Source organism: Myxocyprinus asiaticus, chromosome 4 (genome assembly GCF_019703515.2).
Source record: "Myxocyprinus asiaticus isolate MX2 ecotype Aquarium Trade chromosome 4, UBuf_Myxa_2, whole genome shotgun sequence".
NCBI classification, from domain to species: Eukaryota; Metazoa; Chordata; class Actinopteri; order Cypriniformes; family Catostomidae; genus Myxocyprinus; species Myxocyprinus asiaticus.
This window is the reverse complement of record NC_059347.1, coordinates 22,065,673-22,492,500: the sequence shown is the minus strand read 5'-3', so window position 1 is coordinate 22,492,500 and position 426,828 is coordinate 22,065,673. Positions and strand designations below refer to the sequence as shown.

Genomic DNA, 426,828 nt, shown 5'->3' with positions numbered 1-426,828 from the left:
GAGAGTAGTATACCTAAAAGCATGGGTAAAAGAAGTGGAAAGATTGTTCCATGGTGGACAGATGAATGTACTAATGGAGTAAAAGAATGAAACAAATCATTCAAAGAACGAAGAAGAAATTTGAATTCAAAGAATGCAATAGAATATCAACGATAGAAAGCAATAGTTTGAAGTACCATAAAAACAGCTAAAAGAAACCACTGGAGAGCTTATTCGAAGGGAAACGAGATGTATGGGGTATGCTGAAGAAAGAGCCTTTGCCAAAGTACATACTCTGTATAATTATAATGAGTATATATCAGAATGGACAGCTCTCATTAGCCAATATACAGATATTTTTAAACCAATGTATTCAACAGATGCAATGGATGTAGAGTTTACTATTCATGAGTTGAAACTAGCCATGAGTAGATGCAAAAATACAGCTCAGTGAGAAGACAGGATTAGTTATAAAATGATCAAACATATGTCAGAAAAATCATTAATAACTGTATTAAATCTCTTTAACAGAATATGGAATGAGGGACAGTTTCCGATCAGTTGGAGACAATCTATTATTATACATTTTGTACAGCCTGGTAAGGATCCATCAAATCCAAATAGTTATAGAGCGACAGCACTGACATCAAATCTTTGCAAATTAATGGAGAAAATGATTGTAAATAGATTGACATTCTAGAATGTAGGGGATTACTTGATCATAGTCAGTGTGGATTTAGAAAGGGCAGATCAACAACAGATGCTTTATTAAAATTAAGTAATGAAATAGAAAAGGCTGTGGTAAACAAAGAAAAAGTTGCTGCAATATTTTTTGATATTGAAAAAGCTTATGACACTGTGTGAAAAGAGGGTCTACTTATTAAGTTATGTGAGGTGTGAGTGGTAGAACATTGTGACGAGGAGGATGGCACGCCCGGCCCCCAATCAAGCTAATTAGCCGAGGAGAGGGATCAATGCAGCCGGATGCGGCAGTTTGGGAGGGAGAGAGCTACAGGCAGCTGCCATGTGTGCATTTGTGTTTGTGTTTTTTTTTTAATCAAATATTACTTTGACTGTTCAGCCGGTTCCCGCCTCCTCCTTTCCCATTTAACCCCTGTTACAAACATATAATTGGATTTGACAGTTCTTAGCTAAAAGATCTTTTTAAGTTAAAGTGTGTTCTTCCCTGTCATCAACATATGAGGTTGGTTGTGGTGTACCACAAGGTTGCGTCATCAGCCCTCTATTGTTTAATATTATGATCAACGATGTCTTTCATTGGAGCAGCATTATACACAGATGACGGGACTGTTTGGAAAAGAGGAACAAATATTGGTTATGTAGTATCTGCAGTATTAAGGCATTAAGAATAGACACATAGCAGTAAATGTATTGGAAAACTGCTGGGAATATCAAAAAACACAAAGCAATGGATTTGGATGGAACATTAACAAAGAGGAAGAAGAATATAAGATATTAAATATTAATATAGAGCGCTCAGTAACAATGGGAGTCGTTATACCCAGCAACTAATATAGATGCAAAACTAGTTGGAAACAGAGAAATGTATGATGGGAATATATGCAAGTATGTGGAGAGATGCATAAGTAACTATTACAACGCAGCTTTACAGATATTTACTGATGGATCTAAAGATCCAGATACATCACATACATGGATTGGAGTGTTTACACCAGAATTTCAGACATGTATTAGTAAGAGATTATCAGATGGATCATCAGAATATTCTGTAGAACTAGTTGCTTTAATTGTGGGAAGTGGGTACAAGAGGAACGTCCAGATAGAGTAATCATATGCACAGATTCTTTAGCAGCCATGAGTAGTCTGAATGCAATGCAAACCATGAGAGAAAATTTAATAATTTGAGGTTTATATGTTACTATTGGCATTAGATAGAATGGGAATAAGGGTTAATTTTTGTTGGATACCAGCACATACAGGAGTAAATGGGAATGAGGAGGTGGACCGGCTTTCCAAGAAGGCTGTTAGAAAAAGAATAGAAGATATACACATTTCTATGGGCAGAGGAGAAGTCAAATCAATAATTATGAAATTAGGGATCAAAGAATTTCAAAAGAGATGGGATACAAGTCAAAGGGGAAGACATTATTATAGGATCCAACCATCTGTAAGTAGAGTACCAGGTAATGTAGGATGGTACAGGAAGGAGGAGCTGATAATTTCTAGGTTAAGACTCAGACATACAGGTCTGAATGCTGATTTATTACCGAGAGATAAACACAAAACGGGTCAATGTAATTACTGTAAAGTAATGAGAACAGTGGAGCATATTACTATGCAGTGCAGACAATTTACAGAGGAAAGGAAGATACTAGTTAATAAATTGTGTAATATAGAAGAAGGGACAGTTTCCTTGGAATGGTCATTGGGAGGCGGATTGGAAAATGTTAATGTTATTAGAGCTATTATGGCATTTTTAGAAAATACTAGGATTAATGAGCGTATATGATTTAGTATCAGAGTATGCAAGGCAAAATAAACATAGAAAATGGAATAATAAATATCAATATACACACACCCAGGATGATGAGGTCTGGGAAATGGGGCTGAACAGCCTAGATCTCTCATGAAGGGTGTTTATTATTATTATTATTATTATTATTATTATTATTATTATTATTATTATTGGTGATGAGACAGAATACATGCCCATGCTAATTGCACTAAGTAAAGTAGGTGGCGGTATACAGCAATAGGATGTTATGTGCCATTCAAACCAAAGAAGAAGAAGAACTGACCGGACACACTTGTTCACACGTTACATACAGTTAGTTTATTTACACGTTTGAATGTTTTTAATTAAGAAAACACAAGAGACTTGAGTTGTCGCTTATGCCAGCCATGGTGGTGTTCTTTTAAACCAGCTCAAGTTTTGGCGAAGATTTGTATTTATTATTTCATACAGAAAATCAGCTCATGTGGTCACGACATCAGCAATGTTGACCTATGATTGCAAACTCGTAAGAGATTTACCACAGAATCGAACTGAATCAAGGTAAAATGCACGTATTTACTTGATATGCTGAATATATTTTCCATGCTGGGTTCTTCGCTATTGTAAAAGCAGAATATATTCAGTGCTGTCCAAAAGAAGACTGAGACCAGTGAAAATGTTTCTAATTAGAATTTTTCCACTGAAAATGATCATGTCAGCATAACAATTTTAGTTAAAAGTTGAAGTGCAAAACACCCCTTTTGCTTTAATGACAGCATGCACTCGAGCTGACATGGGCTTCACAAGTTTGATCCATATTATCCAGCATGACTTGAGAATGTTTCAAAGTGTGCTTCAGTGGAAGCAAAAATATTTGACCTTTTACAAATGATTTAACACAGCTAATATCTCAAAATTGTTACATGTGATCAGTGACTTAGAAATAATGCAGAATGTGAAATATTTCTTATTTATTTTACATCACAACTAATTTAACATTTTTAAAAATCCTAAAACTGTTTATTTCCAGGTTAACATTTTATTTTGAATCACACATTTTAAGTGTGGTCTCACACTTTTGCACCCCACTGTATACAGTAACAGCAAATATTTTTTATTATTCATGAATAAAGGTATTGAGGAACCAGAGCATCATGCAGTGTGTCAAACTGCCCATCACTGTGAAAGCAGAGATCAACCTGCTGCTGGTGGCTGTGACAGCTCTTGCACTTGTGACCAGACTGTATGGCATAAACTTTCCAAAAGCTGTAGTGTAAGTGTTTATTTAGCTAACATATATATATTAACACACACAGTTGAAGTCAGAAGTTTACATACACTTAGGTTGAAGTCATTAAAACCCATTTTTTAACCACTCCACAGATTCAATATTAGCAAACTATAGTTTTGGCAAGTCGTTTAGGACATCTACTTTGTGCATGACACAAGTAATGTTTCCAACAATTGTTTACAGACAGACTGTTTCACTTTAAATTTACTATATCACAATTCCAGTGGGTCAGAAGTTTACATACACTAAGTTAACTGTGCCTTTAAGCAGCTTGGAAAATTGCAGAAAATGATGTCAAGCCTTTAGGCAATTAGCCAGTTAGCTTCTGATAGGTGGTGTACTGAATTAGAGGTGCACCTGTGGATGTATTTTAAGGCCTACCTTCAAACTCAGTGCCTCTTTGCTTGACATCATGGGAAAATCAAAAGAAATCAGCCAAGACCTCAGAAAAAAACATTGTGGGCCTCCACAAGTCTGGTTTATCCTTGGGAGCAATTTCCAAATGCCTGAAGGTAACACATTCATCTGTACAAATAATAGTACGCAAGTATAAACACCATGGAACCACACAGCCATCATAACGCTCAGGAAGGAGATGCATTCTGTAGTTGAATGTAGTTTGGTGCAAAAAGTGCAAATCAATCCCAGAACAACAGCAAAAGACCTTGTGAAGATGCTGGAGGAAACAGGTAGACAAGTATCTATATCCACAGTAAAACAAGTCCTATATCAATATAACCTGAAAGGCTGCTCAGCAAGAAAGAAGCCACTGCTCCAAAACCACCATAAAAAGCCAGACTGCAGTTTGCAAGTAGACATGGGGACAAAGATCTTACTTTTTGGTGAAATGTCCTCTGGTCTGATGAAACAAAAATGTAGCTGTTTGGTCATAATGACCATTGTTATGTTTGAAGGAAAAAGGGTGAGGCTTGCAAGCCGAAGAACACCATCCAAACTGTGAAGCATGGGGGTGGCAGTATCATGTTGTGGGGGTGCTTTGCTGCAGGAGGGACTGGTGCACTTCACAAAATAGATGGCATCATGAGGAAGGAAAATTATGTGGATATATTGAAGCAGTTAAAGCTCGGTTGCAAATCGGTCTTCCAAATGGACAATGACCCCAAGCATACCTCAGAGTTGTGGCAAAATGGCTTAAGGACAACAAAGTCAAGGTATTGGAGTGGCCATCAGAAAGCCCTGACCTCAATCTGATAGAAAATTTGTGTGCAGAACTGAAAAAGCAGGTGCGAGCAAGGAGGCCTACAATCCTGACTCAGTTACACCAGTTCTGTCTGGAGGAATGGGCCAAAATTCCAGCAACTTATTGTGAGAAGCTTGTGGAAGGCTACCCAAAATGTTTGACCCAAGTTAAACAATTTAAAGGCAATGCTACCAAATACTAACAAAGTGTATGTAAACTTCTGATCCACTGGGAATGTGATGAAAGAAAAAAAAAGCTAAAATAAATTATTCTCTCTACTATTATTCTGACATTTCAATTTTTTTTTATTATCCCCTTTTTCTCCCAATTTGGAATGCCCAATTCCCACTACTTAGTAAGTCCTTGTGGTGGCGCATTTACTCACCTCAACCCAGGTGGTGGAGGACAAGTCTTAGTTGCCTCCACTTCTGAGACTGCCAATCCGCGCATCTCATCACGTGACTCGTGCATGACACCGCGGAGACTCTGCATGTGGAGGCTCACGCTACTTTTGACCTAGTAAGTAGTGGTAATTGGGCATTCCACATTGGGGAGAAAAGGGTCTAACCCCCCCCACACACACACACACACAATCCACACAACCATCCACACAACTGCCCCTCACTGGATGTTTTTTGTTTTTGGCACCATTCTGAGTAAATTCTAGAGACTGATTTGTGTGAAAATCGCAGGAGATCAGCAGTTACAGAAATACTCAAACCAGCCCATCTGGCACCAACAATCATCCATGTGATTATCTAATCAGCCAATCGTGTGGCAGCAGTGCATAAAATCATGCAGAAACAGGTCAGGAGCTTCAGTTAATGTTCACATCAACCATCAGAATGGGGAAAAAATGTGATCTTAGTGATTTGGACCGTGGCATGATTGTTGGTGCCAGATGGGCTGTATTTCTGAGTATTTCTGTAACTACTGATCTTCTGGGATTTTCATGCACAACAGTCTCTAGAATTTACTCCGAATGGTGCCAAAAACAAAAAACATCCAGTGAGCGGCAGTTCTGTGGATGGAAATGCCTTGTTAATGAGTGAGGTCGACAGAGAATGGCCAGACTGGTTTGAACTGACAGAGTCTACAGTAACTCAGATAACCGCTCTGCACAATTGTGGTGAGAAGAATATCATCTCAGAATGCTATTCTGAGATGCGGGTTGGCGCTGTTTTGGCAGCACGAGGGGGACCTACACAATATTAGGCAGGTGGTTTTAATGTTGTGGCTGATCGGAGTATATGTGTGTGTGTGTGTGTGTGTGTATATATATATATACTATATTGCCAAAAGTATTCGCTCACCCATCCAAATAATTGAATTCAGGTGTTCCAATCACTTCCAGGGCCACAGGTGTATAAAATGAAGCACCTAGGCATGTAGACTGCTTCTACAAACATTTGTGAAAGAATGGGCCGCTCTCAGGAGCTCAGTGAATTCCAGCGTGGTACTGTGATAGGATGCCACCTGTGCAACAAGTCCAGTCATGAAATTTCCTCGCTACTAAATATTCCACAGTCAACTGTCAGTGGTATTATAACAAAGTGGAAGCGATTGGGAATGACAGCAACTCAGCCACGAAGTGGTAGGCCACGTAAAATGACAGAGCGGGGTCAGCGGATGCTGAGGCGCTTAGTGCACAGAGGTCGCCAACTTTCTGCAGAGTCAATCGCTACAGACCTCCAAAGTTCATGTGGCCTTCAGATTAGCTCAAGAACAGTGCGTAGAGAGCTTCATGGAATGGGTTTCCATGGCCGAGCAGCTGCATCCAAGCCATACATCACCAAGTGCAATGCAAAGCGTTGGATGCAGTGGTGTAAAGCACGCCGCCACTGGACTCTAGATCAGTGGAGATGCGTTCTCTGGAGTGACGAATCACGCTTCTCCATCTGGCAATCTGATGGACGAGTCTGGGTTTGGCGGTTGCCAGGAGAACGGTACTTGTCTGACAGCATTGTGCCAACTGTGAAGTTTGGTGGAGGGGGGTTCATGGTGTGGGGTTGTTTTTCAGGAGCTGGGCTTGGCCCCTTAGTTCCAGTGAAAGGAACTCTGAATGCTTCAGCATACCAAGAGATTTTGGACAATTCCATGCTCCCAACTTTGTGGGAACAGTTTGGGGATGGCCCCTTCCTGTTCCAACATGACTGCGCACCAGTGCACAAAGCAAGGTCCATAAAGACATGGATGAGCGAGTTTGGTGTGGAAGAACTTGACTGGCCTGCACAGAGTCCTGACCTCAACCCAATAGAGCACCTTTGGGATGAATTAGAGCGAAGACTGCGAGCCAGGCCTTCTCGTCCAACATCAGTATCTGATCTCACAAATGCGCTTCTGGAAGAATGGTCAAAAATTCCCATAAACACACTCCTAAACCTTGTGGAAAGCCTTCCCAGAAGAGTTGAAGCTGTTATAGCTGCAAAGGGTGGGCCGACATCATATTAAACCCTATGGATTAAGAATGGGATGTCACTTAAGTTCATATGCGTCTAAAGGCAGATGAGCGAATACTTTTGGCAATATAGTGTGTATATATATATATATATATATATATATATATATATATATATAAAATGTTTAAAAAAGTGAAAATGTGAAACGTTTATTTATTTGTGAATAAAAAAATATTCCAATCTTTTGTGCGACAGGTTTGATGAGGTCTATTATGGGCAGTTCCTATCTCTATACATGAAACAAGTGTTTTTCATTGATGAGAGCGGTCCACCTTTTGGCCACATGATATTAGCTTTAGGAGGTGAGAAATTTTACAAATAAAATTATATTTTCAAAGCAAATTGCATAAATTGCATTTACAAATGCTTTTTATTTGTCTGTGCAGCCTATTTAGGTGGGTTCGATGGCAACTTTGTTTGGAATAGAATTGGAGCAGGTGGTCAACTTAAACACAAAGTTATTATTACAAATTATCACATCCTTTATTAATTGATTTCATCCTATAAATAATTTTTTTTGCGTCCATTGCAGAATACCCCAGTAATGTTCCTGTTTGGAGTCTTCGGGCAATACCGGCCCTTGCTGGCTCATTTTGTTTGCCACTTTGTTATCTTCTGGTAGTAGAACTCGGATATACACACTTCACAGCATTAGGGGCCTCCGTGCTCCTCCTCATGGGTAACTATATATTTTAGCATGTCAGTTTTAATTCATTCTCAAAGGACAGTTTTTGCTGCCTCTGAATTACATGAAATGTGAAGTAACTGAATTCAGATGTTCCTGTTAAATGCTTTCATTTTGTTTTTTACAGAAAATTCCTTGATTGTGCAATCACGCTTCATGCTGCTGGAGTCTGTATTAATCTTTTTCTTGCTGCTAGCTGTGCTTTCCTACCTGCGTTTCCACAAAGCACACAAGTGAGACTTATAGGCTAACACCTGCGTTTTCAGTCTCTCAAACTCCTGTGACTATAAAGTGATCTTTGCCATTATTTTAAAGTTATAAGTGTGCCATGTGCTCTCTCTCTTCTTTTAGTTCATCATTTAGATGGTTTTGGCTCGTGATCTCTGGGGTCAGTTGTGCATTTGGAATTGGGTATGTACAGTATTAAAAAAAAGTTTATTTTTCCAACACATTATTTTTGTCCCAGCACATTGCATTAAGTTCAAGCGCAACATAAACCGAAAATTAACAAGTTCACCAATTCATATAGTCCTGAAGCGCATTTAGGTATACGTATTTGGCGTGCTGTTCAAAACAGAGGGGCTCAAGTACGGGACTGGTCTTGAGCTCTGAGAGTCCTCATTGTTTCTTTTATTTGCCTTTTTTTTTTCCAGAGTAAAGTACATGGGTATGTTTACATATTTTTTACTGCTGGGCATGGCAGCTGTACACACCTGGCAACTTATTGGAGATCGAACAGTAAGCAATGTGAGTAGTACTTCCTAAACCTCCAGTGAAGTAGTTCCAAATTCCAGTGGATTGTACAACACTTAGAGGATTTTATGACTGTAAATATGTACTATGTCTCTGTATGAAGGGCAAAGTAGCAGTTCAAGTTTTGGTTCGCTTCCTGGCCCTTGTGGTGATACCTGTCATTTTGTACCTTGGATTTTTCTACGTCCATCTTACCCTGCTGTACCGCAGCGGACCCCATGACCAAATAATGAGCAGTGCTTTTCAAGCAAGCCTAGAGGTACATCTGTTTATTCTATTACCATACATAAATATACAGTTACTCTTTTCCTGCTTGCTTTGTGCCAGAAGAACATTATTCAAGTATATCCGTTTTAATTCACTGTAGTAAATCTTACTATGAATTGTGGAGAGGGAATATTTGTGTGTTTTTATGATCTGACTGCTTTATAATCCAATTTCTCTTATAAAGGGTGGTCTTGCCAGGATCACTCAGGGCCAGCCTTTGGAGGTAGCTTTTGGCTCCCAGGTTACTCTCCGCACTATGTCCAGCAAACCTGTTCCATGTTGGCTCCACTCCCACAAGGCTAACTACCCAATCAGGTGAGTCATCAGCAATCTGCAGCCTGTCATGAAGCTGTGGGTTCAAGGAGCTGTAATTGTAAATGTCACAGTTTCATGAGATCTCTGCTGTTTATCTATGCTTGAAGGTATGAAAATGGGCGTGGTAGCTCCCACCAACAGCAGGTGACCTGCTATCCTTTCAAAGACGTCAACAATTGGTGGATTATTAAAGACCCTGGGAGGTATTTATATCTCATATTTTTGAAACATTAAAGCTGAAGTTTGTAATTTCTTTGCCACTTGAGTCGCCAAATGGAATTGCAAAAATAATTGTTCTCAAACAGGTTTCCTGAACACTCATAACAGATAGTCCCTCTCCAAACTCACGCCATTGGATGAGTCAATGTTGCTGGGACGCTTAAACGAACAGAGTAATGTTTTGCCACTGTGTTCACACTTTTTTGGCAAAATCAACCTAAAAATGGCTTGCAATTGTCTCTGCATATCAAAGGGGCTACACAAAAAAAATTATTTAATGGTTAAATATAACAGAAAAGATTAAGTACTTTCTACATTAAATAAGATAAAGTGTTAAATTGAAAATAAACGTTATGTAAATTCTACATCTGTACTCAATTCAAACGTAAACAATGTATGTTCTACTTTATAAGTAAATATTATTTATGATTGTTTGTTATCTTTACAATGCGTCATCATGTATCAATCCTAAAGTAGAAAACCTTGTCGTAATAATCTGCTAATTTGTGTAAATTTCACAGGCAAAAAAATTTGAACTTTTTGCAGCTGGTGTTCCCAGCATACACCGGGCTTAAATAATTAATGAGCTTGCATGGTTTAACTGTTTGAAAGTTGATTTATAACCTTTTTATTGTTGATTTTGTTTTTACGTTTGGGTCAGGCCATCTCAAATGATCCAGTGCTCGACCATTTTTAAATTTCCTCTCTTTTTATTTATTTTTTTTTTTTTATATTGGTATTGCAAAACCCAGTTTATTTATTTTTATTTTACTTGGTTTAACCATGAAGGACCGCCCTGAGCCGAGATATTGTGGTTTCCGTAAACCACTGTATAACCAAAATTTGTCATGTGCCATGACACAAAGATCGCCGTCGTGGTTAAACCAAGTAAAATTTAAATTAAAAACTGGTGGTTTTGCAATACCAATACATAGAGGTAATCACTCAAAAAAAAAAAAAAATGGTCACGCAACCAACTTTACAATTATTGGACCACTTGAGATGGACTAACCCATTTGGTAACTTTTTGTTTTGTGAAGTCTAAAGTTCATTTTCTACTCAGAATGATCTGTTTATGATAAAAAAAATTAAAATTATAATCTGTTGATTGTTACTGTGATCATGTTTTGTGCACCTAGTGTTCAGGGGCCGGTTATAGACTGGTGTTACATATTAATTGTGTAAAAATGCGGTCATAACTATTCCATGTTGCCATGGAAAATAACTGTCAGCTGAGCCAGTGGGGGCTTCATTTGAGGGTTGAAAGGGGCTTGAGTTGAGACTTTGTAGAAGATTTGACTTCTATAATGGTAACACAATTCCTTAAGTTTTTTTTTTAATTGTTATTATATTTGGGTTAAAATCACTACATTTGTTCATTACAATTAATTTTGAAGCACTGTATTCCTCTAAGCAAATATTTTCAGCGAATGAAAACTGTTGAGCGTCGACTGTCTGCTATTTTTTTAAGCTGTTCAGCGTCTTACTTTTCCCAAAATGCAATGCGAATTACTGTCTTACTAAAAACAAATGTGAGCTTGTTTCATGCAACAGGCTTTCTATGGCGTCTTTAGCTAGTCAGACTAATTGTAAGTTAATGGCTATGATTATGCAACTGGCCTCAGGTCTGCATGTGCAGCTCTAAGTCTTGTTTCTACCGCCAGTGATGCAAGGTGATGTTGTCTAATAGACTACATAGTGTGTATCAAGCTTCCCTGTGGAAGGCCTCTATGTGTCATGTGGTACGTGACTAAGTCGTTAAAAAAAGCAATGAAAGGCTAGTACATTTTTAAAAGCATGGCTTAATTCAGTGCCACATTGCTTGAGTAAAATGTACAAACAAAGAGTGAGTAAAATTGACTTGAAACAGAACTGGCAAAGTAAACTTTACTTGATAATTTCTAATTAAAGTCACCAATAATTGTGCATAGCCTTTACTAAAAAATATGGTCTGTTAAATTTACTAGCAATTTCTGTATGGAAATTGTTTCCTAGGTTTGTTTAAGTAAACCCTACTCCAATTTTTTTCAGAGTATTTGTTTGTTTGATCAATGCCCCCCGCATATTGAGAAAGCGGTTTTGAAAACAATGTTTAGTTTTGCAATTCCATTTAGTGGCACTAGTGGAACAGAAAACACACTTCATCTTTAAGCTTGGATATGGGAAAGTATTTGAACATTGAAAATAATTACACATTTCAGCTTTTAAGATAATAATGTGAAGTTGACTTACATTTGTTTCATAAATATTTAACATTAATTGTATTATATTTGAAATTTTGAACCTCAGGCACAGTCTAGTGGTGAACAGCCCTCCTAGACCTGTCCGACATGGCGATATTATTCAGCTGTTACATGGAATGACATCTCGCTACCTAAACACGTAATAAAATAAAATAATATATATTTAATATTACAAGTTTTGAGAATTTATACTGCTGAGAGATTTAAATCTTTTAGCAGCTCTGAGTAAATGAATTTTTATATCCTGGTGGTAGCAATAACCTGACTGTGCTTTGCTTTCAAGACATGATGTTGCAGCCCCCATGAGTCCTCACTCGCAGGAAGTGTCTGGTTACATAGACTTTAATGTATCTATGCCAGCACAGAATCTATGGAGAGTGGTAAGACTTCTGTCCCACAGGTCTATAAACACATTTTCTCCATTTTAAACCACTCTAAAAATTAGCTTTACAATACATTGTTCATTGCACTCCAGGACATAGTGAACAGGGAGTCTGATAGAGAGATCTGGAAGACGATTTTATCAGAAGTACGACTAGTCCATGTCAACTCTTCAGCTGTTCTGAAGGTTTGTGTAGGATTACAGTGTGTACAAATAATATATTGGGATAACATTAATATATAGTACATATCGATAGTGTTATGTGAATCATTTCCTTCCTTAAAGACAGTTATTTATATCTTAACTGCTCTGTAATGTTTTGCAGCTCAGTGGAGTTTCTCTTCCAGAATGGGGTTTCAGACAGCTGGAGGTGGTTGGAGACAAAATGTATAAAGGGTACCAGCAGAGCGGCATATGGAATGTGGAGGAGCACCGCTATGGCAGAAGTACGAGAACATCTGTATAGTTCTAATGTTGCTTATGCCGCCTTGTTGTATTAAATTAAACATATTTGCAGGTCAGGAACAGAGGGAAAGGGAGTTGGAGCTGAAGTCACCTACCCACAGTGACATCACCAGAAACCTCACTTTCATGGCCAAATTTCTTGAGCTGCAGGTGAATATTAAATAATAAACATGGTCTTACGTTGATCACTAAATCTAGAAAAGCCATTCAGAGCCTGTTGAAAATGAATACACTTCATTTATGTTTGAGTAACAGTGGAAGATGCTGACAGTAAAGAATGAAGAGTCCGAGCACAAATATAGTTCATCGCCTCTCGAATGGATCACCATGGACACCAACATTGCATACTGGCTTCATCCTTCAAGTAATGTACGTCTGTATAATTCTTTGTTTTTCCTTTTTTGTTTTTACTGTGATTGTAAAAGTAATCAATAATTATTTATTCTTATACAGGCACAAATTCAGTTGATAGGGAATATTGTAACTTGGACCATTGCAAACCTTGCGCTGGTTGTATACGGTCTACTGTTTGTAACCTACCTACTAAGACGACGAAGGAAAATTGAGGACATTCCTGAAGGTAGGTGCTTGTGGGAACTGATCCTTTCCTTGAAGTCAGAACAATACAAATGTTGATCCTACCTCTGTTTTACATTTCAGTTAATAAGAAATAGCTTGACATACAGAGAATCTGCTTATTAGACACTATGGGCAAATTGGAATTAAAATGGATTTTTACATTTTCTGAAGGAAGTGTGAGCTTGTCCACGCAAAACCCGGCACCACAATGCTAGAGTGTTGCTATGTGGTCCAAATAATTTTTCTAGCATGTTGCTATGCAGTTTCTAGGGGGTTCTGAATTTGTCTCTATGATACTCTGGTTCCTATATATGGTGCGGGTCCCTCCTTCAATGTAAGTCTGGATAGTTTTTTTATTTTTTATTTACCCGTTTTGTTTTGCAGCCAGACGAAATTCTTACATATTGTAGAAAACGTAAAAACACTCTCCACCTCAGACCTTAATTTTAGGTATCATTCGTGTCTGTCGCACAAATTGTGCTCAAACGAGTTACTGTAGTGATGCTTGCTTTATAAAGCACTGCTAATGAACAGTTTTCTGTTTTGTTTTTTTAGACTCTTGGGAAAAGCTGGTTCTGGCTGGTGTAGTTTGCTTTGGAGGCTGGGCAGTTAATTACCTGCCATTCTTCCTAATGGAGAAGACTCTGTTTCTGTATCACTATCTTCCAGCACTCACTTTCAAGATCTTGCAGATACCTATAGTTGTAGAGCACCTGTACACCCATGTATTGAGGTAAGACAAAAATTGTATATTCCATCAGTTTGTAACAGTGTCCTTTAAGTAATTGTAGAAATTCCCATCGCTTAAATTATCTACATGTATCTTGTAACATACCTTGCACTTCATTATAAAATATTTGGATTCAATACATCAATTCAAACCAGTATGTTTGTCTGTAATATAATGGGATAGTTCATCCAAAAATGAAAATTCTCTCATTATTCACTCACCCTCATGATATCCCAGATGTGTATGACTTTCTTTCTTCACCAGAACACATTTGAAGAAAAATATCTTAGTTCAGTAGGTCCTTAAAATGCAAGTGAATGGAGATTTCTCTTTTGAAGCTCAAAAAAAGTCAGCATAAACGTCATCTATATGACTCCAGCAGTTAAATTAATGTCTTGTAAACCGATACGATCACTTTTGGTGTGAAAAAAGATCAATATTTAAGTACTTTTTAACCATAAACTGCTTCACGAGAGGATAGAGTTCAAGCAGTCTCTCGTGTGAAGTGTTGCCGTGCCATGATACAGATGTAATCTCACGTTCTCCACTCGGTTCACTCACGTGCCAGTTCTCACGTGTTTCAAATGCCAACGCGATTACATCACACGCATGTACTGCTGCAGAACGGAAGCATGATTTAGAGTTAAAAAAGTATTTAAATATTGATCTTTTTCACACCAAAAGTGTCGCTTTAGAAGACTTTAATTTAACAGCTGGTGTCGTATGGATGACGCTTATGGAGCTTCAAACGAGAAATCTCCATTGACTTGCATTAAGGACCTACTGAGCTAAGAAAATTTTTTACATTTTAAAGTTAAATGCATCAATATTTTTCACTTTGAGAGCAAAATTAAGAGGCTAGATCTATGAAAAACTTGGTGCTCTTGTAAACAATTTTGTGCTCTAGTAGTAATTTAATCATAAATGGTGATGAGATGGCAAAAAAGTCAAACCCACAAAGCATGGTAAACGAGACGGAGTTTAATGCAGTTCACAAGTAGTCAAAACACAAAATTGACTAGAGCACACATTTGAGCCAGGGCTCGACATTAAGCATTGTCACGTGCTTGTCCTCCAAACAAGTAAATTGGTCATTCACTTGTCCGAGTAAAAAAGTAACTTGTCCGGAGAGAAAAATGGACATTTAAGTTACATGCTCAAGAAACATGTCAAAGTTTATGTTGTATATTTTTCTAAAATTATGACCGATGCCCAACCTAATAGTGTACCTATGCAATCAACTAAATTCTCTGCGACAGAAATGTAAACTGCACTGGGTAGGGGAGGAGACTATTGTCATATGATAATTATTTTATGTATGGTAGTCAATTAAAGAAAAGTCTCCATCACCACCATTTATTGCAGAGGTGCTCACACTTCTATAGAATATGATCTACTTTTTCATCATGTTATTGCAGCAAGATCTACCATGTACAATAAAGGCTATACATTATCACAATACCAAACATTCTGTAGTCGGTAGTGAAATTGGATGATTCCCAATACCAGCTTCAAAACCACAACAAATGATAACACTAATATGTTAATTATGGAAGAATGGTTTCAAGTTCTTAAGTAATTATTCAAGACTAGTAAACAGTCAGTAATAAAATAACAATAAAAAACAGCAATGAATAGAAATAGATTAAGAATAATACAACAAATGCATGCGCATCTCCTTTCCTCCTCGACAGACTCGTCAACTTGCACCACACACACACACACATGTCAGAGAGAAGCGAGGCGAGGGGGTCTGACGTAAGTGGGTATGTGTGTGTGAGTTAAAGCAGTGTTTCTAAACTGGTGGGTCACAGGTCTATACGGACTGGGTTGCGGACAGCAGGGAAAGAACAATGCCATGGTTCTCCCATTGAACATATTTTGGCGGCCGCCCAAGTGATAGCCTATTTAGGACTGCCGAGGCAGATTTAATGATAATCTCGCAATCAGCTAAAGGCTTCTCATCTGCACTTTCGCACGAGTGTAACGGAACGAGCTCGCGATCATGATCTGCTCTTCTCTCTGACGCGCGCGTGCAACAACCGGGCTTCCCTTGATATTGCAGAGCGCAGACCTCAAAACTGATGTGACCAATTTCAATTCTAGTGAGACTTTTCTAGTTTAAAGCGTTACGGAGGAAGTCGAGTCGAACCTCTCAAACAGTAGGCAGTCCTGACAAGCCAAACAGCACTGAGGAGGAAAAGAGCAACACTGTGTTATGCACTAATTTTTTTTCATTATACATCATCACCTTTACAAAACTGTTTAACGATTTTACATGAGTAAAAAAAACTGTTATATTTTGACAAAATGTTATAGTTTCATATGAAATAATCTAAAGGTAGAATCTATTAGACCTCATTTTGTATCAACAGTGGCAGGTGTAGTTAAAGTTTCAGCTATTTATTTTTTCATAAATACTGTAACTTATTATTATTACTATTATTTAAGACTAGCTACACTGACCTAACCATGGTAATGAGGAGCCTTTCCTTCTGTGTAATATGTATGTTCTGTTTGAATGATGCTTGAAATTAGGAAACAAACGAGATAAAAATGGGCTTCAATTTAAAAAAAAAGAGGGGAGAGAAAACTTCCTGTCGCTTATGTTGTTGACATCAATGTCACTTGATGCATGTCCTTGTAATTGAAAACCATGAACAAAACTATGCAACATAAAAGGAAATGCGACCCAGGATACATTAAATACAGATTACGTTTTTACTATGATGGGTCGCCACTTGATTTCCAATGTAAAATCTGGTCCTGAAGCAAAACCAGTTGTGAACCACTGAGTTAAAGGTACAGGCAGGAGCAGTCTGGCTGCACTGTCATGCATCTACATCTAAAACATGCATCTAATTATTAATAATCATAGGACATTACTTTAAAAGCTCACACAGTTGATGTTATTTTTCATTTAGTAGTTAATTTAACATGCTATGCTAACATGTAAACTAACATGCTTTAGTTATATAGCATGTTATTAGTTGCATGCTATTTTTTTTATCATGTTTATAATTCGGTTTATTATTATAATTCTGTTAGCTTTCTTTTTCTATTTATTTTCAAAAGGGAGACTTTTTTCTTACGCATACTTCCATAAAAAAAAAAAAAAATGGTTTCAAATTTCAATTATAGTAAAGCGTTTGTTCAACCCTACTGTGTTTACCTGAATACCTCACCAAGACGGGCATTTTGGTGGAATTTTGAAATGTATTTGACCATTCAGGCGCATTAGCGCAAGCATTTTCGTAACACGCATGTTCAGCACCCATACACATACGCCACCTGTCAATCAAACAGGGCGCAGCTGTTACTAGATCTCTAGCAAATTATACAATCAGTGCTCTGGATTACTTTCGACAGCAGAATAAGAATATGAACTTTCTAATGAGTGACACAGGCCTAGGGTATCCCAAATATAGCCGGTCATTTTTATTTTTTTTATTGACGTTTTAATCAGTCTGATTGTCCGGTCAGGCAAGTAAAATTCTCTTTCACTTGCATCTTTAAAAATCCACTTGTCCCGGACAAGCGTTCATGTCGAGGCCCATCAAAGAAATGAAGCAAAAGTGGTTACCTGTGTTGTACTTGCTCCTCAGGTGCTGAAAATTGTTACGTTGTCAGAGCCGCTGGTAATAACATTAACATTAGATAATTAGCTAAAGTTAGTTGACTAGATATAAGGTTACATACGTTATACATTGTTTTCATGACAAGCCGCCGGATAGGTCAGCCGACCTAAGTGAGGAGACTGACAGGTCACGTTAACGTTACCTCACTTAGCTAATGTTAGATTAACGTTATATTAATGATAACTTCTGCAGGGCTGACTGACTGGGAGTGAGTGATGCTTTGCTGAAGCAATGGTGCAAAACACAATGTTAGAGATATTTTATGTTATTCTGAGAAGTGTAAAAATATTTTCGGTTCATTGAGACTGTGGCGAGTAGGGGTGTAACGATCCATCGATCTGGATCGATGCATCGATCCAATGGCCCACGATCCAATGTTGTCGATTCAATATCGATATAAATTTTTTTTTTTAAGATGCACCTTTATTTTAATACTCTCATGTCAGCCATGTCTGTACGCATTTCCGTCAGGCGATGAAGCAACCTTATTACATTCATTTGACTTTATGAGCGCTAAATACGCTTTTCATGTGGGACACGGATGTGTGCGGAGTCTGTGGCTGTGTCTTGTTTGGAAGGCTTCATGCTGCGTCCTTTGAAGGCTGCAGTATACCAAGTATGCTCCTTTAAACAAGCCTCATCTAAACGAGACAGCCTTCGTAGGACAAACGGAAACGTAATGTAACATGGTTGCTATGACAGCACGCCACTCTTTAACAAGCACCAGCGCTTTGAGTGAGAAGGGAACAAAAAGTTCCTTTAGAAGGGAATGTATGAGGTACATTTTAGAAGAGTTATAATGATGTAAAGAGAAAAGAATATAGATTTTACAGGTGTACTTTTAGTCTAATACTTTATTTGAATTATATATTAATATAATTATACATATTATATGCTCTGCACCATCTGCTGAGGTACTTCAACTTGGGAATTAACATTCCTTGCCTTTGAACATCATATTTATGGGCAAATTGGCATAATTTTTTTTTTAGACATTTCCGTTGAAGCAAAGAATTGTGGGTTATGAGTGCCCCGAAGGATACACCTCATGCATCCTCCGAATTCCCGTGAAAGAAGGTTGCCTTGGAAGGCTGCATTCGAAGTGTCCTACTCGCTTTTATGAAACGAGACAGCCTCGATGACGTATGCAGCCGACATATGCGACCTCCGGAGGACGCAGACTTTCAAACGAGACACAGCCTTTGAAGCCAAATTGTGCTCCGCTATCTGTGTGGTGTGTGCACGCGTCAACCGGGCTTCCTGCGAAATGCAAGCTCCCTTGATAGGATCCGGGTGAGCGCATCAATCGGGCGTTCCTTAAAATGCGAGCTCTCCTGACAAATGCAGAGCGGCTCACATGCATGATTAATTCGTGCTTCTATCGATATCATTGCGCATGTGACCCATTTGAAATTTACATGAGAATTTGCTTTTTTAAAGCACCATGGAGCAGTTCAACCATGTGTAGCATCTTGGCAACGGCGACATTCTGAACAGCACTAACGAGGGAAAGAGAAACACCTGCTCAGCTCCAGCATCAGTTATAAGACTTTACACATCAACACACTTACTAACATTCATCCCAGTTAACTGTAACAGAATTTTTTGTTACAGCTGTGGAAGTTGTAGCCAAGAAAACCACGGATAGCACAGATAGTTGGAAACAAGTCATGGGTATGTAAGTACTTTGAATTGGACTAAACTGAAAAATGAGCTTTAATCAAATGATTGATCACTTGTGTGTGACTTTATTTTTTATATTATTTATCTGTATAATTTTTTTCAACAGTACCTTATTTTGTTGTAGATGTCCCAATGTGGATACTAAATTTGCACTTTCAGAGAGCTGAATAAAATAATCAAATTATAAAAATAACCAAATTATATTTTGGTTGCATTTGAGGGCAATAAAAAGAAAAAAATTAATTGACTGTGTAAAATAGGCACATAATATCGGAATATCGATTGCAGGCCCCTGAATCAAATCGTATCGCGGCAAACTTTGAAGTGTTGGCAAAGAGAATCGATTCAAGATCGTATCATGATGAAACATCCGATTTACACCCTTAGTGGCGAGCCACAGTCTAGGTAATTAATGGGAAACACTGTGACGAAAGAAAGTCATACACACCTGGGATATCATGAGGGTGAGTAAATGATGAGAGAATTTTTTTGGAGGGGTGAATTGTCCCTTTAAATCACCTCTCCTTGCTCACATGTTGATATGATGTTGTTTCTCAGATCCCCTTCTCAACAGAAAGCCTTTGCTGGTGTTATTTTGGCAGTGCTTTGTTCAATATATGTGTCCTACCACAACTTAAGTCCTCTCACTTATGGTCAGCCAGCGTTAACTTCAAATGAGCTCGCTGCACTGCGGTGGAGAGAGAGCTGGGATATTCTTCTACGAAGACGCTGACATGGAAATGTCCCTCTTGTTTCTGTAAGAAAGGGACCTTCTATCCTTATATGATGAAATAAAAGCTAACTCAAAACCTTTGGTAGTTGGGAGTTCCAGAGAACTGTGAAACACAATTCCTAGCATCTTGTGCCCAAACATTTGACAAAAATGTGATAAATTCTCTACAATGAGAACTCATGCTGCTTATAAATCGAAAAACAAAAATGGACTGTTATGCACTATTTTAGTGCTCAATTTATCATGCTGTTATGTTTACACATTATTCCTTTTATATGGCAGTTTTATTGTATTATTGTTTTAGGGACTTGTGAAACTAATAAAACTAATAACATGTTGCATTACTTTGCAATTGTTTTTATTAATCCTTGCACAACACTAATCAATGAAACTTGAACTTAAAAAAATATGAAATACATTTTCTGCTATGTTGATTGTTATCTATTCCATATTGTAGGATTCGAGTTAAGTATATATTGGTCTTTTTACTGTGATAACCACTAGGAAACAGATCAGTGATTCATCACAACTCTTCACTTATGATCAATTGACAACCAGTAGTGTCCCTTTCCCTTTAAGGATGTTTGATGCCACAGGTTACTGTCCGGAATATTTGTAGGTGTCACTCAGAGTTGAGTGAAGCGAGAGTTTTCAGCTGGCTTTGTCAGTGATCGTGCCACAGTTGTTTCTCCTGAGCTTCACACTCGCTCTGCTCTCTCCAGCTCCTCGTGGGCCCTTTGGCCATAGTGCTGGTGGCACATTAACACACAATGACTTTAGCACATGCATCTTGTTTTGTTTATGCTTTATGCACATCTTATATTTGTTTTATGCTTTAACATCTAGCTTAGGGACATAGTGTGTGACAGATTTCTGAATAGATAAGTTAGCCACCTGTTGCAAACTAATATGAGCTTTTTGTAACTTTAAAAAGTTTATTGTTTAAGCTATTGTTGTTAACACTTGTGAATAAGGCTAATATTTATGGTGGTAGTATTTTGATACTGTTGTACTAAGCACAAAAGCTTTTCAAGCTCTATCAGGCAAGTCTAAACCAATTAACTATGGAACCAATTGTTTGAAGTCCATTAACTCATTTTAAGTAACTTGCCTCATGCACTGCATCTCACACCTCAATTGTCCTAAGATGTCCAAGTGTAGTTTTAGCAGTTGTGATGGTGGCTTTTCATGTGATTGTTTATTTAAAAACCTTTCTTTAGTGGATCCAAAGTAACAAATGCCTGACCATGTTCTACCAAAAAAAAAAAAAAAAAAATTGCAGTTTTTAACATTTTATAACATTTCAAACAAAAAAGTTATCGCAGTATTTAACATTTACAGTTATCATTATTTGCATCATTCAACATTCATAACACAATTTTTGTTCCTGGTTAGTAAGTGTTATTTCCTAATTGCTTATGCCTCAAAAGTATAGAAAATGGTTATTTTTCCCCACAAACTTTGCTTTTGTGACCAGGACAGTGATATTTTGAAATGTACCTATTTCCAATGAGAAAACGGGAGAATTTGTGTCTTTTCGTTTACATAATTCAGAAAAAAACAACATATGAATCCAAATTAACATGTATTTACACTAAAGTTATACAAAAATGACTACAACAGATTTAGAAGTGAGTAGTTTTTTGAGATTTACGATTATACTGTAAATCACTTTCACGAATCAGCCCCCAAATGTAGTCTCCCATCATGTTCTCATTATACTGTCCTTGGTAGCTGCGTTCAAAGTCCAGTATATCCTGATGGAAGCGCTCGCCTTGCTCCTCCGAGTACGCTCCCATGTTCTCCTTGAATTTATCAAGATGAGCAGCAAGGTTATGGACTCTGAGGGACATCCTAAAGCCCATTGTGTCACCAGAGTCTCAACCAGCTCCACATAGTTTTCGACCTTGTGATTGCCCAGAAGCCCCGAACCACTGCAACAAATCTGTTCCAAGCTGCTTTCTCCTTACTAGTGATCTTCTTGGGGAATTCATTGCACTCCAGGATCTTCTTTATCTGTGGTCCGACGAAGACACCGGCTTTGACCTTTGCCTCAGACAGCTTAGGGAAGAAGTCTTGAAGGTACTTGAAGGCTGACGAATCCTTATCTGGAGCTCTGACAAATTGTTTCATAAGGTCCAATTTGATGTGCAGTGGTGGCATCAGCACTTTCCGGGGGTCCACCAGTGGCTCCCACTTGACGTTGTTCCTCCCCACAGAGAACTCGGTCCGCTGTAGCCAGTCCCGCCTGTGGTAGTGCGCCTTGGTGTCCCTACTGTCCCAAAGGCAAAGATAGCAGGGAAACTTGGTAAAACCGCCTTGGAGACCCATCAGTAATGCCATCATTTTGAAGTCTCCTATGACCTCCCAGCTGTACTCATCATACTTCAAGGTGTCCAGCAAGATCTTGATATGTATCCACTTAGGCAGCTGGAACTAAACTGAACTGGTGGGCTTAAGGCCCCTGTATTTATACTATATTTATATTACTGGAAAGTTCTAGAAGTTACTCCAAGTTTACTCAGCACTGAATTTATCTGGAATGTTCTGGAAAATAATGTTCACAAAAGCAATGTTTGTGGTGAATAATAGCCCTTTTCTATACTTTTGAGGCATAAGCAATTAGGAAATAACACTTCCTATTACCCAGGAACCAAAAATAAAAAAATTGTGTAATCACTGTCCACTTTAAAATGGATAGTTCACCCAGCTGAAAATTCCTTCATTATTTACTCTCCCTCATCCATGCAACACAAGATGTTATAGGCTGAATGTTAGGGTCACCATTCACTATCATTGTATGGAAAAAGGTGCAATGAAAGTAAATGGTGACTGAGGCTAACATAGACCTTATTCACTCTTTTTAATGGGACTGACAATGAGGCTGTGAGGGATAAACTTACCATCTCTTCAATGGCACGAACGGTATAAAGCTCCTAGATCACATATGATTTTCCACTACTCATGTTGTCTGGAGATTTTTTTGTCTGCTGAATGTTCTTGGACAGATATTTTATCAATGTTTTGTCCGCGTAACAATCCAAAAACACTTAAAACTGCAGTACTGTAAGTCTATCCCTCACAGCCTCGTTGTCATTCCTGTTAAAAATCAAAGATGGCGCTAGCATGAATAAGGTTATGTCTAACTTTGAGTTAAATAGAACAAAGAAAGTCATATGGGTTTGGAAACAGATGGGTTAGAAAATAATGACAGAATTAAAATTTTGTTAAACTATCCCTTAAAAAAAAAAAAAAAAAATTGAAAGATTTTTCCTTGAATATTTTGAGTATATGATATACATTATTTTACACACATGCTGTTTCTCTGTATGATAGTATTGCTCGTATCTTCTTCCCGCAAAAGGTCTGCTTGTTTCTGGTGGATGTGTAATAATATTCTCCCACTTTTGTTCAGCATCTGCTTTTCCAAAAGACATTCAAGTCAATTGATTCAATAGATTAGGAATTTCCATGACCATTTCAAACATGTGCTTTGGCATCGTCTACATTTTCATATCACTTTTTCTTTTACTTATATCCTGCTTGAACCTCATGGATAGTGATAAGGTTGTCTAACTGGAAGAGCAAGGCCTCTGCCAACCTGGCAAGAGCTGTGATGAATTCTATTGCATTTTTGTGGACAGACCTGTCCAAAAACAAGAGGGCCAAGTGTAAATACCGGTGTATCAATTACAGCAAAAAACAAGCAGAGCAGCAGTTTTTTTCATCAAAGTCTGAAGTAGATGTAACCTGAACTTCCTGTCTGGTATTCTGGATAGTTTTTGTCTGCTCTTTCTGTCTATCATCCTCAGCCACCACCAGCTGCTCAAGTTCTCTCTCACAGTTTGGGTGGCTCAGACACACTCTCAACTGACCACTTTGCTCCCTCATTAAAAGAAAGGCAGAAAACAGAAGCCGACACCTTTATGAATTTTGCTAGGGCTGTATGTATGTGCAGTGGCCTCAGAAATTCTAAGGACACTTAATTCTCATTTAAAATGGTCAGACTGTCATTGAATTAGAAACAAAATATAAAACCAAGTGGCATCTACAAACAAATTATGTTAGACCTTTTCTCTGAAAAGTTAGAGTTGGGTTTCTGTGGGACTCTTATTAACTTAAATGAAATTAACACAATATACCCAGTGTGTGAATGTCATGTGCGACTCTTGCAAGACTTTTGGCAACTGGTGGTAACATTCTAGACATGATTGTGAACAGTGATGTGTACAGCGACAAAGAGACTACATATGACAAGATTTATAGGGTAAAAAGAGTTACAATTTGGTCTGTTTCTTACTCAAAACTGATCATATCGGTTTAGAAGACATGGATTAAATCATGTATGGATTCATTTAAAACTGCTTTTCTGTCCTTTTTGGAGCTTGAAAGTGTTGGACCCCACTAACTTGCATTGTATAGACAGAAACACCTTATATCTCAATCAAAATATCTTTGTTTGGCAGAAAGAAAGTAATTCAAGTTTGAGATGGCATAAAGGTGAGCAAATGAGAAAATGATACTTTTTAGGTGAAATATTCCTTTAAGTATGGCTTAAGTGTCCAAATACTTTTTGGTGCCATTGTGTGTGTGTGTGATATTATGCATTCATTTTTTTTTTTTTTTTTGGTAGGTGTAATACTGCATCATGACAGTAAAATGGCTTCTTCCTCAATGTGATTATGGGAGGAAGTTAGTGGGGTGATGATAAGATAATTTCCTCTGCCCCAACCATTGTTCTGCATTTGTTCATATACACTCTTTTGTTCACTTTGTTGCTGAACTAGTTCAAACCGGTGACGAATTTGCATCATGCTTCACATCAGGTCCACGAAATATTGATCCCTTAGTTTAGATAGAAGTATCTCTCCAACGCTGGATAGAAACTCCTCAATGGCCTTCAATTGCTGCTGAAATTCAAGGCAGAGAGGACGGTGTCATGATACCGTATCTTATGTAATCTAAAACCATGCTATCTTGGAGCAACACGGGTACATTTCATAATATGACCTCTGTTATTGTTTGATTCTGAAACATAACTGAAGGGGCAGGACTATCAGTTTGTACAAGCAATGAAAGATGGGGAAAGTGTTTGGGAAACCTATTTGAAAACAGTCATTAACTTTGCAGTTACGTTTGGTGGTACCTTTTATTATAGACATTAGTTACATTTTTAACTGTCAACCTTGCAGGCAGCTGTTGTGGTGATCTTGTGACTGGCTCTGGTAGATGAGAAGCCTTTTGTTTATCTCTTCTGCACACTGTTTAAAAGTCTCCTGCCGTTGATGAGGACAAGTGATAGGGTGGCACTCTTTCCTCTTATAGAACTCCTGGTGGGAATAGATAGACCAGTAACAATCTAAAATCAACTCATTTGAGAACATGGCTTAACACACAGATTGTGTAAATTTTTTTTTTTTTTTTTTTTTTTTTTTAAATAGTACCTCGGCCACAAAGAGAAGAATATAATTGGCTTTCCACAGAATACTGGTGACTCAGGCTTTGAAGGGAACACTGAGGAATACTTTCAAAGAAAATGAAATTAACATGCAAGTAAAATACTATATAAAAAATAACAGCCACTGGATGTTTGCACTGACCTGTCCTGCTCTTCAGGATTTGAGCCTAAAACCTGGAACCTCTTATCGAAGCGGTTTGGTTTGGAGAACCTCCGTGCACTGAGGACAGAATCATGTTGGAATGTCAAACCTCTGTGCAGAATCTCCATTCCAGACTGACTGGGGCTCTTTCCTGACCTCTGAGCTGATCCAGCAGGAAAGTTTAACTTTGCTGGAGGTACAGCAAAGGGTAGACAGCAATGTGCAATTCTAACATTTTTATTGAGCTTTGTAGAGCTTTAAACTGAGACTTAACATGACTGCTAATTTAGATTAAATCTCAAGCTCATGAGGATATACAGTAGTGAACAATCCAACCTGTTGTTGCAGAGTGTCTATCTCTTAAGTCAAAGTGTACTTCCCGGAAGTGCTGAGGTTTGCCTATCCTGTTCAGAGGAATCAAACATTGTGAACGTTGTGAGAAGTAGATTGTTTTCTCATTTTACCAGTTTATTTTACCTAGAAGTCATGTGTTCCTGTTAGTGGGCACTGCCACTGTTTGCAAACAGCTGCTCACAGTAGAAGAACTAATGTTGCATGTTAACTAATGTCACATCTTTCAGTGAGATTATCTGCTTCCCCAACAGACTTTCATTTTCTAATTTTGTGATATCTTAAGGAAGTTAACTTAAGTAAATTTTTTTGTCATAATTTACTCACTGTCATGTTGTTCCAAGCCCATATGACATTTTTCTTGTACTAAACACCAAGGGAGATGTTTCAATAAATTTCCTGGTATGCAATGGCAGGGGATAGTGCCTCACTTTACAGCTTAAAAAGGAACCAAAAGTATCATAAAAGTAGTCAACGCGGCTCCTGCATCATATTCCAAGTCTTCTGGAGAAATACAATAGGTTTTTGTGAAAAGTTACCAAAAAATGTAAATCAATTTTCAGTGAAAATCTTGACGTCCTTTAGCGTTCAAGAGAAGCTTGTTCACAGTATCACGCATGTTCACGCAATAACTTTTTGCCTGTTGTATGCCTTCAAAAAAGTTGCAATATGATGCACTAGTCATATGGACTAGTTTTATGATACTTTTGAGTGCTTTTGATGCATTAAAGTGAGTTCAACTGCCATTGTATCTCCTTTTGTGTTCCACATAATAAAAAAAGTCATATGGGTTCAGAACAGTGCAAGGGGGAGTAAATGATGACAGCATTTTTAGGTGAACTATTCCTTTACGTTACTAAAATGTAGTAGTAAAACGTACGCTTGCCACTTAATAAATGCTTGACATTGGCCATAAACAATCAAATAACATGATCAGACACTTATAAGGACACTTATTTGGAGGTAATAAACCTGTGTATGAATATCTGTTAATTATTTGCTCTTTGTATTTTCCCTTTTTAGTAGCAGATAGGAACAGAACGTTCGACGAGATGTTCTCTGGTGTCATTGTTGTATAATTTTATTGCTCATTGAAAGTTAAAAATACAGTATACGGACACTAACTTGAGTAGGTCTTTGATAACCCCTACTGCCACATCATCCAGAAGGACACCCTAACACGACTAGGCCGTCTCCATCTGAGCTTCCTATTTCATGCTGTTTACGGAACCAGGGGCGAGCTGCAACCACAAAAGCCCCCTGAAGTGGAACCTGTGGTAGGGGGGTGAGCCATAAAGACGTCCTACAAAAATGTAATAAAATTTAATCATCATCATCATCATCGGGGCCTGGGTAGCTCAACTAGTATTGACATTGACTACCACCCCTGGAGTCGCGAGTTCGAATCCAGGGCGTGCGGAGTGACCCCAGCCAGGTCTCCTAAGCAACCAAATTGGCCCGGTTGCTAGGGAGGATAGAGTCACATGGGGTAACCTCCTCATGGTCGCTATAATGTGTGGTTCTCACTCTCGGTGGGGTGCATGGTGAGTTGTGCGTGGATGCCGTGGAGAATAGCGCGTGTGGAGGCCCATGCTATGTCTCCATGTAACGCACTCAACAAGCCACGTGATCAGATGCGCGGATTGATGGTCTCAGACGCGGAGGCAACTGAGATTCGTCCTCTGCCACCTGGATTGAGGTGAGTCACTACCCCACCACAACGACTTAAAGCGCATTGGGAATTGGGCATTCCAAATTGGGGACAAAAGAGGAGAAAATAAAAAAAATTAAAAATAAATCAAAGCCATGATATCTCAGCCTATACATATTAAACTTCAATATCCCTGTAGTAATACAATTTGGAATGCCTTACCAGAAAGCAGCCAAGATACTGACAACTCTTCTTTAGTTTCTCCATCAGAGTTGTTAAATTGGTTATTACATCTAGGTTCACAATCTACAATACAAATAGTGGTAACACGTTACAATAAGGTTCAGTTTGTTAACATCATTAGTTAACATGAACTAACAATGAACAATACTTTTACAGCATTTATTAATCTTGGTTAATATTCATTTCAACATACGTATATTTCTAAAAAGTTGTATTTGATTACATTAGCTAATGCACTATGAAATAACATGAACAATAAACAATTTTTATTAACTAACATTAACAAAGATTAATAAATGCTGTAAAAATAGATTGTTCATTGTTTGTTCATGACACCTAATGCAATAACCAATGTTAACGAATAAAACCTTATTGTAAAGTGTTACCCATAAATGCTTTAATGTAGAACAGTACAGTTATAACATGCACATTTCATATATAGTAGCCCCCAAAATTTAGATAATATATAGCGCTCTTTTCAAGGAAAACAAAAGTAGTTTTAGGTTTGAAAATATATACTGATCAAAGACAAAATGTGTTCAGACACTTTCTGGTTGTGAAACTTCAGTGGAACATATCCATTGGTAATGTGATAAAGTACACCTGTGGTTACTCGGCAAGGATACCTGTGTGAACTTGAAGGGAACTTCATACAGTACATCAATTAAAAATGATTTGGGACCATTTAGTTAGAAAAGCCATCATTTGTTTGCCACTTTCTTTGATATTTTGTGATCGAATGCAATGAAATATATACTTCTTAAAGTGTGGCTTAAGTGTCAAAGTGTCCAAATACTTTTTTTGGTGTCACTGTATGTAAATCAAATAATGTATTGGGGCATTTACCTTCTTGTCAGAACTGGGTTTGGCATACTCGGCAATCATTTCCTTTAAAATTACTCAACATGCTATCAATCTTCTTTTTCTGCACGTTACTCTTCAAAGCCTGTAAACAGAAATACAAATAAAGATAAATACTGATGCAACAGAGTATGAACTTAAAAAGTAAACGAATATTGTTCGTACCTGCTTTGATCTTGTGTATTGGTAAATTCATTTAGCATTTTTTCAAGAAATTTCAGATCAATGGTGAGAAAATTACATTTTTCTTCAAACTTCCTGAATATATCTTTAGCCTGTGGAAAAATGGAATCCTCATCAGTACAGAATGTTTAGCACTCAAGTATAATTTCTGTAACAACTTCCTTTCAAAATAATAATGGTTTTAAGTATGATCATAGTAAATCACTCAGGTGCTGAAAATCTAAACCTGCTCCAGACACTTTGATTCTTTTCCTTCCATATCCTGTATTAAGGCCACCTCTGCAGAATCAATGCGCTCGTCCATTTTTTCCAGATGCGACTGAAAGACCTCAATTTCTTGGGGTGTAACATTTTTTTTTTTTCTTTGGAGCAGAGAGTAAGTGTGAATGAGATTGTTCACTTGGCTTTTTCTTTCATCCAATTCAACTTGGATCGTGACGTGCACAGAGAATATCTAAAACATACTTTAAAGATCTCATTGTCAAAGCGTTTGCTTCCCTCGGGCCCTCCATCTTTTGTCTAAAGTCTCTCTGTCATGCCTGGATGACACTGATGTGCTTGTCCAGGTTGGCTTGCAGTGAGGCCCACATCCTGTGAATTAAAATAGTCAGAATAAGTAGATTGTGTATAGTGTGTCAACAGAGAATCATTATCACTATACATATTTGTATAGTCTTGTATTATTGGGTAAAACGATGTAGCCTTGCTCACATATAAACTTTAAGTCAGACATACAGTATAGTTAGCACCAAGATCTGTAGAGAAATGCAGTTTCATTCTCCCATGTGCATACATGGTTGAATGATAATAAAAGCTGACATGACTGCATTTTATTTGTATTGTGCTTTCTATCATTTTGGAACTTAAAAGACATTTACTTTTCAGATTTAGTGGCGAAGGTAAAAGGACATCCTGTATACCCTTTTAGTGTTGATCCACACGATCCTGATGTAGCACTAGTTCAGCTGCCTATGTAATGAAGAGGGTTCCTCAAAGTCAGATTGGAACAAATTGCCATACATTTTCTTCTGCAGTTTGAACTTTTTCACTATTACAAACATGTAAATTCATAAATGAATAAGGATCTAATGCGAGGACAAACCTGCTCCGGCATCGTGAACATCCATTTTAATCATTTTGGCACAAGGCTGGTGAAGTTGAAGGAGAAGATCTAGCTCAGCTTTCAGTTTTTCCTTCTTGGCCTCCACAACAGTCAAAGTGTTGGTTAGAATAACATGAAATCTCTCTTCCAGATGGTTAAAAAATGTTTCTCACACACTGTGATGGGGCAAAAAGTTTTTCAATCTTAATGCAATTTATTTATTTTTTCTTTTAATTAGTCACCCAGTGCAAATTGGAACAAAACATTGCAGATTAAACAAAAGTAAACAACAAAAGAGGGAAAAAAATGCAATCAGAAGTAAGTTATATTTGAAAACAGAACATGGAATTTTTTTGTTACACAATGTTTATTTCAGATCTCCAAATTTGATCACTCGAGCTTATCGTTGTTTTAGAATGTGAACATTTGTGAATACATGTACACCTCATTTTCAGGTCTCTGGACAGTATTTTATGAAATATTTCTAAAGATTGGCTCTGAGTGGTCTTGCTGTAGCTACACAGAGTAGGCCAATACGGGCCTCGCCATCCATTCTTCTCGCACAATACGTCATTGCCAAAACGCAAAAAAGAATCTTTTTTCCATAACCTTAAAATGGGCTGAATCTGAATGTTGTCTGATTCTGTTGAATTCTTTTACTCACATACTGTTTCTAGGATTTCTGTTTTCACTTACTCCATTAGCAATTCAACAATGAGAGGCTTTGGGTACAAAACCAGCTCTGTTTCCACAAGATCCGTCTCCTGATTATCATCACGTGTAGTATGAAAGCCATTGCAGTTGTACACATTTCCTTTTGCAGTAGTGAGAGTCTCTTTAGTTTGACAGTCTGAAAATGCTTGAGGTTTCAAATTTAGATTATCCTAGAAAATAAAGGAAATGAAAGTATTTAGGCAGACACAAATCAACCAGAGAGTAAGTAGTCATGTGTCTTTATTACCATTGTACAGGATGAGCTGAATGTTGAGCTATTCTTGAAATGTCCCTTTTGAACACCTGCGTTTCATCTCGAATTCTTTCCTCAATCTTTCAAAATAAATAAACATAGTAAATGGGTGTTAAACAATAAGACAACAGAACAATCCACATCCTGGAAAAAGTTTCTCTCTCAACTCACCAAGTTTGAGGGAAGGATTAAGAGTGCAAAATTCCCTGTGGCAAAAGATATGAGTGTAACTTTAACAGTGTTTGTTTTGTACTTACAGTTAATTCTTAAATAGAGATTTCAGCATTGTTCTGGTTGAATATGTAGGTACCTGGCCATAAACCTCTTTGACATTGAAAAACTGGCTGATAGAAAGGCTGTATGCTTGTAATTCCTGGAGGACTATAGAGGGGTATCTCTCCACAGTTTCCACTTCCTCTTTATAGATGTTCAAATACCTTAGAAAACACAAACATGGAATAAAGCAGCAAAGCATTTACAAAAATGGGTAATATTTTAAAGTTATTTTGTGGAGAATTAGACAACATGATATTCTAAAGCAGGAGTGTCAAACTCTGTTCCTGGAGGGCCACAGTCCAGCAGAGTTTAGCTCCAACCTTAATTAAACACACCTGAAGCAGCTAAACAAGGTCTTCAGGAGTGCTTGAAGATTACAAGGAGGCATTTTAGAGCAGGGCTGGAACTAAACTCTGCAGGGCTGTGGCCCTCCAGGAACTGAGTTTGACACCCCTGGTCTAAAGAGTTATAAAATGTAAAGAATTATAAAAAAATAAAAGAAATTAAAAAAAATTTATTACCCATTCTTAACTTCTCCCAAATAGTTTAGTATCTTCTCTAAAGAGGCTTTCAGAGCTTCCTCTGAGCTTTCCTGCCTGAGTTTGTCCAACATCATATCCAGCTTGGCCTCGTTGTTCTGCCATATGAGATACCTGACAGCTCACATTTATGTTCAACAGACATTTCGAGAGGTGAAATGCTACAAAATATAAGTACTACAAATAATATGAAAATGACTATGGCTATAACATTAACACTAAGGCTGAAACTAATTATTATTTTGATAATCGATTAATCTTTGATTAGTTAAAGTCGGCATGAAAAGGTTGGGACGACTTCCGTATTGTGACGTATTGAAACAGCTCATCGAACAATTAAAAAATGTAGGGCGGGGATTTGAGTTTATCCATTGGTTGTTGATTGGATTGTGAAAATATGGGCATTGCATAGTGGAATGGAGGCAGACCTGAATGTGAGTTTGCAGTGGACATACATACCTACCACCGTGCTGCTTGAGTCAGAGTGGTGAAACTGAGCAGTGATCTCAAAACATTTATGATCAAACTGACAACATAAACACACGAGCACATTGCGGTCTTTGCTTACGAAGAGGCTGTAGTCATTGAAAAATTAGTGAGTAACAGACAACCATTTTGAATCACAATGCACTAAATATAAAGGAAAAAAACACTTACTCGTGCTGTGCATCCCACGGTAACTGTATTCAAAAATATAAGTAAACTCCAGAGGCATCCGAAGCGTTGTATTCAGCAGTTATCACCGCAGCAATTCAGGTGTGAAATGTCTCGAACACATTCGCAAATTCACCGTTATTCCTCCTCATTCAAAATGTAAATTTAAGCCAGTTGACCCATAACCAAGGAAGTTTGGGTTAAGGAACGATACCTCTACGCAAGGTTGTGGTATTTATAAGAAAGGGGCAGGGTGTAAGCATACTAAATGATTGGAGAAGTCCTGCATACGTAACCAGAGAGAAGTCTGTTGTTTCACCGGGAGATCGAGTTATTACATTTTGATTAAAGATTACGAGGTCAAAAAATGTCTTTAAAAATAAAACATATGCATAGATGAATCGTTCACAGTAAGATCAGTAACATGCATTTAGAAAACAGATAGGGTGAATTTTCATTTCATGTCGACTTTAATCGATTAATCAATTAATTAGATAAAAAAGCTAAATTTAAAATGTTTTTTTATTAAAAACATAAATGATGATTAAGGGCTAAAGGCTTCATCTCACGATTCGGTTTGATTCACGATACCAAATTCACAATTTAATACTCTCTACTTTAAACAAAGCCTGAATCGAGAAACGTTACGTTTGAATGTTTGTTTTAATTACTTTTACGACATACAGTACGCAAAACAGTGATGGAGTGGGACTAAAAATCAGCCCCGATGGCAATGATGAAAATAAATATTAATAATTCTGCTCAACTAGAAATAAAGAAAATACAGAATTGTGTTTGATACATATTTTAAATATTTAAAATGAATATTGTAATTTTTAAAATAGTATTTTCCCTGGTTACATTTATTTAAAAATATATATATATATATTCTTCAAAAATGTATTTTAATGGCAGTGTATGCTTATCCAGTAAAATAATTTTTGCCATCCTGTAAATTTACTGGTTAAATTTGGCATTATCAGGACCATCAAATAATTCCCCATAGTATTATTATACATTGTATTCAGCATTATACAAAGTAGTTTAATATAGTACAATCATCTGTAAACTTAAAAATGCTTTAAAACCTGCAGACTTTGACCTCATTGGTTTTAGATCCAAGAAAACTGCACAACTGATTACATTCAAACTGAAGTCATGGTATGAAGTTGCATGATTACTAAACTGCAAAAAAATGATGGCCCTCCCTTTCTCTGTTGATTGATGTGGTAGCACTCGCTCGTTCTTTCAGTGAAGTTTCATGGAGACTCGCTTATGGAAAAGACAGTTTGGTGGAATGGAAAAACACGCCTTCAAATCATAACACTTACACAAACATAGAAAATAGCTATAAAATGTAAGTGATGTGCTGGAGAGAAACAACTCTCAAACACATCAAACAGCACAAGCACTCTGTAAATGCACCTGACGCAGCATCTGCTCCAGATTAAACTATGCTCCTGATTTTCTTTTAGTGTTTATAAAGTGCTCTTGTTGCACTGGACAATTTGGGTCTTGTTTTTTTCCGCTTCAGCTTGTCTCTGTCACATTTCAAACGAGTTTTCATGACACACATTTTTCCCTAGGCTGTAAAGTGATGTCACTTACAGAGCTTCACCATGCACACCACACATATCCAACTAATCGATAATGTAATTTGTTGTCTATGATTTTAATTATCAGTTATTAGCGATTTTGTCGATTAGTTGTTGCAGCACTAATTAACACATCTAGAAATGTTCTGAAACCTTCAACTGATCGTGGACTTGGCTAATGTCCTCTAGTAAATCTTGCAGATGCTGCTCTCGGTTCAGCTGGCCTGTAGAGTGGATCGCCCATAGTTGAGCAGCCTCACGGAAAAACTTGAATAAGCACTTGCTCTCATGAGTGACAGTTTTGGCCAAACTCTCAAAAGCTTTCTTTAATAAGTTAAAATTCACAATAGGACAAAAAAACAAAAAACAAAAAAACTGGCATAAATCAATAAAAATTAACTAAAGATGCAGAACATTCAAAATACTGAATATGTATTTTCCTTGAGAGGAGAAGATGTAAAGAGACAGATTTACAGTACTGTGCAAAAATAAGATGTTTCACAAAAGCATTTGTCTTAAGATGGTTATTTATATCTTCAGCTTTAGTGTGTCAATAGGAAATATAAATGTTAGACTCCTAAACATTACTTTTGCAAATAGAAAAGATTAGAATAGAAGAACAGGGAGCCCTGCAACAGATGTCATGGCCCCCACAAAACCCCCCACTAAACATTGTATCAGTCTGAGATTACATGAAGACACAGAAGCAATTGAGACAAACTAAACAGATAGAAGAACTGTGGCAAATCCTCCAAGAAGCTTGGAGCATCCTCTCTGCCAACAATCAAGAAAAACTGTGTCTAGGTGTACCTAGGAGAATTGGTGCTGTTTTAAATGCAAAGGTGGTCACACCAAATATTGATTTAGCTTTTTTATGTTTACTGGACTTTGTATGAAATAAAGTGATAAATGAAAACTATTTATGTCATTATTTTTGAAGACATCCTCACTATGCAACAATTTTCACAAGTGCCTAAAACTTTTGCACAGTACTGTATTTAATTCCAGGGTTTTTCCACAAAACATAAAAATAAAAATTCATAAAAAATAAAACAAAACTTACATCCACTTTTGCTAAATACTCCTCTGCATGTGACTGTCAATGGCCAATAAGGGGTAATATCTCCATGTTGACAATATTCTGTATCTGGTCTGTGGTGAATCCTTATGTGGACACCTCTGTCTGTGTGTATGACTGTGGAGAATATTCTAGGTGAATTCTCCTCACCCGGCGAGTGACTCATTCTATCACTTTGTACATAGTTCCATACAAGGTTCACGTAATGCTGATGGGTTATAAGAAATAAAAATAAGTTTTCTAGGTAAATAATCATACGCATTTTGTAGCAAAGTAAAACTTCACTAACTAAACATAAAATCTATGCACATTTTAGAGGAATATTCCAGGTTAAATACAAGTTCAGCTCAATCAACAGCATTTGTGGCATAATGCTGATTACAACAAAAAGAATTGACTCGTCCCTCCTTTTCTTAAAAAAAAAAAAAGAAGCAAAAATCACTTAAAGTGGAAGTGAATAGGGCCAATCCGTAAATGTTAAAATACTCACTGTTTCAAAAGTATAGACACAAGACTTAAACAATAAACTGTATGTGTTAACATGATTTTAGTGTGATTAAATCGCTTACTAACCTTTTCTGTGTAAAGTTATAACCAATATTGCAACTTTGTTGCCATGACAATGTATTGTCAACAAACCCTAAAACAACTGTAAAAATGATGATTTAAACAACTTAAAAATAATCAAATAGTACATTTCTGTTTTTACAGAATAATTAATGTAAGTGCTTTTATAAAATTATAAGCTTCACATTTCTGCTTTTAAACCCTTCAAAAATTGGCCTCATTCACTTCTGTTGTAAGTGCCTCAATGTAACCACAATTTTTGATTTTTAAAGGAGGGACGAGTCTGAATTTGTTTTGTGGTAATCTACTTATACCATAAATGCTGTTGATTGAGCTTAACTTGTATTGAACCTGGAATATTCCTTTAAATAATATGTACCAAGTGAAACTTTTGAAACTTGTAACATGAAACAAACATTTTTAAGCAAATTTGTATTTGCACTGTATGGGCCCTACACAAGTACATTACTTGCCCCTTTTAAAACCTTTGAATTTGCAAATGTGATTTCATATTAAATAACAAGTAATAACTGATTTAACAGATAACAGTCAACAAATGAATTCATGAACTCAACAAACAAATTCACAAACAAATCTGGATTTATGCAAAGATGTAACTGCATTAAAATGTATATAATTACTGCATTATACAGGCTGGTTTTATCACAAATAATAAAGTTCAACTATGGTTACTGTTGTAAAACCATGGTTAATTTATTGCAATGAAACCCTTTATAAATTAGAGGACACAAGCGAGGGAATGCAAACATACTGCAAGGGAACACAAAACTCGTTCAGAAAATAAATTCCCTCCCTGTCCACTTTTGGGCTCCGTGCCGTACTACCATACTCTCTCACATGCACCATCAAACTCTCTTACACTGGGTTCACACATCCTCCGTGAGCGGCGCGTTTTTGTTTTGGCGCCCATATTAACAGATGACACCGTTCCCACTGCAAGCGTGAGTCGCGAGGTGACACGTCCCAGAAGCGTCCCAGACATGGCAGTGAGCGGATAGTTTCAATGTTGAGCCTATTTTTGACACATGGCTCAAGCTGAGCTCAGCGGCTCTGGGTGCAGTACGACACTAAAATAATCAGGAGATTATAGAAAATACACAAAAGCAAATCAAAATAATTCAAACTGAACCTATAGTACACTCCAGTTTATATGTCTGCATGCAAGTAAACTCAGTAAAATAAATTAATAAAGTAAAGAATTAATAAACTGACTGACCTTTTGCCATTCTGTGTATATAGGTGAACAGTATAGAAACAATAGTAACCAATCACAACCAAGTGTGCTGATAAAGATGAAGTGCACATGACTGCCCGCTGTTGTCCCTGAAGCAGCAATAACCTCAGCTTATTATGACCTTATTGGCGTAAGACCCCATAGATAACTTGATTTTCTGTGCAGAGGCGCTGCTATTTCTCGCGGTAGAGACGCGGCTAATGTGAGTGTCGAACACAACTGACCCACTCACGGAGGATGTGAACCCGGTGTCACCTCGCGACTCACGCTTGCAGTGTAAATGGTGTCATCTGTTAATATGGTCGCCGAAACGAAAACGCGCCGCTCACAGAGGATGTGTGAACCCGGTGTTATACAGTTATACTCTCTCTCTCTCTCTCTCACACACACATATTACCAAATATATTTTGTTTGATTGTATTGTGTTAGAGAGTTTTACGGTGTATGAGACTGACTTTGATACTGTGTGTGAGAGGCTTTTGGTGGTGTGTGAAAAAGAGTCTAAAGAACATGGAAAACCAGTGTGGCTTAGGACAGATCACACAGTGAAGTGTATTCATCCTGCCTCCATACACAGGCAGCATTTTCTTTGTTTTGGACGCAGCACTGGTTCCTTGGTCACGACTAAAAAATCTAGTGCCCTCTTGTGGTCTCAGGTTTGTAACCGGCAGAGCAACAGGAGCGCACGTAATGTATGTACATCGGGACCACACGTTGGCCATGCATTGGCCAAGCGCTCGCGTTTGCGTACATGAGTGAAGTATGTTTCGGCCTTAATGATTACAGTTACGGGAAAATCACAACAAAACTTATAGAAAAAAAGTCTAGGTAATATGTATAGATTAGGGTTGCACAGTTTACCAATACTAACGAAGTATCGCGATACCAAAAAAATGTAAACGGTACAATATCATCTTGTTGCTAATTTCGTTACCATATTACAGAATGCTGTAATTAGCAAAATGATATGAGATGTAACAGTTTTGAGATGATATCAACAATAATTTAAAAAATAAAAAACTCTGGATATGGCCAAGTGTGATCATTAAACTGCAGAATGATGTAATTTAATTAAATATTATACAGTCACATGCGCTGCATGCTACAGAATGAACAAGAGGTGCCGCTCTGTTCTGTCATCCGCTTCACGCACGCGTGCGCACACACACTCACACAAACACAACACACACTACTGGTGCACATGCAGTGTGTTTATAGATGAAACCTAGACAAAGGGGGTATAAGTAACATTAACATAAACGCATTTTTTTGCTATGTGTTTTACCAAATAATATTCTGTTCCATTTTTTTTTTTTTTACTTTCAGGAAGAGAACATGATGCAGAAGAAATTGTGTTAGAATCACCGTCAGAAACACCTAGTCACAATGACACCATGAAAGCCTCACATTCACTGGCTTTTATTTACATAACATGTCCACACAAGTGACAACATGCCCGTGCCAACCCCATTACAGAGAGAATATTCTAAAATCTCTGTAAGATAAAGCCAATAAAATGGCTTTTATTTTGAAAAACTGCAATGACTTTGAAATTACATTACTTACACATTGTAACGCATTTCTGTTTAAGCGCATTAATTTTGAACCTCGCCCGGACCTCATTATTTGACATACAAATCAAAATATTGGTGACAACCAAAGACAACATATTAAGTATAAGATGAGCTCTGAATAATCAGAAAATGGCAAATAACTGCAAGTTACAACAAATACAATAACAGCAGCGTATTTTAAAATCTGCAAACAGTAAAGATATGAGCAGTACATTGTAATTTGCATAATTTATTCATACCGCAGGGAGCTGAAGTGCGGCTTGCTGAATAATAAAAAAAATGTGGAAAATAAGTCATGAAAAGTATTACTTTGTGGCTATTTGAGTCTTTGAGGCTTACTTTGTTTAAAGGATAGCAGAAACAGTGCTTGTCAAAGCATTGGGCTTTTCACTTTTTCTCAAGAATAATCTGGGGAAGGCATTAAAACACTGCAAATATAAAGACGCAACAAACTCATATAGAGTGAAAATACGAGCAATTAATCTGCAAAGATCTACACCTTAAGAGGTGTTTATTTTTTTTACATCTATTTATATTTGTTTATATTTATATATGCACATATTCTGGCCAACTTTGTTTTAATTGTTTTTTTTTAAATACACATTTACACATTTATGTGAGTAAATTACATGAAATTTTAAGTATTGTCATCAGTGTCCTGCTGTGTGACACTTTCTTCTTCTAGTTATCTGAAACAACATTTTATGATCTTGTATAGCTATATATACATATACAGTACATGTATAATATATTATTATTATACTTGTTTCCACAACCTCATATTAACTAAGACAATAGTGTATTTGCAATTCTAGAAAAAAGTTTAAAAGTGATTTAAATATTTAAAAACTTTGAAGAAATACTGACTTGTCACAGCACCTAAAATACACACTTTCCATTGTACTTTCATGTACATTTTAACCTAACATCTGTAAGTTGGGAAAAAAGTTTTCGGACAAGCTATTTGTCTGAGCTATAAAGTGCTTATTTTAGTGCTTTCTCTAAAAAATCCACTCATCACGTTTACGGTGGTTTTATATATTTTAACATTATGACAATTGTTGCACTGTGGGGCCCATTGTCATGACTAGCAGTCAATAGGAACATCTTTTTTTTTTTTTTAACACAAAAATTTGAAATTGAGCCAGAAAATGAAATCAATGAGCCGGTGTGTTATGGTGTGGTGTGTTGCGGGCCGGGTTTGGTGGGCCACTCTAGGCCAGAAAGTCCAGGGCCACATTTTAGTCCCAGTCCGCCCCTGATGACATATAATCATTATAGTCTATTGTGATACGTTTGTGCACATATGCTGAAAATTCACAAAATACGGGGGAAAAATCATATAATATTTTTTATTATCATTCGATTACTACTGTAAACCTCATAAATTAAGAAAGTAACAAACGTTTGAGTTTAAATAAAGGGCGTGAGTTTTGGATGTCGTTATAAAGTTAAAGGAAATTTTATGAAACAATTTTGAAAATCACATGCACTATGTTGTATCATGTACACTGTACAAGCAGATCATCTCTCATATATACAGAAGAAATAAATAGAGAAACTTTGTCAGATTAGAGTCATGGCAATATCAATTACTGACTGAACATATTTTAGATTAGAGAACAATTAAAGGGAACAACGGGGCTAAAGGGCCCCCGGGGTAAAAGGCACTTTTGATTTTATTTTCTCCCAAAACAATAAACAGCAACAAAAACAACCACAGTGCTTACCTTAACACCTATTTATCACTATGCACTGCAACATTTTCCTGATCCATGAGATCATTGCGTGTAATGTCCAAAGTTTGATCAATTTCCACATATATTTTAAATACTAAATACTTGTTTGTCATTCTCAGTTTTGTTCAGGGTGATTAAATAAAAAGTGAAAGGATAGTATTTGAGGTAAAAAGCACCCCTGTTGCAGGGGCTAAAGGCCCCCATAAAACAAAAAAATTTTCTTAAGTGGGGCGAATAGATTTGTTATGAAAAATGTTCAAAGTGGGCTCACATTTACTGGTCCTATCACAGTGGAGATTACTGTATTTAAAGAATACTTGAGATGTTATGAAATGCAAAATGTGATTGTTATTAACAGAGAATTGTATGCCCTTTTCTGAGGTTATTTTGCATTGTTTTAATGTGTTACTCAAAATAGCATCTTGCAGTGAAAAAGTATTTGCCTAAGTTGACAAATTTTGCCCTAGGGGCGTTTACTTTTATCTCCCTCGCCATGGCACCTTTAAAAAATAAAAAAATTTTTTTATTTAAAACAACATTCTGTTATTTTTTCTTTTCACACAAATGTTGTTGCTCCATCAATATTCAATAAAATAAATGTATTTTTTCTTTATACGCTTTGTGAAGAGAAAGAAAGCACATTTTCCTTAAGGTGTGCCTTTAGTCCTGTTTTACCCTATTTGTCAGGTTTTTATGAGTCACTGGCTGCAAACCAATACTGGATTCTCATCAAATATGTGATGTCTTTAGAGAAGGCCACATTTCTTGTCCAAAGCAGTGTGTCACATCCCATCTGTGTCACTCCCTGTAGTGTTGTTCAGGATTGACTGCACATTCTCTTTAACTGTGAACTTTTTGGTTCTTAATGCACATTTCCTGTCATAAGACCACAATAGGAGCATTTCTTTAGAACCAAGACATGATCAAGTTTAGTAAATGACAGAAAAAATCTTGTACACAAAAATGATTATTTCATGCACTGGGCTACGATGTGCTGGATCAATTTAAAGAAGTGATAAAAGGATAAAAGACCTCCTGTTATAGAAGTTGCATCGTCCTCTAAGTTTGCAGGTAGTTAAGATGTCTTCCTCAGAGAACCTTTCCGGAAACAAACAAGACTGCAGGAATGAAAAACACATGCCACTATCATTGATGTATCAACATCTACTTTTCTGTTGATAGGGTTACTTCCCCCCCATCCCCCCTGGAATCTACACCCTTGATTAAGGCCTTTATTTTTTCAGATGGGGGAAAAAGAGATGCCTACATTGAACTCCCCAGATGTTTGGCTCTGTGACTCTTCACTAATGTCTGTGTGAGGAAAAAAGGAGCAATGTTCAATAAAGAGAACATTGTTGACATCGCTCTTCCGACCACATGTATCTGTCACAATTAGATAAACCAAATTACACACACACACACACACACACACAAAAAGTAACTTTCACCATCATCAGTTTTACTCAATCATCCCATGTTCATATTACTAAAACAAATTCATGTAACCAAGGGAAATTAAACTGAGTTGATGAGTTGATTCAAAAACAACAACTTAATCCATTTACTTAATCCATTTGCATTGGGACAACATTGGCAAATTTTTTGTTTGGTTAACTGAAACTGGGCAGAGGATTTCTAGTTCCCAGCATGCTTTCATGGGACTCAACAGGGTAAATGTTAAAATGAATTGTTACTTTATGTGTCTTTGTGCAAGATGAATATTAAAGGGGGAGATTTGTTATTGTTTGATGTTTTATGCTGAGATTTAGAAGACTTTCTGTTTTGTTGTAGTTTTGGGGGTTACCGTCATGGAGAAGAGTGGAACTTTAGACTTGTTGAGGACCAAAACATGTTCTGTTTTCCACATATTGCTTTATCCATTGAGCAATTGCTATGCTAACCATAGCATAGTGACCAAGTTGCACTCGGTAGTGTTTCCCACAGCATGTGTTTAGCATGCTAACATTTACTATCACTAGCAAGCATATCACTAAAAGAGTTTCATTTGAGTTATTTTGACATGTTAAATATTGTTGGGCTTACTTGATTCAGTTAGGTTCCCTCAACTTTAAGTTCAAATTACATGGTAATTTAAGAAAATCAATTTCAAATATGTGCAACCACTGTTCATGATTTAATTAAGTTCACCCAAAGAGTTATTTTTTTGAGTGCATGAAATGGGATGAAAAATAGAGAGTATTACCCTTTTCACACCTCTTCCTGCACTCCTCCTCACTAGTCTGACTTTTCAGCTGTAAATAAAAGATAAGCAAACTGGTTGATGACTAAAATGAATACATAATGTTGCAGTGAATTCTGAAGGGTGAATATGTTTGCATTTAAATCTGTTTAATAGAATGTTCTTAAAATTTACCTCAAATGAACTCGGCAAGGAACTGTCTTCTGAGTTCTGAGGGATCAAAAAAGTAATCATCAACATACAAAACATTGTATAAACTTTTACTCAATGGCTGTACATTTTCAGCCTATAAATAATATTCCTATGTCAGAGTGACACATTAACAGGATGCCTAACTCTTCAGGCAAATTAATGATTCATCTGTTCCATTAATACATGGAAGGCTCACTCTGTGTAGTGAAAGGTTGGTTTTCAAGCATGCATACCACTTGAATTGGGTTTTTTTGTTTACAGAGTTTTGCTTGAAGAGCAAGAACTTCTCCTTGAGTTCGGAACAACTGGATTTGAAGTTCATCATAACGTTCTCCCATCTCCCGGATCTGTTTGCGATACTGGTCCTTGTCTTGAAGGTTTTTTGAGTTCTCCAAATGGTACTCCTCTCTTGTAGAAATAGCCTATCAAAAGGGATGTGTCAAGCAATTCTAATGATTTCATGAGCTTCAATGTAATACATACTGTAAGACCAGTCAAATAAAAAGTAAATATTTGCATTGTATTATAGATTGGCCTCTTGATCAAACACAAGATGATAACAACATATGCAGTAGAACATGATGTTGTATATTCTATCAATAAGTAGTTTCAGGGATGTTGCTTAAATTCACAGGGCCTGGGACAAAAGTTGCAAGGTTGGGCCCCTCTCCCTCTGACCCAATGAATTGGCTTTAGTGCAGCTACACTACATAGAGGACTTAAGTCAGTGGTGATTTCTCAGGGCCAGAAAAGCTTCTCTGCTGCCATAACATGTCTAATAAATAAATATTCTTTCATCCTTTCATTCTCATTGACCTTTTTGCCTATGTATTTTCAATCGCTTTCCACTCCTAATTAATCTACAAATGAATAGCAAAAAATTAAAAAAATTAAAAAATGTATCCAATCAGAATTTATTCTTCAATGCTTACAAATAAAGTGTGACAACTGTTTCACAAATCGCATGCCTGAAGCCATGCTCATTAGCTGAAGCAGCACATCTGAGCTCCACCCTGTCAAGCCTTCAGAATTTCCTCAACAGTGTAAGTGAATAGGCATCTGTAGTCAGATTGTCAGATTCATCAGCCAATCAGATTGATTTATTTGTTCTTGTGGGTGTGATCTTTACGTGAGCCCTCCACCTTCCCAACATTCCCCGTTGTCCCCTCTGACAACAACAGGAAGGTAATTTTGTTACATTACCATATCTCGTTCTTTGATGACTTCTTCCAACTGCTTCAGGATGTCTTTCATTCGGTCATGATACATTTTGGAGTCCTTCTTTAGCATTGTGCACTTCAGTTCCAACTCATCCTTCTCCTCTCGATACTAAACTCCCAAAAACACAATGCCACAAATTATGAAAATAATTTAATATAAAAAAAATAAATAAAAAAATAAATAAAAATTTTACATATATATATATATATATATATATATATATATATATATATATATATATATATATATATATATATATATATATACACACACACACACACACACCTTCTCTCTGAAAATATATTACACAGAATAACATATTAATAATAAAAATAAAATTGACTGTAAATCCATTATAAAAAAATAAATAAAAAAATAAATAAAAATTTTATATATATATATATATATATATATATATATACACACACACACACACACGCACCTTCTCTCTGAAAATATATTACACAGAATAACATATTAATAATAAAAATAAAATTGACTGTAAATCCAGCTCTAACAGTATCTACAAACTATTTAATAATAGTCTGCATGTATAAAAAGAATGGTTACCTTATCACGTAGCTCCTCTGCATCGTGCAGATCTCTGCGTATATTGTATATATCATTCACCAGTTCTTGGTGTTGAGCCTGACTTTGTTGCTTGAATTCCTCCAAGGACTGTGGATCAAGCTTTTCATGCTCCTTTGGGGAAAAGCATTCTTGTAATTAATTGCCTTTTTTCAGCTATTTTGATTGGTGCTTATAGTCTATGACAGTGATTCTCAGCTTTATTGACTCAAGGGCCTTCACTGTCCAATACAATTGGGGCCCCTCCCTACTCAAATTGGAAGTGCCAATAGATAATTCATCAAGATTAATTTCATGATTCCAGATGTTTCAGTTGTTTTTGTAGACATGCAGATTTTTAGTGGCAAATATTTTACATAATTTTTAAGTCATCTTTTTTGCTGAGGCCCTGACCACCTGGTTTAGAACCACTGATCAATGAGAGCCATGGCCACAGTGAATTACTGAAACAGATTTACCTTGGAAGCGCTTTCAAGCTCTTGTATACGGACAGTGAGGAGATCATTTTCTCTCTGCATCTGCCAAATCATCTCCTGACTGGGCCTCTGCTCCATGGCATTTTTCAAGGTTATTGTCTTTTTACGTTGGATCTTTGAGTCACTCTCTGCATTCATTAGGCTGTGCTTTAGTCTCTCAATCTATTGAAAACGAAAACAGAAGGGGGAAAAGAACAGGCACAGATTAATACATGAGTTTAAGTTCCAGTAATAGGGCGGTTAGTAGTATTTAAGTGTCCAACGACAGGGCAGCAAGTAGTATTTGGCTGGTCATGTGATGTCAATATGGCTGCCCCCATGAGGGGACCCTCTCCATGTAGATAAAAAAAGCTTTTATAAGGTATGACTGTATGATATGACTGGAGTCTTCATCTCATGTGTGCGGTCGTAATTTAATACATATGTTTCAAACTAAAAATTGAAGAGAAAGTACTTAAATACTAATTATTATTTAATAATTCTCTGACTTTGCCCTTTTCCCTAACATGCTCTTCCCAATACATGAATATTCCATGCAGTCTCTCAATTAATAAAAGGTAATAATAATAATAATAATAATAAAAACGTGTGATAATCATATACGTCTAGCATGTCACACTGCAAGGCACTGCTTTCACTGCTTGCAATTTCATGTCAGCTAGCTACCCATTATGCAAATGTAATGAAGACCGGTGTTGAGATATACATAGCTGGATTCTGCAAAATATGATCACCTCCAGCTGGAGATCACGGTTACTCATGAGAGCGCAGTTCTTCTCCTCGCTCAGTCGGGTCAGATCGTGCATAAGTCGGTAATTCTCGTCTCTCAGTTTACGCGCCTCCTCGCAAACGTGCGCGCGCTCCTCTCGCATACGCTGCACGCGCTCCTGCTGCTTGCGCAACTCAGTCTCGCACAGCTGCAGCTGGCGGATGGTGTTCAGCTGCTCCGCCGCCTGCGCAGACACCTCGCGCCTCACCCTCCGCTCGTCCTGTGCGAGCTTCTGCAGGCGAGACACCTCGCTCATGAGGAACTGAGTGAGCCCGCATTCCCCGGCAGTGTCTGAGGGCGCAGAGAGGGTGAACGTCATCAGAGCCACTTAAACAGTCTGATTCTAACATGTCTATCTTTTAGCCTATGGCCATGGTCAAAGTAATACTCACCAATAAGTATGGAGAAGACCCGAGCAGGCTCTTTGCCGGTGATTTTGCGGTACACGTCTGGATAATCAAGCTCTAGGCTTTCTAGAAATGCCTCATAGCCTTTTAGTCCAGTTCTTTGTAAGATGTCTAACAGCACCCCTATGAGCCAATAAAAAATAGACATTCCTCAAGCAGTCTAAGCAGATAACTTCAGTGTCGATAAGATATGCTGAGAAAACATGACACTTGAGATCAGCTTATTGTTTGTAATCCTGTAACAGTTGATTTGCACTGGTGGTCTATCAACTCTTACCAACTTTTCGCCGTCTGATAACCAGACTGGGGTCGTTGTAGATCTGTTCCTCATCTTCACTGCTCAGAACCTTACACTGTCTCAGATAAGGTGTTATCCTGGAGGGCTCAATGGTCTTGATGAGAAGCATTCTGTAATCCTCCAGCCGTGCCCAGCACTCATCATCATCCTCCAACTTCTCCAGGCCATCAGACATGACAAGAAATGTCCCTTGATATGTGTTGCTTGACAGCACCTTGTAAGGCTAAACGTACACTACACGTCTAACTCAGATAAACAGCTTGCCTGAAAACCCAGAAAGGAAATGTTCACCAAGCACTGCAGCTGCAGAAGTTCCCTTTTCTAGTTGTCATTTCAGTTCTTTTGATTTCCGTCTATTACACAACAAATTGTTGCACTGCAATGCAATATTCTTGCATGAATGAGAACATCAATATTAAACTAAAGATCCAATTAACAGGATTCAGGTTTCTTTTCTATTATGATTTTAAATTTCCTTATATCTTTAGCATACATAGATAGCAAAACAGAGATACAATCATGTGTCACATTATGAGCACTACATATTTTCGTATAATCTTAAATCTTCACCAATTACCCAATTATTAATTTTATGGGCCAACAATTGATACAAAGAAAGAAACCCAACGTTTATTTCAGTGTAACCCCTTAACACGTTTTCTAAGACAATTCATGGAACCTTAAGCGGATCTACAACTAAATACCTGGCAAATTACCAATAATATCCAGTATTTTGGCATTCAGTGTACCATACATGTATTATGAAATTAAGATTTTTGCATTCTCTTGTAGGATTACAACTATGACCTAATATAAAAGCTTTAGAAAAATTTCATAATACAAATAAAAGGAACACTTCTATAGTAAACTTTATTCAACTAAACAAAGATAACAGCAACAAAACTGTCATATACACAATAATTTTGGAATAATTTAACAACAGTCAAGTGCAAAATCTCTAACCTTATTATTTTCAGAACACTGCCAGAACATATTTTGGAATTTCTTAACAAAATATCTGCATTGTATAAAAGAACTCTCGGAATTCAATGCAATGAAAACAATCTAACTGGTCCCTCAAAATTCTATGATAAAATGCTGAAAAAATTCTAAATTAATATTCACAAATTTAACAGAATCTGTGGCTATTGGTAATCCATTCTCTGTAACGGAGTATGAACAAGTGATAAATCTTATTTAACTGGACGTCGCCGTCTTTGCTTTTTTGTACTGATTCCTGAGAACTGTGCTGCTGATGCCTCGTTTTCATTTGTGTTGAGTTCAGCCCTCTGTAAAAGACAGAAAATACATGTTAAAATACAATCAATCAATCAAATCAATCAAATCAACTTTTGGCAGCCAAATGTTTGGAATAATGTCAGATTTTGCTGTTTCGGAAGGAAATTGGTACTTTAATTCACCAAAGTGGCATTCAACTGATCACAAAGTATAGTCAGAACAGCACCATCACTATTTGAAAAAAGTAATTTTTGATCAAATCTAGACAGGCCCCAAAGATTTCATACAAAGGTGTACACTACAGTCTTCAAAGACAAAGGGCAACTGGCTCTAACAAGGACAGAAAGAGATGTGGAAGGCCAGATGTACAACTAAACAAGAGGATAAGTACATCAGAGTCTCTAGTTTGAGAAATAGACACCTCACATGTCCTCAGCTGACAGCTTCATTGAATTCTACCTGCTTAACACCAGTTTCATGTAAAACAGTAAAGAGAAGACTCAGGTGCAAAAGAAAAAGCCACTTTTGAACAGAAAAACAAAAAGAAAAGGTTAGAGTGGACAAAGAAACACAGACATTGGACAACAGATAATTGGAAAAGAGTGTTATGGATCTTAACCCCATTGAGCTTTTGTGGGATCAGCTAGACTGTAAGGTGCGTGTGAAGTGCCCGACAAGACAGCCACATCTATGGCAAGTGCTACAGGAAGTGTGGGGTGAAATGTCACCTGAGTATCTGAACAAACTGACAGCGAGAATGTCTAGGATCTGCAAAGCTGTCATTGCTGCACGTGGAGGATTTATTTGATGTGAACTCTTTTAAGAAGTTCTGAAAAAAAAATTCAAATTGTAAATAGTAATTTTTCACGTTATTAATGTCCTGACTATACATTGTGATCAGTTGAATGCCACTCTGGAGAATAAAAGTACAAATTTCTTACCATAAGAGCAAATTTATTAAAATATTTTGGCCGCCAGTATATATTGCAAGCAGCAATTATGGGGCCGGGCACACCAATGGCATGCAAGGAAGCTTTACTGGACACTGATTATGACTTTAAGAAAAGCAGCATTAAAAACATAGGTAAAATTGCTAATACTACAAAACAATGAATTATAACTTTTGACCAATGGGGGGTGCTGTCACCAAATTTATGGGATGCTGTCAGGGTGTGGTCACAATAACACATACAAAGTTTAATGTCAATAATATGGCAAAGCACTGCCGAGATGTAGCCTTAGATCCCTATTGATGTGTTGACATGAAATTCATTGATGCGTTAGACGAGAATGATTTCGTTTATCAAAAGCTTTTCATAATTATATGTCATGAGTGTTCCTTAAGGATACATGCAAAATTTAGTGTAAATTGGACTTGCGTTCTAGGAGGAGTTCTAAAAAGTAGGGTTTCAATTAAATTCAAACTGGCAGACAGGAAGTATGGCCGACCATGGGAAATTTGGTATCAACGTACTTGGCATGATCTAGGGAACACAAGTCCAACCACCCAAGTCTCATGACAAAAGGCCAAATTAATCAAAAGTTAAAAGCATTTCTTTGTACCTTCTGACCACTTAGTTGCACTGTACCCAAACTGTTCGAGTACCTTCAGGACATGGCCCCAATGACACATACCAAATTTTGTAATGATACGCCAATGTGTTTGTAATCCACAGCAATTTAAGGCAAAATTCAAAATGGCCTACGCCCAATATGGCCAACATTGGAAAATTAGATATCATTTGACTCAGTATGCCCTAAGGAATCTAAATAAGTCATGTCTCATGATTTTATGCCAAACTATTCAGAAGTTATAGAAAAAAAAAAAACTTTTTCCAGATTTCTTGACCACAAGACGACGCTGTGCCGAAACTGTGCAGGTTTAGTATTGCTTTCGTGTCAATACTCTAAAGCGTTGCAAAGATATAGCCTTACGTACATTTTGGCGTGCTCACTGTCAAATTTGTTGATGTGGTATATGAGAACGGTTTGCTCTATTATCATGAATTCCATAACTTTTTGTGATGTGTGTCTCAAGATGAAACATGCAAAATTTCTTGCAAATCGGAAATATGGTCTAGGATGAGTTTGAAAAAGTAAGTTTTTCGAAAAAATTCTAAATGGTGGAAAATCTAATTGAAAATCTAATTAAAACAATGGTATGCATTTGACTCGCCGTGAGCCTGGAAATCAGAGGAAAAAATAATTTTGTTTCTAGGCCTTACGGCCCAAAAGTTATGAACATGAACATAAGTGCAAATTTAAACAGTTGGTGGCGCTAGTGGGTTTGAGTTAAATACCACAAATTCGGTGCAGTAACATTTAAGAGTGTCCTCTATCAGAGTGCCAAATTTCTGAATTTTCCAACATAAGGTTCTATGGTATGCCATAGACTTCAAGAGAGGAATAATAATAGGAAAACTAACAGAAACAATTCTGTGCTTGGACCTTAATAAACTTTAAATGTTAGGAAAAACTTACTGCAGCTGGTGGCTGATCATTCTCTCCATTCTTTTGTAAATGCATTTCCTCAGCTTCATCTTCATCAGGCAGTTCACATTCCTCATATGGGTTTATGGTGGCCAATAGGGCAGGTAATGTAAAGCACGACAAGAAACGAGCCTTACAAAGCTGGTATGCTGGATTTGTGGCAAATCTTTCAGCCACCAGTTTGCGGATGGCAGATACTTGAGCTTCCTCCTCTTTCTCAGTTTGATACTCTTGTGGTAGGATTTTGGCTGCATTTGCAATTAAAGATTGTTTCACCTTGAGCAAAGAGGTCAGTGTTTTGATGCTGGCAACAGATGGTGGGAGGTATGGCAAAGTGACCTCTAAATGAGGTAGTGGAATACCTCCTTTCCCATTCATCCAGTCATCTACTTCAGTTGAATGATCAGGAAATACTAAATTAGGATCAAAACTCAAACTCTTAGAGGGGAGAACAGGATTAGGAATTAACTGTTGACTTGGTTTTGTGATTTGAGGTACTTTTGATGGAACTACAACTGTAGATGAAGAGGACAGAGGTTGGAGGAGAGTCGTATTAGAAGAATGTGGAAAATTAGGTTGTACAATTGTGATCGGCAAACCTTGGTTTTGGATGATGGTTGGCTGTTGAATAGCTGTTATAGGAACACAAGCATTTTTAGCAACACCTTGAGGCTTAGCCACTGTGACTTTATCGGTTGGCTTGCATACAACTGGTCCGCTAACCAAAGTTGGTTTACTCAAGACTGTGGGAGACGGAAGGACACTGAGAACATTTGTGACAGCAGAAGACACACTGGGACCCATTGGAGGACAATAAGATAGATTTAGCCTTGCAGTGGTTTCTTTAGAGGATGAAACAGACAAATCTAAAACAGACTCTGATGAGTTTTCTATAGAGACTCTTGGTTGACTAGCTTCAGTGTGTGCAAAGGAACCTTTCTGGTCCACTATGATGGGTGCTTGGGATGACATCTGGGGGGTAGTGTTTGGCATACTCTGGTTCTGTACTAAGGTATTAGGAGGTATTTGGATGGCTAAACCATTACCTGTGGAGGTAATGTTTATAGAAGGAGGAGGCATTGGGGGATCTCTGGAGGCATTTGAGGCAGAAATACAAGAGGAAGCAGGGAGAACGAGGGCAGATGATGATGGGTTTGGACTGGTTGAGATACATCGCAAGGTAGTGTAATTGAGCAGGGAGGTGTTTGGCATGTTCAGGGTCTGGTTGTCGGGGATATTAGCAGACAGCATTCCAGTCACTGGTACAAACCCAGTGGGGGTAAGAATCCACTTTATCTGCCTCTGTACTGCACTGGTTGGAACAACAACACTCTGTTTGCCCTTGTCTTTCTTGCAAACGTTAGTTTTAGTCTGTTCCATTAGGGCTTGAAATTTCTCTGTTGGTTTGCGGGGGCGTCTTGTCTTTCTAACTATTTTTATGCTCTCTGTGGATGGTGATTTGGATGTTGGGCTGAAGGTTGAGGTCGGTTGTACTGGTGCTGTCAATTGTATTAGAGTAGGAATTTGTGGTGGTGTTCGTGGTAGTACATTAAGCAGTAAAGGCTGCACTGCCCCCTGCATGTTTGGCTGCGTTATGACAAGAGTGTTGGGTTGAACCAAAGTGGGTGTCATCTGCCAGACAGGTTGCTGGGCATGGTTAAGAACATGAACCGGCTGCAAAGGAGTTGGAGGTTGAGGGGGTCCTGCTGGTTCTTTTTGCTCAGCTTTCCTGAGTTTACTCTCCTGAAGCATTGCTGAGACTGTGTTAGGAGGAGCTAAACAACCAAAAGACATTTAATTACAAAACTGCAAGTACACTGACATTGAGTATTTTATGAAAGAAAGAACTAGGATAGCTTCTATCGTTGGTTAGCCTTCACATACGTTATTTGCTATTTAATTTCAAGACTTTGAGGATATATATAAAATAGAAAAATATAAACTGAGATACCTTTTTTGGGTATATGTTCAGCATTTTGCATCTGTGTAAAGAACAGAGAGGAGAAAAACAACAATGGGTTGGATTGAGTGAATGGTAATCTTAAAAAATAAATATTAATTTCTTTTTTGAAAATGCTACATATTCATATGCATAATTTAAAAGGTACAACTACAGTAACAAAAATAAGGCGGTAAATTGATAAATACCTTGGGTCCTTTCTTTTTGCAAACTTTAATTACATTTTTGCAACCTTCGGTATCCATGTGGAGAGTCTGTTATAAGTTAACACAACCATGTAAAACTGTCAACAGTTACTATGAAATAAAAGAAATAAAAAGACAACAAAAAGGCAACAAAGTCTTATAATGTTAAATCTTACTTTGACAAAAAATGAAAACACTGCTGTCTTTGTGAGGGTGATGTTTGCTGCTCTTCCTCCAACAATATCAGCTGTAAAGTGATACCAATGTTAGAGTTGACAGAACAAACAGATGATTTAGAATATGTGTTCATTATTAGACCCACAATGAATCGGTTTCAAATCTACGGTTTGTAATGTACCTTCGCAAAATTTCTTTTCATTTGCTGGCACAGGCAGTATCACATTACCAATCCATGGGCTGATAGCTTTAAGGAGATCATTGTTAAGGCTGGACCAGTCCTGGACCTGCCTTCTTTTCTTTTTATCTCCTGGAGTTTTCCTTTTCTCCTTTGGATCATTTGGAAAGGAAAAATGTATAGCATCAATGGAAGTATGAAAACAATGATTCTCAATTATGAAGAAAGGTGTAAAGCTGAATATTAATCAATTGTCGTATTTTAAAAGTATCTGACATTCAATATAGTATTTCAGTTAAGTACTTGCCATCATGATGCTAGAGAGTAGGTACCTTTGGGCATTGCTAGATAGTTGCTAAGGTGTTCTAAATGGCTAAGTACAGTAGCTCGTTGCAATGAGTGTGTTTACATGCACTTTAAAAGTCTGATTTTATATGGACTAAAGCAATAATTCGTGTTTTTAAAATGTCATGTAAACACATTAGTTCGACTGAAGTTCAGTTTTTGCTAAATTAAACTAACAAACCTAGATAATGTGTTTGTCGATTGGTTCCGTCTAGCATGTATACACTTAAATTGGTCCAGAACAGGCCTTGGAATTATGTGCATGCTGTAAAAAACATAGGAGCCGAGCAACGCGTATTTAACTTGGAATTCAAATGCAACACAAAGCAGAGAAGAGCAACAACAACACTGGGGTGCGTTTCATTCAGAAGTGATCCTCCCTATGCCCCATTCCCTTCAAAGAGTATACCATCCACTGTGAGAGCTTAAGAGGGCTGAAAGGTGTGAGGCTCAAATGTTTATCACCTTTACTCACCTTTTAATTGTTTTTTTTTTTTTTTTTTTGGAAATTCTGATTGAAGCGATCTTACAGCATGGCTATTGTGATTGTTCTCCCTTTGAAGTGCCCTTCAGAGGCTGATTTATCTAGTTTGTAAAACATGGACACATGGCAAACGCTAGAAATGTTGGACAGATCAGCACTCTGTTAACTATCCACGCCTGTGACACATTGATGTGCCTCAAGGTTAGCATGCTAGCATTAGTGACATGAATGCAGTATGTAAACATTACAAATTAAATATTATCTACTGCAAATATCTTTCAATTATCGAGTGGTTGTAACGGCTTCTTTTACTGATCTCATATGGATTCCATTCATAGAAGGAAGCAGAAAGCATGATTTTTTTATTTAATATTAAGCCTGAAGCAAATGACAGCAACAGATACAGAACTGTTTAAGTATTCAGACAAGAAATACCAGCGATCGCAAGGAAAATATAAACAAAGAATATACAGTATCAATAATCTATTAATCGTCATAAAACGCCTCAATCGTCTATTTATTCACGACATATCAGTCTAAACGTTGTTATCATGCTTTACACTGAGATTATAAAGCAAAGCACATCTCGTATAGTTAGAACATTCCAGGAGCAAATTGTGTCGTCTTCACCAGACACACAATGGATAATGTACATCTGATCTGCACCAAAATCAATGCTCAACGAATGTAAGAAATGCATGTGGCTGTAAAGTTTTCCATGTTGTGTCTGTTGTTTGTGTCTCACTGTAGCTGACATCTTTGATGCGCTACTATGACACAAAAGGTCAACTGGAAAACACCTATGTCACTTTCTCAGCTGATGTCCTTTCTTCGCTGTTTCGATTGCGCATAGTTACATGAATACTTGGACAGAGAGAAATAAAGACTAACTCGAAAATGCAAAAACCCATGGCAGTTCCATTATTACTGCCCATGTAAACGTACTCAACGTGGTTTCCCAAAAGTATCGTTAGACAACTGTGGTCACAAGTTCCATCATTACCAATATAGTTCAATGATTTGGTGTTTCCTGAAACCATATTTCCAATGAACATTAGCAGAAAGCATCACAAAGTTGTGTAGTTGAAACTATAGCTCTCCACTTACAAGAGTTGGAAGCATTGTTTTTTGTCAGTTTGCGTGGTCAATGTCATTTGACTTCACTACAGCTTTTTATACTGTATCTTTCATTCTGTTAAGATTTTTCACCCTATTTACATGCACTTAGGAAAACAGCTTGTTTCAGGTTTTTGCAGAAAGCGACGTTCAAAAATTCCATATAAATTCAAATGTCGTTTTCTCGCAATAAACGGCTTGCTGGTATACATGTAAATGAGCTTTTGTAATTTGATATCCATTAGATCTCAGCAAAAGTAATTACTTCACCCCCACATTAATGTCATTAATGACAGCTCTATACTGTTGAACCAAAGTGGTCCGCACAACGGATGTGCGACATAAGCTGCGTTTACATAGACACTTTAAAAATAAAAATCAGAATTAATCAGTAAATTTGGCTCTGGTTCCTCCAATGAATGTGCAATGGATAATTTTTCCTTTTTTATCATCTGCCAACTTCGAAAAGCGATAAACCTCTCCTCAACAAGCCGCATTTCTTGAGGTATCATTCATGTCCGAAGCCCAAATGGAATGAGATAATTACGTGCTGAAATGTAGCTAATACTTAGGGTTAAGGGTTTGTTCAAATCCCTAACCCTTCGTATGAGCAATAGTAATGGTGATGCTTGCCTTAGCAATCACAACTACTGTAATACATAAATTAATAAACAATGTTAATGTCCTAATGTTAACAGCAAGCATCCTCAGCGATAAGCGTACCTTTTTCATTGCAGATGTTTCCTTCCTCTGTAAAAAGTGTCTAATATCACTAATAGGCACCTTTATCATGGAATTCTCATCATCAGCCTACAAGAACGAAATAAGATTAAGTATTAGAATACAGAACAGATAAAACTGGCACTGATCTGCTCTGAAAAAGCAAATGAAAAACAAAATGAAAGAATCTTACCGGCCTCTGCAAGACAATAGGATCCAGACCCACATAAGTCCTTTCCATGTTTCCAAAACGATTCAGGATGGTGTTGCGCACAAGACAGGGTCTCATTGGTGGACAGACGCTGTTCTCTGATCGGATGCGGCCCAGGGTAGATTCTTTAGTGGATTTCTTTTGCTCATCCTCATTGGTGGGTAGGCTCACCCACACAGTCCTAACAGTTCCTGCATCACGAACCATTGGCCTTGCATTTACAGGAATCCATTCCTTCATGTCTGGCTGTACATAGTCCTTTGGTTGTATTTCTGGACTTAAATCTTTGTCTGGGGGAACATCTGGTTCATCTGGTTCATCTCCTAAGGATGGTTCAGCATCGCTGTCCATGTATTCTATCTTCATTTGTTCTTCTTCCTCAGAGCCTGAGGTGATTTCGATCTCCTCTTTAATGTTCTTTCTCATCAATTTTCGTCTCTTTGCTTTTTGTTGTACAGGCACATTCTTTTGTACTCTCTTTGTGCCTTTTCTCTGCATAAAAAACAAAACACCGTGAAGATGATTAATTTACAATATTTAACCCTCATGTGATGCTGAGATTGACTTCAGTGTCTTTAGGGGACCCCAAGGATGAACTTTTCAGAAATGTAACATTCATTTTAGTAACATTGCCTCTGTTAGGGGTCAACTTGACCTCAGCAAAACCACATTATAGAAAAACACAATGAAATAAATCCAGAAACTGGCAGAATTTCAACATGTAAAACTTCATTGCATTTATTGTAAACAGAAGTTTTATGTCCAGGGTCTCTGAGACACAAAAAAGTACTGTAGCATTTGTCAAGGAGAACATTTGCAGTATATTATCTTGTATTTGTTCTTTACAGTCTGTATTTACACCCTGTCTACACTGGGCACGTCGACACAAACGTTCAAAACCGTTTAATTTGTGTAGGAGTGCCAGCGTGTGCAAGGCAAAATGAAATGCGACACCTGTTTATTGTTGGCTCAACGGACGCACCGTAACGGATGCTTCCAGTGTAGACAGCATCATTCATTATAATGGGGTTCTACTGCTTTTGACGCGACGCTCACGTATGGTGTAGACAGGCTGTTGGGCAAATTAAAAATTAACCTAATGCATTTAAGGCAAGACATTAGTGACAAATGAACTTACAAATTGAGTCAGTTTTCTCCACTTGTAAAGACACTGGCAGTCAAGCCGGTTTGGGATCTCTGAAGCAATCTTACTCCACTTGCCTAGGGATGATACACAACAGAAACAAATAACAAATAATCTTGACTAAATGGGATACAATATGCTCTGAAACAATTTTAGAGTCTAGAAACAAAAGGCAAGGCGACAAAACAAGTGGTTAAATAATACAACAGATAAATAAACTGGTATGAAAATGTACTTCAGATGTGCTATTTTTGAGAGGGGGAAAAACTATTTTGCACAATGTTAGTATAGCTGTAACTGTGTATTCATGCGGTTGTTGTTCTAGAATTAGAAAACCAGAAACATTACAAGCTTGAAGGTGTGTGGCCTCCAGTGTATACAGCTCTATAACAGAAGTGATCTTGTTTTGTCAAGTCGCACATGTCTGGTGTAGATATGGTGCGAGCTGTAGGTCACTTCGACACCCCTTAGATTTCAGAGTTATGACTTACCAACACCGTATTTCTCAACTTTTTGTTTTAGCAGCTCAATCTCCTCCTTAGTCCAAGGACCCTTTTTCACATTCTCTCGAAGACAATCCAAATATCTGACATAAAAAAAATATATATATATATTTTACTTGTCTAGTAAGTAGGGATTTGCCACAGTGGTTGACTAATCGACTAGTCCTCCAACAACTGACTAGTCCATTAGTGGGATCGACTACTAACATTAATAATTTTAGTGGTGGTGGTTTTAATGGGAGACGCAATTATCAAATTAACTGAGAGATGCAATTTCTTGGAGAGTGTTTTTGCATGACTATAACTTGCTTTGCTTAAAAGTGAATAATAGTCAGCACAGTAAAACCTTCCGCAAAAAGTTTCTTTTCTTTAATGCTTAAAAGGACTAGTTCACCCAAAAATGAAAATTCTCTCATCTTTTACTCACCTTCATGCCATCCCATGTGTACGACTTTTTTTTTCTTCAGCAGAACACAAGCAAAGATTTTTAGAAGAATATCTCAGATCTGTTGGTCCATACAATGCAAGTGAATGGTGATCAGACCTTTGTAGCTCCAAAAATCACAAAGGAAACATAAAAGTAATCCATATGAATCCAGTGTTTAAATCAATATCTTCTTAAAGGATATTGGTGTGGGTGAGAAACAAAAATTTTTTTTTTTACTCTAAATCTCCACTTTAATTTTCACTTTTACATCTGAAAGTCACGTGGTGCCTGTTTAGTTTCACTTTCACATCCGAAAGTGAACGTTCAAGTGGAGATTTGGAGTAAAAAAGGACTTAAATATTCATCTGTTTCTCACCCACACCTATTATATTGCTTCTGAAGATATGGATTTGAACACTGGAGTCATATTGATTACTTTTATGTTTCCTTTATATGATTTTTGGAGCTACAAAAGGTCTGATCACCATTCACTTGCATTGTATGGACCATCAGAGCTGAGATATTTTTCTTAAAATCTTTGTTTGTGTTCTGCAGAAGAAAGAAAGTCATACACATCAGGGGTGGCATGAAGGTGAGTAAATGAGAGAATTTTCATTTTTGGGTGAACTATCCCTTCGAGTTTAGTCCATTTATGCACCGCTGCTGTTTCCACTATTAAAGCACTGCAATACATTTTATCAATACATTTGAAGATGATCACTGTCAGACGTTAAATCCTCTGCTGTGAGTAATGTTCCTGTATTTATGAGGTGCTTTGCAGATGAAAGTCTTTTGCTGATTCTGTCTGACACTGCTTAAATAAATTGTTGCAGTAAAAAAGGTTTAAACTGCTTGATGTTGTGAACTAGATGTGTACCAGCATAGTTTTCTTGCAGTTCTGCACTTCTGAATGAGCAGTGAGGATCACCCTGGTACTCCCAAGTGCTCTGGTTACATTGAAGCATGTCATTCTACGTTCAGGATGCGCGTCAGTGGTTTTATGCCGCTATGTATTGGAGCCCTTCTTATTTCTTACTTCTCTTACTTTCATAGTTTTGGGAAATAAGTTGGTAAAGTTATTTAGCCCATATTTTTGTTGAATATTCATTATTTATCATGTTGAAGTGCTGCACTTCTTAGCATCCGTATATCCCTTTGAAACGTGTCTGATGGGGGCCACATGAACAACGGAGCCTAATTCTCCACCCACTAGTCGACTAGTCAAACAACCAACTGTCTAGTCAATTATGAAAATTAGTATATTTTCATAAGTACCAAACAGTATATTGTTTCAAAATGAATGGACCAGATGTTCAGCAAGATGCTTTCTTTCGGGGATGTCATATTGAAAAATGTGTCAGTTGAATTCATTTAGTCTGAAATTAGTTATACCTGTCACGGCATGCGCCATCCGTCCTGCCTGGAACCTCTGCTTTGATTTTCCACCATTCTGTGATGCCATACTTTGCAACAGCCTTCCGCAACAACTGATTCAAGAGCAATTGGTTAAATAAGTAAAAAACATGAAAACATGGTTGTGTGATTTTATAACTGGTTCATGTGTCTGCAGTGATGGAAATGGGTTATCTAGAGCAAAGGATATGCACTAATTTCCTTTCTCATTTATCTTCGCAGTTTCAAATGAAAATAGAACAATCCAAAATAATGCTCTCATACCTCATCCTCTTCTTTGGACCAAGGGCCTTTCTTTATAGAGGGATCGAGAACAGAATTCCAGCGGTATGCCAGCTGTGATGCATCACGGCCCACCATGAAGTATGACACTATGGAGATCAAAATAATAGAAATATATAGCCACACTATGATGCATACTTGCTTTCAAAATACAATTTATGTAAATTAAATCTGTAAAGAAGTTAGAGTCGCTTAGTTTTCTCCTCCCTTGAGCCACAAAATTTTACCACAGTTCTGGGGTATCGCTAGGCAAAACACAAAATGAAAAATTCAATTATTGAATGTATTACTAATGATAACCACAATAAGAAATTCTTCCACCAAGAAACATAGTTCATTAGCCGAACTGTAGGTGTATGTTGTAGATATGTACGTGCTTTGATTCAGATAGCTCTTAATACAGAATCTGTCCAGAATACAGCACTGATGTGCAGTCACAGCGGTGTGTATCAGCTACTTTATGCCTGGTTTAAACATGACTCATCCAATAATTTTTTGGAACTATCCAATTTTTAGATAAATATGACACATCATGCACAAGAGCACAAGAAGGCCAACTGTCTCACTCTGCATATATGGAATAAAGTTTCCGATTTTCATTTTTTTAATGAGATCTTTTAGGATCTCGTCTTCTTCTTTAGTCCACCCTTTCCTTTTGAAAGTCTTTGAAATGTAGCGCTGGTAAGTCTGGAAGCACATAAAGGCAGTTCTGTTGGTCTGAAAAACAAAGAAACATTCCTTCTAAGTTTCTTCCTTTCTTTTGTGGAACACAAAGGAGATGTTAAGCAGAATATCAGCCTCAGTCACCATTCACTTTCATTCTATGGAAAAAAAGATGCAATGACTGTGAATGATGACTGAGGCAGTTAGTCCCTAACATCATTCCCTTTGTGTTCCATGAAAGAAAGAAAGTCCTAAAGGTCTGTAAGTAAATTATGACAATATTTTCATTTTTAGGTGAACTATCCCTTTAAGTTGGGATAGGAGAAAGAATTTTAATATTGACAAAATAACACCAACTATAAGTTGAAAAACTTTTTACACAGCTTATTAACAGCAGTCACTCTGTAAGTGCATGTATATTTCTGCCCTCACCCCAAGAGCCTCTGCGATCTTGTCCCAATGGCAGCATTTGTACTCTTGTGCAACTTTGCTCAGTTTATCAATCTCATCCTTCTTCCACACTGACTTGTTAATGGAGGGGTGCAGATAGTTTTGCCAGAACCTTTTCAAATCCTCAGCCTGTCGCAAACCTTCAAACTAGCAAACACAAACAACCACATCCGCACTTAAAATGATATACTATTGTGAGAAAATAATATAGTATCGTCTTCTTGGCTGCATATCAACAACGTTATTGTGTAACTTACGTCAATGTTCGATATTTTCTCCCAGTCATGATCATCATGCAGTTCACCCATCAGCTGGTCCTCTTTCATTGCACTAAGGTGAAATTGTGAGTTTGTTGAATTACACATTACATTGCTCATTAAGCAAGTCGTTCCCCTTACAGCACGTTCTCTCAAACAAGGTGGCTAAATGTCCTTACCTGATTTCTGAAATGTCCTTCTCAATTAATTCTACTTGTTTTTTCATCTCTTTTTTTTCCTCATCCGTGGCTTTAGACATCTTGGCACTCAGGTAGTCTAGCCTGTGAAAACAGACCATTGCCAGCTCTCAAAAATGTAATGAAATAAAACACCATTTTTGTAATTTCACTGTGCACACATCACATTTGATGTGAAACACAACAAAACAAAAAATACCAACTCTGTATGTGTGTTCATAATACATAATCAAATAAAAAGATACTCACTTAGATAGTTTGGGCTGTAACATGCGTTTCATAGTGTCTGTGATCACCCCGTTGATCAGCAAAGCCTTCTGCCAACCTTCCCCTGAGAAACACACACACATACGCATGCACAATTCATTTTTGCATCAGAGAAAATCACATTGATAAAAGTAATGGCAAGCAAGTTAAGGTTCTTAAAACATACATCTTTTTATTTTCAGCTCATCAAAGAGTCTGGTACCATGACTCAACCTCTCTTTCGTCTCTTCATTGGCTGGAGGGCCCTAAATAAATTAAGCAAATCAGGCTAAAAGAATCCTATGTATTAATTGGAAATTGTATGATGTGCAGTATTATTTTCATCACATACCAGACCAGTGAGTTTGTCTTTGAAATAAGGCTTCATGAAGTATCCCAGAAAGTGTTTCTGAGGTGGTAGTGTAGGGTTGGTGGAGTTAGAAGTGGTTGGACCAGAAAGCTGGGCCTCAATCTGTTTCTGTGGAGAAACAGTGGCTTTAACATTTCAATATTGCACTCAAAGCATGCAAAGAGCAAACCAATCGCATTAGATCTCTGTTTCAATGAACTGCAGTGCAGCCCAAGTGTTTTCTTCACCTGCTCCTGCTGATTATCATTTAGAAGTCGCTCCAGCTCGGCTAATTTTTCTTTCAGCACTTCCTGATAAACCAAATTCATCTGCAGGCAGGTCTCCACATTTTGAGGAAGATCCAACTCGTCATCATCACTGTCCTCGTCACTCTGTTGAGGGCAGAGAAATATTATAGGCGATAAAAAAGACTAAAGATTAAAAGAGATTAAAAAAATAAATCGCAGCACAAATCTGTAAAGAGGAAATTAAGGGTTACTCACAGAACCAGAGCCGTGTTCACTCTCTGTTCCACAAAAAAAGAGAAATAATGAAGATCATTTAAAACTGAAGTACAAACAATTCATTTCAAAAGGTGAAATAGCAGCCACTATGATCAGATGCAACTGATTTATTTGGTTACATTACAGTGAAGATATAAAAACACAGTGCTAAGGGGCCTGTGGAAAATGTTAAGGCAGAGTAAGTGTAAATAGCAACAAAATGCATCTTCTTTGAACTAAGTGCAAATAGGGGTAGATACTATTTGCACCCCTATTTAAATACGAACATAAAGTATAGAGGCATCACTACAGCATGTTTATTGTGTTTATTTAGAGTCCCACAGACACCCTACACCAACCCCTACCCCTAAACCTACCCCCTAACCCTACCTTTACTACATTAACCATAGTATCACCATGGTATATTGTAGTAAAATCATAGTAACCACAAAATTAAACATGGTTACTATATGCACACCATATTAGTGTTGTAACACCATGGCTAATTTGCATTAAAACTATGGCTTTTGTAAAAAAACAAACAAAAAACAAAACAAAAAAACATGGTAACTTCAATATTACTATAGTAAAACTTTATAGTAAAAATTTTACCCGGATCACTGCAAGGAAATCTACCTTTAGATTCATATTGATTTATTATTATAAGTAGTATTAAAGGAAATATTAAGAGTGGAGACAGGAAACAGGATGGAGAAAAAGCAGGACAAAATGCGGATTCGAACCCGGGTCATCCGCATAAAAAAAACATATCCACAATGTCTTTAAATACAACGCCATTGCAATGACACTTGTGGGTGCAGTCTGTCTTTCATTTCTGTGTTTCCTTCCATCAGACTACTGAAGGGCAAATAACTGCAATGTGTGGCAGCTGCTATTTACACCTAGTGTAAATGGTCACAAATATTTTGTAAAAAGTGTTTAACAAAAGGAAAAAGGAAAATTATTATTTTCTGAATTTGATAATACTTCTGTTTAATTCAGCTTTGTAAGGGCTAATCTTTCATGATCTATCATGACATTGTGATGATTTTACTCTACTGACAGTTTTTAACAGTAAGAATAAAAATAAATCTGCATTTAGTTTGGTAAAAAAATAAGTGTTAATCTCTCCTTCTGTGCTACATGGCATTCTTATATGAATAGTCTGTCTTTATAATATCACACATACTGTTTTTCTCACAGAGTGTAAATGGGTCTTTATACATTAAAATACTGGTCTTCAAATTTAGGGGTCCTTGGCTTCAAAAAGTTTGATAACCACTGATGATCAAACCTGTGACTTCTGAACTATCATTCCAAATCCTCATGCGTCATGCATTTCCATCTCTAAGTACAATGACTCATGTCTCCTTTAAACTGAAAGTTAATTTTGATAACAGAAAGTTACCTGTCAAAATGTCAACTAGTGCTGCATTAGTGCCAAGTGTATTCTCTAAATCCTCAATCTCCCTCTGAATCCGCTGACGTTCTGCTTCCAAGTCACCACTTGGCTTGAGGAAGTTAGAAGCAATAAAATAATTAAGAAAAACAATACATTTCATTTCTATGGGGTGATAAAATATTCAGAGAGGACTATATTCTCACCACTCCATCAACTGTAGGTCCACTGTCATCATCATCTGCCATGAAAGATAGAAGTTCACATTAGAGAGTCTTGTCTGTAATTCAGTGAATAAAGTAATGTCAAGTCCAGGAGACACAGGCTGTCTCAAAACCTAGAGAGTGGCCTGCCTAGACAGCATTTTAGGCATGTTTGGAACACATCCATGATGCCCAAAGTGTCAAGGCAGGCAGCTCATTAGATATTGAGACACAGCCACACTGTCACGTCTGCTCTCTGACTCACCACTGTTGCTGTCAGATGACAGTAGTTCTGCAATGCTACTGTCCACTCCAAGAGTATTCTCAAGAGCCAAAATCTGCCTCTGGATTTTTTCCCTCTCCGCAACCAAGTCGTTCGATGCCATGTTAAACAAAGAGAAACCTAAAAACACACATTTTCGAAGGATACTAGATTAAAACTGACATTTTGCACACCTTGCCAGTATGCAACACATCTTTAACCACATATAAACCTCTATAGAAGCAGAATTTACAGCATGAAGCGAATTAAATTAGGTTGCTACATATTATAAATTCAATGCAGCGAATATCTAGCCTTCTGTCTGTGCAATATGGGCACATACATTAGTTCTTTAATGCGTTGTCCCGTTGTAAGGTTCAGTACTACAGCTCTTCTGTCAGACAAAGACAACAACATATGAAGGTTCCTGAAGCATCACTGCACATGCTGCACATCTCACTCACATCTTCCTGAACACCATGTTTCCCACAGGACAGTTTATGTCTTTGTACATCGTATTAAAAGATGTGTTTTCAATGGCTGGTTGCAATTATCACTGCGACTTTAATGATGCTATCTAAACTGTTAAGATGAATTCTGGCTTTAATAAAACTTCTGTACGTTCTAAGAACGTCACGCAGGAACGACACTGAATCGCGCGTCAAAAGTACGTCATGTCCATTGACGCTTCAAAATAAAAGTCCTTTTCGTGAAACAGGGCCAATTCTACACCATCAAATTAAAAAAAATGCATACCAAATGATGTACAGGATATTTAACTTTTTTTTTAATTTTTTATTATTAAGACAATAAAGAAAATTATATTAAAATAAGGCACTTTATTCAATGCTGATTAGTAAAGTATTTTTTTTTAAACACAGATAACTAAAATGTAATTTAAAACAGCAGAAATATAAAAACAACATGTTAAGTTATATATAAAATATGTAAATTGAAAAATCAATCAAGAAACATTGATAATCTGGCATATATTCGTATTTTAAGCAAGGACTTATTTGACTCATTATTTAAAAAGAAAAAAAAAGTGCTTTAAAGAACTTTTACATTAAAGAATAGATATTAGATTTCAGTGGTAATGTACATAACATAATGCACAATGCTCCCATTTAAGCTTCATTTGATCGCTATATAAGACTTTCAATCATGCCGAGTGGTCCAGCATGACAGGCAGACACATGGTACATTGACAATATAAATGACTATAACTTGTCTCATTTTGAGTTTCAACAAAATCATGAAACTGATGAATGGGATAAATAAAATAAAAAATACAAAGAAGTACTAAAGGCTGATTGAAAATGAGTTAAAAGTGTATAGGACATGATGTTTGGATGCCAAAAAAAAAAAAAAAATTAATTCTGAATCTCTGTGATCTTGTCAATGGACGTCAACAACTGGGATACAAGACATAATGTCTCTCTTCCTGTCAGCAACTGCCTGTAAACAGAAAATTAGTAGTTAACAACACATCAAGTAAAATGATATATCAGTTGGATTCATTAACATTCCTGATGACGATTTAAAGAATTTAATCTCTGATGGTGACAATACAAGAGCACTCTATAGTTTAACAGTCACTGTTGAACATACTTGATAGAGGTCTCTGCATCTTGAGCTGCTTTGTTAAGGTACTCAGAGGCCACTTGTGCATTGTGTCTCATTGTGGTTAAGGCAGTGGTTTCTCCACATCTAAGCCTTTCATTTTCACTTTTATATCCTTCAAGCTGGCTCTGAAAAAACAAAAAAAACAAAACACCATCCATATCAAAAATAAGCCCAAGAATGAAATAAACTAATGCCATGTAATATCCTGGAATAATTGAGGTTTTAATGGTAGATAAGATTTTATCCTAATAAAAAATAGGTAATTTGATTACAAACTCAAATTATATAGGATTAAATTTAATTGTAAAGACCATTTCAAGGAAGTTAACGATAACAAAGGTATTAGAACGCTACTGCGCATGTCTGCTCCTGAAGCATTTCCTGTAGCTGTATTTTAACCATAAAAGGGCAAGACCATATAAAAACCTAAAAAAATTAAAGGTGCACAAATTTTTTTCTCATTAAAAAAGTTTAACTCCTAAAGACATGAATTGTAATTTTGCAATATATGTAAGAAATCATGAGCACTCACATTAAAATAAAGACTCCAGTCATATCAGTAACCTTATAAAAGCTGTTTTATTCTACATGGAGAGGCTCCGCACATGGGGGCTGCCATGTTAGAATCACATGACCAGCCGTATACTACTCGCTTAATCTCAGTAACCATCCTGTTATTTGGCACTTTCACTGATTGATTAAAATAATCATGGTTGACTGTAAATACAAAATTTCTACAAAGGCATCTGAAACTGAAAACATCTCTGTTACGTACATAACCTTGGTTCCCTGGGATGAGGGGAACGAGACATTGCAATCTGCTAACGTATATGGGGAGTGTCCTTCTACACAACCTAGTTGAAACCTCTCTACAATAATGCAAATATTCTAATATTGGCTATGGTGTTTGAGCCCCGTCCTTTTAGGCGCGAAGCTGTCCGCTATAAAAGCAGGCATGCAAACACCATTCCTCAGAGTTTTCTGACTGAGGGACAAGGAGCGCGTCGCTCGCACCTCAAAAAACTCTGAGTCTTGTAGTGCGGCCAGCATTCGCAATGTCTCGTTCCCTTCGTCTCAGGGAACCGAGGTTACATACATAACCGGGACATTCCCTTATGACTCAGTACACTTGACATTGCGTTCTGCAAACGCATATGGGGAACAGAGTTCCATCATGTCACACAACATGACATAAACTTCCAGAGAAGAAATATGATGCCGCAGGCCCGCAGGACGGTGACCCTCATGTTGGGCCAGCAGGACAGCACTCAGAATGCATGGCCTTTTGAAGTATGTAGTAATATATAAAATTTTATAATATTATATACTATGCTATATATAGTCTTTCAGTGTGCTTGCAGGCATAGGAAGAAGTCAAACCTGGAGTAGTTGTATCTCTTGTTTCAATTTTAAAACACTGTTTTCAGCCTTGACAGCCCGCTTCTATTTTGGAAAAAAGAAAGTGAGTTTTAATTTCTTGAAAAATCCTTAAAAATTAAAATTTTAAAGCTTTTACATTCTAAAGAGGTAAAAAAAAAATCTTAATTTATTTAACCTTTTCTGAATTTAATAAAGTAACGCTTATTACCGTCATTAACTGAAGGTTTTGTTCTACTGACTGCACCATTGTCTCCAGAGCTTTAGCCTCTCTCTCATCCTGCAACTTCTTGTTGTGCAGCTCATCTGTGAGATGTTTGATCCTATTACAACCAAAAAAAAAAAAAAAAAACCATTAGAAATCGCATTTAGAAAAGAATTAGCAGATCAAATATTTACATTTAATTAATAATGATTAATCTTCAGAAACAGCTGCATTTCCAAATATCCAAATTCTTCACTTCAGTCCATTAGCTCTAATTTACTCACATTCAGTACTACGTAAACATCACATTCTGCATAAACAGCTTACCTTTTAGAGTCAGTTTCTGATCTTCTAAGAAGTTCTTTGACTTGCTTTCTAAGTAGAGAATTCTCTTCTTTCAACTAAAACACATTAAAGATTTATAATATGCTTTGAAGGAGTAAGTTCAGGTAAAAAACCTTCATTAAAAGGATAGTTCACCCAAAAATGAAAATTATCTCATCATTTACTCACCCTCCTGGCATCCCAGATGTGTATGACTTTCTTTAATCTGCAGAACAAAAATGAAGAGTTTTAGAAGAATATTTCAGCTCTGTAGGTCCTCACAATGCGAGTGAATGGGTGCCAAAATTTTTAAGCTCCAAAATCCACATAAACGGAGCATAAAAGTAATCCATATGACTCCAGTGGTTAAATCCATGTGTTTAGAAGTGCTATGATAGGTGTGGGAGAGAAATGAAAAAATACATTTTTAAGTAATTTTTTGTCATAAATTCTCCTCACTGCCCAGTGGGGGCAATATGCACGAAGAATGTGAATCACCAAAAACAGAAGAAGGAGAATGAGAAAGTGAAGGAAAAGGACTTAAATATTGATCTGTTTCTCACCCACACCTATCATATGGCTTCAGAAGACATGGATTTGACCACTAGAGTTGTCTGGAGTACTTTTATGATGCCCTTATGTGGATTTTGGAGCTTAAAAATTTTGGTACCCATTCACCTGCATTATACGGACCTTTAGAGCTGAGATATTCTAAAAATCTTTGATTGTGTTCAGCTGATGAAAGAAAGTCATTCACATCTAAGATGGCATGAGGGTGAGTAAATAATGAGAATTTTCATTTTTCGGCAAATTAACCCTTTAATATTGATTAATTTCGGTCTGTTCCTTACACAAAGCTATTGCATAACTTCAGAAAACTTGGAATACACTGCACAAGTTGTATGAACTACTTTCATGTTACTTTTATGGAGATTTTTTCTTTTCCTTTTTGAAGACTGACAGATGTGGTCACTATAAATGGCATTGTATGAAAATGTTTTGCATGAAGTAAATGTCAACCGATAGTGGATTCTGCCAGTACCACTGACTAAGGTGTTGGAAAAGGCTGATAACCGATTAATCGGCCAATAGTTTTTAAAATCGATTCATAGGATGTTAAAAAAAAAAAAATCCAGTTTTTCCTTACTATGCCAGGCACAGAGAAAGCAAGAGTTCAAAATTAATAAAAACCCAAATGCAGTTTATTATACAACCAAAATAACCCGAACAAAATGACGATATGGTGCATAACGTGGGACTTTTAACTATAAACATCCCCAAAATACACGTACTTATTTCGGGACTCTTACTTTGAAATGGAGACTTGACTTAATTACAATGCTCTATATTTAAGTATTCCCCAAATTTTATAGCCTATATATTCACCAGATTAAGGCTTTTGTGGGTGTGTGTATTTCACCAGATTAGTTTTTTTTTTATTATTCACATCTGAAGTTGGAGACACAATGTATGTGCTGACAGGGCACTTTCCATATAGTTGCTTTTTTCATTGTATGCCCTTGCTTCAATTTAGAGCACTTGATTTATCAAATCAAAATAACAAAATATGTATCAAAGTGGATGAATATTGTCAATGATGAATGATTTAGATAAAGCAAATCCCCACGAGGTGTCCGTTATTATTGTTTATTTCACCTTTAGAGGCAGCTGTTACAGCCGTTCTAAGTGTAGAATCATCCAAGGAAGGAACACAGAGATATTAAATATACATACACTGGCAACCAAAAGTTTGGAATTATGTACAGATTTTGCTCTTATGGAAAGAAATTGGTACTTTTATTCACCAAAGTGGCATTGAACTGATCACAATGTATAGTCAGGACATTAATAACATGAAAAATTACTATTACAATTTGAAAAAAATATTTAAGAACTTCTTAAACTACTTCAAAGAGTTCTCATCAAAAAATCATCCACGTGCAGCAATGACAGCTTTGCAGATCCTTGGCATTCTAGCTGTCAGTTTGTCCAGATACTCAGGTGACATTTCACCCCACGTTTCCTGTAGCACTTGCCATAGATGTGGCTGTCTTGTCGGGTACTTCTCACGCACCTTACAGTCCAACAGATCCCATAAAACCTCAATGGGATTAAGATCCATAACACTCTTTTCCAATTATCTGTTGTCCAATGTCTGTGTTTCTTTGTCCACTCTAAACTTTTTGTTTTTCTGTTTCAAAAGTGGCATTTTATTTGCAATTCTTCCCATAAGGCCTGCAACCCTGAGTCTTCTCTTTACTGTTGTACATGAAACTGGTGTTGAGTGGGTAGAATTCAATGAAGCTGTCAGCTGAGGACATGTGAGGCGTCTATTTCTCAAACTAGAGACTCTGATGCACTTCTCCTCTTGTTTAGTTGTACATCTGGCCTTCCACATCTCTTTCTGTCCTTGTTAGAGCCAGTTGTCCTTTGTCTTTGAAGACTGTAGTGTACACCTTTGTATGAAATCTCAATTTCAAGCATTGTATGTCCTTCATTCCTCAAAACAATGATTGACTGATGAGTTTCTAGAGAAAGCCGTTTCTTTTTTGCCATTTTTGACCTAATATTGACCTTAAGGCATGCCAGTCTATTGCATACTGTGGCAACTCAAAAACAAACACAAAGACAATGTTAAGCTTCATTTAACGAACCAAATAGCTTTCAACTGTGTTTGATATAATACCAAGTGATTTTCTAGTACCAAATTAGCAATTTAGCATGATTACTCAAGGATAAGTTGTTGGAGTTATGGCTGCTGGAAATGGGGCCTGTCTAGATTTGATCAAAAATGACTTTTTTAAAATAGTGATGGTGCTGTTTTTTACATCAGTAATGTCCTGACTATACTTTGTGATCAGTTGAATGCCACATTGGTGAATTAAAGTACCAATTTCCTTCCAAAACAGCAAAATCTGATATTATTCCAAACATTTGGTCGCCTGTGTGTGTGTGTGTGTGTGTGTGTGTATATGAGCAACTCTCTTTGTTCATAACCGATAGTTCCAAAAAGCAACCGATATATTGCTCTACCACGAGTTTGAAGACTCTTCAGAATTGCTCTTTTTGTCTTCAATGCAAAAAAATAAATAAATGAATAAATAAATATATCTAATAAAGTTTCAAAGCATTTTAAAAAGCACAGATGCCTGTAATAATTACAGTACAAAGAAGACAAGACATATTATTGCCTCGTGTATGTGCAAGAAAAACATCACTCACAAAATATAACTGTTGGGGATTCCTTGTCCCATTTTTAGCATCGCTCTTCTTAGGATGGATGGAAATATCAATAACTGAAATCTCTTCATCACCCTCATAGCTTCCAGTGCTGCTTCTGGCTAAGTGGTTCTTTGGCAGGAAGTCAAACTCATCCACTTCCCATTCAGTTACATTCCCTACCCTCTCCTCACTGCACAGGGATGACTGTTCAGAGTAAGCACTGAGGTCTAAAGTCCCACACAGTTCAATGTCTTGAGGCTCTTCAGTCTCAGTCCATCTCTCCTCAGGTTGGCTCTCAGAAGGCTGTGAGAGGACAGAGGGGTCTGTGAAGAATTGCTCCTTGGGAGTAAAGCCTATAGAGGAGTTACAGTCCTGCTCAACTTGGTAAGTGCCACCATATGCCTTCAGAAAATCAGAGGAGAAACGAAAGCTGTTTACATGACATGTTAAACAGTTTAAGTTGTTACTAATTTTAACCGAAAATCATTAAAACTGATTAAAGTTCATGTCCAAGTTAAATATAGTTATATACAGGTGCACACATCTCTATAAGATGTTACACATAATAACAGTTGTATTATGTTGCAATCTCTTGTCATGTTGTTGCTAACCTCATCTACATCTGTAGTGCAAGACTGCTGGTTCTTGTTTCTGATGAACTCCTTGAAAGAAAAAGGATTCAGCTCATCTGCATCTTGCTTTGGCTCATCTGCAAGTAAATCTCCATGTACACAAAAGACATATCAATATTAATAAAAGTAATTCGAGAATGTTAGGTCAATTTCTAAACATCTAGATAAGACTTACAGACACTAGTGTGTCCTGTTAAATGACAGAATGACTGAAATACACGAATTCTGACACTTACCGTCTTCAATGATGAGCTTTTTAGTTTTGCGTCTGGCCATGTTAGCTTACAGAGTTAACCTGGCCAGCTAGACTATTCTGAAAGCTGTCACTTCTAAACACCTGAGCTCAACATCACACGCCTTTTAAAAGAGGGCAAAACAATAAAGCATTACATAAAGTAAAAGGTATTCCCAGTAAACTGGTTTGTTTAATTCTGGTCCGTGTCGACTTTTCTGTCCTAACAGTATCAATACTTCACTGTACTTGCTTAGAAACAGTACAATCTCCTGCAAAGTCTCATTCTGCCCTTCTTCTGTCAGACAGAGAGCAGTTTTATACAGGGAAGATGTGCAAGATCGCCGCCTATTGACGTGGATGACAATTCATACAGCTGGACGGTTAGCGCCAGAGACCAAGCGAGCCTAAAAAGTTAGCAAAAAAGAACATAACATTCAATGTGCGGAACACTGGCGAGGAATCAAGAAGTCCCTTTTTTTAATAGATGTTTATGGAGGAGAGAGATGCATCAGTGTGCTGAAACTGCTTTTGTGAGGAAACAGTTAATCACTTAATGAACTGTCCACTAATCTCCAATTAGAGGAATTAAACTAATATTTGTGTTTAATACTCCTATGGTATTCGGTCATTTTTACAAAAATAAATGTTCCTCTTTTAATAAAAATTGGTTTCCTTTATCTGAGAAGTACAAGACTTGGTGACTTTTCCTCCATTTGCCATTCTGAACATAAAACAAATTAAAATAAATTGGACTTGATTTAAGTGGTCATAAAAGAAAAGCGACACATTTGGTATTTGCAGTCAAAATTAACAGAACATTGAAAATGAATGGGAAAGATAAAAAAACAGAGCTTTTTTTAATCTGTCAAATACAATCAATAAATCAGTAAAAATGCAGAAAAAAAAATGGGCAGAAATTACAGGGTGAGACTCTAAAACATCCTCAGTGCAAAACATACACATACACACCCACTGACACACAAACACACTTACACACACAAATTAACCGATGAGACTCTAGACAGAGTTTTTTTTGTAAATTTGTAAAAAAATAAAAAATGTTTTAAATAAATACATACTTCACAATGTTTAACGCACACACATGAAGGGGTGAGACGATAACACACTCACAATGCAGAACACACACACATACACACGAAGGGGTGAGATGATAACACACTCACAATGCAGAACACACACACACACACACACACACACAAACACACACACAAACACACACACACTAGGCCCTATATAAATTTCACTATATAATGAGGACATTTCATAGACTTCCATTGATTTCATAGCAGGCTAAAGATATATTCTATTCCCTAACCCTACCCCTAAACTTAACCCTCACAGAAACCTATGCACATCAATAGATTTAAAGCTAAACAAGGTTTGGCCGATTTATAAGCCTTTTTTTTTTTTTTACCAATAAGGACCACCTAAATTTCCTCACTAGTGGGTTTTCAACAAGTTTCTCTACATTAGTGAGGACATTTTCAAAAATATGGCACTCACAAATATAGTAAAACCACACACACACACACACACACACACACACACACACACACACACACACACACACACACACACACACATTTGCAAAAAAAAAGTTTGAAATTGTTTACTCTGCTTCTTCTGTTTTATACTCTAACTGAATTTTCAGAATTTTGCAGTTCATTTCTATTTCTTGTTTGAAATAAATTATTGAAAGAAAAATGCTTATTCTGCATCTTCTCTTTGTAACATCATGGGCAGGTTTGATTGCAAGCATAATGACATTAACTGCAAAAACTGACACTTCAAATCAAATTTAAAATGCTAAACTTTGACAAATAAAAGTTTGACCATGTCTAAATATATTAAAAATGCATATCTTGTGATAAAATATAAAATTAGGTTACAACAAGCCATCAGACAACACAATAGGTGGCTACAGCCATCTACTGGCTGTTACTGGCATGACATGGTTTTGAAGTTATGTTATTTATATTTTGTTCACCAGATGGCAGCAATCTGCCTCCAATTTATGTCACATTCTCATATTTTCTTCATTTGTCAACTTATAGAAGTGTAGGTTCTGAATTTCTTTTTTATTTGCTTATTTGTGTATGCAAATCAATGGTAAAATGTATAAACTGACATGTAAATAAGATAAAAATACCATAAAATACCAAAATAAATGCATAATTTTATTGTTCTTCAGAAAAGAAAAAATGGTATCATTATCATAATAATAATAAAAAAATAAAAATAAAATAAAAAAATAAAAATAAAAAAGGGTTACACATCTAACCCTTCCGGTCAAAAATGTCCGCGTACACCAAAGGGAGGTGTCATTTATAATAGATATTTCTGTATTATATTGTATTATAGAATGTTATTTCATGACATTAATATTGAGTGTTTTTAGATTCTAATGTGGTGAATCATTGTGTGTAATTGGGTATGTGCTGGTCAGGGTTGGGAGGATTACTTTTGAAGTTTATTCCACTACAGATTATAGAATACATGCTGTAAAATGTAATTTGTAACATACTGTTAGATTACTCAAGGTAAAAAAATATTGATCTGTTTCTCACCCACATCTATCATATCACTTCTGAAGATATGGATTTAACCACTGGAGTTGTATGGATTACTTTTTTGCTGCCTTTATATGCTTTTTGGACCTTCAAAGTTCTGGTCACCATTCACTTGTATTGTATGGACCAACAGAGCTGAAATATTCAGCTAAAAATCATCATTTGTGTTCTGCAGAAGAAAAAAAGTCGTACACATCTGGGATGGCATGAGGGTGAGTACAGGACGAGAGATTTTTATTTTGGGGTGAACTATTCCTTTAATTTGCAACATGTTTTGTAAAACTGGAGAAGAACACGGAACAGTGCTGTCCTCCAGCGTCAGGTCTCGTGTGCTGACTGAGCTCATATCTCTGGCTGATTTGTGAGCCTGCAGCAGGTCTTGTCTGCATGTGTGCGTGCATCCACCAATCACATAAACAAGCTCACGCCTGCGCAGTGACTACTGCTGTCGCTCTCGTATCGCAGGTGTCAACCGAGTCAGCGATCCTGCTGCAGCTGCGAGAGAGGAAACCTACCTATCCAGTCGAAAACATCAGTTCTTTAGAGCGGGCAGCAGTACAGATCGGACGGCCTAACAATGATCGAATGAGACCTTGATCTCGTCTCTGTTGCCAGTGCAGCTTAACGCGGGCAAGAAAGGGGCAGCTAGCGGGAGTTTTCCGGGCTTGCGGAGCGTCTTCAGCGGGGAGCGCTGCTGTTCTGCCGCCGCTGCAGCAGCAGCAGCTACAATGTTCGTACAAGAGGAGAAGATCTTCGCGGGCAAAGTCCTGAAGGTCCATGTCTGCACCATGGAAGGCACAGAGTGGCTGGAGGAAGTCACGGAAGACACCACTATAGAGAAACTCAAGGAGAAATGCCTGAAGCATGTAGGTATTGGAGAAATCTGCCACTTTTGCCTGCTGTCATCGGTTAGCTGGCACTGTTAGCCGACCCGGGCAGGACAGGCCCGGCTGGATTGAGTCATTGCCAAGTATTTTTAGTAACTTGCAGACGAGTCGACTGTGCTATTTATAATTTAGCAAGCTGGCTCGTCACCTCGGGCTCTGTGGCTGTGCTGTCACTACCACTTTCTTGATTTACAGTAACTGACATGGACTTGTTGACATTCTCACTGTATAAAAAGCCTATGTCATCTTTACACATGAGTGCTCGCCAAAACAAGTTGAGACATTCAAATGTTGAGTACTACAAAGGATTTGATACCCACATTTGATGACCTGAAAGTGCTGCATGTGTTCACAATAACTTTAGCAGGTGGCACCACATAGGCAGATTCTCACCAAACCTGTTAAAACACTCTCCTGGTCATATTTAATCCAAATAAGATTAAATATTTTCTCACGGGGGAGTCTTAAAGTAAGCTTCATTATCTATATAGAAAATATAATTTAAAAAATGGGTCATACGTTAGAGTAAAATAAGACATTTTCTTGACAGGTTTTGTGAGAATCATCCATAAGTTGACCTGTGAAGATGTGTGATTTTATGTAGTAACTGTATATATATATATATGTATAAATCCTGCACACTGCTGCTGCTTGCACACAGTTTACAATTTATTGATACGTTTCAGTCATGCAACCTGTCAACGCTGTTTGCAAGCAGCAGTAGTGTGCGGGATCTTTGTTTTTATTGTTTATTTTTTTTTGTGTTGTTCCCACACACCTGCTGATACTCTTTCAGGTGTGCATGGTTTTCTTTACCCCTAAAAAGGGCAAGTACATAAATGTACCTCTAAAAATTAATTATTTACTTTTTTCCCCCAACACATTAGGACCCACATAACACTAAGCATTTACGCTACCAATTTGTCTTGGATTTAGACTTCTCTTTTTATGCTTTGGAAATGTGCAACTTAAAGCATAAAAATCATTGTTTCTCTTCACTAACAGTATGTCCATGGAAGTCTAGAAGATCCGAAAACTCTTACACATCACAAACTCATCCATGCTGCCACTGAGAGAATTCTCACCGAATCCAAAACAGTTGCCGAGGAAAATCTTAAAGATAAAGGTATTGGAGCTGCCTTGTGTTTCAAGAGTGTACTTCTGTGTTTTACATATTTTGGCCGACATGCAACCTGATTTATTTTTGTGGCTTCTAGATTGTTTGTTATTGATAAAGAAAAGGCCACCACCAGCTCCACCAAAAATGGCTGACGTAGCTGCTGAAGAGAAGGTACATGACCACGATAGCCTCTCTTTAAAAGTTGCTCAGTGTGTTCTCGTTAAATGCATTACACTTCTAAGCTGTTTGGTTCTGCAAAATTGAATGGCCTTTGTGCTTGTTGACAGAAGAAGCAAGAGAACAAAGCTCCGGATAAGGATGCCATCCTCAAAGCCACAGCAAATCTGTCCACTCGCCACACTGACCGTATGGTAACTCAGCACAACATTAGAGATGTGAGTACTTGCAGTCTGTTCGGTTCAAGTGCTTCTCTTTTGAATTGCAATGCCTTATTTTTTGCCTCCAGAATTGATTTAAATTTTTCAATTTGTTTTTTATCAGTTTCAGACAGAACTGAGGAAGATTCTGGTCTCACTAATTGAGGTGGCTCAGAAGTTGCTAGCTTTGAATCCAGATGCTGTTGAGCTCTTCAAAAAGGCCAATGGTAGGCAGTGGATGGAAAGACACCTGAATGGATTAAAATAATTAAAGGCAAAAAAATTACTATGCCTTTACCATGTTTTTTTTAACATATACCTTGGTGTATAAATATTTATTCAATCATTCAGTATATATGGAAAAGTGGTGAAAATGGTATTTATCAGAGTACCATTATATTAACATTTGATGCCATCACCGTACCATGGTAAGAGTTTATAAGGGGTTGTTACCCTGAATGGTTGTTACCATTGCCCTGAAATAAATGTAAATTTGCTTTCTTGGCAAATGATGGTGAATGAATATTCTGCATCATCATCTCATCAGCCATGCTGGATGAGGATGAGGAGGACCGGGTGGATGAAACGGCTCTGCAACAGCTGACTGAGATGGGTTTCCCTGAGAGTCGTGCTGTGAAGGCTCTGCGCTTAACCCAGTGAGTAGTCTCAATTGTTGAATAGTCTAGTCCTGAATTAAAGTTAGCCGATATGCATTCTTCTTGACTTGTTAACTTGTAAGGACAAATGGGAACTTGCTTGACAGCTTTTATCTTCTACATTATTATTTGCTTTGAGAATCAAAAGTGAATGTCTATATAAAACACACCTCCTATTATCAGTGAATTAGTGAATGGAATTTGCACAATAATTGTCAGCACATATATTTCCCCCCCCCCCCACTTAGATCAGACCTAGAAAAAGCTATTTTAATCTACAAAAGGTTGGTACCCTTCATGATTAGTTATCTCTGCAACACAAATGAAAATAGTGTATAGGCCTGTCGCTATTATTAAGTAATCGTCTGATCGCGATTATTTGATCTAACCGCGGTTATTTGAGAGAACCGTGATTATTGTGCACTTCAAATTCCAAACACATTTTAATGTTTGTTCATGTACATAGTTACAGAAAATCATATAGAACAGTGAAATCGCTTAACTTCTCCATCTTGCATGTACTCAACAGTATCCAACTGGAGATGGATGATGTACAGTTGTGCTCAAAAGTTTGCATACCCTGGCAGAAATTGTGAAATTTTGGCATTGATTTAAGGATAGTGATCAAATGAAGCCATTTATTATCACATTGTTGTTTGGCTCCGTTTTAAATCATAATGATAACAGAAATCACCCAGATGGCCCTGATCAAAAGTTTACATACCCTTGAATGTTTGGCCTTGTTACAGACACACAAGGTGACACACACAGGTTTAAATGGCAATTAAAGGTTAATTTCCCACACCTGTGGCTTTTTAAATTGCAATTAGTGTCTGTGTATAAATAGTCAATGAGTTTGTTATCTCTCACACGGATGCACTGAGCAGGCTAGATACTGAGCCATGGGGAGCAGAAAAGAACTGTCAAAAGACCTGCGTAACAAGGTATTGGAACTTTATAAAGATGGAAAAGGATATAAAAAATATATCCAAAGCCTTGAAAATGCCAGTCAGTACTGTTCAATCACTTATTAAGAAGTGGAAAATTCGGGGATCTCTCGATACCAAGCCAAGGTCAGGTAGACCAAGAAAGATTTCAGCCACAACTGCCAGAAGAATTGTTCAGGATACAAAGAAAAGTCCACAGGTAACCGCGGGAGAAATACAGGCTGCTCTGGAAAAAGACAGTGTGGTTGTTTCAAGGAGCACAATACGATGATACTTGAGCAAAAATGAGCTGCATGGTCGAGTTGCCAGAAAGAAGCCTTTACTGTGCCAATGCCACAAAAAAGCCCGGTTACAATATGCCCGACAACACCTTGACACGCCTCACAGCTTCTGGCACGCTGTAATTTGGAGTGACGAGACCAAAATAGAGCTTTATGGTCACAACCATAAGCGCTGTGTTTGGAGAGGGGTCAACAAGGCCTATAGTGAAAAAATACCATCCCCACTGTGAAGCATGGTGGTGGCTCACTGATGTTTTGGGGGTGTTTGAGCTCTAAAGGCATGGGGAATCTTGTGAAAATTGATGGCAAGTTGAATGCAGCATGTTATCAGAAAATACTGGCAGACAATTTGCATTCTTCTGCACGAAAGCTGCGCATGGGACGCCCTTGGACTTTCCAGCATGACAATGACCCTAAGCACAAGGCCAAGTTGACCCTCCAGTGGTTACAGCAGAAAAAGGTGAAGGTTCTGGAGTGGCCATCACAGTCTCTTGACCTTAATATCATCGAGCCACTCTGGGAAGATCTCAAACGTGCGGTTCATGCAAGACGACCAATGACTTTGCATGACCTGGAGGCATTTTGCCAAGACAAATGGGCAGCTATACCACCTGCAAGAATTTTGGGCCTCATAGACATCTATTACAAAAGACTGCACGCTGTCATTGATGCTAAAGGGGGCAGTACACAGTATTAAGAACTAAGGGTATGCAGAGATTTGAACAGGGGTCATTTCATTTTTTTCTTTGTTGCCATGTTTTGTTTTATGATTGTGCCATTCTGTTATAACCTACAGCTGAGTATGAATCCCATAAGAAATAAAAGAAATGTGTTTTGCCTGCTCACTAATGTTTTCTTTAAAAATGGTACATATATTACCAATTTTCCAAGGGTATGCAAACTTTTGAGCACAACTGTCAGTTCCACTGTCTTCACTCCTATTGGTAGTCACTCCTGAAAGTTGCTTCTCAAGTGCGTAAAGTTAAACATATCTCAACTTTGACATGAAGCTCAACACGCTTACATTGTGTCACCATCAGTCACTGTCGCTGGTGTCACCAGAAGTAGCTGTGCTCTCATTGATAATTAATTAAATCAGGTTGCGATAAGTCGCAGGTGGTGTGAAAAGGGCTTTAGGTTTGATGTTTTGGTGGTGCTGCAAATAAAACATCATCAATGATTACTCGCTATCACTGGATTAAATCAGTGTCACTACTAACTAATCGCTGTCTCTGCAGCATGTCTGTGACCCAGGCTATGGAATGGCTGATTGAGCATGTAGATGACCCCATGGTTGACATGCCTCTGCCTGGACAAGACACCCCAGGGGCGGCGGCTGCATCTGCAGCCCCGGCCACAGCCCTAGCCCCAGGTCCCTCCGCCACAGCTTCAGGACTTCATGCCCGTCTTTCCAGCCAGTCCAGCACAGAGGAGGCCAAACAGGATGAGCTGACAGAAATCTTCAAAAGGATCAGAAGGAAAAGAGAGTTCAGGCCTGATTCACGGGTTAGTGTCCTTTGACACACTATGAGTGTTTCACAACTTATAAATACGATATCTGATTTTCTAGAGCAAACTGTAAATTATTAGTGGTGCTAAGACTAAGTTATTACAAATTGCTCATATTTGGAATTAGGGATTTTTTAAAACCCCAAACCATAATTATTAACATTCAGTTTGTGTTTGTGCTATGTAGTCAAGTCAACCTTTATTTATAGAGCACATTTAAAAACAACAGAAGTTGACCCAAAGTGCTTTACAGATCAAACAAATAAATAATGACAGAGTGATACAAAAATGGATTGATTTAAATATAAAACATAATAAAAATAAATAAAAACATTTAGATACAGCATCATGTATTTATCCATTTCAAACTATTCAATGATCTATTTAAAAGCTACAGAATAAAAATTTTTTTTAAAGAAGATTTGAAAATGGCTAGTGATGAAGCTGACCTCACATGGAAAGGGAGACTATTCCATAGATTAGGACCCATCACAGAAAAGGCACGGTCACCCTTAGATCTTTAGTGGCAACGAGGAACCCTCAATAAAAGTTGATGAGAAGACCTGAGTGCTCTGGTGGGGGAGTAAGGGAGGAGAAGGTTATTGTTATATTGGGGTGTGAGACCAGATAGTGCCTTGTAGACAAAAATCCGAATTTTAAAATCGACCCTGAATTTCACAGGAAACCAGTGTAGAGATGCTAAAACCGGGGAAATGTGATCCCTCTTTCTTGACCCTGTTAAAAGCCTAGCTACCACGTTTTGAACTAGCTGTAGGGGGAGACCAATGTACAAAGAGTTACAATAGTCTAACCTTGATGTAATAAGTTAGTGGATTACAATTTCCAGGTCTTTATGGAAAAGAAATGTTTTATTTTAACAATAGATCTCAGGTGGAAAAAGCTACCCTTGACAACAGCACTGATCTGCTTATTTTTTTATTTTATTTAATTTTTTTTTACAATGAAATGTAAACATATATATAAAATCAACATTTAAACCCCCCCCTCCCCGACCCCGCCCCCCCCCAAAAAAAACAACCCTGTGGTCAATATACATACAAACATAAATAGATATATATATATATATATATATATATATATATATATATATATATATACACACACATACACATACATACATACACACACATAATAATCATACAAACTATAATACACTACTCTCTCCACACCCCACCCGAGAGCCCTCCAAAAACTTCAAATACCTGCCCCATTTCCGAACAAACTTATCCAAGCCACCCCGTCTTCCAGATGACACCTCCTCATAAGCTGCCACCCTCCCAACCTCCGTGCACCACTCCGGATATGGGGGCGCACCAGCTGACCTCCAACCCCTCAAAATAACCTGCCTGGCGATCATCACACATGTCAGAACCCAGTTCCCTATATGGCCATCCCCCACATCGATGACCGCCCCATCGCCCAGAACACAAGTTCTGGGGCAAAATGAAACCTGAGTGCCCACCACGTCGCACACAAAATTCTGAACCTTCGACCAGAATTTCTGGATCTCGACACACCACCAAAAAACATGGGCCATGCCTCCATCCTCCGATTGGCATCTCCAGCAGGTGGGTCTGTCTTTAAGACCAAGCCTATACAGTCTAGAGGGGGTCCAATAAAACCTATGCAAAATTTTGAATTGTATTAGATGCACCCTTGCATCACTAGATGCAGACTTAACGTTTTTAAGAATCTTAGCCCACACTCCATCCTCCAATGCCAAGTTGAAATCTTTCTCCCACACTCTCTTGAGAGAAGTTAAGGCTCCGTCCCCCATACTCTGAATTAAGAGGGAGTAGTACACTGATGCCTCATGACCTTTTCCAAAAGCCGCAATCACCTCTCCCAAAGCATCTGCCTCCTTAGGGGGATGTGTGCTACTCTCAAAAATAGTGCAAAGCAGGTGGCGCAGTTGTAAATACCTGTAAAACTGAAGTCTGGGGATCCCAAAATGTTGGACCAAGTTTTCAAACGATCTCAACACACCACCTTCATATAGGTCACCGAGTATAGCAACCCCCCTCACAATCCATTCCGGCCAACAGAAAGGAGACTTGCCAATACACAGTCTTGGGTTCTGCCATATGCTCGAGGCAGCATTTAAATAAGTGTCCAATTTAAACAATCTGGACACTTTAGTCCATACCGAGTGTAAATGCGAAATAACGGGGTGTAACTTAACTTTTCCGATTAGTTTGATAGAGATGTTTTGTAATGGCGAAATAGGGGCAAGAACTGCTTATTCAATAACAAACCAGGGAGGGGCTCTCTCAGGTGGAAGTGACCAATGAGCCAAATGTCTGAGACTGAACGCATAGTAATAAAACAAAATCTTGGGTAGGCCTAGCCCTCCTTTGTCTATCGGCCTATGTAATTTATTAAAATGCAATCTGGGACGTTTACCATTCCAAATGGAGGACTTCGCTATGCTAGCATATTCCTTGAAATAAGAGAGGGGGACATCTACGCTGTCAAAGCCAAAGCTTCAGATTTAGCCCAATTGACTTTGTATCCTGAGAACTTGGAAAAGGAATTAATAATTCTGTGGAGGCAAGGCATAGATCTAGTAGGTTCAGAGACAAATAATAAAATATCATCGCGTAAAGCAGAAGCTTATGCGGCACACCTCCTGCCACCACCCCTGGAAAATCATCCTCCATTCTTATCGTGGCTGCTAACGGTTCCAGGGCAAGACAGAACAATAATGGGGAAAGAGGGCAACCCTGTCGAGTGCCCCTATTCAGAGTAAAATAATCTGAAATTAATCCATTCGTTTGTACCGCTGCTACAGGGTGTCTATAAAGTAACTTAATCCAACCAATAAATGTACTCCCGAACCCATACATTTCCAAAATCTTAAAAAGATAATCCCATTCTACCATATCAAACGCCTTTTTGGCATCAAGTGAGATGGCAGCGATTGGATATTGATCATTCGCTACTGACCACATGATATTGATGAGACGCCTGATGTTATCAGAAGAGCTACGGCCCCGAATAAACCCCACCTGATCTATATGTATAAGTGGTGTCATAACTTCACTTAATCGATTAGCCAAAATTTTTGACAATATTTTTACATCTAGCTGGATCAGGGAAATTGGACGGTAACTCTTACACTCGCTTGGATCTTTGACCTTTTTAAGAATCAGACTGATCCGGGCTTGTGTCATGGTTGGAGGAAATTTTCCATTCTTTAATGATTCAGTATAAACTTCTAACAAAAGTGGAGCCAGTTCTGCAGCATAGGATCTAAAAAATTCTGCGGCAAAACCATCTGACTCCGGAGCCTTGCCAGTAGATAGGGACTTAATTACCTCGTCAAGCTCCTCCAAGGTTATCTCAGAATCAAGAGAGTTTTTTTGCTCAATCGTCAGTTTAGGGAGATCTAATGGTTCCACAAAGTTTCTAATATCTTCATCAGTAGACGACGACGTGGAACTATAAAGATCAATATCTTTAAAGAACTCTTTAAAGGCATTATTAATATCAATGGCTGAGGTAAATATTTCACCACCAGCAGATTTCACTGAGGAAATAGTAGAAAAAGACTCTCTCTGCTTTATATATCTAGCCAAAAAATTCCCTGCTTTGTCTCCAGACTCAAAGTATGACTGTCTTGCCCTGAATAACCAAAACTCCACTTTCCACGACAAAATAGTATTAAATCTATATTTCAATCGGGTCAGTTCTCGGAGGCCATCAGCTGACATACGGCGCTTCAGCTCTGCCTCGGCACTTTTAATATTTCCTTCCAACTCCACAAGTTCTCGTGCTTTGGATTTTTTGGTGAATGAGGCATACTGTATGATCCGACCCCTAAGAACTGCTTTAAGTGCCTCCCAAGCCACGCCCACAGAAGATACTGAGGACCAGTTGGTCTCCATATAAACATTGATTTCAGTCTTTAGTATTTGTTGGAAATCAGGATTTTGCAAAAGGGACACATAAAGGTGCCAACTATATGATTTTTTTTTCTCTATATGTGGCAACAGCTCTAAACTTACCAGGGCGTGATCCGAGACTAAAATGTTTCCAATTGAGCAATCAACAACAGATGAAATGAGGGACTTAGATATCAAAAATAAATCTATTCTAGAATAAATCTTATGGACTGATGAAAAAAATGTATAGTCCCTACCGGACGGGTTCAAAAGGCTCCAAATATCCGAAAGACCAAGATTTTTACACATCCTGTGAAGCGTCAATGCTGCTCTAGGGGGCTTGCACATGTTTGCTTCACTATGATCAAGGACTGAATCCATCAAAAGATTGAAGTCTCCCCCCAATATTATATCATGAGGGGTGCCAGTGGTTTGCAACATCCCCACTGATCTGCTTATTGAAAAGTAACAAGGAGTCTAAAATCACTTCAAGACTCCTCACATGATCTTGTACATTTGACGACAGAGGACCTAACTGGGCAACCAGGCCAGGTAAGGAGGACATGGAGGATCCTAAAATCAGAACTTCGGTTTTGCTTTCATTTAATTGTAAGAAATTGTTTGCCAGCCATTGTTTAATATTTTGAAGCAATTTAGGGCGTTCTTAAATTAATAATTTTTGTCTGCACTTTTGTGAATCATCAGCATAACAGTGATAAGATATGCTGTACTTCTGAAAAATAGAGCTCAGAGGAAGCATATACAGGGAAAATAACAAGGGTCCTAAAATCGACTTTTGAGGGACACCACACTGTAATTGAGCAGACGTAGAAGAAAAATTACTAAATTAACAGAGAGCGTCCTTTCTTTTAGATAGGAGGAAAACCACAGGGGGACCATACCCTGGATGCCAACCATACATTCTAGACGATTGAGAAGAATATTATGGTCGATAGCGTTGAACGCGGCACTAAGATCTAATAAAACTAAGATGACAGGTGAACCTGAATCCATGGTAAGAAAAATATAATTAGTGACCTTCGGTGCTGTGCAAGGGTGTCTAAATGTGCAAGGCTGTGAAATGTGTCTAAAATGTTTAATGAATTTAGATAGGAGTAGAGCTGCGAATAAACAACTCTCTCCAAAATCTTGGAAATAAAAGGTAGTTTGGAGATTGGTCTGTAATTGTTGCATATTGCCGGATCCAAAAAAGTTTTTTTTAACAAAGGATGTAGAATTGCATGTTTAAAACTACTTGGAACAACTCCACTTGCTAATGAGCTGTTAATTATAGCTGTCACACTGGAACTGATAGTCATGAAAACTTCTTTAAGAAGGCGTGGAGAAAGAATATCCAGCTTGTAACTGGAACACTTCATCTTAGAAACTACATCTGCTAACTGTTCTGACGTAACTGGTTCAAGGTGAGTCAGGGAGCTGGACAGGGAATGAATTAATGGTTTATCAGATTGTGAAGGTACAATAGCACCTTTATCTGCCCAATTTTGTGAGTAAAGAAGTTTAAAATGTTTCACTGGTCTCTTGGGTGGCATCCAGAAAAGCATTTCTAGTTGGGTTTAAAATAGAATCAGTTGTTATGAACAATACTTTTGGTCGATTTGCGTTATCAGAGATTAATGTAGAGAAAACTTGGCTTTTGCTTCCTTTACAGCTCTCTGATTGTTAGTTAAACACACCTTTAAAATATCATAAGAGACTTGAGGCTTGTCTCGTTTCCACTTGCGCTCAGCTTTTCTGCACTCTTGTCTGAGAGCGCGGGTGATGTCATTTAACCAAGGCTGTGAAACATACTTAATTCTCCTTGGCTTGAGCTGAGCAACATTATCAAGTGTAAAATTCAAGATTTATTAAAAGCTTCAACCAATGATTCAGTGTCAAGTCCAGCTAAAACATCATCTGTAAAATGCGTTAGATAAAATTCTGAAAAAAGGTTTGGCAGTATTCGAGTGAATGGACCGGGAGTGACGTAAGGGCTGAGAAAAAGTAGGGAGAGGACAGGTAGATACAGACTCAAAAATTATTGAATAATGGTCAGAAATGCCAGTATCTAAGACCTCTAAGCTGGATACAGAAAGATCATAAGATAACACAAGATCTAATGTGTGACCCATATTGTGAGTAGGACCAGTGACAATTCGTACAAAATTTAAAGACTCAGTGAGGGAGATAAATTAATTTACCAGAGGTTTGATGGACAGCATATGTGAATATTAAAATCCCCAAGAATCAGGAGTCACCACGAGACACCAGTCCAGAGAGAAAGTCCAAAATTTTTTGGATAAAGTCCTTATTAAATCTGGGAGGTCTGTACACAAGTGCACAGAAAGCAGGACCCAAGATGTCAATCTTTAATAATTGGACTTCAAAACTGGAATACATGTCCATAGGCAGCATTCTGCATTTAAAAGTGTTTTTAAAAACCGTGGCAACGCCGCCACCTCATTCTGAAGTCCGTGGGGAAAAAAGTTACAGCCTGGTGCCGTTAGATCCCCCAGGGCCATTTGTTCACCAAGATTCAGCCAGGTCTCAGTGATGAATAAAAAGTCCAATGATCGTGATATAAAAAAGTAATTCAGAATAAAAGACTATTCGATAATGATTGTCCATTAATGAAGGCCATCTTAATAGTGGTGACATCTGTGTTTTGCGGTGAAATAAAAGATATGCGTTTCAGCAAGCTGAGATTATCAAAATTTACACCCTGCTTCACATCACTTTCACCAGTCAGAGGGCGATGCCGTGAAGACCAGATGGCCGGTATGTGATGGTTGTCAGAGGAATCAGTCGGTAATCTGCAGGGATGTTGGTGTGACCCTCGATGGACATACCGGGGGCGACGCACAATTCCAAGAGCAGCACAATAGTTTTAAACTCCATCTGACTGGTGGGCCGAGGAATTCAAACACCGTAAATCCAGAGATGAGTAGAATAAAACCATGTTGGAAGAAATATGATTGCATGAACTTGCAAACAAGCAGGGAGCTCTCTGCTGAAACTGGCGAGGGCCAACAGCAAAACTCCAGCAGGCCAAGATGGGCAACAGAAGGCAGAACATCCTCAATGAATCCACCAACACGACCCGAATTCAAAGTCCACGTACATGTTCATATGTACATGAATGACACCTCAAATCGTGCAGCTTGTTAAGGAGAGGAGTCCTGTTTCTTTTCTAAGTTATCGGACCTACGATTTCCATCTGGCGGATGATAAAACATGCAAAGAAATCCCATAGACTTACATTAAAGGAGGGGCACTGTCTAGGCTATATCTAGAGACCAGAATAACTCTGTTGACTTGGCCCAGTAAGTAACCACCTAGCAACACCCTAGAAACCACCCATAACACACTAGCAACATGATGAAAACACTGAGTAGCTTAGCATCCAAAAAACAATGCCCTGGCAACTAGCCATATTACCCTACCAGTGACTTTTATTTGGGCAATCACCACTCATATTTTCTTCACAAGTTGTGAAGTTCTACAGTAATTCAGGATATTGTTGTTATTTGAAGGTAAGCTGTATGTAAAGCCAGCAGTAGTTCACTTATAATAGCTGCTTCTGTGTTGCTGTGGTGTCATTGTGTGTGTGTATATGTATGTATATATACAGTATGCATGAGCATGGCCTTGTCTATGTGTTTGTGTGCAGGCAGTTATTGCGCTGATGGAGATGGGCTTTGATGAGAAGGAGGTGATTGATTCACTCCGTGTCAATAATAATCAACAGGATGCTGCTGTATGTAAACAATCACAATGACTATATAAAGTATAGTGTTATTTCACCAGCCAATCAGATTAAAATCACCTCCCTATATGTGACAAAAACAGTTAAAGATTTTACATGAATACAGTGGGATTCAAAAGTACGAGACCTCTATTTTGTATATATATATTTTTTTTTTTTAAATAAAACTTTAATTTTTAATTTTTTTCATTAATTGAAACTTTATAGTGTTGGCATTACAATTTGAGTAAAGGTTAAATAGCTTTATTCCAGCATGATTTGAGAATGTTCCAAAGAGCATCTTGTGTGCTTCAATGGAAGTAATCAAATCTGACTCCTTTACAAAAAAGTTAACATGGTCAATGTCACAAATTAAACTTGGTTTATTTTCAGGTTTAACCTTGTGTGACCCTGCGTCCTTCTGCGTGGACTTTGTTTTGTCTTCCCTATATGCTGTCAGTGTTTCCCACAGGATTTTGTGAGACTGGTGGGTGGACCTCGGACCCTCTAAAAATGTGTACATTTTAAAATTAAATGCATCAATCTGGTGCACTTTGAGAGCAAAATTAAGAGGCTAGATCTATGAAGAACTTTGCTCTTGTAAACAATTTTGTGCTCTAGTAGTAATTTAATCATAAACACATTGGATGTATAGATATGAATGGTGATGTCACGGCAAAAAAATCACACCTACAAAGCATAAACGAGACGGAGTTTAATGCAGTTTACAAATGGTCAAAACACAAAATCGACTAGAGCACACATTTGAGCCAGGGCTCGACATTAAGCATTGTCACGTGCTTGTCCTCCAAACAAGTAAATTGGTCATTCACTTGTCCGAGTATAAAAGTTACTTGTCCGGAGAGAAAAATGGACATTTAAGTTACATGCTCAAGAAACATGTCAAAGTTTATGTTGTATATTTTTCTAAAATTATGACCGATGCCCAAACTAATAGTGTACCTATGCAATCAACTAAATTCTCTGCGACAGAAATGTAAACTGCACTGGGTAGGGGAGGAGACTATTGTCATACGATAATTATGTTATGTATGGTAGTCAATTAAAGAAAAGTCTCCATCACCACCATTTATTGCAGAGGTGCTCACACTTCTATAGAATATGATCTACTTTTTCATCATGTTATTGCAAGATCTATCATGCACAATAAAGGCTATATATTATCACAATACCAAAATGTCAGTAGTCGGTGGTGAAATTTGATGATTCTCAATACCAGCTTCAAAACCACAACAAATGATAACACTAACTAATACGTTAATTATGGAAGAATGGTTTCATGTTCTTAAGTAATTATTCAAGACCAGTAAACAGTCAGTAATAAAATAACAATAAAACCAGCAATGAATAGAAATAGATTAAAAATAATAGAACAAAAGGATACAAATTAAGAAAATTCAGTGCTTTTTTTTTTTTAACGGTTTTAAAAGTTTTAACAGCAGTATCAAGTATTCAATTAAACATTCAGAATGAAATGCAACATAAAACTACTACTGGTCTTCACTGTATGATTATAATACATTAGTACTTTTTAAAGCTACTAAAGTTACGCAGTTAAGAGCAGTGAGTGTTTTCTTGTAATGGTTGTTTGATTATTATGACACACTAGACAGCAGCAGGTTTATTAGCTTACATATATACTTACAAGTCCAGGCCACCACAGTCTAGGTAATTAATGGGAAACACTGTGCTATGCATAATGTAATTTAATTTAAATCGACTGATCTCAGTTCAGGACACTTGGGGCTGTCATTAAAGGGTTAAACTTTTGACGCACATGTGACAAAACAACATGGCGCCGATCTCAGTCAAAATTGTCTTTGGGAGAAACAGCAACAAAACTACATCTGGTAAAAAACCTAATAAAGTTTTTACATTGAAACCTGTGTGAGTCAAAAGACTCTCTAGTTTAATCCGATATGCCATTTTAAAAATGAGAGCGATTTATCACGAAACGGCATGCTGTTAAACACAATGAACACTGCCATGGACCAAAGGGCTATTTTTCCCTTTATATCTGATATTTCATCACATTGAGAATCAATGGGTTTATCCTAAAGCAGAAAAATTTTGGTTTCAGAGACTTTATATGGAGTAAGGATGAAAATAAAGTGCATTTCGAACTGTTTTGAGACCAGTGCAGACAGACAGCACATTGGAGGTTAAGTCATTCACTAAACTGGGAGGAAGGGAGCATCCTATAACTTTCCTATACAGCCAAGTGCATTCACTTCAAACATCCGACCAAAAGTTCAGTTTCAGGCTGCAGGGAATGTTTGGACCACTCAACATGGTTGGCACTTGGCAGACATGGGACAATAGTAATCAGTACTTAGATTCAGAATTATTAATAATAAGAATTATTAATTTTAACATGGTTGGCAGTGATTGGATGATGCTGGCCATTACTTGTATCAGAGTTAATTCTGCTAATTTCTGATTGGTAAAATGCTTCATCACTGGCTATCACTTGTTTGTTTGATAGTGCAAAGAGAGAACATTGAGATTTTTTTTGCCAAAGAAGAAAAAACATTTTAACATAAGTCAAATAATTTTTATTTGTGCTTTTCCCAGTACACATTGTTCCAAAGCAGCTTTACAGAAAATCAGCTGTAATGTCTAACGTCTCAAAAACATGAATAACCAACACTTCTGGAACCATAATAAACAACATGATTAAATAAATCTATTGCTTGGTATTATTTAAAATTTCACAACTTAGTCCCACTGTCCCCATATGAGGACATCAACTTTTAGGAAAACTATTTGCTCTTTAAAAACGATTTGCTCTTATTTGCATGTTTATTAGGTGCTACTAGTTACAAATTAAAAAGGGAAATGGAAAATGCACATAGCAGTCACGCTCATGTCTTGAGGTTAAATTAGATTTTGAATCCTAGATTTTAATGTGGTCTCAGACTTTTGTGCCCCACTACTTTGTTTTATTGCTGATTTAAAATGTACTAAATGTTTAGTCCATTCATTACATATCATTGTAATGTTCTCATTTCTTAATTAAACCCTGTTCCTATACAGTGTGAATGGCTTCTAGGTGACAGAAAGCCCACCCCTGAGGATCTGGACAAAGGTATTGATAACAACAGTCCCCTGTTTCAGGCCATCCTGGAAAACCCTGTGGTACAGCTTGGTCTCACGAATCCCAAAACTCTCTTAGGTAAGTCGTCTTTCTATACACTATACTTCAGTCCTCTTGTTTCCTTTTAGATTTTTCTTTGAGAAAAGCAATTCCTTGCAGATTTGCTGTAACTCTGCCAAATTACATGAAAAGTGTCTGTGAACAGGATTTTTTGGCTATTATAATTTCTTAACTTGCATGTGACATTGCTACGCAGTCTGGTTAAACTCTTTGGCATTTATTTAGGCAGAAAATTGAAGATCTTTGAGTTTTTGTCTGTAGTTGAGTTGAAAATTACCTTTTATTGCAGGGAAAAGCCCTCATCCACACTTCTTTCCACAAAACCCCTGTGCTGTGGGCAGGGCTGCCCATAAGGGGGGGGGACAGCTTTCAGGGGCCCAGCCACTGAGGGCGGCCCAAGAGAGATAGATCAACACCCCCGACAGTGCTACGACATCCGGAGATTGCCCCCCCCCCACCCCACACTCACTCAGCCGGACTGAGGGGGGCCAATTCGATTTTCAGGGGCCCAGTTGTTGGGAGTTTAGGCAGGCCTGGCTATGTGGTTACTTTAGATTGAAATAGTAACTTTTAGTGGCCAAGCGTATGTGCAATTAGTGAATCTAGAGTGCTGTAAATATAACATGCTCCAAGTACATTAGCACACCGAACCAGTCTCGAGCATGTCTGTTAACTATGAGCACAAGAGTGAATTTTGTGTGCAACAAGCACAGAACAACTCTGAAAACACTATCATGAGCCTCATGCATGCTTTGAGTATGTGTAATACACTACAGACAGAACAGAACTGCTCTGAAACCACTGTATCATGAGCCTCACGCATGCTTTGATTGTGTGTACTATACTACAGAGAACGTCTTGGTTACGTATGTAACCTCGGTTCCCTGAGACGAAGGGAACGAGACATTGCGTAGTAATGCATAGGGGAGTGCCTTCTTACACGAACTAGCTGAAACCTCTCTACAATAACGCCAATATTCTAATATGGTGTTTGAGCCCCGCCTGTTTTGGCGCAAAACTGTCCGTTATAAAAACAGGTGCACAAACACCATTTCCTCAGAATTTCTGACTGAGAACAAGGAGCGCACTCTGAGTCTTGTAGTGCAGCTAGCGTTCGCAATGTCTCGTTCCCTTCGTCTCAGGGAACCGAGGTTACGCTTGTCATTGTGTAGTAATGCATATGGGGAACAGAATCCCATCACGCCGCACTACACGACATAACTTCCCAGAGAGGAAACATGGTGCCGCAGTCTTGTGGGACGGTGACCGACATGAGTATGCCGCAGTGAGTAATCTTCGTGTTGGTCAGGAGGGGAGCACTCATAAAGAATATATTAACTATAGTCATATAGTATGAATTAACTCATGAACCCACTTGGGAAGGGAGTTTATTTATTATGAAAGTGCTTGTGACTTTATGGTAAATTATAACGGCCTGAATGCAGGCGGTTGTGTAAATGATGGGGAGCCCGTATTTAAAGGAAGGGCATAAGTATATATATATTTGGACAATGAATAGCAAGTGCTCTAACAGAGAGGACTTGTGAAGAAAGAGACGTTACGTCTAGGTTGTAAAACCTTGCGAACGTGTTTTGAGGCAGAGGTGTGCCGCTACCGCCTCCTCCACGGGGTAACTGGGCATAACTGTTTTCTTCACCATGATCCATATTAAAGAGGATGGAGTCACTGGCGAGTGCGCTGAGAAGGGCACACGGCAGGACTTAGTTCGTTATGAGCTTCGGGGAAGAATGGGGCAGATTTGCGGTACGCTGCCGTTTGATGGCGTCCGGACTGCAGGAACCATTCATTGAAGTGAGACTGTTCATCTGGGGTAGACCACTCAAGGTGAAGCTCTTCGACCGCCTTTGAAAAGGCGCGGAGCATCTCCTTGTCAGTGGTGCTTGCACATTCCATCGCTGGGGGGAGGGGCGGCAGCATCATCCACTGACCACTCGCCTGATGCAGCGAGAGACATGACTTCGTCATTATTATCCCCAGCATCAGAACCACTGCACGAGATGAGGCCGTGCGCTCTTTCAGAAGGCCGGAGTTCGTCTCGCTCATAGCGTATCGGAAAACATGCGCTTCGGAGAGATTGAGGGGCTCGCGGGCCAGGTGCCGCCATGAGGACTACCTCAAAGTCATCCTGCTTGACCTCAAGGCCCTGCCGTGCCTCCTCGTGTGAATCCTCGGGTATCACAGAAGAGGTGGGTGGGAGGGCGCGGGAGGCTGAATCGTCCCTCAGAATGAGGGTGATTCGCAAGTGAAGCGTCTTGAGACTCATGCCCTCACAGTGAGGACAGTCTGTCTCCATGAGCGCTGACTCAGCATGGGCACGGCCCAGACAGTAAACGCAGCTCTCATGCTGATCTGACGGCGGGATGTGCCTCTCGCACAAGGAACACTTATGGAATGACATATTTAAAAAGACGCGAAAACGTAAGTGACACTTTTAGATATATAAATATATAAATTAATATATATTTATATTTATATCACACAATAAACAATTGCTTTGTAAGGATACACAAACCCTGCTGAAACGCTAAGGGGAATCAGGAATCAAAAGGCACGTATATGACTCCAAATAATATGTGCATGTAGCCTTCTGTTTAAATAAACATCCCTTTTTCAGGACACTGTATTTTAAGTAAAAATCCAAATAACTTTACAGATCTTTCTTGTGAGGGGTTTAAACAATGTTTTCCATGCTTGTTCAATGAACCATAAACAATGAATGAACATGCGCCTGTGGAACGGTCGTTAAGACACTAACAGCTTACAGATAGTAGGCAATTAAGGTCACAGTTATAAAAACTTAGGACAATAAAGAGACCTTTCTACTGACTCTGAAAAACACCAAAAGAAAGATGCCCAGGGTCCCTGCTCATTAGGCATGCTGCATGGAGGCATGAGGACTGCAGATGTGGCCAGGGCAATAAATTGCAATGTCTGTACTGTGAGACGCCCAAGACAGCGCTACAGGAAGACAGGAAAGACAGCTGATCGTCCTCGCAGTGGCAGACCATGTGTAACAACACCTGCACAGGATCGGTACCTGCGGGACAGGTACAAGATGGCAACAACAACTGCCCGAGTTACACCAGGAACGCACAATCCCTCCATCAGTGCTCAGACTGTCCGCAATAGACTGAGAGAGGCTGGACTGAGGGCTTGTAGGCCTGTTGTAAGGCAGGTCCTTACCAGACATCACTGGCAACAGTGTCGCCTATGGGCAAAAACCCACCTTCGCTGGGCCACACAGGACTGGCAAAAAGTGTTCTTCACTGATTAGTCGCGGTTTTGTCTCACCAGGGGTGATGGTCAGACTTGTGTTTATCGTTGATGGAATGAGCGTTACACTGAGGCCTGTACTCTGGAGCGGGATTGATTTGGAGGTGGAGGGTCCGTCATGGTCTGGGGCAGTGTCACAGCATCATCGGACTGAGCTTGTTGTCATTGCAGGCAACCTCAACACTGTGCGTTACAGGGAAGATATCATCCTCCCTCATGTGGTACCCTTCCTGCAGGCTCATCCTGACATGACCCTCCAGCATGACAATGCCACCAGCCATACTGCTCGTTCTGTGCGTGATTTCCTGTAAGACAAGAATGTCAGTGTTCTGCCATGGCCAGCGAAGAGCCCGGATCTCAGTCCCATTGAGCACATCTGGGACCTGTTGGATCGGAGGGTGAGGGCTAGGGCCATTCCCCCAGAAATGTCCGGGAACTTGCAAGTGCCTTGGTGGAAGAGTGGGGTAACATCTCACAGCAAGAACTGGCAAATCTGGTGCAGTCCATGAGGAGGAGATGCACTGCAGTACTTAATGCAGCTGGTGGCCACACCAGATACTGACTGTTACTTCTGATTTTGACCCCCCCCCCCTGTGTTCAGGGACACATTATTCCATTACTGTTAGTCACATGTCTGTGAAACTTGTTCAGTTTATGTCTTAGTTGTTGAATCTTTTTATGTTCATACAAATATTTACACGTTAAGTTTGCTGAAAATAAAAGCAGTTGAAAGTGAGAGGACGTTTATAATTTAAATTAATACTATTAAGGAATGCAAGTTTTGGCAATATTCTTTGTTCATTGTGTTTTAATACATTTAGGCTATGTTTAGTATGAATTTGTGAATTGTTTAATTACTGTTAATGAATTAGGCTACTGTTAAAAATAACTTGTATACAAGTCATACTGGATAACTTGTATACATATTTGAGTTTTGTAAAACTTCACGTTGTGGATCGTGGGATATTTCGGACCTTTGAACTTAGTTTTTATTTGAAATTAAGTCAAATCATAACACTGCGTAAACAGTAACACACATTTTCTAAGGTGATGATGTCAGCTGAATATGCCTTACCGGCGATTGCTGACGTAATTGTAGGTTGGGTTAAAACGAGGAGATCAACAGTGCTTGTTGTCATTCTGTACTTTAACACACGGTGTGTGCAGAAAACATTAATGTTCATTTATAGAGAAATGCTCAAACACTGCTTACATTGAGCCTGCTTCATCTTCATCTGTGCGGATCTTCTGTGATTTGAATAAGACATGACATGCAGTGCGCAAGCGCCCTCTAGAGGTGGATGACTGTATAGACAGCATCATCAACGTCTGCTGTCATTAAATTAATCGACGATTGATAAGCTTAATCATTCTAATTATTAATGGCCATTAATTGAATTTCGATTAATCATTAGACTAAGGTTAGTTGGATATTTGCGGCGAGCACAGAGAAGCTCAGTCAGTGACATCACTAGAAAAGCTATTTTGTCCTACATAAGGGTGTTTCCCCTCCTGGTGGATGTGATGTTGAGATAACATGACCAGCTGAAAGCTACTCGTTTTATCTCGCTTACCTGTCTAATGTGCCTTCGAATAGAGTATTTCTACAATTGCATCAGTAACCAGAAACTTTATGATGCTGCGTCCACGCTGACAGTTGTCACTATAAAGTCTAAGACCACCATGATACCTAGTGCACCTTTAAAATGTATTTCCAAATTGGGTGCTGCTCAGTCTGTCAGTTGGTGGTTGGATGCAGCTGATGTGTTTTCTTGGCTTTGCAGCATTTGAGGACATGCTGGAGAACCCGTTGAATAGCACGCAGTGGATGAATGACCCTGAGACGGGTCCCGTCATGCTCCAGATATCCCGAATCTTCCAGACACTCAACCGCACGTAAAGCACACCTCATCACTGGAGCGGTGCAAACCACAGCATAGAGAAAGAGGTCAATCATTTATAAGAGAAGTGTGTGTGTGTGTGTGTGTGTGTGTGTGTGTGGTATGACTATGTTTTAAGTGGAGAAGTCACAGAAGATGAATGTAAAATAAATACAATGATGACATTTTCACATCATATTACACAGAGGAAATTATCTATTTATAACTCTACACGATACTTGTAAAAAATACAATGTAAGCAGCAACTTAATGCTAAATTGCTAACTTCATTATTTCGTTTTTTTTTTTTATGTTTTAAAAAGATCTGCTTTTAATTATATTAAACATACTTTATTTTATATAATTTCTAAAAAGAGAAGAAAAAAAATCAAAAACACTTTTGTATGTTTCTTGTGCACAAAGGTCAAGTCACAACCAAATTATTTGACACTTCAAATGGTACCTTTTGTCATAGTTGAATGTTTCTATAGGGAGATTAAATCATGTGTATTCAGTGTATTTTTATTATTGGTTCAGAGACAAAACACGTAATGTATAGGACTATTAGTTCCTTCCAAAAAACAAAAACATGAACGTACATTGGGGGAAAAGGAAGCACCAGCAAATTTTGGCAACTCCACACTTGAAGACCATCAGAGCTTTGTGGTTTCATTAACACTACAGACATTTCTGTGATGTTGTAGAGGATTATGTAAAACCAGTTTGCAGCCCCTTATGGACATGTAATAAATATTAAAACATCACCTGATCCCTTTGTTCCTCTTGCCTTCTTTATTCTGCTGATCTATAAACGGCCGATTCTGGTTGAATCTGTCTAAATGGACTTGTGTCAGTTTAGTCTTTATGATCTGTACAGAGAGAACAAAGATGGTATATGTGTGTACTGGACAATTTGCTCTCTGTAGCTCCTGCATCAGGGGTTTTCAAGTGAAGTATTACCTTTATATTCATCTTGATGCCTCTCTCGCATCCCTGCATATGTTTAATGTGAATCTGACTTTACATGATTACAGGTGGCTGGACGGATCTTTTGTTTGTGAAAATGAAATCACTTGTCATTCATAAATTGGTTCTACTCAATCAGTCCCTTTGCATTGTTGCAGTCTGGTCAAGTCTGTTTTATGACAATATGAATTATATATGCTCTAAACATCACGTGTCACTTACTAGTCCTGGCACAGGATATTCAGACTGCAAAGTACACAGCATACTTGTGCAAAACCTCACTCCAGTACTCTAATATTTTAAGTTACATTACATGTGTATCTTGAAGTTCCCTGTCTGTGGTGAAATGCAAAGGCATTGTTTGCTGTGGAGATGTTTTGATGTGTGGAAATCTTTCATTTATGTGATCTCTTTGAAATACTTTCTTCTTGAATTTCCAAATAAGAAATAAGTAATCTAACAATTCAGTCAGACTCAAGATTAAAAACATTATTTCCATGTTTCTGTTATGCATTATTTTATTTTTTTGTGTTTTGATTTGTATCTGATGAATATATTATGGAAATGCCGTCATACTAAACACCAATTTTAGAATCATAGACCGTTGTGTGAATTATATTAAATGTGCTTTTTTTCCCCCCCTTTTGTTTTGCCAAGCTTGGAGTGTTTCCATTTCAGTATTTGAGTTGTGTTGGTGTGAAGTGTGCGCTCAGGGGATTCTTAGCTGTACCGGGCAAATATCTTCTTTTGTAATGCCTACTTTATCAATAAAAATAACAGTAGTTTAGTGGCTGCATTAACTGAGAACACTATGAATATATCTGGAATACTCTTTAAATGAAAACCATACTATCACTGTGTGCTATTTATTTTGAGGCCAAATATAATCAATCATGAAACCGTTAAATGAAAGATTGTCATTATAATGAATCATTATATACAGTTTTTAGAAGACGTCATCCACTGAATTAATGGATTATGTTCATTTCGCTGTCAGAATGGCTTTCAGTGTTTACTTAAAGGATGATGTTTAACACACTGAGCATTTGAAATCAGACCTCCTTTGTCTTGAAAACACAAGTTAAAATGTGAACATTTTTGGTCTTAATTTAAGGTTAAGAGATGTAGTTTGACTAGTCAGTACAGACTTATTTGCAATGCAGTCTTTTTTTTTTTTTTTTCTGTTGCCTAAAAAAAAAAATTTAAAATACAGGTTTCAGTATCGCAATAATTGAATTTGTATTTCATGTACACTTTCATACTGTATCCTCTCTTTTATTTGAATCAAATTTTGGTTTGATTAAGGGAAAGCTATGAATAGTAGAAGGTGCTTAATGATTACAGTATTTAAAAATGTTGCTTTTAAAATTTATGTTCATTCATTTACATTCATAATGCGTAGGTGATTGAACAGTATCATTTTGGAACCTGAACTTTCATTGTGTTGATGTCGGTGTACAAAAAGACCTTGAAATAATCGTTTTGTTTTGCTTTTCTTTTCACCCTCTTTTAAAGTAAATATCTTGAAAGGCTGGTGCAGTTACCATTTCACTTTTGTGTCCTTGCTCAGTGTAAAAGCTCAATTTCATATAGGCCCCCCACTCTCGAGAGTTGAAATGCAACTTTTCTCAATCCAAATGTTGAAAAGCCTTGTTTCATTACAAATAATAAAAAAAGGTTTTGAAATTAATTGTAGCTGTGTGACTTCTCATCCTGCTTTCTTCTATTGATTACACCATGTAACACATTTTTTATTTTAATTTTATTTATTTTTTGGTTCCTGGGTAGTGTTATTTCCTAATTGCTAATGCCTCAAAAGTATAGAAAATGGCTAATGTACCCCACAAACTTTTCTTTTGTGACCAGAACAGTGATATTTAGAAATTTACCTATTTTCCAGAACATTCCGGATAGATTCAGTGCTGAGTAAACTTGGAGTAACTTCTAGAACTTTCCGGTAATATAAATAGTAGTATAAATATAGAGACCTTAAGCCCACCAGTTCAGTTTAGTTCCAGCTGCCTAAGTGGATACATATCTGCATTTTTCTGAGATGGCATCAAGAGGCTGCAAGCATCTGGCAGACGCATTTTGCTATGTCTGCGGCCAATTTATCAAGACAAGAGCGAAAAAGTACTCCGTGGAAGCATCTGCTAAGATGTGTGAGACCTACAAGGCATATTTTGGCATGCCTGTCAGGGATCAAGACAAACCCTTGGCACCTCATTTCACCTGCAAGCACTGCAAAAAAAAAAAAAAAACTCTGGAAGGTAAGATGGACAATTGTTCCTCAGAATTTTGTTATAAAATGTGTTAATTTTTAAAATTGTAAAAGTTTTTAATTTTAAAATGTTTTACAATTTTCAATGTTATTGAAAAAAAATGTATAATATATGAAAAATGTTGTGAGAATCTCTTACACATTAGTCATGGGTGAAATAAATGTATTTTTGTAGGATGGTACAGAGGGGAAAAGAGAGCCATGAAGTTCGCTATCCCAAGAATTTTGCGGGAACCCACTGACCACTCAAGCAACTGCTACTTCTGCATAGTGGACCCTTCCAAACGTCGGACTGGCAAGAATGCACCTGTTATCACGTATCCGGACCTTCCTTCATCCATCTCCCCGGTGCCATACTGCCATGAACTCCCGTACCCACTCCTCCCAAGAGAGAGCAGCCACCTTTAGAAGAGAGCAGCAAGTCAGAGAGCGAGGAAGACGTAGATCCAGATGACAATTTCAGATGGAGCTGTGGAGAGAAACCCATACTACCCCAACCAAAAAGACCTCAATGACTTGATTAGAGATCTTGGTCTCACAAAGTCCAATGCTGAGCTTTTGACATCTAGGCTCAAGCAGTGGAACTTGTTGGATGAAAGTGTACAAGTCGCAGATCAGAGGAAGCTTTTTCCAGCTTCTTCACCCGTCAAGATTGGCTCTGCTTCTGCCATAATGTGACCAGTTTGTTCGAGGCAATCGGGATCGCCTGTAACCAGAATGAGTGGCGCCTCTTCATTGACAGCTCATCCAGGAGCCTCAAAGCCGTGCTGCTCCATAATGGTAACAAGTACCCGTCTCTTCCCCTGGCTCACTCGGTGCACCTCAAAGAGGATTACAACAGCATCAAGACCTTGCTGGACGCCTTGAAGTATGATGAGTACATTTGGGGCTGATTTGTGAAAGTGATTTACAGTATAATCATGAATCTCGAAAAACTACTCATTTCTAAATCTTTTGTAGTCATTTTTGTATAACTTTAGTATAAATACATGTTAATTTGGATTCATATGTTGTTTTTTTCTGACTTTGTGAACGAAAAGACACAAATTCTCCCGTTTTCTTATTGGAAATAGGTACATTTCAAAATATCACTGTCCTGGTCACAAAAGCAAAGTTTGTGGGGAAAAATAACCATTTTCTATACTTTTGAGGCATAAGCAATTAGGAAATAACACTTACTAACCAGGAACAAAAATTGTGGTACATAGTGTTATTATTGTCAATGTTGTCTTGATCTTCTCCACTGTATCGAAAAATTAAATCATACAGTGAGAATTGAAACATAGGCTACTCTTTTGAATTTATATTCAATAATAAAAAATAAAAAAAAGTTACAAAAAAAATTATTTCATTAAAAGTATCATTTAAAAAAAAGATTTTAATTTCTTAAAAACATAAAAAAAAAAAAAAAAAAAAACATTTTTTTAAACTGTGTCCCACAATCGCACAATCCTGTAACAGCATGAAATTGTGACACCCAGGATACGTTAACATCATTTGGAACCTTGGCACGTCAACAACACAAGTGAATAATCAAACAAGTAGTGCTGACAGCATTTGTCAAGCTCAACTATTAAACCCTGTTACCAAAGCTTTTGTAAAAAAAATTTGTAAACTCATTTTCTTCTTTAACTTATGGGTAAAATAAATCTGTCAATAACAACAAACCAATTTTACATCACAAACTACTAGCTAGCTAGCCCCTAGTGATTCATAGCTTAATTTAGGCTAAATCTGCAAGTGTGAAACACACTCACCGGCCACATTATTAGGTACACCTGTACAGGCTCACCAAAACTGGACAGTAGATGATTGGAAAAACATCGCCTGGTCTGACAAATCTGGATTTCTGCTGAGGTACATAAATGGTAGGCCCACTGCAGCCTCATTTTTCTGTTCTTGGCTGACAGAAGTGGAACCCAACGTGGTCTTTTACTGTTGTAGCCCATCCGCCACAATGTTCGACATGTGCATTCTGAGATGCTATTCTGCTCACTTCAATTGTACCGAGGGCTTATCAGAGTTACCGTAGCCTTTCTGTCAGCTCAAACTAGTCTGGCCATTCTTCGTTGACCTCTCTCATCAACAAGGCATTTTCATCAACACAACTGCTGTTTTTTGTTTTTCACACAATTCTCTATACACTCTAGAGACTGTTGTGCGATAAAATCCCAGGAGATCAGCTGTTACAGAAATACTCCAACCAGCCTGTCTGGCACCAACAATCATGCCACGCTCCAAATCACTGAGATCAAATTTTTTCCCCATTCTGAGTTCAGTTTTTTTTTTTTAGCTGGTCAGGCTGGAAGACCGGCCTGACCAGCTAAAAGAAAAGTGCAAACCCCCTCTAAAACCAGGCTGACCATTTTAAGCTGGTTGTTTTTTTCTTTTTTTCTTTTTTTTGTGCCAGGTTCTATGGATTTCACCCATAACCAAATTAATTCGTTAGGACTGGTAAACTATGCACAGTTGTTTTCTGCATGGTACTGCGCAAATACAGCGCCTCTTTCACCCTACAATACAACAGTGACTTCGCGTGTGCAGCGGAACTGGATACGTCACTCACGCGCCAACAGGATCAGTTGTAGTCTCTTCTAAAGAGGGAGGGAGAGAGAGAGAGAGAGACTATTTTTAAACATTAGTGTTTCTGATCTGGTTTCAAACAACCTATGCATGTTGTGGTCCACGCGATAATTTCCTTTGGTTAATGCTGTAAAATGTATGCAAATGCCAGAAATGTATCCACATCCAAATCCTCCAAGAAGTCCAGCAGTCAGACAACCATCAGCCGATTCTTCTCAAGTGCACGCGATAAATCTCAACCAACTGATCAGCCCAGGATTAACTGCCAGGACCGACGCCATAAGGGCAGAGGAAAGGTACGAGCTTCATTTGTAGGCCAGACACATATGTATAACTTTGTAAGAAGGAAGAACTCAGTCTTGTACTTTCTACATGGCTTATAAAGTCATATGCCTCCCAAATCCTCATATCAGACATGCATGCAGCTTTTGCTGTTTTAAGGTTTTTCAGAACTGTTCCTTTGCGTTTCAGAAGAGGTTGTCTGATGGAGGAGTGTCCTCTGAAAAGAGACCCAAACTGTCACACGATGTGGAGGACGAGAGAGTTGAAGAATGCACTGTGACTCCAAACACCTGTAAGAAGTAAAGCCACTTTCTTCATTGTTAATTCGAATCTTTGTTGCTCTCAACAGATGTAAGTAACTGCAATGCAAACTTAAGGGTTCCCACAGCCATGGACAACCTGAAAATATCAGGCTATTTAAAAAAGTATTATTATTTTTATTTTTTAAAAGGGCATGGGTAATTCTGTAGGTCAAATACATTTTTGTTGTTATTCTCAGCTTTAAAATATTTCACCAGCTAAAATTGCTCTTTGTGAGTGCAGTCTCTATAAAATAATTTCTATAAGTAATTTGGAACGACTGCAGAAGTCATGGGAAAGTCTGAGTCATTCTTGCTATATATATATATATTGTTTATATCAATATTTGTGGCTTAGTTTGTTTTTATACTGTTTGTTAAAAGTAGGTAAGATGGTATCTAATAGAGCCAGTGTCAGCCATGCCACCCTGTCGAGGCTTAAAAATTTCAGCTGCCCAGCGGTCCCGGAGAGCAGAGTTTCAGATCGGGGTACAAAGACAGAGGTCGAGCCATCAGACTTGGGAAAAGCTGACAGTTCTGTCATAGAACACCACAACACAATAATGAAGAACACCCTGTCTGAATCAGTGGAAGAGGTCAAAGAAGAGCCTGTTCAGATTAAACAGGTTTGATTATTTACAAAGTGCAGTTTATATGTCAGACTTGCCCATTGAAAGTGTATTCTTCCTCTTAAAGCTGAAGTGTGTCATTTCTGTGCCACTAGTGGCACAAAACAGAATTGCAAAAAAGGTAACTGTTTTCAAGCAGGTTTCCCCAAATACGTCCCCCATCTACCATTGATCGGACAACTCCTGCACAAACCTCTTGGCATTGGTTGAGCCAGTGTTGCTGTATCTGGGCTAATCGGGATGCTCAGAGCCACTCAGAGCTTATTGTTGTCTCTGCATATTATGCAGGGATGAGACTGTATTTTAACACTGAAAAATCACACACTTCAGCTTTAAAGATGCCGTAATAAAGTAATGAGCTTCCTGATTTGACTGATTAGGCTCAACAAATCATATTGCATACACAATCATTTGGCAGAATGGTCAACACAGTTGCTGATGTTTTTACTTCTTCTGTTCTCAGGAGTTTTCCTTCAGTCAGTTTACTAAGAATACTGCGATCACAAAGAGTTCCCCAGAGTCTGCTGTTCCCAGCAGGAGAAGGAAGACCATATACACTCCCCTAGAGGAACAGTACATGGAAATCAAAAAGCGACATATGGACACAGTGCTTTGCGTTGAGTGTGGCTACAAGTACAGGTTCTTTGGTGAGGATGCAGAGGTAAAAACTATAACAGTCCCATCACAACAATCAGACATTGGATGATGCATCACCTTATTAAAGAATTGTTCCCCCAAAAATGAAAATGATCTTATCATTTACTCACCCTCATGTCATCCCAGATGTGTATGACTTTCTTTCATCTGCTGAACTCAAATGAAGATTTTTAGAAGAATTTCTTGGCTATTTTAGACCATACAATGCAAGTGAATGGGTGCCAAACTTTTGAAGATCAAAAATCACATAAGTCAGCATAAAATATTGGAACTACTGGAGTCATATGGATTACTTTAATGCTCTCTTTATGCGCTTTTTGGAGCATCAAAATTTTGGCACCCATTTACTTGCATTGTATGGACCTACAGAGCTGAAATATTCTTCTAAAAATCATAATTTGCATTCTGCAGAACAAAGAAAGTCATAAACATCTGGGATGGCATGAGGTTGAGGAAATGATGAGAGAATTTTCATTTTTGGGTGAACTATCCCTTTAATGTAATTATATAATTTTTTTGGATCACCTTGTTTGGAGAGAATTATTTTGCTAAAACAGGATTGTCACTTCCCCTATAATTACTGCATATAATGCTGTCTTACGGCATTTTTGATTCCTATAGATTGCAGCAAAGGAACTCAATATCACTTGTCATATGGACCATAACTTCATGACTGCCAGCATCCCCACTCATCGCTTGTTTGTGCATGTTCGGCGACTGGTTTCTCAGGGATATAAGGTAACTAATATCCTTTGATGGCATTATCTTAAAATCTATTGCAAATGGATAAGTACATCTATCAGCAATGCTGTTAACTGCTTGTATTTTTCATGTCTCAGTGATTTCAGTCATAGTAAACACTGTGTGTTTTCCCTAATTTCCTAGGTAGGTGTTGTGAAGCAGACAGAGACTTCAGCCATCAAGGCCTCCAGCACTAACAAGAGTTCTCTTTTCACACGGCAACTAAGTGCACTTTACACCAAATCCACACTTGTAGGCGAAGGTATTGCTTTCCTTTTTACTCATTAGTCTAATAATTGTTGTTGACTGATCAATTTTATCCCAATGTATTATTATTCTGGTTGATCAGAAGTTGGTAAAATTCTTTTGACTTCTCAGATGTGAATCCTCTTCTGAAGTTGGGAGATTTGGAGCAGGCTGAAGATGTGGTGCAAGACAGTGGCAACAACAACTATCTAATGTGTGTGAGCAAGAGTTTTGATAAACAGAGCAAGGAGATGACCATAGGCATGGTGGTGAGGAATCATAGTGGTGCTTTGTTCTGTCACATACTGTTTCAGTAAATTAAAGCAATCCATATATTTATAAAATAACTTCAATGTTTGCAAACATAAAGCTATTTCTGATACCTCCTAATAAAGGGATAGTTCACCCAAAAATGAAAATTCTCTCATCATTTACTCACCCTCATGCCATCCCAGATGTGTATGACTTTCTTTCTTCAGCAGAACACAAACAAAAGATTTTTAGAAGAATTTCTCAGAACTCCAAAAATCACATAAAGAAGCCATCCTTTTGACTCCAGTGTTTAAATCAATATTTTCAGAAGCGATATAATAGGTGTGGGTGAGAAAGAGATCAAATTAAGTCCTTTTTTACTCTAAATCTTCACTTTCACTTTTACATCTTGAAAGTCACATGTGGTGCCTGTTTAGTTTCACTTTCACATCTGAAAGTGAAAGTTAAAGTGGAGATTTAAAGTAAAAAAGGACTTAAATATTGTTCTATTATATCTCTTCTGAAGATATGTATTTAAACACTAATATGGATTATTTTTATGTTTCCTTTGTGATTTTTGGAACTACAAAGATCTGATCACCATTCACTTACATTGTATGGACCTACAGAGCTGAGATATTCTTCTTAAAATCTTTTTTTGTGTTCAGCAGAAGAAAGTAAGTAATACACATCTGGGATCGCATGAGGGTGAGTAAATGAGAGAATTTTCATTTTTGGATGAACTATCCCTTTAACAGGGCTGCTCAGTCCTGCTTTTGGAGGTCTACCTTCCAGTGGAACTTAATTTCAAATCTGTTGGTTTTAGAGTTTCTCAAATAAAGGCAGGTGTCGTAAAACAATCTGAAAAACTGCATTGATATGGATAGACAGCATATCTGAATTCCTTTGTCTGGGTGGAGATTTGCAGTTTGTTTTGAATCTACAAAAATAAATTAAATAAATAGTTTAATTCTAATCTCCATTACTATTTAATACATAGTTTTCATACTCATAGTATCACAAGTATCCTGAGTATATGCATGCATGTATATTAAAAACCTAATTTTCATTAGAAAAGAATAATTGAATGATGCTCTTTACTAAAACATTTTTCTCTTTTGATTTCAGGTGGTCCAGCCAAGCATAGGAGACATAATGGTGGACTGTTTTAAAGATAATATGTCCCATTCAGAGTTGGAGTCCAGGGTGCTGAGAATCCAACCTGTAGAGATCCTGGTGTCTTCAGACCTCTCCGAGACGACTGAGAGGTTGTTACGCAATATTGCTCTGTCCAGGTAAAATTTCTGCGAGTGGAGAGTAGTTTTGTCCACTGGAGATCTAAATGTGGTTAACCTCTTAAACCCAGAGCGACCCGATACCGGGCCCTCTAGGGGGCGCTGATCACGCTAAAAAAAATATTACAGGTTTACTCAAACACTTACTTGGTCTGCACAAATTTGTTGTCGTTTTAAAGCTAAAACTCTTATCTATACAATGAATAGCTGATCTGGCCAATTCTAAAATACTGCTTTTAAATTTGCTGATAAATTAGAACTGTTCCATTTATTGAAAAAAAAAAAATCTCAAATTTGTGATCACCAAATTCATATATATAAAAAATGTAAAACAGTAAAAAAGATAAAAGATCACACAGCCATGTGTTATATATCATTGGAAAGGTCTTGATTAGTAGACTATAACGAGCAATTTGTTTCATTCAGAGACCAAACTACAGTGAGTATTAGCGTGTGAAATCCACATGTATTTATCAAAAAAAAAAATTCCAGCACATTAATTACTTTATGAAAATAAACATCATATAGAAAATGACCTATCACAACATACAGCAGGCGATCCTGAAACAAACAAGCCCTCACTCAACGTCATATGACCAGTAAATCCAGAGATATTCCTCAAAGAGTGTCATAAACAAGCTATGCTGGCTAGCGCTAACAGAGATTGCTATAGCAGCGCTGTTCTATGGGAGACTGAAACATGATCCATCACATCATATGCTGGGTTTCCATCCAAAATTGTTAAATTTTTTTAAGTGCATTTCTAAAAATTGGACTTAAGAAAATACGAATTGTTGTGCGTTTCCATCCACTACGTAATGCGCAATATCATGAGGGAGCAGCCTCGTCCTGATGGAGCAGCTGAATGACCTCTCCCTGCTTTGGGGACAGTTTTATTTGCAAGATTGGAAAAAGTATCTCATTTTATTAAATGCATCCATGAGACACTGAAGATTAAGTATAATATTTGATATAATGGGGCTGAAATAGCTGCGATGCCCACACACCGCCAGTCTCCGCTTACCTGGGAGCGCCCGCTCTCAAAATTCTTCTGGCGGATTGTGAGGACCCACTTTATCGACCAGCTGTGGGTCAAACACTTCCGAATGACAAGCGCTATGTTCAAAGAATTGTGTGCCAAGGACAGACCTTTCGGTGGCTAGTCACATGAAGCTATCGCACACTCATAACACATGCACGAATGGTCAAAACATGTCAACGTTTTGCAAATAAACCGTTTCCATCACCTTAATGCGCATTTTTAACTAGTGCAAAACTCTAGGATATCCACCTCCTCCTAGCGCATACAATTTTAAGCGAATTTAGAAAGTTTATTCGCATATCAAGCATTTCCATTCAGGATTTCTTATGTGCAATTTCAAATTGCGCATAAAAATAGTTGGATGGAAACCCACCTATAGATGTGTCAGATCGTTCTCAATGGATCTCTAGAGAGTGTCAGATTACATATTTGGATAAGTCATGTGTCCCACATGTGGACCAGAACCAAGAGGGTGCTCAATGCACATTTTTTGGAGTGATGGAATATGTGATGGAAAAAGAAGCCAGAGTGTGCTGAAATGTATTATATAGGACTAGTTTAATTATTTTTAGATATTGTTTTTGATTTTTTTTCATTCATATTTTTCAGTTTATGTTTAAGAAACTATTAAGAAAACTATTAATTGTTGTTTGTTGAGGTTATTTGGACACTTAAATAAAAGTCCACCTTGGGAACCACGGTTCCATATGCTATAACTTTTAATTAATTTGTCCTATCCAAAAAAACAAATCCTGGTATAGTTAACATGTTGTAGAACAACACCAAAGTAAATTTTCTGACCATCCATTCTTACTGTCTAAAACTGAATAATAACTAAACAAAAGTTTATTTTTAGTGGTAATGTTTTGTCAGCAGTGTTGGGATCCAAACATATTTTCTTAAATTTTGAAAGGTTTTCTAAAAATTGATACCATGCAATTGACATTCTTTGCAATAAAGTTATATGCTCTTGCTTTTGGGTATGCCATTTTTGTGGAAATCCATCAAAATGCCTTCAGGATGGATGTAAGGTGTTAAAGAGAGAGTTTAACTATCTGCGCATGCGTCAAACACTAGAAAGTGTAATCGAGCTTGAAATAATGATCGTGCCTAGAGATTGCAATGGCAATATGTACAGTGAAATGGGAGTTATATTTTGGTCTGCTATCACCCAGAACCAACTGGATCACTTCAGAAGACATACATTTAACCGTATGGATTACTTTAATGTTGCCTTTATATGCTTTTTGGAGCTTCAAAATTTGGTTACCATTCACTTGCATTGAAATGACCTACAGAGCTGAAATATTCTTCTAAAAATCTTTATTTGTGTTCAGCAGAAGATAGAAAGTCATGAGTAAATGATAAGAGAATTTTCAACTATGCCTTTAAAGCTTGTTATTAGTATCCACGGCCTGTCAGATAAGTTTGATGCTAAGGCCACGTCTGCACATATCCATTTTCAGCTTCCTAACGTCATTGTTTTCCAAAGTAAATGGTAATAGACAGATATAGAAAGTTTATGTTTTCAGTGGAGGAAAATGCTCTTCCATAGTGGGTGAGCTGTAAACATATAGAAATCAATGTGATTACAACTAAAAACATATTAGCGTGGATAGGGCTGCACGATTATGACAAAATCATAATTGCAGATAATTTCCTTTGAAATTGTAATTGCGATTTATGAATTTTGATTATTAGAATTTACATTTAAATTACTTATTTTGTTTGGGGCAGCTGCATGCCAATATCTTTATGTGGGCTATGCGATAAAACAAGCTGAGAACTGTGTTCTTAAATTGCAGTATTATATTAATTGCATGAAAAACAAAGTGTAATTCACATTTTGAATATATACACAGTATAATTTATATAGTGAGCATTATTTATATGTCTTGAGACTAATTTATATGCCTCTTATTTGCCTTTGCATTCATTCACACAATGGCCCAAAAATGTTTGTTAATAGAAAATGTTGGCGCAATGGGAGTACACATAAACGGAATGCTGTAATTAAAACTTTTCAAGATTATATAACTGCGACAGCTGTCGATTTGTTTTGTTTTTTTATAATTGTGCAGCCCTAAGTGTTGAAGAGGCCTAAATAATGGATTGCTGGGAGCATCAAGTGCAACATAACATGTATAAAGTGGTGACAATTGCTGACTGTCGCCACCAGATGTCAGTAAATGACTATCACTTAATGACTGACATCGTATTTCAATATCAGTGGGGAGATTCAAACGCAAGATTGAATTCATATTCACATCTTTGCTTTATACATGATATGAATATAGGAAAATGTGGATCTGTTGTTTTTGTTATAAACATATCTGTGTATGTAAGGGATGTACATGCTGACAGTACACGATACTGCTTTAGGGCCCTTTGAAATCTGTATTTATAATTTATAATATTTATAATATTTTCCCAAATTGTATTTTTATTTTTTTTTATTTTATTTTTTTGTGTGGATTTTCTCCCCTTTTTCTCCCCAATTTGGAATGCCCAATTCCCAATGCACTTGTAACTCCTCGTGGTGGGGTAATGACTCACCTCAATCCGGGTGGCAGAGGACGAATCTCGTTTGCATCCGCGTCTGAGACTGTCAACCCGCGCATCTTATCACGTGGCTTGTTGAGCGCGTTACCGCGGAGACGTAGCGCGTGTTTAGGCTTCACACTATTCTTCGCGACATCCACGCACAACTCGCCACACGCCCCACCGAGAGTGAACCACATTATAGCGACCACGAGGAGGTTACCCCATGAGACTCTACCCTCCCTAGCAACCAGGCCAATTTGGTTGCTTAGGAGTCCTGGCTGGAGTCACTCAGCACGCCCTGGATTCGAACTCGTGACTCCAGGGGTGGTAGTCAGCGTCAATACTCGCTGAGCTACACAGGCCCCCCAAAAACAGTTTTTATTTTATCATCAAAAATGTCTAATCAAATGAATTCATAGAACTTGAATTGAATTTAAACAGAACAGTTACTTGTCAACATTCTATTGCATTATTTTTATCAAATGAATTGCTTTACAGATTTTTCAACAAAAACAGTGATGCACAGCAGAGCAACACAGTACTAATGAAAGCACTGATTAAACCTTTTATTCTGTACAACAGCACTCTTGCTTGTGAGATATTGCTTAAATATAATATAATTGTTGATTATTATTATTTATTATTATTATTAATAAATGTAATGAATATTACATTGTACAGTACAGTAGTAATATTTCTATTATAGTTTCTTAAATTTCACACACCTTGTTAAATTGAGCTTTTATTTAGTCAGAAAGTCGAACAAAGCACTTTCATCCTGTTGTTTTTGACGACAGCTTCACATCTCTGGATATGCAATTCCCTATATGTCATGATGTGCATAGTGAACCATAAAAGGCTGCAATTTAAGTAGATGAATATATAGTCTGCATGTGCTGCGCACTTTAAGTTTAATAAGCATTCTGCTGTCTGTCATCTACACACGTCACACATGATGCTTATGATGATGTGTTATCAGCGTATGAGCGTCCGGCTTCACGCATTTACTTTGACGCGCGCAGCACATGCAGACTGTGTATTTTTTTTAATTAAATCTCAGCATTATGTGGTTTAGTAATCACACTATGTCGAGTCATTTTATTTGTTTAATTGTGTATTTGCACATTAATTTTATTCCACATGTCAAATTTTCTGCGTTTTAAAGTTCTGCTTTTCCATCTGTGTTTTTCGCATCGTGAAAATCATAGGGCCCTACTGCTTACGTGACTACTTGCAAAACAAATTAAATGACATGTTACAATGATATGAGACTTAAACTGTGGAGTAATATCAGAGACGTCTGTATCTGTTCCCTTGGACAAGTTATACAGTTTAGTTCAATATTTAAGTATATGTTTAATCATGTACATTTAATTATTGGCCATTTTATTTACAGTAGATAGAAGAGAGAGTACAGGAAACTATGTGAAGAGGGGAGGGACGAGATTAGAAAATGATGTGAGCCAGCCAGATTCAAACTACCTTTGCCCACATGAGCACCACAGCTAGGCCACGGTTCCAACTTGAAATACTTTTTTGCACCATTGACTGTAGATTCTGTGCATATTCTACACTACATAAATAACTGCATCTGAATTGTCCTCTTTATCTGAAGGCCACAGTAGGATCCCTTAAAATGAGAAGAATTCCAAGTGGGCTTGCTGCAAGGCTGGCAAAATTTCCCTTTCAGTTTGACTCAAGCTTCCTTTAAAGACCCAGTCTGACTCTGTTGGCTGTTTCAGTGCCTGTGGCCATATGGAAAAAAGGTTGCTCAACAAAGCAAAGTAGAATGGATGGTATTCATTAGGGCTGAACTGGCACTGGTGCTTCATCACTCCGTTAAAGTGTCTGCATTAGTGTCTTGGGCACAGCTTTTCATTGATATAGGGTCGTGCTTTTTTGGTCTCACGTGGTGGAAAAACGCTTAAGGATGGCCCAGGGGAAAACATGATTTCTGATGGTATGGTATAGTATCTAGATGGAGATTGAATTCTTCCCCTATTACTCAATAACCTTTACTTATGAATTTTGCATGCAAGTGTGAAGAAGAATCCTGCAAAAAAAAAACTGAGTTGTCCTTATCAGTTTGTGCATTCGAAACAGCTGAAAATTTGCGTTAAATGTTCCGACTCCCAACCATTTTTCTTTGAGTAAGTCTTGAGCACAAGGAACTAGTTTGTTACTCTACTGCTTCATCCAAATATCCACACTTCCCTACCAATATTCCCTCTAAGCTGAATGCCTGCATGGCCGCACACTTCTCATGTTGCTCCTGCGCAGATGGAAAAAAACATCTGCGGAGATGGCTGACTCAAGTGTGTGTGGAAACCTAGAGATTTTCCTGAATCTCAGCTAAACACATGTTCACTGTTTTAACTGGAGTCCATATGAATGTGCATTTTTTTTCCCAGTATGGAGCTAAAACTGAGTGAAAATTTGTGTGTAGACAAGGTGGAAATATGCATTGAGTCGTGAAACAACACGTGCATATAACCGCATTTACTATGATACGTGAACGCTATTTGTGAATGAGTAAATGTGGCTGTGGCACCCAATCGGTTAAAAGGGTCATGACATGCCTTTTTTATTATTTTAGTATGTTCCTTGAGGTTCACTTATAATATTAGCTTAATATAATATAATATTTGCTTAAAAAAAAAAAACCATACATTTGTAAAACATGATCATTTTCCACCCTCATTCTGATCCTCTGTCAAAAACTCTCGTTTGTGGTGCTGCTTCTCTTTTAAGACTTGACAGTAAACACCCACTGTTATGATTGGCTCTTTGCTCTTGACTGACCTGGGGCCTCATATATAAAACTCTGTTTAGACTCCTTCCTAAAAGTGTGCATAAGCACAAAAGTCAGACTTTATTTCCGTACGCACAAAAAAATTCAGATTTATAAAACCATATGTACGCCAGAACCTGCGCATAGTTCCCTTAATAAATCCCAGTTAGCGGAAGATTATGCGTACATGCACGTGAATCATTCCCCACCCTGACTCCTCCCCAAAATAGCCATATGTGGAGTGTACAACGCCTGTTTTAACTATGCATATCCTCATCTGCATACAATTACCATATGCATTTCACCATCCAGACATGTGAATACTGCATTTAACGGTACGAGAAACTGTATTATAAGAGATGAGACTGTAAATGTCACATGTGCCCAAAGGTTAGATGCTGCATCATGAAGAAACATTATTAAGATATGAACTTGTTTTCAGAGAATATATCTTGAATATCCCTTGGCAAAATGTTTTTATCTTTGCAGACATAAATCTAACCTAAGCAATTTTGCTTCTCAGAAAACCTTTCAAATCATTTTAAGGGTGTTTTTATTGAGAAGTTAAATATTTAGTACTGGAAACAAAACGAAGATTATTAAAATTCTTTGTGCAGCATTGCCTGATATCATCGGATTACTAAGATTTTATATTTGACTGGTATTTTATATTCAAAAAACAGCTGAACGGCAAATGTACTTTTCATGTTTTTATTAGACTACAGAAGTGATAAGGTAAAGTCATTGATGTGTTGTTGTGGCGTTCTGATGCAAATATCTACCACAGTGTGACATCACAATGTGGAGGAAGTAGAGAAGTAGTCATTTACATTTACACTTATGCATTTGGCAGACGCTTTTATCCAAAGTGACTTACAGTGCATTCAGGGTATATATTTGATCTGTTTGTTTGTTCCCTGGGAATCGAACCCATGCCCTTGGTGTTGTTAGTGCCATGCTCTACCACTTGATCTTCAGGAACCTACAGGTTACAACAAATGCTCTTTTTGCAGTGAAGAGGGAGTTTTGAGTTCTGAAACTTAGTGTCAAAATATAGAATCTGTGCACAAGACTGCAGTGTAAATGCACAAATGTCGCCTGATTGATCTAACACTGTCTAGGGATAGGCGGATCTATCCTACAGTAGCGATACTTCCGATGCTGATGTTGTACCGAGAATGCCGATTCTGACATAAAAATTATTCTATTATATAGATTAGATTTTGTTTTTAAATGGCCATTTTATTATTTAGTTACCATGAAAATGAATGCATATAAGCTTCAAAGTGACAAAAGAAGAATGCATATTAGTATACATAAACACATGCTTTTACTATAGTAATGTTGTATTAACCATGACTGTAGTAACCATGTTTTTGAAGGAAACCATGATTTTAATACAATTAAAAGTAATACAGAACTGAAGTATCCATTTAGTAACCATGGCTTCACTAGCGAAATATTGTGGTAACCATGGTATACCACAAATACCATGATTAAACTATGGTTTCTGTCACTGATATATATATAATATTGATACTGTATAAAGATCAGTGGTTACTGTAGTAAAACCATGGTTCATGGTGAGGTTAAACTAAAAAGAAGTGTAATAATTTTAAATTTTAGGCCTACAAATGTAAAAACAACTATGGATTTTAAAAATAATATTTAGAATGATCCATTTTATCACAAGAATTTGCAAAGAAAAAAACCTTTAATAGAGGTATTGGTATCCAAATCAGCGATATTGGTCTTGATAGTCCTTGGTATTGGATTGAAAATAAATGAAAAGTTATCGTCTATCCCTACTGCTGTCTATTGTGTTGTTAATATTAATCAAACAACAATATTGAAAAGAATGCCACTAACTGCTCTTTATGTATTTGTTATTGTTAGCCTGCTATGTTCTTAGTTTACTTAATCCTTAAGCTACTTATTTATTATAACAATTTACCTGAATAATAAAACATGAAGCAGTGTTGACTTAATTAAGAAACACTAGGGCCTACCACCCCTGGAGTTCGCTAGTTCGAATCCCAGGGCATGCTGAGTGACTCCAGCCAGGTCTCCTAAGCAACCAAATTGGCCCGGTTGCTAGGGAGGATAGAGTCACATGGGGTAACCTCCTCGTGGTCACTATAATGTGGTTAGTTCTTGGTGGGGCGCGTGGTGAGTTGAGCGCGGATGCCGCCGTGGATGGCGTGAAGCCTCCACACGCGTTATGTATCCATGGCAACGTGCTCAACAAGCCACGTGATAAGATGCGCGGATTGATGGTCTCAGACACGGAGGCAACTGGGATTCATCCTCCGCCACCCGGATTGAGGCAAATCGCTATGCGACCACGAGGACTTAAAGTGCACTGGGAATTGGGCATTCCAAATTGGGTGAAAAAAAGAAACATACCATTGGGCAACATACCATTTTTAATTTAACCCCGAAGGTCCTTCCATGTCAATTTGACCCGTTTTACATTTTAACACCGATTTACATCCAGTGAACTTTAACTTTTAGGCCTAAACCTTCTTGACATCCTCTACGGAAGTGATCTGAAACTGATAATGTAAAAATGACTAAATTTATGCTTTTTAAAAGGAAGTTATAAAAAACTAAATTAGTTTGACCCGGTTAGTATTAAGACTTACAAGCAAGCTGCAAAACGTTAGTACAGTTCCAAAAAGTACACTCATACTCATAATTACACACACAAACACACACACACACACACACACACACACACACACACAGGTTTAAAGAAGGTTTACCCATTGAGTCGGTCTTCCTACACTCTCAAAGTACTGGTACTGTTTATTTGGAAATATCTGGATATTTGGCAATAAACGTAAATATATATTGTTTCAATACTTATTAACAACAACTGTACATTTTTGCAACTGTAGTTTTATATTTTTCCATAGTATTTAATTTGATTGTCATTTGCTGTGCATGTAGTTCATTACCTCATGGAAGACATCTTGTACTTTGAGTTTTTGTCAAACATTCAAATACATTTTTTCCTCAAAATAAAGTTTGTAATTTTTTGATAGACATCGGAGCTGGCTGGTTTGAGTCATGTCTTTATTAATGAATTTTTAATAAATCCCTATGGATAGAAGCAATGTGAACGTTACTTACGGCAGCTGAAAAAGTGGCTGTTCACTGTTGCACTCTATTGACAACAACATAGCCATGTTTGTAAAATTTTAGAAAATGAAGATGACAGCACTTGCTGGGGTTGTCTTGAGAATTCCCAGCAGGTTTCTAATTTCCAAGGTGAGCTTGTTTATGCAGGGACATTTTAAAGAAGGTTAGTTAGGCTAGGATTGCACAGGCCGATTAATGCTGGCTTTACAAGCTCCAAGCCTCATCTTTAGGGATATTCATTCTATAAGGACGTGTCTTAGGATCATAGGCTCAGCTTGGACCCTTTATGATAGACTTAATTATAGCTGAGTGCACACAGAACTAGAACTATGTGGTAATAAAGTGGTCATAATCATCAGTTGCTTGCTTTCCAGGGGATCTTTGCCTGTTTAAATGGCACACTCTATACTTGCAAACGGAAGCTGTCTGCAGAAACCTAATTAGCAGTGGCCAGAGTACTGTCCCACATTTGGTACAGAGATGGTCTGCTTATTATCTTCTCAGAGGAGCATGAAATGAGTTATGAGGAACAGATTAGATTAAATTAGTGAAGGGCACATACTCCAAGCAGGAGTGATCCAGTTGGTCCATCCAAGTCTTATGGTGCGTTTAAGTCATATCAGATTAGAATGATCGTATTCACGAGTTGAACGCACATGAATGCAACCACAAAGTAATCACCAGTAGGAAACGCCGCAATAAGGATTAAATTAAGCAGAGTTTAGAGCTAATCCAGGGTTTGTTGATCTAAGTTTAAGTTGTGTTGCACCACTTAATTTTAAATAATGATCAGATCGACCACCTCCCCTCATCAGCGCCACTATTGTGGCCAGATGCTGCCGACTGAAACGAGTATAAGAGAGGAGAGGAGCAATAACGATCACCTGTTGCTTGTCGTTAAATGCTGAAATTAAGGTTTATTCTCCCCAGATAGCACACATACGTCCCCTAGATGTCTGTTTTAGATCTTTTGATCTGGAAAGCATCACAATCTAATAAACACCTGCTAAGCATCTTAAAAAGTTCAGATTTATGAACATTCCAAATCATAAACATCTGAAAGACGTCTGCTAAATGCCTTAAAGACATCTGAGAGGAAATGGATACAACACATCTAATATAGGCTACATATTGCAGATGAGCAAACAACGTAAAATAGACGTCATCCAGATCAAAACACACACATCTAACAGACGTCTGGGAGCTGTACGTGTGCTATTAGGGTTGCTTCTCCCGAGAGACCCGTCTCTGTCCAGTGTCTCCACATGTAAATGATGGGGAAGCAGGTAACTGTGCCACCACTGAGATGAGCCGCCGCACTCGCACACCGAATTTGAAAGCACACATTGTGGCCAATGGTCCAACATTTCGGACCATAATAAACATAAACAATACGATACAGGTCTCCCAGAGGGCTGATGGCACATCCACTGCTTGTTTACCTAGTCATTCATGTTTAATTGTAGGTCTCTTGTTTATTTAAACCACCTCAGCTGCAAGTTTGAAGTTAATCCCTAATTGAGATTTAAATCAGAGTTTAAAGTATTGGAGCAACAGGATTAAATTTAATTCAGATTTACTGTGAAATTTAAATCAGGATCAAATCGATGGATAAAATATAACCCTGATTATTTTTAACAAAATCATCAGATAAATCTTGATTTAATCTAAATTTAAGATGAATCCTTATTGGTGCAACCCACACTCTGTGTTATTTTCAAGTCCAGACTTTATAAGTTGGGGGCATGTCAATTTAAGAATCCTTACGGTAGCAAATTCATATTGATTATAATAAGTTGTAATTGTGAATGTTGATGGTACAAGTATTTTGTATGGATTTTTTGTATTGTTGATAAAGAACAGCAGTAAGCCGATATAAATGTAATGAACATAATACAATTTAACAACAGCAAATCAGTTGTACACAAAATGTATAACGTGAAAGAAACACTTATTTTTGCAATATTAACTCAAATTTGCATAAACTTGAGAAGAAAAAACCTACAAAACAAAGTATTGACTATCCATTGACAAATCTATTGGCAGATTTTGGAACTGACCCAAGGGAAAGGTAACACTTCTGTTAATCGGCTAAGCGAACACTGCTATCGGCCGGTAATCACAGAATGGACATAGCGGTCGATTAATTCACCTGGCCTATATATTGGCCTACCACTAGTTATGTTTACAATTATGTAAGAAAATATAATTCATTTACTTGCAGGTTTCCCACAGTTATGCAAAACCTGAAAATATCAGGGAATTTTAAAATTGTGTTTTTCAAGGCCTGGAAAAGTCATGGAAATTGATAAAATCTCAAAAGTCATGGAAAAGTCAGGGAAATTTCTATAGTGAAGTAAAACTTTCTTGCAAACCATAGTGATGCCCAGTTAGTCAGTTAATTGTCCTTTTGAGTCTGTTGTTTTCAATTAATCTGTCAAAAAGCTTCACAAATTGGTCTCAAGGATTCAAAATTGCTCAACGCATTAATATTTTTTTTGTTTAAATTAAGTTAAAATTACGTTTTTTTTTATTACAACTTCTGAGCTTGTAAGATTAAAATTTCCAAGGATTTGAACACAGAAATATTCAGTCTACAAACTAAATTCTTTTTGTATCTGATTACTCTCCTGATTATTCCAAAGGACCCCTTACATTAAAACTCCATTACAACGGCCATTACACAGTCCCACCAGGATTACGCGTCACTTTTTCCTGATTTTTGCGGCCCAAAATGACTGAATTTGTTGCGGCTTTTCTCAGATTATGCGATGCAGTTTGCGGCATTTTGTTTTGGGTTGTTTTGCTGTGAAAACTCACAAATCATCATTATATACCTCTGTAATTGTGTTAATTACATTTTAAATGCAATTGCACACAGAAATACCATACATTTAGGTGAAACCTGTGGGTATTGGAAGATCCTTAATTATTTTTGTATTAAAGGTGCTATAAGTGCTTTTTTTTTTCATGGAAAAGTATGCAAAAAATGTTCCTACTCCCTTAAAGATATTAATGAAATAAGTGTCCTGAGATATCTCACCGGTCTCTGTGACAGCTGTACTTTGTAAACAGCAAACAAAACTGTGTCCGCAGACTGCTTTCACCTGTCAATCATTTTGCTCGTTCTCATTTGAAGCGGATCACTGAGGCTGTGATTCATAATGTTTGTCAGTTGAGAGCTGTTGTGCCACTGTTGAATTTGACAGCCACAGGAACAAACAATGCTGCTCTTTTGCTCTGTTTCGGTCTCAAAATTATCTTTGCAGGGCGGGGTTCTGGAAAGAGAGGAAGTGGCTAATTCTCATCATGTGAAAGCTTCAGAACGCTAAAATTGCTTACATTTTCTGCCTCAGAAAATGTAAGAAAACTTCTCTAAGATTAAAATAGACGTGCAAAAAATCTGTAAACTAAAAACACGAGGATTCAATAATTAGGCCTGTTGCAATTATTACATTGTCTAATATTGAAATCTGATATATGGCCATTTATACTACAAATGTTTCAAGAAAAAAAACACTTATTAAAATGATAATTTGTCATATTTGGAAATATATGTTGCATTTATGTATATATGTGACCTTTTCAACATTTATGAACATTTATTATCCGTATATAAGTATATTGCTATTTTCAGATTTGTAGCCCACTGTTTTGAGCACTTCAGTTTCTAATCACGTTTTACTGCACAACTAATGGGGATTTTAAGTGAATGTTAGGGATTCTTTGTATAAACGCGGGATTTTGTGTCTCATTCACAGCACTCAGGGTAAATATTAAATGCTAGCTGTGATGTATGTGTGCTGTTTGCAGTCCCGCGAAAGTTTAGACAAGGATTTTGATAGTGAACGCACAACATAGAGGAGATGAGGCGGAGATGCTTACACTGTTACTATGGAGATGATACAATGGCAGCTGTGCATTTGGATATGTGGCGACTGCTTCAGGCTTTTCAAGCATTTGTTTTGCCGATGTCAAACTTGAAGGAAAGCGATGGGAATCCCTCAAATATGTTTTTTTTTTTTTTTTGCGGAAAATTTGCTAAAATTATAAAAAATTGCAAGGTACCGCAAATAATGTGGAAATTGGTTACATTTGCAAGAATTCTTGCGATCACAAAATCCTGGAGGGACTGATTACAGTAGCCTCCATTTTGGATTATGATGTTTATGGTTTTCCCAATACTATTTCTTGACATTTGTCTGATTTGTTCAAACAATGACTCAAAATAGTATCCAGACAGATGTAACTGTCGAAAAGTTATGCTACTACAAATTTGACAATGTCAACATAAAACAGGAAGTGAGGCTGGATCTTGGGTATGCTTTTTTTGATAGCACTACCTATGGGTCAACTTTTGAAACATTTGTCCTAAAATTTTGAGGTTGGTGTCTATGGATACCACACTTTCCAGTATCACTTAAATGGCCTCTCTGCCATTTTTAATTTTCATATATAGTGAAATATCTTTTAAACCCCTTGTTGAATTAAAATTAAAATTTAGATGCTTCATCCACATCCTGAGGGTACCTGAATAGTTTCATATAGTTATCAAACTACTTTCTATGATAGCTTAGCATGCTAATTGGTTAGCATGCTAACTCTATAGGGTATTCTATTTTTTAAGGCTATTTGATGACTATCCGTATGCAACATTGTGCTAGTTGGTTAGCATGCCAACCAAGGCTTTTGTTTGTGCACTCTAAACTTGTCATGTCTCTTTGTTTGGCATTGTTTGGGTATGTCAACTGAGTGACCTAGTGGTTAAAGCATTGGACTATGGCTCAGAAGTTTGTGAGTTTGAGTCCAGCAAGTTGTAATTTAATGTCTTTGTCAAGCCTTGTGGCTAAAGTGCTTGGCTCCGCTTTGCTGATTGCAGCAATTTTTTTATTTGTTATTTTTGATCTCACTTGCTCGGTCTCAAATTCATTGTTCTCTCACCTTCTTGCTTTCTCATTATGTCTCTCTTCAGTGTCGCTGTTGTAGAGCTTCCTGTCCCTCTAATTTAATTTTGTCTTTATACGTTTTTTTTCTTCTGTCTTGCTTTAATTGTCCTTATCTTTCTAGCTGTCACAGCTCTCCTTTCCCTGTTTATGAGTATCATGCTCTCTGTGTCCTTTTCTTTTTGTCTTGTCTCCAGCTTCTTCTTTTTGTCAAATTTTGCCACACAGTGTTTTTATAAGCAGACATGTCAGGCTTCATATTCCCTTAGTGTCCTTCTCGTCCATTGCCCTGTGGCTGTTTTGCCATTACCAACAGGTATTGTACTGCTGTGACTAGAAAATCTGGTAGAGCAGAATTACAGCATATATCAAAGTGTTGATAGGCTAAAGCTTCTGAGCTATCCACCTGGCAAAATCACTGTGTAGGCATTTACATCAACATACAAACTTTAAAGGGCACTGTTGTTAGACGGCTTAAACTCAAGACTTGTTAAAGTGTCTGAACTATGCAGGTTTGCAATAAATGATGGTGGTAATGCTCCATTCTATCAAATGTATAATTGGTATTGATTGCTATGGACAAGTTGAGGATGTAGGATAAAAATCTGCAGCCATTTAAAGGGATGGTTTACGCAAAAATTTAAATTCTGGTATTGGTGAACTGTGCCTTAAAAAAAAAAAAAAAAAAATGTCTTATTTTCCCATTTCAGTATTACTATGAGGATGGAAGAGCCAGATAAATTGCAGACCAATTTATCATCATCATCATCATCATCATCATCATTTTTTTCATTATTTCTTTGTTCCCTTCATATGTTGCTTAGGATATATTGTGAATGGCAGTACAGACTGCTGTAGTATGTCTGGTATACCGAGTTCAACTGTTAACCATGTGCTGTGCACTTCAGTTCTCAGGAGTGTTATAGCAAAGGAAGGCCCATAGCAACCGTTGCTGAGTGGTTGCCATCCTGTGGGTTAATGAAACCCTCCGGGGAATTGCAGGTGCTGTGTTTAAGGTGCCACTGCCATCAGTTTATCCCAGTGTGTGCTGGTTACTTGAAATGGATTCTGATTCTCTGTATTACTGATGAAATAACATACAACTATTTTTTCTTCATAAACAAAACAATCACACTTCATCACAAAAAGTTTGCCTGTAATTTGCTTCTTTAACTTTCCTCCTGTTAATTTTTTTTTAATGATATTAGTCAATGAGGCTAATAAGGCTACTCTAGTGAGGTTGAAATGTGGACCTTAAATTAGTTAATGGAATGTTTGGTATTCAGTAGTCAATCTCTGTTGACAGCATCTGTGGTATGCCTTCAATTACCACAGAAAATAGCTTTTTTTAATGATGGTTTTTGACATCATATTAATTGAACTAGTAAAAAACTAGTTACAGTACCTAAGACACTTTCTCTTATACAAATTTTAAATTAAAATTAAATCTTTATTTTTATAGAAAAGAAGTGGACACGCTATGCGGCATACTGCAAAAATAATTTTCTTAGAGTATTTTTGTCTTGTTTTCCTGTAAAAATATTGAAACATTCATAAAACAAGATACATTTACTTGAGAAGCAGAATGACATAAGATATTCTTGTTTTCAGAATAAAAAAATAATTGGTAACATTTATGCTTATAACAACAACAAAAAACTATTTGCCAATGTGGTATTAAAAAAAACCTGATTCAAAGGGACACAACATGATTCTGCCACCCCCATGCTTCACGGTTGGAATGGTGTTCTTCGGCTTGCAAGCCTCACTCTTTTTCCTCCAAACATAACGATTGTCATTATGGCCAAACAGTTCACTTTTTGTTTCATTAGACCAGAGGACATTTTGCCAAAAAGTAAGACCTTTGTCCCCATGTGGAGCAGTGGCTTCTTCCTTGCTGAGCAGCCTTCAGGTTATGTCGATATAGGACTCGTTTTACTGTGGATATAGATACTTGTCTACCTGTTTCCTCCAGCATCTTCACAAAGTCCTTTGCTGTTGTTCTGGAATTGATTTGCACTTTTTGCACCAAACTATCTTCATCTCTATGAGACAGAATGCGTCTCCTTACTGAGCGGTATGTTGGCTGCATGGTCCCATGGTGTTTATACTTGCGTACTATTGTTTGTACAGATGAATGTGTTACCTTCAGGCATTTTGAAATTGCTCCCAGTGATGAATCAGACTTGTAGAGGTCCACAATTTTTTTTCTGAGGTCTTGGCTGATTGAAAATTACTCATCATGCACAAAGTAGATGTCCTAAATGACTTGCCAAAACTATAATGTATGTAAACTTCTGTCTTCAACTGTGTGTGTGTGTGTGTGTGTGTGTGTGTATATATGTGTATATATATATATATGAGTAATTTTCCAACAATTGTTTACAGACAGATTGTTTCACTTTTAATTGATTATATCACAATTCCAGTGGGTCAGAAGTTTACATACACTAAGTTAACTGTGCCTTTATGCAGCTTGGAAAATTCCATAAAATGATTTCAAGCCTTTAAACAATTAGCCAGTTAGCTTCTGGTAGGAGGTGTACTGAATTAGAGGTGTACCTGTGGATGTATTTTAAGGCCTACCTTCAAACTCAGTGCCTCTTTGCTTAACATCATGGGAAAACCAAAAGAAATCACATACACAGTTGTGCTCAAAAGTTTGCATACCCTGGCAGAAATTGTGAAATTTTGGCATTGATTTTGAAAATATGACTGATCATGCAAAAAAACCTGTCTTTTATTTAAGGATAGTTATCATATGAAGCCATTTATCATCACATAGTTGTTTGGCTCCTTTTTAAATCATAATGATAACAGAAAACACCCAAATGGCCCTGATCAAAAGTTTACATACCCTTGAATGTTTGGCCTTGTTACAGACACACAAGTTGACACACACAAGTTTAAATGACAATTAAAGTTTAATTTCTCACACCTGTGGCTTTTTAAATTGCAATTAGTGTCTGTGTATAAACAGTCAATGAGTTTGTTATCTCTCACGTGGATGCACTGAGCAGGCTAGATACTGAGCCATGGGGAGCAGAAAAGAACTGTCAAAAGACCTGCGTAACAAGGTAATGGAATTTATAAAGATGGAAAAGGATATAAAAAGATATCCAAAGCCTTGAAAACGCCAGTCAGTACTGTTCAGTCACTTATTAAGAAGTGGAAAATTCGGGGATCTCTTGATACCAAGCCAAGGTCAGGTAAACCAAGAAAGATTTCAGCCATAACTGCCAGAAGAATTGTTCGGGATACAAAGAAAAACCCACAGGTAACCTCAGGAGAAATACAGGCTGCTCTGGAAAAAGACGGTGTGGTTGTTTCAATGAGCACAATATGACAATACTTGAACAAAAATGAGCTGCATGGTCGAGTTGCCAGAAAGAAGCCTTTACTGCGCCAATGCCACAGAAAAGCCTGGTTACAATATGCCCGACAACACTTTGATGCACCTCACAGCTTCTGGCACACTGTAATTTGGAGTGACAAGACCAAAATATAGCTTTATGGTCATAACCATAAGCGCTATGTTTGGAGAGGGGTCAACAAGGCCTATAGTGAAAAGAATACCATCCCCACTGTGAAGCACGGTGGTGGCTCACTGATGTTTTGGGGGTGTGTGAGCTCTAAAGGCACGGGGAATCTTGTGAAAATTGATGGCAAGATGAATGCAGCATGTTATCAGAAAATACTGGCAGACAATTTGCATTCTTCTGCACGAAAGCTGCGCATGGGACGCTCTTGGACATTCCAGCATGACAATGACCGTAAGCACAAGGCCAAGTTGACCCTCCAGTGGTTACAGCAGAAAAAGGTGAAGGTTCTGGAGTGGCCATCACAGTCTCCTGACCTTAATATCATCGAGCCACTCTGGGGAGATCTCAAACGTGCGGTTCATGCAAGACGACCAAAGAATTTGCATGACCTGGAGGCATTTTGCCAAGACAAATGGGCAGCTATACCACCTGCAAGAATTTGGGGCCTCATAGACATCTATTACAAAAGACTGCACGCTGTCATTGATGCTAAAGGGGGCAATACACAGTATTAAGAACTAAGGGTATGCAGACTTTTGAACAGGGGTCATTTCATTTTTTTCTTTGTTGCCATGTTTTGTTTTATTATTGTGCCAATCTGTTATAACCTACAGTTGAATATGAATCCCATAAGAAATAAAAGAAATATGTTTTGCCTGTTTACTCGTTTTCTTTAAAAATGGTACATACACTGTATTGCCAAAAGTATTCACTCATCTGCCTTTAGACGCATATGAACTTAAGTGACATCCCATTCTTAATCCATAGGGTTTAATATGATGTCGGCCCACCCTTTGCAGCTATAACAGCTTCAACTCTTCTCGGAAGGCTTTCCACAAGGTTTAGGAGTGTGTTTATGGGAATTTTTGACCATTCTTCCAGAAGCGCATTTGTGAGGTCAGACACTGATGTTGGACGAGAAGGCCTGGCTTGCAGTCTTCGCTCTAATTCATCCCAAAGGTGCTCTGTCGGGTTGAGGTCAGGACTCTGTGCAGGCCAGTCAAATTCTTCCACACCAAACTCGCTCATCCATGTCTTTATGGACCTTGCTTTGTGCACTGGTGCGCAGTCATGTTGAAACAGGAAGGGGCCATCCCCAAACTGTTCCCACAAAGTTGGGAGCATGGAATTGTCCAAAATCTCTTGGTATGCTGAAGCATTCAGAGTTCCTTTCACTGGAACTAAGGGGCCAAGCCCAGCTCCTGAAAAACAACCCCACACCATAATCCCCCCTCCACCAAACTTCACAGTTGGCACAATGCAGTCAGACAAGTACCGTTCTCCTGGCAATCACCAAACCCAGACTCGTCCATCAGATTGCCAGATGGAGAAGCGTGATTCGTCACTCCAGAGAATGTGTCTCCACTGCTCTAGAGTCCAGTGGCGGCGTGCTTTACACCACTGCATCCGACGCTTTGCATTGCACTTGATGATGTATGGCTTGGATGCAGCTGCTCGGCCATGGAAACTCATTCCATGAAGCTCTACGCACTGTTCTTGAGCTAATCTGAAGGCCACATGAACTTTGGAGGTCTGTAGCGATTGACTCTGCAGAAAGTTTGCGACCTCTGCGCACTATGCGCCTCAGCATCCGCTGACCCCGCTCTGTCATTTTACGTGGCCTACCACTTCGTGGCTGAGTTGCTGTCATTCCCAATTGCTTCCACTTTGTTATAATACCACTGACAGTTGACTGCGGAATATTTAGTAGCAAGGAAATTTCACAACTGGACTTGTTGCACAGGTGGCATCCTATCACAGTACCACGCTGGAATGCACTGAGCTCCTGAGAGCGGCCCATTCTTTCACAAATGTTTGTAGGAGCAGTCTCCATGCCTAGGTGCTTCATTTTATACACCTGTGGCCCTGGAAGTGATTGGAACACCTGAATTCAATTATTTGGATGGGTGAGCAAATACTTTTGGCAATATAGTGTATATTACCAATTCTCAAAGGGTATGCAAACTTTTGAGCACAACTGTATATGTATTTATATAAATACAGTATGTATGTGTGTATATATATATATATACAACTAAATTTTGTTAAAAATATTTTTTAAAATGACTTAATGTTGTATAGCATTATGCTTCTCACGTATTTTGTTCTTGTTTTCAGGATATTTTGAAACTTTTACTAGGAAATACTCTATAGTAATAAAGCTTTTTTTTGCAGTGCAGTTATCCATATCATGTCAAATATGCCATTCATGCCTCAACAACACTTCACAGTTTCATGTAAAGTAAGAATGGCTGATTTTGAATTCTGTTTTTTGAAATGTTGCTTCATATTATAAGGTAGTATGTCTGTAAAGTGTATTTTGCTGTCTTCATGTCATGTTCTCTTAAGTTGTATTGCCCTCAAAAAGAGTTTCTTGGTGCCTATCTTTTAGAAAATATGTTTGCATAGTTGTGGTTTGTGGAAGCAGGCTCCCACCGGCACAATACTGATTTTAATGAATAATTATTATTTATTTTTTTTATTGCACTGTTGGGGAAAATGAAGCTGGTTTACACTTGCACAGGCCACATATGTTCATTGGTTGCCCCAGCAACAGCACGGAGATACAAAGAAAAGCTGCATCCTTGAGATCTCTGTGGTGCTGAATGGTGAGGAGGCAAAAGTGAATGGAATGATGGTGCGTATTTGTGTGTGCGTGAGACTAATATGCATAACATATCCACTGAGAAAAACACAAGTGATGTCGAAGGCTTCAGAATGACACAAAAAAAAGCAGAATTCACAGTTTCTAAGAATGATTTCTCTTATGTAACAAGAATGTTGGGCAACTTTATTTAGTGTGCAAATTTCATGAAAACATGTGCAGGTTGCATTTCACCTCAAAATCAAATGTAATGAAGTATGAAGCATAAAGTATAAAGCATAATGAAAGTGGGTTTTATTCTTTTGTGATTGTTTTTGTGACAATTATACACCTTATCACCCCCTGAATTTTCATTACTCTAATGTTCCTGGACACCCCCCCCCCCCCCATTGTGATTCTTATTACTTAACTACAGTATTTCTTCTGTATGTGGATGTGCCTAACTGTGCTTATTTTTAATGAAAATAGTGGCACAACACAAAGTATCTTTATAGTAATAAAATAATATTTCTTACAAAATATACATTCTTATTTTTCTTTAATGTGTGTGAAATAATGACCCAAAATAATGTTTATTGATATATCATCATTAACTAAATAATGTACACAAATATTTACCTTAAAATTAAGTTTTGGATTACAGACCCCTGGGAAAGAAATCTTCTTTAAGATCATTGGTGCGATCAACTTTTTAAACTTAATTTTCTCCTTTTTGTGTTGCATTTGCCTTGGCATAGATATTGTTTGACCCAAGTCAATGACGGGATTTCTTTTGATCTCTTTTGATTGCTGCTGCCTCAAATAGTTATACCAGAAGTCCACTTTTTTTAAAGGAGCTGAAAGATGTTTTGCCAACTTCTGCCATTTTGCAATGTCAAACTTCTATAAAACATGCAAAAATACTCCAAGCAGAGGGTGTTTCTGATTGGTTAGATTTCTGATTAGCTAAATATGCGTGGGCAGGCCATCTGACCTTTTTTAGTGCTTTTTACCGAGTTTAGGGCCTGTCACAGAGACAAGTGTGATTTTTCATGACGCCTATTTCTGAAATACCAGTTTGTTTGAAGGGACATTTTATGCATGGTTTTCCAAAAAAAAAAAAAAAAAAATGTTTCCACGGACAGCACCTTTAACTATTACTTATTACCTGTTATCCCATGTGTACCTCCTCTTTGTTTCTTCACTCAGTGTCCAAGCAGATGACCGAATTCGCATTGAGAAACGTGAAAGTGCTCTCTTTGAATACCCGACTGCAATGAGAATTATCAAAGACTTCTACAAAGACACTACTCATTCAACACTGGGAAACCATGAAAAGGGTAATCACTTTATCTTCATCTTCTGTCTATATCACTCTGTGTGTTTGTGTATGTCAGCTGTCTGTTTGATGTCTGACCTCCAGTCCTCACAAATCGTTGGCTGGTCTTTTGGAAAGAGTTATTTGCCCAAACTGATGTGAAGCTGGTGTGTGTAATTGAAAAATCTTTACCTGTTGGCGAAAGGATGGCAGATCAATGTCTGCTGTCCTTTAGGCTGGACATGTGTAGGATGAGGGTTGCTGGCTTTCACTGTCAAGACTGAGACTAAATCACCTCTCTGTGTTGTTGTTCAGGATCCACATGACAGCCTTCCTCACTATCAGCCATGATTTCTCTCATGCTGCTTGTTTGGTTTCTCACTGCTTGCTGTCATTTTTATTAGAACACATTGACAAACAGCTAGTGATAGAACAATATTTTGACCAGGCAATTAATTGGTCAGTATTTGGTCTTTTTTTTTCTTTTTTTTTTTCTTGATTATCGATAGCTATGCCTGCTTGGTCATTTAAAGGAGTATTCCAGGTTCAATACAAGTTAAGCTCAGTTTGCAGCACTTGTGGCATAATGTTGATTACTACAATAAATAATTTATACTCTTGGTTAAAGAAAAGGAGGGACAAATTGAAATACATTTTTGTGGTATTTAACATTATGCCACAATTGCTGTCGATTGAGCTTAACTTGTTTTGAAGAAGTCAGCTTGGTCATGGGACATTTGATGTATTTGAGCAGAATTTTAGAAAGACTAAAGAATCTTTAATATTGACACTCACTGGGGGGCCTGGGTGGTAGCTCAGTGGTAAAAGACTGGCTATCTAGCGAACTAGTTCGCTACTTCGAATCCCAGGGTGTGCTGAGTGACTCCAGCCAGGTCTCCTAAGCAACCAAATTGGCCCAGTTGCTAGGGTGGGTAGAGTCACATGGGGTAACCTCCTCGTGGTCGCTATAATATGGTTCGTTCTCAGTGGGGCGCGTGGTGAGTTGACGCGCTATGTCTCTGTGACAACGCGCTCAACAAGCCACGTGATAAGATGCGAGGGTTGATGGTCTCAGACGCGGAGGCAACTGGGATTCATCTTCCGCCACCCGGATTGAGGCGAATCACTTCGCGACCACGAGGACTTAAAAAGCGCGCTGGGAAATGGGCATTACAAATTGGGTGAAAAAAAAAAAATATTGACACTCACTGGGTGAGTGATATATCCAGACATGAACCAGAAACCGACCATAAGACAAAAAAATTATGCTAAAACCAGAGGTTTGTAAAGGTGACATATAACATGCAAAGGCAGAGGAATGCAATACTATGTGAGCTGAGACTCAGTCTGGATATCTCTTACTGGCATGTGATCTATGTACTTTATTAATGGTGCTATCTAAGGCTGGCATCACCATTACTATTGCTCATACCTAGGGTTGGGGATTTGAACAAATCAGTATTAAACTTTGGTGCATAACTTGTCCCACAGTGTTTGTGCTACAGTTAGTTGAGAGGATGTTTCTAAGCAGGAACTAAAAACAAAATGTTTTGAGTTTCAGTTTGTTCTGAGCAAAACCAGTATTTTTTCTTTCGGTGTTCCACAGCCACCTTTCGAAATGGTAATGGGTTAGAAAGAAATAAAAGTACAGTTAATAACGTTCTTTTTAAAATTACGGTACTCTGTGCTAAGGGTGGGTGATATTCCAGTTGCAGTGTTTCCAGATCTGACAAGAGAAACAAGGCACCTGTTTTGGCAAAATAAGCCCAAAATGAGCTTGTATAATCAAAAATAAATTATTAGATTTCCCATGTGGGGGAATTTTCAGGATAGAAATCATAACAAGCATAGTATACAGTAGCCTATATAAAGTAACGTCTTTAAAAAAAATATATATATTTATATTAACTATATCCCCAAAAATATTTAAATATTTAATATATTCATTTGGCTGCCTAAAATCAATTAATAGCCTAAATTTGTCTGTCCTGCATCCATGAACATACTGCATGGGTGTGTTTGGACTTATTGTCACATTTGGCGGGCCAATAATTTTTTTACATTTTAAACTGGTGGTGTCCTTCAGAATCAAAGTGAATGCTTATGTTCTACTAAAATGACAGAAGCCTCATTATTTCGGCCAACAGGAAGTGGTGTAATTCTGAAAATAAACCCTGTGTTGGTCTTTGGGGTTTAAAATGTGATAAACCCTTTGGTCTTTGGTTTCAATAAAAAGTTTATCAGAACAAAATTAACAGGTTATTGACCGGTTACCAGGATTTAAATAGAATGTTTTCACTCCAGAACACTTGAAAGGGATTTTGTTCCCTTTTTCGGTTTCCTTTTTCGTTCCTTGAGCCATTTTAAGTCCCGGTTTCTAAGTAAAAGATATCCCATGGATGGATAGTGGTCTTAGAATTATGAATATTTGACGTGTGACTATGTAAGTGTTTTTATTTTTAATTTACTGTATGTCCGTATGTATGTTACTGTAATTGGTTGTTGGGTCTTAGTTTTTTTTATTATTTCAATTTTTTGTGATTTTTTTTTTTTTTTTTTTTTGTATGTGTAATGTGATCAAAAAACACACGCAATGAAGGAGGGTCCCACGCCATATAGGGTCCAGAAAATCATAGAAACTTAGCAACCACAAAGCAATGCTCTAAAAAAACCACCCAGAACCCTTTAGCAACCTCACACAGTAACAACATCCTGGCCACCACCTACAATATCCTAGCATTGTGGCATCTAGTTTTGCACAAGCAAGCACTATCACATTTTTTTTTAGAAAATTTAAAAATCTTGTTTGGTGTTTTAATTTTGTTATTCCGCAAACTGTTATTTAATATTGTATAATTATGCTGTAACTCCACATGCTAGAACCCCAATACTATAGTGCCCACATGTAGTACCTGCAGCTATCAGTAAGTACAGTTTTATAATACAATAAATGTTTACATCATTTGTTTTCATCTCTAAATAGGTTCCTACTCCCTCTGTATGGACCTGGAGAGCCCGATTATCTGCTGTCTTGGTCCCGTGATTGAGTATCTGACTGAGTTTAAGTTGGAGAAGATTTTGCTGTGTTCCAGGTATCTTACTGGCATTATTGCTTCCAGTCAGGATGCCTAAAGTAATTTCTCTTTGAGTGTTTTCCCTTTGGTCGTTAGCAGAAAATCCCAAAAGTGGCTATGGATCTCTTTTTGGACGGTGGTTTTCTGTTTCCCAATGTACTCTAAAGCCTGTTTCACACATACTGCATTTGCGATGGCATGCACACATAGAGCTTTTACACTAAGTGTGTTTCTGCTGAGTAACAAAGCACTCTGTACAAGTGATTTCTGGCTTACTAGATTGAGTGCTGCCTTTAATAATGGCCATAAATGCTAAAGATTATCGGGAGTGAGCCGTTAAATATTATAACAAACTTGATCTTCATAAAATGTAATTTACACGAGGAAGGGGTCACATTTACATGGTAATTAATCTACACAAAACGGAACCCAAACTTATAAACTTCTGAAAGGAATATACTGTAGATCACCAAAAATTACAATTCTGTCATCATTTACTCACCCTCATGTTGTTTTAAACCTGCAAGTCTTTCTTTCTTATGCAAAACTCAAAAGGAAAAAATGTAATGAATAGCACTGTCTGTCTTCTCGCTACCATGACAGTTGATAGTTATTCACTTAAAGCATAAAAAAAGCACCAAAAAGTGCATCATGCCTAAATAGGTTTACATTGCATTTTCTATGTCTCTGTCCGTGACATGAGACAAAAATAAGCGCTTTGTGTCTGCAAATGCTGTATGTGTGAAACAGGCCTAAGGATAACAAAATGAATATTTGGATAATAACATAGCAAACTCAACACATTGAAATAACCATAATGTGTTCACTGTGATTTTCTACTCTGAATGAGTCAGTGTGTTGCAGCTACATTTTCCTCTCTCATTGGGTTTTGCCTCAAGCACATTCAAGAATCCAGTGACTTCGTGTGAACCTATTAGTGCTCTGACATACTAATTTTCCACACCTAAATAGACACATCTCACACCTACTTCCATCAGGCACATAAACGTAGGTATTAATAAGAGCACTTACTTATTCAAGTATAGTGAAGCCATGGGAAGCAGAGCTGAATGTGAATCACTATGGTTGCGCAGAGTATCACCCCGGATGTGTGAGTGTTCTGAAACGTCCTGTAATTAAGGGCTGATTAAACTCATTCTTTAAAGAAAAATAATAGGCCTTGACCTCACAGACTTTCTAAAAGGGCCATAATTAACATGTATCATGGGCGGAAACAGGGCCTCGCTGCCTAATAGTTTGTCATGACTATGTATTGTAGTTGGTCTCATTGGTACTGCAGGAAAACACTTTAGATGTGTTTTATGCAGCTCATTCAGAAGACTTTCGAGTGATGCAGACCATATGATGCTCAATGCTACTACCATGAAGAACCTGGAGATCCTGTGTAACCAGGTGAGTCTTTTACATAAACTGAGGAAAACATAGATGAAATATATACCAAAACATTTGCCTTTTTTCAGGGTACCTACGGGTCCTTAAAGTCTTAAATTTACTTTTTAAAATGTAAGACCATAGAAAGTTTTAAATATCTTAAATAAATTACAAGAAGGCTTAAATTTCGTTTGCTGAGGGCTTAAATTTTGGGGCGTGAATAGAGGAGACACTTAAAACAGCAGAATCTGTGCGAGTCAAAATCCTCTCTCTCTCTCTCACTCTCACATGCAGCCAGCATTTAGCAGCTGACGCTTGAGTCGCGCAGGGAAGTGCAAGCAAGAGCATTTTTACTTATGATGTTACACATGTATAAACCTTTCTAAACCTGTTAATCCGAAATGCAAATGGCGTTATTCTGTGTCTCTGGAAGCGAGCGATGCGCTAACACTATCGCTCCTGTTTATAATCGACAAAGCTGTCAACGTTGCAGTTTTCAAGCGTGCGAGGTTGGAGCGGTCTTTTAATGCCTTTCAAATCGTGGCGCTTCCTTATTTTACATCTTACACCTTTGACAAGAATTGTAAAGCTAACAGAACTACTTCGCTGCAGAGTTACACCTGCTACATCTCTCATCTCCTTATCTCTAGATCTCCATCTGACATACAGGTGTTTTCTCTGCCATCTGAATCAGTCAGTTTCTTTTTTAATAATAGACAAAACAATAATAATATAATTATATAAATATTATAATATTAATAATATACATCATATGAAAATATATTATCTATATTTAATATTTAGTTTACAATCTGTTTTCAGTGTACATTATAACTAATTATGCATCACAGTTCTCTTTCATAATTTAATCTGTTTACATTTTCAATACATCTTTTCAACTTTAAATGGCCATGTTTAAGGTAACTGATGACTTGTAATGTAATGTTGAATTTTACTTTAGATATTTCACACAAAATGAAAATTATCATCACTTATCTTCATGCTGTTGCAAACCTGAATGACTTTCTTATTTCAGTGGATATCAAAAGGAGATAAACTCAGCAAAAAAAGAAACATCCTCTCACTTTCAACTGCTTTTATTTTTGGGGGGGGGGGGGGTTAAAAAATCAAAAGTAACATTCAGTATCTGGTGTGGCCACCAGCTGCATTAAGTACTGCAGTGCATCTCCTCCTCATGGACTGCACCAGATTTACCAGTTCTTGCTGTGAGATGTTACCCCACTCTTCCACCAAGGCACTTGCAAGTTCCCATTTCTGGGGGAATGGCCCTAGCCCTCACCCTCCGATCCAACAGGTCCCAGACGTGCTCAATGGGACTGAGATCCAGGCTCTTCGCTGGCCATGGCAGAACACTGACATTCTTGTCTTGCAGTAAATCACGCACAGAACGAGCAGTATGGCTGGTAGCATTGTCATGCTGGAGGGTCATGTCAGGATGAGCCTGCAGGAAGGGTACCACATGAGGGAGGAGGATGTCTTCCCTGTAACGCACAGTGTTGAGATTGCTTACAATGACAACAAGCTCAGTCCGATGATGCTGTGACACACCGCCCCAGACGATGACGGACCCTCCACCTCCAAATCAATCCTGCTCCAGAGTACAGGCCTCGGTGTAATGCTAATTCCTTCAACGAAAAACACAAGTCCGACCATCACCCCTGGTGAGACAAAACCACGACTCGTCAGTGAAGAGCACTTTTTTCTCTCAGCCTTTTGCGGACAGTCTGAGCACTGATGGAGGGATTGTGCGTTCCTGGTGTAACTCGGGCTTATGTTGTTGCCATCATGTACCTGTCCCGCAGGTGTGATATTCGGATGTACTGATCCTGTGCAGGTGTTGTTACACGTGGTCTGCCACTGCGAGGACGATCAGCTGTCCTTCCTGTCTCCCTGTAGCGCTGTCTTAGGCGTCTCAGAGTACGGACATTGCAATTTATTGCCCTGGCTACATCTGCAGTCCTCATGCTTCCATGCAGCATGCCTAAGGCATGTTCACGCAGATGAGCAGGGACCCTGGGCATCTTTCTTTTGGTGTTTTTCAGAGTCAGTTGAAAGTTCTCTTTAGTGTTTAGTGTTTAAGTTTTTATAACTGTGACATTTATTGCCTATTTTTGCTGAGTTTATTAGGGAATTTCAGTCACCATTCACTTCGTTGAATGAAAAAACGATGCAGTGACGGTGAATGATGACTGAGACTAAACGTTTTGTTTAACATCTCCTTTTTTGTTCCATGGCAGAGAAAAATTAATACAGACTTGAGTGTGACCAGTGATGACAGAACTGCCCTTTAACTACCTGTTAAAATATTTGTTAAAGTTATCTGCCAAGAAAAAATATATAAATGTTATTCAGCACATGCTAGACCTTATTCACAGCAGTGCCATATTTAATTTTTGATGAGAATGACAATGAGGCTGTGAGGGATAGACATACAGTCTCTTCGATGAGATGTACTGCAGTTTAAAGTGTTTTTGGATCTTTCCGCAGACAAAACATTGAATAAAATATCTTTTCAAGAACACTTAAAAGTACGGCAACTGAAAAGCATGCATACAAATGTTTTTTGGTTTTGGTTAACTATGAGATAACGGGCAGTTGTAAAATACAGTGTGTATTGTGTCAAGCACAATACACAGTATCATACACTGTGTATCAAAATAAACCTTACACATTTTTCTTAACTTTTTTTTTTAATTTTTTTTTTTATGTCAGTCAGTTTTGAAGTCCTGAAAATGTGTTACAGTTTAATTGCAGTTTTTCCAATTATGACCATCTCAGAATTTAAAGGCAGATGTTATTATTATTAGGTATAAACAGGGCCTTTGTGACTTTTAAGCAAGTGATTTATCTATTATCAAGGATGTTGGTTCTGATTTTGTGATGGCTTTCTTTTCATTGCTGTCAGACGACAGGTTCTGTGAAGGGAAGTTTGCTCTGGGTTCTGGACCACACTCAGACTCCATTTGGGAAGAGACTGTTAAGAAAATGGGTGTGCCAGCCCCTGAAGTCTGTCACGTGAGTCTCAGACATTATTTAAATACAAAGGGACTAATAATGCTAGTCACTGTCATCAATACTGATGATTAATGTGCGTAAAATGACTAGAGAGGAAGATGGTCCTTCACACGGACAGTTAGATTCATATTGCGATTTACAATGCTGAATGCCAACCCCACCCCCCCTCAATCTCCACTACATCACCACAAATAACATTAAGAGATAGCTCAGGGTCTAGGTTAATCCAAATACTGTCATTTGTTGCAAATGGAAGAACTTTGCACCCCGTTTTTTTTTTTTTTTTTTCCATTGCTGGGATTATAATTCCATTGCAACTGGATTGAGCAATCCCTACACAGATTATGAGAAAACACTGCAGTACTTTTGGACATGTATAAACCTCCAGAAAATGCATGTTTTTACTTACAATTTTTTTTTTACTTTCCGTATTGGTTTTGTTTACCAAGAATTCAATTGCTTAAAAAGAATGCCATCTTGTAATGCTTATAAAGGTTATGAGGGATTGTTTGACTCCACCTGTGACGTAATGCATGCTTGCATAGATCCGATTATGTTTGTACAGAATAAATATATTTGATTCCATGTAACAATAATTTCATTTTAAATCCACATATTTTCCTGCCAAACCTCTTAACAGACATGTTGGGGAACATTTTGGAATTGAGGCACAGAATATCATGTCATTAAATGTAAATCTCTATGAAATCCTGGTATTATTTCCCTGCTTGTCTATAAAAGGAGTGGGCAGTGCAGTCAGACCAGAACACCGATGATGCAATATCCTCTACGTGTATCTCCTGATATACATGGAATGATCTAGGACTGTTTTTACCAGACTGATAAATTTCAAATTTTTAAATGCATAAACATATAAAACCTTACGTCTCAAAAGACGCAACAAGCTATCAGTTAAGACGTAATACATTTACTTCCCCGCTTCTAGTGCTAGATGTTTATAAAACAGGCACAAAGTAAAGCATATGGATAGTAAAGTAATTTTATTTTTTTTAATTTATTTTTTGCAACAGAAAATTTATTTGGTGCCACTTATTTTGTCCAATGCAATGTTTTGTATGGTTTGTGTCAGGGTTCAATATTAACTTTTTGCCACATCTTCCACTGATGGGTGAATAGAGAAAATGTATTGGCCCAAAATATATATTGGCCATGAAACTGTATTTAGCATAAACAAAAAGAGATTCAAAATATAAAATATGTTTAAAATAAATTATATTTTTTTTCCTTCACTCTATGACAAAGGAGCTATTTTGTTGGGGGGGGGGTTTCCGTATTCATCACGAGCCTGTCTTCGTTTCTCAGTGAAACTTCACCTGTACACAACTTGATTTTCTTCTGCACATTTATTTTTTATTTTTTTTCATAAAGTGAGGAATATTCTAAACTTGCCACATTGAGTTCTGGAGAAAACATTCTTGAGACATCCTAGATACATTTCTGATTGTAAACTTTTCGTTTAGTCTTTAGAACACACGTGAGTCATGACAGATGTTTTCTTTAATCTTTCTTTAGATTGTATGCCTTTGATTTCATTCTTTCATGTGTCTTACATCAGTAAGTGTCACCCTATCGTTGTACAATTCGACTTGCAGTAAGCCATGTATTATGTAGCAGTTCCTACTAAAGTTACTGACCAATTTTGGACCCTGGTTTGTGTACATAGCATCTGTTGACTTAGGGCGCTTATACACTAGGGAAAGCCTTGATGGAGCGTTTGATGCATGGGAGTGTGAAAGGTCTATTTGGATGGCGTTTACTTGAGGAAGGAGATAGTTCAGTTTGAAAACAAGCGACAATTGCCGACAGTTCTTTTCTGCTCCCCATGGCTCAGGATCTAGCCTGCTCAGTGCATCCACGTGAGAGATAACAAACTCATTGACTATTTATACACAGACACTAATTGCAATTTAAAAGCCACAGGTGTGGGAAATTAACCTTTAATTGCCATTTAAACCTGTGTGTGTCACCTTGTGTGTCTGTAACAAGGCCAAACATTCAGGGGTATGTAAACTTTTGATCAAGGCCATTTGGGTGATTTCTGTTATCATTATGATTTAAAAAGGAGCCAAACAACTATGTGACGATAAATGGCTTCATATGATCACTATCCTTAAATAAAAGACAAAGTTTTTTGCATGATCAGTCATATTTTCAAAATCAATGCCAAAATTTCACAATTTCTGCCAGGGTATGCAAACTTTTGAGCACAACTGTGTGTGTGTATGTATGTATGTATATATATATATATATATAAGCAATATCACATGAGCAAGAGTGCGATATGACACTACATCAGCACTGCTGTGATTCAGCCGCTGGCACGAGGCGGCAGGTAATCACAGCAGTGCTGATTTAGTGCCATATAGCATGATTGCAAGTGTGATATTGCTTATATACAACAGTTCAATGAACAAGTAAATTAAAAAAAAAAATAGGAAAAACTAAGTACGGTCATAAAAAACGCATTGTGCATGGAACTACTTTCTTATGCGACGGATCAGAATCTGCCGTTGCTGGCAGAAAACAAATGATGTGTCCAAGCCTCTCAAAAACATCACTTTAGGACTACTAGTATCACAGCTTGGGCTGTTTCTAACATGTTATTGGAGAAACAAGGGTGTGTGTGAGAGAGAGAGAGAGAGAGAGATATGGAGCGTGTGTGATCACCTGTTGATGATGCTGTAGTCTGTTAGTCAGCTTTCTAAAGATAACGTAATTTTGGTGAAATGCATCTTATAGTCTCAGTGGAAAAATAGCCATCTAAGCGGGGTATTCCACCATATTTCACGGTAGCTGGTGCGCAAGAGTCTTTCACTATAGTTTAAAGCTATTTCCTAGCTTTAGTTGTTTAGTAGTAATACGAGCGATCATGGAGTGCTGTTGAATATAAACACTGAGTGACGCTGACTCACTTCACATCACCAACTGGCTCATATTACACACAAATGGTCTTTTGCCTCCACCTGCTGGCTAAAATATGTAATGTCACAAAATTAAATGTAAAGCGACAGATGCCTCTTAAGACATCTGCACTGCTCTTGCACTTTAGTTTAGAATGGCACAAACACAAGCGGAGTGATATACACACAGTGAAGCGTCGGGAGTGCTGATGGTGTCAGACCATCAGTGCTCATGGAATGTCTCTCGTCCAATCAGATTCGAGGACCGGAACTAACTTGTGTGTGTGTGTGTGTGTGTGTGTGTACATTTTATATATATATATATATATATATATATATATATGTATGTATATGTAAAGGTTCAATGAAATGAGGAAGCGGGGAAACAACGATTCCAACTCAGGCATGTCACTTTTATTTTATAAATTAAACGCATCTGCCTCAATCACTCTGTCTTTGTATATTTATTTGATTGATCTGTAAAGCACTTTGGATCAACTTCTGTTGTTTTTAAATGTGCTCTATAAATAAAGGTTGACTTTATTAAAATATAACTTTTCGACAGTGTTCCAGTAAACATTGAAACACTTCTCCAGGCTCTTTCTCTGCAATTGCTACATGTTTAGCCTGGCAGAAAAAAAATTCTATTGGACAAGTAATGAATAAACTGCATGAATATGTTTGTCCGCCATGTTTTTTTTTAGATTTCACAGCGTAACTAGTCCTGCATTTCCGAGATTGTTATTGGCAAACGCATGCCTACGTCAGAGTGCGTTGCAGCAAAAGTTGAAATGCTTTATAAATACTTTATAAAAGTCGCATGATGAAAACCCTGTCCTTCTGACGCACCATCCCCATTGAAATCAATGCATTCACAGCATTCTATGATGCAGTGTAAACTCTTGTGTGTAATTGCCCTTAATCTTTGCAGTTCCTGCTGCCTTGCTTGTTGTGTTTGATTTTTAAAATCCTATGTCTTCCCTGTTCTCTCTTTCTATGTCTCCCTCAGTGAGATCTGGGCTCGTCAGGAGGCAGTGGCTGAAATTTTGCTTTCCGAGTCCAGCGTTCTTCCCTCTCTCCAGTCTTTGTTAACTCGGTTGCCAGATCTCGAGAGAGGACTTTGCAGTATCTACCATAAAAAGGTAATTCCTATAGAACCTAAGCAATCAGTATCTCAAGACTTTTTTCAGATCTAACGACTGAAAATTCTTAGTTCAAATGTCCACCAGGTAGATCCTCTTCATTAGTTTGAATTAGAGGGAACATAATATTGTTGGCCACATTGGCCATGATGAAAAACTAAACATCTCAAGGCCAGAAGACATTTCTTTCAGCTTTAGGAAAGTACTATATTCTTACCTGCTCTCTTCAAATATTATTCCATCTGTCTGTGGAACCAGGCAGGAGGTTGAAGGGAAGGTGCCTAATGGTGTGTTTCCGTTGAATGGCTCTATTAGCATAATGAAAAGAGCAGGAGCGGGAATAGGAATGATTATTGTTTTGTAGCGTGTTGATGTTGCAAGGCTGTTAAAGAGATTCAGAATGTCCTCATTAACCCTCATTCACCTGCCTGTGACTGCCATTGCATTGTCTGACATTTTTATTAATGCATCCATCAAAGACAAGATTGAGAATTTATGGAAAGAAATGTCCAAGGGCTGATTTGGAAGGCTTAAATGCACACTGCTAGTCAAAAGTTTGGACCCACTTGAATTAATTAGTTTGATCATGATCTTAACAAGCTTTTAAACTAAAAGCTTATTCTTAAATGCTAGAACAAATGTAAATTGTGCCTAGGTAAACATTTCTTTACAAACTAAAATTTCATTTAAAAACAGTGAGTGGATATCTGGGAACTTCAATACTTTTTAAAAAGCATCCCAGGTGGATACCCAAGTTGGTTGAGAGAATGCCCAAAGTGTTTATAGCTGTAATCTAGGCAAAGGGTGGCTACTTTGAAGGAGCTACAATATAGTTTTGATTTGTTGAGCATTTTTTGGTCACTCCATAATTCTCATAGGAATTTTAATTTTCCATATTCTAAAATAAAGAATGAGTAGGTGTGTCCAAACTTTTAACTGGTATTGTAGTTTTGTACTAATAGTGTCTGTAGATTAAAGTTATTGAATGTCCAGGTTGAATTATGTACTGTAATCTTGGCCAAAGAAATAGTTTCTTGGTATTTAAGTAAATTGTTGCGATTTCCTGTTGTTTTTATGTTCTTATTAAGTGTCTCAGTTGTCCCAAACCTGCCTGTGGTGTCAAAGTAGCATGTTCCATCACAAATTAAATATATTTTACGAGGTCAGAGGGTTTTTCCATGGGCCTACTGGGGACCTTTCACAGTGTTTTAATGAACGCAGAGAGTGGATATGTATTGCCTCATTATAGTGCATGATGTTTAGTAGGGATGACTAACGTTGATCCTTTGGGAAATACGCTTGATGTTTATAAACAGACACAGAGTTCATGCAGAGATTTAATTGGCTCCTTGGTGTTTACTATCATCAAAATATGGAAATTACAGATTGCATACTCATGTGCATTTGCACAGACGTATATTGATTAATGGTGCCCCAGCACAAGCTTTTTCAAAAAGCATTGTCTGGTAATTGATACTTTTCTGATTAAATATTTAGTGCACAATGAACAGCAATTTGTACATACAAAAATTGCATGAATTGTTATGTACTATATAGAATGCTCCTTAATTTAGTCTTTAAAGGAGTCATACCATGAAAAATTACATTTTCCTTAATCTTTTGAAAAAAATGCTTCTCAGAACTCTAATCCAGAAAGACCATCTATTGAAAGTTAGCTCCAAATACGTCTCGTTCTGAAATTTTAAAGGTTTAGATAAATATAAAGAAACACATGACCTCCAACATTTTTAAGTCAATAAATCCTATTCTGTAGTCAGATAATTATAAATATATTATTATATATAATAAGGTCCCTGATCGTTTAACAATTTGTGTGGCACATTTCAGAGTTGATTGTTTTGTGAACATGTCACAATGTAATACAGGCTTTACTAAGAGGTTATTATTGAAGAATGGAACACTGTAAACTTTATTGGACACAAGAGCAAACCTGCAGCCCATGTATAGTGCAGCATAGCGTTGTTTCTCATTTCACATGCAAAGAGACCATGAAAAACTAAATTATGGCTGTTTTGATGTAAGAAACGTTGACTAAAATAAGTGGACCTCAGGGGGAAAAAATATCATTATAAACAAATAAACATTTGGCCACTTAAAATACTCAGTTTACATGTGCTTGTGTGGACTTAACCTTACTTTTCCACTGCATGTCTCTGTCAGTGTTCTACTCAGGAATTTTACCTCATTGCCTGCACACTCTCTCGCCTGAGTGCTGAGCTTCAAGCCCTCATGCCTGCCATCCAGTCACAGCTCAGCTCTGCCCTTCTAAAGAACATCCTGCTCGACACACCCCGGCTTTTAAGCCCCGCCCACAACTTTCTGAATGTTCTTGATGAGAACGCTGCAAAGTGAGTTTAACCTTGCACATTTTGACAATTTGACAAGTTCATAAATATTCACCTAAATAATTTGTCTTTATTTCAGATGACTGTATGTAATACTATACATTGCGAGGTTTTCTCTTGTATGCAGCCATGTAGATCACACATTGACTTTTCTGATTAGATATCTCTGAATTGCATCCTTTTAGGACCGGTAATAAGACAGAGTTGTTTGTGGATCTAACTGACTTCCCAGTGATTCGGAGGAGAAAAGATGAGATCCAGAGTGTTCTATTGGACATAATGGAGCATCTGCGAGATGTACGCCTGATCTTAAAAAAACCATCGTTGGACTACACAACTGTGTCTGGCCAACAGGTACTAGTGTCATAAAGAATCATAGAGATGACTCCTCTACCAACCTCTCTGTCAGAAGAGGCTCCAAAGCCTTTTTAACACATATGATTTATGAAATATGGAATATATTGGACACAGCGGTTCAGTTGTCTACAATCAGGTGACATTTTGTCTTCCTGACAATCTAATTATTTCCAGTGTCCCACAAAATGAAACTACAACATACAACCTGGCAAAAGCAGACAATTACTATTTTTGTCCTAGCTACCATATTCTGTTGAATCTTGCCTTACTAGAATTTGAAAACTATGAGGACAGCGTCTGAAATGTCACAGTTTGTATGCAGCTCCACAACTGTCTCTCCATCTGCTCACTGTTCCAGTGCCCTCATGAATAACCAACAGTTTTTTTTTTTCATCTCAGAATATAGACACTGGCCATTCCTAACTGTTTTTCCCACTATTACCAGTCGAGTCTCGCATAGCCAGACTTTTGACTTTTAACATAAAGTCTGGTCCACCTAACAGTTTATTCTGTCCAAGAACTGCCACCTTAGTCATCAAGAGCCTCCACAATTTTGTTAAGAATGTTTAAATGTTCCTTTCAGGGGCCGGTATCTGAAATAGTTGATACCACAATAATAGACAGCGGGATAAATACTGAGTGCCAAATAGATTTATTTTGCCTTCCCTTTTTATCATAAATGTTCTGCAGAACTGCTTAGAATACAGCCATCAGCAGCAAGATTATCGAATGATACAATAACAATATGTTAGATTTTGTCAGAATAAAGCTTTTGAGAGGATGGCACTTTGTGGCAGAAATTGTGGCTTTGAAAAGATACAGTATTTTACATTACAGTGTCCATGTTGCACAAACATTATAGTGATTAAATGAAATAACAGTAAAATTGTGCAATTACAAGTTTTTACCCCAGATAATTACATATGAACAACAGGTGTGTCATTAGTGTTACTCAGTTATTACTTATGTAGCCAAACTGAAGCACTGACAGTAATGTAATGTGTGACTGTAGAAAATGTTTTCCTGTTAAGTTTCACTGGCTCATGTATTCTTACCGGAAATGTGACCTATAATTTTGTTTTTACATAATTTCCAGCCTTTACCTCTGTGATTAAGGCCACATTTATAGTATGAGTCAATGTTTCTCATCCTTTTTCAAACATTGCCATTAAAATTAATTAAAATTAAATGAGGGTTTTTACACAATTTAAAGACATTTAAAATATGTCTCTTTTCCATAGTTTCTCATTGAAGTGAAGAACAGCATGTCATCCATTGTCCCGGCAGACTGGGTCACAATCAACAGGTTGGCGCCATTATTAACTAATTTGTTCACTTTCTCCCCCAAAAAACTCTTAACACCATCATATTACCTATGCTCTACTTGGACTAGAAATGTGGACTAAGTCATATTTTGTTTATGTTGCACTAACTGAAATGCCAGTCTTCTTGGACATCAAAAACCACAGTTTTCGGGTTATTAATACCATTATATAATGCTCTATTTTCATTCAAACTTGATTCATTTATTTTGTGAGTGAAAGAATGGATTGATTTTAAGTGTTTTTTGTTTGTTTTTTTACACATTAAGTGACGATTTTAATGACAAAATTACTGTGCATTTCTTTAGAGGTAAAACCTTTTTAATGAGATTAAAATTTCTGAACGGACCTTTTAAAAGAGCTTTTACTAAGTGGCCCTCCCCCCCACACAATTTCCTCTAATGGTTCATTTTAATTTCATTCCAGTCCAGTTTTGTGTATTTGTTCATAACCTTTTAAAGGTTTACTTTTCATCTCCAGCACTAAGGTTGTGGGACGCTATCACACTCCATTCATTGTGGAGAAACATCAGCACTTGCAGCAGCTTCAAGAGCAGCTTGTTATTGACTGCAGTCACGAGTGGATCAACTTCCTTCAGTATGTAGCTAAAATATAAACCTACAAGAATTATAGTGTAGCACCCTTTTTGATTGGCTGAAAATGCATTCGTTTTTTTCGTTCCAGTATAGACTTTGAAATCAGGAAGCTGTGATCATTATTTGACAGCAAAGTGCTTAATTTAAGTGTATAATAACATTAGTTTATCACTTTCTGATCTGAATTCTCTCTCTTGCTCAATAGCATTTCTTTTCTTTTTTCGTTTTTTTGGCATGTAGGCTATTTGGGGACCATTACTACATCCTGAAGAAAGCAGTGTGTCACCTAGCAACCATGGACTGCCTCTTCTCATTGGCCCAGGTTGCTAAAGAAAATAATTACTGCAGGTGTGGTAATGAAGTTGGCTTTTTATTTCCTATATTCTCTGCTGGATTCCTGTCATCTTCCATATTTCAAACCTATTCATATGCACAGGCATGCATGTTCTCTCATAAATACCCAGTACACATTAAACAAATGCCTGTAATAAGCAGGTCTATGGGGAAAAAAATCATACAGTACGTCTAGGTTTTTTGAACATCCATGTTCTTGTACATGTCGTTCTGGGAGCAGTTGCAGGGACTTTTTCCTGTTTTTAAATCTAATTTTGACACTTTAAAATGCAGTAAAATGAATCATTACCGAATCCGATCATCTACAAAGAGGCTCTATTTCTCTTGTGTGTTTTGTGAGATGCGCATAACGTGTCTTACATAAGCTTTTATAGAGGAACCGAGAGTAAGGGGACCCTGGAGCCCCCACATCTCAGTCTCTCCCTGGCCGAATTGAGTCCAACAGTAGGATGAATCCCACCCCCATGCAGCACAGAGCCTACTCCATATCCCTCTGACAGTCTGTGTGGAGGAGTAGATTTGACTTTGAAAGCAGAGGTTTCCGCCAACTACTCCACCTCTGCTCCTTACCGCCTCCCCCTCCCACCTGTTCTGCAGATCACCAGAGCTTCTCCTCTCCCATTTCAAAAGTGTGTCGAACTGATACCAACTCTTTATGTAAGGTGTTGTTTCAAAGCGCTGTTTGCAACACTTTATGGTGATGAATTGCTTGTTTTATGTTTGTGTCAGCTTGTCGACGTGTATACAGGGTTCCCACAGTCATGCAAAACCTAGGGAATTTTTAAATAATGTGACTTCCAGGCCTGGGAAAGTCATGGAAATGTAATAAAAAGGCTACACTTCATAATAAGGTTGTACTCGTTAACATTTGTTAACTTAATTAGTTAACATAAACTAACTATGAAGTACCTTTACACTTTAGCACTTATTAATCTAGGATAATGTTAATTCAGCATTTTAATTTAACATTAAGATTAAAAGTTGTATGATTTAATACAGTATGAACTAACATGAATAAATGATGAGCAATTATATTTATTATGTTATTTTTAAATTAACATTAATAACTGCTGTAAAATATATATTGTTTATTGTTCATTCAGGATGTCTAATGCAATTATTAATGTTAACAAATAGAACATTATTGTAAAGTGTTACCAATAACATCTAAAAATTGTATACACAATTATATATTTTTCTAGTTATGCTCCCTCTATTGAACCGCATTCAAATTTATTATTATTATTATTATTATTCTTTTATTATTATTATTATTTTTTTTGTGTGTGTAAAATGTTTTTTATGGAGACATTTTACACTAATAAGGATACATTAACCGACCACTTTATTAGGTACACCTGTACACCTATTTATTCATGCTAGATCAAATTTTTTCCCCATTCTGATGGTTGATGTGAACATTAACTGAAGCTCCTCACCCGTATCTGCATGATTTTATGCATTGCACTGCTGCCACACAATTGGCTGATTAGATAATCACATTAATAAGTAGGTGTACAGGTGTACCTAATAAAGTGTTCGGTGAGTGTTCATGTAGTTGTTTTTTTGTTTGGGATTTTCTCCCCTTTTCTCCCCAATTTAGTATGCCCAATACCCAATGCGCTCTAGGTCCTCGGTGGCGTAGTGACTCGCCACAATCCGGGTGGCAGAGGACGAATCTCAGTTGCCTCCGCGTCTGAGACAGTCAGTCCGCGCATCTTATCACGTGGCTTGTTGAGCATGTTTACCGCGGAGACCTAGCGCGTGTGGTGGCTCACACTATTCTCAGCGGCATCCACGCACAACTCACCACCCGCCCCACCGAGAGCGAGTACCACGTTATAGTGACCACGAGGAGATTAATCCAACGTGACTCTACATACCCTTTCAACCGGGCCAGTGAGTTGCTTAGAAAGCCTGACTGAATTCACCCAGCATTCCCTGGATTCGAACTTGTGACTCCAGGTGTGGTAGTCAGTAGTTCATGTAGTTGTTTAAATCTTTCAATTCCAAGGATTGGTTTATGACAAATAGAAGTTCACCCCTCTATAAAATTATTTTAAATGTGAACGACTTGAAAAGTCTTGGAAATGAATTGGTCAAAACAAATGGGAACCCTGTGTGTACGCTCTACTTTGTTGGTATTCATTGTGTCTTATTGCATGTCTTGTTCATAGACCCAAGGTTCTGGAGGAGCAGTGTCAGATATTGATTACGGGAGGCAAGCATCCAGTCATCACCTCACTGATGGGAGATCAGGACCAGTACGTGCCCAATGACACTCACTTACAGGTGAGAACAGCCTTAAAGCAATAGTTTATCCAAAAAAGAAAATTCTGTCATTATTTACTCATGCTAATGCCTCTCCAAACCTGATTGACTTGACACTATCAATTTAGCCAAAATATTGACTAAACAAACACACATGAGGCATTCCTGTTCTGTGGAAATCTGCAGAACTTTCTGTGGAGTTCTTCACATTCAGATTCCATGTGGGTCTGCCCATAAGCTATTTTAATATCTGCTTGTTCAAGATTTCTCATTAACAACTCCTTGATTTTCTTCCTGAGCTTCAATTTTGGCATTGAAAAGAATGTTTTGGGAATCTCTGATCGTGCCAAAGGCTGTGCTGTCTTGTTTTCCTGCTGGTTAATCTTTGTGGTATTTCACCTATTTGAAAATGCTATTGAACCAGCAGACAAACCTTTTGTACTGGCCACCCACTCCGTCTTTCCGATTAGCATATGTTTTTTAATACCTTTGTCACCTTGCTCTCTTCTCACCCACCAAGTCATTGGGCTTCCATGTAAAAGTGTGAGTCAGTCTTTAATACTGAAGCTGTCTTGCTGGGTCATCTTTTATTAAATTTGTTTCACATTATTTTCACAAATGTCATTACACTTGAGACATTTATCATTGTTCTGCCATGTCCTGTAGTTTCTGATATATACTGTATATATGATAATATATTTATAAGTGTATACACAAAAAGAGATAGACAAAAGCCTTTAAAACTGCTTGTTTTTCCTAAAATTATGAGCTGGATTAGTATTCCAAGCGTCAGCCCAGCTACCCCGTTTGATCTTAAATGATACTTAAATAATCTTAAATGAGACTTCAAATCACACTCTTTTTATGGAGAACAAATACGAACAAAGGAACCCTTACGTTCTGCCATGTCAAAATTTGACATTTTAGGTAAAACCTTAAAAAATCGAATTCTCTTGAACAGCTCATCCAGTGGATCTGTGATTTTTCACAAGTCATTGTTGGATTTTGCTTTTGTAAGTTTGCAAAATAAATACATTTGAGTTTTCGTGGCTATAGAAATTAAAATGTAAGACTGTTAATGCAACTCCATAAACTCTAAGTCCTAAATGTGAATGATCCTTTTTACAAAGGGCAGTTACTTAAAGAAAACAATTATTGCATTGTCCAATCAGAGTTCTTCTCCACAATCTCTAGAAGAAGACGGCCAAAAAGCGAGAACTGTTTGCATTTTCGGTTCTCAAGGATGTAATAAAGATGGTATTTGTCATAGCAAATCCAGCAATTTCTCTGGAAGCAATGGGCAAGAAACACTGAACAGGTGTCAGTGTTGTGCTGTAACAACACAGACCAAAGTCAACCACACACACATTTTTTTTTTCTCCCCAATTTGGAATGTACAATTCCCAATGCACTCTTAAGTCCTCATGGTGGCGTTGTGACTCACCTCAATCCGGGTGGTGGAGGACGAATCTCCGTTGCCTCCGCGTCTGAGACTATCAATCCGCGCATCTTATCACGTGGCTTGTTGAGCACATTACCGCAGAGACGTAGTGCGTGTGGAGGCTTCACGCTATTCTCCGCGGCATCCACGCACAACTCAGCACGCGCCCCACCGAGAGCAAGAACCACATTATAGCGACTACAAGGAGATTACCCCATGTGACTCTACCCACACTAGCAACTGGGCCAATTTGGTTGCTTAGGAGACCTGGCTGGAGTCGCTCAGCACGCCCTGGATTCAAACTCGTGACTCCAGGGGTGGTAGTCAGAGTCAATACTCGCTGAACTACCCAGGCCCCAACCACACAAAATTCTTTAAATATTCCAAATAAAGACAAAACTAAACCTGGATCTTTGGATAGTTATTTTTATTTTTTTAGGTATGAACGCAAAAGTCACCAAGTCCATTTCATCATCTTAATGATATCTTCTTTACAACCGTTGTTTACATATGGTTAGTGAGACTTAAATCAGTATAATTACAAGTTAGGTGTTCATGTAACATCAAGTATTTGAGTTACACATTCACAGTAGTTAAAAAACTGTAAAGTATGCATACTGGATAATAAAGAAAAATAGTATTGTTTTATTTAGTTAATACATAATAGAATATGTAAATAAACTGCAAAAACAGAATTATGTTGAAAACACTGCTCTGCTTCTGACCTTTTTATATTAAAGAATAATTTATTTGTTGCCACTCTTATCGTTTCATACTGACTCTGCTATTTCCTTCCGAACTCTCTATGTTTTCTGTCCAGATGATTGGGACGGGTTTGACCTTTTTGCTCAGTCCCTCTGTAGCACTGACACTCAAGCAATCAGTCAGAACACTAGTAGCTGCATGTACTTCACCTCCCTGAGAATCTTCTCACAATGTCACAGAAATATTCATCTGATTACCTCTCCTGTCTACAGGGAGATGGGAAGCGAGCCATGATCATCACTGGGCCAAACATGGGCGGCAAGAGCTCTTACATTCGACAAGTTGCCCTGGTGACCATCATGGCACAGCTGGGATCCTTTGTTCCTGCCAGAGAGGTGTCAGTGGGCATTGTAGACGGTATATACATCAGGTAACTTCCACCTGCCAAATGCAATTCATATTCTTTCGCTTCTCAGTGTTAGGGAAGCTAATTTCAAAGTTGCTAGCCAAGCTGCAAGGTAATCATAATTTAAAGGGATATTTAATCTAGAAATAAATAAAAAATCTCTCATCATTTGATCACCATTTACTTGCATTGAATGGACCTACAGAGCTAAAAATCTTTGTTTGTGTTCTGCAGAAGAAAGTAAGTCATACACATCTGGGGTGGCATGTGGGTGACGAGAGGTACTAACAAAAAGTGACTTTGAAATGTTTGAATCTATTTAAGGGAGGATGTCTTTTTAAATACGTAACTATCATATGATATAATGTATTTTTACAAAACTGCAGTATTTATTTGTCAAATATTTGTCAAACTGAGGATGATTTAGAGTGGCAGCATTAAAACATAGATAAATGCACACTCAATACTTAATACTAATAAAACAGGGAACAACTGAATTTAGTTGAAAACATGTTTTCATGCTTAATATACAGCTGCAGTTAACTAAATATTTTGCTGTAAAGAAGAAAACATAAAATACTGCAAATGGACTTCAGATATTTATTTGTGGCCTATAAACAATGGTTTATAGGAAGCTACTTTTTGTGGCAACAGGCCTCATATTGAGTATAAGAAAAAACATCTGATTTTTTTGATTGCATGTCATTCTCAGATAAAAAGACATTCCCAGATCTTTTATTCTCTCCCACTCTCATTTCCGTATTCAGTCAATCCCCATTGGCTCCCTTTCCTCAAGCATAAAGAACACTTTCAAAAAACATTAATCATAAGCCCCCCCCATGATTTCCCGTAATACAACATGTCTCACACCTAATTGCTTACTAACACATGTAGTTTAAACATTTTCAGGTGGATCATGGGCTTTGAAACCATCCCCCTGCTTAAACCAATTTTAAAAAAAAAAGTCACTGAGCTGTTTTTCCTTTGTTTTCTTGCCATTAGAGAGGTTCGTTATGCATAACAGTTAAAAGCAGAACTTTAGTGACCATGACAACACCTCAGGAGCTAAGCAGACTTCAGGTGTTTAAATGGTCCTGAATCCAACAGGGCGAAACCATGCCCACCAGTCTTTTCATAGAGCCCCGGTAACAGGACATAATGGATTTATTTAAACAAATGTAAGTTTAGATTTTGTAAAACAAATTCTAAATAATTACATTAATTTTTTTATTATTTTATTTCTTTAGCTTTACTCGCTTTTTAGTAGAATATTTTAGAAATTCTTCATTTAGCTAATCCCACCTCACAAAATCAAATTTATATTTATCTGGTGAATTGCATCTGAAATCTACTGTAGTTCTGTGTTGTGTCCTTTGGACATATAAATATCTTGCCTGTTTCCTTTGGTCTTTTACAGCATGTTTCCTAAATTCATACTATGTTGTGTTCCCACTGTTTGTACCTCATATATTCAAATGAAACATCTAGATTCTTGTCTAGTGTTTTCACAAAACATGTCTTTCATTGTTTCTTAGAAACTTTAGTGAGCTTGTATTTAATTTTGGTTTATTAGCTTTGTTTACTGACGTTAGGGTTTGGCTGTTTTCTCCTGACTGTGCTAGTCATTAGACTACCAACAACAACACATCCACAGCGGTTCACTAATTAGAATCAGATGTGACTTGAGCCATACTTTGCGCTTTTTATCGGGCAAGGAAACTGCCTAAGATTTATTTCAGATATTTCACATAAGGCAAGTCATGCATTGTTAACATACCAATTTAGGGTTACAACAATTATGGGAACCCTGGAAATATCAGCACATTTTTAAATGGTCTTTTCCATGCTTGAAAAAGTCCATTGTAAAAATTGAAATGTCTATATTGAGTATATTTTATTTCTAGTTTTCTGCTGTAAAGTTTTACTGGCGATATTTTTCTTTTGTAGAGCTTGTTTAGAGTAAAACTTGCTCCCATTCTTTTGAGTCACTTCTCCCATTCTTTTGAGTCACATCTCTTGGAATCAGTCTGCATGATTCATTAGTGAATCAGTCTGAATCAAAATTATTTTTAAAAATCCTTTTCTAGTAGTCACAAATAACTAGAAAGGTCATGGCAATTCATTGGTGGAAAAAGTGTGGGAACCCTGCAATTAATTAATTGGTATTTTTAGTAATTGATATTGTTGGTATTTTGTAAACATTCTTAACAGTCAACATTGACTTTTTTGATGTATTCTCAGTAGTCTGTTTCAATATATGACTGTAGGGTTCCCATGCATCCTGGAAAACCTGGAATTTTGCAGTACAGTTTTTCAGTAATGGAAAAGTCATGGAAAATTAGAAAAATACCTAAATGTCCTGGAAAATAATTATTTGTCCTGGAAAATATTTTAGTATAATAAAATGGTTTGACTGTGTTGCTAGCAAAGTTTTCATCACATGTACAAAACTTCTCGGTTACGTATGTAACCTCGGTTCCCTGAGTCCTGCTGATGCAATGGGGAGTATCCTTATAAACTACCTAGTTGAAACCCTTCTACAATAATGCCAATTCTAAAATTGGCTATGGTGTTTGAGCCCTGCCTTTTTAGGTGTTAAGTTGACAGGTATAAAAGTGGGCACACAAACACCATTCCTCAGAATTTTCTGACTGAGGGACAAAGAGTGCATCGCTTGCACCTCAAAGAACTCTGAGTCTGCAATGTCTCATACCCTTTATCACAGGGAGGTTACATACTTAACTGAGAGGTTCCCTTACAATTCAGTACACTTGACATTGTGTCCTGCTGACGCATATGGGGAACAGAGTCCCATCACGGCGCACTACATAACACAACCCTCCTAGAGAGGAAACATGGTGCCGCAGTACCACGGGACGACCGACATGAGTATGCCGCAAGTGAATGTCCCTCATGGTGAGCCAGTAGGGGAACAGTCAAAATAGAATATGAACTATAGTCATATAGTATGAATTAACCTCTTCACGAACCCAGTCGGGAAGAAAGTTTATTTATAATGAAAGCAATTGTGACTTTCAGGAAATACAATGGTCTGAATGCAGGCGTTTGTGTAAAATGACAGGGAGCCCAGAAGAGGTGCATAAGAACATGTTTGGCCAACTAAATAGCAAGCACTCTAGACAGAGAGGACTTGCAAAGAGAGGGACGTTATGTCTAGGTTGTAACACCTTGCAAATGTGTTTTGAGAAGACCATCCTGCTGCAAAACATATGTCTTGTAAGGACACATTGTTCATCCTTGCCCATGAAGAGGCCATGTCTCTAGTTGAATGTGCTTTGACACCAACTGGGCAATTTGAAACCTGTGACTTGTAAGCCAGGGTGATCGCATCAATGATCCAGTAAGAAGTCTTTGCTTGGAGATGGACATTCCTTTGTGCATCCTCCATAGCACACAAAGAGCTGGTCAGACAGCCTGAAGTAGCGGGTGCGCTCAACATATTTGTTTAGCGCTCGCACAGGGAATAACAAATGCAAGGACTGTACCTCATCTGAATTAAATGGAGGAGGGAAAAAGGCTTGAAGGTGAACCACCTGCGCTTTGAAGGGCGTGGTTAGAACCTTAGGCACATGGCCTTACCTGGGTTTGACAGTGGCTTGAAAGAGCCGGACCAAACTCCAGACATGAATTATCGACTGAGAGTGCTTGCAAATTACTGACCCATTTTACTGAGGCCAAAGCCAGAAGTAATGTGGTCTTAAGAGAAAGCACACACAATTCAACATAGTCCAGAGGAATGCAGATTATAGTCGCCACAAACTCTGATTGTTGATGGATTGAGCCCTGTGTCCAATCGCTGTGTCCAAGAATTTCGGGTATGGGGCAGTTCACTGGGTCTTTGTCGTGTGAAAAGCACTAATTAGTGAACATATTTCATTTCAGTGTGTAAAGGTGTCTCGTGGACGGTGCTCTAGCTTGTAAAATTGTGTTCATAACCGACCAATTCTGGCTCGTCCGCTGCTTTACGTTCAGAAGCCACACATGTAGACTTTACAGCTCTGGCTGGGAATGTCGAAACGTGCCTTGTGTTTGAGAGAGAAGGTCTCTCCTCAGTGGTATTTCCCATGAAGGCCCGTCCAGTATTTCTACCATCTCCGGAAACCAGAACTGATTGGGCCATTTTGGCGCAATTAATAGAACTGTTTCCATGTCCACTCTGACTTTGCTGATGACAGAATGAAGGAGGTGCACCGGGGGAAACGCATACTTGCGATTTATATACACCACTACTGTCGTGTTGTCCAAACGAATCAGAAGGTTGTGATTCATGTCGGAATGAAAAACTCTCAAAGCTAGAAAGACAGCCAGTAGCTCTAGGCGGTTGACCTGCCACACCCGTTTCACACCTGTCCAGGTGCCATAAGTTGGGCGTCCATTACACACCATGCCCCAACCTGTGTTGGATGCATCCGTGGTCAGCACTTCTGAAAATTTCACCCAGCATAACACCCTGTTGGTAGAAGGCCGGCACTGTCCATGGTGCTACAGCAGCCAGACAGTGGATAGTCAGCGTGATGCGCATGCGCCCGAGGCTCCAGGCGCAAAATGGAACATCGCTCGAGCCAGTACTAGAGAGGTCTCATGTATAACAGACCAAATGGTGTGACGGCGGATGCAGCTGCTATGAAACCCAGTATTCTCTGAAATGACATTAGTGGTAATGTTATCCCAGTTTGAACTGAGACAGACAACGAAGAATGGTCTGAACTCGCTCGTTTGTGAGGTGCGTGCATGCCCACGGATTCGAGACAAGCTCTTAAAAAGGAGATTAACTGGCTGGGGAAAAGAGCTCTTTTTGCCCATTTGACATTCAGACCCATATTTTTCAGATGGTAAAGCAGCAAGTCTCTGTGTTAGCTCAGTAGTGCCTCCGATTGACTAGTAATAACCAATTGCCGAGGTAATTCAAATACGCACACTGTTCATTTTCAATGGGGCTTGCACCGCATCGATACATTTTGTGAACATGCGGGGAGCCAGAGACAGACTGAAAGGTAGTATTTTAAATTGATACGCAGTTCCCTTGTATGCAAATCTCAAAACTGGTACATGAGTACACGTCCTTCAGATCTATTGACGCAAACCAGTCCTGAGGACAGATGTGCGATAAGATCTGTTTCTGAGTTATCATTTTGAATGGGCGTGTCGCGAGCATGCAATTCAAACATCTCAGAACTAGAATGGGCCGAAGCCCGCTGTCCTTCTCCAGAACGAGGAATAACAGTTGTAAAACCCACTGTGTGTGTTGAAGTCTGGAACAGTTTCTATTGCATTTTTTTGCGAGGAGACTGTGAATCTCTGCGTGCAACACCGGCACATCCTGTGGTCAGACCACAGATTGCAAAGCGCCGGATTAAGTGAGTTGGCCGGTGTACAAACTGAATCGTATCGATCGTTTTTAACACCCAGTCTGACACGTTTATGAGGGCTTGTCACACATTCACGCAGCTGGACAGCAGGCTATCTGAAACAACCTCTATCGCGTATTTTTGCAAGATTGTGTTTTTCAGCACGTAACACCAGTGCGCCTTTGGATGGAATCGTGGAGGACAGAACGTCGTTGAAATGGAGCGACCGACGTGCAAATGGATCGTATAACCATGTTCGATCGTTTTTAGCACCAAATCGGAAATGCCCGTACGGGCTTGCCATGCGTCCACGAATGGGACAGAGGGCGATTTGTTTCGTTCATTAAATGATATAATGTGTCCCTCACCATTGGGCTTTGAAGTGGAAAAGAGCTCTTTATTGAAAAAGTGTGAGTGTCTCGTGCATGTGCAATGAGTGCTGTACTCTTTTTTGCATTCTTTATTGCATGCGTTTGAATGTGAGACACAAAAACAACATTTTTAACAACATTTTGAACAACAATATTCCTTTTCCGATAAACAGCAGTGGGGAAGAGATGAACAGCATTGTGTGTCTCCTATCGAGCCTTCTTCAGGATGGATCAGGAAGGAACGGCAAGCTCTGCATTCCGCTTCATGGAGCTGTGCTAGTGAGGCACGCAGGGTTTTTTTCCCTTGGCGCGGGGCTCACACTGATGCAGCTGCCTCTGTTTGGGCCACGGTTTGCGTGGCTTTACCGGTGGCTCTTTGGCGACTTTTGGCAGCGCTGAGGCAGCAGGTGTGGGGTTTTTAGCTGGCCGCTGACCAGATACAGAGCAGGAACGAGCCGGTTGTGATCTAATATTGCTCCGTTTTGGCATAAAATGTCTCATAGCCTGCGAGTGTTGTTGAGTCGTGATGTAGCGCTCAGCAAATGTATCAACAGGGCTGGCGAAAATGCCAGAGACACTGGAGTATCAGAGAGAGCAGCCTTTTCCACATCATGCATTTCCGTGAGGGTCAGCCAGATATGACGATCCACAACCACTTGGTTGCCCATTGACTTGCCAATGGCCTGTGCAGTGATTTTCGTGACTCACAGCGCTGTATATATATATATATATATATATATATACACATACACACAATATCAACAATAGCTTATAAGGATACAAAACTCCTGCCAAAGCGCTGCGGGGAATCAGGATGCTGAAGCGGCCCGTTCACCAGCGAAGCTTCAAGCGGCGAGGTGGAGTAATGTTCACCGAACACTGCAGGGGAGCGGAAAATCTACTTGTTGCCATGAAGATTCCGCCTGCTGACTCATGTATGATGACGGCGAAGTAGAAGAGGGCTTCTAGACTAGAAATGAATCGCTGTCTTGAAGGAAGAAAATCCTGAGGAATGGTGTTTGCGCGCCTGCTTTTATACCGGTCAGCTTCGCTCCTAAAAGAGCAGGGTTCAAACACCATAGCCAATATTAGAATTGCCGTTATTGTAGAAGGGTTTCAACTAGGTCATTTAGAAGGCACTCCCCATGTGTTTCAGCAGGATGCAATGTCAAGTGTACTGAATCGTAAGGGAAACATGGTAACGGGATTTGGAGTAGGAGTCAAATACACAAATTCGTATTGTTTTGACACTGTCGGTGGCGCTGTGCATTGTGTAACAACGTCAACGGTTAAGGACGCTTACACCCTCGTGATTGATTACAACAGCGGCCAATCGTGTGCTTGGCAGTTGTGGTCCAACCGAGGCAGATCGTTTGATTGGTTACAGCTACAGCCAATCACGTGCTTGGCTACAGCAGCACGTGCACATTGAGAAGCGGCACTCGTGAAACTTCTCATTCATAAACTGAGTGACCTGGTACATGTACGAACCGACTGAATGAGAGGGGCATGTTGTTCTTTTACTTCAGCATCGGCATGTGAGTCTATCTTGTTCATCACGGAGAGAAAATGGCGGAAGAGCTATTAATGCGTAAAAGTGACTGATGTTTATCCACAGTTTTCCTGAGCAACCACTGAAGCACCATGATGATTCTAACTTCCTGTTTTGTGTTTCTGGCCTCGAGACACAATGTAAAAACTATCGAAACGAGCAATTCAGACGGAGAACAGCAACCATTTAAGTGTTATTTGGAGTACAAATTAATTTGACGCTCAACTTGTGCAGTTGTTGGCTGTCATAACAACTCAAAGTAGTTAATGATATCAACGTAACTCACCTCGGACCATTGCTTCATGACATCTACATTCTCAGTTGAGGCACTGTCTATAAAAAATGGTCATCTCGACTCTGTGAAGTATCGGTGCTATAGATTCACATGTTTTTTGACAACTTCTACAAATGTAATACTTTACCTGCTAAGCTGATGTTGGTGAAAACACTGGAGACCAGAAATTGAAAACAGGGAAACCGTGGAAAACTACCGCATTCAGGAAAAAGGTGGATACACATTGAAGGGCTTTCACATGACTCGTGTCAGTGCTGCTGAATACACTGAAGTGACGCATCAGCGTAACCTCTGCTCCAACTTCACAACAAAATGTTTTTCACGCACGTTTTTGCCTCACAAATGATGTCTTTGAGAGTACAAAGCTACAAGAAATATTTGAAAACTGTCCAAATTTATGAAGAGATATTGAGTGTCTCATAATTTATTTTTTTATTACCTTATCGTTTCGGAGTATCCAGAGACCCCAGTTATTGAACTATCAGTAATTACATAAAAAAAACGCTAAGACCTAAACATAAACAAGTCGAGTCCCCTTTATTTTCTGCAATCAAAGCAATTGCCATTTTTTTTTCTCTTCCAAATACATGATTTCAATGTTTATTGTGCTCGTAAATTCGCCCCTCCGTACTCTTTCTGCAACACCTGTCATGTGGAAGGGCAAAATGCCGCTTGATGCTGGTGTTGAACGGAGCTTTGACGCCTTGACTCAATTCATGTGAAATGCGCTTTAAGGACATTATTGAAACTCAAAATTATTATTATTATTAGGCTATTATTGTCGTCATCTTTTCTGATAGAAGTCATGCTCAAAAGTTTAAATGCTGAAGAAAAATTATACAATAGATCTGCTTGGTTCTTATAATGCGTAAACATTCTATTGGAGTCAGTAGATTTGACATGCAAATTTTAATGGAGCAGGTAAAGACGTAATTGATATTCATATTATTAGACTATTATTGATGTATTTTTGGATGAAAAATCATGCTCGGCAGTTCACAAACTGAAGAAAAACTATAGATCTGCTTTGTTCTTTTAATGCTTAAATACTATAAAGTCTCTTGACAGATTTCGGTCGTGAACATCTCAAAATGATTCAGTGACTCACTCATACTGCATAAGACGCTTATTTTTTGCCACCTAGTTGCATTACAGAAATGGTCACTAAACTAATCAATTAATGAAACTGAACAAATTTGTGAAACAGAAGCAAGCCACAACAACATACCCTTAAGTTTGCAGCTAATTCTGCACAATTGTGCAGATAATTTGCTATACTTGAATCATTAAAATAGCTTAAGTAGGTGCTTCTGGATCAGTGATTGTCTCAACTTTTTCGGCTCTCATGAGTGTGCATCCCTGTAAGGTATAAACTTTAGACAATGATGACAGTCGGCCACTGATATTTTTCTTAAATTAGTTCACACTGGGATGGTAGCATGGTGATTTGGCATTAATACCTCGGGATGTGAATTAATTTTCAATAATTCAATGATCGGAGTCAGCTTATACTGCGGTTACCACATGTACAGTAGTATGCGGAAAACATGGAATCTAATCATAAAAACGGCATTAGCAATGAAACGCAGAATGTCATGGAATATGACATATTTGGACGAAAATTAATGCTTGAATGTACAATTAATCAAATTACAATTGTGATATGTCCTAATGTGATAATTAAACTAAAAAGTCTCTAATTTAATTAATCTGCAAGTGGTGTACGCTTCAAAATGATTGTGTACGCATACACTGTAAACACATCATGAATGTCACGTGAACTCTTGTGTGTGTATGACGACTGAGACAGAGAGTACTCTGAAGTGAGCAGCACATACAGACTATGAATTTATTTAACTGAATCACAGCTTTACAGGGATTAATAATCACACTGGGCTATGGAGTAAACTTCTTATCTGGAGGTGAGAAACTAACGTCAAAAACAAACAGAAACGCTAAAATAAAGGCTCGATGTAAATGGACGCATGTGTTTTTGCTTAAATGTTACATTTGTTGGGCGCATAAAATATCCTGGAAAAATGTGCCTTGAAAAGAGTCGGAACCCTGTACTATGTTCACTGAGATAATTACTGTTTTTATGTGTTTTAGTCTACACCAGTTTAAACATAGTTAGTATTACATAGTCAGAAGTTTACATACACCTTAGCCAAATACATTTAAACTCAGTTTTTCATAATTTCTGACATTTAATCGTAGAAAGCATGCCCTATCTTAGGTCAGTTAGGATCATTACTTTATTTTAAGAATGTGAAATGTCATAATAACAGTAGAGAGAATGATTTATTTCACATTTTTTTTATTACATCACATTCCCAATGGGTCAGAAGTTTACATACACTTTGTTAGTATTTGGTAGCATTGCCTTTAAATTGTTTAACTTGGGTCAAATATTTTGGGTAGCCTACCACAAGCTTCTCACAATAAGCTGCTGATATTTTGACCCATTCCTCCAGACAGAACTTGTGTAACTGAGTCAGGATTGTAGGCCTCCTTGCTCGCACACACTTTTTCAATTCTGCCCACATATGTTCTATCAGATTGAGGTCAGGGCTTTGTGATGGCCACTCCAACACCTTGACTTTGTTGTCCTTGAGCCATTTTGCCGCAACTTTGGAGGTATACTTGGGGTCATTGTCCATTTGGAAGACCCATTTGCAGACCGAGCTTTAACTTCCTGGCTGATGTCTTTAGATATTGCTTTAATATATATCCACATCATTTTCCTTCCTCATGATGCCATCTATTTTGTGAAGTACACCAGTCCCTCCTGCAGCAAAGCACCCCCACAACATGATGCTGCCACCCCCATGCTTCACGGGTTGGGATGGTGTTCTTCGGCTTGCAAGCCTCACCCTTTTTCCTTCAAACATAACAATGGTCATTATGGCCAAACAGTTCAATTTTTGTTTCATTAGACCAGAACACATTTCTCCAAATTTTTCACATTTGTCCTCATGTGCACTTGCAAACTGTAGTCTGGCTATTTTATGGTGGTTTTGGAGCAGTGGCTTCTTTCTTGCTTAGCAGCCTTTCAGGTTATGTCGATATAGGACTTGTTTTTCTGTGGATATAGATACTTGTCTACCTGTTTCCTCCAGCATCTTCACAAGGTCCTTTGCTGTTGTTCTGGGATTGATTTGCACTTTTTGCACCAAGCTGTGTTCATCTCTAGGAGACAGAATGCATCTCCTTCCTGAGCGGTATGATGGCTGCATGGTCCCATGGTGTTTATACTTGCGTACTTTTGTTTGTACAGATGAATGTGGTACCTTCAGGCATTTGGAAATTGCTCCCAAGGATGAACCAGACTTGTGGAGGCCCACAGTTCTTTTTCTGAGGTCTTGGCTGATTTCTTTTGATTTTCCCATGATGTCAAGCAAAAAGGCACTGAGTTTTAAGGTAGACCTTAAAATATATCCACTGGTATACCTCCAATTCAGTACGCCTCCTATCAGAATCTAATTGTCTAAAAGCTTGACATCATTTTCTGGAATTTTCCAAGCAGCTTAAAGGCACAGTTAACTTAGTGTATGTAAACTTCTGACTCACTGGAATTGTGATATAATCAATTAAATGTGAATCAATCTGTTTGTAAATAATTGTTGGAAAAATTACTCGTGTCATGCACAAAGTAGATGTCCTAAATGACTTGCCAAAACTATAGTTTGCTAATATTAAATCTGTGGGGTGGTTAAACATTTTTTTTTAATGACTTCAGCCTAATTGTATGTAAACTTCTGACTTCAACTTTATCTGTGAGAAAAATTAGCAGGAGGGGATATGATGTAGAGTGTCAGTGTTTATGTGTTTTGACACTGTCTGTCAGTCTAAGTCTGAACATACAGTTAACAGTGAAGTGCTGCTTTGTTAATTAACCTATTCCTGGCACTGTTCACATCAGAAAATAATTGCCTTCACTCCCCAGAGTTGTGTTGGTTTGTTCCAATTAACAGGTCAAGATCAGGTTCAAACAGTACCCAATTAAGCCTGAAAGGTTCAGTGGCCTGCACTGTACTCTGCTCAAGCGGAAATATTGATTGGCTATCGTTTGTGCGTAATTGTACTCTAGAATGTTGAAGAAGAGTTTACATCCTCAACGGAGCTTTACAAAACCCTCTTTTAAAAGTATACCTGCTGGTGATGTAATTGTAAGCCCAGAAGTGCGCGCCAAAGTTTAGATTTAAATTAAGCATAAAGCTGATGTTAAATAAAACCTCATGCAGTTTCTGCTTTTCATGTAATTAAGATTTGTTAGATATTCTAAAACCGTAGGGATTGCAATAGAATGCTATTTAAGCAGAAGTGTGTAATTTTTGCACCACTAACATTACCAAACTTAACTGCAAAAATAATCACTGTTTTCAATCAGTTTCCCGCAAACTCCCCCCGTCTTTAATTTTTTTTTAACAAACTTGAGTTTGTCATGAGGTGCTTAAACAATAGAGGAATGTTTGGATACACTTTTAGGTGAACTCAGTCTCAAATGTTGTACTTATGGTTGACTCTTCATATTAAGCAGGGATAGGAGAAAGAATTTGAACATCGAAAAAAATGACATACATAAGCTTAAAAATTTGCAACAGTACATGCCATGCATTTTCACCGCAAACACAGACATAAGGGTGCTTCTCAATTGGAACGCCGCAGCCTCATTAGGCTGGATATCTCTGCTGCCACGTCATCAAGTATCAACGAAGGACGTCTCAACTGTGAGGACCCTTGAAAGGCAGCCTCGTTTCGCAGACTTCGTTTGCCATATTTTGGAGGATGCATCGGATGTATCCTTTGTGGCCTTCAATCACCCACAATCCTCTGCATGTGTCACAAATTATTTTAAAAAAGGGTGGAAAACGAGTCGTGTGGAGGTGGAAACCTCTTTGACACAGCTTAATTTTTTCTCTTCGAGTTTTTTTTTTTTTTTTTGCAATTGCAGCAATGACAATATGTAGAAAAATACAAGAAAATGCAAGTAGTTTAGACAAAACAGCAAATTAGAAGATACAAAGCACCAAAAAATAAAGAAATAAAATAAAAGGGCAATTACATGTATTTGAAAAGCTTTAAAAGTCAAAGGTTCAGTTTTTTCATTATTGAAAGGATTTAAATATAAATTATAAGATCAGTGTTGCAAAATGGATTAAAGGCTTTTTTGAGTGACACTAGCTTTGTGAATAACGAAATTTGCTAAAATAATTTAGAGATTAAGCACATATTTCTCATTTTCTAGAAGTATATGGGTTTTCTAAACAAAGTAAAATATCACATGGTTCTAAGCATATGGTTTGCCATGTGCACTTACAAGATATGGGGAACCAGGCAACTTTGGAAAGGTCAGGGGCCGCAAAACTGCATCCCTTTACCCTCCAGGGCCGCACTCTTAATTTATATATATATATATATATATATATATATATATATATATATATATATATATATATATATATATATATATATATATATATACTGTTATTTGTCCTGTAACTACTGTTGTCATAACGAGATCATATCTCTGATGAGCTGTTAAAGAGATGGAATAGATTTGTGCCAAGTTGAGTAACTCTCAAGTGAGATTGCGAGCACGCATGGTTGATTGACAGTCCGCGCACATAATCTGTGTATGAACGCGTACGCAGACCAATCCCCACTCTCATAACATCAGCCATGCTCAGATATTATTTGTTGTTGTTTTTATTTATTTATTTATTTGTAACATCTTCTTGTAGTTGAACTCCCTCTCTAACGTGATTCAGCAATGTAGAGAGAACTAGCGTAAATCCTCATGAAAATGGACACCTCACAATTCATACAGATTTGATAGGCTGCTGTTACATACAGGTGCTGGTCATACAATTAGAATATCATCAAAAAGTTGATTTATTTCACTAATTCCATTCAAAAAGTGAAACTTGTATATTATATTCATTCATTACACACAGACTGATATATTTCAAATGTTTATTTCTTTTAATTTTGATGATTATAACTGACAACTAAGGAAAATCCCAAATTCAGTATCTCAGAAAATTAGAATATTACTTAAGACCAATACAAAGAAAGGATTTTTAGAAATCTTGGCCAACTGAAAAGTATGAACATGAAAAGTATGAGCATGTACAGCACTCAATACTTAGTTGGGGCTCCTTTTGCCTGAATTACTGCAGCAATGCGGCGTGGCATGGAGTCGATCAGTCTGTGGCACTGCTCAGGTGTTATGAGAGCCCAGGTTGCTCTGATAGTGGCCTTCAGCTCTTCTGCATTGTTGGGTCTGGCATATCGCATCTTCCTCTTCACAATACCCCATAGATTTTCTATGGGGTTAAGGTCAGGCGAGTTTGCTGGCCAATTAAGAACAGGGATACCATGGTCCTTAAACCAGATACTGGTTGCTTTGGCACTGTGTGCAGGTGCCAAGTCCTGTTGGAAAATGAAATCTGCATCTCCATAAAGTTGGTCAGCAGCAGGAAGCATGAAGTGCTCTAAAACTTCCTGGTATACGGCTGCGTTGACCTTGGACCTCAGAAAACACAGTGGACCAACACCAGCAGATGACATGGCACCCCAAACCATCACTGACTGTGGAAACTTTACATTGGACCTCAAGCAACGTGGATTGTGTGCCTCTCCTCTCTTCCTCCAGACTCTGGGACCCTGATTTCCAAAGGAAATGCAAAATTTACTTTCATCAGAGAACATAACTTTGGACCACTCAGCAGCAGTCCAGTCCTTTTTGTCTTTAGCCCAGGCGAGACGCTTCAGACGCTGTCTGTTGTTCAAGAGTGGCTTGACACAAGGAATGCGACAGCTGAAACCCATGTCTTGCATACGTCTGTGCGTAGTGGTTCTCCCCCACATTTTTGAATGGGTTTTGTTTCACAATCCTCTCCAGGGTGCGGTTATCCCTATTGCTTGTACACTTTTTTCTACCACATCTTTTCCTTCCCTTCGCCTCTCTATTAATGTGCTTGGACACAGAGCTCTGTGAACAGCCAGCCTCTTTTGCAATGACCTTTTGTGTCTTGCCCTCCTTGTGCAACGTGTCAATGGTCGTCTTTTGGACAACTGTCAAGTCAGCAGTCTTCCCCATGATTGTGTAGCGTACAGAACTAGACTGAGAGACCATTTAAAGGCCTTTGCAGGTGTTTTGAGTTAATTAGCTGATTAGAGTGTGGCACCAGGTGTCTTCAATATTGAACCTTTTCACAATATTCTAATTTTCTGAGATACTGAATTTGGGATTTTCCTTAGTTGTCAGTTATAATCATCAAAATTAAAAGAAATAAACATTTGAAATATATCAGTCTGTGTGAATGAATGAATATAGTATACAAGTTTCACTTTTTGAATGGAATTAGTGAAATAAATCAACTTTTGATGATATTCTAATTATATGACCAGCACCTGTATATTTCTGATGATGATATCAAAATGCGTGCCGCAAAAGATCGCTTGAGGGCCGCATGCAGCCCGTGGGTCACATGTTGAGTAGAGCTGTACTAGACCATCTCATTCTAGTGCTGAATGCTGAGGAGTCTTGCATATAGCCTCAGAAGGACTGGTCTAGGAAGGACAAAGCCTAACTAGGCTACAGCCTACCGTTTGAGAAGCACCTGTAGAGTAATGCAAACTGTGAAGCGTCCCAGTGCTGTTGCATGGAACCGCTTGTCTAATTAGAATGGAGGACCTGAAGTAACTATTGTATAATGAGTAATGATTTATAGTTTATTTGCTTGATATTTGCCTTTTCATGTTACAGATTTTTATTAGATACTCTAAAACCATAAGGATAGAAACATACTTTTTTAAAGTTGTTGGATCTGTCCTTTTCTGCATATCACAGCGCCGTTTAGTGGCGCGTTCTGCATAACGCGGCAGCCCATATGGCCCCATTTTGAGGCCGGCCCACCGGGAAAAGTCACGGTTCTCCCAATGGCCAGTCTACGTCTGCTGAAATGTTTTGTATTAATGCACTGGAATGTTATGTTCTTGTATCCAGTATTGTTATTGATAATAATATTTAGATTTTAACTAATACCTATAAGCTGTTTTATGAGGTGGAGTTGAAAATGTTGTCTGTTCATTTGTGTGTTTGTCTGTTGCAAATGTAGATAATGCAAATGAGAAATTTTCTTGAAAATGTAAGTCTGAAGTATATTGCTTGTCAATTGAACATGAATTTGTACATGTGAACGGTATGTTTTAGTAAAAACGTAAGTTACAAAATAATTATATTAGTTTTTATAAATATTGTTAAATAAAAATGTTAATATAAGTAACAAAATCTTTAAAAGAACATTGCATTAGTTGTGCATATTTTATTAACTCCAGCCCCAATTAACCCCCAACCCTAAACCTAACCGTCAGTGGAGTAAAAATTTAATCTTAGGGGGAAAATGCAACTTCCGAGCCGCGGTCATCACTCATTATGTGAACACAGTTACTTCCTGGTTTCAAGGCAGGACGAGAACCTTGGTCTCTCACACTGTTGACGCAGTGCGCTTCCTGACGCTCCACGGATGAAGGTATATATAAAAAGACATATTGAACCGATGTAAAAATGTCTGATGAGAGATGAAGCTTGTCAGTAACTGCATCATGGGGTCAATGTCAGGGTACTGGAACGTTCGGAAGCAACAATGCCGAATTCCCTGTGGAGTCTCATAGGGCTTTCAGACCTTTATTGTGTTTATAACTTATGTTTAGCATTAGATTCTTTTTAGGGGCCACCTCAGACTGATTCAAATGCAGACATCTTATTGTTACATGACCAGTCGTGTATTTTTCTACAACAAAGACTTTTTAATCTTTTATAGGTTAAGCATAACAGTCAGTGGAACATAATCAAAGTGTAGAAACGCATGTCAGTTTGTTTTATTTTTCTATTGCAACTGCCATCAAAGTGTCTGATAAAAATTCTAATTACACTTGACTAAGAAGCCCTTAAAAGGGAAATGTGTTTACACAGTCCAGGCTCTATTACCCGGGTGAAATCTGTTGACAAAAATGATGAAGAAAAATTGAATTGAAACAGATGTAGTCGTGTCAAAATGTTTGAAAGAAAGCATTTAGAAATGGAAAACCATAAAAGCACCAAAAAAGGGACTGAAAGTGGCATTTCATTGCTGTGGTGCTTGGCAAAGCTGACTACAGATACTGTACCATCTGTGCTTTCTCTCAAGGATGGCCAAGAACTGCAATATTAGTCCAGCTCAAGCTTGTCAGTGGTCTTCTGTATATACTGTATTTAAAAATAGGTCGAAAGCCCTTTTTAGGATAATGGATGTGATTTTCAGAAAAATAAAGATTGTTTAGATCTCTTAAAAGATAATTCAGTGATCAGGGGATCTTTATACATGACCTATAATGGCTGACACTTTAATTCATGTCAGTTACAGTGGCATACAGTAAGATATGAACCCATTAGAGTGAATTTGCTTTGTGCGATCCTAGTAACCTTTGGGGGAAAGAAAAGAGAAAAAAATCCAAACATTAGTACAGTTTAAACTCCACTAGTTTAAGGGCAAGAGTTCTGCTGCAAAAACATACCCTAGGGATTTATCTCTATATGATGATTTTTCAGCAGCATTGGTCTTTTACTGCACTGTCAGCATCTTATAAAATAATGAGACTCCAGATTTGCCCAAGCCATGAGAATTTTGCATGGTTGTTCATATTTTAACTTAAAGTTCTTAAAGCTTTAACAAATGTCATCGGCCACCCACCTTGTTTTGGTACTCATATACTGGATAGTCTCCACATGCTCAGGAAATGTATTTTCAAAGTAGTTATAGATCTTTTTCATAATCATCTGCAACTAAAGTGTGGTTATTATTGATTTGAACTGGTCTGCAGCCGGTGTAATGAGTAGCTTAACTGATGGCAGTGAAGACAGCTAATCCAACTTTGCAATTAAGGCATGTCATGACAGAACCTACTTTTTGATGTGGTGTGCAACTTAAAGGTGCTGTAAGCGATTTTTCATGGAAAAGTATGCAAAAAAGTTTCGTACTACTAAAGTTTTCCTACTTTTAGTTTAAAATCAATACGAAATGTACGACAGCACATCCAACAACAATGATTTGGTGTGTTCTCAGATTCATTTTAAGAAATGTTCTGGGTTCAGTACAACTTAAGCTGTATTGAAAGCAATTGTGGTATAATATCAGTTACCACAGAAAAATTATTTGAACCTATTCTTTTTTTTTAAAGGAAACGTAGTGTTTACAGTAATGTACATACTGTATAATGGAAGTATTTGGGGCCAGAATTCTGGGGGTTTAAAAGTAGAAATATCAAGCTTGTATTTTTGTATACCATTAAAAAAAAAAGTCTATCATCTGTAATGTCCAAATAATCCTCTTTGAAGTGAAACTACTGTTTCGAGGTGGATGAACTACTGATTATATGTTACTAATTCCTGTGGATGTAGTTTGCTCCATGTAAAGTCCCCTTCTGGTATCCTTATACTGTATCATGTGTAAGTTACTGGGTTCAACCAGCTTTACATGATCATGACAGGAGTTGGAAGGTTAAGTGACCTTATCACACTAGTACATAAATGTTTAAGGATATTAGTTTTGAAACAGTGTGGACATTAAAGTTTATTGCCTGGCCCAATAAACATCATAAGTATGGGCATTACTGTAACACAATTTGTGTGGTTTCTTTTTTTAAACTGATGGACAAGTTTAAATCAGTTTCTGTGGTAATCAACATTATGCAACAAATGCTCTCAATAGAGTTTAACTTGTATTGAACCTGGACATTTTCCTTTAAGCTCAGGTTTACAGTAACTGATGTAACTGGTTCTGGTTCTGACAGGATGGGAGCATCTGACAACATCTCAAGGGGCAGGAGCACCTTTATGGAGGAGCTTGTGGAAGCGTCAGATATTCTGGCACGTGCCACCTCCCGTTCACTGGTCATCCTGGATGAACTGGGTCGAGGCACCAGCACACATGACGGCATTGCCATTGCCTATGCTACCCTGGAGTCCTTCATCAGAGACGTAAGTGAGACTGAAAGATTCAGAGTCTTTGCTAGGGGCAAATATACCTAACATGTTTGCATGTCAGATTATGACTTCTCTTTAGTGAAATTAGTGGACCACGGTCTGGATCCAGACCCTGCTTCAGATCCCAGATCAACGTTGCTTGGGATTGATGTAGTGGGTGATGCCAAGCCCTCCTTTTGCCACAGTTTATAGAGGTTGCTTTAAAAAAAACATGCAGAAAACCCCTAATATATTTTTAATTTATGTATAATATATAACATAAAAATGTATTATGTTGTAAAAATGTAAAAAGTATATGTAATTTTTTCTTTATGTTTAAGATTATGGAAAGTGACCATTAAAGGAATTTTAAAGGTTCAATACAAGTTGAGTTTAATGACTCTCTCTCTCTCTCTCTCTCTCTCTCTCTCTCTCTCTCTCTCTCTCTCTCTCTCTCTCTCTCTCTCTCTCTCTCTCTCTCTCTATGTTTTACTAATGTTTTACCTTAGGAAGAGTTCAGAAATAAATTGTAACAGGACTGGACGTATATTTTATATATATATATATATATATATATATATATATATATGTGTGTGTGTGTGTGTGTGTGTGTGTGTGTGTGTGTATATATATATATATATATATATATATATATATATATAAATCTGGGTTACAGTGAGGCACTTACAATGGGAGTGAATGGGGCCAGTCCATTAAAATGTTAAAATAATCAGATTCAGATGGATAGCCACAAGTTGTATCCAATTTTACAACTTTGTTGGTATGACGACGGAACGCCCTGAACCCTAAAACGTCTGAAAAAACTACGATTTTACAACTTTTCATTATACACAAGTTTCAACAGAAGTGTTAATGTAAGTGCTTTTATAAAATTATAAGCTTCACGTTTCTACCTTTTAAACCCTCCAAAAATTGCCCACCATTCAATTCTATTTTAAGTACCTCACTATAACCATGATTTTTGCTTTTTTAAGAAAAAAAATTTTTTTTTAGGTAATAAACTTTATGCCACAAATGCTGTTGATTTAGCTTAACGTGTACTGAACCGAGAATATTCCTTTAGATAGTACAAAATGCCATAAGCCCAAGCAGTTGCTCTTAAATCTTGTACTGTGTAAAGAACTATTCATATTCTTGTCTTCATTTTCTGACATCTGGCAAATGCCTCTGATTTCTCTTTTCACTCAAATCTGTTGTTAATATAGAATGTCATGAATTGTGAGAGGGTTCACAATATACTAAATGGAAGTTTTTCAATTGCAGTTCTTTGGTATTCAGTAGTTACTTTGCACCTCCAGTGTGTTATGTTAACTTGCAAATTTGACAGGTATCAACATCTTTGACTCACAGGAGTACAATCACGTCAGTAACATTGTGTTAGAATTACAGTCTGTGGGGACAGATGTGTTTATGATCATACCTTTTCTGGAGGAGAAAGTGTCTTAGACTGGAATCAACAGTAGAAATTACCTGTTGCAATGCCTTATTTGAAGGTGTGAGCATTCACAGTTTTAATTATAGCTCTCTGTCAGTCGACTACAATTGGCAGCTTTTGAAAATATGGCATGCAATAATACATTGTAGGTGCCATTCTGACAGAGATGTTAAATTTTTTTTTATTTAAACTGCTACAGGGTAAAATAAGTAGAGTTTCTGGGAAGCAAAGCATCAAGGGATAATCTAGACTCCAGGTAGCCTAGTTCCCCTGAGACGTAACGAAAAAATATCTCATACCAGTCCATCCAAGGAGATACAGCAGTGTGTGTCTCCTGTGAATACTTTCTCCTATCCCAGCTTAATGTTCAAAGACGATATTCTTTGGTTGATTTGCCTGAAAAGTGTTAACACTGTGACTGTCTGCTTTCTGTCTGCTCTTTGAGCATCCCAGCATAGCAACCAATGAGCCAATGCGTGAGTTCATTATATCGTTTGTCTGAACAGTGGTAAATGGGGTGTGTTTGAGAAACCTGTTTGAAAATGGTTATTTTTGGAATTACTACTCGGTGCTGCAGAAATGACACACTAAAGCTTTAAATTAGATTATCATATCAAATATGTGATTTGCTGATTATATTACATTTGGTTTGATCATTTTACCACATAATTAACTGCTATAAATTAAGCAATTAACAACAGATCATTTTTTCGGTCACAACGCATGTCACGTCACATCAACATGCTCAACACATGCACCACATTTTGCTTCAAAGTTTAATGAGAAGCCAGTGAATTGGCAACAATATCATTAACAGCTCATTAAAATGATTAGTTATTTATTGGCTGTGGTTGTTCATATTGGAGGTAAATGTCACTTTAGGTGCTGCGCTGTTGTTTGGGTTTCTTGAGGATTGGTTCTATTGGGTATTGCATAGGGTTGCAAGTCTCTATGGTATTATCTCAGGTGTAAAACTTAGGGATGTGCCCGAAGCTGAATACCTTATTCAGAAAGGCACGGATAATGACTTCAAAACAAATAGCGGATTCATTCGAATAATATAAAAAAATATTCATATGACTGATTATCCAAGCGGCATAAGGATAAAGCAACATTTTAAATAAACATCTAAAAAAATTACAAAGAATTTATGAATCTGTGCAGCTAATATATCTAAAGTGTAAACCTTATGAATGAAAATGCACACAGTGTGATTACAAATTGGATGGCCGTGGTCTCGACTCCCTTTGCGGTCTCTGTTAATTGCTTATCAAGTGTAACAAGATACAATATCATATACACTTTCCACTTCTTGAAATGTCTATGTTAATGTTTCAAACGATTCACACGTGATTCCCATGTATTCATTTATAGCCTAAACCTGAGCTCGATGTTAAATTCCTGACCTGAAGTGATGATTTTATGGCAGAGCCCATCTATCCATCTTTTAAAGTTGACCACATTTATGTCCACATCAGTGATTAAGGAAAGTATCTGGTTAAGACTTTTTTTCCCCCCAAAAAATGCTCCATAAAAGTTTAAATGCTCCATAGACTATTCATCTAATAGGAATATTCCTCCTTATGTAAAGCAAAGAAACTGAAACATGCTCTGTCTTTTTTTTTCCTTCTTCTTCTTTAAACTGTGCTACCTCTGGTAAGGCGCTATATAAATGTAACATTATTATTATTATTTAACTAAATAATGGTGTCTTATCAAAAAAATTTCTGATGGATTTATGGGACTTTCACCTGTTTGTAGGCTATATACTAAATTATTATTTTCATTTATTTTAATGTTAGAATTTGTATTTATTATTCACTGAAAAATGTGTCCTTGACATTTCACATTTTGCTTGACACCTCCTGCCTCCAGAATAATGTTGTTATACATGAACAGACAAACAAAAATTCTGTTTCATGCAGATGTTCTTCTTCTTTCGGCTGCTCCCGTTAGCGGTCGCCACAGTGGAACATCCGTGTTCCGCATATTTGACTTGGCACAGGTTTTACGCCGGATGCCCTTCCTGACACAACCCCCAGTGGCTGGGGGACTCATGTTTCATGAAGATATTAATATCAGAAATACCAGGAGAAACCACAGTTAACAACATATTCCACAGTTAATGTAGCCTACAAATTCAGCTTCATCTGGTAAGAAAAAAAATCGTAAATATTTTTTTTTTTAAACAATAGTTAATAATACAAAACTGTAATAATAATAGTTATTATTATTATTATTATTATTATTATTATTATTAGGCTATTATTATGAAAAGGCATATACAAGACATATTTTATTAATAGAAACTATAAATGTAAGAGTAACATTTAAAAATGGGCATTTCATTTAGTTTTGACACACTTCCGGTTTAAGCCCCGCCCAAATCTGATGGCGTGAGTTAGTTGTGGTCGTTACTGTCAAGCTCCAAAAATAACAAACAAACTGTAAAAGCATAATAAAACTACTGTCAACTTCACACAGAAACTCAAAGGTCTTCCTTGAGTTTTCCTCCAAAATAAAAGCCAAACTATTGTATAATAAAATTAGAATTTTCAATGTAGTAACAATAAGTTCATATTATTATCAGTATTTTTGAATTTGCTTCTGTTCTTTGAAAATTTGCACTGTAATTACTGTTAGTGTCAGTGAGTCCCAGTATAACTGTAAAATTTCCAACTATCACTGCTAATTTGAAACATACATTTTATTGTAAACCTTTTTTTAAAGAAACAAATGACAAATAGAAAATTATGATATTAAAAAATGAAATTTCATATTTATCATAGACAGGGCAAGTTAAAATTTAACTGCTGGACCAGCAGAAAAAAAATCTTTATTGTGAGTCCTGCTTTATCCTTCTCCCTAGATTGGCCTCTCTCCCCTGCTTTTACCCTGCCTTCTCTCTCTCACTCACTAAGGTTGGCAATTTTCAATTGATGTTTTTATCACTGGGAACTTTACCTTGTAGCAGGGTCTGCTCACTTGATCTGTCAAACAAAAAGCACTCTGACAAGAAGCACTAATCATCTCAGCTAATTATAAGCCTGTATAGGGATGGGCCAAGAGGCATATCCACATGCGACACCACATCCTCCTGCATTGTGTTCAATGAAGAAAACTCAAACTGAACTTTTGGTCGGATGTTTGGAGTGAATGCACTTGGCTGCATAGGAAAGCAATAGGATGTTCTTCATTGTGTTTTCTATGTGCTATGCACAATTTAATTTAATTTAGACCTATTTATTTCAGTTAAGGACACTCTGGGCTGTCAGTAAAGGGTTAAACTATTGACGCACAGATTAATTTGACAAAACAATATGCCACTGATCTCATGGTGATCATGCTGATTGGGTGAAATACCAACAAAACTGCATCTGGTAATAAACCTTAAGTTTTAACATTGAAATCTCTGAGTCAAAAGACTAGTCTCTAGTTTCATCTGATATGGCATTTTGAAACGGCACGCTGTTAAACTCAATGACTGTTTAGGAGGACTATATGCCTTTTTTTCCGTAGAAATCCTAAATTCAGTGTGCATTATAACATTGAAAGTCAATGGGTTTATCCACAAGCTGAAAAATTTTGGTTTCAGAGGCTGTATATGGAGTTAGGATGAAAATAAAGTTCATTTCGAACTGTTCTGAGACCAGTGCGGATAGTGAGGACACTGGAGGTTAGGTCATTCACTAAATAGGGATCAAGGGAACATCCTATTGCTTTCCTATGCAGCCAAGTACATTGACTCCAAACATCCGACCAAAAGTTCAGTTTGAGGCTGCAGATGATATTTGCACTACTCAACATGGTTGGCAGATTTGGGACAATGGTTATCAGTACATAGGTTCAGAATTTATACATTTTATTTCAACATGGTTGGCAGTGATTGGACGATGCAGTTCATTACTTGTATCAGAGTTAATTCTGCTAATTTCTGATTGGTAAAATGCTTCAGCACTGGCTATTACTTGTTTGTTTGACAGTGCAAAGAGAGAAAATTTAGATTTTAAGTAGAAAAAAACATTGTAACATTAAATAAAATCTATTGTGTTTTTTTATTTGTGCTTTTCCCAATACACATAGTTCCAAATCAGCTTTACAGAAAATCAGCTTTAATGTTTGTAACATCTTAAAAGCATGAATAACCAACATTCCTGGAAACAAAATAAACAGTTTGATAATATATATATATATATATATATATATATATATATATATATATATATATATATATATACACTGGCGGACAAACATTTGGAATAATGTACAGATTTTGCTGTTTCGGAAGGAAATTGGTACTTCAATTCACCAAAGTGGCATTCAGCTGATCACAAAGTATAGTCAGGACATTACTGATGTAAAAAAACAGCACCATCACTATTTGAAAAAAGTCATTTTTGATCAAACCTTGACAGGCCCCATTTCCAGCAGCCATCACTCCATCACCTTATCCTTGAGTAACCATGCTAAATTGCTAATTTTGTAATAGAAAATCACTTTCCATTATATCAAACACAGTTGAAAGCTATTTGGTTCGTTAAATGAAGCTTAACACCACAGTATGCAATAGACTGGCTTGTCTTAAGGTCAATATTAGGTCACAAATGGCAAAAAAGAAACAGCTTTCTCTAGAAACTCGTCAGTCATTCATTGTTTTGAGGAATGAAGACTATACAATGCTTGAAATTGCCAAAAAACTGAAGATTTCATACAAAGGTGTACACTGCAGTCTTCAAAGACAAAGGACATCTGGCTCTAACAAGGACAGAAAGAGATGTGGAAGGCCAGATGTACAACTAAACAAGAGGATAAGTACATCAGAGTCTCTAGTTTGAGAAATAGACGCCTCACATGTCCTCAGCTGACAGCTTCATTGAATTCTACCCGCTCAACACCAGTTTCATGTACAACAGTAAAGAGAAGACAGGGGTGCAGGCCTTATGGGAAGAATTGCAAAGAAAAAGCCACTTTTGAAACAGAATAGGCGTCATGATGGCGCCGTGGATGGCTGCCTCGGTGTGGAGCGCTCCTATTGTTTTGTTGTTTTTGTTTGTTTGTCCTGTGTTTAGTCATCTTTTTCCAGTCAGTTTTACCAGAGACGAACTGCTGAATATTTGACAGCTTATACCAGACAGTCTTTTCCCGGTTTTTGAATATTCAGAGTTTTTGCTGGACATTTTAGTCGGAGGTGCGGCTGTGTTGTTTAAATGCGCTATGAGATGTAGGCGAGGGAGACGGGCCGGTGCGCTGGTCAAACTCCGTTGGCACGGCTTTCGAACAGCGCTGCCGAGCATTCATCTTGCGAATCTCCACTCTCTTCCTAACAAAACGGACGAACTACATCTCCTCACCCACACAAACAAGGACTTTTCAACCTCTGCTGCCTTGTGCTTCACAGAAACCTGGCTGAGTGAAGCCATTCTGGACAGTGCATTACATCTGCCGGGCTTTCAGCTGTTCAGAGCGGATCGCATCGCGGAGTTAACGGGGAAAACGAGAGGCGGTGGAACATGCTTTTACATCAGTGAAAGTTGGTGTACAGATGTAACAACGTTAAAGACGATGTGCTGTCCTAATTTGGAAGCGCTCTCTATTAACTGTAAGCCTTTCTACTCGTCGCGGGAGTTTTCCTCGTTTATTCTGGTGAGTGTGTATATCGCGCCAAACGCATGTTTGAATGCGGTGCTGCAACAGCTGGCTGATCAAATCACAGACGCGGAACAACAATACCCGGACTCAGTTATTATTATTCTTGGGGATTTTAACAAAGCAAATCTCACATGTGAACTGCCCAAATACAAACAGCACATTACATGCCCAACCAGAGACAGAAATATACTGGATCATTGCTACACAACAATAATGCATATCACTCTGTCCCTAGAGCAGCTTTGGGACTCTCTGATCACTGTCTGGTTCATCTTCTTCCAACCTACAGGCAGACATTAAAATCAACCAAGCCAGTAGTAAGGACTGTAAAGAGATGGACCAATGAAGCAGAGCGGGAACTACATGCCTGCTTTGATTGCATGGATTGGAGTGTTTTTGAGGCTGCAGCCACAGACCTGGACGAGCTCACAGATACTGTTACATCATATATCAGTTTCTGTGAGGATATGTGCATTCCTACTAGGACTTATTTAAAGTTCAACAATGACAAACTGTGGTTTAGAGCAGAACTCAGGCAGATTCGTCAAGCCAAAGTGGATGCTTACAGGGGTGGGGATAAAGTCTTGTACAATCAGGCCAGGAACACACTGAACAAGGAAATCAGAGTGGCTAAAAGATACTCCGAGAAGCTGAAAAACTAGTTTTCAGCTAATGACCCTGCATCAGTGTGGAGTGGCATGAAACAACTCACAAATTACAGGACTCCTACCCTGAACCCTGTGGTGGACCAACAACTGGCTGACGACCTGAATGTGTTCTACTGCAGATTTGAAAGGCCCAATCTCACACCCCAGACCCACTCTGACCTTCACTTCACACAAAAACCAACACCTCCTGCAACCCCCCTCCTCCCCCCTCCTGCTACTCAACCTGCACTTAAGATCTGTGAAGACGATGTGAGCCGCGTCTTTCGGAAACAAAAGACGAGGAAAGCTTCATGCCCAGATGGTGTCTCACCAGTGTGTCTTCGATCCTGTGCTAACCAGCTGGCCCCCATCTTCACACAGATCTTCAATAGATCACTGGAGCAGTGTGAAGTCCCATGCTGCTTCAAACGCTCAATCATTATTCCTGTCCCAAAGAAACCAAAAATCACAGGATTTAATGACTACAGACCTGTCGCCCTGACGTCATTTGAGAGACTGGTGTTGGCCCACTTGAAGAACATCACTGGATCCTTTCTAGATCCCCTTCAATTTGCTTATCGAGCAGACAGGTCTGTGGATGATGCAGTCAACATAGGATTGCATCATATCCTGCAACATCTGGACAGACCAGGGACATATGCAAGGATCCTTTTTGTGGACTTCAGTTCGGCTTTCAACACCATCATCCCAGCTATTCTCCAGACTAAACTACACCAACTCTCTGTTCCCATGTCTATCTGTCAGTGGATTACCAGCTTTCTGATGGACAGGCAGCAGCTTGTGAGACAGGGGAAACTCACTTCCATCACCTGTACAATCAGCACTGGTGCCCCCCAGGGATGTGTGCTCTCCCCACTACTCTTCTCCCTCTACACCAATGACTGCATCACCAAGGACCCCTCTGTCAGGCTCCTGAAGTTTGCAGAGGACACCACTGTCATCGGCCTCATCCGAGATGACGATGAATCTGCATACAGAAGGGAGGTTGAACAGCTGGCTGTCTGGTGCAGTCAAAACAACCTTGAGCTGAACACGCTCAAAACGGTGGAGATGATTGTGGACTTCAGGAGGAACACCCCAACACTGACCCCCCTCACCATTCTAAACAGCACTGTGGCAGCAGTGGAGTCATTCAGGTTCCTGGGCACTACCATCTCACAGGACCTGAAGTGGGAGACACACATTGACTCCATTGTGAAAAATGCCCAGCAGAGGTTGTACTATTTTTTATTATTATCTATGTCTTGCTACTGTTTTTGTATTGTTTTTGTATTGTTGTACACTGGAAGCTCCTGTCACCAAGACAAATTCCTTGTATGTATAAGCATACTTGGCAATAAAGCTGATTCTGATTCTGAAAAACAAAAAGAAAAGGTTAGAGTGGGCAAAGAAACACAGACATTGGACAACAGATAATTGGAAAAGAGTGTTTTGGATCTGAACCCCATAGAGCTTTTTGTGGGATCAGCTAGACTGTAAGGTGCGTGAGAAGTGCCTGACAAGACAGCCACATCTATGCTACAGGAAACGTGGGATGAAATGTCACCTGATGATCTGGACAAACTGACAGCTGGAATGCCAAGGATCTGCAAAGCTGTCATTGCTGCACATGGAGGATTTTTTGATGAGATCTCTTTGAAGTAGTTTAATTGATTTGTAAATTGACATTATTAATGTCCTGATTATACATTGTGATCAGTTGAATGCCACTTTGGTGAATAAAAGCAGTAATTTCTTTCCATGAGCGCAAAATACGTACATTATTCCAGACTTTTGGCCGCATATGTATATATAATATAATATATAATAATATTTCTATAGCTTAGTATTATTTAAAATTTTGCATGTTAATTAGGGGCTACTATATTTGAAGTCAGAAGTTTACATACACTAAGGTTGAAGTCATTAAAACTTATTTTTTTAACCACTCCACAGATTCAGTATTAGCAAACTATAGTTTTGGCAAGTCGTTTAGGACATCTACTTAGTGAATGACACAAGTCATTTTTCCAACAATTGTTTACAGACAGATGGTTTCATTTTTAATTGACTATATCACAATTCCATTGGGTCAGAAGTTTATATACACTAAGTTAACTGTGCCTTTAACCAGCTTGGAAAATTCTAGAAAATGATGTCAAGCCTTTAGACAATTAGCTTCTGAAAGGAGGTGTCCTGAATTAGAGGTGTACCTCTGGATGTATTTTAAGGCCTACCTTCAAACTCAGTGCCTCTTTGCTTGACATCATGGGAAAATCAAAAGAAATCAGCCAAGACCTCAGAAAAAACATTGTGGGCCTCCACAAGTCTGGTTCATCCTTGGGAGAAATTTCCAAATGCCTGAAGGTACCACGTTCATTTGTACAAACAATAGTACGCAAGTATAAACACCATGGGACCATGCAGCCATCATACCGCTCAGGAAGGAGACGCATTCTGTCTCCTAGAGAAGAACGTAGTTTGGTGAGAAAAGTGCAAATCAATCTTAGAACAACAGTAAAGGACCTTGTGAAGATGCTGGAGGAAACAGGCAGACAAGTATCTATATCCACAGTAAAACGAGTCCTATATCGAAATAACCTGAAAGGCTGCTCAGCAAGGAAAAAGCCACTGCTCCAAAACTACCATAAAAAAGCCAGACTACAGTTTGCAAGTGCACATGGGGACAAAGATCTTACTTTTTGGAGAAATGTCCTCTGGTCTGATGAAACAAAAATGGAACTGATGGAACTGAAAAGGCGTGTGCGAGCAAGGAGGCCTACAATCCTGACTCGGTTACACCAGTTCTGTCTGGAGGAGTGTGCCAAAATTCCAGCAACTTATTGTGAGAAGTTTGTGGAAGGCTACCCAAAATGTTTGACCCAAGTTAAACAATTTAAAGGCAATGCTACCAAATACTAACAAAGTGTATGTAAACCTCTGATCCACTGGGAATGTGATGAAAGAAATAAAAGCTGAAATAAATCATATTCTCTACTATTATTCTGACATTTCACATTCTTAAAACAAAGTAGTAATCCTAACTGACCTAAAACAGAATGTCAGGAATTGTGAAAAACTGAGTTTAAATGTATTTCGCTAATGTGTATGTAAACTTCTGACTTCAACTGTAGTTACAAATAAAAAGGAGAAATGAAAAATGCACATAGCAGTCACACTCGGGTCTCGGGAGGATATAGAATATTTATGCATTTATTTAATTGCAAGGATAAATAGTACTCATTTTGCCGGATTAAGACAGTCAAGATGTTAACAACTTGTTGGTAATAAACAACATGTCTGTCAACAAGTTGTTTGTTTAAAAATTATTAATGGATAAAAGTAAAAACAAAATTACTGTTTAAATACATTTGAGTACATTTGAGTATTTAAAGCTTCCTGCCCCTTAATACTTTAAAAAAATGTAAATGTATAAAACTTGCACATAAATTGTCCCTTATCTTTTGTGCTGCTGACATGAGTGATACCTCTAATTTTGCATTACTTTTCTTAATTGATTTTATTATTGATTTATTTGGCAAATTAAAAAACAGCAAATAATTTGCATATATTTTCATTGAAATGGAGCCACAGAGATATCTAGGCCCCCAGATATCAATGAGACTTGGAAATAGCCTCTTTTGACTTGAGCCAGTAAGCAACAACCCAGAACACCTTAGTAAACACATAGCAGTACCCTGCAACCACCTACAACACCCTAGCATCAAGGCAAGCACCACTCACATTTCCTTTAAAAAAAAAAACTGTAAAAATCTTGTCTTATGCAAACTTAAATCCGTTTAGAAAACCATAAACATTTTAACCTCAGGCCATTGCTGTATGGCTGGAGTTGTGACACTGTGCTCTTGCAGAGGTTCAAAAATAAAACGCTTCAATATTTGTTCAAGCATGCGCTTCACATTGAAATTTCCTCCACACTAGAATAGCTTTTTGTCCATGCCTGTTTGCTTTTACTGAACATACATGTGTACTGGCAGCATCTTGCAGAGAGTGTCTGCACATCACCTTGGCAACAAGGCTTATCCTGTGCATTCGTTCACCTGCGCTGTATTTAAGAATGTAAATACGTTTGTTGTGTAACACCCTTGAATGCTGCATTGTGAACAGCCTTGACGCAGAACTTTCTTCTGTGGGCAAGAGGTAGTGGAGCAGCACTGGTTGCCATAGCAAAGCTCTCCGAGCACATGTGAGAGGCAGGCAGAGTCTCTCCTCAATATTTAGAGAGAGCCAATCTAAACTGAGATATCTGAGAATCGAAGTAGTTAGGAGGTGGGCTAAGTCGCTGAAATGTCATTTGGAACTTTGCACTGAGTATCAGACAAAGACTTTTTTCCTTTTAGTGTTGTGCAATACTTTGGCCTTGAAGGACTCTACCTCTTTCTCAGTGGCTTCTAGTTTGTCATTGGTCTTGAAGAAAAAAAAAAAAAAGAAGAAAATCCAGCTTATACTTCAAGGGTTTTTTAATTGCCGATGACGATATCCAGAGAGCAGGGTGGCCGATACAATGCTGATATATCACACAATTTAATATTGTAAATAACATAAAATTGCTAAAAAATTAATAAACTCTTATTTAGCACTATATTTACTCAATTTGACACCAAACTTTAACTTTGTAAAATAATATTGTATTTTAAATGGTAGATATCAGTTTCTTCTGATTTCTGTTTAGTCATAACATTTTTGTAATTTATTTGCACATGAAGAAATTGTTAATATATTAGAAAGAAGGAAATATTAGTACACACAATAGTCCAGCAACCATGGATGGCATGTCCACGTTAGCAATTGCATTTTTTCGAAAAATACTGAATCAAACCAATTGTACATACAGTGCATAGAGAATAAGACATTTACTTATAGCACACGTGAAGTGCTTTTACGTTGAAGTTGCGCTGACACACTCATGCGGATCCAGCGTGAGCAGCAATCTCCTGACAGTTTAAATGGCCTGGATCGCCTGCTTGGATTGTCACGGACATACGGTCATGATTTGTGAATCAGAGGAACTTTTGATTCTGATCCTCAAGTTTTTGATTCTGGCTGATGGAATATGCGCTTCAGAGGAAGATATTAGATGAGCGCTCAATGGGATGAAAATGCTGGATTTTCGAGATATTTGCCTTTTTAACATTATACAACAGTTAAAAGTTACAGGGAACTGTTGAGGAGAGAGAGGGAGAATGAAACAGCCGAGCACTTTAACATAATGAGCTCAAACACGTCTGCCACGGCTCTGATATGCAGACCATTTAAATTAGACTGTTGCACACTGGTCTATTATTGTAGTAACACGATGGCACGTAACAGCAAAACGAACTGTGACTGGTCCTTTATATTTCTGTCACTTCACATGCAAGCAGGCGATTCTCAGCGCCTTCAAGAAACAAATCAGTCAAAGGGGAAAATTTTATGGAAAAAAAAATCTGAATATCGGCTAATTTATTGACCATTACCAAGAAATGGGCTCTCACTTCTCTCACCGCTTTCTGACACCCATAACCTAGTCCCAGCTAAACATGTGTCTAGGGGTGGGAATCGTAAGGAATTTAACGATTCCGACTCATTAACGGTTCGTAGTGAGATTCACACTGGTACCAATTGAAATGAACTGGGCCTCATACAGGACACCAAAGTATTTGGTGATTATTAATCACATGTCACTTAAGGTGTACTGTATGTGTGTGTTTATTGTTATTAACAATTTTTATTGATTCCATGCAGCAAATCAAATACACACAACAGAAAATGCAGAATCAGACCACATGAAATCACAACTTTCTCCCCTGAACATTAACCCCCACACCCGACACAAACAAGCACCCCAGTGGTCAAAAGCCAACTGACAAAGACACACAAATAGAAAACAAAACAGCAGAAAATATTTAGAAACATAAAAAAAAACAAAAAAAAACATAAAAAGCATACTTTCAAAAACAAATAACAAAAAGGTTGCAACAAACACATCCAAAACCACTAGTCTCTCTCCGCTGTCCCTCCCCAAGAGCCTTCCAAAAAGGCTAAATAGCTGCCCCATTTCCTGATGTACAGTCCAGGTTGCCTAGCCTTCTACATGACATCTCCTCAAATGCCGCTACACATTTTCATCTCCGTGTACCACTCCTGAAATGAGGGCGCTCCAGCTGACTTACATCCCCTAAGGATGAGCTGTCTGCCGATCATAAAACTGGCTAGGACCCAATTTTTGTTTTTACTTATCCCCTATATTAATGACTGCCCCATCGCCTAAAATACAGAGTACATTTGTTTGTACTGCTGCTACCGGGTGTCTATAAAGTAACTTAATCCACCTAATAAAAGTATTCCCAAACCAGTACATTTCCAAAATCTTAAAAAGATAATCCCATTCTACCATATCAAATGCTATTTCAGCGTCAAGTGAGATGGCAGCAGCTGGAGTCTGATCGTTCGCCACTGCCCACATGACATTAATGAAACGCCTAATGTTATCAGAAGAGCTACAGCCCCGAATAAACCCCACCTGATCTATATGTATAAGAGATGTCATAATCGGTTAGCCAAAATTTTTGACGATATTTTAACGTCTAGCTGGATCAGGGAAATTGGATGGTAACTCTTACACTCGCTTGGATCTTTGTCCTTTTTAAGAATCAGACTGATCAAGTCTTGCGTCATGGTTGGCGGAAGCTATACATTCTTTAATGACTCAGTATAAACTTCTAGTAAAAGTGGAGCCAGTTCTGTAGCATAAGATCTAAAAAATTCAGCGGCAAAGCCGTCTGGCCCCAGAGCCTTGTCTGTAGGCAAGGCCTTAATTACCTCGCCAAGCTCCTCCAAGGTTATCTCAGAATCAAGAGAAATTTTTTGCTCAGTTGTCAGTTTAGGAAGATCTAATGGTTCCACAAAGTTTCTAATATCCTCATCAGTAGACGAAGATGTGGAACTATAGAGATCAAGATAGAATTTTTTGAAAGCATTATTAATATCAATAGCTGAGGTAAATATTTTACCACCAGCAGATTTCACTCAGGGAATGGTAGAAAAAGACTCTTCTCTGTTTTATATATCTAGCCAGTAGTTTCCCTGCCTTGTCCCCTGACTCAAAGTATGACTGTCTTGCCCTGAATAGCTAAAGCTCCACCTTCCGCGACAAAATAGTATTATATCTGTATTTCAGAATTAGAATCAGCTTTATTGCCAAGTATGCTTACACATACAAGGAATTTGTCTTGGTGACAGGAGCTTCCAGTGTACAACAATACAAAACAATACAAAAACAGCAGCAAGACATAGATAATAATAAAAAATAAAAAATAGTTATACATATACACATACATAGTGCAATCTAATACAAATCTGTTATCTGTTATGTACAATGCAAATACAAATCTGTTATGTACAGTGCAAATGTTTTTTTTTTTTGTTTTGTTTTTTTAAGAAAAATGAAATAGCAGAAGAGGTTGGATGTGTTGGATAAATATAAAAAAGACTAAACTGTGTATTGCCCATAGTTATTGCTCAATGGGGCAATTTAACTGTTCGTGAGATGGATAGCCTGAGGGGATTTCAATCGGGTCAATTCCCTGAGACCATTAGATGACATTCGGTGCTTCAGCTCTGCCTCGGCACTTTTAATTGTCCCTTCCAATTCCACGAGTTCTTGTGCTTTGGATTTTTTGGTGAATGAGGCATACTGTATGATCCGGCCCGCCTTAAGTGCCTCCCAAGCCACGCCCACAGAGGATACTGATCTCCATGTCTCCATATAGACATTGATTTTAGCCTTTAGCATTTGTTGGAATTCAGGATTTTGCAAAAGGGATACATTAAAGCGCCAACTATATGACTTCTTTTCTCCATATGTGGCAACACCTCTAAACACACCAGGGCGTGATCTGAGACTAAAATGTTTCCAATTGAGCAAAGAACAACAGTTGAAATGAGGGACTTAGATATAATAAAAAAATCTATTCTAGAGTAAATCTTTTGGACTGATGAAAGAAATTTATAGTCCCTACTAAATGGGTTCAAAAGTCTCCAAATATCTGTAAGACCAAGATTTTTACACATCCTGTGAAGCGTCAATGCTGCTCTAGGGGGCTTGCACATGTTTGCTTCACTATGATCAAGGACTGAGTCCATCAAAAGATTAAAGTCTCCTCCCAATATTATATCATAAGGGGTGCCAGTGGCTTGCAACATCCCTTCAAAATCTATAAAAAAGCCCTGATCATCAACGTTAGGTGCATAAATATTAGCCAAAATAAGACTTTGTCCCTGAACTTCAGCTAAAACAATAATGACTCTTCCTAATTTATCTTTAATCTGTTTGAGACATTTTAATTGTAGATGTTTACTTATCAATGTAATGACTCCTCTGCTCTTACTCGAGCCAGCACTATAAAAACATGTTCACCCCATATCTTCCCAAATTTTTCAGCTTCCTGCGGGGAAAGGTGCGTTTCTTGAAGAAACACTATATCAAAACAAGGAACACACAGTTGTAATAAAATTAATTTTATTTACAAAATGATATACAAGAACAACTAACAAAACTAGAAAATGGTACTAACATGTTAAAGAATAACATAAATTAATAGGTAAATAAAAGTGCATAGGATGGAAAGATGCAAGTGGTTGAATTGGATGTAGCAATGGCAAAGTATGACTGTTATGAAAGATAAATGTTTCTTTGTTAATTAATAAGGTGAAAACCATATTCCTAATTAAACAAATAATGCAAAGATTATTTGCAAGACATTTGGTACACAGGTTATGTAATCTAAAGAACATTATAAAATCATAAACTGATAGTAATGCCAAGGTCTCTGGAAAAAGGTTTAGTATTGATATTTACGTGCTTCTTGATCGGTCAATGAGTTCGTGATGGCGACCCCACTGGGTTCAGGGCCACATTACAGTGGGGTAGGAGCTGAATTCCATTTCAGCAGCCTCGGACATGAAGGTGCTGAGGAATGCTGATCTCCTGGAAGTTCTGAGAGGGTTCTCGCAATCTGGAACACACAGATATACAGCCCTATGTCGGCGCAAGTGTCTTTATCTGGAACATGCAGATGCATGAAACTTGAAGAGAAGGTTTGCTTGCCAGAGCTAAACCTTGTTGCTGTAGATATCTTCCTGGTATAGGGATTCCGAACTTGGCATTGCAATAGTCTCTTGTAGTGAGACTTGGTACTTGATCGATCTTCTGCTCTCTCTCTTGGATAAAGGCTAAGAACGTTGGATGGAGATTCAGAATGTTGATGTGATCTGTCATTGTCTCTCTCTCATGGAGTGAGACCAGAACGGAGAAGTGTTATAGAAGTGTATCCTGTTAACCGCCCTCTGGACGGGGACTTTTAATGATACTGTTATTCTGTTAACGTCTCCCACCACTCAGGCTGGGCACCCAGAATAAAGGTGTGGCTGATTGGGAGGATGCTTTATACCTTCCTGATGAGGAGGAGATTCCAGTTTGACGCTTCTAGTTTCAGGGTTATGATTGGCTGCTGACATCGGAGGGGGCCCACACAGTGTGGATCACCCTCCCTTCTCTGTGTGGAACATTTGCATATTTTAAAGTACATAGTTAGAACAGTGTCTTTAAAGTTTCATCTATGCATTGTTCCTTTTACAAACCTTTTAAAAAATACTCTTGCCATTTTTCTGAAGATATAGAGACCAAACATGATATTGAAAGATTAAATATTACACATGCATTCTGTGAACAAACATGGAGTGGATGTGTTGCAGTTGGTGACCATGTTAGGAGTAAAAGTCTTAACATTTCTGTCTTTCTTTGTGGCTTCTTTGTTCAGCTTTCGCCAAATGGCAAGTTAATGCTTGGTTCACTTAGTTTGCCTGCAAGTCCTAGGGAATTTACGATCCTTCTCACCTCTGGTCTTAGGGCAAACCTTTGGATGGGGGGTCTGAGATGTTGCTAAGAAACCACTCATAGATAAATGAGAAGTCCTTTCCAATGCGTCGTAAGTTCTGGGGCCTTACGTTCTGAAGCATCTGGTAGTTGTCCAAGCAGCTTATCTGATGGCTGCGCTTGGCATTTGTTTGTTTTCATCCTGCCACGATCCTATCAAAATGGAGTCACTCTTCTTTGCCTTGACAGTTAGGGAGGGGCTCTGCCATAAACTGGCTCCTGTAATGTCATCTGGTCCGATTATTCACCACAGTTCTATTTACGATTCTTAACGAGATAATTTTATTTCAACTGATCAGACATAACAAATCAGAGATAAAAGTAATATAATTCTTGCAAAAGGTGTTTACACAGACTTTTTAAAGGCATAAATGCAATCCAATAATTGCTCCTACTGTAACTATATTAAATGAAAATTTTAAAGAACAAAAAATTATTTTAACATTACAGTTCTTGGTTCATTTCGAGCTGGACATGGCGGAAGTCAGATTAACTAAAATGAACTGGCTCAACCGGAGAACCGGAGTCGATTGTTTGGGAATCGGACTACACAGTTCACATTGAAATCTGATTTATCCAAAAACCTGCTCCACATAACTGCATTTTAAACATCAATCTACTTTGATTGTGTTGCATTGTTTAGCCTTTTAGCTTTCAGTATGAACAGAAAAATGACTTGTCACTGGAAGCTAGTCGCATTGCACCTTGTTAGAAAAGACATGTCAGACGTGGGCCATTCTCTGGGCCATCTGATGCATATTGCTAACAAAATTGGAAAGAGCTGTCTCAAAATTTTATATTCCAATCTCATTGGCTGGCTGTACACCATTTCCTTGAGTCAGGGTGTATTTTATCAGTCCACTGGGAAACAAAGTCAGTTTCCAGACTGCTACAATGAGAGCTTCCAAGGAAGAACTAGTCACTGGATTTGCCAAAGTTAGTAAGTTTTATGGCACTGAATCTTTAAACGTTATTTTGTGTCTGTCCGCGCTGTTTTTCAATTGTTTTTCTTATGTAAACATGCAAGTCAGACGTCTTTGACCGTTGCACTGCATCACACTGTTTATTTGTTTTTTTTTTAACCAGCATCTCTAGCAGGTGCCCCACGCTTATTAGACACGGTGTAAGTAAAAAATAACTTCAACTACTAAAAGTGCTTGCTTTTTTTTAAGCTTAAGGACACATTCGATGAATAGCCCCTAAGAGTGTTTATCTTGTGTGGTAACATGATGTAGGATTTGGGTTTAGGTGTGATATATGACATCAACCTCCATCAGTCAAAGTGAAGAGTGCCTCTAATAAATTATGTGTAAAAGTTCTTGCCTCTGCAACAAGAAAAACACAAGACATAAATCTCAGTGATAAGATTTACAGTGCACAATATCATTCTCTTTGATTCTGCCCATTCTATGTTCATCTGAACACCCTCATGGTTATCTAAGTTTAATCTTCTGACCTGCCAAAATTAAACTTCTGTCAGCAAAACTAAAAACGTAATGTCACAAGTAGCCTCACGTCTCTTGTTCTGCTTCATTGAATCACCTCCTTATGTCTCATATTCACACTCCAGCTCATTGCCTCCCCAGAGCCCGCTGAAAAGACAAACACATCAATAAATGTAGAAATGAACACCTCCCCCTCTGGAATGAAATGTGTGCATATTGGTGAGGCAATACCACTACGCACATACAGTCTGCCAGGCCACTAATAATGTTCATACACCGATCAGCCACAACATTAAAATGACCTGCCTAATATTGTGTAGGTCCCCCTCATGCCGCTAAAACAGCATCAACCCGCATCTCAGAATAGCATTCTGAGATGATATTCTTCTCACCACAAATGTATAGAGCGGTTATCTGAGTTATAGTAGACTTTGTCAGTTCGAACCATTCTGGCCATTCTCTGTTGACCTCTCTCATCAACAAGGCATTTCCGTCCACAGAACTGCCCCTCACTGGATGTTTTTTGTTTTTTGGCACCATTTGGAGTGGCGTGAGTGTTGGTGCCAGATGGGCTGGTTTGAGTATTTCTGTAACTACTGATCTTCTGGGAATTTCACACACAACAGTCTCTAGAATTTACTCAGAATGGTGCCAAAAACAAAAAACATTCAGTGAGTTAAGGGAAGGGCTATTTGATTGTCCGATTAATGCAAGATGGGGAGAGATTTCAGGAAAATTGTATTATTTTGTTTTTAACTTTTTGGTGACACTAGTGGTGCAGAAATGACACACTTCACTTTTAAGTTTTAATCTGATAAGTGTAGCTAGATTAATTGCTTTTCTTTTCTACTTAATTTCTCTTCTCTGTGTGTTTCTGCAGGTGAAGTGTCTGACATTGTTTGTGACCCACTACCCTCCGTTATGTGAGCTGGAGCAGCTGTACCCGCAGCATGTGAGGAACTATCACATGGCTTTCCTGCTCAATGAGCCAGAGAGCACTTCTGATGGTGTGCATCTCCAACAACCCACTGTGCATCAGCTACATGCATCACCTTTTTTGCCAATTTACACACTAAGTCACACTTAAAAAATATATAACTGTAATTGCATTATATAACAAAATATCAGATGAGTGGCATCTGCAATAAAATTAAGAGACCTTTTCTCAGAACTAAACTGTATAAAATCAGTTCCCCTCAATTTCACACAGGTGTCATAACCTCAGGTGTAGTTCATCACATTAACTATGGACATATTCGACAGTTTTGACAGCCAGAATTTGTCCAAGTACTTCTTGTTTTCATTTTGAAAATATATCTAGTGTTTTATAATTTGATAACCTTACAAACTTTTGGTGAATTTGGTGAAAAGTGCATTTGTGCTATCCTTCTTCAGAGTAAATGCCACTTAGTCTGACATTTTATCTAATGCAAACACATCCATAAATTAAGTGTAGCTTAAGTGTCACCTTTTGGGGCAAAGGATATTTTCAAGCAAATTGTAAAGCAAAAGGGCTACTTCTGCTCTGATGATTATCACAATTTCCTTACAATCACAGTTATTACAATCTTCTTCCTTGGGTGTCAGGTCACATAGGCTGTGTATGTTCAGACAGTCAGTCCAAATCAGTGTTTTTATTTTTTTGTATAACCGAACGTAATCAGATCTTCACGATTGACTGTCTGCACAGTGTATCGCAACTGATCAGATCCGATTTGTGTGTCCCATGGCTCTCTCCATTTTCTGGCAAATGTTTTTTTGTATACTGATGCAACGTCATTGCAACCAATGCAGGGTTGCTATAGCAATAACGTTGCATCAGTATGCAAAAAAAAAAAAAGAAAACATGCAGGGGAATGGAATAGAGATTTTAGAACCTGGCATTGTGTAGCTGCGGCGCTGGACTACGCCTTTCACTTTCCTGCAACAATGTGTGACATATAAAATGTCTTTACGTAGAGTGAAAAAGTGATATATGGTGAAAAGCCACTTGAGATCTGATCAGAGCAGTCAGACTGAAACGGATTTCCAAAAATGTGATTTGAGTAGGATTTCAAACTACATATGAATGTGGTTTGAAACAGATTTGTAAAAATCGTATTTCATGTGGGGGTTTTTTGCCATTCAGACTTGCTAAATATGATCGGATTCCAATCAGATATGTACAAAAATCAGATTTGGATTGACAGTCTGAACATATAGACATAGAGTTGACTACCTTTTCCCAAGCTTCAGCTTTTTAGCAGACATCAGCAGGTTGTTTTGCAGTATTTCTCATTATTTTGCACAGTTTTAACCAAATGCCTAGCCCCTACTTTGTAAAAGTTGCTTCTTAGCATGATACCACCAGCACCATACTAGTTATTTAAAATATTCATTAGTAGGGGCATATTTTAAAGCAACTGTCCTCATTTTCATCAGTGTCAACCAACAGGGATTTGTTAGTTCTACAGAGAGCTAAATTCAAAGTAAGGCCCGCATTTCTGTAAAATTAAAGAACTGCTTAAGGGTCTGAATAGTTTTGAAGGCATTATACGCTTGTCTTAACGATGAAGGTTTGGTACCGTAATCTTCACATCTGACTTTGTAATGAGACAGCTCTTGATGTGCCATCTATTCATAAAGTATCCCATCCAGAGTGATCATTTTTCATGTTGATTTTCGCAAAGCTGTAAACATAATTTTTGTTGTAGCTAAATTATATTCTACTAGACAAACAGTATATTACAATAATATTATTATTACTTTTTTTCAGTACAAAGAACATATGGAAACATATATTTTTTCCAGCAGCAGCAATCTAGTCAGCCACAAATAATAATCTGTTTGTGAAATACAGTAGGCTGCTCCTGGGTCATCAGAAACATGTTCCGTTAATTTAAACATACAGTAAAAGTAACTGTTAATAACGAACAGAACGATTAGAAAAAGAACGGTTAATATCATCCTAAATGAAAGTCCTCTGTTCTAAGGGTGGGCGATATACCAGTTGCAGTGTTACCAGATCTTTCAAGAAAAATAGGGACCTGGTCTGGAAAAACAAGCTCAAAATTAGGGGTTTGTCTAACACAAAATAAGCGAAAAAACGATACCCCCCCCCCCCCATGTGGGGGAATTATCAGCATATAAAATTATGTCTTTTAAATAAATGTATTCCTAATATTAAATATATCCCCACAAATATTTAAAATATTTCAAAAATACATCTGGCCATCTAAAATCAATTTATAGCAACCATCTACGGACAAGTTGGAGAAAGAACCTCCACTGGCTAGAAAAATGTATTCGTTTTTGCTCACCAGACTTATATAGACTTATATATATTAGTATTCATATATGATTTCACATAATATAGTATGCAAGATTGTAATTTTTTCATATTTATTTTTATCCTTTTAATCACATTTTAGGTTGTGTACAAATGTATACATTTCCCGTTCTGTCAATTGAAATTAAATTTCAATAATGATACAAGCTGTTGTCACTGTTTGAAATTTTATAAAACATTTTTTAACAAACTAGTCACAAGGTTGGAAATAGAATAGGGAAAAAATTATAATTATATTATAAAAAAATTATAATTTAAGTGCCACTTTATCAATACTACTAGGTAAAAAAAAAAACATTTTGACCAAACCCTTGCATAGATGCAGCACAAGCCTATTTGTTAAATTCTTTAATGTTTGCAGTGTTTTCTGAAGTTAAAATATTTCACAATGTGTAATTGTGCCTTTTAAATATTTATGTATTTACGTATTTATTACACTTACTACTGGATGGGATGGGAATCATTAGGAATTTAACGATTCTGGTTCGTTATCGGTTCCAGTAACTATTCCAGTAGTTCTTTTAGTACTTTGAGGAAGAATTATTTGAAAATGAGAAATACAATTCTTATTGGAATTACTCTCCTGCTCTCCTCTGTTGCCAAATTATGAGATCCTTTAAGATTTCTATAGAGCAGATATAACAAATCAGAAATAAATGTAATACAATTCTTATAAAAGGTGTGTTTGCTGACTTTTTAGAGACATAGATCCAATCCAATAATTGATCATAACTAGGCTATATCTGGACTGTATCTAAACAAACAAAGAAATGTGGTGGCATATTTTATTCATTCATTTTTTAAAATATATAAATTCCTTGTATTACAAAACTCGTGTATCTTTAATTAAACATTGTCATTTGAACAACCGGTCAGCAACCACTGCTTGATTAAAGCTTCACAGGTCTAAAGTCACATGACAGAACAGTAACAGTTCCAGAGACAGTTTAGACTGTGTTCTGTTGTCTAATGTTGTATTTCAAGCTTGTAAGACTTCAACAGTTCTGAGTTGGACATTCATAACTTGCACATCAGTGTAAGATTAATACTAGACCGGAAGCACTCTATGTTTTGCTCTGTATATTCAAAAGAACTGGCTCATCTAAATAGTTATTTTGGGAATCGGACCATACCGGAATTGCTGTCTGTTTTGCGATATAGATTCAACAGAACCAGCTCATAAGAGTAATTTGTTTGTGTGTTTTACACTTTTGACCCAGTAGAGGGCAGTGCTGCTGCAGAAGTGCGCTGCTGGAAACACTGTCAGTGTATTTCAGTACGGTGTTTTAGCTGCATTGGCGGAAAAATCATGCAGGGGAACCGTTAACGGAACTGAAAGTAACGAAGATCATCCAATTCCGGTATTTTGTAAAGAATGGAACCGATTCTGAACAAGAACCGGCTCTGAGTTCCCAACCTTACTTACTACATTACTACATTTTGTACATCTTTGTTCGCACCTTGTGCGATTTATATTGAGTTTACATATGTATAACAAGCGCTAAATTGGTTCTGTCTCTTTAAGAGAACGGTTGAGTGAGCACAGCGCACATTAACAAGAGAGAAGTTGCACGGTGGTTTTGCCTCATTCGTGCAATGTATGATAAGAAATAGTTTATTTTTATCTTTTTGATCACCAACTGAGTGTGAATAACAGAAAGGATTTTAATAGAGACAAGAAATGAAAATGGGGTGCATGGGTCTTGTCTTTGGATACAAAATACACAGAATGAAGCAAAAACAAACTTTTTCTTGTATAATATGGATGACGCTTGTACAAATATTTATTGTACACGTTCTCAAATTCAAATCTACTACCTCTTGAGTTTTGCAACACTTTTACCTTCTAACAGACGTCCAACAGGCGCGTAACTGGTCTGTATCCATGCTTTCCAACAGTCCGGGGAAAAGTTTAAATAAAGTCAGAGTTGATGTCGTTAAATGCAATGTCAGTACCATTTCACGGCTGAACTAAAGCGATGGTGACAGCGTGATCTTGACACCTCAAGACCCACTGCAGCCAAATAAGATCAATTTCCTTCAGGGCATGCACACATGACACAACACGCTGTAAAAGACGAGGCTTAATCGCCAGCTTTTATTCAGGGTTCCCACACATCCTAGAAATCCTGGAAAACCTGGAAGTTTGCAATGTAGTTTTCCAGTCATGGAAAAGTAATGGAAAATGAGAAAAATACCTAAATGTCCTGGAAAATAATTATTTGTTCTGGAAAATATGTAAGTATAGGCTAATGAAACTGTTAACTACAAAACCTTTTCAGTTGTAAACCTTAGATAACGACAACGGTCGGGCTGCAGTTAAAAAAAATGTGTGTGGTGATGCAGCCTTTACACCTCGGAATGTAAATTAATTTTCAGTAACTCAACGATCGGCGTCTGCTTACACCGCTGTTACCACATATAGTGCCCTATGATTTCCGCAATGCGGAAAACGGATAGAATCACTGAATCCAGTCATAAAAATTGCATTAACTATAAAATGCTGAATGTCATGTAATTTGACATATTTGGGATGAAAATTCATGTTTGAATGCTTAATTAACCTAATTAAAATCTCAATATGTTCAAGTGTGATTATAAAACTGCAAAAGGCTGTGGTTTCATTAAATAAATATGTAACCTGTATATTCGCTGTGCTGCGTGCTTCACAATGAATGTGTGATGCTCGTACACTAAAACGCCTCATCATGAGCATCACAAGATCTCTGGGTGTGTATGTATGTAGTAGATGACAGTGAGCAGAGCGCTCTGAAGTGTGCAGACATGTAGACTATATATTTATTTTATTGAAATCTTCGCTTTTTAAGGTTTTCATAATCACACTGGGTCACACTGATCTTGCCATGCTTGATAATGAGCTGAGCACATTTATTAACTTGATGTCATGTGAGAAAAATCGTTACTGTGTGAATCATGGAGTCGATTTCATCAGTGCCACATAGAACAGAAGTGAGGAAAACATTACCTTGGAGAAGGCCGGTTTTGATTGCCTCTAAGCTAAGTTTCTTGCTATTGTGTTTCATAGAGTCATCTGGGATTTTATAGATCACTTAGTCATTTGTGTTTCTTTTGGTGGCTTAATACTGCCTGAGCGATCAATGAGTATGGCACACCATCATAGGGCTTCTGATAGTCAATCCATGCTATTGCTGAAATATGAATATTTTTTTATTCCATAATTTCTTAACGAAATCAGACCTTGAAATACGAATTGCATTTAAATTAGGGCTGTTAAAGTGAATGTACCAATTCAGTTGTGTGATTAACATGTTTAACACTGTAATTAATGTGTTTACCTAATTTGACAGTACAATTGTTTAATTCTGCTGCTCTGTCTGATTTCTAAAGACTGATCGAAACAGCCACAACCTTTGCAAGGGCACCACCACAAGCCTCCTTGTTCAATACCATGTTTATCAGTAAATGAAGAAAGACGTTCTTTACTGAAATGTATGTATTAATCTAATCCAGATGGGATGTTTAAAAAGTAATTGGGTAATCTGGAATCATTAAAGCTCAACCAGTGAAACACATTGTTATTTGTGTATTAGAATCTATTGACAGCCCTAATGTAAATATTTGCAGATAAGGCTTGATTTTCTAATTGGATCTCAGAACTGAGCTCATGCAACCTCAGGACTGTCTATCCTAGCTTGCTTACTTGCTTTAAGTTTTTTTGTCTGAGTAGTTTTCCGAACCCTCTCAATTGCCCAGAATGAATAAAAACATGTCAATGACAAAATGTTAATGTTGCTCCCATTTCAACAAGCAGGACATTTATTATAAAAACAGCCTATTCAAATTTCAGAAATTGCAATATAAATGCAACTTTATATTGCAACAGATTTAGCATCCAAAAACTGTTCTTTTGTACGTCTGTCCTTATTTGTTATGATAGACAACAGATCTCATCCATTAGCTGCTTTATCTTTCAGAGTTTTGAGAATTATCTACAGCTCATTCTCCTTTTAGTGACTGTTTGCCCAAATGTTCTTTCTTGTGTTTTTAATGTGCTTTGTGGTGCCTTCTATACAGCTTTACATTGATTCAGGTCATAAAATACAGTAACAAACTAACCCATAAAGCATTGGTCAGTACACTTGTCATGTTTGTTTACAAGCTTTTCTTACAAATATTGGATTGAAAATGTAAAGATGAGAAATGGTTGAGTCGGTCAACATGCAATGTAAGAGATGCTTTCGTGTGAAATAGATTTTTATGGTAATCAATCATAGTACATTGCATAATCTGTATATCACTTCAGTCAGGTGAACAGATCATGTCGTGTTAAGTACTGTAGAAGATACAATTGCAAAAGAGTTGAACGTTTTTGAGAATTCCAAACAAGAAGAAAGGTAGGTGTCTGATAGTAATCCTGTTGCATAAGTGGTCTTTCCTCTCGTCTCTCATTGTTCTTTGCTACTTTGATCTAAATAAAAATATCTAATAAGAGTACACTGAATCCATATTTATTTGCTGAACTATGTGAAAAAGCAAGAAAAATATAGTATTTTAAGACATAAGCTTTCATTTATGTTAACCGTGGACACTTACAAAAGCATGTCACATCAACCTCCCACACAATTATATTTAACAGTCTTTGATTTACTTTGATTTATGAGGGCAAGACAGGCTTATAAGCTGTCATGGAAATGTGTAGGACAATCAGGTTATTTAGCTGTTACAATCATTAATAGGACTGTCAAACACAGATCTTGTATTCAAAGATTCACTTTTTTGTAAAAAAAAAAAAATATTCTCATGTCATAATCAGTTCTCTGATGATCGCTGTGATTTTGGGCAGAGCGTTGTCTAAATGTTGTTGTTGGCTCTTTCAGAGGAGGAGGTGCACCCAGAGTTCATCACATTTCTCTATCAGCTGACTGAAGGCGCAGCGGCCAGGAGTTACGGGCTAAATGTAGCACGTCTGGCGGAAATCCCGGAGTCAATACTCAGGACCGCTGCTCTCAAATCCAAAGAGTTGGAAGCTCTCGTGAACAGCCGGAGGTATGTGGGCTGATTGGTTACACAATGACAAAAACTCTGTAGTAATTATGGATTGTGGAGGAGCTTCCTTAAGAACAAATTTTAAGCTTTTTAATGAAAGATATGTCTGAAATCTAATAAGGCTGAAAAATTTCTAGGTGTTGTTTTTGATGATAGAGGTAAAAGTCAGTTTAATAAGTGTTCTTAATTTGAAAGCTCTAAAAACAAAATATAAATTTACTAGACATTTTAATTCATTTTAACCATATTAGTCATAAATAAAGTTTGTACTGGTAACAGGCATATTGTTTGTGTTGTTTAGTACGTGATTTTGCTGTTTTGAGCCATCTTGGGATGGAAGTAACATCTGTTATCACTATTGAATATCTGCAAAATCAACAAAATAGAATCGTTGCGGAGAAGCAATAATTAATGTCAGAGCTGTAGAAACATAGAATATCCTCATTGAGTGTCAACCGCTTTGCTTAGATCCTTTTCATGTACAAGCCAGTTTGTCCTGTTGCATGAAATTCTCATCAACATGTTAATATGCATGAATGTTTTGAATGTTAATATGAAAATGTATGAGACCATTAAAGACTGAGTAAATGCCATCATTCAATTTAAATTGTTTGAGTACAGGATCAATTGTTACCATGGAAAGAAATGTTTTGATAGTACATGTGGCGAGCAGGGTGGGGCCGAGCAGCGTCTGGGCAGAGCGAGGCCAGGAAGATTTTTCATTTCAGTGAGGGGCGGCGGGAGTATTTAAGGAGAGGAGACAGCTTCGTGCATCTCTCTCTCTCTCTCGTCTTGTCCGGTGTGCGACCGCCTTAATTGTGCAGTATGCAGTATACATTTCGGTCTTGGTTTACTAAAGCACTTTACTTTTCCAGTATAATCTAGCCACTGAAACTGCAAGTGCCTTGATAGATTTGGCTACATTATTCAAATTATTAAAGTCAGTAGGTTATTAAGGTCAATTAGTAATCATTAGGAATCAGCTCACTAAAGATGCTGCGTTGGCATACAAAGACTTTTTTTTTTTTTAAACAAGTACATGATACATTGTTTCTCCTCTCTCTTTTTAAAATCATAGGGAAATGGTGAGAGTGTTATCTGATGCCTGGAATATCACCAACAAGGAAACATTACTGGATTGGAGACAGTGTAGTCCCCAGATATAGTAGAGGCTGCAACAAAACAAAAACAAACCCACAAACAGGAACTGATGCTTTGAATAACATGTATTTCCTTCTTTAGGGCAGTAGATCAACACAAGTTTAAATATGTTGTCTTTATAGATACACTCATATGAAAGTGCTTTACCAGTACAGGTACTTTGACCAGAAGATATGATGGCAAGTGAAAGCTGTATTTGTGCCCAAAATAACTAAATGATGGGTCTTTCTGAAATTGTTAGTGTTGTAGTGATTAAATTGGGAAATCTAGAATAATTTTCTAAATTGTGGTGTCATTCTCTTTCTTCTCTGTTGTCAGTGCTAATTCAAGTTGCCTCTGTAATCTAATTGTCCTCCAAAGGTGAAGCCTGAGGTGAATGATAATTATTCTTCATAAAAGCAGACTGAGAACATGAAACCCTCCTGTGTCTTTCTTCCTTATTCACACTTGCATTGGTTGGAAGTTATCCTGGATTGCTTTGGGTTGAAATTATAATGCATTATTTTTACTTGTCATTTAAACAATTTTAGATGTGCTACATGGGTTGCTCAAAAACTCTCAATTTAAAGTAAACTTATTCAAACTGAATCTTCAGAATGAGTAGATTACTGCTAAATTATTATAAATGATCTGCTACTTAATAAATGCCATCAAAGCAGTTGTCATCATCTTAACTTCATAATATGTTCATCACAACATTGTAACAAGTTAAAAAAAAGAGACTCAAACTGTGTTTTTGAAGCATTTATAAATGTATATTTACAATACAGTGGCATGAATTCATCTGTATGGCGGTTTAACAGTTTTTGTTGTTACACATTTTTCAAAAGCTTAAAGTATGTTAATTTTTTCAAAAGATACTTGGTCACACTTTAAACTCTTTTTACTATTACTGTGTATTTACATAGGCACTGTATTACTAGTGAGCCACATATATATAATGTGTAATAATTTTTTGCATTGCTTGTATTGTAAATACAATAGTAATTCATATGTAATTACATGTAATATGTTGCCAGGAACCCTTACTGTAATACTAACAGTAATTGTTAAAGGAGGCTTTGCGTTTACTGCAACTTCCATGGGTGACTGATTGAACGGAAAGGCGCCTAATTGCATCGCCAGGTGTGTGCTGAGTGATGTACTGTAGTGCGCGTCGTGTTGCACCGCCCCCTCATTAAAGCTGCGCCCCGCCCCCTCATTGCAATCAGCGAGTCGCTCTGCCTGAGCTTTCGTTACACCCAATCATGAAAAACAGTGTTCAGCCACGAGAGAGAGAGAGAGGAGCTGTCTCTTTAAGAGGATGCAAAAGCCGATTACATCTATCTCCGCGTTTGTCCACTACTATTGCTCATTTTGCTGTGCTGTGTGAACTGGACACGTTTACAGTCAGTGCTAGTCATTGGGGCTGAAAAGTTTTGTTTTGGCCAGTATGGATTGGGCTCCGAACTCGTTTGGATGAGTCAGTGCGCGTGTGCTTGGCAACTTTTCCGCGCGCAGCCTCTGTTGCTCCTTATTTCTCTGAACATCCAAGGTGGAAAGTTAAAACCGCATGGGATATGGTGACAAACGAGTGAATTCACATTAAACCAAGACGGAAAATGCAGAAGAGTGTTCGGTACAATGAGGGACACGCTCTGTATCTCTCCGTTGTCGCGCGTAAAGAGGGCACCAAGCGAGGGTATCTGTGTAAGAAGACCACAGAAAACAGCAAATGGCATGAGAAGTTTTTTGCACTTTATCAGAATCTTTTGTTCTACTTCGACACCGACCAGAGTGCTCGACCATCAGGGATTTATCTCCTGGAAGGATGCACGTGTGAAAGGGTCCCCGCGCTCAAGGTGTCCACCGTTGGCAAAGAGACGCTTGACAAGCTGGTGAGTTCACACCTCATGTTTACATTAGTAATGAAAAAGATAAAGAACACTGGAACATTACTAAAAGTAAAAGGCCTTAATAATTACACCAGCACATCCAGAGGACATCTATAATGTCTCATGCTGTCCTTCTTAGTTTGTGAAGTGGCTAATATTTGTATTCTGTATGGAGTTTGTTCAGAAAAGACATTTTAATAAAAGGTCTTTTGTACCATGCAGAAAATGTCACTTGTGTATTCTCCCTACATAAGTGGTCTGGTGATGTCATATGAAAAAGATATATTTTGCCTTACCATTGATGTCAGTGATTGATGGCTTTAGAGGCTCTCCATTCAACAGGTGCAGTCTGTTGCCTTACTGTTTTTTTTTTTTTTTTTTTTCTCTGAATGAGAAGGCATTTACATATTTGGACAAAAACACTACTGAGCTTGAAAAGCATAACAAACCATATCAAAATTGCATAATCCACATATTTTTGTTGCCCATTTAATTTGTTGATGAAATCTCTTGCAAGCACAAATGTGTAATTTGCAAGCTTATAATAATCAGTTGGAAAATGTATTTAAAATTCTTGCCATTTGATTTACAATCTCTTCTGCTTTAATACAGTGGTGTATGTCTCTCCTGGTGCATAGTGTATATCTGATATAAAATTAATATAAAGTCCATATACTCAGTTTGTGTCCATCCACAGTGTTGTGTGCCCCTCGGAAAAGTAGATGTTCATGAAAAGCACTTTGATTCATCTTAGAATATCCAATGTCTGCTTTAAATCTCATTAAGATTTATTTGCAGCAAACCATCTGTACTGAAAATCTCCTTTTTATTTTCATATATGATGAATCTGCAGTTGAGCACAGCTCTGTATGTACAAGCCCGCTCAAACCGAAATGCATGTCTTCTAAGCTGCAGATATTAGAAAGTGGATGTAGTTGACACAGTGCATATTTGTTGCCTGTATCGACTCTTTCCACTGTGAGAACACAGTTGCACAGCAGCTAGAAACCTGCTCTCAATCACACACCCACAGACTCCCACACAGCTGCATATGTGTGTATACATACTCTCTTCCACAGACAACTAAAAGACACAAAGGAATAAATGTGGGCTAGTCTATAAGGAGCACAGACAGGTATGGAAGCAGTCTAGAGGAATGGAAAATTTAAACCAACTACAAACGTTTACAAATAAAAATGTTTTCTACACAAGTTCTGGCAAAACTGATATCTGTGTATAATTCAGAATGTGTTCCCACAACTAATAAACAGAAATTTACTTTTTGTAGGGCAAAGTAGAACATTTGACAGTAATGTGTTTGGTGGAGATTTCCAGCTGCTTATTTGAAGCATACTGTAAAGCCAAGACCAATGTCTCCACAGTTAATGAAAACCTTCCAGTGCCTGACTGATTTTATTTGCATGTTGTTCACAAAGTCAGAGGCTAGTTTTATAATGCCAGAATTCTGAGCATTTGGCAGTTGCCTAAAATATGGTAAATAGCAGCCATGAAACTTATCAGAATCAGCTTTATTGCGAAGTATCCTTACACATACAAGGAATTTGTCTTGGTGACAAGAGCTTCCAGTGTACAACAATACAAAAACAGCAGCAAGACATAGATAATAATAATATATTTTTTTTAATTATACACACACGTACAGACACACACACATGGGTAGTGCAAATCACATACAATCTGTTATGTACAGTGCAAATGTTTTTTTGTTTTTTTTCAGAGGAATGAAATGGCAGAAGAGGTTGGATGTGTTGGATAAATATAAGAAAGACTAAACTGTGTATTGCACATAGTTATTGCTCAAAGGGGCAATTTAACTGTTCATGAGATGGATAGCCTGGGGGAAAAAACTGTTCCTGTGCCTGATGGTTCTGGTGCTCAGAGCTCTGAAGTGTCGGCCAGAAGGCAACAGTTCAAAAAGGTATTGGGCAGGGTGAGTGGGGTCCAGAGCGATTTTACCAGCCTTTTTCCTCACTCTAGAAGTGTATAGTTCTTGATGGGAGGGCAGGGGGCAACCTATAATCCTCTCAGCAGTCCGAACTGTCCTTTGTAGTCTTCTGATGTCTGATTTCATAGCTGAGCCAAACCAGACAGTTATTGAAGTGCAGAGGACAGACTCAGTGACTGCTGAGTAGAACTGTATCAGCAGCGCCTGTGGCAGGTTGAATTTTCTCAGCTGGCGAAGGAAGTACAACCTCTGCTGGGCCTTTTTAACTTATAAAGACTGTGGAACAATCAGGCAACATCATGTTTTCATTTTGCACCTTCTGCTGTTACAAAACCTTTTGTGTTAACTGCCTTTATCAAAGATGAATGACATCAGCACTGAAAGTATATTGGGTAGTAAAGCTTTTTGAACCTCATGAAGTAGTAAAAAACAGATGTAAATTATAAATATGCATTATCGTATTGCCATGTTTTGTTTGACTTTATTTCAGTGTCATCATCTTTTCATTTCTATATAAAAAAATAAGTCCCACAATAACAACAAACAATTGCTGCATGTGTAGTTTGTATTAAAGTGACTGATGCATTCTCCTTTATTCAACATGATGCTTCCGAATGTTCCAGTACGCTGACATTGGCCCCATTATACCAAATTACAGACAAGTAGCATCTGCCATTAGACATTTTTGCATCGGTTTAAGATATTTATCTTGCTCTGCGTAAGCAGTGTGGGAAAACTGGGATCTCGTCCCACATTGAAACCAGACGGTTATCTTGTTTGCATTATCAGTGACAAGTGCGATTCTGAGATTCCATTTTCCAGCTGATATTACATTTTTACTCCACTGATGGTTAGGCTAGGTTTAGGGTTGGAGTTTGGGTTGGGTTGGGTGTAGACTTAATAAATATGCGTTCCTCTTAACTGTAGTACATAATTTACAGATTAAAACAACTTGCTTTACAGCTTGCTTTTGGTGCCCCTCTGTGGGCATTTCACCCAGAAATTGGAGCTCATATGTGCCCATACCTTCAAAAACACTTTCCGCTGCCACTGGGGGTGGTGTTTTGAATTTCAATAAGCACTAACCGAATTTAGCTCAAGAAAAGTTAACCTACTGTTTCCGAATTCATTGTGAGATCAGTCTGCTTTATCAGCATGCACTGTCTGCATTGTTTTTGTGACCAATTCACTAAAGGAGTTATGCATATTTGGTAATGCCTCAAAAACACAGAACAATTTAGGTTTCAGCAGACTACCATGAACTAACACACTTTACTGGGATTGTACAGCACCACTCCACAAATTCAATCCTGGAACCTGAATTTGATTTTTTAAATGCTGAAAGTGTGCATTACAGCACAGCATGTCTGGATATATGTCTGGTTATTACACTCTTTTCCACCATTTGATGAATTACTGTTGCCATGATCAATATGATATTGAACATAAACATCATTTTTTGTACTAAAATTCAGTTTATCGACTCAAATCTTTCACACAATGTTAATTGCCCCAGCCATATACTGTTGCTCTGATTCCTGATTTTTTTTTTTTTTTTAAATACGGTACAGCCCTTTTAGTGCTTGGTTAAACTGGACGGTTAGCAGATGATTAGTGATTAAAACAGGTTTTTGCACTGAAACACCACACGTGAAAGTGGTGCAACTGTTTAGAAAATTTCAACATAAAAATAGGGGAGGAAATTATAGTAGCATTATAGTCAAAATACTAACTTTTTACACTTAACAGTGACTATATAATGAGGTCTTTGAAGCGATATTTTGATAATGTGGTAGTGGCACCATAATTACACTGTAGCCTATTTCCTGACATACATCCTGTTGTACAGTATACATATATGACACAGCCCACTGATGTAGACATGTTGGCAAGTGGTTCATCTCTTAGTCAAACCATTCTTTAGGCATGTTTTCAGACAAAAATGACTTAAAAGGGTCATGACATGCCTTTTTTATTATTTTAATATGTTTCTTGAGGTTCACTTATATTATTAGTAAAGTTTTTTGCACAAAAAACAGTTATATGTGTAAAACATTATCATTTTCCCACCCTCATTGTGACCCTCTGTCAAAAACTCTCGGTTGTGGTGCTGGTTCTCCTTTAAGACTTGACAGTAAACACCCACTGTTATGATTGGCTCTGCTCTTGACTGACCTGCTCTCTCCTTGCCATCTCACTGCTCACCACTACTGGGTGGGGCTACTTAAGTGATAAGGTAAAGTAGGCGTTGGTGTGTTGTTGTGGAAGCAGTCAGATGCAAATGTCTACCACAGTGTGACATCACAATGTGGAGGAAGTAGAGAACGAATCGACTTTTGGTAGCTTGGTTTCAACAAATGCTCTTTTTGCAGTGAGGAAGTAGTTTTGAGTTCTGAAACTTACTGTATGTTTTTATTGTAAAATGACCTTTTATCAAAAGATCAAGGAAATTTTGATTCCTTATGTCATGACCCTTTTATAGGTGATTAATTTTTTTGATGTTACATTACTTTTTCCTAAACAGCTTAATGTGCAGAGACAACTATAAGTAAGCCATTAGTAGGTTGATTCCAGCGACAAAAATAAACAGTCGTTGCTTCCAAATATCCATACTTCCCTGCTATATGCTGTAGTATGCCAATAACAGTAAACAAATAGAGTAGTATGTCCGAATCCTCAGTATTCATATAACAGTAGGCGAGAAGTACTCAGATGACCTACTATTTCTGATGAGATTCTGAAATGTGGAGTTAGCGTCACGTTCAAACGCTGGTTAAAAAAGAAAAAGAAAAAAGAAAACTGAGGAGAACCATGAGACTGTAAGTGCTATATAAACCAAAACAAATTTGTTACTTGTTCTTAAATTGTGCTTGTTTAACAAAACCAGAGTAGATTATTTTCATGGTGGTTGTTATTATTTTATCATACTGTATATTCGGGTCACGGGACAATGGCAACGTTCCCGATTGAAGTATGTCAGAAATCTATTCATACTACTCACATGCATACCTAAAGAATGAACTGTTTTACCGACAAAAAAGTGCATCCTTTATCAAATATTAAAGTACATATTCTGACAGTATGCGATTTTGGATGCAGCTAGTGTGTCTGTGAAGCGCTATCAGAACATTTATTTGTTTATTTGAGCATCACAACAAAGCATAAATAGCAACTTTGGCTTGACCAATGGGGTTTGTTTGAGGCTATCTGTTTGTCTGACCAATGAGATGTTCGTGAAGCATGTTTGAAAATAATATTTTTGCAGTTCCGTTGGCGCAGTAATTATACACTTCAGCTTTAAAGTTTGTGTGCATAGTATAAAAAGAATGTAACAAAATGCTGTTAGAGGACAGTGGCAAAACCTGGCATCGCTGTTGTTGTCAAGATGACTTTATGTACCTGAAATGCTGAGAATAACAATTCTTAGATATTTTTATATTTCATACACTACCTCAGGGCTCATTCATGTTCTTTGGACTTTGTGCATAGTTTATTTATATTCAGCATATCTGATGAGCTGTCAGTTTGATAAATGAGGAGGAAACAGAAGCTCTATCTGTGGGGGCTGAGGTTGTAATCTCCAGAAGAGGCTCACGTAATACCTTCAAGGTGGAGAAGGAAGAAAGCATGACAAAGTTATACTGTAAATTTCTTGTGAACAAAGTTGAGGATTTTTGCTTTTTTTGTTGTTGCAATTTTAAAGATTTACAATTTTGCTTTGTAGTCATTTTTCTTACCACTTCAATCCAAAGAAATGAAGTGATCAGTTGTTAGCAATGGTACTGTTAACCAGGGCTGCCGATAAGGGTGGACAACTGGACCTTTTGGCCCAGGCCCGGGCTTGAGGGGGTAGGTTGGGGGTGGAGTCAGCCGGGCTTGTTCCATATTGTAGAGCGCATCTAAACGCGTTTAACGGATATAAACATGGTGACAGTGCGCAAAAAACGAAAGCCGCCGGGCAGCGCACGTTGATGGAAGAACTGTCCGACCCCCCAGCCATGTGATGTATGTCCAGCCATGTCCAGTATTCTAAGAAAGTGGAATTATATAACTCCATTCGTCATTCTCAGTGAATTCCCCCCTTAATCTCTTGACGCCATCCTTATTGAGTTAGGACACCTGCTGTTTTCCACAGTTGCTGTTTTATTGATATTATTGAGCTGCTGTCATAAGGATGATGTTGAGAAAGGTATGCGACTAAGCTTGAATCTCTAACAGCAGTGGCATCTCATTCATTATTTATCTGTGTACATAGACCAGTCTCTGTTATTAATGTTCACCATGTAGTTAGACACAGTTATGTTAGAAGTGTTTGTATACAGTATATTGCACTCAGTAAAACTATATCAAAGGCTACTGACCTAACTTTAACTGGTCTAGGAGCACTATTTTTCACTAATTCCTCGTCCTATGAGTTATGGCAATGTCTGTGATTATACTTCACTGAGAATAATTTTATATTTGCAATGCACAGAATTGGAATAATCTGACTGCAATATATAGATAATCCTTGCCAGGGATCATTAAAAATGTACAGGATGAGCAGGTTTTCTCTTCTATCCAGTTTAGGTAGTAGAAATTCAGATGACATATTTCAAATCAAGAATCCAATCTGACGGCAATGGTATCACAAACGTGTGCTGCTTTAGCTCAAATAGCACACAAATTCTATTTTTCCAAGATGATCACAAGAGAAAGCGACGTGTTGCTTCTGAATGCTCATGTACCCTGAAATCAACCCCATTCTGCCAAATTACTGGCAAGCACCATCCTCCAAAAGACATTTTTGCATTGTCAAATGTATTCACTTTTTCTGAGGCACTATTGATATCATGTTGTGTGAGTAACTTCAGATTCATGGTTTCTGGTCCCATGGAAACCAGGAAATAGCTAATTGCATTCATATAAACAACGATGAACGTGAATGAGAGGCTAAATTTCACTCTAAAATTCCTGTGACGGTAAGGTTTAAAGCTCTGGTTAGGGTGTAAAAAGTTATTCCATCAACGTGCGCTACCCCGACAGCTTTCACTGTTGCGAACTGTCTCTGTGTTCATATCTGCGTCTCCTGCTGAACGCGTTTAAATGTGCTCCACAGTATGGAACAGCCTTTCTCTGGGCCCCCCCTCCAGTCCGGGCCCCGGACAAAAGGTCCAGTTGTCCCCCCTATCGGCAGCCCTGACTGAATGTACTTGCTGTCATGTGCTTGTAGATTACTGCACACTACTAATACCTTGGTCTCTATTTTCGTGAGTGCGCAAATTGCAGCGCTGTGTGCATCGCCTGTGCGCTACAGCTTTTCCAATTTTCATGAGAGCGTTAATTGTAAGTGCAATTTTCTTGCAAGCGCAAAGCTTAAGTGTGCATGAGCGGAAGTGTTTGCACTATCTGTGGGTGTATTCACACAAACCGTGGGTGTATCGTATGTAAATTAAGTGAATTTATTATTTTCCTGAGAAAAATGTAATTGCACTTTGATGTTTCAGAAGCAGGTCTGTTTTCAGAGCAAAGTCCAAACTCAGTTCCTGCATTTGTAGTTTGGAGATTCCACCAGCAGGTGTTAATAAATAAGGCTGCCCCCGACCAACGATTTTCCTAGTCGACTAGTAGGCGTTAGTTTAAGCCATTAGTCAACTAGTTGTCGCAGGTTTATGATATTAAGTTAATTACTTAAATATGTATTTTTTGGGGGCATCAGAAAATGGTTCCAGGGCTGAGAAAGAATGTTATAAATAACATTGCTAACACTGTTCAACATTAAAGAGAAATACTAAACCATAATAATGAGCCTTTAAAATATAAATTTTACTAGCAGATGCACGAAGAGAGCCACAGCGACACTGGCAAAAGTGGTAATGATTCTGAATGTGTCAGAAAAACCAGCAAGGAGATCGTCTGAAATTTTTTTTTTTTTAATTTATAGAGAGAAATGCACATTAGGGTTGTGCTGACAGACAATGATCTCGGGGTTCGACGATGGTCAGAGTGATCGGCAATAGCTGATGCCTCTGACAATGTCAAGACTATATTTGGCTCGAGTTCCCATAATGTATTAAATAATTATTATCATTATTATTATTAGGCTATTATTATTCTCAAATTAATATTACAGATAATTTGCCCATAGTCACACAGACACACGCTTGAAGAAACACACTTTATTATATTTTTAAGAACAAATGACAGAAAAGCCGTCTATGCGCATTTATGATGCACTGTTTGTACGGAGGCGTGCAGTCTCGTGGAATACGCGTATGTAAAAGGTTCTCACTCTTTGTTTCTGTCTTCTGAATTATTTATTTATTGAAAAAAAAAGTTTCATCAAAGTGCAAATGACCTCAGACATCTCAGCTCTTTGAATTCAGTTCACTTTATTTCCACAGAGCAGTTCATTGTGACCACAAATCTGCAGCCTATACATCTGTGATTAAAACATAAAGTACTACAAAAACACGTTCACCTCGAACCATGATTTATATTTCAGTGATTATTATCATCATTATAATAATTTTTTTACATTTATAATTGTTTTTATATCTTCATTTGTGTAAGTAATTTTCCACCTGCATGTTTAGATGGAGACTTGCCTGACGGTAAATGGAAGGTTACTTAACATCCAGCGTCCAACCAGCAGTAATAAAGGTGTTTGTCGGTTTCCTGTGGAGTTTTTTTTTCTGCGACCAACCGACCAATCAAAACTTGGTCGACCAAGACTCTTCTCATCGACTAACATTTGGTTGACTATTAGGGGGCAGCCCTAGTAATAAAGTTCATGTACAAACTCTGAAAATATTGTGAAACATCAAATTGTGTCTGACAATCACTGTTGTAGCCGTTTTATGAAACAGAAATGTATGAGATTTGTGTTCCTAAACTTTCTAGAGGTCATGGCTTACTTTTCAGTTATTAGGGGGCCAAGCAGCAAAGCTGCTGGAACCCTTTTGTAATTGCACTGATTTTTAGCGGTTCTAGCCTGAAGGGTTAGAAACCCTACTGTTTTTGTCTGGATTTTTAAAATTATTTTTCTGCCCTAAAACTGATTGTGCAGACCAAACCGTAAGGGCTAGAATCGAAATTCTTGCTTCTGATTCCTTGAGTCAAGCCCTACAACATGTATCTCCAATTTCCATCTATAATTTCTTTCCGCCATTTTTAATTCTTTGAAAAACCTACTTTTTCGAACTCCTAGACCGTAAGTCTGATTGGCATGCGATTTGAGTAATTGATCAATATCTACTCATTGCAAACTGCAAATGTAACCAAACTCGGTGCACATAGTCAACAGGATGTTTAGAAGTTGTCAGCAAAGTTTTGTACAATTCTGCCCCTAGGGAGTGCTACAACTAAAAAACTGTCATAACTTTGCAGCCGTTTGAGCGACAAATTTCAAATTAAATATGCATCTTTGGTTCTAATGCGAACATATTCTTAAACAAATCGATTCGACAAATTAATAAAAATGGCCGCCACCGGCCAATCAAATTTCTGCACTTTATAACTCATATTGGGAGTAGCCGGGAGTTATGGATATTACTATATACAAGCAGGGTGTGAACTCGAAGCCACATATAAAATTATGTGACATTTGGCCACACGGTGGTGGTATAATTGGCTAATTCACATTTTTGCTCATAACTCCGGAACCGAATAGGCTACAATACAAATTTGTATTTGCCCCACAGTGATATGGTCACTTTATTTTCCATTTCCACAATAAACCTTTTTTACAATTTCAATTTATTCGAAAAACCTACTTTTTGCTAACTCGTCCTAAACCGTTTGCAAATGTTTTTTAATGCATCTAATCGTTCCAAAGATATAAGCAAATATGTTTTGGCCGTGGCCTATAATGACTAATTAGCCTGTATTTTGTGAGTGCAATTTTCAAACTTGGCAAAACTTTAAAAAACGTAACACAATTTGTACACATGGACAAGAGAACACTCTGAAGAAACATAATGAGTGTCGTTCATTTTTTATGCTAGGGGGTACTATAGCAATCTTAATTTTGCAACTGCTCAAAGCAGGTGAGATGTCACACCAAAATAGCTGTTCACAGGATCTTTTATGTCAAATTTGTTTGTTTTGGTCATCTCGCCATATGTGTTTGGCCCCCGACAATAGTCGCTTGCAGCTATATTTATTATGTTTATACTTACAATTGTATTTATGATCTAATTTTTATTGGTATTTTTCCACCTGTTGTCATAGAGTGATTTTTAAATCACTGCAAAAGGTGGCAGTGAAAGAATTTGGAGAGGATAACATGTTTGGATTTGGTATATAATTGGATTTTTTACATTTTATTATTTTGATTAGATTTAAATTGTTTCAAGTGTAATTTTACATTTAGAAATATTTTTGGTTTAACTTTTCTTGTGTTTCAATAAATGCATTTAATTGTTCAAAATAGACCGGTAGAAGTGAAGTGCATCCTGATACAATCCTTGATAATAACCCTCTGGGGTCTGAGGGTGTTTTTGGGCCCTGGAGAAGTTTTGACATGCCTTGACATTTGTGCTTTTTTCAGTTGCTTAAAAACATATTAATGGCTAAAGTCTGATAACACTGTATTCAGCACAAATTAGGCTACAATATTATGTGAGCAACATGTATGTACATGTTTGTATTTTGAAAAAATATCGTTTATGCGTTGTCACTGAAATAATGCCATATAACACATACTAAACATTTGTTCACAAGACTTTTGATCTTGTAGCCTAGAGTTTTTGCTACAAAATGATGTGAAAACCAACCTGATCACTCATTCATACAAAACAATATAGTCATTTAACTTTTGTAAGACACTTTTAGTGTTAGAAAGGCCATATGCGAGGAGGCGTGGATGAGCATGAATATTGATGTGATTCACACCTGAGGAGACAAAGACCCCTCCCCTGAGAGAGAATGAATGTATTGTTTGTAGCTTATTCACAAAATCAAGTTTAAGGTAAAAGAAGTAATCTGACTATACATTTTCTTTACATAAAGACTTTACTTAACTTTAGATCTACACTACCATTTAAAAGTTTATATATCTGTAAGATTTTTTAAATGTTTTTAAAAGAAGTCTCTTCTGCTCACCAAGGCTGCATTTATTTGATCCAAAACACAGCAAAAACAGTGATATTGTGAAATATTTTTACAATTTAAAATAACTTTTTTCTATTTTAATATATTGTAAAATGCAATTTATTCCTGTGATCAAAGCTGAATTTTCAGCATCATTACTTCATCATTATTTTTATATCATATTACATATCATATTTATATCATACAGCATACAATTTAAATACCTGTTTTAGCCGAAACAACATTTAAAAGTAACTAAAACTTGCCTATTAGGGCAAATTTCAATACTCTGAATACTGGCTGGAAGTCTGGAAATAGTCCAACTAGTAAAATATGTACATGTTTATATAAAATAGCATGTCAACTAATGTAAGTAAAGACTTTCTCATCTGAAATTGTATCCTTGCTGGATCAATTTACTCTTCAAATGTTCATCGTCGGAGTCCCGCTCTTCTTCTGAGGAAAATGTGAACTCTTTGTCACTATCCAGGACCATCTGTAGAGCTTCCTCACCTGTGTAGCGTGCCATCTTCCAAACACGCAGGAAAGTGAATGAACTTGATGATGAACTTGATGATATTTTTTTAAGGCACTGTTGGGGGCGTTTACCATTTGCATTGATCGCCTCAGCACATTGCCGTATGAATAGCGCGCTCTGCTGGTGGGTGGGATCACATTAGTGATAATGAGCTGAGCCAGGAGAAACTGTACATCGCTTAGTTTCATACAGATTACATTGCAGGAGAATATTTGTTTTAAATTTGAATTGTTTTATTTAAAAGTAGACATTTTAAGCTTTCTTTAGACATGTTTCATGTTTGTGTGATAAATATTCGCGGAGTTTCAGTTCATTTTTGTGACGTGTTTCAGAAAGATGCTCACGGAGACAGAGACGGCTGAAAGCGCACCCCGTTTATTTTCTTTTTTACAAAAGCACAAGGTTTTGTTGTAATTGTGAGTGTAAACAAATAAAAGTAGACCCTTTATAGTCTCTAATGATGTCTTAAACTTATCTGTATGCCCAAAAATGACAGAGTATTTTAAGTTGTTTCCGCTGTTATGAGGAAAAAATCCAGCAGTTGACCCCTGAGGGTTAACATAGCGTACATCCAATTCCTGAAGAGAATAATATTTTCTAAGCATATTAAAGGAGCATGTCCGTATTTCTGTTCTTCTAATTTGTTGCATACAGTCCATTTAAACTACCAACTTTTTATGAATGTGCTGTTTTTGTTTATATCGCTGATACTTGAGGGAATGTACTATATAATAGTATGCAAACACTGTAATAACCGGAGAAAAATATGTATCTGTGTATTTGGATGATGTTATTATTTTAGTGACTCATGGGAACAACACCTTTTACGTCTTCGTGCTCTTTTGTTGCGCTTAGCTGAGGCTTGCCTTACGATTAACCTGGCAAAGTGTGAGTTTGCCAGGGCAACTGTAAGGTATCTGGGTAAAGAAGTTGGACAAGGTGAAGTGCGCCCATTTCAGGCCAAAGTTTTGGCAGTTCAGTGATTTCCTTCGCCATCGACAAAAAAAGAATAAATGCGTTTTCTAGGTATGGTTGGGTATTATCTGAGTTTTTCTCAACTGTAGTTTCCCTTAAAGGTTCTGTCAAGTTTGACTGGAGTTCAAACTGTTAGGAGGCCTTTGAGAATATTAAACTGCTGTTGACCACTGCTCCTGTTCTGGCTGCTCCTTGGATGGATAAATCTTTTAAAATCCAGGTGGATGCAAGCCATGTTGGAGCAGGTGCGGTTCTGTTGCAGATGGGTGAGATTGGAACTGACCATCCTGTAAGTTTCTTTTCTCGCAAGTTTAATACTTATCAGAAAAACTATTCGGTCATTGAGAAAAAAGCTTTGGCTTTAATTTGGGCACTCCAGCATTTTGATGTGTATGTGGGGGGAGGATTACTGGTGGTAGTGTTTTCTGACCATAATCCTCTAACCTTTTTACATTCTTTACAGACCCTGAATCAGCGGTTAATGCGTTGGGTTCTCTTTTTACAACCCTACAATTTAACCATTAAACATATCAGAGGATGTGACAACGTAATGGCAGATGCGCTGTCTCGGGCTCCTGACCTGACCGAGTGATGTTATTCTGTGTTTGTTTTGCAGTCATCTTCTGTTTTCTGCACTCTTCTTTGTCACCTTAAACGTGCTTTCTGGATCCGGATTGCTGGGGTTGAAGTAAGTGGTGTAAGGGAATGGAGATGATAGTCAGACAATCACATGGAACTATATTATTTTAAAATTGTTATAAAAAAAAAACAGTTCTTTTATTTTTTTTTGTTTTGAAATTGGGTTTTTAGAGTCCCTTATTTTGTGGATTCGGGATTTTTAAGGGGGTGGGGTGTGTGACGTCCCAGCTTAGCTGTGCCTATGAGTACAGGTGCATCTCAATAAATTAGAACGTCGTGGAAAAGTTCATTTATTTCAGTAATTCAACTCAAATTGTGAAACTCGTGTATTAAATAAATTCAATGCACACAGACTGAAGTAGTTTAAGTCTTTGGTTCTTTTAATTGTGATGATTTTGGCTCACATTTAACAAAAACCCACCCATATGTGAGATAGCAGGTGGCTCGGCTTGAAGGGGGCGTGGTTGCACACCTGAGGCTCGTGAGTGGAAAGCTTAAAAGTGCCGGTGTTGGAACACTCGAGGAGGCATTTAGGTGGCATGAGGCTACCAGAGAACGACCGCGGTGCTGGCTAGAGGACATTGTGGCCATTCCGGGGGGTTCTCAGCCATGAGCATCATCCTTATTTGTGCCATCTAATTTCTTTGGACTTTCTGTCCGTTTATTTAGGTTGGACTGAAAAGACATTTGCACCACATTGGTAACACGCACTCGCAGACATACTGACTGACATATACACTGATTCGCAAAACATTGCACGTTTGCATTTACAGTATGTTTAATACATTTTTTATCATTTGGCAATAATTGTGTGTCTCGTCTCCCTTTTTTGTTACAACCTATGAGCCAGGTTGTAACAGCAAGGATAGCTGAAATTAGTCATCAGTGTTCCCTAATTTCGCTGTCAGACCATCTTTCTTTCGGAGCAGGAAAAGAAGCAGAGAAACAACCACTCTCCCGGCGAAAGGCCAGTATTCTGGTACACGGGACGCCTACTGTCTAGCTATATTAACTTTAGTGTGACTTCTCATTTCCATCTTCAGTTGAAAGTCTCAATTTGTTCTCTGAAATGCTTTCATGTTGTAATGACAACAGTAATTGGGACAGCATTTCTTTTTTCTTTGTTAAAAAAATCCAGATTGTACACATGAATTCCAAATGAATTGAAAATATAATTAAGTTCATAGGGGAAAAGTGCAATGGATAATTTATCTGATTTTGATACTTATAATAAATGTATTGTTAAGAACAGTTCAAAAATATGGGTGAGGGAGATATACTGGCAAAGGTAACATTTTAAAACTAATAGAAAGTAGGAATAAGTAAATCACACTAAAAAGGTTTAAATCTATTTTAATCTATACTTGAAAACAAGATGGCATTAATAATAATAATGATGATGATGATGAAAGTAGTATGTGATCTACCTATTGCAGTCAGAAGTTAAAGAATGGTCAGTACCAATTAGTCTACATGTTAACTGCAATACATGGCAGAATTCAACTTTGTAGTGTTTTTGAATCTGAGGTATATCCTCTCAGATTTTTTTAATGTTAACCAGGACATAATTTAGTGAATCTATTCTAACTGTATTTGCTTGATGAGAAAAACTATTTTCTGTAACAGATAGAGGACTCACCTGATTTAGTAAAAAATGCTGAGTTGTTCTACATTTGAACATATTCTGCCTTAAGGAGTCAGTATCCCTGTTTTTTCATGTTTTTTTCTTATATATAATAATAGCGACATCACTCATAACATTATTCAAACACGGTTTGTTTGCATTCAGAAGGTATGATTAAAAGTCATCGTGAACATATTGCTTTTCACTCGGCTTTATTCACAAATGCGATCTTGAGGCAATCAAAAAAAGTAATCTGATTACATAACTTATCAATGTAACGGCATTATGTTACTGATTTCATTTTACTAAGTAATAAGTATTTGTAACGGATTACATTTAAAAAGTAACTCTCCCAACCCTGCAGATACTTAAAATGTAAGTACAATGCAACAACATTTATGTACATGTGGCAAGGAGCAGGGCAGGGCTGGGCTGTGATGATGCACGCCTGGCCCCTAATCAGGCTAATCAAGCCGACAAGAGGGATAAAGGCTGCCGGAGGTGGCAGTTCAGGAGAGAGAGAGAGCTACTGGCAGCTGCCCTGTATGTGTTTATGTTTGTGTGTTTTTGTTTAATTAAATATTACTTTGACGCTTTGTCTGGTTCTCGCTGCCTCCTTTACATTTTACCCTGTTACATTGGTGCCGAAGCCCGGGAAGAGGAGGGATGCGCCGTAGTAGAGTCCTTGCCACTACCATCCACCCCAAAGGAGCAGACGTGGTCATCCGCCGGGGGACGGAGGAGCCCGGCCGCCTGAAAGCGGAGGAATGACCGCTGACCGTGAGGGGAGGAGGGGCTCCTTACCGATTGCCTGCAGCGGTCGGGCCGCTGCCGGGGGCGAAGGAGACCCCTACCGGCTGCTAAAATGCGGCGGGTCAAAGAGAAGACCGCCATCCTCGAGCGGGGAGAACTGCTGCCAGGGGCGGAGGAGACCCCTACCATCCACCAAAACACAGCGGGGCATTCCATCCGCCAGGGGCTGGAGGACTGCCTCCGATCCACCCGGGGAGGAGCGGCTGTCATCCACTAGAGGGTTGAGGGGTGACTGAGGACCAGGCTATGGTGTATCAGAGAACCAGTGAGTAAGTTTTTTTTTTTTGGTTTTTTTTTGGGGGGTTTCTCTCTCTCCTCTCTCTCTCCCGCTATCGCTCAGTGTTGGCCTTTCCTTTTTTTTTTTTCCTCCCCTTGTCTCCCTCCCAGGTCCGAGAAGGCAGGGAAGACCTGCCGGCATGCAGGGCCGGAATTGTTTTGAGGAAAGAAGGCTATACAATGCTTGAAATTGCCAAAAAACTGAAGATTTCTTACAAAGGTATACACTACAGTCTTCAAAGACAAAGGACAACTGGCTCTGACAAGGACAGAAAGAGATGTGGAAGACCAGATGTACATCTAAACAAGAGGATAAGTACATCAGAGTTTCTAGTTTGAGAAATAGACACCTCATGTGTCCTCAGCTGACAGCTTCATTGAATTCTACCCACTCAACACCAGTTTCATGTACAACAGTAAAGAGAAGACTCAGGGGTGCAGGCCTTATGGGAAGAATTGCAAAGAAAAAGCCATTTTTGAAACATAAAAAAAAAAGAAAAGTTTAGAGTGGGCAATGAAACACAGACATTAGACAACAGATAATTGGAGTGTTATGGATCTTAAACCCATTGAGCATTTGTGGGATCAGCTAGACAGTAAGGTGCGTGAGAAGTGCCCGACAAGACAGCCATATCTATGACAAGTGCTACAGGAAGTGTGGGGTGAAATGTCACCTGAGTATCTGGACAAACTGACAGCTAGAATGCCAAGGATCTGCAAAGCTGTCATTGCTGCACATGGAGGATTTTTTGATGAGACCTCTTTGAAGTAGTTTAAGTATTAATTACATAAAGTAGTCAATTGTAATAGTAATTTTTTAAAGTATTGCCAGTTTACCCTGCCTTAACAAGCGTTTTTCCATTGCCTTTGCTGATTGTTTTCATGTTATGACTATTGCCTCTTTTCCTGGATTTACTGCCTTTTGGATACCCCTTTGTTTTGTTTGCCTTGTTGGACTGTCTTTTTGGTTTATTGAATTATACCGCTTTCTTTACGACTACCTCTATTTGCCTGCCGATTTGGATTGTTTGCTTGTGTTCATAATAAACTTTCAGCACATGGATGCTAACACCGTCTCCATGGCCAGTTCATTACAGTAGTTAAAGACACCTAATATAAATTAGGTCCCCTAGTTTAAATGTCTTGTGTAGAAAAGCCTGTGTGATTTAAAACAATAGTTTATGCAGTAATTCACGAATAGGTTTTAATTGTAATTATTGTTAAGAAGAATGGAGCACACACCCTAAATGCACTAAATCAATGTTTGTTGCATGTTCATTAATAGAGGCCTGACATTAGTTTGTATTTCCAGTTAGGGAAAAATACATACCTATGGAAATCCCACATAAAACATAGCCGCTCTTCAGGTGAATGCATGTGGTATGGAAAAAAAGTTAAAACGGTCATCTGACCTTTTCTACTGCATTACACTTTACACCATAACCTGTTTTATTATCTTTGTTCGGGCCCAGATAGTGCACAATAATATTTTTAAACCGTGAACTGATCAAATAAGCACAACTGAGATAATAGGGCAGAGATCATAATTTCTATGGAAAATCTTGGAGTGAAAACAAGCAAATGTTTCTGATAATTTGATTTGGCGCTCCATAATTTGCAAGGAAGGACACAACATGTACAATCTGATACCTGTCTCCTCAGCTGTTTATATTAAAGAAAAAAAGAGCAAATAAACATTTCAAATATGAAACTCTCACACTTGTACGAAAGTACAACAAGCACATTGCTTAAACATTACATTGTGTGTACAGTGGTGTGATTGCTTACTAACCTTGATCAGGGCAAAGTTGTAAACTAATCTTTAATCTTACTGTGTGCCATGACCATGTAAAGTGGGTAAACCTGGTAACTTTTAACAGGTGAATGATATCCATGCAAGGAGACCAAGAAGGAACGTGACATTACTATCTGTAAAGCACATTTAAACAAAGCAAAATTCACCAAAGTAGTTTGGTAACAATAAGTGCCGACTTCAAAAGGATAAGGAAACTTTACAAACTAGGCCTATATAATGTTTTGTTGTATTATTATTTTTTTTATTTTTTTTTAGTGCTTTAACATGACATATTCATTATTCCTTCTTGTAACATTTCTGGTGCATTCACCCCAGAGACTTCCATTGTAAGAGCATTACTATACACACTTTTTGTTATAATTACCACACAGCATGCCACACATGTTCTTGATTACTCAAGTTGTATTTCACCTGGAATATTCCACCTATTTTGTCCAGACTCTTGCTATTGCAATGTAATCATAGTTACAACAGTTGAGAGTATATAATTATTAATATTATTTCTGACAAGTAACTAAATTCAGTGTGGCATCACAACATTTTTGGCCAAGTAGCATTCTACTTGCACCATTAATATAATGCTCCACACCATGGATAAACCATACAAACAAAATGGCAAAATATCCACCTAATATTGACCCATTAATATATGCTGAGCCATGACCATTGACGTCATGATGATATTAGAATAGATATTTGCTCTCCTGCTTGCAGTTATTAACAGTATTGCTACTGGCCATCTCATTACTGTCCACACCTCAAGTGGGAGTTATGTGCCATTGGCCACTGGGAGTCAAACAGCTAGTGCTGAAGCTTTCATTTTGATACAAAATCAAAACCATGATACTCCTAAATAAAATAATTCCTTCAGTGGTCTTGGTATGGACACTTAGCATGAGACAGGTGACAATAAATAGGACAGTGTTTATTTTGATTTGCACCCACATTTAATTATGTCTGTAGTGAGGCGGCTACAATTTTGAATCACTACTGTTAATTATTGATATATAGTGACCATCACTTTTCTTCTTCAGCATCTTGTGTAAGCTCATCCATCTTCACACAAAAGCAGATGATCTCACATTCATACACTTTTAATGTATGAAATTCATCTTGCCCCACGACAGTTCCACCACCATGGTGCCTAGAGAATTATCATTACCACTACCATCAGAAGACCATGATCAGACAAAATGCACATCTTTTCCAATTACACTGATTGTTTCATCATTAAACTACAGCAGTTTGTCAGTGAAAGTTATTTCTGCACAGTCTTTCCCATTACCACAAATTCTATGTGGAATTCTTCCAACACAAGATGTTATTTTTTTGGCGGATAAAGAGGAGAGATGGGGGAAACATATTCACCAGCAGTTCAGCTTTCATAAATGCTGTCATCAGTAATCTCTAGATTGGGAGCAGTTAAAATGACAAGGTCCCATAAGAAATGTTGTGCCAGTATGTGAAGACTGCTGTTTTGTGTCTTTATGTTATTGTGGTTCAGTTGTAATTCAGGTTTTTCTTCTAAGAGCAGTCTGTGGAGAAATGGATATCTGCCACTGGTCATGTTTTATGTGGGCATCAGTACAAAGTGCTGAAAGTATTTCTCAATCTCACATCAAAGGTCTTACTTCAATAAGTCTTTATTTGGGTTAAACTTAACAATTTTATAACATTAATAATTACCATATAGGTGATGTCTGAGACAACAATAAGGAATCCATTCATTGGTTGATTGCCCAAAAAGTGTAAACACTGGCTCCTTGTCACTATGAAAACATTGCTCAGTTTGTTTAAGCATCCCAACAAGCAACAATTGGAGTTTGGGATGGGAATATCACTCTAATGCATTGCTTTAATATATTTGTAATACCGGTTTGTAATTCACCTCTAAGGAATTAAATTTAATTGTAATATATTTAAGAATCACAAGTGAGGGGGAAAAAAAATAAACCAATGAAAAATAAATCAAACTTAATGTACTGTATCAACCACCAGAGTTCTGTGAGTGATTTCCTTCTGAGAATTATTCTGAAGAAGCTTTGAACGTGAGTGTTTACACAGCCTGTCCTGAGCTGCGTTTCCCAAAAGCATCGCAAGCTTAAGCTGACCGAAGAGACCACTGGCGCCAATGGTCTCTTCGATCTACTTAGCCTTACGATGCTTTTGGGAAATGCAGCCCTTGTCAATAAATGTGAATGTGGTGTATCATAGAGACGGTGGACCCATGCATTGTATGGGTTATGATTAGATTGCTTCTACATGCCTTCTCTGATAAAAAAGTGATCTGTACTTATGGGTAGATTTAGCTATATAAAGATGATCTGGTGTGAGTTTTTAGGAGAATTAAACACAGGCACACATGTTGGCCAATCTACTAAATAGTGCTACTCTACAGTGTAGTGCACGCAAAATAACCACAGCTTCTTTCTGTTGTATGTATACTTACAGAAATGTGTAGGCTAATTATTTTGATTAAGAAAACTGTGATCTCTACCTTAACATATGATGATGTCCTAGAGCTTAGGTCCTGTCCTTTGTCTGCTGAATATAGTGGCCAAGGATTGCATAGCACATCAAAATTAAGCCACAACACAACAGAAAAGCAACAACACAGAAAAAAAATTAACCCACAACACAACGATAAAGGCACAACACAAAAAATAAGCCACAACACAACAAAATTAAGCCACAACACAACACAACAATATTATAAGGAAACTGTGATGTGCCGATTAAAAAAGAATGAAGAAATAAATTATCAATATATTCATTTGAAAATTAATACGTGGATAAATAAACCAATTTATAAATAAATAGACACATTTAAATTATATTTAACAATAAAAATGTGCATTAATAAATCATGTATTTAATTCATGTTTAAAATGCAATTAAATTTAACAATAAAATAGCACATTAAAAAGTCATTTTTAAACACACCTTTAAATTGCATTTTAAAAAAGCATTTGGCAATTGCTTGTCTTCATTTATTTGCCATTTGCTTTTCTTCATCCATTTGCCAATGGCTTTTCTTTTTCGTTTTACTTTGGCTTTTCTTTCTCCATTTGACAGTCGAGTATAAAATGCCATTGGACAGTTGACTCCTGGGAGCAACCATTGAACTTTCGACTCACCCCCTTTCCCATGTGTCACTCGAGGAGATGTAAGAAGGCCTGTGATTGGATGGTTATTGATAGAGGTATGAGCAGTTTACATGCTCTATGAAACCCACTCAAAAGAAACAGCCACAAACCACATCAGAAGTTAAAGTTAATCACTTGTTACAGTGTGCACAATGGAAGGGAGCCGTTAACCACGATGCAGTCAACAGAATGAGCCCCCCGACGCGTGCCTCTAACGGAAAGCATGCAGCCACCATTTGCTTCCCTTTCCACCGGTATTCAAGGTACAGAGCTACTGGAGAAAGCTGTCAGACCTCCGGTCTGCAGCAGCCGCCAGACCAAATGCTTTTCTGCACTGACTGACCTTCTGTCCAACGGCATTTTTAAAACTTGTTCGTTAAATGTACAAACAAAAGCAATTTCAATTTTATAGTTGCAAGCAGGGATGACAGGCCCAAGCACCATGGGTCCATTTCCACCCAGTGGCTTTTGGAAAATAATGCAAGGTGGACACATGCATTTGGCATTTGACATTATTCTAAATAATTTTGAAGCAATTTGGGTTAATATAAGAGGACTATTTTAAAGTTTATTGTAAGAGCCACACTTCCTGCTGCCAGGTGGTGGCGCTATGACCATGACCCAAAATAGTCACATCCATGTGTTTAGCCCCCAAGACTAAATATACATCTCAATTTTGATCTAAATCACACATTACCCACAGAAGATATGAGACACTTCCTGTTTCCCATTTTCACCATTAATTTAATGCCATGCAATGACAACACCGTTCAAAATATAAAAAATCTGTTCACGTTAGTAATTTTGTCTAAATGTGGTGCCAGTCTCATGAATCATCTAGGATGAGTATTTAAAAGTTCAGAGACTGCAATATTCAAAAATTCCAAAATGTCTGACTTTCTGTTGGGTGGAGCTATTAACTATATTTAAGAAAGTTGTCCAGCAGGGGGCCTGGGTAGCTCAGCAAGTAAAGACACTGACTACCACACCTGGAGTCACAAGTTCGAATCCAGGGCATGCTGAGTGACTCCAGTCAGCCTTCCTAAGCAACCAGTTGCTGGTTGCTAGGCTGGGTAGAGTCACGTTGGGTTAACCTCCTCATGGTCGCTATAATGTGGCTCTCACTCTCGGTGGGGCACGTGGTGTGTTGTGTGTGGATGCCGCGGAGAATAGCATGAGCCTCCACACTCGCTAGGTAACACGCTCCACAAGCCACATGATAAGATGCTTGGATTGACTGTCTCAGATGTGGACGCAACTGATATTCGTCCTCTGCCGCCCAGATTGAGGCGCGTCACTACGCCATCATGAGGACTTAGAGTGCATTGGGAATTGGGCATGCCAAATTGGGGAGAAAAGGGAGAAAATCCCCCCCCCCAAAAAAAGAAAGTTGTCCGGCTTGATGAGAACTATATATGTACCAATTTTGGTGACTGTAGGTGAAAATGAGGGTGCTACAGAGGCCATCTTACATGCCCATTTTAAACGGGCTGCTACAGAGCCCCCCCCCCACACACACACACACGCACACACGCCCATGCATGAACTTTTGCCCAGCCCTAATGGCCAGTGATGTGTTTGCAAAATGTCATTAAATTTTAAACATGCCAAGTCCCTCAAAAACACGAAGAAAGAAATAATAACATTTAATGCATTGTCATGGCAACACTGTTTAAGATATCAAATATTCCTTTACAATTTTATATCAGCAGTGTCTTGACATTATTCTAAAGAATTTTGAAGCAATAATGTAAACATGAGAGTGCTATTTCTGTTAAGTCTGTTAAAAGTGTCATACTTCCTGCTGCCAATTGGTGGTGCTATGACTGTGACCCATAATAGCCACATCAATGTGATCAGCCCCCACTACCAAACATACAGCTGAATTTTCATCAAAATCATGCAATGCACAAAGAAAATATAAGGAACTTCCTGTTTCACATTTTTAACCATAAAGTTATTGCTGCACCTTGGCAACACCGTTCAAAATATAAAAAATCTGTTCACAATTTAGCATCTACAATGTCTTGGCATGATGTTGCACAAATTTGGTGCCAGTCACATGAATCCCCTAGAAGGAGTATTTAAAAGTTCATAGCTTGCGATTTTCAGAAAATTCTAAATGGCTGACTTCCTATTGACTATAATTATGAAAGTTGTCTGGATTGGTTAGAACTATATATGCTAAATATACTAAATATACACTGGTGGTCAAAAGTTGGGAATAATGTAATAATGTGAAAAATTACTATTACAATTTGAAAAAAAAATTCAGAACTTCTTAAACTACTTCAAAGAGTTCTCATCAAAATATCCTCCATGTGCAGCAAACTCCACACTTTCAGTGCTTGGGCCCTAATAATCCTTAGAAGAACAATAGGGTCTCTGCACTTTCAGTGCTTGGGCCCTAATAATAATCCTTAGAAGAACAATAGGACCTCTGCATTTTCAGTGCTTGGGCCCAATGAAAAAAGAAAAGCCCAAGTAAAACAAAAATGAAAAAACATTGGCAAATGGATGAAGAAAACCAACTGGCAATTAAACGAAGAAAAGCAATTGCCAAATGCTTTTTAAAAACACAATTTAAAAGGTGCATTTAAAAAAGACTTATGTGCTATTTTATTGTGATTTTTTTATATTTATTGAATTAAATTAATGATTTATTAATGCACAATTTAGTTGTTAAATAAAATGTAATTTTTAAACATGAATTAAATAAACAAATTTTAATGTTTTTTTTATTTGTCCATTTATAAATAGTTTTTTTAATCATATTTTTATTTTCAAATGTATTGATTGATCATTTATTTCTTCATTCTTCTTTAATTTGCACTTCACGGCTTCCATAATATTAAGCCACAACACAACTAAATAAAGCCACAGCACAATGTTAACCACAAAATTAAGCCTTTTCTTTTCTGCTTGGCTTAATTTAATTGTGGAGTCGCTTAATTTTGTTGTGTTGTCTCTTAATTGCATTGTGCTTTCAGCTTTTATTTGCTTTGCTAATTTTGTTGTGTTGTGCACCCCTGGGCCACCATATAGATAAAACACAGAACATGGTTAGTTTGGGATTTCCAATTCGTGCTGGTAATACTTTATAGTCTTTACGTAAATCATTTTGTTTGCAATTGGTCAACGGTTCATGTGAACTGTTACTTGTTTATTAATGTTAACCTTGTTTCAAACAAACTGATGTGGCTTGTACATTACATAGTTTAAATATCGAACAAATTAACTTTTTATATAAATACTGTACACACATTTTCTCTTTCACTGGCATTCAGTTTAAATTTATTGTGCATTACTGGCATTGAAATAGCTGTCACTTGTACTGCCAAAACACTTGCAGCTTAGGTGCATTCAGTTGTTTTGTTTGTGCAAAACATAGTTCATAATTTAACAGAAGTAAAAAAAAATAAAAAAAATTATATATATATATATATATTGAATGAAACAATTGAAAATGGAAATCCACAGAAAAACTACAATAAGCTCAGGAAAAAAAAGGGGAAAAAAAGTGCCAAGTGCAAATCTGAGGTTGCATTTTCCACTATAACATTACTCCGCTGATAGGTTTAAGTTTAGGGTTTGGGTTGGGGGATACAGTTTATAAAATATGCATTCCTCTTCACTGCATTACAGCCTGTACAGCTGAAAACAATTCACTTCACAACTCATTTTGGCGCCTATACGTGAACATTTCACCTGGAATTTGGGAGAGGGGTATAGCTGCAGGTATTGCTCCAAAAAGGGCCGGTCCCTCCAAATCGACATTGAAAATATAGAGAGCCCCTTACCTTACCCTTTCCCTAACCTTAACCGTGAGTGGAAGTGATGCCCCCTTTTGGAGTTGGCACAGCCCCCTTTTGTAGTAACCATGACCCCATTTGGAGTAACCCCGCCCCCTTTTGGAGATTCTGCCCCCATATGTAGGTCTCCGGCATGCAGCTATACCTACTTGGAAAGTGGAGCTTACACGTGCCCAAACACCCAACAATAATTACCAATTTTGCCACTGAGGGCAGTGTTTCCTATTTTGGTAAGCACAGACCGAATTTAGCTAAAGAAACGTCAACCTACTGTTTCTGATTTCACTGTGAGATGAGTCTGGGATGTCACAGTGATCATTGATGGTGTATTGTGAAAAGATTGCTTGGTTGATTTATTGTACAATGAAGTGAGCAGTTGAATGTAAAACTGAAGGCTATAATATATATTCACAATATATTTGCAATCAATTTGTTGGTGATTAAAACTGCATCATGAATATCACAGTGATTTTAATCCACTTTTTATTTGGCCATTAAATTTCCTAAAAAGTGTGAGATCCTTCCTTGTATCATGACTGGCAATTATGAGTGTGTTAAAACAGATATTTTAATAGTATTTCTGATTTAAATTTCACAAGCACAAATTAGAGTTGATAAGTTTGATTAATTTTCATGAATCAGTTGAATTTTAACTAATTGTTTACTTACTGTAAATCTGATGTTTTTATGATTTAAAAAAAAAAAAAAGCATTAATTTTTGGCTATTTCAGAGTTAGTACAAAATTATAAAAAAAATAATAGTTAAGCTTTGAGTATAGGCACAGAAATAGAGGTCCAACCTATTTTGCCAAAGTCCACTCACTTCTGGCATTGTGATTGGGTCACACATTCAGTGATTGGTGGAGATTTTGATTGTCTGTATGAATAATGTGATCAGTAGGTGCAGTATGAGTTTATGCCAAACTAAAGTGGTTCCATTCGTTCCCCAGTGTGGTCCGACTCAAGTACAGATCAGAGACCAGGTTTGGGAGCTGTATGCATCTCCTGCAAAAATCCTTTCTTCAAAACTCCTCAGTCCAAACTGAATAGCCTATTATTGATATCCCACATTCTTCTCTGATTGTTAGCTGTTCAAGATTTGCTAACAGACTCAGTAATTGAGTGCTATGTTTAAAAAAATTCCGGTCTAGCTTCAGAGCTGCATCCTTCCTTCAAACACAAACCTTAAAGGTGCATTGTGACAACAAAAAATATTGCTTTGTGATTGATTGTTTTGTATCTGGCTGTAGCAGTAAAGATAGCCATGCTGCACAGCTAAATTGTACTGTGGCCCAGAGGTGCACTACACAATGAAATTTACAAAGCAAACAAAAGTTCACAACACAAAGAAATCAAGCCACAACACAAAGAAATAAAGCTACAACACAAAGAAATTCAGCCACAACACAACAAAATTAACTCACAATACAACAATGTTAACTCACAACACAAATAAATTAAGCCACAACACAAATAAATAAAGCCACAACACAAAGAAATTAAGCCACAACAAAATAAAGCCACAACACAAATAAATTATGCCACAACACAACGAAATTAAGCCACAACACAAATAAATTCATCCACAACATAACAAAATTAAGCCACAACACAAATAAATTAAGCCACAACACAACTGAAATGTTCCCGGCCACTATGGGGCAACGTCGACCTTGTGAATAATGTTTAGATTTTTAAAACTTTTTTGGCAGTAATACATGCCTACATGAGGAGGACAGGACACGATAAGACATTCCCAATGTGAGTAAAGTAGATTTCTGTTTTTATTATGTTATGATTTTAATTTAACTATATACATTTTGGCAAAAACATATGTGCATGTGAAGCTGAGTATTGCAATTACTGTAACTCTGTATGGTATGGTGTTGCCTCCAGGCAACATAGCAAAATTTGGCTTGCTGTGTCAAAAAAAAAAAAAAAAAAAAAAACATGATTCCTTTCTTAATCTTTGTGCAGTAGCTTAATTTTATTTGAGTTGTAGCTTAATTTCGTTATGTTGTGGCTTAATTTATTTGTGTTGTGGCTCAATTGTTTTTTGTTGAGGCTTAATTCATTTGTTTTGTGGTTTTATTTCATTGTGTTGTGGTTTAATTTATTTGTGCTGTGGTTTAATTTATTTGTGTTTTGGTTTAATTTATTTGTGTTTTGGCTTAATTTCTATGTGTTGTGGCTTGATTTCTTTGTGTTGTGAACTTTTGTTTGCTTTTTAAATGTCGTTGTGTTGTGCACTTCTGGGCCACTGTAAAATTGCATGATTGCAAACAGTATCAGTCAGCACCCAGCAGGAGTGAGAGAAGAAAGCACGATCTAGGCAGTGAACATCAACACTTTTCCTGAAAGACCAACAGCAAAGCTGCCAACTCCTTCCATTCTCCCTTCCCCCATTGAGAAAACATATAAAACAGACAAGTGCCACAGACAGAGGTTTTCTAAACAAATGTGTATTGACCTTTACAGTGCCGAGATCACAGCAAATATGATTGCTGAAGGTGATTGTTGCAGAGCCAAACACTTATATATATATATATATATATATAAAACTGTCCTGTCTAGAAAATGGGTAGAGAAGGGAGTTTAAATTAAGATTGGTGAGGAGGTAAACTAATAATGCAGCAATGACAAATGCAGAGCACAAAAAGCGTTATTGAGCAATACTCTGTGCACAGCTCTACGTTGTCATGGAAACAGGATTTGTTAGGTGAAGTGACAGCATAAAAATATGCTTGACACTTGTTAAGAAATGTTATGCAAGAGGTTCTTTCTCTATCACTCACCCACCTTCTCTGCTTTCCCTTCTGTAGGCTTGGCAGATTTTCAGAGCAAATTACTATTGTGGATATATGCTGAGAAGAATTCATTTATTGAGGGAAGGTTCAGTGACTAGATTTAGTGTTAGGTGCCGTTCACACAGGATGTGTTCTTGTGTTCTAAAACAGCTAGATGGAGAGCAATGGATTGGGAAAAAAAAGACTGTTTTTAACTTAACAGCATCTCAAAAACGGTGCACAAGATAGAGTAATGCGCGTTGTAGCAGTCAAAGACGTGTCATGGTGGTCAAATACTTCCAAAATTGTCTTTACAACAGTCCTTGTCAAGAAGATTTTGAATAGAAACAACAGATTCCTATGAGCCTATTCACACAGGGGACAAACGTTCATCCGCTGACAGACTGAAGTTTTTTTATGGAGAGCAGTCTGATTTTTTTCTTCTTCCGAGGAAGAGAACTGACAGACCGATAAGATATGATAGGCTGAACCTCTACCCTTCCCTCCTAGCCCCTGATGGCCTTGGGCAGTGTGGTTGATGCGGTTGCATAGCTTAGTGCCCTCCTGTGAGGCCTGTTTCTGAGTAGAAAAAGAGTTTTGTGTGTGTGCCTGTGTGAGTGCGTGTACCGCCTTCGCTTCCATATAACAGAATAGACGCTTCTTATAATTCAGAGCTTCGGGGCATGGCCGTGTGAATACAGCGCTCGAATGTGTTAGGAAGTATTTCAGTCAGACCATTACAGGGGGAAAGGCAGACATTACTAGTTGTGAGTGAAGGGGTCACAGTGTAAGCCAGGATCCATTCTCAGCTGGGATGAAAGGAGCTCTTGCGTTTAAAGGGGCAAACCTTTGATGATTCAGTTTACTAGGTCAGCATCAGCGTGTGCTATTTCACATCTGTATTTTTTCATTGTATTTTGTGCAAAGAGAATACTTGGCACTATTTACAGTACATCACATTTTTCTCACTTTCGCTAGGTTATAACATTCAAATTTCTGCATAATGCTATCTAACTTATCTATACGGTAGCATAGAAACTGTAGCTGTAGTATCTGAAGCAGCAATATACCACGCAACTTGTTGTCATAGAAGTTACTGTCCCTACATTTGTGCAAAACTAAAGGCACTACAGCAACAATGACTTTTGTTTACTTTCACACAAATGGCAGATAATCAGTTCATAAACCCTTACTTTTCACCCTGTTCCTAACGCAGTGCTATTGTATGACAGTAAAACACTTTTACTACAGTATAGCGCATGACTTGTTAGGTGATACATTTTAATGTTTGCATTACATAACCAACTAAAGTATATTAACAAGCTTGTTCATGTGTGATCAAATTGCACAGTAGCTCAACTGATAAAGCGTTGCACTTGTGATGGACCAGGGTTTGAGTTGACACATGAGCCAAAAATATCATAAGCACCACAAAAGTGGTTACTTCAGCAAGTGCGGTTTTCATGTCATAGTTGATTTTTATGACACTTTCGGTTAGATTGGGATAGTGGTCTGCACGGGACTGTCATCCCACTCCCACAAGTTTCTGTCTTGCCCCTGAATGTTCCCGCTAAATTTTACTTCATGTTTACCTGCTCTTTGCCCGCAGTGATTTACTACTCGACCGCTCCTGTTCCTGCAACCCTACATTTGTTTTCCATATAGGGCAAAAGACATACACATAGACAACAAGTGTACACAAATAACATTTTATTTTTCTGTTATTGCTATTATCAGATGAAGCATGTCATGATACCCATCTGACTTGCCTGAGATTGGTTTTCCAGTCCCTGTTTCACATCCTTTGATGAGTGTCCACGCTTTGCTCTTCCATTCTTGTAAAGCGCCGTTGACTACCTGCATTGGATCATTTGATGCACGTGTAGTGTGCATATTTTTACGTTGGATTTTCTGTTTATTGTTATCAAAAATAAATTAATTGTAAAATAAAATAATAATAATTATTATTTTAATTTTTTTATTTTGCATTCATAAATTAATAACATAAAAATAGATATCCACATTGGATTTTCCACATTGGACTGCTGCTCCCGTACACATCCTGTGGAAGTACCTTCTGTTTCCACCTTCAACTCGGAAATGTAATCCCATGCCTCAAGAAATCTGATTGGGTCCTGCGGGAGTCCCACGGGAATGCAGACCTCTAGGTTGAGGGTAGGGAGGTAGGTTTTGTTGATTGAAAACTAAATAGAGAAAATTTTACTCACTTTTAACACCACACAGTGCACAATTCACCTTGGAACTACCGTGGCATGATATGTGTAATAATGAACCACGTAGTTTCATTTTGCAAAAATGTCACCACATTCTCGTAATTTTGATGAGATCAGGCTGATACCACAAAGAGTTGCATTTACACAGAATGTTTAATGCTACATAAATGGTGGCATAAATGCATTTACACAAGAATTACAATTGCAAGAATAATGTAATGAAATTAATGTTCTAAATATGAAATTATGAATAGCCCATAGAAACATGAAATTATTATCCATCGGCTTATTTTCTATACCTGCTTATCCTATGCAGGTTGCAGTTGAAATTATTAATTAACATATAAATTTATAATTTAAACAAATATGTCATTTGTATTATATATGATGATATTTTATATATCTGTCATTGTAAAATTTTTGACATCCGAGGCAGCTTTGATAATAGGGGCTGAGTTGAGGACATTTTAAAATGGCTTTTATATGCTGCGTTGCACATTTACACTGTATTTGGAGGTGGTACAGAGCCTGCTCAGAATAACCTTAACTCAGCTGTGTAAAGACACCCTAAATGTTATGTTAACCTGCTCTTCTTATACAAATTGCACCTGAACTTCAGTTGCTCTTGTGTTGTCAGGCCATTTTTCATGTCCTTTGGAAGTGAAATATCCCCTCTGTATCTTCTTTTTTTTTTTTTTTTTGTGAAAAAATTAGAAAAACTTTAGAACTTTTAGAAAAAATAAACTTTTTTTTTTTTTTTCTAGCTTTAGAAAAAATTAGGGCAGGAATTGATTGGATTGTGAAAAGTGGGTGTCCCATACCATGAGCCAAACCTAAATGCAGATTTTCTCAAACAATCATTGTTTCAGAGGAAGAGTAAGTTATTACATTTTGATTTGCCTAAAGATTGCAAAGACGAAAGCATAAAATAAACAATATTTGGAATAACGTGCACTAAAACATTCACAATCAGGCCAGGAACATGCATTCAGAAAGTAAATAGGGTCTATATCAGCCTGATCTAATTAATATACGTAGCTATTTGTATGTTAATATTTGTAACATTTAAATATACATGCTTGTATGTTTGGATATACAATAAAACGTACAATATGGACATTTGAAAGCATCTAAAACGTAAACATTTTTACATATTTACAGCTTTAGAAACTTAAAATATTGACAAATCCATTACAAATATATTTGAATACACAAATCGATTATAAATATATTTATACATTTTTACTGTTTTATAGATATTTTAGATCCCTTAACCCAACCACAACCTCTAAACACCACATTTCAACAATATAAAAACATATAACAAGTAAATCAGTGTACAGTAGCAATAATTTTTGTTACAATATATTAATTTATATATATTTTAACAGTCGCTAATCCTACATCTACTCACTGAACATCCATTTGACTGTTCGAGGAAACTGAGCACCTTTTTGTTTTCTTTTTTTGCTTGTTCCGCCTAGTAGCTGGAGTTTGTTTTGTGGATGAATCTGCACGCTCTTTGTGCTATGCCTCCTATTGGCTGGAGTTTGTTTTGTGGAGTAACACACAGTCTGGACAGTTTTGTGGATGAATCTACATGCTCTTTGTGTTTATTCCACCTATTGGCTGGGGTTTGTTTTATAGATTATCTTTTGTTGTGTAATTCTGTCTCACAAAATTTTTATAGAAACACCGGACTTGAGCAATCTGATGGCAAAGTTGTCACGGGGGTTCTCGTAGGCATACATGGACTGTTTGAGTTTAGAGGGATGGACGCCAGTTGGTTCTGTTGTGCGCAGTGTTAATGCGCACATTTTTCATTTTTCTGTTTGTTTGGTTCTGGGGGAAGTTTGGGGTTTGATTGTTGCACTAATGTTTTTGACACAGTCTATTTTTTCTTATATGTCAAAATGTCAAATTTTAATATGAGCAGATTGTCTCTCTCCACGTGGAATGTGAATGGGTTGCGACACCCCATAAAAAGAAGGAAAGTTATTTCTCTTCTTAAGCATAAGAAATATGATATAGTGTTTCTTAAAGAAACCCATCTTTCCCCGCAGGAAGTTGGAAAATTTAGGAAGATATGGGGTGGACATGTTTTATTTAGTGCTGGCTCAAGTAAGAGCAGGGGAGTCATTACACTGATAAGTAAACATCTACAATTCAAATGTCACAAACAGATTAAAGATAAATTAGGAAGAGTCATTATTGTTTTAGCTGAAATTCAGGGGCAAAGTCTTATTTTGGCTAATATTTACACACCTAACATTGATGATCAGGGCTTTTTTATAGATCTTGAAGGGAAGTTGCAAGCCTCTGGCACCCCTCATGATATAATATTGGGAGGAGATTTTAATCTTTTGATGGACTCAGTCCTTGATCATAGTGAAGCAAAAGTGTGTAAGCCCCCTAGAGAAACATCGATGCTTCACAGGATGTGTAAAAATCTTGGTCTTACAGTTATTTGGAGACTTCTGAACCTTCTGAATCTGGTAGGGGTCTATACATTTTTTTTCATCAGTCCATAAGATTTACTCTAGAATAGATTTATATATATATATATATATTTAAGCCCCTCATTTCATCTGTTGTTGATTGCTCAACTGGAAACATTTTAATCTCAGATCACACCCTGGTGTGTTTAGAAGTGTTGCCACATATGGAGAATAGGAAATCATATAGTTGGCACTTTAATGTATCCCTTTTGCAAAATCCTGAATTCCAACAAATGTTAAAGACTGAAATCATTGTTTATATTGAGACCAACTGGTCCTCAGTATCCTCTGTGGGCGTGGCTTGGGAGGCATTTACGGCGGTTCTTAGGGGCCAGATCATACGGTATGACTAATTCATCAAAAAATCCAAAGCACAAGAACTCGTGAAATTGGAAGGGAATATTAAAAGTGCAGAGGCAGAGCTGAAGTGCAGAATGTCGTCTAATGGCCTCAGAGAATTGACCTGACTGAAATACAGATATAACACTATTTTGTCACAGAAGGTGGAGTTTTGGATATTCAGGGCAAGACAGTCATACTTTGAGTCGGGGGACAAGGCAGGAAAACTTTTGGCTAGATATATAAAGTAGAGAGAGTCTTTTTCTACCATTCCCTCAGTGAAATCTGCTGGTGGTGAAATATTTACCTCAGACATTGATGATAATAATGCTTTTAAAGAATTCTATCTTGATCTCAATAGATCCACGTCTTCATCTACTGATGAGGATATTAGAAACTTTGTGGAACCATTAGAACTTCCTAAACCGACGGTTGAGCAAAATAATTCCCATGATTCTTAGATAACCTTGGAGGAGCTTGGTGAGGTAATTAAGGCCTTGTCTACAGGAAAGACTCCAGGGCCAAATGACTTTGCTGCTGAGTTTTTTAGATCTTATGCTACAGAATTGGCTCCACTTTAGCTAGAAGTTTATATGGAATCATTAAAGAATGGAAAGCTTTCGCCAACCATGATGCAAGCCCAGATCAGTCTGATTCTTAAAAAGGACAAAGATCCAAGCGAGTGTAAGAGTTACCGTCCAATTTCCCTGACCCAGCTAGGTGTTAAAATATTGTCAAACATTTTGGCTAACCGATTAAGTTATGACATCTCTTATACATATAGATCAGGTGGGGTTTATTCTGGGCCATAGCTCTTCTGATAACATTAGGCATTTCATCAATATCATGTGGTCAGTGGCGAATGATCAGACTCCGGTCGCTGCCATCTCACTTGACGCCGAAAAGGTGTTTAATAGGGTAGAATGGGATTATCTTTTTAAGATTTTGGAAATGTACGGGTTCGGGAATAGTTTTATTGGTTGGATTAAGTTACTTTATAGACACCCGGTAGTGGCGGTACAAATGGATTAATTTCAGATTATTTTACTCTGGATAGGGGCACCCGGCAGTGTTGCCCTCTTTCCCCATTATTGTTCTGTCTTGCAATGGAACAATTAGCAGCCGCGATAAGAAAGGAGGATGATTTTCCAGGGGTGATGGCAGGAGGTGTGGCGCATAAGCTTTTGCTTTACGCAGATTATATTTTATTATTCATCTCCGACCCAATTAGATCTATGCCTTGCCTCAGCAGAATTATTAATTCCTTTTCTAAATTCTCAGGATATAGAGTTAATTGGTCTAAATCCGAAGCTTTGGCTTTGACAGCATACTGCCCGGTAACGGCTTTTCAGCCGGGCGCCTTCCAGTGGCCCAAAAAGGGCATTAAGTATTTGGGTATTTTATTCCCAGCAAATTTATGTGATTTATTTAACCCTTTAATAAAAAGTTTTTTGAGCAATGTGGGCAGGTGGGCTTCATTACATTTTTCTATGATTGGGAAGGTTAATATTATTAAAATTAATTGTATTCCAAAATTCAACTACCTGCTAACAATCTCTCCCTATAGATGTCCCCCTATCTTATTTCAAGCAATTTGATAGCATAGCGAAGTCCTTCATTTGGAATGGTAAACGCCCCAGATTACATTTCAGTAAGTTTCATAGGCTGATTGACAAAGGTGGGCTAGGCCTACCCAAGATTTTGTTTTATTCGGTCAGACATTTGACAAATTGGTCACTTCAATCTGAGAGAGCCCCTCCCTGGTTTTGGATTGAACAGGAAGTTCTTGCCCCTATTTTGCCATTGCAAAGCCTTTCTATCAAACTAACCGGAGAAGTTAAGTTACACCCCGTTATCTCACATTTGCACGTGGTATGGACAAAAGTGTCCAGAGTGTTTAATTCAGACATTTATTTAAATGTTGCCTCGAGAATATGGCTGAACCCAAAGTTATGTATTAATAAGTCCCCTTTCTGCTGGACAGAGTGGATTGTGAAGGAGGTTAATACGCTCGGAGAACTATATGAGAGTGGAGGGTTGAGATCCTTTGAAAATATGATTCAACATTTTGGGATCCCCAGGTCTCAAATCTTTAGGTATTTACAGCTGCGCAATCTGGTCTGTACTATTTTTGGGAGTAGCATACACCCCCCCTAAAGCAGCAGATACTCTGGGAGTGGTGATTACTGCTTTTGGAAAAGGTCATGAGGCATTAGTGTATTAACCTCTGCTAATTCAGAGTCTGGGGACGGAGCTTCAACTTCTCTCAATAGATTATGGGAGAAAGATTTAAACTTGGTATTGGAGGATGGAGTGTGGGCTAGCTTCAACTTCTCTCAAGAGATTATGGGAGAAAGATTTAAACTTGGTATTGATGGTTGGATTGTGGGCTGGGATTCTAATAAACATCAAGTCTACATCTAGAGATGCAAGGGTTCGCCTTATGAAATTTAAGATTCTACATTGATTCTATTGGACCCCTCTAGATTGTATAGGCTTGGTCTTAAAGACACCCACCTTCTGGCAAAGATGGGGACAATTTATGATTAATGTTCGGGGGAAAAGTTATGATTTCATGTGGTTTGATTCTGCATTTTCTGTTGTGTCTATTTGATTTGCTGCATGGAATCAATAAAAATTGTTAATAACAATAAATGATGAAACAAGTTTTTATTCATTTTAATATGTTAAAGTTTAGTCTTGGTTAAAGTGATGTAATCCTTTAAAACATTGTATAGGGCAGCAGAAATCACACAGAACTGAATGAAACAATTAAAATGTTAGCTGCATTAAATAAAAGTGATGGCATTTAACTAATCTCATTGATTATAAATTAAATTTAATTAACTGATTAATTTAATTATTCAATATTAATCAATTCAAACAGAGCACGTAAACATTTTGTGATGTTTCTATAGGTGTTAATACGTCGTTAAAACGTCATCAAAAAATTATGACGTTTAGATGCTGTCAATACGCCAATATTGTATGTTTCGTGTCTATGCAAACGTAAGAGAATGTATGTTTGCTAGAACCAAACTTTACATAAGAATACAAACAAATTCTCATTAGATCACGTTGTCTACATTGAGCTCATGTTAGGCAGAATGTTAATGTTAGCCTCTGTCACCGTTCACTTGAGAAAGGTGACTTACATTCTCAGGTTAACATTCTGCCTAACATCTCTTTTTGTGTTCCACAAAAGAAAGAAATAAAGTCATATGTGTTTAAGGGTGAGTAAAAGATGGCAGAATTTTTATTTTAATGTTCAGAAACAACAACAATGTCCATACACACATAATAGGTCTAATTGTTTCCCAGTTGCTTATTTCCTTGTATCCTTGTATGTAAATTCGACAAGATATTTTGAGATCATCAGAATTCCTGGAGGGCCTGGGTAGCTAAGCAAGTAAAGATGTTGAATACCACACCTGGAGTCGCAAGATTGAATCCAGATCGAAATCTAGTCAGGCTTCCTAAGCAACCAATTGGCCTATTTGCTAGGGTGGGTAGAGTCACGTTGGGTTACCTCCTCGTGGTCACTATAATGTGGTTCTTGCTCTCGGTGGGGCACATGGTGAGTTGTGCATGGATGACGTGGAGAATAACGTGAAGCCTTCACACACGCTATGTCTCCGTGGTAACGCGCTCAACAAGCCACATGATAAGATGCACGGATTGACGGTCTCAGACATGGAGGCAACTGAGATTCGTCCTCTGCCACCCAGATTGAGGCAAGTCACCACCCCCCCCACCCCCAAAGATGATCAGAATTCCTGATGCTGATTGTATCCTCTGTTTACATGCTACATTAAAGCCCAAAGAGGAGGTCCAGAGAGGCAGCCAGCTTGAGAGACTGTAAATAGATCTAGGGTGGGTTACATAAGGCCTCTCTTGCCTGTCTGTGCTAGAAAATACAGAATGCTTATTCCCTTGAACTTGACTTCAACTGCAGTTGCAGTGACTGACTGTATATGTGTGCATGCACAAGCTGTGGTTAGTACATGTGCATATACACATACACACTCCCATAAACAAACTGACACACCAAGCAGTTCTTTTTCTCAGGTGTATACATGGCTGTGTTGAAATGACTAATATATTTGTGCTGTATTTTGTCTCCTCTGAATCCAGGCATAACTCAAAGAGCAATAACTGGAGTTCGCTGTGTTTACTGTTGCATGACCAGCTAAAGTAGCTCATTTCGTTAGCGTCAGCTCTAGATGTGAAATAAAAGTTAACGTAAGATGCACAAACAGATGCAGTATGTTCTGTTTTCTGATACTTCAACCTTTGAATTAGCAGATTGCATTCATGCTGTATGCATAATGATGCCTCACAAAATAAATAGATCTAATGATGCTTAATTACATGCTTTGGACTTATTCCCCACATAGTGCTAATTCAGGAACCAAAGGATGAAAATACTCCTGGAAATTGCCGTCTTTCATTCATTTAGACAGTCCGTGCTGTGATGTAGTGAAAATGCTATTGAACTTAAAATCCAAATCATTATTTCCCACTGTTACTCAGGACCAGAGCTAATGTACTGCTCACACTCACACAAAAAAGAAAAGATAAAAATGTACCATAGGACTATTTTTTTTTTTTGGACATGGTAACATGGAAAATCCATGGCGTTTTGGACATTCACCATGCCAGTAAATGTACCATGGAAGTACTATGGTATTCTTTTGACACCATTACTGTACCATGGTACCACTACAGTGCTTCTTTGTAATGGCAGGTCTGCTCGGATCAGAATGTTTGAAAAAGCCTAAACCTTATAGAATGAGATGATCTTCTTGTTTTTACATCAAGCTTTGGATAGTGTTGCACAAAGAAAAGTTTGACTCCCTGCAAGCTTAATGCAGCTGATATTTAATTAATTAGGCCTATGGCTTTGAAGCAGCACCAGTCTGCTCCGTTATGTTATGTAATAGTATTATGTTATGTTTTGTTATGTAATAGTATTTAATAGCATTTAAGTTTCTACAAGCCTTTAAGGGTTGCAGTAATAGTTCATTCACCTACCTAGAGAAGTAGCTAGTAGCTTTTCTGCTTGGATATTATTGTTTAGATTTGCCCATGAAAACAAATATAGGCCTGACCCTGTACATAGGAAGAAGTCCCATGAAGCTGTTGTCTATAGTTTCAATATGAGTGGGCCCTTTACCCTATCCAAAGTAAAAAAATAAATCAAAAGATTGCACAATTCCAGGCATAACACAAAGACCAGTTTAAGATATAAAACCAATTGAGGTTTTCTCTCATCTAGGTAAATAAATTCGAAGTTCAAGTCTGCAGCAAAAGTCGACATGCTGCATTCCATTCAGTGTCAGATGTGGGATTTTCTTACTTGATATCTCCAGCTATATAGTGGTCTGTTGTCTGAGGCTCAGAATATATAAAAACAGAAATGCAGTGCTAGCATTTTTTTTCCCCCAGTGTGCAGTTATCAACAGAAAAGATAATTTACTGTGTTTTACACAGTACTGTAGGTTTTATCATGGCACAGGCAATATAGGCAGTTGCCTCGGGCAACGGCATTCTCTGGGGTGCCCCAAAGAGCCAAGCAACTAACTTAATTACAGAAGAGTGACAATAGTTAAACTATTTTCACAATAGTGTAGCATTTCCAGTAACAAGCTAATTTTCCAGCGATTAATCGTGTAACACGAAAAAAACACTACATTGCTTTTTGTCAAACTGTATTGTGCACGCTGCAGCCACTGCTGAGCAAACCTAGGCAGCAATCAATCAACCTTCATCTGAGCCATCCTCTCCCTGTCTCTCTCACGGGAATAGAAAATCCAAAACAGTTAGGTGATTTGATTTTTTTCAGACAGTTCACGTTAGTGAACTGTTTAAAGTTAACAATTCACCAATACACATAATGGCTGCATCAGAAAGCTAAGGCAGCTACCTGCTGCCTAATCAGTTAATGGCTTAATGCTGCCTTCAAGTGCTATCGGGATTATCCTAATTCCCATTTCTGAAGAGGTAATTATGAGTGTCACATTCAAGTGCTTTGTTGTCAGAAAGAAAAGGAAATTTGGAGGTGTAGGAACAGTATGTGTGTTAGGAATTAAATTAAACTGTCCACATTCTATGTCATTATTATGTAGGGAAATTTATAATGGAATTAGCCGCGTTCGACAACCATTATAAGAAAGATAAATGACAAATAATTAGATTATTTTTCTGAATAAAACTCTCCACCATTAAAATCGTAATATGTCTCGTTGTATCTGCTCACAATTTCTATTGTAAGGAATTAGTTTTAATAAGGGAATTAGGATTAATTAACTTATTGGAGTAATATTATTCTCATGTCTTATTGAAAATAATATCACACACATATTTTAGGTATGAGCTTTGAAGCAAGATCTTTTAAAATCAAGTTACAAGATTATTTATCAAAATATACCACAGTTAAATTATCTTTGAATACAAAAAACTTTATTGCTATTCTAAACATAAAAACTAATCTAACACATACAAACATGAAACAGGTCGGCGAGTGAAGTGACAATGTGAATGAAATGATCAGTACAGAGAAAATGAACTTTATGGAGTCTATAGACAATGCCTTAAGAACGATTTGCAATCGGATTACCCAAAGTATTTAAATAATACACCAGCACTTTCAGCAAAAGTCTGGAGATGTGCTTGCTTGTCGTTGCATCTCCTTGCATTGCCTGGTTCCTTGGCTCTTTGTAGAAAGTTCGTTCCGTCGATGTCTCGGACCTCTGTTAGATCGTGGATGTCTGTTGTGTCGATGGATGATGAGGCGGGCTTTGAAGCGAGGCCTTCCACAAGGAGGACTCGCGACTCTCGTTACTTGTGTGAACCATAGAACAGAAAGTGAGAGGATTCCTCGGGACTTCATGTCCCGAGTTTCCTTGGACTCTACATGGCACGGAGGCTACAAGCCAAGAGGGCAAGAGCGCAGAGGAATGAGGAGCTGCAGAGGAAGTGAAGAAGCAAGAAGAAGAGAGAAGACGGCTGGAGAAGACGGAGAGTTCTTCCTTGGTACCAGCGTTTTGCGTTGAGATTGGCCACACCCCAAAGGTGTCCTGAACCAATCAAAAGAGTCACATGGTCAACTGGTCTGTCCTTTTCAAAGTTGATTTATAATCCTTTGTGTGGAGAATTCGTACAAATTTCCCACTCATTATAGTGCATGTTTAATCACGAACTTTTATATTTTGAAAACATGCAAGAGACATGACATTCGTTGTCATCAACATTCTCTGCGTAAACAAGCAAGCGTTTACATACTAAATATTTACATACTTTCATGAATATTCCACGTGTAAGTCACAAAACATGAAAATACGTGAAACTCTTTTTGGTTTGGGTGAGATTTAGCATATTAAAATGTCTAATTTTAAGTGTGTCAAATTGGTTATTGTCCAGAATAGAGTATCTTAACTTATCGACAGTTCTTTAACTCTCTCTTAGAATGTGTTTTCCAATGGTGGGGGTTTTCCAAGTGTGTGTTTGGACAGATCTGTCCTTGTTTCTCAAAATGACTAAGTTGCACAGATGGTCATCCTTATCTCATTTAGCTGGGTCATGCCAGACTTTAAGGAGCCATTTTGTCAATTTCTTACTTTATGGCTTTTGAGGAATTTCTAGGGGCCTCTGAGCGTGGAAATTAACGATTCTTCAGGCTTTGAGATCCTACAGAGGACACCAGGTTCAGACTGAGTATTTCTTGGGGAACTCTTATTTTGACACTGTAGTATGTATTACCAGAGACTATTTTGCACAGGGGTGTCAAACTCATTTTGGGTCGTGGGCCTGATTGGATCAAGCGACATTGCTTGTGGACCGAAGTTTATACTTATAAATTATATTTTGTGTGTGTATGTGTGTGTGTGTGTGTGTGTGTGTATGTGTGTGTGTATGTATGTATGTATGTATGTATGTGTATATATATATATATATATATATATATATATATATATATATATACATACACATACATATATACTCATAAAAGTTATTTAAACAAAGTTAAAGAATTTATATATATATATATAAATTCTTTAACTTTGTTTAAATAACTTTTAAATTATGCATTAACATTATTAATTATCTTTAACAAAATTGTATCATATATTATCATATTTTATCAACTTTGTACACAAAACATTTCGACATGACTGAGAGCAACTTGCAGAAAATCACATATTCATTCGGCCACTCCAAGTAATTCAGAAAGTTCATTCACTGAAGGATTTGTCAAACTGATTCAAAACGAGAACTTGTGAGCTGGTGAATCACTGTTTTAAAAGTACCGGCTCATAGGAGTCATTTAGTCATGAATCGGACTAAACCAATCACTGTGTTTGCTGTTGAGTACAGTCAGCGAACGCAATAGAAAGGCATGCTGTTTTGTTGTTATTTCACGGTGCATGCTTTTTTATAACACCACATTCAATTTAGACTGCAATCTCATAACTTGGGTAAAATATAATTTCTTTAGTGATGCTGGAAGATCAGCGGTGGAGCAAAGGAAAACTGGAGCAAGAAAATAGAAAGATGCTTGTAGCTAACACTGGGGTAAAAGTACCAAAAAATGTTTTTGCCTACCAGCCAGAGTGGCTGTGAATGCCCAATTTCACCAGGGCATTGATTTTTTACCAGCTCCTTTAGTTATTCATAAAGGTATATAAAACACCACTTCTGAAGCTGTAGTGAATTATGATGACACACATGACATTTCATTAATGTCGCTGCATGTCATTTTCTTTGTATAGTTATGTATTCAGCCACAAATGTTTTGTGAATTAAGCAATGTTGCATTCACAATGAGTGTAAACGTGAACTGCTCTGGGAAATCAAGCTAACTAAATTTTGAGCACCTCCTGAGATGGTCTGAGATCATTTTCAGCATTGTCATGGATGACACTGTTCTTGCAGTTGCAAACTACTGTATTTTCTGCGTGTTCCATGAGAAGTGCTGCGCTAATGTGCGCCAGAGTGCCTCTGAATACACGGCGAATCAGATACACATCAACGGCTTTTCTTTCATCTGTTCTTCAAAATGTAATCAAGTGTGTTTCTTCAAACGCCAACTTTGTATCTGACAGCATTTCTTGTCACGTCACTCCAAGATTTTTATAAGTCACCCGCCACAGAAATAACCCACCACTGCGCATAAAATATCCACATTTGGTGGGATGGTGGGTGCTAATTTTAAACTCTGAACAAAAGGAAAAACACAGAATTTACTAATTTCATTAACCAGAGGTTACATCACAAATACACACAATTAGTTGAAGGGAATCAAGCAATAATATTTACAAGAAAAAGAGAGAACCAATCACTCTTTAATAAAATGAATAATAGTTCAGTGGGTTCATTTATGTGAAATAAACTTCACTGTGGGAATGTGTGGCCATGGAACTTGTGTCACCCTCAGACATGTGTGGCGTTCGCTGATACGTGTAATTCTGCGAGCGCTGAATGTCGCGCATAATTAAAAGAAATTCCACTGATCATGCAAACTAGCTACATGCAACACCACACATTTAAATGTTTATCTGTTCTGCTGTTGCTAATAAAATAATAGTATGAATACATCTTACCAAAGTACAGGCTAAATCAACTGAATGTTTTCAAACATTACTTATTTATTTTTTCCACAAATCATCCCGCAGGCTGGAGATGACCCCTTGGCAGGCCGGATTTGGCCTGTGGGCTGTTTGTTTGTCACCCCTGATTTAGCATATACGGGCCACTTATTTTAAAATGAATGGGAGAAATTGGAATCCCCAACGGATGTAGAAAAGGAAGTCCCGCCTTACAGGAAAAAATGCCAATCACCATTTAGATACAGACATCACCCTTTAATCAACTCGAGAACGCACTTGCGCATTAGCTACACAAGCCGGGAAATTTTTTTTTTTTTTTTTGCGTAATCTGTGGTAAAGAAGCACAATTTTTGATACGATTGTTGTCAGATTTAAATGCTGATTTTAAATATGTTCTTTGATCGTAATATTTACCAACCGTTTTGGAGATTTCGGTCTTTTTTATTTATTTATTTATTTTTTTTTATTTAACCTTTATTTAACCAAGAAGTCCCTTGAGATTAAAAATCTTTTTCGAGGGAGACCTGGCCAAGAAAGCACACCATACAAGGTAAAACGTTATAAGATCAACACAACAAAAACAGACATAAGACAAAAATAAGACACATTAATGAAAACAATGGACAATTACAGAATCCAGCTTAAGCATAGCAATTGCACTCTTCAGTCATACAATTTTTTTATCAAAGATTTGAATTCACCCGTGGTAACAAAGTGATTAAGATGTAATGCGTTCTGGAGGGAATTCCATGACCAAGGCGCAAAATAAGAAAAAGCTGTTTTACCAAGATGAGAGCAAATCCTTGGTACCCTGTAGAGTAGCCATCTAGAGGAACGAGACATAACAGCTATTGATGAGTGACAAAAGTTTGCACAAATAAGCAGGTAGTTTTCCCTGTATGGCTTTATAAATAAAAAAAAATACCAGTGATGCTGTCTCCTTAAGCTTAATGAAGGCCAAGAGACCAAATTATAAAGTACACAATGATGTGATGTGACAATGAATTGCTTATAAAACGAAGAGAACAATGATACGCAGAGTCTAAATGACGAAGTGTTGAGGAAGCAGCATGCATAAAAATAATATCCCCATAATCTACACTAAAAATGCCCTGAAGAATGTAGCCTGTACAAGCTTTTTCCTAGCTGCTAAATTAAGGCAGGCCCTATTTCGATAATAAAAACCAAGCCTAACCTTCAGCTTCTTCACTAGGTGTTCAGTATGCACTGAAAGAGAGCCTATCGTCCACCTAGATACCCAAGTACTTATAAGATGATACTTTTTCATTTGAGTCCCCTCCTGAAGTATAAATGCCAACAATATCTGAGGTCTGGAAGTGGGCTCTAGAAAAGATCATGTAATGAAGGACCTTTGACTCATTGAAACATTTTGCTCAAAAGTTTTTTTTATTTTTATCATTAGCTGTGAACATCTCCATGAGTGCCCCAATGTTTGTGTCATGTAATACACCCGCATCTCGGCAAAGTCAAGGCATTTGTCCAAGTAGGAAAATGGAAATTCTGTCTTTCTGAGTTGAATGTAGACTTGGCCTCAGATGGCACAGTCGGTTCACTGACCGATGGTTTTTGGTCAGAATAAGCTACAATTTGGACCAGACCTTTAACCAATTAGTTAAAAAGTATGATTATGTGAGACAAAGTTGAATAAGTTGAACAGAATGCAAACCAATGTTGTATATGACATTCTGCCCTTTGTGCAGCCTCATATGAATGTGGCAAAGTCTATGAAAGCACACATGCTAACCAATTCCCACCATCTCTGTTCCCTCAGGTCATTATGACAATAGCTGATTCAACTCCACTCACACCTGCTGTAAATCGGCTGCCTGTGTTTATTTGCCTTGCAGATGGCCTCAAACTGCATAGTTCTCAGCTTCTCATGCATAGTGCTCAGCCTCTCATAACCCCTTCCCTGTTTTATTTCACAGAGCTTGTCAACATCTGTGTGCTGCCAGTAAGTTTGATGTTTCTAAGGGCTCGTAAGGTCACACAGCACAGGTGCTCTGAAACAAATATGTTTGTATCAATGCAGGCCTCATGTGGTGGTTGTGATAATGTGCTTCAGGTTGTTTTCTCAACATATCCAGCACTGCACAGTTTTATTTTTCATATGTTAGATTACATAATGAAGTTCAGTACACTGCAAAAAATGTAATCCACCAAAATGGCTAACCTAGGTTTAATTACTGCCTTCAATTTTTCATTAAAATCAAAGTGATGCCAATGTTACAAACTGTAGTGAAAAGTTCTTAAAAAGTTCTCTAAGGCACTTTTTACAACACCTTTGAATTTAATAACTGAATTTAAAAAAAAAAACAATTATTTTTATTTTTTTTTTTTAATGGGATGCAACTTTGAAAATGCCTGAAATCAACATGAAATGCCAGAAATTACTGTCCCTACTGAAAAAAAACCAAACAAACAAACAAAAAAAAAATAAAGCTGGTCTAGCTGGTCTCCCTAACTGGCCACACTGGTCTTCAGGTGGTTAAGCTGGTCTTCAACTGGTTACTTCAAGTCAAACCAAGTGCCCATAACCCATCTAAAACCAGCAAACCAGACCAGCCAAGACCATCAGAGGCAGGTTTAAATTGTTAAATTCAGCAGTTTAATGGATGGAAACAAAGAAATTGTTCTAACACGTGCACACACACACACACACACACACACACACACATATATATATATATATATATATATACACACACACACATACACACTACTGGTCAAAAGTTTTGAAACACTTGACTGAAATGTTTCTCATGATCTTAAAAATCTTTTGATCTGAAGGCGTATGCTTAAATGTTTGAAATTAATTTTGTAGACAAAAATATAATTGTGCCACCATATTAATTATTTCATTATGAAACTAAAATGTAATTTAAAAAAAAAAAAAGTTTTTGAAATTGATGACTTGGACCAAATAATAAAGAAAAGCAGCCAATAAGTGCCCAACATAGATGGGAATTCCTTCAATACTGTTTAAAAAGCATCTCAGGGTGATACCTCAAGAAGTTGTTTGAGAAAATGTCAAGAGCACATTTCTGCAAATTCTAGGCAAAGGGTGACTACTTTGAAGATGCTAAAATATAAACAGTTTTGATTTATTTTGGATTTTTTTTAGTCACAATATAATTCCCATATTTCCATTTAAGTTATTCCATAGTTTTGATGACTTTACTTTTATTCTAAAATGTGAAAAAAAAAAAAAAAAAAAAAAAAAAAAATTATAATAATGAGTAAGTGTTTCAAAACTTTTGACCGGTAGTGTGTGTGTATATATATATATATATATATATATATATATATATATATATATCTTTTTTTTATTATTATTACTGTTTGCATTTAACACACATGCACAGGTTTACAAGTCTGGTAACTTCTCATGTTGTGTCTGCTTCTGCAGCACTATTTCCTCATTGTCTTCGGCCATGATGGACAAAAGCCTCTGGAACTGCGGACAGAGGAGGAGGCGGAATGTGATGAATGGGTGGAGGCTATCCAGCAGGCCAGGTACTCCTGTGTGTGTGATGGTGTGTGTATTTGTTTTTTTGTGTCCTGCTCAGTCAAGGAGAACATTTAGCAGCACTAAAGAAGCTTTACTCTCAGGCTGAATGAATAAAATCATCATAATCAGAGAGAGACATATCCAAGCGGGTTAAGTCAAGCGCATTGTGCATTTATCCCTGTCACTGTAAAGCAGAACAGCAACAAATAAGCTACACTGAGTTTGACAGCACTGTTTCTTCTCTCTCCCTGGTGCTCAAACATCCAGCCTAAGATAAAACTTAGCAGTCATGTTTTATACTCCAAAAGATCAGCATAAACTCTAAAGGAAGCTTGAACTGCTTTATTTGTTGTATCACAGATCTGCCTAAATGCAAGACTGAATGTTAAGCTGAGATTTTAGACTGTTGAAACACTGTTGCTTCCAAGGTGATATAATTTTATCATATATTTAGATTTCTAATCAGCTATTTATAGTTTTTCATTTCAAATATATAAAATAACTCACTACATATGTGAATTTGAAAAAAAAAATGCACTTAGCATTTTCACATCTTAAGCTTAGTGGACACTACACGACTTAAGCTCGTCTCCTTTGATGGTTAGAAGTCTCAGATATCACGAATCATGACGAATGGTCCTGTAGTGTGACATGCCGAGACTAGTCGCAGACACTACGACAGATTTCAAACCAGCTATATATCTAGATGTCTTGTTGTCAGGTGTGCGCACTCTCTTGACAAGCAAGAGACCCACAATGAGCCACAGCCAATGAAATATAGAAAGAGCGAAAGAGGAGAGCAAGGTGTTGGGAAGCAGGAGAAAAAAAAATATTAGAATGTAAAATAAAACATCACCCACATCTACCTACCGGCATCTTTATTATTTTCAGCTGTTTTTTTTTTTCCTTTCCAAATGAGCGCAAAACAAAAATGGGTGTGAGCTGTTCGTTTTTGAAAGAGCAGAGCAAGGTATTGGGTAGCAGGAGACAAAAAATAAATTGAAAATAAAATTAAACATTCCCCACATTCCCCTACTTTGTGTCTTTATTATTTTCAGAAGCCCCCCCCGCCCCCGCAAATGGTGCAAATAAATGCAAAAATGGGTGCGAGTCATTTTTTCATGTTTGTTGGCATCTTATCAAGAATAAACTGCACGAGTTTGTGAGTGAATTACGTTAATTTTAAGATGCGTTTTGGTCGATCTTTTGAAAAGGACGATATTAAAAACAGCTGTAATGGAGTCCAAACTGTTCCGAGATTTGTCTATTTCAAACACACTCAGACACTGGGCTTGTTGTAATGTGACAGCAGCGGAGTGCCACCTAATAAAACAAGAGTTTAAACTTTGCCGGTTACATGCTGATTTAAAGGGGGAAAATATGCACTGAAATTTTAAAAAAAGTGAATACATATACAAGAAATTTACGAAATTTTTCAATGTGTCTGATATCAACATAAGGGACACAGAAATGAAAAGCATGAACATTAGTTACTGCACTAAAATAATTCTGCTCTAAACGTCATATATTTGTTTATAATTAAGAGAAACTGTGCACTGGTTTTTAGTGCTTTCTCTTCTTTGACTTTTTTAAAATAATTTTTATGCTTTATTATCATTCAGTAATACACGGATGTAATGATTGATGTATGTCCTCAGTCAATCAGAAATCAAAGACTCTCCCATCAAAATCAGAACACAAGTGTTCGAAAGAGACTACCAGGTTTAACGGTGATGTTTCTCGCTTGTACACTTGTGATTGGATCACCCAAATGGACAGTTGTTCCATCAACATGTATTACTCTGGTGGCTTTCGCTGTTGCGCACTTTCTTCGTGTTTATATTTGCATCTCCCGCTGAATGCTCTTGCTGTTGCTCACTGTCTCCATGTTTATATATGCGGCTCCCTCTGAATGCATTTAGATGCACTCTACAATATGGAACAGCCTTTCTGTGGGCCCCCCTCAAGCCCGGACCTGGGAAAAAAGGTCCAGTTGTCCCCTCTTATCAGTGGCCCTGCCAAGTGTACACAGGGTCTCAGTTGCGGACGAATAGTCATGTAGTTGATACATCCAGTTTCCAATCAGTCCTGTAGTGTATGCACCAGAATGGTGAAAATCAAGACTGTGAGTCGCAGAGCGTTGACTGCAAGTCGTGTAGTGTGCCCTTGGCTTTAGTTTCATTCATCATTTTTCACATCTGTGTCCTCTTACAAAGAACTTAAATTAAGTTAAGTTTTCTTAATTTAACTTAGCTTAGCACACAGTATCTTAGATTAGCTTATTTTAACATGGCTTAACATAGTTTAACTGAACTTACAATGCCAGATTTTCTTTCATCTGTTCCTTAAAATGTAATCCAGTGTGTTACTTCAGTAATGGTGCATTGTTGTTACTAATGGCTAGAGTTCATTTCTCACTTTAGCTGCTTCCCAGCTGAAGGACTATTTTGAATATACACTTACAAAAAAAAGATCCATGGTGCTAAGGTATTTTTTGAAGTAATTTGGTATACCATGCACTGTACATACCATGGTGCACTAAATGAAAATGGCAATTATTCAGTACTATAGTGTATGTCAAAGTATCATGGTATAAACATCTGATACAATCACTGTTAACAAAAAAGCTAATGCTTTTTAAGTCTGATCAGTTTAACTTTCACAAAAAGAATAAAATTTTGGTTTTGATATTTTGTTTAGAGAAATACATCAAAAAGTAAAATATGATTTTATGATGTTATGAAAATGCTGTGTTGTTGATGTTATCAACTTAAAGACACATTATATTCTGTAGACACAAAGCATTTGAGATTTACGGCACTCCAGAGATTTATACTCTTTATGCAGATTTATACTCAGGCTTCAGCATAGATTTGTATTGCGTCACTCGGGAGAAAGGCTGAATCTACAGGATTATTGTGTTACCCATGAGCAGATGTGCCTGTGAACATCTGGACAGGCCACATTGGGCTGCAGTCAATCAGGCCGACATTGTTCTTTTAAACGTAATTGGAAATAGAGCATGGACAATACGAAGAGACAACGTGTGCCACAATGTTCAGAATGATCATGGTATTGTTATGTGAGTTATGTACATTCAGTCTTGCTTGGAGTCAAGATGGTACTGTTGAAAATTTCACTCAAATAAAATTGAAAACTTAAGTGAAATTGTTGCCATAAAAGTACTGTAAACGATGTTAGCCATTCTGGAATGTCCACTAGACTTAGCCTCTGAATTAGACATGCTCCCTCTTTCCAAAACCCCCGCCTAACAAAGATACTGTTATACCTTTGAAAGCGAGATGGAGCAGATTAAATTAAATTGATGAAAATAAAGACATTACATAAGGAAAGATATAACATAAGGATGACATTTTAACAGGGCTGGTAAACCAAGGCACACATAAATTTGTACTTTTCTACATTTCATAGACTATAAAAAGACCACTTTTGGCAAAAACATTCTGAGATGTCTTTATAAGGGCCCTTTCACACATAAATAGTGTTTGTTTCTGACTGCACTATATTTCAGTTTTCTAAGTAGATAGATGTATGCACTTTGAATGTGCTAGATGGATGTCTTTGACCATTGCACCACGCCTCAATGTTTTTTTCAGCATCTCATGCAGTAGCGCTGCATTTTTTAGACACGGTGTCTAGTTTAAAAAACTTCAACCTTTAAAAACGTGTCTCGAGACACCTGCCTTCTGTTATATTCGTTACACTGCATCTAGCTTTTTTAATGCAAGTACGTGTTCTTCTGAACGGCCCTTAACTCTGTTGTTTTCATACCAGCTACTCTGACATCATCATCGAACGTGAGGTTCTCATGCAGAAGTACATCCACCTGGTGCAGATTGTGGAGACAGAGAAGGTTGCTGCCAATCAGCTCCACACACAACTGGAAGACCAAGACACAGAGATTGAAAGGCTTAAAGGAGAGGTACATGCTTGAGCTGTACAATTTAATGTGATTTTTTTATATATATATATATATATATATATATATATATACACACACACACACACAGTGGATATAAAAAGTCTACACACCCCTGTTAAAACAGCAGGTTTTGTGATGTAAAAAATTAAACAAAGATAAATCATATCAGAATTTTTGCACCTTTAATGTAAAAATTGCAACCTATGCAATGCCACTGAAAACCAAAGTGACACATTTCAGAGAGAGAGAGAGAGAGAGAAAAAAAAAAACACAAAAAACTGAATAACCTAACTGCATAAGTGTACACATCCCTGAACTAATACTTAGTTGAAGCACCCTTTGATTTTATTACAGCACTCAGGCTGTTTGGATAGGAGTCTATTAGCTTGGCACATCTTGACTTGGGAATATTTTCCCACTCTTCTTTGCAAAAATGTTCCAGATCTGTCAAATTGCGAGGGCATCATGTGTACGGCACTCTTCAGGTCCCCCCACAGATTTTCTATTGGATTCAGGCCTGGGCTCTGGCTGGGCCATTCCAAAACATTAATCTTTTTTTGCTGAAGCCATTCTTTTGTTGATTTGGATGTGTGCTTTGGATCATTGTCTTGCTGAAAGGTGAAAGATCTCTTCATTTTCAACTTTCTAGCAGACGCTAGAAGGTTCTGTGCCAAAATTGACTAGTACTTGGAGCTATTCATGATTCCCTCCACCTTCACTAAAGCCCCAGTTCCAGCTGAAGAAAAGCAGCCCCAAAGTACCATGCTGCCACCATGCTTCACCATGGGTATGGTGTTCTTTTGATGATGTGCTGTGTTGTTTTTGCACCAAACATACCTTTTACAATTTTGGGCAGAAAGTTCAATCTTGGTCTCATCAGACCATAACACATTTTTCCACGTGGTTTTGGGAGACTGGATATATGTTTTTGCCAGGCTTGGATATTTTATTTTTTTTCTCATCAGAAAAGGCTTGGTCTTGCCACCCTGCCCCATAGCCCAGACAGATGAAGAATACGAGAGATAGTTGTCACATGTAGGGAGCAACCAGTACTTGCCAGAAAGAGCTGCAGCTTCTTTAATGTTGCTGTAGGCCTCTTGACAGCATCCCTGACCAGTTTTCTCTTTGTCTTCTCATCAATTTTGGAGGGACATCCTGTTCTTGATAATGTCACTGTTGTGCCATACTTTCTCCACTGTCTTCACTGTGTTCCATGGTATATCTAATGCCTTGGAATTTTTTTTGTAGCACTCACCTGAGGGATACCTTTCAACAATGAGATCCCGTTGATGATTTGTAAGCTCTTTGTGGCTCGTGGCTCTTGTAGTAGCATGCAACCAAGGAGATGTCAGAAAAATACTACAAGAAGAGCTGAGATTTATTTGGAGTTAATCAGAGTCACTTCAGGTGAAGACAGGTGTGTACTATTTCACATGAGCTTGATGATTGGTTGATTCTGAATACAGCCACAATAAAGTTTTTTGTTTTTATTTATTTTTTCTCTGAAATGTGTCACTTTGGTTTTCAGTGGCATTGCATAGGTTGTAATTTTTACATTAAAGGTGCAAAAAGTCTGGTACGATTTATCTTTGTTTAATTTTTTACATCACAAAACCTGCTGTTTTAACAGGGATGTGTAGACTTTTTATATCCACTGTGTGTGTGTGTGTGTGTGTGTATATATATATATAAATATATACTGTATACTGAATATGGTGGCTCAATTTTATAAATCAGTAAACCACTCTAGGTTCAGTATATATATATATATATATATATATATATATATATATATATATATATATATATATATATATTTAAGCAATATCACACAAGCAAGAGTGCGATATGGCCCTACATCAGCACTGCTGAGATTCGGCCGCAGGCAATCACAGCAGTGCTGATTTAGGGCCATATAGCACGATTCCGAGTGTGATATTGCTTAAATACAACAGTTCAGTGAACAAGTAAATTAAAAAAAAATTAGGAAAAACTGAGTAAGGTCATAAAAATGCATTTGTGCATGGAACTACTATATTACGCAACGGATCAGAATCTGTCGTTGCTGGTTCAAACCAATATTTGGTATCACGGCTGTTTCTAACAAGTTATTGGATAAACAAGTATGGATATGTGTGTGTGTGTGTGTGTGTGTGTGTGAGAGAGAGAGAGAGAGAGACAGACAGACAGACAAAGAGAGCCGGAGCGTGTGCATCACCTGTTGCCACTCCCAAGCAGAGATGCTGTCAGCTTTCTGAAGATCAGCTTTCTCAGTGGTAAAATAGCCGTCCAAGTGGAGGTATTCCTCTCTATTTCGCGGAAGCCGGTGCGCAAGAGTCGATCACTATAGAAACCGCAATGTCCTCTGCCATTTTAAACAGTATGTATCCAACGTGGAAAGTCCGGTAAGAGGTAAGCGTCTTGAGTTGTGTAATCAATCAATCTGATGTGTCTCTCAGCTGTGATGAGCCGTAATGCTGAAGTTGTTCTTTTAAAGCCGTTTAAACTATTTCCTAGCTTTAGTAGTGTAGTAGCGATCATGGAGTGCTGTATGTAAACACTGGCTGACGCGGATTCACTTTACCTCACCAACTGGCTCATATTACAACACAAAAATGATCATCTGCCACCACCTGCTGGCTAACATATGTAATGTAAAAAAAAAAAAAAAGACAAACAGTAGCTCTTAATACATATGCACTTCTCTTACACTAGTTTAGAACGGCACGAACACAAGTGGAGTGATACACACACAGTGAAGCATCCGAGTGCTGATGGTGTCAGACCATCAGTGATCATGGAAAGTCTCTTGTATATATATATATATATATATATATATATATATATATATATATATATATATAGGGTAGAGAGGGTTACTTTTATACTGTATATGGTAGCCCAATTTTATATACAGGGTTGTGAGGGTTACTTTTGAAATGTATTCCACTACAGATTACAGAATACATGCTGTAAAATGTAATTTGTAACATATTTTGTTAGATTACTCAAGGTCAGTAATGTATTCTAAATACTTTGGATTACTTCTTCAGCACAGGTAGATTACAAAGAAATTATGATCTAAAGCGAATTTTCTTGATAACAAAATATGATCATGGCTGGTAACATGTGCATGTAAAATGGCTAGAAATAGTGTGGAGCAGAAGAAATAGAAATAAACCTTGTGTAAATTGTCAGCTTTACGCTAAGCTAAAATGCTATTTCTAGCCATTTTACATGCACGTTACCAGGCACGATCATATTTTTTTATCAAGAAAATTCACGTTGGATCATATTTTCTTTTTTTCTATTAAGACCTTTGATATTAGGGCAAAAATTATATTCTTGATAATAATTTTTTTATTGTTTTCCTGTAAAAATATCTAAAAATCCTTAAAACAAGATCAATTTGATTGATCTTGTTTTAGAAACAACACTGCATAAGATATTTAGGTTTTTCAGAGAATGTATTTTTAACATGTGTATTTTGTCTTACTGTACTGGCAGAGTTTTTATAGTCAAAACAAGTGAAAAAATCTACCAGTGCTGAAGAAGTAATCCAAAGTATTTAGAATACATTACTGACCTTGAGTAATCTAACAGAATACGTTACAAATTACATTTTACAGCATGTATTCTGTAATCTGTAGTGGAATACATTTAAAAAGTAACCCTCACAACCCTGCCTGTAATATTTCTATTTGTGATTAAGGTTACCAGCAACATATTCACTGCCATTGTGTCTGGGAGCATCTCCCATGTTCTGAACCTAATGTGTTCCCTTGTTGTGCTACCAGGGAATTATTCTCCCCATTGGCCCAGTCACCATGGTGACGAGAATTATGCCCCATTATTGACATTGCAGGGTCAGAATCACATGATTCAGGGTGTAAATCATTGCCCTGCAAAGAGGAATATGTGTAATCTTAATTAAACTGATTATATTTATTGCTCTGTGTTCAGAGCGGAGGTGCATAGTACTGTCTATCTGTCGGTCTGTCTGTTTGTCGGTCTGTCTGTCTGGCTGTCTGTCTGAATTATTGAACTTAATACAAATTCAGAGGCAGTTTTCTAAGACATTCATTATGTGGGTTTCCTTGCATTAGTATTTCTTTTCATGGATACAGGTTTGGTGTGTAAGAAAAATTATATCTTAATATGCACTCATGGAGTGTCACAGTTATATTAGTAATACTCTTCTATGAATAAATTATGAACCCTGTTAGTGATCATTGAAATTCTTTGTTATTTTAAAGCAAAACATCTCTTTTCAATCTCGTTGTGCATTGTGAATATTTTATGTGGAGGAAATTAAAGAAAATCATACATTTCATCAACAACAACAGCAACAACTACTGACTCACTCCCTGGCATTATATAAAAGGTTTATATTCATGGTAAACATAAAGCCAGTATATTCACAAATACTGTGAATTTTGTGTAAATGCAGAATTTTCTTGAGTGTTTTATGTTGTATTTCATTTTATTAAGCAAATAAAACATCAGTATTATTTTTAATGATATGTTATACTTAATAGAACATCAAAAACCATGCTATTTAATTATGCATGGAATGAGATTTGAGAAGGGCAGGAGAACCAGAATAAGACAACATCATCACCATCTTCTTAATGCAAAATTAGGCATCGTAAGTGGTGAAGAAGCCACTCAGATTGGACTGTGTCATTTATTCCAAACAAACACTTCACAAACTGTAAAAAGAAAAAGGACAAACATCCATATAACCTAGCATCCAGAGTATACAATACCACTTTAGTGAACTGAAGTGTTTGGCTTGTGCCTGCAGACCACAGTCACCACTAGATACGCTATGGGGCATTTACCCTCCAATTATATTCAAAGTAAATGGCTGATAAAGGCTTGGTGAGAGAGCTTTTTGATGGAGGCTACTGAATGAAGGAAGGAAATTGGCCATGGAGAGGAAGTTAAGATGGTTATCTGATGTGCCAGCACCCACACAGCGTCTCAATGACCCACATTTATGACACACTGATTATACATTGTGAGCACTAAATACTCCAGAATTATCTGATTTATCACATTACAATCACTGGAACCATTTGTCATCCAATCATTTTGACAGTCACATCCACTAATTTCCCTTTTGCAAAGACTTTTGGTATTGTATCTTGCTCTCTCTTTCAGATTATAGCCTTGAACAAAACTAAGGAAAGAATGCGTCCCTACCATGTCTACCAGGAAGAAGAGGACCCTGATATCAAGAAAATAAAAAAGGTAAATAATGGAACCTCATTACCAGGTTGGAGACATTTTTGTCATTTGAGATTTTAAAGAAATGAAGATCTCAAGTTTGGATTGAGGGTTTTCATCATTTTGTTTTCCCCTTTCTGCATATTTTTATCATTCTCTCATCAAACAGTAATCTTAGATACTTGGACCCAATACTGGTACTGTATATACAGTACCCCCTAAAAGTATTTTGCATGAGATAACAAAATCTTAAACAAATTGGCATTTACAAACAAATGAATCTAGGCCTTTTCTCAGAACTATCTTAACTTTTTTTTTTTAAGTAGATGTATGAAGTAAATTCCTCTCAGGTTCACACAGGTGCCTTAGCACAACCATAGATGTAGTTTATCCAAGGGTGTAAATTTGGCTTGAACATTGAGGGGGGTTGCAGTGTGCAGCATTTACATTGCCACTGATCATGGTATAAATAGGGGGGGGGGGGGGTTGTAATGGCTTGTTTTGATTATTGGGGGGTTTATCACATTAACTATGGACATATACCACTAGAAAGTGTCCAAATGCCTTTTGGTTTAATTTTGAACAAAATGCAGATATCAGTCTATTTAATTTTTTTATATATTGTAATTACATATATATATGTATACTGTATATATATATATATATATATATATATATATATATATATATATAGATATAGATATAGATATAGATATATATATATAGATATATAAATATTCGATTTGGTACTATTTTCAAAACTCTTAGTACTTATATCACAACAGATGCAAATGCAGTTTTTTCAAACATTTCAGCATATTTTCAATTGAATAAGTATAAATCACAAAATCACAAAGTAACATTTTCACCTCACCAAATAAGTGTTTCATCTATATATACACCTTTCATTGATAGTAACTGCCTTTCATAATGCTATTAACATCAAACTTTTCATTTGCATCTGTTCGCATTCGTTTGAACACATTTGAGTGTTATTTCATCCAAATGATCTTAATGGTTAATCAATGAATCATTTGGTATATCTATAGATTTTCAACTGGTTTGACTATTTTATATGTTTGTAAAATATCAACATCTTCAGTAAATCACATATTCAGAACAGCATAACCGAACATAATGAATTTGTTACAATATTGGCAATTAATATAATACGTAACGTAACCACTATTGTTTACAGTATGTACCTTATGCATTCAGAGTGTGTGTATGAGCATTTGCAATTTATCAACATAGAGCAGAACAGACTGCAAGGAAGAGTGAATTTGTATACTGGAGGCCAGTCAGAGAGGTTACAGAGGTAGGCAACAGAAGGAGGAAGAGGGCAGGATCTGGTGAGCCCAGTGACATCTGGGTCATCAATGTCCACTATGTGATTCAGTAAACAAAGGCTTAACTATTGTAAAGTAAATTACAGGACTGTGACAAATTTGTGAGTATCTCTTGTTTGTAAGTCACTTTGGTTACTATAAAAGCATCTGCCAAATGACTACAGTTTTTTTTTATTGATTTGGTGCAATTTTCACAAGCAAGTGGTTCATTTTCAAAACTCTTAGTACAAAACTTTAAACTGGTCACACTTGTAATACCGCTAGTCATTCTTTCAAAACCTGATCTCATGCTTTCATTCTAGTTGCACATGTTTTTATTCCACATAATCATGGTTTCAAAACACAAGATCATCGTGATATGTAATGAGAACATTTAGTTTAATCACCTAAACACAACAGTAAGATCTTATTTCAACTTAGAACTTTTAACAGTCAGTTCATTCAGTAGCAAACAATACAAGGTACAGGATTCAAATCACCCTCGGTGCTGAATGAATGTTACTTTACTGTAAAAATGTATACACAGCCATCACAATGGATGTTACACTTACGTTCAAACAAACTGACAAAAGCCATAATAAAAAATAAAAAAAAAAACATGTTTATACAACATGATCAAAAAACACATCAAAAGTAGTTTACAGTTTTTACAACAATACTGTGGTTGCATTGTGGAGAAAAAAAAAAAAACTGTAAATGGAGATCTGAAATACACAAAATATGAATTAACATCAAGCCGGTCTTCAACATTTGGCCATACATTTTCATCAACATCACAGTGAATGTCCTCATTGTTCAGGCACCGTGGGAAAAACCTTCTGGCATGACGAATCCATGCTTGACATTGCTCTGCAGTTATATCATTGCAAGCTTCATCCATGGCTTGAAGAAGGGTGACATGCTCATGGGGATGGCGATCATACACCTTCCACCTCCATGTAAAGAAGAATTCCTCAGCTGGGTTGAGGAAAGGAGAGTATGGGGGAAGGTAGAGGGTCATGAACCGAAGATGTGCCTGAAACCATTCCCGAACCAGCTCTGCATGGTGGAAACTGACATTGTCCCACACAATAACATAGATGACATCTTCACCCTGACAGGCCTGCTCAAGCTCATTTAGAAAAGCTATCAGGTGTTCAGTGTTGTATGATCCAAGAACTGGTCTACGACCTACCACACCATCTTCAGATATAGCCGCACACATTGAGATGTTTCCCCCACATTGTCCAGGCACTTGGATGGTTGCCCATTGGCTAATAAGGTTACGTCCACGGCGTCTGGTTTTTGCCAGATTGAAACCCGCCTCGTCAACAAAAATATACTTGTGATGATTCACAGCAGCATCCAGCTCCATCACCCTCTAAAATAATACTTTGGTTAGCTCTTTTACAAATAATAGTTGACATTGTTAGTCTGTAGTACAGTACTGTAAATTGCATGTCTATCACATATAGTAAAAGCTGAACATACAGTACACCCATTTAGTGTTGTACATGAACATATTCTGAATGCAGTTGTTTCACCCGGGCATTGTTTCTCTCAAAAGGCACCTGTTAAATTTGTTTCATAGAAACCTGGTGCTGCTTCAAAAGGCGGGCAATAGTTGGAAGGCTAAATGTTGCCACATTGGAAAAGGTGTCATTGCTCTCCTTGATAGCCTGCTTGATTTCAGACAGCTGTATGTCATTTCTTGCCCTGACCATTTCCACCACAGCCAACTTCTGCTGGTCAGTCAGAACACGTGGGCGACCACCACCAGGTTGTCTCCTGTTAATTCTGAGAGTAAAACAGTATGCTGTCAATATTTTACTACTATAAATGACATAAAACTGTGACAATTACATGTTGTTCTTCTATACAGTAATGCCATTTACAGAACTATATTGTAAAAGTATAGTGAATAGTTACTGTAGCAGACTTACCGGTTTTCTTGGTGAAAAGTTCTGATGATAGAGCTGACAGTTGACCTTTGTAAGTTAGGCTGAACTAACCTGGCAGCCTCTCAACAATGATGGCCCGGACTTCATTTGGGATGACAGTATGCTGTCTTCTGCCTACATTTCTCTGAAGACTACCTCTTTGTTGAGGAACACCACCACCTCTTTGTCTAGGCCCATGGCCACCTCTTTGTTGAGGAACACCACCACCTCTTCGATGCAGGTTTCCTCTCTCTACAAGTCTATCCTGCTCCATGTTTGAACATTGCAAATTCTCACACACAGTTCTACTTATGTATATGGTATCTAATTGTGATCATCGGATGAAAGTAATTAGTAATATAATTGGTCTTTCTTGACTGAAAGCTCTTACAGCAATTTGTAACTTACAAATTATCAGACAACAATCAGACCAGTTGAAAATCTATGGACATAATAAATGATTCGTTGATTAAACATTAAGATCAGTTGAATTAAATGATAGACAAATGTATAAAACTGAATGATAAGAGATGCAAATCAAAAGTTGGATATTGATAAGATTATGAAAGGCAGTTACTGTGAATGAATAGTTGATATAGATGAAACACATATTATATGTAGTGAAAAGGATACTTTGTGACTGTGTTTTTTACTAACACAATTGAAAATATGCTGAAATGTTTGAAAAAAAAAGTGTATTTTTGATGATCTGTTGTGAGATTAGTACTGAGTTTTGAAAATGTACCACTTGCTTGTGAAAATTGCACCAAAAACTAATAGTAAATGTAATTGCTCACCCAATCTGAATAGGTAAACTGTCAGTTCATTCATGCTGTTAGAGTACGGTACATGATGGTACAGTAAATTACATTACAGTATACAATACTGTACTTGTTACACAATTCTTACAGTATCATGTATTGACAACAGCATACTCTGTACTGTCAGAATTCACAGAGAACTTCCAGCATCATACTGTATCTTCACTGATCTTTTGATTAAACATTGGGTTGATGTTACAGGCTTTATGAATTTACAGTAATGACAATTTGGTCAGGCAATATAAGTTTATTTCCTAATGTAACTTTACAGTACTGTAAAGGTTCATTTGAAACATGTATCTTGAATTGTTTGCTAAAGAATGAACAGATTGATAAAATGACAACACTGAAAGAAGATCGTTCTGTTGTGTTTGGTTGATTACATGTAAACCAAATGTTCTCATTACATGTCACAATAATCTTGTGTTCTGAAACTGATTATATTAGAGGAAACATGTACAACCCTGATGAGAATGATTTGCTTTGTTACAAGTGTGATCAGATTGGTGTTTTGTACTAAACATTTTGAAAATGTGCCATTTGCATTTGAAAATAGTACTAAGGCAATTAAAAAAACTGGATATACAATTATTGTTTTACCTAAAATGTACTTATGGCATCTTTAAAATAAATGCCATTTGGTTTGATATTTAGTTTGAAATTTTTGTCCAAATACTTTTTGAGACCACTGTACACTGACAAAAAGTAGTAACCTGCAATTGTTACCTTGAGGATCGATTTATACTTGATGTAACCCATTAAAATGACTGATAGTCAGATACATTTTTGACTTGAATGAAACCAGTTAATTTAGATGTTGCCATATTAAGCAAATTTTTTGGTTACCTGACAAAACCTTTTTTTTTTTTTTTTTTGTTTACAGTGTACAACAAATACTGTACTTTCTACTTCTAGGTTCAGAGTTTCATGCGAGGCTGGCTGTGTAGAAGAAAATGGAAGATTATTGTGCAGGACTACATCTGTTCTCCTCACGCTGAGAGCATGAGGAAGAGGAACCAGATTGTCTTCAACATGGTGGAGGCTGAGACAGAGTACGTCCATCAGCTTTCCATCCTGGTCAACTGTTTTCTGAGGCCTCTCAGAATGGCCGCCAGCTCCAAGAAACCACCCATAAGCCATGATGATGTCAGCAGCATCTTCCTTAACAGGTGTGTTTCATGACCTATACGTTTGTCTTGTTGTGGCATTGGACTGGCATTGAAATCCATACTCTCAAAAAATAAATACATGAGAATCTCTAACCTGGCTCAACCAGGGTCAGGGTTTGTTGCATAATTACTGGAGTGTTTCGACAGTTTGTGTGCAGTCTGGAGTCTGTTTAGACTGTTCTGTTTGCCTGCTTCACCAACACAATTATTTCAATTATTTTTGTGATATTTTTTAACACATCATTTAGGGCCTGTTCACACGGAATGCATTCTTACCAAGACCAAAATTATCAATTGTAACTCCTCCTAGAGCTTTCAGGCTACATCCACCAAACTTGGCACAGACCTTCAGAGAGTTCTGACTTGGGTTGCTATGTTTTTTCTAACTGACTATACGTACGTTTGTCTCATAATGGACTTTCCAAAATTCCCAAAATCACATAGACTTACATTGACTTACATTGAGCAACACTCTTAACAACCAGCCAGAACACCCCAGCAGCACCTAGCAACCAGCCAGAACACCCTAGCAATGCCTAGCAACCAGCCAGAACACCAGCCAGAACAGGTCTGTTTGTCTCTCTGACTTTCTGTCTGTCTGTTTAACTGTAAGGCCTTTAGAACCATTTAACTTCAACCATTTAAAACTATATTAACAAGGCTTTGTCAAGCTAACATGAAATCTGTATTGACAAACTTTACCTAATTTTTTTATTTTTGTTCTAAGTACACATGCATTTGGCCATTGTGTCCGTCTCGCTGTTTTACATCATGCACCATAAGTGTCTTTGTTTTCAAGACGCCATGTCAAGATCCATCTCGAGACCACTCCATTCTCTTCCATTCTGCTGTGCTTTATTTCACTATTTGAACGCAAGAACGCATCCTGTGTGAACTGCTCTTTAGAATGCAACGTTGTATTGATATTTACTTTTTTTTGTCCTCAGTGAGACAATCATGTTTCTTCATGAAATATTCCATCAAGGCTTGAAGGCGAGGATAGCGAACTGGCCCACACTGGTCCTAGGTATGTTATCACCATTACGTTTTATCTCTCAGAAAGCTAATTACTGCACTCAGGAAAAAGCTATTTAGCACTCCTTACCAATAAAGACAGCACATTGCATGGTGACGCTAACATCAAGGCAAGTCATTTCCGCTGACGCACAGCATCTCAATCAAACACCATCAGTGACGTCTGTCTTTCTCCTATCTCCCTGTATACACACAACCACACTTCTGCAACAATGGGAAGCAGACAAAAAACCCGCCAACATCTGAACCTTAAACCCCAGATAAGCATTCTCAAGCACCGCTGTGAATAAAAGACATTGTTAATGTTTTCTTCTTTCTAGCTGATCTCTTTGATATCTTGCTGCCAATGCTGAACATCTATCAGGAGTTTGTGAGGAACCATCAGTATAGTCTTCAGGTTCTGGCCAACTGTAAGCAAAACCGGGACTTTGACAAACTCCTAAAGCAGTATGAGTCCAACGCTGCCTGTGAGGGGAGGATGCTGGAAACCTTCCTCACATATCCCATGTTTCAGGTGTGGCTCTCATTAATGTCGATTTTAATTATTTCCATTCCAGCCTCATCACTGAAGAGCATAATTTGTTCAATTGATTTGAACTGCCTTTTGGGAATTGCTTGTGTTTCTGCAACAAGAACAGTTATTATGCTCAAACAAGTAAGGCATTTGTTTTCTGTAAACCATTTGAGTGAACTATTCAATTAATCAGTACTCATGAAGAGCCTAATTTATCACTTGAAGTAACCTGATCTATCTCAATTTCTCAAATATTCAAGACTCTCTCATATTACAGTTTCCTGATGCTCAGGCCTAGACAGAATCTGCAAACGTTTTCATAATTTCTGTACTGATTTTAGGGTAATATCTGCAGAATTCTGCTGAATGGATTTAGACATGGTAAAATGTTAAACCGAGCTGAGAGAACTATCCTGCTGAAAAAAAAGTCCTAAACAAGTCTAAGATGCTTCCTGGTCTTAGCTGATCTCCCAGTCTGATAAGACTGTTCTGTTTGATGGTTTTAGAGGTTTTTGGGCACTTGTCATCCACTCAAGATGCGAGAAAAGCTGGCCAAACAGCTAAACCAGCTTAGCACCAGCTTGGCCACACTGGGAGACCACCTAGACAAGCTTAATCCAACTAAAACCAGATAACTATTTTAGGCTGGTTAATCTTTTATTTATTTATTTATTTTTATTTTTTAGCAGGGTACACTCTTACTGGTAGCTGAAAGCATTATCAAATGCCCCAAAAATATTTAATAAATCACAACAAAAAAAAAAAATATATATATTTCACCAAGCAATATATATTAAACAAGCATGCAAGAAGTGGGAGTTCCTTTGTAGAACCAAAGTCCCTTTAAGGCAAGGCAGGTCACTCAGTAGTCATGTTCATAATGTTTCTGGGCAGCTATTTTCTATGGATACAAGTACAGCTCCAATCTACTTGAATGGGAAAAGACTGAAATATCCAAAATGATTGGTCAAAATTATTATCAAATACAATATTTCAAATCAGCTATAAAATTTGACAACGATGGTATCATAAATTGTGCTTCTTTAGCTCAGATCATGCAACAACAAAAAAACAAAAAAAACCACTATTTTTCAGGCTGGTCAAGTTAATGCACATGCACGTTATCAAGTAAACATTAAGATGATGTCTCTATCAAAAAGGCGATTGACTCTTTAAACTGTAAGGTGGGACTTCCATTCTTATAGTTGCCTGATTCAGTGTTTCGATTTCTCCCATTCATTAGTTTACCAGTGCCCCATCTCATCCAATAATATCTCTAGCAGTACTTTGTGAATGAATCTGCAGCACTTTTGGTGGAGTTCTGTGGGTGCAGATTCAATTTAGGCCTGTAGATAACCCTCACTCTCATTGTACAGTCTCACTTTTAACCCTGTTCCTCTCTTTATTGGATTTATTGACAGATTCCTCGCTATATCATCACCCTCCATGAGCTACTGGCTCATACACCTCATGAGCATGTGGAAAGAAAAAGTCTAGAATTTGCCAAGTCCAAACTGGAGGAACTCTCCAGGTGAGTCAGGCTGAGGACACCACACTGATTCTTAAATGAATAGTTCACCCAAAAATGAAAATTCTCTCATCATTTACTCACCCTCATGCCTTCCCAGATGTGTATGACTTTCTTTCATCTGCTGAACACAAACAAAGATTTTTAGAAGAATATTTCAGCTCAGTAGTTCCTCGCAATGCAATTGAATGCTGACCATTATTTTGAAGGTCCAAAAAGCATAAAGGCAGTATAAAAGTAATCTATAAGACTCCAGTGGTCAAATCCATGTCGCTCCATATGCCACCCCTTCTCACTTCTGTCTGTTTGTTTCTTCACCTGCTAGAAGTGTAGTTAAGTTAGTGCAGTACTTTTCAGATAAAATTGCAATTTAACCCAATGTTTAAAGCGCCGCGGCACCAAATACTGTATAAATCCACTTACACACAGTTGCATGTTTTTACCTGTTCTGCTTTAAAAAAAAAAAACAGAAACTGCACACTGCAGCTTTCAATCTACACTTTTTAGTGCATTTTTTAGCATGACAAGTTCATTTACAGTTTTGGCACAGTGTTAATCAAAGTGGCAAGAATTATGAAGGTGAATTTCTTACGTTTTTATTTAGACCTAAGTGTCATGTTTGTGTGGTTCCAGGGTGATGCACGATGAAGTGAGTGACACAGAAAACATCCGTAAGAACCTGGCGATTGAGCGCATGATTGTGGAGGGCTGTGACATCCTCCTTGACACCAGCCAGACGTTTGTGAGGCAAGGTGAGTCACCTGAGCTGCCACCTGCCTGACGCTGCTTTTAGCAAAGCAAGCGTGCGAGTGACAGCTACTGTACAGCTTTGCTTTGATTCTCTCGGGTTCTGAATAATGCATTGCTTTAGAATCAGAAACTACTGTCTCCAGTACACAGCTTTTGAACACAGCTTTTGAAATTTTTTGTTTGGGTGATTTGTAATGTATTAGAATGGAGCCATGTAACAGAGTGGAGGAAAACATGGTATAACGAGCATATGGGGGTCTGGCATGGAATGTGTAAAATAGGAAATGACACCTACTCACACTGATAAAGTTCCCATTGTTTACTTTTCATTTGATTCATCTTTTACTTAAAACACAGATCCCCATGTGTGTCAGTATGAGAGGATATATCATTATTATGACCATTATGCTTAAAGACAACATGAAAAGCTTCACAATGTATTTGATTTCTGTAATACAACGTATTTCCACTTATTAAATGGTAGTTCCCTATCTGTCACTCACTCGACGTTGTGTTGATGTAGTGACACTAGGGGTCACTCTTGGGAGCCCAAGACACCTCTGTTCTTTGATAAAAGGCCAATGAAAATTGGCAGGTGGTATTTGCATACCACTCCCCCGGACATATGGGTATAAAAGGAGCTGGTATGCAACCACTCATTCAGATTTTCTCTTCGTTGCCGAACGGTCGATGTTTACTGAGCTGACTGTTCATTCACCTCTGCTGGATCTGACAGCGCATTTCAGCGGCTTCTCCCTCCTCTGCACTGGTGCACTGCAGAGAACGCCTCTGGGCGCTTCGGCAGAAAAAAGAGAGTATATTTTTCTAAAAGAGTATATTTCTCTAAAAGAGCGCACAGATGGAACGTCTTTTTAAAGATGCGTCTTTTTAAAGATGCCTTTCCGTTTGTGTGTTATTCCTGGTTATGGTCACGATCGCTGTCTTTCGTGTCCGGGCGCGACCCATGCGGAGACAGCGTTCGTGGATGGATCATGTACTCACTGCGAGAACATGACCATGGCAAAGTTGCGGTCGCGGCTTGCTTTCATAAGAAAGCAAGCCACCCCAGCGGCTCCCCGCCTCGGTCCTTCTACCTACGGGTATGAGGCCAGTGCGGCTAGCACTGGGGGCGATTTGGGGACCCCAATGGGACCACCTCCGCCGGGTATCCCCCCATGGACCTCCCATTCCCCAGCACACTCATCTGCCCCTATCGGGCTTCCGGATGAGTCCGCCGGCTCGTCTCATGGCGAGTTCGACCTCTTGTTCGGAGCCTGCAAAGCTGATGAGCTCTCGAGAGCAGCATCGGAGAGCGGGCTCATCCAGTCGGATGCAGAAGCCTCAGCTGGGCTCCCTTCTCGGGGATGGTCGCCCAGTCACAGGCTGATGCGGAAATGATGGACGTGCTTTCCCGGGCGGCCGCGAGCGTCAGGCTAGAGTGGAATCCTCTGTTCTCCCCTGAACCCTCGCGGCTCGATTATTGGTTCCTGGGCTCGCGGTGCCGCTCAAAGCAGCCCCGCTCCAGTCCCTTTCTTCCCGGTCCCGATCTTTCAGCTCCCCCACCCTCACTACCCTCGATGGCGGGGCGGCCAGGGGCTATCCAGCGATTCCCCCGGTGGATAAGGTGCTCACGGTGCACCTATGCCCACAGTGCCACCACCTGGCGCGGACGCCCAAAGCTCCCGTCCAAGGCCTGTAGGTTCACATCGTCCCTGACGGCCAAAGCCTACAGTGCCACTGGACAAGCTGCATCTGCCCTGCATGCCATGGCTCTCCTACAGGTCCACCAAGCCAAGGCGCTAAAAGAACTGCACGAGGGTAGTTCCGCCCCAGATTTTATACAGGAACTGCGCTCGGTGACCGACCTCGCTCTCCGGGCGATGAAGGTCATGGCGCAGTCTCTCAGGTGGGCGATGTCCACCTTAGTAGTCCAGGAGCACCACCTTTGGCTCAACCTGGTCGAGATGGGTGAGGCCGACAAGGCACGGTTCCTTGCTGCCCCTATCTCCCAGGTTGGCCTATTCGGCGACACCGTTGAGGACTTTCCCCAGCAGTTCTCGACGGTGAAGCAGCAGAGGGAGGCTATCTGGCACATCCTGCCCCGGTGCGGCTCAAGATCCCGCACCCCGCCTGCTCGTCGCCAAGGGCGTCCCCCTGCGGTGACTGCACCGGCTCCGCTGCAGCCCGCCCCTTCGGCCTGGCCCCGGCGTGGAGCCCACCACAGGAAGCAGACACCACCCGTCTCATGGCCGGCCACCAAGAACCCACGGAAGGCTTCGAAGCGCCCCTGAGACGGGTGACCCAGGGACGACGAAACCCACCTTGGAGCTGGTAAGCAGACCACTCCATCCCCCGGTGGAGGGCCGGGAGGAGAATCTTTTGTTGCTTTTTCATTTAATTTCGCTGCATGCCCAAGTGGCTGCGGTACCCAACAGTTCGGCAAAAGAGCGGTTTCCTCGTTCACTGGGTCACATAACCGGTGTACACGGCCGTCATCGCGACCACCGTCCACCTTTTCATCCTTGCAGGGTTGGCGCTCCAGCGGCGGTCTCCCCGCCCCTGCGCACCCAGCTGTGGCACAAATCAGCCCCCGATGTGACAGTCTCCATGGGTCGCGAGGACAGGCCTCTTCCTCCCCCGTCCCAGGCTGTTCCGGGGGTGGTCACAAGGAGCCAGGTAAGTGGCCTGGACTCAGCACAGCCACAACATGGTGTGGCACCTCGGGCCTGCCATGAGCCCCCACCTGCTGGTACGTCCGACGAGATTGTCCCTTTGGTCCCCCTCGCTCGGAGCTTGGATGCGTGGCTTGCGCTTTCCAATCCATCGCGATGGCTGATTCGGACTGTCTGACTTGGCTACGCGATTCAGTTTGCCAGGTGGTCAAACCTGAAAGTGTTTCGGTCTGTCCTTGTCCCCTCGCGTCTTCACGATGGTCACAGAGGCAGCTCTTGCCCCATTAAGGGTGGTGGGCATTCACATTCTCAACTATCTCAATGATTGGCTAATCCTAGCTTACTCTCGGGATATGTTGTGTGCACACTAGGCTAGACTAGGGCTTTGGGTCAACTGGGAAAAGAGCAAGCTCCTCCTGGTTCAGAGCATCTCTTTTCTCGGTTTGGAGTAGAACTCAGTCTCGTTGACAGCGCGCCTCACGAACGAGCATGCACAGTTGGTGCTGACCTGTTTGAAGGCGTTCAAACAGAAAACAGCGGTTCCACTGAAACTCTTTCAGAGGCTCCTGGGGCATATGGCATCCTCAGCGGTGGCCACTCCACTCGGGTTGATGCATATGAGACCACTTCAGCACTGACTTCAGACTCGAGGCCCGAGATGGGCATGGCGCCGCGGGACACATCGCGTGGTCATTACGCCGATCTGTCACCGCCTTTTCAGCCCTTGGACCGACCTCGCGTTTCTACGGACAGGTGTTCCCCTAGAGCAGGTCTCTAGGCACGTCATGGTCACAACAGATGCCTCCAAGACGGGCTTTGGTGCTGTTTGCAATGGGCACGCAGCCGCCGGCTTATGGACGGGCCCGCAGCTGCATTGGTACATCAACTGCCTCGAGTTGCTGGCAATTCTGCTCGCCCTGCGGAGGTTCCGGCCATTGATCCAGGGCAAGCACGTGTTAGTTCGGATAGACAACACGGCAATAGTAGCAAATGTCAACAGTCAAGCGGGCTGCGCTCCCGTTGTATGTCACAACTCGCCCACTGTCTCCTCCTCTGGAGTCAGCAGCACCTCAAGTCGCTGCGAGCCACTCACATCCTGGGCGACCTCAACACTGCAGCGGACGCGCTGTCTCGGCAGGTTACCCTCAGGGGAGAGTGGAGACTCCACCCTCAGGTGGTCCAGCTGATCTGAGTCGATTTGGACAGGCACAGGTAGACCTGTCCGCCTCCCAAGAATCCTCCCAGTGCCCGCTCTGGTACGCCCTGACCGAGGCACCTCTCGGTATAGATGCGCTGGCACACAGCTGGCCCCCTGGACTGCGCAAATATGCATTTCCCCCAGTGTGCCTACTTGCACAGACCCTGTGCAAGGTCAGGGAGGACGAGGAGCAGGTCATCCTGGTAGCACCCTACTGGCCCACCCAGACGTGGTTCTCAGACCTCACGCTCCTCACGAGGACCTTCTTTCTCAGGGACGGGGCACCATCTGGCACCCTCGACCAGACCTCTGGAATCTCCATGTCCGTCCCCTGGATGGGACGTGGAAGACCTACACCTGCGGTGGTAGACATGATCACTCAGGCTAGGCTGTCCCCTTCCACATTGAATGATTTATGTAGCCGCAATAGCGGCACACCACGACACAGTTGACGGTAAGTCCTTAGGGAAACACGACCTGATCATCAGGTTTCTGAGAGGCGCCAGGAGGCTGAATGCCTTCAGACCGCACCTCATTCCCTCATGGGACCTCTCACGTAACACAGTTCAGCCAGTTGCGGCGTTTTGTATAGGGACCCCTAGTGTCACTACATCGACACAACATCGAGTGAGTGACAGATAGGGAACGTCCTGGTTACTTGCGTAACCTTCGTTCCCTGATGGAGGGAACGAGACGTTGTGTCCCTCCTGCCACAACACTGAACTACCCGCTGAAATGGCTCCTCAGCACAAAACCTGAATGAGTGGTTGCATACCAGCTCCTTTTATACCCGTATGTCCGGGGGAGTGGTATGCAAATACCACTCTCCAATTTTCATTGGCCTTTTATCAAAGACCAGAGGTGTCTCGGGCTCCCAAGAGTGACCCCTAGTGTCACTACATCGACACAATGTCTCGTTCCCTACATCAGGGAACGGAGGTTACGCAAGTAACCAGGACGTTCCAGTTCTGGATGCTGATTGGTCATGCAATGTTCCAATCATATCGCTGTGCAGCACCCATAGCTGAATATTATTTTTGTTGCATAGCAATATTCTGTTATATATTCTTATGTCAGGCACATCTCTTTTAGCATAAGGATGTCAATTCATGCTTGATAATATAACATTTTAATTAAAATGTAGGTCTTAATGTTTTTATTACATAGTAATTTTTTTTTTTAAAGAAATAAAGCACTCATGGGCTTGTTTATATTGTGAATATAGTCATGGGAAAATGTGTTGTAGGCGTTCCACTGACAAACACCACCCTTGATATTCAAACTATAGCACATTCTATCATACGTTACTGCTTAAGTGAAACAGTCTTGGGGAGTACCTAACTAAAAGTAGGAGTATACAGTATATACAAACATCTACTAATGCATACTAACTTCAAAAATGTACAAACTACACTGATGAACCCTGCACAATAATACCAGGGACATTTATTAAGAAAGAAAATAGATTAAACTTTGATCAAAGTTGTCTTTAAGTTGCTGTGTGTATTTCCTTTTGCTGCACTGTGATGTATGAATTTTCTCTTTGCATCTCCCAATTGAAAATTTGCCTTTCTTCTTGTAGTCTTTTGTTTAGTGATAAAGCAGTGTCTTTGATCTGCATTTATCATTTGTGTTGGTGTTCTGTGCCTCTGTTGTCTCTCCGCTTTGTTTCTCTCCCTTACTTTTAATGCTTTGTCTTTTTTTTTTTTATTAACTCTCTCCTTCTCGCTCCCTTTCTCTCAGGCTCTTTGATCCAGTTGCCCTCCGTGGAAAGAGGGAAGCTCAGTAAGGTTCGGCTCGGATCTCTCTCTCTCAAAAAGGAAGGAGAGAGACAGTGCTTCCTCTTCACAAAGCACTTCCTTATCTGTACACGCAGCTCGGGAGGCAAACTTCACCTGCTCAAAGTAAGTGATTCACACGCATACGCACACACACAGTGCATGGCAACAAATCAACCTGAGAGAAAATGACATTTCCTACAAACCAGTGACTCCTAAAGAACTTCAACACAAATGTCACATCCTGTCTTTAATGTATTGACAGGAGAGAGATTATGAAACAATCCCCTGAAGATCAATATGCCAGAAAGCCAGCTGCAGATATGCTGACAATTGTAATGGTGTCAGAAAGGTTAATCATGTATGATGAGATCTGAGCTTCCCCTGTTCATCTTTTTCAGTCCCCACAGCCCTTGTGCGGCTTTTTGCATATCAACTTGTCTCGCACTGTGTGGCCCATTTGCGCTTTTGCGATCTTGACATAGTTCAATCTCAAGCACCAATTTCTGAAGCTGAACATCTTCACAAAGACACGTACTGTATAAGATTTGAAATACGCGAATACACTAATGTTAACGAATGGAACCTTATTGTAAAGTCTTAACAAAAAAAAACAAAAATCACATTTGTGATTTATGACCATTTTCAGCATTATTTCTGACCCTTAGAATTTAACTGGCTGTTTTTTTTCTGTGGTGCCTTTAAGACTTCTATGTAAATGACCTCTTTGCATGAGAAATTAGACACAGTGCTTTTTTGCAATCACTCATGAGCTGCCGTTTTTCTGTCTTTAATAAAGGCATTACATTGTGACATTCTCACAAAATAGTCTGTGCCGAAATGCGCCAGTCATACCCAAGAGGATATGCAGAGCAGTAGGTGGTGCATACAGGAAGAAACATCACATGGAAAGGCAAACCTTACCGCTTATTACTATTATTGTTTGTTGTTCTGGTTTGTAGGAATAATAGTATCTTTTCTACTTACAGCTTATTACTAGGGCTGTCAGTTTAATGCGTTAATTTAGTGTGATTCATTAATTAATTAATATAACCTGTTAAAAAAGTTTACACAATTAAACTGTATGTAAATTCTGTAATAAAAAATGATCCTACCGTCTGAGCAATTCAAGCTTGAAGTACCATCTTGATGTTTTTGCAAATAGTAGGCAGTAGAGGGAAGTCAGCGCAGTCTCAGCTTGGAGCTGTACTGGCAACATGCTTCATGGAGAGCAGGCAGCCTTTCACAGATGATGCACTATTGCACTCACATACAGCTGGACCTACCATAACAGAATGCAGGCATCTCAAGAAAAGTTTGAAACACAGCCTTTAGATAGCAAGATGATGAAAACCAGTATGATGCAACCAAAGTGAGATGAAACAAAAGTGAGAGACAGAACGCGTCCTGTGAGAGATTGATGCAAAATAGTTTTCAGTATAGAGTAATTATGTATTTGAATTATCTGAATTATTATATTTGTATTATGTATGTAATTATTTAAGTTATTATATACCAATATTTTTGCTTTATTTGGGGGCCTTTCTAAGTGATTATTGATATATTTGATTAATTACAATTCATTCGATAAATCAGTCGGCACATCATGTAATTAATTCAATTACATTTTTACAATTATTTACAGCCCTACTTATTACTTAACCATGACAGGGCAGACTTGTTTTCTTCACCCAATAGGAATTATTGATGTACTGTATAAATGTGGGCATCATGCATTAATGTCAGAAACCCAAGGATTTGTTTGTTTGTTTTTGCAGCTCAGTTTCAATAAATTGTCTTTTTGGATTAGGGATGTTTTTAGTATGAAAAATGCAGAATTTGAAAGTTTCAGTATGTTTTCATAGAACTTTTCCATCTCAAAAGATAAAAATTTTGAAAATTTTATTCCTCGTGATATGACCCCTTTAAGTTTCACCACAAGACCACCATTCTAACAAACCATCAATATGAGGAAACCCAGTCTTTGTGATTAACCTCTGATCATAATGATTTAACTCCGGCAGCAAGGTGGTGTGCTGTCCCTGATAGAGTGCACTCTCATTGAGGAACCGGACGCCAGTGACGAAGATGGTGAGGCTGTTTTTTCACACACATTTGTCACATAAACACAGAAGACTGAGGGCATGCATCATTAGCTACATATTAGCCATAGTGCAGGTTAATTAACTCTCATAAACAGGTCAGAAAAGAGTCCAAACTGCCTGCTGTTCAAATGTCAAATTGGAAAATATGATAATTATCATGGATCGATTATCCACTTGATGGTATAGAAAGAGACCCATGGCCTAATTCAAAGCTGCATCATAATGACCCTCTCTGAATTAGAGCTAAGAGAGCTTATTTAGTAAACATCATCATTATTATGCTTCTGAAAAAAGACCCCTTTCGTTCAGTTTAGGTTATTTGAAGAGATCCCACGGGATTGTCACTGCAATTTGAATTTAACTCTACTAATGATTTTAATATTAATTGTGCAAAAATACAATATTCAAACTAATAGATTGTTTTTAGAAAAATGTTTCCACTGTGTCATATTCCCATGTTCAGCAGTATAATGTTCTGGTGTCCACACAATTTAAACACCTATCATTTGCAAATTTCTGCACATTCCCTGCTCCTTGTGTGTTTTATTCAATATTTTGGCTAATTTGATAATACTTTCAACTACCAATTAGTTGTGTACTCTCAGCTCAGCTCACATTTTTAGCCCACTACGTATATTTAGATGTACTATATTCTGCATATTTGTGCAAATTCCCTCACAGTGAAAAAAGAAAAGAAATTGTGCGTGTAACATGAGTTACCTGTTAAGGGTATTTAATTGGCAGTACAATAGAAGCAGAGAGGTATTCTTTTGTTACCTGTGCCTTTCTGTTTTTTTGTTGTTGTTGTATTTTTAAGGTAAGAATTCAGGGCAGGTGTTTGGTCACCTGGACTTTAAGATTGTGGTGGAGCCCTCAGACGCTCCTGCGTTCACTGTAGTTTTACTGGCACCCTCACGTCAGGAGAAAGCAGCCTGGACCAGTGACATCAGCCAGGTGGGAGAGAAGTAACATTTAACCAGTTTAATCAGCACTTTCTCTGGCAACCTGGTCTCACAGAATGAACATTACTCTATATAAATTTTTGCAAATTGACTTTTATGTGCCGCTTTCTACGTTTCGCTGCAGTTTCCTGGTGAAATGAACACTAGAGGTGCTACAACAACTGTGCGTTTTATTCATTGTCACACAAATTACGAGTACAATATAAAAACATACTGTATTTTTCACTTTATTACTTGCTATGTTATGATATCAAAACAGTTTTACTTTAATGCATTATTTGAAAAATGATACATTTTAACACTTGTATTACAGACCATTGGACTTAGGCAGGGGTGGACTGGCCATAGGGAGAACCGGAACTTTTCCTGGTGAGCCGGCAGCCAAATGGGGCCAAATGGTCAAACTACCAACCCCCCCCCCAACAAATTTTGGGCCAGTTTTTATTTCAAACACAGGGCTGATTTCTCTTCCCAGTCTGCTCCTGGACTTAGGACTCGACGACCGCAGTTTGAGTCCAGCCAAAGACGCACGAAAGTGAAAGTGGCATAGAAGCGACACAAAATTACATGGTTGCTTTAGTAAATGTGTTTGTTGTTTTTTTATTACAAATTTGCATTTTAAAACACTATCGGTTAGGGTTAGGTGTTGGTTAAGGGTAATGATGTCTGCTTTGTTAAACACTCATTTATCTTTTCGGACACTATTGGTTAGGTTTAGGGTAAAGTTTTAGGTTAGGGAGGTATATTTACTTATTAAACCTCCATCTAAAATTCACCTCAAAAACCTTGTCTGATTACAGCCTCTTTTCACTCGGTTTTGGCGCACCCCTCTGGACATTTCACTTGGAAACTGCAGCAAAACTTGTAATGAAGCACGTAATTTCAGTTTTGCAAAAACGTTGCAATGCTCACGTAAATCACACCTGTGTCCTAACTAGGCATGTGATATGCACTTTGTGTGTTCACGCTAAATGCAAACTGATATGTGACCCTGATACTGGACCATTAAGATATCATGATGGGCACTGGGCTACCCAGCACAACACTGCAGAAATACAACCAAAGCGATCAACAAAATGTCTTGTCATTCATCAAGATCGTGATTGGTTAGGACAAAATCTCAGACTTATGTGGAGGAGTTTTTATTATATAGACACATTGGAGCTGCAGTGTTCTCTCTGTCCTCGAACCTCCCCAGTCTCTTATATATGCAAAAAAATTACATTATGTCAATGTGTTCAGTTACCAGGATTCATTACAGTATGTTGGGCCCTGTTATCTGCTTCTTGTTTTGATCCCTCTGTTCTTTTGATTTTCTGCTTTTTGGGATGTAGTGCATTGATAACATCCGTTGTAACGGCCTGATGACCAGCGTGTTTGAGGAGAACTCCAAAGTCACAGTGCCGCACATGATCAAGTAAGTCAGGTCTGTGATTATCGTGAGTGATGGCTCACGGCTGTTTGGTGAGGCTGTTTGGTTTGTGACGTGTTTGGTGTAGTGTTTATTTAAGCTGTGATTTATTTTAAATGTGGCTGCCTGTGAATCATGTTCAGCACTTATCCCTAGAATACCACAATTGATTGTGTCTCAATCTGCTCCCCTGGTTCATTATTAAGTACACAACCCAGGAAGTCAGTCAGTTTTAGGGCTGCCTAAACAGAATGAACCGCAAAAAACGGTGGCTCACTAAATTCACCTACTGGAAATGTCATCGTGTCAAAAATGGAGGATGAGTGCATACTGTATTTCATAATCTCACTGTACTTTTTAACAGCTATAACTAAGAATCACAATGAACAAAACAAATAATACCAGATATTGCAGGCTCATTGAAAATCTGTGCCTGCAGAAATCCACAGAAATCTCCTCAAATTTCTGGAGAAATGGAAATTCTGTAATTCTCAAATTTGAACATATTGTCTGCCCCTTTCAAGTTTATTTCTGAAAATATTTGGCTTATTTGATCGTGCTTTCAGCTATCTGTAAGAGTGTAGTACTCTTTGTTAATACATTTAAGCATAATCCAATACATTCTGTGAAATTGCAGATTTTTCCCAACATTGTGCAGAAAATGTGAAAGAGTCTGCAGTCTTCAATATCAGCCATGCTCTATGCAATTATGCAACCTCATAATCGTGACATAATTGGGTCATCAAGTGTCCCTAATGTTTAATACAACAAGGCCCTTGCTAGTGCCCAAATTATTTGCACTGCAAAAAAACATTCTCTTTCTCAGTATTTTTGTCTTGTTTTCCAGTAAAAATATCTAAACATTCTTAAAACAAGATATATTTACTTGACAAGCAAAATGGCATCAGATATTTAGTCTTGTTTTTAGAGAAATCGGACAAAATTTACTGAACTTTATGCTTAAAACAAGAAAACAAATCTGCCAATGGGTGAGAAAAATAAACTTGCTTTCCTTTTTAATCGTGTTTTTTCTTTCTCACCCCATTGGTTAATTAGATTTTTTTTAAAGCATAATCCTCAGTAAATTTAGTTAAATGCCAGTTTGCTTGTCAAGTAAATATATCCTGTTTTAAGGACGCTTAAATATTTTTACTGGAAAAGAAGTACAAAAATACTAAATGTATACTAATACTAAATAATTATTTTGTGTTCACTATGTACTGATTCACGACACAGAGAACTAAGAAGTGGAATGAGACACCCTAATTAATTTAGTAAACAGACTAATGTAATGCATGTTTTGTGTGATAGAACTATCTTCATTGTCACCTTTCATGTGCCATTGTCAAGTATCTTTGTAATTACATATGCACTGTAGGTGCTGATACTCATTTTGGGCATATAATGTTCTATGGAAATGTATCCCCTAGTAAGGGTACAAATAACTAAAAATGACCAAAGGTTTCAATTGACCAAAGGTTTGATGGATTTTGTTATAACCATATATATCTTTTTTTTAATTATTGATTAGCTATGCCCTTTTGTTTCAGAAATTGCTAATTGAAACAAAGCAAGCGTCAGCTAGCCCAGAACAGCATCTTACCAGCGGCATGCTTTTAGAGAGCAGTCAACATGTGCTCAAGCCCTGAGCGCTTGCTCTAGTAATGTGCACATGTGCAGACGCATCTGTCCGAGCTTAATATCACAGAGACAGAGAGAGCACTACAGTATAAGCAAGCAACCGGGACTAATTTCCCTCTCTGTTGGAAAATATGCTTGCACCATGTACCAGCACAGATAGCATGTGGCATTTCAGTGCAAGTTTCAATGTGATTGAGAAACAGAGACTGCTGGCAATAGAGTAGATATAAAGATCTTTGCAAAAAACTAAGCCATGTTGTTACTGAGCTATAATATTATCTAAGATTATATTGTATCGTTTCATCATTATCATCAGTATCAGCTGCTGAAAAATGATATCAGTGCACCTCCACTAGTACTTCATCATATCTCCACTTACCATAAGCATATATTTACAGCATAGGTTATAGACCGTAAAGCTGCTTTGGTTGTGCTCCTCATTAGATCCGATGCACGTCTCCATAAAGATGATGTTGACATTTGCTTCAGCAAGACGCTCAACTCCTGCAAGGTTCCTCAGATCCGCTACGCCAGCGTGGAGAGATTGCTTGAGAGGCTGACCGACCTGCGCTTCCTCTCCATAGACTTCCTCAACACCTTCCTGCACACCTACAGGATCTTCACCACTGCCACTGTGGTCATGGAGAAACTGGCTGACATCTACAAGAAGCCTTTTACTTCCATTCCAGTCAGGTAATGAAGCTTTCAAAATCGTTAAAAATCACGCTTCCTAGTCAAAGATAGACACAGTGTGCTGCAAATTTTTACATTAAAAAACGTTGTCATTGTTGCTACAGGTACAGTACATGGCATGTATGTCTTACAGGTGCACTTAAGTAACTTTTTCCACCATAAATACGTTTTTAACAGTGTAAATAATACTTTTGAAATAGATTATTAAAATTATGGACATTAGAGATAATGGTAGCCTAGAAGAAGCTATTTTATTTTGCATAAGGCGTGCCACTCCCTTATGGCGGCCGCCATGTTCCTCTGTGCCAATAAATTCATACAGTATATCCATACATTACAATACTTTTTCTCACAAAAATGTATTCAGAATTTAGGTCCATATATCAGTATTTTTATTCATCTATTTGTGTCATATCATTTCCAACAGTTCAATCATGAAGAAGCAGGTCTAAAACTCTGCAAACTCTGAGACTGTGTTTCTCAGTGTGGTCAGAGCCACTTCTATAAGGCACGAGAGAGATTGAAACAAAAAAATTGTCCCTTGAAAAAGGCTGGTGAGCCAAAACATGAGTTAATAAATAAGCTTGCATTTTAAGTTGTGCCATTATATTCTTCTTCTGTATACTGTATATTTATGCCAAAACTTACATCTCAAAATTGAAGGTGTGCTTTTACTTAAGTGTCTTTTCAAAAGAGACTGAATCTAGAACTGCATATTGAATTTTTTTTTTTTTTTTTTTTTTATTAAGGAAACATGCTGGGTCTCTCTCACACGTTTGGCACAGTTTCAATAGCGATCCAATTATGATGTTGTGATGCATCGCAATACATGGAATCGTGACATAAATCACAATACGTATTTCATCGTGAGGTGGTTGACGATACTGAGCCTGAATCGAAAACATCTGCTTTTTCACGAGGATGCCTCCATGTCTGGTTTATATATAAATACAGTATACAGTATTTTAAATATACAGTATATATTTAAATATTTTTCTAGATTAAATATATTTATATTCGTGATTAAAATTGATAAGATTTGAAGTAATACATTTGCATCCATATTGTACGTTGATCTGTATTCACTATGTTTGAATATTGAAATGTGTGAAAGACACCATAATGAAAAACTCTTTTGAAAGTCAGCATAAGAGAGTGGTGGCATTCAGCCTCTACTGGCCTTTGTGCTCCAGTTACATTTCAACTGGAAAATGTATTCTTTTCCAAAAGCAGTTGTTTTGTCAGTGCATTGGTTAAATCTTTGTAAACAGGGCTAAAAAGGAACTCATAAAGCCTCAAATTGCTCAGCATCGATAGCCTCAAAATGTGCAGAAATTTCTCCCAAAAGTCTTAGAATTTTTGATATCCTCATACACCCAAATAAGAACAGGCAAACACAATACCGCTTGTGCACCATGTGTGAGGATGTTGACTGCCAGATGATGTCATTGTGAGTGATGTGACGTTTAATGTTTTGTGGTATTCCTCATTCCCCCACGCTGTGCTTTGCTGTCACACAGGGTCCAGTATCACTCATTTGACCGCTTGTCCATTACATCCATCTGCCCAGACTACAGCCTGAAGATCAGGAAGATAGCATTGGATCAGTCAAAGTAACACACACATCTCTCTCTGTTAGTCATTCACTTCCCTGTCTGTCCATTTCTCTGCTTCTGATCCTCTCATTTTCCACTTTGTTTCTTGCTCCGCTTTCTATTTTGTGAGTGACAAAGAGGTGATTTTATCAAGTCCCGGATTCTCAAAATTTCTGCCTTTGCACTCATTTTCTTTTACCATCATCCATTGCAGAGTCCACATTTTACGATGTTTATTTTTATACAACAGTTAGTTCCAGTCCACTAATTTGATTATACAAGCGCAGTTCCAAGAGTGATAATTTTTCTTACAGAATAACATAATCTGTATATGGAATAGTCATAATGGAATATTTCACTGTTTGTATCACTTGGCTTGTCTGTTTGCGGCACTCCAAACAGCCTGTGCGTTGCTTGGTGACACTCAAGGGCTGCAGCTGGTTGCAAGAGACCCCTTAAGTTAAGTGACAATAGCTTATATAGTTCAGTCATGAAACACTACATGGCCCAAGCTGATAGGTCCTTTGACATGTAGTCTGTTAAACCAATCAGCTTGCATGGTGCAGCTAATAAGTCCTTTAAAATGTATTGTGTTAGCCCATAAACTTGTGTTCTCTCTCTTTGTTTAACATTTAAATTGCCTCAGTTGTTTGCAGGTAAGCCGGTTTCACTGCAGCATATTTTTACTCTGAAAACCTCTTCCTCCCCAGCAGCACAGTGTCTAGATCTGTGTGGAGGTGAGGGTGTGGTCGAGCGCCCATCTGGGGAGAGAGAAAGCGGTAAGGACATCCACCTGAGATGAATTGTTACTAATTACTGTTTCTATGTGCACAGTGAGAGTCGGGGGAGATAAAAGATGGCCCAGTCCACCGAAAGAGGGAGAGTGGCACACACCAGAGACTGCATGTCTGTTTCATAGAGAGTGTTTATGCTGGAAAGCAAGATCCTGTGTGTTTATGCTGAAAAGCAGTATATTGGTTTCGTTAATGCTGAAAAGCGATTTCTGTTTTGTTTGTAATAAATGTGACTCATGTGGACTGTGGAAACCGGCTCCCGCTTCCTCCTTTATCTGCTCCACACACAAACCTTTGCCACACTGGTGCTGAAACCCGGGAAAAGGAGGAAGAGTATGCTGCCATGGAGTCATCTTCACCACTGGAGGAAGTGTTTCCGATCCCTTGCCAGCATCCACCAGGTTCAACACCAGACCCTCATGGATCTGTGGGCGGAGCAGCAACAGGTCTTCGAGGTGCGCCTTTGAGGCCAAGAGGAGGACCGACGGGTGTTGCGGAGCTTGGTGTCTTAGGAGGGGGCGCACGCCGTGACCCCGGCAGCAGCAAACCCCCATGTGTTGCTCGCTAAGATCGGGGCACAAGACGATCCGGAGGCCTTTCTGGAGCTCTTCGAGCGCACGGCCCAATCTCTGGAATGGCCGCGGGCGCAATGGGCAGTCCACCTCTTACCGCTGCTGACCGGGAAGGCCCAACTCACGGGCCAACAGCTCCCGGTCGACAACCTCCAGAGGTACCCTGAGCTGAAGAAAGACACCCTGCAGCGGGTCGGCTGCAGTCCAGAGGCGCATCGCCAGCGGTTCCAATCCCTCACACTGAGTGAAGTCGGCCACCCGTTTGCCTTCGCTCAACAGTTCCGTGACGCCTGCCGGCGGTGGGTGCTGGCTGAGGAACCCAGTGACGTCGGGCATGTCATCGATCTCGTGGTGCTGGAGTAATACATCTCCCAACTTCCGAAAGGATCGGCAGAGTGGGTTGGAGTTGCGGGGGTTGGAGTGGGTTGGAGTTGCGGGGAGTCAGGTCACGTCCACGAACAGTGCCAGGTGATGGAGTTGGGGACGTTGATCCGGGTCCCCAACACTCCACAGGCCACCCCCGATCGAGCTGGGACATACCAAATACCTGCGAGTATTAGAGGGGGTACATAACAAGCCTTGGTGGATTCAGGTTGTAACCAAACCTCTATTCATCAATGCTTGATTCAAAATGGGGCATTGAATAGAAATAACCAGGTGACGGTGAGGTGTGTGCATGGGGATAGTTACGATTATTCTGCAGTGACAGTCACTATTCTATTTCAGGGTCAAAAGCATAACATTGAGGCTTTGGTTAGTTCCCGCCTTACCCATCCACTAATTTTGGGTACTAATTGGCTGGCTTTTCCCGAATTGTTAAAAAGGTTGTGTGTGGATGGGTCCTGTAATACAGTGGTATGGTGTGGGGTGTGCAATGCACTGACAGGGGAGGCAGAGCCGGGGCTGTCTATGTCAGCTCCGCATCAGGATGATGTAAGGGAGGGGGAAGCCTCGGCTTCCACAGCCTTTAGGGGAATTCCCGATGGGGATTTTCCTCTGGAGAAGATGCAAGACGATACTCTTAAGCACGCGTTTGACATAGTGAAAATTGATGGTCAGCACCTTCAGCCGCGCATTGCACTCACATATCCATATTTCTCAATTATAAACGATCGGTTGTATTGAGTGACGCAAGACGCTCTGACAAAAGAAGATACAACCCAGTTGTTCCAGGTGGCTCATCATAGTCTGATGGCAGGTCACTTGGGACAGGGGAAAACACTAAGCCGTCTCATGGCCCGTTTCTATTGCTGGGCATTCACGTGGATGTTAGCCGGTGGTGTGCGACATGCCGCGAATGCCAGTTGGTGAATCCGCCGGCCACTCCAAAGGCGCCATTGTGCCCTCTTCCGTTGATCGAGGTTCCCTTTGACAGAGTTGGCATGGACCTCGTCGGGCCATTAGAACGGTCAGCACACTGGCATCACTTTGTGTTGTTCTGGTGGACTACACAATGTGATACCCGGAAGCAGTGCCTCCTCACAACATCTTAGCACGTAGTGTTGCGGAGGCATTCTTCAGAATAATCTCCCGATTGGGGATTCCGAAAGAAATCCTCACTGATCACTACTTTCATGTAACGTACACTACACGAGCTGTGCGAATTATTAGGTATTAAATCGATTCAGACAAGTGTGTACCATCAACAACCGGACGGCTTGGTCGAACGATTTAATAAAACCTTAAAAAAATGTATTTGTAAGTTCGTGCACGAAGATGCTCAGAATTGGGATAGGTGGCTCAAACCCCTGTTATTTGCAGTACGAGAGGTCCCGCAAGCCTCCATGGGGTTTTCCCCATTTTAGTTGTTATATGGGCGTAAGCCCCGTGGCATGTTAGACGTCATGAAGGAAAATTGGGAGGAGGGACCTTCACAAAGCAAAAATGAAATTCAATACGTTCTTGACCTGAGAGCAAAACCACACACTGGGGCATCTATCACAGGAGAATTTGCTACAGGCGCAAGAAGGCCAGAGCAAGGGGAGCTCAGCTACGGGAGTTTGCACAGGGAGATAAAGTACTTGTATTGCTGCCCACATCGAGCTTCAAATTATTCGCTAAGTGGCAAGGGCCCTTTGAGGTCACACGGTGAGTTGGGGAAGTCGACTATGAGGTAGTGCTTATGGATAGGGGTGGGGCTCGTCAAATTTACCACCTTAACCTAATAAAACCATGGAGAGAGGCGGTTCCCGTATCCTTGGCGATGGTAGTTCCGGAGAGGGAGGAGCTCGGTCCGGAGGTGAGTCTAAAAGCCAGTCAATTCATTCTGGTCCTGTATGGAGACCACCTCTCGCCATCACAATGTATGGAGGTTGCCAGATTGCAAAAAAGTTTCTCTGCCGTGTTCTCGCCTCTCCCCGGCTACACTAACCTCATAGAACACCACATCGAGACAACCCCTGGGGTAGTGGTACGTAGCCGGCCCTACCACTTACCCGAACACAAAAAACAGGTAGTACGGGAAGAATTAAAGTCCATGCTCGATATGGGGGTAATAGAAGAATCCCACAGTGATTGGGCCAGCCCGGTGGTTCTGGTACCTAAGAGTGATGGCTCGGTATGGTTCTGTGTGGATTATAGAAAAGTCAACGCAGTGTCGAAATTTGCAGCGTATCAAATGCCTTGTATTGATGAACTGCTCGATTGGTTGGGCACGGCTCGCTTTTACTCAACACTGGACTTAACAAAGGGTTATTGGCAGATACCCTTAATGCCGATGTCCTGTGAGAAAACAACCTTCTCCACACCGTTTGGATTGCACCAATTTGTGACCCTTCCATTTGGGGGAGGAGTGCCCGGTGCTGTACATTAGTCAAAAGCTCTCTATGAGAGAGACGAAGTATGGCACAATAGAGAAGGAGTGTTTACATTTATGCATTTGGCAGACGCTTTTATCCAAAGCTTATTACAGGGACAATCCCCCTGGAGCAACCTGGAGTTAAGTGCCTTGCTCAAGGACACAATGGTGGTGGCTGTGGGGATTGAACCAACAACCTTCTGCTTACCAGTTCAGTGCTTTAGTCCACTACGCCACCACCACTCTGTGTTTGGCCATGAAGTGGGCGGTCCTCACTCTCCACTACTATTTGTTGGGACGATTATTCACCCTCTGTTCGGACCATGCCATGCTCCAATGGCTCCACCGCATGAAGGATGCCAGCGCCCGGATCACCCGTTGGTATCTGGCGCTCCAGCCATTTAAGTTCGAGGTGGTCCACAGACCGGGGGCACAGATGGCTGTCGCGGACTTCCTCTTCAGAAAAGGGGGGGTAGGCAGTCCGGATGGTTCCCCCAGCCTGGGGGTATGTGGAGGTGAGGGTGTGGTCGAGGGCCCGTCTGGGGAGAGAGAAAGCAGTAAGGACCTCCACCTGAGATTAATTGTTACTAATTACATTTTCTATGTGCACAATGAGAGTTGGGGGAGATAAGACGGCCCAGTCCACCGAAAGAGGGAGAGTGGCACACACCAGAGTCTGCGTGTCTGTTTCATAGAGAGTGTTTACACTGGAAAGCAAGATCCTGTGTGTTTATGCTGAAAAGCAGTATATTGGTTTTGTTTATGCTGAAAAGCGATTTCTGTTTTGTTTGTAATAAATGTGACTCACATGGACTGTGGAAACTGGCTCCCGCTTCCACCTTTATCTGCTCTAAACACGAATCTTTGCCACAATCTGCTTCAAAGGAATTGTTTTATTTCTAATTGTACAGCATTTCTTATGTCTGTCTTGTTGTTCATCAGCAGCAGCAGTAGGTCTTACATTTTCAACTCAGCATATCTAAGCATATCTAGTCCGCCTAGACCAAACCTACCAATTTGTCATATCCATCAAAACACCTTAAATGTATTCTGAGAGTTGTCATGACTGAACTAAAGGTTTTCTTAACTTAAAGGGTTTCTTGCAACTGAGCCTGATCCTGCTTTGGCTTTCTGGAACTGTTTTTATTGGCAGAGAAATAATTACCTGACCATATTTTGTCTGAAACTTACGCTGCTCAATATTAACTTCTGGTTTATAGAACTGTTGTATAAAAGCAATATCTCACTCGCAATCACTTGTGTGATTAAATATTAAATATTTTAAAAAACTTAAATATTACTGTTTTGCTCAAGTTCGAAACCTGCAGATAAGGCATACCACTCCATGCCACAGCAAAGTAATTTTCCCCTCTGTTTCCATGCATAGAATGCATCCAACAAACAAAAATGTTGAGTTTATTAGGTGCATGCAACTATGGAGGACAGAGCGCAAGACATGTTCCAGTGTTGCTTTTTTGTTTAAGCCGTCTGTTGTTCTTATATCTCAGGTCCCTGGAACTCTTCTTCGCCACCAACCAGAACAACCGCAGCGGGGACCACGTGAACGATAAATCCCCCAGACTGTGCCGCAAGTTCTCCTCTCCTCCACCTCTCTCCATCCCCTCTCGTACCTCTTCTCCAGTTCGCACCAGAAAACTCTCACTCAATTCTCCTGTTGGATCTAAAGTAGGCATCCTGGATCTGTCCACTACCTCATCATCTGCAGCCAGCAGTCCAACCTCCACCAACCCCACCATCTCACCCCCTCCCTCCAACAACAAGCCCCCGTTGGACCTCAGCCATGGACAGAGCCCGTCCTCCCCTGAGCAGAGCCCTGGAGCTCTGGATGAGAATGCTGAGGTGCCTCGAATTGATGCCCTCTGTGGCAAACTGCGGCGCAGCATCAGGAGAGGTGAGCAGAAAAAAAAACATAGATTTCCTCTCTCTAGAAAAAGTGAGAGAAACATATGGTGTGATGTAGAAGTAGGTGAAAACTTAGCCATCTTAAGTTTTAGCCATCAACTTAGCCAACATGGATTTTCATGGCGGCATTCTTCATTAGCTAGCTTTGCATTTTAAAGCATAAATTCATCAGGTGCCAGATTTGGTTGGTAAAGTGAATATAGAATTTTTGTAGGTGCTCACAAATTACATTGAAAACCACCTCATCATAATAACACAATTTTAAGGAGTGTCCTTAAAATTGTCCTTTAAAACCTATTAAAGGGATAGTTCAGCCAAAAAGGAAAATCTGTCATCTTTTACTCACACTTAAAGGGATAGTTCATGCAAAAATGTAAATTATTTTACTCATTTACTCACTGTCATGCCATCCCAGATGTGTATGACTTTCTTCTGCAGAACACAAATTATGAGATTTAAAAGAATATTTCATTTCTGTAAGTTCATACAAGTGAATGGGTGCCAAAATTTTGACGCTCCAAAATCTCATAAAGTCATCATAAAAGTAATCCAGACTCCAATGGTTAAATCATTATCTTCAGAAGTGATATGATAGGTGTTTGGCATACACTTGCGTTGTATGGACCAAAAGAGCTGAGAAATTCTTCTAAAAATCTTCATTTGAGTAAATGATGAGAGAATTTTCATTTTTGGGTGAACTATTCCTTTAAATCATTTGAAATCCATATTAATTTCTTTCTTCCGTGGAACACACAAGGAGAAACTTTGAAGATTGTCCAAGTTGCTTTTTTCCATACAGTAAGCATACAGTGACCAGGGAATTTCAAGTTCCAAAAAGTTAATAAAGAAGCCATAAAAGAGGCTTAAAAGTAGTCCATATGCCTACTGGGGCAGTGGTGGCTCAGCGGTTAAGGCTCTGGGTTACTGATCAGAAGGTTGGGGATTCAAGCCCCAGCACTGCCAAGATGCCACTGTTGGGCCCTTGAGCAAGGCCCTTGACCCTATCTGCTCCAGGGGTGTTGTATCATGGCTGACCCTGCACTCTGACCCCAGCTTAGCTGGGATATGTGAAAAAAAGAATTTCACTGTATATGTGCAAATGTGTGATAAATAAATTAAATTATAATTAATTAATTAAATTATAAATTATAATTGTGGACTAATTATTAACTGAAAATCTTGCCCTCCACCAAAGCTTTCAAATCTCATTCGCATTTCCGCATATTCTGACTTGTTGAACAAGTTGGTGTTTTAACATTAAGCCTGACATGATGCGTCTTGATGTCTTGAGTTTGCATACCAGAAGTTCATTGTAAGCATTTAAGCACAGTTTTTACAATCTGAGGGACGAGTAAAAATGACTTTCTGTGGACAGCTGGCCACAGATGCTGTCAATAGAGCTTAACTTGTATTGAATCCGGAACATTCCTTTAACACCCAAACAAATGTGTTGTTTCTTTCATAGGCTATATGACTGACCAGCATGTCTCCTCATAAAACCCAGAAATGAAGTGCTAATGTGCTAACACTGTGTGCCTCCTTAATGCATATCAGAGGACTTGTTAAGCTATTTGGCAAAACACCCATCATGCTCTCCATTATGGCCCTCCGCTATACTGGCAGTCAGGCAGCTCCTAGCTCAGAATTAGAATACAGGCATGTTTGAAATTAAACAACATGACAGAGCGCTTTCTCTAGTCATTAAAAGAAAAAGAAAAACATTAAACCTCCTGAGACCTGAGCATGAAAGCTCTGTGCATTTTCCATTTCCCTTTTTGATTTGTAACTATTAGATACAAACCACTAATAAACATGTAAAAAAAAATTATAATAATTTGAAGAGCAAATATAGTAGTTTTCCTAAAAATGTATGTCCTCATATGTGGACAGTGGGACTATGTTGTGAAATTTCAAATAATACCAAGCTAAAGAAAATTTATTCCCCAAATACTTACCATCCACTGCATCGTGATGTGCCGAAATGGCGGCTACATACACCTTCGAGGTGGAGGGGGACAGCTGCCCCTCCAGCCTCTCCTGCAGGAAGGAAAGCACCGATCCAACTGCGCATCTCTGGGGGTCTTCTCGTCGGGAAGAACACCATTTAGCGAACAGACGTCACTTCAAGGCATACAGGCGCCTCGTAGAGGGAGCCCTAACCTGAGTGATCGTGTCTACCACTACGGGTGGGCACTTAGATCTTCCATGTCCCATCCAAGGGCCAGACGTGGAGATTCCAGAGGTCAGGATGCGGGTACCAGATGGTGCCCCATCCCTGAGAAAGGAGGTTCTTCCTCAGGGGAATTCGCCGGGGGGGGGGGGGGTCTGTCGCGAGGAGCGCGAGGTCCGAGAACCATGTCTGGTTGGGCCAGTAGGATGCTACTAGGATGACCTGCTCCTCGTCCTCCCTGACCTTGCACAGACCCTGTAAGTAGGCTCACTGGGGGAAATGCTTATTTGCGTAATCCCGGAGGCCAGCTGTGTGACAGCGCGTCTATACCGAGGGGTGCCTTGGTCAGGGCATACCAAAGCGGGCAGTGGGAGGATTACCGGGAAGTAAACAGGTCTACCTGTGCTTGACAGAATCGACTCCAAATCAGCTGGACCACCTGGGGGTGGAGTCTCCATTCTCCCCTGAGCGTAACCTGTCATGACAGCGTGTCCGCTGTGGTGTTGAGGTCGCCCAGGATGTGAGTGGCTCGTAGCGACTTGAGGTGCTGGTGACTCCAGAGGAGGAGACGGCGGGCAAGTTGTGACATGCAACGGGAGCGTAGACCACTTGGCGGTTGATGTATGTTGCTGTTGCCGTGTTGTCCGTCTGGACCAATACGTGCTTTCCCTGGATCAACGGCCGGAACCTCCGCAGGCGAGCAGTACTGCCAACAACTCGAGGCAGCTGCGGGCCAGTCCAGGAGCCGGCGGCTGTGTGCCCATTGCATACGGCACACCAGCCTGTCTTGGAGGCGTCTGTCGTAACCATGACGTGCCTGGAGACCTGCTCTAGGGGAACCCCTGCCCGTAAAAATCCAAGGGCTGAAGAGGCGGCGACGATTGGCGTGATGACCACGTGATATGTCCCGTGGCGCCATGCCCATCTCAGGACTCGAGTCTGAAGCCAGTGCTGAAGCGGTCTCATATGCATCAACCAGAGCGGTGTGGCCACCGCTGAGGATACCATATGCCCCAGGAGCTTCTGAAAAAGTTTCAGTGGAACCACTGTCTTCTGTCTGAACGCCTTTAGACAGTTCAGTACCGGCTGTGCATGCTCGTTCGTGAGGCGTGCCGTCATCGAGGCTGAGTCCAACTCCAAACCGAGAAAAAAGATGCTTTGAACCGGGGAGAGCTTGCTATTTTCCCAGTTGACCCGAAGCCCCAGTCGGCTGAGGTGCGTGAGCACCAGGTCCCTGTGCGCACACAGAACACTTCCCTTAGCGGGGCAAGGGCTGCCTCTGCGACCTTCGTGAAGACGCGAGGGGACAAAGACAGGCCGAAGGGGAGGACCTTGTACTGGTACACCTGGCCCTCGAAAGCAAACTGCAGGAAGGGTCTGTGTCGAGGTAAGACCGAGATGTGGAAGTACGCGTCCTTCAGGTGTACTGCCGCGAACCAATCTTGATGCCAGACGCTCGCTAAAATGCGTTTTTGTGTCAGCATCTTGAACGGGAGTCTGTGCAAGGCCAGGTTCATTACTCACAGGTCCAAGATTGGCCGCAACCCACCGCCTTTCTTCGGTACGATGAAGTAGGGGCTGTAAAACCCCCTCTTCATCTCGGCCAGAGGGACAGGCTCTATCGCACCCTTCCGTAGAAGGGTAGCGATCTCCGCATGCAAGGTAGCGGTGTTCTTGCCCTTCACCAAGGTGAAGCGGATGCCGCTGAACCTGGGCGGGCGCCTGGAGAACTGAATCGCGTAGCCGAGTCGGACGGTCTGGGTCAGCCATTGCAACGGGTTGAAAGCGCGAGCCACGCGTCCAAACTCGGGGCGAGGGGGACCAAGGGGATAATCACGTCAGACGTACCGGCGGGTGGGGCCTCGTGGCAGGGCGGAGCCTGAGGCACCACGTCGAGGGGGCTCAAACCCCGTGGCCGTGCTGAGTCCAGAGACATCGAAGCACTTACCTGGCTCCTGACGCCCACCATAAGATTGGACGAGGAGGGGGGAGGAGTCCGTCGGAACCAACCCGGTGTGGGCATATTTGTGCCACAGCTGGGCACGCAGGGGCGGGTATTTCAACAAAGCAGGGAAAGTTAGGGTTAGGTTTAGGGTTAGGGGTTGGTGTAGGGTGTCTGTGGGACTCTAAATAAACACAGTAAACATGCTGCAGTGATGCCCCTATACTGTATGGTAGTATTTAATCAGGGGTGAAAATAGCACTAATTAAATATTAGCAATTAGTGCAAAGAGGATGTTTTTTGTTGCTATTTACACTAAGCAGCAAAAGTCTCTGCCCTCTATATTTATTTTATACTTATATGTTGCACATTCACATAGTGTAATGAGAACCTATAAAGGATGTATTTTGCACCTTATTAGCTATTGGTATCTTTTGTTTTTACCTAATAAGTTAATTGTTACGGGGAAAAAATAAATGTAAAGAGGCTATAGGGCAAGGGTAAGAAATCAACGAACAAAGGCCTAATAAATACCTTATAATTCCAAACAAGTCCGTAACTATTCCCTTACATGTCCAATTATTAGTCATTAATTACTGTCTAATTTCTGATCCCTAAAATAAAGTGTTACCAAAAAGTGTACTGTGACCAGAGGCCATCAAGCTTCAACAATGACAAAAAAGCACCATATAAGTTCCATAAAATAGTCCATACAACTCATGGAATATATTCCAAAAATTCATATGATTGCTTTATGTGAGGAAGGAACAGACAATAAGGCTCTATTAATTTAGGTAAAATTAACTAACAATGAACTGCACTAACAAATTATATTTTTCAGCGGTTACTGTATTAATCTTGGTTAATGTTAATTTCAGCATACATTTTTAACATCAAAAGTTATATATATTAACATTATTTAATGCTTTATGAACTAACATGAAATTATTATTAACATTAAAGATGAACAAATGCTGTTAAAATATTGTTAATTGTTAGTTCATGATGCCTAATGTATTTACTAATATTAACAAACAGAATTTTTTGAAAAGCGTTGCCTAATAAATTATTTAAAATCTTGCTTCCCACTATAGCTTTGAAATCTCATTCGCGCTTTCACATAATCAAACTCGGCCAAACTTTTCCTTTCAAATGTGTTCTGAGAAAACTACCGATAGTTTGCTCCTTGTGTTTATTTTAGCTTGAAGAGAGAAAGACATTCACTCTGCTAATATGTCTCTTATCAACACATTGAAAAACACAAAGCCTATCACAGCAGTTACAGCTGCCGCTTTGATTTGATTTGTGCTCAACATTACAATAATGGGCTTGTATTGTTTTTCCCTCTCTCCTATAAAATCAGCCACATTCTGAGGTCGGTCTTATTGTAAATCATTAGCAGTAATAATGAGCCTTTACACAGCGTAAGAATAGCTATATTACACCATCACAGAGGCTCTCTGCTGGTCTGCCTCCATATCACAACCCATGAAATGTGTCTCATCTTTCGTAAAAAAACGGAATATTATTCTGATCACAAGAAAGAGATTATTTCCATGCCCACAGGAAACAAACAGTACTTTGATAGCCAAATATTTTGAGACCAAAAGCAAACAAAAGTACATTATTTTCTTTCTAATCTTATGTAGTCACAAAAACAATTCTGTTACAGATTTGCCTTGTTTATCATGCTCTTAAAACTTTCCATATTACTGAATTTGTAATTATTGTCTCTCCTTGCCAAGGCAAGTGCAATATTACTAGTATTAAACTTTTGAATATAACTTGTCCCTCACCGTTTCTGCATGAATGATACCTAAAATTGTTGAGGAGAGGTGTGCTATTACTTTTTATAAATGATTGGACTTCAAATTTTTTTGATGGGAAAAACTAAACAAATTTTTTTTTTTTATTAAATAAATTACAATGAAGGAGGGTGCTGAGTCATATCTAGGGGCAAGAATATCATAAAGACTTAGGGCTGGGTGCTTTTGACCTAGCTAATAAGTTACGTCCTGGTTACTTTCGTAACCTCCCTTCCCTGATGGAGGGAACGAGACGTTGTGTCGATGTAGTGACACTAGGGGTCACCCTTGGGAGCCCCAAACACCTCTGATCTTTGAGAAAAGGCCAATGGGAATTGGCAAGTGGAATTTGCATGCCACTGCCCCGGACATACGGGTATAAAAGGAGCTGGCTCGCAACCACTCATTCAGGTTTTGTGCTGAGGAGCCAAGACAAGGTCCCGGCCATTTCAGCGGGTAGTTCAGTGTTGTGGCAAGAGGGACACAACGTCTCATTCCCTCCATCAGGGAACGGAGGTTGCGAAAGTAACCAGGATGTTCCCTATCTGTCACTCACTCGACGTTGTGTCGATGTAGTGACACTAGGGGTCCCTATACAAAACGGCACAATAAGCTGAACTGTGTTACATGGACTGGCAGTGCGAGACGGGCAGACCGCTGTGTGCCTCGTAGCCAGCGCACTAGGCCATTATGTAACCTCCCCAACGCTCCTACGAGCGTTGAACGGTCCCCTGCAACTCGGGGACAAGTCGACTGCCCAAAAAAATGGGGACAGACTAGCCCAGCCATGGCCTCTTCTCTTCTTTTTTTCTCTCCAAAAAAGAGTGGAAATTGTATTTGAGTATTTGGGGGGGTATTTGAGTGGAAATACGTCACATGGTCTTACCGAGTTTTGTCGGAAGTATGTCATGTGGAGAAGTCACGTGGTAGGTCCTACTCAAGGGGGGAGGAGCTCTACAGACACGGTGACCAGGGGCAGAGGAAACTCTACCCAATGAAGACGCAGTTTACCAACAGGGAAACGATTTTGCAGAAGATACATCACACGGGGTTACCTACGGGGAACCAGTGCATGTGGAGCACCTACCCCAGTACAGGGTCTAGTTAGCACATATACTGGGCCGGCAGCGAGTTTCTCCACAAACCCGCCTGCCACAGGGCTAAGGAGGAAGGTCATCCAGGGTCCACAACCTTGTGAACACGACTGGGGGTCAAAGCGCATGTCTTCACCTCGGGGAGGAGAAATGTGCTTTGCGCAAGTGGTATACCTGGCCATGAAACCGGCTCAACCCGGAGATTGTAAAACCTTGCAATGGTGTTGGGTGTTGCCCAGCCCGCTGCTCTGCAGATGTCTGCTAAAGAGGCGCCATTGGTCAGGGCCCAGAAGGCTGCCACACTCCTAGTAGAGAGGGCTCGTAGCCCCAAGGGGGGCGGCATGTCCTGGGCGTGATATGCCATCGTGATAGCGTTAATGACCCAGTGGGCGATCCTCTGTTCAGAGACAGTGCTCCCTTTCCGCTGTCTGCCAAAGCAGACAAAGAGCTGCTCTGAGCTTCTAAAACTCTGCGTGCGATCCAAATAGATGCGTAAAGCACACATCTGACACAGCAACCCCAAGGCTGGGTCTGCCTCCTCCTGGGGCAGTGCTCGCAGGTTCACCACCTGATCCCTAAACAGGGTCGTGGGAACCTGGGGCACATAGCCCAGTCAGGGTCTCAGGATCACATGAGAGTAGCCCGGACCGAACTCTAGGCAAGTTTTGCTGACAGAGAATGCCTGCAGGTCCCCTACCCTCTTGATGGAAGTGAGGAGTCAGGAGGGAAGTCTTCAAAGAGAGTGCCTTTAGCTCAACTGACTCCAGGGGCTCGAATGGAGCTCCCCGTAGGCCCCAAAGGACCACAGAGAGGTCCCATGAGGGGATTAGGTGCAATCTAGGGGGATTCAACCTCCTAGCACCTTTCAGGAACCTGATGATCAAGTCATGCTTCCCCAAATACTTACCGTCTACTGCATCATGATGTGCCGATATAGCGGCTACATACACCTCCAAGGTGGAGGGGGACAGCCGCCCCTCCAGCCTCTCCTGCAGGAAGGAAGCACCGATCCCACTGCACATCTCTGGGGGCCTTCGCGTCGGGAAGAACACCACTTAGCGAACAGACGCCACTTCAAGGCATACAGATGTCTCATAGAGGGAGCCCTAGCCTGAGTGATTGTGTCTTCCACTGCAGGTGGGCACTTAGATCTTCTGCATCCCTCCAGGGGCCAGACGTGGAGGTTCCAGAGGTCCAGTTGCGGGTGCCAGATGGTGCCCCGTCCCTGAGAAAGAAGGTTCTTCCTCAGGGGAATTCGCCAGGGAGGGGCTGTTGCGAGGAGCGTGAGGTCCCAGAAACAAGACTGGGTGGGCCAGAAGGGTGCTGCTAAGATGACCTGCTCCTTGTCCTCCCTGATCTTGCACAATGTCTGTGCAAGTTAGCTTACTGGGGGAAACGCATACTTGCGCAGCCCCAGGGGCCAGCTGTGTGCCAGTGCATCTGTGCTGAGGGGAGCCTCGGTCAGAGAGTACCAGAGAGGGCAGTGGGAGGATTCCCGGGAAGCGAACAGGTCTACCTGCACTTGACTGAATCGAGTCCAAATCAGCAGGACCACCTGGGGGTGGAGTCTCCACTCTCCCCTGAGCATGACCTGCCATGACAGTGCGTCCACTGCTCTCCAGAGGAGGAGACGGCGGGCGAGTTGCGACATTTGACGAGAGCGCAAACCGCCTTGGTGGTTGATGTACGCTACCGTCACCGTGTTGTCCGTCCGGACCAACACGTGCTTGCCCTGGATCAACGGCCGAAGCCTCCGCAGGGCGAGCAACTCGAGGCAGTTGATGTGCCAACGCAGTCGCGGGCCAGTCCAAGGATCGGCGACTGCGCGCCCGTTGCACACGGTGCCCAAGCCACACTTGGAGGCGTTCATCGTCACCAAGACTCACCTGGAGACCTGCTGTAGGGGAACCCCTGCCCGTAGAAACACTAGGTCGGTCCAAGGGCTGAACAGACAGCAGCAGACCGGCGTGACGGGCACATGGTGTGCCCCGTAGTGCCATGCCCATCTCAGACTCGAGTCTGAAGCCAGTGCTGAAGCAGTCTCAAATGTATCAACCCGAGTGGCGTGACCGCCGCTGAGGACGCCATATTCCCCAGGAGCCTCTGAAACAGTTTCAGTGGGACCGCCGTTTTCCGTCTGAACACTCTCAGACAGGTGCACCATCATCGAGACTGAGACAAACCGAAGGGAAGGACTTTGTACTGGTATGCCCGGCCCTCGAAAGCAAACTGTAGGAAAGGCCTGTGTCGAGGTAAAACCGAGACGTGGAAGTACGCGTCCTTTAGGTCTACCGCCGCAAACCAATTTTGATGTCAGATGCTCGCTAAAGTGCATTTTTGCATCAACATCTTGAATGGGAGTCTGTGCAAGGCCCGGTTTAGAACTCACAGGTCCAAGATTGGCTGCAACCCACCGCCTTTTTTGGGTACGATGAAGTAGGGGCTGTAAAACCCCTTCCTCATCTAGGCTAAAGGGACAGGCTCTATCGTGTCCTTCCATAGAAGGGACGCAATCTCTGCGCGTAAGGCAGCGCCGTTCTCGCCCTTCACTAAGGTGAAGCGGACGCCACTGTACCTGGGCGGGTGCCTGGCGATCTGAATCGCATAGCCAAGTCGGACGGTCCGGGTCAGCCATCGCGACGGGTTGGAGGGCGCAAGCCACGCGTCCAAACTCCGGGCGAGGGGGACCAAGGGGACAATCGCATCAGATGTACCGGTGGGTGGGGCCTCGCGGCGGGGCAGAGCCTGAGGCGCCACGTCAAGGGGGCTTGAGCCCCGAACCTGTGGCTGTGCTGAGTCTGGGGACATCGAAGCACTTACCTGGCTCCGGATACCCACCATAGGGCTGGTCAGGGAGGGGGGAGGAGGAAAATCGTCCCCGCAGTCCGTCAGAACCGGCCTGGCATGGGCGTGTTTGTGCCAAAGCTGGGTGCGCAGGAGTGCCATATCTGCCATAAAGGAACGGTGGCCGGTGGTCGTGATAACGACGACCGTGAGCACCAGATATGTGACCCAGAAAATGAGGAAACCGCTCCTTTTCTGAACATGTAGGTGCCACAGCCATTCTGGCATGCAGCGAATCAAAGAAAAGGCAAAGAATTCTCCTCCCGGCCCTCCACCAGGAGATGGAGTGGTCTGCTTAACATCTCTAGGCCTGCAGCAGGTCTCCATGTGCCTAGGTCACCGTCTCAGTGTGGTGTTCTTGGGTTCTTGGCAGGCGGCCGTGAGACGGGTGGCGTCTGCTTCCTGCGGATGGCTCCACGCTGAGGCTGGGCCACTTGGGCGGGCTGCGGCGGAGCCGGTGTTGTTGCGGCAGGTGGATGCCCTTGGCGACTAGCAGACGGGGTGCGGGGTCTTGAACCGCGCTGAGGCAGGATGTGCTGAATAGCCTTCGTCTGCCATTTCATCGCCGAGAACTGCTGGGCGAAGTCCTCGACGGTGTCGCCGAACAGGCTGACCTGGGAGACGGGGGCATCAAGGAACTGTACCTTGTCAGCTTCCCACATCTCGACCAAGTTCAGCCATAGGTGGTGCTCCTGGACCACCAGGGTGGGCATCGCCTGCCCGAGAGTCCGCGCCGTGACCCTCCGTCTCTCGGAGGGTGAGGTCGGTCGCCGAACGCAGCTCCTGCATCAATCCCGGGTCAGAACTACCCTCGTGCAGTTCTCCTAGCGCCTTGGTTTGGTGCATTTGCAGGAGAGCCATGGCGTGCAGGGCGGAGACGGCCTGTCCAGCAGCACCGCAGGCCCTAGTCACCAGAGACAATGTAAACCTACAGGCGCTGGACGGGAGTCTCGGGCGGCCCCGCCAGGTGGCGGCGTTTTGCGGAATGGGAGGTCCGTGGAGAGTTACCCGATGGAGTGGCTCCCATTGGGGTCCCCAAATCACCCCCAGTGCTAACCGACTTGGCCTCAAACCCATAGGTAGAAGGACCAAGGCGGGGAGCTGCTGGGGTGGCTTTTTCCTCTAAGGAAGGAAAAACTGCAAACACAACGTTGCCATGGTCACGCTCTTATAGTAAGAACATGACCCGTCCACGAACACTGTCTCAGCGTGGGCAGCGCCCAAGCACGTAAGACCGCGATCGTGGCCATCGGAAGTGGAGAGGTAACGACCACAACCAGGAAATAGACACAAACGGAAAGTCATCTTTAAAAAGACGCTCTCTGTTAATGCCACTCTTTTAGAAGGGAAAATATACTCTTTCAGTTGGAAGAATATACTCTTTTAGCTGCTGAAGCACCCAGGGGTGTTCTCTGCACTCCACCGGTGCAAGAGGGGGAGAAGCCGCTGTAATGCGGCGTAAATCCAACAGCTTTTCGAGGTGAATGGAATGGCAGAGGATTCAGCTCACTGAACACAACCGCTCGGCTCCGAAGAGAAAATCTGAATGAATGGTTGTGAGCCAGCTCCTTTTATACCCGTATGTCCAGGGGAGTGGCATGCAAATTCCACTCGCCAATTCCCATTGGCCTTTTCTCAAAGATCAGAGGTGTTTGGGGCTCCCAACGGTGACCCCTAGTGTCACTACATTGACACAACGTCGAGTGAGTGACAGATAGGGAACTACAGTACATAGCAACCATTCAGAACACCTTAGCAACCACATACTGTAGTAACACACAAACAACAACCACTCAGAAGACCTTAGCAATCGCATCGCAACACCCCGGCAACCACTCGCAACACCCTGTCTTTGTTGCGTTAAGTTTTGCACAGTAAACCACCACTAACATTTTAAACCATTATTTTTTTAGGGAGCCCCTAGTTGAATGAATACAAATGAGAAGTGCTATGATCCATTTTAATGACTGGTCTAACTCTCCCCTCAGCTGTGTTGGAGTCTGTGTCTCTGGACAAGTTTATCCCAGAGTCGCCTCAGGGCAGTGAACCAGGAGATATCTCTCCCTGCCGCTCCCCCTCCACTCCACGCCACCTCCGCTACAGACAGACAGGAGGTAAGCGTGTGTACATGTGCATGTTCACTGTAAAAAGTGATAATGTGCAATTGTTACCTCAAAGATTTTTTTCTATTTAATCAACCCTTTAAAAATTCCTTTTGTTGGTGTATACATTTGTCGATTTAGTCATGATGGGTTCTGTTTTCATGACTGTGTAAAGCTCAGCGCTATGCGCAATGACCATGCGCTACGTCTTATCACATTTTCATGAAATTGCTAATTCTAAGCATAATTTCCGTGCTAGCACAAAGTGCAAGTGTGTGTGGGTAGGAGTGTTTGTGCTATCTGTGGGTGTATGCCTGCAAACTTTGGCTGTATTGTATGTAAATGGAGTGGTGCAAATTGCAATTTGCTATTTTCCTGAGAAAAAGGTAATTGCTCTAAGATATTTCAAAAGCAAAAGCAGGTCTATTTTCAGCGCAAAGTCTAAATTCAGCTCCTACATTTGCAGTTCGGAGATTCCACCAGCAGGTGGTAATAAAGTTCATGTACAAACTCTGAAAATATAGTGGAACATCAAATGATGTCCCTGACAATCACTGTTGTAGCCATTTTATGAATCTATCTATAGGTCATGCTTTATTTTTAGTTTATTAGTATTATTATTGTAATTAGTATTATTATTTACGATTATATTTATGATCTAATTTGTATTGGTGTACTGCATTTCCACCTGTTGTCAAAGAGTGATTTTTAAGTTACTGCAAAAGGGGCCGGTGAAAGAAAATGCAGAGGGTAAAATGTTTGGATTTGGTATCATTTTTTTCACCACTCCATTATTTTGATTATATTTTAATTTCTTTTGAAGTGTAATTTGAATTTAGAAATCGACCTGTAGAAGTGAAGTGCGAGCCGATATAATCACTATTAATATTAGCCATGATTTGTGTGTCAGTAGATTATTAATAATATTATATTCTTGATAATTTAATGCAATGTAGATTCATATCCTGACGAGAATCACATTTTCTATACATGTAAAAGGAGTGTATCAATGTCATACAATCAATTTACTGCACACAGTCCATTGCCCATTGACTTTGCACTTATGACTTAAAGCATAGCGCTGCACTCTTAAAATATGGCCCAATATTTCATCATGTTTTTGACTTTAATTAAACAAGTTAATTTCGATGTTACCACATGAAGCACATTTTTTAGGTTACCCATTTTTAGGTTAAACATATTTTACCTTGTGTGTTTGGCTCCCTTGGCAGTACAGGTCTCTTCTGAGAGCAACTGTATAGTCATGTGGCCTGGTCTGACTCTGACCTTGGTCTGAGTTTTCAAAGTGGAGTATGATTTTCATTTACAAGATAGACATTGATTTCATACATGCCCTCTTTAAGGGACATGTGCTTTTGATTTCACCTGTTGGGGAGACTCACTACAGGGTGAAAATTAAATAAATATATTCCTATTAAATATGAGATATTCCTATGAATCTTTGCCAAGCTATATTTCTCATTGTTACAATTATTATTATTATTATTTTATTACACATTGCTCCAAAAACTGTTAATGTAAAAAAAAAAACAAAGAAAAAAAAAAACAGACACTTTAATGTTTCTTTCAGAGTTGTTCCAATTTGAGTTTTAGAGGAAAGAGCTCTTCTCAGGTCAACATCCAACACTGCATTCCTACATGCCTGTTCCACACGCAAACTGGTCAAGCAAAACCGGCCAGCACAGTCCTCAATAAAGTCTATTTCTGTTACTAAATGGCCACAGTCACAGTCATTCTATCCAATTTATATTGGAACTGAAACAGTCAAATATTGTGCTTGGGCAATATTAAATGAAAGCCATATATAGGGGAGAGTTGAAACAGGGGCTCCACCAGCACATAATTGGCTCTGATTGGCACAGATGTTGTTCCATCCAAACTGTTTGTATTGGGTGTATTTGGCATGTTCAATATTTTAACAATCCAATTATATTTATATATACTCTCTCAGCTGAAATTTCCAGGAAAAACAGTTTCCATATGTTCACTCGATAACAGACCAAATATGGTTACTAAAGGGTGGAGTTTTGTAAAATGAATTTTATCTTGAAGACAGTTCATACAACACAACTCAAGGTCTGGTTTTGCAATAATTATTAATGCAAGTAAAAATTGGCTTTGGCGAGTAATTAAAATAGTTGCTCACCATTGGCTGCTAACTTAATAAGGAACTGCATAAAATGATGATTTTTCTTCAAATATTTGGCCTGGTGCAATTTTATCAAAAGAAGGAGACAAGCTTGTACTATATGATATCAAGAGCTGAACAATGACTTGCACTGTTTGTCACAAAGTGTCAAGGATTAATGTAAATGTTTTTAATAACAATAAAGCAAACTAAGTTTCAATGCCAGTAACAGATATTTATGACTACATTGCCTCAATTCACTTGCAATTAGCATATGTGGCAAAATGTTAATTTTGGAACCTGCATAGTGCTCATCTGAACCAGTCATTAAAGGAACAATCACCCATTTTCTCTGTTTTCTTTTCTAGTCCAGTCAGCTGAGAACTCGCGTTGTTCCGTTTCTCCAGCCTCTGCATTTGCTATCGCCACGGCAGCAGCTGGACACAGCAGCCCTCCAGGTAAATGCACCACTGAGCAGAACCCTAGAGAAGCAACATGTGTTCTGCCCTTTGCTTCATATTGGTGTGAGCCAGCTACTTCTAGTGTCCACAAACTGCTGCAGCTGACTTTAGGCATCTCTGTTATGTTTATCCAAGTCTATAAACTTTTCCATTCTCACCCCTCATTTATGGAACAAAGTAGAAAATCTTTGATCATAATCAGAATAGCAGGATTACCAGTTACACACTGAATTAGGCTCAATTTGTCAAGATTTAAATACAATAAACAGTCCAGAAATCGCAATCCTTTTACTTGCATAAACTAACCTTCTCTCATCCTTCTAAATATCATTCGAATTGTATTTATACTGTATTCTTTCTTTTCTGTTCTATTCTATTTTTTATTTATTAATTTTTTTTGCCACTTGGTGGTTTAATTTGAACATTTATCTTGGTATGCAAATCCAACACTGCAACTATATTTTCTGTGTTTGCAATTGTATTAGTACTCTTTCATTAATAGCATTTGAGATCCCATTTTTGTACATGGCTTTTATCCTTAGCTACTTGCTTAAATAAGAATCACAAACACAATATATAAACACTTTCTGGTAAGTAACTTTGATAGGGAATCATATGCCAAACACTTAAATGTAATAATAAAATTAAATGGAAATAAGCTGTTGATCACATGTAATCCATACGTGTAATGATTATACAGTTTGACAGTCAGGATATTACAGGTCTAGATATAACAGAAATGACAGCAAGGATATTACAGGTCTGTTTGTATACCTATTACATTGTGCTTTCCTTTCCAGTTTTTAACAATTCTGAGCGGACTTGTGACAAAGAGTTCATTATATGCAGGGCGGCAACCAACAGAGTTCTGAACGTCTTGCGCCACTGGGTCTCCAAACACTCACAGGTCTGTCCATCAGTGTCAGTTCTTCTGTAGCTGCTTATGATCCTTTAATGGGGTAGTTCACCAAAAAATGAAAATTCTCTCATGATTTACTCACCCTCCTGGCATCCCAGTTGTGATTGACTTTCTTTCTTCTGCAGAACACAAATTAAGATTTTTTGAAGAATATTTCAGGGTGCAAAAATTTTGAAGCTCAAAAATCCACATAAAGGGAGCATAAATGTAATTCATATGACTCCAGTGGTTAAATCCATGTATTCAGACATGATATGATAGGTGTGGGTGAAAAAAAGATAAATATTTAAGTCATTTTTTGCCATAAATTCTCCTCCCTGCACAGCAGGGGGCAATATGCATGAAGAATGTAAATCACCAAAAACACAAGAAGGAGAAAGTGAAAGTGAAGGAAAAAGGACTTAAATATTTATCTGTTTCTCACCCACACCTATCTTATTGCTTTAGAAGATATGGATTTAACCACCAGAGTCATCTGGAGTACTTTATGTTGCCCTTGTGTGGATTTTGGAGCTTCAAAATTTTGGCACCCATTCACTTGCATTGAATGGACCTACAGAACTGAGATATTCTTCTAAAAATCTTCGTTTGTGTTCTGCTGAAGAAAGTCATACACCTCTGGGATGGCATGAGGGTGAGTAAATGATGAGAGAATTTTCATTTTTAGGTGAACTAACCCTTTAAGACTGTCCCACAGCATGACACATGGCATGGCATTTTTTTTAATACCAGTATGAAAATACTTTTTAAAAGTGTGATTTTGTTGGCTCATGTGCACTCACACTCATTTAAACTCATAAAACAACATGAAAACATTTTTTTGGGTTGGTAGGGCCCCCTTCCCTGAGCTCGACAAGCCTATCTTAGTGTTCGTTGCGAAGGTGTTGCCTGGCAGATCAAATAATTTTACATGTGAACTGAAGTTTAATGTATAGTACGTGATGCAAAATATAGGCCTATTATTTGAGCTGTTTACATACACACAGGGAAGTGTGTAACTTTTTCGATGTTAAAATACTTTCTCCTATCCCAGCCTATTATGCAGAGACAACTATAAGTAAACCATTTGTATATGGATTTGGCTTTGTTTTGAGCAACCCATCCAGCCTGAAACAACATTGACTCAGTCAGTGCTGTGAGTGTGGGACGGGGCTATATGTTTGATTGATCAACAGCAGATTTGGGGAGTGTTTGAAAAAGCTGTTTGAAAACCATTTTTTGTGCAATTCTGTTTGGTGATGCTAGTGGTGTCGAAATTGCACACTTCAGCTTTAAAGAATTTAGTACAGTGGTTCTCATCTCGTTTTGCTTCAGAACCCAGATTTTACATTGGATGCAGTGGAGACACAACACCGTACCAAAATTGCATACTGTACAACATTATACACGTGTACTTACAATGAAACATTTAAGTTTATTAAAACTTTTAACTATGCATGATAGTATATAGTAATGGATATTTTTTTATTTTTATTATTTGCATTAAGCATTGTTTTTTCCTGCTGTCCTTGACCTTATCAGAACAGACCAGCGAACCATATTTTGGGGCAGCCCACCAGTTGAGAATCTCTGGTTTAGTAGATCAACTGCTGGGATATTCTCCATGAGTTGTTGAAGGAATTAGCGGTCCCTACTTTTAACTGGGCCCAGGACATTAACACCTAGTTGTTACACTTAGACCAGCAGTTTCATCTCTGAATAAGATATTGAGTGTATAATAGCACACCATGGAATATTTCAGAAAAGTATGAATTAATGCAACTGAAGTGTCAGTCAAGCTTATCTGCCTCTCTTTCTCCCTCCCAGCAGCTTGGGTGCAGTTTTATTGCAGGTAGCTTTAACAGTGTGTGTCCATGCTCTGGCTGTGAATACATACAGGTATACACATGGTTAACCCCTGGCCTCACATTTTACAGGATAGAGGAAGTATAAAATGTCCATGCTATTTTCACAAGTGAACCCCTTTCCCTTACATAAACAATACCACACCTTAATTACTACAGCAACTAGAGGATCAAAACATATTTCTTGAAACCGAGGCTATTAAAGTAAACAGTAATCAGCTGAAGCCAGGCAGCTCCCACTGCCCTGAACCATCAATAACTGTTGTTTTTGGCTGTCAATGTGGGTTCAGCCTACTCTTATCAGCCGACAATACTATTACTCGTGTTACTTGGTCTGTCCTACTAACAATAGTGTAGCTTGAATGTGTGCATCTGGTCTGTTCTTCACTTGATATGACATGGGGAATTTTTCCTGCTGTTGTCTTAACATTTGGGTTGATTCCCACATCTTGACACCAATGACAGAAACAAACTTTTTTCAAGTAGTGTAATTTGCAAGTTCATAGTCCCTGAGTATACTTAACATTATGTTATTCAGGTGGTAACAAACCTCAGTATTCAAGGGGGTGAGTTACCTTCAAAAATACTGTATATAAATATGCTGTTAAACCTGATGTGTTGTTATTTGGATGGCTAGCAATAAACACGTTGACTTGTCAGCATGATTCTCTTCAAGCTGTTCCTTCACCTTGACAGTAGTTGATCTGACAGAAAACTTGTCATAGAAGATGGTTTTCTCAAATATTTGCTATAGTGCCCTTTTTGGCAAATGCTGAGAATGCATCACATCTAAAGTATTGAAAATACTGACTCAATTCAGTACCAATACGATGTCTTGTTGACAGTTGCTTTCAAGCACTCAGGCCTATGTGCGTGCATGCGCTTGCAATTGCAGCTGTGAGCGGGCAAAATGCCTGCCTTGGTGATATATTGGAAAATGTGTTGAGTTTGTCCGAAACAAATGTAGTTGCTTTGCCATTTACCAAACTGTATTTTGTAAATTATTATTTTTTTAATATTATTTTTAAATAATTTTTTGTGTGAATTCATAGTATATACATAATTTAAAGATTACTCAATTCAGTTTGATGTACATTTTTCATTCAATTGAAATGTGTACTGTAAATCTTAAAAATGGTCTACACGTGATAATGGTATGAATACAGTTGAACAGTCTGTTGTATTTTTTGTATAAGCATCTTTATTGATTTAGGTTATCTGAGAAGTGCTTAGTTTGCTATCTGCTCTGTAAATCCAGAGGTGCTGATCATATTGATCTGTTTATATAAAGGGAACATTTTCTCATAGAGATGTGACAACTTCAGTCTATGCCCACTCTTTCATCAGTCCAAGCTCAGGGAACAGAAACAGTTTGAAACAGTTCAAAGCTAAAACACAAATATACTGTGTGCACATAGTAACAGGGTTGCACCACACACAGCTTAATTACGTGCTATAGTGGTAATAGTCTCTCATAATGGCCTTTGAATGGTCCTGAAATAAGTGGCTGTCTTTCAATTGGCTTCTCTTTGTTAAAGGTACAGTGTGGACTAATTGCATTGATCTGTTATACCCCTTTGTCAGTTTGTATTGAGGATGGCTGGCAAACTTACACAGAGAGAGCTTGTTAGAAGTGACCTTTATAGTTCCACAGGTGAAAGATGAGAATGAGGCCGATTCAAGAGGAGGAATGTTTACACATGCCAGTTGTCGAAGGAAGAGAGGGTTGAAAAATTCAGCTAATAGTAGGGAATATGTCAGCTGATGCTTTAGTTTCAACAAATGTGGAAATGTTTTAGTGTAAAACTGTAGTTTTATCATTTTGTGTATATTGTTTTGTCATTTTGTGGTTTCTAAATATTCTGCAAGAAAGCTGATATCAAACTGATAATGTCACATAAAACAATATTTTTTTAAACAGGCTGTATAGGGGAGATCTATGTCTACCTCAGTAATGATAATATTTAGACTGAAATTAAGCTATGGATGATTCTGTTTCAGCTCTCTGCCTTTTCTATTGAATTATATAGTATAATGTAAAAAACAAAACAAAATGGTAGGGTTAAACATGTTTTCCTCATTGTATACGGGGAGTCAACTAACCCAAACTCCATCATGTTTAAAGTTGTAACGTAGGCTGGCAAGCAATGACAGGCAGGAACAGACTATGAAGTGTACAGTTGCAATAAATTATTCAACCCCCCTGACCAGCAATACATTCTGGTGATGTGAATTAAAACACATCAACTAAAACCTCAGTAAACAAAGGAAGTTTTTAAATACACATTTGAGTGATTGAGAACAGAGTTCAGTTTACCCAAATTTAAAAAAAAAAAATAACTAATTCTCTCCACAAATGTCATGTCAAAAATATTCAACCCCCAAAATCAATCATTTGTAGAGCATCCTTTATCCTTAATAACAGCAAATAAATGTTTCAGGTAAGTGTTATCAGGCTTCGGACACCTCTCTATTAGAATTTGTACACATTTCTCATGAGCAAAAGCTTCCAGCTCATGGACATTCTTTGTTTTCTGTGCTGCCACTGCTTCCTTGAAATCCCAAAGGTTTGCAATGGGATTTTAATGATGGACTGAAAGGGCCATTTAAGGACATTCCACAACTGATCCCTGAACCAGATTTTGGACAGCTTTGATGAATCCTTGGCGTTACTGTCTTGTTGGAAAGTCCAGTGATCACCAAACTTCAATTTACACACTGAAGGCATCAAATTATTATGCCAAAATGGCCTGATACCTGAAAGAATACATGGTGTCAGTCACATAGTCAGGATAGCCGTTTCCTGCAGCCGCAAAACACCCCCATAACAGGACTGACCCACCTCCATGCTTGACTGTGGGGACGGTGTCGTCCTTGTCATCTTACTCCAGACGTACTGCTGACTCATGGGTCTAAAACTCATTTTCAGTTTAGTGTCATACGTCTAAAAAAAACCTTCTTCCAGGACTCCACAGGTCTTTGCTAATTACTTCTTGAATATTCAAGTCAACGTTTCCCTTGAAGTTTTGCTTTCTTCCACACCCCAAGAAGGTTGCAGTTGTACCATATTTAAAAAAAAAAAAAAAATTGAATGGTGCTGCCAACTTTGTCTATTGGAAATTGAAGTGCCTTGGAAATGTACTTTTAGCCGTGACCTTTCTTATGTAATGAAATAATCTCCTCTATTAGCTTTTGAAACTAATTTTTTAATTGCATTTTTTGCATAGAAATTCATTTGTTTACAACGCTAAACTTAATTTTAAAACTTAATAAAGTGCCATTGCAGATTGAGGACTTAATTTTGTTTTAAAACAATTACTTGTGTAGCCTTACATATTTAAGAAACAGCTACATTCAATAGAGGTTGAATAATTATGACAGCTGTATTTTTAAAAAATCTTGCTATTTAGAAATATTAGGTTATATATTCACACTATGACTTTGAATGTGTCACTCAACTGATATAGAAATAACGTTTAAAAATTCTGTCATCAGAAAAGCTTACCTTTGTAAATCCTTACTGTCTTTGGGGGGGGGGGGGGGGGGGGTGAATAATTTAAATTGCAACTGTAGAACCTAAGTGCAGTTTATTACTTGAAATGAGGTAAATCCAGAAACATGAATCCAAACAAACAGACTTGACTTGAATGACATAACATTAAACATGGACTTGACTTGACCTAAGTACACCAACACAAACAAACCTACAAACAATACCTGAACCAGACACAATGGAAACATGAGACTTAAATACATGGACATGGGAAACATAAACCAATGAACAAACAGAACTCTAAACAAGATAACAAGACAATGAGCATAAACCAATGACATGATAGAACCAATAACAAGACTAGGAACCAATGGGAAACAGATACAAAGGACATGAGGGAAACAGGATGATCACATGACTTGACATGGAAACAGGGAATCACATGACATGGCAGGGAAACAGGAAATAACATGACATGAAACTGCTTTTCAAAATAAAAGACATAAACACAAAACATGAACATTAACACATCTAGACGTGACAAAAGTTATTATAGCAGGCTGTTACATTTTATTTATAAAATGAAAATGGTCAATGTCCATATAATATAGTCAATATAATAAAAAAAACATTGTTATAACATGCAGGATACAGCATTGATACAGACAGATTTAATGTGTTAATCTAAATTTAACATTCACCATCTATATTCGGATTTGGGCTTTGATGACATATTTGTAAAAATAAAAGATGGAGTTTACGTGCACGTATCGAGCAGGTTATAACTGCCACTTTTCAATTGCTTATATTCACAAAGAGAAAATGGCAGAGAGATATGAAATATAATATACAGTACATGTAGCTTTACAATCACACACACTCTTATCACTGCAATAACTTCATAGAAACAGCCCAATCCGTCGTTCTAAAGCAATACTTTTGGCTTCTATTTTTGTCCGTTTGTTTGAACTGCAAAAAAACTATACAACAGCTTTTCACTATGTTTTTCGTTGTTAAAATAGCCAAATCTATCAGATATTTCTTACTGTTTGCCTCGTAGCATGGAATGAGTCACTATGGCAACAGAATTCTCGTGCTCTCTGTGTCTCCTTGAGGACTGAGATTCTGTGGCATCATAGAGGGTGTTTGTGATGTCATGTGGCTGAAGGTTATAAATTGCTCACTTCTTAGGGCACATCCAGATGGATGTTATTGCACAGATCAGACATGATGATGCACTCAATGAGTGACTCTTTCTCTGATGATCGGCTGGTGGCTGAATGGGAAAAGGATCGGCTTGACTGTGAGCAGCAAGTGAGCAGGCTGCTTTGACAGAAAAAAAAAGCTGAAGCCGCTGTCCAAAGGCTGCAAGAACAATTACAAAAGAGATTTAAAAAAAAAAAAAAAAAAAAAAAAAAAAAAAAAAACAACACACACACACACACACCACAAAAGCCAATAATGGGAGCATTCAACTGAAAGTCTATGTATCAGCAATGATGTATCAGAACATGTGCATCAGAAAATAAATTGTGCATCGTGCATTATCCCTAAAAAGGACAAGCATTTAAAGGTACCTCTAAAAATTACAGTGCATCTGGAAAGTATTCACAGCGCTTCACTTTTTCCACATTTTGTTGTTACAGCCTTATTCCAAAATGGATTAAATTAATTATTTTCCTCAATTCTACAAACAGTACCCCATAATGACAATGTGAAGAAGTTTGTTTGAAATCTTTGCAAATTTATAAAAAAAATAAAATAAAAAAATACAAAAAATAAATAAATAAATAAAAATAAATGAAATAAATAAAAAAAAACCACATGTACATAAGTATTCACAGCCTTTGCTCAATACTTTGTTGAAGCACCTTTGGCACCAATTACAGCCTCAAGTCTTTTTGAGTATGATGCTACAAGCTTGGCACACCTATTTTTGGGCAGTTTCTCCCATTCTTCTTTGCAGGACCTCTCAAGCTCCATCAGGTTGGATGGGGAGCATCGGTGCACAGCCATTTTCAGATCTCTCCAGAGATGTTCAATTGGGTTCAAGTCTGGGCTCTGGCTGGGCCACTCAAGGACATTCACAGAGTTGTCCCGTAGCCACTCCTTTGTTATCTTGGCTGTGTGCTTAGGGTCGTTGTCCTGTTGGAAGATGAACCTTCACCCCAGTCTGAGGTCCAGAGCACTCTGGAGCAAGTTTTCATCAAGGATGTCTCTGTACATTGCTGCATTCATCTTTCCCTCGATCCTGACTAGTCTCCCAGTTCCTGCCGCTGAAAAACATCCCCACAACATGACACTGCCACCACCATGCTTCGCTGTAGGGATGGTATTGGCCAGGTGATGAGCGGTGCCTGGTTTCCTCTAGACATGATGCTTGCCATTCAGGCCAAAGAGTTCAATCTTTGTTTCTCATGGTCTGAGAGTCCTTCAGGTGCCTTTTGGCAAACTCCAGGCGGGCTGTCATGTGCCTTTTACTGAGGAGTGGCTTCTGTCTGGCCACTCTACCATACAGGCCTGATTGGTGGAGTGCTGCAGAGATGGTTGTTCTTCTGGAAGGTTCTCCTCTCTCCACAGAGAAATGCTGGAGCTCTGTCGGAGTGACCATCGGGTTCTTGGTCACCTCTTTGACTAAGGCCCTTCTCCCCTGATCGCTCAGTTTGGCCGGGCGGCCAGCTCTAGGAAGAGTCCTAGTGGTTCCAAACTTCTTCCATTTACGGATGATGGAGGCCACTGTGCTCATTGGGACCTTCAATGCTGCAGAAATGTTTCTGTACCCTTCCCCAGATCTGTGCCTCGATACAATCCTGTCTTGGAGGTCTACAGACAATTCCTTGGACTTCATGGCTTGGTTTGTGCTCTGACATGCACTGTTAACTGTGGGACCTTATATAGACAGGTGTGTGCCTTTCCAAATCATGTCCAATCAACTGAATTTACCACAGGTGGACTCCAATCAAGTTGTAGAAACATCTCAGGGATGATCAGTGGAAACAGGATGCACCTGAGCTCAATTTTGAGTGTCATGGCAAAGGCTGTGAATACTTATGTACATGTGATTTTTTTCATTTTTTATTTTTAATACATTTGCAAAGATTTCAAACAAACTTCTTTCACGTTGCACTGTTGCGTTCTATTTTTCACAAAAATGTAATCGATTCACTCCTCTCCCCACACAGCCAGATAAATATGTCACCTAACTCACCTTTAAATCAAGCAGGGTCAAATAATTTACAACTTAATGTTGTAGGCCTATAAGACGTTAGGAACAAATAATCATCACAAGTAGGTTTTAAATAGGTTACAAAAACATAGTTAAAATCCCTCTTAAATAAGAAACATTTCGTGAATTCAACCCTCCAAAGTAAATTTTCACTATCATTATATTTTTGTTATAGCTCTTGGGTAAAAATGTGGACCAAATCAAACCACACTGGCGTACATTAAGGAAAGGGTCAACTATATTATGAAGGCAGATTTTTAACAAAAGGTTTAAATATGTTCTTAGCACAAAAGTATTTTTCATGGAAGTCAGGTTGGGGTGTCACATTAGCTATGCATGCGTTTTAAATGCCATAAATATATACAATTTATATAATATTTGTTGGTCAAATTAATGTTTTGATATTTTTGTAATTCATTTTGTTAATTGTTTAGTGCCTCATATTATTTTACTTTTGAAATTTTGCTGATAATAGGCTGTTTAATGTTTACGTGTAACCTACACCACTGGTTTAATGGCAGGTTCCATTGTGACAACATGCCCCACTATTGGGGAAAGTTGTCACAAAAGGTCAACATGTGTTCAATGAACTGATCTTTTTCCTGGTCAATAAAGGTGAAAATGTTCAACATCTTTTTTTTGTAGCCAAGTCTTCAAGGTATGTAGCTATGCAGAAATTGACTTTCAAAACGAAACCTACCAAGAGAAATATTAACTGGAGTAAAGTGTGACAAACAGCCCCTGTTACCCTTATATGCTCTAATATCTGTATTGTCAGTGCTTTCCAGTGTTATCTAACATATCACCACCCTTTATTATTACTAGAAATGGCTAAAAATTCCTAGAAAACCCTGTACTGCAAAACAAAACAAAGTACTGTGGTAGTACAGTTGTACAGTGATGGTGTTAAATGGAAATTCCTTGATAATTTCATACCATGACACTGATATTTACATGGTACTGCAAGGTACGTCAAAGAATACCATGGCACTACCATGGTACTTTTTTTGTTAGTGAAGAGATAAAATTAAGATAAAACTAATAGATACAGCTACAGGTATGTGCTGGTCACAGTAAAATGGTACCAGAGGCAAGTATGATTTAGTTTAAAAACTCTGTAGCAGTTCCAAGAGTGCTTGGCTCAGACTGCTGAATCTCTTTGAAAAATCCCAAATCATTGGTTGCTGGTTTGTTACTGCTCTTAGATGGTCTACCAGCTCTACCAGCTGGTGAAACCTCTCAGAATGTGTTATAATGTCATCAGAAATGGCTCATTGATGCTATTCTGTATCCTTGTCATAATTTGAATGTTTCTGTATACCTGGCAGATGAGATGCCAATTATGTGGGAATTAGTATGTCCCCCTCTCTCTTTAGCTAGCATATTGAACATGAGAGTACTCATGAGAACAACAGACCACAAAAACCCAAGTGGTTTATCCATTTTCATTTGAAAGGCTACCCAGAATAATATGTATTTATTATTTGGTTACTTTAAATCATGCCAATTATGCTTTTTTGGACAATTCTTCCTTAGCAGAGGAACATTTACATTTTTCATGGATGTAAAGTACCACAGTAATCAGGGTATATAAATAAGCTCAAAATGGCAGATGAAATCACACTAAACACAGAAGGTATGAAAAAGGATTGAACAAATTAGCCGAACACTTCGGTCCCGACAGTCCAAATTATTTCAATGTTCAACCTGAAGCGACTGGAAACGCACAGCGAAGAACAGTGAATGTTTAATAGATGTGGGGTTTTAAAAAGCCAGATCTGAACAATGCTGTAACTATGACACTAGAGATTAGCCACCCACCTGCAGTGCTTGCAGGCACAGAGAGAGAGAGAGAGAAAGAAAGAAGAAAGGCTGGGTTAACTGTTGATTGGTGCACTGGGAGACTGTAGAACTGAGGAAGCAGAGTATCTAATGAGCTGTAATGGAGAGTGTGCAATCTAAAACACCTATATTTTTACATATCAGAATACATACTCAATCTGCATTAGACAAATCTACATTAGTTTGAGGCTTTATTGAAGGAATCAAAGATCTTGATCTGTCAGAGGAGTGAGTTTAGTTTCATCCGGTAGCTAATTAGTGGAGTCATCCCTGTTTCCCTGCTGGAAAATCCAACTTAAACTGGTAGCTGTGTTTTGGAACATGATAGCTTTTTTCTAAGATGATCATTATTTAGTCCAAGCTGGTCATTAAATGGTAATACAAGCTTGTGGACCATGTTTTACCAGCAACAAACCAGCTACTTGCTGGTCATTCCAGCTTAAGATGGTTTTCACAACTTTGCTAACCAGCTAATGACCAGTATAGACCAGCTAATGATTAGTTTAGACAGCAAGAAATCAGCTGCCATGTTTCAATTCAATTCAAGAAATTTTTCCATTAGGAATTTCATGTGTGAAAGTTGCCAGTGCATACTACACAATCAAGCATAAAGACATAAACAAGTATCAACACATTCACCACATAAAAATTAGAGCTGGAAATAAAAAAGGACAGCAAAACACAAATACTGGATTAAACTGGATTTTCCAGCTGGGTTGTTTCGTTTTGCATGGGTCTTACATTTTGTGTGATATTGGGTGTGTGTATGTGGTGTTTTAGGACTTTGAAATGAATGGGGAGCTGAAGATGGGAGTGATCTGCCTGCTGGAGGAGGTGTTGAGAGACCCCGACCTTCTTCCCCAGGAGAGAAAAGCCACAGCAAACATACTAAGGCAGGTTACACAAGCACAATCTCTCACATATGAAAACTAAAGCCCTCTCTGAAAGTCACTCTGGACAGAAACATCTGCTAAATGCTTTAAATGTACACTTTGAATGTTACATTTTATTAGGTACACCTGTACACCTACTTATTCATGCAATTATCTAATCGGCCAATCATGTGTCAGCAGTGCAATGCATAAAATCATGCAGAAACAGGTAAGGAGCTTCAGTTAATTTTCACATCAACCATCCGAATGGGGAAAAAATTTGATCTCAGTGATTTCGACTGTGGCATGATTTTTGGTACCAGACTGGCTGGTTTGAGTATTTCTGTAACTGCTGATCTCCTGGGATTTTCATGCACAAAAGTCTCTAGAATTTACTCATAATGGTGCTAAAAACAAAAAACATCCAGTGAGCAGCAGTTCTGAGAATGGAAATGCATAGTTGATGAGAGAGGTCAACGAAGAATGGCCAGACTGGTTCGAGCTGACAGAAAGGCTACGGTAACTCTGATAAGCCCTCGGTACAATTGAAGTGAGCAGAATAGCATCTCAGAATGCTCAGCATGTCGAACATTGTGGCGGATGGTCTACAACAGTAAAAGACCACGTTGGGTTCCACTACTGTCAGCTAAGAACAGAAAACTGAGGCTGCAGTGGGCCTACCATTTATGTACCTCAGCAGAAATCAAGATATGTCAGACCCTGTGATGTTTTTCCAATCGTCTACTGTCCAGTTTCTGTGAGCCTGTGCCCACTGCGGCCTCAGTTTCCTGTTCTTACCACACAGTAGTGGTACCCGGAGGGGTCTTCTGCTGCTGTAGCCCATTCGCCTCAATGTTCGACGTGTTGTGTGTTCAGAAATGCTTTTCTGCATAGAACTATTGTAACATGTTTTTATTTGCATTACTGTCACCTTCCTGTCAGCTTGGACCACTCTGGCCGTTCTCCTCTGACCTCTGTCATTAACTAGCCATTTTCATCCACAGAACTGCCTCTCACTGGATGTTTGTTTTGGCACCATTCTGAGTAAACTCTAGAGACTGTTGTGTGTGAAAATCCCAGGAGATCAGCAGTTACAGAAATACTCAAACCAGCCCATCTGGCACCAACAATAATGCCACTGTCGAAATCACTGAGAACAAATATTTTCCCCATTCTGATGGTTGATGCGAACATTAACTGAAGCTCCACACCCGTATCTGCATGATTTTGTGCATTGCACTGCTGCCACACGATTGGCCTTTTTCAAGATTTTATTTGCAAGGGAAAAATGGAAGCTGAGGATGTTTTCTTTTTTTCTCAGTGCCCTTTCTCAAGATGACCTGGAAGATGCGCAACTGAAAATTGAAGACATCCTTCAAATGGTGAGAATAAATAAAACTCCTTGTATCTGTTTAAAGAACCCTTAAAATGGCTTGACAAGCACAATTTTGATTTAATTGGGTTCTTAAAAATAGAATAAGGTATTTACAGGGCTGCTGCTCCCTATACGCATATTAGTCTGTGTAGGGCACCAACTCCCTTGGGGGGCAACAGAAAATCCATTGGCTGCCCTTCCTCTCACGTTATACGTTATTCAAGGACCCGATAGCAGTCGCAGAACACAGATGATCGCCTCTTATATATTTGTATATATACAAATATTTGCAATATTATATATAATACTGCAATATACTTTAAATATATCAATGTTATACTGATAATCAACAACTTTAAATCAATATTTTAATTTTTTTCTATTGTTATTCAATTACATCATTCACAATCGATTTTCAAATATGTGTGTATACAGTGTATGTATATATATATATATATATATATATATATATATATATATATATATATATATATATATATATATATATATATATATAAAGGGTTGGGAGGGTTACTTTTGAAGTTTATTCCATTACAGAATACATGCTGTAAAATGTAATTTGTGATGTATTTCGTGAGATTACTCAAGGTCAGTAACGTATTCTAAATACTTTGGATTACTTCTTCAGCACTGGTAGATTTTTTCACTTGTTTTGACTATAAAAACTCTGCCAGTACAGTAAGACAAAATACACATGTTAAAAATACATTCTCTGAAAAACCTAAATATCTTATGCAGTGTTGTTTCTAAAGAATACGATTTTTGCCCTAATATCAAAGGTCTTACTAGAAAAAAAAGAAATTATGATCTAAAGTGAATTTTCTTGATAAAAAAATATGATCGTGCCTGGTATCATGTGCATGTAAAATGGGTAGAAATAGCATTTTAGCTTAGCGTAAAGCTGACAATTTACACAAGTTTTATTTCTATTTCTTCTGCTCCAGACTTACTTCAAACTTACTTTTCTGTCTGCTCATATGAATGTATCACATCATAAGAAAGTGTTTCACCGCTGTTCAAATTCACTTTGGATTGCATCATTTATATGTATAAATTTTTTCCATCTGAAAGGACTAAATATAAAATGAAACAAATGACAATAAAATGCAAAGTAATCTCTTCAGTAATCAAAATTCTTTTTGAATGTAACTGTATTCTAATTACCAATGATTTAAACTGTAACTGTATTGAAATACAGTTACTTATATTTTGTATTTTAAATACGTAATCCCGTTACATGTATTCCGTTACTCCCCAACCCTGTATATATATATATATATATATATATATATATATATATATATATATATATATATATATTTGCTTTAAATCAAAGTTTCTGATATTGAGATACACCTCGGAGCTGATTGATTTGGTTCATGGCTTAAACGAATGGGAAAAGTACATCTGGAACCAAGGAGCTGGAAAAGTGGAAGGACTCTGTAGTGCTTTATAACAGCTTCAGATAAAGCCCACCCAAACAGAATTTAGAGATGGAACTGTTTTAAAATATTACAACTTTTTCAAAGTCTTTTATTTTTTTTAGCTCAAGTGTTACATAATGTGAAGCTATTGTTGCAATGATGCCAGTCTTATCATTCATTTGTTATGAATAATCATCTTTTGGTTTGCATCCTTCAAGTTCCACATAAAAAAAGTGAAAATAATCAAGTGTATTCCAAGTATTTAATTTACTGTATTATCCAAAAAGAGGCAAGACTCACATGGTTATTAAAATGTAAACCATTTTTCATTGAATTTCCAACAAAAATAACTACAGTTTAAGGTGATATACCATTAGCTTGATATCAAATTACTCATACCACTATATAAGATTTTGGTCACACCACCCACCCTTAGCTCCCTTACATGTCCATTGATGTCTTATTACATAAAGTCAGATTTCTGTTTTACATCAGTGTCGAGCAGCCACCCAAGGTTTCAAACTCAGAAGTAAAAGCAGATTTTTGCATGCCTCATGAGGCAGCATCAGGCTTGGGGACTGAATTACATGTTCAAATAGCAAATCTCAGTGAGCAGCAGGACTCTAATTACAACTTCAAACAGTGAGATGGATCGCCTGTTTGCAGTCCGACACGTGCAAACAGACTACACACTAAAGTCAGCGTGCACAAAGACACTCTAAAAGACACATTTACTTCTCTGATGTATTCATGAGAAAGATCGTGCTGCTACATTTCAAAGCCCTCTAAGTGACTAAGTGAGTTTTAGAAGCACTGTTTTCAAGGGTCTCTTGATGGAAAAGCACATCATTGGTGGTATAGGTAAAATAGCTGTTATTTCATGAGAGTGCATAGAGTGGGCAAAGTTTATTGATATTGTTAGAGGTCTCTATACTGTATGCAGATTATCCAGTTAGCTACACTTGATCTGCCGCTTATATTCCTTTTCATGAATATGCAAGAGGACTTGAGTTAGTCTGAGTGAAATCACTTAATTCCAATGCTATTAATGCACCTTGACATGTAGACCGAATACAACTCCATAAATGTGTACACAAACACACACTCTGTAATGAACTCAGACTGGAGATCGGGTTAGAATCCATTATGCAGAAGAGTTTAATGAACAAATCCAAATCAGAAGGCTCAAATGTGGTCAGTATAACAGGCAGTGGTACACAACAGGCAAACAATCCAATTAGGTCAACTAGACAGAAAGGGTAATCCAGAAACGTGAATCCAATAAACTTGGTACACGAAACCTACCAAGAGAAATATTAACTGGAGTAAAGTGTGACAAACAGCCCCTGTTACCCTTATATACTCTAATCTCTGTATTGTCAGTGCTTTCCAATGTTATCTAACATATCACCACCTAACATATTATCCAGTACACTTGGTAAGGCAGGTGAACTGGCAATACTTCGCAATATGGGAGTGTGAATGCATGGCTTATATACAAGACAAACAGGAACTGAAAAAGGCAGGAACTGATGTAACAGGAAACAGGAAGTGAGAGAGTTCAGAATTCAGGTGAGGGCTCCCTCTGGTGGATGGGAGACCGCTCCGTTACAGAATCCACTCTACGAACACCTCTTGGTGTTCTTCTCCTAGGGCGTCCCCCTGGTCTATGTGCTGGGTGATTGGGGTGCGTTAGATGGAACTCGCGGGTCAAGGAGGGGTCTAAGATGTCTTTGGCGGCTACCCACGATCTCTCCTCTGGTCTCCTCACTATCTCTCCCAGTCCACCAAATATTGCATCTGGTCCCCTCTCCTTCATTGAGTTTAGGATTTCTCTGACCAGGTATGCCGGAGCTCCATCAATCTCCAAAGGCAGTGGAGGTTCCATTTCCGTGGTTTCAGGGCCAGATGCAGGGTGGACCGGTTTTAACAATGACACATGAAAGGAAGGAGAAATGCGGTAGTTAGCAGGAAGCTCAAGCTTGTAAGTCACAGGATTAATTTGTCTCAGGATACGAAATGGACCTACGTACCTGGGGCTGAGCTTCCTGCAGGGTAGCTGCAGTCGAAGATTCCTTGAAGTCAACCAGACCCTCTGGCCTGGTACGTATTGTTTGGTAGGAGGACATGCTGGTTGGGTTGGATCTGTTTGTTGTTTGCGCTGAATCTCTTCCATGATGTCCCATCGGATGGGGGTGATAATGACTGATGGTGGTAGAATCGAGTCTTGGTGACTAGAGGCGTGTGAAGGGTCATATCTTCTGGAGAGGGCATCTGCTTTGCTGTTTTTGCTGCCGGGTCGATATGTGACTGTAAACTGAAATCTTATGAATAATGATGACCATCATGCTTTTCTTGGGTTCAGACGTTTCACACTTTTGATGTATTCTAAATTCTTGTGGTCAGTGATTACCTGGAATGGGTGAGTCGCCCCCTCTAGCCAATGTTTCCACTCTTCTAATGTCACTTTAATGGAGAGAAGCTCCTTGTTGCCCACATCATAGTTCCGCTCTGCAGTGGTCAGTTTCCTGGAAAAGAAAGCACATGGAAACATTCTGCCTGGTGTGCCGTGTCTTTGAGAGAGAACAGCTCCTATTCCACAGTCAGAAGCATCAACTTTTATAATGAATGGAAGGTTAGGGTCAGGATGTTTGAGAATAGGGGCTGTGGTAAACTTGGTCTTGAGTGTTTCGAACGCTGTTTGTGCTGAGTCAATCTATTGCAACTTCTTGGGTTTACCTTTCAGGAGGGAAGTCATCGGGGCTGCAATGATACTATAGTTTCTTTATGAACCGTCTGTAGAAATTTGCAAAACCTAGGAACCTTTGTAGTTCTTTGACTGTCATGGGACGTGGCCATTATCTTTGACATGTCCATCTCCACTCCTTGGTGAATGATATTGTAGCCTAGGAAAGTAGTACTGGTGGTATGGAATTCACATTTCTCAGCTTTAACATATAGTTGGTTCTCTTGTAGTCGAGTTAGTACTGTCTTCACGTGTTGAATGTGTGGTGCTCTGGTTTGTGAGTAAATAAGGATGTCGTCTATGTAGGCGATGACATATTGGTTTAGGAGGTCACGGAAGATCTCATTTATGAAGGACTGGAATACAGCTGGTGAGTTGGCAAGGCCATATGGCATGACTTGTTATTCATAGTGCCCCCTTGTTGTGAGAGAGGCCGTTTTCCACTCATTTCCTTCTCTGATTCGGATGAGATTGTATACGCTTGAGGTCTAATTTGGTGAAAATTTGAGCCTCACGCAGTTGTTCCAGGGCAGAAGGAACTAATGGCAGTGGGTATCTATACTTGACTGTCATTAAATTGAGGCTGCGGTAGTCAATGCAGGGTCTGAGACCGCCGCCCTTTTTCTCCATAAAGAAGAATCCTGCTGCAGCAGGGGATGTGGAAGGGCGTATGAAGCCTTAAGATAATGCTTCCTCAACATAATTTTCCATAGCCTGGGTCTCAGGAAGTGATAGTGGGTACACCTTACTTTTAGGAGGAGCTGCATTGGGCAGGAGTTCGATGGCGCAATCCCAAGGACAGTGAGGGGGAAGTTGGGCTGCCTTGGTTTTGTTGAAAACTTCAGCAAACTCTGCATATTCCTCTGGAATCTTGATTTGAACTTGAACATCGGGGCTTTCTATGCTGGTGGAGAGACATGGCAGAGTGATTTCAGACTGGAAGCAGTGTTGATGACAATAACTTGACCACTTGATGAGTTCACCTTGTGCCCAGGATATGTTGGGATTATGTACAGTTAACCATGGGTGGCCCAGGATGATTTGGTTCTTTGGGGAGGATATTACATATAATGAATCTTTTCAGTGTGGAATAGACCAATTCGTATAGTCAGAGGTATGGTTTGTTGTGTAATGCCTGTTCCTATGGGTTCATTGTCGACAGCTGTTATTTTTATGGATGGTGTGCATGGTAAGGTAGGTATACTGAGTTCTGTGACAAGTTCATGATGGATCAGATTTACAGCTGCTCCGGAATCTACTAACGCTGAAACAGTAATGACTTCCATTAAAATCAGTCGTTAGTGGTAGTTTGAAATTCTGCCTATATGGAGAAATCCCCTCACTCACCTCATTGCTGGAGGTCTTGGTTTTATTGGGGCATGCAGCACATTGGTGACCTGATTGTCCACAGTAAAAACAGTCTTTTGCACTGACGTCGGTGGCGTTACTCTGGTGACACCCTGGTATATCCTACTTACATGGATTTTGGTAGTTCTAGAGCTGAATGACTGAATGAGGCGGTTGGTGGTGAAGAGGCTTGAGACATTTTCGCTCAGGGATTATTTCGAATTAAATTATCCAACTTCACAGCCATGTTGATATATTGAGATAGGGTGGTAGTTTCATCTCTGCATGCAAGTTCCGCTTGTAAATTGTGGTTAAACCCCTCACGGAAGACTGACTTCAAAGCAATATCATTCCATCCACTTTGAGGGGCTAGTGTATGGAATCGAACAGCGTATTCAGCAACTGATTGTTTTCCCTGGCGTAAGTGTAACAGTTATACAGAAATGTCCTGTCCCCCCGCAGGATATTCAAACACTTCAAACACAGTTTCGAGAAATAATCGTACGAGGTCTGTACCTGATTGTCTGTGTCCCAGACAGCCGATGCCCAATCTAGTGCTTTTCCCGTGAGTAAAGTCATCATAAATGAACACTTAGTTCTTTCCAGGATAAAGACCTCAGGCTGATTGGAGATATATATCTGACATTGGCGTAAAAACCCCATGCATTTATCCGCTGAACCATCAAACTTATCTGGTAGAGCAAATCTTACTGGTTCAGTTTTTGTAGGTGGAAGAAATTGAATATAATGAGTCAGATGTTCGTTAGCGGCATGCAGACTGGCGAGTTGAGTTTGGAATCCTTGTAAGATTCTGCTCTGGTAGTCAAAGTCTGCTTGAAACTGTGACACTTCTGCTGGATTCAGATCTGGTGAACTATTCTGTAATTAACTCAGACAGGAGATCGGGTTAGAATCCATTATGCAGAAGAGTTTAATGAACAAATCCAAATCAGAAGGCTCAAACGTGGTCAGTATAACAGGCAGTGGTAGACAACAGGCAAACATTCCAATAAGGTCAACTAGACAGAAAGGGTAATCCAGAAACGTGAATCCAATAAACGGACAGAAGATCATAACATGAGACAGAACAAGAACACACTTGATAAACACTTGATAAACACTTGATAAACACTTGATAAACACTTGATAAACACTTGATAAGGCAGGTAAACTGGCAATACTTCACAATATGGGAGTGTGAATGCATGGCTTATATACAAGACAATCAGGAAGTGACATGGGCAGGAACTGATGGGGCAGGAAACAGGAAGTGACAGAGTTCAGAATTCAGGTGAGGGCTCCCTCTGGTGGACAGGAGACCACTCCAACGTTACACACTGAGGTGCATGATGCAATATGCTGCTGCTTGTAGCATACTAGGCTTACTATTTTCAAACACAGTATGTATTATCTGGGCTGGGCAGTTATGTGTGTGTGTGTGCGTGTGTGCGTGTGCGTGTGTGTGTGCATTTGCACGTGCGATTAGTGATCTATGTTGCCTGGACACACACACACACACACACACACACACACATTTCTGGCTTCAGAAATCCCTACCTACTGTGTTAATTGAAAAGTGGCTGTGCCAATACAAACATAATCAACAGTCACTCATCGCTAATTGGCAGTTTAATTATAGATTTTCATCATTTCATATACATCAACAGTACAAGTGTAATTTCTCACTTTCATATTAGCATTATATTTAGCACTTTGCCACTGAAACTGCCGGATGCAATTTTACATCACATATTACAATATAATTTTTTACAAGTGTCATTTTTTCTCAACATAGCACATTTTTCACTGCTAACTCATTAAATAGGAAGACTTGTCTCCAAATTTTAGACACAGCTAGACAAGAAAAGGTCGTCAAGTCAAATTTTGAATATTGGCTTGACAAAGCCTTGCCTGGAAGTTTAAAACAGTTTTTTCGAAGGTTAATTTTAAATTTGTGTGAATACTTGGGCAGTTTAAAGTGAGATTTGAAGTTTAAAATGAGCATGTTAGGTGGTTGCTAAGGGGTTCTGAGTGGTTTCTAGGCAGTTGCTTAAGTGTTCTGGGTCATTGTGAAGGCATGTCTAGAGGCTTACTGTAGGCCTATACATAAAATAACATTTATAATCAAAACAATATGTTTATGATACAGTTAGTATACAGTCACTATAACATAGTAAATATAGCATAGCATAGTCTTATAACATTATAGACAATGTCTCTGCTGCCTGACATCAATTAAATGTTATATGTACATATTGTATATGTAATATGGGTAATATTATTAAAGATGGATGGATTTACAAAGATGGATGCTCACTTTTGTGTTCTGGCTGGTTGCAAGGTCTTGTTGGCTGCAATGAAGCCATGGTGGTTGCTAGGTTGTTCTATGTGGTGACTAGGTAGATACGGTAGAGTTAGGGTAAGGGTTATATCTAGGAGAAGTTAGAGAAAACCCTAACCCAAATTTGTACGATAATATATTTTGGCTTTTTTCTTTTCTTTTGTGAAACTCTTTGTAGAAATGCAACATTTATGATACCAGAAACAGTTGTTGTACATTTCCACTGCCATTTTGACACAGTAAATAACTGTTTGTGTTTGTCTCCCCCAGGCTGAATGCCCAAAGACTGAGTGTTTCGAATCTCTGTCAGCGATGGAGCTAGCTGAGCAAATCACTCTTCTTGATCACATCGTCTTCAGGAGTATCCCATATGAGTAAGTAGAGCATCAACATTGTGAAAAGAGATGCACACCTCAATACTCTGAACCACCAGAAAATTGAACAAGTCTCTGTGTCAGCTTTACAGAAACATTTTGATTATGGGCTTCAAATGTTCCTCTTCCTAAAAGAAAAGCTTGTGTTCATGAGATAAGAAGTCCCTGCAGAGCCAGATCTATCAGAATACACTGTCTGTGTTCTTGCTATAGGGAGTTCCTGGGCCAAGGATGGATGAAGACAGATAAGACAGAGAGAACTCCATACATCATGAAGACAAGTCAGCACTTCAATGATGTGAGCACCTTTAGAAATGTCTATACTATCTCTTTACATTTTTCTCATAATTACTGTATATAGTGTTCATAGAAGGTTATTACATGGCTTACATGGAATACTTGATTCTGAATGGCCAATTGCGGCATTCCTTGGTCAAATATTGATGAATAATGACCGCTAAACTGTCTCCTACACCGTGCTAGTTTCATGTCCATGGTAGCACTCTTTCTTCTAGCATAAGAAAATAATTTAATCTCAAATCAATATATAATATCCATTAATTTACTTATATGGTAAGTAGTCATGTAATAAGCAGCATAATGTACAGTACAGTCAGTCAGTCATTATTGCAAAATAAACTTCAGGATTATACAAGACCTCATACAAGTCACCCTGTTGGGATTTATTTTGCGACAATAACTGGCTCACTGTACATCATCTGAAACTATTTAAATACCATTATTCTAATTCTTTTACAATGACAGTAATATCTTATATTATTTTTATATATTAAAATATACTTTTATATTATATTATTATAATAATTTTTAAACTTGCCATTTTTATGACAATGCATTAATTGATAGACCTGAAATAATTGTAATTTTAAAAATGTATTTATCACACTGCAGGACTATTTATGTTCATTTAATTTCAGTGCAGTTCAACTTAACAAAATAAAATATGTCATAAACTTAAAGAAATAGTGACCAGTAACAGCACCTTAAAATCACTTTTATCCGTTTCTCTTACACATAAATGTACCCTAAAATCTTGATAATAAAGATAAATACGCACATTATTTGTCAACTACCCAAACATGTTTTTCTTTTTCTCTGTATAGATGAGTAATCTAGTGGCCTCTCAGATCATGAGCCACACAGATGTAGGCTCAAGAGCCAGCTCCATTGAAAAATGGGTAGCAGTGGCTGACATTTGCCGTTGTCTCAACAATTATAATGGCGTTTTAGAAATCACATCCGCCCTGAACCGGAGTGCCATCTACAGGCTAAAGAAGACATGGGCTAAAGTGTGCAAACAGGTGAGATACTTGGGATGAATACTGTACTGTAAGATTTTGTGCAGTAGATTGTGTTAGTATGATAAGTCATGTATTGTTCACCACTGTTGTGCTTCTCCAAACAGACTAAAGCACTAATGGACAAACTTCAAAAGACAGTGTCTTCTGAGGGAAGGTTTAAAAACCTGAGGGAAACTCTAAAAAAGTGAGCCGATTTTGAAATGTCAACACTATTAATAATTTTCTGCATTGTTTTCAATTTTATGACTTATATTTGACCTAATTTCTCTTTTTTCTGCAGCTGTAATCCACCCTGTGTTCCATATCTTGGTATGTACTTGACAGACCTAGCATTTATCGAAGAGGGAACCCCCAATTTCACAGAGGAAGGTCTGGTTAACTTCTCAAAGATGAGAATGGTAAGAAAAAATATAATATCATGGACCATTTTAAATGAAATCTTAATGTAGATTGAATAGCTTTGAGATAATGTATCGAGATTTCTAAACCATGTCAACTGCTGTAAACATTCTATCCACAGATATCTCATATAATTCGAGAGATTCGACAGTTCCAGCAAACTCCCTACAGAATTGAGCACCAACCAAAGGTTAGGCAGATATTTCATGTTGAGAACAAGCCATCCAGGCCCTCCATCCATCTTTGTTCTTTCAAGAATATTACCAACTTTAGCATATAAGATTTGATTTATGTCAGGCAGCAGGGACATGATGCAGACACTGTGTTGTCTGTTCTGATGATACATTTTGACTCTGTGAAACTGTATCATAAAATACATTTATATTTTCAATGATATTCACATTGTTTGGAACAAATAACTGAACACTGTTATTTTATTGGATCAGTGCTTGTTCAAATCATGCATGTTTACTCTTGGACACCACTGTATATATACAGTAGTTGATTACATACACATCTGCTTTACAGGTGTTTTATTTAGTCAATAGTCATGTGTATTTATACATCTACACACATATAGATTTTTACATATTTGATATTACACTGGTGGTGAAATAAAATAATTGCATTTATATTTGCATTTATTTATTGGTCTAATGTTAATTCTGTTTATGCTGTTTGTGCTGTATGGACTAGAATAGATCATAGAGTAAACTTTTAAATTTTATTTAGCTTTTTTGTATGCTGAGTGTGCTCTTGTCATTTCTGTTTTGCATGTAATGTCTCACACAATGGTGTTCTCTAATTTTCTTTCTTCTTCTATTTAACAATAAATAAATAAATACATAATTTACTCACCCTAATGTTGTTTCAAACCATTATGTTTTTCTATGTTCAATGGAACACGAATGGAGATGCTAGGGAGAATGTTAGCCTCAGTCACCATTCACTTTCATTGCATCTTTTTTCAATACAAATGTAGTGAGTGGTGACTGAGGCTGGAAGTCCCTAACATTGTGCCTCACATCGTTTTTGTGTTCCTCGAAAGGAAAAAGTAATACAGGTTTGGAACAACATAAATAAATTACAACAGAAGTTTTATTTTTGGGTGAACTAACATTTTAATGGTTCCTTTTTCATCTTTTCGTGTCCAGGTCACACAGTACCTTCTGGATAAGACCTTGATTATGGATGAAGACACACTGTATGACTTATCTCTCAAGATTGAGCCCAGACTTCCTGCATGAACTACAACCTCGGTTCCTGGCAGCTTCCATCTAGATGTGCTTTCTACTCTTGGGATGTAATGAAGGCATGAGGCATGCCTAGTGTTTCAGAAAGATGCACTAGGGAGAGAGAGTTTGAAAGGGTCTTGGTTTGGAGGAGAAGGTGCTCACCACTACAGAGTCACCGGAGGGGTGACTTGGAGAGTTTTATCATGGGAAGTAGGGATAACAATTGACCACTGTCACTGTCAGGGGTCCTGAGAGTGTTTCATGGTCTAATAGATGAATGTCTTCAGTCTTTATTAGGAAGAGAGTGGATAAGTAAAAAGGAGAAAATGTAAAAGATGTAGCATGAAGTAGAGCTATATGCCAGATCTTAGTGTCTATTGTATTGTGGCCCTCAGGCCTGTGGCCCTTTGCACATCCTCTCATTGGTAATGGTAGTGACTTTGTGCATGAGCTAGACTTTGGGTTAACTGTGTGCTTTGCCTCAACTTTACACTCCATGTGCTATCCCATCTGACAACAGCTGGCAACACTGAACCAAAATATCACATGACAACTGTAACATATATATATTGGTCTTGGGAATGTACAGAAGCTTTCTTAAATATAATTCAGCTGTAGATGCTATTTATTTTTCGTATTGGCCCCAAAGCTATGTGAGCTTTATAGAAAATGTATGATAGATACAAATATTTGTTTCAATGTGCCTTTTCACATTCACTAACACATTAGTAATTGAAAACTAATGTCTCAGCAATGCTTGAAAGTTATATTATAAAAAACATTATTTGCCCCTGTAGCAGAGTGATGATTGAATGGAGATATTCAAACAATAGATTAAAGTATACATTTGCATTTTCTTTTCTAAATCAATATAATTCTAAAATGTCTTATTTTAAATGCACAATATGCATTTACGATCTTTTCCTGGTCTTTTTTTTTTTTGTTTTTTTTTTGTTAAGACTTTACTGTTCCCTATTGGAGGAAATGCTCCTTATTTTTGAATGATTTTTAACCAAATAACTGGAACCCAATTCTGACTCTTGAGTTTTACAATAATCAATACAATAAGTTTTCCTGCTTTCTAAATGTAATTACCCCACTGGTCAGCTAAGCAGAAAAGAGGGGCTTTCCATTATTTGCATGAAACATACAGTGATCGCATGTTGGGAAATGCATTGCAAGACATGTTGTGTGGTCATGTGTTACTCAGCTGCTGTGTAGCCTCTTTTGAAATCTCTAGAAACCTCAAGCGAAATAGATAGATAAATATATTAAACTTTTAATCTGACTGCACTTACTTATCTAAATAGTTTGATCATACGAGCTTGAGATTTCATATGCATAGACTGGCAGAGAACTGTCAAATTGGCCATAAATATATATCTACCACTGTGCTGTATGAAGACAATGTCGTTTTCGTCTGATGTATCCTTTCATTGGAGTGGGACAGTTTTTTATTCTTTATGTGCAAGGATAGGTGTGAATGTGGTCAAAAGTCAGCAGGTTTGAAAGGTGTGAGTTATACTCTAATCAATGTAGCGTTGTAATTTTAGACAAGTGTGAATCAGTAGTATTTATTTCCTATCATATTTATTTGACCCTTTTTGTATATAGTGTGTCTATGGGTTTATGATATAATGTAATTTCTTTTTTCCTGTCACCATGTAAGATTTTTATTTCTGCAAGCACTCGTAATATATTTGTTACATTTCACAAAATATGTTAAGAAAAATGTAGCATAACTGAATAATTTAAATCCTGTCTTTCTCTCTCTCTCTTTCTCTCTCTCTCTCTCTCTCTCTCTCTCTCTCTTTTATTGGTTTAGTGTGATGTGCACACTGGATTATTGCTTTGGTATGTTGCATGTTTCTGCATGTCCAGGTTGGATTCCTTCTGTAAAATCTGTTTTGTACATTTCTGTATGATATTATTTGACCTCTTCCTCTTTATTTTTGCTCACTGATTCTCTTGGAGAATGTACATTTTCAGTACTTCAATTCCATGCTTTCATTTAAAATAAACAAAACAAACAAACAAACAATGGCATCTACACTGAATTACTAATCAAATTCTAGATTCACTATTCATTGAAGTGCCAAATTGGGAACAATTAATTTCTGTTTTGATATGTTAATAGATAATCCCTCCTAAATCGTAGGTCCAAACATCCCAAATAACTTCAAATATATCCTACTGATGCACAGTTAGGAGGGGAAAAAGTGTTGTTTGTTTTCATTCCCAGAGGAACGTGCCTTTAAAAGTACATAAAAGGCCCTAAAACAAGTTATAAACTAAAACCACCCCAGTGATATTATCTACATGACACCATTACCTGTGGTATGTTTAATGTTTGGCAGAGGCTCTTTACACTAAGTGCAAATAGTGGCAGATACTCTTACACCCCTGTTTAAATACTAACATACACTATAGTGGCATCACTGCAGCATTTTTATTGTGTTTAGTCCCACACCAACCCCTAACCCTACCTTTCAAAAATTAACCATGGTTTTACTACAGTAACCATAGTATCACTATGGCATTTTTCTAGTGAAATCATAGTAACCACAAAATTAAACATGGTTACTATTAACGTACTATTAACAACATGTTACTGTAGTAACACCATGGTTAGTACATCAGAACTATATAGTTTACACCAAAACACATGGTTACTACAATATTACTACAGTAAAACCATGGTTAATTTTATCCAGATCAAATCCTTCTCTCAACACCCCGACCTTCACTGTGACCAAATCATTGCGAGGAATCTCTTTTATTTATTACTATAAGTAGTATTATAGGAGATATTAAGAGTAGAGACATGGGAGAAAGTAAGTCAAGGGGTGAGATTTGAACCCGGATCTCCAGCGTGACAACACACACACGTACCATCATTACACCCAGTGCCACTACAGCTGAACATGAAAGTGCAGTTTGTCGTAAAATCCTGTGTTTCATCCAAACTATTGGAAGTTTGCCACCGCCATTTTTGAAGTTTATTCCACTTCCTTCAGAGAGTGAGGGCAGTTTCTGTTGACAGACCCTCAACCCCTCGATTCTGACGTACGCTTCAGGCAGCTCCATATCCCACAATACAACTCGATTGTGACGTGACAGCAGATTGCACTTCATAAACCCCACACAACTCTAATGTATGATGGAAGTGAAGTTAGGTCATTTAAGCAGTTTAGAAAAGTTATATTGAGATTTAACAGTATAATACTTGTAGCTACCTTAAACTGTTTATCACACAGTTATGACCTATGTGTTCATTCTTACCATTTTTGTTTTTGTAAAGCTTGATTAAGCCTTTCTAACAATTCGTTCTAATAAAATTAAGTATACGAGAAGCCTCTGAAATTACAACTAAACTTTGCTTTCTCAGGTGCAAAAATCACTAAACAATTCCACAAACTGACATCAGCCTTCAACATGCTCCAATAATCAAGAGTTTAGGGTGTTCCAGTTAAAACCATTGCACAGGTTCCACCAGTAGTTTATGCATGTATGTATGTATTATGATTATAATTGAATGCAAGAATGAACAGACTAAAGAAACCAAAGCTTAACAAATTAAGGACAATACGTAAACATCACAAGAAGCTAAGAAAAAAGCATATAAAGGTAACACCTTACAAAGGTCTTGATAGAAAGAAAAAAGAAAATAAATAAATAAAATAAAAACCAGAAAGAGAAGAGACAGAGAAGGAAAACAAGAGAGCACGATATAAACCCTTTATATATCGATTAAAGGACAAACATGAAAGACATTGCAAACTGTAATAGTTCTGAGTGCTTTCTTATTTCTGGAAGATGAAATAGTATTCAGGTACATTTTAATTTCTTTCAAAAAACACGGAAAGCTGGTTTGTTATTAGTGAATTTGCACTTCTGGATATAGAATTTGCCTATAAGATAAAATACATTTATAACAAACCAAGCATAATTTTCAGAGGAGTCTGATTCAAAGTGGCCGAAAATGACTTTTAAAATGTATCGAGATATCTTGCAAGACATTATTAGCTATGAAAATTTTAACATCCATCCAAAACTGTTGGACATAATGACAGGTCCAAAATAAATGTAGGACAGTTTCAGCGTGACTCTGGCAAAAGAAACAACTTGCGAAAGCAGCCCAGATGGGCTATAGCACTTAGTGTAAATAGACACTCCGTTATTGTTTTAGGACACCGCCATCTAGTGACCTAAACTTTATCTGCCTTTTGTAATTGACATTCATAAAGTTTTGTAATCTGAAAGATATATACAATGTTTCACGAGTTCACTAACTCATCTGATCAAAAACATATTTGGCTTGTTCAGTCAGGCGGAAACGACGCTGATGGCCTGAACTTAAATTCTCAATCTCCACTGATGTACTAAATAAATTGTAGAAAGATGGAGTTGGGGTGAGAGAGAGGTAAACTGTTAACCTACTGTATATAGTCTTGCTTGCTTGATCAAATAACAATCTCCAACTCCATTTGTGGAAAACAAACATGTTTCAAAGGAACAGTTAAAATGAAAATGAAACCCTAAAATGAAAATTCTCTCATCATAGACTTACCTTCATGCCATCCCAGATGTGACTGACTTTCTTCCACTGAACACAAACAAATAGTTTTAGAAGGATATTTCAGCTCTGTAGGTCCTCACAATGCAAGTGAATGGTGACCAGAAATTTGAAGCTTCAAAAAGCATATAATGAAGCATAAAAGTAATCCATACGACTCCAGTGGTTAAATTCATATCTTCAGAAGCGATATGATATCACCACCTTCTTTTATTTTGCTTTATACCTCCATTTTTTCCTTTTTCCTCCCTCCCCAGTAGGTGGCGAAATGCATTAAGAATGTAAATCGGCAAAAACACAAGACGAAGAAGAACTCTCCTGAAAGTGCATAGGAGGGCTATTTGAAAGTAGATTTATAGTAAAAAAGGACTTAAATATTTATCTGTACCCACATCCAGGGGTTAAATTGGGCCAGTACTGTCCGGAACGGTGTTCCGGCACCTTCGATTCCAAAAAGAAGAAAAAAAAAAAAATTCTTGTTTGTCAATCCATCCCATTTATTGTAGTCTCTGTTGCGTTTTTTTTTATTTTTTTATCCATCTCTATTTAGCAATGGTACTTGTTAAAAATATTTCAAGTTAATTATGCTTCGCTCTAGTCAGTTACGGGCTTGTAGAGGCAGCATATAGGAGAGCAGCACGAGACCGCGCACCCCCGCATATAGACACGTGCTCCGCTTCTGTACCGCGCTGTGGTCCGATCTCTGTTTCAAAGAATGGCACAGCAGTACAAAGCAGGTGGCACAGCTGCAAAAACCTAAATAACTGTGATCTAGGAATCTTAAAAGGTTGAAACAAATTATCAAAATATCTCAGTACTCCACTCTCATATATAGGTCACTGAGTGCAGCAACCCCCCTCCCAATCCACTCTGACCAACAGAAAGGGGACCCACCAACACGCACTTTAGGGTTCAGCCATATGCTTGAGGCAACATTTAAATAAATGTCCGAATTAAACACTCTGGACACTTTTGTCCATACCATGTGCAAATGCGAGATAATGGGGTGTAACTTAACTTCTCCGGTTAGTTTGATCGAAAGGCTTTGCAATGGTGAAATAGGGGCAAGAACTTCTTGTTCAATAAGAAACCAGGGAGGGGCTCTCTCAGGTGGAAGCGACCAATGAGCCAAATGTCTGAGACTGAACGCATAATAATAAAACAAAATCTTGGGTAGACCTAACCCACCCTTGTCAATCGGCCTATGTAACTTATTGAAATTTAACCTGGGGCGCTTACCATTCCAAATGAAGGACTTCACTATGCTGTCAAATTGTTTGAAATAAGAGAGGGGGACATCTACAGGGAGAGATTGTAGCAGGTAGTTAAATTCATTTTAATAACATTAACCTTCCCAATCATAGATAAATGTAATGAAGCCAACCTGCCCACATTGCTCGAAAATCTTTTAATTAAAGGGTTAAAATTAACTCTAAATAAATAACATAAATTTGCTGGGAATAAAATGCCCAAATACTTAATGCCCTGTTTGGGCCAATGAAAGGTGCCCGGTTGAAAAGCCATTACTGGGCAGAAGGCTGTCAGCGCCAAAGCTTCGGATTTAGACCAATTAACTCTGTATCCTGAAAATTTAGAAAAGGAATTGATAATTCTGTGGAGGCAATGCATAGATCTAGTAGGGTCGGAGACGAATAATAAAATATCATCTGCGTAAAGCAGAAGCTTATGCGCCACACCTCCTGCCATCACCCCTGGAAAATCATCCTCCTTTCTTATCGCGGCTGCTAATGGTTCTAGGGCAAGACAGAACAATAATGGGGAAAGAGGGCAACCCTGCCAAGTGCCCCTATCCAGAGTAAAATAATCTGAAATTAATCCATTCGTTTGTACCGCCACAACTGGGTGTCTATAAAGTAACTTAATCCATCCAATAAAAGTATTTCCAAACCCATATATTTCCAAAATCTTAAAAAGATAATCTCATTCTACCATATCAAACGCCTTTTTGTCGTCAAGTGAGATGGCAGCGACCACATGATATTGATGAAACGCCTAATATTATCAGAAGAGCTGAGCCCCGAATAAACCCCACCTGATCTACATGTATAAGAGATGTCATAACTTTACTTAATTGGTTAGCCAGAATTTTTAACAAAATTTTTACATCTAGCTGGATCAGGGAAATTGGACGGTAACTTTTACACTCGCTTGGATCTTTGTCCTTTTTAAGAATCAGATTGATCCGGGCTTGTGTCATGGTTGGGGGAAGTTTTCCATTCTTTAATGATTCCATATAAACTTCTAGCAAAAGTGGAGCCAATTCTGTAGCATAAGATCTAAAAACTTCAGCTGCAAAACCATCTGGCCCCGGAGCCTTGCCTGTAGGTAAGGACTTAATTACCTCATCAAGCTCCTCCAAGGTTATTTCAGAATCAAGAGAATTTTTTGGCTCAGTCGACAATTTAGGGAGTTCTAATGGTTCCACAAAGTTCCTAATTTCTTCATCAGAAGACGAAGACGTGGAACTATAGAGATCAAGATAGAATTCTTTAAAAGTATTATTAATATCAATGGCCGAGGTAAATCTTTCACCACCAGCAGATTTCACTGAGGAAATAGTAGAAAAAGACTCTCTGTTTTATGTATCTAGCCAAAAGTTTTCCTGCTTTGTCCTCTGACTCAAAGTATGACTGTCTTGCCCCGAATAACCAAAACTCCACTTTCCGCGACAAAATAGTATTATATCTGTATTTCAGTCGGGTCAGTTCTCTGAGGCCATTAGACGACATTCGGTGCTTCAGCTCTGCCTCGGCACTTTTAATATTTCCTTCCAACTCCACGAGTTCTCGTGCTTTGGAAATTTTGATGAATGAGGCATACTGTATGATCCGACCCCTAAGAACTGCCTTAAGTGCCTCCCAAGCAATGCCTACAGAGGATACTGAGGACCAGTTGGTCTCCATATAAACACTGATTTCAGCCTTTAACATTTGTTGGAAATCAGGATTTTGCAAAAGGTATACATTAAGGCGCCAACTATATGATTTCTTTTTCTCTATATGTGGCAACACCTCTAAACTCACCAGGATGTGATCCGAGACTAAAATGTTTCCAAATGAGCAATCAACCGTATTGTAACATTTTTGTAAGTATTCATAGTGTGCATTAGTGATGAAAGCAAGTTTAGGTACAAGAGGAGAATTATTTTGTTCTGTACATGAATGGCACACTAATTTAAAAGAATAACAATACCATTTTAAAGTAATCTTTTAAACACACACACACATATATATATATATATATATATATATATATATATATATATATACACAGTGCCTTGAAAAAGTATTCAGACCCCTGATCAATTATCTCATATTACTGAATTACAAATGGTGCAATGAAATTTCATTCTGTTTGATATTTTATTTTAAAACACTGGAACTCAAAATCAGTTATTGTTAGGTGACATTGGTTTTATGTTGGGAAATATTTAAAAACAAAAAACAAAAACTGAAATATCTTGCTTGCATAAGTATTCAACCCCTGTGCTGTGGAAGCTGCCAGATTACACTGATGAAAGAAATTGCCCTAACGAGGACACAATTACTTTACCACTGGCATCCACCTGTGAATCATTAAAATTGCAATCACATTTTCTGAATAAAAAAACCCATTGTTGAAGGATCATTGGTCAGGCTGTGAATCTGAAGGAAAATGAAGACCAAAGAGCATTCCACAGAAGTAATAATAATGCATAGATTAGGGAAAGGTTACAAAATAATATCCAATATGTTTGGATATCCCATTGAGCACAGTTGGATCAATAATCAGGAAGTGGAAGCTGCACCACACCACCCAGGCACTGCCAAGAAAAGGCCGTCCCTCAAAACTCAGTGCTCTAACAAAAAGGAGACTTGTGAGAGAAGCCACAGAGAGGCCAACAATCACTTTGAAGGAGCTACAGAGTTCAGTGGCTGGGAGTGTAGTAATGGTGCACCAGTCAACCATATCAAGAGCACTGCATAATGCTGGCCTGTATGGGAGGGTAGCAAGAAAGAAGTTACTCAAAAAGTACCATCTGAAAGCATGTCTGGAGTTTGCCAGAAAGCATGTGAGTGACCCAGCTGTGGGAGAAGGTTTTGTGGTCATATGAGACCAAGATAGAGCTTTTTGGCCAAAACTGAAAGCGCTATGTGTTTCGCAAACCTAACAGTTCCTATGCCTCAAAACACACCATCCCTGCAGTGAAGTATGGTGGTGGCAGCATCATGATGGGATGCTTCCCATCAGCAGGGACTGGGCATCTTGTTAGAATTTGAAGGAAGAATGGATGGAGCAAAATATAGGGGAATACTGCAAGAGAACCTGCTTCAGTCCACTAAAAAACTGAGGCTTGGGAGGAAATTCACCTTTCAGCATGACAATGATCTCAAGCACAAGGCCAAAGCAACATTGGAGTGGCTCAAGAACAAAATGATAAATGTCCTACGGTGGCCCAGTCAAAGTCCTGATTTCAATCCTATTGAGAATCTGTGGCACTATTTGAAAATTGCAGTCCACAAGCATCACCCAACCAACCTGAACAACCTGGAGCAAATCTGCCGAGAAGAATGGGCCAAAATCACTTCGTCACTGTGTGCAAAGCTGGTACATATGTACCCCAAAAAACTTAAAGTAGTAATTGCAGCTAAAGGTGGCTTGACCAAATATTAATGTGTGGGGGTTGAATACTTAAGCAAGCAAGATATTTCAGTTTTTTATTTTTCATAAAAATATTTCCCAACAAAAAAACCCCCCCAAAAAACAATGTCACCTTACAATAACTGATTTTGAGTTTTTTGTGTCTTTTAAAATAAAATATCAATCAGAATGAAATTTCAGTGTACCATTTGTAATTCAGTAATATGAGAGAATTGGTCAGGGGTCTGAATACTTTTGCAAGGCACTGTATATATTTATGTCTACAAAACAAAAACAAAAAATATATATATATATATATATATATATATATATATATATATATATATATATATATATAATACAATTATTAATTAAAATGTATTATTATTCTGTACCTTTACCTGGTTTCTAATGAAGTACAGAACAAGGATATATATTTTGCCCTTCACAAAAACATTGGCACATCATGCAGTGATTACCAAATTCGAGAGGAATGCATGCGACTCCTGTTAAAAATTTGGTTATAATCTGTCACAGTGCTGATTTCCCAGATCTGCGCAAACACAACAACTGCGTGGCTTTGGCTTTGACCCTGCCGTTTATGGCCATCTGAGGGACAAGCTAACCCCCAATAACTGGAGCCTTGACCAAAGCATTCAGACTGGAGTAGACAACCCTGGTCATCCCTTCATCAAGACTGTGGGCATGGTGGCTGGTGATGACGAAAGCTATGAGGTACAGTTACTTATATGAGTTCATAGTTTGAAGAGATAAAATTGTCATGTGTCCATGGTATAACTCTTGTCAGTTAATGGCAGCAAATTGGAGTTTACTTGAGTCTTCTGCGTAAGTACACACACAGGCACTGTATCAATGACTGTGGTTGTATTTCTCAGGTGTTTGCTGAACTCTTTGATCCAGTTATTAAGGACAGACACAATGGCTATGATCCCACAACCATGAAGCACCCTACAGTCTTGGACAGCTCAAAAGTAAAATAGTCATCTAGTGTCCTTACTTACTAATACCATAGAACACCCAAATAACCAGTTAAATATTTTACTGGTTAGTTTGAGCCAAAACTTTACTGAACACCATAATAAAAAAAAAAAAAGAAAAAAATACAGCTTAAACTAGCCTAAACTGGTTTGCTGGTTTTACTGTAGCTGTTCTCACAGCCTGATCTGTCTACTAAATTTACAAGGGTTTGGGGCACTTTTCAGCTTGTCAGTCTGCGAGACCATCTGAGAACCAGCTTGGCCTGGCTGGGAGACCAGCTAGACCATCCTACTGTAAACCAGCTTAGGCTGGTTTAAGCTGGTTTTGCAAGACACATCTTTCCCCAATTTAGTTCAGAACAAGGTTTAGTCTTAACCTATTTTTTTAAGTGCACTAAACATGTTTCTAATGGTGTCCTTTGAACAGATCACTTCGGGGATGTTTGATGAGAATTTTGTGCTGTCCTCACATGTGCGCACAGGCCGTAGTATTCGCGGGCTCAGCCTGCCACCTGCCTGCTCCCGCGCTGAATGCCATGAGGTGGAGCGTGTTGTAGTCCAGGCTCTTTCTGGACTGAAAGAGGACCTGACAGGCAAAAACTACAGCCTGACAGAGATGACTGAGCAAGAACAGCAGCAGCTTATCGATGTAAGTGCACACATCAACAAGTTCCAGCATAAGCAGACTGTAGGCATAAGACTAGAGGAAGTGTACAGTGTTAGTTAGTGCTAGTTTAAATGTGATACCAGCATACCCTTTCTATTCACTTGCAAAATTTGTGAAGCTGACCAACCACCATAGATTTACTATTGGAACTCTGGTAGGAACAACGGCACACCAGCATCCCATACTGGAGACCAGCATAACAGCACAACATACAGTATACTGTATGCTGGTGGCCGGCTATGTTAGTCTGTTTAGCAGGGCAGTTGCTTTTGGTAAGGTAAAATCTTTTAAATGTTATAGTTTTAAATAATGGTCTTGAGAGCTAACAAACATCACTGCTGCACAATTAGACCAAATGCCAGATGTGCAGCATCAAGCATGTCTAACATGCTGCTGTACAAATAAATGGCCAAATGGCGTAACGCTAATGAACTTAATTTCTATGTGTGCCTGGGCCTCTTGTCAAAATGACTTAAATAGCCATTTTGAACCTGGACCAGGAAGGCCCAGAGCTTATTTAACTAGTGACTTAGACTATCTATGTGTGGTTTTATTTAATCTAATGACTTAAGAAAGCGATGTGTGCCAGGCCAGATTTGGCCAAGGTGTACCTTGTTAAAGATGCACTTCTATGTGTCAAGGCCAAAGGCAGACCTTACCGTACAAGCTAATAGAAGAAAAGCCCCAGCAACCACCTGAGCAAATAACATTTTCAGAGAAAAACTCTCATAGTGCGCTCCAATGAAACCAGCTAAGCTACAAAACTGAGCAGTTTATATGTTAGTCAAAGAGAGAGACCCAAGTTGATTGGCACCTGCAGCAGTACGGCCATTTGAACTGTGGATACCATGAGTGCTCTGACTGACCTGAGAAACATTTACTCTCAGAATATTTCATTAATCATGAAGTGTGTCCCATATTTCTGTTGGCTGTTTGCTCAATTTGCAAATGAATAATTCTTTTGAGTCTGTTCTTTTCAGTGAATTGGCCAAACGGGCCTGCAAAACTGTCTGAATCGATTCGTGATTCAGTACAATTAGTTCGGATCGCTCTCTCACTGAATCATTTGAAGCGTTTTCTCATGCAGTAAAACAGTATCGGGATATTTACGAATACGGAACAAACAGCGCTGGACAAAGTGGAAATTTACCTATAGTCAACTGAAACAAAAGGTTGTCCTTTTGAAAGGTAACTTTGAGAAACTAGTGCTGTCATATGAACAAGGGTCTGTTCAAACTGAACGTGTTTATGCGTCCGCTTGTGCTGTTTTTCAGTCGTTTTCCATGTAAATATTCGCTAGTTCGATGTCTCTTGAAAACTTCGTCACGTTTCACTGTGTTTTTAGCATCTCTCATGGCAGTGCTGCATTTTTAGATGTCATGTCAAGTTGAAAAGAACTTCTTCAACTGATAAAAACACGTCTCGAGACACCTGCATTCTGCTCTATTTGTTGTGGTGCATTTTGCTTTTTAGTGCGAGAACACGTTTGTTCTGAATGGTTACTGGAAGAAATGCCATAGCCAATAGTTACATTAATGCTACTTATACTTGAGAAAAGTAGCTTTTCTCAAAGTCACCAGAATTTAATGCTTTGGTGTTGTTTTTGCAAAAAAATTATCCCGGGTGAGCATGCCCACGGACCCCCTAGGTATAAGGCTGTATTAGGAAAATTTCCATGTATACCCTCAGATAAAATCCTGCAGACGCCCATGATGTAAGCCGAATGGCTTAACAGAAAACAAGTTTAAATAACCTATCAGCTTGCACCACATAGATTTGCATGGCTTAACTTGGGTTATTAACATCATTTGATGGTTTGTTTATTTTTCTCTGTGTGAGTAAAAGTCATATGTTTTGGTAGGAGCAAACTCATACAATTTCTTGCGATATCACCATCTTGTACTATCATTAAGACTTGTCATGAGACTGCATTGGTATTAATGTATTAGTTAAATTAGTTACATTAGTTAAATAGGACACATGTTTTGTGACCAGAAGTGGCATGCAGATTTCAAATAATGACTGTAGGCTACTGGTCCAACCATCATGTCATGGCCTGGTCTGTCTGGCTTCATCAGTAAAGACCTTGTCCCAGGATGAATCTCTTAACTGAAAGAGGATTAATGGTGTATAGCTAATAATACCATAAGAGTGCCATAGCTTACAACTGGGTCTTTGAGAGACATATGCTTAGTATGACTCCAAACCTGAACTGGTATTAGAGAAGCAGCCAAACTGGACTATCATCAACCTAAAAGGGAACATTTTGAGCCTTTATAAGAGTGATATTTCATGGTAAAGCTGAAATATATTCCGATGTGGAGGCTGTTTATAGCTCTGGTTCATGGGATGCCACCTGAAATTTAAAGTGAATAAGAGAGCGTGCCCTGTGACCGCTCACACATTAATTTAAATATGATTACATTTTGATTGTCAAAATGAAATTTAACTGAATCATTTGTATTTCTTAATAAACTTAAAGATAAAATGTGTTAAAATGCACACTGGATCCTGTCTCAAGCAAGCTCAAGGAGGACCAAGATTTAGCTGTTGAAGCTGCACAGTGCACAAATAACTTCTCTAAATCACCAGCAGATGGCAATATGTTTATGTGTTATAAACGTGTTTTCAGGTCCATAATAAAAATCGCCGAATTATTGGGGAAATTATAGCCCAGTTTCGCTAATTATGTTTATAGGTAATAATTATGGCGCTAGTGCCAGATTAAAGGCACACACTGTATATACTCTCTAAATAAATAATTATAACAATAACTCATTCTCAAGTTTCAAGTTCAGGTTTGATTTTTTTATTCCAGCCATAAACAGGCACACAATGGAAATAAATAACATTTATCTGTGTCTGTAGTGTAAATTACAGACAGGGCCAGGAACATCTTGTGGACAATACACACTGTAAACTTGTTATGCATTTAATGTCCTTATTGCTTGCATTAGGAAAATATTCTGTCTAATTGCATTCCATTCTTTTGGTTAATTCTGTTTTAAAACTGCTAGAGAGATGAGAGTATGGCACATTGCCTATCCCAGACAGGGAGAATCCTCCTGTTGGTCACGGCTATGTGCTCTGTGTGGATAAAGATGGCATTCTGCTGATGTCTGTGACCTTCATGGTGGCTTACTTCTCTGCCAGGCACTGATTTCTGATTTAGTGCTGCTCTTGTCAGGGCTGTGAGGTGCTTTCCATGCACTGACAGAGCTACTCAAGGGCAAGTGTGGACATGTTAGGTGAATAAAGAGCACAGAGAGAGTTTAGAAAAGCAAGGGATGGCTTGTGTAGAAGTGCACTGTTTGTTCTCTCTCTCCTCATACTGTTATTTCTGATATTGTTGGGGCATCATTTGTGTTTCTTTTTTCTTTTTTTGTTCATGTGATTTTTTTTAACATCACATGAACAAAGTTTAGCATGTGAAATAGTTATTTTAACACATACAGCCTTCCTTTAATTCACTCATCTTTGTGCGTATATCACTAGTTCATACACATGAATTCCAGGAAAATAAGGAGAACATCTCCTGTGACACTTGCTTAATTAATGGGACATCAATTGGCTGAAAATATTCTATTCTATAAATAACGATTATTACAATAAAATAACAGTTTTTTCTTATTCAGTTTAAACAATCTCCTTATTATCATCATATTCTGTTTTAGTCATGAGACTCTTTTGCGTTTTGCTTAAAGTGTTGAAATACACCAGTGAAACGAGCATGCATTCACAGGGGGACCAGAGAGGCAGAGGGTCTCTCAGAACAGATGCTAAAACTGATGATGATGGATGTCTACATGGAGACTGTTAAATGATCAGGGGAAGCTTGTGTAGACTCTACATTTTTAAATGTTTCATGAAATCTTATATGCAAATTTACAGAAAAATTAGTTTCACATCAATGGAGGGAGACTGCTCTGAGAGTGGCAATTTTGTATTTAGCTAGCTTTTTACTGAGATGTCATATGTTTCTCTCTTGTTCTAAGCTTTTCAATGCCTCTGAGGAATTGAACCCTGTGTTTTATATGTTTTTTATATCAAATGTGAAAAGAGTGGAATACAGGACACCTAAAAATCCTCCGTAAACAGCTTTTCATCTGTTGTAATCACAGATGTTATAGTGAGTATTTTCTCTCTATATGTATTTATATAGGTATATTTATCTGGGTTATTTTTCAGTTGAAACAGACCTAGAAATGAATGTGATGGTGGGTGGTTCTCGTCTCACAGTTCACAAGGCCTCTTTGCTAAATGGGACACACAATCTGACTTTTGTATTAAGGAAAAGATCAAGCCGATGTTTGTGGGCTGTTACACCTCCACAATGGCAACTATTTTGAATTATGCAAAGAGGGGTGAAAAACACAGAATCTTGCTCCAATATGAAGAGTAAGACATTTCGTTGAGTCTATAAGCAGAAAAGCCTACATCACTATAGGGCTGTGCAACAACCCCCTATTGCAATGGTTTACTGGGAATGAAATATCCATGTTAAATATCCACTTTTATTTAAAACAATAGTATTAAGTAATTCCTCCAAGACTGTAAAATGTTCCTCCTAGTCTGAATCTTTTGCATCATACTGTATCTTGAAAGTCTTAAAAGGTGTTTTAAGGAACCTTTTAATTACAGTGTTCTGTGCATTCTTCTTCTTTTAACTTTTATCTTGTTTTGCTTGTGAAAACAAGCTTACTCTACATCAGGGCAAAAACTAACCTCCTCAACAAAGATGACACAGGCAGGCTGGAAGCCACACAGGCTGAAAATTAACAGTGTGAATTCAAAACCTCGCATTGTGAAAATGTGACACATTGTGTGTGTGTGCGTGCATGTGTGCGTGCATGTGTGTGTGTGTTTTGAGACATAATTTTAGAATTGATGTGAATATGTTGTGCTAATTGCCATGATTGTGTTGTTAGTCCTCGACTGTGATCAGACTTATTAGTGAAGCAAGAATAAAGCAGGATGAATTCTTTTTTCTTTTTCTTTCTTTTCTTTATATCTTTCTTTCTTTTTGGATGAAACGTGGTTTGTGAAAAGATGTAAGATCTCCTCATACAAACAACAATGCAGATTCTGCCAGATCAGTCTAGCCATTTGCAGGTATAAACAACTTTCAATAGTCATTTTGAGATATAATTTCTTACTCATTTTTCTTTCAACCTTAAAGAAAAGAAAACTTCAGATTGCTGCAGATTGAGTTGAAAATGATAGTATTTCCTGAATGTATCGTCTGCCATAATGCTAATACAATGTGTACATGTACTTTATGTATTCTAAATTTCCTTGGTACTAATATTACAGAGATCACATACCATTCTGAAATTTTTTAAATGATTTTATTCACCCACTTACAATCATTGATATAAACCTTCCTAATTCTGTTGAATTTGGTAAGATAAACATTTACGAAAGCCATATTTCAGTAATAAGTACAGACAGTAAGTTAAAACATATCACAAACAGACCAGCAGGTAACAAGATTTTTCTTATCTACACAAACACTCAAGTTCATTTTGATTTATGTAAACAACTTCTTGTTGATCCTGGTTCCAATATTACATGCAGCTGAATTGGATTTTTTGGAAATTGGTTCATAATCCAAGGTGTTATTTTCTGTAGCCTGAAAGATAGGGGAACTCCACATGTAGCCTATACCTTAAACCAATCTGTCCTGCGCACATGTGGTCCTCAGAACCATGTCCTTTTACATTTAATATGCTCAAAAAAATGTCATCAGTGAAATAAATATACTTTATAAATGAAAAGGCATAATCATTTAAACTAAATACTCATTAATAAATAATCATACAAATCCTCATTTTTTATCAAATAAATTGCTATAAAAACGAAATAAATAATCCAACACATAAATAAATAACAAACATTTCAAGCATTAAAACGATCACTATAGTTTACATCAGCTGTTTATGAGCATTGTCTGGGGTATGTCGAGATTCCATCATCCAGCAAGGCTGCCAATTGTCATTTCACAGTTATAACCTCATATCCTGAGTGTTCCGTGACTGTGTTTTTCAGAAAAATTTCAGCTTTGCAGGGGCAGAAAGGATATATCTCGTGTGCTCAAATTAGGTGAAACTCATTGAAACGGTGTGCTCAAGTGCTTTACGGCGCAGGGATGCGATACTAGTCCCTCTCCACATGTCACTGTCCGGGGAGCTACACAGCTGAGGTGAGCCGGTCACATTCGTTGGGCCCGAGAGGGAAGCGGGCACCATCCCAGGAAATGTGGGTTGATACAGATGCGATTGAAGACCGGAACCATTTGATGACAAGCTGCTGGAAAGGCCCATGGAGTTTGGAGGGGGACCAGCTCCGAGACTGCACTGGGACAGGGACTGTGCCATCGCCTGCTGCCGGCCCAGTGCGGGCGGTATTTGCAGTTGGGAGACTCCAGGCATCCCAGCCGCGGCCCAGCGAGTGTCGTTGGCATGAAAAGAGCAGAGACCATCACTCATAGCAGCCGCAGACGGAAACTGAGGCAAACCGTGCGTTGGCAGTAAAGTGCCCGGCGCCCGGAAAACGTTGGTGGTCTTCTTGCGCTTCTTCCATTTAGCACGTCGATTCTGAAACCACACCTGAAATCGAAAAGAAAAAACAAACATTTAGAAAGTCACGCATTTTTACCAGTTGCCAGTTACCATAACTATAAAACAAACAAAATCGAATAAATTAAAAACAGACACTTTCACGCAATTATTTGACATTGTTCGCTGGAAGGTGAGGGCTTTTATTTTAAAGAGGCTTAGTAGGTTTAGTAGGCTAGCTAATATCGTGGTTCTTCATAAATGGCTGTGATGCTTACAAAGATGCACCCTTTGAATCATATCCTCGTTTACGCTACACTCAAAAAATATTTTAGTCTGTTTTTATGATTTACGCATTTTAATTTCATTACAAAATTATGAATCGATAGAATTTAATTGTGTATTTTTTTTAATCAAAATTAAATAAAAATAACTTAAAATATTTAGTTTTTTTATTCTTTTATTTTGTTAAATATTACTAAGTTCAGTTCGATGGAACTTTGCTATGAAATTCAAATTCGTAAATCTTAAAAATCATTATTATTATTATTTAGTGTATGTAACCTACAGTTCCAAATATTGCAATCTTCATGGACATACAGCCATACGGGAGGGTAATTTCAAGTTGGAAAAAAAACAAACAAAGGTAAAAAAAAAATAACGTATATATTTCTTGTTCGAATATAAAAAGAGAGCCATGTTTTGCAGACAGCCGGCAATGAAGTCGTTATAGTCGATGGCACATTATAGGAGACAAATAGTTTGATGGCCTCCATATAATTCATCATGAAACCTGTGTTGGATAAGCTCACAACAGCTTAAGCCTTCTTGTTCCGACGAATTATTATTGTCATGTCTTGCTATAATTTATAATTTGCTTTCTCACATTGTTGTTACCGAGACAATTCGTATTCAATTATAGAACACGTTTTATGAAGCCTATAGTTTTTAACGGAAATATAGCCTACACTTTGTTGACATTGATGCCATGCTTCTTAGTTTTTATTATTATTATTATTATTATTATTATTATTGTGAGAATTCAAGTTTTTCTAAATAATAATAATAAAACAAATCACGTTGTATTTTTGCACACCAGTTAACAGCCCATGTGATTGTACCTTACAGCCGGCGGCGTGTCAAAGTAGTGCCACGGGCATCACTGCAATTTTACTTGATTTCTTAGGGCTGACATTGCAATTAGATAATAACCTGTATTATTGGATAGCGATTTCCTTGATGCTTAATAATTTCTTCGCAGTTCTAGTTAGAAATCGCCGTTCTCGCTTGTTTGTAGCCTAAGGCTATATAGTTTTTATTTTTTTGTCGGATAGCCAGCTGTAAATCTCTGATGCCAAAGACGGTTCTCTTTGCCTCACCTGAACTCTTGACTCCGTTAAACCAATCCGTAATGCAAGTTCCTCTCTCATGAAGATATCAGGGTAGTGCGTTTTAGCAAAGCTCCTTTCTAGTTCGTTCAGCTGCGCCGGAGTAAACCGGGTCCTGTGGCGTTTCTGTTTCTGTTGGTTCTGCCCGCCCGGCTGATTAGAGTTTTGCTGTTGCTGCTTTTCTTGGTCTTTGGCGTTGACCTGCTGCATTCCATTAGGATTGGATCCACCATTACTTATGTCTTCCCCGGGGAGCAGAGTGGTCCCCTCCACAGTCTCTGTAGCAGAAGTTAGGTCGCCGGGGTGAACAGTGTCAGCCCCCCCAAGTCTGCACTTAAAAGCTTCTCGGTGCCCGAGAAGCTCGGCTGCAGCATCCTTCATCCCTGCAGGAGCACATGTCAACAATTTAGCTTTCTTTCCAAGTGGCAGGAATATACTAGTATTAATATTAAATGACAGGTAAAATTATTTAAAATAATAATAGACTAAGGAACAGGTCGACTTGCTGTATTTGATCAAACTTGTCTCGAAGTCAAATAACATTAAAATAATAATAATAATAATAATAATAATAATAATAATAATAATAATAATAAAGTTAAACATCGCATTCCATCTTTGTTTAAGTACGTTGATGGTGGTAAATGTGTCATTAATTTATTTGGTAATTTAATAATATTGCAAGTAAATAAAGCACAGAACCAGACACCTATGTTGTCTGTCTATCACATTAGTTCATGGTAAAGACTGAAAAATCCTCTAGCTTACAGTGGAGTTGAAGACCGGAGTTTGGTGGCGATAACTCACCGAGGCGAGTATCCAAGAGGTCGGCATGAGAGAGCATTGCGCACTACTGGAGTCACAACTGTTTCCCAAACTACTTCTTCAACTTTTAACCGTTTAAAATGCACATAGAGCCCAAATGAAGAAAAGTCGTCAGTGCGTTTAAAAAGGCGGTTCCATGTATTATACTGTTCTTTGCAGAGATTGGGAGGCGCTTAATAGTTAGATGTACCCGTGAGCTTCCACAAATGGCAGCCAATCAGAAATGAGGTCTGAGAATGTCAGACAACCAACCACTAAAATCCACAAACCGGTTTTGTCTACGGTTGCCTTAGTTCTTTCCCACCAGACTGATTTATTGCATCCCCACCTTATTAGCCTATACATTTTAAATGACTTCATAATCATGGCAAATAACCAGTGAATAATAAATGTTCCTGCATTGAGGAAAAAGAACACTTCACAAAAGGTGGATATGCCTAGTCTAACACAACATAACCGCATTTTGATGCAAAATAAAAAAAGAGGCACTTTTAGTAAAGTCACTATTTTGTTGCAACTCCACTTTTCGAAGCCCGTTACGCATTGGGCATAGAACTGGTATCTGCTTGTTTTCGTGCGAGGGAAATTAACGCACGGTCATTACTGGTTATATTATTGCCTTCGTGTGAGTTACAGCTTTATTTGAGTGGAATCTCTCTATCAAAAGCGATGAATTCTTTGAGGCAACTAACAACACATCCAAGGTACATTTCCAACTAGTCATTTTCAAAACCTGTACAAAAATCTGAATAATGCGTGGCAGTTTAGCTGTGTTTAGATATGTTGCAAGAAGGTGGTGTAAATCATGTTTGCCTAATCTGAGTGAAACAGGCTACTGATGCGTACTGATGCCTCGGTTGTATCGATGTTTCATCAGCGCTGACGCAAGTAATTTGATTTATTTAATTCAAACTCGCTGACATACATTGCCTAATTTAATCCATTCAGCGAAAGCGCATTCGGCAGGGTGTCAAGATTTCTGCGAATTTTTGTGTCCTCGCTCAGTGTTCATTTCGTTTTGTGGCATGAATGTGCATGGCCATCCGTTGGACTATTGAGAGCAGCCTAATTAAGAAACACAAAGGATGTAGGTATCTCGGATTTTACTTGGTAGAACCAATTAGGCAAATGCTGTCATATTTCAGTTTTGATCTTAGCAAGGAAAAGCTGCTCGTTAACAGTAGTCTGGGTTTGTCGCATATAGGATCATGTTTTGTAGTTTAAATAGAGCGGCAGATTACAGCAAGCGAGCGAGGGATTTAAATATTCGTTTTCATGCTATTCATACCAATGCATAATTTTAGGCAACAAATAATGTAAAAATATAATAACAGCGGTAAGTGTAGATAGTTACAACATAGCCTATTTTTCGAAGAATTTTAAAGATGCCACAGGATAACCATTTTGCCAGGATTAAATCGCGGCGAGACAGAAATGAATAAAAAAGAGCTTTATTTCGTCAACAACAAGGATTTTTCCAATTACAGTTGCACTCTTTAAGTCCACTCTATATCTCAGATAAACCATAACAGCATCGTTTAGCTAAATTCATTTTGTAGCTATTTTAATTTTCGCAAAATACCTTTGTATTGATAAAAAATATGATCTTGCCAATTAAAATGAAATTCCAACTCAAAAAGGTTCAGAATAGTTTCAAGGTTTGTGATTTGAAAAATGAAGTTGCCATTGACAATTGACATTTAAACAGCTGCCTTCATACTGTAGACTATTATTGTTGTTTTCATATATATATATATATATATATATATATATATATATATATATATATGCATAGGCCTTATTTCGTAGCCAAGTTTTCCGGAAAATATCTTTAGAAAAATGTAACCGTGATTTCGAATGTTCATGTGCTCGAGAGTCTTATTTACACCGTAAAATGACCTACTATTGATACTTCCAGTTTCCATCCATGAGGAATTCTTATTTATTTATTCTGTAGATTAAAATTGCGGTTTGACATAGGTTGGATAATGGTCCAAAGGGCTCACCATATAGCCTACCATGAAATAAGTGAATTGAAAAGTAACACAACGGCTGCTCATGGTATCCTCTCCCATTCAAGCAGATGCGACCTCCGATGCATCTCATACTGTGATTAGACTTGGTGCCCTCCATGTGGACCCGATTTCAACGTGAGTTATCTGGGGAGAATACAATTATGGCCCAAAATATAATAATCAGCATTGGACGGCGATTACCGTAATGAAATGGAGCTTTGGTGTGTCACGGAGTGGCTGGCCTCCATTACGGTTCATAATGAGACTTTTGGGGGTAAGCACGACAATCATCTTAACATGAAAATGTGTTTACTTATAGGCCCACGTTTGTACAAAAACGTTATTTTCTAAGTTAACATTCAAGCTGTAGTGCTTTCTTGCAAACGTGTAGGATTTATGGGATTCGTGTGACTATTACAGTATACTGCAATAGAGTTGTTAAAAAAGTTCCCAAAGAAGGAATTACACTTATTCAGAATGAAAAGTAAATGAATGGTCTTAATACAACTTACAAAAATGTGGCATCTTTGAGTGACTGATTAGAGGAAGTTATCAAGTGAATTTTTCAATAGAAAGGATGAGGGTGTTTAAAGACATCGAGCCAATAAAATAGGCAACATATCCTGACATCATTCATTTAAGAAAGGGCTCCAGTGGCTTGAGAGTAGGGAGGACTTGGATCAGTGGTCACTCTGAGTTTGTCCAAATTAGGAACATGTGCTAGTAATTATTAAATTCCAGCATAATCACACTACTAATGCAATTTAATGCATCAGCAAATTAATACTTAAAATAATTAGTTTCACTGACCTTGTGAAGTGATACAGTGATGCTTAAATGAATCAAACCACTCCCCTTCCATACAAAAATCGATGTGAATGAGCCTTGTGTTTTTCATACTGTAATAAAAAGTATCACCAAATCACTCAAACAGTCGTGTTCTTGGATGTAGCATGATGACATTCATGAAACTGGATATTCTTCTACCTCCATGACTACGTTGACCTACACGTTTTCCCGAGATTCCATATTCCACTGGGGTAAAAAGGGACAAACTGCAGCTACAAATTTGTATTCGTGAAGAAGGAATTGATTGAGCCATTTTCATCAGTTGTTTATCAAACTGAGTCATCAAAGGGACATAAATACACAAAGCGCAAGGCTACTTAATAGTGTCTTTTCACGGCGAATTCCATGCTATTTCAAATGGACTGCATTGTTTCACACGAAAGTAAAAATATACCGGTCTCTTTCGGCATCAGATATTATTTGACTCCCATACTGATGATACAAACCCAGCAATTTGCAACCCAGCTGTAAGCCCATTATCTACAGACCGAGGCGGTTCAGCTCCTTTCTGCTCATTCCACTAATCTCCTGTCTCCACTCCATTTATTGCCACTTCTCTGCTGCTTGTCCACAAAAACCCCAGCGCCTAGATTAATTGATCGTCAATTTAGCTCTAATTCAGACCAAGTCAGGTGGTAAATGGTCTGCTTTTACATGATTGTAACTGAAATGTGTGGAAGTTGCACTGATACATTTTTATTATTGATCAATTACGCACAGACAAGATGCATCTATTGAATAAATGGCACCTTGGTTGTTGAATAAAGTTTAAAGATATCACTACTGATAATGATTCCGTTACATACCATTCCGTTTCTTTGCGGATTTGCTTGCTAACTTGTCGGAATGACAGCACAAAATTCATTTTTCATGGAATCAGCAGCGCGCGTTGGCAAGCTGCCATTAGTCAGGTGCATTATGGGCCAGATATGCAGTAATGTGTGTTCTTTGCTCAGAAGGCCTGACATACATTGTCATACTTTGTGTCAGTTACAAATAATTTCAATGCATTTACATCAAAGCTTCCTGTCGTTATTACCATTGGCGAAGATTAACTCACCAAATGAATATGTGTGGTGCTTTATCACAGTTTAAATAAATGAAGATGCCCTGCATAAGAATATAGAGTGGTCCCTTGAGTAATTTTCTTTGTTCATATGTTGAGGTAGGTGAAAGATAATAGGCCTGCAGAATTTGTCGCAATTCCGCAATTCAGCCTATGGAATAGTTCCAATTTCACCACAATGAAATAATAAAAAAAATGTTAGCTCAAAAAGTCTATGCATATCATGTAGGCTGTTTCTGTGCAGCCTTTCATTTGACCAATTTTTGTGCTAAATTCTTACCTCTTGCAGCATTGTCAGATGAAGTGGCAATTGTTCGCGAATTGATACGAATATAAACAAATCAATTCACTTAAACAGGTTTGTAATCCCCAGATCTGAAGCTGCGTCATTCCTCTCGTTCTGAATGGAAAAAAGACCGAATTACAATACATGGATCTTGCGTTGATTAGCCATATTAATCGTTGATAGCTGTTTAATAGCCGACACTTTCATTCAAAACAACCTTAAGTACACTAATTGCAGGGAAAGTTACAAGACCAACCGGGTTATGGGTGTATCGTTCACTCCCATCTGTGTTTCGAAGCTGTGCAATTTTGTTATTGTTAGGTATCATTATGTACCATATTAACGGATCTATATGTAGGCAATAGCCTATAATACAGTATATATATATATATATATATATACTGTATTATAGGCTATTGCCTACATATAGATCCGTTAATATGGTACATAATGATACCCAAAAATTAAAAAAATATATAATACAGAATATATATTCTGTATTATAGGCTTTTATAATATATATATATATATATATATATATATATATATATATATATATATATATATATATATATATATATATATATATATATATATATATATATATTACACACACACACACACATAGATAGAAATATGTTACATCCTGATTCAGTTCTTATTTGATTGTTCAATTAGATTTCTCAATGATGAAAAAATAGTAATCCGCAATCAGATCTAAATTTCAGTCAGTTTAAATCAAGGAGGGTAGGCTAGATTATAATATGCTAAGGCTCCTCCAATTTTAGTGTATTAAAATTAAATGTATTTTGCATCTGCGCAAACCAAGGTGAAAAACTAACACCACATGTAAATCCAGAAATGCTGTTGCCAATTAATACAGGTAGGCCTACTCTCATTCCGCACCACCACCCTCTCACTCCCCTTTCTTTTTTCAAAACTAACATTAATTTGTATTTATATAAATGCACTAACTGCGACATGCAGAAATGATTTGCTATGGAAGAAGTAATTGCCTAGCACAACGCTATATTTTCAAAGGTTAACCTATAAATAATTTTGTACAAACAGCAATGCGAGGCCTAGTCTTTGCACTCATCGTGTTGTCTTTAATCTATATTATAGTCCTTGATATCTAAAATGAGCCAGATTGCCTTGGGCAAGTGGATGGCATGAAGTAACGGTTCTACTCTTATCCCTCCATGCTTCCTATAATTTAATATATAGGCTACGCACAAATAATTTATTTTCTATTGATAGCATTTTAATTTGCCAATGTAATAGCCCCTTATAATCCCTCCGTGTCCTCCTTTTCCCCATGACCCCCGATTATTAGTATTTTCCTTATTTTCCAAACCAATAAATGCTACCAGCAAGCTCTTGGAGGCTCCGGGAGGATGCAGACATGCTGCTTGGTGTAATTGATATTGAACGAGCCGGTGGTAGGCGCGAACTGTTGGCGCTGCTGGATAATTTGCAGTTTAATCAGCGATTGTAATGAGAGTCGCTGATTAGGAGCCGTTTGAAAATAAAAGAGAGTTACAAGGAACGTCTGTCAGGGTCCGATGATAATTCAGAAGTAATTGTCGTGATTAGGGAAAACTGAATGACTGGGTTATTGTAGAGCACGGAACAACTAGGGGGCGGCGAGATTTAATTTGGACTAGTCAATCGACTGCAAAGTGAACTTTAAACCCGGTGGGGAAAAAAACAGTGTATAATAGCATGCAAACATTGAAACAACGTCGGCTAAACTAGTAACGTTCAGTTAAGTGTAATGCATTTATATGCTCCTTCATTTTCCAACAGTGTAAATTCACACTTAGGCCTTGAGTGTAAATTTGCCAATAACAAAGCAAGTACGTGGATAGGCCTATGCAGAAAGATGGTTACACTTGACATGAGGCATAAATGACAGCTCTCCGTGAGCATATTTTAACTGAAACCCAGCATGGCTGTTCGGGTAGCCAATATGGACGCAAAGACCAAGAGCGAACATCTAAATGCAGTCCTAGTGTCCTCGCTGTGCGCGCTGTCTGAATATCAATTACACCATTAGTGCACATGTGTGTTTGACTGTGGAAGAGCAATTAGTGACGTTCGAAAAGGAGAGAGAATGTTACTGCGCTTACGGCGAGAAGAGCAGGGCATCAGCTGGTGAAATTGAACCATTGTGAAACCTGCAGCCAATCCACCCCCCCCCCCCCCCCCAGACTGGGTCTGGAGACTCCAATGTAACACTTTAACCTCTTTAAAGCCGCCGATTTCTGTGCTAGACGATCCCCATCTATGCTCTGTCAATGACTGTCTTGTTGAGAGAATCAGTGAGTAAACAGGACTGACAGAGCAGGGAGCTCAACTGATTACTCATACAAATAGACCGCGGGTGCGCACCCGGCTGGAGATGGCTTTTTCTGCCTCTCCAAGGGTCCTCTGTCCACAAGCTCTGAAATTGTCCCGCCATCAATCATTCTGTTGTGCCCTGGATGTTCTATAGAGTCACTTAATATCCTTACCTTCATCTCTTTTATACTTTCGGAGCGATGCGCCGTGCACTCGCCCTTCTCTGTGTCGGATGAGACCAACAAGCAACAGATCATGAAATGATTTAGTGAGCCCCATAAAGGATATTATCACAAGCTATAAACTACATCGGACATCTTATTTAAGGCTTTGAGCGCTAAAATCCTAATATAGTGTATAGTGGTAAAGAGTTGCATCCAAATGGGACCGGTAGGCAACGCATAAACCTTACTTAAATAATGTTTAAAATTAGATTTGCATGGAGACCTGGACTATCATGCAAAAAAATAAAAAATAAAAAAATAAAATAAAAAAATAAAATAAAATTAGAGTCATCTCTACTGATCTCAAGATTTGGACTATAGACCTACAAAGGTAGGCTAATCAATAGCCCAAACAAGGGATTGAAATATCTCCTTTAGTCTGTCTCTCAGCTTAACATCCTCAAACAATGGTTTATAATGCAGTAGAACGTCAGACGCAGGTAGTCTAATTAAAGGAATATTCAAGTTCAAGACAGCATTTGTGGCATATGACTCGTAAGTTAAATATATGCAGTTATTCCGCTTATAATGCAATATAACCACATCAAGACATTTTCCAAGTTTTTGACTTGACCTTTTCAGGTTTCCTTTACAAGTTGGTCACTTCGATGCTGCATCAGTAGCTTACTCTCTGGAGCTCCTCGCAGGAGTGAAGATCACTGAAACCTTTAAGAATCACGGCAATCTCATTGGCAGATGGCACTTGGCACTCCACCCCTTAACTGGAGATCAGCGGCATTACACAAAAAAAAATAAAAAAATAAAAAATAATTCTTCAAGGTCACAATAACATCTCTCGTTTCTGAACCTGGATTAAGATTTGTATCTTTCAACAGCAAATTTATTATTTCTTCATCATTCTTCACAGTGTATCTTTTAAACACTTCCATGCTTGTTATTGTTGTATTGTGTGTGTTTCTTTCAGTGAAAAGAAACTAAAAAGAGCAGTTTCTTAACAACATATTTTTTTAAGGAGGTGTGTTTTGCTAATGTTTCCCACTCTGCGAGCAATATATTCCTCTGTCTTAAGGGCAAAAGTGCTGCTTTGTTTTCCTGGCCCAAGCTCACGTGAAAGTGGAGCTCAGTGAAACTGATTTCGTTCACTGTGAAAGCATGACACACAAGACGCTTCGCTCTCTGTTCACCTTCCTTCCGAATGACAACGACGATCCCCTCCCTTCCTGCTATACTCCTTCCGCAGCTCCCAAGGGACACAATGCAGAGATTCAAAGGATGATTTTCACCTGCACAGGCCTTGCATGCATCCTCACTTCCATATCAAGCAGCTTCACCCATTTAGGACGACCCTGACGATCTGTGCCCCATTTTTGTGATCACGTTTGGTGGTGATGATGAAGACAGGGACACTAAATCATTCGAGGCCTCTGATGGCGAGACCTGATCACACGATGAGTCAATGAGTTCACCGGCATTTCCTCCTGAGGGTGGAAAGCCATGCAAGAACAGCCTCTGAAGTTGAGTTGTCGGAGGTCCTTTTAAGAGCTGCACAACTGATTTGGTGCTCTGGGCCACAAAGGTCACCTCCCAAGCTATTGGCAGGTCTATGGGTAGCCTGGTGTCTGCTAAGTGTCATACCTGGCTTAATTTGTCAGAGCTTCTCGACAAGGACAAAGCCATTCTGCTCAATGCTCTGGTGCCGCAGCAGGGATTCTTAGATGACACGATGAGCGTTTTCACCAAGAGATTCCAGTTGGCTAAGAAACACTCACAGGTCTAAAAGCACATCTTGCAGAGGCAAGGTGGCTTTCTAGCACCCATTCACTAATGCTCTTCATTGGGGCAGCATCCAACAAGGCAGCCTGCCACCACCGCCTCAGTGGCCTTGGCCAAAATGCAAAATCGCACTCTCTTCCTCTCTCCGAAAACTCGACTGCCACAGGGCTCGGAGGAAGTCAACCAGGGAACAAACTTGTGAACACTACTGGGTATTAATGGCGCACGTCTTCAGCTCAAAAGGAGGTGGAAGGCGCTATGTGCAAGCGGTACACCCGGCCGGCTATCCCGGGCTTATCCGCTTGTATTGCATGCCACTACCTGGGATGAAACCGGTTCCACCCGGAGGTTGTAGAACCTTGCAAAGGTGTTGGGTGTTACCCAGCCCGCTGCACTGCAAATGTCTGTTAGAGAGGCACCCCTGGCCAGGGCCCAGTAAGCCGCTACACCCCTGGTAGAATGGGCTCGTAGCCCTACCGGGGACGGCATGTCCTGGGTGACATATGCCATAGTTATGGCGTCAATGAGCCAGTGGGCGATCCTCTGCTTGGAGAGAGCGCTTCCTTTCCACTGTGCACCAAAGCAGACAAAGAGCTGCTCAGAGATTCTAAAGCTCTGCGTGTGATCCAAATAAATGCGTAAAGCGCACACCGGACACAGCGATGACAGGGCTGGATCTGCCTCCTCCTGGGGCAGCGCTTGCAGGTTCACCACCTGGTCCCTAAAAGGGGTGGTGGGAACCTTGTGAGAGTAACCCGGACCGAACTCCAGGCACATTTCGCTGACAGAGAATGCTTGCAGGTCACCTACCCTCTTGATGGAAGTGAGCGCAGTCAGGAGGGCAGTCTTCAAAGAGAGTGCCTTAAGTTCAGCTGACTGCAAAGGCTCAAAGGAGGCTCTCTGTAGACCCTGAAGAACTACAGAGATGTCCCATGAGGGAACGAGGCGCGGTCTAGAGAAATTCAGCCTCCTGGTACCTCTTAGGTACCTGATGATCAGGTCGTGCTTCCCTAAGGACTTACCGTTGACTGCATCGTGGTGTGCTGCTATGGCGGCAACGTACACCTTCAAGGTGGAAGGGGACAGCCTCCCTTCCAACCTCTCCTGCAGGAAGGAAAGCACTGACTGCGCATCTCTGGGGGTCTTCACATCAGGAAGAACACCACTTAGCGAACAGACGCCACTTAAAGGCATACAGGCGCCTCATAGAGGGGGCCCTAGCCTGAGTAATCGTGTCTACCACCGTCCAGGGGCCAGACATGGAGATTCCAGAGGTCTGGGCGCGGGTGCCAGAGGGTGCCCCGTCCCTGAGAAAGAAGATCCTTCCTCAGGGAAATTTGCCAGGGGGGAGCTGTCACGAGGAGCATGAGGTCCGAGAACCATGTCTGGGTGGGCCAGTAGGGTATTACCAGGACGACCTGCTCCTCGTCCTCCCTGACCTTGCACAGGGTCTGTGCAAGCAGGCTCACTGGGGGAAACGCATATTTGCGTAGGCCGGGGGGCCAGCTGTATGCCAGCGCGTCTATGCCGAGGGGAGCCTCGGTGAGGGCATACCAGAGCGGGCAGTGGGAGGATTCTTGGGAGGCGAACATTGCCGTGTTGTCTGTCCGAACTAACACGTGCTTGCCCTGGATCAACGGCCAGAACCTCCGCAGGGCGAGCAGAATTGCCAACAACTCTGAGATAGTTGAGAATGCGAATGCCCACCTCCCTTAACGGGGCAAGAGCTGCCTCTGCGACCTTCGTAAAGACGCGAGGAGACAGGGACAGGCCGAAAGGGAGGACTTTGTACTGATACGCCTGATCCTCGAATGCAAACCGCAGGAAGGGTCTGTGTCGAGGAAGGATCGAGACGTGGAAGTACGCATCCTTCAGGTCTACCGCCGCGAACCAATCTTGATGCCGGACGCTCGCCAGAATGCGTTTTTGCGTCAGCATCTTGAACGGGAGTCTGTGTAAAGCCCAGTTCAGTACGCGCAGGTCCAAGATTGGCCGCAACCCACCGCCTTTTTTCGGTACGATGAAGTAGGGGCTGTAAAACCCTTTCTTCATCTCGGCTGGAGGGACAGGTTCTATCTCCGCGTGCAAGGTGGCAGCGTTTTCGCTCTTGACCAAGGTGAAGTGAATACCACTGAACCTGGGCGGGCGCCTGGCGAACTGAATCACGTAGCTGAGTCGGACCGGATCAGCCATCGCGATGGATAAGAAAGCACGAGCCATGTGTCCAAGTTCCGCGCAAGGGGGACCAAGGGGACAACATCGCCGGACGTACCGGCAGGTGGGGCCTCACGGCGGGGCGGAGCTCAAGGTGCCACACCACATCGTGGCCATGCTGAATCTAGGGACATCGAAGCACTTACCTGGCTCCTTGTGACCACCCCCGGAACAGCCTGGGACAGGGGAGGAAGAGGCCTTTCCTCGTAACCCGTGGAGATTGCCACATCGGGGGCGGCTGTGTGCCACAGCTGGGCGCTCAGGGGCGGAAAGTCCACCGCTGGAGCACCAATCCTGCAAGAAAAAACCAGTGGACGGTAGTCGTGGTGACGACCATACACACCGGGTATGTGACCCAGAGAGGAAGGAAGCCGCTCTTTTGCTGAACTGTTGGGCACCGCAGCCACTTGGGCATGCGGCGAAATCAAACAAAAAGGCAACAAAAGATTTTCCGCCCGGCCCTCCACCGGGGGATGGAGTGGCCTTTTTACCAGCTCCACGTGAGTGGGTTCCCTCGTCCCTGGGTCACCCGTCTCAGGGGCGCTTTGAGGACCTCCGTGGATTCTTAGGCACCGGTTGTGAGACGGGTGGCGTCTGCTTCCTGCGGTGGGCTCCACGCTGGGGCCGGGCTGAAGGGGCGGGCTGCAGCGGAGCCCTTGGCGATGAGCAGACGGGGTGCGGGATCTTGAGCCGCGCTGGGGCAGGATGTGCCGGATTGCCTCCGTCTTTTGCTTCACTGCCGAGAACTGTTGGGCAAAGTCCTTGACGGAGTCGCCGAATAGGCCCGCCTGGGAAATGGGGGCAGCAAGGAACCGTGTCTTGTCGGCCTCGCCCATCTCGACCAGGTTGAGCCAAAGGTGGCGCTCCTGGACTGCTAGTGTGGCCATCGTCCACCCGAGAGTGAGGTCAGTCGCCGAGCGCAGTTCCTGCATCAAATCTTGGGCAAAACTACCCTCGTGCAGTTCTTTCAACGCCTTGGCTTGGTGGACCTGCAGGAGAGCCATGGCGTGCAGGGCAGAGGCAGCTTGTCCATCAGCGCTGTAGGCTTTAGCCGTCAGGAACGACGTGAGCCTACAAGGCTTGGACGGGAGCTTAGGGCGTCCGCGCCAGGTGGCAACGCTCTGTGGCATAGGTGCACCGCAAGCGCCTTATCCACCGGGGGAATCGCCATATAGCCCCTGGCCGCCCCACCATCGAGGGTAGTGAGAGCGGGGGAACTGCGGAATCGGGGCCGGGCAGTAAAAGGTGCCTCCCATGACTTCTTCAGCTCCTCATGCACTTCCGGGAGAAATGGCACTGGAGCGGGGCGTGGCTGCTTTGAGCGGCGCCGCGAGCCCAGGAACCAATCATCAAGCCGCGAGGGTTCAGGGGAGAGCGGAGGGTTCCACTCTAACCCGAAGCTTGCGGCCCCCCGGGAAAGCATGTCCGTCATTTCGGCATCGGCCTGTGACTGGGCAATCGTCCCCGAAGGGGGAAGCCCAGCTGAGGCTTCTGCGTCCGACTGGACAAGCCCGCTCTCCGATGCTGCGCTCGAGAGCTCATCATCTTCGTGGGCTCCGAACAAGAAGCCAGACTCGCCGTGAGACGAGCCAGCGAACTCATCCGGAAGCCCGACTGGGGCAGATAAGTGTGCTGGGGAATGGGAGGTCCGCGGGGGGATACCCGGCGGAGACGATCCCATTGGGGTCCCCAAATCGCCCCCAGTGCTAGCCGCGCTGGCCTCATACCCATAGGTAGAAGGACTTACGAAAGCAAGCCGCGACCACAATATTGCCATGGTCATGTTTTCGCAGTGAGAACATGAACCATCCACAAATGCTGCATCCGTGTGGGTCGCGCCCAGACACGAAAGACAGCGATCATGACCATCCGAAGTTGAGAGATAACGACCGCAACCAGGAATAACACACAATCGGAAAGGCATCTTTAAAAAAACGCGTCTTTAAAAAGACGTTCCATATGTGCCGCTCTTTTAGAGAAATATTTATTCTTTTAGGGGAGGAAGAGCTCTTTCAGAAAATATACTCTCTTGTTTTTCTGCCGAAGCGCCCAGGTGCGTTCTCTGCAGTGCACCAGTGCAGAGGAGGGAGAAGCCGCTGAAATGCGCCGTCAGATCCAGCAGAGGTGAATGAACAGTAGTATTCAGCTCAATGAGCATGACCGCTCAGCTCCGAAGAGAAAATCTGAATGAGTGATTGCATACCAGCTCCTTTTATACCCGTATGTCCGGGGGAGTGGCATGCAAATACCACTTGCCAATTTTCATTGGCCTTTTATCAAAGACCAGAGGTGTCTCGGGCTCCCAAGAGTGACCCCTAGTGTCACTACATTGACACAACATCGAGTAAGTGACAGATAGGGAACTCATTATTTATTCATGCTGCAATGTATGCTGGTGTTTGCTGGAGTGGGATTCAAACTGACGATCCCTGGCATGGGAGTCGGACGCGCTAACAAGAAGGCTATAAAAGCCATGGCATCTAGCCTCAGTCGCTAGTGCATCTCTTAAGGCCAGATGAGTGAAGTTTACACACTACATAGCTGTCACGTACCAGCTGACTACCATTACACTGGGAGCTGGCAAATCTTTGTTTGTTCAGACAACTTTGTTAAGCAAGTTAAGATGACAAATACACTTGTTGATTCAATTAAAGTTAAGTTGATAGAATCACAGATTAATATGTTAAGTTGACTGGACAATTTAGTTGTGTCAACTCATAAAAGCACCTTGATACAACTAGATGTCAAAAAAGTTTTTTACAGTGTAGACCTCTTACCAGATGATCTATGAATGAACCAAGTTCTCTCTATTGTGATGGTCTAAGTAGTTCAATACTGATTTCTGCCATTTTAACCCTGTTCTATGTACATCTGTTAAGTTTTCAGCCAAAGAAACAAAACTATAGTGAGAGCCCCTTATAATGATTCATATCGGGTGCAATCACATAATATTTATTTGCTTTATATTGGTCTTTATTTTCTTAGGCCTACATTTGACATGTATGGCAATATTTCCACACTTTTTTCATGTTAAGAAGACAAACTCCTGTATGAATTAGCAAAAGTTTAGGCCTTAATTCAGCACCTTTGGACCGGACATCTCCCTCAACACAGACTTAACTGCATACTGGTTCTGGAAACAGGCAATTCTCCATCGTAAAATAACATACAACATTAGTTAAAATGATCTCAAAAGCGTTAGATGCAACATCACCGGGAAACCCAGCCATTACTGGTACAGTATGTTATCAAATTTCACCAGATGTTGAAAATATTAAACAAACACAGTATGACTGAAATAAGACATGGTGGGCAACTTCCTTTCCTCAGAACACAAAGACATTCTATAGTTTTCTGTGATGCATTCATCTGTTCATGCATATTATATATCTTTTGGAGAAAAAACCTTTAGCTGGAAAACTGAAAAGGCCAGATCATCACTAATGAGTAATTAGGCCTGATGAGTAATTTCCTACTATGGATTGTTAGTGATAAATCTACCCCCATCCATGGTGTTTTTACTCATTAGAATTGTCATTACCATAATTCTAATTCTAAAGTTCTTATTTTTGTCTGTTATAGAAGTATTGCAATAGACGTTAATATGATCATTTGTTATTGATGTGTAGGCTACCACTGTGTCAAAAAATCTGCAAATCTGCACAACTGCCACTAAAACACTGACAGAATGAATAATAATAAAATAAAATAGAAAAATAGACAAAATAATGGCAATACAGGATCTCACATTGTGCAGGATCTCACATTGTGCCTGTGCCCTGAGTGTGAAATGGAGACATCACCTCTGCCTGTTCTGTATTTATGAGGGCAGAGCTGCTACGGATGAGTAACTCTCAGTTTACAGTTTGTTTAGTCAAGAGCTGTAATATTTATAAACATAAATATTACACATGTACACATTAAGACACACAGGCATGACATTTCCAGATATGATAGAGATCAAGGTGGGCTATATATAAGCCTATATGTGTACTGTATATATGTTAACAAATTATTAATATGATTTATCATATATCATATGTAACACTGGCTGTTCAATTAAGGTCAGTTCAGTGATGTCCATCCACTTGACTGTGAACTTGGCACAAGGCCAGCTTTTCCCTGTGATCAGCAAGCAAAGTCACCCAACCACAGTCGACGGACAGCTTTCAAATTCATAAAATTCATAGGATTCTTCACAAATGAATGAACACAATTTTCTATCAATTTTCTCATTATGCAAATATGCAAAACATCAAATTTGGATCAATTAGGGACCCTGGAGTTCCAAATTTAACCATTTATGTAGTAATTGCTGGGACTATCAAATAATTACTAGGCTAATTTGGAATATTTGTGACAGACATAGCATATTCAAACACAAATTATATTTAATTCAAGAATGCACAGGACACCATTACAAACTGATCAAAGACGAACAATACCAACATAATGCAGGAATTTCAGAATTTGTCATTACATTTTGTGCATAAAAATTAGCTTATTCTGCATTATGCAATACATTTGTCCAGAATCCAGGCAATATTTTATCAATTATTTTAATTTGCAAAGTGTATTTTGGAAAACCCTTTGAGATTGGATCATCAGGAAATTAATATCTGTCTAATGACTGTTACAAAATCATAGTAATCTTGTGGTGCACTATTTATTCTCCCTCATATCCATTTGTATGTGGGTTGTGGGAGATATTTTTGTGATATATTTACTTACTAAACATGCAGCCACTGTGACAGTCCAATACATTTTCATGGAGGGACATAGAGAGAGCGACTGAGATGCTTGCATGGTGTCCTAAGTCTTCACATTGGACACTGTACTTATCCTCCAGCTAAAGTGTTTTTATTGTAGTAGTTAATTGCATGTTTTCAGAGAGAAGGCTTCAATGCCAGCTTTGGTAACAGTTCAGTACTTCAGTTTCTGGTAAGATGAAATGCTTTTAACCCATGACTTTTTACAGTTTTTGAATTACATCTTGGTTTTCCCTCAGTTATCAAAGACAAAGCTTAGGTCATTTTGTCATCCCTAAAGTTTAGGTCATTAATTGTGTTTTATGTAGTTTTTTTTTTTTCCAAGAATGACTGAAATTGATTTACGGTCCATGCAATAAATCACGATTAGACTGCACAAACAAAATAAAAGCCTTAAGAATCAACTGAATAATATCATCCTATTTGATCTGAGGATACACACTGGACATATATCTGACAAAACACAAAACAAGCCAGCCAGATCAGTTTAAGCAACATATAATTATGCTCATAAGAAAGATGAACACAAGCATGTGAAAAAATAATACACAGCATACAATATTACAAATTCTTTAAATTCTTATGGCATGTAATATATTCCCATGAGTAATAGCTACTTCAAGAGTTATTGTCTAAGTGAGTAATGTTACATATATTAAAATAACAGTCTGAAACATCAAGTAAAATTATGTTATTTGTCAGCAAAAGAAATCCTTCAGAATCCTGTAACCCATCCACAGACTATCAAATGCTAATACTTTATTTTCGAGATGTTCATTGTTGGAGAGGGAGAGGGAGAGAGAAAGAGAGAGAGAGAGAGAGAGAGAGAGAGAGAGAGAGAGAGAGAGAGAGAGAGAGAGAGAGAGAGAGAGAAAGATTTAATGGATGAGTAAAACAAATGCTGTTAGGGGCACAATATAGTATACAGTATATAATTGCGTAGACTGGCAGATTGAGAGAGATAGACAGGATGTTGAAACACAGTGGTGCTTTGAGAAAGGAATGCAATAAACTGGGCAAAGGAATGCAGCTCTAAATATTCTAAATAGTCTTATTACTACACACACACACACACACACACACACACACACACATGTTGGTGCAGCTATCATTATGAGGACTTTCCATAGACATAATGATTTTTATACTGTACAAACTATAGATTCTATCCCCTAACCCTACCCCTAAACCTAACCCTCACAAAATACTTTCTGCATTTTTACATTTTCAATAAAACATCGTTTAGTATGTTTTTTAAGCGATTTGAATTATGGGGACACTAGAAATGTCCTCATAAACCACATTTATAGCAGAATACAAAAAAGTCCTCATAAACCACTTAAACATGCAACCCCCCCCTCCCCCCCCAACACACACACACACACACACACACACACACACACAGCAGCTGAAAAAGTGGGTATTTTACTTTGGAAGTTAATGGGAATAAAATACCTCAGTGGATGAGTGCAGATGTGTTTGATACAAATAGTCATTTTCCTATTTGCTGCCTCATTGAGCTTGATGAATGATTGGAGTCAGAGAAGCGCCATGATAAATGGCAGCACCTTGGCTCCATTGCATGCCCTATTGATTCTCCTTCTTTATTACCCTTACAACCCAGCTGGTTGCTTTGCTCTTTGCACATGCATACACACACACTTGCAGGTATATCTTTGCAAATACATACACACGCACAGTATTATAGTTCTGGAGGTGTTGGGAGTTTTTCACTCTTGAAGTGGGAAGACAAATAAGGTTCTTCATTGGCTCAGAATGGCAGTGTCTCTGTGTTATGAAATGCTTTGTCTGCAGTGTCCACTGAACATCAGAGACTAACAACCTCAATGAGATCTGCCATTCAGTTTATGTGAAGTGAAAATCATATTTCATGCCCTAAATTGGCTTCTCAGAAGGAAACATCACAATCACCAAATATGGCTTATTTGCTAAATGTAACAGCTTCTCTGCTTTTACATAGGTCTCAGAAGAGCTGACTAAATTATACGTGAGTATTATACATGTGAGTAGAAGATAGGACGATATAATGAAACTCTGCCACCCACTGAAATGCAATTATCGTGCACTCTTGGGCTCCAAGTTAGAAGGTGAGAAAAGATGAATAGGGAAAGTAAAAATTGCTGACCCTTCAAAGTTCAATTTACAATCTGAATTTCCTTGACCTTGTTCTAAAGTTTAGAGAGGTAATAATTTAGGCTACAGAGCAGTTGATAAATGGTCTGTGTATTCATGCTCAGTGGAACTGTTATGTTTATATGTTAATATTGTTAATATCAGTTTAAGCCATTATAATTTAGGCAGTTTTTGAGTTAACTCTACAATTCAGAAGCTTAGGCCTGATAAATACTTACAAGGTATTCTTCGATGAAAATGATCACACAGGAAATTGACGCTTTAAAATGATTTTTTTTTCTGAATTCAGATCCATTGTAGTAAATTCCAACCAGTGGCACCATGTGGCAAATGTTCATGCCCGAAAATGGCAAGTAGGTATAGCTGAAGGCCCGGGATCTCCAAATGGGGGCGGAATCTCCAAAATAGGGCATGGTTTCTCCAGAAGGGGTCGGGGTTATTCTATAAAGGGGTTGCGCCAACTCCAAAAGGGGGGACACCTCCACAGAAGGTTAGGGAAAGGGTTAAGTAAGGGGCTCCCTATATCTTTGCTGGTGATTTGGAGCTCTGTCTGCAGCTATACCCTTCCCGAAAATGGCCCGTGCTGTGTCTTTGACATCCCTGTAGATCTCTGGCTAACAAGATACTACATTTGCAAAGAAGAAAGTGAAAAAACACTTCTTTGGTCTCTGTATTGGGTTACAGTCAGGGTTAGTATATGAATTAGTACTCAAATGTTTCCAAAAATCGGATAAGCTGTGCCTTTCACGCCATATCCATTCAAAAGGCAAGTTTTTGGTCTGCGTTAAACGCGGCTTTTATCTCCACATAAAAAGCACTGCAGAAAACATCTTAATTTGATTTTAGTGCTGCCATCATCCTACCATCATCAATTGAATTTCAAACAATTTTTCAAACAAATGAAGCTGTGCCAGGGGTGCTTTACTCAAAATTATCTATTCAAATCTTTAATCCGAACAATGTTTACTCATGCCTCACACTTGCATATTGTGTTGCGCGAAGGTGCCCAATCACATGACTGTAGTTCCAGCTTCAGAAATTCAGAAAGCACAAACCGTTTTTAGCAGACAACAAAACATAAAATAAAAAAAAAACTGGACCTTGTGACACTGATTAACCTGCAAGCTTAATTTTCCTTAATATACAGTTTATATGGTGTAACGTGGCATAACGTGTGGTGTGACATTTATGGTGACACTGGGGAGTTACTTTGAAAACTTTTTGCCATTGACCTAGTCATTTAACTCTGGGTTGGTCCAAGGGGACTGCTCCTGCATTTGCTTAAGATGAAAGCTTCTTATAAATGACCTTTACATACATGATTAGATAATTTTCACTTTACATGCTTTACAATGCATGCACCTTAGTAAGGGAGGGTCTTAAGAATGTAATTATGGATGTAAATGCAAAGTCAGCAACCATTAGGTATATCTGGTAATTCCTTGATTTTTGTCAATGATTTAATATCACTGAAAAGGAACAGCTGTTTCATGTATTAAATGGTAGATGATTAATATATAAAAATTTTGTATGATCCAAGCCAATGAGTGTGGCATATTTAATTGCAGTGGGCATTAATATTCAGCCAAATGTCCTTATGCCCATGTAGAATATAGAAAGAAAATGTTTCCAACATTCCCATATTGGGAGCGGTGGGCCAATCCAACTTCTGTCAGTTCATTATAAAATGACAGCACTTCAGGCAGCATCCACCTGAGAAGCTACTATATGCTCCTAATCAAAGATGACATATCTGTGTGTCGTAGGCATAGAAATATGCACACCACACACACACTTCACTAATCAAAAGGTGTATTTCCCCTAGCTGTCTCTAGAGAAATCTATTGGGAGAAATCTGAATAATTTATTAGCTTACAAGTTTTGGTCGACAGTTGGCCCAAAGCTATTTATCTCTGTAATAGAGAATGTCTCCTATGTGGCAAAATTGTCCAAATCAGATTGTGTTGATCAGAGAATGAGTTTGGCATGCCTGCAGATCCATTTGTCTCAGGGGGATGCAGACCAAAAGGTGGACTAGCACTCATAAACGATCCAACAAGTGGCTCTATCATGTCAAACCTCTTCTGAAATGAGAAATATATCAACATCTAAATTACATTTAGAAATCATAAAGACACAAGTGGTTTCTGCACCCACTGCTAACACACCCATTATGATGGAACCAGACATTTCTCCAAGACATATTGAAAAAGCAGATGTGTACATGACATTTAATCCTGCGTTGTAATTGATGTAAAAAAAAAAAAAAGTACAATTGTTGATATAGAGATAAACTAAGCAAAGCACTTTTATGATTAAACATATGATAATGTCACACATCCAACTCCCCAGTTGTGTGTTGAACTGTGAATTCTTCGACCATGTTTTTTGTTTCCAAAACTATTTAGCATTCCAAATAAGTGTGTTCTTCATTAACTGTCAGATTAATTAAGTGGGTTTTTTCTTTTTCTTTTTTTCCCTCCAGATCGACCATAAAGATGGGTGAATGTATGGATCATTATTTTGTCTTTATGACTCATCATGCTGATGGTAACTGTCATTGTAGGTTTGTCTGCCTAATTTTATGCTTGGAGGTTGTGAGTTGTTAATGTTTATTTTGTCTAATTTGCATGAAGAGTCAGTTTTGATGGATTCCGAACAAGAGTGATATATAAGTGATATTAAAGCTAAGTGTTGACTATACGTACAGCAGACTTCATGAGCAACATCATGTACAGAATGTTTTGTTTATAAGTGACATACAAAAGACAAATGAGATTTAGAATTCAATCTAGTATTATTTAAATGATTTTGAACAGTAAAATGATTGCATCTGTTAAGTTTATGAATATAACATATCACTATAAATCAGAATAGTCTGAAGCTGATAGGTAAATAAGATTAGGGATAAGAGGTTTTCTGCTCTCTGGTCCAGATTTCATGACATGATTCTGATGCTGTTCTAAAGACCTTTGGATTAATTCACTGGTGTTGTCTGGGATCAAGATAGATTAAAGGTGTAATCTGATTAAATCAAATCAATCAGTTAATCAAATGAGAAAAGATTCTGTGCTTAGCTTCACCTAGCGATATGGATTAATCTCAGTCTGATAGGTTTTGTCTTACGGTAACTGCTTTGAAAGTCCATTTGAACCGGTGCCTAAAATCACCTGCTCTAAGTCTCTAAAGTAACAGCACTCAGCTTAATTTGTATGCATTATCAATTAAGAAACTTAATAGCCAGCAGATTGATTAGATCCTCAGTTATAGGGGGTAGAACTGAAGCGAAACACAAAACATCATGCGCAATGACTCCCTAACACACACACACACACACACACACACACACACATAGACTCTCCATAGACTTCCATGCATTTTATGGATTTTATACAGATCTAATGATGATTTCTATCCCCTAGCTCTAGCTCTAACCCTACCCCTAAACCTAACCCTCACAGAAACTTTTTTGCATTTTTACATTTTCAAAAAAACATCGTTTAGTATGTTTAATAAGCCATTTCCCTCGTGGGGACCGCTGGCTGGGCCCCACAAGGTAGGTTATCTCAGATTTTACTATCCTTGTGGGGACATTTGGTCCCCACAGTGTAGTATAAACATGTACACACACACACACACATTTATACTTGCGTGCACACACACACACACACACACACACAAATCCACTCCTCCTCCACAGTTCTCTAATTAATGTATACATATGGTGGAAAAACAGAGTGGAAACAAGGCACTGCTAAAACTTTAAATAAAGCTTCAGCATCTAATGAGTTGGGCCGCTATGTCTAGTTTATCAGTACTTGTGCTTTCTGCTAATGAGAAACCATTTTAATACAAACTTAATAATGCATTCACATACATTACATTTTGAATTATTTATTTTTGTAGTACAAGACACACTGAACAATTGTGTTTGTCCAATCCTGTCTCATGACAAATCGTAATAATAGTACGAGATGGCGAATCTTCCAGAAATCGTTCAAGTACAAACTTTTACAATCAGTCATTTGTATTATTGCATAGCCTAAAATAAATATAGAATGAATGAGTAACCAAATTGGTTCACAGACATTTCCTATCTTAAAATAAAGTGGTTGACAGGAGGCTAGCTAAAGTTTGATGCCTCTATTGTATCGATTTGAAATTCTGTTTGTTGATTGGTTGGTTAAAAAGCTGTATCTTTTCAAAGGAGCAAAGCTGTACGATTTCAAAGTCCCTTTCAAGGCAATCTTGCCCACTGTGCGGCCATCTTTGGAATGCTCCCGAGCAGCTATTTCAAAGGATACAAGCGGCATTTTCAGACCTTATTCTGTCCGGAATTTCAAAATTTGCGAAAATGTCCGGGATTTGGCTTTAGTTGCATTATGATGTGCATCTGGTCTAATACTTCATTGTGTGTGCGCGCATATTTGCATTGCTTTAACCCCTCTTTGTAAGTCCCACCTTCTCGCACACCAATTGGCCGATTATAAGAGGCTTGCAGCAACTATTGGCCAAATTCCTGCATGTCAATCTTTCTGCGAATGCGCGAAGCGCTGTTGTGTTCGGCATCAAACAGTTGCTTGACAGCAGCAGCAAATGAGTGGAAACAATGCCCAAACGAAAGTGCAAATTTACAGAAGATTTGCACAAAAAATGTCCAAGCCAGGTCGAGATCTGTGGGAAACAGAATGTATGACATGTAAAGCTGGCACTTATGTGTCAGTTGCTAATAAAGGTGCAAGTGATTTAGAAGCACACATTAGCTCTCCGAAGCATAAAGGGTCAGCAGAAGGTGAAAGTTCATCAGGTAAATTAACAGACTACTTTTTGCGACCAGGTAAAATTGTTATCACATTGCTTCATTTTCCATGGCCATTCAAAATAATAGTGATAGTAAATGAAGGTACACTCATGGCATCAAATATTTTATTTTAGTACACGGACATTCAAAAGAATGTTGGACATTTTTATTTATTTATATATATATATATATATGTTATTCTAATAGAGTGTCTTTTTCACTGTATTAAAGTTTGCATTCATAGTAACACTGTTTTGAACCCTATTATTCCACCCCACCCCAATCCTTTACCCCCCACAGCCCAGCGGAAAAAAAAAAGGTGTCTTCTTTTTGGAAAACCGGAATACGATCACCCTAAAGAACAGCTCCTATCAACTTGAATGGGGAAAAACAAAACGGTCGATCAAGATTATGATCAAAGAACATATTTCAAATCAGCAGTAAAATCTGACAAAAATTGTATCATAAATTAAGCTTCTTTAGCTCAGATCACACATAAAAAAATCTGTTTTACATTTTGGTTCAGCTAATGCACATGCATGTTCTCAAATTGACTGACAGGCGATGTCTATATCTAAAAGGTGACTGGCTCTTTTACCTGTAAGGCGGGACTTCCTTTTCTACATCCGTTGGCTGTTCCAATTTATTCCATTAATTTTAGTACAAGTGCTCCATCTCTGCTAAACTGTCTCTGACGATATCTTACGATTTCACCATCTAGTTTGAATTGTTAGGAGTTGTCATGTGACTACGTTGGTATGCAGGGGTGTGGATTCCAATAATAAAAACAAGCAAGTACACAAATTTATACCATGATCAATGGAAACATGTAAATTCTTCACACTGCAAACCCCCCACTGCCCACCCCCACCCCCCCAATGTTCAAGCCAAATCTACGCCCTTGTTGGTATGTCATGATTTACATTGCAATATTTAATGTGAATATTCAATTTTGTGATGGAGAAAAAAAAAACTGCAAGTTTTTGAGAGGTGGTGTGGAAGTGTGTGTGTGAGAGAAAGATCATCAATATCAGATAACTGCATGACTGACCAAAGCCTCCAGTTCCAGCTGAATGACAGCTTTGCTCTAGACATCCATCAACATCCCATCAGCAGCTGCCCCTATCACAGACATCATCATCATCAAAGACTTCCAAAGATGAGGAGCATTTACACCCAGAATTTGGACATTATTTTTGGCAAGATGCTTGGATATGGTACCCCCCTTTTTTTAAATGGCCATAATTGTCTAGAATCACCATTAGGAGGGCCTTTTAAGTGGTTTCTGAGATAGACTTTTGTCATCTAGCAATTTTAAAATAAAAATGACACTTCTCTCTGATATTCTTGCATTTTTATAACACTTCAACTATATGTAAATAGACAATCTACCAGCCTTCAGATCCTCTGCAGTTGTAGACCCAAAGAGGAACTGTTTTGTACAATCGCAATCAGATTCCTTTTCCTAAAAGAGATATTTAAGATTTAGCTAGAGGTAAGCCAATAAAAATACATATCTAATTTCCTCTAATACATGATTCAAAACACAGTTTGAATGACCTATGATATAAGTGGTAGGCCAATTCATGTACATTAAAATGCAAACGTGCACATATTTCAGGTCATTAAATTTTATGAAGCATTGAAACCACTGTCCATCAAATAGTAAATCCTGATAGGCTCCACCAGTATTTATACCCTGCACTTAATGCAATGATATCATTCCATTCTCTGAGTTTCCCATAAACGTACAATAGTATAAAGCGGAAAGAGTTTAAATAATGCCACTAAAACAAACATAGGGGCAAACATATAGGGGCAAAGCACCAAATTGGACAACTTTTTTCCCACTACAGAGAAGTACATTCCACTGTCCTCACCCTAATTTTGATTTATTGTCCCTACATAAATTAGAACAATTTGCTTTAAAATTCTCTCCCATAGCCCTGCAGTGCCCGGTCTCTGGGGAGGTGGTGATGTTTAACATGTCTGAAATACATATTGGATTAGTGCACTTTGTTTCTTCCCAACAGCAGGTGTTTCATCTCGGCTGATGGCCAGACGTAAATGTGTTAGGACAGCAAGCCCCTGAAGAAATGTCTCTTGCCTCAGAACATGCATGCAGTCTGGAAAAATCTCTTCCCTCAGACAGCATGCCTGTGTTATGAACATACGGATACTAAACATCCTCAGCAAGTGCAACAATTTAGTTGCTAAACCTCACAATTTTATGGGAAATATTATGTTATGTATTTTCCACAAAGAACTGCACCAAGCATGTTAGCTTTAGACATTTTAGCATTATTAGTGCATGTTGCAATATAGGAAGATTATAATTTTGTTCATATATGTCCACCTAATGTTAACTGGTTTTCTTTTATTTATATTGTTTTAAGATGAAACAAAAAGAGAAAGCATTTTCAAGGTCAGTCATCAAACTATTACAACCCTTACCAATTCATGGCAGGGAGTGTGTATTTTGACAGCCTGAGCTTTGATTAACAAGGCCGGATAATGTATTTCAGCAGAAGCCCTGAAAATGTAGTGGCCTTGTTTGCTTTCTGCAAATGTGTTGATTACAAGAGCATTGCAAAACGTATTAGTTTTGTAGGCTTGTATTCTCTGACTAGTGACAAATTATTCTTATAGCAAAATTAATGAAAATTTAATAGCGTATGTGTGGTATTCTTGTTGTTACAGGGCATCTTATTTCTCGAAAACCTATTGTTTTATAAAATTGACAGCATTGCAATATTTCACAAAAATAGGGGCACATTTGGAAAATATATATATTTTTTTATGCTTCTTGGCAACACTGAGGGCTCCATCCTCAGCCTTCTAAATATTACTCATCTAAATGTCATGAAGTAAATGGTGCTTAATGAATTATCTTGTTGGACATCACAATTGGTTGGTGAACACACTGCTTCCTGTGGTTCCCTATCTGTCACTCACTTGACGTTGTGTCGATGTAGTGACACTAGGGGTCACTCTTGGAAGCCCCAAACACCTCTGCTTTTTGAAAAAAGGCCAATGGAAATTGGCGAGTGGAATTTGCATGCCACTCCCCCGGACATACGGATATAAAAGGAGCTGGTATGCAACCACTCATTCAGAATTTCTCTTTTTCTATTCATTGAGCTGAATTCATGAGTTCATTCACCTCGTCTGCTGGATTTACGGTGCATTTCAGCGGCCTCTCCCCCTCTGCACCCGAACGCCCCTGGGCACTTCGGCAGAACAGCAAAAAGAGAGTATATTCTAAAAGAGTATATTTTCAACTCTAAAAGAGCGGCACACACGGAACGTCTTTTTAAAGATGCCTTTCCGTTTTTGTGTTATTCCTGGTTGCTGTCATTTTCTCTCCGCTTCTGACGGCTACGGTCGCTGTCTTACGTGTCTGGGTGCTGCCCACACGGAGACTTCGTTCGTGGATGGGTCTTGCGAGAACATGACCATGGCAACATTGCAGTCGCGGCTTGCCTTTGTAAGAAAGCAAGCCACCCCAGCAGTTCCCCGCCTCAGTCCTTCTACCTACGGGTATGAGGCTAGCACTGTCGGTTAGCACTGGGGGCAATTTGGGGACTCCAGTGGGACCACCTCCACCGGGTAACCCCCCACGGACCTCCCATTCCTCAGCACGCTCGCTTGCCCCGGTCGGGCTCTCGGATGAGAACGCCGGCTCGTCTCAGGGCGAGTTCGATCTCTTATTCGGGGCCCGGGAAGACGATGAGTTATTGAGCGCAGCATCAATAGCGGGCTCAGCGGGCTCGTCCATTCTGATGCGGAGGCATCGGCTGGGCTTCCCAATTCGGGCATGGTCGGCCAGTCTCAGGCTGACGCGGAGATGACGGACATGCTTTCCTGGGCAGCTGCGAGGGTCAGGCTTGAGTGGAACCCTCCACTCTCCCCGAACCCTCGCGGCTTGATGATTGGTTCCTGGGCCCAGAACGCCGCTCACGGCTGCGCCCCGTCCCGGTTTCTTTCTTCCCGGAAGAGCATGAGGAACTGACAAGATCGTGGGGGGCACCTTTTACCACCTGGTCCCGATCTTTCAGCTCCCCCTCTCTTATTACCCTCGATGGTGGGGTGGCCAAGGGGTATTCAGTGATCCCCCAGGTGGATAAGGCGCTCGCGATGCACTTGTGCCCGCAGAGTGCCACCACCTGGCATGGGCGCCCGAAGCTCCCATCCAGGGCCTGTAGGTTTACGTTGTCTCTGACGGCTAAGACCTATGGTGCCGCTGGACAAGCCGCCTCCGCCCTGCACGCCATGGCTCTCCTGCAGGTACACCAAGCCAAGGCGCTAAAAGAGCTGCACGAGGGTAGTTCTGACCCGGGATTGATGTAGGAACTGCGCTCGGCGACCAACCTCACTCTCCGGGCAACAAAGGTCACGGTGCGGTCTCTCGGGCAGGCGATGTCCACCCTGGTGGTCCAGGAACGCCACCTTTGGCTCAACCTGGTCGACATGAGAGAGGATGACAAGGCACGGTTCCTTGACTCCCCCATCTCCCAGGTTGGCCTGTTCAGCGACACTGTCGAGAACTTTGCCAGCAGTTCTCGGCGGTGAAGCAGCAGACGGAGGCCATTCAACACATCCTGCCCCTGCACATCTCAAGACCCCGCACCCGTCTGCTCGTCGCCAAGGGCATCCTCCTGTAGCAACAGCACCGGCTCTGCCGCAGCCTGCCCCGCAGCCTGGCCCCGGCGTGGAGCCCACCGCAGGAAGCAGACGCCACCCGTAGGAAGCAGCGCCCCTGAGACGGGCGACCCAGGGGCAAGGAGACCAGCTTCCACGGAGCTGGTAGACAGACCACTCCAACCCCCGGTGGAGGGCCGGGAGGAGAATCTTTTGTTTCATTTTTCGCCGTATGCCCAAGAGGCTGCGGAACCCAAAACTTCAACAAAAGAGTGGTTTCCTTGTTCTCTGGGTCACATGTCAGGTGTGCACGGCCGTTGTCATGACCACCGTCCACCATCCCATTTTGGCAGGTTCGGCTCTCCAGCGGCGGACCCCCGCCCCTGCACACACAGCTGTGGCACAAACATGCCCACACCGGGTTGGTTTCGATGGACTGTGGGGACGATATTCCTCCTCCCGCCTCCCCCCTCCCCCCTCCCCGGCCAATCTTATGGTGGGTATAAGGAGCCAGGTAAGTGCTTCGATGTCCCTGGACTCAGCACAGCCACGGGGCTCGAGCCTCCTTGACATGGCGACTCAGGCTCTGCCCCGCCATGAGGCCCCACTCGCCGGTACATCTGATATGATTATCCCCTTGGTCCCCCTCACCCGGAGTTTGGACACGTGGCTCACGCTTTCCAAGCTGTCACAATGGCTGACCCGGACCGTCCGACTCAGCTACACGATTCAGTTCACCAGGCGCCTGCCCAGGTTCAGCGGCGTCCGCTTCACCTCGGTGCCTGGAGTTCGGTCTGGGTTACTCTCACGTGATCCTGAGACCTCGACCGAGCTATGTGCCCAAGGTTCCCATGACCCCGTTTAGGGATCAGATGGTGAACCTGCAAGCGCTGCCCCAGGAGGAGGCAGACCCAGCTTTGGTGTTGCTGTGTCCGGTGCGTGCTTTATGCATCTATTTGGATCGCACGCAGAGCTTTAAATGCTCCAAGCAGCTCTTTATCTGCTTTGGTGGACAGTGGAAAGGAAGCGCTGTCTCCAAACAGAGGATCTCCCACTGGGTCGTTGACACCATCGTGATGGCATATCACGCCCAGGACGTGCCGCCCCTGTGGGACTACGAGCCCATTCTACGAGGAGTGTAGCGGCTTCCTGGGCCCTGACCAGTGGCACCTCTTTAGCAGACAACTGCAGAGCAGCGGGCTGGGCAACACCCAACACCTTTGCGAGGTTCTATAATCTCCGGATTGAGCCGTTTCGTCCCGTGTGTTGTCAGGTCCGAACAGGTAAATTCCGGGTGTACAGCTGGCCGGGTGTACCACTTGCGCATAGCACCCTTCCCCTCCCATGAGGTGAAGACGTGCGCTTTTGACTCCCAGTCGTGTTCACAAGTTGTGATCCCTGGATAACTTTCCTCATTCGCACTGTGGCAGACGAGTTTGCGGAGAAACTCGCTGCCGGCCCAATACTTGTGCTAACTAGGCCCTGTACTGAGGTAGGTGCTCCACATGTGGTGGTTCCCCATAGGCGACCCCATGTGATATCGTCCGCTAAATCCTTTCCCTGTCGGTAAACTGCGTCTTCCTTGGGCAGAGGCCCCTCTGCCCCCGGTCACCATGTTTGTAGAAACTCCTCCCCCTCGGGTAGGACCTACCATGGGACTTCTCCACATGACATACTTCCGACAAGACTCGGTAAGACCATGTGACGTATTTCCACTCAAAATACCTCCCCATCTCTGGGCGGCATTTATTAACAAATTCCACTCTTTTTGGGGAAAGAGGAAAAGAGGCCACGGCTGGGCTAGCTTGTCACTATTTTTTGGGCAGTCAACTTGTTCCCAAAGGACCGTTCGACGCTCATAAGAGTATTGGGGGAGGTTACGTGATGGCCTGGTGCGCTGGCTATGAGGCACACAATGGTCTGACCATCTTGCACCACCAGTCCACGTAACACAGTTCAGCTAGTTGTGGTGTTTTGTATAGGGACCCCTAGTGTCACTACATCGACACAACGTCGAGTGGTTACTTTCGTAACCTCCATTCCCTGATGGAGGGAATGAGACGTTGTGTCCCTCTTGCCAGAATGCTGAACTACCTGCTGAAATGGCCGGGACCTTGTCTCGGCTCCTCAGCACAAAACCTGAATGAGTGGTTGCATACCAGCTCCTTTTATACCCGTATGTCCGGGGTAGTAGCATGCAAATTCCATTCGCCAATTTCCATTGGCCTTTTTTCAAAAAGCAGAGGTGTTTGGGGCTCCCAAGAGTGACCCCTAGTGTCACTACATCGACACAATGTCTCGTTCGCTCCATCAGGGAACGGAGGTTACGAAAGTAACCAGGATGTTGAGTATAAAATTTATTTTCCTTAAGAAGGATCTTGCAGTGATTACTTAACATTTTGCTTGCATTAGTAACTTAACTGCTTGGTCTATGATCACAGTACCAGTCTATCAAACCAGGCTGATTTACCAATGCTTTGTAATCCTTCCAATCTCATTGAGATCTAATAGTGTGGTAGAGTAGTATAATAAGTACTGAAACACACAGATACATTTTTAGTAAATTGGACAATAAAATATTTTCTCTTTGTAAATATTACTAACAATATTAGATTTGCTGCATTGACTTCATTGTTAATTTATATCGAATTTGCCAACTTCACAAGAATGTAAAATATTAAATGCTTATTCTGTTAATTGGTATGAATGAAACTGCACTGAAATGATGTCAAAACAATAAAAGTGTCATAACACAGGTAGGGCAATGTGATTTAGCTGTGCTGTCTATCAGCACAAAATGTCATGAAGCCATTTCAGATCCATCATTTGTGATTATTACATTGCCTGTTTTTTGTTAAGACTATTATCCTCATGAGAACAGAAAATAAATATTCACATGCTGTTATCTCCTTTAATCATTTTGAGAAAATTTATATGATTACACTAAGCTATCTTAATGGCTTCTGGTGCTTATTTGCACATTAATTTGGACACAACTGCATGTCACTGAGAAGAATGTCTTCAGATGAAGGCACAGTGCTTTGCAGTTGAAGGTCTAATCAGAAGAGTAAACTCAGCTATATTTCAATTTAAAGGGGCTCTGGTCCACTAAGCACTGCCTAGCATGGCGATAAATAGCAAAGACTTCCTACCTCACCACACATACACAAAACAACTCCTTCTACAGTACCTTCACTTCATGCATGCTGAATGTCCTAACATCACCACAGCTGCGATTTGCTCATTATTAGTTTCTACTAAACGCACATTCATGAGACATGAATCTTTTAGACAATATTTAAGATAAACCAAGATGAATACAGGACTGTTATCAGTATTAAAATTAATATATGAATTTATATATTATTATTATGTTCAGAAAATGGTTTAAGATGACAAATTATGAAACCCTGTACACTTAAATAAGTAATGATGTTAAGGAATCTACTTGTTCAACACCTGAATAGCAGCATTCAAATCCTTTAATCAATTATAGTAAATCACACACTGACAATAGTGCAAATAAAATAAAACGGACTTGTCCAGAACCTGTACAATCCATGTTATCGGTCTAAGCATGCATTTTGGTGAAACTACAATCGTTATTCATCAGACAGGCACTGCTTTAAGACCTCCTCAATTAAAGAGCTGTCACTTTCAATTAGACCCCTTTCTACACTGCCTCACATGGGAGTGAGGTGTAAACAAAGGAAAGTTTTGAAACATCAAGTCTGAGAGCCGCACTGACTGCAGTGTCCTAGAGAGAATTCTCTTGACTTCACTAGTGGCTGAAGAATTAGCTTCTGGAGGACAAGCTGGTGGAAAAAAGGACAGACGGTGTTAATGTCTTTTTCCCCTTGGAATGAAAGTGATGCAGCCCCCACTAGGTGCTTGGAGATGACACGTACATTTAAATTTAAATAGCCCCTCACAGCCACCAGCCTTCTCAGCCTTGCCTAATTGATTGAAGCTCGCCAGTGGAGGAGAACAGCCACATTTGCACCCCTTCAGCAGTGATTTAAATGTTTGACATTGGCAATATTTACAAGAGCAACATTGAATGATATGCCTTTAGTGGACAAGCCATTTACAGTGCTGTAAAATGTATGTTGGCCCTCTTCCCAGTTCTCTTATTTTATAAAATGCACAAATCATACATTGAAATGTAGCACAAAATAATATTACATTGCATTATGACATTAAATATTTTAATGTCATTGTGGCATCTCAACAAAAACCTGAAAAATGCAAAAAAATAAAAATAAAAAAAATAAAAAGGTGTCGCAGAAGCTTGATGTTCAGGTAATTTTGGATTAAAGGTTAAAAGATCAACATTTTTCAATTTAGTTAACTGTGAGAACTTAAAATGACATTCTTTTGTAAGGTAATTTTATAATATCAGATTGTATATAGATAAAAGTAAAAAAAAATCAGTAACTGTGGAAATATAAATCTAGACCTTATAAATCTTTTCTTGTTACTTTTTAATACTGATTGAATACTGAATACTGAGTGGTTGTTTGATAAGTTAAAATAATATAAATATTAATGTTTATATATATATATATATATATATATATATATATATATATATATATATATATATATATATCTTATGGATTTCTTAAAGAGAAATCAAACAGAAGGCTTTGAATGAAATCTGGGATCTCTGGTAGTAGAGATAGAGCTAACAAAATCTTATGACAAGTTGTAATAATAATAATAATTTGTATGAAATGGGGAAATTCTAAGATATCATACAAATTTTCTTTTTAAACTTTTATACCAATAGAGAAAAAGAAACAAACCAACAAACAATGTTATTATGCTTTTTCTTAAATTTTATCCATAACCCAAGCCTAAACTTACCCATGAAGTAACACCTTACCCAGTCCGTAAACCTAACCATTTTGTATGCCATGAAAGAAATAAAACATTGGGGTTTGGAAAGAGACAAGGAAAGTGTATTACAAGTTATTGACATACATAATTGCATCAATAAATATGGAATGAGTAACACAATTTGTTCACAGATGTTTCCTTTCTTACAGTAAATTGTTGGATAGAAGGATTGCTCAAATTTGATGCCTGAATTGTATCAATTTGAAATTGCTGATTGCTCTCTATGTGCATAAAGTCGCACAATTTCATGCGACTTTTCGAATTGTCATTAGACTATTAGATACAACCCTCAATCCTGACAAGTCCTACTGGCAAAATCATATATTTTATGCTATTTGCACCCTGGCAGATGCTATTTACAACTGGTGCAAATAGCCGCTCTGATATTTTATTCTGCTTCAAGTGTTACAGTTGTGTTTGTACTGCATTCAACACTTGCACAATTCAATCTTAAATAACACAAAGGGCTGATTATTTATTCTTTTAGGGTATTCTTTGCCCATACACTGCACTCTGGCTGTATTTTCTTCCTAATAGGTAGTAAATAAATCATTAACTTGAAAGCAAAACAATGCTTACAGCAACAAAAAAGGAAGAGCAAAAGACAGCGAGAGATGTACTTCACAATTCTCAGAATGAGGGCACCCAGAGGCAGTGAGGCAAGTGTTAACCAAAGATCTCATTTGAAGTCGCTCTACTATAGACGAGAGTGGCACTTAACACTGTGGCATTTATTATTGCAAGATGTGTATTTCTTGCTCTTGTTTGAACTGGGATTGTCAAAACCAGCATAAAAGGCTGTTTCAATTTGTCAGCGTGAATGTTTTGAATAAACCACAGTGTGCTTTCTTCTTTGCTGGAACCTATTTTACAACCTGAGCGCCCTATGATAAACGAAAAACCTTTGACTTTTGTCAAATGTTTTTCTTTCTCTTTTTTTATCATCATTCAAATAGAAAATACAATTACCCGGACTTCTTTGGTGGGATTTTAAGTGCCACCCTCCTTTACAGATGACTTGAAATAATGAGGAGGCTTTCTTTCATGATTAGATGTGGGTGCACTGGCAACCTCAGCTTCGTGATAGACTCAAGAAGGCACTTAAATGAAAAGGCATCCTCTTCACTTCTTTCTGCACTGGCCCTGTGCTGCATTGTACATTCACCCTTAATTACAAAATATAGAGAAATCCGGCCCGCAAAAAGGAAGTGGCACGAGTGTTTATTACGTCACAGCTGTGCACCTGCCGCTGAGTGTTTGTGTTGAAACTCAAGGATCTGGTCAATGGAGCCTATCAAAACAGCAGCATACACTGGCAGCATCTCCAGGACATAAAGGTTATTTTTGATCATAATGTAACCATCATCATGGTCGGATCAAGAGAAAGCATCAACAATTCGCAATATAAATGGCAGAGACACCTATGATTTGAATTGAAATGTGAGGCTTTCTGAAATCGCTAATGGGATGCCTTTTGTACTTTTTTGCACATGTCCTGGTGTGACATGCTATACCTTTTATAATTCTTTTATAACCACATATTAATTGAGAGACTTCATTCATTTTTAAGACCATTTAAAATGAACAGGTAAAGGAAAAAATGTGTTTAAAAACTGTAAAAAACAAAAACAAAACAAAAAACATACACTTTCCTTTATACATACATTTAAAATTTTACCTTCATAAAAATAAAAAAAAGTCACCACATCCTTCCATGGTGAGGATGTAACTGTGTTATTCTAAGCTGATGTGATGGTTGCTTTGATGGTGTGAGCTCTGAAAGGGACAGCTCTGTACTTCCTGTGACTGCATCCAGTCACATGTCTGTTTAAGGGCTGCCCTCTCTTCATTTCACCCAGTCAATTTTCTGATAAATTACTCTAACGAACTGAACACAGATCAGCCCAATTAAGCTATTAACTACTTGACAGACTCTTTGTTGGAGTGGTGCATGCCTCCAGAAGTGAGTTAGAGTAGGTGTTTATCTATTGCAATAGTCTAGCATGGCCTCCATATAGAGAAAAGCAATTTTATCAAGCCAACATAGAGGATATATATATATATATATATATATATATATATATATATATATATATATATATATTGTTATGATCATTAAAGGAATAGTTAACCCAAAAACAATATTCTCATCATTTCAGATATGACTTTCTTCTGTAGAATACAAATGAAGATTTTTAGAAGAATATCTCAGCTCTGTAGGTCCATACAATGCAAGTGAATGGTGCAAATTATTTTGGATGAGAACAGTACAAAATATAACTCTGTAAGGGGGTTTAGAGGAAAGGAGGAGGCGAGAACCGGCTTGACAACTTAAATAACAATTTATTAAACAAAAACCCAACCAAAAACACACAACTAAAAACACAGCACAGCTGTCTGTAATTCTCTCTCTCTCTCGAACTGTCGTCCCCGGCCGCCTTTATCCCTCGCGCGCCCCATCAGGCTGATTGGGGACCGGGTGTGTCTCATTCCAGCCCGGCCCCGCCCTCCTCAGCTCTACACTCCTCCCGGCGTTGCCTCAGGCCGGGGAGCCCCCGGCATGACGTACATCCCCCCCACCCTTCCTCTCCGGGGGGGGGGGGGGGGGGCGTGCCTCATGCCCCGACTGCCGGGCGGGTCCTCCCCGCCTTCCTCGACCTGGGAGGAGAAAAAACAACACAAAATGGCGAGGGAAAGGCCAACACGGAGCGGCAGAGAGAGAGAGAGAGGAGAGAGAGAAAAAGAAACTCACCGGTTCTCTGATGCGCCATCGCGTGGTCCTCGATCACTACTCCACCCTCTCAGGCGGACTGCAGCCGCTCCTCCCCGGGCGGACCGGAGTCAGACCTCCGACCCCCAGCGGACAGAACGCCCCTCCGCATTCCCGGCGTCCCGTGGAGACTCTCCTCCACCCCTGGCAGCGGCCCTACCACTCCAGGCGGTCGGGGAGTCACTTCCCTCCTCCCCCCGCGGACGGCGGTCTTCTCTCGACCCCTCCGCATTCCCGGGGGACGGCAGGGCACTCCTCCACCCCCGGCAGCGGCTCCCTCGCTCCAGGCGGTCGTGGAGTCCCGTCCCCACTCGCCTCGCGGACGGCGGCCGTTCCCCGCGTCCGGGTAGTCGGGCTACTCCGTCCCCCGTCGGACGGCAGCGGCGCACCCCTGGGTGGGCGGCAGTGTCGAGGACCCTGCGACGGGAATCCCTCCTCCTTCCCGGGTTTCGGCACCAGTGTAAGGGGGTTTCGAGGAAAGGAGGAGGCGAGAACCGGCTTGACAACTTAATAATTTATTAAACAAAAACCCAACCAAAAACACACAACTAAAAACACAGCACAGCTGTCTGAAATTCTCTCTCTCTCGAACTGTCGTCCCCGGCCGCCTTTATCCCTCGCGCGCCCCATCAGGCTGATTGGGGACCGGGTGTGTCTCATTCCAACCCGGCCCCGCCCTCCTCAGCTCCACAAACTCCTATTTCACAATAAATCTCAACATCAGCAGTCTCCTTGCTGGTCATGATTTCAAGCTCGATTACACTTCCTAGCACCATCTAGTGCTCTGCACATGCGTCATGATCATGTCTAGAGACTGCAATAGCAAGATGTACAGAATAACATTTTGGTCTGTTCACACCCAAAACCGATTGGATTGCTTCTAAAGACATGGATTTAACCACTGGAGTCGTATTGATTACTTTTATGCTGTCTTTTATGCGCTTTTTGGAGCTTCAAGGTTTTGGTCACCATTCACTTGCATTGTACCTTCAGATATGAGAAATTCTTCTAAAAATCTTTCTTTGTGTTCGGCAGAAGAAAGAAAGTCATACACATCTAGGATGACATGAGGGTGAGTTAATGATGAGAAAATGTACATTTTGGGGTGAACTATCCCTTTAAGAGTAACAGGAAATTACTTATGTTGGGCGTTTTTTAACTACAGAACTTTTATGTCCCGGTGGTTTATTTTTTATTAAAACACAGGTTAAAAAATCAGATTTCAACTAACCAACTAGTTTAACCAACACTGCCACACAAATTATTTAATTTGGTCGATTTAGCACCCATAAAATACTAGCTATTATATTACAATTGACAAAACATTAGTTTACCATTTACTTCCAAAAATGATTAAAATGTGACTTCCACCACCAGCCTTTCTGTCACAGAATGCAATCAAACACAAAACATAATTTCAGATGCAGTGGAAATATCACTGTGGTGGAAATGTTCATTATGTTTAAGAAAGAAGACTTTAATCTTAATAAGAAATTAGTGAGTTTGAAATGTGTGTCATAATAGAGTTCATTTCCTGAAAGTCCATGGGGCCAAAAGTGCTCATAGTTGAAGAAACTGCATATAATAATTATTCCTCAGACTAATTTCTTGCTGTAAACTTTGGAGTTTTAACAGAAAGGATGAAGAAACACTGGAATAAGAAAGACAGAAAAGGGGCGGGGGGGGGGGGGGATAGCAGGCTATTTGAATACTGATATGGCCTACCGTTTCTCCATTAAAGACATTCTTATCAAAGGCAAACCACTGCTACCCCATTCCATCCACACTTGTCACTGCATGGTGACGGCCGCTAGTGTGAATGTGTGTGCGTTCCACTGTCTATCTTAACCTGAGCTCAGCACCCTGCACAATTAAGTGTGCAAGTGCCCCTTTCTGTCAGACTGGACAGGTGGTTCCGGGATGAGACAAGCTCTATTCCCCCATCCTAAACCATCCCATAGTCTCTTCTACCTGAGGATGCTGCTTTATACTGTGACATGGCCAAATTAACAGGCCGTTCATGTCACCTCCTCTGATGTCCCACCAGGAGGGCAGGAAATCAAGCTGTCACATCAGGCCAGAGAGACTGCACATCTCTTCAATGCTTCTCTGTAATAGCCTGTGCCACAAACTAGACAGGCCACATTCCCAGCTTATTCTGGGATGCTATCAGGTGTTTCATTATTGCTTCTTGCTGGTTCAAAGAGATCGTAAATTGGGATCCTGTGGTGATGATTGGTGTTATTTAAATTCACCTGATTTAAGCGACCACACTAGTTATTTTCTTTGAACCTGCAATAGATCACTTTTTAGAGTCATTGCAGTGTACAATTGTCACGATCCCAGTGAATTTGCGGGTTTGTTTTGTTCTTCTCTCCCTCATGTGTTTCAGGTGCTGCTGGCATGCATGATTGGCGTTTCTATGGGAACACAGATTATTTCCATTGGAACGCTGATCATGCCACTAATTAGCATGCTGACAGCACCTGTTCTCTGTTGATTCTCTGCCTACTTAAACCCTTCGTTGTGTCATGATCTTTGCTAGATTGTTGTTGTATAATCAAGTAACTCACCTCGCTCTCTAAGCCTCAGTTGGTCCGGACTCGTGTATCTGTATTGGTTGTCCTCTCTGCCATGCCGGTTTCCCCATGCTTCGCCAGCCCTGCTGTGTTATGATTTATTGTCAATAAATCCTGTGAACTGTTCCTCTGCTCCTGGGTCTCTCGCTTTTTGACAGAACAATCTAGCCAGGATGGACCCAGTGGAGGAATCCACTCTTCACTCCGCCCTTTCTCAGCAGGGAGCTTTACTGGGTGGTCAGCAGGATCAGATCTCTACTACTAACCGGGCTCTGGAGATGATGGTGTTGCAGCTCGCTTAGCTTACCTCTGTTACTCAACAACTCCGCCAGCCTCCCGATACCGGTCCCACCCAGGAAGCGCCCTCACCGGCTCCGGCGGTGTCACAGATTTCTGGATGCTCTGAGCCTCATCTCAATCCTCCAGCCCTGTTCTCAGGTGAGGCGAGTTCTTGCCGCACCTTCCTTTCACAATGTTCCTTGAACTTCTTGTTGCAGCTCTCTGTTTTCCCATCAGACTCAGTGAAGGTGGCATGAAGAAGGGCTGGTGAATGGGGAACCGCCATGTGGGACAATGGACATCCCTATTGCACTTAATTCCAAGCATTCTCCACAGAGATTACTGAGTATTCGATCGCTCGGCTCAAGGTCGTGAGTCAGCGAGGGTTTTATCTTGATTGTCTCAGGGAAACCGGCGGGTCATGGACTATGCCATTGAGTTCTGCACCCTCACCACATCTTGTGAGTGGAATGATTGCGTGCAGTGGGACCGATTTCTGCATTGGCTAACCAACAACATCCAGGATGAAATCTATGCCTTGGACCTGCCTCCCTGCTTTGATGACCTGGTGGACCTGGCCATCCGAGTGGCCACCTGCCCGGGTGGCTGACCGCCATACCCAGTCCACTGTTCCAGCCAGGCCATCGGAATCACAGTCCAAGGCAAAGTCCATGCAGATCGGGAGAACTCTGCTTTCTCCGGAGGAGAAGCTGCGATGCCTCACCCAAGGACTCTATTTATATTGTACCTGTCCTGGCCATGTCTCCGCCTCCTGTCCAGTAAAAGCCACTGCTCATCAGTAGGCAGGGGGTTACTGGCGAGCGCAACACCCCTGCGGAAAACCTCCAGACAACGTACTCTTCTACCGGCCTGACTGCAGTACAGATCAACCAGTCATGCTGTTTCCGCATTAGTGGATTCCAGAGTTGAAGGGAACTTTTTGGACATCGATTTGTCTTCCAAGTGGCAAGTTCCGGTGGTCCAGTTGGACAAACCTATCACAGCCCATACCATCAGTGGCACACCCCTGACCATCATCACCCATTCCACCAAGCCAGTTACCTTAATCTCTGGCAATCATTCGGAACAGTTATCCTTCTACCTGGTCCAATCTCAATCGGCGCCGGTAGTTTAGGTGCATCCTTGGTTGGGACTGCACAACCCACACATAGACTGATCAACCAATACTGTTCTTACTTTGAGATCGTACTGTTTATCTCACTGTCTTAACTCTACTAACTCCCCTGTCCAGACTTGTGTTTTGTTTCAGGATGAATTGGCGGATTTATCCGGAGTACCGTTGGCATGACTTGAGGGCGGTGTTCAGCCAGTCCCGTGCCGCGACCCTTCCTCCTCGTCACCCATAGGAATTGATTTGCTCCCTGGCACTTCTCCACGAGGATGGCTGTTTTCATTCTCTGCTCCTGAGAGGGAGACCATGAACAGGTACATCAATGATTCTCTGGCAGCCAGTCTCATCCACCCTTCCTCTTCTCCGGCAGGGGCAGAGTTCTTCTTCATGGAGAAAGATGGCTCGCTTAGACCTTGCATAGTTTATCAGGGGCTGAATGATATCATGGTGAAAAATCATTATCCTTTGCCGTTGATGTCTTCAGCTTTCGAACTCTTGCAGGGAGCGTCTGTCTTTACGAAGTTGGACTTACGCAATGCTTATCACCTTGTCTGGGTCAGGGAGGGGGATGAGTGTAAGACGGCTTTTAACACCCATAGGGGGCACTTAGAATATTTGGTTATGCCTTTCGGATTGGACAAAGCCCCAACCGTCTTCTAGGGGCTCGTGAATGATGTGCTCAGAGACATGGTCGACCTTTTTGTGTTTTTCTATCTAGATGATATTCTGATCTTCTCCCAGAATATCTAGGACCATGTCCAGCATGTCAGAAAGGTGCTTCAGCGACTGCTAGAGAATCAATGTTTGCTAAAGCAGAGAAGTGCACTTTTAATGCACAGTGGTTCCATTCCAGGGGTTCATTGTTTCATCCAAGGGAATGCCCATGGACCCTGCCAAGGTCAGAGCCATCTCCGATTGGCCAACCTCAGATTTCCAAAAGGCCTTGCAGAGGTTTCTGGGATTTGCTAATTTTATTGTAGGTTTATTCGTAACTACAGCCAACTCGCAGTGCCTCTTATGGATCGTACCTCCACTGGCACTGACTTTTGTTGGTCTCCGCGGGCCGAAGCTGCATTTTCTAAATTAAAGAAGCAGTTAACCACTGCCCCTATTCTTAATACTCCCAACCGTTCATGTCAGTTTGTGGTGGAGGTGGATGCATCGGAGGTTGGGGTCAGAGCGGTTCTGTTGCAGCACTCTTCCTTGGACAGTAAGCTTTTTTCTCACACCGCTTAACTCCAGCTGAATGGAATTACAACGTTGGCAACAGAGAATTGCTGGTGGTCCAGCTGGCTATGGGCGAGTGGTGTCATGTCACTGGTTAGAGGGTTTGGGGGTACATTTAGTGGTCTTGACTGATCATAAGAACCTAGAGTACATCTGTAAAGCTAAGCACCTTAATTCTAGACAGGCTTACTGGGCACTGCTTTTCACCAGGTTGACTTCATTCTCTTGTATCTTCTGGGCTCTAAGAACGTTAAACCCGATTCGTTATCTTTTTTCTCTCCCCTTTTCTCCCCAATTTTGAATGCCCAATTCCCACTACTTAGTAGGTCCTTGTGGTGGCCTCAATCCGGGTGGTGGAGGACAAGTCTCAGTTGCCTCCGCTTCTGAGACTGTCAATCCGCGCATCTTATCACGTGGCTCGTTGTGCATGACACCTAAGAGACTCCCAGCACATGGAGACTCATGCTACTCTCAGCGATCCACGCACAACTTACCACATGCCCCATTGAGAGCGAGAACCACTAATTGTGACCATGAGGAGGTTACCCCATGTCACTCCCTAGCAACCAGGCCAATTTGGTTGCTTTGGAGACCTGGCTAGAGTCACTCAGCACACCCTGGATTCGAACTCATGACTCCAGGGGAGGAAGTCAGCGTCAATACTCGCTGAGCTACCCAGGACCCCGATTTGTTATCTTGTGTTTTGAAGTTGAGACCTCTACCATCCCACTGGATACCATTATACCCGCAACTCAGGTGGTTAGCATGGTATCCTGGGATGTGGAGTCCAAAGTCCATGCAGCACTACATAACACCGCTCCTCTCACTACATGCCCAGCGAGTCTGTTAATTGTTCCGCAATCAGTTCGGATGCACATCCCACAGTGTGGCCACTCATCCATTGTTGCTTGTCATCCAGCGGTGGCTCACACCCAGGCACTCATTAGACAGAGATTCTGGTGGCCATTGCTAGCGCAGGACGTACGCCGGTCGTAGCCGCTTGCTCCATTTGTAATTCAAATAAATCCTCCATTCAACCCTGGCCAGGCTCCTCCAACCGCTGTCAGTCCTTTCGAGACCCTGGTCTCACATAGCCATGGATTTTGTTACCAGTCTCCCCTTTTCCCATGGCAACACAATCATTTTGACTGTTGTGGACCAGTTCTCGAAGGTGGCTCAATTCATTCCCTTCCCCAGATTACCCACAGTGAGGGAGACAGTCCACATTCCTGGCCTCCCGGTTGATGTGGTTTCTGACAGAGGCCCCAAATTTGTGTCACGTTTTTGGGCAGAATTCTGCCGACAGCTGGGGGCTACTTTGAGTTTGTCACCTTGGTTCCATCCCCAGACAAATAGGCAGGTGCAGCAAGCTAATCAGGAATTTGAGAAGACCCTGTGCTGTATGGCCTCACATAATCAGTCTTCTTGAGCTCTCATTTAGTCTGGGTCGAGTATGCCCACAACTCTTTGCAGTCATCGTCTATGGGGTTATCACCCTTCCAGTGTAGCCTCGGTTACCAGCCCCCTTTGTTCCCTGCCCAAGAACCCGATGTTCAGGTCCCGTCTGCTCACTCATTTATTCAAAGTTGCCGTCACACCTGGAAAGCCACCAGAGAAGCCCTCATCCGGACTGGCGCTCATATTAAGAGGTCGGCAGACCAGCACTGGTCTAAGCCCCCAGATTACTTGTTTGGTCAGAAGGTCTGGTTGTCTTCCAAGAACATTCCGTTCCGACTCCCCTCACTTAAGCTGGGTCCCAAGTTTATTGGGCCATTTCCCATCCTAAAACTAATTAGTCCGATGGCGGTCCATCTAAGGATACCTCCCTACCTGAAACGCATCCATCCCATTTTCCATGTTTCTAAAATTAAATCGGTTTTCATTCCAATTTGCATCTCACCGCACCTGTCCCGCCACCACCGCGTCTAGTTGAGGGCTCTCTGGCATATACGGTCAAAAGGTTGATTGACGTCAGGCAGAGGGTTCCAGTACCTGGTTGACTGGGAGGGTTATGGACCTGAGGAGAGATGTTGGGTCCTGTCCTCCATTGATCCTCTGCCTACTTAAACCCTTCATTGTGTTATGATCTTTGCTAGATTGTTGTTGTGTGTTTAAGCAACTCACCTCACTCTCTCTGCCTCAGTTGGTCCTGTTGCATGTATCTGTATTGGTTGCCAATCTCTGACCGTGTGTCTGGAGTGTGGTTACCTTCCAGTTTGCTGCTGCGCTTGTCCTTCTGCCCACACATTCTTCAACGGAGGATTCCTCACAGATATACTCCCTACTACCACGACGCATACATGTCTATGAACACACTCCTCACGGAGGATTCCTCACAGATCTGCTCTCTACACTGCCATGATGCACAGACACCCAAGAAAACACTCTTCGTGCGTTCTCAACAAAGTGCATGACATAGAAGCAGCAGTGGCGTCATCTGAGGGAAGGTTGAATGACACTTGTTTGGGTGAAAAGTGCCTGATTTTAACCCCTGATGAAAAATTAACACCCCCTTACCCTCCCTTTTTTAAATTGATTTACACAATTCACGTGGTCACATTTTAGGTTGTAAAAACTGGAATTTTTGATTACTCTGGCAGAATTACATATGTTACACAAAGAGAAAAATGCAAGTTGATTGGCTACCAGATCACATGTCAAAGTACCAATCAGCTTACACCATGCAAGAATTACAAATGTTACACAAAGAGAAAAATGCAAGTTGATTGGCTACCAGATCACATGTCAAAGTACCAATCAGCTTACACCATGCAAGTGATTGGTTAACAGATAAGCTCAAAGAACCTATCAGCTTGCGCCACATAGAGTTGCGTGGCTAAACTTTGGTCAGTTACATCCAAGGAAAAAGATACAGTTCATTGAACACATGTTGACCTTTTGTGACAACATTGTCTCAATAGCAGGGCATGTTGTCACACTATATGGGACAAGTTGTCATAAATCTGCCATTAAACATATGATATGCTTTTCAGAAAAAAATAAAATTACAGTTTCTAAATGTGACTGTGAATTACATTTATCAACAGAAACACAATGTGGGGGTTTGCTATTTACTTGTGTTTATTCAGTTACTGATAAAAAAAGTTAGTAACTATAGTGTTAACCAATTTAATTGGCATGGACAGCATTCAGATCTGACACCGTAATCACAGAACTGCATTTGCATACTACCCACGTACATCGTTTGAAAGAAATAAAATGAAATAATACTCACAAAATTATGAGCTCCTGCACAGCACAGTATTTTCACTCCACAAGGGTTGAAATCATCACCATCTTGATTGTACACTAAATAAAACCACAGAAAGTTACCAAACACATAAGATTATCTTGAAACATTCCACAATGAAAGTTATAATAGTGCAGATTAACAGAGGAACAGGCCTGTTCCGCATGGCATTGCGTCATACCATTGCGGCCATTACACACAATATAACACTCTCCATGTGACATTTCTGTGGCAATAAACAACAAAATTCACATCCTCAAATAGTATTTATCAAGCATAGTAACATAACATTTTATATTCACCACAGGATGACACAAAATACTCCAGGAGTCCCTAGAGTGCTCTTTTCACAGTGGCTTAAAGAAGCTATTCTGATCCGCTGAAAAACAAGTGTTCAGCTAATGACCCTGCATCAGTGTGGAGTGGCCTGAAACAATTTACTAACTACAGGACTCCTACCCCCAACACTGTAGTGGTCCAACAACTGGCTGATGACCTGTTTTACTGTAGATCTGAAATGCCCAATTTCACACCCCACACCCACTCTGACCTTCACTTCACACAAACATCAACACCTCCTGCAACCCCCCTCCTGCTACTCAACCTGTACATAAGATCTGTGAAGAGGAGGTGTGCCATGTCTTCCGAAAACAAAAGACAAGGAAAGCACAGGGCCCAGATGGTATTTCACTCGTCTAAAATGCTGTGCTAACCAGCTGGCCTCCATCTTCATACTGATCTTCAATAGATCACTGGAACAGTGTGAAGTCCCATGCTTCTTCAAATGCTCAATCATCATTCCTGTCCCAAAGAACCCCTAAATCACAGGACTTAATGACTACAGACCCACTGTTCTGACATCTGTGGTCATGAAATAATTTGAGATACTGGTGTTGGCCCACCTGAAGGACATCACTGGACCCTTACTAGATCCCTTTCAATTTGTTTATTGTGCAAACAGGTCTGTGGAAGATGCAGTCAAAATGGGATTGCATCATATCCTGCAACATCTGGACAGACCAGGGACATGTGCAAGGATCCTTTTTGTGGACTTCAGTTCGGTTTTCATCACTATCATCCCAGCTATTCTCCAGACTAAATTACACCAACTCTCTGTTCCCACGTCTATCTGTTAGTGGATCACCAGCTTTCTGATGGATAGGCAGCGGCTAGTGAGACAGGGGAAATTCACTTCCAGCACATGTACAATCAGCACTGGTACCCCCAGGGATGTGTGCTCTCCACACTACTCTTCTCCCTGTATACAAATGACTGCACCACCAAGGACCCCTCTGTCAAGCTCCTGAAGTTTGCAGACGACACTACTGTCATCAGCCTCATCTAAGATGATGATGAGTCTGTATACAGAAGGGAGATTGAAAGGCTGGCTCACTGGTGTAGTCAGAACAACCTGGAGCTGATCATGCTCAAAACGGTGGAGATGATTGTGGACTTTAGGAGAAACACCCCAACATTGACCCCCCTCACCCTTCTAAACAGCACTGTGGCAGCAGTGGAGTCATTCAGGTTCCTGGGCATTACCATCTCACAGGACCTGAAGTGGGAGACCCACATTGACTCCATTGTGAAAAAGGCCCAGCTAAGGTTGTACTTCCTTCACCAGTTGAGGAAGTTCAACCTGCCACAGGCGCTGCTGATACAGTTCTACTCAGCAGACATTCAGTCTGTCCTCTGCACTTCAGTAACTGTCTGGTTTGGTGCAGCTACGAAATCGAATATCAGAAGACTACAAAGGACAGTTCGGACTGCTGAGAGGATTATTGGTTGCCCCCTGCCCTCCCTTCAATAACTGTATACTTCCAGTGTGAGGAAAAGGGCTGGAAAAATCACTCTGGACCCCACTCACCCAGCCCACTACATTTTTTGAACTGTTGCCTTCTGGCAGGTGCTACAGAGCACTGAGCACCAGAACCATCGGGCACAGAAACAGTTTTTAAAACTGTTAAAACTGCCCCATTGAGCAATAATTATGTGCAATACACAGCTTAATCTATTTATACTTATCCAACATACCATACCTCTTCTGCCATTATATTCCCTTGCTTCTGTATATAACAGATTTTTATTTGTATATTGTACATATATATAGTACTGTGCAAAATCTTAGGCACATAAGATGTTCCACAAAAGCATTTGTCTTAAGATGGTTATTTATATCTTCAGCTTCAGTGTGTCAATAGGAAATATATGTTAGACTCCCAAATATTACTTTTGCAAATAGAAATGATTAGAATAGAAGAACAGGGAGCCCTGCAACAGATGGCATGGCCCCCACAAAGCCCCCCCACTAAACACTGTGTCAGTCTGAGATTACATAAAGAGACAGAAGCAATTGAGACAAACTAAATAGATAAAAGAACTGTGGTGAATTCTTGGAACATCCTATCTGCCAACAACCAAGAAAAACTGTGTCCAGGTGTACCTAGGAGAATTGGTGCTGTTTTAAAGGCAAAGGTGGTCACACCAAATATTGATTTAACTTTTTTTATATTTACTGGACTTTGTATGACATTAAGTGATAAATGAAAACTATTTATGTCATTATTTTTATTTTTCACAAGTGCCTAAAACTTTTGCACAGTACTGTATATATATATTGTCATATTGTGTATTTCTATAAATACTTTATTTTCTATTCACTTTTTATTTGTATTCTATTTTATTTTATTTTATTAATTTTTTTATCTCTGTCTTTTTGCTGTATTGTTTGTGCACTGGACACTTCTGTCACCAAGACAAATTCCTTGTATGTGTAGGCATACTTGGCAATAAAGCTCATTCTGATTCAGATTCACATGAGTGTTGAGTAAAAAAGAACGAGAGAAAGAGCGCATGCGCACAGTCCCTTCACTCGTGCCAAACGAAGCCAGCTACTGACATCCTCAGGATAATTCAGGTAATAACAGTTATTAATAGTCTTAATAGCTGGAAAGCGCACAGTTGAAATGAAATAAAATGTGAAAATGCAAGGATAAAAACTATATATATATATATATATATATATATATATATATATATATATATATATAGTAAACGAAAAAACATTTACCACCTGGCTACATTAATAAAATTCATGAAACAGCAAAAATGTTGAAGGGAATGCACAAAAATATCAAACCATTGTTTTGGCCTACAAATGTATAATATTTAGCTAAAACATACAACAACTTGCTCTAATAAAAATGCCCTGACTTGAAATTTATGAAAAATACCTTTGTCCCGAGAACAAAGTTGAACTTTAACCTTTCAGTTAAAATCTAAAGTACCTTCATTATATAGTTGACCTTTTGCTGAATGTATGCTAGTGTGGATTTATGAAAACCTAAAACTTGCTTATCCAACATATTTTACAAAAATATGACATATGAATTTGAGTTTGGAGAAGAGAATTCACAAGAAAAAAATATTCTAATTAAAGATGATTGAAATAGGTGTTTTAGGTGTTTTAAACCAACATGCAAAACCACTGCTAGAGAAAACACACATTTGTGTAGTTTTTCTTAAATCCTCAGTTTCTGAGATAACCCTTGTGACAACTTTCCCTTGTGACAACTAGCCCTGGTCTCCCATAAAAATTTTCTAGCACTACAGAGTTGCAAATGTCACCTCAAGTAACTTTAACACAAGAGAGTTTAAGGGCATGACTAAGTTAAGATCATAAAACATTTCAGAAAGCACTAAAAAGCTCCAGCATTTTCTCTCACCTTCCAGTCCGTCTTTTTCGATAAAGATGGCTGAAAGGCATAAGGGCCTGCCTGGTCATAGCTGATTCATCGCTATCAATTTAATCTTTATGAATGCATTAAAGTTATAGTTTCAGCCAAGCCCTGAGATAATGCACATAAAACTGAGACTAACTCTGCTGTAATAGTTGCCATAAACCAGTGAAAGAATCTTTTAACTAGCCTGCCATTTTTATGCTCATACTCATAAAGCTTTCATGCACCTTGCTATTCAAGAAATGACAAGACTTTGGCTGTGTCCAAATTCAAAACCAAAGGCAGTTGTCTTGCTGCCTGCACTGCCCCACAGACATGTTCGCAAGTCTCTGAGAAAGTTCAAGTCAAGCAGACTTTAAAGTCTTTTGTCATGAGTCCAAGTCAAGTCTCAAGTCTCGAGTCTCAAGTCTTAAAAGAATAGTCCACCCAAAAATGAAAATTCTCTCATCATTTACTGACCCTTATGCCATCCCAAATGTGTATGACTTTCTTTTATCTGCTGAACTCAAATGAAGATTTTTAGAAGATTTTTGGGGGATACGGAAAAGAGCACGAGCTGCGGAAAAACTGCAGACACTAAACAACACTGATAACAGCCGCAGCTAACACTTAATATAACATTCAAAATAACGAACTCCAGCTCTGGATCACCAGTCAAAACACACAGATGAAACAGAAACTCATAGTTAAGAACTGGAGATTTTTCATCTGGATTATACACATACCTGACAAAAGCTATTTCAAAAAGTGGTGAGGACACTTCTCATCCGTCTCAACCCATAAATGACAGCGATGTATCAAATAATCATTCAGTGAATAGTTGGAAACAACTGAGAAATAAGTCTTTTACCTTTTACCACCTTTTTTTTTCCATGTATTTGTCCATGTGGTCATTGTTGTTGATGAAATAAGCTCATCAACCTGACGAGAGTTCAAACACTGTACGTGTGCTGCAACAGTAGGTAGGCAATTGGTCGATGTTGTGAACAGTCATGGGATTGGTTGCTACCGTAATAAATCACGCTATGTGTCTGTAGTCGTTTGTGCGTTCGGTGAGAATTTAGGCAGTTTGACATGAATAAACCCATACACAATGTCAACATCAACTTTAATATACTTACATTTATATTTAATACATTTGGATACTTATGTTGGGGCGGCAGATGGGGTGGCAATGCTTTTTTTTAGGGTGGCATTTGCCACCCATTGCCACCCCGGTAGATCTGCCATTAAACCTGCCGAACACTGGCAGCTGTTTATTTCTATTGTAGGTTTTAAATTTATCGCTTCATCCCAAACGACACACTATACCCTATGCACTTACAAAATACAATATGCACTCAGCCATGAAGTGTATACAAGTAGTATCATCCCAAATGGAACACTTAACGTTTTTTTAAAACACAGAAGCATTCACCCTTTAACAGCTGACTGAAGTGACGTTTCAAGCGCACGTAATGTGTTGCTGCTAACTTTAGCACGTTTGCCAACCTCAGTTCAATACTTAACAACGTTAAACAACATACAAATTCACACAGCTTGGGGTGATGGTAAAGCATTCAACTCACATTTGTAAGGTGCTGTATCCACTGAAGTTTTACTAGTGCTACATTCTTCATTATTTACAACTGTTTAGTCAGACCAGCAGAACAGCTAGGTAACTCTGCCGCTTCCGCTATGTACGGGAAGCACGTGCACTGAGTGCATGAAGTGTCCAACATTTTACACTCTGTTTTGACGGTTGAAAAAGTGCACCATCCGGGTACTTAAAATACTCTTCTTTTTGCTACATTTTCAGTGTAAACATACTACTCGCACTACTTACACTACAAAATGGCGTAGAATAGTGCAGAAGTGTCCGGTTTGGGACGCACCTTATTTATTTATTTATTTGTAAAGGAAACAAGGGACGAGTAGAAATTATTTATTGTTGAAACATTATGCCACAAAATTATATTGATTGAGCTTAACTCATATTGAACCCAGAATCTTTAAAAGGTAGCATTGTTCAGTTTTCAGACACAGCCTATTTTTTGCTTTTGTAAAATGTTTACTTTTTTCCATGAACCCTTCGGCCGTGATTTAGCTTTCTTTCATTTGAGATCATGTGGTTTACAGATTTACACTATCAACACCACTGTGTGACATGTCACAATAGCAGAGATTAAGCCACTCAAAGTACCACCCAAAGAAGATATAACTCATTCATTTTTCGATTCTCCCCACTCTCCTTGGTTATGGCAGGGGGTAATAAAGGTGTAATGACTGAACAACCCCGAATGCATTTTATCTCAGCACGTTCGCTGTTGCCTGCTGTGAAGGATTCAGCCATTAGTCCAAATGACAAGCCCACCCCTGACTCCTGATTTATTATCACAAATGTAAACTTTTACACCACTCAGCAGCCCCTCACTTTTAAATACCCAAAGTTGACAGAAAGGGATTCTTCATCTGTATTTAAAAGTGTCCAGTAGTGCAGAGCTATTACACTCTGGATGGTATGAGGGCAGTGTTAGAGCTGTGGTAAGTACGGAGGGGATTGATGGGGTGGAAAGACTTCCCCGAGCTGTAGGTGATGGATGAGAACTGGGCTAGGCTGACAGATGATCTAACAGGTGTTCATAACCAGTTTATAAGAGCTTTTTATTTATGAGTGGCCACAGACAGCCCTGCTGTGGAGCAGCCACACCAGCTGCAGGCACAGGCACCTCAGAGGCCAGATGCAGTGCTAGCCACCCTCAAATTCTGTCCAGAATCGTAATTAGCCAATCATTTGCCAGGAGGGGTCACATGGGCACCAGATGAAGAGGAGGGAGGGGTGGAATGGTTGGAGCAGTGGCATGCTGTCTGTTAATAATCAAGGCGCGCAATGGTGCCTATAGCAGATTGCAGCCCCTTGACACAAAGAACTAATGCAATTGGGTTTGAAGCATATTGTCTCGATATGAATACTGAAGAGTTACAAATTCAGTAGAAGCACCTCTCAGGCTTGTTGTAATATAACTAGCTTACATTAGGTAAAAGGAAGAAAATAGTTTATGATAATTTTATTATAGCCTACAATACAGTAAAACATATTTTGTAAGGTAACCTAAAAAAGTGTTTCATTCTTTTTTCTGTGGAAAACAAAGGAAATATTTTGAAGAGTAGGCTACTAGTTGCTCTTTTCCATGCAATAACAATGAATTACAATGGGTCTGGAGCTTTAAAGCTTCAAAAAGGACACAAAAATAAGTAAAAGTATCATACAAGTTGTCCATATTATGACTTGTGACAAATTCCAAGTCTTCTAAAGCCATATGATAGCTTTGTATCGACCATTTCAATGATGTAAACAATATACAAGGAATCTGAAGCATTTCTGGTATCATAACCAGATCCTTTAAACAAGGCTTCACAAAGATCATCAAATGTTTACCTGAAGTTATCCAGACATGCCGTTGATATTGAGCATGTCTACGCGAGAGAGGAGATGAAATTGTTTTATAGTTTAAATGCTCACAATTATTTCCTCAGTGGAAAGGTTAGGACTATTGGATCACTCCTATTATAATCAAAGAAGCCGTTTAATGAAGCTGTCTGCGTGACCTGCGGACAAGATAAGGATTTATTATTTTAATTATAAAAATACTTTTCTTGCTTTTTGCAGAGATCTAAACACTTAAATTTCCATTAGTTCCAGGCATCCAGGGAGCATCCAGCCACCGAAAAACATGGTCCACATTTTAATAATGACGTTTTATGACAATCATGTTAACATTAGTAACGTTAATCATGAAGTCACTATGAATAAAGCACCTCCCGCTGTTGTTTTGATTGAGTATGACATAGTAGGAAATGTTCAAGTGACAAAGACATCACTTCCTTAAACTGACAAATAGTACTTGAAATGGTCAACAAGGAACAGACCAAAATTTTCCCTCTTGTGAGCTGTTAACTCAAGAACCACTGCAATCAGATTATTGAGTCAATGAGTCTTGAGAACCACATAAATCCAGTTCGTGAAGAATTATTCGGTTCATAATGGTTTTGTGAACCAGATCAACAATATGGTTTTAAAAGACTAAAATCGTATCGACCAGTCATACTTTTATTGTGCTACTGCATCCTTTTTGAAGCTTTAAACTTCCAATTCATTGTGTTCACATGGAAAGCTGAGCATGTTCCATGTAAGAAAGAACCTCAGACAGGCTTAGAATGACATGTGGGTGAGTAAATGACAGTGTTGGGTAAGTGACTCTAAAAAAGTAATTAGATTACTGTACTAACAGGGATGGGGAGAAATGGAATACATTTTATGGGATTACATATTTAAAATACAAAATATAAGTAACTGTATTCCACTACAGTTATGATTTAAAACATGTGTAATTAGAATACAGTTACATTCAAAAAGAGATTTTTATTGTCATTTGTTTCATTTAATATTTAGTCCTTTCAGATGCAAAACATACAAATAAATGATGCAATCCAAAGTGAATTTGAACAGCGGTGAAACACTTTCTTATGATGTGTTACATTCATACGAGTAGACAGAGAAGTAAGTTTGAAGTAAGTTTGGAGCACAAGAAATAGAAATAAACCTTGTGTAAATTGTCAGCTTTACGCTAAGATAAAATGCTATTTCTAGCCATTTTACATGCACGTTACCAGGCACGATCATATTTTTTTATCAAGAAAATTCAATTTGGATCATAATTTCTTTTTCTCTAGTAAGACCTTTAATATTAGGGCAAAAATCTTATTCTTGATCATTTTTGTATTGTTTTCCTGTAAAAATATCTAATAATCCTTAAAACAAGATCAATTTGACTTATCTTGTTGTAGAAACAACACTGCATAAGATATTTAGGTTTTTCAGAGAATGTATTTTTAACATGTGTATTTTGTCTTACTGCACTGGCAGAGTTTTTATAGTCAAAACAAGTGAAAAAATCTATCAGTGCTGAAGAAGTAATCCAAAGTATTTAGAATACGTTACTGACCTTGAGTAATCTAACGGAATACATTACAAATGACATTTTACAGCATGTATTCTGTAATCTGTAGTGGAATACATTTCAAAAGTAACCCTCACAACCCTGTGTACTAATTACTCTATCTGAAAAGTAATTGCATTACTTATTACTAATTACTTTCTAAAACCCTTATCAACTTCGACCAGATGAAAAATACAAGGATAGACATGAAACTGTTCTGTTAATTCTTTCAAATAAATCATAAAATATCAAATAAATATTCATGAACTGGCCAAAGAATTTAAGGGTGCAGCATTAAATTAGAAAACATATATTTTAACATTAAACGTTAAATTTTGATTTTAAATTCACTATTGTTTTATATAGAATTACTCTATAGTCTATACAGTATTTAACGCAATTACATCAGAAGTAACTGTAATTAAATTACTGAAAAATTAAGAGTAATCCCTTACTTTACTTTTTTTTCAATGCAAAAGTAATTTAATTACAGTAATGAATTACTTAGTAATGCATTACACCCAACACTGGTAAATGATAGGGCCTATTTACACTTGGCCACTTCATACGTTTTCACTCATCGTATATCTGATTATGAAAAGACCAGGTGTAAATGCCCTCCGAAACAGATTTGAGACGAATTGCAATCTGATCACCCAAACCACTTCAGGAGGTGGTTTGAGACGCATTCCAGACGAAACTGGTCAAGTGTAAATCTGGCTGTTCAAGACACATATGTAAACTATACTCTGCCCAAACAGTGCTACGTCAGCATAGGGAAAACATTAAATATAACAGCTGCTACCGTATTGTATTTACATGGGGGAGGGGAAACACACACGCACACAAACAGAAACACACGCACACTGTTCAAAGTCAGTTGGAATCAAATAATATATCACATCTTTTAAATGTTCTGCCCGACATAAGCATAATCCCGGAAGTGAACTCCGTATTTTTTGCATATAGTGCGGGAGTTGAAGATCGGATTCATATTCGTTTGGCGGAAATACATTGATATGGCCAAGTGTAAATGGAATATGCTTATTCAATCGAATAGCAATCCGATCAGTGAAAATGCATGAAGTGGCCAAGTGTAAATAGGCCCCAAATATGTAATGTTTATTTGAACTATTCCTGTAACAGTTTACAATATAGTCAATATACAAGTCATATTACAACCCCACTTCCAAAAAAGTTGGGACAGTAGGGAAAATGCTAACAAAAACTAAAATATAATTTGTACATTATATTCACCCTGTGCTGAAAGCACAACAACACATTATTTGATGTTTTACCTTGCAAATTTAGTTGTTGTTGTTTTTTGTTTTTTTAATACACGTCAAATTAACACGCTCCAAAAAACTTGAGACAGGGGCAATTTAGGACTAATAACAATCTGACTAGTTGAAATAAGGTGATGTGAAACAGGAGATGTTAAACAGGTGAGGCAATCGTGTTATTGTACAGAATAAGCTTCCAAAAAAGCCTAGTACTTTACTTCAAAATACCATGGTGATACTGTGGTTACTGTAGTAAATTCATGTTTAATTTTTGTAAGGGAAGGTTACGGTTAGGTTTAGGGGTAGATAATAATAAACACACTGCAGTGATGCTCCTATACTGAATGTTAGTTTTTAATTAGGAGTGAAAATAGTATCTGCCACGATTTGCACCAGAGCGCAAATAACATGTATCGCTATTTGCACAAAGTGCAAACAACTGGACATTTTCACCTTTTACAGTTTAGATCATATTGTCAATGTCATGTAGCAGAGGGAAGAATATATTGCAAGCTGGGCTGTAGGTAGTGTATGGAGATATTCATGAAGCTGTAATGCATAGCACAGGAAAATGGATGACTGCACGGCCCGTGGTGACGTGTTTGTTCTATAAAGTATAGCCTGGAGGTGAGGGAGTGGAGGAGAGAGGGTGTCATGGCCGTGATAAATGGCCGACTGGTAACATCTTCACTCTTGACCTCCAGCACGTTTGAATAAGCAGTGCATTAAAATGGAGATCTCTCAAGCACTTTTGTTTGTCAAGTAAAAGCATCCATGTACAGAAGACACCAGGAGCGCAACTTGTAATTGAGATGCCAGGGAGCACGGTGGAGAATCTACTACACATCTATTTTTATCAGTTATACACAGCATATTCGCTGATTATAAGATAAATAATAAAAGCCACAGAACCTTAGTGTTATAGAATAATTCCAGAGTGTTTTGCTAAAAAGTTTTTTTTTTTTTTTTTTTTTTTTTTTATGAAATGTGCTGACATCTTAGGCTAATAGCAGCCCCTCACAACTCTAAAGCCCTTAAAAGAATACAGTGGAAAATATGTGCTTCATCTGGAAACATTTAAATTAACTGATTTTATTCAAGTCAAAAATATTATAATATTATACATGTCTGAATCATCTATTCTACATTCTACATTAGGTTAAAACAAAACTAATTTTAAGTTTTAGATCAGGTAGAAAGTACTCCTTAAAGGTGCACTCAGTAAGTTTGTGATAATTAAACAAAAAGTATTACACATTAAGACATGAATAACACTTAGAAATATGTTTAAATTGATGTACACTCACATTAGATGTAGACTCCAGTCATATCAGTAACCCAATAAAAGCCGTTTAATTTTACTTTAAGCGGGTCGCCCCCTCATGGGCGCTTCCATGTTGACAGCACATAACACTATGTCATGCAATTAACTGAGTTACTACCACTAATAATGACAATAATAATAACATGTTTACTTTATATAGTGCTTTCAGCCAATGCTCAAACATAAAAGAACATGTAAAAAAAAAAAAAAAAAGCAAACCAAACAATATAACAACATCACAATATACATACAACAGACAACAACGGAGCCCAAGTCAACAGTATAGTCCAGAGGGATGGTATGGATCAGCAGTAGTGTGAACCACCAGACTGTATGAATGCAAGTGGAAAGATAAAAAAGGTCCCTGATTAAAAAAAAAGTCCCTGCTGGAGTGGTGAAATAAACCACTACGACCTGCATGGCACAGAACACAGATGAACAGCGTGACATCAACCGCCATGCATGAATACACGACTGTCTCAGCCAAGAGAGAGCTTTTGAGTTGCAGTAGTTCGGTCACACTCCAGTGTGCAACAATGCACGAGAATGTCCATTGAATACGTGTAGTATGAGATGGAGAAAAACAGACTAAAAGTAACAAAACAGTACATAAACAAACGTCTCGTGTGAAGTGGCAGCAGTTAATAAACAAACTTTGTGCGTTCATGACAGTAGGTGTCATTATAAATTCCAAAACCAGCTAAGTAAAAGCCAGCTAAAAACTAGTGAGTACAACTTTAAGATACCAGTTGCAGGATACCATTATTTACAGTGTATGTCAGTAATGCAGACTGAATCCAAACATAATAGATTTCATATACCAAAGATGGTTCAAAAAGGAGCTTAAACCATGAAGGATTTGAGTTCATATCTTGGCAGAAATTATCCTTGAGTTTTTGAACAGAAGCTATATATCTTTGTATTTTTTTATTTTTTATTTTTTTTTCTGTATATTAATATTTACTTTGTATAATCATACTACATGTTTACTTATTTTTTTTATTTTACACTCTTGAGTTGAAGGTGCACTTGAAGATATTTTACTCAAAACAAAGATACAATTTTCTGTTTTGGTCAAACATAAAACAAAATCTGCAATGTAAAAAAAAGAAATAATAATTATTAAATAAAAAAATCTGCTACACTGTAAAGAATGTTTAGTCAGGTTACTTAAAAAGTGCTTCATGTGGTAACATCTAAATTTACTGGTTTGATTCAAGTAGAAAATTTCATTTAATCTCACTAAATCAACCAGACAATTTAGGTTTCACCAACAAAAGTTATTTTTATGGGTTAAATCAAGCAGTGATAGATCCTTGAGCTAACAATCACAGGTTACCTCTTTTTTCAGTGTATTCTATAATGAACACATTACATCATAAATCAAAAATAAACATGCAACAGTCATGTAATGTACATTCCTGTTCTAGAGAGAGACTGGAAATTAACTTGACATATCAATAAATGTACTTGAAAGTCATTATATAAACAAATGAAATACCTTTCTTTAATTAGAAAGACAGCTTGATTAGTACCAGAATAATTAACAAATTATTGGATTATTGAAATTTATTGGATTAAGTCTAATCACAGTGTTCACCAAATCCACAAAAATAAAGAAATAAAAAAATAAAAAAAATAAACAGACAAAACACACATATTAAGAAAGGATTCCAAAACATTGCCAATTCCATAATTACAGGCTATTATAGAGAGTGTGAAAAAACCTGCCAGTCTATTATAACAGCTGACTGAAAAGCTATTTAGCATGGGCCACCACCCCCTTGTCAATTGGGCCTATTCATCCGAATCCCAAAGGGGTAGAGCGTGGCTAGCCCTAAGACTGTGAGGAAGATGGAGTGCTGGTATATCCGCCCCATGCTGTCCTTCACCGGGCAGGGCTGGAGTCTTCAGCATGGTGTTTCTCAGCAACACCACATGGGGGGTGAATATAGCCACATGGGTCTATTGAAGGCACTAACAAGTGCCAAACAGGGCCCTGACCCACACCACCCCTCTCCACTGTCTAGGCCATCCTTGCTGCCCTGGGAAAGCCACGTGTCTGAATTGGAGCCATCTGCCTCAATTTGCCTAACATATTTGGCTACAATGGCTGACCAGTTATCCCTTACAAATGGGCCACAATAGGCCATCTTCAAACATGCAGAAGAGTCTGTAAAGGCAGTGGGCTTTATTCACCTAAAGACCAACTGGACAGTGTGTCTCATGTCTGGTGATTAGAACACACATCCTGCCACCAACATCTTGGAAGGGTCTCAAGAGACGTGGATAATTATCATCAACAGAAGAAAAGGAGTTTATAACTAGACACTTAAAATCCCTTTCTCCCTCAGGCTAAATCAGTATTAAATGAGTAATATGCTCCAGGGGCTCCTGTTCTGACACTGTTTTTTTTTCATCTGGTTTGTGTCAAACGCATCTATTAATGACAATTGTGTGAACAATGGTTTCCTAGGGATTTACAACAAAGCATTTGCAGGAAATCCTACAAGTGCATAATTCTTTAGAAACAATTATCAATTGTAGAACAACTACAATTGTCCAAAACATAAACCACATTAATATTTAAAGGGATAGTTCACCCCAAAATGAAAATTCTGTTTTCACTCACTCAATCTCATGTTGTTCCAAACCCATATGACTTTCTTTCTTCTATGGCACGCAAAAGGAGATGTTAGGTAGAATTTTTGCCTCAGGTCAAAATATCTCCTAATGTGTTCCACGGAACAAAGTCATATAGGTCTGAAACAACACGAGGGTTAATAAGTGATGACAGAACTTTCATTTTTGTGTGAACTAACCCTTTAATTATATAATAATGAGTTCAAACAAACATAGCTCTGATTTGCTATGTGTACCACAGTTAAAAAGTCAGTCTAAGCTCTAGATATATCATTTAACATTACAAAACAGGCAATTGCTGCATTGTATAAAAATCATAACTCAGCACTTTAATCCCTTTAATGTTATTGGGAGACTTCATGGTGACCAGCAGCTGAGAAGGGAGAGTCATTCAGGCTTGCTCTCTTTTGACATGGAGCCCTCAATTAAAGTCTGCTGAAGCAGACACAATCCTATTAGGGAGCAATGAGTGAGAAAAGAGGGCTGGCCTCTCCATTTGAGCTGCCAGAATAATTATCACGAGTTGGTAAATTGTGTGGAGGCCCCACACAGATTGTACTAAATAGGTTAGAGGAAATTTATGTGGTTTTACAGCAACAAACCAGCAGGATAAGCCACTTAAGGATCATATTGATGTGTTTCTGGAGATATCAGACAATAGAGAAAACATGTTGAATGTTTAGAATTATCTTGCTGCAAATTTTTTCTGAAAAATGAAAAATATGGAAAACATATATTGTTCTAGAGCTAAACACAAGAAATCCACAGGGACAATAATACACTCATACTGTATATATGATACAATAAAAGTGATTTGATTTGATTTGATTTGATTGTATATTCGTCATATACTGTACATATATAAACAGCACAATGGTTTTGGGGAGTTCTGCCTCATACTGGTGAAATACATTGAGAATTGTATGTATTTTTTACATGAAATTCATGGTGAAATACATGAAGAAAAATATTAGGTCAACATATACACTGATGTTTTACTTAATTCAATAAATTAAAACCAGTTTTAAACATTTTAATGTTGTAAGTGTGATACTTTTTTATCATAAAGATAGCCTACTTAAAATATATCTTTAATACTTTATAATATTAAAAAGTAATTATACTTTAGATTTTCTGATTATAATGAGCATGTCCTTATTATGCAATTATATTTAATATTAAAAGATATTTAAGAGTAGTATGTTTTAAAATATGAGGAAAGATACAAAGACAAGAAACTATTGCCACAAAAACTATTCTTCCGCTTAAAGGAACAGTTCACCCAAAAATGATAATTCTCTCATAATTTTCATGGCGTCTCAAACTCATATGACTTTATTTCTGCAGAAGAAAGAAAGTTATATGAGTTTGAGATGGCATGATGAGAGAATGATCAATTCTGGGTGAACTATTCCTTTAAATGTGGCATGTAGTTTGATTTATTTTTTCTTATTTTAATCTTAGTATTTTGTTCTTTTCTTTTCTAAATTAAAGTTTAACAAATTAATACGGCTATGTACTGTTGGTTAATGTTAAAAGGATAGTTCACCCAAAAATGAAACTTATGACTTTCTTTCTTCACCAGAACACATTTGAAGAAAAATAGAAAAATATCTTAGCTCAGTCAGTCCTCGCTTTTGGTGCGAAATAAATAAATATTTAAGTACTTTCTAACTTTAAATCATGCTTCTGGTCAGCGGTATGCACGTGTGACGTAATTGCATTGCCATTTGAAACACAAGAACTGACACACATGAGTCACAGCAAGAAGAGCAGCGCTGTTTACAGGTGAGAAGGAGGAACTCTGTACAGTAGCTTGGTTGGTTTTGGTTTAGATCTGTATTTATCTGTTTCTTTACTCACAATGGTGCGTTTGTGTGCTTGGATGTCTCAACTGAGTGGAGAACGTGAGATTACATCTGTATCATGGCAACGGGAATACGTTACACGAGAGATCACTTGAACTCCAACCTCTCATGCAGCTTACCCTCACACTGGATTCTAGTTAAAAAGTACTTAAATATTGATCTTTTTTCGCACCAAAAGTGACTGTGTTGCTTTAGAAGACATCAATTTAACCTCTAGAGTCATATCGATGACGTTTATGCTGAATGTCTGTGATATGAGCTTCAAAAGAGAAATCTCCATTCACTTGCATTTTAAGGACCTACTGATCTAAGATACTTTTCTATTTTTCTTCAAATGTGTTCTGGTGAAGAAAGAAAGTCATACACACCTGGGATATCATGAGGGTGAGTAAATAATGAGAGAATTTTCATTTTTGGGTGAACTATCCCTTTAAAACCTGTTTTCCCCAGCACCGGGAGTAAATGGAGTGTTATTTAAAGTACTTTTGTCAAGCTTCTGCAAATAAAATGATGGATGGCACTCAGAGCTTGTACAGTACAAGTGAATGCATTGCTTCCTATTTAAACTCAACATCCACACTGTTAAAGTTTTGTCTAACTTGGACTTCAAAAGACATGGTGCTGCTCCACTGAAGTGAAATTAAAACTCTTGTATACCATGCTTTTCAAAACAGAGCACTCATTACGTGCTGCTAATGTATTGGCACAAAGAAACATCATGTCAAGTGCTGCAATTTGGCTTTTTTTTTTTTTTTACTTTTCTTATTCAGGCTGCTTAATTGCTATGGGCAATTAGTACCACTCAGCATGACAGTGTAAACTGAATCAAGATTAATTTACATGCAAAGGAACACTTAGGAGAGCAGTGCGGTAAGCAAACATATGATTGCTGAGCTGGAAAAGAGACTTTGGAGGGGCAGACTGTGTCAGAATTAAGGATCATCAAATGTAATTTGGCTTTAGGTAGTAAACAGGCAGAAATGGCACAATTCTTTGCCGAGACTTAAGGGTCTTTCCCACTGGTGGAACTAAAGCCTGTTTTAGGTACTTTCCTCGGGTATAGTGCTTTTCGTCAGTTTCACACATAAGGAACTATAGTTCCTTGAAGCTGTTTTAGGGGACATTTTTAGCTCCTACTCCTGGGTAGACACTTTTGGGGCATATAAGGACTGTGGGAGGTAATGCAGCCTATGATTGGTCAAAAACCTGCACTGAGAAAGGAGAAGAGCTCCACACCCAGCTAACAAAAATGTTCCCCAAAACGTCCCTTGGACGTCTTCGAGTAGGGTCTTTTAGACATCAAAAGGACGTTCGGAGGGACGTTTGGAGGACCTCCAGCGGGCAATTGGGGACCTTTAAGGGACATTTGCTACAAGTCATTTGTTCATCCTCTCGGCATCCTTTGAATGTCACATTGAATCAGGGTCATTAGCATCACTGAAAACAAACATAAAATCATCCAAATGATTTGTTTACCTTATGTAGAAACTACTGTATGTTGATTTCAGTTGGGTAAAAATATGCTATACAATCAACACATTTTCACTTTCCATTTTAAAATCCCAAATACTTCAATGAATAAATCAGCCTACTGTATGTAATATTTGATCAAACACACAACAAGTGTAGTTCATTTTATTGACCTTATTCACGCTAGCGCCATCTTTGATTTTTAATGGGAATGACAATGAGGCTGCGAGGGATTGACATACCATCTCTTCAATGGCAGGAACGGTATAAACTGGGGCGGATTTAGGCATGGGTGACATGGGTATAAAGCTGAGTAAAGCTCATAGATCACATCTGATTTTCCACAACTCATGTTGTCTGGAGTTCTTTGTATACTGATATCATATACACACCCTCTTGTTGTTCTGAACCTTTATGACTTTTTTATTCTGTGCAATGCAAAAGGAAGAAGGGACAGAGAATCTCAGTCAACATTCAATTTCATTGCATCTTTTTTTCTCTCTGTAAAAGTGAATGGTGACTGAGACTGAGATATTTCAATATCTTCCACTAAAGACATACAGGTTTGGAACATACTGAGCCCCTCTGAGAGAACAGGGAGGGTTTTTTTCTTTCCCTGAATCTTTTATTTAAAAAAATTGTGGTCAACTATTAAACTATGGTATTTGTAGTGAAACCATAACCACAAAATGTATAATGGTTTTATTATAGTAACCATATTTGTAGTGAAACCACAATAATAATACATGACAATGAAAACTAAGGTAAAAATCAAAATATTATGGTTCCTCTGGTTTTACTAAAAATACCATAGTTTCACTTTGTTACTGTATGAAACCATGGTTAGCCTTTATGAAAATTAAACATGGTTTTACTACAGAAACCGTAATTTAACCATGGTATTTTTAGATACACCATAACCACAAGATTAACCATGGTTACTCAAATATTACTAAATTAAAACCATGGTCAATTTATTGCAAGGAAAAGGAAAACATATTGCGAGGGCATGCAAAACTATTTTAGAAAGGGCTCCAAAGGAAGAACATAAGTGTGAGTAGATGACAGGATTTTTACATTTTCCCTCACACAGTAGGCAATTTATAAAGAAATGTTACCCTTGAAAATAGAGGACAGACCAAAATAATGGATAAATTACTTCTCTTTGCAATTACCAAATATATCTGAAGGAAAGTTTTTGCTCTTGCAATATTCAGTTCTTTATGTCCCTGAGTTATATGTACATACATCTATTTCTAAAGAGAACTTCCTAGTAGACAGCCATCCATATAAAAGCAGAGAAGTCTGGTGTGGTGTAGGAACAGTTCTGTGAATAAGTAATTGCCCCCATCCTGATTTCTTAGTTTTTGTGTATATCTCATACTACTGTAAATGCTGCCTTCGGAGGCTGTGTAAGGATGGATGAAGGTAGGATGAAATAAGGTGCTTTTTAAACTGTTCAGAGAGTTCCATTCATCCAAAAACAGCTACCTATGTTTTTGATGCAGCCACAGTTCATATAAAACAGCCCTAAACAAACAAAAGTCAATACTAGATGACGTCACTACAGTGGTTCATTTTGTGAATCCGAATGCAACAGGGTGTTCCGTTCCTCGTAACAGTTCTCATCTAGAGAGTTACTGAGGGAAAAGTACCAGGACCGTAGGTGGGAAAGGCCTTTAGAGTGTAAGTTGGTACTGCTTTGAAATAATTTTTCAAATGGGAAAGTAACCATCAGTTCACAAATGTAAATAAATCAGGAAATGTTTTGATAAGTAAAAAAATCTTTACATTATCCATAGATTATGTTTCTTCAACTTCGGGCATTTTCATGTCCAAGGGGCCGATTTTCATGAAAACAAACAGATGAAAATGTTTTTCTTTCTGTTATATGAAGATCACAATGAAACTGACTTTTTACCATACCTTCATTATTGACCCCCATCTCCCATGGAAACTACGTCCCTGGTTAACAGACAAATTAAATAAAAAAGTGAGAGTGTGATGTTTTAACAAGACTACTTTCACGCCACAGTGCTAAAAGTGCCTAAAGTTGAAGAAATCCATATATAGCAAAGTATTCCTTCCAGTTGTGATCTCACTGATCATTTTAGACAACAATTAACAATGTGTTTATGAAAATTTTCCTTTGTCTTACAAATAGTTTATGTTTGTGTACAGTGGCCCAGAAAGTATTTGGACACTTAAAATATATTAATTTGATAGCATAAGATAACAAATATCAAACCAAGTGTCCCCCCCCCATATTTTACCAACTGCTATCAAGGTAATTTTAGTGGATGTATGAAGTCAGTTCTCCTCAAATTCACACAGGTGTCCTAACAGAGTAACCACAGGTGTAGTTCAACACATTAACTGTGGAAAATGTTCCACTAACATTTGACAACTATAAAGTGTCCAAATACTTTGTCTCAATTTTATCACAGGACAAATTTTATAGCAATATAGTAAGATCCCTGTTTGTGTTGCTCTGCACTATCAAATGAGCAAATATGACATTCACATTTTCAAAAAACCAAAGGGGAATTCTTTTAAATGACTCTGGCTCAGAGAAGAGACATCAGCAGACCCTGCTGGCATATGGAAGAGCACTAACACTGAGACATGGCAGGCACTTGGGGGAGGCGAGAGTCTTTGTGATCTTCTTCAGCTTGTGCTCCATTTGCCAGCTTCAAATCCCCCATCAAATTCTGAATCCAGCATGACACCAGAACGTGACGCTAAGTCGCCAGGAGGCCTCCTTCCATTTACAAATATTTCACATAAACAAATTTTCAAATAGCTTTATTCTGAGCAGCCTTTCTGCTCTATTAGACGTAACACACAGCTGCCACAAATGCTCAGATAAATCATCAACAACCATATAGATGGAGAAGAAGCCTTCACCAAAACGTCCTAGCAGAATGTTTCTGCTTTTACGCACTGAGCTCTGACCAATTCAAAGGGTTTATGCATTCAAGCAAAGTAAACAAGACCTTACATACCATCCTTCAAAATGAAAGTTTTCACTTCATAATGGAGGACATCAAGAACAAATAAGTTTGACCCACATAATCCAATACAAAAGGGGAATCTGTTTGGATAACAAGTTTAAAAAGGAGACATTAGAAGGAGTCATCAAAGATTATCGTTCCTAGGGAATTATATATTAGAAATTAACGTGTTTATTTAAGTGGCAACAAAATTATTTATTTGCCTGAATTGTCTATTAATAATTGAATCAATTAGTTCAAATAAATTGTCAATCTGAACAGTTATGGCTGTTAATATTAAAAGCAACAGTAAATAATGTAAAAATGTCAATAAATGCTCTGCTATAAAACATTTGTAAAAATTGTCTGATCCTTATGTTAGATTATACAGCTCTCTATGAAAGTTTAAGAGATATTGGGAGTGTTTTATTCATTTGTAGCATTTTCATTTTCGTTTTTTTCTTTTATTTCTTTTTAAAGAACAAAAACACTTGATATTAGCTATAAAATGAACCCCATCACTAGATAGGTATAGAATAGAACATAATTAATACAAGAAATATTAGATAATATATAAACAATCAGAGAAAAATCACTACAGGCATTTTTTGCTCCCACATTTTAAACATCTTGCACATTTTTGTCACATTTGTTGGTATGTTTGCCCCAAGCCCTAGTTAATTTCTGCCCCTGCATTAAACTTTTGACTATTTTAGACAAAAGGTTGAAATAACAGTAAAATAATCATAGATGCTCATCTCTCCACTAAAGTTCATCAACAGTTTGACTTTATATCGAAATTGGATGTCGCTGACATCCAGGAATGTTACACCAGGATGGGTCTTGCTCGTCATGCTACCAAACATTATCTCACATAACAGTGCAATTATCAATTTCACAGTAATTATTTCCCACAACACATGTGCCCAGGTTAATTTATGAGGGCATTTACATAGCTGAGGGGTTTGTTTGTCCTGTTAGGTTTGGCCTGTTTCACACTAGTGTTGGGTTTAACATGACAGCATCTGTCGAGATGCTGTTCTTCGCAGGTGAGTGAGTTTTTACGTATAGTACCTGCTACAACACACTGTCCAATTACTCTCAGAACATACCAGAGGTCCTATTGTGTGAAACACATACGTCTGTTTGTCTTGCATTCTCTTGGCAACAAACCAGTAGCTGGAGGTTTACTTTTAAAAAGCACACATTTGGTAATCACTTGAGGCTGATTGATCAAACATTGGCTGTGCAGTCCCTACCTCCACACCCTCTCTGGTTAGTCCATTGATTCTTGCCTAAACCATTGGATTCCATTTTCTGTTGTAGAGCTGGCCAATTAAGACTGTGACTGCACTGCATCAAGATCAATTTCATCTGTATGTGAAGTAAATAATGGATTGGATAAGGGAGCAGGATAGAAAACAGCTATCTTGATGTCTGATGCAATTTCATATTTAGTGTATTTACTTCTAATAGTTGTATTCTATATTGATTCTATATATTTATACACTACCTATATTGGATTCCAGATGTACTCAGTGTAAGTTATCTGTATGTTCTGTCAACAATTTAGTAAACTGAAACCTGACACATAACACTTTCTCCCTTACTTAAAACTGTTCTTCTGAATGTATGTATACAATGAAAACACTGTACAATAATGTTAGTTAAAACTTTAGGTATCACAAACTGACAATGCTTTACAACGTTTTCATCTTGGTTAAAAGAATATGCCAGGTTCAATACAAGTGAAGCTCAATTGACAGCATTTGTGGCATAATGTTGATTAACCTACCACAAAAGTAACTTTGACTCATCCCTCTGTTCTTTAAAAAAAAGAGGCTACAGAACTTACAATGAAATGGGGCCCATTTTTGGAGGGTTAAAGGCAGAAATGTGAAGCTTAAAATTTTAGAAAAGCACTTACATTTATTATTCTGTTAAAACTTGTGTATTATTTGTGCTGTAAATTTGTTTAAATTGTCATTGTTACAGTCGTTTTAGGGTTTTAGGGTTTGTTGACATTACATCTTCATGGTAATGAAGTTGTAAAATTGGCTATACCTTTACACAGAAAAGGTTAGTAAGTAAGGAATAAAATACACCCTGTCGGGGTTTATTGTGCAATAACAACCGGCTGACTGTACATTACGCTTATTACATGGCTACTAACCAAATAAATAAAAACATGTACATAAAATATTTATTTGCATTGAAATTATGCTGTTTGAGAAGAAATAAGTCGCTGAACAGCTGAAATCGACCTCTGGTTTGCATCAGAGTTCTGTTGGATTTTACTTTGTAAAAATGACCGTCTGACTCCTCGGTATTCAGCCTATTACAAGACTACTTGCCAAATAAATAAATAAATGCACATGAAACATTAATTTAAGTTTAAATTATTTAATTAGATTGCACATTGATCCGAGAAGCAGAAGAGATGGCTTGCAGAACCTGGTTGAGAGGTCGAATACGTCTAAATCCCTGGATGTGCGGTAGTGCTACACACTCTCAAGGTAAAATCATAAGGATTCATATGACTTTTCTAAATTTGGCTTATACGACTGCACTCGTATGAATTCCTACGACTTTCACTACAGCCAATGACATCGCTGGACATCGTTTCCATCTAATACATGACAATTACTTGCTTCTATCACACACAACAGCTTCCTGTCATGTTTACACACTCTACTGATCGGTTAGGTTTAGATAAGGGGTTTGGGTAAGGGCATAATATTAATAAATATGTCCTTAACGCCTCGTGCGCGAAACTCTCGCTTACTTATGCATTAGACATCCGGGCATTTGCACGTGATGAAATCGTACAAATTTATACAAACAAACTTGTACGAAATCATACGAAATAGCCAACTCGTAAAATATGTACAATTTTGGGTAGTTACAGAGCAATATCTGACCGCTGGATGGCGACATTGACCAATCAGAATCGAATATTCCAGAGAGCTGTGTAATAAGTGATTTTATCACACAAAATCATTTTTACACGCATATCCTTTTTGTCTTGTGACAGTGTGTGTTTTAATGTTTGCGGATTGGCCCCATTCACTTTCATTGTAAGTGCCTCACTGTAACCTCGATTTTTGCTTTTTTAAAATACATTTTTGTGTTAATCAATATTATGCCACAAATGTTGTCGATTGAGCTTAACTTGTATTTAACACCGAACATTACTTTAACAAATAACATTTTATTGTAAAGGGTTCCCCATACAATTACAAACATTTACAACTAACGTCTACAGTCCAAGACATCACTAAGTGACCTTATCATCTGCATTGGATTCAGTGGCACTGAATGCCATTGAACTGACATTGTAGAAATCATTAAAACAATTGATCTCAAATGCTGGCAACAAATCTATAATAGTTGATGTTATTCATTGCCCTTTTTTCAAAATTATTGATCATCATTGTTTGTCTAATTAAAAAATAATAAACAATTACTCAAAGGAATGTGGTAAGGTAATTGTTTTCTAATACTGTAAACATTAACAGCGCATCATACCTTCCAAAATGTATTGGTGATCATCTGCATAAAATCAATAACACGTTTGTATGATAATGATGGAGTCTACGATTGTTAGTAAAGTTTGAACAGAATAACCCTCATCTTGGATAAATTAGAATAAATTATTACTTAACAAACTTAATCACACTGGCCCTGTGTGTGTAATTTGAAAAGAAGTGATTTTTGTAATATCAACACAATCCTTCTTTTGAGTGGAAATCAGCATACTTCAACAAATCCAATCCATAACATTTCTAGCATGTGTTATAGAGATAGTTCGCCATCAAATGAACACTTTGTCATTATTTACTCACACTCTTGTTGCTCCAGATCTGTATGAATTTCTTCTGTGGAACACAAAAGGAGATGTTAGGTAGAATGTTCAGTCTCAGTCACCATTATCTTTCATTGTATTGCCTAACATCTTCTTTTGTGTCCCACTGAAGAAATACAGCCATACATGTTTGGAACAATATTAGGGTGAGTAAATGATGATAACATTTTCACTTTGGGGATAACTGACCCTTTAAGATATCTTTCAATTATATCCTTGCTTCCATCCTCTCTTCTTTTCAACTTATAATTCTTGTAATTATTTTTAAAAGGTCACCGAAGCTAATAAAACCTTTTTCTGAAAATGTCTTTCTGATTTCTAAAAACAGACAAACATCCAGATTTATCAACAGCAAGTTTTTACCTCCACTGACCAGACACATATTTTATGCTCCTACCCTGAGAAGGTTAACAAAATGGTCTATTACAAATTCCCAGTTTGAGACTATTGCCCAAAGAAAAGGACAGAAAATCATTTGGGTTAAACCTATTAACTGCCCATGGGTGAATGCATGACAGATACAATCACATAGCGAGCAATTCTCAGCATCATGACAGAGGTTCAGGGGGAAATGAAAAAAAGTCTAGGTTGAAATTGTATCGCTACACTGTTGTTTTGACATTCTTCTGGACCCAGATGGTTCAGCCACTTGCATTCCCCGGTATTCATTTAAAATCGTAAATTGATTCTACACAAATCTTGGAGAAGACAATAGCTGTTTCAAGCTTTAGTGTTATCAGTTTCTTTGAGCAACCACAAAAGAGTCTATACAATGAAATGCATCTGAAGGAAAAACAAAAAGGCCTATCGGATTTAAAGATATTTTTCTTTTTAAAAATGTTTGCCTGGTTAGACACCACAGCTAACAGCATTGCTTCAGTGCACCCAAAAGCACGCAAGTCGCTCAGTAGAGTTGTGACTGGCAAACAGCATGGCATTTTCAATGTGGAAAACATTTGCTTAATTGAGGCATTGAGAATTAGTATATGAATGGATGCATTGTCAAGATAGGACTAATTACTACTCTGTGGGTGAATCACTCAAGAAGAACCCTTGTGCCTGGTGACATTTTGCATCAGAAATGTTAAAAGCCTTTTCACCTATTTACATTAATCATATCAAGAACTGTGGACAAATACATGTTAATGCACCACTATGTCCATTATCTATATTGTCAACAAAAGCAGGAGAGGGAAGGAAAGAACAGAGCAAATGAACGAGCCTGGCTGCTCGAGGACATATAAACAGCCGTTTTAGGCATCCACTGCTTCAATTTTCCCCAAGGCACTCAGGCTGTCTGGCTCATGTCAATCAGGGGCTGAGTGACAGACGAGGGGAGCTCAGGGTGGGTTTTGCTATTTCTTTGGATTTGCTGAGTCATAATTAAAACAGAACCAAATGGAATTGCGGAGGGGGAGGTCAACAGATTGGCAAGAAGAGGACGAGGCCAGACTGATAGGCACCAAATGAACAATTATGATGGGCCCCACTCGCTGTGATGAGGTCAAACACACGACTTCATTGGCTGACAGTTCAATTTCCTCCAAATGTCTCTCATTTCAAGATGAGTTAATTATGAGTGAAAAGTTATCAGTTGCTCACCTATTGAAAAGAGGGATTAAAAGAATTTTTGTCAGCATTCTAATGTCAAACTTTTATTTCAGACCACATACCAGCTGGATAGAGGGTCAAGCACAATAACTGTGCTGTATGCAGCTGCTTCAAGAATAGCCCATGATATGGAGCAGTTTGCCTTGAAAGAGGCAGAAGTGAGAAAGAGACCATTTTCTGTGATGCTCCATTAAATATGTGTTAATAATACACTCATCTTAGACATATTTTCATGTTTGCATTAACTTTACAGCATTTTGACAATACATATACAGTATTTATACACGTAAAGACAAAATATAGTTGAAAGAGGTTCAATAGTTTAAGCCGGTCTTTGACCTCAAACGCCAGGCTGAGATTAAATTATGACACTGCCAGCATGGCTAATATTTTATCATTAGTGTTACTACATTTCCTGATAGTATTAGGGGCTCAGTGAATGATCATGCATACCAGAGAAGGACTATTAGAATGTTGTAAGTGTGTCCAACATTTTAGAGGTAAAGACTCTAATGGTCATTTCGATCATTCAACTGGAGGTCACAGGCTCAGTGTCTCTGTGACACGTAAACTCATAATCTCTGATTTAATTTTTTTTTTATTTCAAACCAAACTATTTTTAGAAGATCCTGATTTACAAATGTGTTTTCATGTATTTTAATGCACGAGTCTGATGTTTTGTATTTTACTCTCTCAGAATTATTATTATTATTATTATTATTATTTTCAGATAACAAAGCTTATGACTTTGCCAAGGAAGCTCTTAAGGTTGTATTTGTTAACATTAGTGTGAACAATGCTTTTACAACATTTGTCAACATTGGTTAATGTTCATTTGGTGACACTTTATAATACTGTTGCATTCGTTTACATTAGTTAACTATATTAAGTAACATGAAGTAACAATGAACAATACTTTTACAGCACTTATTAATCTTGGTTAATTTTAATTTCTACAATTACTAATGCATTTTTAATGCAAGGTTTTATATGTTAACAATAGTTAGTGCACTCTGAACTAATATGAACAAACAATGAACAATTGTATTTTCATAAATAAAACTTAACCAAGATTCCCTATCTATCACTCACTCGACGTTGTGTCGATGTAGTGACACTAGGGGTCACTCTTGGGAGCCCCAAACCTCTGCTTTTTGAAAAAAGGCCAATGGGAAGTGGCAAGTGGAATTTGCATGCCACTCCCCCGGACATACGGGTATAAAACGAGCTGGCTCACAACCACTCATTCAGATTTTCTCTTTGGAGCCGAGCGGTTGTGGTCAGCGAGCTGAATTTCTCTAATCCGTTCACCTCGAAAAGCTGTTGGATTTACGGCGCATTACAGTGGCTTCTCCCCCTCTTGCACTGGTGAAGTGCAGAGAACGCCCCTGGGCGCTTCAGCAGCTAAAAAGTATTTTCTTCCTACTAAAAGAGTATATTTTCCCTTCTTAAAAGAGTGGCATTAACGGAGAGCGTCTTTTTAAAGATGCCTCTCCATTTGTGTATTTACTGGTTGCGGTCGTTACTTCTACGCTTCCGATGGCCACGATCGCGGTCATATGTGCTTGGGCGCTGCCCTTCCTGCAGTTTGCTTTCGAGGGCCGGCTATACCAGTACAAGGTCCTCCCCTTCAGCCTGTCCTTGTCCCCTCGTATCTTCATGAAGGTCGCAGAGGCAGCCCTTGCCCCACTAAGGGAAGTGGATGTCCGCATACTCAAATACCTCGATAACTGGCTGATCCTAGCTCACTCTCAAGAGTTACTGTGCGCACACAGGGACCTGGTGCTCAGGCACCTCAGCCATCTAGGGCTTCGGGTCAACTGGGAAAAGAGCAAGCTCTCCTCGTTTCAGAGCATCTCTTTTCTCAGCTTGGAGTTGGATGATGTCTCGATGATGGCGCGCCTCACGAACGAGCACGCACAGTCGGTGCTGAACTGTCTGAAGGCATTCAGACAGAAGACAGCGGTTCCACTGAAAATTTTTCAGAGGCTCCTGGGACATATGGCATCCTCTGTGGTTGCCACACTGCTCGGGTTGATGCATATGAGACCGCTTCAGCACTGGATTCAGACTCAAGACCCGAGATGGGTATGGCGCCGCGGGACACATCACGTGGTCATCACGCCAATCTGTCGCCACCTCTTCAGCCCTTGGACTGACCTTGCATTTCTATGGGCAGGGGTTCCCCTAGAGCAGGTCTCCAGGCGCATCAGGTTATGACAGATGCCTCCAAGACGAGCTGGGGCACCGTATGCAATGGGCACACAGCCGCCGGCTCCTGGACTGGCCCGTGGCTGCGTTGGCACATCAACTGCCTCGAGTTGTTGGCAGTACTGCTTGCCCTGCGGAGGTTCAGGCCGTTGATCCAGGGCAAGCACGTGTTGGTCCGGACGGACAACACAGTGACGGTAGCGTACATCAACCCTCAAGGCGGTCTACGCTCCCGTTGCATGTCACAACTCACCCACCATCTCCTCCTCTGGAGTCAGCAGTGCCTCAAGTCGCTACAAGCCACTCACATCCCGGGCGACCTCAACACTGCAGCGGACGCGCTGTCATGACAGGTTACGCTCAAGGGAGAGTGGAGACTCCACCCCCAGGTGGTCCAGTTGATTTGGAGTCGATTCGGTCGAGCACAGGTAGACCTGTTTGCTTCCCAGGAATCCTCCCACTGACTGCTTTGGTACGCCCTGATCAAGGCACCCCTCGGTAAAGATGCGCTGGCACACAGCTGGCTAAGTGGCCTACCACCCACGGTGATAGACACAATCACTCAGGCTAGGGCTCCCTCTAAGAGGCGCCTGTATGCTTTGAAGTGGCGTCTGTTCGCTAAGTGGTGTACTTCCCGACGCGAAGACCCCCACAAATACACAGTCAGATTGGTGCTTTCCTTCCTGCAGGAGAGGCTGGAGGGGCAGCTGTCCCCCTCCACCTTGAAGGTGTATGTAGCCACTATAGCGGCACACCACGACACAGTTGATGGTAAGTCCTAAGGGAAGCACGACCTGATCATCAGGTTCCTGAGAGGCACTAGGAGGTTGAATCCCTCCAGACCGCATCTCATCCCCTAATGGGACCTCTCTGTAGTCCTTCGGGCTCTACGGAGAGCCCCCTTCGAGCCCTTGGAGTCAGCTGAGCTTAAGGCACTCTCTTTGAAGAATGCCCTCCTGACTGTGCTCACTTCCATCAAGAGGGTAGGGGACCTGCAGGTGTTCTCTGTCAGCGACAACGTGCCTGGAGTTCGGTCCGGGCTACTCTCATGTGATCCTGAGACCCCGACCGGGCTATGTGCCCAAGGTTCCCATGACCCCGTTTAGGGATCAGGTGGTGAACCTGCAAGCATTTCCCCAGGAGGAGGCAGACCCAGCTTTGGCATTGCTGTGTCCAGTGCATGCTTTACTCATCTATTTGGATCGCACGCAGAGCTTTAGAAGCTCCAAGCAGCTCTTTGTTTGCTTTGGTGGACAGCAGAAAGGAAGTGCTGTCTCCAAACAGAGGATCGCCCACTGGGTCATTGACACCATCGTGATGGCATATCACACTCAGGACGTGCCGCCCCCCATGGCGCTACGAGCCCACACTACTAGGAGTGTAATGGCCTCCTGGGCCCTGACCAGTGGTGCCTCTTTGGCAGACATCTGCAGAGCAGCGGGCTGGGCGACACCCAACACCTTTGTGAGGTTCTATAATCTCTGGGTTGAGTTGATTTCGTCCCGTGTGTTGTCAGGTCCGAACAGGTAAGTTCTGGGACAGCTGGCCAGGTGTACCACTTGCGTATAGCACCTTTCCCCTCCCATGAGGTGAAGACGTGCGCTTTTGACTCCCAGTTGTGTTCACAAGTTGTGATCCCTGGATGACTTTCCTCCTTAGCCCTGTGGCAGACGAGTTTGCGGAGAAACTCGCTGCCAGCCCAGTACATGTGCTAACTAAGCCCTGTACTGGGGTAGGTGCTCCACATGCGCTGGTTCCCCATAGGTGACCTCATGTGATATATCTTCCGCTAAATCATTTCCCTGTCGGTAAACTGCGTCTTCCTTGGGCAGAGGCCCCTCTGCCCCCGGTCACCATGTTTGTAGAAACTCCTCCCCCTCGGGTAGGACCTACCATGGGACTTCTCCACATGACATACTTCCGACAAGACTCGGTAAGACCATGTGACGTATTTCCACTCAAAATACCTCCCCATCTCTGGGCGGCATTTATTAACAAATTCCACTCTTTTTGGGGAAAGAGGAAAAGAGGCCACGGCTGGGCTAGCTTGTCACTATTTTTTGGGCAGTCAACTTGTTCCCAAAGGACCGTTCGATGCTCATAAGAGCATTGGGGGAGGTTACGTGACGGTCTGGTGCACTGGCTACGAGGCACACAGCGGTCTGCCCGTCTCGCACCGCCAGTCCACGTAACACAGTTCAGCTAGTTGTGGCGTTTTTATATAGGGACACCTAGTGTCACTACATTGATACAACGTGACAGATAGGGAACGTCCTGGTTACTTTGTAACCTCCGTTCCCTGATGGAGGGAACGAGACATTGTGTCCCTCTTGCCACAACGCTACAACTACCCGCTGAAATGGCCGAGACCTTGTCTCGGCTCTTCAGCACAAAACCTGGATGAGTGGTTGCATACCAGCTCCTTTTATACCCGTATGTCCGGAGGAGTGGCATGCAAATTCCACTCGCCAATTCCCATTGGCCTTTTTTCAAAAAGCAGAGGTGTTTGGGGCTCCCAAGAGTGACCACTAGTGTCACTACATCGACACAACGTCTCGTTCCCTCCATCAGGGAATGGAGGTTACGAAAGTAACCTGGACATTATGCTATAAAAATAATTGAAATTTATGATACCTAATGCATTAACTAATGTTAATGGATAGAAACTAATTGTAAAGTGTTACGGTTCATTTCTACATGTACTGATACATTTTTTTCAATAAAATGTTAACATTCATCGATGCATGTTTGATCATACATGAACAAACAATGAACAATAGTATTTTCATAATTAAACATTAACCAAGATTAATAAATTATGTTAAAAAAATACCTAATACATTAACTAATGTTAATGAACAGAACCTTAAGTGTTACCTGTCCTACTTTCACCAGCCTGACCTCATGGACATACAGTTATAGTGATGTTCGTTCTATGAGACTACTTTTTCACACTTAGTTGAAATCTATGTTCGTACACCTTCCTCTAGAATGACATGAGAGGCTTAATCCACGGAACTGGTGTCGGTGTCACCACAACAGTAATTTCAGTATCATACTGCTTTAAGCCATGAACACTCCCATAATCATTTTCACCCTCTAAAAAGCCATAACATTCATAATTGTATCAATAGACAAAAGAGACTCACACAAAAGAGAGATTTTACACAGCAAACAAACAATGAAGTTGGAACCATAACCACTCAAATATTCCCCATTCAGCAATTCATCTTGGTAATAGAGACAGAAGCAGGGTAATGCGTGGTGGTCCTGAAGCGTGAGATTGAGGATTTATCTGGCACAATGCATAATTCATGGCCCTGGCCAGCAAAGTGTGTAAGATGAGAATTTCACAGCATGCTAAGAGTAATGGGGTTGTAGGAAGTGGTGGACTGTATTAAATTTGCCTTGTGCAGAGGAGTATTTCCAGGTATTATGTAAAGGCAAACAGAAAAAAACAGAAAGGCAAGCCAAAGTTTACGTATACTGTTTTTTTCCAAATTTTTGGTTAGAAAAATTTGTAACGTGCAACAATCATTAATGATTTGCATCTCTATATTTCGCACTTCTAACTCAAGGCTACAAGATTAGGAAGCTGCTATGTGTGCTAGTTTGGTTTCATTCTGTACTACTACAGCTATTGTCCATTCAGTGTAATATAATGATTGCTTACTTTGCTTCTGGGGTGAAATTAAGGATGAAAATGTGATGATAACAAGGTTTTAATCTCTTGATTCAAGCTACAGATTTAATTTGTTCAGAACAGGAAAAACAATATAAATCATTTTTGTAAACCATTAGATGCTGACTTACATTAATAAAGTCATAATTTGAGCATTATGTTGGGTTTGTTATAGAACCAGCAGGGTGAGCTAGCAATTAGCATCAGTAATGGGGAGTTCAGGGTGCAGAAGATAGGCGTCAAGGACATGGCTGAGCAGCGAGCTGGTCACAGAGGCCAATTTTAGTCTGTCTGCAGTATACTGTGCATTTTGGTGTGTGCGCTTTTGTAAATTACAGAAAATGTATTGAATTAAAACATTTAATCAGATGCTGTTGTTTTTCTAAAATGCTTGTTGGCATGGTATCAGTCTGATAGAAAACATAATTTTTCAGATTTTCAAATTTCAAAATTCAAATTTTAACATATGTCACAAAACCCATACACAAACACACACACACACACACACACACACACACCCTTTTGTCTGTTTTCAATGTATATTAACAGTAACACCTTCTCATACATTCAAAGTTTCCATGACTCACTATGGCAATGTTAGAAATAGCATACTACCATAGCCTACATCATGTATGTGTACTGTGCAAAGGCATGTGAATTTTCTGTGTGCATAGAATACCCAAAATGATTTTCTACATTTGCCAAAATGTAATTACAGACACGATTTTTAACATCTCTTTCTTGGCTCAATATTTGATCAGACTGCCAAAAGTAAGACATCTTTACACAAAATCGAGTTAATTTTTTTTGTTTCTAAGATAATGCTGGTTGACACTCACATGCAATGCGGTAAGCTCATGTGACAACAATGTAGCAAGTGTGTGAAACTTTATTGTAAAATAATGTCTACTGTTTCACATACTATTTAAGAAAATGTAGGCAGTATGTGTGTATGTATATATATATATTTGAAAAAAGTCATTTTTGATCAAATGTAGACAGGAACATTTCCAGCAGCCATCACTCCAACACCTTATCCTTGAGTAATCATGCTAAATTGCTAATTTGGTACTAGAAAATCACTTGCCATTATATCAAACACTGCTGAAAGCTATTTGGTTCATTAAATGAAGCTTAACATTGTCTTTGTTTTTGAGTTGCCACAGTATGCAATAGACTGGCATGTCTTAAGGTCAATATTAGCTCAAAAATGGCAAATAATATTTTCTTTCACTAGAAACTCATCAGTCAATCATTGTTTTGAGGAATAAAGGCTATACAATGCTTGAAATTGCCAAAAAAAAAACTGAAGATTTCATACAAAGGTGTACACTACAGTCTTCAAAGACAAAGGACAACTGGCTCTAACAAGGACAGAAAGAGAAGTGGAAGGCCAGATGTACAACTAAACAAGTGGATAAGTACATCAGAGTTTCTAGTTTGAGAAATAGACGCCTCACATGTCCTCAGCTGACAGCTTCATTGAATTCTACCTGCTCAACACCAGTTTCATGTACAACAGTAAAGAGAAGACTCAGGGGTGCAGGCCTTATGGGAACAATTGCAAAGAAAAAGCCACTTTTGAAACAGAAAAACAAAAAGAAAAGATTAGAGTGGACAAAGAAACACAGACATTGGACAACAGATAATTGGAAAAGAGTGTTATGGATCTTAACCCCATTGAGATTTTGTGGGATCAGCTAGACTGTAAGGTGCATGAGAAGTGCTCGACAAGACAGCCACATCTATGGCATGTGCTACAGGAAGCGTGGGGTGAAATGTCACCTGAGTATCTGGACAAACTGACAGCTAGAATGCCAAGGATCTGCAAAGCTGTCAGTGCTGCACGTGGAGGATTTTTTGATGAGAACTCTTTGAAGTAGTTTAAGTACATTTTTTGTTTTTAATTGTAATAGTAATTTTTCATGTTATTAATGTCCTGACTATACATTGTGATCAGATGAATGCTACTTTGGTGAATAAAAGTACCAGTTTCTTTGCATAAGAGCTAAATCTGTACATTATTCCAAACTTTTGGCCGCCAGTGTGTGTGTGTGTGTGTGTGTGTGTGTGTATATATATATATATATATATATATATATATATATATATATATATATATATATATATGTATATCTACAGCTCTGGACAAAATTAAGAGACCACTGAAAATTATCAGTTTCTCTGGATTTACTCTTTATAGGTATGTGTTCGAGTAAAATTAAATACTGACAACATTTCTCCCAAATTCCAAATATATTGTCATTTAGAACATTTATTTGCAGAAAATGACAGCTGGTCAAAATAACAAAAAAGATGCAGTGTTTTCAGACCTTGAATAATATTAATTTTGAAACAAAACAATACTAATGTTTTAACTTAGGAAGAGTTCAGAAATCAATATTTGGTGTAATAACCCTGATTTTCAATCACAGCTTTCATGCATCTTGGCATGCTCTCTACCAGTCTTTCACATTGCTGTTGGGTGTTTTTATGCCACTCCTGGGAAAAAATCCAAGCAGCTCGGCTTTGTTTGATGGCTTGTGGCCATCCATCTTCCTCTTGATCATTTTACAGAGGTTTTCAATGGGGTTCAGGTCTAGAGATTGGGCTGGCCATGACAGGGTGTTGATCCGGTGGTCCTCCATCCACACCTTGATTGACCTGGCTGTGTGGCATGGAGTATTGTCCTGCTGGAAAAACCAATCCTTAGACTTGGGGAACATTGTCAGAGCAGAAGGAAGCAAGTTTTCTTCCAGGATAACCTTGTACGTGGCTTGATTCATGCGTCCTTCACAAAGATGAATCTGCCCATTTCTAGCCTTGCTGAAACATCCCCAGATCATACTTTTCTGCAAATAAATGCTCTAAATGACAATATTTTTATTTGGAATTTGGGAGAAATGTTGTCAATAATTTATAGAATAAAACAAACATTTTCTTTTTACTCAAACACATACATTTTGCAGTGATCTCTTAATTTTTTCCAGAGCTGTATATATATATTGCAGTGTACACTGCACTGTAAAAAGTGGTAATCTGTGATCATTATCTTAAGTTTCCTTAATTGTAACCACCTATTTCTGTCTGATATAACCCTTAAAATTGGTTTTGTTGGTGTACTGTAACCTAATGTGTCCACGTTGTTTCAGTAATGTTAAATTATATTTTTGACTTGGGGGGGGGGGACAGTTAATTTAAATGTTACCACAGGTAACTTAAAAAAAATTCAGTGTACACAGTATTCAGTAAATAGTATGTAAGCATTCCTTTAGAAACATGGCCTATATCTCTGCAATGTGAACACAGCATTGCTGTAGATAGACATAAAGTCATTGTTTCCTCCTCTGACCGCACCCCCCCCCCACCCCCTCCAATACACTTGGGCATAGAGCACGCAATGAGTTGCAGCACATTAAAGCTGTGCTTGATAAGTCAGAATATGTTGTAGAACACTGGCCCCATCTACAGCACTTTCACAATGGTTTGGCGTCCATCAAACTCATTATAAAAAATAGAGGCTGGATGAATTTCCTCTGTGCGCGACATTATCCACTTATGACTGGTTTTTATGAACTCATCGCTTAAACTAGTGAGCAATTCATATAGATCACACTGGATCAAATCCAGGTGATACCAAGCAACCCGAAGCATTCTTAATAAATGATCCAAATCATTTGAAAACTGTGTATGTGATTTTATTGTGACTTTACTCAACCATGCAGATGCGTAGATCAAGGGGAAAAACATATAGGATGGAATTTCAGGGAACTTTATTGCAGTACATATAACAGTTTCTATTTATGTGTGCATTAATACTAAATAAGGCTCTAATTGCTGAAATTTGTAATTTCCTTGCAGTTGGGAAAATATTTTTGTTACTTTCTTCCTGAGAATTATCGGTAAAACTTTACAGTACATTGATGTTCCCTTTGTTAAGGGATTATAAAGGGGTTCATTAATGACTAACAATTAATTTACAAATGCATTATAGATCAGTAATATGCAGTTATAACAACAGGCATTAAAAAGGGGGACTTTCATGCAATACCTACCAAATAATGAGCCATTTTACCTCAAATGTTATGAATGCTTAATCACCTGTAAAAATGCACCTTAATAAATAATATAAAGTGGATACCTGTCAGGCATTTATAAAGGAGTTGACAACATTAGAAACCTATACATAAAAGTTCAGAATGGTTTAATGGTCATCAGGCTTCATCATATGAATACCTGAAAAGTTTGGGTAACTAGGAAAACTTCTTCTTTTGACATCGACATGACAAGGAAAATGACAACACAAGTGAGTCAAAAAATGACACTAATTAATATAAACAATGCAGACTGCAGCAAAATTACATTTCTCCTTAATCTCACTGTGATAGTCTATTTTACTACATAAATCATGAATTAGGGCATTTTATGTTTTTAATTAATGTCAGTATGAATAAATGTATTAAGGATTTATAACATGTAAGTTAAAGTGCTTATTATTTTGCAAGTATTAAATGAATGTTGCCTTTTTATTCATGTTGCTTTAAAGGCATATAAATGATGTATAATGCATTTGTAAATGGCTTATTAGTCATTAACGAACCCCTTTATAAACCTTTAACAAAGAAAATTTATCTAAATTGTTACAGAATTTTCATAGATCATTTTATACCTTGAGCGTAGCTTTCTTGAAGAGACAAATAATAAATTACATTGAAGGTCATGAGAGTCATTCTTAGCGCAAACTTCCTCGAAAATGCACCAAGAGTGACTGTCTCATCATCACCAATGCATGGAGTCACCCACCCTAATTTGAAAATGGAAATGCAAACAGTGTGGTCTACCAAGGGGCCGTTCAATTTATTACCCTAAATAGGTTTCATTTAAAATTTGCATGGCATCAGCTTTATTTGGTAAATGTCACGCCCTATGAATGCTCAGTGTTCTCTTTGGTAAGTTTGTGCTCCTTCTCATTAGTATGTAAATATAAAGTCAATCGGTCTTCCTCTTGACAGTAAACTGCACTTCTAGTGCAGTGTGTAATCAGCTGTGACTGCTATCCACCATTTATCATAAAATGCCAAATAATAAATAATAGGAAAGACAGTACACTTTGATAACCATGTTAACAGGGGCAATATCCATTTAATTAAAGATCATCATTTGTATCTAAAGGTAAATGGTATAATAGGGTGTGTGTTTAAAACAGTCAAGAGAGTTTTCTTGAGGTATTGAGGATAATTGTTGAGTTTATTCCTTTGACATACACAGTACTTTTGACTGTTGTCATTTGATAATGCAACAGCTGAATATATCTACTACACTGAAAAAGAGTGGTAACCTGCAGTTGTTCCCTTAAGGAGATATTACTTAAAATAAGTTTTGTTGGTGTAACCATATACATTCAGGATGACTCAATTATGTTAAATAATATTGTTAACTTGAATCAAAACACTTAATTTAGATATTATAACATGACGCACATTTAGGTTAAAAGGAATCTATCTGATACGTATAGAGATTAATTTGACTATTATAACGTATTGCAACTTTAAAGAGGACTGAATAGCCTTTATTCAACACACTCCTTAAACCCCCTTAAAACCGATTTATCTAATAAGTATAGTGAGCTACAATATTTGTTGACAGATTGGTAACAGAATATCACTCAGGGCAAAATTGGCCAAATAACAATACATTTACAGTGAAACAATGAGCGTTATAGGATGTTTCCTTGCATCTATTTCGCCATGAATCCTAATTAAGGTGGCATAAATTTGAGTGTGTGATTGTCCCAGAAAAGTGGCTGAGGCTTGATTGATAATGTGGAGATGCTGAGGCTAAGCTGCCAGAGTTTTACTCTTTCTGAAATTAATGGCCTTCCCAACAACTCTAATAATGTAGACCCCCCCCCCCCCCACCCCCCACGTTTCAATTTTCAAGAGGCAAGGAAAATAGGAGAGATCATTCATTTATCTTGTAACAGCTGGATAATAGATCCATCACAATGGAACATCTGCACATTGCATCCCCCCCCCCCCCCCCACACACACACACTACACACAAAAAGTCACAAGCATCATACTCTACACTTACACCCACACACACCCACACACACCATGAGTACTGCTGCTGACACTACACTACACAGCCTCCCTCTTCCTCTTCTTCTCACAACTGCTGTCTGTTAAATCAATATCTTGAGAAGAAAAAAACCTGAGTTTCACATTCTGAACACACATACAGCTGAGGACATACATGAATAGCTGTATATAGTGAGTGTATAAAGTAGTAGGCCCTATATATAGATGTAGACTGTATACATGTGTATTGCATACAGAGACACACAATGTTTCATACTCTCTGCTATGAGGAACTAAATTACTCTTGATGTCCTATAAACAAATAAATGACCAATTACATGACAAAAATGTGAGATGAATGCAAAACCTCAAATACTTTTCATTATAGATGTTCAAAAAAATTGCATCAGGAAACACTGATTTCTGATCACTGTGATTTAACAAATGTAGAGCAACAGCAACAACAAAGCATTGCATTGTGTCAGAGTAGGTAAAATAAGTCTAAAATTGTGATCATAGACATTCATTTGGGTGTCGATAGCTAGAATGTGGGTCTGCTTTACAGTAAATGGTGCTGTTAGCAGACCTGTCGGTGTGGAGGAAAAGCATTACAGGCTTCCTTAACCTGTCTGACTGGCCCAGCTTTCCCCATCAGCCTGGTGAATTAGCACAGCTACAGAGCACAAAAACAATAGTGGTCTTCTTTCCTCAGCCTGCCAAGCAAAATATCCATTAAAACATACTGACGAATTACAGTTCAACTGAGAGAAATATTAATCAATGTTTCATTACAGGCTAATATAATATTGTTAATTTGCTTTAATGGTTATTATTATAATAAATTAATATAAAGGGATATTATAGGAATAAGTGTTATATTAACAGCATTTACATTTATTTTTCAAAAACAAGCTTTAATATTACTAATAATAACAATATTATCGTTATAATAATAATTATTATTATTATTAGTAATAGTAGTAGTAGTGGTAGTATTAATACATTATAAAATTATTATAAATAACATATATGAATAATTAGGCTATAATTGTTTACATATGCAATGTTGCTGTTGGTGGGTTTGTTAAATAACAGTGATTTTGTTATGAATTAATATTTCCATCTGAAAACTCTCATTTTGAACATCTGTACTGAAAAACAATTGCAGGTTTTGTCTTCATTTTACACATTCTGTCATGTTATTTGTCAAAAATTACATTAATTTGTTTTAAAGGACTCAACACATTTTTGTGTCTCTGTATTATACTATGCAATTAACATGTATATCTATACATAGGTCCAACAGCTATATATACTCACTACAATATGTATCATCATAATTATTAATATTAATATAAAGATCATTTGTAGAAAATTAAATAACATATAATAATAATAATAATAATAATAATAGTAATTACATATATTCCCATAATATCCCATTATATTCATTTTAATATAATCAAGTCTCCATCTCTGCTGATTATTTAAAAAAAAAAAGATTAGCCTAATTCTCCTACACTTTTCTCATGTCCAATCAAAACAGATAATTGTGGGTTTGGCTTTTAGCACTTGGCCTAATATTTAACACTGAAGTGCTCTTAGAGTCCACAGTCAACCTCATTCATTCAATTAAGCAGGAGTGAACTATTGCACCTATTCACTCTGCACCAGTGGTTAATGAACATTTCCAAATGGCCATGACCAGGTGTTTAAGAAGACTAATGTACTAGGCATTAGTCGTGAGCAGTTGTTTCCCGCAGATTGGCCAGCACTCACCTCAGGGAAATGACACTACTCTGTTTTTTGTCCCCTCCGTGTTTACCTTTCACATTCAGAAGCAAACAAACCATGTGATGGTCTGTACACCCAAGCGGAGCATTATTCCTAATTAAATCCCGGGGATGTGTGCCATTAGCAAGATTCATGCTCAGCTTCGGGAGAAGTTCATTCCGGCTGTTGACTACCCATTGATTATTCATACAGAATCTGATTGGAGCCCATTAATGGAAGATAAAGTGGGAGGCAGATTCTGTCAGGGCAGGCAGCAGCATGATAGTGGTCCTATTGAAGACTCGGAATAGCTGCTTTAATATCAGCGTATTTTCATTGCAGCATTATAAATGTGTGTGTTTTAATCTTTAATGTAGCGCATAGTCTATTTACACAGGCTACCACAAAACCGATAAGTTATTAAAAACAAGTCAAGGTTGCTCTTATAAATAATATATTATGCAGCTGTTCTGATTCTAAAATATATTTTCTGTGAATTTCAAATGCAGAAGAAAATGTCAAGTTGAATTTCATTGCTTAAATGTAATTTCTGTTAAATCTTAGATTGCCTATACTCATTTTAAAAAGTAGCCTAAATGTCATAGTTTGGATAAAAATATAAAAAGAAATAACCAAATCAATAATTAGAGCAAAAGCATGCATTGCTTGTAAACAGTGTACCATAAAAATAAATGTATGTGTCCGAACTTTACATACATTACTATAAATTAACAATACATATTTCTATATTTAGATTATATTTCCCTCCACAAATAAGACATAGGTTATAGCCAACAGAATTTTACAATAGAAGGACAACAATTTCTCAAGAGTAGTTTTCCTTTTTTATTATTATTTATTTATTTATTTTAACGTTTTTAAATGTTTAAGTTTTAAAGTCCAAGATATATCGATGTCTCATAAAATAGATTTGGTAGTACAGTATATAGCTTTTTTTTTTTTTTTTTTTTTTTACTAACTTTTGGGATTTTTGAAAAATCAGAAGATTTCGTTTAACTACCTTTCACATTTTTGTGATTTCTTATTGTTTCGAAAAGTGTATAAAGGCGTTTATAAATTAATTCCCATTTCTAATTTTGAACCTTGAAACCTTACTAATTACAAATGTAAAGCTGTGCTCACTTTTTGTAATCATTCAGAATTTCACGGTTTTGCTTTTTAATCAATTCATTCACCAAAATGAATTAATTTAGTTCATACAACAATGTCGAAACTAAATGTCAGGAAATCCTGACCTAAATGCGACCTCGCAGTAAAACCTAAATAAAGTCAGTTGTTTTACCCCAGCAAATCTCCCATAATCCCAATAAAATGCTCATGGATTTAGCTTAACTTGCCATTTTGGATAGTACTTGAAAAATAAAATAGTTTCTTAACGTTTAAGTAAAGTTAAGGTTTAATAGCTCAAATATTGTGTGTCTGTTTATCTTGTACTATTAAGAAAGTGTCGCACCACCAGGAGCCGTTTGACAAGGGCTCCTCCAAGTGTTAAAGAAATGCTACTACAACAAGTCATTTCAGATGTGGCCGCTGAACTCTTATTCATTTGTTTCATAAAAAGAGTTATTGTTGCATCATGGTCTATCTTAAAATATAATGCAGGATATATTCACACGGAGAACTTCGTGTTAGGCTTTTCTGGGAAGGCCAGGGCCAGTTGGCACACTTTATACTCCAGTAAATATTTCTCAGGGTAGGTTTATTTAAAAAAAAACGTTACTTTCTGTATAAGTTAATGAACACCATTTACAACATTATTACCCAGGAAAAAAGATACTGTTCATTGAACACACGTTGAACTTTTGTGACAACATGACCCACATTATATAGGTTAAGCTGTTTTAATGAGAACCTACTATTAAATAGCCTAAAGTGAACCGTAAAATAATTATCCATATAACAACAAAATTATAAAAGGTAACAAAAATAATAAACCATTGTTTTGGCCCACAGATATTGTTATTAATAAAAATAATTAAATAACAAAATTTGAAATAGATAGTCTGCCCCAATCTAACATTAATAGGAAAAAGAAATCAGAACTGTAATCTTTTTGGTCAAAATCTATCTTAACCTTCCTATTCTGTTTGGTCATTTTTGACTGAAACGTTTTCCCCCCGATGTAATAAAAATGGTTTTGTTTATCTAAGCAATACAAGTCTTAGTGACTTTTCCTCCACTTGTCATCTGAATACAGACAAAAAAACAAAAAACAAAAAAAAATTGTAAACTGACCGACCATAGGAAATTAATTAAGACTAAAAAACAGATAAATAAAATATATAAATCAGCCACAATCCAGAAAAATAACACACAGAAAAGAAGGGGTGAGACTGTAAAGCATGCAGAGTGCAAAATATCCCCCACCACACACACACAAATATGAACACACAAAAAAAGACACTATAACAGAGAGCAATTTTGTCCGTTTTTGTAATGTCACATTGCTTACA

The 426,828-nt window shown here is 38.8% G+C and overlaps 8 protein-coding genes, 1 long non-coding RNA gene and 1 pseudogene across 25 annotated transcripts; 5 read left to right on the top strand and 5 right to left on the bottom strand.

The window, feature by feature from the left end:
• The first annotated feature begins 2,748 nt into the window (after positions 1-2,748).
• LOC127436928 (protein O-mannosyl-transferase 1) lies at positions 2,749-20,439 on the top strand. Of its 2 annotated transcripts, none has more exons than XM_051691460.1 (20): positions 2,749-3,016; positions 3,589-3,728; positions 7,602-7,708; positions 7,793-7,843; positions 7,939-8,085; positions 8,219-8,324; positions 8,443-8,502; positions 8,745-8,838; positions 8,948-9,103; positions 9,296-9,426; positions 9,534-9,629; positions 11,935-12,027; positions 12,172-12,268; positions 12,364-12,456; positions 12,596-12,716; positions 12,788-12,885; positions 12,991-13,104; positions 13,189-13,315; positions 13,870-14,047; positions 19,924-20,439. In XM_051691460.1, the coding sequence occupies exons 2-20, from the start codon at positions 3,610-3,612 to the stop codon at positions 20,096-20,098; spliced, it is 2,163 nt and encodes a 720-aa protein (XP_051547420.1). In that variant the 5' UTR covers positions 2,749-3,016; positions 3,589-3,609; the 3' UTR covers positions 20,099-20,439. The 2 variants fall into 2 exon arrangements, with proteins under 2 accessions (XP_051547420.1, XP_051547427.1); XM_051691467.1 differs by lacking the exon at positions 2,749-3,016 and adding an exon at positions 5,304-5,466 and having other exon boundaries at positions 3,609-3,728.
• A 4,259-nt stretch (positions 20,440-24,698) lies between these two features.
• On the bottom strand, positions 24,699-35,552 carry LOC127436956 (uncharacterized). Its single transcript, XR_007896492.1, has 15 exons — positions 35,184-35,552; positions 31,367-31,493; positions 31,228-31,262; positions 31,051-31,136; positions 30,786-30,973; positions 30,090-30,265; positions 29,866-29,956; positions 29,214-29,578; positions 28,970-29,079; positions 28,790-28,889; positions 27,923-28,006; positions 25,699-27,773; positions 25,543-25,622; positions 25,268-25,428; positions 24,699-25,008 (listed from the first exon to the last, which is right to left on the bottom strand). It is a non-coding gene; the product is annotated as an uncharacterized LOC127436956 (long non-coding RNA).
• Positions 35,553-38,423: 2,871 nt separating this feature from the next.
• On the bottom strand, positions 38,424-46,791 carry LOC127436938 (caspase recruitment domain-containing protein 9-like). Of its 5 annotated transcripts, none has more exons than XM_051691477.1 (12): positions 46,464-46,791; positions 46,172-46,309; positions 45,745-46,070; positions 44,993-45,172; positions 44,517-44,648; positions 43,929-44,054; positions 42,959-43,147; positions 42,708-42,743; positions 42,537-42,585; positions 41,601-41,716; positions 41,366-41,451; positions 38,424-41,209 (listed from the first exon to the last, which is right to left on the bottom strand). In XM_051691477.1, the coding sequence occupies exons 1-12, from the start codon at positions 46,657-46,659 to the stop codon at positions 41,116-41,118; spliced, it is 1,668 nt and encodes a 555-aa protein (XP_051547437.1). In that variant the 5' UTR covers positions 46,660-46,791; the 3' UTR covers positions 38,424-41,115. The 5 variants fall into 5 exon arrangements, 2 of the variants coding, with proteins under 2 accessions (XP_051547437.1, XP_051547446.1); XM_051691486.1 differs by having other exon boundaries at positions 41,601-41,644; positions 46,464-46,788; XR_007896487.1 differs by having other exon boundaries at positions 41,130-41,209; positions 41,366-41,431.
• A 247-nt stretch (positions 46,792-47,038) lies between these two features.
• Positions 47,039-64,538, bottom strand: LOC127436906 (snRNA-activating protein complex subunit 4-like). Of its 4 annotated transcripts, none has more exons than XM_051691439.1 (25): positions 64,231-64,538; positions 63,891-64,028; positions 63,629-63,663; positions 63,432-63,534; positions 62,024-62,046; positions 61,769-61,912; positions 61,524-61,649; positions 61,359-61,437; positions 61,175-61,256; positions 60,908-61,009; positions 60,729-60,801; positions 60,454-60,618; positions 59,925-60,045; positions 59,341-59,447; positions 59,056-59,150; positions 57,225-57,319; positions 56,728-56,810; positions 55,572-56,081; positions 55,382-55,468; positions 52,717-52,864; positions 52,535-52,605; positions 52,362-52,427; positions 52,165-52,195; positions 50,205-51,988; positions 47,039-47,773 (listed from the first exon to the last, which is right to left on the bottom strand). In XM_051691439.1, exons 2-25 carry the CDS (start codon positions 64,009-64,011, stop codon positions 47,678-47,680), a joined length of 4,347 nt encoding a protein of 1,448 aa, XP_051547399.1. In that variant the 5' UTR covers positions 64,012-64,028; positions 64,231-64,538; the 3' UTR covers positions 47,039-47,677. The 4 variants fall into 4 exon arrangements, with proteins under 4 accessions (XP_051547399.1, XP_051547384.1, XP_051547393.1 ...); XM_051691424.1 differs by having other exon boundaries at positions 47,040-47,773; positions 59,925-60,075; XM_051691433.1 differs by having other exon boundaries at positions 47,040-47,773; positions 59,925-60,075; positions 64,352-64,538.
• A 696-nt stretch (positions 64,539-65,234) lies between these two features.
• On the bottom strand, positions 65,235-71,800 carry LOC127440117 (endosome-associated-trafficking regulator 1-like). 3 transcript variants are annotated; one of them, XM_051696518.1, is made up of 8 exons: positions 71,510-71,800; positions 71,253-71,362; positions 70,642-71,043; positions 67,423-67,496; positions 67,102-67,213; positions 66,894-66,956; positions 65,499-65,638; positions 65,235-65,345 (listed from the first exon to the last, which is right to left on the bottom strand). In XM_051696518.1, the coding sequence occupies exons 1-8, from the start codon at positions 71,547-71,549 to the stop codon at positions 65,261-65,263; spliced, it is 1,026 nt and encodes a 341-aa protein (XP_051552478.1). In that variant the 5' UTR covers positions 71,550-71,800; the 3' UTR covers positions 65,235-65,260. The 3 variants fall into 3 exon arrangements, with proteins under 3 accessions (XP_051552478.1, XP_051552479.1, XP_051552480.1); XM_051696519.1 differs by having other exon boundaries at positions 67,423-67,498; positions 70,653-71,043; XM_051696520.1 differs by having other exon boundaries at positions 71,253-71,350.
• Positions 71,801-74,520: 2,720 nt separating this feature from the next.
• On the top strand, positions 74,521-98,534 carry LOC127439612 (ubiquitin-associated domain-containing protein 1-like). Of its 4 annotated transcripts, XR_007897000.1 has the most exons (11): positions 74,521-74,965; positions 75,992-76,112; positions 76,204-76,277; positions 76,394-76,501; positions 76,608-76,710; positions 77,031-77,139; positions 79,606-79,873; positions 87,452-87,538; positions 90,584-90,722; positions 90,994-91,565; positions 91,856-98,534. XR_007897000.1 is itself a non-coding variant. In XM_051695803.1 (10 exons), the coding sequence occupies exons 1-10, from the start codon at positions 74,828-74,830 to the stop codon at positions 91,110-91,112; spliced, it is 1,266 nt and encodes a 421-aa protein (XP_051551763.1). In that variant the 5' UTR covers positions 74,521-74,827; the 3' UTR covers positions 91,113-98,534. The 4 variants fall into 4 exon arrangements, 3 of the variants coding, with proteins under 3 accessions (XP_051551763.1, XP_051551766.1, XP_051551765.1); XM_051695803.1 differs by having other exon boundaries at positions 90,994-98,534; XM_051695805.1 differs by lacking the exon at positions 90,994-91,565 and having other exon boundaries at positions 74,522-74,965; positions 95,783-98,534.
• A 3,152-nt stretch (positions 98,535-101,686) lies between these two features.
• Positions 101,687-197,057, top strand: LOC127436459 (DNA mismatch repair protein Msh3-like). 2 transcript variants are annotated; one of them, XM_051690639.1, is made up of 24 exons: positions 101,687-102,004; positions 102,180-102,282; positions 102,677-102,915; positions 103,382-103,579; positions 104,197-104,313; positions 104,461-104,578; positions 104,695-104,831; positions 105,943-106,109; positions 127,909-128,039; positions 131,001-131,109; positions 132,420-132,504; positions 135,410-135,519; positions 139,450-139,582; positions 141,764-141,951; positions 142,134-142,302; positions 143,547-143,611; positions 144,108-144,224; positions 144,464-144,571; positions 146,755-146,869; positions 149,267-149,424; positions 167,827-168,013; positions 188,013-188,139; positions 195,320-195,488; positions 196,567-197,057. In XM_051690639.1, the coding sequence occupies exons 1-24, from the start codon at positions 101,843-101,845 to the stop codon at positions 196,652-196,654; spliced, it is 3,300 nt and encodes a 1,099-aa protein (XP_051546599.1). In that variant the 5' UTR covers positions 101,687-101,842; the 3' UTR covers positions 196,655-197,057. The 2 variants fall into 2 exon arrangements, with proteins under 2 accessions (XP_051546599.1, XP_051546592.1); XM_051690632.1 differs by having other exon boundaries at positions 102,674-102,915.
• Positions 197,058-197,946: 889 nt separating this feature from the next.
• On the top strand, positions 197,947-324,044 carry LOC127436449 (ras-specific guanine nucleotide-releasing factor 2). 2 transcript variants are annotated; one of them, XM_051690612.1, is made up of 28 exons: positions 197,947-198,526; positions 244,096-244,202; positions 247,993-248,140; positions 253,307-253,396; positions 258,377-258,630; positions 259,578-259,657; positions 259,986-260,179; positions 261,601-261,710; positions 262,341-262,459; positions 268,071-268,231; positions 270,130-270,196; positions 271,028-271,164; positions 272,507-272,589; positions 274,669-274,917; positions 276,438-276,530; positions 282,184-282,587; positions 294,442-294,567; positions 297,073-297,162; positions 297,966-298,072; positions 309,270-309,382; positions 310,683-310,743; positions 318,886-318,989; positions 319,203-319,287; positions 320,114-320,311; positions 320,416-320,495; positions 320,592-320,709; positions 320,832-320,900; positions 321,865-324,044. In XM_051690612.1, exons 1-28 carry the CDS (start codon positions 198,251-198,253, stop codon positions 321,955-321,957), a joined length of 3,816 nt encoding a protein of 1,271 aa, XP_051546572.1. In that variant the 5' UTR covers positions 197,947-198,250; the 3' UTR covers positions 321,958-324,044. The 2 variants fall into 2 exon arrangements, with proteins under 2 accessions (XP_051546572.1, XP_051546580.1); XM_051690620.1 differs by lacking the exon at positions 276,438-276,530.
• Positions 324,045-331,655: 7,611 nt separating this feature from the next.
• On the top strand, positions 331,656-332,887 carry LOC127439718 (creatine kinase S-type, mitochondrial-like; annotated as a pseudogene).
• Positions 332,888-338,755: 5,868 nt separating this feature from the next.
• LOC127436487 (homeobox protein orthopedia B) lies at positions 338,756-341,658 on the bottom strand. Of its 2 annotated transcripts, none has more exons than XM_051690681.1 (3): positions 341,541-341,658; positions 340,764-341,155; positions 338,756-339,435 (listed from the first exon to the last, which is right to left on the bottom strand). In XM_051690681.1, exons 1-3 carry the CDS (start codon positions 341,614-341,616, stop codon positions 338,926-338,928), a joined length of 978 nt encoding a protein of 325 aa, XP_051546641.1. In that variant the 5' UTR covers positions 341,617-341,658; the 3' UTR covers positions 338,756-338,925. The 2 variants fall into 2 exon arrangements, with proteins under 2 accessions (XP_051546641.1, XP_051546648.1); XM_051690688.1 differs by having other exon boundaries at positions 341,580-341,616.
• Positions 341,659-426,828: the final 85,170 nt, after the last annotated feature.

Coding starts and splice junctions, on each gene's coding strand:
- LOC127439612 (XM_051695803.1), top strand. CDS start 74,828: ATGTTCGTACAAGAGGAGAAGATCTTCGCGGGCAAAGTCCTGAAGGTC. Junction 76,278..76,393: donor ACGTAGCTGCTGAAGAGAAG/GTACATGACCAC, acceptor GCTTGTTGACAG/AAGAAGCAAGAGAACAAAGC. Junction 79,874..87,451: donor AGTTCAGGCCTGATTCACGG/GTTAGTGTCCTT, acceptor GTTTGTGTGCAG/GCAGTTATTGCGCTGATGGA.
- LOC127436487 (XM_051690681.1), bottom strand. CDS start 341,616: ATGCTCTCTCATGCCGACCTCTTGGATACTCGCCTCGGTGAGTTATCG. Junction 341,156..341,540: donor CTCCGGTCTTCAACTCCACT/GTAAGCTAGAGG, acceptor GTGCTCCTGCAG/GGATGAAGGATGCTGCAGCC. Junction 339,436..340,763: donor TAACGGAGTCAAGAGTTCAG/GTGAGGCAAAGA, acceptor TTTCGATTTCAG/GTGTGGTTTCAGAATCGACG.
- LOC127436459 (XM_051690632.1), top strand. CDS start 101,843: ATGTATGCAAATGCCAGAAATGTATCCACATCCAAATCCTCCAAGAAG. Junction 106,110..127,908: donor CGCAATATTGCTCTGTCCAG/GTAAAATTTCTG, acceptor TTCTTCACTCAG/TGTCCAAGCAGATGACCGAA. Junction 149,425..167,826: donor GTAGACGGTATATACATCAG/GTAACTTCCACC, acceptor TGGTTCTGACAG/GATGGGAGCATCTGACAACA.
- LOC127436938 (XM_051691477.1), bottom strand. CDS start 46,659: ATGTCTGATGGCCTGGAGAAGTTGGAGGATGATGATGAGTGCTGGGCA. Junction 44,055..44,516: donor CAGAGGAGCTACGTGATAAG/GTAACCATTCTT, acceptor TTGGGAGTTTAG/TATCGAGAGGAGAAGGATGA. Junction 42,586..42,707: donor CCTTGCCGAGTTCATTTGAG/GTAAATTTTAAG, acceptor TTTTATTTACAG/CTGAAAAGTCAGACTAGTGA.
- LOC127436906 (XM_051691424.1), bottom strand. CDS start 64,011: ATGGCATCGAACGACTTGGTTGCGGAGAGGGAAAAAATCCAGAGGCAG. Junction 63,535..63,628: donor GACCTACAGTTGATGGAGTG/GTGAGAATATAG, acceptor AACTTCCTCAAG/CCAAGTGGTGACTTGGAAGC. Junction 57,320..59,055: donor GATGGCGCATGCCGTGACAG/GTATAACTAATT, acceptor TTTTTATGTCAG/ATATTTGGATTGTCTTCGAG.
- LOC127440117 (XM_051696518.1), bottom strand. CDS start 71,549: ATGGCCAGACGCAAAACTAAAAAGCTCATCATTGAAGACG. Junction 71,044..71,252: donor GCACTACAGATGTAGATGAG/GTTAGCAACAAC, acceptor GATTTTCTGAAG/GCATATGGTGGCACTTACCA. Junction 67,497..70,641: donor ATCCCCAACAGTTATATTTT/GTGAGTGATGTT, acceptor AATGTGTTTTAG/TTGAAAGAAGAGAATTCTCT.
- LOC127436928 (XM_051691460.1), top strand. CDS start 3,610: ATGCAGTGTGTCAAACTGCCCATCACTGTGAAAGCAGAGATCAACCTG. Junction 12,717..12,787: donor GGAGCACCGCTATGGCAGAA/GTACGAGAACAT, acceptor ACATATTTGCAG/GTCAGGAACAGAGGGAAAGG. Junction 14,048..19,923: donor CTGTACACCCATGTATTGAG/GTAAGACAAAAA, acceptor GTTGTTTCTCAG/ATCCCCTTCTCAACAGAAAG.
- LOC127436449 (XM_051690612.1), top strand. CDS start 198,251: ATGCAGAAGAGTGTTCGGTACAATGAGGGACACGCTCTGTATCTCTCC. Junction 258,631..259,577: donor AGCAGCATCTTCCTTAACAG/GTGTGTTTCATG, acceptor TTTTGTCCTCAG/TGAGACAATCATGTTTCTTC. Junction 274,918..276,437: donor TTTACTTCCATTCCAGTCAG/GTAATGAAGCTT, acceptor GCTGTCACACAG/GGTCCAGTATCACTCATTTG.